This window comes from Ursus arctos, unplaced genomic scaffold (genome assembly GCF_023065955.2).
Source record: "Ursus arctos isolate Adak ecotype North America unplaced genomic scaffold, UrsArc2.0 scaffold_25, whole genome shotgun sequence".
In the NCBI taxonomy this organism is placed as follows: domain Eukaryota; kingdom Metazoa; phylum Chordata; class Mammalia; order Carnivora; family Ursidae; genus Ursus; species Ursus arctos.
This window is the reverse complement of record NW_026622930.1, coordinates 33,862,776-34,424,880: the sequence shown is the minus strand read 5'-3', so window position 1 is coordinate 34,424,880 and position 562,105 is coordinate 33,862,776. Positions and strand designations below refer to the sequence as shown.

The window sequence follows — 562,105 nt, the reverse complement described above, 5'->3', positions numbered from 1 at the left end:
CCCCTGATCTAGACTAAATCCCATCCGTATTCATTCAGCATTCTTCCACATCTTTCATGGCTGAGATGCTTTCCATGTAATACTAGTCTCAGATGACAAATGTGCTTGGTAAAGTTTATACCAAATATTCCAGCCACCCACATGCACCGTTCAGGGCATTCACTGCCTTTGAACAGGAAGGAGAACTGTATGATTTAAGACGTGGTTACAACTTGCTTAGAGCAAAGAGGAAATGTGTCGACTCACAAACTGAGATGTCCAGGAATTAGCTTGGCTGTATGGCTTTGATAGGTTTTTCCCCCTTTCTCATCTTTCTGTATCAGCTCCAACCTCAGGCTCTCTCCATGTGAGCTCCAGACCTTACATCCTCTCGGGGTGAAGTTCAGCAGACGAGCAGCTGGCACTGTCCCAGTCTTCCTTCCTGGCAAGTGTCACTGCGTTTCATTGGCTTTGATCAAGCCAAGTACCTTTCCGAGAAGCAGTCCAGTGGCCAGCTTAGAGCACACGGATTGACCTAAGTCTTGATCACATGCTTCTCCCATGAGTGGGAAATGGGGTTCCGTCAGAAACACATCGTCTTTGGGGAATGGGGAAGGAATGAAGCTGCAAATGTGGATTAGGGTTGTAGCCAAAGGGAGGACATGGATGTTAGTGAGACAAATCACCGTTGCTCTCTGCAACAGTGGATTATCACTGGGATGGAAACCTGTGGCAGACATCGTTGGCATCCGTTCCTCCCCTCCCCAACTGTGGCGGCCAATAGGGTGGATTTGATCCCCTTCCTACCTCCAGGTCCAGGCCCTGACTGGCCTAAGCCAATCATTTTGATCTGTCCCTCTTTGCTTCAGTAATTTGTTCAGGTTTGGCAATAACCCAGGCCGAAGTCAGTCAAATGGCTTGTCCTAGCCTCACAGATATGGGGCCAAGCATGTGGCCTGAAAGAGACCAAAGAGAGAGAAGCCCTCGACATTACATGATGGAGGAAAAGCACCTCTCTCCTGTAAGGGATGGTGGAATGTGTGGCCTGGGACTCAACAACCATTTTCCTACCTAGAAGGAAGCCAGTCTTAGAAGCCAGTACACACAGGCTCCCTGACTTACTGAGAAACATGGCCAGAACCCTGATCACACCGCTCCTGCAGCTTGCCTTGTCTCTGGATTGTTCAGCTACGTGAGCCAACCTGAGTTGGATTTACTATTACTTGCAACCGAAAGCATCCTAAAACATACAGAACTCTATCCCATTTTAGCCCCTGGGCCATCAAAGTCCTTACTCGCTGCCTGAAGGACACTGCCCACCCTTGCCACATCTACCCGAAGAATAACCCCTAAGAGAGTTCCTCCTGACCTACTGCTTTGTCTCATTTGATCCTTGGTTCAGCCTCATCAGGTGGGTTAGGCAGGTGTATTATCTGCACTTCACAACTGTAGAAACAGGGCAGAGAGCTTCAGTGAATCACCCATGTTTCCTAGCTACTGAGTAGTGGAGTCTGAACCTGACCCCACATCTGCTGCTTCCAAGCCCTTGTGTTTCCGTCCCCCCAGGAGTCTAAAGGAAGGTGAAATGGGTGGTCTCAGGAATGGGGCAGGAGCTAAACATGCATGGGTTACCTCCAGGGCTGGACGACTGAGACCGCAAATGCCTGTCCCCATCTTTTACCAGGACGAGGATGGTGACAGCCAACAGCAGGCTCAGGCTCACCTCACCCTTCTAAGCCATCTCCCTCTCTGCCAAGTCCTCAGTGTACAGCGACGCTCCCCGCACCAAGTGGGTGCCACCCCCAGTGCAGAGTGTGACACCGCGTGACTCCCAAGCAAGGTCGTGGTGAGTCAGTCTTTCTGGGAGCTGATCACAGCCCTGAAGACAGCCCGCCCTCTGCAGCCTGGCCCGGCCTGCCTAACTGGTTCCTGGACATCCTCTTTCACTTCCCGGCAATGACCTCGCCTCTGCTTTCCACCAGCTGCTGCAGGAGGTTCAGAGAATGACGCCAGGTGGCTGGTGTTCCCCTCCCACTTCTTGGGTACATCCAAGAACAACCAGGCAGGCGGGGCCGGAGTGCTCATCGCCAGCCCAGCTTAATGGAAAACTTTCCCTGCCCTCTGCCTCTCCTGCATAAACACGACTCCTGCAAAATAACAACAAGAACACATTTAAAAAAAGAATCTTTTTATTTTAGGATAGTTTTAGATTGACCAAAAAATTGCAAGCATAGTGGACAGAGTCCCATAGACCCCTACGCCAGTTTCCCGCCCGTTAGTATCTTACAGCAGTATGGGTCACTGGTCACAACAAGGGAGCCGAGAGCAACACATTACTACCAACCGAGGCCCACAGTTCAGTTATATAACGTAGTTTTTACCTAATGCCCCTTTTCCGTCCCCGGATCCCATCCGGGGTACCTCATGACATCTAGTCATCAAGTCTCCCCTTCGGCTGCTCTTGGCTGTGACAGTTTCTCGACTTTCCTTGTTTCGAGTGACCTTGACAGGCACTGGTCAGAGAGCTTGTAGAGTGTCCCTCGGTCGGGACTTGTGTGAAAACCGTTAGACTGGGGCTGTGGGTTTTAGAAGGAAGGCCCCAGAGGCCCTCTCTTCACATCCTCTTGGGGGGCATGTGTGCCCCCACGGCTTATCCCTGCGACTCTGAGCCTTGGTCAGCTGGCTGACGGAGGTGTGTCCAGTTACCCGCTGTGAGACTCCTCTTTCTTCCCCTTTCCGGACCGTCCCCTTTAGTAGGAAGTCCACACCGCAGGAAAGGAGTTCTGCCCCACATCCTTGAAGGTGGAGTGTCTACATAAATTACTTGGAATTTTTCGGGAGGGTTGGCTTTTCCTCATTTACTAATTCAACCACGGGTCTCCATGGGTCCGGACTCATGAGCACTGATTTTATGCCTTGGCTTACGCTCCATTCTGTGTTGTTTATTTTACTGCTCAGATCGTTCCGGCTTTGGCCATTGACCCTTTCAGTTTGTTCCTGTGTCCCTTTGACCTCTCCATGCTTCCTTACTTAGAAAATAATAAAAAATAATAATGCATTTTGTTATCCTTTTCTTTCAAGAAGCCTGGCATGCTGATACTCATTGACACTGGATAACGGGTACATTAGGGTTCAGAAATAAAAAGTACTGTATACCGGTGATCTTGGATGTGAGACTTCACGTTGTCATCTGCTGTACTCGTGATGGCCCGGGCTGATGGGACAAAGGTGGTGACAGGAGCTGAGGATGTCAGCTCCCAAGGCAGAGTAGGCTAAAAGTCACAGCCTTGTCGAGGGCAGGGCCAGGGGACCCTGGGGCTGCAGGGGGGCTCTGTCCCCCAGGCAGGCTGACCAGTGCCTGGCAGGATAGTGGCGAGGGTCCGGCAAGGGGCAGCTCTGGAGGGCGATGACAATGGTGATGATGGAATGAGTACCCAGGAGGGCTATGTCACACTCCCAGGAAGGCTGATGCTTTGCTAGGCTCCACCATCGAGTCTCTCTCCTGTCTCTTGGGAACAGTGGCTGCCATGGCCTGGATACCAAGGCAGCCAGTGACTGTGGTGCAACGGGCAGGGTGATCCTGTCCGTGCGGAGCGGAGGCTCTGGCCCACCTTCCCTTCATCCAAAGCCTCCACTGGGCGCTTGTCGGGAGGAAGGAAGGCAAGCACACCAGAGCCTGGGAAGCGACGGCCTGGCCCGCTCTTTGCCCCTCCGCATGCCACGTGTCTCTCGTGGAGGGCCCGGCTTCAGAACTCCTTTGGCATCTGGAGTGCAGACGTGCACCTCTGTGCCACGTGCTCGAGTCTGGTCTCTACCTCCTCTGAGCTTCTTGAAGGCAGGGCCCGTGCTTCATCAACTGCCGTAGTGCTGGGCTCAACAGACACACTGCTCACACACCCGGGGCTGAACTCCCCTAGATGCAACCCCACAACTGGCCGATGAGTGCACAGAAACCCACCCTGGAGGCTGGACTCCCTTGGCATGCGCACCTCTGTGCATTCGGGGGGTACCCCGAGGTAGGCCAGGCACGGCGATAGGGAGGAAGCAACAAGCATTGAGACCAGGCCCTGGCCTCGGGGGAGCTTCCAGCTGGAAACGCCTGCCGCAGCGTTCCTAGCAGCTCCGCGCAGAGTGGCCACTCCTGGACTCACTGCCTGGGTGGGAAACCTAGTCGAGTTGTTTGAACCAGAGTTCCTCTACCTGAAGTCTCCCACTGGCCTTGTGGTAGGTATTTGCTGTGGACGTGACATTCCTTCTCTCGGCTGGCTGGCCTTGCTGTGGCCTTTGGCCCAAAGCCATCGGCCACTGTCCTTTAGCCCCAGACCTGCCCCTGCCACCTGTGAGTTGTTGATGGCACCGGGAGATAGGAGACAATGAAGCTCTCAGGCATGTGCGTGGGAGCCGCACTGCCAGCTGGCCTCCTCCGGCTGGGGATGAGGGAGGGTGTGGGCGGCAGCTCTGCACGCCCATTCGGTTACTTCTTGACCCAGACTCTTTATGGCTCATTGGGCTGGCAGCAGCCAGCTTATGGAGTACGTACCTTTCTCTCCTGCCCTGCTATGGTAGCTGTCAGGTTTCTGTTTCTCTTGGCAGGACGCTCAAACTCTCATCTCGTTCAGCACTGGAGTGGAAGGTTCTGGCACAGATTTCTTAACATTGGATCCTTGATTTTTCTTCCCTGCCCTCCCCTCTCTGGCCTTTAATTTACTGGGAAAAATTAATAGAGACTGTGCTGGACAGTTTTGCCTGGAGAAGGCTATCGGTATATAAGGGCCCCACTTCTGCCATGGACATCAGAGGAAAACAATCCTAAATGGGGCCTGGCAGTCGGACAGGCCTGCTGGTGCAGCTGGCATCCAGCACAGGGCACAGGAGGGAGCCTGCCCAGCTGGTTGTGAACTGTCCAGGGCCACCTGTTGGGCTCTCTTCTAGACACGCCCATCCCGCTGGGTGTGTGTGCAGCACAAGGTACACACGCGTCAGCCGGCGTGAGCTAGAGCGTGTGGGCCCTGGGGTCTAGTCATCAGACCACATGGAGACAACAGGCTGGTCTGTCCTCACCTCACCTCTCCAGGCAGCCTAGCTCAAGGGGCCCCCGTGAGGGAAGGCTGAACAACAGGGGCTCAACCACTATCGGAAACAGGCCCGGGAAGGAACGAGCCGGCAGTCACAAGATGGGCTTGCAGGATCTCTGGGCATGGCCCAGTGCAGGCCAGCAGGCGACACAGAAACCCAGAGTAAAACCAGAATAGAGAACAGGGCAAAGGAACCAGTATGGTCATGGTTCCTGGTTCTGATCCAGCCAGCAAGGGTGTATTTCATTTCCTACGTCCAGAGTTTTTCAAAAGGTAGTAAGATTTGTGGTCTTGCTCGAGTTCCATCAGAAATCAAGTGAAGCCTATTCGTTACCACCCTTTGGTATTCAACATGCATTTACTTCCTTTCTTTTAACGACTAAAATGAAATGCACTGAAGGATGGATTTTATTCACTCCGTGTTTCAACAAAACTCAAACAGAAACGGTTGCATCGTCCAGCACCTATGATGGCAGACAGACCGAGGAACTGCTAGCATTTGAGTACTTACCAAGTGCCAGGCACAGTGAAGGACTTTCACACTCATGCCCTCATGCCTCACAAAGGCACTTTGTGCTATCGCTGTCCTCATGTTCTGCCTCGGGAAACCAGGGCAGTGTCACCCAAGGCCAACCCAGGAGGCACGCTCAGAGCCGGAGGCCGATCAGGCACCAGCGCTGAAGCGGCCAGGGCTCCTGGCCCCCCCCGGACCCCGATGCCGCGATGACGACACTCACCTGCTGGTGAGGGCGGTTTGCCGGGAGAGCCTCCAGAACTCAAGTGGGGGCCTGCCTGATGCCGTCACTCCAGTCCTGCACACACTTCAGCTGCCGATCCAAACTTGTCCAGGAATGGGGTATTTGGCCAGTTCGAGTTCGCCCTCAGGAATTAAGTAGAAAATAGTTTTTGTTTACCCCCGTCCCCAGGAGAGCCTGGCGCCGTATTAACTTCGCCCATGCCTTAGTAGCCCTCCACGTTGGAGGACACGCTGTCTTTGCCCATTCGTGACCCAGCAGTGCTTCCAAAGGGCCCTAGAGCTCACCGTGGTTTTTCCATCGCACGGCCAACGCAGAGGCCGGCAGACTCCTTCTCCCTACCTGGGTTTCCTCCTCAGGCGAGAGAAACCGTCTGGAACAAAGAAAGGCTCTAGTTTCACGTTCCCGGAGGCTGTCCAGAGCGGAGCCTGGCCACCGGGCCTGAGACACCGCTTTGCCGTGTCCGGCTGGCCTAGAGACCTGCCTGCCAGCCGGAGGACGGCCGTGGCGGTATAAAACTGGGTGTGGCCCCACGCCGTCACCCTGGCTCGGGGCTTCAAAAGCCGGCGGCTGGCAGCCCTCGGGAGTGTCAGAGCCCCACCGGGAGAAGGGCGACACCATCCAGGCAGTGCCAGCAAGTGGACGGCTTACCAAGCCCCTCTCCCTTCCCCCACCCTTCTCTCAAGTGCAGCCTTAAGGGCCTGACCTCACACCCACTTTGCTAATTCAGCTCAGCTGTGCCTCACCCTTCCTCCAACAGCTTTTTTTTGTTCTCTGGATTATTTTACTTTCGGGGGTCAAACCTGAGTGCAAGAGAATCATGTGGGAGAGCCTGTTGAACAGAACGACTCTGGCTGTTGGGCACAGTATGCTTTAGGTCAGAGAAGCAGGACTCCACAAACCCTTTTAACAAACACCCCTGGGCGTGACTCAAGGACCCTACTCGAGTAACAACACCGTGGAAAGAACAGCAAGTGTTCAAAGTTCAGACATGCCAATGAACAGCAGGAGGAGGGAATGGCAGAGCCCCGCTTGGGCTGGCAGCAGATCTAAGGAACCCACAGGTGCCTCTTTGGTTTTAAAGTGTCAGTTCAGTCCTGGGGTCCCCTTGCTGTCTCTTTATTCAGCTTGTAAAGATAGGGCACATCGTAGGGGTGGGAAGCGTTTGTGGGACACTGAGGTGTCTGCCCTCACATACTCCAGGGAAGACTGGTTGCAGGAGCTGGATTTTTCCATCTTCTAGTCAGCCCTGGTCACGTGCTTTGTATAGATGACAGCCGGCACCTGGGTGCTCACTAGGGCCTGAGGTCAAGCACATTTTAGCATTATCTCATTTAACCCTCCCAGCCGCCTTACGAGGCTAGTACTATTATTACCCTCGTTTTATGGATGAGGACACTGAGGCTGGGAGAGGTGGCTCCCCCAAGATGAGCAGCCACTGACAGAGCCAGGATTTTGAACTCAGGCGGTCTGACTTCAGAACCCAAGTGTAAAACACTCTATTATTAGAAACAGAATTCTGCTTTCTTCAGTCCTAGGTCGGGGCTCCATCTCATCTCCTCAGTCTTGTTTTTCAAACTTTTCGCAGCTAAGACGATAGCTCTGCGAGCTGAGGTAATTCTTTGCTGAACTTGTAGCTCCTCGACCTATGGGACCCACCTATCAGGAATTATAAAAACCAGGCCATTTAAAATACCCTTGGACTTGGGGCAGTCGTAAAGGTAGGAAAATATCAAGCTTACCATTGCAAAAGAGAAAGAGGTGGCTTTCTACAGGACGCTCGGTGAGGCCACCTGTTGCTGTGACCCGGCACATCACCAGGTTTCACGGCTTTGTGCCACCTGCCACAGTGCAGCGACTTGCTGTGAAAGCCACCAGGGTGGTCAGACTTCGGTGTCCCGGGGGATGCATACCTTGGCTTCCTAGACAGACCAGAAGGAACTCAGCCTTGACTTTCATCTGTCCCCTTCAGCGAGCACAACCTCCAGCTTGGGTCTCCTACCCTGTTTTCCGTCCCAGGCAGCTTCTCCCCATGCCAACTGCTTTCTTCACCACAGCATGTAGTCAGGTGGTTCAGATCTTCCCAGGAACCAGTAGCCTCCTACCGGGGCCCTTTTCTTCCTGGTTTATTCAAATTTTGAGAACCCTGAAACTCAAGGCCTTGTCCAGCCAATATCTTGGAGCCGGGGCTGGCTCTCGAGGACATTCCCTATCCTTGTGCCGGCTCGACTGCCCTTCTCCCCATTCCCTGCCTCCCGCGCGCCCAGCTGCACACTCCTTCCACCTCAAAAACACGGCTTCGCCTGCAGCTTGCTCCTGAGGCCCACCCCTTCCGAGCCAACGGTGTAGATTTATAATTAAGGCCAGACATACAAAGAGATATAGTAAAAGGGCAACAAAAAAGAGGAAAGCATGTGAACTTGAGGGCTTATTAAATCGCCTGATTTCTTTCCCATTTTCTTATTCTTGTCTCTTTCCTGTCTTGGAAAGAGTGCCTTTAATAAATGGGATGCTGTTCTCCCAGCATCCTTGTTTTCCTAATTGCAGTCATGGTTTTGGGGGTTTGGTTTGATCGTGTTCCAAACTGTTGTAGAAACACGGCATACCTATCAACTCCCATTAACCAAAAACAGATCCTCTGAACTTGACATCTAGTTGACAGGTGCCCAAGCACTACCACTCTAGAGGGAGGGACAAATCAAGGGGCGGATTTAACTTCACTCCCTCCCTTGGTCTAGGAATAGCAATGTTTCCTGTCAGCCAGACAGGAAAACCAAAGCTGAGCTGTGCTGTGGCCATAAATTCTCTTCCTTTCAAGGTGAAACAAGTTCAGTGTTGGTCCCTAGGCCGAGTGGAGCTAATGTGATGCTGTTGAACGAGCCTCCTTTACCTCCAGCCCCTGGCAGCTCTGCTGTCTCCTCTTACTGTGGTGGAACTCTGCAGAAACTCAAGGACCTAGAGACCACCAGTCACCTCTGAATTGGGCATTCATTACCAGGAGAAACCCAAACCCAGCTCTGGGCTACCAATTCTCCCAGGGTCACTTATTTAGCAGGAACTGTCTCTAGAAATGTTGCCCTGGATAACCCCTTCCCTGTTGGAACTTTAAAAGCTACTATCCAATGAACAAAGTCACCACCACTGGCTTACCCACCCCTGGCCTGCTCAGCTGAGCTGAGCCCTTACAACGAGAAGGGCGTTGCTGTGACTTTCAGGAGCGCCAGATTCTGCAAGCCCACGTAAGTTATGTCTGCCCTTCTTTCTGCTTTCCCCATGGGCCCATGGCCTCCACAGGGCTCTTTCCTTAACCATTCTGGCCTCTGCAAGGGCAAGAAGACACCACCACCAAGAAGGATAAAATAAGTTTTTATTTATAGTCTTATAGTAAAGGGGAAAGCCTTAACTTGCAAGACAATTCTTGGGCAGTATGTACAACATACTTTTTATTTCCATGGAATGGAATCAAACACAGACTGGGACTACAGAGTACACGCTAGAAATCAGCAAATGCCAGGAACAGAGTAGGAAAAAGACAAAGAAATGAGGCCTAAACACACAAAACCCTTCACTGGGATCTGCTGACCGCAGCCAGGACCAGGGCTGGATCACACGACGGGAACGGGTTCCAGAACAGGTAGAATGGGAGTAGTGGGGTGAGGGTGGGGAAGGGTCCGCACTGGGGGGCGGGTTTAGTACCAGGTAAATTGCTCTTGGTATTTACATACAAAATCAGTTGGCTCTATTTCTTAGAAATACACACGGAAAGAAAGGAAGATTTGATCATTACTTTATGAATCTGTCGCTTTGCAATACCGACATCATCAGAAATAGGGACAATTCACTCAGATTCAAATTTCAGTAGCAGGAAATAAATATCAAAACATCATCACTGGCCCTCAATACAAAACCTTTCCCCGACCCGATCCTCCCTCCTTGTCCCACCCCCTACCACCCCTCGGCGGCTACCACTTCACTGCTGCCCGCTGTCCCCCACACATACCACACGAGCGTCACGCGGCCCTCCCTAAGGCTGGCTGAGAGAAGCAGGAGTGAAACAGGCCAAAGACTGTGCTGCAACTCTGTCCCCAATTGTTTTTATACCACAGACTTCTTCAAGGATCTGGTCTTTTAATAGGAGCGATAAATAGCTTTTTAGATAAAAAAAAAAATCCTTAAAAAGAAGGGGGATTAATTCTGATTACTCCAAACCGGTCATCTTCTTAAAGTAGAGCAGTCCACAGATTCACAAAGTCTATCAAACAGAGGTGAGGGTGGCCTGGGAGGAAAGGCCTGGGAGGGGCAGGAGTCCTCCGGGCAAGTGCCCGGCAGGGCTGGAGGAGCTGGTGGCTGGTCAGGACACCATGTGCTCAGAGGTCCGGCCGGCCGTCTGTCCTCCACAGAAAAAGCTGCCAAGTTGGGGTGTTTTGGTTTAAAAATTCCTGGTGGGGACAGGGAACCCCTGAAGGGAAACGTTAAAAAACAAAAACTGTGGAAATGGGGAAGGAGACGAGAGCTGTTGTCCAAGAGCTTCTATGTAAAAATAAAATTAAAAAAAAAAAAAAAAAAAGGATAGAGAGAAAGAGGAAAAAAAAAAGTCTCTTAAATGGTTGTGAGGGTTCTAGGGCTGAACTGAAAGGAGGATGGGACGATGGAGGAGACAGACAGTTTGTATTGCTGGCCTGCCCCGTGGAGCTTAGCTGGCCTCCATCCGGAGCTTCTTCCTGCTTTGGGGCTCTTCGGGCTCCGACTCCGAGCTGGAGTCCGAGCCTCCATCGAAGGCAGAGATGGTGCTGCCCTTGGCGTTGGTGTAGAGGCTGTTGTCTGAGGAGGGGTAGTTGGTCTGCAGTTGGGCACTCGACCTCGCCTTCTCCAGTGCACGGACTGAAAGGCAACCAAGCAAGCGGGTTACAGCCTTCTGGAGACTGGGGGAGTAACCAAGTCTCAGCTCAGGGTCCAGCCTGTTCTTCCGAAGGGCTTGCTGGCCCCTGAGGCTCAGGGTGGCTCGGAAGTAACACCCTTCTGATGGCTGTTCCACCCACACGCTTCATTTCCCTCCTCCCTTCCCAGCCAGACCCGGGGGCCCAGTGGACATGGCCAGCCACTCTGCAATGCCACCTAACCCTAAAGAGAAGGCTTGTGATGTCACCGTCCTGCCATGGAAGCTGAGTGTAGAGACAGGAGCACAAGCTCCCTGTGGGACCCAGCAGTGCAATGACAGAGGAGAAGCTGGCCTGGTCATGCCAGGCTCCACAAGGGTGTGAAGGCCACACAACAGCAGGGAAGGATGACATCGGATGTGTCAGCCAAAGAAAAGTTTTGGCTTAGCTCTCTTGTACAAGATCCACTTGGAAAGACAAGCTGGACACTTGGAAGCAAGTCACCAATACACACAGAATACCTGGGCCTTTCGATACATAGCCCCTACATGCAGGCTGCTCGGCCCAGTAACCAACCCGCTGCCGCCTCCCGCTGCCCGTCCCTTGGGGTTCAGCTCATCTTGAGCCTGGAAGGTCAACCCGTTTATCTTATCTTATTTTATCTTATTTTATTTTATTTGAGGTGTTCTAACCCAGGTGGTTACTTGCATTTCCTTTTACTTGCATCTTCCATGAGGGAGGAAGAGAAGTGAATTCCCCAGGAACAAAGAACTTGATCAGCTCTCGCTTTCCCCTGTGGTTGTAGGAAAAGGCGGGTGTGAGCACTGGAGAACAGCATGGGCCTGGCCCATAGGCTGCCCTGATTGGACTACCATTGACAATGGGGAGAGCTCACTGTCCCTGAACGCCTGGAGTTTCTGGTACTTACACAGCACACTCCAATCCAAGGACCTCAAAGCTCTTTTGAGACACCTGATGCCAGGTGTGACCCCTACTGCAGGCAGAGCACCTGAGCCCCAAGAAGGGGAGAGATCAGGTCAGAAAAAAGTCTCCAAATGTCCAACCCCTAGACTCTACTGTTCCCTCACTGGCGGCTCAGGTCCTTCCTCAGGATGGTTCTAACACTCAACTATTCAGGCCCAAGAAGCAGGGCCGCAGCTGCTTATGAGCACACGCTCCGTAACTGGTTCTGACTCTGCAGGCCCAGGTGCGAAGCGCTGACCTGGCCAGAGCACAGCAGGGCCAGCGGCCCCACCAGCTCAGGGGCTCACCTTGCTGCTCCAGAAGAGCATTCTGCCGCTTGAGGTCATCAATATCTTGCTGGTGTGTGTGGTTTTTCCTTCGCATATACTGGATATACTCTGTGGCTTTGTCTAGGATTTGGGCCCGGGATGCCTGTTGCAATAGGAGAAAAAGCAAAGGGAACAAAATAAAGACCTAGTCCAAGCAGTGGGGAAACCAGGCCCTTCTGCAAGAGCAGCCTGGGGGAATGGAAGCAGGAGGGTGAGGCGGGGCAGGGCTGGCTGCGGAAACGGAGTGACTGCTGCCGAGAGCCTTCTTTGTGCCGGTCAAGGTGTCCAAGCTTCACACGGCTTACCCCACAGCGGCACGCTCTGAGAGGCAGCTCCGCCACGAACCCGAGGCTCAGAGAACTTTACTGGTTTGTTCAGTCACCAGCTAGCTAGTGGCAGAGCCTGGATTCAAACTTGGAGCCATCTGACTCCTGAACTTGTACTCCTCCCACCCCCTTTGGTTCTTTAGGTTGCTTTCAAGTCTTCAGCCTGGCTACGTTTGAAAACATTAAAGCAGTACTTAACTGAGAGCTTACGCTACCCACCCTCTGCTAGGGAGAGACACAGGCAGCTGGGCCAGAGAGACAAGAGCAAGATCTCAGGGGGAGCCAGCTCAGAAATGGAGTAGGTGTAAAGCTTTTTATCCAGGTCCCTAGATTTCAGACAAACCCTGACTGCATTAACTATTTCCAACTGAGCCATGCTGCTGTGTCATTATTTCAGCCTTCCTGGCTGAAGAGACTTTAGTGAAAGCTGTCCGAGCTTGATGTCAACACAGGAAGGGCAGGAGATTGGGCCATTTCAGGAAGCAACCACACCTTTACCATGGCCATGGGCAGCCTAGGCACTGCCCTGTGAGAGGAACAAGTTGATAAGCCATTAAAATGGATGTCAGGTTACTCTGCCCCTGGAGGTCCCATATGCCTGAAAGAGTCCCTCCAGGTTGCAAACGTGGCCAGAGTTACTCACAGCCAGGCAGCTAACCAGCCAAACTGGCAGAATGGTACAAAGCCCAGAGGACCGACACCCAGGGCAGGGTAGTCTAGAAGCTGAGTGTGGCGTTCACGCCACTGAGGCTTCTAAGCAGTAGTAGCAAAGCTTCCCACTAACGGTGGGGCAGTACTGGACAGTTCTGTGTTACAATCCTAGCGGGTCCTAACCAACCAGAACACAACAGGGGAAAATGGCAAAGAAAACATCTACACTCAGGATAGCAAAACTAAGTCCACTTGTATTAAATCCTGACAATCTCAACTTACATACCTCAGGCTGGGCTGTATATCAGAGAAGTTTGCAAGGCCTGGATTTATTCACCAGTCCTCACAAGGACTAGAACTTCCAGGCTTTCCTCTTATAGCATGCTTAAGGCAATTTCCTCAAAAGGAAACTGTTCATATTTAACCATTTTTATCTGCTGCAAATGATGTGCAAGGTACTGAGCAGACACTGTGGGGAAACAAAATGTATTAGTCATGGCTTCTTTGGCCCAGAAGCTTACTTACTATCTAGCTGAGGAGATAAATATATCTATACACAGACAAATCACAGGGCAGCACCAACAAGTGTAACTCGAGTAGTACAGATTAGAAAGGCCACGGGAAAGACGGTTTCTGGCTGGGGTGATTACCTACTGTGTGCCGGGCACTGGCCTTGGCTCTGTGTGTGTGCGCGTGCATGCACGGACACACACGTTAGGCTGAGGTGACATCTGTGGGAAAGGGTCACTCCGGGCAGGGAGAGTAGCACAGCAGGGGTACGAGGGTGGAGACTGAGCCAGGTATGTTTCTGGAGTCGGTCAGCTGCCGTAGGAAGAATGAGAGTACCTAGCAATGAGGGCTGGCAACCCTAGCTGCAAGGCTTCTTCAGATGCTGTTTCCCATTTCTGCTGAAGGGAACTTGCTAGGATATAATTATTAGGGGATAAAATGAAAAAAAGGGGCACATAATTAGAAAGGACTAATTGAAATACTCTGCTTCTCTGGAAACTAGCCATGGAATTTAAAAGTACTGCAGGATCGGTGGCAGAGTGTTGAGGAAGAGTTTAGGCGCCCAGGAGACAAGTGCATTCTGGGCTCTGCGACCGCAGACCTAATTTTTCTCTCCATGGCTATTTCTTTTCTGACTAGAAATTCTCTCAGACGCCACCTAGCCCTCCAAATTCTATGCACCCCATCAATGATCTAGCTGCTATGCATATTTTCACCCCAGTCTCTCTTTAAGTTTGCCTATTTTTTTCAACTAACAGTTCCGAGAAAGCAACACTAGCTCTTACTTAACGACTCACTTGCAGCTGGGACAAGGGAAAAACAGTAAGACTGCATATGTTCAGTGATGACTCTTCTTAACGAACGACCACACTGAGGAGCAGCCCATGTGCTCCAGTTTCTTCTTCACATAGTTATACAGGAAACCATGAAATGAAAGTGAGCAGTGAGCATAGCACAACAAACCAAAGAGGTAAAATGATCCTGCAACTGATGGAAGTTTCCATTTCAGGGCAGTTTTCAGATGAAGATACAATTCACAGATGCTCAGAACAGAGGTCCCCAAACAAGGCTGGATTGGTATAAACCCAGCACAAGGCTTCCAGAAGGCTAAGCACAGCCCTTCCTCCGTCCCCTGCTGAGAGCACAAGTATCCCAGGCCACCCCTTAGCAAGTCCAAAAGAATGGTTCAAAATTAACTTTATTTTGCCCTACTTTGAGTACTCACCAAGTAAAATCCAAGAAAAAAATTAGAGCACAAACTACAGAATTCCCCCAAATTTACATGTGTGTCTAGTCCAGAGGTTGGGGGGTAGGGGTGAAAGCAAACTGTTGAAACTAGAAAATGCTAGACATCTAAAATCCCCTCTTCCTGGCTTTCCAAACCATATGAGATCATGTGCCCAGCCACAGGATTAAGGTGTGGGCAGGCCTTTCCGTGCCTTTAGGAGTCTCTGCTATGTGAACAGTAAACAAGAAACAGACAAGAACTTCGGGCTTTATGGCTCGGACTGTGGAGTGGCCCCAGGCTTTATGGCATGGACTATGGAATGACCCTGGGCTTTCGGTTTCTGTCTTCTGAAATGCACTGTTGGCTGAATCAGCTCTGTGTGTGTGTGTGTGTGTGTGTGTGTGTATGTGACTGAGCAGATAGAACTTGGTAAGTCAGTGTGTCCACAGATGGACTGTTGCCTTTGGATACCTAGTAAGGACCTGGATAATTTTTTTCCTGTTAGTTTTTACAATCAAGATTTTAATTCTGATTCTGCCTTTCTGAGAAGAAACCAACAGGGCCTTGAGACAGCACACACTGTGGCTAAGGGGACCAAAGAGGTACTGGGCCTCTTACATAGCGGTGTGAGTTAATGAGAAGGGACTCTTCAGGCTCCTCCTCCACCTCTGGCAGTGATGCAGAAGTTCCCTGGACAGCCTTGCCCAGGTCCTGTTCAAAGGCACGGCCGCATTATGGCAATACGGATGATGATGAGGGTAGTGATGGCAGCAGCTAACACTTACTGGGTACTTATTAAATGCCAGATATCTTCATACAACCTTCTGATGTATTACTGCCCCTATTTTATAAATGAGGAAACTGCACAGAGCTCTAACTTGCTTACTAGTAGGTAGTAAAGTCAGGATTTGAACCCAAGCCTCCAGGACACCTCTACTTTGGGGGCACAGAGGAAGCTGTGGAAAAGATGAACAGAAGCGCACTGACAGCGCCGTCACCGAGAGGAGAGTCTGAGCAGCAGGGAAGGACAATGAAAGAATCACGGGACTTGTCTACAAGATGTCGGTAAAGAGCCAGGTAAGGACTGTTTCCTTGGAGTAGTCAGAGATTCGGTAAATCATCCTTGCACAGGTAATGACCGTAGGGATGAGCTGAAGCTGAAGACTAGTTTTTTAGATTTAGGTTGAAAAAGTGAGAAATGAGAAAAAAGTAGCTTGTAATAACAGCAGCCACTGAAGGAAGATTGTTTTTCTTTTCCTTTTAAAGACAGGTAAAAACCAAACAGGCTTCTAGCAGAGAAACAGCAAACAGAAAAAGCATAGTTTGGGAGAATGGACTGACTCCGGCCCCAGGGGAGGGCAGATGCGGGCTCCCAACAGTGCTGGTGGCTTCATTACCCAACAAGGGCACAACCAAAATGGACACAGGAGAAGACCCGGGGTGGTGCGGCTGAGGTGCCCAGCAGGTTCCTGTCCCGTCTCGGGCTCGTGCCACTGCTGCTTGCATGGTGGCACTCCTGCCCACAGCAACAAGGAGACAGAGGCAAGGGCCAACCCAGCCCCCAGAGGCACCCACGTGAACGGAGCTGTACTCGGGAACGCAGGGCACCCACCCCATGCGCTGTAGCAAGAAACAGACGACATAGGTCACAAAAGGACCCAAGCCCAAGACTTTGATTCTAATTAGAACCTTCTTAAGGCCCCAAATGAACCTTGAAGTAGTTAACGCTAATGTTAGGATAAAATTCAAGGTTACTAAATCCCACTTAAGGTAGTAGCTCTCAAAATTTTTTACATAAGGCAAGAGTTCCACATGTTTCTGGAGATGTAAATCTTATTACAGTAATCTGGATTTGTTTTAGAAAGCAGGTGGACAGAGGTGAGGAAGAGAACGATAGCGCTAGAATGTTCACGGTAGGAACGCCACTGCTGTTCCCTAGGGTCCTAACCCTGACTCGAGAAGTAATCATCTAGGCCATATGTCACTCTTTCTCCTCGACTGTCAAAACCAGATCCTACCAAGCTGATGTTACCACTGCCTCGTTCCCCCAAGAACCAAAACGCCATATTCTGGGGAATGAAAATAGAACCGCTGCCTGCCTCACGAAGGGACATCTGTTTTGCACTACATATTTTAAGGAAACATAAAGCCATTATTTTCTGAAACCTGCACAAGCTTTTATACATATTAAGGTAAAGAGAAAGCTGGGGCAAAGCCGACATAGTTCCATTTAAATAAGCCAGCTTCTGAGAATAAAAATTAAAGAATCTGCACAATAAATCTTGGTCTACATTAAAATAGTTCATTCCAAAATGGAACCCCCATCAACACCAATAAGGGAGGCTGGAAGGCTGGGGGGTCAGAGCCAGCACAGCCACATGGCCCCTCAAAGCTTCCTGCTGGCAGGCCCTCCCCAGCCTGAAGGGCCATTTTATTGATTACTACAAGAAGGTAGTAATCATGCCCTTTAAGGGGCTTAAAGCCAGGAGTCAGACATTTGTTTAAGGGTCAACACAAATCATGTTTCGAACCTTGTATTCTTTTTCTGTGTGCCCTAGGTAGTTTGAAATGAAGGTGTGATATTTACTCAGGAAGGAGAGAGGCACACAGTTCCCCAAAGAGGACATACACCTAGTAAATAAACATGTGGAAAAGGATTTAATCTCACAATAAACAAAATACAAAATCAATTACTACCTTTTGCCTACTAAGTTAGTTCCCCCTCTCCAAAAAACTTCCAATAATGGTAAAATTGGAACTCTTAAAACACACTGTCAAGACTAGTCTTTACCAATATTGCATGATTTCACTCATATGTAGAAATTCAAGAAACAAAACAGAGGATCATAGAGGAAGGGAGGGAAAAATAAAATAAGACAAAATCAGAGAGACAAACCATAAGAGACTCATAACTACAGAAAACAAACTGAGAGTTGCTGGAGGGGAGTAGATGGGGGGACGGGTAACTGGGTGATGGGTATTAAGGAGGACACTTGATATAATGAGCACTGGGTGTTATTTGCAACCGATGAATCACTGAACTATATCTCTGAAACTAATAATACACTATATGTTAATTAATTGATTAAAAAAAAGACTAGTCTTTAGCATTTACTTTAAAAAATAAGAAATGAAAGAATGAAGACATGAAAACAATCATCTTGGAAAGCATATTGGCAACACACAGCAAAATCCAGATGTTCTTACTGCTAGACCCATCAATCCAACTTATAGGAATCTGTTCTATGGAAACTGTCACCTATACCAAGATGGTCATCACTACATTTCTTATATAATTAAAAACTGGGAACAACGTAACTGGCCAACAGAAACATGCCTAATGACTGAATATGAACACTCTATCAGTTGGGCAAAAAGCATCTTCTGTGATAACAACACATTTCACCCACGTAAAGCATGTATACAAAGAAATCAGAAGGGAATATACAGACTGACAATAGCATCATTTCCTTGGTTCTTAGATTCCATCCATTATTCCATGAATTTAGCAACAGCAGCTTTTTGGGGGAGGAAAAAAAAAAGGAGGCAAGTTTCTTTTGATACTCACTGTAAGACAGCACCCAATTTTAGCCATATTAACATGGGGTGTGGAGTGGGGAGATACGTCTGAATTGCACCGTTGTCTAAATGGCTTATTAATAAGCACTTGAAATGTGACTAGACTGAGTTAAGCTGTGCTATTAAGTATAAAATACATGGGATTTCGTTGAAGTCATACTTATTTTTGCATATTAAGTTAAATAAAACATATTATTAGAACTGACCTCATCTGTTATTTTACTTTTTTACTATGTCAACTGGAAAATTTAAAATGCATTTGTGGCTCACATTAAACATGTACAGGGCAACACTTGTCTCAGAATCTTAAGAATAAAGGAAAAGTTATAGCTGTGTTAGAGAAAGAGGGTACTATTTTCTTCTTCCCATTTTCCTAAAATTTTTGCAATTTTGCTACAGGGAAAAAAGAAAAAGAAATACTGAAGGGAAGGCCTAGGAAACAATCCGGTATCCTTCCAAATCTCAATATGGAAAAGCATTAGAACAGCCTCCTGGCTCTCAAGTCCTCTCCACAGGAGTGAGCCCTCCCCTGCTCTGTACTGCAGAGAGTTCCAGAAAAATGGACAAGGCTTTTGCCCTCAAGGAGTGCACCCCTCAGAGGATAAGACTGTCACAGAGGGAAGGGACACACAGGAGAGGCTCCATGAAGGCCATGCCTGCTGGGACTGATGGGAGAGCAATATTGCGGGGTTCTCTGGGCGGTGAACTGCTTGATATGAGTTTGAAGGCAGGCAAGGAGAGAGACAGACTGCCAGGGGAGGCTCAGGCAGGGAGAAACATGGCGGCACTCCGGCAGGAAAGAGTGCACGGGTTGGGGGGGCCCTTGTGCGTGGGTCTTTTCACTGTGAAACCCTGATGTCCTCTGGGTGGTTAAGGCTGAAGTTGGACCTTGAGAAGAGGAAAGAACTCTGATAAATGACATTCTTCGGGAAACAGAGGAGGGTGTACACCTGTCCACAATAAGGGAAGGAGGAGAAAACAGCAGGAAGGCAAGGTGGGTACCTTATTTAGAGCACAGAATGCCAATCTTTACCTTGATGGGCGCTGAAAAGCCTTGGGAAGGTTTTCAGTAGTACATAAATACAGTTTACAAAGAATTCAATAAATCAATACATTTACAGTTGCTAAACCCAGGGCTCAATGGAGACTTGCGCAACTATGGACAACTTAAATTTTTGAAAAAATTATTTTTTCAAAAGATTTATTTATTTATTTTCAGACAGAGAGAGAGCGAGCACGCACGCGTGCATGCATGAGTGGGAGGGGCAGAGATGGAGAGGGAATTTCAAGCAAACTCCGCAGTGAGCATGGAGCCAGACACCGGGCTTGATCCCACAACCCTGAGATCATGATCTGGGCCAAAACCAAGAGTTGAACATTTAACTGGCTGCGCCGCCCAGGTGCCCTGTTGAAAAAATTAATTTTGAAGAAAATAACTGCCTAGGTTGGAGTCTGGCCAGGAAATAACCTTAATAAGTAATGAGGTGAAATGGTTAGGGCTGTGGCTTACTTTTTATTTAAAAGACAATCCCTTCAGCAGCCCCTACATGACACAGAACAGTGCTGCTGAGTGAACGGCATGCCTTAAAAGGTGCCCGCTGGGATAAGCATCTCCCAGTACAACCGGCCAGGTGGATGGGGGCTTCCAGCCTTTGGTTAATAAATACTCACGACACCCTGCTGTGTGCCAGGCACTGAGGGAAGAAATAGGACCGAAAGATGTTTTCCCTACCGTCATGGTACTTCTTATGGTGCAGCATGGCAGATGGGCACACAGTCACCGAGTATCCACACAAATACATGTACAATTACAAATGGGATAAGTGCCCCAGTCACAGCGCTGAGCGAGTTTAACAGGAGACTGACCTTCAGCTGTAAGAATTGTCAGGTTCCCTGGTATAAGGGAGCTACTTGCTATCAACACCTTAACATGTTAAGAAAAGCAGGCTTTAAAATGGAAATGAAGCAGATTAGCTCAGTATTTTAACCTCTTATTTAATGCTCAGCATGTTATCTTATTATTGCTAAGTGGTAGGTATAAATCCTCTCTCCCAACAAGAGAACAAGACCCTCAAGAGGAGACACTGTCTAAGATACCTTTTGAACCCCTACAGTACTCACATGGGTCTTGGGTCTTAATTAAACAGGTGCACACAACCACATTGGCTATTGCTGTTTTGCTCAAGGACTGAGTAAGCCCGCGGTTTCCTCTGGTGCCCTCACTCCATAGCTGTGTACTGGGAACTACCACGTGCCAGAGTCTTTAGTAGGAGCTGACTGGGGCAATGCCCTCATGTTCTCACCCAAAAGGAAGGAATTCTGAACTTAACGCTCAGTAGAAGAAACCCTAGTTTTATTTTCATCTTAGGTTATATTATCTCTTTTTATTATTTAAAAAAATATTTTTAAACGTTTTATTTATTTATTTGACAGAGCATGAGCACATGCATGCGTGTGCGCAAGCACAAGCAGGGGGAACAGCAGGCAGAGGGAGAGTGAGAGGCAGGCTCCCTGCCAAGCAGGGAGCCCGATGTGGGGCTCGATCCCAGGACGCTGGCATCATGACTTAACCACTTAACCGACCGAGCCACCCAGGCACCTCTATATTATCTCTTTTTAACACAGCTCTATCCAGAAAGGAGAAGTCCATAGCACAACTGCCTGAGACAGCAATTAACTATTAAGATAAACAGGCATTTAGGAAGAGACTTAAAAGATGAGAAATTTCTCTACACCACTGGACAGCTACAAATGGCAATGCTGTCACATTCATCACTAGAGTCAATCATGCGAAGGAGACAGTGAGATTGGACGCTATCGGGCTAACTTATGGAGCAGCGGGCAGAATGACCCCCCGTGTGAAGGCGAGCTGATGGGCTGGTCACCAGGTCTTGATCCCGAATAAACAGGATGAGCTCAGTGCCAGCAAGACACTGCGCAACACTCCCTAGGACCCAAACTAGCACCCTTAAAACAAATAATAATTCTGCTAAAAAAAAAAAAAAAAAAAAAAAAGTAATGTCTTCCTGCAGAACAGTTGTTCTTTTTTTTTTTTCTTAAAGATGTTATTTATTTGAGAGAGAGAATGAGCAGGGGGAGCGGCAGAGGGAGAGCGAGAAGCAGGCTCCCCGCTGAGCAGGGAACCTGACGTGGGGCTCAATCCCAGGACCCCGGGATCATGACCTAAGCTGAAGGCAGATGCTTAACTGACGGAGCCACCCAAGCACCCTTAGAAAAGTTGTTCTTGCCCTTACTCCCTTTCTCTGGTTGACCGGCTGATGGTTCTATTTCCATCCCATCTTTCCCCATGGGATGTCCAGTGGAAGAACCACAGCGGAAGTAAGAGACTCAAACAAGAGTTCAAGAGTCTACTTGCTAACATTGGGACCTATGGCGAAACCCAAATGGACCACCAACCAAAATGGTCTATTTCTCAGAGAAGCTACGTGGGCTCAGAAAAATTTACAGACTTTAAATGATCCTCAACTGTCTGAACTTTAGTGTCACCTATGTATGCCACTTCAGGAGAGTATTCTAGTAACAATAGCCCTGGTATGACATATTGCCAAGATTACTGGTTCTACCTAGGGGAAGCTCCCAATGTAAAGATATAAGTATTTAAGCAAGATGTCTTCAAATATCCTCAAGTTGTTTACCCCTCAGCGATCGGCAGGCCTGCATTCTCGTCCCTGTCCAGCTACAGATGGGGATCACGATCTCAAGCTTGCTTCCTCATCTCTGATACAGTGATGACAGCAGGAACAGCAGTCATAGCAAATGTCCAATTCTATTAGTATAAAACCTCACAGAATCGTTGTGCTTACTTTTACGTTGCAACAGAGATGTCGGTTATTACGGATTTTTTTTTTTTTTTACACTATGCAAAAGGTGACCACTTTTTATAATATTTATGTTACAATAAAAATAAAGAAAACAGAGGACAGAGTCCGGGTCTCACATTTAAAACTATTTTTTTTAAAAATACAAGTATCCCTCACTCTTGCTTAGGATCCAATTCACCCAGTATTGGTTCTGCTTTAAAAATCAAAAAGCTTAGAATATGTGTGATAGGTAATTCAAATATTACGTGAGAAGTCAGCTGGAACTTAAAGATGCTCAAAGCAAAAGAGACTGGAGGCCTGCCCGGCAAGAACTGGATCTGAGCTCCTCCAAACTCACAATTATTTACATAATGTTGCAACCTTAATTACTGCAATACAAATCAAGAATTAGCCAATTTCCTTTGGTTCAAATACCATATTTTTAAAAATTGCAACATTTAGTGAGCACTGGTTAGACTGAGAGGCAAAGTATTCTTTCTGTTAGACTCCCTCCAGCATCTGTGAAACAATGCTGGCAGACAAGAAAAATCATACAGATGGTGGAATTCAGGTGGGAAGGGGCTCAGCGTGACTTTATTCATGCTTAGTGTGAAATATCTGGATTATAACACAGAACAGGATTCTGAGATGAGAAAGGCACCTGGTCAATTCCCACACTAGGGTTTTTTTAATGGGCTCCAGATAACCTGGCCCCTCGACCACGCCTCTCCCCTAGTCTTGCTACTTCTGTGACCTCATTTTCTGCCCCAGTCCCTTCACTCATTCCACCCCAGCCACTCTGGCCTCTGTTCTTGACAGCCCAATGATGCTCCCAGACAGATGCCTGGTTCTTCCTTTCACTTCCTTCAAACCTTTGTTCAAATGTTGCCTTGCCAGTGAGTTTTCTTCTCTGCCCTACTGAAAACTGCAACCCTTCCTTCCCTGTTTAATTTTCTCCATAGCACTTATCTGACATGCTATATATACATAATGTTATTAGTTCACTTTCTCTCTTTCCTCACCAGAATAAGAGCCTCTGCTTGTGTGGTTTGTTCCCTGCTGTTTCCCTAGTATCTAGAATAGCTCCCGGCATGCAGCAGACCCTCAATAAAAATTTGATGAATGGAGTGACTGAATAAATGAATGGGCCACAACAAATGACAAACTATTCAGTTTGTAAGGCTACCAAATGTAAACTGTTAACTTCCTTGAAGAAACAGGACAACAGGATTTAGGATACTGTGATTTTAAGGACTTAAAGAAGAACGTTATGGCAATGCAAAATATGGTGGATAAGGAAAAAGGTATAGTTGAGCTCCTATGACGAGCTTCTCCCAAAGTGTTCTCCAACTTAAGAATGCCTAAGAATCACCTGACTGCTTGTTATAAATATACCCCCCCCCCCCCCGCCTGCCTCCAGAATGGCAGTCAGTAGTGAATCCAAAGGGAGTGAGCCACAGGCCACCTCTTAGGAAACACTGCCTTGGTGCCACTCCTGGTCAGATTTGAGACTTAAGGGAGCTCTGTCCTTTTAGTTCACCGAAGCTGTTTTAACTGATACCACGGCATATGAATAAGCACTGTCAACAGCTCAGACAAGCACAAGAGATAATTCTCTGCATGTGGGTACTCTAAAAGGATGAGTCTGTCTCTCCATCATAAAGATTTCAAGAGTGTTGTGCCCAGGAATGTTGTTATTCTAAGTAAGCACCTTAGTTCAAGGCCACTAAACCAAGTTCACACTAAGAAGGCCTAACCCATGGCAAATTCTGGTTTTGCAATACTAGGTATTCACATGGCCTGTTTTGTTTTTTTCATGAAGGTCAGACCTACTCCGTGCTTCAGCCACACCTTAGATAAGGTATGAAGCACATGATCTACCAGACCGGCAGTATAAACAAAGTGAAACTACAATGGTTCTAAATTTGATTCTGGATAACCAAACTCAGGACCCCCATCCACAGAGCTAAATCAGGAGAGTCATTCAAAGCGTACCTCAGAGCAACGGTTTTTCTCAAAAATAGGTGGCTTTAAACACTGGACCACTGAATAAAAAAAACACAGGTCCTCTTTCCAGTCTGCCATTCATACCTCTGGATTGCTGTGGAGAGCAGCTGGCTACATTCTACGTGAAGGATATAACTAACTGTACAAACAGATGTTTTCTCCGAAGTCCAAGAAGTGACCCTAACCCATAGGCTTTTTACTCAAAGCTTCCAACTTTGTTTTTCAAATGTAGAAACAGCTGGTGCCTACCTCTCCAGGGAAAACATTAGTTTCTGGAAAGCCATCAGTGGGGCGGAGGGAAGCAAAGACCAGTTATTTTTTTCTTTCTATTTCATATGGACATCTATCCTTCCTTAAGTCTTTTGTCCCACAGCTTAAAATGCTCTTTATATGCCTTGAAATAACAGCTGCTGGAACTGGAAGATCATCGGTGTCCAGGCTGGTTCACATACACTCCCTGAGAGGTCTCATTTAAAATAAGTACTAACTTCGAACCATACGAAAGAAATTCTCATGGAGGTCTAGGGAATCATTGACTTCAAAAATCCTTCATGTTATCCCAAACTTCTATGGACTGTTCTCTGTACTGTGTAGTTCTAACCATTTCTTGAATGAGTAATTTATTATAAATAATTCTCATTTTAAAGGATAACTCCTACTAATGTCTTAAAAGCAGCTCCATCACATCTGTCATTATTTGTTAAGAACAAAGTAGGTGTGTAATGATACCCCAAAGAATCAAAAATGAAGGAACTCACATAACTGGAATATCTCTGATTCCATTTCTTTCCAGACAGGTGAGTGCCCTGGTAAGCCCCTCAGCAAGTTTCAAATTAGTGGTGGCCATCAGCTTTCTCAATAAACTCACCTTCTCTCCTTGGAGTGATGGGACCGAGTCCCGCAAACTGTGAAAGCTGTCTTTGATGTGGTCCCTACGTTTTCGTTCCAGTGCATTATGATGAGCCCGTTTGTCAGCCTAGAAGAGTGGGAGAAAGAGCACATTAGCAATGTCACTCCTTTTGCTTGGTATAGGTGGGTGGGGGAATAGCCTGGAGGTATATGCTGTCAGCGCTGTCCCTGGCGATTGGGCTGGGAAGGATTTGTCGAGGTGGGCAGTTAGGAGTCTCCAGAATTAGGATCTGCTAAAGGGGGAGAAAGGGGTGAGCAAGGCTTGCGACAGGAACATCCAAAGTAGCTCGATGCATCCAGCTCATGCATAAGTAAAATAAAAGTTATTCACGGGGACAAAGTGTAATTCTGCAACATCAGTCTTCCCCCACAACTTACTTATGTGACAGAACAGCCGCCAGTCCATGGTTGGGAAGTGACCAGGGAAAAGCTCTAGGGGGCCCCTTTATAAAATGTGATCACCCCCACTGTAAAAGATTTCCCATGGTGGGTGCCCAGGAAAGGAGTAAGGTTACTGGTGCAGTGTTTCTTTCCATGTGAATCCCATCACCATGAGTCTGCTCTGGTCTCCACCTTGCTAAAAGTGACTAATTTACGACCTGCTCACCAAATTCCACAATAGAAACTAAAACCTCTAGAAAACCCAGATGCCATGAATCTGAGATTACGACAGAGCTGATAAAGACACCAACCACATTCTGAGCTCCTGCTTTTTTAAAGTGGATCCACGGTGCTATCCTGCCAAGGGCTTCCCCTCACACACACTGTGCCAGAAAGGTTGTTCTTAGATAGCAAATCATCTGACACCCACATGCTCTGAATAAATTTCCTCAGGCACCTGTGGCAGGTCAAGTTTATCTGGCAGTATCTAAATACCCACGGACCAAAGTCTTTATCCTGTCCTACTTAGCATCACAAAGAACTATCAGCTGGAGAAGGGCGAAGACTGGCGACAAATCAGCAGCGGCAAAATACTCTGGCTTCAGGCAAAAGAGAATGCTGGAGAGCACTGCAAGAGAGCTTCAGCAGATCCCTAAAAAAAAGGGCATTTCCCTCCAAATGGAACACAGATGCTTAACTTAGTCTAAAGCAAGAACTTTTATCACATCCACACTTTGGGAATTATGGAAAATAATATACTTTGAGAATTTACCCTGAATATACAAGGTCGCACTGAGCTAACCTAGAGAGCAAGTCTGTATATGAAGTTTGAGTAGCTTTAACCTACCCAGAGAACCAGGAATTTTACATATGAAGCAACAAGAGTAAATAACTTCGCTTAGCACAAGAATGCCTCAAATGAATCCTTGTACTAGACAAGATGTACAGACAAAAATCCATAAAGACAAGAGTTGTGGGAATAAAAGGACTTGAAATTCTCTTATCTAATCCTAAGTCTGAGACTATAGAGAGGAAGAGGCGGCTGGGAGCAGCTGTGGCAATTGAAGTCACTTCCTGGTCTCTCAAGCACAACACCTCACCTACAGCTCTACTGAACTGGACACCTGGTTCCCATCAAAGCCATGGCTCTACATAGCATAGCAACTCATTTTGAGGGCAGATGCCCGGGCACTTCTAAAACCCTTCTAATCTTGTTAAGTCTGAATTCCTGGTAAAGTGTTTGCTGAACTCAGTGACACATGGAATGTATAGGGAAACTGAGGGAACGATCAAGTTTGGACACCAGATAACTTGAGGCTAGAGGGATATGCACTGTATCACACAGCATTAGAACAAGAATGTCAATGCCTTCTAACAGCAGTATGAAATAACTAGAAGGAATTGAGGATATTTAAGTACCTAGTCCTTTCCTAACTTACTGGCCCCTCTAGTGAACTCCACGGGTAAGGTGGGCTGAGCTCTAACCTGGACACACCTAGAGCACTGAGAAGGTGGAGATGGCATTTGGCATCTACCTTCCTCTCCATTGTTTGCTACGTACTCCCAGGACGGTTTATTTACATGCAAATTAATTGCCCAGCTTTGGTCTCCAGCAACAGCTCAAGATACTCCTGTCTACTAAATCACCCTGATTCCTGGCCCTCCTCCCGGCTTAAGAGCTGTGCACAGAAGCAGTGACAGGAGAGTTACCCACAATTCCTCTTGTTGATACAAATAAAATCCTAATTGTCTGTTTTCCTTCTGGGAGAGTCCTGCAAATCTCAAAAAGTTAGAATCAAGTTGGAGTTGGTTTCACTCAGGCCTGCACTAGAGGGTGGAGCTAGGTATAACCTAACACCAAAATCATCCCCGCAATGCACTACCCCCTTCCCATTCACTGAGCCCTGAAAGGACGCAAACGGACAAGTCTTTTGGTTAGAGGATTGTTAAGTGAACTTGGCTGTGGACCATCAGTAGAAATCTTGGCTTCTCATCTGGGGAGCCAGCCAAGTTTGAGAAGTTGGCTCAACAAGGAAAGGCAGCAGTCCACTGCCTGGTAGAAAGCCTGGGCTGGGGACTGTTGTTCTCGAAGTAGTGGATGGAATTTCTGTGGTGCTTCCAGGCCCAATTTAACTAGCAGAAGAGTAGAATCTTAGACCAATCCCTGCTGCCATGTCCATCCCCAAGCTGCTACTCTTAACCAGAGTCAATTTCAAAGCTCTCAGAGACAATGGCAATGATGTATTTTCTCCTCCCTAGGCCTCATTTGAAAGAGCAAGTTAAAAATATGCAGAACTAACATGCCGAACTCCAGGCAACTCTATACTAAATGATACCTCTAGTGGCTTGAAAGAGCAGATGAAAAACCTTTACACAAAGCTGAGAATTCTGTTCGGGAAACATTTCCAAACCACAGAGATCCATCCAGCCCGATAATAATGCTCTCCTGTCCCCCACTTCAAATCATCTAAATGGAGGGCCAGTTGCCAGGCTTATCACTGCTTTGTTAACGGTCTTCACTTGCTGGCAACCCTTTTTGAAAGGGCCAAGATTTCAGAGTTGAGAATGAAAAACAGGGTAAAGACGTGCAGTGCAAAGCATCTGAGATCCTCCCACAAACTCAAAACTAGTTAAAAAGTGGGGGGGGGGGGCCATGGGGGAAGGGCTAAAGAACTGTGTGTCTTAAACAAATAAAGCTCAACTCAGAAATTAGCCAGCTTTCTGTCGCCTGTACTGAGAAAGATGTTAGATAATGAAAACAAGTGGTACCAAACAAATTCTAGGAGACAGCAGAGGTATTTCTGGGCTGCACAGCAGGCCCCAAATACCTCCCTCTTTACATCCTATAGGAGCAGTGGCTGGATGCTGCCACTCTTCAACTTCACTCAATTTGGAGTTTCTGCCAAAAAGCCCTTCCTTCAGGCATCCCAGGCTAACAGAAATCCTGAAGGGCTGTGTGATACTGAAGAGTGGCCCACAGATGCTCATCAGGAACTCCAGTACCAAACCGCTTCCAGCTCTGACGTCTCTGCCAAGGTTTGTACTCAGCCTCTCGGTTTTATTTCCACCAAACTTTCCACACTGGCAGCCAGAGCACAAATCTTCACCTACAATTTGTCCACCTCTGACACTAACAAGCACGTGTATCTTAAGTGTTGTTAGATGCTGAAAGCAAACATTATTTTATTAGCCAAGACATTGCTAAACCGGCAGGAGGCTATTCAAGCTAAGGAGGTCTGTTCAAAATTGAGGGGAATCTCTTTAAATTATTTCCTTCCAACTTATTGCATAGAGAATGCATCTTCATTCAAGGCATTACATCAGTTAGCAGCCTTGTTTCCTGCAAGTTCTAGGTAGGAAAATAGCATGGGGAAATAAATGCTCCATTATTCAAGGACGCACAAGGTTCTTTCTCCAGAAAAATGATATTTCTTTCAGGCTACTTGACATCTAATGCCATCTATAAGGAGAATCTTAATTCCCACATTAAAAATGCTCAGCCTATACCACTAAACATCTACTGCCTTTAAGGATTTCAAAGGTTGAATTTTAGAGAGGAGTGCTGCTTATTATTAATAAGCTATTCTTATTAAACACAAACACGGAAAAATACACAAGTTCAAAATTCTCATCAGAAAAGATCTATTCACTACTTCTGATGGCAAGCAGATAGGACAAATAAAGCTGAATTTCTAAGCAACTTTATTCATTTTAATCAACATGAAAATTGCAACATGAAATAACAGGCAGCTAGGATGAGAAACTCAAGAAGGTCCTTAATAAAAGATATAAATTTCAACTTTCCAACACCTGTCCTGCTGGAAGCAGACCGCCTGCTATGTATTTCTAACATCTACTAAATACATGTTTTTGAGGCTTTTCTTTTTTTTAGTATCATTTGGTGCCTGAAAGAACCTGGGAATGCTATGATCCAAATATGCTGTCAAACCATAGCCATTTAAGAGAGCAAAAATGCCTTGATCATGTAATTTTAATTGAAAACCAAGCTGGATTCCATGATCAACTAATTCCCCATTACGGGCATCTTGATAAAGAACTTTAAAACATAAGATCGCCCTTTCCTCTAACAAACAGGCGTATTTAGGAAGCAACCCTGGCATCTCTGCATCACTGTTGACATTCTGAAGTACACACAAAGTACATGCAGCGTACAGCACTTCTGAGACGCAACCAGTTCCAGGTAAAACAGACAGTCGTTTCCTGAGGAAATTCCAATCTCAGAGGCGACCAAGCTCATTCCCTTCTACCTAGATTACAATTCCTAAAGAAGCAAAGAGCTCTGAGAAGTTAAAAATATTTCCTATGAGGAACGTCCCCAAGTGAAACTGCACCAATCTGTTTTCACACCCCCAACATACACTGTAACTGCAACATATTCAGCTGATATGGAGGATAAGCTGCTGAAAAAGGCTTTGGGTTTCCCTCCTAACACACCAACCCTACATTTCTCGTATACTTTCATTTTTCCCAAAAGGAATTTCCCAAACACAAATAAAACAAAAGGATCACTCTGTATGAAACATACCTGTCCCAGAAAATTATCTTTAAAATGTAACCTCCTCCCTCCAAAAAATAGTAACATAGCATCGGTGGGATTGTGAGGCGTATAAAATTCAGTAATAAAAATACTGTTTGGGATTATTTCCTTCAATAAAGCTTATTGGTCACTGGAGAAACTGTTTTCCGTTTGCAATGAGGCAACAGAAAAAAATATTCGTCAAATCAGTTTCACTTTCTGTTATAGTTAGCCTCACTTCCTAACTGTCCTTGCTGAGAATCTTACGTTTCTCACACAGCAAGTCTGTACCTACTGTAGTAACATTATAAAACACAAATGAGGGCCTCTTTTTCCATTAGGCCCACAGAACCTTTTCCAAGTAACTTTTTAAAAGGTCTTCTATAGTCCTAAATACTTGTTCAGTCCATATCCTTTTCTGAATTAATACCAGCTTAAGAACAGTCTCCCCCAAATTTTAAAAAATATTTTATTATCTATACTAAATGGCAGGAAATAAACTGATGTATTCAGAGGAAAAGAAAAACCCCAAATCCTTTTTACCCTACTTTTCACAGTAATTGTTTGATGTACTATAAAATTTATCTATTGCTGCTTCTCTCTGTGCCACTGTGATTATTTTGTGCCAGGTAATATTTAAAACTCTCAGCAAGTAGACGTGTCAAATTAAAAACAGAGGGTCAAGTCCACTCCCACTGCCCACCTCCCCAAATCAAAGAGAAAAATCCTAGGCACCTTAACACCAAACTAAAAATATCTAGAAAAAAACAATGACATTAGCATTCTAGGAGAGTGGAAACATTTTAATAATTTAATAAAGCAATTTACATCAATACCCATGTGGATGGATATTTTGAAAAGCAGAAAGCTTTCAAGAACTGTAAGCCAAACTTTCACAAAGAAAACTTTCTCTCACTGGAAAGCCAATGTAATTCCAAGTCAAATAATGATTCTGCAAAGAAGGCCTAACCAATCCCTATCCTCCAATCCTGATCAAGCCCTGAGGCACATTTTATAACTGGAGACTTGTGGGGGCAAAAAAAAAAGTGTTTTAAATAGACTGGATCCCAAACATGAAACTCCACATTCACATTATTAAGGATCAGAGTGACCAGAAAAAAGAACTGGATTTCCAAATACATGCATAAAGGTAAGTGTCTGACAATATTTCAAGGAAAAATAAAACAAAACAAGCTCTTTTTAGTGATTATTACCCAGGGATAATTTTAAAAACCCTCTGGAACAACTGCATACTCCAGATTTTACAGAAAATATCAGCTGTCAATAAACAACATTTTTTCTTAATGCCTATCTGCTTGGACAACCTGCAGAAACTCTGCTTGCTCTAATGAAGAGCAGGAACAAGAAGGAGGACTTGCTTTTATCCTGGGATATCAGAGGTATCAAAGTGGCATCCTGCATATTCTAACAAGTTCCCAAACAACTTGGTTGTCCCACACGTCATTTCAAAAATCAGAAAAATAACATAAAAATCTGGATTTCTAAACTTTCTTTAAAAATAGGAAGATCTGGCAACAGTGAGCCCTTACTCCCACATAACAACAACCCACTGGAGTTTAGTGCTGCCTTTTCAGAAGAGACATGTGCAATCCAGAACCCCGTCCTCACCTCTGCTCTTTATTCCTGACGATCTTACTGCCTGGGCCCCCCAGAGGCATCTGAATTTTTGACCTCCATTCTATAAACTTCGTACCGTTCCCATCTGTCAAGTGTTAGAAACTCTGATGTACTTCTCTTCCTCTCTCTGACTCTGATTTATTTTGTGTCTATTCTTTTTTTCTTTCTCTTATCTATTCATGGAACACCCACAGTACTGTCCGACTGGAAAGGCATGAGACTAGCGTCAACCTAAATCCACAGAACCATCTACTGAGAACATTAATATCAAAACCCTGAGAAATCACTGATAACATTGTATGGTCTCAACCACCACCTTATAAGCAAATCTCTGCGATGCCACTTCTCCTCAACAATTTTTCTATTTTTTTAATACCTCTCCTTCAACTCAAATAGTCAGACCAGAATAAGCTGTTTGTGACACTTTCATATTCAACCTTTGGTTCCTCTACATTTCTGATTTTTGTATCAGAATAATACCAGGTTGTGCTAGATTCTATAGGTCTACAGCAGTCACATGACCACAGGACTTTTGGTTAAAGATGAATTTTTGCATGTGGCTTCAGCTTCACACAACTATGCATATATGGTTTAGAGCCTGCTTGTTCCAAAGTAAATCCGACTACTTTGCCCCGAAATAATAGTTTACTTCAGAATGACATTTCTCATTCTACACTTACATAGTGACAGCTAGATCCCCCACCTGGAAACTACAGAACGATTCATTTCTTTGCAAACAGCTCCTTTCACTCACCTACAGCACTGAAACTTATCACCTGAGAGTCTAGAATGAGGAGATTTGCAAACCCGCCACCCCCCACCTAGAACCCCAGAACAAGGCCCCGCCTCACCTTAGCGGTTAACAGGAGAGTTTACTACAGTATTAAGAATAATAGAACAATCTCTTTTTCTCTCTGACCCCAAAAAGGACTAGAACTGAACGGAAATGAAAATGAAATGGAGAGTAGGAGACGTACCGCAGATTGAAACCTCGGTTGCTCTTCCTGGAATAAGAGAGAAAAAAAAATAGAAAATATAGAAGTTATTTTTACACTTCACATTCAATAATAAGAAAGAAAATGCCGGCGGCGGAGGAAGCGGCGGGTGGGGAGTCAGCCCGACCCCCCTCTCTCCCTCCCCACCCCACGCCCCCTTCCCCCCAGCGGGATCCGGTAGCTGGGCAGGGGGGTCCCGAGCGCCGCCCCTCCTTCCGGGATCCGACTCTGGCCGGAGGGGGTTCAGAGCACTGTCTCCTCCCCTCGCACCCAGCTCGGGGCATCTGGGCACTCCCACTCCCTCTCCGCCCTCCCTCAACCCCCCAGTATCCGCGGGTCACGGGATGAGGGTGATTGCAGACCGAGGGGGCAGGTCCTGAGCGTCGTCCCCTTCCCCGGGATCCGGACAATGGGAACCCGGGCGCACCCCGTCCCAGTCCCCCGGATCCTGAGTGGGATAGGGTGGGAGCCGGAGGCCGCAGCAACGTCCTCCACCGGGGGAGGTGGGGGTCCCAAAGGCCGCGTGTCTCCACCCCACCTCCAGTCCCAGAAGGCCGCTCAGACTAGGAGCCCGGAGGGGAGCGAGCCGGGAGCGCGACGGAGGCGGTCCCAGCCGAGGGGGGGAAGGGGAAGGAGGAGGCAGCTGCTCGGCCCCCTGCCGCCGTCGCCCCGCTGAGAGCCCCGGCCGCTGTCCCCGCCTGACAACCCGCACGGGAAGGAAGAAGCCCCGGGACTCACGTCGCTCTCCACCTCGATGTCATCGTTATCGCTCATTTCCTACGGCCCAGGGAGCGGCCACTGCAGCGGCGGCGGGGAAGGGGGGAGGGGTGGAGGGGAGGGGGAAGTCACCGACAACAACAAGCCGAGTCCCCCCCCACACACACACACTCACTCACTCACTCACTCACTCGCTCTCTCACTCACACACACACACAACACGGGCGAGAACCACCTCCTCACTGCAGCACCGGATCAACGGCGGCACGCACGCCCGGTCGGCCCCCTGCCACGTGACCGGGCCCGTCACGCTGGGGCCGCCGAGACTTGTAGTTGTCGTCCCTTTGACTGACGGCCCAGATGGCTCCAGAAAAACTACGAATCCCATAAGGAACTGCATACGGTCGTCGCCAGGCCGGGCTGTTGACGGAGCCCAGAGCGCCTGCGTGTCCTGTGGAGGGGGCGGGGAGCGAAGCGGCGCTGTGCCTTCTGGGAGTCGTAGTCCGCAGACCGCGAGTTGTCAGGAGGTTTTCTTCCCGAGGCAGCAGAGGAGGCTGCTGGGAAGACAGGACACGTGGAGGGAGCTGGGGCTCCTGGAGCCCGGCACGGTCTGAGCTCCGGGCGCCGGGCCCAGGAGACAGGGTGGAGGCTCTGGGGGAGCAGCCGGCTGCCTAAATAACTCTGCCTCTCCTTGGTGTGACTGGTTTTACTTTGTTTTCTTGATGCCTGAGTCGCTCTGCCTTACGCCCTGGGGCGTAACCTGCTTGGGGCGGGGCATCCTGCTGCGGCGGACTAGGGGGCGCGGCTCGGAATGCCCACGCGAACCTTTGGGATCTGGCAGTGGGGAGGTGTCAATAGCAGGTGTTAAGTGGTGTTACAGGACTGGCGGGATGACCGGCCTCACTGACGGACCGCTCCCAGCCATGAGAATCTTATATTCATTCATCGGGGGTGACCATCCTTGCTACTCTCCGTGAGGCTCGTACATTCACGGACTCCCGATCCCCAACAACCATTTACGTGGAAGCAAAAGCCCTTCTGAGTTCGTTGTAGCCCAGGTAGATCAGGGAGTGCCCAGTTCAGAGTGCTGTAATTAAGAATTGCCAAAAACGGGAAACTTGTGCAGCTCCCTATCCAGTTTATACATATTTATTCCATCAGTATTTATTGAACACCTATCATGTGCCAGCACGGGGATACCATTATGTATGAGATTAGACTGGTCCCTGACTTCATGCAGCTCACAGCTGTGGAAACAAAAATGATACTGCACGGCCGTATTTCTAAGAGTGTACCTCAAGTCCCACAGGAATTAAAAACAAAATACGACGCGTCCAACCCGAGAAAAAGTAACTGACCTACTCTTTTACATCTGGTGTCTAAAGCGAATGAAATTTCGGACTTTCCCCATAAGTTACTGATTCCCTAATGAGAACCATTTTATCACTAACTTTTGAATACAGAAATCTGGGGATATGTGACATATCTTCCCATGTGAGCATATCATCAGTTCTTAAGACACAAATGTAAACCATGGTCATCTTCCCTTTATATTTTTTCCTTTAAATATTTGTTGTAATTTTTACTCAGTGATCCCATCCTAGTGAAGTCTGCACATCTTTGCAAGTCTAAACTTCCCTTTTCTAAATACTTTTGTCTCCTAGTCTTCCTTTCACATCCAGTGGGGGATACAAACATACGCAGATCACTATAAGAGCTAAGGCACTGTAAGGGAGACAGGGAAGTAGTTCTGAGTGAGTTAATTAGCTGGATATTAGAAACTAGGGCTAACTCATATTAGAAACTAGGACAAACAATTATTTGGTGCCAGTTACGTGCAAATCATTATAGGGCGACACTGGCTACAAGTTAAAATCACTCAGGGGCTTTTAAAAATTCTGATGTCCAGGCTGCACCCCAAACCAATTAAGTCAGAACCACTGGGGGCAAGAAGCAGGTAGCAGTATTTTTTTTTTTTAAAGCTCTCCGGGTGATTCCAATGTGCAGCCAAAGTGGAGAACCACTGCTACAGAGGATGCCAAGTTAAATAAGATAATCTTCCACTAAATTATGCATTTTACAAGAGTGAATATTTCAGCAGAGCAGTTACATAAAAAATAGGATAATCTTTGCCCACCTGGAATCTAAAAGTTGATAGGGGAACAAATTATGAAGACAAATAATTGCAATGAAAACAGACTATGTACATGTTAAGTTAGTTGCACAGGCAGCGAATGCCTTAAGAGCTCAGAGGAGGGAGAAATATTTCCAGATCTGAGGGGGGTGGGGAGATGCTGGTGATCAGGTAAATCTTAGGCTGTCAGCTCCATCAGGCCAGAAATTGGGTCTGCAGAGACCACATCAGATTTTGGTCACCATGACTCCCCAGTTGTTGGGTGGAGGCCTGGGCACATAGGAGAGGTGGGGAGGAAAGGCTTTCCAGTCAGATTCTAGCACATTTCTTTTTAGTAATTGATAGACTATGAAGACCCATCAATCCAGTTAATAAATTCTTTCTTTTGAGAGAGAATGCATGCGCACATGCATAGCGGGAGGGGCAGAGGGAGAGAATCTTAAGCAGGCTCCAAGCCCAGCATGAAGCCCAACTCGGGGTGCGATCTCACGACCCTGAGATCATGAGCTGAGCCAAAATCAAGAGTTGGACGCTTAACTGACTGAGCCACCCAGGCGTCCCTCAGTTATTAAATTTGACCTAAGAGACAAAAACCACTGCACCCAACAATAGCAGAATGTTATTTTCAAGCACTCATGGAACATTTACAAAAATTGAGCATGTTCTCAGACATAAAACAAATAACAACAATTTTCAGAGGACTGTGATCTCAGAGTGTGTTCTTGAACCTAATGCAATTAAAGTAGAAATAGTAACTAAAAGACGACTAAAAATCCTTATAAGTTCAGAACTCAAGAAACACTTTTAAGTGACCCAAGCGGAGGGACTTCCACGAGCAAGGTACATACGTAGGAAAGGACTACACATACAAGTACAAAAATTTCCTCTAGTTTTCCTTTTTAGTACTTTTCTGATGTGAATAATAATCTCGGACCCTAAGAATTCGTTTTCATCTCTGCATGCTTAAGTGTCTTTGGTAAAGCCCTGTGTGAATGTATCAAGACTGGGCACTGACACTGGGCAACCTAATCTAGCCCCTTGCTACTTCAAGTTTGGTCCAGTGGTAACCACATTACCTTGGTGCTTGTTCAAAATACAGGCCCCACCCCAGACCCATGGAATCAGATCTGCAATATAACAATATGCCCAGGCGATTCATCCACACGGCAGAGTTGGAGAAGCTCTGACGAGGGATGAGGGGCCGGCAAGTGGGGAGGGCAAGCAGACTAGCTCCATTTTCTCCTTAGCTCTTCCACAATGTGGCTTCCGCTCCACTACTTGGCTAAAATCACTCTTATCCAGGCCACCAGCTACCCTGTATTGCTAAATCCAAAGCCCTTATCTTATTTGACCCGGCGGTGGCCTTCTTCACTGTTGACCACTCCTCTTTCTCGAAGGCCAAGAACTCTTCGGCTCCTCCTACCTCCTTATCTGCTTCCTCTGGTTTCTCTCGCCTGTCGGTGTTGAGTTCCAGAGGCTCTGTGCTCGCCCTAGCCTCTTCCCCCTCCTACCCTCTACCTCGTGGGATCCTCTGCCTCCCCAGGCTTTCGTGGCTGTCTCTCTGATGGTGACCCCAGGACTGAGTCTCTTAAACTCTAGATTGTTATATTCAATTTCTTTCTGGACGCCTCTACTTGGATTCTTCCACAGGCAGCTCAAAACTTGAGGCTCATGGATGAATGAGAAAAAGTAGGTTTGACACAGCATTTGGAGTATGAGTCACTCAAAATTGAACATATCTGTACGAGTATATATGTGTAGAGAAATGTGTAGAAGGATAGCCGGCAAACATTTAATAGCATTTGTTTCTGGGAGGTGGGACTTCCAAGGCAGTAATATGGCCGAGCGGTCTGAGGTGGGACTTCAGTGATTTTTCTCTTCTTTTTAAGGGAGCAACATCATTCTCGAGCAAAAAGTAGGGCTATTAAAAGACAACCACTATCTCAGTAAGTCTGTTATCTTTCCTAAACAGCAAACTTCTCAGGCCATAATCCTTAGGAAGACGGCCCCATCCCTTTCCCGTGTCACTTATGCTTGCTTTCTCCTTATTTAGGGAGCGGGGGTGTAACCATGAGGGGCTCGAAAGGAACCAGTTGGCACACTCAAATTAGGATCATTCCTGGAGTTTTTAATAACGGGGTTGTTTACAAATATGTGGGCTGGGTGTAAAGAAACTACAAGGAATTACACAGAACCCCTGGGACTCTGTGTCCACCCAGGCCTGCAGGGGAGAGAGAACGAGTGCTTAACAGAGCAGGGATAGAGGCTGTAGGAAGAGGGCCCTCTGAACGGAGCTCAGACCCGGGGCCCAGGACAATTGGATCTGGAAGGCCAAGACAAAGGTTCCTGGCACTGCAAAGGACCTTGTTTCCTCTTCTCACAATTTCAGAGGTGGGAACTTCCAATCCTCCACCTGGCAGCCAGATGGATTTATCAGGAATGAAGTATCTTCACTCTTTCGATTAACTAACCTCCCTATCCCATCTCAGTGCCCTCAGGATAAAACCTAGACTCCATAGTTTGGCAAGTAAGGCCCTTCATGATCTCGTTCCTTTGCCAGACTCATCTTTTAGCTCCCGTTCTCTCACCCTCTACAAATCCAGCCATAACAGAACTTCTTGCCGTTCTCCCAAAGGACCATGTTTCCTTCTGTGTCCAGGGATCTCCAAATGCTGTTCCTTCTGCCCTGAGTGTTACTTCCCCCAAATACTCCCACTCACCCCTCCCCCCTTTCTTCTCAACCTCTGGGGCTTAGCCATCACCTCCATCAGCCCCCCTGGATTCCCCAAAGCTGGATTAAGGAAACGGGGCTGAACCATAGGGAGCCAGTTTCTCCTCTCAATCTGCAAGCGCATGAGTCACTCCTCTTCCCCGGGGGAATAAAGGAGGAAGTAGGACTGCTGGAGTATCCCTCCCCTAGTTTTCCTTCCTTGCAAAGTGCACTGTTCAGTCCGTTGAAGCTTCAGCCTCCAGAACTTGGAACAATAAGTTTCTGTTGCAATAAACCATCCAGTCTGCAGTATTCTGTGACAACAAGAATGAACTAAGACAATGATTTGGTGTTTGTTGACTTATTTATGAACCATCACCACCCCCCAGACCATAAGCTGTATGAGGTCAGGGACCATGCCCATTTTGCTCCTACTCATATCCATGGCACCCAGCACCTTAGCTGGCATGTGGGGGTGTGTGCGTGTACAATAAATAGTGTGGGACTGCAATTATTTATTTCAACCCCATCATACTTTATAGGTGGCATGGATAAACATTAAAACACTCTTAGAAGTATCTGGGGGGAAAAATCATGAAGATTGCTTCATCTTTGCCCTGGGGGCTGAGTAGAGCTTCCCTCCCTGACCTAAACGTCCCTGGGTGGATGGAAAACGAAGAGATCGTTTGTTTGGGTCCTGCTGTGCACACTGTGCTTGGCGGGGCGGTCCCGGCTAATAATGCCTGGCTCAGAATTCTTCTCAAAATGGTTTCAACAATTCTGAGGACTTAAGGGGTCAGGATGGAGAGGAGGAGATTATGTTAAGGGCCAATCTGTGTTTAGCCTATACTTTCCTTGTAGTCCTTGAACTAATTTGATTCCTTTGTCAGGAAACCAAAGGCATTGGTTCATAGCTTGTGTAAGGAAGAGCGGGGGAGGGGGTGGGGGGTTGTTCGTTCGCGCTAGGGTTAGCTTCCTTGTAGATGTGGGAAGTTTGTTGATGGAATTTGTTCCATTGATCACTTTGGCTACTGTCAATGATATACAAGAGTTTATATTCTGTAGGAGAAATTTTAACATAATGGAACAATTTTGCATATATTATTTGTTCCATCATAGAACCAAAGCCTCAGTTACAGAGAGCAAACAAACAAAAATCACAGATCTTTAGTGGAGATGTGTGAGGTTGAATGGGACGATAGCTTTTATTTTATTTTATTTTATTTTATTTATTTATTTTTTTAAGATTTTATTTATTTATTCGACAGAGATAGAGACAGCCAGCGAGAGAGGGAACACAAGCAGGGGAAGTGGGAGAGGAAGAAGCAGGCTCATGACAGAGGAGCCTGATGTGGGGCTCGATCCCATAACACCGGAATCACGCCCTGAGCCGAAGGCAGACGCTTAACTGCTGTGCCACCCAGGCGCCCCTGATAGCTTTTATTTTAAATAATAATTTAATCAGTCTCCACTGTGACGCTCTCCAAATGGCAAAAATGTATTCCAAGAGGCAGTGTGGAAGTCGGCGCTTAGTGTGACAGCTTCCGCAGCTCTCATCCAGCTTCCTGCTTTCCGAAGCAAATTGCCTCCAAATATTACATTAGAGGAACATGGATGCCCCAGGACATGTCGTTCCTCCGAAGCGTGTCCTTTGTCTCCTCCCCATGACAAAATTAGAGACCTTGGAAGGAGAATGTTTCTCTGAAGCTTTGTGGAATTCAGTTACCCGTTGCCAAACTTTTAACAAATTTATTGGTCAATTAATGGTGTTATTTAAGCAGATGACTTAAAACATTAGACATTCATAGGAAAGGGAAGAGAGAAGTGGCTGCAGGGGCTCCATCACTGAAGTGTCTGAGCAAGTCGGAGTGGAAGTAGCTCCAAGCAGGGGCCCCAGGGGTACTGGTTCCGCTGGACTTCCCCTTCCCTCTCTACAAGTCTCATCTTCCCAGAGCAAAAATGAGAGAACTTGCACTAGGTGATGAGGATGTGGGAATAAAATGAGATTTTGTGTACACCAATATTTTTCTTTTGGTTTTCTTTTAACTGAGGTGTAATTTACATAAAGTAAAATTTACCCTTTTTAGTGTATTTTTTTTTAAGATTTTATTTATTTATTTTGGGGGGGAGGGGCAGAGGGAGAGGAACAAGCAGACTGCTCTGGGCGTGAAGCCTGACGTGGGGCTCGATCCCACGTCCCCGAAATCACCACCCCAGCCAAAACCTAGAGTCGGCTGCCTAACTGACTAAACCACCCAGGGGCCTTGTTTTAGTGTATATTTCTTTCAGTTTTGACAAATGCGTATAGTCATGCAACCCAGCACCACAATCAATATATAGAATAGTTCCCTCACCCCCTACAATTCTCCTGTGCCCCTTTCTAGTCCCCTCCTCCTGCCATCCCCAGCCCTTGAAAACCATCACTGACCTATTTCCTGTATCTATAATTTTGCCTGTTCTCAAATGGCACAGAAGTGGCATCATACAGTATGTAGCCTGCTGGGTCTAGCTTCTTTTGCTTTGCATTTGGGACTCATTCACGCGTCACTGGTCCGTTCTTTTGATTGCTAGGTAGTATTCCGTCGATGCATGTACTAGTTTATTTATCGATTTACCAGTGGAAGGACATTTGGGTTGTTTCCTGTTTCGACCAGTTTCGATTATGAATAGAGCGGCTATAAGCATTTGCAGACAGGTGTTTGTGTGAACATAAGTTTTCATTTCTCTTAGATACGTGCCTACAAGTGGGATGGCTGAGTCTTACGCTAAGTGTACGTTTAACTTTATTAAAAACTGTCAAACTGGTTTCCAAAGTGGCTGCACTCTTTGCATCCTCAACAGCAATGCATGAGTGTTGTGACAATATTTTGAAAAATAAAAATTTCTACACATCACTTATAAAAGCAGGTAGAAAGCAATTTTCCCAGGATTGAGAGGGGCAACTTGGAGACAACTCTGAATTGTTTGTCAAACTAGCCAGCGGAACGCACGGAAAACAGCTGAGAATGTTAACTGAGTCTTTGAAGCAACGCTGCAAAGAATATTGTTTATTTAGGACCACAGTTAATACTAGCAGACATTTATCGAGCACTCACCATGCCCTGGGCCTTGGGTTTCATGCTGTACACGGATCTTCACAATGTCCTTATTATCAGCCCCCCTTACAGGTGAGGACACGAGACCCGGAAAGTGTAAACAACATACCAAACAAAGGCAACCCAGCCTATAAGAGAACTAACAGGTAATAAAATCCAGATGTGTTGGATTCCATACACTGTACCCTTAAAACTGCTCCCCTATGCTGGTCTTTTAGCTCCTTATAATTACTTGTTATTAGCATTCATCGGATCCTACCTTCTGCTTTTCCTTGCACACAAAAACCGGGGGCAGGAACATGGGGGCAGAACTCGAGCTTTGTGCCCAGCCGTTCTGGGCCTTTCTGTTGCTGTTCTTCCCATCCAAACTGCGCGCAGTCCCCCGCTCTCAGCCGTCCCAGCTTCCTCCGAATCGTGCTGTAAGTCACACGTCATTGCTTTGGAGAATATTCTGGGAAGAAAGCCTCTTGCCATTGAATGTAGGAAAGTCCAGTGGAATGACCTTTCCCTCCCAGTTTGAGAAGGTCGGGCTGAGAGTCTGCTGCCAAGAACTGGAGCCGGTTCTTCCTCTCCAGCTCTGGCTTGGATGTCGGTCCATTCCTGTCACCACACAGAAGCCCAAGGAGGAAGAGTTTTAGGGGGATCATCTTGCATTCCAAATGTCCGTTGCCTCCAAGTGCCTTGGAATCTTCAGATCCAGATAACTGTGATTTAGAGCTGACAGGGACTCTGAAGTTCACGTATTCTGACCCTTTGTACCCACAGAATTAACTTACTGTGGAATTCTGATTCTATCACTTACTGGCTGTGTGACCTTTGACAAGGTGGCTAACCTCTCTGTGCCTAAGTTTCTCTGCCCATAAAATGGGGAAGTGATGCACAAAGGGTGTTTTAAGGACTGAATAAACAATGATTCGAGCCCAGTGCCAGGCAAATTATAAGTGCTTAATAAATGATAGCTTACTATTGATACAACACAGAGACTGTAAGTGACCGAACATCAACATTTCTCAGAGCAGAGTTCGACTTAGGCCATGTGATGCCTCAAACGGGTTGCTTGGCTGGGACATGGGAGAAATTTGAGGCTAAGAATGGATTGTCAAATTAGTTTTGTGATCTTGAGCAGTCCCTGAACTTCCCCTCACTTATCTTCAGTGATCACCTCTGAGAACTGCTCCTTTTGGCCATCGTTCAGATCTCTTAAAGTAAAAAAAAATAAAAAGAACTGTCTTACCGGTCCTTTCCTTCAGATGATCACATCCTCCTTTATTCTACTCAGCAATAGTTTTAGAAGAAAGGATCCTTGGAGCTAGAAAAATTCTCTGTGTGTATTCCCAGAAAGAGAAAGCTCTTCACATGTAATAGAAATAATGATAGCATGGTGCTGGGGGTATTTTCGCTGTGCAGGTGCGGTGCCAAGCCCTGCATCGCGTCATAGAAACCTCCCAGAAGCTGGCGTGGAGCCAGGTCAAGTAACTTGCCCCACGTCATGCTGGAATGTGTGCTCTTCACCACAGCACCACTGCCTTGGTTGGGAACATAAGGGAGAGATCTAGAATGGAAAGGAAGCTTGGAAGTGACCTAGTCAGAGGACCCCAAACCCCTCCTTTTGATCAACAATAGCATAATTGCCGTTATATCTCTATTAAGTTGCTCCCTGCCCACTCCATTGGGTAGAATAAGGTGTTGGAGAAGCCCGGCTTGCGAATTCCTTGTGTGACTTGAGACCCCTGCGTGGTCAGCATAGTCTGAAGTTGTCATGCACTTGACCTAGGAGGGCGTTCAAGGGGTGTCAGGGTAGTGAAAGGCAGCAGTCAGAGACGCTGGTTCCCTGAGGCTACGAAGTAGACCTTGAGGTGTCTAAAGCATTCAGAGGCTCTTTCCAAGGGTGAGTGGGGAAAACGCTGTGGAAGCTGTCATACATTTTCCAAAATCCAACAGTCCCTTCCAACTGCCAGTGCTGAACCCTGCGCTCCTGGCATTCTGCTCTGGGCTTGGTGGGGACGGCAGCTCGGGGCACAGCCCGCCTGCTGGCTGAAGACAGCACAGCCAGCTCACGCTCTTCCTTCTCGCCACTGCCAGGACCTGTGTGACCTTGAATGAGTCTCTCGAGGATCAGTTGAACGGTTCAAGTTGTAAGCATATTGATTAAAATAAACAGATAAATAGGTATGATAATGTGTGAACAATTGTTCTGTATTTATAGAAAGATATTCTTCTAGGCCACACTTCCCCCACCTCTGTAGTGTGATTACAGGCCAAATGCTGTGGCAATTCAAGGAGAATGAGAGGAAATTTGCTTTGAAATAGGAGGAGAAACTGACCTGGCTGGTTTGGTAACAAGTCCAAAGAACACAGTGTCCTCTGGATGCTGACAGCGGCTGGAATACATCTGTTCTTCTTGACGGTCAGGCCGACCCTCTTTGGCCAGTTGACTCCTGGCAAGCGGAGAAGGTCAACAACATTTATGAAAAGCCCACTCCATCCTTGACAGTGAGATGTGCCGAGGTAGGAGAGGATAGAAATTTTTATGTATTGATAAACAACAGGAAGGTGCTCCCGGTGGAGGGCGACACCCGTGAAGCCGTTTACAAAACAACACGTAACATGATATCACACTTAGGTATTTTTACAAACAAACAAGTATGGGTAAATTATCTGAAAGAATATATACAAGTGGGGTTTGCAGAAGGCAGAGAGGGGATTTTCACTTTTGACTAAGTATACTTTGGTCATTATTTGAATTTTTCTTAAAAAGAATTCATTGCTTCTCCTCCCCCCCCCGCCCCGGTATTCTTTGGTAATCATTACAGTATCATTTTTTAAAAGTCAGGTTTACTGAAGTCAAATTATATCTATATAAGAAAAAACACTCTTTTAAAAGGCTATGGTTAGGGAGACAAACCGTAAGAGACTCTTCATCTCAGGAAACAAACTGAGGGTTGCTCAAGTGGAGGGGGGTGGGAGGGATGGGGGTGGATGATGGACATTGGGGAGGGTGTGTGTTGTGGTGAGCGCTGTGTGTTGTGTAAGACTGATGAATCACAGGGGCGCCTGGGTGGCACAGCGGTTAAGCGCCTGCCTTCGGCTCAGGGCGTGATCCCGGCGTTCTGGGATCGAGCCCCACATCAGGCTCCTCCACTATGAGCCTGCTTCTTCCTCTCCCACTCCCCCTGCTTGTGTTCCCTCTCTTGCTGGCTATCTCTGTTAAATAAATAAATAAAATCTTAAAAAAAAAAAAAAGAATTCCCTACTAATTAAAAAAAAAAAAAAGACTGATGAATCACAGACCTGTACCTCTGAAACAACAAACATACATTATATGTTAATAATAATAAAAAACTGTATGCTTAGATGAATTTTGATACAGTCACATAACCACCACCACTACCAAGATATAGAACATTTCCATTACCCCTGGAAAGTTCTCTTCTGCTTCTTTGCAGTCAATCTCCTGCCCTTACTCCCAGCCCCAAGTGACCCTTGATCTTACTTTTAAAAAATGTCAGTGAATGGAATCTTACGGTATGTAGATAACATTTTATTCTGGCTTCTTTCGGTAGCACAATGTTTTTGAGATTCGACCATGTTGTCGTAGTTTGTAGGAGCTTGTTGTAGTTTGTTCCTTTTCATTGGTGACTACTATTCCACTGTACTGTAGTTTATCCATTCACCAATGTGGCTCGTTTTCTATTGTTGGCAATTATGCGTAAAGCTGCTATAAACATTTTCATACAAGTCATTGTGTAGATATAAGTTTTCTTTTGGGCAAACACCTAGGAATGAGATTGTTGGGTCATACATTAAGTGTGTGATTACTTTTATAAGAACCTGACAAACTATTTTTCAAAGTGGCTGCACCATTTTGCATTCCCACCATGCATATCCCAGTCACTCTGCATCTTCACCAGCTTCCTGTGCTCACAGTTGTTCGGATTTGAGTCATTCTAGCAGGTATGTAGTATTATCTCATTATGGTTTTAATTTGCATTTTCCTAATGATAGTGAACATTTTTCATGTGCTTGTTGGCCATGTGTATATTATTTTCAGTGAAGTGTCTTCAAATCGTTTGTTTTTTTAAAAAATTGGGTTATCTTTCTAATGTTGAACTGTAAGTGTTCTTAATATATTCTGGATGTAAGTTCTTTATTAGAGAGTTGTTTTGGAAAATATTTTCTCCCAGTCTGTGACTTGTTTTGCCATTTTTCTGAATGGTCTCTTTTGAAGAGCAAAAGTTTTGCATTTTGATGAAATGTAATTTATTCTTTTTTTTTCCTACGTAGTTTTTTCTTCTTGTGTCCTATTTAAGAATTATATGCCTAGGGGCACCTGGGTGGCACAGCGGTTAAGCGTCTGCCTTCGGCTCAGGGCGTGATCCCGGTGTTATGGGATCGAGCCCCACGTCAGGCTCCTCCACTATGAGCCTGCTTCTTCCTCTCCCACTCCCCCTGCTTGTGTTCCCTCTCTCGCTGTCTGTCTCTATCTCTGTCAAATAAATAAATAAAATCTTAAAAAAAAAAAAAGAATTATATGCCTAACCCAATGTGACAAAGACTTTCTCTCTCTATTTTCTCTTAGAACACTATAGTTCTTCCTTTTACATTTAAGTCTATGATTCATTTTGAGTTAATTTTTAACAGCTTTTTAAACAGGTATAATTCACATACCGCACATTTAGTCCATTCAAAGTGTAAAATTCAATGGTTTTTTAGCTTATTTAGAGTTGCAATCATCACTAATCTGATTTTAAACATTGTCATCAAACCAAAAGGGAACCTCATTTCCAATTAGTACTGATTCCATGTTTCTCTTCCCACCCCCTCAGGTCTCAGCAACTACTCACTGATCTACTTTCTGCCTCTATAGATTTACCTACGGAGTGAATTTTTATATATGGTAAAGGTAATGGTCAAAGATCATTTTTGTACATGCCTGTCCAATTGTTACTGCATCACCATTTGTTGAAAAGATTATCTTTTCTCTAGTGAACTACTCTGTCATCACTGTCCATAATCAACTGACTTATATGTGTGAGTCACGTTGAACTCTCTATTCTGTTTCATTGATCGCATATCTATCCATATGCCAAAACCACACTGTCTTGATTAATATAGCCTCATAAGAGATTTAAAATGTGATAATGTGAGTCCTCCAACTTTGTTCTTCTTTTCCAGAATAGTTTTGACTACATTCTTTGCATTTCCATATATATCTTAGAATCAGTTTGTTAATTTCTAAAAAAAAAACAAGCCAGCTAGGATTTTAGTTGGGGTCGCTTTGAATCTGTAGGTTAATTTAGGAAGAATTGACATTTTAATGATACTGAGTCTTCTTTATTCATGAACATAGTATACCTCTCCTTTCTTTTTTAGGTCTTCTTTAATTGTTCTCAGCAGTATTTTATATTTTTCAGCATTAGATATTGTATTTTTTGTTAGACTTATTCCTAAGAATTTCATGGTTTTTTGATGCTAATGTAAATGTTATTTTTAAAATTTCAATTTCCAATTGTTTACTTTTAGTATCTTGAAATATGATTTTTGTAGACTGACCCTGTATTCTGACTTTACTAAATTCACTTATTCTGTTCACTGTTTTGTAGATTCTTTAGGATTTTCTTCCTTTTTTTTTTTTTAGGTCTTTTTTTTAGAAGGGGGAGGGGCAAAGGAAGAGGAAGGGAGAGAATCTTAAGTAGGGTCCACGCCCAACATGGAGCTTGATGTGAGGCTTGATCTCAAAACCCTGAGATCATGACATGAGTCAAATCAAGAGTCAGACACTTAACTGACTGAACCACCCAGGCACCCCAGTTCTTTGGGATTTTCTATGTGAATGATAATATTTTTATTTTTTTCTAGAGTGTACGTCTTTTATTTCTTTGTTTTGCCTATTGCACTGTCAAAGAGCACTGATTAAGTGAGAACAGACATCTCGTTGTTCTCCCAATTTCAGAGGAAAAATATTCAGTTTTTCACCATCAAGTATGATGCCCTCTATCAGTTTGAGAAAGCTTCTGTTCCTAGTTACCTGAGTGTTTTTATTATGAAAAGATGTTCGATTTTGGCCAATCCTTTTTAAAAAAAAATCTATTGAGATAATTATATGGTTTTTCTTTTTCAGTTTGCTGGTATGGTGAATTATACTGTTGATTTCTTTGAATGTTGAACCAAGTTTGCATTCCAGTGATATATAATTATATATATTGTATTTCAAAATATTAATATATATTTGATATATATAAATATTTGACATATATTTCTGGATTTGATATGCTAATATTTTGTTAAGAATTGTCATGTTTAGATTCATAAGGATGTTGGCTCCAGTTTTCTTCTAATGTCTTTTTCTGATTTTGGTATCAGGGTAATGAAGGGAGAAGTATTCTCTCTTCTGTTTCCTGAGAGAGTTTGTGTAAACTTGGTACTATTTTCTTCCTTATTTTCTTCCTCAGTTTTTAGTTTGACTATTTCTACATTATTTGCATTTTTTCCTAAGGAGAATGCAATGCTTAAAAATTTTTTCTATTTTGAAGTAATTTATACTTACAGGAAATTTGCAAAAACAGAACTGAGAGTTTCTATATACCTTTCACGCAGATTTCCCTAATGTTCACATTTTACATAATCATAGTATAATTATCAAAACCAGGAAATTAACATTGATATATTATTATTAACTAATTTATTTATCTTATTCAAATGTTGCCACTTTCCCAATAATGGTCTTATTCTTTTTTTTTTTTTTAAAGATTTTATTTATTTATTCGACAGAGATAGAGACAGCCAGCGAGAGAGGGAACACAAGCAGGGGGAGTGGGAGAGGAAGAAGCAGGCTCATAGCGGAGGAGCCTGATGTGGGGCTCGATCCCATAACGCCAGGATCACGCCCTGAGCCAAAGGCAGACGCTTAACCGCTGTGCCACCCAGGCGCCCCTAATGGTCTTATTCTTATCCAGGATTCCACAGTGCATTTTGTTGCCATGTTTCCTTAGTATCCTTTATTTTAAAAAAAATATCCTCGGTCTTTCTTTATTTTTAATGATATTTGTATTAATTTTTAAATTAAAAAATAATCAGGGAAACTTTTGTCCACTCTCTCTCCTTTCAGTACTTCTGAATAATTTAGTGTAAAGCCATTAGCTTGTGCCAAACAAAGAATGCATCAGTGGGGAGTGGGAGTTTTAGTGACCTGTTACAGATACAGGAGCCCAAGTGGGGTGAGGCAGCATCAGTGAACTGGGGTGGTGATGGCCCAACAGGATTGTCAGGGTCTGAGTTGAGAGAGGAGGGCCTCTGTGCCACTGAAGGGGGTGAGGGTGGGCCCAGAGTAGGTGAGGCGATGAGGCATCTGTGCAGGGGTGAGATGGTAGCAACAGAAGATTGGTTACATATGGGGCCTTGATAAAATAAAGAAACATATTGAGAATAATGAAAGACAGGTGCCTCCTGATCAGAGAAAGAAGTTATGATATGGAGAGGAAGGTAACTAGAATGAATGAATCTTGTGGTGTTAGAATAGAATGGAAGGTAAGTGTGTAAACTTTGAGTTTTCACATATTTCAATAGATATAGAAATATAGATCTCTTTAGCTTCTATCCTCTGAGAGGTTCTGGGAGGAGTAACAACCCAATAGCAATGAGCACACCTAGCACCCAGATCTTGTTTCCTAAATAACATTCTCCACTAAAGGAAACCTAGGCTCCTCAGAGAAATGACTGATTTAAGGGCCAGGGCAGGGAAAGTACAAGATGAGTCTGGAATACATTTTTGTGTCAGAAACTAAGGAGTGCTAGAAGAATAATGAAGTCCTGTCAAAAGAACATAGAAGCCAATTTAATGGGGCTCTTACTTGCCAAATCTGGGATAATTTGAGCATCATGATAAGTAATAATAATTACAGACCATAACCCATTTAATAAAATGAGAATTGATGAGTCAGTCTATGCTGAGATAAATAAATGAATAATAAATGGGCAGAGGAGGAAACTCTCCTTTACCACAGAATGTCAACTAACGAATGTAAAATAATGATGGAATTAGAAAATCACTTTGGCAACCAAAATAATAAAAATAATTCAGTCAAGAACCATCAAGAGATGGTGAAAGGGTGAAAGTTGAATGAGGAATGGAAATTGACATCACTTCAAAATACCTCCCAACAAATACTTGATGATCAGGAAGGAAAACAGGGTAACTTTGTCTGGCACACACCACGTAATCAGGTGATCAAGATTAACATCACAAGTAATGGGACAAATGGGCATTAAGCACCTCTGGATAGAATGCAATCAAGAGCACACAGCATCTCTTCTGTGATACCCTTGACGAAAATGCATAATCTAAACCTAATCATGAGGACACATCAGGCACACCCAAAATAAGTAGCTTTCTAGAAAACAACTAGCCTCTAATCTTTAAAAGTCCCCAGTCTGTGAAAAACCAGGAACACTGGGGAACAATTTCAGCTTGAAGCAAGTTGAAGACACACAGTAACTAAATGCTAGGCATGATCCTGGATTGAGTCCTTCTGCTATAAAAGATGATATTGGGACAGTTAGTGAAGTATGAGAATTAGATCATGGTAATGTATTGATGTTGGTTTCTGATTTTAATGGTTATATTATTATAAAGAGAAAATAATCAGTGAAAAGAAGCAACTTATCTATCCACATCTGCTACTTCTCTGGTATTCTCTACCTTAATGGTCATTACCACCATCTATCCAGAATCTTAAGCTTGAAACAAGGGAGTCATCCTTGTCAGCTTTCTTACAACCTAAAAGTCCATTTGGAGCAATTGAAATATCTATTGATAGACCAATAATATTATGAAACATCTGTGCCTTGGAATATTATATGGCTATTCTGAAGATTGAAATAGGTCTGTGTAGCAGCATAACAATAAAAGAAGAAAGTCATAAAATAGAATATGAAGCAAGACCCCTTTTCTGTCAATTTTTGTGCATGCAAAGGCCAAGGGGATGTATTCTGAAATGTTAAAGGTTAGTATCTCTTTGGGATGGAATTATGAATTTTCTTCTTTTCTGTACTGTTTGGATTTTTCTTAGGGTGACGCATTTTTAAAAAGCACAATAAGATATTTCACTTTTGAAGAACTTTTTAACATAAATGACGTGGCAGAGACTTACAAAGGAGAGAGAAGCTATTCCCCTTCAAAGAACTTCAAATCTAATAGGACAGTTTAAAAATTATTTATGTGGCACAGAATACTTATAAAAACAACATAGAGAAAACACAGATTTAGAGGCAAACTGCAGCTTTAAAAAATGTTTGAGGATGTAAGAAGGAAGAAAGATGTATGGGGCACCTGGCTCAGTCAGTTAAGTGTTTGTTCTGCTTAAGTCGTGATTTTGCAGCTGTGGGATCAAGCCCCGTGTCGGGCTCTGCACTCAGCATGGAGTCTGCTTCAGATTCTCTCTCCTTCCCCCTCCCAGTCACTCTCTCTCTCTCAAATAAATAAATAATAATAATAAATATTTAAAAAAAGGAAAAAAGATGTATGGGAGGACTGAGAGAGACTGAACACATGGGGGCACGACTGGAAAGGTCTTGGTTATGAGATGGATTTTTGAATAGGAAAGGGTCACAGGAGGCAGAGATAAGGCTGTTTTCTGAGAGTTGGAAGAGTAGGTCCCTGGTTCAGAGATTTGAACCAGGTGGGTGGCTAGAGGGAGATGCTTAGGTGACATGATAAGCAGATTCCTTCCTGAGTTTCTTTCCTTTAACTTCTCTCATTTTTTTATTCCTCCTTCCCCACTGTTCAGGGCTCTAGGGATAAAACACAGTCCTATTCACTCCAAGGAAGGCATGGACAAAAACTCCTTTAATAGAGCTGAAAGAGTTAACATGAAAGAAAATTTTTATAAAAAAACCAAGGGAATATATAAAGAAAATAATGTCATAATATAACACAAAAACAAGCCACCCATATCTGGTTTCTTATTCTAAAAAAATTCTGTGAAAATATCTAAGATCTGTGCATAGCCCTAAATTTCCCTGCTCTTGAAATAATTTCATGCTAACTCTTAAAGGCTCCGGCATCAGTTTGCAGGCATCTGGTCTGGCTTCCTAACCCCCCAGTCCCTCTGCCTGCACTTAGCCATGTGATCTTTGGGTGCCATCCTGTTTCCTAGTCCAGGGAAGCTGGTCCAACAAATACATCTGGTTCCATGTAAGGACAAACTCCAGCTCCATTAAAACTCAACCTTCTGCAACCTCTAGAAACTTCTCATTGTCTTCTAACACAAGTTGGTGCAAGGGCACACCTAGTTCACAGCTGAGCTGTCAGGCAATACTCATGGGCATCTTTAAGCCCATCCTACTTAGGTCTGTGGCTCCACTCTAGAAACATTTTCTGATGATTCATTCACATGAGTCCTGATACACAAGGAAGGGTCTTGTAAAAATCTGCCTATTATAGTTTCACAACATAGTAATAACCATATAGTAAACATACAATTCATAGAGTATGTATTAGTATATTTATAGTATGAGGACAGTCATTCTCATTTACCTAGTGAGGTGGTGAAATCTTGCCTGGAGGGCTCACGTTGGGTAGGCTGGGAGTAGCTTTGCAAGTAAGTGAAAGCTTGAGATACTCTTTCCAGCAATTTTCTCAACTAGGTGGTTTAAAGATTAAATAACAGTTGTGTGAATTTCACCTCAATAAATTATTAAACAAAACAGTTGTGTCCATGTCCAAATCAAGATAGGGATATCTGTGAAACCCACCTCTAAGTATGAGTAATTTAAATTCCTTCTGTTAAATTAATTACTGTTTATAGTAGTTTTAGGGAGTAATTCAATTTTAACTGGGCTTATTTGAGGGTAATTTTTATGTCGCTTTTTCTAAGATGAGGGTCTACATCGGGTGTCGTTTCAGCTCTGTGACTTTGTTCAGCTCTGTGATGCTGGTATTATAAGCCTTTGAGCTTCTTTTGTGGGAGACCTTTAGGAAATCCTCTGTGGGGCCTGAGACCTCTTAACACTACCAAGAAATGGTTTTAATCTTCCTGTGGGAGGCGTAGAAGATGAATAGACTTGTAATTATATATTAATTTTACAAACCTTTTATAGTACTAACTATATGCTTGGTACCGTACGAATGGGAGCTCACGCAAGCCTCCAACAGCCCTCTGAGGCAAGACTGTCATTAGCTCCACAGAGCTGAGGCACAGGGAGGTTGTGAGGTACCTACAATATCACAGCCTGTAAATGGCTTCGCCGGAATCTGAATCCAGTCTGTCCAGTGCGGCTTCAGAGTGTGTTGTTATGGCGCCTGTCTGTTGTAATTGAGCACGGAGCTCCGAGAGCTCCACGCCCGTCCCGGAAGATAGGCTGATGGTTGCAATAAAAAAGAGAGCAAACAACATCTCACAAATTTCCTGTTAAGGTGGTAGTTCTTTGTTCAGAAATCATCCATGCTTTATATTTAGTATCTTCTCAGGTCCCAGTGTGGTATGAGAGTGGTGACAGATGTCACTGTGGGAGGACAAGTTCTGTGCTGGGGAAAGTAACAAGTGGAGGCAGACCATCTCCCCTCATTACAGGTATGGGCTGCCCCTTCTGTCCTCAATCCCAGGAAGCTGCCTAGTTTAGGGGCCAGGGACCATGCAGATAATGGAAGAATCCCACCCTCGGGCAGGGAACGGTGTGGATGTTGCATCTAATACATGTTGGTCAGTCTTTGTCTCAAGGCTCTATAATGCCTACCTTGTTGCTATAAATGGAAATGGAAGTGCCATCTAGACCAGAGTGGGGAGTGCCTCTAATTTTGCCAGTCCTTAGAAAAGCCATGCTGAACAAATCCGCTGCACATATTTTGAAATAAATTCTTAGAAAAATATTAGGTGGTGGCGTACTCATGTTGCAGGGTCTGTTTGGAATATACGGAAGATACTATATTGAACATACAGAGTCATAGGTTTTGCCCTCACATTCTGTTCTTGCTATGGAAATGACATGCATGTATTAAATACGATTATTGATAATGCCGCTGTTATAAAGGTTTTTCCGTGGCTACACAATTATCTTCACCTATTCTCTTTACCACTATTTGGAAGAGAATTTTTATTTTTATAAGATTTTCTCTCTGTATTCGAGAGAGAGACCGAGAGTGCGTGTGCACGGCCCACGCGAGGGCATGAGGGGGGACTGGGAAGGGGGCAGAGGGAGAAGCAGACTCCCCGCTGAGCAGGATGCAGGGTTCCATCCCAGGACCCTGGGATCATGATCTGAGCCGAAGGCAGATGCTTAAGTGACTAAGCCACCCAGTGTCCCCTGGAAGAGAGTTTTTAGAGCAGGTCAGCTGGGTTTTATTTGAGAGGTCAAAGTAGTATTTTAAATGGCGTTTGGTGAAGATGAAAGTAGAAGAAAAGAATGAGCTCTGAAAAGTCTGACTACCACACAAAAAAAGGGAAGGTGCAGGTGAGGGCTATCTTGTTAATTTTATTTTTGCTATGCTGTCAACCACACAAATTGTCCCATAAGCAACAGAAGTCCCATGTTCTCCTGACGCAGGCGCTCCTAGGTGCTTGTGACCCACACCCAGAGTTTCCTGGGAAGGAATATGCTCTCAAGTGGCTTCTTTCTAGGAGCAGAGAGGGATGCTGGTGCCTTTTGAGGACGACCAGAACAAAGGAAAGATTTTCTCAGTAAAGATGGCTGAGAAGGTGGCGATGGCGGTGAAACTCTCCACATTGTAGAATGACACTTGGCGTCCTCTGTAGTCCGAAGACTCTCGAGTCTTACCGGGTCTGTCTTCTGGGAAGACGTCAGCGCGGAGGTCTGTGAGGGCCAGGTAATGACTCTCTGGAGCCCTATAGCTCAGGCTTCTCCAGGTTTTAGTTGAAACCACTCTTTCTTACCCACGGAGTCTCTGACCATGCCAAGCCCCCACCTGCGCATCCCTGCAGCGTCTGTCTGCGGAGACCCCACAGTGCCCAGCACGCACAAGTCAGAGCAGCGCTTGGCTTGGAAGGGACAGACAGTCCGCCTCGCCTCTGTGTTTACGCTGCTCGGGTTACCTACTACTGGAGGTACGTGCTGGCAGTTTCTGGGGCCAGGAGCACATCGCAGTGGTGGGTGGGGGGCAGAGAGAAGACCAGTGGGAGTGCTGAGCAGGCAGCTGAGGGCAGGGAAGAGGTCGGTTTGAGAAAGCAGGCTTGAGTCCGCAGAAGGCTGTGGCTGGATGCGTGCACCTCCCAACCTGTCCCAGGGAAAGGGAGCCAGGCCTGCTCCAGGCTTGGAGAGCCACTGGCTGTCAGAGGACCGCTTCTCTGAGACAGGCTTTCCTTTTCCCTCGCAGGACAGGGCACACCTGGGAAACCCAGGAGTGTGTAGTCAGCACAGGGTCCCAGAAACACCTGCTGGGTGCGGCAAGGGCGGCAAACAGGGTGCCTAGGGCATGGAGTATAAGGAGGTGCTCACTGTCACAGTCGGACAAGGGCCCCATTCCCTGGGTTCTGGCAACTCTCCCAGTGCTGGGCTGAAGTATGGGGAGACAGCCTGTGTTAGGCTTGATCTTTACTGCCATCCTGAGGCCACTGGCCAAGCTCGGCCTGACAGGCCTGACAGCTGGGCTCACACCCACGGCTCACTGCTCTTTCCTCCTGAGCCTGATTCCCTTCTGTCATCCCTCTGCACCATGAATGTCAATAACCTTACCTAGGTGCTCTTCCGAAGTGTTTTGAGACACTGTAGGACTATGAGAAGTGCGCGCAGGCGGCCCGCCTGGTGCGCTCTCGGCATACTCAGGCAGCCGCAGATTGCCCTCAAGCCTGTCTTAATCTCCAGGGTGTGCCAGCCATTTATCCCCCCTCCCTTCCATCAGTAGCACAGGCTAGTGCCCATTTCGATAGCCCCACCGGGCTTGTTATTCTGAGCAATTTACCTCCCATTTCCTCCAGGGCTGGTTCTCTAGGGACAGAAAAAGGGAAATGCTTTGAGATCCCAGCCAACAGGTGCCTTCCACATGTATCTTCCTTTAAAGTTAAAAAAAAAAAAAAAAAAAAAAAAGAAGAAGCCAGGGCTGCTTCCCAGCTGCAGGGAGAAGTCTGGCCTCCCGTCTCTGCTTTTAGACCCGTAGTGGCCACCCCAAGAGCAAGCAGGAACTTTTATTACTTTTGAACTCGTGCAGGACACGACTGAGTTGTTTCCTCCTCTTGAAGAAAGTGTTGGTCCTCCCGCCCGGTTCAGTTAACTTGAGGACTGATGGTTTCGCTTAAATATTTTCACCCTGGGAATACATTTTACCAATCAAGGATGAGCTGATTTACTTCCTAGATGTAAGAGGGAGAAGGGCAAACAGAACAGTGCTCCCCAGAAATGGCATGTGGAAGAGAGGGGTGCAGTGGAGGAACAAGCCCCATCCTCACATTTGCAGGGTCTGGAGCAAGAGAAGAACCGAAGGCCCACAGAGCATGTGTCCAGAAGAACACACAGAGCATGTGTCCACCCCTTTAAATTTATCCATCAAGTCAGGGAACTGCTTCATAAAATAATATGTATACATGACATATGTAGTTTTATAACAACCTAGAAGGTCAGGTTCGAATTGAAAATTCTCGGACTTCTCAGGATTCTGCACAGGGGCACGGCGGCCCAGGGAGTACCTGCCCAGGCCCTACACTCCCCAGCCCCTTCTCTTCCCACCCTGGCTGTGCTCTGCACTGTGAGGCTCCTGTGTGCCTCTGTGCAGACACCCCCGCTCCTTGGCCACCCCATAGGTTTGGGGAGTATTTGCTTGTGTGCAGATGTGTCCTAAGAAGAGCAGACCCAGAGAAGGGGCTAATGCAGGTCCTGGAAATAGGCGCAGGGCTGTTTGGGCAGGAAATTCTGAGTGTGTTGTCTAGAGGAGGGGGCTGGAGCTTGGGTGTATGGGAGAGCATATCTCTTTGACTCTGAGGGAGGGCAGCTCCCCATGGAGGGCCGGAGGGGGTACTTCTAATGCCTGGGGTCTAGGATGGGGGTGCTTCTTGCCCAGGCATATTCCTTGCCAGGAATAAAGAGCTCCCCTTCCAGAATCTTCCTCTTCTATGGAGACACTGTCTTCTCCATATTCTTGCCCTCACATATGCTCTGGACCACCAGGGAAGAAGCCAGTAGGGCGGCACTGGGCCAGGGTTCAATGCCACATGGACACCAGCTAAAAGGTATTCAGTGAACCACCTTCTTATCAGCTCCAGGTCTCCAGCAAATGCTAATGACCAATGCACTGGATTGGAGCCGCTACTACAAGAGAAAAATGGCCATTCCCAGGTTCTGTGGAATCCAGTCAAATGCCTTGAATGGAAAGGAGACAAGGAGGATGCAGTTGATCATGTCGGAGCCTGCCGGGCTAGCTGTTCATTTTCAGACTGCTTCACTCTGTTGATAGGGAAGCAAAAGCCATCATGGCGACATCTCAATGACACCGTAGTCGGTCCCCCTTGCCCCTCCCCCCAAACCAGTTTAAGATGCTCTCGCTCTTCTGTAAAATGAACTGATGGCAACCAGAGGGGAGGGGTTGGGGGACGGGGGAAATAGGTGGTGGGGATTAAGGAGCGCACTTGTCATGATGAGCACTGGGTGATGCATGGAAGTGCTGCGTCACTATAAGGTACACCTGAGACTAATGCATCACTGTATATTAACTACCTGGACTTAAAATAAAAAGTTAAAAAACAAATAATTAAAACTAAATAACGAAAACATAGAGGGCTCAGGTACCTTCCACATGCCAACCCCAGTCTTGTCCTGCGTGAGACTTCCTGATTTTGCTGGATAATCCGTAGTCTCCTTAACAAAGTGAACCAGCATTCATTCTATGCCTTTGTTTTATAGGTTCTTTTGTGACTGGAAATAACCTGCTCATTGTCAATCTCTCTTGTGGGATTTACAGAGGTGTTGTCTGTTCTGTTTTCCTGCTCTTTCACACATTTATTTAACTTCACTCGTTACTTGGCAAGAACATTTTGTATTCTAAGTCTTAATTACGTAAGAAAGGAATATCGTCCAACAGACATGGTTCTTACTGTATTGATTAAGGTTTTCTTAATTTAAAAGGTGGGGTTTGTCTCTCCTTGGTAGTTCCTCAGCTTTTTCAATAAGTTTTCTCAATGAAGCCCTAGGAATGGCTCTTAAGTGTGGTGTGTTTGAACCTGTGGGCTTCCAAAGGTGCAAAATGCTTTCTTCAAGGAATAAACTCAAGTTTATTATTGCTCCAGAGTTTTACAAACGATCTTCTTTGCACGGAACAGACAAGAGTGCATTCTAGTTTTTGCTTTTCTCAATTGCTAACTCAAGCTCGGTTCCTGACTTCCATATTTGTCCTTGACCCCAGGTTGTTGAGAAGCACTTTCAACCTCTCTCCTGGCATTTTTTTGTGTATGTGTGTGCAAAATATATGTGATATGTAATTTACCACTTTCAGCATTTTAAAATAACAATTCAGTAGTCTTAAGCAGGTTCCCAATGTTGTATAACCATCACCACTATTTCCAGAACTCTTTCATCACCCCAAACAAAAAACTCTGTACCCACTAAACAATAACTTCCCAACCCTGGCATTGTGGTCCCTGGCTTGTGAATGCACTTTAGAACCAGGGAACCCGAGCTGGAATATTGGTTCTGCCCCTTACCAGCCCTGGCACGTTGGATAATTTGCCTGATCTCTTCAAGTGTTGGTTTACTCATCTGCAAAATGGAGCTGGTAAGAATCGTGCAATGGCCCTCAAAGAGTTGTTCTGTGCACAGAACACCACCCTCAAAGGAACATCAACAACTCTTGGTAAGCACATTGTCCCCTCCTTGTTGTCAGTGTCTCACTGCACCCAATGAAAGTTTTTGGCTTGTATCTCCCAAATTCCCAGATTCTCATTGCCACCTGGGCTAGACCTGGCTCCCTCTTCACCCTTTGAGGTAGGGCTAGGAGGGGATTGGGTTCTTTCTTTTCTTTCTTTCTTTCTTTCTTTCTTTCTTTCTTTCTTTCTTTCTTGAGAGACTGTATGCATGAGTGGGGTGGCAGGGGGTAGGGGCAGAGGGAGGGGGAGAGAGAGAATCTTAAGCAGGCTCCACACCCAGCGCAGAGCCAGATGTGGGGCTCCATCTCACGACCCTAAGACATGACCTGAACCAAAATCAAGAGTTGGGCACTTAACCGACTGAGCCACCCAGGTGCCCTAATTTCTTAACCTTCACAATAATAACTAACATTTATCAAATGCTTACAGAAGAGGAAACCAAACCCAGACACGGCTGCTAAATAGTATGAAGAAGGCTCCCCAGCTTGTAGGTGAAAGACAGGATCTGGAAACAGTCTGGCTACAGGGCCCATGTTCTCAACCACTGAGCTACAAGGTCTTGATGTGCTAATAAGTATCTTGGAGAGGAGAATTCAAGCTTAGCCAACAAGTCAGCGGCACAGCTGAGATGACAGTCTACGTCTTCTGACTCACCACCCAATGCCCCCAGCCACTCACCACAGCAATGGCTGTGCTGAGGTGTAATTATTCTAAGAGCGTTATGTCCAAAGTGACCAAAGAGTCAGGTGTTCAACTTCCCCTTCCTTAGAGTGAGGCCTGAGATCTTCGGGGAGCTTTAAACATGGGCAATACCAATGGCTTCTCTCCTGGAATATTGCTTTGATGGCTGTCCTCATCTATCTTTCCACAGCTCAAACTCCATGCTTGGCGTTGCCTCAAGATAGCAAGTGTCACCAGCCAGATGCCCACCTGCTGCCATCACCCTGATTCTCAGTCCTCCAATGCACCCTCCCTTAACACGTTATTGACTGAGGTTGGGCCATTAAGGAGACACCTCTCAATTGAGTCTTTGTTCACATTTTCATGTTGGAGTCTTAAAACGTCTTTATGAATGCTTCTCAGGACAGAAGATTTGTTCTGTGTCCTCCAGGAACTGATGGAGTTTCTCAAACTCGCAAGTGACTTTCTGTCATTCAATTCGTTTGTTTCTAAAATAGGTAGAGATAAGATGCCATACGAACACTAAAGCAGTCATATGCATCTTTCCTTTTCATCCTGCCCAAAGATGCTGCCCTGTAATTTCCTCTTTGTTTGATTCTATTCCCATCACATACCCACTGTAAGGAAATTTTAATGAGAGAGACAAAACATAAATGTACTTAAGAACTTTAAAGTGTATGTCATGCAATGTGATTTTGAATTGAGTTTTTGCAACTCCAAGGCTATCTCCAGCTATCTTAGGGGATAATCTTAATTATGAACTTCTCAGGAAATTAATTTTAATTCATTTTGGTTTAAAAAATAGATGTGCCCATGTATTACTAAGAGGAGAACGGAATGTGTTATGAAGTCAAGAACACGTGTCTGTGGGTGTAATTATGAAAAGACTGGAAATGAGTGAGTTCTCTGCAAAGCATGTGGCTGTCTGCCTTGTGGTTTGTGGTTGGCCCTGGTGTTGGGCTCTAGGGGAGTTATCTATCTTCAGACGAGCAAATGGGGAGAGATCAAGGAACACGGCTAGTTCTGCTACATCCAAACTCTATCCTGACAAGTAACAGCGACTCCAGGATGGAGAATGAAGAGGAAATATGAAAGGCAGAGGCATATTCTCCACAGGGCTCTCCTGCTCAGACCAGAGGGTGCGTGCTGAGTGACGGCAGCAGACGTGAGATAATTAAAGATTAATCACTAGGAGCTGAAGTACTAGGAGCTGAAGCCAACTGAACCAGAAATGGTAATGATGCTTAAAAAAAAATAAATAACCCACGTGTAAAATGACTAACTAGGAAAAATTCAGAACCAGTAACAGTTAAGGTAGAGAAACCATATCCAACTTGTGTTTCCAAGTAACTTTTTTTCTTGGTCTTCTTCTAAGTTGGGGATTGGCAAACTACTGCTTGTCAGCCAAGAACCACCCACTGCCTGTTTTTGTTTGGCCCTTAAGCTAAGAATGGTTTTTACATTTTTAAAGGGTTGAAACAAAATCAAAAGAAGAATATTTTGTAACATGTGAATATAATAGAAAATTCAAATTCCAGTGTCCATAAATAAAGTTTTATTGGAACACAGCCATGCTCATTCATTTATGAGTCGTCTGTGGTCGCTTTTGAGCTACAAGAGTACAGGTAAGCAGTTGCAGAGACTGTATGGCCCTAAAAGCCTAAAATATTTACTAGCGGCCCTTTTCAGAAAAAGTTCGCCTGCTCTATGGCAATGCTTGTGAAGTGGGGAGCTAGTAGCTGTTCCCTGGAAAAAAGGGCTCCGTTGACACATAAGTTGGGAAATACTATTTTAAATTAAAAAGAAAAACTGTTTCTTTAATAAGCTAATGAGACTTGGAAATCTACAAAAAAGTGTCAGGGAGGAGGAAAGCAGAGTATTTGGTGTCTCCCAAACTTGTTGGCTATGGAATCTCTTTCTTTTTCTCTCTTTCTTTCACTTTATTTTAGTGGGCTTTTTTTGTGGGACTAATGCTTCAGGAAACATAACTTATTGGTAAATACTGCTGAAAAGTATTAGTGATTTATATCTAGACAACGGAGAAAAATCCTGCTACTTAAAAAACCTGTAGATGTCACCTTATACCTGTCAGAATGACTACGACGAGAATGATAAGGAATGATAAGGACGAGAAATAACAAGTGTTGGTGAGGATGTGGGGAAAAGGAACACTTGTGCACTGTTGGTGGGAATGCAAACTGGTGCAGCCACTGTGGAAAACAGCATGGAGGTTCTTCAGAAAATTAAATATAGAATTATCATATGTTTCAGCAATTCCACTACTGGGTATTTACCTAAAGGAAATGAAAACATTTGAAAAGATATGCACCCCTATGTTTATTGCAGCATTATATTTAGTAGCCAAGATAAAAAAGGAACCCAAGTGTCCATCAATAGATGAATGGATAAAGAACAGGTATATACATATATATGTGATAGAATTTTCTATCCCAAAAAAGAATGCATGATTGCTTAAAAAAAAATAAATAACCCACGTGTAAAATGACTAACTAGGAAAATTCAGAACCAGTAACAGTTAAGGTAGAGAAACCAAACCCAATGATTGGGTTTCCAATCATTCCCAAAAAAGAATGAGATCTTGCCATTTGCAACAATGTAGAGGGTATAATGCTGAGTGAAATAAATCAGAGAAAGACAAATACCATGTGATTTCACTCATAAGTGGAATTTAAGAAACAAAACAAACAAATAAACACAGAAAAAAAGAGACAAACAAACAAACAAAAAAAACACAGAGTCTTAAATACAGAGAACAAACTGATGATTCCTAGAGAGGAGGTGGGCTGGGGGATGGCTGAAATAGGCGAAGGGGATTAAAAGTATACTTACCATGATGAACACTGAGAAATGTATAAAATGTATACAATGTTGAATATTGTACGCCTGAAAATCACTATAACACTGTATGTTAATGATACTTAAATTTAAAAAAAAAACAACTCATAGTAGAATTTCTCTCAGAGGGAAACCTGTATTTTTTTTTTCACAAAGCACTTTAGCAGGTCATTTGGTCATGAAAAGTTAAGTTCCAGGAACTGATCTGGAAGATGGAAGATGGAAGCAAAGAGAGCATTAAGCAATTCTGCATAGTGCTGTGAGGGTGATCTGGAGTTTGGGGCTAGCCTAGGAAGAGGGATTGAGATGTGAACAGGAGAGAAAAAGACAGAGATGAGAGGGGTCTGTGGGACTTTGAGAAGAATCAGAGAAACGTGGTGGGGAAGGTTGGCCGGTGAGAAACTCCCTGCTGTAGAGAGGGCTACAGAACGTCAGAACAGTGATGGCCAGGACCGGCTAGATAATTTGTGGAGCCCATTGCAAAATGACAATGTTCAAAATGCAGCAAAGGGGGCTGTTAGAGCTACTAACTTACAAAGCTTTTCCTTTCAACTGCGATCTCTTTGTGCATTTGTCATGCTGTTTTTACTTTGCTATTTAACATCGAGCTGGGCATCAGGAATCCACGAGTGCAGGTGCTTGTAGGAATCCCGGGGTCCGGCTCTGTGACTTTGGTGCATATGTGGGCGGCCCACTGGCTGAAGGCTCTCCCTCAAGCCAGCCTTGGGGCCCAGGTGCCAGGCCCAAGCTAGGAGTGGGAAGTCGGACCTTTCCCGAGGCCCCAGCTCCTGGTGGACTGGTGAGAGGGGGGAGGTGGAGGACAGGTCAGTGGGCGCAGGTGCGGAGAAGGCCTGGGACGCCAGGCAGAGGTGAAAGATAGTTGGGGGTCAGCCGAGAACCTGGCCTCAGAAGGCAGGGAGCTGGTGGGAGGCAGGACTGAGCATGAGTCCCTGGCACACGCTCCACTGACCTATCGGAGTTCACTTACAAACACAAAGTCAAAGATAAGATTATTAAGACTTTAAGACAGTGGCCACACAGCTTGAAGCCCCAACCACAGCACCCCCTGAACAGAGGGCCCCGTGAGGGCCTCGCTAGTTGCACACCCATGAACCCAGCTCTCATGATGTCTAATCACTTTTACTTTTTTCTACTGAAAAGAGATCATCTCCACACCTTTGTTTCCATACCGTTGCTAAAAAGCCGCTGCATGAACAGCCTGGTGTTGGGCCCACCGGCAAATTAAAAGGCGAAGGCGACTGATTTCCTTGTTTGGGTTTATGCCAGCTGAGGAAACAAAACAGTAGTAAGGAGGCAAAGCTAGAAGGAGACTCAGATTTCGGAGTAAACAATATATTGGATGAAAGGTGGCCGAGAGAACACAGTCCCACTGGGAGCATGCGGACATTTTGGGTTTCCAATCATGCAAGTGACCAGAGCCAGCTGGAGGACGTGGAGACAGCCAGATGGCCAGCACTTGGGTTTTCCATAGCATGACTTATGCTTTATGGGGAACATGTTGAAAATATGTAAAAAATCATCTGAGGATATTTAATAGTCAGTTTTTACTGTGTGCCTTTCTCTGTGCCGTAAGTAAATCGAACTATGGTCCTATGTTCCCTTAATTTGTCACTCTTCATCACTGGTGACAGGAATCAGCAGAAAAGGGTGGTGAGTTCTGGTTCCCAATTCACGTCTCAGCAGTGACTTGGGGGAGGGGCTGGTCATATGCCAGGAAGCACTCTCACCAAATAAAGAATGTATAATGCATCATCTACAGGAAAAAATCCAAGACAAAGGGGAACAGAATTTCTTCTGCCCAACCAACGTGGCTTTGATTAGACCAAGTGATGGAGAACATGGGGAAAAAGAGGCAGTAACTATGTTTAGCTCACCTGTCCAGGCTGAAGCCATTGAATGAATAAGGAATTGATGATTGATATAAACCACTGTTTATTGAATGTGTTCCCAGTGTCAGGCATTCTCAGTCATTCTCATGTGTTATCTCACGTAATTGCCTCATCGAGCCTAGGAGGCGGATTATTTCCTATTTTACCCATGGGAAAGCTGAGGCTTAGACAGGTTGCATTTATACATACAGCCAGTGAATGCCAGAGCCCCGATTTAAACCGTGTCTATCTGCTTGCACAGTCCAACCTCTTCAGTCATGTCCTTTGCTAAGAGATGAAACTCTTCTTTACTTTAAGTGTCGGTATCCAGAAGGTCCTGGAGCTGCTTTGAAATTTTGTTAATAGCAACCAAAGATAAATCACTTTTCCAAACACCAGACATAAAATAGAGTCAATGGAAGGGACTTGACGGCATTAGTATCCAAACATTATTCTTTTGATTTGAAGCATTTTACACCAAAGATGGAGGGCTGAGATCGTGCCTCCCATGCCTCAGTTTATCTTCAATGTATTACACAGAGCAGTCCCTCAGACGCTAAGGTACCTAATGCTTAGAGAAGAACCTCGAGATTGGTGATTATCTTCTTGAAGCTTTTGGTAGCTAACATGATGAAGAGCTGCTTGAGGACAGATAATAAGAGGAAAATTTTGGCTATCATGTGTTATCAAGAGTTAATCTGTCATTTAAAATAAAATGTGTTTTAAATAAAAGTGATTTGAAATGAAATAGTAAACATTAAAAAAGAAGTTATCCAGATCACCTTCTTTGTATAGCAAGGTAACTGCTCTGCAGGGGACAAACGGCCAGTCTTCTCCTACCCAAGTCTCAGCACTGACTCCCCTCCTTCACTGAGGATATAGAAGTCATTCAGGCTCAGCTGAGAAACTTGCGATTGGTCCTCTCCTTCAAGCCTCGTATGTATCTATCTCTAGGTTCTAGTGTCAAAGTATCTCTTGAACCTGTCCCTTTCTTCCCTTTCTCATTGATTCTGCCTGTTTTCACATAGTCCCCGTGTCGTGTTCGTCCCCATCCTCCAACGCACTCTGCACACTTGGGAGTGATAGTTCTAAAATGAAAAGGTGGCAGCTGATACAGAGAAGCAACCGGATCGAGGCACCGAAGGGGTTTTGAGGCAATGCCAGGTGAGCACGTGGTGAGGTGCGAGACCACAGAGAAGTGAGGACTTGTTTGTTTTACGTTGGAACATCTCTCGCGCTGTGCTCCACTTCTGTTTGTAGTGTACAGTGCGTGGGTCTGGGGGCTGGGATTCAAGTCTGGCTCCTTCACTTCAGGGCTGAGTGAAATGGGTGGGTCTCCGTTTCCTCAGATGCCAAGCGGAAATACTGACGACTGTTTCCGGGGTTAAATGAATTCATCCGCTTGGAGAGATCAGCACTCCTCGCAGGCTGGGGGCTCAGGGCCACATCCATATAGAGGACTCGCTCCGCCCCAGGCACCGCTGGGCTTGGAATTAACATACCACACTAACATACCTAATTCTCACACAACCACTCAGAACCGGGTACTGTTCCCCTCCGTCTACGGGATAAGAAACTGAGGTACAGACAGGTTAAGATCCGAAGGAGCATGAAAATTCACCGAGTGTATACATGATCCTAGCTCTATATTGTAAATTATATGAGAAACGGAAGACAAACACTGTTCAAACTACTCCTGTAAATTCTTTACAGAAAAATAGAACATGTTAACTCTCAATGTTCCTACTGTTTAAAATAACAGATGTGCTGTGTAAATACTAGAGTTACTATTTTAAAAAATGTCCTCTATTTTTAAAAACAAAGTAAGAGAGTTTTTAGTGTTTTGACAAAAAAAATTAAAGGTCGAAGAGCAGCTGTAATTTTTCCCATTGATGACTGAGGTGCCTTTGAATGGTTTTGGCTTGCTGGTCACCTGTGGTCTGGCAGTGCAGGACTTCTGTTGTTGGTGTTCCTGTTGTCTTAAATTGTGCTAAAATATACATGATATAACATTTACCATTTTAGTCATTTAAAGCGTACAATTTAATGACATTACATACATTTACAATGTTGTGCAAACATCACCACTCTCCATCTCCGAACTTTTACATCATACCAAACCAAAACTCTGTACCTGAAAAACAATAGCTCCTCCTTCCCCTCTCCCCCCAGCCCCTGGTGAACACCCTTCTACTCTCTCTCTCTATGGATTTGCCTATTCTGGGTGCCTTATATAAAGTGGAGTCATACAAAATTTTCCTTTTGTGTCGGGCTCATTTCACTTAGCATGATGTCCTCAGGGTTCATCCATGTTGTAGCCTGTGTCAGCTTTTCATTCCTTTTTGTGGCCAAATAATATTCTATTGTATGTATATGCCATGTTTTGTTTCCACTCATCTGTTGATGAACACTAGCCTTGCCTCCGCCTTTCTGGTGATTGTGAATAATGCTGCTATGAACATGGGTGTCCTTTAAGAAACTTAAAAATAATTATCCCTGGAAAGTGAGACCAGGGCTCAGAGAGTACTGTTACTCTTCACCTTAGACCCTCCTGTACTTTTTGAATTTTTTAAGACTATGAGTACATGATTTTTAAAAGTAATTACATCAATTATATATAATATTGGGGAATTTAAAAAACCCTACTATAGGATTGGATTAAATGTGTATGAAGATACCAAGCTCGAAGCTGGCAGATGGAAGGTATATGATACCTGCTACTTACCCTGGAGTCAGAATCCCCTCTGGGCAAAGGGCATGGGAGTGCTGTAGACTGGCAGGTGGGTAGTGTTCAAAGGCTGAAATTATGGGGCTGCACTAGAATTTGCTGTGGTGACCCATTTGGAGGCTGCTATCTCCATTTTGGTACTTTCCCAAGAAACCCAAGGAATGGGGCTGCTCCAAGACCATCCCAGCTTCCCATCTGCACCCCCATCTGGGCTTGTCTTCCTCAACTGCCAACACCAGGCAGCATGCCACTCTCAAGCCCTCTCATCAGAAAGTCCCTGTCCTGATCCTATGCCCTTAGGGCCCTGCCGATATGGTTGTTAGTCATAACAGGTTACTGTATGTTCTCTCTTGGCCATATAGTTGAAACTATAAATGTCAAAAAAAATTTTGAAGGATGACAATTCTGTAGCAAAATCGCTGGCACTTCTTTTCCAGTGCCCATGGTAGACTCTGCTAGCTGATCGCAAACACCCTACTGCTAAGCCCAGAAAAGGCCTCAGAACCTTTCTAAAAAATTCTACTCTCCATAATTTGGAGTTGGCACTTACCATGAAACCCATTTGCCATCGCTGTGACCCAAAGAGTGACTTTCTGGGTCTGAGTTTAAGGTGTTGGCACAAGAGTGTGGAAAGGAGATTTGGGGGGCAGGTCTTGCAGCATCTCTGAACTCAGGCCGCAGAACTTGGGGTTCCTGATGCATCACAACTGTATAGCCAAGAACCTGCAGTCCTCTCCTGATGGAAAGATAGTGAAGGTCACCTTGTGAACACTGGCGGGCGGCGGGGGGGGGGGGGGGGGGCTCAAGCTGCCAGGGCTGGGCCCATCTCCTGACATCACAGTTCAGCCCTGAGATGTGAAATGTGTTGTGGTGTCTTCACCCCTTCCGTGCATATTCTGGGGAGGAGCAGAGATGTATAGCCATGAGTGTGTCTGGGGAACTGGGCCCTGTTCTGTCAACACTTTCCCCCTTCCTGTGAATCAGTAAGATTCCTTGTCCTTGCAGATCTCATCTGGGAGGGAAGCAGAGAAAATTTACCATAAGGAAAAAAGAAGAAGAAGAAGAAGAAACAAGAAATAAGGAAATCAAACTGCCTGCTTTTGTCACCATGGAGAATGTTTGCGGCGGGTCTGACTATCCACTTCCTAGGTCAAGCCGTGTCCACTGCACACTGTTGATGGAACCATTAACACTCCACCATTAGCAGCTGGTAAATTTGGTCTTCTGGATCTTGTTGTTTTAGGCTGGACGTGCATCTTCCATAAAGGCTAGCCATGGGAAATGAAGCTCTGTTATGCAGATGCTTATCCACCACTAATGATAACAGCAATAAATTAAGAGTAGCAATCACCGAGAGTTTACTCTGTGGCAGGCACTGTGCTAAGGGCTTCCTAAACGTTTCCTCACTTAATCCTTACAACAACCCTAAGAGTTAGGAACTGCTGTCATTGCCTTAGAGATGAGGAAATGGAGGTTTGTAGAAGTTAAGACCTTTATCCAAGGTGACTCTTAGGGGAAGATACAGAGTACGGATTTGAATCTATGTTTGATAGACTCCAGATCCCGTTCCCACTAGGCCACCTGGAATGTGACTTTCCTGTAAAGCTTTTAATGATAACTCTGTGAACATGACGGGCAGCTGTCTGGTGGCTGATGCTGGGGAATATTCCACTCCACTAAAGCCAGGCATTGCCTATGAGATCCCCTTCCCTTCCCCCTCTGTCCTTCTTCCGCCTTTCCTCCCTTCCCTTCCCTATCTCTGCCTGTCTTCAGCTTAGACCCCCTTGTCCATCCTTTTCCCCAAAACCTGTGCTGGCCCATGTGAATGGGAATCCTCACTCTGCTCAGCTGCCCGGGTAAACCTCACAGAATGTGGGCCTTCTAGTCCTCACCAACAGCCTTATGTCCTCCAAGTGCTCCTGGTGGACCTTGACGAGCAAGGATCCTGCTTCCTCCTGCTCCAGCAGCAGCCTGGCAACGTCCACCATGTTTCCCAGGGGCCTGTGGGGCTTGAAGCTTTCCCCCTGGGGGCTGTGGTGGCTCCAGGGACAAGGGGGCAGGAGGGGTGGCTGAGGTCCCCTCCCAGCGACGGGTGAGCAGGCCGGGCAGGTGTTGTGGTCACACTCTGTGATTCCTGGGTCTAGGAAGTGCTTGTGCCAGATGCAGCTGGTGACTACGTCCTTGGGGTGGTCAGTGGATGAGCGGCAGCCGCAGCCTGGGAGGCCAGAGGAACTCGCGGGTTCGGTTTCACTTTCCTTGTCTCCATGCGTCTCCCACGTCTTTGAGCTCAAAGCGTTGGCTGTGGCTTCCCAGACCAGCCCCTACAAGTCACCTGAGCTTTTGGGCTTTTGGTGCCTTTCCCTTTCCCAGTCAGAAGCTGCTTCCCTCTGTCTGCAGCTTTCCCATTCTGCAGGCCTGCGGGGCCTTCTGCGGCCTGGGCAGGAGGCTGCCGCAGGAGGGGAAACGAGCAGAGGTTTTTACTATTCCACGGGCCCAAAGGGCTCCTCAGTTGTCTGATCAGGACCTTTGAAAGTTGCTTTGTCATAACTGTGGTGCTGACCCCGGAATGAGGGACGTGATGGCTGCTTCCCACAATGATCCTACTGACCCCACAGAGCTCGGCTGCTCCCAGGGCTGGGGGAGGGGCCGGAAGTCTGGTTTCCTGAGGGAAGGACTCTAAGAAGTTGGCAGGGTGACATTGTCTGAGTCACATCTCAAGAGAATTTGGGAGGAGAAGTGCTTTCTTAAACTTTTCTTTATGGAAAATGAGACTTTGCATTCAATAGGGAGCAGGGGACAGGAAATGGTGGGGAGGGTATACTTGTCCAGGGGTAGCCTCACTGATGGGTGACATCTGAGCCTTACAAAGAAGAGCACTGGAGATAGGGGATGAGCTGGACGTCCTGGCTTCTGGTGGTGACAGATGAAAAACACAACTAAATTATCCTGATGGTCTCCAGGCTTAGATGTCCTTCTGCCTCTACATTGACTTCTGTCCCTGGAAGCGAGAGGCTGTGTGCATGGTTGTGGTGGGGAGCTGGAGGGGTCTTGTTCCATTCCCTAAACTACTGCAAAGCAGTCTTTTACAAATGTCCTCTGGACACATAGCCCCTGCTTCAAGTTCCAGGTAGAGGCACTTTTTTTTTTTTTTAAGATTTTTATTTATTTATTGGTCAGAGAAAGAGAGAGCACAAGCAGGAGTGGGAAAGGGAGAAGGAGACTCCTTGCTGAGCATGGCTCAATCCCAGGACCCTGGGATCATGACCTGAGATGAGGGCAGACGCTTAACCGACTGAGTCACCCAGGTGTCCCCAGGTAGAGGGACTTGCCTGAGGCCAAAGTTCGTGGGAAGTGGTGGAGGGGGGATTCAAGCTGAGGTCAGCCTTGGTCCAAGGCCCATGCGTTTACTGTGAACACTAGTGACCTTCCACACACATGAGGGACTCGGAAAGAATATGACTGGACTTGTTCTCTGGCCAAACACTCTCTCAGGAGACAGGAGTTACGGAGACCTTCATCTTGCAGTAGCAAGAGGACCAATGGAGTGGGTGTCCTTTGCTCCTGGCACTTCTGTGCGTCTGGAGAGTAGCGGTGGTGAGAAGCTGCTGCGCTTGCTGTGGGCATTTAAGGGGCGCGTGCTTGCCCTGGTTTTCACCGCTCTCTAGCCTGCAACAGCTGGAGTGGGAATGTTTAGCCACAAGCTCGTCCAGTACATACAGCCCTCAAAAGTGACTTTTGGGACTTGGCTTGGGACACATTCCCCTAACATGCACCTGAAGTCCCGTGAGCATCTCCCCCCCCCCCCCCCGAGGGTTCGGAGACCCGAGTTACTCCCTACTCCCAGTTGTACTGGAACATTGGAGAAGTCAAGCGAGGTGGACTCAGGCAGGAGGGGCCAGCTGCTATCATTACAGATGAGAGGAGACCCAGACAGTTTCTGACAGGCAAGAAACACCTGTTTTAGGGCAGAAGCAAGAGCTAATCTTGGTAATGCTGATGGAAAGATGACATTTGTCAGATAACGAGAGAACCCAGTGGAGCAAATTTGCATTCGTGCTCTACAAGGGGTCCTCTGGCGGTTCATGGGCCAGTCACTGAAAAATGTGTGAGGTTTTCAAAAGTATTTTCTACAGCAAGTTCAGTTCCACATTGAAAAGGGCCTGCATATGAGCATTTTTTCCAAAGATTTTATTTATTTATTTGGGAGAGAGAGAGAGAAAGAGAGAGAGAGAGAGAAAGAAAGCGAGAGCACGAATGGGGAGGAGGGGCAGAGGGAGAGAGAGAAGCAGACTCCCTGCTGAGCAGAGAGCCCCATGAGGGGCTGGATCCCAGGGCCCTAAGATCATGACTTAAGCCGAAGGCAGACGCTTAAGTGACTGAGCCACCCCGGTGCCCCTGTGAGTAGGAGCATTCTAACACCATGGCTGCAGCAGTATGTGCCTTACTCAGCAAAAACTTCCCTCTTTTACTTTTTAAAAATTTATTTTGTGAGCAAGGATAGGCAGACAAGTGATCCATAAGGGCATATGACCTTTCCAAAATGGTTTGCAGAGCACAAAGTTTGAAGGTCTCTATCAGGGAGAATAGGTTCCATGTCTAAGGTCTCCTTCCTTGGGGACCCAGCAGGCCCCTCAGCCTTGTGTCTAGTGAGAGACGAAGTCCGCCCTCTTCCTGGCAGCAAGGATGGAGGGGAACGCTGGAGCGGGTCTGCGGGCTGGTGAAGGGGGGAGCGCACCGCCCTTGGGTCCTAAGTATCCTCATTCTCGCTTTTAACAAAGGCATAGCTTTAAACAGTTGGGAAAAAAGACCCGGGGAAAATACCAAGTGTGCATAGTAGCTAACTCCGAGTGATTCTTATTTATTTTTTATTCAAATGTATTCTTCAAAATGTCCACAAAGAATTCACGTTCCTTTTGTCAGGAGAAAAAACACATTGTAAATACCTCTCTCAGGCAGAAAAATAACCTTTTATGCAACATTCTGATTTATAAAGTCTTTTTCACACACATTCCAATTTCATTCTCTCAATAGCACTGATGACAATTTCTATTTAGGCTTCAGAACACAACCCTCTGGAGGTTGAGAAACTTTCTCAAGGACGTACGACTCCAGGCGGCTGAGCCAGAGTGGGAGCCCGTCTTCTCCCTTCGGCTGCATTGTGTGGTAGGTAGGATGCAGTTCTGGGGATGAGGGGCTGAGGCTGCAGGAGGAAACGAGGGCAGTTTGAGGGAGAAAGCAAGGGAACAGCTAATCTCATGGGAGGTGGAGTTTTGGGGGCTACTGCTTAGAGAGCTGGGGTCATGAGACTGCAGGGTGTATTTAGTGGACTCGGGTGATTTCTGGGCTGAGTAAAAGCGTGCTCTCGGGAGGCTGGTCCTCTGGGGCTCCTGACAGCTGGGGTTTCGCCTGGCTCACCTCTCCAGCTGGAGACAATTGAAAGTTGCTCCCCCAGGCTGTGCGTGATCCCACACATTCCTCCTCCTTTCCCGGGCCCAAGGCAGGCCCTCTTCCTTGGGTTTTAAATAAAGTGAGTGGCTTGTGGTCCGGGGTAGGCCAGCCTCCTCACACCAGAAGATCCGGGGCTCCTCCAGGAGCCGGGAGGTGCCCTCTGCTGGGGTGAGAGCTCTGTGCTGAGGTGGGCCTGTGAACCCAGTCTATGGGGAGCGCATTTGGAGGCGAGGACAGGAAGGTGAAGTCAGAAGGACATTCTCTTTCAGGGCTGCTCATGACATTCAGGACAGTCCCTCCCTCTTCGCTTGGTTAGAACTGAAAAAGACGAGTGAGACGGAGGGATGGAATGGAAGACGTGGACCCCTGGTTAGCGCCACCCGTGAATGCTGAGGGGACTTGAGCCAGCACCCCCCGTTCTCTGTTCAGGGTCGGCCTTGCTGAGGCGAGGCTGACCTGTGTCTGCTCATTGCTGTGCACCAGCTGGAAGGATTCTGGAGTCTAGTTGATTGGGAAGGAAGATGAGAGGGTGTATTTTTTCTAGAGATAAAAACAGTGGTGTGTCGGAGCCAGCTCCTACCAGCTTGTGAGAGACCAGTTGTTAAATTTTCAAGAATCTCCTGAATCATCATGTTGGTGGCTTGAAACTGGTCAAAGTGGGAGTATTTACACCATGGAAATTGGCAAACACTACACACCAGGGCTTCCCTGTGCCAGAGAGCTGGTTGTTAGACCTTAACATGCATACCCCTGAGCGGGTGTACCATTCCCCTCATGGCCCGGGGCTTCCTGTGCTCTTCTGAGGGAGAGGATGATGACAACGTCTGGCTTTGGTCTCCTGTCTGTGATGTCATGATGGGAAGCGGGGTCACCCTCGCCTGTGGCTTTCTCTGCTTTCCTTTTCCTATATCTAAGTCACAGAGGGCAGGCTTGGCTGGAAAGGGACCTCCCATGTCCTCCATTCCTACACTCTAGACCATGTGACAGCTAGTACAATGTCCAGGACAAAGTAAGATGCTCCAGAAATAGTTGTTCAAGGGGGTCGAGGGGGGGTCAATGTCACCTGCTATCAGAATTGCGTCATTTCATGATTCTTATCAGCAGGGGGCGCTGTAGGACTAATGATGTGTCTTGAGTCGTGCTTTCCTCGGACACTCTCTCTTTAAAAGAAAAAAACCCCATTCATTTGAATGAATTAAAAAGGGGCTAACTGAATCCGTGATTTTTAGATAAAGCATCAATTTTGGGGGAAAAAACGTAGTGCTCAAGTGATCATAGTGAACACTATACCACTTTACAACGTACAAAAAGCGCTTGGCCTGCGTCACCTTGTGTGACTCTGAAGAGGACCCTGCCAGGCTGGTGGGCGCGGCCGTGAAGTAAATACACGTGTGCGCTCTGGAGTCCGAGCGTCTGGGCTGCAAATCCCGGCTCCTTACATTACCGACTCTCTGACTTTGCGCAGGTCACAAAACCTTCCTATGCTGTGGGGGAAACACCAGGACTTGACCTCCGGGCTTGTGTGAAATGAGAGGGTGCCCACCACGCGCTTAACAGGCTGCTTTGCAGGTAAGAAGCGCTCTGCGATGTTCGCTCTTGTTATCCTTGCCACAACACCGGGCACCGGAGCTGAGCACGAACGAAACACTCACGGTCACATCATGAGTCAGGGCAAAGCCACCTCTTTCAGCCCAGGGTCTCTGCCTCTGGCCAGGACCCGTCCCCTGCGGTCACTGCTGACACATCTCCCAGCTGGTCTGATAATGCTCTTCATTCCTGTTGGAGTGCTTCAAAGCTACTTTTTAAAAAGATTCCACCTTGAAATCCTACTTATGCTGTGAATTGGCTTAGGAGCTCACTTTTCTTAAAGAGCTCACAGCTCACTTCGGCCCATGCTCCCCAGCCCTCATGACTTGAATCTGGGTGTTCAAAATCAGGTAGGTTGACTGCCCTGGGAAGTGTAGGCCCGGCTTGATGAGCTCAAGCGACTTCAGGTGTAAGAAGATAGGAGCGGTGGGGAGGCTGGTCCTCTTTGAAGCCGGAAGTAGGCACACAGGCCAAGTATGATTAGATTTGCTGATTTTTCCAGAAAAGCCAGGCACCCAGATTTTTATGTAAAATATCCCAATTGATAAATCTTGTCCACTCATTTGAAGTTTTTAAAAAAAACAATAGCAAACATGTTTCTAGGCTGCACCCACTCCGTGGCTACCAGGTAGCACCACTGCCTACAATTTATGAGAAGCACTTGGCCTACATCATCCTGGGGGTGGGGTGAGGTCGTCGTTGCACGTGGTCAGTATTCCCAGGGGCAACAAGAGGACTCCCACTTCAGTTTGGAGATCCTTGTCTAAAGCCAGTGTGTTTTGCTCAATTGATCATTTTCTCCCTTCGGTTGAGTTAAGTAGCAGTCTTTGCTCTTTCTGTAAAGAATCAATTCCTTGTCTAAGTAGCATTGGATGCTTCCAGACCGAGAATTGGAATGCCTGGAATCTATCTGCAGCCCTGTGGTGTGACTCTAGACAAGTGTCAGACCCTTCCCACACACTTGTAAGATTAGCAAGGGCTGTTCTGCCCTCTCTTCAGAACCTTGCTTGGATAAGGAGACTCCACTTTCTAAGGGCCAGGCTGGGAGCCTCCTCATTGGTCTACATTAGATCCTCCCCACTCCCAAATTTTGAGTTGGTATTTTCGTTGCTCATTTGTTCTTAAACACGTAGGAATCCCTGGAGCCATACATCCCTGTGGCGTAGTCTATGCAGGGAGTCAAAGCAGGTCTCAACGAGTGTGTCATTTCAGGTCCTTTGAGAAACAGATGTCAAGATGGAGTTAGGTATGCAAAACATGTCCTGGGGAGAACACCTGTGAAGGAGGAAGAGTGAGGGAGCCCTGGTAGGTGAAGAGAACCTTCCAGCAGTGATGCAGGCCTGTTGCTTGCCAAAAGCAAGAGGACAGGAAAGAGGCTTGGGTGGGAAACACTGCAGAGTAGACCTCAGCTCCAAGAAAGTTATGGCCAGGCTGCAGGGAAGCCCGAGCGGAGGAGTCGCCAGCACAGCAGGGGGACAGCAAGGTCTCCCTGGGAACACCGCGGGGATCCCAAAGGCACCATGGCTGGAGGCTGTCAGCTCGCCACACCCTCGCTGCAAGAAGGGGGGGGGTGTTCAGAGTTAGTCCTAAGTTTGTGGCTCCGTCACTGTGCTGGCTTTGACTTTAGGGCAAGGACCTAAACCTCTTTATCTGTTCACTGAAAATAGTGAAAGGATCTCTCCCACAGAGTTACTGTGAGAATTAGGATAGAATTCAGGGAAAGTGCTCAACACAGTGCCAAGTACCAGCGAGTGCTGGGTGAGTATTTTTTCTTTGGAATGTACTTGGGGATGAAATACAGACTAGCTACACAACAACCTCTGCTTTACTTTGATTTTTAGTAATCTTATCTTCTAAAAAGACATTGTTAGGGTGAGTCTGGTCATAGGGTCAAGTGAGCATGCATGTACGGACAATGGCCACTAGTGGCAGTCTGCCACCACCCTCTGCGGTAGGGTCTGTTGTTATGCCTATCATACAGATGAGCCAACTGAGGCCCAGAAAGGTCTCGGAGATTTGGCGGAGCAGGTGACTCAGGTATGATGATCAGAGCATTGCATTGCCTCCCCGTGGTTCAAGGATGGGCAGGGGAGCCAATCAGAACCAAGATGTAATGAGACTGACCCTGGTAGCTGCAAAGATGCTGGGCTCTTTCACTAATGGGCTGGGAGGGTGCAAGGCTGGTGTCACTGAAGCTGTCTCAGTCTCCATGAAGGTCATCTGCGCTCGGCCTGAGAATGAGGCCGACGTAGGAATGGTTGGCTGGCTAGTCCAACACCCATTCAAATCCTTTCTATCATACCTGTTCTGGGGGAGGTTGGTAACTGTCCTGCAATACTCCTCCCTTTCTTCCTGTTAGTAACAGAACCCCCCCCCCCCCCCGTTTTCGCTGGGCACATGACTATGAGGATGGTACATTTCCCAAGTTTCCTGGCAGCTAGTTGTGACCGTGTGACTAGATTCTGGCCAGTGGAATATGAGCAGAAGAGAAGCCGGGAGCACAACTCCTGTATCATGGCCTTAGAAGGAAGCTCCTTGCACTTGCCTTCTAGTTTCTCCCCGCCTAGCTAGGGAAGGACAGCCCAGGGTGACAAAGCAGATCCCACGATGAAGAGGCAGACCGATCTCACAATCCTGGCAATGGCTTCTCTCTGACATACAAACAAAAAACTGCCTCTACCATAGGGGCCAGAACAAACAAAAAATACACTTTGCTAGCCTCTGAGTGGCCGTGTGTCCTGTGACAATGATGTGTCAAATTGGTGGGAAGCAGAGATCAGCTGGGGGCACCGTGGGATGACTTGCTTTTCTAGTTCAAAGACTCAGATACAGCCACTTCTGCTTCCTGCCTGGAATCCTGCAGCTGGAGCAGTTCTCCTGTGGCCCTAAAGACCAGGGGAACTGCAATGAAGAAAGAGGTTGGGTTCTTGATAACGATAATAACTGCTGCATAGTCCTGTCATTGGTGCCTATTCTGGGCGACTTGTTATGTGAGGAAAAAGAAAAAAACAACCTATCTCTGGACTTCTTCTGTGAGAAAAATAAACCACCCTTCGTTGAATCCTCCATTAGCTGAATTTTATGTTATTATAGCCCAAATGCCAAGACATCAGTAGAACTTGGTGTGACAAAGAGCCCAGATGTTGATGATGTCATCTGGCCCCATGAATAGCTGTGCCTGAGACTAGCCCTTGGACTTTTCAGTTATGAGAGAAAGTGAGTTCTTTTTTGTGTTTTAACATTTAGGTTGGGTTTTCTGCTGCTCCGAATGGGAAGACTCCTTATATCCCTATTCACAAAAAACCAAGTGGACTGATTGACTTTTCACCTCCTCTGAGTCCCTCCACCAAATTTTATGGTGAAAAAATGAGAAAAATTAAAAGAAGGAAGGAAAGCAGGAAGGAAGGAAGAAAAGGAAAGAATAACAAACGGCAGTGAGATGTGAGCTAGATTAACAGAAGGTTAGGATGCTTTGTTCCGAATCCTTATTCAGAAATCCGGTCCTAGTTTCCCTCACTCTGGGTCTTGTTTCTGGTGCGTGGGACCTGCCCCTGACACCTGTGAGCCACCTGACTGCAGGGAGTAGTGTGACTCAGTTTCCCATTCCAAGCAACCCAGCACCGTATTTCTGGAGCTTTTCATTCTCCTTTACTTTTCCTGAGGTGTGGCATGGCCCGCATTAATTAATCCATGTCCTCAACCCAGCTCGTTGTTCTCCCAGGTCACCCTTAAATCCACGGGCCATAACCCTCTTGTACTTACTGATCTCCGGGGTTTTCATCACTTCTGAGAATGGACCGTTTAGTCCAGTCTTGGTGCAGACCAGCATTAATAGGCAATTGCCACCGGGAGACAATACAGGAAGAAAAATGGCTAAAAATATACAGTGAATCACAGAAAATTACATCTCTTAAAACCTACAGTGTATTCCTATTGCCATAGCAACCCCCTGGCTAGTGAAGACAGAGCTGATTTATCGCAGGCTTTCCCCAGCACTCAATTCTGCCGGAAGCGCCTCCAGCCTGTGGTGCGAGTCCCAGAGAGGAGAGGGAGGCGGACATCACAAGCCCAGTGTTTTCTCTCCTGTCTTTCCATCCCTTCCAGGGCTGTGGCTGTAGCAAGGAGACCTGAGTTCCTTCAACACAGCCTCATTGTCTCCTAGTCCCTTTTCTGAGATGAAGGTGACAAAGTGTCCTGCATTCTGGCCACACTAAGCCTGTGATGGCAGAGGGCTGGAGTCCTGGAGGGGTCAGTGCGCATGGGGGCCCTGAGGAAGCTGCAGGTGCCCGGCCGCCCTGGAGGAGGACGAGAGGAGAGGAGTTTCTCTTGCCTTCTTTCTTTTCCTTTCCCGTTCCTCTCCACCTCCCTCTCTCCTCTCCTCGTCTCCCTGACTGTTCTGTCTGTCCTAACTCCTCAGTGGGTTTACTGTGAAGCGGACTGACCTCACATCGAGACCAGGACATGGGAGAAGGAGTCAAGCCTTGACTTACAAAATGAGTCTGGTATATAGAAATGAATGTTCATCAACCTTTCGTTACTGCATTGGAACTCTAAATTTCACTGGCATATAATGTGTGTTTTTATTGTGATATTAAAAATGACATTCCTGTATGCGACTTTCAACTTCCAACATTTGGAGAAATATTCTGGACCAGAGTTCTGGCTCGTCCTCCCTCAAAAATAGCCCTGCCTGGACATGTCAAGAGGACAGACAGCTGGAAGGAGCTCCCACTGGCCAAATCTGGGACAAGCTGAATTTTAGGGGGAAAAAAGCACAACAGTGGTTTAAAATCTATTGAATAAAATAAGAAATATAAATCCATACTGATAGAAACAAATAAATAAATGGAGGAAATGAAAAAGCCCTGTCATACAGTAAAATTTGAACTACTATATATAGAAGAAACAATGGTATTAGAAAATCAACACTTGGCAACCTTCAGAGCAATAATTGATTCAGGCAAGAACTAGCAGTAGATGTGTGGTGGGAAAAAGTCTGACGAGAAACAGTGTATTTATACAATCTCAAAGTATCTCCTCATCAAATACTTACTGATTTCAAAGAGAAAAATAGTAGCGTGAGAGTGGAGAGGCTTGGCAGACCCCACCTGAACCAGGTGATCAAAGTTAACGTCACAAGGGACAAATCGGACAGATCAATAACCTGGATCTCGTGACGCGATGTGCTAGGAAGGACATAATATCACCTCCGTGGTCTCCTGCCAAAAACGTACAGCCTGAATCTCTCTGTGAGGAAACATAAGGCGGTCCCCAAATGAGGGACAGTCTATTCCATAAATGGCTTATTTTCTTCAAAATGTCGATGTCAAGAATGTCAAAGACTGAGGAACTATCCCAACTGGACAAACCTAAAGAGACATGGTAATGTGTAATCTGGGATTGGATTCCGGATCAGAAGCATTTCCCCCTTTTGCTATAAAGAACATTGTTAGGAAAACTAATGAAATTTGAAAAAGACGTGTAGTTTCAATAACAGTATTTCATCAGTATTATTTTTCTGATTTCGATAATGTATTGGGGTTATGAAAGGGAATGTCCTCCTTTTGTATGTGTGGGTTTAGAGAAAAAGGGGCATCATATCTGCAACTTCTCTGCAACTAGTTCAGAAAAAATATGTAGATATAGAGAGAAAGTGATAAGCAAATCAGATGAAGAGTGTACAGGAATTCTTTGTCCTTTTTGTATTTTTCTGTAAAAAGTACTTTGTGCTTTTCTGTAGCCTGAGATGAATTCAAAATAAGGTTTAAAAACCAGCCCCATCTGCAGACTCAAAGTTCTTTTGAGGGCATTTTCTTCCCACTCCTTTCTTTCCTGCGCTCTGATGCCACAGCTTAGTCTGTAGGTCCTCACAGCTCCCGGCATAAAGCGGAAGAATCCTACTTTAAGGCGGGAGTGTGAGGGGTGTGTGTGTGTGTGTGTGTGTGTGTGTGTGTGTGTGTGTGTGTGAAAGAGGCAGCTACTCCCTCAGGGTGTCACAAAAGGCCAAACATAAAGCCGGGATCAAGTATTTGTTACAATGCCCAAATCAGACCAGTGAAAGAAGTCAAAGTTCCCTTTCGGGTTTCCGAGGGAAGGGAGGGCGTGTTCTCAGCAGGATGTAGTGACCCAGCTCATGAGAGCCCAGAGCCAACATGTGAGAAAGCCCAGGGCTGAGTTCACGTCCTCTTTCTCAACTCCTCCATCCCTCCTTCCTCCCTCCTCTTCTCTCTGTCTCTCTCTCTCACACACCCACACCTTTCTTCTTTTTTCCTAGAATTTTCCCAGACACTCTGGCCCCAGGTGAAGGGACCCTTTCTATCAGCGACGGAACACTTCTGCCCAGGAGGGGGCGCTTTCTTCCTCTGGAGCCACAGAATGCAGCCCAGTCTTTGCAAACCTGCTAACTCGGGGCTCAGAAGGGGGTGAGGTGGGGTGAGGTGGGGTGGGGGAGGGGCGGGAGGCCCGGTGCCCCATCCTCCTCCGTTTGGTCTGACCTGCCCAGAGCCTTGTACCCTTGGGATACAAGTCCCAAAGTGCGCACCCCGTTGCCTACACCATGGTCGTGACAGAAGTATGCCAAAGGAAGGTCTGCCATATGCTACGTTAAAATTCAATCCCCTACTTTCTCTAATAGCCTCACTCATCTCAATATCAGGAACTGCAGTGAAGCAGAAAGTGGTTCTGCTATTTATAAATGATTCTGATCGAATAAAGTAATGTCTTGATTTCTTCCCAACGGTCTAGGAACGATAACGAGTGAAGCCTAAGGGATGGTGGGGGGGGGGCAGAATTCTCCTCTCCCATGAAGGCAGGCATCTGTCCCATCCCCAGCTTTTCGAACACGGCCTTATGGCTGGAGGGAGGCATTGGAAAAAAATGGAGTCATTTTCAGTTCTGAAAAGACGGTATTCGTTTCAATTCGCCAGCATCAGCCAGCTATGTGTTGTACCAATCAAATAGGCACAAGGCTTCAGGCTGGCCTGTGAAAAAGAAACTTTAAATATTAAAGAGCTGGTCAGCACTTATCTGATCAGTTTAGAGTGAAAACAGACACGAAGTCTAAGCCCTTTTTAAAGAGGCCACCGCGTACATTTCTGCGCAGAAGATAGATCTCCATGGCTGGGTCCAAAGTTGTGTCCAAATTACAACAGAGGATCCAAACCCCCGCCCATCATGTGGCCCATTTGCCTACATACTACCCCGCAAATGTCTTTATTTCGAAGATAGTACATCCCAAGTAGCAGCATCTTTTTTATCCATCCAGTGGGAGTCAGGCAATGAATGACTTGATATTAAACTTAGGCCAGCCTGGCACTTGGACAAGCCTGTAAGAAACTACAGAACTCACTCTCAGACGGGGGTGGGTGTGACCAAGAAACTCCCTGTGCCGTCACGGTAATTGTGAGGGGGATAGTCAGGGTCTTTCCCTGAGCGAGTGGTGGATTCACGCTGACCTCTAGAGCTCAGTGGCATGGGAGGGATTTTAGTTTTCTCAAGGCCCCCATATGAAAAGAAATGATTAACTCTTACATGGGAAATTCGCTATTTTCATGAGGCAACCGATACCTTCTTTTCTATTGCCTGTCTGAGGAAGCATAGCAAGCCTTTCAGAGCCAGTGTTTGTAATTTCTGCACAAAGGTTCCCGCGAAGACCTCAAAACTCATATAATACAGGCTTGGGAAAGAATGTGTTTAGGGAGCGAGGAATCTGCAAAAGGAGAAGCAGGTGTCTTGGGGGAGCCCAGGGCTGGATGGGCTCCCCCACAGCAGAGGGAGGAGCTGGGCCGAAGTGCCCTCTGTTGGCACCATGGGTGGGGGCCGTGGGGCAGGGTCAGAGTCACTATTGTCTCCTGGTATGAGTCCTGCCAAAGATTCCACTTCCCACATGCAACCCTGCTAATGGTATCTTTTGGTTTATTGCTCAGAACTGGAGGAAACTGTTCCAGCTGGATGAGTCCACCCTTGGGTCTTAGTGATTTGCAACCCCATAGTGTTCTGCTTCTTAATTATGCAAGACCCTTGTAACCCTTTTGTCTTCCTCAGATTTATTGTAATGGGTTAAGATGGATGCAAATTCTTTGCCTCTCCGCCATCAAGAGGCAGACTCTATTTCCTTTTTCTTTGAATCTAGACGGACCCCGAGACTGGCTTTGACATATAGAATGCCTGGAAGTAACACTGTATGTCTTCTAAGGCTGGGCCTTAAAGATTTCAGTACCTTTCAATTTTGTCCGACTTAGAAACAGTTGCCATGTAAGAGGTCTAGCTACCCTGAGACTTCCATGCTGTGAGGAAGCCCAAGCTAACCATGTGGAGAGAGAGGCCATGCAGAGAAGTGCTGAGGTGTCAGACATATGTATGTTCTTCTTAGACCTACTGCCCAGACGTCATGTAAAGGAAGCCAAGTGCATGACCCCAGCAAACGGCATATAGAACAGAATAACCACCCAATATGGCCCTGTGTGCTGACCCACTGAATCATAAGCAAATGTGATGGTTAATTTAAGCCAGTAAGTTGTGGGGTGATTTATCATCTAGTTATTTAACTGAAACATATATAATCGAAGCTAATGGAATTAGTGACCCATCCACCATCACCACACAGAAACAATAGGACCCATATGGAGAAAGCTTCTTTATGTCATTTAATTAGCAAAAACTCCACTGAGCTGGGAGAAGAGCCCAGAAAAACTTCAGGATTCCAACTGTGGTCTACATGATGTCAGACAGAAGTAATATTTTTCTGAGAGCAGTTTTTTTCTCTCATAGTTCTTTTTCCGTACTCTGCCCATATTTCCTACCCTAACATTCTGGCCATTGTACGAGCCTACTGTAATCCGATTATCCAGTGGTATGTTCATTTTACCTTTAAATGACTCCAGAGAACACCATAATAGGAACACTTGCAAACAATCCAGCTGTCCAGCAATAGGGGACTGGGTAAATATAATTTATGGTACAGCCATATAACTTTCAAAAACTGAATTTATTAATACCGTTGATGTAGGTGTACAGATATGCTGCAGACGCTGCAGAAGTGTATCATAGGCGTAGAGAGGTATTTTCGATACATGTTATAAGACAGGATAATCTCACTTAAAAATCTTACATGTGGTATCCATCCATAGATGCCTAGAAAAGGGTATGAGGATTTGCAGTAAGGTTGAGTAGGATATGGGGACTCTTATCCTTTTGAGTTTCCCGAAATAAGTATGCATATACCTTTTATATGTAACAAAAACGGTACGAGAAGTGTTATTTAGGAGGTAGAAGTTGTGATGGAATGGCAGGAAGCCGGCCAGGCCCCCAAGGGAAGTAGAATGGGGCTAAAATGTTGTTGTGACTTAGATTGAAATACCTGTGGTTCCTTGGGTCCCCCATTTGGTATGTGCCCTCCTGTGCGCGGAACCTGCTCCAGCCTCCCCAGCTGCCATCAACAGGACCTCTGGTAATAGCAGCTGAGACCTGGGCTCATGCAGATTCTTAAGTGGAGCAGTCAGAATCCCGGGTTATTGAATGGCCTTGTCAGAACTTTATCAGCAAATGTATTTATTAAGCACTTTCTTGCTTTAATGAGTCAGGAAAGAGTGTTCCTTTTTTTTTTTTTTAAGATTTTATTTATTTATTTGAGAGAGAGAGAGCCAGCGAGAGAGGGAACACAAGCAGGGGGAGTGGGAGAGGAAGAAGCAGGCTCCCAGCGGAGGAGCCTGATGTGGGGCTTGATCCCATAACGCCGGGATCACGCCCTTAGCCGAAGGCAGACGCTTAACCGCTGTGCCACCCAGGCGCCCCTGGAAAGAGAGTTCTTTCCCTTTATCACTCACAGTGGTGTTTCTCAGCAAGAGTAGTTCTCTCTTCCAAAAATGAACCGGGACCTTCATTTCCCTGAAGCCATGTTACTGGGCAGAGTTCTCCAGGGAAGGGAAGTGCCGATTCAACCACAGAGCACCATGCAAATGTGTGGTTGCTCTCTGGGACTTTTTGTCTGGCTCTTACTTCTCTTTCCTACGTCCTGCCAGAAAATACAGTAGCAAAATCTGTGTGCCGTGGACATCTGTCCGGTATCTCCTTCTCTCTCTTCTATCGGAAACCCCAGCCTGCCTTTTTTCTAGGGAACTGCCTCCTCTCATTCTGTGTATGTGGCTGGGGGTTGGGGTGGAGCGACCAAATCTACTGGCTCCAGGTGGGGTGGGGGGCACATGACTCAGGCTTGGCCAATTGGCACGTTCCATTGTCCTGGCCATAGGTAAAAGGGCCACGAACAGGCACATGACCCAGGTCAGGCCACTGAGACTCAATTCTGACACTTGCTGAAATTATGGAGAAAGGGCTGGACTGTTTCTCTTTGGCTTGCCAAGCTGACAGGTTGCAAGCCTAGAGCTGCTTGTGGCCTTCTCATTGGTTGAGTCCACCTGGGAGTAAAAGCAACACAAAGGAAAATGGGACTGAGAAGAGAGAATCAGATTTTTAATGTCATCTTTTGGAAACCTGGATCCAGCTATTCCAGAATTTACGCCTTAATTTTTTAGTTGCAAGAGCTAAGGAAATCCTTTTTGTTGTTGTTCTCCTTCCCCGAAGACAGTTTGGATTGGATTTCTCTCGTAGAAAAGGTGGGACAAGGCAGGGCTCCGTGAAACCTGTGAGATTAGTAAAATACTAACCTATTTTGCACACTACCTCACAGCTTTCGTGGCACACTCACACATAATCACAGTTGAAGCTCGCTGTGCCCTTATGAAGGAGGCAGAGGCTTTCTTATTATTTCCACTTTACAGAAGAGGAAACTGAGGCTCAGAGAAGTTAGCTGCCCTAAGTGGAGGCTGGGCCGAGGAGCTGCTGAGCCACGGAGCACAGCCAGGCTCTCTCCTCAACGTGGGAAAGCTCTTGAAGAGAAATCAGATTTGGTGGGCAGACCGGAGGCAGGGTGGGAGTTTGGAGAACATATTCCTCAGGGACAGTGACTGTTTCTGCTCCTTTTTCTTCTTTCACAAAGGCTTAATACAGCCCTAAATACATAATAACAATAAAACTAATATTTTCTGTCTGCCACGTGCCGGGCATTGGCTAAGTAAGCACTTTCCTTGGATTAGTCGACTCCTTTCCTGACTTGTATATGAGGAAGGTATTACCATCACCACTGTTTAACTAAGATGAAGTGACTAAAACTCAGAAAAGGCAGAGGGGGGGCTGGAATCCAGATGTGACTGCAGAGAACTCTTGGCCTCCCTCTCAATCACCAGGCTGAACGAGTCCTTAGTAAGAAAAATGCGGATGCTGTCACCACCTCCTGGCTGGCCTTCGGGCCTTTCAGTTGGAGCTGGGAGGATGTGGTTCTAGATTTTTCCTTTCATTCAGACTTTTCCCCTCCTGCCTCTGGGGCTGTGTTCTGTACAACTCTGCAAGGACACAGTCCCCGCAGGGACTCCACCTTCTCAAGCTGGCTGTGCCCGGCTGGCCTGGGCAGCAACAAAGCCCGTGAAACTTCCTAGCTTCCAGTTTCCGGCTCCAGCTGGTGCTCAGAAGCCCAGTGTGGCACTGTTGGAGGAACAGGGGAAGGAGCAGCCAGCAGGAGTGAGGCCCTGCCCCCTGCAAATCCTCAGAAGGCTCCTCTCCGTGTCTCTTCCCACCCCACCCCCGCTGGCCCCATCTCCATCCTGCAGGGACAGGAATACAGCTCATTATCTATTGATTTTATAAAAGCGCTGCCCTTGGTGTTCAAATCATCTCAGAGCCCAGAGCACACAATTTTAAAACAATTAAAAGATACAAAACAGAAGATTGGCAATGACCGGCACCTTTTAAAAATCAGCAATAAAATGCCAGTGTGAGGAGCCCTGGCTCACCCTGGGCTCTGGGGGTGACTTGCTGGGGCTCTGGCAGTGGCACCTCCGTCTGAGCTGTGTGCTCACAAAGCCGGGACGCTCCAATCACCTTCCTTCAGACTCTCCTGTCTGAGGCTTTATGACTCAGCTCAGGCCAGCATCGACTCGCTTGTTTCCTTCCTGTGCGTGCTGTGTGTGGAAGCTTGCAAGAGGCCTGCGCTGTCTGACGAGGAGCACAGGGGCAGGCCTGCTCTACATTCCCCGGGGTGGGGGCCACCTTGGCCGTTAGTGAGTCACTGTCTGGGCCTAGCCAATAGCTGGTGACCAAATAATAATATTTATATTTTTTAACGATTTTATTTATTTATTTGCCAGAGAGAGAGAGAGAGAGCACAGGCAGGGGGAGTGGCAGGCAGAGGCAGAAGGAGAAGCAGGGTCCCTGCTGAGCAAGGAGCCTGACGGGGGGGGGGGGGGGGGGGGGGGGAGGGGGGGGGGGGGACACTTGATCCCAGGACCCCGGGGTCATGACCTGAGCTGAAGGCAGACGCTTAACTGACTGAGCCACCCAGGTGTCCCCCATATAATAATATTGATAATAACAATATTAATGACGAGAGCTGAGCTGGACTGAGTCTTCTGCTCTGTGAAGAGAGTTATGTTGGTTTCCTCACTAAAGTTTCTCCAGCTTTGAAAAACGTGTTTAGAACCTGAGGAGAGAAAACAAGCCCAGAGCAACCATGTTACCCAGGTTGCAAGAGAACCTGGGAAAAAGAAAACCCCACCTGGAGGCCATCTGAGCTGGAATGGGGGTTGAGGTGCAGCTGGGGCCCCGGCCATGAGAGACACCTGCTACTCATTGTAGACTCATTGACACCTGCTACTCATTGTAGAGCCAAGACCTGGGGGATCCGAACCACACTCCCAGCTGCTTCCTACCGGCATGGCCTTGGGCAAGTCGCTTTACTTCTTGGGACTTGGGTTTCCACACAGTAAAGCAAAGGGACAGGCCTAGATAATCCCCTGATAACGCTACATTATAGGTTTCTGATGCTTGAGATGCAACCAATCATTGGCAAATATTTATTGACCGTTTCCTATCTGCCAGGTAGCCGTAGGCACCTCTCAGGACAAGAAACATTTTCCTGTGTTTCGGTATCCCGCAGGTTTCTCTTCTGGTGGCCACAGGCCAGGTGTCTCTCCCAGGTCAGGGGCTGGGTGGGGGGAGGCAGGTGGTGGTGGGGTGGGCTGGAGAGGAGCATCTTTTGACTCAATTACTCCTTTACTGATCACCTACCCTTCCCTGCCCTCTGAGTGGGTGGCTGCCCCCAGGAGCTTTTCCATTTGATCTCCATGCAACCACATTTTGTGGGATTCCCTGAGCACTACCCCTCCTAAAAAGCAGCCCTGGCCTCTCTCTGCAGTAATGAGGTTCCCTTTCGAGTCTCACGCTGACCTACTACTATCTTTCATCCGACTGAGCGTCCCCCTGGCTGCATTCATTTCTCTGTCCACCCGGGCTTATTCAGCTGTGTTCTCCTCTGCTCTGCAGGCTGTCACAGGAGGCTGTCACGGCCCCATTGGAATTCACTTTATCTTTCCCTCTGCCCTATTCGCTGAGCAAACGTGCATTCGGCATTTCAGCCCTGGAAATTCTCTGGCCCGCTTTGCTCTGGCCTAAAATGGAAACCTCAGTGGCTTTGCAGAAAAATGCCACATTCTCCTGCAACCTAGCTCAACAGCTCTTCGCTGAATGCTTATGATACGCCTCGTTGTTGTGCCCTCAAGAGGCTTATGATGTTGTTGGTGAAATGAAACAGACACAAATGGGAAACAATCTGGAAACAGCAAAGCACAGTCATGTTGTCAGTGTTATCATGTGGGGCCTAAACGTGCGGTAGCAGAATACCATCTCTAATGCTAGCAGGGGACGCCGCCGCGCGCCGAGGGCCAGTGCACGTCTCCCCATGCCTCCTAACAAACCTACGAGTTGGGTATTTTGTCGGCATTTTACACAGCGGCAAACTGAGTCACAGAGAATTGTATTAGCTTACAGTCTCATGGATGATAAGACGACCCAGCTCTTTTCAACTCCAAAGTACATGCATTTACAACCTTCCCTCCACGCTGAGCCGCGGCTCTGTGAGCACCGAGAAGGTGGGGTCTGGGTTCATGACTGTTATCCAGAGCCATTCTCCTAGTGCTCACCGTAGTAAACACTCAATAAAAAAATGACGTGTATAATATATATGGCATGCTGCACCCTGCAGTTTTTCCTGACGGAAAGACCTGTAGGAAAAGCTAGGCAAAGTGGTCTGTTTTCTAGAGTCAGGGTGGCAGGATGTTGAGGGGTTTGGAGGTTTACCAAGCTCAAGCTTGGCCACCCCAGTACGCTGGGGATGGGCTTGATGAGAAAGCAGTGGGGGGATAGAAAAGGAGGGAAAGTAAAACAAAAACAGAAACAAAACCCCACAACAACAGCAACACATGCAAGCAACAGTGCTACTCCTCTTTTCGAGACCTGCCATCCAGCTCTCGTCCTACCCTGCTCTTGCGTGTGCACAGGGCCCCTCTTGGTGGCGGCGGCCCGCCTGCTTTTGTGCCTCAGGGGGGCGGGCTCTGGCTTTACCCTACTTTGGATCCCCCGCAGGGGTTGGTCCCTCAGAGCAAATGTTTGTTGAAATGAATTGAAATTAGGAAATGTACCATGCCGCTCAGCCTTCTTTTTTCCCGTTTCTTATGTGATGGTTTTTGGGAAGTAGCAATGATGTAGGAAGAAAGAACAGTAGAGAAACCCCTTGGTAGTTATAAGGAGAAAGGATTGTGGTGCCATTTTTTTAAAGCCCTGGGTCTGATCTGTCCCAGATTGGATTCTCACTCTTAGAAAAAGGAAAAAAAAAAAAATGAAAGAAATGCAGCTGCATCTCCCCATCGAGACAGCCTGGAGGGTCTGCCTCAAAGAGGATTGAGGGGGAAATGTTCAATTTCATTGGTTTATTCTGCTGGGTCCTTCTCTCCAGGACACAGTTTAGTGCACCGAGTGAAGTGGAAAATGAAGAACAGGTGAGCAATCAGCTGTGAAAAGCTTTAATGGACCCAGCACCCCTTGGGGAATGAGGCAAGGCTCTTGCTGGCGCTCAGGACCAACGCTATTCCAGTTCAATGGGTTTTGTTTTTGTAATGGGAATTTAACTCCCTCAGGTGGCCCGGGATGGAGGACAATTACTGCCTCGGCAGCAGTGGGACAGAGGCATCTTTAAAGAGAACCGAGGCCACTGTCCCAGAAGGAACCCCCGGGCTCATTAAGGGCCTTTGGAAATCTTGAACTTCCGGGTGGTCAGGACAGCGGGTCACGTGACCCTGAGAACAGAGGGATGCTGGGATCACCCGGGGCTTCCGAGTAATGGAGCTGGGACCATCGCGGCGTGGAGGCTACTGTGGGGCTATGGGTCCACACCCAGGAGGCTTGGCACCACCGCGGCCTCCCAGCGGGAGCACCTGGGTGGGCAGCCCTCTTTTAAGGTCTCTGGAGTGTTCTATAGCGAATGAGGTCTCGGATTTGGGCTGGCAGGCTGGGCAAGGACGTCTCTCTCATAATAATGAGGAGAAGCAGAGCTCTGTGTTTACAACGCTGCAGACCCTGAACTATGTACCTTCTTCGTTAACATGTGAGAGCAATGCCTTCACTCCCTAACACTAGCAAAAACCGGGTCTTTGCCCATTAACTTCTTCTCTCTCCTGCCCTCTCAGGTTTTCCTGGCTACTGAACTTCTGAAGGTGTAAAAACGGGGGAATGGAATAGCGGGGGGACCAGGGAGGCAGGGGGAGAGGGAAGGGTTCTTTTTGCTGGGCCCCCTCCAAAGTTCTCCTTCGTTGTGGAGGATGCTGGTACCGGGCAGAGCACAGATGAAAATCTAAAACTGAAGTGGGAGAAACTTACTTACTGAGTTCAGTCAACCTATGTAGCAAATATGGGATGGGGAGGAAGGAAGAACAGAAAAATAGTCTGAGTTGGGTGTAAGGTAGGGTTGCCAGATAAAATACAGGACACCAGTTTCATTTAAATTTCAGATGAACCAGTAATTTTTTAGTATAATGTATGTGTTTTTTAGTATAAATATGTCCCAAAGATTGCATGGGAAATATTAATACTACAAAAAAGATTTCTTATGTATCTGAAAATCAAATTAAACTGGGCATCCTTTTCTGTTGTTTGCTTTGTTTCGTTTTGCTAAATCTGGTGAGTCTAGTGTTGTTGGGAGAGTTTTGTGAGATTTCTAGTGGAGGGGGGGAATTGGCAGAAGAGAAAAGATTTTATGAAAGCTTGCTGTGGGCTATAGACTGGACCCTCTCCTATGATCTTTGAGCAATGCTAGTGTGATTAGAAAGCAGTATGGATTACATTTGCTTGTAAGACTGTCTTCTTCAAATGTCACTCCATGCAGACTGGATGACAGGAGACCCGGGTTTATGTCTGGGGTACACACATATTATTTCATCCTTACCTTTATATAAGGTAGGCAGCATTGTTCTTGTTTTACAGATGAGGGAAATAATGCTCAGAGAGGTTAAATAACTTGCCCAGAGTCATACTGTGAGTGGAGCTGGGTTCCAAGCCTAAGTTCATGTGACCTCCTGTGCTCTAAACCCAAAGCCTAAAGAGCCCACGTCCAACTGAATTTCTACTTCCCAGCTAAACGCCACTAGGATAGACGTGTGTTTTAAAATACTTGAATATAAATGATAAATGCATGCGGAATGGACTTGTGGATTTGTAGTATTCCTTTTTCAGTTGAAGAAACAGATATCGGGAGGAGATAAAAGTCACACGGGTGGTTAGTAGCAGAGCCAAGACCAGAAGCTGGACCCATAGCGGGGACACAGGGAATGAGAGCTCAGGGGACAGCTGCAGAAAAGTGAAGCAGGTCAAGCCGACTGGCCCTTTATTGTCAACCTCCTCCTGCCTCATCACCCCAACTCTCCCCCACCTACATCCCACCCTCTCCAGGCATTGAGCCTTGTCCCATTTCCACGTGTTCCTGCTCTGAGCCAGCTGTCGTAATCCCTGCAAGGTGTTAGCTGATAACAGCCTGCGGGAGGATCATGAACTGTGGGCCCAGCGGAGGATATGAGAGGCTATGGAAGTCTGCAAGAAGTGTGTGCTGGGACAGATACCGCAAGAGATGCCCGAGGGCCCGGCCGCCAGGTGGCCTGGCAAGGCGGCCTTAACCTTGGGGCCTTCACTGTGGTCCAGTGCCTCTTCACAGCCTTGCTCTTCCAGACGCTCCCTTTTCCCCTGCCCTCAGTTTGACGGGATGAGTGATGGTCACTCAGAGGAACAGAGCTCAGAGAGGAAGACAGACAAGCCAGGTTATTAAGGTACGGTAAGACAGAAAGCTGCTGCCGTGACTTTAGCCCGATCAGTGCCTTCTCTCTCACAGGATGAGGAGCTATGTGGAGAGTCAGGGTGTCCACGGGCTGTTCAGGGTTCCTGAGATCAGTGCAGGGGGAATTAGGCAGAGAAGACCAGAGTTTAATGGCTGTGAGAGCTAAGGTCTGGGGCCATCAATTTTACCAGAAAGAAATGCCTGCTGGAATGGTTGAACATGTGCCCTCATCAGACTAGGCGTACTCTCTTCTGGGCAGTGCTAGAATACGGCAGGTATCAGGCCAGGAGATAAACAGCATACTTGAAAGGGTGTAGTGATTGCAGAGAGCTTGATGAAGGGATTCTTTCCAAATGTGTTTCAAAGCCAACCAGAGAGGACGAAGCACCCCTAATCTAGCCCCAGTCTAGCAACCCTGGGAGTCATACCAGCTCCAGGGCAAAAGGAGGAAGTAGCTACCAGAAGCCGGAGAAGGCTGCAGTTGTAGCTCTGAGGGAGAGTGTTTCCACAGGATCCATGGCCTCTGGTTGGGGGAGAAATACAGCCATCACCAAAGCTGTCTGGCGGGGAGGGGACCTGGGAAGAAACACTCGGGCTTCTCTCTCCTCCTGTCCTCTGGTCCTGCTCGGGCCTCCCATTGTCTGAACACAACTGGAAGCCAGAGGGCTTGATTCCATTGGTTGAGGCAGCCTCTGGGATCACAGAGCAACATGGAGAAGGTAGAGAAGAGCTCCAGATGGGCAAACAGAGATCCCCAGTACATGGGCCCACAAGCATTGTGCCTTCTCTTTCCCCCACTTCCTTCCAGGCCGTGCTGCTTCTGCTTGAGACCATCCAGAATAATCCCCTTAATCTGGTGACTCAGGGAGGGGTCTTCCTGCTGTGAGAGCCATTTTCTCTCTTTCAGATGACTCTGGGTGTCCCAGTTCTGGTCAGGTAAGTGATGAATTCATTCATGCAATCTTATAATCCTATTTTCCTTGTTTTCTCATGGCTTTAGGGCTGGGGTGGGGGCACCTCAGAGGGGCCTCCACAGACCAATAGAATTCAGCCCCATTGGATGGAAGAGTTAAGGGCAGAAAGAATTTAAGAGCTGGCCAGGGCTCTCTCAGATACTCTTAGTATCACGTTTACCAGGAGTGTTTGCATTTTAAAAGGGACTCTTTAACATACAACAATTAAGACCATTCTTAAGAAAGAATGTTTTTCAAAAGGCAAAATTTCAGCTCAGTAGTAGGGGAAGAGTGTGGGCTAAATAACAGCCCCCCACCCCCCAAGGATGTGTATGTCGCAATCCCCAGAACCTGTGAATATGTTGCCTTGTATGGAAAAAGGGATTTTGCAGGTGTGATTAAAGTAAGGATTGTGAGATGTGGGGATTATCCTAGATTATCCAGGGAGAGCCTATAACCACAAGGGTCATTGTAAGGGAGACAGGAGGGTCAGAAGCTGAGAGAGGAAACGTGACAACAGAAGCAGAGGTTGGATTGATGTACTTTGAAGATAGCAGAGAAGGCTCCATGAGCCAAGAAATTTGGGAAGCCTCTGGAAGCTAGAAAAGGTGAGGATTCTTGCCTACAGCCCCCAGAAGGAACATGGCGTTTGATTTTAGCCCCATAAAACCCATTTTGGACTTCCGACCTCCAGAATTGTAAGAGAAATAAGTTTGTGTAGTTTTAAGCCCCTAAATTTGTGGTAATTTGTAAAAGCAACCATAGAAAACCAACACAAAGGGTATCTTTAGGGTGGAGGCTCCTTTCCAACATCCTTTAATCACAGGCTATCCTAAGATCTGCTTAGGATAGCTTTTTTTCCTTTTCTTTCTTTTTTTTTTTTAAGATTTATTTATTTGAGAGAGAGAGAAGATGCTCGAGTAGGGGAAGGGGCTGAGGGAGAGAATCTTCCAGCATACTCTCTGCTCAGCGTGTAGGCCAGTGAGGGGCTTGATCCCACAACCCATGAGATCATGACCTGAGCTGAAACCAAGAGTTAGGCATTTAACCAACTGAGCCACCCAGGCACCGCTAGGATAGTTTCTTTGCCAACCAATCTTGGGTTTCTGTACAGACACCAGTGGGCTGGAATCCTGAACATAAACACTACCCTGGTTAACTGCCCCTGACATGCACAACTGATGCTAACCTGGCTTCTGCCCTTATAAGCATTTTCGCAGACCCGTCCTTCACTGCTCACCAGCCCAAGGTTGCTTGGGCCCCTGCGTCTCCCAGAACTTTGAGTCCAGAGCTCTGCGTTCCCAGGATGTGAGAAAGGCAGGCAGAGGTTGTGAAGAGGCCTCTCCAGGCGGGGATGGTTGGCCAAAAAAATTAAGGAGTGACACAAAGGACATCTTTCCTCTTGTTACTGTGCTACAAAAATAGCCCGAGGAAATGGTTTTGAATCTGCTTTGAGCTAAAATGCTTGTGGGGGAAAAAAATCCATGGCGTGAACTTGAAGTCATTTAGCAGATTTCCTTAATTTTATTCTTCACCCCTGCGGTGACCCCAACAGGCTCTCGGAAGAGGTCCTTCTCTGTAAAGCTGTTTTCTTTCTTCTTCAATTAAGTCTCACGCACCAAATGGAAATGAAGAGGACATCACTTAAAATGTGCCTTTAGGATGAAATGGAATATGAAAAGGCTCAAATCCATTTTAGAGACAGCCTCTTCTGTCAGAAATCAATACAGCCCATGCATCCTACAATGTGCCCGTTCATAAAGTAAAAATGGCTCGAACTCTCAATTTAACATTTTCAAAGCTGATATTAAATTCCAAGATTTTATATCTGCCGTTGCCCATTTAGGACCAGGTTATAAATCTGAAGTCTCTCCCCAGCTTACAAGTCTGACAGTACTCGATAAAAACTTTTATAATCAAGTTCGATAAAGAATCACAAATCTCCATCTTGTGATTTTTAGCTTACAACAATCTGAGTAAATAACATCTTCCTGCCTTGATGCTTGTCAATATTTGTCATTTTAAAAAAGGGATAAAATAGAAATACTATGTAAACTCTTACCTCTTGGATGAAGATTATGGTTAGTAAAGGATTCAATGAATAAGACGTCTTCATAGTGGCATTTATATAGAATGACTATGAAAAGCCAGAAGATGGAAACTTTAGTGACAACCATGGTTGGGCACCTACAGCATTCACAGTGAAACAGGAGACAGGCCATTATCTGGAAGTCAAAAAAAAAAAAAAAAAAAGACTTTCTTTGCTCATTAGCATTTATTTCAGTCCTGAAATGGCCCGTCATGCACCCATCCTTCTAAACTATCCTTGGGCTAGAAATAAAGAGGCCAGTTTCACCTCCAAGTCTCTCTTGGGTGAGCTTCTATCTTTAGAATCAGAAACTTAAAAAATAATAATGAAAAAGATATTTTATTCAAGCAAGTTGGACTCTGAGCTTTCTTTGTGTTTTCCTATCTGTAAAAAAGAGACTGGAAACAATACATATACACATATACGTATGTATACACACACATATACACAAACACGTGCATACATACATATGTACTAAAATTATGAAGGTAAGCACGGGAATGGTAAACACCAGATTCAGGACAGTGGTCATCTCTGGGGGGGATGTGATGAGGCAGATATACAGAAAGCTTCAGGCGGATCTGTAATGTTTTACTTTTTATTATTATTTTTTAAAGAGTTATGTATTTATTTTAGAGAGAAAGAGAGAGAGAAAGAGCGCATATAGGGAGGGACAGAGGCAGAGGGAGAGAAATTTTAGCAGACTCCACACTGAGCGCAGAGCCCCATGCAGGGCCCAGTCTCACGACCCCAAGATCATGACCTGAGCCGAAATGAAGAGTTACACGCTTCACCTTCACTGACCGCGCCACCCAGGGACCTCATAATGTTTTTCTTTTTAAACTGGGTAGTTCAAAAGTTCTCATTGTATTATTGTCTTGGCCTTGGTTAATTGCGTATCTGCCAGATTTTATAATTGAAACACATTTTAAAGAAAGGTTTAGGTTTGTGTGATGGTTAATTTTATGTGTCAATTTGAGGGCTGGTAAAACATTATTTCGAGGTGTCTGTGAGGGTGTTTCTGGGAGGGATTAGCATTTGAATCGGAGGATTGAGTGAAGAGATCAGCCCTCACCAGTGTGGGAAGGCATAATCCAATCCAATGGGTGCCTGAATGAAAGAAAGGTGAAGGAAGGAGGAATTCGCTCTTCTAGCGTTGGGACGTTACTTTTCTGCCCTGAGAAGTCAGAGATTCTGGTTCTCAGGCCTTCGGACTCCGACTGAATTACCCCACTGGCTTTCCTTGTTCTCTAGCTTGCAGACAACTGTCTGTGGGACTCTGTCTCCATAATCACGTGAGCCAATTCCTAGAATAAATCTCTTCTATTTCTACCTCTATCTGTCTCCCTCCCTACCTACCTACCCATCTCATCTCCTATTGATTCTGTTTCTCTGGAGAACCCTGACTAAATCACGTCATCAAAGAAATGCGGAAATGAAGAAACAGTTCAAATGTCATTCAAATTCAACATGACTTTTTGTTCTGCCCAAGGTTGCTCTGCTAGTTCTGTGTTGGGGAGGGGACCCACACATGTCAGGGACAGGGGAGGGTGAAAGTCCTAATGGTGTGCTGGCTTATGAAAGCTGGTCGATTTTTGGGAATTTTTCATTCATCCGTTAAATACCCATTATTAAAAATTAAACTATATAAGCTTGGAATTAAATAAATTATATTGAAAGCAAAATAAAATAATTATTTAAAATATCACATCTTGGGGCACCTGGGTGGCTCAGCTGTTAAGCATCTGCCTTTGTTTTTTTTTTTTTTTATTTATTTTATTTTTATTTTTTATTTTTTTTTAAGATTTTATTTATTTATTTGACAGAGATAGAGACAGCCAGCGAGAGAGGGAACACAAGCAGGGGGAGTGGGAGAGGAAGAAGCAGGCTCATAGCGGAGGAGCCTGATGTGGGGCTCGATCCCATAACGCCGGGATCACGCCCTGAGCCGAAGGCAGAGGCTTAACCTCTGTGCCACCCAGGCGCCCCAAGCATCTGCCTTTGGCTCAGGTCATGATCCCAGGGTCCTGGGATCGAGCCCCGCATCAGGCTCCCTGCTTGGTGGGAAGCCTGCTTCTTCCTCTCACACTCCCCTTGCTTGTGTTCCCTCTCTTGCTGTCTCTGTCAAATAAATAAATAAAGTCTTTAAAAAAAATTAAAGTAAAACATCACATCTTAATTACTTTGCGACTTTATACTATTCTCTATGCTCTTGAAGTTATTTCTATCTATTGTATCTGTATGGTAGAAGTACCCTATAATTTACGTCTCTACAACTCTGTGTTCAGTGACATCATGTCAATGGCTTGAAGTTCGTTGTGGTGGGAGTATTTACACAATGGAAACTGGGAGATGCTACTAATTGACGCTCCCCCCGCCCCCCCCCCCCCCCCCACTGCCGAGAGCCGTCATTAGCATTTACCAGCACACCACTGTGTGGAACCCAACTTCTTCAGTAGCTTCTTGCCTCTAACTTCATTCCGAACATTCTGAATTCTCAATCACCAAGGAAAACTCGCCCCCTGCTAGGTTGGGATGACTCCTGCAAAACCAACCAGGCAGCTTCTTGAGGTATTAGGCTGGGGAAAATTTTCAGGAGAGAGATGGTCTGTTTCTTTCTGTACACCTTCAGACCCCAAAGTATCAACTGTCAATGTCTCTCATACTCCCCTGTCAAGGGTGTATGTGTCTCTTGGGATAATTCCAATCCTGGATGTCCCGTTGTCAGGCCAGAAGCCTCTGTTTGTCTATCCCTGTTCTAATTCTCTTTTCTTTTTCAGTCCTGACTTATTTTCAGCTGGGGACTCCCTGGAGGCCCGAGACCTTGATTTATAGAATACAAGGAACTGGCAAAGGGGTGGGGACACTGGACTGCAGAAACTCTGGGGTATGTAGCTTGCATATGTGGCCTGATGGCCAAATTATGTGCTGGACTGAAGGTGTACCCTTTGGACTGTGTCCCTGCTGCTGGCAGCTCTGGGGGCATCCAGAGCTTAGCAAGGAGCAAGCAGGGGCTGGCTGAAGAATTATTGCCCTGTGCCCCCTTCCCGAACCACCAGCAAAGCCTGGGCCTAGGGCTTCAGCCCCTGGAACACCCGCTAGAGTCAAAGAACAGCACTGGTTCTAAAGGGAGTAGAAGGAACTTGGTTACCGTTCAGGGAGGTCAGAGAGGTGCTGCTAAGAACAGTCGAAAGGAGAGATTATCTTTTGAAGTGGATCTTGAGTTTTTTCCCTGTTCCTAGTTCTTCTCTAAACCATTTCAAAAATAAAATGCATAAACTATGAAAAACAGTCTAAATATCCATTAACAGGGACAGATTAAGTATGCATATTCCATCTTAGGCTTCAGTGAAAAATTACCTTTCCTTTTGAATATTGTATCATGTCCATGTAAAACTTGTTAGAAATGTAACATTTAAAGGAAACAAACTAGGGGCACCTGGCTGGCTCAGTCTGTAGAGTATGCAACTCTTGATCTCCAGGTTGTGAGTTCGAACCGCATGTTGGGGGTAGAGATTACTTAAAAATGAAATCTGAAAAAAATTTTAAAAATGAAGGAAATGAACTAAATGGTTATGTTGTAGAGATCACACGGTACATGAAAAATCTACTTCTACTATTTAATTCTGCCTAAAACTGAACTGTTTAAGGCAGAACTAACTGTTCACTTGTGGTTTAGGATAAAATTTCCAGTGATAGCAAATGGATGTGAGAAGTGCTGAAACACAAACTTTAGATGAAAGAGAAATGCTAGAAAACTGAGAGATGACTCAAAAAGTGGCTCTGGGGAGAAAAGACACTAACGTGAAAGAGATATGGGAAGAATTTGAATAAATTATGTCATGCAAGGTGAGAGTGGGAAAAAAGTCATATTTCTCCCTGAGAATGTTATTTTATACAGTATATGATTTTAAAGATGTACATGCAACAGAACCAATAGGTCGTTGTAAGTTAAAAAATCATGTTTTAGAAGACCAATGACACAAGGAAAAGGTCATGGCAGAGAAAAATCAGTATCAGAATTCTTGGTACATAAAACTACCTAACTGTAAATACAAATACATATGAAAAAATAAATGTATATCCATCTGGAAGGAAAGGCACCAAAAAGAATCCGTGGTTGTACTGTCGTACTTGTATGTAAGATTACAGGTGACCTTTATTTTCTTCTTTATGTATTTTTATAGGTTCCAAACGTTATACAATGAATAGCTGTTTCTTTTATAATAAAAAAGAACCTTATTTTATTATCTTTTAAATTTTTAAAAAAAACGTTTATCTATTTGAGAGAGCACGAGTGGGGGGGCAGAGAGAGAGAGAATCTCAAGCAGACTCCCTGCTGAGCACAGAACTCGAGGTGGGGCTCCATCCCACAACCTTGAGATCATGACCTGAGCTGAAATCAAGAGTTGGACACTAACCCAAATGAGCCACCCAGGCACCCCCAAAAGAGCCTTATTTTAAAAACAATATGATAAGACCCCTGCCTGTAGCCCCTGCCTCCAGCTGTGCACTGGGGGTTCCTCCTGTCTATTAGTGTGGACTGAGTATTAGACTTAAAATCTAAGCAGCCCCACAGGGTCCCACCCTCAGGAGGGACCCATGCTTGGGTTAATGTTGTGTTGTCACCATCTTGAAATTCTTCATAATTTTTAAAAATTTATTTTTTTATTTTATTAAGATTTTATTTATTTGACAGCATAAGCATGGGGAGTGGCAGGCAGAGGGAGAGGGAGAAGTAGACTCCCCACTGAGCAGGGAGCCCGATGCCAGACACAATCCTAGGACCCTGAGCTCATGACCTGAGCCGAAGGCAGATGCTTAACCAAGTAAGCTACCCAGGCGTCCACATAATTTTTTTTTTTTAAACAAGGGACCTCACATTCTTCTTTTGCATGGAGACCTGCAAATTGTGTAGCCAGGCCTGTGTGTAGGGCATCAGAGGGAGAAACTCTACCTGAGATCATTGGGCCAAAGGGTCAGGTGGGAAGGGAGAGGGACCCCCAAGCTGCAGGCCCTGCGACAGCAAGCAGGGAGGAGCGTGTGCACCCGAAACACAATGCCAGCTTCTCCACCAACCCCTTTTCTAAGGAAGCTCTGGAGGCGAACCCCAGCTGTGGGCCAGGGGGCCGGGCGTGGCAGGTGCAGCTCCAGGGTCTGCCTGTGCAGCTCTACTTCGTTTTCTCTTTCGCTTTGTCCTTGCGTCTCTTTTCAGTCCCAGCCTGGACCTGCACCTAGGATTCGCTGTTAGAATTTTCATACCTAACAATTCTACGAGTTCTTTATAGTTTCCGTCTCACACTGCTTCTATTTTTTCTCTCTAATTCTACTTCCTGCTTGTTTTAGCTTCTCGGTCTCTTTGTTCTTATTCTAATCCTTCTATTTCAAATGACACGGGTGGCTTGTGTGGTCTGCTGTGTTTCTTCTGAAAGTGTGCCGGTGGCCCAGTTAGGGAGTGCGCAGTCCCCAGAAGACTGGCGGGGCTGCTCTGTGTTGTGTCCAGGAAAGTGCCCCGAGGCCAGGCCCTTGTCCCAGCCACCTCCCCAGGGGCTTCTCAAGCCTTGTTGCTATTGTTAGCTTCCTCCTTGTTGGTTCCTGGAAGCCCGATTTCCCTCTGTAGTTTTTCCAGCATGCATTTGGGACAGGGAGCCAGTGGCCCTGCGGGCCCGCCAACTTGGCACGTACTGGAAGTCTCTTTCTGGCTCACCTGTGTTTCTTGTGTAATCTAGCCATGCTGTATTCTCCCTCCCTTGTAGATGGGTGAAGCCTATTTTATTGTAAGTTGCTAGGTATGAGTATTTCTCCATTTCAGTCGGCCCACCTCAATTCATTTACAAAGGGCCAGTCGCTTGCTCCTGTCATTTAAACAAGATCCTGATAGTGAAGGCTTGTAAACAAGGTATGTGTGAGGAGAACGCTATCATTTCTGAATTCTGATTGGTGGAATTTTCTTGTGGTATCATCGGCCGCATGTCAGGCGATTATGCAGGAAAATGTTCTCATTTTTTGGAGAGGGTGTTTAGGGGTGAAATTTCATGATGTCTATAATTTATTTTAAAATATTTCAACATTTAAAAAAAGGAGTTTAAAAATAAGAATTATTAGTCCCTAAGATTACATTCCTAAGACCAAAGGTTTCAGGGATCATTCTTGGGGGGAAGTAATATTTCTATTTTATACTGCATTTACTCTGCCTTACTTTCTGTATAATCATGTTATTTGTTCTATGTAATTGCTATGGTTTGAACATTTGTGACCCCTGCCCCCCCCCATGCATATGTTGAACTCCTACTGGCCAGTGTGATGATATTAGGAGGTGGGGCTGCTAGGAGGTACTTGGGTCAGGAGAATGGAGCCTTCATGGGTGGGATTTGTGCCCTTATAAGAGAGGCTCCAGAGAGATCCCTGGCCCCTTCTACCGGTGAGGATGCTGCAAAAAAGCACTGACTATGAGCCAGGAAGCAGTCCCCTGCTGGAATGTCACCGTGTGGGCACCCTGATCTTGGACTTCCAGCCTCCAGAACTGTGAGACATACGTTTTTGCTGTTCATAAGCCACCCAGTTTGTGGCGTTTTCCTACAGCAGCCTGAATCAACTAAGATAGTAACTCTTTGGCAATATCCAATTTCATGAATTCTGCAAAAGTAATGCCCATTTGACAGATGAGAAAACTGAGGCCTATTGAGCTTGTGACTTGCCTGGGCCACATGTAAAACTAAGATAGAAGGGGTGCCTGGGTGGCCCAGTTGGTTAAGCGATGGATTCGTGATTTCTGCTCAGGTTGTGATCTCAGGGTGGTGGGATTGAGCCCAGCATCAGGCTCTGCACTCAGCACGGAGACTGCTTGAGATTCTCTCTCTCCTTTTGCTGTGCCCCCCCCACTCTCTCTCTCCAATATATAAATACATCTTTAAAAAAGCAAATTGAGAAGATAAGATCTTAATTTTCTTGGGCCCAGATCTGGCGCTCCTTCCACCCCATCCCATGCCACTCCATCAGGCATCAAGGAGTCCCTGTTGACTTGCCCATTCAGCCATTCGCCTTCAGAGTGGCAGTGCCTCCTTTTGGAGACTCATGCCCAGTGTCGTTAGTAGACTACATTGCAAAGGCTGACACAAATGTTTCAAGTCAATGTCTCACAAGTGGTTGTCATTGAGGGGGTGTCCATAACCCAGGACAGTGGTTGCCCCTTTGTTTATTCTTTCTAATCTATGTGCTTGTTGAGATATGCAGGTAATATAGGTTTATTGAAGAAAAATTTGAAAATACAGGTAAGACAAAAAATAAAAAATGAAAGTCACCTATAATCTCACTGTGATGAAGATTTGGGGGATACATTAGTTTTGTACTGCTACATAATAGATTACTCCAAAACTTGTGGCCTAAAAAAAGACATTTATTATCTTGCAGTCTCTATGGGTCAGGAACTCAGGAGCAGCTCAGTTGGTGGGGTTTCTGGCTTAGGGTCTGTCACAAGGCTGGAGTCATCTGAATGAGGTTTGGGTGGGGCTGGAAAATCGGATTGTTAAGGTGGCTTACTCACGAGGCTGCTGACATAGACTCTCTCCAGGACTGCTTGAGAATGTCCACAACATGGCGGCTGGCTTCTCCCAGAGCAAGTGATCTGGGAGAAAACAGGGAGGAAGTTGCAATGCCTTTTATGATCTAGCCTTGGAAGTCATACGCTGTCTCTTCGGCCATACTCTTACTCATTAGAAGAAAGATACTAAGTCAAGTCCGCACTTAAGGGGAGAGGACTTAACTTCTAACTCTTGAAAGGGTGGGAATCAAAGAACTTGTGGGCATATATTAAAGCCACCACAGGGATCTCCAGTCAATTGTTTTTAAATCTAGAATGGGATCATATCGTATGGATGGCTTCGTGTCCTACCTTTTTGTGTTGGATTCAAATCCTGCTCCACTACTTAGTAACTATACAATCTTGGGCAAGTTACTTAAGCTCTCTACCTCAGTTTCTGTATCTATAAAATGAGAGTAAAATTAAAGCATAGCTGATAGGTATTGGTGATAAGCACATGAGTTAATACATTTAAACAACTTAAAATCATGACTGTCACAGGACAGGCAGTATGTTTTGGCTCTTATCATGTCAGCAAGGATATTTAAAAAATATCTTAATAGCTGCACAATGCATTATTATAGGGTCCTATTGCACCGTCATTCCATTATTAGATCATTTCTAATTTTTTTATTACTGTGACATGATAAAAATGTATTGGTTTCTGCCTCCAGTTCTAGACACACAACTCCTAAATCTCTTGAAATTTCCTGATGGGAGTGTCTTTTGTTCTAATGAGGCCATCTTGCCTGGGCTCCTGCATAGCTTCACGAGGGGAACTGGTCACCGAAAGGCCGAGCCATGATTATAAGCTGGGAACGATCAGCTCTGCCTCTCATCCTCCAGGGAATGGAGGGGCTGGAGACTTACTTCATACTCATTAATGATTATGCCTACATGATGAAGCCTCAATCCCTAAACTACAGGGTTCAGAAGCTTCTGGATTGGTGAGCACATCCACATGCGGAGAGGCTGATACACCCAACGGCAGAGGATAGAAGCTTCTGTGCCTGGCACCCTTCTGGACCTCACCCTACGTACCTCTTCACCTGGCTGTTGATTTGTATCCTTTATAATATATGTATGATAAACTGAAAAAGGTAAGTAGATGTTTCTTTGAGTTTTGTGAGCCATAAAGGCTCATGATAAAAACGAATGATCAAGCCTGAAGAGGGGGCTGTGGGAACCCACATTTATAGCCAGTTAGTCAGAAATATATGTGAGAACCTGGGACTTGCAGTTGGGGTCTGAAGTAGGGGCAATCTTGTGCGTCTGAGCCCTTAACTCGTGTGATCTGCAGCAACTCTCTTAGTGTCAGAATTGAATGAAATCGCAGGACACTCGGTGGGCGCATGGAGAGCTGGAGAACTGGTTGATGTGACAATCCCTCCCTTCACATTTGGCATCAGAAGTACGGTGAGTAGAGAAATTATTTTTTCTTTTAATTACTAATATTAGTGATACTGTGATGAGCATTCCTGTGGCTAAATCTGTGAGCTGGGGACAGAGCTCTTTGGAATGTGTACACAATTTTGCATATAGAAAAGGCTGTTCGTGGAGAAAGGGTTTGTAGCCTTCATCAAATTCTCAGAGATTCCTAATTCAAAAGATGTTAAGAACTGCTTGTCTAAGATACAGTCCTTGGCCACCCAGGCTGAGTCCTGGAGGAAGGGATTGGAGACACGGTCACCAAGGTCAGGAGCTCGCGCTCACACCAGCCAGGCTCCCAGGAACGTTCTGCTGGTACCTTCATCACATCAGCAGTACATTCGTATGTTGTAGTTCACAGGAGCTCATTTCTAGGATGATTTCTGTAAGTGACTAATCTGACCACCTCACTATTCTTGTTATGAGATCAAATAACTCTGTGGTCTCAAAATGTGTGGTTCTTCAGCCCATCGTGTCCAGGCTCAGTCCATTTGTGGGGTGAAGTACGTTGACTCCAGTGTGTATGTGCTGTGTAGCAAGCATTCTATAGTCTTTGTTGAATAAATGAATGAATAAATGGAAGTGTTGTCAGAAGTGGAAATACATACATGGAAATGCAAAGAGGAAGTGGCTGGGTTTGTCAGGCCTTAGAATGATTGAGCTTTTGTGATGGCCAGAGACCCTGGAAAGGAAGAGGGGGCCCCGCGTCCTGGTGGAGAAAGGAGACGGCAGCAGATGCTGCAGGGAGATGTCCTGAAGCTTGGGTTCTCAAAGAGCCGAGCTGAGTGTGAGGATAAGGCACTGACGTCTCAGACCAGGCAGCGGGGTGCAGGGAACAGGAAGCACCTGGCCTCATGTGTGGGGCCAGCTCCTGTAGCGATCGCACTCAGCCCCACGCGGCTGACCGCCACGGTTCTCGTGCTCCCGGCAGCTGAGAGCTCAGTGCCCCACCCTGGGCGGCAGGCCTGCGGTGCTTCGGAGGCCCACCTCCCACGCGTGGAGGCCTTTCTCTGAGCCTCCACCGCAGCCACTGCTCAGAAACCGCCCATCTTCCAGGCCAGCGGTCCTTCAAGTTTGGTGTGCGTCTGAATCGTGTGGGCGGCTCATCCACGGTATGGACCGCTAGGCCCCTCCTCTGAGAGTTTGACTTAGCACGTCTAGATGCGAGGGCCCAGGATTCTGCATTTCCAGTGCTGGCGACTCACAGACCACCTGTGTTCCCTCAGGTCCACCGGGAAGCAGGCGCCAAGATGGGATTGGCCATATAAGATTTACTGGGGAAATGCCTAGGTAGGGTCAAAGGGTGGGAGCCCAGGAAGGGGGTGAGCTCGAACCCCAGTGCAGCTCCGGTCCCTGCGAAGGGGAGAAATGGACAGTGAGAAGAATTAGGGCAACTACAAAGTTTAGAGGGAACTGTTGCCTAAGACCACCCTGACTTTAGACACCAACTACAAGTTCAGAGGCTCCAAGACCACTCTTGTTGTTCGACGAAATTGAAAGCTGATCTACTCATTTATTTTAGGGAAAGGATGCAGACTGAAATCAGCCGAGGGAGGAAGCCCGTAGGATGGAGCCCAGGGAAGTGTCAGTCCCAGTGCCTTTCTTGTCCTCTCTCCTTGGAGTCAGGACGGGTTACTTTCCACGCGTCCACGTGAGACAATATGCATGGGGTATTCCAGACCAGGGAAGTTCACTTGAGCCCTGCTCTTCAGAGCTTTGACAGGGCCCCGTCATGTAGGCGTGATGGACTGACTGCCCATAGAGGGACCTCTGTTTCTAGGTTGACTGAACTGGGTGACCCAAAGTTGCACCCTAAACCATATTGCTCTTCCTTGAATGACCAGCCCCTACCCTAGTCACGCTGTTACTAGCTGGCCAGCCCAATGCACCCAGGCAAACAGAGATTATCTCCCAGGAGTTGAGGGTAAAGGCCATATTTCTTTCTGGGCAAGGTTCAATTTTTTACTACATAGGTGGGCAAAGTCTTAGTAGCACAGCTCAGAGAAAGGTTCCTGCAGATTCATGGGGAGTTCCAGAGCGAAAACTGCTTTGGAGGAGTCCTGGGTCTCTCAGGAATGGCCTGCATGAATCCATCCCCCATTCCTCAGTGCTCAGCACAGGCTGAACATAGGCCTAGGGAGTGTGGCTTCAGTGTGAATGTGGGGGTGGATCCCCAGGGCCCTCACCTGCGGCCTCCCACCAAGCCTGCTCTCCACAGCAGGAAAGCTGAGTGACCTCTTTATGGCGGTCACCTTCATGCCACCAGAACTGGTAAGGGGCAGTGCAGGCAGCAGCTGGGTGAAGCTGGCCCCTGGCCTTCCCGCTGTGATGCTCACTATGAGGCTTCTGGGCCTGACACGTCTGTGTCTCCCCTCCGACCTCCACCCCAGCCTCCTGGCTCCTGTGCAGAGGAAAGGGGCCCGGGCAGGGCTGCCCACATAGCAGCCGCAGTGTGGTCCAGGCCCAACCGCGTGCTCGCCTCCTGCTGCGGCTGTGTGCTGGCCCCAGGGCGCAGGACGCAGGGTGCGAAGAAAGCCAGAGAAACGTGCTTGGGGTGTGGATGGCAGCTTGGCTTCAGGGAGGGCTCACTCCTCCGGCTTCTGCTCCAGCTCCTGTTCTCCTGGCTCCTGGCTGTGTGGCCCCTGGTCACACAGGGGAGCCGCAGGGGCTGTGGCTCAGAGTCTGCTGCTCAGGGATGGGGCAGGTGCCCAGAGGCAGCTGTGGGGGAGAGGGGCTCAGGGGGCAGCTGGGGAGGAGCCCCCCGAGTGTCTACAGCCAGACCTCCTCTCACAGTCCCTTCCAGTCTTGTACTGATTTCTCCTTCTTAAACTTCACAAGCCGCCACAAGTTTGGGCAAGAAAGCAGGTGGGGAAACCGAGATTGTAGAGAAAGTGTGGCGTGTACCTCAGCCGTGTGGAACCAGGAAGGGGATGACTCAGAACGGAACGCCAGGGCCGCGGGTGTGTTTTCTGCTGGGCACAGCTGGGCCTGCCCTTCGTTTCACAGCCTCGTTCCTCCTTCCACCTTCGCTCTCACATTGTCTCAGAGCTTTCCCTTCTGGCCGTCAGATCCCAGCCCCTGGGCATGGTGCACTGTGCTTCTAACTGAAGAATGAGGAAGAGTCTTTGCACACTTAAAAAAACCCTGGGCCTGGGCCAACCCCCACCAACTCTGAGCCTCAGGGTAGGGATGGGCGGCCTTGGTGGCCACGCGTGTGACAGAACCCACTCCTGGAAATACTGCGATCTTAGGGACACGACATTGGACATGGAGGCTGGCTGAGTCCTTTAACTGACTATACTGTTGATAATTATGATTGAATTTCTCAGATGCTAAGAGGCCATCGATTGTAAGCTGCAACATCAATTTAACACCTGCTTTTGGGGAGAGAAAAAGAAACACGGCCACTTCAAATGTACACAACTCAAACACCTGTTCTGATTTCAGGACTAATAATGGGAAAAATACAGTGCATTAAAAAAAATTTTTTTTTTTAAGCAGAATTTATAACAAACTAAACAAGAGGAGACTTTTTCTAATTCTGGAGTTGAGATGCAAAAACCAATACCCACATTTTGGAATAATAGTTTTAATAGGCTTTTTACCAAGTGCCATTGCTATCTTTTTGAGAGGAAGACATGAGTTGGCCTGATAGACATTCAATCAAAAGGATGGCATGTTAGTGATATTTATAGTCAGCGAGCAGTGCAGGGTTTAAATTGGTTACGAGATATTTGCATCTTTTAACTACACAGCTAAAATAAGAGAACTGTAGGACATTTCAGTTTTAGAACAATAATGTTTGTGGAGCCCTTTTTAGGTGCAGGTACTTCATGTTTACTGAGTCGTAGAAACCCACCAAAATCTTATGAGAAGGTGCTAAGACCACCTCGACCTTAAAGATGAGAACATGAGGCACCAAGATTAAGCAGTGGTTCCGGGTCCCACAGGTAGGATGTGGACTTGAACCCAGAGGGTGTGGCTCTTCACTGCACTAGACAATCTCTCTTAAAGCATAAGGCAGGAAAATAAAGCAAATAAAACAGAAAATCTCTAGTCACTGTGGGCAGAAGGACATGTTGGGTCAGGCCAAGAGCAGTGTTACGCCAGTAAAACCCCTTCAAGGTGCCCATGTTTAGAACACTTACCAATGTTTTGGGTGTAAATACTTCCGCCTCGGCTGATTTCAAGATACAACTCACTGGTGAAATTCCTGAGTGTTTAACAGTTGCCTCTCAGGAGTTGGCATGAACTGGCTCCAACATACCCCTGGTTGAAAGTAATTGTTCATGCCAATATGGGGCAATTTGGCCAAGAATGTGATTTGCATGACATTCTTTCTGTTAAGCCAACCGCAGTGGGACTCGGCGCCTGTGTTCAGGGTTGACATGGTGTCTCCCCTCCTGCTGACCAGGGGAGCTAGCCCTTCACTGGACTCTGGGAGGATAAGTGTGTGCTCGACACTCCTCCCTGGCCTCCTGCGTGTCACAGATGAAGCTGGAGACCAGAATTCCCATCCAAAGGGAGGCAGTTGCTGGGTCATGCTCAAGAAGGAACACTCAGCAGTTGCCTCCTGAAGCAGAGTGGCAGTGGTGAAAAGAGGTGTAAGAGAAGAAAAACACCAGGTTGGAGACGAGGGAAAGGGGTGTCCGAAGTGGCAGAGTTGAGGCGCTAGGAGGAGCCTGGTGAGCTGTCGTCAGTGAGGGCGGAGCAGAGAGCGAAACCTGTAAAGCTAAATGACGGGAGAGCATTCACGTTCCTATCAGGACAGCTCTAGAAACAGTCACAAAGTCAGGTGCCTACAGGGACCAGGCAGATAACAGAAGTGGGCAAAGTAGTCAAGATCTAAAAAACAGGAGTGGCGGGGCCTGTGGTCAGCAGGAGGCATGCACCCCACCAGAACCCATCGACGAGTCATGGGTTTTTTGGTTTGTTTTTTAACATTATCGGTCAAACAAAATAGGTCCCTGACCTGGATGCAGGCCTCCACTTTGTGAGGCCTGTCACCAACACTTCCTTGCAAGGTTTAGAAGGCCAGACTCAGAGGTTAGCTCACCAGGGGCTGCAATTTCCCCCGCTCCTTGCATGAGCAGTGGGACACTGGGGTGTGTGGGCAGTGGGAGCCTCCGCCCCAGGTGCAGGCGATCGGGGGTGCATTGCCTAGCACATTTTATTTTATTTTATTTTTTTATTTTTTATTTTTTTTTAAAGATTTTATTTATTCGACAGAGATAGAGACAGCCAGTGAGAGAGGGAACACAAGCAGGGGGAGTGGGAGAGGAAGAAGCAGGCTCATAGCGGAGGAGCCTGATGTGGGGCTCGATCCCATAACGCCGGGATCACGCCCTGAGCCGAAGGCAGACGCTTAACCGCTGTGCCACCCAGGCGCCCCATGCCTAGCACATTTTAAAACAACAATAAAACACACTAAAATTCAGTCTGTTTTTTATCGTCAACATGTGCTGGCAAATCTGAACAATGTCAGTGATAAAAATACCCTCTTTGAAAAAAATCTTTTGTTGGTCTGAGTTCTAAATAATCATTGTGGTTGCTGTTGAGTTTCACTAATACCTATGTAAGCTTCAATTAACACATTTAAATCACTTATCTATTAACAAGCATTGCATTCTATGGGGAAGTTAATTTGAGAATTAACCCCTGACTCCAGTGGATTTGCCCACAAGTGTATGTTTTCAGAATAAGTCCCTAACGATTTGGAACCCTTTAGTTCCAAACCCTGTGGAATCACATATTCCTATGTTTCAACAGTAAATTCAAAATAAACAACGGTAGCGGCTGATTGTAAACGTGAAGAAACAGACGAAGAGTTAGTGGGATTTTGTCATTCCACGTACCCATGCCAGAGCATCTCCAAAGCGCAATGTTGAAATGCCTTGTTTTCAAAGGCATTTAAAGAGCTGGATGCTTATTCTAAAGTGACATATCAGATCACGCCGGTATTCATGGCTACTCGACCATGTTCCCTGATTTTTACTGAGGAAGAACTTCAGAAGTTCACCAGCTGTAATAGAAATGTATGGTGAGTTTTCCGGTGAGGATATTTTAGCAGAAATCTTTTTGACTGTGCAGATGTTCGAACGTGTCTAAAAGTGATTCCAAAGAAACAAACACATGGACTGCATTGCAACTTCTGAAGTTCGCTGTGACATGGGATTTTTAGGAATTTTGACAAGCCTTTCATTGTGTTTAAGACTTCCTATTTGTAGATCTGTTGATTCATGTAAAAGAAGTTTTCCTAAATGAAAATTGATTAACTATGAGTGACGATAGGTCAACAAACTGTCCGTTGAGCACGTTTTGACAAAGTCGTTGGCAAATTTGTAGAGGTGAAGCCTGGAAAAGGAAACTAATATTATTCATGACTACGACAGTGTGTACGTATGTTTGTCCCCGTTTTTTAAAGTATTGATGTAATTAGGACATACCAATCCATTACCTTTTCTCTTTCATGTTTTTATATTTTAATATTTATATATTTTTACTGGCATGATTATGCATATGGAAGAGGGTTTCACCCCAACCCCAGTTAATTTTATTTAAAACTTTTTCTATCGTAGGGAGGGTCTTGAGAACCTGATCCTGATCAGTTAATGGCCCAATTGGAGAGTCCATCATGGTAGCACAGAATGACGTTTGGAACAACCATGCAAATTCTGGAATTTGCAAGTTTGATCTCATGGCGAGGGAGTGGTGGGTCTTGTTCCCACCTGAGAATGAAAATATTGTGAGGGCCTTTCTAGCACCATTCTAGATAGGCGACATGGGGGCTTTCACAGGCACAATACTCTGACACTGGGCAGGGAGATGGAGGTCACTTTCCTCTCCTGCTGGCTCCTGGCCCCTAGCCAGACCATTTCACTGTGGGCTCATCGCTGTTGTCTTTGCAGAATGTGGAAGTGGAGAGGCCAGTCTGATGAAGGAGCAGATTTAAGACTGTGAGGATCACCCTTAAACCAGCCCTGTTGTGGCCATCCCTAGAAGGGCAGAGATGGTGGCTTTCTCTGAGGAATAATTGAGAGGTCATTGGTCCCAGGTAGAGCTCTCTTCTCCCCCATGAGGCCTAAAATTCTCACCATTGAGGTATTGCTCCTTCTCCTATTGTTACTACCACCATTTTTACTCTGCTTCCTAGATATTGCTGTGAATGCACAAAAGTGCCACCTGGAAGGACTTCCATGTTCACTCTCAAAATGACAAGGAAGACCAGCTCCTGAGTAGCCAGCCCAGTCGCTCAGGGTCCTGGAGGCCAGAGATGCAGAGCAGGGATGGGTTTACGAGGCGTCTTAGATGCAGAGAGGTCTGGGAGAGGAGAGAAAGAGCAAGAGAAGGAGGGGAAGGTCTGGACGGCCAGGGCTGGAGGAGCACCCAGTGCCCAGGGATGCGACAGGCCATGGGACCAGTCCTCACCACTTTGCCCGGTTCAGTTCAGGGGTCTAAAATTGTTGTGTGTCAGGGAGAGCAGGTGGTGGCCCGGAGACATTCCAAAGGCAACAGATTTCTTCTTGGAAGCTGTTAAGGTTATTGATTTAAGTCACGACAGGCTCAAGGGCACTAAGAGATTCTTTCAAAAGGAAATAAAACGGCTTCTCTAGGTGAGTATTGCTTTTTATTTAGGCAGGGGTCTAAATCTATTGAGGTGAAAGCAACTGGGTCTCGCCCCTGGAGCAATCTGGGGAGACCTATAAAGTTTATTGATTGAACTTACTTAACTTACACTGGCTAATAAAAAAACTAGACCCATCCATCAGTCCCCAGGCCCCCCAAGAGAATGACTACAGGATGGATTGATTCCTCCTCAGAGATGGCAGTTTATGGGGAAAACACAGAGGGGGTGGGGACAATTGATGCCGCACAATGACATTCTAGGGCGGCACAGCGGGGAGGCCACTTCTTGGCTAGGTGAGCGTCCTGGCTGAGGGCCAAGAGTTCTCTGGGAAGAGGCTGCAGTGACCTCTCTGGACAGCAAAGAGTTAGCCTCATCAGGAAGGTGGTGGGAAGCTGCCAGATTTATGTTTGCCATGTAAGAAAGGGCAAGAAAGTGAGGATATTGACACAGGGCAAGGAGGGAAGGGGGGAGGGGGAGGGGCTGAGAGCCAAGATAACTGAGAGGCCAGCAGCCCAACCTTGAAGTCTGGAGCAGGGCCCTCTCAAGGGCATGCTGCCGGCCTGCCTTTGAGCCAACAGGAAGGACCTGGAAGAGGAGTTACTCAATCTTCTTCATTGAGTATTTCTCTGGCCTTGAAAAGTAAGACATGTCCTTACCTGGGGTTACTTGCATTCTTGTTGGAGAGACAAAATGTTCCCACTTAAATGAGATAATGACCTGAGACCTTGGATGATAAAATGCCAAGTGAGTGCCACACATTCCACTTCTTACCGGAATTCAGGAAAAGGGGCGCTCTCTGAAGGCTGGATGGGTTGAGGAGGATCTCGGAGGGAGTGTGAGACTTGAACTAGGCTTCCCTCATTCAAGAAGAGCAGAGGGCCATTGGATAAGTAAATCCATCTTGTACAAATGTAGCATCGCGGCTCCTTGGGCGGAGAAATACTTAAGGACTGTGGGATAATATACAGTGGTTAAATGTGAGAGCTCTGGGGTCAATGTTTGGGTTCCATCCTGGGCTCCACCAATTATTATCCACATGGGCAAATAACGTTTATGTCTTAGTCTCCTCACCTATAAAATGCGGATAATAATAGTATTTATATGGTAAAGCAGTTGTGAAGATTAAATGAGGCTAATGTTTGTAAAGCATTTAACACAGGGTCTGGAGATCAGAGAACATTCAGTCAATGATAGTCATGGCCATTCTTATTCTTTGTCAGTATTGAGACTACCAGCGCGTTCTGGAACTCCCCAGTCCTGGGTGGTATTTCTGCAAGCCAGCCTTAGCCTCTTCGAATTGTATGCATGGTCCTTACCTAGAACTTGGGAGTGAAGGCCCAGGAGCCCACCGAGGAGGTGAGCGATGCCGTACCACAGCCACCAGCCAGCTAGTTTAGCACCTGGGGGGCAGAGATAACCAACCCCTGACTTTTACCCCCCCCCCCCCCCCCCCCCCCCCCGCCAAAGCACCATTGGATTGCTGGCAGGGATGTAATGAGGAGAGAATGCAGCCAGCAGTTTTGAATCTGAGTGGCCTAGAGAATAAATAGGTTGAAAAAACTCTGAGAGAAGACAATCCTTTGGGGATCCAACGGAGATGTGTCTAGAGCTGTGCTCCCCACAGCAACAATTACATAAAGGGGCTCCTAACACTGTGAAATGAAAAAGAAACCAGTCTCCAGGGCAATCACCCAGACTGCCCTGGGTGATGTTTACAAACACCTCCAGATCGGGGAAAGGAGCACAGGTTCCTCGCTTACCTTCTAGCCAGTTCTCTCTTGCTTTTCCCTGTGCAGCCAGAAGTTGTAGGACTACTAAGCCCTCAGAATGGGGGGTGAGGAGGGATAGTTGACTTAGTTCACTTCCATAAACAGTACTTTCAACAAGTTGGTAGGTATTAGCTAGGATCTCTCAGAAATCAGAAATACACGGGCTACTTTCATTTTTTAAAGCTCCTGGTATATCAAAAAAAAAAAAAAAAAAGAAATGTCAAAACAGAATCACAAAAATCGTGATTTTTTTTGAAACTTTGCATTTAATAAATTGGTGTAATTTAACACCAAAGGCACTGAGTTATTCATAAGATAATTACAGGAGTTTGAAAAATATTAATTCATAATGTACTGCAGGCAGTCTGATCTGAGAGTGGGGACACCTGTTTTAGCTGTATGAAGAACATCGTCTTCTTTCAATGCTGTTGTCAGTATGGCTCTTAGACTGTATGTATAACCTCATTTGGAGATGAGCCAAAATATTAATTTCGAGACCTTTGGTTGGCCTGGGATGAATGGAATAAATGGTTTTCCCAACATAACACACAGCCCCCCACAATGGTAGCCCTGGGTGTAGCAAAAGTAAATGGTTTATGTAAGTGTAGCATTTTATGAAGATCCAGAAGCTTAGATAGTATTTAATAAAGATTCCTTTGTTGAGTTAGAGAAACACTAAAGGGATTATTATGGCTTCTGGGACAGCATTTTGGGGGAGATTTTGCCTTTAGGACCCAAATTTCATGAAAGCATTGCCAATGAGATTCAGTTACATACATGCGTCTCCACAAAAAACCTAAAAAGACTGAGTCAAAATGCTGAAGGAAGGGAAATGGTCCTTTGTTACCGATGTAGGTGTGTGAGATACCTCTTATGAATCACTTCTGAGGTTTAGGTCTCCCCTGTCCCTCATTCTGGCTGGAACCAGTTCCGTGGGCTGCCAGCCAGTTCACACAGGGGCAGTTGACCATGACCCACCTCAGATGCACTTTCTGTACCCCTTACTTTCCACCTTTGGGCCTCTGAGTGATGTTGTGGGTGGAGCCACCATGGAAACGTACTTGTCATTCACTCATGGGTAATGTAGGCCATGGCAACCATGCAAGGAACTTTTGCCCAGTGGTCTGGGGGGCTACGGAGAGCTGCTGTCCCCTTTCTTCCCCCCTTGGTTGGTGCTGAGACACCCTTCAGACAGCAATGCCATGGTCTCCTGGGATTGTACAAACAGTAGCCCGTAGACATGGCCAACTCCATTACATAGTTCTGCGGTTCATAGTTCATAGTTTTCTTCCTTCTTCACTACCACCCCCCCACCCCCCACCCCACCTCCTCTCCTCTGCTCCTTTGATAACATTCCTGGGAAAGAGTTTGCACTTAGGCTTCTGTCTTAGGCTCTGCTCTGTGCAATCCTAAAACCCTTTTCCTAAGAACTGGTGGTATACCTGACCTTCCTCTTACTGTTTCTTGCAATTGATTTTTTGAACCTAAACGCAAGATTTGACATGGAGATTTGTTACATGCCATCTATTGAAATGTTTTTTAATTCTGATTTTGTCCTTTAACAACGTTAGCTGTCCTTCCTAGCCTTGAGGTGTCTATAAATTTGTTCATAAAATTTATTGGCTGTTAAAAAAAGCCATCAATGACCAACTCTGTAACCTCATCTCATACTTCACTCTTCTTGATAACTACCCTCCTGCAGCCTCACCTCCACGGGTACAAATGGGCCAAGCTCTTCCTCCTCAGGGCCTTGTACTGGCTGTTCTTTCTGCTTAGACTCCTCTTCCCCCGGGCTCTTGACGTGGACCTCTGTCATACTTCAGGACTCAGCTTAAATGTCCCTTCTCAAAGAGAGTTTCTCTGACCACTGTCCTTCAGTCATAGCATTTATCCCAACCCATGGGTACCATGGGCCCATCGCTTCTTTATTGTTCATTGCCCTAATTAGAAAGGCAAGGATGTTGCCTGTTTTCTTCACTGCTATGTCCCCAGCGCCCAACCAGGTTCTGACACCTGGCAGGGGCTCAGTAGATACCTGATTCATTCTCCACTTGAGAACTAGATTCCATCGCTTCTCAACTCCTCAAGGGCAATACACCAATTCTCCCTCTCCCCTCCTGTGTCATTATCCCCCTCTACCGAATCATTCCCATCAGCAGGCAAACATGCTATAATTTCGCCTGTCGGAAAAAGCAAAACAAAACAAATAAACAGCAACCAAAAAAACCACTCTTGGCTTGCATCCCCTACATACTTTATGTATTGTCTGTCTTCTCCACTAAATGAGAAGCTGTCTGAATTTTTGTTTGTTTTGTTTACTGTGATATCCCTTGGGCTTCAAAAGTGCCCGGCACATAGTAGGCATTTAATAAAAAATTGTTGGATGAATGAATAATTTTACAGGTTGAATGAATAAAACAATAAACCTTTTTTTAATTAGCAGGGAAAAAATCCATCTGTATCCTGAGTCATGTCTAAGTAAGTTAAAAGATCAACATTCAGCTAAGAAAGCAAATATACATCAGACAGCTCTGTGGAGATAGATGGTAGCTATCTAATTGTGTAAGTGATGCGGGGAAGGATCCTCTTCCTTTCTCTGGTGCTGCCTTCTAAAAGCTCAATAGGACAGTTTAATGGAGACAGGAAAATCAGCGGTAGACTCCGCTGCATTTAGACAGTGGCCTTGCCTTAGAGCTAGAAAAATTGAGGTCCAGAGGTAGTAACTTCTCCCAGACTCTGAGTTCTTTCCTCTAATGGTATAGAGCATAATCCTTCACCGGACACATCCAGGTAACTAACTCACAATAAGAGAGAAGTTCTTGTGCTTGCTTAGAGACTGGGCACCAGGAACTGCTTTTTGGAAAAATTGGCATGCAATACTAGCACCAGCCAGGAGATGGCGATGTGCCTGTCTTTCCCGGAGGGCTCCACTCTGGGCGGCCACTGGAGGACAGAGAGCAACTGGGACGTGGCCAGGTCAGCCGGCTGGTCAGCCAGGGGCCTCTTGAGAGGAGAGACCCCAAAAGAGCGCTCTGCCTCAGAAGGCCTCATTCTTGTTGGCTGGGGCCCCGTGAGTAAAATAGTTGTTGCTGAAAAAGAGACATTTTTAAGACTTCAGATGCCAAAGGAACTAGGAATCCAGGACGGTTGGCAGGTCCACAGTCAGGATATTTATCTCAAATTCAGGGAGTTTGAAAATCTAGGACAGCTCCTTGGCAACCCCATACTGACAGTCCTTTTGTTCGACTTTTCTTAGGCTTAGACGAGAGCCAACTAGATTTTCTCCAAGATGGAGTCCCACCCTGGCCAGCATAATGCCACAGGAATTATTCATCTGGGCTTTGGGGTCCACCAATCCCTGTAACTGGGTGTAAAACTGCATTCCAGGGTTGAAGGTGGGGGATGTACTGATAGATATTGACAGTTTCTGGAGAGAAAGCCCATTGTTTTCATCCGTCTCTCAGAGAGCTCCACGATTCAAAAAACGTTAAAAGACTACTCTCAAAATCTTCCCAGGTTTCCCTCCTAGAAGCCTCCTGATTCTTTACCCCCAGTGGGTCCTCTGAGGTACTCCAATTCTCGATTTTTCACTGAGAGGCGTACCAGTCAGAGACTGGCCAGGAGAGGGAAACATCATCAGTTACTTGGACAGAGAAGGTAGTATAACAATTGTGAATTGAGAACCAAGTTGTTCACTAGGCAACTGAAAAGGCAAACCCAGGACACGAGGGTGGAGGGTGTCACAGAGGTAGCAACTGCAGGAAGCAGCCACTCCCCGTGGGGCTGGGGCTGGGGACAGGCGGGGAGTATGTAAAACTTAGAAACCTGAAACTTACACTTGGAGGAGGAGGCACCGCTCGGCTGGGCTGGTGTCTCTGAGCTGGAGAGGGGCCCATGGGGACCCGGTGTCTCTTGGGAGAGGGGACCGTGATGAGGCTCGTGGTAAATGTTGGGAAAACTGTGGACTGTGTGCACGTGCCACTATGAGAGGGAACTGCCACTGCCCGGGTGGAGAGGTGACACTAGAGTGACATCGAAGGGACAGGGACCCCATGGGAAGCAGATAGGAAGGAACATGTTCTTTCTCCTCCAGCTCGGCTCCCTCCTTCTAATGCTTCCCATGGAAGAGCTAACATGGAGCCTGGAGGTGAAGCCAAAATGTGGTTTGCAGAATTTGGGCATCACAAGGCTGAGCCCAGAAGGGCAGGCTTGCATCTGAGAGACAGTATATTCCAAAGGTCTCCTGCGACATTTTGTTTACTGTAATATTCACGGCCGTTATCCAATCTGTTCATCCCGAGGGTTTCCAGCTCTTAATAGATTCATCCTCGGGCAGTATCTGGGGGCACAGACAGTGGATTTATAGACCAAGTTTGGGATTCCAGGAAGTAGCAGCCATCAGCTTCCATGGTCTCGCAGCGACGGGAGCAGTGGTGGCTCTCACCATTTGTAATCTCTGGTCAGAATGGGTTTCTCAATTGGGTGGGGAACAATGGATCATAGAGATCATAGCCTCATGGTGGCTGCGGGCGCTGGTCTATTTATATAGTTGGTACCACTTCTCCAGTGATGTTTTCTGGGGTTCTGAACCAGAGTCCAACTCATAAACAACAACCCACTCTTTCCTTGGGCACTAGGAAATCTCCCAATATTGAAAACGTGATTCATGGAATGTAATCAAAGCAAATTTGTTTTGGTCTCCCACTGTCCTTTCTCATCCATTCAGGGGAATGAGCTCTTCCTCTGCCCCAGACAAAATTCAGGGCAAGCCCCACGATTTTCTAGTCACACTTAGTAATACCAACAATTGTCTGGTCACTTGGAAACATAAAGTATGAATTTAGTATTTGAAATATTCTTGCTTTAAAATTGAAACTTCCTGCCCTGACCCACATCAGGATTATTGAAACGGGGCTAAGCAAACAGGTATATGGTCAGCTGCTAACGCTTTTCCTCCACCTTCCCCAGCTTACTAACCATGAATTCTGGAATTGAGAAGAGGTGAGGGGAGCAGGGAAGTTCTTACTTGACTGGTCTTGGCATGGGTTTATCATCTGCTCTCTTTGGACTTGGCAGGTGTTTGAAGGCTGACTCTCAGGGGCCCTTTTGTATGATCTTCACTCCCAATTACTGAGGATCTCTTTCCTAAAGCTTGCTTCATAGGACAAACATTCTCTGTTCTAGCCACTCCCTTACTCCTTCCTCAACCTCTGCGAATGTGGTGATACCTCAGGCTTCTCTCTGAGGTCTGTTTGTCCTTCCCGGCAGCCCTCTTGGGCAGATCTAAGCTTTCACTCTGCAGGTGGGAGGGGGGTTACTTTTCCTCTACCCTCTTATATTTAGTGACTGGAGCCTGTAAATTAAAATGACCAAAGATAGATTAACAGGAGAGAAGGTCTATGTTTTTCTTATGGACAGGGGGGCCTCACACAAAAAGGAGTGAATATCCCCCAACGCAGTTAAGACTGGGAGCTTACATACCATTCACAGAGTAATAAATTGTGAAGTGACAAGTTTAAAAAGGGGGCTGGGCTTCTAGGGGTGCTGTATTATGGAAAGTAAATATACAGGGGAAACAAATGGAAGATAAGAGTTATTTTTGTAAGGCTTCTTATGCAGAGTCAAGTCAGCGCTCCTAGCAGTGATGAAAGAGAGGGGAGGGGGCACAGCGTGAAGGGAAATGTATGCCTTGCTTTGACAAAGAGAGGGCAGAGAGTTCCTCTTGTGTGCTCTGTTTCTTAATTGCCTTCAGCTCAAAATAATCCATATGGCAAAGTGGCATATTTTATGGTGGCTTATTCTGATCCCCTTTGCTGCCAGCCCTAATTTGGGTGAGGCTGATATCCGGCCACATATTCACTCACTGTTGTGACAAATCGGAGAGCACAAGCTGTCGTTGGCCTTCCCTTTACTCCACAGTCAAAGCTGTAGTCAGCCTATCATTTGTCCCTCAGACTTTCCAGGTGGGAATTGGACACCTGTGCACTGTGTCTCCTAGATCTCTCAGTGGACACGTTGGATCCCTTTCCCCTAAGCTTGCAACAAGGGTCCTGTACTCCCTTCTCTCTCTCTCGTGGGTGAGAGTGGGACTCACAGTACATCAAAAACGTTCAAAAATCCTCTTTTCTCACCTGCAAACTCTTAGCCATGTTATCATCATGAATGAGGGGTGCAGCAGTCAAGAACTGGTTTTCTTTGCCTGCCTTCCAGAGCCTGCATGGAGGTCTGGCACCTCATTTTGGAAAGTGATCTCTGTCGTCTTCAGGCCTTGGTGGACATTTCTATTTTAACAACTCGTTACACGTGCACATTGAGAAAAATGAACAAAGTGGCTGAGTTGTTTTATTACTCTAAAAGCATCAGCATTCTTAAAGTTTCCGAACCTGAGTAAAATGGGTGAAATAGGTCTTTTTTGGTCTGTTTGTTCAGATAGTGCAGAGATGCTGCAAAACTTCCCTCAGGTCTTCGGAATCATCTCTCCACAGGAATCACTAAACTGTTTCTAATCCCTTGCAAAAAGGATCGAAAACTCCGGGACTGCTTTGGCGGACTTTCCTCCACTTCACTGGCTTACCATGAGGATTAAATGAAATCATATATGCAAACGTATTTTTTAATTTTGTAAACGAGTAGGCACAGTGCACAGACATTCAGGGGACTGTCGTGATTATGGATACTTTAAGGGGGCTTTGAGTTTCTAGAATTTCTCAGGACAGTCCTGAGCAGGCACTTAGGGTTCAAAGAGGAAATTTTGCTCATTAAACATAGATCCAGAGCAAACAATGGGGCTATTTGGCAAGTGTTTCTGAGGAAAAAAAAATACACCTAGAGTATACATTAGCAACTTTGGGAGATTACTGTGTAGCCGGCGGCCAAGCCCCACCTACGTGCCCTTGGCTTTCCCCAGGGTCACCTGCAACCTGTTCCCCAGCGCCCCAGTAGCTTCCTGTTCCTCGCTGCCTGCAGGTGTGCTCTGGCCCCTGCAGCTTGCTTGCCCCTGAGGTTAGCAGGGATGAATGCTCCAGGAGCAAGCCTTAGCCCATGGGGGATGGGGGTGAGGGTCCCCAGGGACCATTCTGAGAAGTGTTCTGATATCTCAGACGGTCCCAGTGGGATCCAGCCCCCCTCTTGCCGGGGGTAGCCTGCTCACTAACAGCCTTGCCTCCCTTCTCTGCCTCACTTTCCCCTTTCTCTCACAGAGCTTTCTGGGATCACCACGTCAACTCCTTGCAACCCGAATCTTTGCCCCGGAGTCTGCTTTCAGGGAGAGTGACTTGAGCTAAGGCAGAAAAGCCCTGAGGGCTTATCTTTGGCAGGAAAATGTAAATTTTACTAACTGAAATAGTAGCTTCTGTGTAAACCTAGCTGTCGGGTAGAAATTGTTAAGCGACCATAATAACTTGCCGTTGTGGATAGCTTCCTTCACGATCCTAAGTGCTTTTCGCACGCCTCATTCCCAGCCATTGTGGAAGTGGCTGCTGTTATTCTGTCTTATTTTATAGATGAGGAAACAGACCCAGTGAGCTGTGCAAGGCCACAGAACGTGTACGTGACAGAACTGGGATTCTGACGGTGGCGGTTTGGTTCTAGAACCCACACTCGTATCTACTCACTGTGCTTTTCAAACTGCCGAACACTGAGTAAGCCAAGAGCCAGGTTGCCTGGCACCGTTGCTCCCCTGCGGGAGAGGGAGGCCTAACTCCAGCGTTGCTGAGAGACAGAGGGTATAGTAAGATGAAAGTAGGTTGGAGAATTGGAAGCCTGAATCCAAAACCGCAATCCCACTCTACTGACCAGCTGAGTGACCTTGAACTAATCACTTCTCTGACCCCCAGTTTAAATCTTATATGTAATGAGAGTGGTGGGGGTTGGTGAAAAATTATGTCTGACTCATGGGTTTGTGGTGAGGTTCGAAAGAGAGGGTGCTTATGCAGCCCTGGGCAAACCCTGAGCCTGATGGGCGATTTTGGAGGCTGTGACATTGGCCACAGGCTCCGAATTCTATCCTCCACAGATCACCACCCCCTTTACCCCAAGTCCCGGGACCCGGGACTCCTAACTGCTGCTGGCCTGAAGGAGTTGGTGTGATGGAGGTGACAAAGGACTGGCCTTTGGAATCGGACACGGATTTGAATCTCAAAATCCTTGCTGTTTCTACTCTTTTACTTTTTTGAAATAACTGTGGGAAAGTTATTTAATCTCTCCAGGCCTCTGTTTTGTCACCTGTAAAGTGGGGATAATAAAATAAGACTACGGGGGCGCCTGGGTGGCGCTGTCGTTAAGCGTCTGCCTTCGGCTCAGGGCGTGATCCCGGTGTTCTGGGATGGAGCCCCGCGTCAGGCTCCTCCGCTGAGAGCCTGCTTCTTCCTCTCCCACTCCCCCTGCTTGTGTTCCCTCTCTCCTTGGCCGTCTCTCTGTCAATTAAATAAATAAAATATTTAAAAAAAAATAAATTAATTAATTAAAAAAATGAAACAAGACTACGGAACAAGTTAACCAGGCAATGCCCATGAAGAGCTTAGCACAACCAGCACAGGCCAGGGCTCTTAACATGGCAGCTACTGTTACTACGCTCGGCTTTATGAGAGGAAAACATGAGCCCAATCCAAAGAGAAGAAGAAAAAAGGGTGATTTGACATGATATATAAGAAGAGAATTATTAGCTGTTGCCATCTACTTAAGAAAAAGTGAGAAAGCCTCAATCTGTCATTGCATTCATGTTTACTTTCAAATTCTATACATCTTGCTGGAGAGAACCGTAAAGAAGGTTTGAAGAGGAATCAATTTTGGAAACCATTATTAAAAGCAACAATGATGTAACACAAAAGTATAATCTATAGCAGCAAACCCACATGGATTCCTTAAACACAAACCAAGCTTTTATTTCTGAATCTTACTCCCTCCTCACGAACAAACAAGCATGGTGTCTGGGGGAGGGGAGCGGGGAATGCAATGTGCTGAATCCAGAGATAGACAGCAGGGCTGGAATGATGCCCTGGGCCTCCCCAGTGTGGACTTTGGAAGGAGCAGAGCAGGGGCAGAAGTGTGGGGAGAGAGGGTGACAAGATTGAAGACACAGGCGGGACATGGCAAAGAAGAAAGCTGGCACTTGCCTCCTACCTGAACGCAGGGGCCTCCTCATCCACCCCAGGGGCTCAGGGAGAGGCCCCTCCAGGCTTCGCCAGGCTTAAGTGCCTGTGGAGATTCTGCACCTGTTGATTTATCAGGTTTAAAAGAACGGAGAGAGCCCTGGCGTTTTCCCACCCCCTGGAAGTGAAAGAAGAAAGAGTTCTTTACTTTTAGGGCCATATCCTGAATGACAGAGGTCAGTGTTGGCAACTGATCCGTGTGGGCGAGGGCTTCTAATTATTTCCTGGATAACCTGTTATCTATTAGCCATCAGGTTGCTTGCCAGAAAATGCATGTCTCCAGGGTTCCTGGTCTGGATTCTGAGGATCGGATTTTTTTGTGTTGTGTTTTGTTTTGTTTGGTTTCGTTTTGCTTTGTGGGGAAGTAGGCGTTGGAGGCAGGCAGCTGTGAGTCGCATTGGCAGAAGGGTTGTCCTGTCCCCCTGCCCGTAGCCTATGCTGGAAGAGAGAATGGGGAGGAACCCAGGCACAACCCTTCTGATGCCCCTGTGGAACCCGGCAGTGTCTCCTGTTTCTCCTGGCTCCTTGACTCACACTACTTTGGGAGACTTGGCTTTATTGTAACCTTCTGGAAAACTTCTGAGAGAAATGTTTTCCTGGGCTGATATCATTTGCTTAGAGAACAAGGAAAGTCTTCAAACAATCTTCTGTTAGGGGAAAGGAGGGAAGGGAGTGTGTCAGAATTCAATAGGCCTGTTCTGTTGAGGAGGGCGGAACTTGGCCCTCACCGGCGTGAGCTCAGTACCCTCAGCCATCAGTTACACCTGCGGCCTCTGTACTGCGGCACCATGAAGTGTCATCAAATAACAGGGACACGCAAATATAGGGCGTCATTCCTTTTCTTGTTATCAAGGTAGCACATGTTCATTACTTAAGCGTTTAGAAACTCTGGAAAAGCGCTAAGCAAAAACCACTCAAAATTTCATTCCTCTGAGATGATCACTCAGGGTTGAGAGAATAAAAGGAAGTAGTTTGAATTTTAAAACTTAGAAGCTCAGAAGGGACCCGTGGCGTGGAGACTCAGCCCTCCTCTGAGGAAAAGGTGCTACCTGAGGGCTGGTTTCTGTGGTTGGGGCGGAAGGGGCCCTGAGCGTTGGAAACCAGAGCTGGGAGAGGGGGTGCGCGCCGGGTACAGCTGCTGTTTCTGAAGTGTTGTAATGAGACTGTTGGAAAAACTATCACCCTGTAAGCTGCATTTCGCTGCTGCTAAGAGAAGGACCTGCAGCTTCCAGGGAGGCGGGCTGATGGAGTGAGACGACCAGGGAGGGAATCGCGGCCCTGACGCAAAATGGGAAGGAAGGAGCCCTCTCTTCCTCCTCCAGCCCTGCAGCCCCGGCTCTGGCTGGTGACCGGTGACCCCCACCCAGAGGCAGCAGGCAAAGCAGACGTGGGGTTTGCAGAGCCTTGGCTCCAGCCTCACAGGGCAGAGTATAATTGGGGGGGGGGGGGTTGGAGAGGTAGGGTGGGAGCTGAGAGATAGTAACAGGTGTGTTTGGTGTTGGGTTTTATTTGCTCTTGTTTGTGTTCCTTCTTCCTGTCCTTTATTTAATTCATTTTTAAAAATATGTAGAACATTCATATACTTCCCAAGAATTAAAACCGTACACAAAGATATACCCAGGGAAGCATCCATACGCCCCTCTTCCTTTGCCCCAGACCCCCACCCCCCTGTAAGTATTCCACTTCGGTGTTTTCTGATTGATCCTTAATGTGTGTGTGTGGTTTTTTGTATTTTGCTTTTCAAAATTTAGCAGATACTTATGTTTTCTTATTTTCTTTTATCTTTTATACTTAAGTATATTATTTATAATTCTTTGCACTGGGGCGCCTGGGTGGCTCAGTCGATGAAGCCTCTGCCTTTGGCTCTGGTCATGATCCAGGGTCCTGGGATCGAGCCCCATGTCAGGCTCCCTGCTCTGCTCAGTGGGGAGTTGGCTTCTCTCTCTCCATCTCCCTCTGTTCTCCCCCACCAACTCCCTTGCTCTCTCTAATAAATAAATAAATACATAAAATCCTTTATTAAAAAAGTATAATTATTTTCATTTTTCATTTACTATATTCTGGAAATCAGTTCATAGAGATTTTCCAGAGAGGTTTTTTTTTCCCCCAATAGTGTTTCAACCAAATGTCATCATTTATTTAACCCATCTTCCATGTTTGGGTATTTAAGGTATTAACATATTTTTGAGAATGACAAATAACGTTGCATGAACAACCTAGTACATGCATATTTTTAAATTGTTGGATGTTTACCTTCAGGATAAATTCCTAGAAGTGGGATGACTGTGTCAAAGGATGACTGGTTCCAGGTTTGTTAGGTATTTGCCAAATTCCTCTCCATTTTTCATTCCCACCATCAGTAGAGGCGTGCCGGTTTCTCCAGTCTCACCAGCAGAATATATTGTCAAGAGTTTGAATTTTTGCACATCTGATGAGTGGGAAATGCTATCTTGGTATGGTTTTCATTTGCATTTCTCTTACTATGTGTGAGGTCGGACATCCATTCCTGTTTCAGGTTACGTTTTACATTTTTGTATTGGCGTCATTAATTTTCTGCTCATGTTTTTTGCCCATTCTTCTGGAGGATTTTGATCCTTTAACCTCAATTGAAAAAATTATTTATAGATTAAAGATTTGGGTCCTTAATCTGCGGTATTTTATGGTAAATCAGTTTTCGAAATCTGTCCTTTGATTTTCGATCTTGTTAATGGAGCTTTTGTGCCATGAAACCTTACATTTTTTAAAGTAATTAAATGTTTCAATCTTTTATTGCATCTGCATTTTGAGACGTAGAGAGATTTTCCCCATACACGGGTTGTAGAAGGATTTACCCATATGTTCTTCTAGTAACTTGTTTGTTTCAAGTTTTGCATTTAGATCTGTGACCCATGTGGAGTCTATGGTATCTCCCCCCAATGGCTGTTTTGGTGATCTATCCATGTACAACAGACCACCCCCAAACTCAGTGGCTCACCGTAAGATTTGTTGTATTAGCTTCCATAGCTCTTATGTAGATTTGGCTCAGTGGGGCAGTTCTGCTAATCTTGCTCGGATTCTCCTGCATGAATATAGTGCTGGGTGGCTGGGGCTGGAGCGGCTTCAAGGCTTGATTTGGATGCTGGGAAGGCAGGGGCTCTCTCCTTTTGCATGTATTTCCAGGGCCTCTTATCTCCATGTGGCCTCCCCGTTTGGTCTTTCCAGCAGGGTAGCTAGATTTCTTCTTCTTTTTTTTTTTCCTTCCTTTTTCTTCTTCTTCTCTCTCTCTTTTAAAGTAACCTCTCCCCCCAACGTGAGGCTCAAACTCAAGACCCCGAGATCAAGGGTGGCATGCTTTACTGACTGACCCAGTCAGATGCCCCTCTTCTCTATTTTCAAGTTTTATTGTGATAGATTTTATACACCATAAAATTCACCTCTTTAAAGTTCATACAGCTCAGTGGTTTTCAGTACAATGACAGAGTTGTACAAGCATCACCACAATCGAATTTTAGAGTATTTTTAACAACCCAGAAAGAAACCCTATACTCCTTAGCAGTCATTCCTCATCCCCGAGGCAGCCCTCATCCGTGTTCTGGCCTCAGACAACCACCGACCTCCTTTCTGTCTGTATGAATTTGTCTATTCTGGATATTTCATACAAATGGAATCATACAATATGTGGTCTTTTGTGACTGGCTTCTTTCACTTAGCATAATGTTTTCCAGGTTCATCCATGTTGTAGCATGAATCAGAGCTTCATTCCTTTTTAGATACAAATAACGATCTACTGTACGGGGATCTCACAATGTTTATCCAGGCATCTGTTGGCGGACATTTAGATTGTTTCCACCTTCGGGCTAATGTGAATAACACTTCTGTGGACACCTTTGTACAAGTGCTTGTGTGGACAGATGTTTTGATTTCTCGAACCTATACTGAGAATGGAGTTCCTGGATCATACGTTTAGCCTTCTGAGGAATGGCCACACTGTCTTCCAAGGTGGTTGAGCCATTTTTTGAATTTCGCCAAAAACTTTATTATCATTTAGGGTGAAATCACATGTTTTTTTCTCTTAGACTCATTGAAATGGTGACTTATATTAATGGATTATTTAATAGTGAATTATCCTTGCATTCCTAGCATAATGCCAAGTAAGGTATTTTTTGATGCCATCTCCGAGTTTCAGTTTTGCTATCTGTAAATTGTAGGTAATACCAGTATTTACTTCCATAAGGTTGTGGAGATTTAATGAGATAATGAATGTGAAGTGCCTTTCACAGTGCTCAGCATAGAATAAATGCTCAATAAATGTTAGCTATGTATTACTATCTATAAGGAGCTTCCCTCAAAACCCAGGACATTTCCAAGACACAAAGTCCGAGCCAACTAAGTTTCTGTGCAGAGAGATTTTCTGTGGGGAGCAGTGCACTTAGTAGTTAAGGGCTGTGATAATGTAAGATTGAAAGAGGACTTGAACTGCCTCCATTTGACCGCAGTCTGTACTTTCTAATTGACCAAGTTCTTCTTCCAGGCTTATCTCTTAACTCAGGCAAAAGACCCTGCAGACAAAGCATCCCTTGTTGGAACCTAAACTACCCCTCAAACAGTAAGGACTGCACTGAACCAGCAAGACAGTGCTGACTGACCCCGAGACAATGACCGACCTGATCTTCACTGCCCACCTGCATGTACCCAGTGACCTTTGTCCCACATTTTCCTCACATAAACCTGGAAGTATTTGCAGCACTTTAGAGACAGTCTTTGAGACTCCAGGCAGCTGTCTTCCCAGCGTTGGCCTCACTGAAGTAAATTCCTTTCTAGTTTCACCACCACTTGTCTCTCTGACTTTGGATTTTGTCAGCAGAAAAATGGCTGAACCTGGTCTGTTTGGGGTCCCCTGGAACCAGGTGCTCTTGTACCCCTGTGCCCCGGCTACAATAGAACAAGAAATATATATTTGGTCTTGGTCCCCAGTTGCTGGGACACGGTTCCTAAAATGCTTTGTTAATTCCCTAAGGGATAGGAGTGACAGGGGAGTCTTTTGTCATTTATAATAAGCCCCATCCAGCCACAACTGAGTGATGTAATGTGGTGACTCCTGGAGGGTGGAGACTGCTTACCTGAGAAGCTGACCCTGGGATCAGAGGGTCTAAATTTTCAGCCCCACCTGTGACCTCTAGTAGCAGAGGGGCTGGAAATAGAGTTTCCACCAAAGGTCAATGATGCAATCAAGCTTGCCTATTTAAGGAACCACAAAAACTCTAAATGTAGGGGTTCAGAGAGATTCCAGGTTGGTGAGTATATGCAGATGGCAGGAGGGTGTCACACTCAGGGTGGATCTGGACCTCACTCTACATACCTCTTATCTGGTTATTCATTTGTATCCTTCATAATAAATCATGAATAGTCCTTAAAATGTTTCCCTGAGTTGTGTGAGCTGTTACAGCAAATTATTGAAATCAAGGAGAGGGTTGTGGGAACCTCTGATTTGTTGCCAAGTTAGAAGCGTGGTCACGTAGGGTCCCATTATTTGTGATTGGCATCTGAAGTGTGGGTATGTCTTATGGGACCGAGTCCTTAGCTGGGTTAGTGTCAGAATTGAATTGAATTATGACACCCAGTTGGTGTCCCCAGAGAACTGGAGAATTGCTTGCTGTGGGGAACCCATACATTTGGTGTCGGAAGTGTGGTGAAGGACTCAGGCACTGGAATTCAGCAGGCATGAGTTGGAATCCTGGGTTTACCACTTACTAGCTCTGTGTCCTCGGGTATGCTTTGCTTAACCTCTCCGAGCTTCACTTTTGTCATCTGGAAAATAGAGGTATTAATGTCTACTTCGTTTGACTGGTGTGTGAATTAACCAAGATCATTTGTGCAAAGCACTTAACCCATAGTAATACCATACAATGAGATGGACCTTGAGGTGGGGGGAATAGTTAGTCAGACAGAAGAAGAATGTCATGAGGTGGCAATATCCTGACTCAGAAGGAACCAACCTGACCAGGGTAAACCATCTCTTTTCCACTCTTCTCTCCCAAGTGGAGCTGATGTTTCCTAACGACATTAGGCAGGGTGCTATGAGGGACGGAGCATGGGCCAGGTGCGCTTGATTCCAGTTTTGATTCTCCCAGGAATGGCAGCCTAACCTTGGGTGAATCACTCTCCAGCTACATCAGTGGCTTTCAAAGTTTTGGTCACATCTCAAAACAAAACGTATTTTACACCATGGTCTAAGACGTATCTATGTATACAACAGGAAAAAAAGTCAATAACACTCATCTTTACTATTAAAGTATTATATTAGTTCTCTATTGTGTGTTACAAATTACCACAAACTTAGTGGTCTGAACAACATGTTATTTATTATCTCTGTTTTCACGGGTCGGAGGGCAGGCACAGTGTAGCTGGGTGCTCTGCTCAAGGTCTCACAAGGCCGCAGTCAAGCTGCTGGCTGGTACTACCATCCATATGAAGCTCAGGTTCTCTTCCAAGCTCCCGTGGTTGCTGGCAGAAGTCATTTCCTTGCAGCGGTAGAATTCATGGCAGCTTGCTTCTTCTGCAAATCCCACAGGAGGACCTCTCTTTGAAGGGTTAACCTGATTAGGTCAGGCCTATCTAGGATAATCTCTTTTGATGATCTCAAAGCCAGCTGATTATGGGCCCTAATTACTTCTGCGAAACCCCTTCCTTTGCTGTATAACTATCATAATCTTGGGAGTGACAGCCCATCACATTCACAGGTCTTGTCCACATTCGAGGTGATTACATGAGGTCACTTGGGGGGGGCGGGTCCTCTGAGATTCTGCCTACTGCAAATATGGTATATACCCTGATATGTCTACTCTTTTCTTTCCTTTAAAAAATTAGATTTTGGGGCGCCTGGGTGGCACAGCGGTTAAGTGTCTGCCTTCGGCTCAGGGCGTGATCCCGGCGTTATGGGATCGAGCCCCACATCAGGCTCCTCCACCATAAGCCTGCTTCTTCCTTTCCCACTCCCTCTGCTTGTGTTCCCTCTCTCGCTGGCTATCTCTCTGTCAAATAAATAAATAAAATCTTAAAAAAAAAATTACCCACCAATTAATGGTTTGGGACCACTAGCTTGAAAACCCTGCTCTGGTTGATTTTTAAGGGCCAAAAGTCCATGCTCTCAAGCAGACCAGATCCTTGGGCATTCCAGGGCTCTGGCAATGGGGGCAGGAGGAAATTGTAGTAATACCTTAGTTTGGCGGTATCAGTGCTAACCTGACTGAGTTCTTTTGGCTCTGGTCTGCACAGAGAACTCCTGTCCTTCTAAGTTGGGAGGTGAGCCTCTCAGCATGCTGGGAAGTTTATCTGGACAACTCCCAAGGGAAGAGAACAATCAGGCCAAGCCCAGATGCAGCAAGCTGTCATGGATTCTGCCTGGCCCATCAGCTCAGAGGATGTCTAAGGACCCTTATAATTCAGAACCTTTGTGACTCTGCAAGGAAGCAGAATTGTCCCTTCTGTTGGAGGCTGGGGCAGGAAGGTGGCTTCATGCTGCTGGACAGTGACCAGGTGTGCTCCAGTAAAGTTTAGCTGTGAGAAGCCAGAATGTGAACTCCCTCGGAGCGGGGCCTCTCTACCTTTGGGTTTCTGCCCAGGCATAGAGCTTGCCACCTAAATCTTTGTTTAGCTGAACAAAGGGACTCTGGAATGAGGTATTTTTGGGGTGGGGAGGGTTGTTTTGTTTTGTTTTAGCTCTGGCCTCCCAGATCCCACTGTGAGAAGCACCCACTTGGCTCATGGAAAGGACTGATTGCGAGTGCTTCAGCCAGTGTGACTGTGAACTCTACCTTGTTGAGGACTGTAAAAAAATGTAGAATTCTTTTGGGGCATCTGGATGGCTCAGTCGGTTGAGCCTCTGCCTTCGGCTCGGGTCATGATCCCAGGGTCCTGGGATCTAATGCCTCATAGGGCTCCCTGCTCGGCAGGGAGCCTGCTTCTCCCTCTCCCTCTGCCTGCCGCTCCCCCTGCTTGTGCTCTCTCTCTCTCTCTCTCAAAAAAAAGAATGCAAACTTAAAAGAAAAAAAAAAAAGAATGTAGAATTCTTTCTATTCAGAGGGAGTTGGGACCATGGAATGGTGTCAAAGCCAGGTGACAAGAGACAAGAGTGCTGGTTTCTTGGGTCTGAGGCCTGGGGCATCTGTGGGGCATTATAGCACCTCATCTCCTATTAGAACCACCCCCATCTCCTGTCTGGGTGGGGAGGTGAGAGAGGAATCAGAAGGGGAGGGAGAGGACTTATGGGCTGAACTGGCAAATGGGGGAAAAAGAGGTAGGGATGTGAGGAGGGAAAGGAGGGATTGAGAGAAGGGGGTGGGGGGACCAAAGCAAAGGAAAAAGATTGTTTGTAGCAATAGATTTTTTTCTCCTGGGAATTTTCAAAGGCAAAAAAACCCCCTAAAACAAAACCCCACAAAACCCAAATATCCATCCCCCCCCTTCTAACAAGAGCTGGTGAGTTAGTGCAGAGGGCACTGAACAGGGCACCCAACAGTCCATTTTGGGATCAATAAGAAGCTTAAGAGACTAACCATCCATGTAGAGGACCCCTCTGGGCTTCAGAATTAGGCAGTGCTATTAAAAAAAAAAAAAAGAAAGAAAAGAAAAGAGAAGAGAAGAGAAAAGAAAAGAAAAAAGAAAAAAAAAAAAAAGAAAAGGCAGCCCTAAGACAAACACATTCATCAGTATCAGCACTTAGCAGACTAAATGTGTCCTCCGTTGGTTATTTCCTGTGTAACCCATGAGTCCTCAGCTGGCAGAGGACTTGGGAGGAAAGAGGGCTATTACCTACAGGCCCCATCAAATGCCCCACCTGATAGAAAATGGTGCCTGCCTCTCTGGGCTGCCAGGAGGGAGTGGCTTCCCCAATGAGCCCTCATGTCACACAGAAGAAAGACAGTTTAGGGTGGCTGCAGCATAAGTGAGTTAGTGTGTCCCCTTTCTCTCTAAGGATGCCCTGCCCCTTCCAGAGGAGACCATTGTGAGGTGGGTGGAGGGCATGTGTCCTGGCCTCTGTGGGAGCTGCTGAGTCAGCCATGAGGCCAGGCAGATTGGACTTGGAGGAAGACAGCCCCAGTGACTCATCAAGGGGCTGTTCCACTGCCTCAAGGCCAGGCCAGGAGAAGCACATGCACATAGGGGCTCAGAACTGAGCTCAGGTAGCCCCCAGCCTTGCAGGCTCAGAGCATGGGCCACAGAAGACTGATGTGAGGGTTGTATTCCGGTCTCTCCGTGAAGAGGGCTCAGTGATTGTGTTGGGGAAGGGTCCTGATGACTCTTGGGACCCCGTGTTTATTGTCCTCTCTGGGGTTACCCAGGGGAACTTTACTTTTCAGTCTTTTTCTAGGTCTTTTGCCTTTGCCACCTGTGTATGTGTTTCGATAAGCTCGTTACTTTTAATATTCGCATAAGGAAAGCTAGTTAGAATGGTGAATCTACTGCAGAATAAATGCTGTGATGCATTTACAAAGGAATGAATTATCTATTGTTCGGAATTGTTCTGCCTGCTTTCCTTCCATTAGCAAAGCTTATGGTGAGCCAAGTGTGAACTAAATTTTTTGTTCCATAATGGAATAGTATGTGCGGTAAGGGCCAGAGGAGTGCAATAGACAATAGGCGCAAATAAAGTTCACGAAGGAAGAGATCATTTTAGGCAGGTGTGTCCAGAAAAGGTTTCAGAGTTGAGAATTGAACTAGGCTTTGAGCCTGGGGTGATATTCTCTGACAAACTTTGTCAGGGCTCCTATCATTTCATTGTGTAATTTTCCCATAATTTATTCAATCAATTCCCTATTGTTGAACATTTAAGTTAGTTCCAATTTTTGGTAAATAACACTATAATGAACATCCTTATACACACATTTTTACGAATTTAATTTTTTTAAAGGATGTTTTTCTTGAAAGGGAGCTGATGAGTCAAGGGTATGCACAATTTTTTTAAATCATCCTTTCCTTTTCTGACTACCAAACTAATAGACACTCACTATAAAACATTCAAACACAACAAAAGGGTATAGTTTGAAAAAGCAAGTCTCCTGTAATCCCGTGTCCTGGAGGTATTTTCTGATAAGAGTTGGTATATATTTTTCTAACTTTCTTCAGTGAAACACCAACATGTTTTAATAGACACATCGCCAAAGACTGACTTTCCATCACACTTACCATGGACTCCAGAGACCCTGCTGTGACCGGGCCCCGGGTAGACTCTGTGGCCGCATGTCCCACCACTCTCCTCCCCTTACTTTGTCCCAGCAGCACAGGTCTCCTTGCTGCCTCTAAAGCCAGAGAAATTTGCTACTATGACAGGCCTTGTGATGGCTGATCCTTCTGATTGAAATATCCTTTCCCCAAATAGTCATAAGATTCCCATCCTCACTTTGATCAGGTTTCTGCTCAACTGTCACTATTTCAGAAGGGCCTTCCCTGACCCCCTACCTAAAACAGCACATCTCATAATGCTATTTCTTCCTTTCCTTCCCTTCCCTTTCCTTTCCTTTCCTTTCTTTTCTTTTCTTTTCTTTTCTTTTCTTTTCTTTTCTTTTCTTTTCTTTTCTTTCCTTTTCTTTCAGGTTTCAGGTTCTATGTCCAATGTGGTGCTTGAACTCACGATCCAGTGATTAATAGTCACATGCTCTACTGACTGAGCCAGCCAGGTGCCCCAGTGCTATTTCTTCATAGCACTTATCATTACTTGACATTTCACATATATATAATTGGCTTATTGTCTGTGAAAACAAGGACATTGTCTTGTTCTCTGCACATTCCCAGCACCTGGAATAGAAACTGGCACGTAGTAGATGCTCAATATATGCATGTTGAATAATTGAATAAGATGAAACTAAACTATATTTATCATTCTGAAACCTGCTTTTTTACTTAACAGCATATCAAGGACATCTTTTCATGTCAGTATATAAATCTTTTTGGTCTTTCTAAGGCTCTACAGTAGTATTGGAATTTATTTACCCAATTCTCTTTCGACGGGCATTTCGATGGTTTACAATTTTTCAATAATATAGACAGTGCTGCATTACACATCCTTGAATACATATCCTTACATGCTTTTAATGTTTTATATCCTTTATTTGAGATGATGAAAAAACCTACAGACATGAATGTGTAGCATAATGTTGGAAATGCAGACTTGGTGCTCAGAGATATCCAGGCTGTGGGTAGATTGGAGACTTCTTCACACAGACCTGATCATTGAAGCCACAGGGATCAATGATAAAGAAGGAAATTGAGCAAAGCTCAGAGACATGAATCTTAAACAATATCTGTATTTAGAAAGCAGAAGAAGGGCAATAAATTATTCATTCATTTGACAAATATGTATTGATTGGCACTTTCTTTTTTTTTTTTTTTAAGATTTTATTTATTTATTTGACAGAGAGAGACAGCCAGCGAGAGAGGGAATGCAAGCAGGGGGAGTGGGAGAGGAAGAAGCAGACTCCTAGCAGAGGAGCCTGATGTGGGGCTCGATCCCAGAATGCTGGGATCACGCCCTGAGCCAAAGGCAGACGCTTAATGACTGAGCCACCCAGGCGCCCCAACTGCGCCACCCAGGCGCCCCTGATTGGCACTTTCTAAAAGTTTGGAATACAACAACACAACATGAATGATATAGACCTTGTCGTTGCCTTCCTTTTGCTTAAAGTCTAATGAGGGGAAAGGCACAGAGAATAACAAAAGAAATCAGAAAATCATACCAGGGTGGATAGGACAGGATGTCACTGACATACAGACTAGAGATTTTAAGAAAAGTATTCTAGAAGTAATGTTTAACCTGAGACTGGCATAGATAGCAGTTAGCTAGGTGAAAGGGTAAGCTCAGGAGTGGGGAAGTATTTCAGGCTAGGGGAAGAGCACTGCTGAAGGCGTGGAGCTATGAGGGAGCATGGCATGCATACTCAGGCACTGGGAGAGAAAGTCTGTGTGGCAGGAGGGTTGACATTGGAGAGGATAGTGGGGAGAGAGAGGATGAAAAGGTAGGCAGGAGCTCTCTGGACCATGTTAAAGGGGTTGGCTTTTATTTTAAAGGCAACAAGGAATTTTAAGCAGGGAGGTCTTGTGATCAGAGTTATCTTAGAAAATGACTGTGACCACAGTGTAGACAATGGATTGAAGATGGGGTGGGGTGAGGAAGTGATCAAGACTGGAGGGACGTGTTGGGAATCAAGGGGGTGGGGATGTTGGCCTAAACTAGAACAAGTATGGGCATGAAGTATTGGGCATGAAGAACAGTGGATGGATTCCAGAGGCACCTCAGAGGATCAAGAAGGTAGAATGGACAGGGCTTGGTTACAGATTAGATTAGGAGGAGAAGGAAAGTGAAGAATCAAAGATGATGAACACTTTGTGGCTTGTGTAACTGAGATAGGAAGAGGAGAGCTGGTCTGGAGGTGGGCTGAGGATGGAAATTTTAGTTCTGGAAATACTGAGTGTGAGGTATATGTGGAACAGCGAAGCAGACCAAGTAGACAGAAGAGAGAGAGATCTGGGCTGGAGGCCAATTTATGTGTCATCAGGGTCCAGATGGAATTGACACCATTGGCAACTGTCAAGTCCATGAGAGCAGGCACTTGTTATATCTTCAGGGCTTAGATCAGTGCCGGACTTACAGTGGGTGCTCAATAAATACTTGTGGAGTGAAAGAGTAGGTGAGATCACTCAGGGAAAGTGAGAAAAGAAGGAAGCTCGGGACAGAATCCAAAGGAGAGGCTTGTCCATGTTGCAGGGAGGAAGCAGTCATGGGGAGGGGAGGCAGGAAGAGGAGGAAGTCATGAACAATGTCAGTGCTATCAGGAGTAAGTGAAGGGGCCACAAAGGTCCAAGGGATTTTGGCAACAAGGAGGTCATTGGTAACCTTGGTGAGGTTTTTTACTGACATATTGGAAACAAAGGGCACATTTCAGAGGACCGAGCAGTGACTAGAAAGGTTGTAAGGGAAGACAGTGGGTACACACAACTCTTTTAGAAAGTTTTGCTGTGTACTAGGTGTAAAAGGAAGTGAAAATAAGGCTGTTTTTGAAAAAAAGAAATGGAGACAATGTTTTCATGATGTTGAGAAAGAAGAGCAGAGAAGAAGAGGTTTAAGACTCAAGAACATGCAAAGCTAATTGTTAGAGAGTGGTCCCTGAGAAGGTGGGAAAAGATGGGATTTCTTTCAAGTTGGTGGAACTGCTTCAGGTCAAGGAAGAGACAAATGTTCCATTTTGACCAGAAAAATGATGATGATTCAGATTTGCAGGTAGGAAGTTGGGAATATTTGATGGCTTCTAGTCTCTCTTGAGGCCACCAAACAATGGCAGGAATGGCTATAAAGGAGGGAAAAAGAATCTCAGGAGAAGAGAGGTCCACCAAGCAGACAGAGAAAGTCACCTTTCTGAGCACAGCACCAGAGAGAGGACAATCTCAGGACACATGAGACACTGGGTCTGGTGAATTGAAGTTTATTCATAACTGAGAAGTTCTGGAAACTGATAGAAGGTGGACCCTCTACTACAAGAATTACAGAAATGAGCAGAGGTGTGAGAAGGGAAGGCAGCAGTTATATGTGACTGGAGAGAATCCTGGAAGGGGAAGGCAGGGGTGGAGTGGGTGCTAAAGGTCATTCAAATTTAATTCAAGAGGAAAAGAGGAGCCAGATTGAGGGGAAGTCAAAAGTTTGGCAGAGGAGTTAACCTTCAAAATGTGGAGGGATCCTTTTCTTTTGTGACAAGAAAGAAGCTAGAGAGGATTGGTACACCAGCAGAGAAACATATTGAAGTGGAAGCATGTTGTTGCAATTTATAATAAGAAATATATATTTGGAGTTCATCCTGGTTCCTGGCATGGAACTTCTAAAACCCTTGTAATTCCTAAGTGATAAGAAAACTAGGAGCATCGTCTGTTCTGATGAGGCAACTCTGGGTGGTCTCCTGGATGGAGCTCATCACCAGAAAGATCAAGCCATGATTAGAAGCTTAAATTTTCAGCCCTATACCTCGTCGTCCAGAGAGGGGAGGGGCTAGAAATGGAGTTAATGATGAAGCCTCCATAAAATCCCAATAGTATGGAGTTTAGAGAGCTTCCAGGCTGACCAACACACCCACACCAGGAGGGTGACACACCCCAACTCCACAGAGGCAGAAACTTCTGCACTCAGGATCCTCTCAGACTTCGCATTAAGTATCTCTTTTCATCTGGCTATCCGTCTCCTTCATCATAACCTTTAATAAACTGGTAAACGTAAGTAAGTGTTTCCCCGAGTTCTATGAGCTGCTCTAGCAAATTAATCAAACCTGAGGAAGGGGTCTTTGGAAGCTCCCAATTCATAGTGGTCACTAAGAAGCACAGGTTTTAACTAGAATCTGAAGGGAGCTGGGATAGTCTTGTGGGCCTGAGCCCTTACCTGGTGCTATCTCCAGGTAGGTAGTATCAGAATTGAGTTAAATTGTAGGATACTCAGCTGGTGTCCAAGACCTGTTTGTTGTTGTGGGGGAGAAAACTCTTACACATTTGGTGAAAAGAAGTGTCAGAAGTGAAGTGTTCTGTCTAAAGTAGACTCACAGGAAAGAAAGACATAATAGGTAAGAATTGGGTTTTTCCTTACATAGGAAGGAAACTAGGTTTTTTTCTTTTATACCTATCTAGCTCAGTGAAATCCCAAAGTCCTAGTAGGTGTGTGTGTGTGTGTGTGTGTGTGTGTGTGTGTAAATCGGTTCTAAAATGTATGAGAAAGCAAAGCATCTAGAATAACTGAAACAACATTGAAAAAGAAGAACAAAATGGGGGAACTCAAACTATCTGAGTTCAAAACTTACTCTAAAGCTAGAGTAATTAAGACTAGGGTATTGGGGTAAGGATAGTTAAAGAAATCAAAACTGAAAAAAAGTCCAGAAAAAGACCTACATTTATATGGCTAAGTAATGTTTGACAGCATGGCCAACTCACTTCTACGGGATGTGTTGCTTTTCAACAAGTGGTGCTGTAATAACTGGATTTCCATATTAAAAACATGAACTTTGACCCACACTTCACACCATACACAGACACTAATTTGAGAGAGATCATAGATCTAAATGTAAAAGATAAACAATAGAGCTTCTAGAAGGATAAATAGGAGAATATTTTCACAACCTGGTAGTCAAAGGTTTTTTTGGACAACAATAACTATGAAAGAAAAATATCAATCTATTAGATGACATGAAATTAAAAATTTCTGCACCCTTGAGAAAAATGAATAGGCAAACCACAGACAGGAGGAAAGTATTTGAAAAATGAAGAATGGTTATCAATAAAATATAAAGCATTTCTATAACTTTATAAGAAAAAAGATAAGCCGGTTTAAAGAGAATACGCAGATACTTCATAAAAGAAGATATACAAATGGCTGGTAAGCACATCGAAGAGGGCTCAACATCACTAGCCATCAGGGAAATGCAAATTGAAAGAAATATACACCCACTAGAATAGCTAGAAATGAAAGACTGACAACACTAAATGTTGGTGATGATGTGGAGCAACTGGAACACTCATACATTATTTTGGAAAATAGTTTGCCAGTTTCTCATAGCTAGAGAAGCTCATGCACATACTCTGAACCAGCAATTCAATTTCTAGGCATTTACCCATAAAAACATATGTCCACAAAAAGACTTGCATAAGAATGTTCGTGGCTGGGATGCCTGGGTGACTGAGTTAAGTGTCTGCCTTCAGCTCAGGTCATGATCCCAAGGTCCTGAGACCGAGCCCCACATTGGGCTCCTGGCTCAGTGGGGATCCTGCTTCTCCTTTTCCCTCTGCCAGTCTCTCTCTCACTCTCTCAAATAAGTAAATAAAATTAAAAAAAGAATGTTCCTGGCTTTGCTGCTTAACTAGCTGAGTGACCTTAAGCATGCTGCTTTGCCACTCCATATCTCTTCCCTCTAATGTAAAATGGAGTTAATATCAATGTGCTGAATAATCTAATGGGGAAATCATGATGCCATATTCACAACCTTCCTCTGAGAAAAGTAGCACAACTAGTCTTTTCCCAGTGTGGCTGCCGTGGCTTGTGCAGCATACTTTGCTGGTGTCCCAGCTTGACTCCCCTGGGCACAGAAGACAGGATGAGGTCTGGGGCACAAGCTGGAAGCAACAATACAATGGAGGTCTTGGCTGGGCCAATCCAAGCTAAAGCTGGATTTGTCTGACAAAAGGAGTTCCTCTAAGGAGTTGTTCCTCTAAGGAGCTGTTTCTGCCAAAGAATCCCCTGGTAAAGAAAGCTGGAGCAGAATTCACATTCGAGATTCAGAATTAGATAAGTAAATCTGAGAGCCTTCCACTCTCTAGGAGATGCCAGGGCCCCTGAGAAAGCATTTAATGTAAAAGAAGAAGAACGGGAACCCAACCACGGGGAGGGGAGGTCTGTGTGACCTTATAGTGAGCAAGCCTGTATTTGAGAGATGGAAAGTGTCAGTATTCTTTGTGATGAACTCTTCAGCTTCCCTTCCAGCCAGCCACAGCAACCCCATTTCCCTTGCCAGAGACTGGTTTAAGAACAGGTGTGTACCTAATTCTGGCCAATGAGACATGAATGGAATTCTACAGGGTACTTTTGGAGAGTTTCTGTGCTTCTAAGAAGCCGATATAGGAAGAGTGTCCTTTTCTTCCTCTAGATGTTATTGTGTCTGGTGAAAACATCTTATTACTACAAGGGGAACCAGCTGGAGGACAAAACCAACACCTTGAGGGCAGAAAAGCAGAGAGATGAGGACAACCTATGTCCTCAGTACCTCAAGCTGCCATGGTACTACACCTAGAGCCCACAACTTCTGGAATTCCCATTAGTGGTATGATAGACTTCCTTATATGATTGAATCTGGGTTTTCTATTACTTGTGGATAAAGCATCCTAACCAACTGAGCACTGGATTGGAATTCTTGCATTAGCTGAGGAGAGCTTAGCGCTAATAAGATTTGGGTATTAAGGAGATGTAACTGGTATTGTCACAGGCTGGTGGTGCCAGGACAATGGGGTCATTCATGCTTCTATACATGTCAGGTGTGACTCTTACTTTACAAACCAGCTGAGCTAGGAATATTGTATTCCTCTGCTTTTCCCTTTTAATCAAAGTAAATATGACTCTGAGCCCGCAATCCTGTTCAGTGGGCAGATACTTAATCTAACATTCTGGGAGCTCAACCACCTGAAAAATTGTGCCCCATTGGGCAAAAGTGTAGAGGCATCCCACCCACTCATCAGCCGGTAGTCCACACTGAATTTTCCTTTTGCCTCAGGTCTCATCCAGTTTGGTGATTTTAATGTTTCTGAGTCCAGCTTTGGGGTCCAGGGATCTTTGTTGAGGCTGGAAAGCCAATGCCTAAGGCTTCATGTCCTCTGAGATCTGACCCTTACCCAAGACTCTGATGGGTTTTGTTCTCACAATCAGAGTTTTTTCTAACTTTCTGGTCTCTGGGCATACTCCTTTCTCTTTCCTTGTCCTTCAACGTCCTCCCTCCTCCATCCCCCTTCTCCCTCAGGGTGTCTGCCTCATCTCCTCAATGAGCCAGGGCTTTTACCAAGACAGGAAGACCTATTAGCTTCAAGCAGCTTCTGCTTTCAGTCCTGTAAGAATTCCCAAGGCAAGAAAAAACAAAAATCCTGACTAGCAGTGCCTGCTTGGAAAGAGAAGGCAATGGAAAAATACAGCAAATGTATTAATATGGCAATTATCTTGTCACAGATACCTCAGAGGTGACGGGAGAACTCAGCCCAATAGAGGGCTGGCTCCGTGCTGAGTGGCAGCAAGCCAACCAATGAGAGTGGGACAAAGAGAAAGAAGGTAGATCCTGAGTGCCATGGGGGAAACTTTCCTGGTAGCTTGCAAAACCTGCCTCACAGTCTGGAATTGAAAGCCTGGCGATCAGGTGCCTCTTCCCACCTGCCTCTTTCCTACCTCGTTCCAGAGTGTTCTTGAAAATACATTCTCATTCCCATAGCATTCTCTCTGTCTCTGCCATGTGGTCACACATGGGGCTACGATAAATGCTAACCTATGAGGGAGCGGGAAGGATCAAACAAGATAATGTGCATGAAAAGTCTCTGACTTGTTCAACATGTAGGGAGGTGCTGGCATCTCACCAGGGCTGGAGCCACTCGTCTTCCCCAGCCTCCTTGGTGAAGGTCACCTTTCTTATAGCCCTGGTGGTCCGGGTCAGCTGGCATCTGCTACCACCCTCCAGGTGGCCGTGGGACTCTGGGTTTCTGGACTTGCCCCCAGGTAAACAAGGGCAGCAGAAGTACTAGCTGGATTTAGATAGTATCTTCCCACGGATAGCTGAAAGGACCTTTGAGACCATTAAAACCAGCTCCCTAATTTAACAGATAAGAGCCCTGGGGTTAGAAGGCCAGAGGCCTTGGCTAAGGTCTTGCAAAGATATAATGTGACAGCACCCAGGGGCAGGCTCTTTGTTCCCACCCCTCCCTTATCATCCTAATCTCCCAGTCCTGCTTCTGCCGCTTGATCCTGATTGTCCCCTCTGGTGGTTTTGAGTGATTGACCTGCACTGTCTTGTTGCTGCCTTGCCTCCTGCAGAAGGCTCTCTCCAGGCTTGGGGGCTGCTAGATGATTAACCCAAGGACAAGAAAGGTGTGTGGAGCCCACTGAACCCAGATCTTGGGCTGGGCCCTTACTCGTTCTCACTGTCATCCTCAGAGCATTTCTGAAAGGAAATGAGACTGTGGGTTACTCAGAAGACAGCCCTGGGCATTTCCCAGTTTATAGGTATCTTCTGGGCATGCTCATTTGTGACTTTCTGACCAGAAGCATTTCAGTCCGAAGATGACCTTCAATCAAACCATGGAGCAAACAGGTCTGGGGTTTTTTTGACTCCTATTGTCTTGATTGGTCTACCAAACACCTCAGGGCATTCTGAGGCCGGTAACCTATAAAGCACACTATAAGAAACATTGGTGTATGGGTTGGTGAATTTGGGCAAACTCCTTACCCACCATAAAATGGGGTTAAGAATATCTACTTCCTAGTGGCTGTGAGGGTTATATAAGATGGTGGAATGTGAAGTGTTCAGCACAATACCGTGCACACGGGAAGCATTCAACACACACTCACTGTTACTGCTATTATGATTATTTTAACTGGGCCACTGTTCAGCTAGGCTCCCTGCTTACGCAGCCTGCTTCAAACCTCTGCCTGGTGCGAGAGATCGTCTGTTCTTCATCCGTCTACTTCCCAGTCCCATCATCTAGATCTCTGAGTACTCACTCCCCAGCATAGACTAAAATGCCAGGACTGTCTCCGCTGCCCCCAACCCCTCAGCACCCCCACCCACACACAAACACACAACCTGTGCTTTAGCTCTGCACATTGCCTCCTGCAAAATCTGGTTGTCAAGGTGTTGAGGGTGTTAATAGAAGTTGTCTTTGGGTGGGCGAGATTGTAGGTGGGTTTTTTTTATTTCCTTTCTTTGCTTGTCTGTATTTTCTGATTTGTTTGTCATGGGTATGTTTTGCATTTGTACCAAGAAAATATGATTTTTAATTTTTATAAAATCTCTCACTATCTCTAGGAAACTCTCCCTGAAGGGTTCCACTGCATTCTGAGCACTCCTTTGAACGTCCTGTCCCCTCAGTACTTCTCTGTGCTATATTTGTGTTCTCTTGTGAGTTGGTCTGTAGATGTTCTTGAAGGGGTTTTGCACCTGTGAGCAGGCAGTAGGCACCTTGCGGGTAGAGGCTGGATCATATTTTCTGTTTGACTTTTTCTTTTTTTTGACAAAAGTTTTGAAACAGCTTGTCTGTTTCTTTTTTCTTTCTTCTTCTTCTCCTTCTTCTCCTTCTTTTTTTTTTTTTTTTTTTTTTTTTTTGGTAAGTAGGCTCCATACCCAGAGCAGAGCCCAACCTGGGGCTTGAACTCAAGACCCGGAGATCAAGACCTGAGCTGAGATCAAGATTCAGACGCTTAACCGACTGAGCCACGCAGGTGCCCCTCAGCTTGTATTTTGTAGCTGACTTCAGCCCCCTACCCTTCTTTCTGCAATATTGAGCCCACGACTGGAAGAAGTCAAGGGTGCTTGGTTAGAGCTGGGCTTGATCTAGCCGGCTGAACTTCCCATTGTTCCCATTTTACAGTCCCTGACACTAGAGCTAGCAGTAGAATGCAGTTTCTGGGGAACCCTGATGCATAGATGGCAGCTTTCAGCAGAGATTGGCTCTATCATGGGGCTTGGGGCACGTCTCAGCTTGGGCATGAATTTAGCCGAGGTCTTGCAAAATCTCCACACAGCTACTTGTGTGACACAGACAGAGTCTAAGGTAACAGTCACAGGCGGGAGAGAGTGAAGGGCGCACAGTATATGGAAGTGCTGGGAGCGTCATACTAAGGGGAACAGTCTGGGAAGTCTTGGATAGACCTGAGGGATAGGTGAAGACATGGAGGGGTGGGGTGGGAAGAAAGGCAGGAGTAGGGCACAGTACTGAGGAGGGAAGACATATGGGCTGGAGGAAAAGAGCCGGTTGATGAATTAAGTGGTTAAGAGGTCAAGCTGTGGAGTCAAAAGACCTGGATTTGAGTCATTAACAAACTATGTGATCTTGGGAAAGTTTCGTGCCTACAACAAGTCTGGATTTTCTTATCTGTGTAATACAGCTAAAGGCGGTTCCTTCCTATTAGAATTTTTATGAGGAATTAACGAAATAATGCTTATAAAATGCATTTTAAACACACAATAAATGCTAGCTAAGGTTACTGCTATTATTTATTATAATTATTATAAATGCATACTTGACATTTGTTTTCCAGAAGAATCTCATTGCACATCCATTCAGGCCCTTCTTTCCCATCCATTTGTTCAACTGCATTCATTCATTTAGTGCATATATTATTATATGTAATAATTATATATATAAGTACATTTATTATATGTAGTAATAATAATATAATAACTCACATTTAAATAGCATATTCTATGTGCCAAATATTGTTCTAAGTACTTTATATATATGAAACTCATTTGATCTTCCCAATAAGGCTTTTTTTTTTTTTAAAGATTTTATTTATTTGTCAGAGAGAGAGAGGGAGCACACAAGCAGAGGGGGAGGCAGGTGGAGGGAGATATTGGCTCCCCCCTGTGCAAGTAACCTGAGCAGAAGGCAGACGTTTAACTGATTGAACCACCCAGTCATCCCCCCAATAATGCTTTGAAGTAGGTACTATTCTCATCTATATTTTATCTAGGATGAAATCGAAATACAGAGAAGTTAAGCAGTTTGCCCAAAGTCACACAATTAGTAAGTAACAAAACTAGAATTTTAGTTCCATTAGAATCCAGGCTCTCAACTCCTTAACCTGTGCTATTTTCAAAGACTCTGGGAAGAACTGAAGGACAAAAGTCTGAATTAAACACTAATTTGCAGGGAGACAGTAACCAGGAGGAATAGCAAGATGCTTATGATAAGATTGTACCCACCCAAGGGTGACCATGGTTGCCTGGAAGTCTAGGCAGAATCCACGCAGGCCTCTGGACATGCCTGGATGGTCAGCTGTGACCAGCTTGTGTATCAGATGACGTCCCTGTTGTAGGTTCTCCAAGACTTCGTTAAATTAGTGCATTGCTGATACCTCTTGGCCACAGTTGGTGCCACTTGTCCCATGAACGGCTGGGTGACATAATGTGGGTGGATGAATATAAACCCACCCCACTACTGGTTGAAAAAATAACTCAAAGTACAAAGCCTACTGTGTGTGAGTTGGGTCATTGCCCCATTGGGTCATTGCATCATTCACTGGCTGGCCATCTATCTTTTACTTCTGTGCTCTGTGCTGGATATTACACCGAAAACATGTTTTTCTGCCCCGTCTTGAGCACACTTCCAGAATCCCTAGGATTATCCCACTTAGCCTTCCCAGCTTCTAACGGCTTATGCTTTAGTATAAAGATTTAGAATGTTGGTGCTAAAAAGATCCTAGATAGTAGTATCCTGGAGCTGGCTCCTCCTAACTCATAAGAACTGATTGTTAACTTTTCCAGAATTTTGTAAGCCAGTTGCTAACATAGCCGTGATCAAATATTGCATCATATAAACTTACAATGAAATAAATTATATTAAAAGCAAAGGTAATAAATACTCAAAACTCATTGCTTCGTAATTACTTTAGCATATGGTATGCTACTGCATGCCCGACTCTGCAGTGATGTGGCATTGGTGACTTGAGTGTAGCCATGCTGGTAGTATTTACACCGCAGAAATCAGTAAACACTACAATCAGTAGCCCCTACTCCCCAGGCTATTGTTAGACATTTCCCTGCACACTGGCCCTAGAGATGATCGCATCTGGTGATTTTCACCCTGTTTCAGCCAAGGAGATCCCCTGAGAGTCCTCGGTTGCTGCCTGAAGGAGGAAGTGGAGGAGGTGTTGGGCAAAGTGAGAGCAGGTGGGGCTTTCCCTGTAGCCCCAACCCAGAACGAGGCCAGCGACATGTTTTTTTGTTTGTTGTTGATATAAACTTATATACAAGATTTTGTCCAAGTAGTTCTTTCTGCACTTAAAAATAATAGAAAGTGACCAATCTCATCTAATCTTATTTTACAGTTCGGGGAAACAGAAATATTTACAGTTTAGATCCAGAGGAGGGAAGTGACTTTACTCTGGGTCTTGCAGAGCCCAGTCCATGGAGTTATGGGAGGAAGCCAACAGCATGGCTCCTCATAGCTGGAGACAGGCTCCCGCAGACACTCCTGGGAGCTGCCCTCGCGGCTCCTCCCAGATGGGCGGTCCTCCCAGAGCCATGTCTGCTGTGCCCCCTCGGACCCAAGAGATGGAGTGGACTCCATCCAAGCCTTGTGGGTGGTTTTCCCTCATAACAGAAACCCTTCCTGATACCTCTGCAGAACTGGCTGCTTTTCATCTTCTCTGATTTGAGGCCACGTTGAAAATCTTACCCTCCCAACAGGTTTTTTAATTTGCCTGACTTTCAATTGGGGAAATCTGCTTAAAGTTTTAACAAACAAAACAAACAGCCATTTTATTTTATATTAAGCAAAGGCAGAAATGGATGTCAGAAAGCCTGCCGGAGAGCCTTAGTGTCACGGCAGTAGGGGTGTGGTTGATAGCCAAGAGTGGAAGACAGGCAGAGTGGGGAGAGAAGATAAAAAGAAACCTTGAAAAGAATGATTTTTTAGAGGTAAGAAAATTTAGCTACAGGTGTCAAGGAGTGTCCGGTTTCCCGAGACTTCTAAGTCTTGCCAATTGCTTCCTTCTAGCATAAGCTGGTCGTTTGTGTTATCTGTCAGTTGTGCTTTCTTATGCAACCCCCATTACACAGTACCCGGGGAGTCCAGAGATGTGTTGCACAAACACAGCTTTGTGGTAACACCACAATGAAGAATTCTGCCATAAATGTTGTATGAGTTTGCTAGGTCTACCGTAATGAAATAACGAAAGACAAGGTGGCTTAAACAACAGAAATTTACATTGTCATGTTTCTGAAGGGTGAAAGTCCAAGATCAAGATGCAGACAGGCTTGGTTTTTCCTGAGGTCTCTCTCCTTATCTTGCAGATGGGCACCTTCTTGCTGTGTCCTCACATGGTCTTCCTCTGTGAATGTACATGTCTGATGTCTCTGTGTGTCCAAATTTCCTCTTCTGAAGATAACATATTAGATTGGAACTCATCCTAATGTCCTCATTTTACCTTAATCACCTCTTTAAAAAAATATCTCCAAATATTGTTACTTTCTGAGGTAGTTTAGATGTCTGAGGTAATTCATACATTGAGGTTAGGACTTCGACTTATGAGTTTGGGGGATATAATTCAGCACATAACAAGTACTTGGGAACCATTTATCCTATACTACATGAAAAGGACCCCAGTCACATACTTGGATATCCATGGTGCCCCCTCATTGACATGGAGAGGCCTTATCATGTACACAAATTCACGGCCATGCTTCGGACTGAGCTCATCAGGTGAAGTGCTTTAGAAAAAAAAATCTCATGTTGGCTTAAAGAATTAAAGAGTTCTCTCTCCTCCAAATTGCCTTTTTGTTTGTTATCACAGGAGTTTATTCTCATAGGTGGGAAGTCCTTAGGGGATTTTCAATACTAGCAAAAGCTACCGATGACATGGAAACAGGTGCAATGTCTGAACCTGGCTGAAAGTAGTAAGGAGAGGTCACTGGTGAAGGTGAACAGGGCAGGGGAAGGTCACACTGTCCCATGTAAGACGTACTGAGTACACTTCCTCTTGTGCTGTGTCACCCATTCCTTCATTCTTTTTTCAATCTGTTAGTCCTTGCCAGACATCTAGAATGGGCTGGGAACTGCAGATACACAGGGCAGTGATGTTATTAGTCCCAGCTATGTGAACTATTAAAAACATGATTCAAAGAAACACAGTCCTTGCCTTACAGAGACGATCTGACAGGGATTAGGAAACCATCTCCAGGGCCAGACTGTGCCTGCTAGATCTGCCTAGGCAAGCGTGGGTGCCCACTTCCTGCTTCTCTGCACCCAGGAAGCTGGTGGTGAGGCACTGGTCCAGTGCCTCTGACCATGTTTGCCAGGTAACAGCAGGCAAAGCAGACCACAGTCTCCTCTCACATCTCAAGACAGTGCTTCTGGTGAGCGTTCTTCTACATGGGAGGAGCTCTGTTGGTGCAACACTCTCGCCCTCCCTCCATCCCTTCACATACTCCTTCCCAGGGCAGGTGGAATGACAGAATTGATCGGCAGGTTTGGAAGGGGAAACTTCATGCACATGGACCAGGCCCCACCTCTGCGCTTTCTTTTGGGAGTAAGTTGCTGCCCCCCCCCCCCCAATGTGTTCTCTGCTGTGCATTTCCAGGGACAAAGTTTCCCCTCCTGGGGAGGAATGTGGTTTCCCAGAGCTGCCTCTGACTGGCTGGGTACGTTGGTCTGATGTTGGAGTTCAGTGGTAGGGAGCTTACCTGCCTATGGTTACACTTGCTAATACAGATTTATTAGAAATAAGGGTAATGGCTTGAACTTGAAATGCCAACTTTTTCTGTTCTTTTTCTTGTTTCTCTGTTGATTCAAGAATCTGGTAAGGAAACTAGGGCTGGTGACATGGACCAAATTCTCCTTGTGCTTCTGTCTGTCACAATGCCAGCTGTCGGTATGACTATCGGTTGCTCTTGAAGCATTTCATACCTATTTCCCATGTGATCCTCACAGAAACCTCTTGACAAAGACAGGACTGGATTTATTAGCTGCGGAGCTGAGGCTGCAAATGTTGGTGCTTCCAACCTACTCCATATGGTGACACACACAGGAAACTGAAAAAAAAGTATACATCTACAAATGTATAAATCTATTTCTGTGTCCGTACCCGTATCTGTACCTCACCCTGGAAAATGGATGAGGCTGTTGGCACCAGAGGTGATAAGCTCAGAGATTCTGGCTGCCCTAGGCCTTGCCTGCCTCTTCTGAGCATTGAGAAGAACGATCTCTCAGCACCTGTGAACCCATTCCTTGCCCAGCAGTTGGGAAGTTTTAGCTTAGAGAAGTATGCTAACTAGTTTAAGGCCACAAAATTAATATACAGAAATTTGAACCCAGATTCTCTGAGTCCATATCTAAAGAGCCTCAAACATAGTCTGAAATGGGGGAGGCATTTGTTTCCATCATTCGTACTCATCTGGCACAGAGAAGTTTCAAAGGGATGGCCTCTCATTTCGGTCTGTGCCCACTGGACTTTCAATCCCTGCCCAGGGATGCAGACTGCCTCCTATCAGGTGTCCTCCTTTCTGAACCAGAGCAGATTTTTCTAGCTACCTCCTATAGAAGGGAATTCAGGGGAGTCTGCAGTAAGATCTGATGTGGTCTAGCGCTCCCCCACAGGGAGGCAGTACCTATGGGATAGCCAGGGTGCTCCCCTGCTTCTAGTTACAGGCAAAGTCCTGGTCTCTAATGTGATCAAAACGGTAGATGGTCCATTAATTTAGAATATTATTTTAAAGGGTAACCATGAGAAACATACCTTAGACTTCTTATTATAACTTAAAGCATATACAGGTATGTTCAGGCACCATTTTTTTAAAGTTGGATCAAGGCATTTTCTTGGTGCAGGCTTCTATTAGTTGGAGTTTTGTTTTCTCTTTCTTGTAATAGCTATACTCATAATCCATTTATCCTGTGTATCCTTATTGTGTTCCTTCCATGCGCCCGGCATATTCTAGGTGCTGGGGATACAACACAAAGTCTCCACGCTTGGGAGTTTATATTCTGTTGGAATCTTCTGTAAGTTCCAGTTCAGGTTTCTCTGAAGTAGAGGGAGAATTTAAAGACACAAGGCAATCCGAGTGCAGAATCATGTTAGGATGTGCATGATTTTAACCCCCGGTCTTTCCCAAGTGTCTTTCCCATGCCACTTCAATAGGATTTTTTGTCATTAGAACAAAAGGACAAGTCATAAGGACAAGTCATTATCAAGCCTTTCCAAAACAGAAAAGGTCAGTTTACACAGGAGCAAGAACTCTTTCTTTGTACTCACATCTCATTGGTTTTCACAACAATTACATTACATAATCAGAACGGCAAGGACAACAGGCAGAAATGTGTTTGGGAACAAATGGCACTGACTCCTTGTGCGCACTCAGCTCAGCTCGCGGGAACAGAAGCACCCGAGAGCAGCGAGAGCACCTGGGAGCACGTCGGCTAGTTGAGCATCTGGCATGCCTCGGGCACAGTGCGTTTTATGGAGGGAACAGAGAGCATCCGTTAACCTGGTGACGTGGTCAGGAGGAGGTCAGTTTTAAGAGCTTCTGCCATATGGATGCACCTGTCCTCTCCAGACCAAAAACATACTGCACTTGGAGAGTGGCTTATACCACTCTTATTAAAGGGCTCAAATACTTATTCCAAAGCTTGACAAAAGGTGGGGGAAACTAGGAGTTGTACCCGTGTTGGGTGAGATTTTATAAAACTATATATTTCTCTTATTGCAATGGCTTGGCCCCTATTTTCCTGGCCTAGAGTTCATGTCAAAGAGCCCTCCTATTTATTAGCCAAAAATGCCCCTTCCAGAACCATTCACGACAAATGGTACAGTGTTCAAATAGCCTATCTCTGATGTCCAAGTTTCTCCCTGATAGTAGAGGTGAAGTATTCAGTTCATCCTTTATAAGAAAATACCTGCCCTACGGGAGAGCCAGTTGCCCTCTCATCTGTGAAAGGGTAAGAAGAGGACATGTGCCTGTATGTGTGGACAGCAGCACAGCAGAGAGAGCGAGCCACAAAGAAACAAAGAGGCAATAATAATGATAAGAAGTCAATGGTAAAGATTGTCCGGTGTCCCATAGTGCTCCTGAAATGACAGTGACATGATAGAGATTATTTAATCCGACCTGCTTCATGTTAGAAATACAGAAACGGAGGCACTTGAGGAAAATGACTTGCAGAAGACAGAGCCAGCCCAAGGCAAGGCTGGAGTAGGAGGTCTCTGACATTCAGTCATTTGTTCCATCTCCTACACCTGCTCTTGTCAAAGTCGGGTCCACAGGCTCCTGAGGACCCCTGGAACACTTATGAGGGGTTCACGAAGTTATGAAGGTCTGCGTTGGATGGTGTTTGCCCTTGACACCATGTTGACATTTGACTGAAGCTACAAAAGCAACGGTGAGTAGAACTCCTAGTTTCTGAGCGTGAACTGGGCAGGTGCCAAGGCATACTAGACATCACTGCCACACACCTGCAGTGAAAAACAAATGCCCGCTTCATTTAAGAATGTCCTTGATGAAGCAGTAAAAATGATTAGTCTTATTAAATACTGACACTTTTCAAAATATTCTGTGCAACAAGATGTCGAGTGTGCATAAATGCCTTCTCTGCATTCCAGGGTACGATGGTTATCCCCAGGAAATGTGCTGAGGTGATAAACCTGTGAGCTGAACTAGCCATTTTTTTCATGAAACGTCTTTCTTCTCCCCTTTTCCTTTTTTTCTTTCTTTCTTTCTTTCTTTCTTTCTTTCTTTCTTTCTTTCTTTCTTTCTTTCTCTCGCTTGAAAGACTAAATGACAAAGAATGCTTTTTCTGACTGGGTATTTAGCAGACATTGTCTCTAAATGAACAAAGGGAGTCTGTCACTTCGAGGAAAACAACTGATAGTATTTGCTGCCAATGATAAAAGTTGAACTTGCAAAGGGAAAATGAGAATTTTGGAAAACTTGTATCTACTACTGTGGAGCTTGACAGCTTCCTAATATTTAAGGACTTTTCTAATGAGATGGATGGTGATATTAATGAATGTGGTTTTTAAAAAATATTGTATAATGAAATGTGTGAACATTTGGAATATCTGCATAACTCAATAAACCAACATTTTCCAATGACCAGTGCATGGTATTACACATTCATACATGGGTAAGAGATCCAATCAAAGTACATAATAAACCAATGGATTTTAATGTAACAGAATACAAAAAGTTCATTGAGATGTTTTCAGGTTTCACTTTGCAACTAACCTTTAAGAAACTTCCTACATTTTGGTGCAGTATCAAAAAGAATATTCACAATTATACAAAAAGACTATTAAATACTCTATTTTTCCAGCTACATGTCTGTATAAAGCCAGATTTTCTTCACATACTTCAACCAAAACAACATATTGCAAGCCATTCACTGCAAAAACAGTTACCTTTTATTAAGCCAGACATTTAAAAAATTTGCAAAAATATCAAACAATATTACTCTTCCCACTAATTTTTTTTTATTTTGGAAGGTTTTTTAAAAGAAAATATTTATGTTATTTATACTATGTTAAAATATGTTATTTATGTTAACATGCCATGGATTTATTTTTGTTATTTTTAATTAATTAATGAAACATTTTAATAAATATTTTCCACTGATAGACATAACCTACATAAATTTTAAGAGTGTAAAATGGTCCTGAGAAGAAAAAGTTTGCGGACTGCCTGCTTTCCAGTAAGTGTATTGGAGGAGGTCCTTCTTTCCCCTATGCCCAAATAAGCCAGTGCTTGTTACTGTTTTATTTTTAAATCCAACCAGCCCTCTTTCTCGAAAACTGTTAAATAAAGAAAACTGCAAAACAACTACAGAATCCTGAAATCAAAGGACCAAAAACTAAGAAAGAAGGCAAAAGAAGCAAGTAAAAGACTTCCTCCAGAGCTGTGCAGGGCTGACCGAGACTCCCCCCCAAGCGGCCTGGTGGGAGCTGCCTGTTTCTTTTTGCATCATTGGCCTGACCTCATGCCTGTCCACCCACTCCCACTCCCTAGGTCTCAGCCCTGTCCGGGAATGCTATTCTCTGGGGCCTCCAAGCAGAAATTAATGTATTAAAGCCTTGGGCTGATCCCCAGCCCGCCTCGCTCCCTGTGCCCATCTGGGATGACAGTGCAGGGAAGGGTACTATCAGACTGTGCCTCCACCAGCCACCCCCCCTTCTCAGGTTTAGGCCCAAGATGAAAAGGGAAGGGCCCCAGTTTCTGAACTGAAAAGGAAATGTAAATCTCTCACAAGCCACGTGCCAGAAGCTGCCAGGAGACCATTTCCCTGTTAGTAAACAGGGCCTCCTGGGCCATCTTTCTCTTCTTTAATAACCTGTGGGGCACCTATTGATTATACAGGCTGGTCCCTCATAAATTATAACAGGGACGCCTCCTGGTCGCCCTGGAGCTGCGTGGATGGGAAAATTGGCTCACTAATACCTCACGCTCATGGAGCACAGTGTTATCGCGCCACATAAACGTGAAGAATATGTATCGTCAGGTGCAGAGAACGCACAGGAAACAAGTCGGGCAGCCGCGGAGGCTTCTGGGCATGCGGCAGACTTTAATTAGCCATTTTCTTCCACTTGCACTGGAGAGCGGCAGAAATGCTGAGTACACGCCTCCTCCTGCAGAACGCTCTGCTTTCAGTGGGGGGGGGGGAGGCTCAAGCTCTGGTGGGTGGGAGATGGGGCTGCTCCCGTCTCTACCCCCTCACCAGGACGGGAGCTGGCCAATAGGAGGGAATGTTTATGCCTTGTGCTATGGTGAAAAGAGTACCTAGTTAGGAACCAAGACACAGTCTACACTCCGGGCCACCTACGGCTGTATGATCTTGGGTAAAACCTTTAATCTCTCTGAATCTGCATCTCATCTGGGAAGTGGAGAAAGTAATATCCCCAGTTGGTTGTGAGGTTTGAGGAAAATAAGGCTGACCTGGTGCCCTGCATGCTCTCAGTAAATACTTGCCGGAACTGAATTTGAATCAGTTAAAGGACATGATGGCAGGTACAGGTCTGAAAAGATTTCTTCCTCCCACCTCCAAAATCTGGCATCCACCAGTCCCCCTAGCCAACGCCTTGCTCTTCAAGGAAGAAGTGAGGCCATGGAACTCACAGCTTGATTGGGAATGAATCTCTCATCCCTTCTGTCTTCCTGTGCCCCTCCTGACTTGGCTTCTGAATTTAAAATTCATTTCACAGGGAACCTTTCTAAAGTGGAGAGTAAACAGAAAAACACGCCAGCATAGCTTCCCATTCTACTCAAAAAGCTTGGCATCCATATGCCCACACTTGGCAGAACCTGGTAGGAAACATCAGGGTACTCTGACTTGAAGCAGGCCCTGGGCAATTAGGTCCACCGACGCTTTCCCCAAGTGAGTAACGTTGTCCCCACAGTTCCCCCACGGTCCCGTTCGCCATTGCGTGAAAATGGACTATAAGGACAGTGTACATATGCCCATGTTTTCCTGCCCCTTCCCCTGGTCCTACGAATGATATCTGCTGCTCTGGGATGAGGTGTGTAGGGGTTGAATGGTGGCCCCCAGAAGATACATCCACATCCCAGAACTTGTACATGTGACCTTGCTTGGAAAAAGGGTTTGTACAGATGTAATTAAATAAAGGATCTTGAGATGAGATCATCCTGGATTACCCCGGGGGGCCCTAACCCAAAGCACAGTGTCCCTGTATGAGACCGCAGGAGAGAACACGGACACAGAGGGGAAGCCCTGTGGAGGTGCAGGCAGAGAGACACAGCCACAAGCCAGGGAATTCCTGGGCCTCCAGAAGCTGAGAGACGCGAAGCGCCATTATTCTCTAGAGCTTCTTGACAGAGTGTGGCCTGGCCAATACTTCGATTTCAGACTTTTGGCCTCCAAAACTGTGAGAGAATACATTTGTCTTGTTTTAAGCCACTTAGCTTGTGGCCATTTGTTCCAGCAGCTCTAGGAAACGACTCCAAATGTGCTCCCAAGGACGGACGCCCAGCTCGGAGACTTCTTCCCCAGGAGATGCTTTCTCCCTCTCTCGGAGAATTTGCACGAGCAGCAGGCTCCATGGCTGGGTCAGCAACCAGCTCTTGGGAATGCAAACACCCTGATGGGGCTATGGCTGAAGATTCACGCTGGAGAAAGCATCTGGGGGTGCTTTCGGCATCTCTTGGTGGACAGCCTTGGAGAAATGGCCTAATTTTGGAACTAGACAGACCTTGGTTTAAACCTCAACTCCACTATGGGCTTTGTGACTCCAGACAAACTACTTGCCCTCTCTGTGCTTCAACTTCCTCTTCTATAAAACGAGAATAAGAACTCCTACCTTCTAGGTGGGAGCAGATCCAGGATCTGAGACTCGCATATTTTTAGAGACCCTTTTAAAGAAGAGTACAAACCTTCAAACCCAAAATTAGGAGTGGGGCCTTGAAAGGGCCTTGTGCCAGTGAGGGGCCCTGAGCTTACATTAAGCCCGCCTCTGCTTCCAGGGTGTCCTGAGGGTTAGAGATAAAAGCATGAAGCTCTAGACAGCATGGGCTCCTACTGTGTGCTTTGCAAGAGGTAAAGCTGTCTGGATGAGGACTCCAACACTTAAGTGCACTCCAACACCGAAAGGCACACAGGTATTTTTGCAACCCACAGAAAAATGTATGGTAGCATACACTCCATGGCAGGCTGCTAGCTGCTGCCTTTTGCAGAGAGCTGTGGCCGTGAGACTAAGTTCCAGCCAAAGAAGTATAAGCAAGTAGAGGTTAGAGACTTCCATAACATCTTATGGGAGTGTATTAGGAATTGAATTGTGCCTCCCCCAACCCCCATTCATATGTTGAAGTCCTAATCCTTAGTATCTAAGAATATGACCTTATTTGGAAATAGGGTCCTTGCAGATGTAATTCGTTAAGATAAGGTCATTAGGGTGGGCCATAATACAATATTAATGGTGTCCTTAAAAAGGGAAAATTTGTTTTGTTTTACTTTTTGAAGATTTTATTTATTTATTTGGTAGAGCACAAGCAGCAGGTAGAGGGAGAAGCAGGCTCCCCACTGAGCAGAAGGCCTGACTTGGGGCTCGATCCCAGAGCCCTGGGATCATGACCCTAGCTAAAGGCAGATGCTTGACCAACTGAGCCACCCAGGCACCCCTAAAAGGGGAAAATTTGAACACAGACACACCAGGCAGAGAATGTGATGCTTTTATGAACTAAGGAACATCAAAGATTGCCAGCAAATTACCGGTAGAAAGGAGAGACGCATGGAATAGATTTTCCTTATAGTCCTCAGAAAGAACCAACCCTGCTGACAACTTAATTTCAGACTTTTGGCTTACAGAACTATGAGACAATAAATAAATTTGTGTTGTATAAGCCTCTCAGTTTGTGGCAATTTGTTACAGCAGCCCTAGCAAACTCATACAGAGAGATATGCCCTTCTTCACCAAGTTTCCGTCCTCTGCCTGGAAGGCAGAGAAGAGGGCTGGTCCTCCATTAGCCATCTTGGTCCATGAGGATGAGGTAGAGCAAAGAGCTAAATGGAGCCTGAGACCCTAAAACTTCACAGAAGTGCCAGATTAGCCCTGGACTGCCTACCTTTGGGCTTGTTATCCTGGAAAATAAGTATACTTTAATATCTTGTTTTTATTGTTTTGTTTGTTTTCTGAAACATAATGTTCATCTGACACATGGTTTTGATAAATTAGTTATTCTTTGGGGAAGAATGAGGATTGGAGAATCTGGTAAAGGAATTTTAGCTTTATCTGTAATGTTTCAATTTTGATAGCACAATGTATTCGTGTGTTCTTTCATAATTAAAAATTTTTATTTTATAATAAATTACAAAGAAAAAAAAGAGGGATGACAATTTACAGATTAAGAGAGACCTAAGAAATATATCAACCAATTGCAATGTGTGAACCTGATTTGGATCTTGATTTAAACAAAAAATGTTTAAAAAATTATGAGATAACTGAGGAAATTTTAATATTAATTGGATAGTTAATATTATGGAATTATTCATTTTTATGCATGCTAATAATATTATAGTTATATATTTAAAGTGCTCTTACCATTTAGGCTCCAAAACATTGTTTTTCACCCTTAGCACTATTGTTATTTGGGGCCAAATAATTTTTTTTGGGGGGAATAGCTGACATACAATGTGACATTAGTTTCAGGTGTACAACAGGAATTGGCAAGTTTATACATTATGCCGTGCTCACCACAGGTATAGGTACCATCTGTCACCATACAATGCTATGACAGTATCATTATCTTTTATCCCAGTGACTCACTCATCCCATGGCTGGAAGCCTGTACCTCCCACTCCTCTTCACCCGTTTTGCCCATCCCCCACCCCCTTCCCCTCTTGGCCACCATCACTTTGTTTTGGGCATTTATAGGTCTGATTCTGCTTTTTTTTATTCATGCTGTTGTCCTTATTTAGATTCCACTTATCAGAGAAATTATATGGTGTTTGTCTTTCTCAGTCTGACTTCTTTCACTTAGCATAATACTCACTAGGTTGTTGTCTCAAATAATCCTTCGCTGTGGGAAGCTCTCCCTTGCGTTGTACGGTGTTCAGCCACCTCCCTGGATTGTACTCGCTACAGCCGATAGTACACCCCTCCTCCAAGTTATGACAGTCAGTAGGGTCTCCAGACATAGCCAAATGTCTCCTGGAGGCAAAATTGGTCTGGGTTCAGAACTACCGCTCTAAAATTTAGAGAAATTTTAGAGAAATTTACTGAAATATTTATGGATGAAATGATTTGATGTTTGGGTTTTGCTTCAAAATAATCCATGTAATGGGAGTGGGTAAAATGTTCCATAATGAAAAGTTTAAAACACATTTTAAAAAATTCAAAAGAGTCTATTCGTAGTCTCTTTTTGTCAATATAGTGGACTCATTGTGAAATTTCTTCTTACTACAAAATCTGAATATTCTGGATAAGAAAAGTAAATATTAACCTTGCTTGGTCCAAGATCTTGTCTCAAGTCTCCTACGTTACTCTTAACACCCAAGGCTCTGGGCCTTTCCGACTGTGGGCAGGGCAGGCCCTCTGTCCACATCACTCCCTCAGCTCCGCCCTGCGCATTTCCTAGTCAGAGGCTCGGAGGGGGCCTGAGTAGCCTGGTAACCTGACTCCTGAGGCTGTCTCCCACCATTTCTCTATGGGCGTCCTTCCCCAGTCCCCAACCCCAAGCCCCAGTCGGGAGGGGGCGTGTTTAGAACCAGATTCATCAGGGCCTTGCCTTGCCCATCCCTCAGGGTCCAGCCCCTTGCTTTCTTCGGGCTGTTTGCAGAAACCTTACGCCCTCGGGGCACCAGGCCAGCCTGCTCCGTTTAAACACGCACCACACCCACACCGTACTCATCTCCTCCACCAGGTGCTTCACTTGACCACCTGCTGCCTCACTCGGCCACCTGCTCAGAATACTCCAGGCCCCCTGGGCCGCAGGCTTTCCTGGGTGTCTCCGCTGAGACTGACTTTCAGGCCCCCCTGATCCCAAGGCCCCGTGGGTCAGGCCTCCCTCGTGACTGGGCTATGTTACCCCCCACGTCCGCCAGGGGCCAGTCGGAGTGTAGGTCAGAGGAGGGGCCTCCGAGCTGCAGGCAACCGCGGTCGGAAGTTCGGGGCTGCACGTGGGCTCCCGAGCACGCGAGCCGAGAGGCTGCCCGCGGGGCTCACCACGCGCGTCCTCACGGAGCCCAGGGCGGCGGGGGGAGGCGGCCAGGCCCAGGGAGCCCGGCGTGCAGCTCGGGAGAAGGCCGGCTGCTTTCACACAGACGCCGTTGGACCGCGGAGGGCCGCTTCCCGAGGTGGGCGGTAGCTAGCTGCTAGAAGGCGCTTCCAGGTGAGAGGGCGGCGGGAGGCCTGAGCCACCACCACTTCCTCTACTTTTCTGAGTGTGCCTCCTCGACCTCCTGTCCTGGGTCTCCTCCATTTCCTGCCCCTTGAAGGAGGAGGAGAGGGGGAGTCTGGCCACCTACTTACCTGGGGGGCAGGCAAGGCCCCTGGTGCGTGTCCAGGGCCCTGAGAGTTGTGGAAGGACTTACCCGCGGAGCCCTTGCCCTGCCCTTCCTAGAAGCGGAAGGACGTGTGAGTTCACAACAGCACCCAGGAGTCGGAGGGCACTGGTTCGAATCCCGCGTCCTCCACTTAACTAGCTGTGGCAAGCAGCAGGCGAGGTGGTCAACATCTTTGTACTTCACCTTTCCCCCGTGAGACGTGAATGTGCGAAATGAGAATAATCCTGCCTACTTGGTGAAGTTACTGTGCGAGCACTAAATGAGATTATATATAGATTTATAAATACGGCACATATTATGTACCCGTATAATGCAGAAGCAGGACAGGAATGAGTCATATGACCGCTCTCGATTGTTTTCAATTGTTTTCCTGTTATTAATGACCTTCCTTTTATGTCGGTGAAGTGGGGGATTGTCCTCAGTCCACAGGAATGGCTCTTCCTTTCCTGCCGGCATCTCAGGGGATACCTACCTATGCTATTTCAGAGGTCAATGGTCCTGCCTGTGTCTGAGACTCTAGCTGTCTATAGCAATAGCTTCAGTTTACCGAAAGCTCGCTCGTGGAGACAAGGACCTTTTTCACCCTCAGGCCCTGTGGTCAAGCAGGTGAAGTACCCCTAGAGAAGGAGGAGAGCAGGCTGGCAAGGAGGGGCAGTGGGGAGCTATTTAAGATGATAGAGCAAGAGCATCATTGAAATAATCAAATGTCAGCACAACAGGATTAAAATTTTTTGAGGGTGGAGATGTATTGGCTACGTATCCTTGACGTATTGGGGTCAAGGATACAAACATGGTGCTCTTAGGCTTTGGTTGTGGGACCATGTTGTTTTCACTGACCCACCGTCCCTCCCCCACCCTCAGCACCAAATGGTTTTTGGGAACCACGCACCATTTACTGTCCTTCCATGTCATCCAGGTGAAAATGACCTCACATGTCCCCACCTCCAGGTCCAGGGCGGGTACGTGACCCAGGCTTGGCCAACCAGTCATAGTGATTGGTTGGGAGGTAAGGTCTTTGTCCAGGGAGGGTCAGTGAGAGTCAGCACTGGGACTTTTGCTTAAAGAGATACTCTTTCTTCAGTGGAATTGCGAACCTGAGAAGGTGTAAGCTGACTGCAGTGGTGGCCATCTTTGTCACTGCCTGGGCCGAGTCTGTGTGCCTGAGAACAAAGCCAACAGAGAGAAGTAGCAGATCCGAGAGGTGGGAAGACACCTAGATTTCTTATTGCCCGTGCTGAGCACGAGGAACTAGCCATTCCTGAAGATGTAGAGCTTCACAATGGGAGCCAACATTACCTTTTTAAAGGCAGCTTGGATTGAGTTTCTGTTAATGGCAGCCAAAAGGGTTCTGACTAATTCATCTTTCTATTTATTTTTTATTTTGATGAAAAATTTGCAATTTTTACATTGTGGCATAAAAACAGAACTCTGACATGTTTGACAACATATTTTTGACAGTTCTGTCTATTTCTGACAAAGGCGTGCCGGGAAGTTGTGGGAACACATCCCCTGTGTCTGTCCCCCTCCTTTGATTCAGAGCTACATAAATGTATGCTAATGATCTTCTGATGATGGCAATCAGGACTGTGCTCCAAGGAGATTTTAGCAGTCAGGAGTCGGATCAGAGTAGGGAGAGACAAGAGGTAGAAAAGACTTCTCAGGAGGCCGATTTCATGATTCAAATGAGAAGTAATGAGGATTTTCACGAGGTGGCAGCCACAGAAATAGGAAGGGAAGACCCCGCAGAGGCTGGATTTTCATGGTGTGGCCAAAGATTAGAGAGTAAAGGAGTAAAAAATAAAGTGTTTTCATCTACAAGGCGCTGCAGGAACTGACCCCCACTTCCTGCATTGTTCCTGGTCTCTCTCTTACTACTCTTTCTCTTGCCAGTCTGTCCAGTGACTCTGGCTTCTGAATTCACTGTGGCCTCCGCTTGACACACTCTTACTCCAGGTAGTCCATGGTTCATTCTTCACTTCCTTCAAGGCTCCACTCAGATGAGATTGCATCAGAAAGATTTCCCTGGGGGGCTCAGTCGGGTAAGCGGTTAAGCGTCTGCTCTGGGTGTGGCTCAGGTCATGATCTCATGGGTCCTGAGATGGAGCAGACCCCCTCCCATCTGGTTCCACACTCGGGCGGGGGGGTCTGCTTGAGCTGCTGAGGATTCTCTCCCTCTGCCCCTCCACCCCCCCCCCCAATATGTAGGAGCGCATGCTCTCTCTTGCTCATGTAAATATATAAATCTTTTATAAAAAAATAAGAGAGAAAGGCTTCCCGGAAGTCCCTCCGAACTGGTCTGTAATTGTGGCTCCCGTCCTCAGCATGCCTTACACCTGCTAATCTTTCTCCACGGTACATAGTCCCCCATTGACGAGATATCTATTTCCTTTCTGTCTCCCTTGACCGGGACGCCGCTCCATGAAGGCAGTGACTTTTGTTCACTGCTGAGTCCCCAGAACCTAGGACAGAATCTGGCACAAAATAGGTACTCAGTGAATGTAAATCAATACATCTTGAACCACAGGGACAAGGATGTGGTGTTGACAAGAACAGGAACAGTGAGAGATGAGTGTGGCCAGGGTGGGTGGAGTGGAGGAGTGAGGTAGTGAGTCAGTTCAGACCCCGTGGAACTTAAAGTTCGACGTGCAAACAGCAATGTCAGAGTGGTGGTTGAAGTGCTGGTCTGGAGCTCAGGAGAAGCCAGAGGTGGGAATGTAGGGAGGAATTTTGCTTCAAAGGCTGGCGGCTACCGTGGAGTCAGGGAAATCTCTGAAGAAGCCATGAAGAGAGGGATGAGACCTGGGGACAGAGCCCTAGAGAGGACGGAAGGGACCAAGTAGTCTTGGTTTGCCCAGGAGTTCCCTAATTTAACAACTAAAAGTCTAGGTGTGCCTGGATGGCTCAGTCAGTTAAGGTCTGCCTTTGGCTCAGGTCATGATTCCAGGGTCCTGGGATCGAGTCCTGCATCGGGCTTCCTGCTCAGTGGGGAGCCTGCTTCTCCCTCTCCTTCTGCTGCTCCCCCTGCGTGTGCTCTCACTGTGTGTCTCTCTCTCTGTTGAATAAATAAATAAAATCTTAAAAAAACAAACAAAGAAACAAAAACCTAAAAGTTTAGCTTGAGGACCCCCTCAGTCTCAGGCAAACTGCAATAGTTGGTCACCCTAAGAAGGCCCTTCCCTTAAGGTAGAAGGAGGGGAAGGACAGGTTGGAAAAGATAGAGGAAAAGCAGCCTGGAACTTCCTTGTAGAACTCAAGGAGGGGTGGGGTCTGGTAAGGACAAGTCTCCCTTCTCCCCTTCCTCCTCCTCCAGTTTGGTTTTGCCCTTCTGAGCCCAGGAAGGCTGCATTACCTCTGGGCTTCCCCCCACCCCACCTCTCAGCAGAATTTGATGGCTTCCTGGTAAGGTGGGGAATTTGGTTTGGTTCCAGGGCTGGGGCCCCAGCTCCAACCAACTGGAGTAAGTATGGACCCTTAAATTCTGGTGTCTGGGGGCTTAAGTGGTGCCCTGGGTAAGTAGTTCTAAGTCAGTGATCATCTTCTGCTGTGCCTGGAGGGAGTTAAGAGGGTAAACAGCTCTGCATTTGCCTAGCCACTGTGGCTAAGGAAACAGGAAGCTGCCTCTCGTCTTGTAAACAACACCGGCCAAGATTAGTAGCACTTGTAAGGTGCCCCTCTTAGCAGTGGGCACTGAATTGTGCCCAGAATTAACTTGCAAGTGAGAAAAATGGTTGCTGGGTACACAGAAACACAAAAGAACCCTAAGGGGCATTTTCAAACCTCTCTCTGAATTTGGTAGTAGAGTGATTCCTGAACCAGGTGTTTGGAGCCCTGGTTATTCACAATAACCAAGAGCAAATGAGACAATAAATCAGAAAGTACCTTAAGCTATGTAATTTAATTAAACAATTAAAATTGTGTAATTATTTTAAATAATTACACAAGTACAAGGTCTTATCACTGGGCCTGGCTCGAAATAAAGGAACTGTCTAGAGAAAACATGGTCCCTGTCTTTAGAGAACTTTATGGTTTACCTGTAGAGGAAGGGTATATACCAAACGTATGATAAGAACTTAACTATATTTACAAAGCAGTATATGAGGAAGTGGAAATAAATGTTGTGTCAACTCCCTGACTCCCTCACCCCCTCCTAGCTCTCTAACCTACAACACACATATCTACCTTCCTAAAGAGCATGGAGAAAAGTGCCCTAATCCATCCAGGCCAGACAGAGAACAGTAGTGTTTCCAGCCACCTTTCTTTAGCCACAGACCCGCTCTGGGAAGAAAGGGTCATGAATGTGCCAAGACTGAGTTTAAACACATTGCCTAGAAAGTTAATTAGTAACTATGTATAGGTCAGCTATTGGAGGCTAATGCTGCAGGAGGTTTTGTGGAGGTCTAAAAGAAGGTCCCTCCCCCTTCACTGGAGTGAGAAAACTAAGGTCCCCCAAACAAGCTCCCATGTTACTAGGTGTTAATGTTAGTTATAAGTGCAATAAAATTCTAAAAAAGGGAAACATTAGTATTTTAAGCAGACTGTGTGTTTCATGGAGGGTGGGCCATGAACTGGACAGACTGTCAAGACAGAAGGAAACTTGGTGAGTCGGTATAAAAGAATGAATGAGAGTGGCATTTGGAAAAACGGGCAAGACCTCCTGCCGAGATCCAGCTTCTGAAGGAACGGAAAGTGTTTTTATTGTTCCTTCAAAATATGGATTGCTTTTGGGAGTAATAAAAAACAATACAAAACCATGGTTCTTAAGAAATTAAAGGACTTAGAGAACCTGGCACTTAGGCATTGAAAACCCCAAGTCCTTCTGGGATAGGAAGGTCCGCTGTGCTAGGAAGAAGGTAGCACTGGCTCCTGCTTAAAGCCAATGATGTCAACACCGAGCTCACAGCACGGAGACCACCACTGCTGCCACTCCCTGAAGCTTTAGGTGTTCGCCAAAGGCACCACTGTGGCCCGTTGATGTTGTCTTGTGCTTCGGTGCTAGGCCACCTCATGGGGCTATTGCTTCCTAGGATGGGAATCCACCGGCCGCAGTTGTGTCTATGACCCTGTCCCCTTGGCTCTGCAAATGGAGGAGTATTTCATACCTTCTTCCGGTTCTCCCCAAAGTGCTGTTTGTGTACCCCCAATTTCTTAAGGAAATTTTATGTGACTTGCCTACTTCAGCTCTTTGCCACTCCAGCCCTCTCTCCTTAGGACTTCGTCGTACCCACGGGATGCCGGATGGGAACAATCTGGGAGACGTACCCCAGCTGTTACTCAAAACCACTCCTTTCCCCAGAAGTCAAGGGCATTATCATCAGGGGCAGCTTGTGTTTGCCAGTGTCTCCCTTAGAAAGAGACCTTCCTCACTGGCCCCTTGTCCCTCATATGCACAGATTCCTGGTAGGCCTCCCCACTGGTTCTCAGAGAAGCCTGGACATGGCAGGGCCCCAGCGTGGAGGAAAAATGGACACTAAAAATCAGAAGCATCACTTTCTTGGGACCTTCAGAACTGAGCAACAGAAAATTAGTGCTGCCATGTCAATAGAAGAACCTCTTGGATGAAGAGAAAAAAAAAAAATTGGGGGGTGGGGACACTGACTGAGAAGATTGTTTAAATGCAGAGGTAGAAAGCCCTAGCCCTTGAGAACAGATGGGCGAAACTGCACCAAAACCAGTAACAAAGGACTTATCCGCAGAGCTGGCCTCTGTGACCAGTGACTGCTGAGCCTCTGAGGGCCTGGAGGAGGCCCCCTCGGGGGCTGTTTGATAAAGCAAGAGCAGTCTGCTAGGAACTTCTCAGGACACTATCTCTAATCTTCAAACAACCTTGTGTTACTGGAAAAAAACACCTGCCCACACCCACTCCCTCCCCTACTCGGGCACACAGGGCCTGGGAGGCAAAGAGCCTGGTCTCAGAGCGAATGTTATCCGGGGCCACTTCTGTAGTTCGGATGGCGCTTTTGCACATGTTAAGGGAGAGTGGCTCTTGCAAGGAGGGACTGGAGAGAGGTGGATTGGGTGCGTAAGATGACAGGAAGAATCTATGTCTCCTCTTAAGGATGGGAGCAGAGAAGAAAGAGGGCAGAAGAGAAAGAAGAGGAGGTCTGTGAACATGGTAGGCGACCGAAGCCCAAAGCGTGGAAGAAGCCTGGGGACCAAGAGACTCAGAGAAATGATATTCATTTTTGAGTACCCTTGACTGGCTGTAAATCCCTCCATGCTCTGTTCAAAGGCTTTGGGTGTGTGAATTTTTCTCGAAACTAAGGAAAGGGTTGAGCTTCACGACTAGATCCACAGGGCACAGGTCTGAAGCAGCGTATGCAGCACATTTGTAAACATTTTCGATGTCATTAGAGTCACTTCAGAAGCAACCTTTTAAAATTTATGCACAATATAGCTGTTCCTTAATTTTCTTAACTCTATAAAATTGAGCATTATGGGTGTTTCCAGCCTTGTTTTGCTTGTTCATACATTTTTTTTTTTTTCCACTCAGCAGCAGTGTAACCATCCCCAAATAGTATCAGGTAATCCAGACTAAGAAGGATTCTCAAATTCTTGAAAGACTGACTGTGCAAATGAACAAGGGCCAGACTGTATGTCAAACCTGAACTCTGACCCCCAACCCTCTATAGCAACCAGCCCAGGAAGCTAAAACACAGCCTCTGTAGCAATCCACCCATCATCACCCACTTACCTAAATGTTGCCTAAGCTTCCAACTCAGGACCAACCCGAGGAAGCCAAATGTACTCTCTGAATCAGTCACACAATGTGCCTTCCTTCTAGAAGGTTAGCCCGCCTCCAGCTCCCCTACGCCAACAACCTCCAGCCAGCGCACACCTGAAGCCCTCTCTATTTTTCATTATGTGGCTTTCCTACTCCCCTACTTGTCTTTGAGCCTCTGCCAAAAACAAGTGTCGGTGGCTGAGCTCATTGCCACAGCCGGCTCTACATAAACAGCCTCTGCTTGTCCCATCCAGGGGGGCCTTTGTGCCCACACTCCTCTCAAGGCTTGTGTCAGGCTAACCTGGCAGACACTGGACCCAGAGGAACGTCACAGACAAAAACGTTCCAGCAGAGCTTTTTCCACCCTGAGCCACTGGAAAATACCTGACTATTTCGAGAAGGATATCTAAGAGGAAAACCCTGCCTCCACACCCCACACATACCGATCAGACAGAAGGCCCCGGAGCCCAGGGTCTTCCTTGACTATGAGTGCCTGTGAGGACCCAGCAGCCGCAGCAGCAGCAAGAAGCCATAGAAAAGAAATCAGCTGCTGAGTTCAAATCGCTCCAGTCTGTTACACCTGCCACGTCGCCGGGCCATGGTGCCGTGCCAATGACCACAGCAAGCACTGAAGTCACTTTTCAAAACACGGTCAAACAAACTCCATCAGGGCCAGCCAGGTGTTAAAACACTCAGACGAAATTGTCAAAGCAAAGAATTATGTGCCAGTAAACAGAAGTCTGGGCTCCCGTTAAGCAATCGCCTGGGTGGCAGCCTGCAGATGAACCCTTTGTGGGTAGACGGGCCCGCCGCCGCGTCCGTGCAACAGGGCTAAAGAGAGGGCAAGATGGCACGGGGTGGGAGCGCCCGGGCATGGGATTCAGTCAGACCGAAACTGGGTGGTTTTCTGTACTGCCACTCCCGGGCCACCACAACTTTGGGGGCTGTGGGCGATGCTGTCAACTCAGATTATGTGGAAGGCAGCTGGAGGTGTTTCACATTCGTTCTCGAGCCCTTGGCCAGCATTCACACCGTCCCCCCGAACCACTGGGAAACTGACAGAGGTTTCCTGACACCACTGCAGACGCTTCCATTCTGGGCTCCCAGGGAAACTTCTGAAAAGCTCCTTTTCAGCCCAGCATTCTGAGAAACGATGAGGCTAAAATTGGAATAGGCTTGTAAAGTCTATTAAGCACCATTTATAAAACCCACATGGTTTGATCTCGGCAAACCTTCCAAAATGGTATTATCATTATCATGATCCCTTTTCCGAGGCTCAGAGAGTTTAACGGAGTCGTCCAAGATCACACAGCTAGGAAGGTAGCCAGCCAGAGCTCCTCTGACTCCAAGCGCCAAGAGGAGTACCTTGGCAGTGGGAGGCGGTGGGATGTCCAGCTCTCACTAGAGCCCGAGGTGTTTGCCCTAAGCTTCCTGATACTGTGGAGGGTGGTGAGTTTGAGGCAGCTGTGGGGTGGGGTTTGCAAAGCTCACAGGGAAGCTGGGGCTGGAAATAGCCTCTGGGTTCTCTTCAAGCCCCAGATGGGGAGGGCCTAAGTGAAAGCACTGTTCTGGTATTTTAATGGAACAAAAAGCAGGAAATACAAGGAGTTAGCTAGTTGCTGGAATGGCCCCTAACATACACTTTAACTATAAGGAACTAGTCATTTCCTGGACATAAAAGAAGGTTTAAGAAAAAAGTGACTGCGAAGGCTCCGCTCCCAGCCACCGGCCCAGCCAGCTGCAAAGGAAGCAAATGAGTTTCTATAGATGGAATCCTTTGTTTCAGTAGGGTTAATTGTGGCTACTCTGTAACCTGGGGGTGGGAGGGGGCAGCTAACACCTTGATGCTTCCCTCAGGGCAGTACCTCTGGAGGAAAGACAGGCTGTGGGGACTCTGGAGGAACTCACTTAGAAGAAAGGTCATAGATAGAGGATGCCAAATGTTAACTAACTGGAGAAATTGGGGGATCAAGTCAGATGTTGTGAAGGGTAAGGAGCCTGTGAATCTGGGAAAGAAAGGACATTTTCCTGCAAAGAGTTTCCCCTCCTTATTCTGTTTTCATGCCACACTGAGGTCATAAGACCAAGTGATAATAAATTCCACCCCCAGCTGAAGTAGGAATGCCCAGGGTAGCAACGAGCCTGTGCAGTCTGTCCTGGCTGAGTGCAGAGGTGCCTAGGGAGGGGCAGGCGTGGTTCCCTGCGCCTCCTGAGGCCAGAACCACTGTCCACCACTGTGGGGAGTGAGAGCCTCCAGGGGGCTGAGAAGGTGGAGATCCTACCTAGTTGCTCCCTTGCAGTCTCTGCACAATCGTCTCCCACCAGGTACTCACACCGAGGGCAGCCTGTCCCTCAAAGAGGTGCCAGCAGGGACAGCACACGCATTTGGATTGATTCTGTACGTGCTTTCCTTCTAAGTCCCCCAGAACACGCTCCCTCAGGGCGCTAGTTTCCCCGCTTGCCTGGGAATAAGAGAGAACAAGGAGCTGGGAGTGGAGGAAGCCATCCTTCTGCCTTTCTCATTCTCCAGTCCTCTGCTCTTCTAGTAGACTGTGCCCTATGAGTGGCACCTTCCTGCTGATCAGTGACCTTTTGTGTGACACCAGCATCAGGGCGCTGGGCAGTGTGGGGGTGATGGCCACCAGAGGCCCAGGTCGGGCAAGGAGATCTCTCTGTGCCGTCCTCGCAGGACTAAACCATGCGCTTCACGGACTGCTTGGGATGCTTGGGCTGGGACTGAGTTTTGACCTGAAAACTTTTGAAATGTTTGTGAAGAGAATAGAAGACACATGGCAAATCACAGCAAACCCGGATTTTAGAGAGTCCATGCCCGAACCTGGGGTTTAGCAAGAGGCAAGACTTGGATAACAGCTTTAGGGCAGATAGTTACTTAGTTCTGGGAAAACCAATGAAATGGTCCATTTAATTATGCAAATGTGGAGATACAGTGGTAAGGGAGAAGTGCTCTGGGTGGTAAAGTGAATGAGGGTTTTATGCTGGAGTCTGATAGAGGTCTCTGTTATGCTTCTTTAGGAAAAACTGGATTTGTTGAGAAAAGACTCCTTGCTCATCCAGGCTGATGCCCCAGTGAAGCTTGCCTAGTTTTTGTACAGCTCATCGTAGATGAAGGACCTGCTCTTGCCAGGGCTTTGTGAGTACCATGGGGACAAGCAACACGGAATCAGGGAGAGTCTATGTGGGGCTTAGTGCCTCAGTCTGCTCCGGTGTCTCCAAGGAGAGACCCTGTTGGTCAGGACCCTGGCATTCTCATGATGGGCACCACAAGCAACGAGGCCCTGTGGAGGGCGTTCTCTAGAACCAAACATTTACTAGGCGGGACATAGGAGTTTTTATCCTAACTCTATGGCCCCCTCAGAGGTCGTGAATAGAATTCAGAGACTTTATTTTATGTTTTTGAATGAAAAAAAAAACGTTATTTTTTTACTACTTTTTTATTAACTTCTTATTTTTTTATTTTTACTAACTTCTAAATGAGTTTAACATTTTCTTCACTAACGATGTAGGCCATCAACTGCGGTAATACTTGCGGAACTTGTGTCTGTCACCAATAGAAATCATAGATATTTCTTATCACTTTACTGTTGCTCTTACCTTGAAATATTTTTTCTGCTCATCGCAGCTTCCAAATTAGTAATTATTAGACTTGCCATTAGAACTTGGCAGGATTAAACTACCTTCTAGTTGGGATTAGGTAATCGATCATTTGTAGGTGGCTTAAACTAGAGCAGACTGAATCTCGGCTTGGAACTTCCCAAAGGGCGTGAGGTACTGAGCTGTTTGGGCAAAGGTGCAAGTGCTGACCCAGTATTTCCAGCCAGTGCACCCACCCTGAACACAACTCATTCTGCCAGTGAAAACTAGTATCAGACATTTCATATGCAAATCAACAAGCCCTCTGCTAATGTAGATAAGGATAGTTGAAATTGTTGTGCGACCCTTCTCTTGTTAGAGTCTTCTTTGCTTAGAGTTCTGTTTAGAGTCTTTCACAGGTATTCATCTCCGAAGAGTGACTCTCCTTTAGAGGATGCCAAATGTTAATTAACTGTTCCTACGGTGTAGATGACACATATATCATATTAACTATGCTGAGGTCTTAAAGTAAGTGACAGCAGTATGACACAAATCAAGGCTGACCCAGAAGTTTGGTAGAAATTGTAGGTTATCTGGCACCCAGTGAATGTTCGTGTTTCTCTTGGATAGCTAAACATCAAACTTTCCCATGAATTTACAGTTGAAACCATGTGGGGGACAGCACTAGGTATATGGGCTCCCATACTTACCTACTGAACCCCCGGGTCCTAGGTGGATTGTCTCCAGGTCAAGCTTAGCAAACTATAATGCCAGGTCATTAGAAACGAGTTTCCTGGGGCATCTGGGTGGCTCAGTCAGTTAAGCATCTGCCTTCGGCTCAGGTCATGATCCTGGGATCCTGGGAATGAGTCCTGTATCCAGCTCCTTGCTTAGCAGGGAGCCTGCTTCTCCCTCTGCCTGCCTTTCCCCCTGCTTGTGCTCATTCTCTCTCTCTCTCTCTCTGACAAACAAGTAAATAAAATCTTAAAAAAAAAAAAGTTTCCTTAAAGTAGAAGATCATTGCTGCATCCATTTGTCCTTTCTTTGGAAAGAAGCAGCCTGTTTCACAGAAAGTCAGCAGATAAATGCAGAATGGTTGCCTCACCCTGCTCTCAGCTCTGTATGGCAAGTGTCCCATTCCCAAAGGTGCTAGGTCTGGCCAAACGCAAACACAAGCACCACTGGACTGGGGTTGGAGCCGAGGCGCTGAATCCAGGAGCAGGGCGTGCTAGCCTTCATCACCCTCGGCATCATTTTCAAATGCGAAGAGGCTCAGTGCCTTTTAGCAAACAGGGCTACAGGATTCAGTTTTCTCCCTTTTAAAATGGAACTACTCTTTGGCCAGAAAGAAAAAGTTATTTAAAACCTTAGCGTTATTAATGCAGGAAAGGACTGCAAAGAGCATTTGGTCCAAGTTCCCCATTTAACAGATGAGGAAACAAAAGCCAAGAGAGACACCTTAATAGCTACATAGCTGGCGTGCTGACCAGTCTGAGACGCAAAGGTCTAGTCCCTATTGAGATGAGGCAGTGGGAGATGAAGAAATGCAATCTTCAGAGTAAGCACGCAGGCTCTGTACTGGCAATAACAACTCAGAGAACGCACCGGGGAAGATAGCTCACTTGTCATAGCCGCAAAAAATGATAACATTCTCTAGGTAGATGTCTTCTTCACATCATCCACAAAAATAAATTCTGGTTGGATTAAGGATCTAGACATAAAGAAACAAACAAAACCAACAGTAAGAACAACAAAACCCCCAAAAAACAATAAAAGTTCCAGAAGAAAAGAAAGGAGACTATTTTCATCATCTTCGGTTGGAATGAATAGCTTCCTAAGCAAGACAAGGAACCCTAAATCATAAACGGAAAGATCGACAGATATGACTGAATAAAATTAAAGGCCACTGTAAACACTTGGTCAGATCCCGAGGTCTGCAGTTGGGCCCCATCAGATGCCTCTAGCCTGAGGCCCGCCTGGGGCTTCCCCACGCCTGGGGACTACCTGCCACACCACGGGACTGGGACAAGGTGCATGGAATCGAGTATCAGCGAAACAACATCAAACGCAAACGCAAACATCACTGGACTGGGGTTGGAGCACGCATTCCGGCGTCCGGGGAGCACACGTTCCAGAGTCCCGGGAGCACACGTTCCGGAGTCCTAGGAGCACCCATTCCGGAGTCCCGCGAGCACGCATTCCGGAGTCCAGTCATCGTTCACCGCACGCACCAAGGCCGTCAGTCACTGAGCCATAGAGGAGCGCGACGCTGTCAGTGGGACCCCTATTAAAGCGTTTCTCTTTCCTGGGACCTCTCCTGCTGCTGTTTTTGTGGGGAGCAGGGACAACTCAGACATGAGTGCTCCTCAAATTGCGGGGTTGGCCCAGGGGGAGAAGTCTGGGGCTGGACTGACAGTGGAAGTAAGAAGTCAGACCTTGCGTAGTCCTTTTCTATGACTTTGAATTAGGAAGAATTTCGAACATCTGGCAGCGGTCCAAGGACCAGTACAATGCACCCTGTGTACCCAGTAAACATCCCTGACCACCAAGTACCCACAACCCACCTGCCCCCCCTCCTGTGTTTGTTTTTCGTTTTGAAGCAAATCTCAGAAGTTGAATTATTTCCTCTGTATTTCAGAATGCATCTCTCCAAGAAAAGGGCTCTTTAAAACATAATCAGAAAACTTTTCACACCTAAAAAAATGGTTAACAATTCCTTAATACCATTGTCTAATAAGTATTAAAATAAAAAAAAAAACCCTATAAACAAAGGCAAATGGAAAGCAGCAGATTAAGAGAAAATGTTCATAGCATACACATAACAAGCAAAGGGTTGGTATCCACAATATATAAAAAATTTCAACAAATCAATATACAAAAGTACAAATAAGTCAACAGAACAGCAGACAAAAGATGGGAGCCGAACTGGTCTATCTCATAAGGAACACAAAACATCACTGAGCATATGAACAGATACTTTTAGGGAAACAGATTTTAATTGTGGTTTTCAGACCACACTCAGTTTCAGAACCATTCAGACAAGAGTATTAAATCATAGGCAAGGGATGGTCTTCAAAGAAATGGGCTTTCTAGAAAACTGAAAAGGTGTAGGCAGAGCTCTTGTTCAGATAGACCTAGCCTTGCTAAGTTTATTTCAAAAACCAAGAAAGCCCACGATTGATACACCTTCCTTTAGACAGAAATAGGGCTTGTGTGTACAAAGGTCACAAGAACCCTGACTATAGTAAGGTTAAGGCATAATAAGACTGGAATGTTTCCACATCTGACTCGACTGTCTTTGTAGACATACTGTACCCACTTCGAGGCCTGGGGGCCAGTGAAAGCTGTGCTGAGACGTCCACCTTTGCTCAGGGCAGCCACACCACCACTGCTAATATTTTGCATCATTGGCTAATGAAATCCAGGCCTTAATTTATCCTGCATTAAGTGTGTGTGTTTTTTCCCAACCCCTAATAACCACCTGAAATGCTGCCACATGTATCTTAAATAATCTAAGAAACACAAATTAAAAGATGATACATCTATTTTTGTCTAATCAGAAAAAAAATACTTCTTTTTTTTTTTTTTTTAAAGATTTTATTTATTTATTCGACAGAGATAGAGACAGCCAGCGAGAGAGGGAACACAAGCAGGGGGAGTGGGAGAGGAAGAAGCAGGCTCATAGCAGAGGAGCCTGATGTGGGGCTCGATCCCAGTTCGCCAGGATCACGCCCTGAGCCGAAGGCAGACGCTTAACCGCTGTGCCACCCAGGCGCCCCAGAAAAAAAATACTTCTTATACCTAGTTTGGCAAGAAGTGGGGTAAAGTGTATGCCGACAAACAGCTGGTGAGGATATTATTAATAAAGCCATTTTGGGGGCCAGTTTAGCATTATCTCTTAAATACCGAATGCGTGGGTCCCTTTAACCTAGCAGCGCACACGGTTAATCCACATGGATCAATATGCTATTGCAGTTATTTTTATTGAAAATCAGGGGCGCCTGGGTGGCTCAGTCATTGGGTGTCTGCTTTCGGCTCAGGGCGTGATCCCAGAGTCCTGGGATGGAGCCCCACATCCGGCTCCTCCGCTGGGAGCCTGCTTCTTCTTCTCCCACTCTCCCTACTGTGTTCCCTCTCTCACTGGCTGTCTCTCTCTCTCTGTCAAATAAATAAATAAAATCTTTAAAAAAAAAAAAAGAAGAAGAAAATCAGAAACAACTTAAGTGGTCATTAATAAGAAAATGATTACATAAACTAGAGCCTATTCATGCTATCTTTATGTTTTTTTGGGAGCAGATCTTGTGACTAGGATTTGGGCACAAGATGTTTGGGAAGCATAAGTAGAGGAATGGGGAAGACATCAGGGAAGCGCAGAGAGCCAATAAAGGCTTTGTTGTGAAGCCTGCAATCCTGGGAGCAGCTAGAGTTTAACCTTTCAGGGAAATTGAATAAACAGTGCAAAGCACACACCTCGGAAATATCCGAGCCAAGGGGCCAAGGAACTGGGGTATTTATACTCCTACAACTTTTAGGTGTTGTTAAAGCCTGTTTCCCACAGGGACGTTAATTCCCAAGTACTTGCCACCAACTGTCCGAGGGAGAGTTGGTTTTTGTGGCTGGAGGGAGCTCTCCAAGAAAGATGAGGCACTGGCCATTGGAAGCCAGGCTGTTCTGTGTGGAAGTGATAAGGGTTTCTGGGCGGATATGAGCAAAACATTGACAGTGTCTGTGACATATGCTGACAAATACAAAGAGGCCATTAAAAAGAATAAGACAAACCGAGGAGCAAATAAATATATATTGTACGTTCCCGCTTTTGAAATAAAAATACATATCACATTGTCCACAGTGGTTACCTCTAAGGACAGCAGAGTAGAGGATGGATTTTAATTTTTTATTTTATATGTGTTGTCAGTTTTACAACAAGCCCGTAGAGTACTTTTAAAATTAAAGGAAACAAAGAGGAAAACAAAATCGGGAAATTCATTCATGAGGAAACAAGAATAAAGCTGAAGAAACTGAAAAAGAGTATATAGATAGGACCAAACAATACATTTTAATTCAGTCCCTCAACAAATTTTTATCAAATGCGTTCTGTGTGGCAGGCTCCATATTAGATACTGGCTAAAGTAGCCAACAAATACTTTGCCAACTGATGTGCTAAACTCACTGATCTGAGTATCTACCTGTCACAAATTCTTGACACTGGAGGAAAATTAGTTCCTTTTTTCTTAAAACATCCATGCCATTTCCAAAGGTTCTGAAGCTAAATATTTATGCTTTTCAGGGGTTTCTGGAGGTGGTTCATTTAAAAAGGAGGAAAACACAGAGCTTCAGAACACATGTGGATATGCTTTACAAAGTTAAAAGCACGAATACATAGTAAACTGTTATTTTTTTCATATGCATCCTGAACAGAAGGGAAGTGTTTGTTGACAAACACACAGGGTAGTGGCTCCTTCACTCACCTGAGAATTTGAACTGTATTTCCCAGGTACATGCCTCTTATACTAGATTGTGATGCTATTGGAGTCAGAAAACACTTTTCTGCAAAAAAGACTATATCTCCTTTCCCCAAATCCTGAGACACCAACTCTATGGAAAAGGGGAATATACTAGAGAGCCAGGCGATGCCTCCCACCCTCAGCAGCAACGCGGGCCCGGGTACCTCTTTCCTCACAGTGACCCCCTTCATCTCATCCCCCAAGTGAGGTACTGTCATCTCGCTTGCGGGTGACCAGAAAGGCCCTCTGTGGTCAACACATGTGACCGGGTAAGAGAAGAAACAAACCTTTTCTCACGCGATTTTCAGCCTCGTTTTGGAACCAACAAGATCAGAAAACTCTCCAGTGTTTTGAGAACCACGAATCAAAGCCTTTGTTTGACATTTTCTCCAGCTCATCCTCCAATTATTTCAAAGTGTTTATTCACACCTGGCAGCCGGGTAGGAGGGGGAGCATGAAAGCCATATGCAGAGATTTGCAGCCTTCACTTTCATGACAAAGCTCCCCCCCCCCCCCCCCCCCCCCCCGTGAAGAGGTGATGAATTCAGCTATTTCAGGAGCAAGGACATGGATGGTACCCTGGCTCAGCTCTGAGGCCCTGTCTAGAGTTCCCAACAATATCGAGAAGAAAGGAAACTAGAAGTTGAGAAGCAAATCCCTCAATAGAGTTCATGAACTTGCCAATGCTTGATTAGCTCCTTTATAGATCTACCGTCCACTTGGGGTAGGACAGCCAGGGTACGGGGTTTGAAAGGACAGAGGATTTGGTTCTGGTCACAGCTCGGCCACATATTAGCTGAGTGACCTTGGGCAAGCCATTAATTCAGCAAGCATTTATTGAGGGCTTTATCTTTGGAAATTACGAAGATGAAAGACACGGTTTCTGCCTTCAGGGAGCACACAGAACACTGAGTAGAAAATGATATATAAGCAAATAACTGTATCAGAGTCTGATAAATGCCAAGATGGAGGTCCCGTGAGGAGAGCCTGACGGGGTGTTCTCCCAACTTCTCTAGGTTTCTGTCGTCCTGCTAGGAAATAGGGAGGTTTTATGTATTTGGGAGGGGAGCTATTATATCGGAGGCGCCCTGCGTTCCAAGTGAAACCCCTTTAGTGACCTGCACCCATCTCTCGATGTTCAGGACCCTTGAGAGAAAAGCTCTTGCCTCTCCCTGCTTCTGCCTCAGTTTCCCATGCACACTACATCCTTTCTTGGCGATTCATGTGATCCAGATGTGACTGTCTGCAAATGTGCTAAACAGAGGGGGCTGAGGTGTACTGGATTGCCGGAAGCTACAGCCGCTGAAGGAGAAGAGGGCAAACTCAGCTGGGGCAGGACAGAGGACAAGGAGAGGAGAGATCAGAAGGGAGGGAACCAGAAAAGCTGGAGGCAAACTAAACCAGTTTTCACAAGAATCCCAGGAGTCTGACCTGTGCCCAGACAAGAACAAAAGAAATGCCTTGATGGTTCTAGGTGTTCAGGACTGCTTGACTTGTCAGGAGGATGAAGAAAACCCACCAGAACTGTCTCCTTTTAGCAGCCAGATTTATTTACCAAGAGTTCTATCTTCTAAGAGGGTAAAATCAAGTTGATATTAGGACTTGAACACAGACTTCTTGTATAATTAGGGAAATTATACCAGTGCTTTCAAAGGCATATATGCTTTCCTTCAAAGACCAATCTAAAACTCTGCATTTCCCATTCATTAATGTCCCCATCACTCATTCACCAGAGCTGGGCACTGAGGGGAATTCAGAATTGCAGAAGACTCAGCTCCTGCCTTCAGTTTTCTTCTAGAAAATGTTTGTTGAGCATCCACTATATGTCAGGACGGAATCCATAGTAGAATTCAAAACTAGAGCACAATTTCTTACCTCAAGGAGCTTCTGGTCTAGTTAATTTGGTAATAAAGTGTCTTCCCATATTCTAAACATTGACTGGAACAGATATTATATATTTTTCTTTCCTGTGATTTTTTAAAAAGATTTTATTTCATTATGTATTTGAGATAGCAAGAGTGAGAGCAAGAGAGAGCGTGTGCACGAGTGGGGGGGAGGGGCAGAGGCAAGGAGCCCACCTCTGAGCTCCATCCCAGAGTCCTGGGATCATGACCTGAGCGGAAGGCAGATGCTTAACCGACTGAGCCACCCAGGTGCCCTCTTTCCTGTAATTCTGTCAGTTTTCTGGCCCTTCTTGGGAGAATAAATCCTCTGAATTTATTCTAGAAGCTTGCCAGTTCAGCTCTGAGCTCAGTGTTTATGACTGAGAGAGGAAAAAAATGGTCTGTTTCCGTATCTCTCTCCTACAGGTTTAACAATGCACCTGGCTGGATCAGAACATCCACTTTGTTCTCCAAATGAAGTGTTACACACACTGAGTCATTTTTCTGGCTTTTTAAAAAGCTCAATTCAACCTTCCAATTTCCCACCTTTCTCTTCCACCTGCTTTGTTTAATAATTAGGCTATTTAATAAATGCTTTTCATGAGAAGGAGGGGGAGGAAGATAGCGATTGTTAGGGTTTACAAGTCCCTGGGGGAATACAGCCGCTGCCTCTGCCAGAGTCATCACATTCTGGGTTGTTCCCTGGACATCTTGCTGAGTGAAAGGGCCAGAGGCCTTTCCTGCTTCAGGGCCCAGGCCTGACTGACCTGGGGTCATTCTGTCTCCAGCGGCCCTGCCAAGGAACCCGGTGCGGCTCCTGTCTCTCAGCCTCCTTGTTGCTCCTGCCCCCAGTTTACCTTTCATCTTACTCGGAGCTTCTACTAACAGCACATAAGCACTGCTTTTCAAGTGCATCCTGGGTTCGGAAAATCGAGATCAGATTAGACTGGGAGTAGGCAAAGAAACAACTCCAGGCCCGCCTGTGACGATCCAGATGACTCAGGAGGCCCCACTGGAAAAAGCACAGCTCAGTAGGAGGGCACCCCCGGCAGAGAGGTGGGGAGGGCCTACCCGTAGACAAGAGGGAGATGGAGACAGAGAGATAGGGACAGAGCCAGAGACAGGGAAAGACAATGGGGGGAGGGGTGGGTGTTTAAGTGCTTCAGGCTACACAACCTGGGGACAAGAGCACTGGTTTTGGAATCATAGACATGTGGGTTCAGGTTCCCACTAGCTATATGACCTTAGGCAAGGGACTTACCTTCTCTAGCTTCCATTTCCCCATCTATAAAATGGAGCTAATAATACCTATCTTGCACAGTCATTGAGAAAACTAGTAATAAAATGTCAAGTTACGTGCATGCAACAGGCACACAGTAAGTGGTAGCTGTAGTTATTTATTGAGTACCTTATTTTTTTTTAAAGAGAGAGAGAGCATATGCAGGTGAGGGAGGGATGAGGGAAGGGACAGAGGGAGAGGGAGAGAGAGAATCTTAAGCAGGCTCCACACTCAGCTTGGAGCCCACCTCGGGGCTTGATCTCATGACCCTGACATCATGACGTGAGCAGAAATCAATGCTTAACCACCTAAGCGCCCTATTGTGTACTTTTTATGTATTAGATACTTAGCTAGGTTTGGGGGCTGTGGGTAGGAAGTATGCTGTTGACAAGTAGGATTGATGAGTGAATGGCCCTAGGGGCTTTCTCTGGGGTGGCCTGGCAATGGGCTAGCTCCCTCTTCTCCAACAGGAGGGGCTGGCTGTACCCAACCTCAATTTCCCATGGGACTAGGAGTCCTCAAGGCCTCTAGCTGGACATTTCAAGCAGTTCCTTAAGCAGTGGGCCCCTAAACTCATACTGCTTAGTATCTGAACCCCAAAATACTCCTCCCTTTGCCCCCTACCCAGAAAAGCTCCTCTCAAGCTGACCTATGAAAAGGAAGACCAACAAGGGATTTCTCCTCAGGAGCACTGCCCTCTGGTATGTCCAGCTGCATCCCAACCTGACCCTGCCTCTCTGGCAGAACCAGGGAGAACGGAGACCTGCATACCTGCCCCTTTCTTGAGTTTCACCTGTACCAGTGATGCTACTAGTACTGAGTCCTTTGCCAGAGCAGAAAGGTAGCCTCTTTCTAGAAAACAAAAACTCTCATGCTATGTGATGAGTACTATGATAGACTTATTTCACATGGTCTGATTGGGGTGCAGAGGAGAGGCATCTAATTGCCTTTTGGAGAAGGTGTTCCTTGAGCTAACTGTGAAGGCATAGTTGGCTTGCCAGATGTTGGGTGTTCATGGGGAGGGACATTCGGTTTAAAGAAAATAGGATATACAAAGCATGGAGGCAAGAGAGAAACTCTAAGTTCTGTTTGCTCAGAGTTGCATGAGAAGTGATGTGATCAGAGACGATGCTGGGAAGGTAGACAAGGCTTTGAGGGTTGTGCTGAGAATTTGGAATTTATTTTGGAGGTGATGGAGAGCCACCAAAGTACTTGAGGCAGATGTGCATTTTGGAAGGACCATTTTGCAAGGCTACGTGTGGCATGGTTTCGGAGGAGCAAGGCTAGAGGCAGCTGCCATGACCCAGGGAAGAGGTGTTGGTTGCTCCAATGCAGGTGGAGCAAGGGGAATACAGGAGGGACCACGTGAGAAAGAGGATTCTAGACATAGCATGTCAAAACGATAACAGAATTTAGTAATCTTTAATTCTTTCTTTTATAGCTGAGGAAATTGAGGACCAAAGAGACTACACACGTCTGCAAATTGAATCTCCTTGCACCCAAACCTTCTTTTTTCTAAGGAATCTCCCAGATGGTTAGGAAGACTGTCTTGTTTTTCAGGGTCCACTTCTCTAGGTACGTTATTCTTGGTCTTTGGAAGTATATGGGTGGGGGAGGGGCAGGGGACTTCTAGTGAAAATTACATTAGAAAAGAAAGGGAGCCATTTGGGGGAGTCTTTTTCCTTCGTCTAGTGGTCTCTCAAAGCATCCTTCTTTTTAGAGTGATGTGGGGTTTATTTGCAGAACCTCAACCTCTAGTGTGTTCATTTGTTTGTAGGAGAATTGACAAACACACCCAATTTATTCATACTTGCAGATGCCACAGGAGTGACCCTACAATGTACACAAAGAGACAGAAATTCAATCTGGTGCAGTGACCGTGGGATACCGACAAAATCTGATTGGTCACCCGGTGTGCTTCTGAGCTGTGACAAGCAGCGATTCATCATTTCTATAGAGCAAAGCTTGAGGTATGTCCATGAAATACCCCTCCGATATAGCTATTATTACTCGCATTGAACAGAGAGGGAAACCGAAGCCCAGAGAGCTTACGATTGTGCCTTTGGACACATGTAAGTAAGCAGCAGTGCTGCTGTCCAAATGCAAAAGGGCCAGACTCGAATGCCCTATTCTTCCTGCTAGCATTACCTCCCTGGGAAGGGCACAGGACTTGCCATCATTTTCTGTGTCTGCTCTAACATGTGCAAGCCTGGGGCTGTCTGCTAAGCTGGCCCGAGAAAACGTGTGTAAAGCTTGATGCTTTTGACCCTCTGACTCGGACATGACCCGACCGCCTTTGGATGAGTCTGAGCTGTTGTCAGGGACAGAAGATAACCTTCTCGGACAGCACAGCTCTCATGCCAGCCCTGGGCAAGCATTGGGTTTGTATAAGGCCAGGGGGACAAAACTACTGGAGTGGGGTCCTCGCCTTCCTGTCAGAGTCCTTCTCTCTTCTAAGGCCTGTCTTCCAAATGCAGCACACCCTAGACCTTTAAACATGATGACCACCTTTCTTCCCTTGAGTGAGGGTGAGAAAAAGAAATGTTCACACTAATTTGCTATCCTCTTTCTTTTTTCACCCCAGATTATCTATTATTCTATTGACCTACCTACCTATTATTGAGGTATAATTGATATATAACATTATATTAGTTTCAGGTATATAACGTAATGATTTGATATTGGAGTACGTTGTGGAGTGAGCACCACAAAAAGCTTTTTTCTTAAATGTTCCTTATTATAATGTTTAATTATAAAATATTATGTAATATGAGTGTTATAAATATGTAACAAATAACATAAAAATAATGCTCCACAAAAAATATTTGTGTATGTGAGTATAGGTACACAAATAAAGCTATCTCTATACATATATAGCCATACCCATATTTTTTTTGCATAAATGGGTTCACACTGTACAAACTATCTTGTAATTTTTTTCAGTTGTCAAATAAACTGATATTCTTCATAAGATAATACTGCAGGGTTTCCTTGACTGCACGTTCTGGAGAACTTCGGTACATCCACTGTTTCCTGATAGGCTCATGATAGTCACTCACCCTGATGAGGTTTGTGTACAACAGGGTCAAATAAAGTCATGTGTCCAAGGGTGTTTTACAAACTGTAGGGTGCTGTACTAACGATAATGATGTCAAAATATCATATGTGGTGTGAGGACTACGTTTATGCAGAAGTAGATCGGATGCTTCTCATAATGTTCTTGCGTCATGGCTGAGGAGACGTGTCTGCACTTTGGATGGGGGAAGGGCAGACGCTGCGGTTGACAACATGGTTGGTCCTGCCTGCTGTCAAGACCCCACCAAGGAAGGAGCCTGTAAAGCCTCTGGCTGCCTCTATCTGTTGCTGTCCCTCAAACCACCCAGGTGATTAATCTGAGGAGATTTTCTAAACATATCTGTTAAACCACAAGCCCATAGTCACAATGGGAGCAGGGAATCCTCCCAATTTCCCCTGGGAGCCCAGAATCTGAGGGCAGCCTTCACTGCCACACAAGGAGAGTTGACTTGGTGGAAAACATGGGAGCCAATGCAGCATCTTCTTAACTTCTTAAAACATCACTTGAAAAACTCCAAATCTCCTTTAGGTTCAATCAAACACTTTTCTTCTCTCGGCCTCCAGCTGACAGCTTGAACAAAACCAAATTGGTGGTTGGCTGGTTGGGTTTTTTTTTTTTTTTTTTCACCTAATGACAAGCCTGTCTTAGAACTAGTCGGTCATTCTTCAGCTCCCAATACTGTGTGTCTATAGATAAACAGGCATATATATTATCTACTTTTGTTTACTTCTCCCCAAATGGAAGTCCATTAATTTCCCAATATAGTTTATAGAATGACTTGCCTGTTGCCAATGCTGAGAGGATATATTAATCCTTAGTCCTGAAATGTTTAAGTTAGAAAATAATGGGAAACAGAAGAAATAGAAGGACCAAGATGACTCATTTATCTCAGATGTTCACCCTAAACTACTTCAGAAATACCAGCAATGAATTAAAACCAGAATTCCAGAGGAATGACCTAAATCACACTTCACCAGAGAGTCTTTAGTTCCTCAGCAGAAATAGCACTTTATGTCTAGGATGGAGGAGCTTGATGATGTCTTGAGTCAAGTAGCATGAACTTAGCTCCAACTGGTCTGGGATTAAAGAATCTATATTGTCTCTCTCTGGGCAGAAACCTCTTTAGTAGTTGACAAAAGGAAGCCACAGTCAAGTCTAAGATACTGACACCCTGTGATATGTTAGTGTGGAGGAGAGCAGGCTTGAAAAAGTGAACAACATCTTTTCTTTTCTTTTTTTTAAGTGGACTCTACACCCTATGTGGGGCTTGAACTCAAGAGTTGCATGCTTTACCGATGGAGCCAGCCAGGTGCTCCCAGATCTTTTCTTGCTCACGTAATCATAAACTAAATCTGCTCCTCTGCTTCTTCTGTGGTCTCTTCCTGCTTTAATTTTCCCCAGGCACAAATGAAGTGGCCCTACATGGAGCAATCAACTCCCTTTTCTATAAGGTCACCTGAAGGCCGGGGATCCCAGTGTGCGAAAGTCTAGGGTGGTGCTTCAGGCAAAAATGAGGGAAAAAATAAGACTCAGGTCAAGGAATAGAAAACATGTTTGTTGAAAGTTAATAAAACTTCATATGTAATAGTTACTGCAGGGAAGCAACTAATCTTATAGTAGATGTTATTGATAATGTTAATTATCTCCTTAGATTCCATCAAGAAGCGACTTTCAACTTTACACATTTCTTGTCCAAGTTGTAAATTTGGTCTCGGAATAAACAGGCAGGTGATAAAAAACCTGAGAAGCTGAAGGAAGTTATTTATTTTGCGTATAAGTGAAGAGAAGGATTTGAATGAATAAAAGATTATGAGGTGAGAGGGAAACTAGGCCTAACTTTGAGCTGGTTCCTCAGGAGGGCCCTCCGTGGGCAGCATCATGGTGGGGAAAGTGGTCTTGGAGACAGCATTGGTCTTCAGCCTTGCGCATACAGGACCGCCATTTTATCCATCCCCCCAACATGAGGCTGACTCTAGTAGAGTCGACAGAAAAAATACAGGGCACCCAGTTACATTTAAATTTTAGATAAAACATGAATAAGTTTTTTAGTTTAAGTATGTCCCGTACAACGCTTATATTTTTATTTGCTAAATCTGGCAACCCTATCCAGGACACGTCCAGTAACCATCTTTCCAGAGACCTGTTTATACATCAGAACACCAACGTGTGTTGAGGCAGGCCACATCTCTCCATGTGTCAGAGCCCTGTGCCTTCTCTCTGTGCCACTCTCTTCTGGTGTTTGGAAGACCACGTTTGTCATTGTTTGGTGAATACAAACGGTAGCAAAGTAAGTTGAGGATGCTCTTGGGCTCCACATCCAGACCGCCGTAGAAGGAAGCCGGGTGTTTGACTGCGGGACACTGCCCGGAGCCTGGAGTAGCAGCCCAGTCAGTGTCTCGGTGATGCTGGGCTTCAACTCTCCTCTTTCAAAGTTTAGTTTTCACAACTTTTTTAAAGTTACCAAATACTTATTCTTTATCGTTGACATGCTGCCATTTCCAAGACAGCTGCTGATTAAGTCCATTTTGGATGGACGGTTGTGCTACTTTTTAGGGAGTCATAGTAGATGTCTTCCTGAGTTTCAGGAAACTGGATAGTCTTAATTAGTGTGTATTGATTTTATGAGATAGTTTCAGGTGTGTATCTTGGATTTTCTAAAAGAGAACATAATTTTTATCTCACACTCCCATTCTATTTGATGCGGAAAAATCGATCTGTTAACTACAGAGGAGAAGAATTCACACTCAAACTTCTCTTGCTCTCCTTCAGATGGAATCCCAGTGGTAGGGGATTGAGGAAGGGGGAACCATATAACATCATATGCTCTGAGTTGGTAGCTTCCAAGATGAATAACTGCCCCATCTTTGATCATGGGATCTCTCCCGACTGGCCTCCAGAGTTCTCCTCAAAGATGGCTGTGTGCCCATCTCGTTTGCTCAGCTTATCCATGGTGATTCCTCCACGGCCGGACTCCTTTGGTCTACTGGCTGTACTCTCAGCTAACTAACTTCTGAGCCCTTTCCAGGTTTCGAGGAGGGTCCGGTAATTCTCCCACACCTCTTCAGGGCCACCGAAAACAAGGCTTTCATTTGTTCATTTCTCCCTTCACCCATACAACCATCTCTTCTCTGTCGACTCCATCTCACTGTGGCATAAGCACAGCTGTGGGGTTAGCTACCCTCCCGAGATGGGAAGTACACATGAATCTCTGCCTCTTTCAGTTTCCTCAAAGCTTATCTGGTGTTCTACCCCCAACCACAGTCCTCTCACTTCTGAGGGGACCACCCCCCCGGGAAGATGATGGGGCTAGGGCCTTTCTGGGAAACCACATATCCCTACAGTCCAGGTAACACCACTATAGTGCCTGAGGGATGGTTACCTTGGCATGGAGAAGGGGAAGGGAGTTCTTTTGGACCAATCTTCGGGCCAAACACTTGCTAGATGCTCAGAAATACTTTTCTCCCAAGTCTAGGTCTTGTGTTTGGTGATCTCATTTGAATCTCAAAATCTAAGCAACTGCCTTTATTTTGTTTGGCATTCCTGTTGTATCCACCCCACTTTTCCCTGGGGCAGGGCATGTCTTGGACTGCAGGGTGGGAGAGGACAGTGAAGTGTGTGATGTTGATGGTAGCAGGGAAGACCCAGTTGAAGGCTCAATGTGTTCTTCAGCTCTACTGGCAATGGGCCAATCACTGCGCTACGTGCATTTTAGACCCATGTCATCCTCAGAACGATCCCCCCAAACTACTGCCATTCCCATTTCCAGGTGAAGAAATGGAAGCTCGGAGAGAGGATAGGTAACTTGCTCAAAGATCCCAGTTATAAGTGGTGGAGAAAGAATGACATCCAGGAGAATCGAATTCCAAAGCCTTCGTTTTACATCCCAACAGTGGTCTCATTACCTTGGTGAACAACCGATTCTCCAGGGAATTTGTTAAAAATAATTTTGATAAAGACCTACCTCAAGGGATCCTGATCCAACCGGTCTGTGACAGGGCCAGGTCATCTGTATTTTGAATAGTCTCTGTGATGTGGTTTTGGAATATAGGTGAGGTTCAGTGGGGTGGAGTCCGGAGCCGACGACCAAGAAAGGATTCTTGAGGGTCTTTGGTGCAAAATGGTGGTTTATTAAAGCTGAGGGATGGACCTGTGGGCAGAAAGCGCTGCTACCCCAGGTTGTGAAGGGTGACTGATTATATACTATAGGGTTGGGGAAGGTAAGGAAAAAAGGAGGTTGAGAAAGTACTTTCATATGTTAAAGAAGACTCACAGGATACCCAAGGCCTTGCCATTGTCAAGTTAAGGTTGCTTTTCCCTCTAGCAAAGCATGAGCATTAAGATGGTTGGGGGCTTCCTGGAAGAATGTCACAGATGTCCCACCCAAGAGTGGGGGGTGGGGGGAGGTTGCGGGGTGTCAGCTTATGCTTTGTCTTCAGCCAGCCTTCTGCTCCCTCACCATCTGGAGGTAATTCAGATGGCCCCCAAAGTTTGAGAGTCAGCCCTGCCACTTGTTAACTGCGTGATCTGGAACAGATGACGGCCCCTTCCAGTGCCCTGGTTCCTCATTTATTAAATGGGGGATGACGACAGTCATTGAGTTATTGTGGGAATTAAGTGGGTTTAAAACGAAAGCACTAGGAAGAGTACATGGCACATAATAAGTGCTCGATAAGCATTAAAGATGATTACTTTCGCTGCCTCTTAGCAGCAACTTACTTACGAAACATTTTTTAGGAGTGCTATTTCCTGGACAGATTACATAAAAGGGTAATTGCCTGAATTTACATAAATTTTTGATAGTCTGTGTCTCAGAGAGCTATATTTTTTTAGCCCATTCCCCCCAATCTAGGTTTAAGCTTAATTTGGATCCTGTGGTCTCTTGTGGTCCTAACCACCCTGAGGCCACGTTATGAAGGTAAATTGAAATGAAGCTGGGGCTACAATCCTAATGGCAGGCAAGAGAGAAGATCAATGCTTCTCAACCTTGATTGTGCCTTAGAAATATCTAGAGAGCTTTAAACAGTGCCCAAGTCACACCGGTACCGTTGATATCAGAATCTTAGGAGATGCGGCCCAGCTAGCAGTATATTTTAATTGCCAGGTGATTCCAACGTGTGGCCATTAGACCCCTCCCAGGTCTACTGAGTAGAAACTCCGTTGGTGGGTCCCAGGAATCTGGGTCCTAATGATGAGGGAACGGAAGGCAAGCTGAAGACAAAGCAGAAGCTGACACCCTGCAACCCCCCCCCCCCATGGGATGTATGTGACATTCCTCAGGCACTCCTGGCTGCCCTAAAGGACAAAGAAACAGTCCCTACTACCTACAGCCCATTGACAAGTCCTTGAAACAGGCACGGTGACATTCCTGTAGGAACTCAGCTGCCTCGATGTTAATACTTTGCTAAGGGCAAAAGGCAGTCCTAGCCTGACCCCCTTCCCTCCACCAAGATCCTGTAAGTCTACTTTAACGTATAAAAATTGCTTTGGAAACTTCCTTTATCTCTAGCCCCCCAAGATACGTGTTGGCAATCATCCCCCAAGCATATGGCCCACCGATATACATCTGAAGGGTCTCATGACTAAGGTTTTATGAGACGGTAATAAATGGCCCTTTCCCAACAACAGCTAGCCCCCTCAAGGTCCTGGAGACCTTGCTTCCAAAATTCCTTAGAGACTTACGCTATCCCTAGCCCCCTCCCCACTTGAGGGTATAAAATAGGCCATTCCTCACAACCCTGGGGCAGCAGCTCTTTCTGCCCATGGGTCCTGTCCCGTGCTTCAGTAAACCACCATTTTGCACCAAAGATGCCTCAAGAATTCTTTCTTGGTCGTCAGCTCTGAACTCCACCCCACTGAACCTCACCTGTACCTCATCACTAACATGGTGCTTTCTACAAACTTCAGGACCTTTGGTGTGAACCATGCTGTATCTCACCGCCCCCCCCCCGCCCCACCCATGTCCAGGCCTCTGTTTCTGCTTCTCTACTCAGTGGGGTGTGATGTGAAGGCATGAGAGATGTGTTACCTTGGTTCCCTTAAGAAGGTGCAAGTAGATCCGTAGTTAAATCGGATTGGTATCTATTCCAGCCAGACCCGCGCTAGACTGGGGGAGTGAGGATCTGCCAGCCTCGGTGCCTGGTTCTCCTGGGGGGGGGGGGTGGGCAGATGAGCCAAGTAAGAGAGGCCCCACTCTCAGAATGGACACCTGTCAATATTTGCCTAAAATACCCCTTCTCTCTGGTCCTAACTCTGCCCTGGAAGCCTCTCGAGGCCAGTCAAACGTAAACAAGTTCCAAACCAACCCATCTGCTTTTCATTTCCTGCAGGATGCTAAATCGAGTCTTCTAAGGTTGCTTAAAATATGTCCTTCTCCTCCTGCCCCGCCCTGTGGGGCATTTGCTCTTCGTCCTCAGACCACCTTACCTCCTGCCTCCTCCTCCACCTGGGGCCCTTCTGCGCAGACTTGGCTTCAAACAATGCTCACAGTTATTCCTGGCATTTGCTTTTTTGGCTTAGCGCACATCCAATGATATCTTTTTCTTCTTCTCTTTAAAGCACTGTCTTCTGTCTCCTCATTTGTCCCTTTCTCCTCTGGCAAATGTAATGCTACCGACATTTGAAAGTGGTCTGGTTCCCTTGAGTCTGGTAATTGGCCTTTGCTGCTAGAATTAGCGTGAGAGCGCTGTGAGCAGAAGTGAGAGCATGGGCTAACAGGACCTCCTCCGCCGGGGCTCAGACGCCCCTCTTGGGACCTCCACAGTGTATTTGGGAGGCTGGAGTGCACTGCAGCTGGGGGGCAGGACCTGGAGTAAGTCTGAGTTTCCTTCCTAAATTTGAGCAGCGACTCTGGGTGACCTTACACCACTCTTGGTTTTGCTCTGCTTCTGTTTAGCATCTGCTAAGTAGAGACCTTTGCCACCAATTAACAAGCGAGAGGCCCTATTCCATTGCAAAGTACTTTGAGATTGTAAACAAACTTGGAGAGACCAGTTCAGGGGGAAATCGTGGGGGGTAGGAAATGCGCCCTTGTATTCTTCTTTCAGTATCAGAGAGATGCTGTCCCCCTCTTCCTCAAGGAATTAGTTTGGACCTCTTCTAGGGCAGAAGCCCAAGCTCCACACCCCGGCCTGAATGTGCTGTCCTGTCCCATATTTCATCTTTTCAGAGTCTTGCCAAGCACAGGGTAGGGAAAATGATAACAACTGTTATTGCCCTAATGTGTTTTCCCTCTAAATCTGTCAACAATGTAAACTTCTGAGCTCCCTCTTTATGTCAGGAATTGTGCTGTAAAGACTCAGCTCTGAGCCTTAAGAAGCTTATGTTCCTGTTGAAGAGACAGGACGTGTGCACACACGAAGGTGATGGCCTGAGACCAGGCGAAATGCAGCAGACAGATACCAGAGGCTAAAGGAGTGTGTGCGGCTAGTTCGGTACATGAAACTCGAGCACCTGTTACATGCTGTGTTTTGTTGTAAGCACGGGGGCTAGACCGGTGAACAAGACAGATAAAACCCTTGGCTTCATGGATCTTAGGTTCTAATGAGACAAGACAGGGCGTAAATGAGTAAACATATAAGTCATCAACCTGTGACAAGTGCTTTGAAGGAAAATGAAGCAGAGTGAGGTTATTTTTTTATAGATAGGAGGTCAGGGAAAACCTCTCTGAGAAAGTAGCATTTGAGTCCAAATCTGTACAAAAAGAAAGAGCAGGTCATCAGACTATCTGGGGGAATTTCCCAAGCAAGCCGAATAGCTAGTGCAAAGGCCACGTGTGCTTGGTGTGTTCTGAGAAGGACAGGTGGGCCAGGGTGCCTGGAAGGCAGAGAGCAAGAGGGCGTGGATCAGCTACAAGGTTACAGAAGCAGTGGGTACATCGGTGTCCTGCAGGCCGTGATGAGAACTTTGGATTTTATTCTGAAGCCCTTGCAGGGTACTGAGCAGAGTAGTAACATGATCCGACTTGCATATTGGAAGGTGTCTTTGTGTGAGGACAGACTCTAGGGGTGCATGAAGAGAAGCTTGGGGCCAGCGAGCAGGCAATAATCCAGGGGCAAAATGGTGGTGGCTTGACCCGGGTAATAGGACCGGGAGTGGCGAGATAAGGTTGGATTCTGAATGTGTTTTGTAGACAAGAGAGCTAATGTATGGGGTTATGAATGAAGAGAGAAATTAGGAAAGACTCCACAAAGTTTTTGGCCTGAACCCAAGGTTTTACATTCATAGGAGGGAGTGCCTACTTCTGTTTAAGATAATCAGAGGATTAATGACAGACCCGAGATTTGAGCTGTACTTTGAAAACCTAGTAGGGTTTTGTGGCTTGTAAACTCTCAGTGGTTTATTCTGAGACCATTTTGTCTTTCCGGACCCCATCCCCCACCCGATCCCACTCCTTTGTTGTCTTAGCAGCCTCTCCCCAGGGGACCAGGAACCCATGAAGTAGCCCAAGGGAAGCTCATCTTGATTCTTTAGGCCCATCGTGGACATTCCTACCTCTTGCCAGTAATTGGTTGAGAAGTGGGCTGGATTAGAAGTAAGCAGCGTGTACTGCAATTCTGGACAATGAAACATAAAAGGGAACTCTGCAGAAGAGACTTGTGGGAAATTCTGTAAGTCTGAGATGCTCTGGAATTGAGATGTTGTACAAGGACATAGTGCTTGAGCTGCGGTCGCCATCTTGCAAACTTAAAGGGAGAAGCTTAGGTCAATAGCTGGCGCAGTAAGAGTAGCAGACGGGAAGGGTTGGAGAGAGCATGGTTCCTTGAGGACAGCATTAAACCACTGAATTAGGCAACTCTGGAATGCATGGAACCACTTCTGGACTTATTATGTGTGATTAAAAGAACAAAAAACCCCAAAAAACCTCCTAATCATCAAATGCTTTTGAGTTGTGTGGTTTATATTTGAAATGGAAAGTATGTCATTTTAGATAATTAGAATAAAATTTGTAGATGGGAAGACACAGCAAAAGGAAAGACACTTTGAGGCAAGACTTTCTTTGAGACAAGAAAACTCAAAGCATGTCTGGAGAAGAGTAGGTGGAATAAGTTGTCATTCATTCGTAGACCCATCAACAAATGTTCACGGAGCCCCCGCCGGGCACCAGGCACTGTTCTGAGGTCTGGGATGCTGTGGTGAACAAGGTAGACAGGGTCCTTCTCATAAAGCTTATTATCTTATGGAGGAAAGATGAGTGGTAATGAAGGAAACACAGCAAGAATCATTTCAGGAAGTTATGAATGTGATGAAGGAACTAGAATACACTGATATGAGAGCAAGTGACCAGAGAAGCCACTTCAGGTCAGGAAATGGTATGTTTTGGAGGCTTAGAGAGAGAAAGAAGCTGGCCAGGCTGAGAAAGTGAAATGAGGCTCGTGTGGCTGGAATCTAGGGAGAGAGGAGAAAGAAGAGGACAGGTAGAGAAGCCAGGTCAGGTCTTGTGGGCTCTGTGGCCAAGGCAGGCAGAAAGAAAGAATCTTTGGAGCATGTTAAGTAGGAATATGTTATAGCCTGTTCACATTTGTAGATCTGTGTGGTGGCATCATGGATGGACCCAAGTCGAAGACCCAGTCCTTATAGAGGACTGTAGGTCTAGGAAAGACTGACACTGACAGGTAACTTCCTTTCATTTCAGCAACCCATCACACGCTGTGGCTCATTTGAGAATTTTAGGCATGGGAATAAGGTCGTTAGGGCAATAATATTGGCAGAGGCCCTTCCTCTGCTGAGCCATCCACTTAGCCTTCCCTGTTCCTTCTTTTAGAAAAAAGCCAGCCTTGCTACAACACTAGATAGAAGGAATAGTGTCAGTTAGAAATAAGGTGATTCCCCAGGATGCTGGTCACATTAGGTTAGGGCAATTCTAGGACAGAGCTGTCCAAAATAAATAGAATGTGAGCCCCATAGGCAGTTTAAAATTTTCTAATGGCCACATTAAAAAAGTAAACGAAAGTAAAAAGATCAAATTAAGTTTAATAACATATTTCATTTGAACCAATGTATTCAAAATATTATCAATTCAATATGTAATCAATATAAAAATTATTAATGATCTATTTTTTCTTTTCTTCCCCCTAAGTCTTTGAAATCTTTATATATATATTTTTAAAAATATATGGAGCCCAACACAGGGCTTAAACTCACGACCCTGAGATCATGACTCTGCCAGAAACCAAGAGTCAGACGCTTAACTGACTGAGCCACCCAGGCGTCCCTGAACTAGGAAACTTTCAAGCGCTCAGTAGCCACGTGCTTAGTGATTACTTAGTGACTACTATATTGGACAGCACAAGTACAGAAATATGTCTGGGAAGGGAGGCCACATCAGGATGGAATGCTGGATTTTGCCAATGGCTTGGTGCTTCTGCTGCTGTGCTATAGACACGTTCTCTAAAAGAGATATATTGGGGTACCTGGCTCAGGTAGTAGAGATGGCTCGGTTGGTAGAGCATGTGACTCTTGAACTTGGGGTTGTGAGTTCTAGCCCCACATTGGGCATAGAGCCTATAAATAAATAAATAAATAAATAAATAAATAATAAACAAACAAACAAATAAATAAGAGAGATACATTGGTCACAGGGCATACACATTTTGGGAACTCTTAATTATTTTCCTAATCTATTACATCAATTTATAATACTAACCACCATGAATACAGGTGCCAATATCGCCAGTTCCAGATTTGGGAATTTGCATCTTAATTTTCGGAGGGTTAATTAAGTAAGAGTTAATTTACTAATGTTAATTCAGTTAACTTAGTGAAAGAAATACCATACTTCTTTTAATCTGCTTCTCTTTGATAACTAGTAACATTGAACATGTTTCCACATGTTTACAAATGTTTGTTTTTTGATTATTATGTTATTACAAATCTTTGCTCTGATATTAGCTGAAGTCTTAATAAGATTCCTATCAACTTGGGAGCCTGGGTTGCTCAGTCAGTTAAGTGTCTGCCTTCGGCTCAGGTCATGATCCCGGGGTCCTGGGATCGAGTCTGGCATGGGGCTCCCTGCTCAGTGGGGAGTCTGCTTCTTCCTCTGCCCCCCACTCCCACCACTCGTTCTTGCTTTCTCTCTCAAAAATAAATAAAATCTTTAATACAGACGTAGTGAAGAGAAGGGCCATATGCACCCCAATGTTCATAGCAGCATTGTCCACAATAGCTAAATAGTGGAAGGAGCCGAGATGCCCTTCAACAGATGACTGGATTAAGAAGTTGTGGTCCATATATACAATGGAATATTACTCAGCTATCAGAAAGAACGAATTCTCAGCATTTGCTGCAACATGGACGGCACTGGAGGAGATAATGCTAAGTGAAATAAGTCAAGCAGAGAAAGACAACTATCATATGATTTCTCTCATCTATGGAACATAAGAACTAGGATGATCAGTAGGGGAAGAAAGGGACAAAGAAGGGGGGGTAATCAGAAGGGGGAATGAAACATGAGAGACTATGGACTATGAGAAACAAACTGAGGGCTTCAGAGGGGAGGGGAATGGGGGAATGGGGTAGACCGGTGATGGGTAGTAAGGAGGGCACGTATTGTATGGTGCACTGGGTGTTATACGCAACTAATGAATCACCGAACTTTATATCGGAAACCGGGGATGTACTGTATGGTGACTAACATAATATAATAAAAAAATAATAATAAATAAATAAATAAATAAATAAATAAAATCTTTAAAAAAAAGATTCTTATCAGCTTGTGTAAATTCTTGAGATAACAATGGTATTAATCCTTTTTGGTCATATTTTTTGTAAATATATCTGCTAGTATGTTATTTGTCCTTTATTTTAGTGATTTTTTTTTAACATGCAAAATTTCTTTTCTGAAATCTTCATGTTGTCAAGTACTTCCGTCCTTGCTTTATAGTAATCCTGTACTCGTGAAGTTCATCATCGTGTGGAAGAAAGTTAGGTGGCAATGAAGGAAACATAACACAAATAATTCCAGGAAGTTGTAAGTGTGATAAAGAAAATAAAATACATTAATGTGAAAGAAAGTCACCAGAAGGGCCTTCCCACTAGCACTGTGTTAAATATTTAATCCTTTTTTCTTCTGGACTTTATAGTTTTAAGCACACTTAAGTCTTTAAATAAAGTGGAATTCACGGCCCAATCAGTGTAGCAGGCGACTCTTGATCTCCAGGTTGTAAGTTCAAGCCCCATGTTGGGTGTGGAGATTATTTAATAAATAAATAAAATGGAATTCACTTTGATGTACCGTGTCAAAGGTCGATCTAAATTCTTCCCTTCCTGCCAAATTGCTCATCAGTTTCCCTCCACCATTTATAGAAAAAAAAAATTAACCTCATTGTATTGTGACATCTTCTTATATACTAAAATTTCTATGAAAATTAAGATGCATCGCTGACTTCTCTATGATATTCCAGGAATTTGTCTCTTCTTACAATCAGACTTCACTATCTTACTTTTGTTGTTTTATAGGTTTTACTTTTGATATCAATTCCTCTTTCACTCCCCTCCCCCAACACATTTTCTTTCTTGCCTGTTTAGAATTTTCCTTTCTTTCTTTTTGTCATATGTTTAAAAACATCCTTCTAGTTTTTTTTAAAAAACAAGATTCTGCTAGATCTATAACTGAAGTTGTAGGAAACAGGTATTTATGTAATATTTTGGCTTCCTCTCCAGGAACATCTATTTTTCCATTCATTTACATCTTTTCAGACAACGCAGAAGGTTTCGTAGCTTCCTTTGTGAAGAAATGTGTGTATATATGTATGCATGTTTGCACACATATATAGTATCTTAGATTGGGTTTCGTAGAAACAGACTCTGAGATGGAGAATTGTCTCGGAAGGTTTTCACAGAAGGCACTGCAGCAAACCAGCCTGCAGTGCAGCCGCCATTGGTACCTTAGCTGGTTGTGGGGCTGGGAAGGGAGGGGACAGGGGGCCTGACAGAGATACTCTGGAACTGGAATGGGACACTGAGGTTTAGCAATTTACAAATAAAATACAATCTCTGACTGGATCAGGGTGCTCAAGTCAGCCCGACCACCACATGGTCTCTCCTTGGATTGGCCTCAGGGGTGGCCAGACTGTCAGGCGAGGGTCGAGGGTGGGTGTTACCTAACTGCCTTCCGTAGATGTATACATGCATAATCCCCTCATAACAAATGGTGTGCTCCTTTCCCCCCTTGGCAATATCAGATATTATCAAGCTTTGGGATCTTTGTCAATATGGAGATGAAAAATGGCATCTCATTTTAGTTTTGTAGTGCATTTCTCTTTAAGAATGAGGTTGAGTTTTCCAGATGTTTAATAGTCCCTTGTATCTCATTTTCAAGCTGAAGCCTGTGGTACAGTATGACCTGGACTTTGTATCCAATGTTGCCTTGCAGAACCCAGAACATGCCTTTTCTATCTACACAGTTTTTGTATCCCTTTAGGTTTTGACTACCGGTAACATAAACCCCTGACTCAACTGACTTTAGCAATGAGGAAAATCTTTTATCTGATATGACATCATGTCTTAGGATAGAGTAGTTCTAGAGTTGGCTAATTCAGCTACTCTCCAAGGCCATCAAGTCCCTGGTCTTTCTGTCTTTTTGATTGCCATCCTCTGACTAGATTATCTCCTGCTCACAAGATGGCTGCCAGGCATCACAGCGAGGCAATGCAAGACCCAGTAGAAGAGCCGCTGTTTCTTACCATGAGCCTCTTTTTAAGAACATGGAAACTTGTCTTGAAGTCCCCACTAGAAGATATGCCCTTGAATCTCCATTAGTCAGATTTGGTTTTATGCCTGTTCCTAAGTTAATAACTGGCAAGGAGCCTGGGACCATCATATGTGGCTCATGTTAATCAGGATTTTCCCTTGAATGATAATGAGTAGGAGTGGACACTCCCTTGCCCCACCCCCACTTCCCAAAAATTAGGGCACTGCTGACAGGAAACGTGGATTCGTGGATTCATTGTAGGGGGACAATAACTGTGATTGTCACAACTTTCCATATGATATTCTCTTTGCCTGATATAGCTCTCTTCTACTTATCCTCCCATCTAACCACCATTCTTCTTTCCAGTATAGGCTGGCGAGGCTTGGAGGAAACGTGTTTTGTCTCCTCTAGGGTCTCTAGGGTGGGTAGGGAGCTCCCTCCACTCCCATGGCAGCTCGTTCCACCCTCATCACACTTCACAGAAGTTCTGGCTTCACTTCTCAATCTCCTGCCACAACCCAGCTCCTCGAGGGCAGGGACTGGGTCTGATTTGTTTCTGCCTCTTGAGCCCCTAGGACAGTGCACAGTACAGAACACTTAACTCATGCTCGTTGAATGACATCCATTTGCTAGTATTTTCGTTTAGAGTTTCAAGTCTGGATTCACAACAGAGACCAATTTATAGTTTTGTGTTTGGGAATGATTTGTCCCTTGAGATTTGGAATCAGGATTATCTTTTTCACATGAAGCCAACTGAAGAGTTTCCAGAACAAATTATTGAATTCGTGGATTATTGAGTCCTTAGAAGTCCAGAGTTCAACAAGTATTTCCTGAACACATATCAGGTGTTGGGCACCATCCCGCTTGGCTGTTTATACAAGAGTGGTAGGAGAGCTTGTCTCTGTGAAGTTTATGCTTTAAGGCAGCATTTTTCAAACTACAGGTCAAGATCTGTCATGGGTAGCGAAATCAATCTTGTGAGTCAAAAACCATCATTAAAAGGGGAAAAAGAGGGGAGGCCTGGGTGGCTCAGTCTGTTGGGCATCTGCCTTGGGCTCAGGTTATGGTCCCAAAGTCCTGGGATCAAGCCCCACATCTGGCTCCTTGCTTGGCTTCTCCCTCTGCCTGCTGTTCCCCCTGCTTGTGCTCTCTCTCTGGCACATAAATGAGTACAATCTTAAAAAAAAAAAAAACAAGAAAGAAAGAAAAGGGAAAAAATACAATACGGTAGAATAAAATGTATCAGAGTGAATCGCTCTTGGTAAAACTTTATATATACATGTATATATATAATTTGTTTATATGAGGTCCTGGGTCAAGATATAAAATGTGTTCTTTACTATGGGTGACAGTCAAAGCAGTTTAAAGCCAGTGCCCCAAGGGCTGGTATGTTTTCTTTCCTATTTCTCTTTGCAGTCTGTGTTTTTCTATTCCTCCTGCCTGGGCTCCCTGACAAGAGGGAAAGACAAGGCTGAGAGGTCCTGCTTCCCAGGGTGTCTTCCCACCGCAAGCCAGCCCCGCAGCCTTAGATTTGGTTAGCCTGGCGCAGACAGTAGAGCCAGGGGCAGAAGTTCAATCTGAGGCTCCAGGACTCATTATCGGAGCGGCCTTGGGCAAGTCACTGCATCTTCTGGAATGGACATCTGTTTCTCTTTGTGAGGGGAAGATAACAACAGCCCTTGCTCCACAGGCAGTTAAGAGGATCGAGTGAAATATGTATACCAGTGTGTTGGTTAGTAAACCCCCTCCAGTTCCTCAGAGGAGAAAAGCAGACTTAGCCCATGGGTTAAAAACATTCTGTCTGGAATAGCCCCACAGAAGAAGTCAAGAGGGACTCCCAACACCCAGGGGCTGCAGATATTTGAATCAAAAAAGGGGGGAAATCAATGGGAAAAGATCAAGCTCTCTCCCACTTCTCTAATGAGCAGTAATTTTTTTAAAGATTTATTCATTTATTTGAGAGAGAGAGAGAGAGAGAGAGACAGCATGAGGAGGAGGGATAGAGAGGGAGAGAGAGAATCCCAAGCAGACTCTGTGCTGAGCACTGAGCACAGAACACGACACAGGGCTTGATCCCAGGACCCTGAGATCTTGACCTGAACAGAAACCAAGTCAGTCGCTCAACTGACTGTACCACCCAGGCACTCTGAGCAGTAATTTTTTTATTTCTTCATGGAGCACACTGTCGGGGTGTCTGGAGGGGCTGAGACTGTGCTGCTATGTTCCCTTTTCATAAACATCAGAGAAAGGGCGGTGGACTCTGTCCTCCCTTCACTTCTTGCAGGAAGTGTGCTGGGGGCCACCCAGCCTGACGATCGCTCAGGTTGGGAGTTGTGGTTGGGGGCTGAGGTCGGATGGAGTGGGATGGGGTAAGGATAGGGTGAGGAAGGGGCTCAAAGGACAGGAAGCCAATCGGAGTGTTTGTTGTATCTTCAGGGTCGTTTCTCTCACATCTGAAATTCTCTCTTCTGTGACTGTCTTTGAGCAAGTGTCACAGTGGACAAGTTGGGCACAGGCTGTCCTTCCTGCTCATTTTCTTCAGCTGTGAGCAATCCACCTCCCTGGAAAACTCTCTGCAGGCTTCACAGCCCGGTTCTTCTGCTGTCAGCTGTATGAACAGGAAGCCATAGATGTGCTTCTTTAAATATAAAGTTATTTTTACTTGTTTGTTGTTACTCCTGAATTGTCGAGACTTGGGAGAAAGATTCTATAGGGGATCGTGCTCCCCCACAGCCCCACATACACACACATAAACACACACATACCCTTGAGAGAAGATCAGCAAGATGGGAAGTTGGTTTGCCTTGGCTGGCTGCGGGGGAAGTGGAGGCTGATACCCTGGCTGGGGTTTGTCTTTAACTCTCCCAGGACGATGCAGAGCTAGACGAAATGGAATTGCAAGAGTTTTAGGTGAAGAGGGGGAATCCTTAAGAATCCAGTGGTTCTTTGCTTGTTTGTTTGGTTGTTTTTTTCCAGTGACTCCATCCTTATGGAGTCCCATCCAGGATTGGGGCACATCATTCCTTGTTCTCTGACACATTTCAAACCAGCCTTGGCCCTGAGGATGCCTGGGTTCACCAGCATGCCCAGTGGAGGGAGGTGAGGAAGAAGGGGCAGTCATACCCGCTGCCAATACCGGGGAAGGAGGAAGACCTCAGCATCTGTGAAGAGCTATAGCTCGCTCCATCTCCCCAGCATCTGGGGGTGTCCATTTGTCCACATTTGTCACTACTTGTACTTTCCTGAAGGTCACCCATGACCTTGAAGTCACCAAGTTCAGCGGCTTTTTCTTGGCCTCATCTTCCACCGGACAGCCCTTCTTTCTTAAATGCTCACCCTAGTGAGCTAGTTCTCCTCCTACTTCCTTGATGATTCTGTTTCTTTTTCTTTTTTTTTCTGCATTGCAAATTTATGACTCCCCCAAACCTGTCTTTAGCCCTTTTCTTTCTTTACTCTCCCTCTCTCTGGGCAAACTTTCATTTCTTTTGCAACGGACCAACTAATGTTTTGCTGAGACATGCTTTCTCTCAAGTGCAGTAACCAGCTTAGGCAAAGGGAAAGTTTGCATGATAAAGTGTCTACAAAGCCAAGTGCAGACGTGAGTTCTGTCGGGGCTGAACCCAGGACCTAGCAGGTTCCGAGGAAGACAGGCAGAGCTGGCTGAGGCCCTGGTCTCTGCCTCTGTCCTGTCCGCTCACGTTCAGCCTCCTGGATATCTCTTATCTCTCCCCTCCTCTCCTTTCTTGGGCTATCATCTTACCTGAGGCCTTCATGACCTCTTTAGTGATTTCCTTGCTGCTGGTTATATCCTCCATCCGAACTATTTTATTTCAACTGTATCTCCTCTGCCTTGGGTCCCATGCTTTAGCCCCCCCCCCCCCAAGCCCACTTTAGCTGTACTTCTCCATGGGGTAAGGGATCCACAGGCCTGTGAGATGTCCCCACCCAAAAGTCCCCATTCCCTTCTAGAGCCTATTTGCTGGGCCTGGGCCGGCCTTTCCTCCAGGTACATTGTTCTGAGGACAGACCACACCACGAATGTACTTACTTCTAGGCCTGAAAGGTACCCAAGGGGTAGTTGTTTACTGGGGAGGATAGGGTGAGGTGGGAGTGGGAATGTAGATGGGGCTTGGACATGGCTATTGAATGTGCTCAAGGCCCCTTGCCATGTGGGACAGAGCTTGAACTGAGAATGCGCCAGGTCCCAGCGACCAGCCTTCCCCCATTCTACCCAACGTGGAACTCGGAGAAATTCAGTAATTCTATGTTTGAACTTGGCCTTTCACACTGTAAGGTTTATTTTTAAGTATAGGGGGAGGGAATGTATTTTATTTAATAGTTTGTTCGTTTGATTTATAACTTTTTGACATGTGGCATGTGGGCCTCCATTTGCACTCATGCCCTGGGCCCCACAGATGCTAGGGGCAAGGCTGAATTTCATTATGGCCTGTTAAAAAAAAAAAAATCCCTAAACAAAGCTCTGATTAAATCATCACCTGCCTCAAAACTTTTGATACTGACTATTACTGCTTACTGGGGAGTAAGTGGCTGCGGTCGTTCATTATTTTGGGTCAGACGAAGCTGACAGGTAGGACCCGCCTTTCACCAGAAGAGCGCTCAGGCCAGGCTTGAGTTGGCAAGGGAGCAGCTTGCTGCTCTGAGCTCGCTGGGACGGCTTCGAGGACGGAAGCCAGGGCAGCCTGACAACTAGCGTTTGGAGCCTCAAGCAGAGAGGGTGTAAGTCCGAGCAGATAAGGTTTGGAAAATCACAGGCAATTCTAAGGTAAGCTGTTAAGAAGTGGCCAGTGTGAAGTTGTTGAGGAGAGCAGGGAACACACACAGATAAAGGGGATTTGATTCCCAAGGTCACCTTTGGCCTCTGTTCCGGATTTTTCTATCGTTCCCATGTACTGGAACTTGTCCTAGTCTAATCCGTGTAAGATGTTTCTAGGAGGTGGGCATGGACAATAGGAACAAAGCTTGGTATTTCACAGTACTCTGCAATAGCTTCTTCTTCTTCTTTTTTTTTTCCCCTTAATCTTTATTTTTTAAGTCCCAGCATGGGGCTTGAACTCACTACCCTGAGATCAAGAGTCACATGCTCTACCGATGAGCCAGCCAGGCACCCTTTGGCAAGAGCTTCTAATAAGGAACTCAGAACAATAACGAGCACACTACGTTTATAATCAATCTCCTATTGAATATCTTTAAAGTGATTGAATTTGGGAGACAGTCCATTTAGACTGGGAGAGGGTAAGTGGGTGGGACTGGAGTCCGGGGAGGCAGACTAGGATGATGTCCTATAACCTTTTCCGCCTTTCTGAGGCTGAGTCAGGTGCTTGTGCTGGGAAAGAAGAGACGGGACTGAATCCAGGCTAAGGCTTCTGTTGGGCACAGGACCATCTGCCAAAGCAGAGCCACTTGAGGTATTCTCATTCCAGATGTACAAGGATCAAGAGCTTCACAGAGGAGCTGCTGCTGAGCGTGGGAGAAGATAGGTAATTTTAAAAATAGGGAATATGGAGGAATGTATATTTTAGAAAAAGCCTCGAGTTTAAGACTAAAAAAAAAAAAAATGTATGCACAGCTTTCCTGGACTCCAAAAACAGGCATTAAGGATAGATTCTCCAAAATCCATAGACCAGGCTGTACGTTCACATAAAATCGTTTTATCTCAAACTCATTGATATGGGTCCTAATGGAGGGACACCCTCGCCCTTCAGAAGGGCTGCTGCTGTCCGAAGCAGGCTGCTTGTGAGGGGCTTGAAGGGCCTCCTTACCCAGTGCTCCTTAAACCAGCATGCCTCAGAACCACGTGGCAGGTCTTGTTCAAAACGCACAGTTTATAAGATTCTTTTCCTATTAACCCCAAATTATCTTTTGAAAGCAACAGTAGTAAGGATCTTCCTTTTCCCAACCAACCACAAATTATTTTCTATGTTTTAAAATTCAAATAAGCTACTTTAGCTTTACTAAGGGAAAATTTTACCAAGGGAAAATAAAATCCCACTTGCGGAAGCTTAGGTAAGGGCAAAATTAAGTTAAAATTTTCTCCATATTAATTTAGAAATAGCAATAAAAGCAAAATGTTCTAAAGCTTACCTCAATCAGGGTCCTGGCAACAGAGAGCCTTGCAGTGAGTCATTTGAGAAAAGCGTGATAAGGGCACTACTTGCTAACCAAAAGCTGGGCTTAGACAGAGAAAAGGGGATGGTGCCCTACTCTTGGTTTGGTGAGTGCGGGAACCCTTAGCACCACAAGGTCTGAAAGGGCAAGGGGGGCAGAACCAGGTAAGGGAGCCCAGAAAGAAAGCTGATGGGGAGGGCAGGCTCCTGGGAAGGAACCAGAGAAATAAATATGCCAATCTCATCAGCCTGTCCTCCCGGAGGCTGGAGGGCAAAAGGAGCCCATCAACGCAAGTCCCTGTGGCTCAGCCTCTTGGGGCAAAGAGCAGGTGGAAGAGGGTGAAGAGTGGATCTCGAGGGGCACATGAAGACCATCCAGCATGCATGAGAGACGGCTAAGGAGCTGGGGCGGCCCTTGTGTATTTTCACCAGCACCGGAGAAAACAGTAAGGTGATCTGCTTTCCTACCGTCTTGTTTATATTTCCCTGTCATACGTTTATAAGAAACATATTGTCATTAAATGTTACGGTCTTGTATCCGGGGTGGGGAACAGGATCCTTTGTCCCACGCCCAGGCCTACAGAATCAAGTCTCACACCGAAAGGGCCCCAGAAATGTGAACTTTAAGCAAACATCCCACAGGACGCACACCCAGCTTTCAGGAGCACCGAGCTACAGAATGAAGGGCGGTGGTAGCCGTTATCTAATAAGGAAAGTGGAAGGCTTATCTGTGCGAGGAAACAGTGCTACATCAAGGGCGGACGCGTGTAGACAAGGAAAGGGCAGGGGAACAGACAAGTGAGAACAATTGGTTGGTGGCGTGTTCTGAGTTTTAAAACTCTTTTTTTTTTTTTTTTGCTATGAAAATGTTCACATCGGGGCTTATTAAATTAAAAACACTTCTAAGAGAGTTCAGAGCAGGTAAAACATTAGGTCAACACAGAGTCCGACCCCAGTCCCGAGGAGTCCGTGGAACTTAACCACGGGATCTAAGTTCTCTTGGTCCCGGTCCGGGCTGCTCAGAATCCCAGAGTCTCCCAAGCCAACGGAGCCCTCAACAGACATCCAGAGGGAACATCTGTGGCCTGAAAGGTCAGACCCTGACCTGGCTTCACAGGACCCCACACAAAGTACAAATGGGCAGGCAGCCACCATTGACGAGGCTTCTCCTTCTCCCTCTCCTGGGCTGAGTGGCTGAACCTTTAGGACTTGGGCTGAGAAGGCCCCTTCTATTGGTTTCCTTGTCTGCAGTTCCCAGACAGTGATAGTTACCTGCCCAAGGTAACCTTATGCTGCAACAGAAATAACCCTTGGGGCTAGACGCAGCAATGTTGTCCTGGAAGTTTCCAAGGCAGCACAGTTCTTATCTCTATGGAGGCCTGGGTCTGGGCCCTCTGCCTCTCTTTGAAGTCTTCTTTCTTTGATTGGTCTTCCAGTGACCTGTAAAGCTCAGGACAGGGTTGGGAGGGGGGGTGCAGGGTTAGCCCGGCTTCCCCACTGAGGCCAGTGAGTTGCCTGCTACAAGGAAGTTCAGTGTGCAGGCCTTAGGATAAGGGGAGAGGCCCTCTCTCACTCCAGAAGTCAGGAAATTCTCATTATATTCTATGTGAAGAGACCCCCAGTGTTTTCTGGGCTGACACAGAGAAGGACTATTTATTTCTCAGTGATGCTTGTCTGAATTGGCAAGCTTGGGCTGGAGCAGGGAAAGCAGATCCAAGACAATCATGTGATGGAATTATACCTGCTGAGAGAAAGAACAGTGCGGCTCCCCAAGCAAACATTCTTGCAGACTCTGCATTGCAAACTCTGGCTCGGGAGGCACTGGGCTAATTTGTCTTTTGCCAACTAACGGCAAACGGAGGAGGGCAGAGCCTGGCAGCTTCTCCAGATGCCTGATGAATTGAGGATCACTCAAACCACCCCCTCCTCCCCACTGCTGCCCTCCCACTGCTGCCTAAACAACAGGTATGAATTTGCTCCACTTCATCAAGGAGCAAATTTTTATTCTTCCACATCAACTGGAATCAAGCTCTGAGCCCCACCTTGGCCTGGCTGGTGGGATCCTCGATATTAATTATTATCGAAATTCCTGCTTCCTCTCCCCTGGGCAGTACTAAAATCTAGAGGCTTACTTGGTAGCAGAAGAGTGCAACAGGGGTCTGAGATAGTCAATAAAATAGCCACCATTATTAATACTTCTTCTTTCGTTACAAGATGCAACTATTGGACTAAAAGCTTTCCAATATTAGTGTCTACTTTGCCTGCACACTCTGCCAGAGGCCCTTGCCCGTGTTTTCAAGGTCGTATAATTAAAGACTGTCCCTGAGGCATTAGTTATGGGCCAAGCCTGGGATGGAGGGAGGGTGGAAGGAGCTTTGAGGACACTTTAGACCTTCCCCCAAATAATCCGGGTCAGTGTCTTCCATTCTTCACTATAGATAATTAATTTTTGCTCCTTCCCATGTATAGAGCCACATAAACAGAACAGCCTCCTCCTCTCCCCAGATTGCCACCACTAAGACCCTCCTGCAGAGACATTTTGGAGGCCTGCCTGCCAGGCGCCAACTGCCGCCCCAGAGCCCTAAAGCCTCCAGAGCACTGAGCAAAGGCACGGATGTCCAGCACTTGAGGACACCTCCCTTTAAGTGTCCTTCCAAGCTTGCAGAAGTCAACTCTGTCCCTTATCCAGGAAGCCCCAGCTTCTCTCCACTGGTCCCCACCCCATCCTCTCCAGCACCTCCAGCTTAATTCCTTTTTGGGCTTGACCCTTGAATTGGAGAAAAGCTATTCGCTAACTGTGGCCACCAGCGAAGACAGAACCAGGGGCCGAGATCACTGAACACAAAGCCTTGGCTGATTTGTCAGGCTAGTTGGCAGTGAACAGGAACAGAAATTGTGTGGGGTTTTTTTTCTTTTTAAATCTTTTTTCCAATGGCAGAAAGGAAACTAAGCCTCATTTGATTGTCGTGCGTGAAATTGTGCCACCAAAGAGTTACTCCTTTGGGAGCGATATTGTTGTCTGCACGGGATCCTAAGATGTGTCCTCTGGAGATGAAAAAAGCATGGCTGGTAGCTTACGTGTGGAGGGAGTTCATTTGACACTGTGGGACAGTGGCAGGTGGGAGAATATAGGAGGTGGGGCCAGAGGAGGGACAGGCCTGGCTCTGTCCCACTTTGCAGTTGGGTCCAGCGGCTGGCTTTGTGGTTGGTTAGATCAGGTGACGCTGACCAGAAAGCCTTCTCTTCTTTCTGTTGAAGATAAGCTTGCAGGTTTCCTGTGGTTTGTTAGGGGCAGGGCCACCACATCCGAGGCAGGTAGCAAGGTGGGGTGATCAGCTCAGATACCAAACCACGTAAGAGTTACTGCTGTTTTGTAAGAAACCAAGACCTTCAAGGCCAAGTTCAGAACGAGTGGAGAATCAGAACACAGGTTCACATAACTGGCAGAGGCCTCAACTCCCATGGTCAGGGGCAAACACTGAGACAAAATCTCTCCGGGACTGCCGAGTACCACTAGGCGACTCTTGGGTCCCATCAGGATTAACAGAAGCTATGAGCAGACTCTGGCTGGAATCAGGTTCCTTCACTTCTGGTCTGTGTGACCTTGGGCACTTATGTTCTGTGCCTCAGTTTCTTATCCCCTAAAATGGGGATAATAGCACACCTACTGCACAGGGGTGTGGGCATTTGTTAGTATATTTAGGCACTTAGGAGAGTGCCTGGCACGTAGCAAGTGTTGGATAAATTTTAACTGTTGTAGTTACTGTCGTTGTTTAAGGCCAGGTGGGTCTCAGAGCCAAGAACTTGAGGCGAGCCTCTGCAGCTGCAGCTAGAGATAATTAATTCTACTTGCTCCCTGTTTGCCTGAGACTACAGGTGAGATAACAGCTGTAAAACACCCAGAATTTCCCTGAGTAGGGGTGGGGCGGCAGGGGGGTGCAAAATACCCAGATTCATCACTAGTATCCCGGTACAGAGGCTTTTACCTGGGGACATTGCAGCCCAAGTAGACCTGACGCCTACATGGTTAAGTACACCCTCGGGGCGCCCCTCGGGCTCAGTCACTCTTGATCTCGGGGTTGTGAATTGGGCCTAGAGCTTACTTGAAAAAAAAAAAAAGAAATATACCCTTAATGGCCATAGCTTGACGGGCTTTGCCAGGCTTTCTGGTCCAGACACATCTCCGTCATGGGCTTGCCTTAAAGCCTAAAATTGTCTCCAGTTCTTGCAGGAGTTCTCAGGTGGTTATCCTGTCTGCAGCCAGACTGTTTGCAGAGACTGTTTGCAGATCCTGACTGTGCTCACGAGCTGAGAGTCTTGGAGAAGCTACATAATCTGGGCCCCTCATCTTGCTCATCTGTAGAAGTGAGACTATGAAAGTACCCTCCTGATAGAGTGTTTGAGAATTGCACGAAATAATGTGTAAAAGGTTAGCAAAGTGCCAGGTACGCCCTGAACACTCAGTAACCGGCAATGATGGTGGGTTTGACGAGAGAAGGTATCCATTAGTGATTTCGTCTTTATTAATGCAGGAACACTCAATTTTTACACATTTTACAGTAAATATTATTAAGTATACAAAACTGTTGAAAAAGTAGTATAGTGAGCACCTTTATACACATCATTTAGATTCAGTAATTGGTTTATTCATGATTGCCATTTTTGCTGTTATTTGTGGGTTTTGTACAGTTACTTTGCTGTTGTGTGCACAGTCATTTGAAAACTGCCAACGTCGTGCCCCTTCACTCCTCCATACTTCAGCATGTAGGTCCTCCGAATGAAGAGACTCTCCGACACAACCCCGATACCGTTACTACATCTAGAATAAATGACAATCATCTTTAAATATTACCTAATGCTAAGTCAATAGTCACACCTTTTCTGTTGTTCCCCAAATGTCTTTTAGAGTTTTTTTTTTTTTCTTTTCTAACCAGGAACCCATCATAGCTCATGCATGCATTGTGTTTCGTTATGTCTCTTTCGATCTAGAATAACCTCCCCTTCATTCCTTTTTTAGGGACACCGACTTTTCAAGAGGCCAGCCTGTCTTATATAACGTCCCACATTCTGGATTTGTCTTATTGTTTGCTTGTAGTGCTATGTTCAGCGGACATTTTGAAAAGGGAGGAAAAAAACCTGGAACTTGAACTGGAGTCCCCAGGCTGTCCCAAGGACATATAGCCCTGTTGCCCATAGGAAATAAGGGAGGAAACAAAATAAAAAGGCACACTCATTTTTTTTTTGAAACTTGACACCTGTTAAACACTAACTCCGCATTCACCACTTTTCAGTCCCTAGAGACCAGCATTCTACTTTCTGTCTGCATGAATTTCACTAAGTAAGAACCTCATCTAAGAGGAATCGTGTAATATTTGTCCTTTCGTGACTGGCTTATTTCACTTAGCATAAATGTCTTCGTTATGGAAATAATGACATGCTGTAACGTGTCAAAATTCCCTTCCTCTTCCCAGCTACAGATCATCCCATTGTACGTACGAATACAGCACACTTCGCTTATCCATTCTTCTGTTGATGGACACTCAGGTTGCTTCCGTCTTTTGGCTATTGAGTAATGCTGCTACGAGCATGGGCGTTCACATACCTGTTCACACCCCTGCAAAGCACACTCATTCCTACCTTGTCTTGGGGCGAGCCCTCATGTGGCTTCTAGTAACTGGTAACTTTAGAAATCATGTTTTGAATCCAGTTTTCCTTTCTATTGTTCTCTCCCTGTACTAGAGTCTAACGTAAAACGACTTTTGCACTTTTGTCATTGTCTGGGGCTTATAACCACCTACACCAATAGGAGAAATCTGGACACCACTCAGCAAATATTTCTGTACTGCTCACTGTGGCAAGTATGTTGATTCTAATATCAAGGCGTGGAAGCCGGAAGGTCCGAGCTTTTAAAGCCACTAAATGTAAAAGGCCAGAGGTGCCCTTTTAAATCACTGTAATGACTTTTTAATCTGTTAGACTCCCCTACTTCCCTTTTTAAGGGTACTTATTCCAAGTCTCCAAATGAACATGGGTGATTTATATCTAGCGACCCATAAACTATGAGAGGAAGCAAGGCAGAGTGGAACGAATGCTCTGAACTGGATGATCGGAGATGGGACCCAGTGTCTGAGCCCTATTGATACCCACGCAACCCGGCACGGAGCCTCAATCATACTTTCAATGCCTCAGTTTTCTCATCCGCCAAATGGGAGGTTGGCTTACAGCCCTCACCTGCTATGGTTGCCCGAGCTACATTTTATTTACTTGCAGAAATGAGTAAGAGGGAGCCGGGCGCAGGGAAGGGAGATCTCTGAAGTTGAGTCCTAGCTTCTCCACAACTGAGTTGGGGGATCTTCTGTAGATCCCTTCATTTTATGAGCCTCAACTTTCTCACTCGCAAAACAGGGATGATGACTATTGCAGAGCAGGGGTGAAGATTACAACTAGCGAAGGAGAGTGACAGGGCTTTGTATTTTTAAGGTACTGTCGGGTCACGTAGGCAAGGCTGTATGGAGGATTTTAAGCCATAAGAATGCTGCAAATGCGAGGGATTACTAGAGTAAAGGACGCTGTTCTCAGCGACTCGCTTCTACTGCTACAAGCTCATGGTATGTTACACTAAAATACAGATTATGATTCCTGCCGCCCCCCTGTGCCCGGGAATCCATTCTCCGTCGGCCCTGGGTATTTCCTTCAACCGCCCTGGATGCTGTGGCAGAGCCTCTCCCGTACTTACTTTATAAGCTCCCAACAGCTGTTTGAAAATGCTTTCTTTGTTTTGCTCTGGAACTTGTTGCAACGTATCTTGTTTCCACAGTCCCCAGCCTGCCCATGGAGCTTTGGTTCTGCCAGTTGCAATGACTCCGAAGCTCTTTGTCAATTCTTTTTAGTCCCAGAGCATTCGATCGGCTAGTTGGGTTGCATGTCTCTTTAACCACTGAAGAGCAGGTTCCCAGGCTTTGCTGTGTTTTACGGTCTGCACTTTAATTATGATTGTTTCAACAAGCGTTCCTCACCAGAGCTTCAAATAGGCCTTATCAACGTTCGTTCGTGCTTCACTTTACAACCACCCGATCCTCTCTTCTAAGGAACTCCTTGTGTTTCCAGTTCAAAGGGAGACTATTTGAGAAAAAGAATACAGGAATAGATGGGCTCAGAATTGAGCGAATGGCTCAATGGATTGCACACTGATTTAGAGTTAAGGATGGTAGGCCGGGCTAAATAATTAGTAGGCATAAGAATCGCCTGGAATTCATAAGAAAAATGCAGATTTCTGGACTCTGACCCCAGAGGTCCTCTGATTAAGGATTTCTGGGGTGGGTCATTTTAAAGGTGCTCCCTGGTGATTCTGATGCAGGGCTTCCACATTTTAGAAACCTGGTGGAGAGAGAGCACCTTTCCCCTGCTATTTTAAGCAAGTTGACTCTAGATAAGCCTCAAAGTTGCCAAGCTCTGTCTCCCTGCTCATAAATGGCCCTGAAAACAGTAACTGCCCTCCCAGCCCCACAGGTTTGAAATGGGTGTAAAATAAGATACTGGACCCAAACCATTTTGAGGATAAAGAGCTCACACCTGTGCAAGGCAGTCTCCTCCCTCTCAGCATTCTCTTGCCCCAACAGAGCAGACTCCAGCTGGCAGGATCCTGCCTCCACACCATTAGGCCCTTGCACGGATGCACTCAAAGGGAGGGAAGTCCCCGACCTGCCTTTGTCTACTCGGTTCAGACTGGCTCAGCTAGGTTTATGCCCTTCCTAACAGAGTGCTGTAAGGCCCCCAGACATTTCTGTCTGAAATCTGGCCAAAAAGGCATCCGGGATGACCCTCCTATAGGCCCAAGTCCTCCTTGAAATGTAGGTACATCTGTATCACTAATGACCCCATTGCCCTATTTTCTACCATATCACATCAGTCCTGGGCCACACGGGTCTTCTCCCCACCAAGGCCTGCCCCTGACGGTCCACACCCACCCCTTGTGTTTTGGCCGTGTTCCCAGGTACAGTATGTACCTTTTGAAGTTTAGAGTGATCGACTTCACATTAATCTTTTCTTCTTCCCTCTCTTCTAATCCTTTTGGCAAGTACCTTTCCAGGGTATTCTACCCTTTTCGGCCATACTCAGCTTGGAATAAAGTAATGGAGTATCATTTCCAGTTAAAGCACTCCACCTTGCTCTTTCTGATAGATGGGGCAGGGCAGCGTACCTACGAGGCCCTCAGCCACTGTGGTTTTGTTAAATATCCAGCACGTTCGGAGCATTTGCAGGTACCCTGGCTGCCTGCAGAGCCAAGAGGGGCATGACTCCTGAAGCCAAATTCTTCCCCCTTGCTCGCTCTCTCTCATTACCTCACTCGTCCATTCAAGAGATGGTCATTGAGCACCTAGTATGTGCCACGCATCGGAGAGACAGCGTAAGATAGACAATATTCCTGCTCTTCGGGAGTTTATGTTCTAATGGACTTTATGTTCTAACATTCTTGGAGTAAATATGAGTAAGAACATTGAAGGGAGTGGTAAACATGATGACAGCGCCCCACTGTAGTGTTTGCAGGGCAGTTGGGGCTGGAGAATTGCTACTAGTGACAAGGTAGTCAGGAAGGGCATCTCTGAGGAAGAGATATTTGGAGAGAGACTTGAACGAACCGGCCTTAGAAAGAGTTGTCCCCCAGATGGTTTTCTGTGATATTTTGCAGAGAAAAGAAATGCTTAGCAAGTCTTTTACTTATGGTGACATTATAAAGATGACTGCTGGTATACACTGAGCCAGAGTGAGAATTCAGGATATGACCTGCCACAACTGTGTGCCCCTTTGCAAAGGAGCACCCTGTCAGTGGTGGCAGCCAAGCTGAGGGAGCCCTCCGAGTGGACTCCTGAAAAGGCCTGCTTCATCCAGTAAAATTAGGCAGTTTAGTAAAGTATTAAGCTTTTAGAGCCCTGAGAGAGGCTCCTACCCTTCAAAATACTTTGGACTTTCCAAATACATCCTGGACACTGGAAGTCTTTCTAACCAGTTGTTCATTCTAGAGCCAGTGAAAAGGCCTCCCTGCAGTGCCCTCTGGAGAAGGAGCAGACTGGCCCTGCCTACACACTAGGGTTCGAAAGAGGATACAGCCGCTTTCTGTAGGGGGAGAGGGAGAGGAAGAAGCAAGTGCTGGAGAGAGCTAGAAAAGAAAAGTTGGGGGAAAGGGGAGAGCTGAAGGAAGGGGAAATCGAAGGGAGGAAGGTGTCCTTGAGCAATTTATTGGAAGAACTGCCACTTGTCTAGACTTCTCCAGAGCTTGAGGAATTCGGACACACTTGGAGTTGGTCAGAGGGGTTGGCTATGGCTGCTGTCTGTTCCTTCTTCTGCCCCTGTCCTGAGGACTTGTTCCTACATTTCAGAAGGTGGATTTCCCCATGGGAGGAAGCCGTGTGTGTCCGAGACCATTTGCCTCAGAGGAAGTGTAAAGGGAAGGTCTGAATAATTAATGGATTAGGATGGTAGGAAAGTGACATCTCATTAAGCAAATGATTTTTTCACCTTTAAGAACAAGCCTAGTGGGTAAGAAATCCTTAATGGGATGAGACTTCCATTAGAATGTGACCACCGGCACCTGTCAATCCCGTAGGATGGCTGTGTGAGGTCTAACAAAACAAGAGATGGGGTCAGGTAGGGTAGGGGTGGGAATGTGGGTGGGTCCTTCCAGCACTGAGCGAGCTACCCTCATATTACCCCAGGCCCCAGTTGGTAGGGTGGAAAGAATGGGGAAAAGGGATGGAAAAAAAAGGCCTAAAGAGTTTTGTGGACTAATTCAATGAATATCTAGAATAATAAAGTAACCCGAATAAATCCTGAGGTCCTCAGGAGGCCCAGTTTCCCAGAATCAAAATTAGAGAAGGTAATCCCAGAGCCAAGAAGAAATGAAACCTGCGTTCTAATCTTTAGAGCTGCAAATCTCTCAAAGAACGCTAAAGGGAATCTGATTTATAACCCAAAGGACACTTCTTAAATTCCCTTTTCTCTCTTCCTCAATTTGCATGTGACAGAGACTTTTACCACCAAATCCCCCAAATTGTCCTCAATGCCCAGGCCATGTGTTTATGTCCCGTCTTCATTCACCTCTTCTCTTTCCTCCCACCTCTCCAACCCCATTTCTCTTCATCTCCCAGCTCTGCACAACAAAAGCGTACAAATTGATTTGGAAAAGACAGGATTGCTCCTTAGAGCAGTGCCGTGCACTGGAAATACAACGTGAGCCACATACATAACTGAAAAATTTCTAGTAGCCACATTTACAAAGGTAAAAAGAAACAAGAGAAATTAATTTTAATAGTATGTTTAACTCAGTATGCCCCAAATACTATTATTTCAACATGTAAACAATATACAAATTATTGGGGGAGATTTTTGACATTTTTTCATACCATGTTTTTGAAATCCTGTGTGTATTTTATACTTATGTTTACACTTCATTTAAAAACTATATCAAGTACTTAATAGCCACATGTGGCTAATGGCCATATAGGACAGTACAGCCTTATATGTGAATGGGCAGGGGAAGGGGAGAGACTGGGCTTCACATACAGGGACATGGTCTGGTTCATGAAGACATTTTCCCAAGTTGGTACAATAGCAAAATAACAAGAATAAGAGCAGTGTGCCAAGTTTTACTTAGCGGCAAATGTATTTGCTTTTTAAGTTTTGAGATTGTGTCCCTGCCAAAGCGAGTGAGTTGCTCCTCATAGAAATATCATTGATGAAATGATAGGAGTAATGGATGGTAGTCTTATTCTTCTTCATGCCATTCTGTGGCTAAATAAAAAGGTGGTGACTACAGTGCCTCCGCGCCCCCAATTCAAGACAGGTTTTACTGGACCACAAAACCCAGATGTCAGGAAACCACCGTTCTGTAACACACATTGTCTTTTATATACACGAGCCCGTTTAATTATCCCGACAACTGCATGATGTATTTATTTTTTGGTTTTGAAATAATCACACATTTTCAGAAAAGTTGCAAGGACGGTGTATAGAACGTTTTCCCCTGGAACCATTGACAGTGAATTGTTGATTTGATCCTCTGTCATCCTCCAGACTTTATTGTGTATTTCCTACAAACATGGACGTAACCTAAAAATCCACAACACAGTCACAAACATCAAGAGTTATGTTACTGTTACCCGATACTTAGATCGCATTCAAGTTTGAACAATTGTCTCGATCATGCTTTCAGTCTCCTTCAGTCTAGAGGAGGTCCTCAGTCTGATGTACGCCATCTTGGCACATTGGAAATAACAGGACACTTATTTCATAATTAATAAGTAGCTAGCGGGGAGTTAATTAAAAACTCTGCAAATATCCCTTTCCTCATCAAACTTTTAATTTATTCATTGTGTATTTTGATGCTGAAATTGTCCCCAGTTTAGGCAGTGGGAGTCCCTTCAAGTTGCCTTCTGTGTCCTTTTGACACATGCCCATCATTCTTGAAAGCACTTTCTTGCTTTCCAGCACAACGTATTGTCCAGGTTCATCTTGTACTTTTCCTGCCTTGTGCTGGGGTATCCCCCCTTGGATACTGTCCTCATCCAACATCCATGCCAGGACTCCGTTATTTATCTTCCAACCCTTACAGTAAATTTTGAATTTCAAAAATCGTATTTTCAATAACCAAGTGTTCTCTCATTTTCTGAACTTTCTTTCTTCTTCACTTCCTTCTTTTCTTCTTTCCTTTTTTAATAGAATGCTGTTCCTGTTTTGTGGAAGCGAGTTTTCTCTTATCTTCCAGATGACATTCATTCTCCTTCATTTAGTTCTCTCCTTTGCCTTCCCTTTTTCTGTTTCTTTCAGGTGTCCTTGTTGGTTTTGACCTCTCTGTCTTTCCTGCTGGGGGCCTTTCTCACACATCTGATGGTCCTGAGGCTCTGTTCTTGTGGAAGAATGAGGCACCAAGAAGCCAACTGGAATTTGGGGTTGGGGACATAATGCCAGGTAAAATACAGGATGCCCAGTTCAGTTTGGATTTTGGATCCAAAATAAATAACTTTTTAATATAAGCATGCCCCAAATATTGTATGGGACATATTTATATGAAGGAATTATCTGTTGTTTATCTACAATTCAAATGTACTTGCACATCCTGCATTTTTATTTGCTAAATCTGGTCACCCTAGTTAGGATCTGAGTCAACTAATAGGACCTCAGTTTTTCTTGGGCTTGTCCATTTTCTCAGAGAAAAATCCTTCAGTTTGCCCTTGCGGTTATGAGCCCACTGCTGACGTGCTATAAGCCAGGTGTGGGAAGCAGGAAGGTGTGCAGACTATCTTCAGGGCCACCGTCCTGCCTTCTTCAAAGCGTCTGCTGTCCCTTTCCTGAACAGAATCCTGGAGGAGTGGGGGAGGGGGAGGGGAACTAGAAGTGGTCTGAATGGGTTTTATTTCAACGTTCAACCAATCCCTCTGTTTTCAGGCCTGCCCAGAACTCTGACCCGTGGAGGTATCCATTGCCCCCAGCGTCTGAGTCTTTGGGATTCTGTGACTCTAACTGATTTGTTTCTCCAGGTTGTTTAGGTTTCAACTTCCTCTGAATATCATTTCTTTCTTTCATTTGCTGTGTGTTTGTCTAGTGCTCTTTTAGTCTTTGTGGGTTTATGTCATTAAAAAAAATTTTTTTTTTTTTGCTGAATTTGTTTTGTAAGAATAGAGATAAATGTGAGTGTTCAATCTGCCCTGTGTAACTTGGCAACAGTGATTTTTCCATTTATTTTATTGGTCACTATACCTGGAGGAGAAATTGGTTGTAATGTGTTGCATACTCATACGTCCTGGGAAAAAGGGTATTTGGATAAACCCAGAATTTTTTCTTCTCCCTTTGCTCTCCTGCCCCCAGTGAAAGACCAAAGGTGACCCTTATGTAGGTTATTTGGCCTTCCAGACTTCGTACTTTGGCATTGTTGGCTCCCCAAGGAGAGCTGGACTGGAGTGTCTATAAATCTTCAATCTTAACCAACTGTGAGTTTTAAACCTAACTGTTCCCTGCAGGTCTGTGGCTTAGAGCAATGAATTTAGATAAGGGCAAGGTTTATTGTTGTTTATTGCTTTACAATAAGTGCTGTTTGCTCATGGTAATTGGTTTACAAAAGCTCTTCAGTCACTAATAAATAAACATCCAGGGTCATTTGTTAAGTTGGAAGGTGAGAGGTCCCAAGGCTCAAGGAGAACTGAGAACTCTGGTCTTTGCCTGTTTTCTTGGAAACAACCTCTGAAACGAGCCCAGGGAATTTCAAAAGTAGTCCAATTACTTCCAAAAATGATTTTCTATCAACTCTTGTCATAATTAAACTAGTTGCTACCTGTGGTAAATATTATAGGCAGTAAAATTCGGGCTGCTGATCGCCAAGGACTGGCAGTGAATAGCAAGAATGAGGCAGGAGTGCCAACAGCTCTCACTAGACTTGGCCCCATTTTACAGATGATGAAATAGGCTCAGGGAGCCTTGTGGCAAGTGAGTGGTGCCAGTGAATTTAAATTCATGTTTGTCAGACGCTGACTTGTAGAGAAGGATTTCGGCCCTCTTTGATTTTAAGAATCTGAAAGGGCCCGAGTTCGTTCTGGGAAAGCAAAGGGTAAAACCAAAGAACTCTCAGCAAACAGAAATTTCCCATTCTATTTGCCAAACATGGTTTTACACAATGAATCATTTTTCTAGCAGATATTACAGGGCAGTGGAATTGGGAGGGTGGTTGTCAGGAAGGCTTCTGTTTTGGTTGTGATATCGGCCAAACCAAATCAGAAAAAATATATGGTGGCAAGAGGCAAGAATGGGAAATCCGTCTTGGTTCAGTCCACAGTTAAAGAGCACGCATTTTCTTTTATAGCAGACAAGCTCTTCTTCAGGAAAACAAAGAGACCTCTTCCCCCTGACAAAAATAAAAAAGCAACTCCCAAGCTTGATGGGACTCGGATCTGGGCCCATCTGTCACCTCTAGGTAGGGAGGTATTAGAGAGAAACATGAGTTCCTGTGAAGAGTTTCATGGGGTGGGGGTGGGGGGAATATGAATATGTCAGTTACTCTCCAGTAGTCCAGAAGAATCTGACAATGTTGGATTTTTATGTTCATTTTAATTGTTTTGATGTCTTAGCCTAGTAATAAATTGTTAATCACTTTTATGCAATAATAAAAGATGCATAAAATGGTTAGTGCTACTTCCTGCTTGGGGCCCCCTCCCCAGCATGGAGTGTTATTGAGATACATTCTATTCAGGTAAATTGGCGATTTTATCAGAGCATAGAGGGCACTGACAATTACCCCTCGCTCTGCAGCAGATCATTTAAAAAGCCTTTGAGTCCTAATTCAGTTTGGCCACAAGAACGTATCTTACAGAGGGAGCAGCTTTGGTGGCCCTGGAGAGTTTGGTCACCAGGTTACATTATTTTGATTGTAAAGACGACCCATATTCCTGCTTCAGAACTTAGAACCTGGGGGTCAGGATGTAGGGAGATAAGTGATTAATAAATGGGTTAAAATGGGTATAAATAAATGTGGGTATAATAGGTATAATAAAATGTGTTAAATGTGTTATTAAATAATAATAATGAAATGTGTTAAAATTGGGTATTCTGTGTGAAATCTAAGCTGCATGAGTTTTTAGATCAAGTTCATATAAGAACATTCTTGAATTCTGACTGGTCATTGACTTCCAATTACCAACGAGCTCAGAGTGTCCGAGGAAAGCTACCAGGCACAGACACTGGAAAAACAGCCATTCCCAATTTCTGCCACATGACCCCATAGTACCCTGCTGATGTGTTTGAGTTTTAGTCCCTTGGTTTAAGTGGAGAGGAGAACCCTCTTTCCAAGGTTACCATGTAGAGGAGTCATTGCCAACCTTGATTTTGCGGAAAGCAAGCGCATTTCTGAAGTTGTTGCAGAGTCTCGGGGTATTTCAATTCATCCTGGCATGCCCTTCCCACCCAGTGCATACCGTCAGGAGAAGCAGTTGTGAAATTAAACGATGGTGGGTGATGTAACTCCAAAAAGGTTGGAAATTCTTGATATAATAATGTCGTAAAGCTAAGAGTAAAGGAAGAAGTGACTTGACTGTATGATGGACTAATGTGACCATCTCAGCACATCATTTGGTTGCTGTTGCCAGAGGAGGAGGGAGGAGGAGGAAAAGCCAGGGAGATGAGGGGTGGAGGGGAAGCTGCCTCAGTTGTGACAGTTCGACTAGACCATAAATTAAGCTAATTATTAGTATCAGTTGTTACTTAATTCAGTAGCGCCACTCTGTAATTCTACAACTCGTAAGTCGGCCCAGCATTTTGTAATGGAGCTGTGTGAAAGGTCCTATATAAGATTAAGTTTACTATTCTTGTTATTATAGTCTAGGCGTCACCTCACCCAGCTGGCGTGGTCACGAGTTAGGAAGATGAACTGCTAAGGAAGAGGCTGCGAGGAAGCCGATGTTTGGACAAAGGTTAAGGAGGCTGAAATCTGCAATAAAGCCAAAGGCGTGGGTTCTATTTCTGACTTTGTCATCATTTTGACCTTTTAGAATGGAGACGAAATGAAAATGTTTGTCTTGTATCTACCCGCCCAAGATGTAATGGAGAACTCTGGGAGACTCTAGGAGAGAAATGGAGACTCCGCTCAAGAAATGCATTAAGTAAATGTCAGGTGCTACAACCCTGGACGGTCTTCCAGCTACAACACTTTGAAAAGCTATTTATTTAGGAGACAGAGGACAGAAAACCCTGGAGTTTCAGATTAATATTTCTGCAGCGCACCTCTGTTAGAACACTTCCAGGGCTATAGGTAAAAGATGTCCATGGGAGAGTTAGGCAGATGTCTTTGCGTCTACATAGTGCCTCATCCTTACAGCGTCAACGTCTTTCTTAGACTATTCCACGGAAGGAATAATGGAAAAGTAGAGTAGTACCTTTAAAAACACTTTACAAGGAAGTATATGTAGAAACACAAGAAAGCAGGATCATATGCACAAAATGCAAACATTGAATAAATATCTAGTGAGTGCCAACTGCCTTACGTGCCAGGCACTGTGCTTAGATCTAAGATCGCATGGTGAGTGATGTAAACTGGGATCCAGTTTCCGCAGAACTTAAAAGCTTCATACTTTCTGGATTTAAGAGAGGGAGGCCTGATCATGTAAAACTTGCTTTTTGTAAGTAGGCTAGACATAAGTAATAAATTAGAAACAATTTATAGTGGTTCGGTATTCAAGCTGTGGAGAGCCAAGTAGGGGTGCTACCTTGAGTTCATCCCAGCCCTCTTCAACCTTATCTCCACCTCTATTCCCACTGGAGTTTTGGCAGCTGAAGGATCATCCCTCTGGGGTTCCCCAAGGCTCATTCAAGCAGGTTGGTCAATTTTCCTGCCTTTCTTTGCAGTTATGCACATTCCCCAACTCGGTTCACTGGGGTGTCAAGGAAGGAAACCCTCGGCAGCTACTTCTAAATTTACTGATCCCAATTTTGGAAAGTGTTTCTGAGAGAAAAGGACCCCCAACATCATGAGTTTCCTATCTCTATCTGCATCTGGAAAATTGGAAGCCATTTAGCTTACTGGCCTGCTTGCCGGTACCATACGGCATGGATAATAATGCGGGGCGGGGGCTGCCTGGTGATGTGGATGACTCAATCTTTCATTGATATCCCCTGAGCTCACACAGTTGTCCAGGCGTCACAGAAAGAGGTGGCACAGTCCTGATAGATTTGTAATCTAACGTTAACATTTTTACATTTCAAAGGAGAACTTAAAAATATGCAGGTTAATTCCACTTACTAAATATTTATTAATTGCCATTAGCTTGGGCCATTAAACACTATCTTTTTAAAGCCCCATCTTTCTTTGCCCTTGCTAATGGAGCGTTCTCAATAATAGGCTTTTTCTCTTCCTTTAAAATGTTCTTCTACGGCTCTTCTCCTTAAACTAAACTAAGGAAATATTATCATAGCTGAAATCTTTCCCTATTCAGCTAGAAATGAGCATTTAACTTAAAACAGATTGCAGGTTAAGCTTTAAAGGGCCATTAATTAGTAATGGTACCACAGGAGCAAGGTGACTGGTTGGCTGAAATCGGGCAGAACAGGCCTAATTTTTGCTTCTTGTCCCATGTGACATTTGTCCTTCGGTAGTACATTAAATTACTGGATGAGGTAACTTGGTAGAATTTCAGCCTGGTGCCGGGCACATGGAAAGTTCTCAGTAACTGTTCTCTGGCTTTTCCCTCTCCTATCTACCTCCTTTGTTCTCACTAGTCACCCCTGCTGTCCACTGCATTATGAAAACAATGCCGCAAACTCCCTCAACCTTTCTCAACTTAGAGCTTATCTCTTTGATATCCCTTGCTCGGGGGGACTCTTCTGATAACCTCCCACCACCCCCAGGTTCCCCTGCGGCCCTGTTCTTCCAGTCCACCCACCCTCCACTGTGTATCTTCACCTCTTCCTCTCTGATGTTTCCTGACCTTAGTCAGCTGAAGTGCCCTACCATAAAGTTCCACAAAACTTCTCTCAAACCATTTGTTCCTAAGTTACTGGCTCTTTTCTCCTATCTACTGGACCAAGCTTCTTGAAAGAGTGGTCTATGCTCCCTCTGGTTCCTCATCTAAACTCTCTGCTCTGCTTCTTGCAATCTGGCTGCTGCAGTTACTAAAACTGCTTTCCCAGGGATCAGTAAGAACCTATTTACCAGATGTAGCGACCTCTTCTCATTCCTCTTCCACCTGTCGGTGGCATGTGATGTGTTTATCCACTCTCCTGATGAAAATTTTTCTTGCTGTTTTTGTCTCTATCTGCCACTCTTTATCATCTCCCGGGTCAGCATCTGTTCTTAGCTGCTTCTGTTTTGCTCTTGATTTGGGGGCACTAAGAATTAGCGAGGGGGCTGTCTAAAAATCCAAACCCAGATGAAATCTCCTGAAATATACACCAAGTAAGTCTGATTTCTGATTCCACCCAGAAATCAGACTTAATTGATCTGGGGGTTGGACCCTGACATTTACTCCTCAGCTGATTCTCAAGGACCACTAGGACTAAGAACTCTGTAATATCTGCTTTTATCTCTAGTTCTTACGTTATTCCTGTTACACAGACCCAATTTTTTAACTCGTTGCTGAGCTTCTCAGCCTTAATGGTCCATGGAACTTCAATTTTTAGGTGGTCCAGATGAAACTCATGTTCCCAAGCCTGAGAACCTCTTCCTCTATGTTTATAGGGCTACCGTTCTCCCAAGCTGGAGACCTAGAAGTCACCCTTAAAAATTCCCTTGGATCCCCCCTCAATTCACTTATTTGCCACGCGCTATAGATTGTATTGCTGACCACTTTTAAATCTATTCTCACTGCCTTCATCCAGGCCCCATTTTAGGACCTTATTGCAGTAACTCCTTACCTGGCTTCCCAGCCTTCAGTCTTGTTCCTCTGCATTCCCTCCTCCACCTACTAGTAGATCTGATTGTATCCACTCAGTAACTACTACTGGAGTTCTCTTACCCACGAGTAAAGTCCAAATTCCTTACCGAGGCCCTCGCAATCTAGCCCCAGTTCTCTAAAACTCCTCTCCTCTACCCTAGATTCCCACTCCATGATGTTCCCCATAATGCAGTCATGGTTCCTCAATCATGACACGGCTTCCTCCTTGCCTTTGCTTATATTACTCTCTCTAAGACTGGATTCAACTTGGATTGTCCAAATGAAGAGACTATTTAAGAGACACAATCAAGGTAAAGGGAAGCCACAAGAGTGTTTAAGACATCCAGACGCTAGCAGAGTGGAAAGTTCTTACCTTCTATAGGCCTGAAGGGCCAAGGGGATGAAATACTGTCACCACAGCCTGGGGAGAGCTGGGGCCATAGGAATGGGGGCCATGAGTAGAAGCTGGAGGACTGGGAAGGTTGCAGCCATTGCCAAACCACAGTGCTGAACCGGAGAGAGGAGAGTGAATAAATACCCCAGCCTCTCTCTCTTCCTGCCCTCCAATCTCTGGCAAGTGTCTTTGATTGGCCAAACTCAACTAAAAGCCAGCCAACCACTAAGGATGGTTAGATGGTATGGTCTCTAGATTATAAAGTAGGGCAGAGAGAGGCAGAGAAATGAATGGTGGTATGTGGGAGGGGGATATTAAATGGAGAAATTAATGAAATGGAAATAAATGGAATTAAATGGGAGATTAAATTAACTACAGAATTTCCCTTTATATATAGTAAAATCCCTTGTATCTTACAGGACATGGTTCGAAAGTTGCCTTTTTTGTCATCTTCCCTCATTTTCCAGCCCCAAGATCCAGTTATTATTTCACTCCTCTATGCTCCCTTAGCTGTTGTTATGTCTATGTTACTGCAGCTATCAGTCTGACTTATGGTACAATTATTTATGTATCTGCATCCATCTCTTGCATCATATTTCGTGCAGCTGGAGGAAGGGGATAGTACTTCATTTGGCGCAGTGTCTTGCAGGTAACAGGCACTCAATAACTGTTGGTTGGATTTAATTGCATTTTCATGTTATCGCCTTCTCCGCCTCTGTCAGGGAGATTCATACATACTTGTAAACCGTAGTCCTCACATTTTTTACATTTCCACTCTTCGTAAGAGTTCCTTTTGGTCTTCTTCAGCTTCTTGCTTAATTTGCTCCTTCTTCTTACTACATTTCTTACGTTAGATACTTCAAGCCTCAGCTCACCCTCAAATTGGGAATACTGCTGTCACTGACTCTGGCAAGGGTCTCTAGTTTTATTCCCTGTCTTAAGTGGCTCATATAAAAGGTTTTTTCTTTAATTTATGCATGCACCAAGCTTAAAAATGAAGTTGCAGAACCCAATTTTTTATTCTTCATTGGACTTTAAACTCTTCTGAATAGAAGTTATGCTTGGCTTAACATGTTTTGCATACAGAAAAGGCTGTGTGCGTCTGTTCTTTACAAATACCAGTAGCAAGTGCAGCTAACATATTTTTACTATGCAAACACTATTCTGCGTTGATAGTTTTGATGCACAACGGTATGTGGGTTTGAGATTTCTATATGAAAAGGAGTATTTTTAGACCCAATGAAAATGTTATTTTACATTTGTGACATTACTAATGATAGAAATAATGGCAAAAATTATAACTGTCATAGAAGTTCTGAGTTTTCATCTCAAATATTGTATTTTTCACAGTAAGTTCAACTTTGCTCTTTTTAAAAAAAAAAGTTTCTTTTTCTTTCCTTAATATGCTCACTCTTTCTACTCTCTTGAACATATGGAACATAGTTATTACAGCTGTTTTAATGTCTTTGTCTACAATTTTATCACCTGTGTCATATCCTTTTTTTAGGGAGACAATTCTGTTTATTGTCAAGCAAGAAACAAAGTGTGGAGGTACTCTATACCAGTGGTGATAAGATACAAAAGAGGGGTGAGGTAGAGAGAAGACCCAATAATACACAGCATTATTTTGAGCGAGCTCCAGCTCTTAATTCTAACAGTTGAACCAAGGACAGCCATCCTTTTTTACTGAGGCTGCAGAAGAATGGAAACCGGACTCAGTTTATCAGCTCCTACAGGGCCGGCAGAGCAAGAGGCTATTTTAAGCGAATAGAAGAGGCCACGAGTAGTCTGTTGGGAGCCCCCATACCAAGCACAGAATGGATGCTGAAGGTGGTCCAGAGCTGCCAATGGGTGCCAGTCGTAGCTCCCCAGGTCCAAGGCTTCTCTTGATTCTCAATGATAAGCTTGTCAATCAAATACAGTTGGCCGATGTGGACCTGTCGATGATTTATTTCAAGGTCTCTTTGACTTTTTTCATTAGGGTTTGAATTTCTATAGGACCCCTTACATTCTTATTATTCTCCTGACATCTTAAGTTCTTTAATTGTAGGTCCTGAAATGCTTGCTCTCTCTCAGCATCGCCTGTTACAGATCTAACATTTGTGCACTGCTGGAGGTTGCCATTTTGGAAATAAATAAATAAATAAATGGGTCCTCTTCGAGGAGGTCCCAAGTTTAACCTAACCCACAAAACTTCAGTCTATGTAAAATCACAAACAAAAGAAAATAAAATGCCGTGGGGCTCTGTCTTGCTAGAGGGCTGGGCCTGGATCTCCGGGAGCCCATCTCTGTCAGATCTGTTTCTATTGATTGATTGATTGGTTTTCCTCAGTATGGGTTGCATTTTCCTGCTTCAGTTTGCATGCTTGGTGAAAAAAAAGGTATCAATAAAAATATTGGATTCCAGGCATTATGAATTTCACAATATTGGCTGCTTGATTCTTTCTCTCTTTCTTTCTGTATTCCTTTAAATATTTTTGAGTTATGTTCTGGGACACAGTTAAGTTACTAGGAAAGAGTTTGATCCTTTTGAAGCTTGCCTTTAAATGCTGATAGGAGCAGACCAGCCTTTAGAACGAAGGGTTCATTTGGCCTACTAAAGAGGCAATACCTTTCTGATACTCAAGCCAATGCTCAATGTGTTAGAAAGTTTTTCCATTTAGGCTGTTGGGGATGTGAAGTATTTCCAGCCCTGGGTGGATGCCAGTAATTGCTCCTTTCAGGTATTTTTTTTTTCTTGGCCTCATAGTTTCCATACACATGTATGTTACTTTAAGACTCAAGGGGGATCCCCTGCAGATCTCCAGTACTTTCTCTGTGTGCAGCTTTCTCCCCTCTGGTCATCTACCCTACAAATTCTAGCTGCTTTAGCCAATCTGAATTCTCACTTCTGTCTCTTTGACTCAGGAAAATTGCCAGGCTTTGTTGGGGTTCCCTTGCCTGTGCTGTAGCCTGGACTCTCTGTAGGCAGTAAGCTGGGGTAATAATAGTTTCGCTTCATTTGTTTCTCTTCTTTCTAAGATCACTGTCCTCTGCTGCATGTTGTCCAATATTTGAAAATTATTGTTAATAGTTAACTCAATTGTTAACTCAAACCATCAAAATGGTTTCCATTTGTTTATGGTAAAAGGTAAATCAGGTCCCTGTTATTCTATCATGGCCACAAGTGAAAGTCAGATTGACTTTTAAATGGGGGATGGGGAGGTATACTGAACCAATTTTGTATCAGAAAAATAAGCTAGAGTATGACCACGGCTCAGTGATTTAACCTCTTCTTAGCTTTACTTGCCTCATCTGTAAAGTGAAGAGATCGGTCTGTAGGATCATTAGGTCCTTCCCCGGTTCTTAAATTCTGTAATTATATCATTAAGCATAGGTTTACCTTTGCAGAGAAAACTGATATATAGTCTTCAAGTGATAGTTTAAAGTTCTGGATCTATGAAACTTTTACTTTGCCATGGTGAGGTAAATTTAGAAGAGAAGATTTGTTTTTAATGGATGAAGAAGGGATCTTAAGTTACAGACTTGGGAGGGTCAATACAAATCCCATAGCACACACCTGTGAAATGACCAAACAATTTGAAGAGGGCGAAATGTATAGAAATAGTCTTAGTTTCATTATTGTTTACAGGGCCTAGGTATCATGTATTGGACATAGTGAGTGGTCAATCAGTATCTGTTGAATATCTTATTTGATACTTGAAGCCATTTTTCTAAGAAGGAAAAATAACTGAAAGAGCAATAGATAGCTTTTTCAATATATAGCAAAGGTTGGAAACAAACAAAAAACCCATCAACATTGGGATTGGTTAGTGGTACATCGATATAATGGATTATTATACAACAATAACAATACTGAAGCAGAGTGGCATGTATTAATATGGACTGCTTTTGAAAATATGTTGTTAAGCTGAGGGTTGCTGGAGGAGATGGGGGTGGAGGAATGGGGTAAGTGCCTGGTGGACATTGGGGAGGGTATACGCTATAATGAGCACTGGGTATTATATAAGACTGATGAATCACAGACATGTACCCCTGAAACCAATAATACATTATCTGTTAATCAATTAAACTTATATAAAAATTTTTAAAAAATGATGTTGTTAAATACAAATATGAGACCACTATCTAAATTTTTTACCCTTAGCTTACCTATATATTTCCCAATAAAAATATTTAAAAAGGAGTTGAAAAAGCAATGTGTATAATAGTCTATTATTTTATATAATATATATTATATATAAGTAAAATCTGTTTAAGGGCTATATAATTATACACATCAGAGAATACATCTAGAAAGATATAGAAATTGGTGTCACTTATGCTTCAGGGAAGGAGGACTAGGGGACGGAGTGGAGGAGAGACTCATTTTTCTCTTTATGCCCTTTCATATACCCTTTGCATTTTTTATCATGTGCATATGTTATCTCATTTTAAAAACTGCTGCTACTTGATATATACATACATACATACATATATATATTTTTTCTTTTTCTTTTTCAGCAAAGTAACCAAAGTTCTCTAAAAGGGTTAGATTTCCATAAAGCAGTCTGGGAAATGTCCCCCATCTCTGGATCACTTGCTTACAGAAGCCAGACCATACCCACTCTTTCTACTATGACTCCAGGGCACCTCCATGGCTGTAATTAATTTCTTGTTCCTTGCGAAAGAATCATCATCACGGTAGACACCTAAGCGACTAGCATCTGGACCATTGCACTTGTTTGAATACGGGAGAGAAAGAACAAGGCCATTTGTTTCCATGATTCTATATAGTATTTACGGTATTTAGTTAACTTTAATCTCTAACCCACCCTTCTTTCTGGCTTCCAGAGGTGCTACCAAAAAAGCGCAGGATGTAGGAGCTGAACAGTGAGGCTGTGTGTTTCACAAGATGTTAACTTGTGGCCAGGTTGCTCCTTTCCAGCACTGCAGGTAGCGTGTAAGTACGTTCGTACAAGTGAAATGACACCCACAAAGTGGGGCTGCTACTTAGAATGTTTTAGGAAGAGAGTGACACCTTTGGAAAGCTATCTTAAGAGAATGACTTTTAGCCATAACCTGCGGGTTCCTACGAGTGTCTGACGCACCTCACGTAAATCCCACCCAAGTATTTCCTGGAAGACATTGGAAGATATTTGGAAACATATGTGCAAGTCCCAAAGTAAAAATCCAAGGCTGATGCAAGTCAGAAAAAGCGCTAGGGCTTTGCTATTATACATGCCTAAGGCATTTTCTTCTGACTGTTATCTGCTTTAAAATCTCTGGCGCTGTTGCTAGTTTTGAATTCTTGAAATGCCAATGTAGCAAGTAGATAGTTAATGCCAGAAAGCTGCCTCCAAGATCTAACTAGCCAATGAAAGAATATGAAGAATAAGATTCCTGACTTCAAGAGGCTTATTTTTGTCATACGGGAGATATTGTTGTGTAGAAATCATTATATCACATGGATAATAGGAAGGAAAACACTGCTGTTGAAGGGGGAATGCTATTTTGATACAAGGATACTATATAATACTATATATACATGCCATACATATAAATATATACGTATATGGCTGTGTTTTTGGTGGATTATACATTGGCAGGGAGAGTCCTGCTTTCCTCCTCAATATGAGCCAAAGATCAAGAATTTAACAAAAGGGAGGACACTACTATGGAGCCAGATCTAGCAAATAAAAATGCAGGATGCTCCCTTAAATTCGAGTTTCAGATAAACAACAAGTCATTTCTTAGCATAAATATGTCTTATGCAATACTTGGGCCATACTTATACTAAAAAATGATTTGTTGTTTATCTGAAAGTCACATTTAGTTGGATATTCTATATTTTATCTGCCAATCCTAGCTGCTCATAGAGTAGGAGTAGATGCATTTTATGTTGTTTTTCCCTTACCTCTTGGTTCCCTCATGCTAAGATGAGTTGCAATTGACACCTTCCACACAAGTAGGGACTTCTACACAAGTAAGATGAGTTGCTATTGACACCTTCCAACAAGGGGTGAGAATACAGCTGAATTCTAGCTATGCTGCAGAGCCAGAATGGGGGAACAGGCTATAGATTGACTTGCCTCAAGAACAACTGTGAGACAGACCTCCTTCTCCCCCACAAATAAACCAGATGGAGGTGAATTTATCATACATAGGATGGAAGTTGAGCTTTTAGATTTGGATATTAAAGGAAAAGGTGTCTCCTGAAGGCTGGAGGACTTGAAGAAATTCCACACTATAGAAATTCGTGGAGGGAGTGAAGGTGGAGGTTTTGTAAGCTGGGTATGAGCTGGGGCGCGCCTGCTATGTGGAGTCAAGATGAGGGAGCTCCTGGTTCCATGTCACACTAGCTTCCAGAGATGGAGAACACAGGAGTGAGAAGACAAAGGTAGTGATTGGGATGCATAGGTGGGTTTGCTCAATGAATTGCGGAGGGTCTGGAGACCATGTTAAAGATTTTGGGCTTAATCCACAAAGCAATGGGGTTCCTCTGGGGGTTTCTGAGCAGGGAATGTCATGATCAGGGTTATGCCTTAGGAATATTGGTCTGGCAGGTCTTTATAGAGGGATTGTGAAGGGGAGAAAGAGTGCAGACTGGGTGATCAATTGAGAGGGGATGCAGTCACGGCTATTGATAGTCCGTATGGCATCTACATGAGAATTACAAAAGGTACAACTCCCCTGAGGGCATGCGGACCAGGGCACTCATTTTGGTGAAGGTCTGCCAAGCTACATGGTTTGGTACTAAACCAGGGCTTAGATTTCAGCCCCCATTATCCTCTTAGTCACTATCATAGTTGGTTAATTAACACTAGTGGCTTAATGCCATAAACATTTATTCCTTGCTCATGTCACAGTCCGCTGCTTGTAGGGTGGCTCTTCTCCTAGTGGACACTCAGGGATCCTGGCAACCTACCTATTTTATAGTGAGATCATCTGAAATATCTAGCCTCCAAGATCACCAAGGCAGGGGAAGAAAAAGCTGGAGGTTCTTACAGGGGCACTTATAACCAGAGTAGGAATTAACTTAATATCATTTCTGTCTGCAGCCCATTGGCTAGAACATGGTTCCAACTTGAGTAACAAGGAGGCTGGGAAATACGAAGGATAAGAGTAAATTGTGCTGCTGAGTCTAGAAAACATTGGAAGATGATTCTAGCAGTTGAAGATGATTGTAAGGATATTAGGGGAAATCCGATGCACTTTATTCAACTTTCATTTCAACTATAATTAAAAAAAAGTAATATCCTTTTTCTTGTACAAGCAATTTAATGAGCATCTCTATCTAGCAGTTTGGTTTTTCTAGAAATGTATATGTTTCTAGAACTGAAATTATGAGTCATTAATACAGGGGTACCTCCAGATGTTATATGGTTCACGCTACTCTGTCAGAGTATGACTGACTTAAACCTAAAACCATTAAATATATATATACACACACATATATATATACACACACATATACACACACACACACACACACACACACACACATACACACATCCAAGTTAGTTTGTGTCTGTAAAAATTTGTCTTACTTCATCTACATGTAATACTGGAGTCTAGATTTGTTTTAATGAGTGTAAAATTTATCCCACATTCTTTGATGAACAAAGTGGTAAGTGGTAATTGGGAGACAATGACGAAAGGATTAAAAACTCTCCTACCACAGAATCAAAATGATCTGAGTGCAATCTTGTTTACCAGAGCTTCAATTAGCCTCCCTGTTACAAATTAAAGCTCACAGAAGACAAAGGTACTCTTCGAATATTCAAAATACTATTGCATGGTCTCAGACAATCAAAATAGACCTCTGACCGATCAAAATGTTGCCCTATTGGTGAATAGCAGCCCTGATATACGAACAAGGACACTTGAAGTAGAAGGTCATGAGGAATCATGCAGAGTTCAAATAAATATTTCAGATTCATCCCTGTGGTGTCCATGTGTCTTAGACTTTCAGGAAAATTCGGATTTTAAGTACTAGATTTAGTTGTTAGACTTAGTTTCACTCCATTTGGTGAGTAAAATGTGATCACCACAGCCATATCTATCTGGGAGGAGTCGGTAAATACATTCATTGTAAGTTGGAGGGTGGAACTAATCAAGCACATTTTGTCTTAGAGGCACACAGAATATTAAAAGTAAAAGGGCTGCATAGATTCTTTTATTAGGCCCTTATTCTAGAAATGAAAAATACTCCTATAAAAGGAAAGACAAAGTTAATTGGATTTCTTCTATTGTTTAGGAATGTGGACATAAGTATGTGGAAGGTTTCTTAGGATACTTTAAAAATAGCTATTAAAAGGGATTACAACTGCCTTGGAAACCATTTGCAGGATCTAACAACATGTAAAGACATTTTTTTTTTTTTTAGTCAAATCCTTTACGTTGACATAAAGTCACTTTCTTCATTCATTCATTCACTCATCCATTCATTTAATGTTCACTGAGCATTTCCCATAGACCAAGCACTATTCTAGACACTGGGGACACCATCTGACTCAATGATCCTTTGTTAGGATTTTGCATTTTTGTAAATGAAGTATTGAGCCTGACAGAATATTGGGTTGGGATCAGAAGACTGAATTCTAAATGTGATTATATTGAACTATGACTTATATTAATGGTATCAAATAAGTTGTCATCCAAGCCCCAAATTTCATTCATCATTAGTCACTTTTTCACCTAATCTGTTATCACATCTTTCACGATTTCTAGAATTCACCTCCTGCTGTCCATTTCATCTTCAGGTTGTGTCATGTTTAAATTACTTTATCCAGGGGCGCCTGGGTGGCTCAGTTGTTAAGTGTCTGCTTTCGGCTCAGGTCATGATCCCAGTGTCCTGGGATCGAGCCCCTCATCAGGCTCCCTGCTCAGCGGGAAGCCTGCTTCTCCCTTTCCCACTCCCCCTGCTTGTGTTCCCTCTCCCGCCGTCTCTCTCTCTGTCAAATAAATAAAATCTTTAAAAAAAACCAAATTACTTAATCCAGAGCTGGGCCACGTGTGGCTGTGTTGGTCATCTACTGCACGTGGCAGAAATATCAGTGCCCAGCAAACATCCGTGTACCTCTTTGTATTTCCCAGTCCCCCTTGTTAATTCAGAGCTAGAGGACTTCTTTTTCTTTTCTTAAAAAGATTTATTTATTTATTTTTAAAGGAGGTGGGAGGGGCAGAGGGAGAGACTCTCAAGCAGACTCCCTACTGAGTGCGGTGCCTGAGCTGGGGCTGGATCTCACCAACCGTGAGATCGTGACCTGAGCTGAAACCAAGAGTTGGACGCTTAACCGACTGAGCCACCCTAGAGCTATATGCTATCTATAAGAGCTATATGCTACCTATATAGTATATATTCATAAACTCTTTGCTTCAACACCAGATAGAATTAGCTTTTAATAAAACTCGCCTGTCAATTAGCTTTTAAAATGTCTATCTTTCCTATGTGAAGACAGTTTTGTTCCATTATCATAGGGCTTTCACCTTTTCGCTGATTTTAAAAGGAGCCATGAGTGTTGCCTTTACATAACTCGTGATTTCTTCTGAGCTCATTTTGTGACAGCGTAAGGGGGGGCTGAGTCATTTTGTTGGTGAGACGCTAGATTGTGTGCATTGAGATAAACTCCCACAGAGTCCACCTGACTTCATCAACAGAGCATTTACTGGAAACAATGCATCAGGGAATTTGGAAAGACTGATATGAAGGCTGAGCTTGAGTTGGATTGCTAAGTACCGGGGACAGAAGGACAGAGTGGTAAGATCTATATGTGAATATTAGAGAGATGAAGACAGTTGTTGAAAGCCAAGGGGGAAAGTGAGGGAAAGGACTACAGCAGGGTGTCAGGAATGTCAATCCCTGTGTGTAACCACCCCCTACTTCTACTAAAGGGTCTGCCGTGCCCAGGCCCATAGACTCTGCTGAAGCGGCAGCCACCGCCATCTTGACATAGTAGTTTGGACCAGAATGATACCTGCCTGAAGGCCAGAAGACCCATGACGTGACTTAGTAGAGAAAGACATGAAGACCCGACAAGATTTCCCTCTCTGGAGAATGTGAATCAAGAAACCGAGAAAGTTAAGATTATGTCTTATACTACGAAAAAGATGAAATTATAAGGGAACAAAAATCACGAGCCCCAGAAACCAAAAGGTAGGATAAAAACTGGAAGTCAGTCGGTACTGAGAGAAGAGCAGAAGAGCAGAGAATGAGGCAGGGAACCTGAGAGGGATGGAGATGTGGATCCGACCTCTGGTTGCCTTGGTATCTGATGGTGCTTCAGCCACAGGGTCAATTTCAGTTCATGTATTTTGAACTGAAAACTGTTCAAATCCCCTTTTCCTTGGAGTCATCCGAGTTATTTGGTTCCTTGCACCTTAAAGAGCTCAGGTAAGTTGGATGGACTTCTCAGCCGTTTGACAGAAGTGCCCAGAAGACAGGAAGTGTATTTTAAACTAAATGATCAGCCTTGAAAGAAATAGAAGTTAGCTCCCCTTGACCCAATCTATGTGGGTTTACAAGTCTTGTAAACTGAGACAGCACAATTTATAGGGGGTTGTTTTTAGAACCTTTACTCTTTGTTTTAAATACCAACACTTGTATTGTAGCATGTACTGCAGAACTAAAGCGACACTCAACCTTCGGTTCAGGAAACCTTGCCAATCACCTACTTCTTTTTCTTCCCGAGATTCTGTTTTCATGTGATCTTGACTTTGGATGTAGATCAGATAATAATAATAGTGTCCACAAACGCTTGCTTTAGCTTAGGGTTTTTGTAGAGCTATAAACATTTGTTGTGTGCTAACTGCGCCAGGTGCTGTTCTTAAGAGCCTTACATGTAATAACTCATTTTATAGCCAGGACAACCCGGTGAGGTAGATAATATTATCACTCCCATTTTACATGAATGAAAAAAACGACACATAGTTTTAAAAAGTTTCCCAAGGTCTCACCACTATTAAGTGGCGGTGCTTGGATTCGAATATAGTTAGAATCTACTTTCTGAACCGTGACTCTACACTGCCTCGTTCCCATGGAAACTGTAGAAGATCCTGAGTAACCAGAGGTTATGCGTTTCTTGATCCCCCTGGCAGTTACATTGCAATGAAAATTAATTAACTCATTCAGCAAATATGGTACTAGTTGTGACCAAGACAGAGAGGCAGGGGCTCTGCCCTCAAGGGACGCTCTGGTCTTTCAGACTTTTGTCAGTTTGGTTAGAGTTAGTTTTTCTCCTCAGAATCTAATTTTCCCTCCGGTGAACTCTTAAGATAGAGTTTTGTCCCTGCAAAACAGAACCTTGGAACTTTGGTGACTGTGGCAAGACCCATTCTTACTCGAGCAAATATTTATAACATAGTGATACTGGTAATTTTTCGTCTTTTTTGCCTGGAATTTTTCTCTCTGAATTTTTAATTTTTCTCTTGCACCTATCCCATCCTTCCTGTCTGTATCTTTATTTTTGGTTTAAAAATTTTCAATATAGTAGTATGTACTTGTCTTTGTTATATTTCTTTCAAATATTTTTGGATCTATTTCTGTTTTTATGGAGCATTAAGGATCCAGCTTAACGTAATTTATCAAACTACTGTGGCACTGTATCAGGATTAGGTTCAGCGGCATGTAACAGAAAAACCTAGAAAATGGTGGCTTAAATAAGAGAGAAGCTTGCTCATTCATTCATTCATTCATTCATTCATTCACATGAAAGAATTTCGGAGGTAGCATCCCACGACTGGCATGGAGGTGCCACAAAGTTGTCAGGGAGCCAGCTCCTTCCTCACTATTACACTAACCCCAGGGTTTGGCTCTCTTCCTCATGGTCCAAAATGGCTGAAAGGGCTCCAGTCATCACATTATGGCCCAGGTAATAGGATGCAGAGAACAGATAAGAGGGTATATTCCCTTTCTTTTTATGACTTTTTTTTTTTAATAGATGTCCCATACAACATTTCTACTTAGATTTCAACAGCCAGAATTTAGTCATGTGGCCATACCTATGCAATAATGGAGACTGGAAAATATTAGGTTTTAGCTGAGTGGCAAAATGACCATTTAAAAATTGGGGGTTGGTTGTTATGGAAGAGTGAAAGAACAGATATAGGGAGGTAATTTGAAGTCTCTGCTTACAGGTACTTTACATACAGTTGATAAAGATTTATTGATTCATTTTTATAAATTTGATCATATTCTTAGAAGTATCACTCAGGTTGTTAATAAAGATAATTTAAGGATTTTTCTTCTTCTTATTTTTTGACTTTATGACAATATAACATACCATTGCATTAATCACAGCTAAAATAAACCCACCTGAAATTAGCTTATGCAAAATAGGGAAATATAAGAAGAATATTGGGTGGAAACCTTGGTAGAGGCCACCCAAAGCAGAAGGAAAGGCAGAGATTTTGTCAATAGTCAAGAAAACCTGGAACTGAGATCTCCAGTATAACAAAGACACTTTCTTCATCCTCTTTTTCTCCCTTTGTCCATTGACTTTATTCTCTAAATGCAGAATGTGTTTCTCTACTTGGCAAAAACAAAACAAAACAAAAACATGTCCAACGACATTTTTCAGATGATATATCTAGCTGAGACTTGAGATTACTTCCCTTCCAAAGTCTAAAAATCTTGGAGGAATGGCTTCATTGGCCCATTTGGGTCAGGTGTCCACCTCTTGACCAATTAGCTGTGGCCAATGGCCAATCAGTCATAACAGGGCTTTTCTTGCTGCCATAATACGACAGATGTGTGGAAACAGCAGGGGCAGTTCCAATAAGAAAGGCAGTCCGGGCTAGGCAATTGTATAGGCTACACTATAATTATACATGATGGAAAAACACAGGTCAGCGGTCTGAATTAAATGAAAGGAAAGATAAAGGAGAGCGGATCTAGCCTAATGCAAAAAAAAAAAATTGATTTAGCTATGAATAAACCCCATTTGATAGGTCTGCAATACATAGGACGTTTATTATGTGTCAGGCATTGTGCTGAGTGCATTTTACATGTTGAGCCATTTATTCCTCAACCCTATGTGCTAGAGATTATTGTTCTCTTTTACAGATGGAAACCAGAGCTCAGGGAGGTTAAGTAACTTGTCGAAGAACATATAGCTAGTAAGTAAGCTACATTTGTCTTAACTTCAAAGTTTTTAACTACCATGGTAATATACTGTCTCATTGCTTCTCTATTTTCAGTTGGAAATTATGGTCATTTTTGATGAAGCAATTATTAGGTCCCCCCCCCCCTTAGTTCTGCCATAACAAAGCTAGGTGAACTTGATAAATCTTGAAATGTATCTGGGTCTTAATCTCTTTATCTGTAAAAAGATTGGGTTGTATTAAATTACTTTTTCCCCCTTGCTAATTCAGGTAATATTTTGTTTCTAAAGGCAAGAACACGAGCTATTATATTTAAAAGAAATTTTAATTCATCCAATATTTTTGAGTGCTTCTAGATCTATATCTGTGTTAGGAACTGTGAGGAAATTAAAGATATACAAGATGTAATTTCTGCTTATGGTGTTATGGAGAAAAAACCAGAATTACTATTTTGCACTATTACAAGTCCAGAAAGAGTAGCCTTCAGGAGTGATATAACCACCAGCTCAAACATTTCTTCAAGGATTTTTCTCTTTGTTTGCCATCTGTAGTGTGTTGACTTCATTTTAAGGTTAATTCTTCTTGTGGTTGTTAGATTGCTGGCAATGGTAATCTCTGTTATGGGCTGACTCACTCGTATCTGGTAGGAAAGAGAGAATCCTCTCCCCTAAGCATGCACTAAAAATCCTTCCCTTCAGTCTGATTGGGCCAGTATACCCCAAGACTATAATGGTTTTCAGGTATATTAGAATATACCTAAATTAGAATTAGAATAGTCTAAGACCTAGCATAACCTAGATTCCAAGTAGTACTACAGTAGAAGACAACCCCAAATCTCAGTGGCTTAAACAATAAAGGTGTGTTTTTTATTCATTTATCTATCTTGGCCTGATGAGGATGGGAGGTGGGGTATTCCACATTTTCCTCTTTTAGGGACTTAGGCTAACAAAGGCTCTATCATCTTCAATAATACTGGTTTTGAGACTGGGGAAGGGTAAACACTGTGAAAATTTATACTTGCAATTGAATTTTATACCTGGAAGTGACACATATTACTTCTACCCACAACCCACTATAGACTAGTGGCTATAATTAGTCACGTGGTGCAGCTTAACTGCAAGTGTAAGGTTGAGTGGCAGGGATGTATGTATAAAAATATAATATCTTTATATGCAAGGAAAGAGAGGGTAAGCAAGTCTCTACCATACTAAGGAATTAATTAATTGATTAATAAATTAATCAATTTATTAATTGATTGAAGTAGGCTAATTCAATTGCCCTTCTATAGCTGGAGGTTGGATGGTTACCTAAAAAACAAACAGAGAGAGAGAGAGAGAGAATGGGAACTCTATTAATGAGGAAGGAATAGAAGTGGATGTGAACAGTGTGAACTATATGATGCTTTATCCCAATGAAGAAGACAGAAATTTCAGCCATGGAGGCAAGTCATAGAAAGGGATAGTTTGGCTAGTTTCATAAGTCTCTAAATCAATCACTTCATTTACTCTTCTGATTGGAAAGATTGCTCTGTTCTTTAATAAGCGGGTGTAGACTGAATTTCTATTTAAGGAGTTGGCTCAAAAGTGACTTAAAAACATTTACTGGATTTCAAAGTATTGACTGTTTTTCCATATTTCATTGTTGTGGTTGCTGGCAATGGTGTGTCAAGCTGGCTAGATTTGTAGTTCTAGAACTGGCAAACAACTAAAATTTCTCTAGACCATCCCCTTTATTTTACAGATCAGAAAACTAAGGGCCAGATGGGTAAAATGATTATCTCAAGGTCACATCTTTTTGCATGTAATAGTAACAGTGCTGTCTTTTGAATGATTTCCTGCAAGATGGAATCCTCTAAGTAAATGTACCTAGAACAATATTTAGAAAATAAGGGCAATTAAAAATTATTAAGAATGTTTCCAGGACTGACATTCAGTTGGTCCACACTGGTAGAAATGGAAACATTTCTAAACTATGTGGTAAGCAGCTGCTGCTGAGAGCCTCTTTAGCTCCTCTCTGTGACCTCTTAGAGCCAACTATTATAATAACAGGATCCACCTCAAAGGGTTGCTTTGAGAATTAAATGATGGAGGTAAGAGTTTATCATGGCGCCTGGCACTCAGCAATATTACACCTGGGCTATTATTTTTATTATAGTCATTAATAAAATGGTAGTAGTAAACTTCAAACTAGTTCCTGCATGAATGTTCACAACTTTGGAAATGTGATAATATTCAAGTTCATTAACTTTGATCTAGCTAATCTCTCAATAAAATGGCTACCAGTGTATTCACTTTAACTTTCATTTTCATCTTTTCCATTGTCTAATGGTTGACTCCTCCTTGCCCCACCCACAAGACCCCACAGCTCTGGTTGATGACTAAGAATCTGACACAGGCTGTGTAAAAGAATACAATGTGCTGACAAGGTTCTATTCGTTCTTGGTATAATATAACAAAACAATGTTCGGTACCATCTCTTGCTGAGCAGAACTTATCTGTAAGTTTTCAGATAAGCAAAGATGGGTCTAAAACCTAGTTGGTGAGGGAAGGGTGGAGGAAGTGGTAGAGCACTTCTACTTGCTTAAGCAAATATCAGAAACTAGGAGTGATGAGAGACAGAGGCAGGCAGCTGGGGTGAGAAGAGAGAGTGAGAGGGCCCCGGGAACAGCAGTGTGTCGGTGGTGGTGGGGAAGCTAGAGCTTGTGGAGAAAACATCTTTTGACAGAGATGTCTTCTGTTGACTAATAATGTTTAGAACCTTTTGGAGATATTTTCCTTCTCAGAAACTTAACCTAGCAAGAGAAAGGCAGAGTTTTAGTAATATTCCTCTCTGGGGAGAGTAAAAGAAAAGTGTTTTAAAAGCTGGAACTGCTGTGAATTTTTTGGAAATTCATTATGGATCTGGAACTCAGTGTGTAAAGATTTGTTCCCAAAGTCAGTTGTATAATAGATACTTCCAGTTCTGTGGTGGCAGCCAAATCCTGGGCATGTGCTGGAAAGGGTCTTGATAACTGTGTCCTGTCACAGGCGAGAAGCACATTGACTCAACAGAGCACTATCAGAGTCACTAGAGAACTAGTTTCTGAGTGTATTCTAGAGAAACCCAAGTTATTTGGCATTTTAATATGTAACATACTATCCTATCAAAATGCACTAAATCTTGGGCAAATATTCCTAGGACAGATTTTTTTTTTTTAAAAGCAGAAGAAAGTAGAGAAGATGTATTCTATTTAATTTTTTTAAAAGATTTTAAGTAATCCTTGCACCCAACTAGGGGCTCAAACTCACAACCCTGAGATCAAGAATCACATACTCTGAGCCAGCCAGGCACCCCTGAGAAGATATGTATTTTAATTCCAACATTTTCAGAAAGGAAATATGAAGGCCGGATGGAAAATCAGATGTTTTGAGGCAAATGTAAAGTAAAGCTTTGAACTTGGAGATCTTAAAGTATTATATAAGGTAAGCTATAAAGTTAAACATGTTTGCTAAAATTTTGTTTTTAAATGTGCCATGCTCTCTAATTTTATTCAAAATCTTATTCAGCTAATAACTAAACTTGAGATTCACAGCCATGTTCTGGAGAACAGAAACTCAATGACAGTTATATACACAGATCCAACAAGTTGAAGTCTAGAATTTATACAAAATTGGTAAAATATATTGCATAAAGCAAAACGATTTCAAGGAGAGTATTTATCTATCCTATATCCCTCTGATTAATCAATGTAAAAGCTTCAGTGAACAAATTCAGAAGTCTGTCTTTTTTTTTCCCCAAAAAGAAGACACCTAGACAATCTGTCCTTAAATCAAGGTCTAAGTTCACTGAAATGTTGCTAAAATATTTTTAAAAATGCTGTTTAAACTAAAAAGTAAATATCCAGCTCACCTCTGACTTCTAAAAATGATCTAGAGTATGAATAAGATGTTAGCCTTTATCTCACGATGGCATAAACCCAAAATTTCTGTTCATTTCCAGCAACCAAAGCTTGTGGCCCTTATAGAATTCTGTTGTTCGTAAGCTTTGTACAGGAACCTCTTTAGTGGAGAATGGCAACCAGGCATTCAATAAATCATTGTTGAATGATGATATACAAGCTCTCTGAGCTAGAACATAATTCTGTCTCTGCCAGTATCTTTTTTGTGTAACTTTAGACAGGTCACTCTACTTTTCCCTCAATTTTCTCTTCTTACAGGGAGGTAACAGTCATAAAAATGACTGGAAACTACTTTGCTGAGAGCTTTTTAAAGGACTGACAATAAATATGACTCACAAGGTCCAGCAAACCTAAGAGGGAGCTGGGCTTCTTGAGGACAGGGACCTTTCTTTCTTCTTTGAATCAGCAGTTATCTTATTTTTCTGTAATACAGTTCCTGGCCTATAAAAAGGTCTCAATAAATGCTGCAAATTTATGAATGTTATTAGGCAGATTGCAGTCTTGGCAGGCCAGTGCCTTGTAAATCTCTTTTCTGTGATCCTTTTCATACTCAGCATCTAAAACGCCGCCGCTATTTGCTCTAAGTACCCAAGGCATTTACTTAAAAATATCCAAGTCTAGAGAAACAATTTTTCTGTCCTTGGGGCACCATCTCTCTTTCCAAGGCACTTCGCTCCAGGCTTGGGATCTGGGTCCCGAGGCTACAGGGAAGAGTTGGGTACGGGAAGCTCATCCTCCGGCCGTCTGATTGGTCGGCTCGCACTCCACTCACAGGGCTCGAGTCTCTGATTGGACACCGTGGCACCCCCTCCCTCGGCCCGCGACTACTTTGTGTGCCGGGGCGGCGCGCCTAGGTCCTCCGGCTCAGCCCGCGGTCTGGGCCCGTCTGAGCTAGCTCTTCGGCCCACTGCTCTGCATCGCGGGCGCCAGGAATTTCCCGAGTGCGAGCGGGTAGGAAGCATCCTAGGGAACCCCTTTCCCGCACTCCCAAAGTTCTCTTTCCCGTACTGAATAAACTTCCGCCTCAAAGGGGCTGTCGCAGCCGCGGGTCGGGGGAGAGGCTAGACATCAAACTCAGGCCCTTGTGGGAGGTCTTTCTGACGGGGCAAATGCGGAAACAGCTCTCACAAGATAAAACAGGGCTTCGCTAGTTGCATGTGGGTGCGATGCCATTCTATGGTCACGCCGCAAGCTGCAGCAGAACGGCCAGATCTGGCTGCAGGGGCTGAGCAGCAGCGATCCCCTCTAAAAAGTAGCAAGGAGCCTGCTTCAATCTCCAGTACCAGTGTTCCTTAAGGCCGCGGAATGAACTGGCTCGGGCCAGTCCGTTCCCCGGCTGTCGAGAATACGACATTCCCTGGAGATGGCGCTCCCGGGAGTGGGGAGTTCGGCTTGAGTCGCGCCGCCGTCAGCCTCCGGCCTGCAGGCGGTAGAGGGCGGCCTACGCTCGTGTAGGAAGCAGGAACCCAGGAGCAGCTGGTGCCCTGCTGGAAGTCTCCCGGTCCCTCTGTGGCCCGCGGCTCTGCCTGGCAGCGGATGCTGCAGCTACGCTATCCACCGGCGCAGCAAGAAGGGGGCGGGAAGAAGCCGTGGCACATGCCAGGGTCGCCGTAGGTGGCAGCGGCCGGCGCATGCGCGCCCTCTCCCAGAAGTCTGTAACGCTGAGGGGCGCGCGCCCCCACCCGCGCGCGCACGCTTGCGCTAGCCAAGGCTTCCCCGCCTGCGCTCGTTGTCAGAGCCGCTGCGGCGCGTGCGCGCGTTATCTCCGACCGACCCGAGTAACCGGGTTCCCTCAGCTCCAGGCCCCCGCCCCACACCGCCCCCTCCCAGCCCCAGCCAACCGGTCCCCTTCCTCTCCTCGCGGAATGGGGCCGGTGCTGCTCGGGGTCGCGCGCCCGGGACCCGGCTCGCGCTCGGTCTCGCGCTGTCAGCGACTGCCCCGCTCGCGCCGCCTCGCGCTCTCGCTCAGTCAGTGGCGCCGAAGGCTCCGTTAAGCGGCGGCGGCGGCGGTTCCTGTTTCCGTTTCTTCCTCTCCCTTCAGTCGGGAGTAGCATCCTCCACCCAGCCACCCCTCCCACTCCCCAACGGGGCAGCTGCAGCTGAGGGCTGTGCGGCGGTGGTGGCGGCGGCAACTGGGGACGGCGGAGACCGCCTCTACTCCCGCCTCGGGTAAGGGGGCGTTTGGGAGCCGGGCCCCGCGCGCCGCGGGGTCTGGGGTATGGGCTAGTGCGGGATTCGAGGAGGCGCCGGGGATGTGATTGGGGGCTGTCGCCGCTTTTACCCCCAGGCGTTCCCCGGGCCTGTTGCTGCAACTGCTGCTGCTTACCCACGGGCTCCGGGAAAAGTGGGGAGGAAGCCCCCGGGACGCTCTGGCGCGGCCCGGGGGCGCGGGCTGGGGGTGAGGGGCGCCTGCAGCCGCGGCTGTCCTCGGCGTCGCGCATCCTTGCTTCGGGCAGGGGCCGAAGCCAAGGAGAGGAGAAGGGATGGGGGCGGGGGTGGGAGGTGTCCCTCTTTCCTCCTCTCCACCTACCTGCCCTTTCGCCAGCAACTCGGTCCCTGTAGTCACGGACTGTGGGGAGGAGGATGCTTGTACGTTACGGGCTTTTGTGAGGGGTTCTCGGGCCAGAAATCGGGAGGTGGACCCGTACAAAGATCTGCTCCCGGCGAGGGGCCAATGCCTGGGCAGTTAAAGGCGTGAGTGCCGCTGCACCCCCCACCCCCAGTTGATTTGGAAATGATGAGCTGGCGGCTTTTGAGTATCTAAACTTATTTGGAAAGGTTAAACGAGTCCTTATTTATTAGTTAAAGGAGATTTGTCCTGCAAGAGTGAGTGGGTTGTCGGGTGCAGCACCTGTTCTCTTACTGTGGGGATTGCAATCTTCAGCGACACAGAACGTCAGAGACGCAGTGTGTATCTTAAGTTAAATGCCAGTGTCTTGGTTAGGGTTTATCCCTGGTGAGCTGTTAGCGTTTTGCCGTATATTATTAGCCTTTTGATTGAGGCCTTGGAGAAAGGCAGAGAGAGGTGTTGTTTCTTCTTTCCATGTTTGAATTAATTTAGAGTGGACTTAAGTCAGCTCTGGAAGGTGAACCTAGGAAAGACAGAATCTCCAGTAGATAACCCCAAACTTTAAGGTAACGCAGAACAGATTTCAACAAAAGTTTTCTGTCAGTTTAAAATTAAGCTCATCACGGGTAACTGACTGAACTTTGACTTGGCTCTCTTTAGAAACTGTAGGTAAGGGTTCATTATAGTTTTTTTCCTTCTTGTTACTCCTGGGAGTAAGTGTATATTTATTTACTTTATTAAATTTTAATTTCATGTTTTTATAGACAGTTCTTTTAAAGCGTGCATTATATATATGAAAACATTTTAGGAGAGAAATTAAGCATAGCAGCACTATACTGAAATAATGGAGCAAGTTGTGTTTTCCTTTCTTTAAAATAACCTAAAATCCTATGCCAAATGATAAGATCTTGTACATTGCCAGCTTTGTGAAATATACCATAAAATGTATATAGAAAGTGGCAATTTCTTGATTTATAAGTACTAAGTAGTAAGGATAAGGTGGGCATTCAAACATTTGTATTTGTGAATTTACAGTTTAGTATATTGAAATGTAGGGGGTTAGAAATGAATAGGCTATAAGGAACATTCAAGGGTGATTTGGGGCATGGATTTTCCTTTTGCTGCTTTTTTAAATTGAGAATTGTACTTGAAGAGCTGAACACCTGGAATGAAACTTGTATAGATTGCAGAAACATGCAAAAGTGTATCTTTTTGATCAAGTAGTGATTAACATGAGGAGTATACAGTGGTTTATTAGGATAGTGATTCAAAATCATTTCCATAAAATATAGCACTGTATAGATCTTTTAGGATGTTCTTAAAGAGTTACTTGACGTTGTTTTCCTACACGTCATCCTATTTGAGATGTATGGAATTGAAAAAACAGTAATTCTGATTACATTATGCAGTGTTTGGCTTCAATTTTAATTAGTTATTTTAAAGTACTAGAATGTCCTTAATAGTGGTGAATTTTGAAATTTGCTAGTGGCTTGGAAAAACTTGTTTTGTTGTTTATTTTTTTAAGTGCAGTTATATTAGTAGGTTGGTCTGGAGGGGGAGCTAGTGCCAAAGCAAAGCATAGCTTAATATGTGTTTGAACTTTTAAAACACCCAAACCCAGATTTTTATAACCAGAAAGAACATAAATTTTTAATTAAAAGAGTAAGGGAATGATATGGGCATATATCTGTACATAGTTATTTGTGAAATATATATGTATATATATATGTTGTGTATTACAAATTACTTAAAAAATCTTTTCATGATCTGAAATAATGGAAAGTATATGCTTAAGGCTTATTGAATTTCTCATTTACAATCTCAGAAAAATATGCCCCAAAATGTAGAGTGTGTGATAGTAGTTTCTTAACTTTCTTGTGCATCGCATCACAAGAGAAGTAGTCTTAATCCTTTGTGCATGTTGTATGTTCTTAAATTTTTTCTTTATAACATCTACAGTCCTAAAATTTCAGAAATCAAGTAGAGTCTTATATGGGCAAAGATACTGACTGGGTAGTAAGCTAAGTATTTATCAAAAATTGAGATCCTTTCATTAAGAATTGGACCCTTCAGACATCTGGAATGAAGGATTCCAAGGTCACTTCTTACCCTCTGTCTCCTGTGATATAATGCAGTGAGTCTAGCCTGTTTACTAAATTGAACTTGGGCCTTTGAATATAAAGCAATTATTTTTTGGTTTATGGCACTTTAGTTAGATTTCTCAACTGTAATCAGTTAGGAGGTAAGTGAATTTATTTCTCACAGTTCACATATTCTTCAAATTCAAGGCTAGAAATTGATAATGTATATATTAAAATTATTAGAATATTTTGTTTTCTGAAGATAGTGGTTGGGCTGTTTGTTCTCTTTTGCTGTCCATTATGTCCATTATGTAAACAGAATCTCAGTGCTGATAAAATAAAAAATAGATTCTTTGAAAAGAATGGTAATACCTGTGAGATAAAGAGTAGTGAGGTGTTTACCATTTTTAAGAGGTTTATCCTATAAATTAAACAACGTTTTATAAGACATGCCAGAATATTTTTATGTATTTTTCAATTTCTTAAATGGTTATTTTTAATTTACTATAAACTGCATTACTAAATCTCTTGTTTTAATTAAATGGTAAATACACCCACTTTATATTATAGAACATTTATAAAAGAGTTTCCATTTTATAATCATAACAGTAAATATTTAAAAAATGTAATTTTTTTTTAACTAAAAAATAAAATGCAACTGGGGCACCTGGCTGGCTCAGTTGGTATAGCATGTGACTCTTGATCTCAAGGTTGTGAGTTCAAGCCCCATGTTGGGCATGGAGCCTACTTAAAAAATAAAACAAAACACAGCTAAGATTCCGAACAATGCTGAAACTAGAAGTATTATTATTATAGTACTTTTATACTCTGCATCAATACTAGTCCTGTTGGTACTCCCAGGCTTCTATAGTCAGCAGTAGTATAGTAGGTGTAGCATTTAGAGGACCTGTTCAAGATTTTCGTTGGTTTCCTTCTTAATGAGTCTGTGGCTTATATTTCTGTGTTATTTAGTAAACGGTTTCTTTTTGGTGGTTGGAATTGTTATGAAATTGTAGTTTGCTATAATGAGACAAATGTTTAAAAGTAAAAGATATTTACAATCAATTTTTTAAAAAACATTTTAAAATTCTATTATATAGAGATGTATATGCATTTAAGATATATTTTTTTTAAATTTTTTTTTATTAATAATGATTTTTTATTATATTATGTTAGTCACCATACAGTACATCCCCGGTTTTCGATGTAAGGCTTGATGATTCATTAGTTGTGTATAACACCCAGTGCACCATGCAATATGTGCCCTCCTTACTACCCATCACCGGTCTATCCCATTCCCCCACCTCCCTCCCCTCTGTAGCCCTCAGTTTGTTTCTCATAGTCCATAGTCTCTCATGTTTCATTCCCCCTTCTGATTACCCCCCCTTTCTTTATCCCTTTCTTCCCCTACTGATCATTCTAGTTCTTATGTTCCATAGATGAGAGAAATCATATGATAGTTGTCTTTCTCTGCTTGACTTATTTCACTAAGCATTATCTCCTCCAGTGCCGTCCATGTTGTAGCAAATGTTGAGAACTCATTCTTTCTGATTGCTGAGTAATATTCCATTGTATATATGGACCACAACTTCTTAATCCAGTCATTAAGATATATTTTTTAAGAGCTTAGTCTCATGTCTGAACCTTCTTTTCTCTCCAAGTTCTGCTCTCCAGCCTACATCTCTTCTTCAACCTCACTCCATATCCCACAATTTTCTCTTGGAATAATTAGGGATCAAACCAATAAAATGAATGCTTTCACTCACCTGGCATAGGTTTTTCTTCCTTGATTAAATAAATAACCTTTTTATCAGTCTCCACAATATTCTAAACATATAACCCATATAAACTTTATATGATACTGTACATTTTACTTTTAATGGAAGAAGAACATATAGGGCCTATGGGATTATGCTGTGTGTTTCAATATTAGTTACTCATATTTGTCACAGAAAGCAGAGCTATATGGTTAATTTCATTTAAGTTTTCTTTCTTTTCTTCTTCTTTTTTTTTTTTTTTTAAAGATTTTATTTATCTATTTGACAGAGAGAGAGAGCACAAGTTGGCAGAGTGGTAGGCAGAGGGAGAAGGAGAAGCAGCCTCCCCGCTGAGCAGGGAGCCCAACACAGGGCTCGACACAGGGCTCGACACAGGGCTCGACACAGGGCTCGACACAGGGCTTGATCCCAGAACCCTGGGACCTGAGCTGAAGGCAGACACTTAACTGACTGAGCTACCCAGGTGCCCCTGAGTTTTCTTTTAAAAAGACTTTATTTACCAAAACCTAATAGCTCACTCACCTATTAGTTTTTAAAAATATCTTTTTGTGATAATTTTGTTTTGTTTTTTTGGTCATCAGAAAATGACATGTGAAGAGGAAATATGTTTCAAGTTTTTAAAAAAATTGACAACTTTTACCAATATAAAAGTCTAGTCTAGTACTGATGTGGTTCAAACTTGATTTTGGTATTACTCTCTTTTGTCTTGGTTCTATAGTATAACCTCTTCATTTAAAGCACTGGAATATACTTTTAGAGATCACTCTTGAAATGCTCCCTATTTTTGTTGTATCTTAAAACTTGGGTTTTTTACGTTTATTTTAACAATGGGGTAAGCTGAAAAAATATGACAGCATACTCATGTTTCGATTGGATTTAACAGTTCTACTTGTCACAGTTTTGATGACTGGTTAATGTAAATAAAGTTCACATTATAAAGTATGTAATAAAATATTGGTATTAATCATAGATGTGAATGAGAAATTAATGTATTTTAGAACCTGAGTTATGAGAAATATTACATAATATGAACTTTAAATGCTATAACTTTCTGATTTTAAGTGAACAAAAGTAACATAAAAATAGGAGATTCTTCTGTTTGATTTAGTGCAAACTAAATCTATAACTAAAATGAAAATGAACCCGTTTTGTGTTTATGTACATCTTTTTATTCAATTGACTGTTAATGAACCGTGAATGAGTTTCAGATTTTTAATAATTTTGTGGCTGGATTATATCCCTTAAATGAGATATGAAATTCCATTAATACCTAGAGCCAGAACAAACTTGCATGTGGTAAAAACAATATTTATAAACCATCAAACTATAAAAGCATAGCAATATTATTCAATGACTGAAGTCATCATTCCATAAGCTAGTTTTAAAAATCATTTTTATAATTTTTAAAATACAATTGATTATATCATCTTGATTGGTGGTAAAGGTGGGAAAAATATAATTTGTAGCTTCTGTATTATTCCCATTGTTTCAGACTTCAGCTGTGTTTGGGGCATTCAGTGAAGGGAAGGAGAGAGGCAGAGGGTCTTACTGGTTGATGAGCCTGCTTTGTTTGGAGGCGAGGGAGCGTACTTCTTTAGTTTTTCTTTGTCCCTCCTTCCTTCCCTGTTTGTTATCCTTACTCTCCCAATTGTGGTAGGAAATGTGGGAGTTGACATCATCCTTATAGGATTTTTTTCTTAGAGTTCATAGAACATTTCCTGGTAAAACATTAGCTTTTATGTTACAATAGGTTTATTATAATGATTTCATTTCCTCTGAGGCAGTAGGCAAGAGACTAGAAGAACTTCAGTTGGGGTAGAGTTTATTATTATTTATTAAAAAATGAGTTTGTAACTCCATGTAAAAAGGGATATGGGGTAGTTGGTTCAGTCATTGTCAAGGGTGCTGTATCAGTCACATTATTGTCTGCTTAATATTTAATATATCATAATCCCCTCTTCCAATTTCCTGGAATGCATTCTTATGTCTCCTTTGTTATTTCTGTCTTCATCTTTGGAGTTTCTGTCTGTAAGGAATTGGTTTTTAGAACATTACTTCACCTTCTTTGTGTGCCTCATTGCAGTAAGAAAAATGTAGACCCCCCCCCCCAAACCATACCGTGTCCCTTGAAGAGAACTAACAAACTAAATTGAGCAGCAGTGTTCTCCATTCATGGGAATACTGTTAGCAAGTTTAAGCCAGTTATTGTGAAAAAGTCACAAGGAAAAAGTGTATGTTTGATAATTAGGACCCTAATCATTTGGGATCTGACTGATTCAGTTTCTCTAACACAGAGAATTGTACCTGAAAGAGGGAGGTATTCAGCTGAGATTGTATTCTATTTTTCATGTCTTGAATTCTTTGAATAACTACTTAATTCATTCAGTTACCAAATGTCAAAAGATTGTAATTTTGAGAAACCTACTCTTTAAAATTAGAGCTTAAGCTAGGGTAAACATTTCGCTTTCTTTTTATAAGTTTCAGATTTTTCTTTCTCTTTTAGGAAGTTTGGTGAAACTCTAGGGCTTTAGGAAGGTGATAATTGAAATTCTTGAGGCCAAAAGGTCTTTCGTTAGCCTTGGTAAACTGAGCCTCAGCAGCCTGGGAACTGTAGGTTTACTAAGTAATCCTGACTGCTTCCTCTGACATAATTACAGATATCTAGGCCTCCATTAATTAAAACTTTATTTTTAAGGTTCAAACAGTGGTGTTTCTCATAGATGTAAAGCATTAACTGTTATGAGAGATATATAACTTATTTTTTTTTAAAGATTTTATTTATTTATTTGACAGAGATACAGACAGCCAGCAAGAGAGGGAACACAAGCAGGGGGAGTGGGAGAGGAAGAAGCAGGCTCATAGTGGATGAGCCTGATGTGGGGCTCGATCCTGGAACGCCGGGATCATGCCCTGAGCCGAAGGCAGACGCTTAACCGCTGTGCCACCCAGGTGCCCCTATATAACTTATTTTTAATTTGTAAGTAAACAAAGAATAGGCTGTCAATGCTGAGTAAGCTGAAGAGATGTATACCTAATAAGGATGCACAAATAATAAACTTAAGAAACTTGCTAATATGCAATTAAGAATGGTTCTTCTCCATAAAAATACTATTAGTGTTTAAATTATAATGGCACAAAGATGTCATGAAAATGAAATCACTAAAGAATTCTGTTTTGGAACAATTTGTCAGACCAGATAACAGATAAAGGAGCACATCCTCTATTTTTTTTTTTTTTTTTTAAGATTTTTAAAATATTTTTATCGGTCAGAGAGAGAGGACACAAGCAGGGGGAGCTGCAGGCAGAGGGAGAAGCAGGCCCCTCACTGAGCAAGGAGCCCAATGTGGGACTTGATCCCAGAACCCTGGGATCATGACCTGAGCCAAAGGCAGATGCTTAACTGTCTGAGCCACCCAGGTGTCCACACATCCTCTATTCTAAACCGTCTGCAGAGGCTTACTTAGAGCAGTGCAGATCCTATCTAAAAGGAAATAATGATCAATAACTGAAGTGTTTTCAGAGGAATTATGCACATTTCCTATGTGTATATTTGTGCACTTCCTGTTACTTTTTGTATCCATGGAAAAGGTAAGGTTAGAAAATAAGGTACCCAACTTTTGGAAATGCTGAAGGGAAAAGGATCTGAAGTTTGGGAAAAAAGCTGTTTTTTTGGTGTGTTTTAGTGATATATATATATATATTTTTTTTTTTTTTTTAAGATTTTTAAAAATTTATTTATTTGAGAGAGGGGGTTTGGGGGGCTGCAGAGGGAGAGGGAGAAGCAGACTCCCTGCTCAGCACGGAGACCCATGCAGGCTTTGATCCTAGGACCCTGAGTTCATGACCTGAGCTGAAGGCAGACACTTAACTGACTGAGCCCCCCAGGCGCCCTTAGTGATACTTTTGACATAAAATTTCCTAAGAGCTCCATGGACTTAAAGCCAAAATCTGAATTCCTTCTTAGTCATTTTTTGAATAGCTTTATTGAAGTATAAATTATATCTCATAAAGTGCACACGCGGTGGGGAGGGGCAGTGTCAAGGGAAAGTGTGCCTTAAGCAGACTCCCTGTGGAGCACAACATGGGGCTCAATCTCATGACCCTGAGTTCAAGACCTGAGCCAAAACCGAGAGTCAGACTCAACCTACTGGACCACTCAGGTGCCCCCACAGCTTAAGTTTTAATAAATTTATATATTGTTGTGCAACCATTATCACAATTTAATTTTAGAATACTTCATTCTCCAAAAAGTTCTGTCTTGCCTACCTTCCCAGTCCCTGCTCCTACTCCCAGCCCCAGGCAACCAGTGGTCTGCTTTTTGTTTCTGTAGTTTTGCTGTTTCTAGAAATTTGACATTAATAGAATCATATAATATGTATTCTTTTGTGTCTGGCTCCTTTCATTTAGTATAATCCCGTTTAGCCATTTGGATGAATGGTTAAAGTAGAAGAGCTTTAAACCTGGAATCAGGAGATTGGATAATAGTGTTAGTTTTGCTACCAAATGTATAAACTTGGGTAAGCCACTTGCTCCCCCTGGGTCTTTGCTTTTTTTCCATAAAATGAATTATTTTGATTTTCTTCTATTCAGTTTTTACAGCTTGGGTAGACATTCACTGACCTTTTCCTAGAACGTATCTTAATTCTTCCCCTTAAATATAGTTACTTTATTATTATTTTTTTAATCAAAAATGAGGCTTCTGGTCTGATATATGTATATTTTTTAAGACTTATTTATTTGAGAAAGGGAGGGAGCGTGTGGGAGCTTGTGGCAGGGAGGGGCAGAGGAAGAGGGAGAGAGAGTCTAAAGCAGACTTGATGCCTGACTTGGGGTTTGATCTCATGACCCTGAGATCACTACCTGAGCTGAAACCAAGAGTCAGGTGCTTAACCAACTGCGCCACCCAGGTGCCCAAAAACAAGGCTTATTGTCTAATACATGAGTCAGCCGTGGACAAATTTGGGACTGTCTTGAAGAAACAAGATGGCTGATTAAACTTTTTCTTGAACATTTCTTAGTTCATGTGTGTAACTTTCAGAATAGGGACAATCATAAAAGCTGAGTTAATGATTTTTGAAGAGAATAAAGGCAAAGTTGAATAATTCTCAGAGGTAGAGCTTTAAAAGTGATTGAAGCTTCTTATAAGAAAAAGACTATGCTTTTTAGTTATTTTTTTTTATTTTGGGGGTAGACTATGGCATGGAGAGATTTCAGTTAAGTTTAAACCAAGTTGGGCTTAAGGCAGCCAGGTGAGATTAGACTGTTTTTCAGAGAAGAACCAAAGAAAATGTATAGCTACCATTGGGAACACTGTCCTAGGGCTCATGTAGAGGCAGAGCTGATAGGTAACATTCAGGTGATAAACTAAGGAAAAAATACACATATAAGGAGTTAAAAAAATAGTGCTATACATATGTAAATGTATGTGTTTGTAACAGGAGTAGACAACTGTCTGCGTAGGCTGGCATCAGATATGCCAAAGGGTTAATGTACATTTTTAGTATAGTATAAAAAAAGGTAGGGCATTGAATAACAGCCAGCTACATTTAAAAATGAGAGTGCTGTAACTACTTTCAAATATTCAATAATTTGACTCTTAGAAACCATCAGAGCTTCTTATATTACCTATAATAGTAGGAAGTATGGCTATAAAATGATTGAATTTTTATTTTTACCCAACATACTGGAATGTATGATTGGTAACCCACAGATCAGACACTGTGGAGGAGGGGAATATAGTCATAAATATATGTTAATGATGGAGTCATTATAGCAACATAAAAAAATTTGTTTCATGCTTTATTGTCATATTTTTTGTTCAGAAGTGATATTTCTAATTTAGGTAAACCACCTTATGATAACCAGAAATTTCCCCAAATGTGAAACCTATATTTAATCAATGAAGATTTGTCACTTTGACAATAATATAATGATTATGTTAAGGCTTTAAACGAGTTCTAAAGTTGAATCTCATAGCTTTTTGTGCAATGGCAGCACTCTAGGAATAAGTCTGAGAACTTTCTAAGGTGACTGTTTTATGGCAGCCATATTCTTTTAAATATATGCCATGCCATATTTATTTTTAAATGTCTCACAGAATTTTTAATACATATAAAGTATCTAAATATGAATTATGTAATTGGAAAAATTTCAGTGTAAAGGAGAAGAGATACTTCTTCCTATAACTTTTGAAACTTTGAAATATTAAAGATCATATTTTCCCAGGGAATTTTTATTTTTAAACATAATAATGTGAGCAGCTGTCAAAAGATGTAGCCATTTTGTTTAAAAGATTTTGTTTATTTAGTTGATAGAGAGAGCAAGCAAGCACAAGTGGGGTAGAGGCAGAGGGAGAGGGTGAAGCAGACTCCACACTGAGCAGGGAACCCCACGTGGAGCTCTATTCCAGGGCTCCAATATCATGACCTGAACCGAAGGCGGATGCTTAACTGACTGAGCCACTCAGGCACCCCTCAAAAGGTATAGCCATTTTTAAATTTAGAATCCCTATTCTCTATATAGTTCTCTCACATACTTGACTTTAAGAAAATAGACATTAAGGATTTCTTGAATAATCAAACACTACTTGGATATTTAAGGAAAGCATCAGAGCAAGACACATTAAAGCAGTAAAAATGATTAATTTAAAAGTTTTATAACCTAGCAAAGAAAAAATTCAGTAATATACAATGGAAAAGAAGACTTACAGAAGGAACATAATTATCTCAAATCAGATATAGAAGGCTGTTGTTACGAAACAATAACAGTCAAATCAAATAGGCTAAAGAATTTGTGCTCTTCTACTAGATAAGTGAAAATGAGATGAATAATTAATTATAAAGTGTGCTCCAAAATACTCACTTACATTGGTTGACAATTCTTTTGTAGTTGATTTCCTGCGGCTATTTCTGACCTTTTCTACCCCCTAGCCCCTGATTCCTGTGTACTGTTCCCAGACTTCGTAGGTTGTCGTCAATTACTTTTTTTTTTTAAGTATAAGAAGATTAAGGCCATCAAACAGAAATGTCTTCAAGCTTTGCTTTTCTTTATCTCTAAATTGTTTAATTTCCCTTCCTCTCTACCATTTGGTAGAGATGTGTCCTTTTAGGCTTACATGACTGACTATTTCATGGCTACTACTTTTATCCCTTCTGTTAGAATATATGGGTTTGTTTGTTAACTCTTATTATTTTTATTTGAATCTTCCCTAACATCTTCAATGGCCTAAAAAAGAAATCCACCCCAAAAACACCTTGTCTTATTCTTTTTTTCTTCTTTCCCCCCCTTTTTTTTTCATATTATCCAATAGCCCAAAGGAAAAAGCAACATGTATATTGTTTAAATTTTGCTACCTTCTTTTTCACTAAAGCTATTCTCTCTGTTGTTACCAGTGACCTGAATTGCCAAATAGACTTTTTTCAGTTTTAATTCTTGCTTTTGAATTCTCCAGATTCGACACTGTGAACCCCTTTTCCTCCTCCCTTCTTATAAGGAGCTTATAAGCTCTCCTGTATATTCTAGGCACTCTTCTTTTCATTGACAAGGTCAACTTGTTTCTTAAGTATTTGCCTTATACATTTTTCTTAATCTAGCTGCTTTTTCTTGGAATGTTACCTGGTCCTTTGGCTTCAGTGAGTACTTCTTTCAGATGACTCCTATACCGTAAGTGCCCAAACTTCAGTTTTTAGCTGGAGAGCTCCAGCTGTTTGTCATGCTGTTAAGCTCAACATGCTCAAATTTGAATTTTCTTTAATTTTCTTTCTCCTAAAATGTATTCTTCTTTCTAACTTTCCTTTCTCTATTATTGGCTTATTCCTCCCATTACCTAGACTTGAACTCTGAGTCATCTTTGAATTCCCGATCACATCTATTCAGTTGTTAAACTGGAAAATCTGTTACTGGAGCGTTTCTCTATTTCATTAGCTCTTTCCTGTTTCATTTTTTTTTTTTTAAGATTTTTATTTATTTATTTGACAGAGAGAGAGAGAGAGAGAGCACAAGCAGGGGGGAGCAGCAGAGGGAGAAGGAGAAGCAGGCTCTCTGCTGAGCAGGGAGCCCAGTGTGGGCCACTATCTCAGGACCTCGGGGTCATGACCTGAGCTGAAGGCAGACGCTTAACCGACTGAGCCACCCAGGTGTCCCTTTGGTTTCATTTTTTACTACAGAAATTTTTACTACAGAAGGTTCTCATTACCACTAACGTATAAATAGTTGTAATTTGGTAACTGCTATGGTAGAGAGGAGGCAGAGGCAGCAGTTCTATTAGGGTGTGATAAGTGGAGAAGGCTGTATCGAAAGGAGCTAATGTTTAAGCTTAGCATCAAAGAATAAGTAGGGACATTCCAGGCAGACAAGCTGAAGAAGGACTTATGGGAAGTTTATTATATGTTGTTAATTCATACGACTTTTGCTTTAATCCTTATTGCAAAGGTGTGTTTTTTTATGTTGGCATATGCAATTGCCTTTCTTCAGATATTGATGAAGATGAGTGAAAGAACAAGGTAAAGTCAGAGTGACACAAAGTAGTAACATATCTTTATTACCTAGCTAGGTATGAATGAGTAGAATGGTAAAATGTCAAGTGGTGAAAAGTGATCATTACCTGCGCTGAAGATTTAAAATCTTAAAATTTATGTTAAAAGCTGTCTTTAAGGTTCCTGGCACTTGGAATGTAAATCTAGTGGACAGCTGTTTTCAGTCTACTTATATATGGCTTTATCTTTTATTTCTATCTCTTTATACATGTACGTTTGCCCTACAGCAGGGCTAGGTAATATCTATATATTAATAGCCACTAATATTGGGAATAAGTTAACTGAAGGCCACAGCAAGTGAAGAGATAATTTACTGTTTTTGCTCCCTTAGAGAAACAAAATGTTTTGTGCTTTTAAAATGGGAATCATTAAAACCAGCAGTTCTAAATTGGCTGAAAAAGATGACATTGTTTTTGTAAATGGGAAGAGCAGAGGTAGAGCAGTCCAGGAACAAATAGATCCAGGAATTTAAATGTTATCTTCAGGATACTCTCTATTTCCTGACTGTACTTCTTTCTGTATGTTAGTCTAATTGTCTGCTTATGTTAGAAGTCTTCCATGACAGAGATGCACAGCCTCAGATTGCTGAGAGCTTACAGCCCATCCTTGGGCTAATCACTGTGGGGAATTGTCATTGAATTGTCATCAAACCACATAAAATGGGGGAAGGTCAGTTCCCCAAAGGATGGGAATACTATTAACCAGAGAAATGGGGGAAAGAGTGTGAAGTAGGCAAAAGCAATCCATAGTCATTGCAGAGGAGGAGGAAAATAAAAATTGTAGCCACAGGAAAGAGAAATGTGTACGTAGGTGAGAGAAGTGAGTAAAGGGAAGGGAACTAATGTCAGTTGAGAATGTGGTAAGCCTTGTCTTAAATATTAAAATTTTATCTCTATGGCTTACTAGAGGCAGCTATATTATCTCCAGAGGATAGCCATTTCTAGAACTAGTAATTTTTAAAAACCTTTTCTTATTCTTTCATTCTTTTTTTTATTTGACATATTTCCTTTATTTTTTTATGAATTAAATTTTCTTTTAATTTTAAAATTTACATGCACTAAAATACGTACTTTGTGATATACTATTCTATGTGTTTTGACAAATGTATAGACTGTGTATACACCACCGTTAATTATTAAGACATAGAGCTCTGTTGCCTCTTTGTAATTAGTGTCTCCCCCTCGTCTCCAGCCCCATGACCTGTTCTCCATGGCTATTGTTTTGCTTTTACCAGGATGTCATGTAAATGGAATCATAGTTGTGTAGATTTTTGGGTCAGCCTCTTTCACTTAGAAAATGCCTTTGAGATTCATTCATATTGTTGCATGTATTAATAGTTTATTCCTTTTCATTGCTAAGTAGTAATCCGTAGAACAGATGGACCAGTTTGTTTATTCATTCATCTGTTGAGAGATGTTTGGGTTATTTCTAGTTTTTGACAACTATGAATAAAACTGCTATAAACATTTGAGAATACTTTATTTTATGAATGTAAATTTTCATTTCACTTGGGTAAATACCTAGCAATCATATGGTATGTGTATGTTTGGTTTTTTAGGTAACTGCAAAACTTTTCCAAAGTGGGTATACCATTTTGCATTCCCACCAACAATATATGAGAATTCCAGTTGCTCTTCATCCTTGTTAGCACTTGGTATTGTCAGGTTTTTGTTTTTTGGTTTTTTTTTGTTTTGTTTTCTGTTTTGATTTTAGCTCTTTTAGTAGGTGTATATCACTGTGGTTTTAAATTATACTTTCCTGATGGCTAATGATGCTGGGTATATTTTCATGTGCTTTAATATACCTTTCTTTAACATTCTGAGTATACTTTTCTGCTTTTTAAAAATGATTGCAGGGGCGCCCGGTTGGCTCAGTCAGTTAAGTGTCTGCCTCCTGCTCTGGTCATGATCCCAGGGCCCTGGGATCAAGTCCTGCATTAGGCTTCTTGCTCAGCGGGGAGCCTGCTTCTCCCTCTGCCTGCCACTCCCCCTGCTTGTGCGAACTCTCTTTCTCTCTCTCTCTCTGACAAATAAATAGAATCTTAAAAAAATGATTGCAGTTTTTTTTTTTTTTTTTAAACAGAACACTAAATGGCCTTGACAAGGGTTTTGATAAGCATTTGGTTATAGCTGGTGCATTGCACAATCCAGAGGACACCATTCACGTTAAAAAAAAAAAGGATCTCTGGAGTTGTGCCGTGCAGCAGTGTTGGCTGTATATTTACAGCCATTATCTAGAATTATCGGTGATTAAGTTCCATGGAAAATTTGAGTACTATCAAATGATGCATTTAAAAATCATTTTTCAGTGTTTCTCTGAAATGAAATTTTGTTTAGGAGCAAGTTCTAAAGAAATGCCCTACAGGCAGTATGTCTAATGGATCAGTCTTGGGAGATAGAAAGGCCTATTTCAGATACTCCACCATTTACTGCATGAGTGACCTTGGGCATCTTATCTAGCTTTTTTGAGCGTTTCTTTATCAGCAAAACAGGATTGATAGTATCTCCCTTTTGTGGATGTGGTAAGAATTATCAATAATGTATGTAAAATACCTGACACAGTGGACCTCTTCAAGTTGCAACTGCTTTTACTTCTATTTCTTACTACTACTTAGTGCTGATTACCCAAAGCCATATCCAACAAAGGCTTTAGGGTACCAGCAAAGCAGAGGAGAAAGAATTTGAAAAAAGATTGAAAGCACTTAATATTTAAAAAATTTTTTGAAGTAATCTGGAAAGAAATAATTCTTTTGTATTAACTTAATCTTAGTTGTGTAGCATTTAATAAGGTGGAGTAGAGGATTATACTATATTTTCTGTACTTGGGGCTTCTAAAGGTCTTAATTTGGTCCTACCACCATCACCCACCACAGCTAACTCTGTATCATGCCTGTGGTAAAGAAAGACTCTGAAATATATCATGTTTACAGTCTTAGAAATGCAATTTCATTGTTTGAGACAAGATAGTATGAATGAATACTAGTTAAGACATCATTAGTTCTGTCCAGTAAAGTGAGAATATTTGAGGTTCCAGGGAATTATTTTATAAGATTTTCTTAAACTTTATAATTTCTTCATGATTAGTCTTTTAAAAAAGTTTATTTAAATTCCAGTTAATTTAATGTAATACGAGTTTCAGGTGTACAATTTAGTGATTCGATACTTACATATAACACCCAGTGCTTATCACAAGTGCCTTCCTTAACCCCCATCACCCATTTAACCAATCCCCTCACCCACCTCTCCTCAACATGATTATTCTTGTGATTCCAGGTGATTATGGTGAAATCCTTAAAATAGCAAGGAAGGAGAACCAAGGAAGATAAGATATGCCTTATGAATGCAAGGAAGAGGTTTACCAAGTAATGGAGTGGGGATGGAGAGGAGGAATTTAGGCTGAGTTTCTGGACCTGGAAGTAACTCAACTCTTGACTGAAGAGGAGTGATAGTTGATTTTGTTTCTTTGTTTAGTATGATTTTGTTTCTTTGATTGGTTTTAAACTATCTCTCTATACCTTGGTGTTTTCTGCTTGCTAGACACATTGGTTTTATACTATTGTGTAGTGAAACGGTTTTGCAGCTTTGAGCCAAATTAGTTTGATTCACACTTTTATTTCTCAAATGGTATTTTTCTTAAGGTAATCATATGGAGCCGAGTAAGAAATATTCTAAGAAGTAGAATTAAAGGTCCTTCTCTTTTTCTTTTTTTTTTTTAAAGTTTTTATTTTAATTCCAGTTAGTTATCATAGTGTTAATATTAGTTGCAGGTGTAAAATTTAGTGATTCAACACTTCCATACAACACCCAGTGCTCATCACCACAAGTGTACTCCTTAGTCCCCATCACCCATTTCACTCTTTCCTCCATCCTCCTCCCCTCTTGGTAATCATCAGTTCTCTATAGTTAAGAGTCTCAAGGTCCTTCTCTTTTTTCATTTCTTCTCTTTCCAGTAAGTGATAATATCAAAAACATTTCATTTTTGCCATTCTGTAGCTTGAGATTAGAGAAAGGAAAGTTCACATTCACATCTCCTATCTTCATCTAACTTTGTTGCCTTTGACCTACTATGGCATGTTCTCTGTTTTCCTCAAATTAACAAAACATATTTTACAAATTACAAATTTACAAATTACAAATTAATTACAAAACAAATTAACAAAAAATATTTAGTGGGCACTATCTGTACTTGCTGAAAGACTAAATTTCCGAGGTTCTCTTGCAGTTAGGTATAACTTTGTGAAGAAGTTCTGGTCAATGATTTGTAAGTGGAAGTGGGTGATACTTCCAAAATTCTATTTAAAGGGAGAGTTGTATCCTTTTAATCTTTTTCTCTAGCTGCCAAGTTAGACCATGAGGATAGGGGCTATACTCCGAAGATAGTGGATTGGAGAGTGGAAGGATACTGTATGTTGATGACATGGCAGAACAGTCAACTGCTTGTTTTCAGATTATTTTATGTCAGAGAAAAGTAAACATCTATTTTGTTTAAGCCAGAGTTAATTTGGGTTTTTCTCTTATGTACAGTTGAATCCACTTACACCCCCCCCCCCCATACACACATTCTAAGGCAGCTTCCCTTCTCTTGCTCTGTGGTTGAACTCTTGGTACCATTCAATTTTCTACTTCTTTTATTTTTTATTCATTTTTTTAAGCTTTTTTTTTTTTTTAAGATTTTATTTTTTTAAGTAATCCCTACATGCAATGTGGGGCTCGAACTCATGACCCTGAGATCAAGAGTTGCATGTTGCACTGACTGAGCCAGCCAGGTGCCCCCACTTTTCCACTTCTAAATACCTGAAATCTCTGCTCTCAGTATTTTCTACAATATTTGTTCACAGGCACAACATTGTAATTAGAAGCTGCTGTAAGTGCTAGTTACATAGTTTCTGTAATTTTAATAACTTTGAAGAAACTTTTTAGGCAAGAATATAAAAGAATGTGTAAGTGCAGTTACAGATACTTTATTTCCTAATTAAAAAAGATATAATTTCTTTTTAAAAAAGATTTTATTTATTTGAGAGAGAGTGGGTGCACATGGGAGCCAGAGGAGGGGCAGAGAGACAAGTAGACTTCCCACTGAGCAGAGAGCCAGACTGTGGCTCCATCCCAGGACCCTGGGATCATGACCTGAGCCAAAGTCAGAAGCTTAACCGACTGAGCCACCCAGGAGCCCTGAAAAAGATACAATTTCTAAAAAATAATGTATATTTTTTTGTATGTATAGTATCTATACAATCTATAATTGTATCTGTAATGTATAGTTATTAAGTTACCCCCCAGCCCAACCACCCCCACTGGTGCTAGACATAGATTGGTTTGGTTAATTGGCTACCAGCAACTCCTCCAGTGATTTGTCTAGATAACTATTAATCCTCTTGTTACCTGCCTCTTTTGGAGCACTGCTACTACCCCTACTCTCATCTCAGGGAAATATAATAATATGGGGAAGCTTCCACATCACAGTTATTGGTGCAAGATTGGTTATGTGAGATGAACAAATACTAGCTGTGTTCTGGGTTTTTTGGAACTGTACCTAGCAGGGAAAGAGATCATCCTCTCTAGTCTTGAGACTGTAAAGATGTGGAAAAACTGGGTTTAGGAGAATCCTGCTGATACCCAGAGAGAATCAGAAATAGAGATGGAAGGATACAATCCAGTCATTTCTTTGAAAAATGGACATTGTACCTCATCCAGGCTAATTTAGAATCTTTTTACTAACTTTTGATAATTTGCGATTGAGATATAACTTAAGTCAGACTGGGTTGGGCACTTGAATTGGAGGATCAAATGAAGGGACAGAAGTTTCTTTAAAGCCATACTCCTAAACATAAATAAATATAAATATGAGATATAATTAAGAAATTTAAAGGGTGATAGAAATTATATTCTTTGCTACTTTGAAGGAAGTTCAGTATTAGTTTAACAAATATACCATACTAATGTAAGATGTTAATAATAGGGGAAACTGACTGGAAGGGTAGTATATGGAAACCATGTACTATCTTCTGAATTTTCCTTAAATGTAAAACTTTTAAAAGAGAAAGCCTATTTTAAGAAAAAGTTAATTTTTAAAAATTATGAATAATGTAAATTGCTTGAGGACAGGGTCTTTTGACTTGTTAGTATTTGCATACTTAAGGTCTAGCATAGTGCGTAGCACAAAATAAGCAATAAATGTTGAGGAACACTGTTACACTTAGGTTATTTTATAGGAGTTTCTGGAAAGATAAAGTTGGAAAAGAAGCTATTAAATTTTCTCAATTTTTATTAAAAAGCTACAAAAATTGAATTTAATACAAGTTGAATTTATTTGACTACATTTCCTACTCAGTTGATTGCATAAACTTTCTGTTATTGCTTGTGAGGCCAATTTTAAATCCTCAGTGTTGTAAATGATTTTGAAAAGACATCAGGCTTAGTTTAGTTGATAAAACTATTTCATTTCATTAACAGGCTGAGTGCTGAAATATTAAACAGTCCTTTAATATAGTAGAATTAAATGTAATATTTAAAAAACCCTGAGTATATCAATGTCATTATCATTAGGGAAATGTAGATTAAAACCACAGAGAGATACCACTACATACCTATTAGAATAGCAAAACAGAACCAAACAAAAATATTCTGACAATACCAAGCTGGCAAGGATGTGGAGCAACTGGAACTCTTACACATTGCTGATAGCAATGCATAATTGTCCAGCCACTTTAGGTAAGTTTGTCAGTTTCTTATTTTATTTTATTTTTTAAAGATTTTATTTATTTGAGAGGGAGAGAAAATGAGAGAGAGAGAGAGAGAGAGAGCATGAGAGGGGATAGGTTCAAAGGGAGAAGCAGACTCCCTGCAGGGAGTCCGATGCTGGACTCAGTCCTGGGACTCCAGGATCATGTCCTGAGTCAGAGGCAGTCACTTAACCAACTGAGCCACCCAGGCACCCTGTCAGTCTTTTATAGAGTTAAACATACACTTAGCGCATGACCCAGAAATCCTATCCCTAGGTATTTTCCCAAGAGAAATGAAACTCTGTTCTCTTAAAGACTGGTATATGAGTGTTTATAGCAGCTCTATTCATAATTGTCAGAAACTGGAAATGACCCAGATGTCAATGTGTGAATAGATACACCATACAATGGAACACCACTCAGTAATAAAAGGAACCAACTTGGGTGAATCTTAAAGGCATTAATTACACTTAGTGAAAGCAATTTATCTGATGATTCCATTTATATGACATTGTTAAAAATACAAAACTATAGTGATGGGAAATAGCACTGGTTATCGGGTTATGTTACTTATGACTACATATAATTTAAGAGTATAGAGAAAGAGTATGAAGTTTTTTGGTGTAATTGAACTGTTATGTATCTGAGTATGGTGGTGGTTTATATGTGTTAACATTCATAGAACTGTATTCCCCTGAAAAAGTCAATTTTACTTTATGTTAAATAGTAAAACAGTAGACATACAAACCGAATATATGTCTGCTTTATAAAGCTTTTGCAAATAAGCTTAAATAAATAAGCCTATGTAATTACTATTTGATGTTTTCTCTATTAGATTTTTTTTAACTTTAAAGAATTCGTGTAAGGTAACTGATATCAGAAAATCTTTTATGTTAAAAGAATTAGTACTATAATCATTCTGTACAAAGAATTTGGGGGGGGTCACATTTTTGAATAGGCAGTAACTCGTCTATTGAAATAATACTGGTTAGTTGTGACTTTGCTAAACATTTAAACTATGTTTTGCTCATAATCATGGCTAAATATTACTTTCCTATTTTACACATGAGGAAACTGAAGTATAGGGGTATTAGATGATTTGCCCAAGATCACACAATAAGAATGTGATAAAACTGGAATTTCAGCTGTTACTGTTGTTATTGGGTTTATGTATTTTCAACTAATTAATTATATTTTACTTAATATCAAGGTAAAACCAACTACAAGGCATATATATACTAATTGGTGGGTCAAAGCAGCCCAACAACAGTCTGGGTAACAAAAATTAACTAACTTGGCAGTATAGATTTCCTTTTGCAAATGAATGTAGAGATAATAGTTGCATGTATGAATAATTTAAATCATAATGTTTGCCAAATTGGTGATTAAGCATTGTATTTATAGTTTGCATCTCAAGTAGAAATAGACAAAAAGGAAAATAAAAATGTGTTTGCTACAGTACACCAAATTAACTTGTAATATAGTTTGTCCTTGACTTATGAATACTTTAAGTGCTCTATAGAACAGAAATTGTCTGGGAAGTGACTGATCTCTATATAGAGGAATGCTGTCTCTTAGATGATTGTTCAGATTTTTCTCTTTAACTTTGATTCTGTTGGTGAATCCCTGCCTCTCTGCAAAGCTGCCATGCTGTCATGGGTGTCATGGACATCTCTGGTCTCACTGACAAACAGGGAGGCACTTGAATTCCTGAGATCACAATTTAGAGCTCAGAATATTAATACATCCACCCTCCTCCCCACATACACCTAGACACATGCATGTGTATTTTCCTGTACTTATAAATGGTAGCTACATATTGTTGTTAAGTTACTATTTAAATATTGGCTGGCCTGGGAACAGAATGACCGTTTTTGTTTTATTTTATTTTATTTTATTTTATTTTATTTTAATTTATTTTTTAAAGATTTATTTATTAGAGAGAGAGAGAGAGCAAGCATGAGCTGGGGGAGGGTCAGAGGAAGAGGGAGAAGCAGACTCCCTGCTAAGCGGGGAGCCTGATGCAGGGCTCTATCCCAGGACCCTGAGATCATTACCTGAGCGTAAGGCAGATGCTTAACCAACTGAGCCATCTAGGTGCCCCTATTTTATTTTATTTTTTAAAGATTTTATTTATTTATTTTAGAGACAGAGAGCGAGAGCAGGGGGTGGGTAGAGTGAGAGACAATCTGAAGCAGACTCCATGCTGAGTGGGGAGCCCCATTCAGGGCTCAATCTCACGACTGCAAGATCATGACCTGAGCTGAAACCACGAGTCAGACACTTAACTGACTGAATCACCCAGGTGCCCTAGAATGAACATTTTTAGCATTGTTTTCATATACAAGGAAAGTGCATTTTAAGTTCTGAATAGGTTTTGGAATAGCATGTTCATTCATGGCAGCCTGCCTGTTTTTAATACAGGAGGATATCGTTGCTTGTCAGGTGCCAAGCATGAAATATTTGCTACATTTACTAGCTTGTATTCATCAAGGATTGTACATCTAAGTTTGGGATTAAACAGTGTACAGCAGATAATTTACATTGTTGTATAATTGAGACTGATAGTACTACTGATATTTTGTTAATGAATGAGAGAATACTATAAATTTTAATCTGTGTAACTTGGTGGAGTGGAAGAAGCTATGGTTTTGGAGTCAGATCTGAGTTCAAATTCTAACCCTACCATTTACTAACTGAATTTGTTTTTTCACCTGTAAAATGGAGATGGTAATTGCAGGGTGGTTGTGAGATTTTTAAATGATTTAGCAGTAGGTACTATGTAAAGTGCTAATTTAGTCAAGGCACTTGGTACACATTATACACTAAATAGCATACCATTAGATCTTTAATTCCTTGAAGTTATTTCTTTAGTAACTTGACACGCATTAAAGTGAGCATTTCACTGAGCTACGGCATAGAATTATGTTTTAAAAGGTGTAATGGTAAGTAGGTGTGATAATATATGTAGATATCTCTTTGGCTATGTTAAATATAAGATGGCTTATTTTAATTCTCACATTTTAGTAATGCTCATAAAAAGCACTTATTAAGTACTTGTCTATCAATGAAAGCTCAAGTAGCAAGTAAAAATGAATAAAATAATGTGCCGTTTATTTTTCAAATTATTATTTAGTATAGTAATATTTGCTTTAGCGGGAAGTCTTATTTTATGGAGATATTGGCTCAATTTTTATTTCCCGTTATGAAATAGTAAACTTTTGAAATGCATATGTACTTCTGAAATTCAGAGTAGGTTATCAGTGGCCAATACTGACCTTTAAAGCTATTTCAATGAAAGTGAAGTAGAAACCTTAGAATGTAAATGAATTTGGTAGTTGTTCTTCTGTGAACCTCTGATGGTAGAAGTATGGAAGTTGAACTAGTATAGTATGTTTGTAGTCCAGTTTCAGGTTAATAAGCTATTAAGCACAATTAAGCAAAAATAATGTTCCTGGCCTTAAACACTGAAAATAATTTGTGAGAAAGTTCCGCTTAACAAATGCTTCATTTAAGCAATGATGTTTGGCTAGGCCATGGTAAATATCAGATGCCTAGAGAAAATTTATTGATGATTATCATATACTTAAAATGTCTGGCCACCTTTGTGGAAGGTATAGTTAGGAAGTTATTTACTCTTCCTTGGCTTTTCCTCTCCCTTTATTTCCCTTCTTCTCACCCCTTTCTCCTTACTTCTTCTCCTCAGGCCATCTGTTTCTCCCGACTTTTCTTTCCCTTCCTTCCTTTTCCTCCCGTTCCTTTTCCCATTTCCTATAGTCCAATAGTCTCTACTGAGATTTTTTTAAGACTAAGAAACATTTCACATATTAAAAATACAGTAAATCATATAGCAGACATTATCTACCACTGAAATCAAGCTGATGTCAACTTTTTTGCAGTCTTTAGTTCAACTCTTATTTTTTTAAAAGGACAGGCAGAAGAGTAGGATTCTTGACTCTTGTTTTTTGCAGTACTTCAGCACTTTGAATAATGCCCGAGTGTTAGTAGATGTCCAACAAATACTTGTTAAAAAGACCAGCAAATATATATTCAGAAAAGAACAACAAAAAATCAAGCATCAATGCAGGAGTGTTTGAAAGAGAGTCATCCACAGTGTCAGAGACAATGAGAGAGTTTCAGTAAAAATTAAAAGCAGTCCATTATCATTGATAACCTGGGTAGTCACTGAAAGCATTGGTTTTCACCTTAGCGCTTATCACAAGAGAGACAATATGATATAGTAGTCATTTAAGGTCCAGGTTTTGGAGACAGAATGCCTGGATTCAAATCCCATTTTTCCACTTAGCTTTCTGTGTCACTGGGCAAGTCGTGTTTCAGTTTCTTCTATAAAGTAGAGATGAACTTAGAGGGTTTTGAAAAGCAAATGAATTAACTCATGTAAGAAAAATGTACTTAGAACGATGGCTGGTACATAGTAAATACTAAAAAAAATAAAAATAAAAAAATTGTGGCCTTTCAATAATTACTGCCAAATAACCTAAATGCTGTATATGGCTCCTCAGATCTTCTGTAGACTCTGTCTCAATTTGGCAAAAACAAAGTCCCTTCTTCTGCACATCTGCAGTATCTGCTGGTATGAAATCTCTTCCAATCTCTGTAACTAAGGAGGTAAAGAATCTCATTATTTGTCTTTTTTATCTCAGTTCAGTTAGTATGTTAAATTTTCTCTTGGTATTTTACTGATAGGCAGTAATTACAATATCAGTGAAAATTAAGTAGTGTGCATTTTTTTAAGACCAAAATGTATTTTTGATGGTATTTTATTTACATAGCTTCTTCTTATCCTGAAAATATGATAAACTTTGTTAGCTCATCATAGCTTTATGAACTTTGTTCACTCGTCATAGCTTTATGAGGATCTTAAAAGGTGATTTTAACAGCTGCGAAGTAAATGGTTTTGAATTTTAGAATTATTTCTATTCTCAGCAGTACTAACTAGTAGTACTGTATGCATTGAATATCAGTATAAGTAGGGAGAGCTGACAATTTTATTTTCTTCTTTGAGGTTTTAAAAGTATTCCATTCCATCCAAAATCATTGAGTGTTTTTCAACATTAATGATACATTGGGAATAGAGAAATTCATGATGAGAAAATAAGTTCTAAAATTTCCTTCTGTTATTTGAAAAAAGTAAGTTTGGTTATTTACTGAGGGAAAATAATATTTTAAGATAAATAGAGGTGTTTAGTTAGTTGTATTTTAAAAACATTTGTTTTACCTGTACTGAATTGAATGGAGCTATGCTGTAATAATGACAGTCAATTTTTTCTTCTTTCTTATTTTGTAGCAGTTAGAGGAAGTTTTCTAACAAATCAGTCAGTTCTGTAGTAGTGCTTCTCAAACTTTTGTTCTTAAGTTCCAGTTTACATTCTTAAAATTTATTGAGGGGGACTGTGAGAAACTTGATTTTTTAGATTATATTGATATTTACCACATTAGAAGTTAAAACCAAAAAATTTAACACAATTCATTTAAAATAGCAATAATAAACCCATTATATTTATGTAAATAGCATTTTTTAATAAATAATTTCCCAAACAAAAAAGTTAATGAGAAGAGTGGCATTGTTTTACATTTTTGTAAAATTTTTTTAATGTCTGGCTTAGCAGAAGATGTCTGGAGTTTTACTTCTGTTTTTGCATTCCGTGTATTGTGATATATTGTTCTGGTTGAAGTATATGAAGAAAATATGGCCTCACATACATATATATTTGGAAGAGAGGTAATTGTAGCTTTTTAGATGATTGTGGATATCCTATTTGATACTACGTCAAGACCTGACAAATGGTAGTTTTCTAAATTGTGAAATCTGAAACTATATCAGTTAAACCTTTTTACTTTATTACATTAAAATCCGTGGCTATGTTGTGTACATTGATTGGATATTTAATCCAGGCATGATTTTGTAACATTAAGCTTGGGTCATTTGGAAAATATTGCTTCACTGAGTTATGCGGATCTTCCAAATGTTGACATGACACATTTCATTATACAGTATAAAAAAATCACTTGTTATTAGCACCACGAATCTCATTAGAAAGGTAAAATGTTAAGCTCATGATGATGAATACATATTTTCTCAAATTGAAAGTTGGAATTTTATCATTGGAAACTGTCACTTTAAAAGATAGGCTTACCAGGGGCGCCTGGGTGGCACAGCGGTTAAGTGTCTGCCTTTGGCTCAGGGCGTGATCCTGGCGTTATGGGATCGAGCCCCACATCAGGCTCCTCCGCTATGAGCCTGCTTCTTCCTCTCCCACTCCCCCTGCTTGTGTTCCCTCTCTCGATGGCTGTCTCTATCTCTGTCGAATAAATAAATAAAATCTTAAAAAAAAAAAAAGATAGGCTTACTGGATACTGCAGGAGGACAGGGCACTGGGTCGACTGTGACGGTATGCACTGCCTCGCCTCCATCACTTGTGCTCCATATTAGCCAGTGGTGGCCAGAACACTGATTCTTGAGGTTGCCCCAGAGCTCAGTGAGGGGGACAGGTCACATAGCAGGCCAGTGGCTAACTGTGAGCCTCCACTTGACACTGCGACCCTCAGGAGCAATGGCCACCATGGGCCGCCTGCTTGGAGCACATGCCCCGCTATGTGCAGGAAGGCCAAGTGACTGCTACACTCAGAAACCAGGTGGAGTCTAGGTGTCTTGGTCTTAGGCTGCCCCAACACAATGTCGCAGCCTGCTCTGGCAGCACATTTAATGGGGGCTGCCCCCTGCACGTTGCCACTTGTGCTCGTCCTCCTGGCAGGCTGACAGCAACAGAGCCTTGCTCACACGTGTGTACCAACAAGCCTATGCACACCTCTACCAGGTGTTCCTGGTCAAGCAGGACAGCTCCACCATCCACATTCCCTGTTCCGAGCCACGACGAGTGCTTGAGATGGCCAGTGGACCCAGATGCCCTGATCCCAGAGGAGAGGTAGGCCTGGTTCCGAAATGTGAGGCCCAGCGCAGAGAGAATAAGGAGGAACCAGAGCTCTGTGACAGCTTTGAGGTGGAGCAGTACAAGGGGCTTTGGATTAAAAAGTGACCCTGCCAGGAAGCTACCCTGGCAGGGAACGCTGCAGGTGGGGAGCGTATGTTTTTAAATGGTATGTTCACATACATACACACAAAAAGATAGACTTTGTTCATTTTTAAGAAAATGTCTGCCGAATACCCAGGTCTGGAGAACCAGAGTTCTTTCAAGTAAAAACAGTATCCCACGGAATGTGGCTCTTTCAGCTTGTAGCTCAACCAATCCTATAAGTGGTTTTCCTCAAGATAATTATTGTTTTTTGGTACACACAGAAATGCTTTATGCATAGTTCCATTTCAGTACACAGACTATTAAGAAGATGCATTCTCAAAGCATGAGAATTTTAAAAATAAAAAATTTTAAGTTAAACTAGCTCCCCTTTACTGCTCCCCCCGCCCCCCCCCCCCCAACCATTGAAGCACATAATGACTAGTAATAGAGTTTGGTGCCAGTTGCCTTGATTCATTCTAAGGCACAAGCAATTTTATCTACCTTTGCATACACTGTGCATGCAAATGTTAACTGTGAAAAGGCAAATATCATCTCAGTGTTATTATGAAGATAGTTTTGGCCTTGTGGATCCCTGAAGGGATTTTGGGTACCCCAGTGGACTTGTACATCATACTTTATATGCAGTAGACCAGTTGGTGGATATATCTTTTAGTTATTGGGGAGGATTAGTTTTTACTGATAATTTTTTTAAATCTGGATTTTCCTGTTCAACTTTTTTGTTTTGAGATAAATTTCATAGCTTTAAGCTATTGTGTGTTTTAATGGAATTCAGGTAGTTGAAGGTTCTTGAGAAGAACCGGTTTTGGGTATTGATTATTTAACAGGTCCTAAAGCTTAGAACAGTGAAAAGAAAATAATTTTGCCTTGGAGTTGAGTGATTCTTTGGATCAAGGTTTAGAAAAAGCAAGGAAAAGTTTGTATCAGTGGAGGCTAGTATTAGAGCTTCAAAATAAGACTATCTTTAAATTAACTTCTCAGAAAAGAAATTACCTTCTCAGAGCTCTTGAATCTTAAAAAATTGGTGTTGGATTCTTGATGCCGGGTGAAGAAAAGTTGAGGGGTTCCAAATCTTCCTCAGATCCACATTAAAACTGGAGTGACTTCACTTTGTTTTCCTGCACTAAGGTTCCATTTAAGATTTTAGTAGAGAAAAAGATTCTGTTGCTAAAATATGTGTAGAAACTTAATTTTTATCTTTAGGACTTATTTCTAAATAGCTTGGTTCATTTTCTCATGCAGATTATCATTGTTCGTTGTTATTTATATGTGGGTTCATCCACTTAACACATGTTTATTGAGTATGCCTGGTGTGGGAGGCACTGGCTGGAGCTGGGATTGAGTAAGACCCAAGGCAGACGTAGACAGACATGTTTCCAGTCCCTACCCTGCTATGCTATACAATTTTGGACCTTAGAGTGTGGCAAAGTCTTTTCCACCCTCTAGCTGGTCCTGGGTCAGTTCCTTGGAATCTTTTTTCCAATCTCAAAATCATTACCCTAGTGACCTTTGAAGTTTTTTAAGTTTTTATTTTTAAGATAATTTCAGACTTGCAAAAATGAATGGTATAAGAATAATATAAAGTATTCTTCTCTTTCATTGTGTTCCCCAAATGTTAATATTTTACAAATTTTTTAATAATTTTCTTTTTATTATATACATATTTTTTTCTGAAGTGTTTGAAAGTTGCAGACATGATCCTCTGAAAACTCAATGTGTATTATTTATGAAATTTCAGAGCAGTTTCCAGAAGTAATTAAGGACATTCTCTATAAACCTTATTCATTTACTTTATCTATATTTATTAAATATTCAGTATATGAATGTAAGTTTCACTAATTGACCAAATAATATAGCAAAAGAAAAAACATTTCCTCCAGTCCAGGATCAAATTCCAAAGATTTATTTATTTATTTATTTATTTGAGAGAGCGAGAGTGCACAGAGAGTGGGTGAGGGGCCAAGGGAGAAGCAGGCTCCCCGTTGAGCAGGGAGCCCCATGTGGGGCTTGATCTGGGGACTCCAGGATCATGACCTGAGCTAAAGGCAGACGCTTAACCAACTGAACCACCCAGGCACCCCTCTGTCTTTCTTTAGGAACAATGACTTTTTTGAGGAGTGTAGCCCAGTTATTTTGTAGAATGTCCCTTGGTTTGTTTAATATTTCATCTTCATAGAATCAAGTTATGCATTTTTTGCAGGGCTACCCAGTAGTGATGTTGTGTCCTTCTCAGGGTGTTCTATTGGAGACACACAATGTTGATTTGTCCCATTACTAGTGACGTTAACTTGGGTCACTTGCCAGTTTTCTTCACTGTTAACAGTTCACTATTTTTTTTTCCTTTGCAATTAGTAAGTATATTGTGAGGAAATACTTGAGACTATGTAAATATTTTGTTTCTCATCAGACTTTCCTTAACTACTTTGGCATTCCTTTGAGGGGTTTTGATTGAATCAGTATTATTAATATGGTGGTTGCCAAATGGTGGTTTCTCCTTTAATTAGTTGACATTCTAACATGTACATACACATAGGTTCTTATTTTTACTTAGTGCTCTCAAATTACTATCATTTATTTTGATTCTCAGATTGTCGTAGATCTGGTCCCTTCAGGCCAACTCCTGTGTTCTTACGACATATTTCCATGATTCTTGGAGCATTTCCTTAGTTTCTGGCACAAGATATTCTGGGTCTGTCTTGTACTATTCTCCCAGCCGCTGAGGTGAAATCAGCAGTTTTTCCAAGAAGTTTCAATCCTCTTAGTGGAGAAGAGTATTTAGATAAAAGGTCTGGGTGCTGGTTGTTGTGCTCATTGTTAGGAAAATATACAGGCTGACACATTCATATCCATTTATATTTCTATGTATGTATATCTGTAACTGAGCTCAAGTTGATAGCTCCTTTTTCAATCCAGTACCCCAGGATTCATTCCAAACTTAACTTTTCAAGTATTCCTAATTCCTTTTGCTGACAGTGAGACACCTGGCTCTGATTATTTACAATACATTTGCTTATTCAATGAATCTTAGAGTGCATAAAAGATAACCTCAAAACTGATAACCCATTCCAGTGGTAAAAATACACTAATGTTAGTTTTTTTTTTTTTTTTTTTTCAGCTCGAGAGTATAGACAAAATAGTGTGCCTGAAAGTTACTTCAGGGGAAGCTTGGGTGGCTCAGTTTGTTAAGTATCTGCCTTCGGCTCAGGTCATGCTCAGGGTCCTGGGATTGAGTCCCGCATCTGGCTTCTTACTCAGCAGGGAGACTGCTTCTTCTTCTGCCTGCTGCTGCTCCCCCTGCTTGTGTTCTCTCTCTCTCTCTGACAAATAAATAAATAAAATCTTTAAAAAAAAAGTCATTTCAGTTAGTTCTCCCCCTTTTCTTTCAGTGGTGATATGTTAATTATGTGAAATACTTTTAGGTCTGGTTCCTTCTGTATACATACTATTATAAGAGCTAGCCCTCTTCCATACTTGTTGATTTCAGTGTATTTTTTTTGGTATGTGAAACACTCATATGATTGAGAACTACAGGAGTTCATTAACAGGAGTCAGAACTATATAAAAAGGTATTCTCAAATGTCATTCCCCCATCTCTTCCACTCCATTTTCATATACCCTCTGGAAAATGACCTCCTAAAAGACATGCATGAGACATGCAGATACTATCTCTGGAACCTGTGAATGTTATCTTATATGAAAACGGGGTCTTTGTAGATGTGATTAAATTAAGTTAAGGCTTTTGAGATGGAGACATTACCCTGGGTAGGTCCTACATACAGTCACATATATTCTTGTAAGAGGGAGAGACTTGCAGAGAGAGAGACTTGACATAGAAGAGGAGAAAGCAGTATGATCATAGAGGCAGAGATTGTAGTGATGCAGCTACAAGCCAAGGAATGTTGGCAGCCACCAAAGGCTGGAAGAGACAAGGAACAGATTCCTTCTTAGAGACTCCTAAGGGAGTGAGACCCTATTGACACCTTAATTTCGGCTCAGTGAAACTGATTTTGGATTTCTGGCCTTCAGAACTGTTAAGAGTAAATTTGTTTTAAGCTACCAGTTTTGTGGTAATTTGTTACAGCAGCCACAAATACTGATACACATTCCTTGCTGGTAACCAATCTTTTAATTTTCTTGTTTAAATCTTTTTTTAAATTTTATTCTGATCCATGGATATTTTCTTAATTACCCTTTATACTCGAAAGTTTACATACAATAAATATTCTTTGCCCTTTACTGTTTTCTCTTAATATATCCTGGAAGTCACTGATCTTCCTCATCTTTCTATAGTTGCATAGTACTTGATTGTGTGGATGTAGTAGTCCATTCAGCCATGCTCCAATTTAGGACTTTTTGCATTTAAGGTTTTTCCATTAATTTGCAATTAAAAGCAATGCTGCAATGAATAACTTTGTGCATATATGTTTATATACTTTGGGGTTTTTTTTTTAGGGTAAATTTCTAGAAGTGAAATTGCTAAGTCAGGAGGTAATAACCTATAAGTTTTATTAGATATTGTTAAATTTTTTTCCATTAGCATTGCATCAGTTTACCTTATCACCAGCAATTTATGAGAGTACCTGTTTTCCTGTAGTTTTGGCAGCAGAATATTATATTTAAAACTTGGAGGGTAGGTAAAAAGTGGTATGTCAACGTAATGAGTGAGGTTGAACATTTTTGTATGTTTAAGGGCAGTTTTAATATATTTTATTATTTGTGAATTATCTATTGCCAATTTCCCTATCAGGTTTTGGGTTTCATTTTCTCTCAGCTTTTAAGAATTCTTTCTATACTAGGGATGTTAGATTTTTATCTGTAATGTATGTTGTATATATTTTCTGTCAGTTTTTCATCTGTCTTTTAATTTTGCTTATAGCATCTTTTTAACAAATATTTAATTTTTTAGAGAACTTTTAAGTTTACAGAAAAATTTGTCAGAAAATACAGAGTTCTCATATTACACCCACCGCTCCCTAGTTCCCTCCATGTTATTTACATCTTATATTAGAGTGACATATTTGTTATAATTGATGAACCAATATTAATGCATTATTACTAACTAAAGTCCATCGTTTACATTAGAGCTCATTCTTTGTGTTGTATATTTTATGCAATATGACAAATATATGGTATCATTTGTCTACTATTATTGTGTCATACAAAATAGCTTTTATATATTAAGCATCTTCTCTGACCACAATGGTATGAAACTAGAAATCTGTTACAAAAAGAAAACTGGAAAATTCAGGTATGTGGAGGTGAAATAACATACTACTGAACAACCAGTCAAATAAAAAATTACCTTGAAACAAATGCAAATAGAAATATAACGTACCAAAACCTAAGAGATACAGTAAAAATAGTTCTAAGAGGAAAGTTCATAGCAAGAGACACCCTCATTAAGAAAAAAGAGCTCAAATAAATGACCTAACTTTATACCTCAAGGAACTAGAAAAAAGAAGAACAAACTAAACCCAAAGTTAGTAGGGAAAAGGAAATTCTAAAGATCAGCGTGGAAATAAATGATATAGAGACTAAAAAGACAATAGAAAAGATCAGTAAAACTAAGAACTGTTTTTTTTTTTTAACGATAAAATAGATATACCCTTAGCTAGACTCACCAAGAAAAAAAGAGAGGATTCAAAATCAGAAATGAGAGAGATGTTATAACTGATACCATGGAAGTGCAAAGGATTATAAGACTGTTATGAACAATTATATGCCAACGAATTGGACAACTTAAAGAATGGATAAATTCTCAGAAACATACAACTTACCAAGACTGAACCATGAAAATAAAAAATCTGAACAAACCAATTACTAGTAAGGAGATTTAATCAGTAATGAAAAACCATTCAACAAATAAAACTCTAGGCCCAGATGGCTTTTCTAGTGAATTCTACCAGACGTTTAAAGGAGAGTTAATATCAATCTTTTTCAAACTCTTAGAGGAGGAAATACTCCTAAACACATATTTCAAGGCCAGCATTACCTTGATACCAAAGCCAGTCAGGGACACTACAAAGTAAAGAAAATTATACCAGTATTCCTGATGAACATAGATGTAAACATCTTTAACAAAATATTACCAAACAAATTCAGCAGTGTGTTAAAAGGATCATAAACCATGGTCAAGTGGGATTTATCCCTGGGATGCAAAGATGATTCAACATACACAAATCAATAAATGTGACACACAAAGTTAATGAAATGAAAGATAAAGATCATATCATCCTATTAGATGCATTAAAAGTATTTGACAAAGCACAACACCCTTTTCATGTTAAAAACTGTCAACAAATTGAGTGTAGAAGAAGGAACTTACCTCAACCATGGAATGGGAGAAAATATTTCCAAGTCATATATTTGATAAGGGTTTAATATCCAAAATATATGAAGAACTTAAACTACTTAATAGCAAAAAATTTTTAATCCAGTTATAAAATAGGCAAAGGAACTTAATAGATGTTTTTCCATAGAAGACATACAAATGGCCTACTTACATGAAAAGATGCTTGACATTACTAATCACTAGGGAAATATAAATCAAAACCACAATGAGATATAACTTCCACCTATTAGAATGGCTGTTACCAAAAAGACAAGAGCTAACAAGTGTTGGCAAGGCTGTGGAGAAAAGGGAACCATTGTGAACTGTTGGTGGGAATGTAAATTAGTACACCCATCATGGAAAACAGTACAGAAGTTCCTCAAAAAGTTAAAAATAGGCTACTGTATGATCCAGCAATCCTACTTCTGGGTATATATCCAAGGAAGTGAAAACTGGATCTTTTTTTTTTTTTTTTTAAGATTTTATTTATTTATTTGACAGAGAGAGAGGCAGTGAGAGAGGGAACACAAGCAGGGGGGAGTGCAGGCTTCCTGCTGAGCAGGGAGCCCGATGCGGGGCTCGATCCCAGAAGGCTGGGATCATGACTTGAGCCGAAGGCAGAGGCTTAACGACTGAGCCATCCAGGCGCCCCTGAAAACTGGATTTTGAAGAGATACTTGCACTCCCATGTTCTTTGCAGTAGTATTCACAATAACCAAGATAACTGTTAGTGGATGAATGGATAAAGGGGAGTGTTACATAATATACATACAATGGAATGTTCAGCTATGAAAAAGAAGGAAATCCTATCATTTGTGACCGCATGGATGGACATTGAGGGCGTTATACGCTAAGTGAAATAAGTCAGAGAAAGACAAATAACTGTATATCATACAGTATAGGTACTTAAATTGCATATGTGGAATCTGAAAAAGCTGAACTAGAAAGAGTAGAATGGTGGTTACCAGGGGTTGGGGGATGGCAGAAATAAGATGTTGGTCAAGGGGTACACACTTGCAGTTATGAGTAAGTTCTGGGAAAGTTAAGTTTTTATCGATCTAACCTTAGGTTCACTGACTCTTTCCTATGTCATTTCCAGTATGTTTTTCTTATTGTAGATACTCTTACCCTTCTAGAATTTCTATTTGGTTGTTTTTCTGTGGTTTCTATTTCTTTATGAGCATATTTTCCTTTATCATTGAGCATAATTATAATAGCTCTTTTAAAATCCTTGTTTATTGATACTAACATCTGATTCTATAAGGTTGGTATTTTCATAGTTTTTTGTTTGTTGTTTGGTCTTATTTTCTTGACCTTTGTGTGTCAAATAAATTTGGATTATAGTCTTTGTTATGAACGTTATGGAATTCCACTACATTCCTCTATAAAAGGGCTGATGCCTTTGTGTTAGCAGGCAATTAATTTGGTTATACTCATACTACAAACTCTGTATCTTAGGAAGCAGTTGAGTTGTCAGTTGGGTTTTTTTGTTTTGTTTTGTTTTGTTTTATTTTCCCCCCCCAATCATTAGCTGTTTTCTGTCCTGCATATATGCAGTTCATTGGTCAGTCAGTTGGTCTGCCAAAGATTTGGGCAGAGTTATAAGTAGGATGTATGACTTACCTATCTGACTCTCTTCTTTCTGGATTTCCCCCCTCACTTTCCAGTGTTGGTAGTTGCTTTGAAAGCTTCCTCTGGTATTCTGGAAGAGATAAAAACTGTAATTAAGAATTGTGGGTATTTTTAAGAATTGTGGGAATTTTGTTTTCTTTGTGTGACCACTGATTATGGCCTGTCCTCAGGCTGTGGACAATTTATTTGGACACTTACTGCTGCCATTTTTTTTGTTCCAAGAATATACTGCCCTCCAGAATCTGCCTGCTTCTGTTCATGTTCCTGTGCCTTCAGATAGTTATTGTTTGTACTTTTTCAAGTTTTATAATTGTTAACCTGCAGGAGGATTGGTCTGGACAAATGTATTCTATTATATAAGACATGGAACTTCCCCCCCCCTTCCATGTGTTTTTAATCACTGGTCTCATTGATTTTTATGTATTTACAGGTATTTATGGAGTTTGATTTGATGTTCAAATTTGGCCAGTGGGAGTCCATTCAAGCTTACTTGTGTGTCTCTGTGTGGGTGTGTTCTGTGTGTCTTTTTCTTGGGCCTTAATTGGGCCTTGAACTCTTTATGTCAGGCATAAAATGATGTCCTGGCTCACTTTATATATTCCCTGCTTTGGATATGAGAGCAAGATTTAGATACCATGGTCCGGGTGCTAGGTTCATTTTTCAGGGGCATCAATGCTTCTAAGATTTCTTATTGGACAAAACTAAGAAATATATAGTTCTTAAAAAAATAAGTTCATATATCAATTCAAATTTAACATTAGAGAGTCTATTTTGTCTTAATTTTTGCATTTTATATTTTGTTTTCCCCACCATACTAAATACCTTAGTTCCTAATAACACATTTATCTATTTGATTTATTCTACACCATGCATAAAAAATTGTTCACAAATAACACCAGAATTACTATTATCAAAAATCATAAAGCTGAATTTCAAGATTTCTTTAGTAGTTCTTTTTCTGTTTAGAATATATTCTACTAAGGTATCCTACTACCAGAGTGTTGTCTTTCAGAGTCATTTTAAATCTTTTTTGTGTGTAGTTATTTTACCAACACAGTATAAGGTTAAAATGATTTGTTTTGGGGCTTTTGTTTTTCCTTTTGATTTAATTTTATTCTTGAATATGTGGAACATTCATTTAGTGCAAAAATCAAAACTATTTAATTATATGTCCTTAGATAAGTCTTGTTTTTACCTGTATCCCCTCCCTCCTAGCCCCTTTCCCTTCCTTCCCTTTTACAATTAACTATTTTTATTAATTCTGGTATTTCCACTATTTTGTTTTTTAAAAAATAAGACTATATCTACTTTTTTTCCTTAAAAGCTGGTGTACCTCGCATTTGTTCTGTACCTTGCTTTTATTTACACGACAGTATATACTGGAGAGCAATATATACATAGAGATCCTCTTCATACCTTTTTATAGCTGTACAATAGCTACTGTGTTAATGTATTATAATTTATTCATTCAGACCCTGTTGGGATATTTCTAATCTTTTCCATTACAAATGATGTCTCATCGGGATAACCTCCATATGTTATATTGTATTTGTGAAAGTGTATCTTTAAAATGGCTACAGAGTTGGGGGATTGTTGGATCAGAATATAAATTAGTGCTATCTCATAGAAAGGTAAATGTGAGCTACATGTGGCTACGAGAAACTTAAATTGCACATTAAAAAATTAAAAATATAGTTTTATTTAATTATGATTAATTAACCTAATTATATATTCAAAAATGAGTATTATCATTGGCATGCATTCAGTATAAAAATTATTAATGAGTTATTTTGCTTTCTTCTTTGTACCAAGTCTTCAAAATCTTGGGTGTATTTCATACTTACAGCACCTCTGAGTTTGGACTGGCCACAATTCAAGTACGCAGTAGTGGTTAGTAGCCACGTATTTTCTCACAGTTTGTTTTCTGCCATTATAGTTTTGTGGGGGTTTTGGCCATGCATACTTTAAAAAATAGTTTTTGTTGAATATGTCAGTTAAAAAAATTATATCTTTTGCTTTTGAATTTTGAATCAATGCTGGACTGACTTTTCTTATTCCCAGGTTATACTTGAAATCACTTATGTTTTCTTATAGGATTTTCATGGTTTTAATTTTTATATTTTGATCTCTAACCCATTTGGAATTTATCTTTTTTTGTATAGTATACAATTTTGTTTTTTTCCATTTCATTCAAAAGTTGTTTAAGATAACATTTTTTTAACCTGCAGGAGTAAGGGCTTTTTGTTATTTTTCATATGTAGTTTTATTGCACTGTGATCAGAAAACATAATTTGTGATATTTTTACTGTTGTGAACTTACTGAGATTTTGTATATGACCTTATATATGATCAGTTTTTGTGAATAGTCCATATCCACATGAAAAGAGAGTGTTTTCTCTATCAAAATACAAAATTCAAAATAGTAAGTTTAATATGTTACAATAATTTACCTTACTGATTACATTGCTTTGGTTTTCTATAGCTTCACCTACTATTACTCTGTTTCTGTTAATTTTTTCATACAGCTACTGTAGATTTTTGTCTTATAAACTTGTGGCAGGCTATTTGGTGCAAAAGTATTCATAAGTGATTTATCTTCCTCATTGTTAATTTGTCCCTTAGCATAGAAAAAAGCCCTACTTTGTCTTGCTAGGTGTTTTTCTGGCCTGAATTCTACCTTGTCAGTTATTATTTTTTTTAAAGATTTTATTTATTCATTTGTCAGAGAGAGAGACAGCTAGTGAGAGAGGGAACACAGCAGGGGGAGTGGGAGAGAAAGAAGCAGGCTCCCAGCAGAAGAGCCCAATGTGGGCTTGATCCCAGAACTCCAGGATCACGCCCTGAGCCAAAGGCAGACGCTCAATGACTGAGCCACCCAGGCGCCCCTACCTTATCAGTTATTAAGATCATAACCTCTGTTTTCTTTTTGATTGTATTTGCCGATTATACCTTTGCTCATATCTTTCTCTTTTTAATGTTTCTTAATGACTTTGTTTTTAGATGTTCCTTGTTTTAATATACGATTGGGTTTTATTTCATGAGCCAATCTAAAAATTTTCTTTCTTTTAGTAGAGGAGTTAAGCTCTTTGCATTTATTATGCTAGGTTTTTAGCTCTGACATTTATTATGTTTACGGTGTGTATTCTGTTTACTGTGTGGCTTTCATTATGTCGCATTGTGTTTTCATTGTTCTTTTTAAGAGTTTGCTTTGAAATTTTTTTTTGATATTTAGCATATTTATCTGAATAAAGTATGGAGTTTCATTAGTAATAATATATTAACTTTTTTTTCATTAATTGTGACAAATGTTCCATAGTAATGCAAAATGTTAACAATAGGGGACCCTGGGTCTGCCACGTTTGGAAAGTCTTTTTATGTTGCAGCTTGACTGTGATATAAAACTATTCTACAATTAAAAAAATTTTTTTGGGGGCACCTGGCTGGCACAGCGGTTAAGCGTCTGCCTTCGGCTCAGGGCGTGATCCCGGCGTTATGGGATCGAGCCCCACATCAGGCTCTCCCACCATGAGCCTGCTTCTTCCTCTCCCACTCCCCCTGCTTGTGTTCCCTCTCTCGCTGGCTGTCCCTATATCTGTTGAATAAATAAATAAAATCTTAAAAAAAAATTTTTTTTTTTAATGTAGTAGGACTGAAGGTGTCTAGGACTGGTTTTGGAAAGTAAATTTTACATGAGTTTACTGCTGAACTTGGTGAATATAAGCTGTATTTTTCAGTTTCCAGTAAATTAGGAAGTTATAATCACTGTGTATTTGATGGTGAAGAGTTAGAGGAAAACATCTCTGTTTTGTAATAATGAAGCAAAAATCAGTTTTTGGACTGGAAAGAAATTTTTTAAGCTAAAGATTAAAGAAAACAATTGCTTCTAGAACTGATTACTTAAATCATATCTTGTCAAGGTTATTTAGAATGTTGATGGGGACGAGAGCATTTTTAGTAGTAAGGCATAAAGGTGAATTGGTATATAAGCTGAAGAATTTTAATGGCTCCTAGAAGGTATAGTTTAGGCTTTTACTCCCAGAATTTTAGAGCTGCAAGGGACTATTACAATTTTTTTTCCATTTTTTTCATTTGTGGAAGAATAACTGGAAGTCTAGGCAAGTGATACGTTACTTCCAAAATCATGTAGTAAATTGATATTCAGAGCTGGGAGTAGATTCAAAGACTCTTCTTCATTTCTATTTTAGGATTCTTTCCTCAATGCCAGAATGTGTTCTTGAAAGTCACGATAATCTTGAAAATCATGACATCCTCAGCTCCTCATCCTACTTAACGTGCAGCTAAGGCAATGTTACATATTTATACTGGGATTTAAAAAAAAGGCTCAAGTGATTTTTTTATTCAACTTTACAGAGATAATGTTAGGTCATAAGCCTCTTGCCTTGTTGATTTTTTTCTCTGTATCTTATCCAGTGAGGGAAGGGCCTGGTAGACGATTGTAGCAAAAACGCCAATCATCATGAACTGTAGACTGGGAGCTAGATCTGAAGCTGGTGCTGGAAACCATAAAAATGCCAGATGATGTGGGGGCTGGGATGCTGTTGGGATGATGACTCCTACCATGACCAAGTGGACTCTAGAACCTATAGAAAAGGGGATAGAGTAAAAGAGGCTGTGGAGCCACCATCAAACTCATGCTGATCATGAAGGCCAGTTCTATTTTCACTCCATGGAGCATTCTACTACTTGCCACCTAAGATTTGGGATAACCATAGATAATGAAATAAAATTCATCTGATATCTGCAAAACATTTTTATTTTGCAAAGTACTGTCACAAATATTACTCTGATCATTGCAATATCCTTGTGAGATGGGTAGAAGGGATATTGGTGAGCAGAAAATGTTAAATACCAATGGGTGTCAAGATGGCAGTGTGTTAGAAACCACTAAAGAATGTATAAAAATGAATACACATAGTCTTGGCTCTCATGGTGTACACAATCTTGTGGAGATGGGGTGAGGAAAACAGCCAAAGGTAGTGTAAGGCAAGTTAAAAAAGATTTAGAAATTCAAACTACCATGGGAATTTAAAAGGAATGATGGTATTATAACTGATGGAAATTTTAGTATTTTGCCTTCTAATTTCAGACTAGTTGAAAAAATAATAACTATAAAAGGATTTCTTTACATTTTTTATTATATGTTAATGTGCTATTAAATAAGGCATAACATTTCATAAAGCTATTTTGGAAGTATAGTCAATGACCACACAATAGTGGTCCAACTCTCTCAATAACAATACTAGACAAACTGGACACCCTCTCACATGTGGACAAATCTGCATGGAAAAGTACTCAAGTTTTAGGTGTGGACTTGTGTACTTTATTTTCCCTTTCTGGTGTATTAAGAAATGACAATGCACTTTAACTTGCCAAAAGCAATGCTTGCATTCTAGTGGCAACATACTACATCTGTTACATAGTAAAGTGAATACCAGAACTACAAAGGCAGTAGGTATAATTAAATTTTTATTAGGAAGGGAAGTTGTCAACTTAAATAGCAGCAAATGAAGAGTGAATAAGGAAACTTCTGTTGTCATAGACATACAAGACCTCCTTCATATACAGGATACAGGAGGCATTTCAGTTTGTGATACGCAGCCCAGAAATGTCAAATGCTTTTCCATTGAATCTCATACTTCTGGATTCCTACCAAAAAGGAATACATTAAGAGCATGGAAAAGTTGCTTACTGAAAGGAAACCCTTGAAAAAAGAGAGGGAAAATAGAAATTAAATTATGTAGAATACTCTTTAAAGGATAATTACTCTTCACAGTAATACAAAACCCAATTACTTGCAGAACTGGTTCAGATTACTTAAATACCAGAGACGTTTTTAGTCCTCTACAGAAGTGTTTAGAATTTACTTATGTTTATATGAAATGAAGCTATTAATACTTTCCTGCAGCAGTAACTGCACACCAGGAAGGCCAAGGCAAACACAAATCAAGGAATGGAGTTTTCCCAAAGCTGTGGTGTGAAAAAACTATAAACATTTGATTCCATACACATGAATGGGTTTCTTTGCTATAGGAAATTCAAATGGAATAAGAAATGGAGATGTGTAAAAAGGTTTCTTGGCGGGGGAGAAGGATGACACCCTGCGTGCACTTAGTTTTCTGCCCCTTCTGTAGCATCACATTCTTCTGCACTGTCTGATGTCCATAATGTTAGGTTGTCTCTAAGTAATGCATGATGAAGGTGCTGTCTTTGGATGACGCTTCATTGACTACATCAGGTTCTGAAGTGGCCTCATCAAAAGCCATTTTAGCTAGTGTATAGGCAAGCTTGGATTACTAAAGATCTTACAGTGAAACAATGAAAAAAGTTAAGAGCCAGCCTCAGGCAGATTGGGTGTGTGGGTTGCATCCCTTTCTTGCTTATTACCAAATCCTCTTGGTAAGCAACTTGGGAATTACCTATCATTTGTTTTTGATCTTCACCACTTGCAACTTCAGCAAGGTCCCCATTTTTAGGTAGAAGACCTTACTCTTCAGATTAATTGCATTGGCTATTGAAAACGCATCCAACAAATAGCTTTTTACTATTTTTGATTACTGGGTCCTGTTTATTCTTTTCGCTCAGCTAGTATTTGCCTATTTCACTTTCATGGTTACTGTTCTTTTCTACCACGTATTATGCATTTATTATATGCTTTAGGATAACTTATTAATATATGAGTGGTGTTAATTGAATACATCTAATTTTTGGAAAATTTCAGCATTCAGTGCTGTCACAAAATTAATCTAGCTCATAGCTCCCCTTCAAAATAATTAAAATAGTGCTTCCTGCCAAGATGGATCAACAGGGATTAGTATTCTTCCACCCTAAAAAAACTAACTGGATAAAAGATATGAAACAACAGTTTCTAAGACTTTTGCCATCAGGCAGCAAAAGGCTTTGATCCCTGAGCGACAGGAAATAAATTAAGCGAGACTTAAGAATGCTCTAGCCTGGAGATAGTTTCTAGGCAAGGAGCAGGTCAGTAGAAACCGGGAGGAACCAAGAGATCTTCCTGAGTTGAAGAGAAGGAGCTGGGAGACTGTAGGGAGCCAAGGGAGCTAGAGTTCACAGGGCAGAATATCAGAGCAGAGAGAGCTGCAAGAGAATTTTCAAGAATTCAGTTGAGTACTAATCGGTGAGGTTCCTTTCAAGAATTCAATTGCGTACTAATCAGTGCATGCCTGTGAGGGAACTACTTGAGGCTAGGAAGAACCACTCAAAAGGAATTGAAGGAACAATACAGTACTCACAGCTCACATACAATACCAGGAATAGAGCGCTGAATCCATCAGAGTAGAAAATCTTATTCACTGAGTGTCAGGTAGAACATCTCCAACATTCTAGTTGTCATTGTTAGATATTCGGCTTGGATTTTTTTTTCTGTCTTTACTGAAAATGTAGTTAATCTTTTTTCTAGCTTCTAGAACATATGGGATTTATAACAACTTTTAATGTCCTAGTTTCCTAATCCTATCAACTATGTCATATCTAGGCTGGTTTTGATTGATATTTTTACTCATTATGACTGTTTTCTTTTTCTTACACTTTTTTTTTTTTTTTTTTTAAACCTGCTTGGAAATAAGTTGATGCTTGTCAGGCATGTAAAAGAAGACATTGTAAATTTTACCTCGTTGGGTACGGATATTTTTGTATTCCTATAAATATTCTTGAAACTTTTTCTGGAATGTATTGAAGTTACTTGGAAAGTGTTTGATCCTTTAAGGTATTGCTTTTAATCTTTGTTAAGTGGGACCATTTAATCTAATTGCCCCACTACTGAGGCAGAACCTTTCTGAGTCCTTTACCCGATGCCCTGTGAATAATGAGGTTTTCCATTTGGCTAATCATCTGGTTACAGATGTTAAATTGAGGATCTGGTTGTTCCTTCAAGGTTGGTTTTTTTTTTTTTTTTTTAAGATTTTATTTATTTATGTGACAGAGAGACAGCCAGCGAGAGAGGGAACACAGCAGGGGGAGTGGGAGAGGAAGAAACAGGCTCATAGTGGAGGAGCCTGATTGTGGGACTTGATCCTGGTACGCCGGGATCACGCCCTGAGCCGAAGGCAGACGCTTTAACGACTGCGCTACCCAGGCGCCCCTCAAGGTTGGTTTTTAAGTTCTTTTGGGATCATTAGAGAGTAGTCTTTATTCTAGGACTGATTTTTAGCCGTGCTGAGGTCTCTACTTACTATCCAGAGTATACAAAGTCTTTCTCTGCTCTGGTTGGTTGGAACCTCCAATGTCTCCAGCTCTGTTTGAACCTTGCATTGTTCCCTTTCCTTTCCTTTCCTTTCCTTTCCTTTCCTTTCCTTTCCTTTCCTTTCCTTTCCTTTCCTTTCCTCTTTTCTTTTCTTTTCTTTTTTCTTTTTTCTTTTTTCTTTTTTCTTTTCTTCTCCTCAGCAGTTGTTTTTTGCCTGGCCTCGTGGAATTTCACTCTAAGTATATGTAGATTAGTATTAAGTCAGACTCAAGTGGACCCCTACCTAGATGTCTAGAGCTTTTTTCTGAATAACCCCTCCTCTCTGGTACATTATTCCGGTAATTCCTGTCACCTGTCCCTTACTGAACTTATATCTTTGTCTTTTCAAGTTAAGTTGATTGCTGTGCTATGCTTTGAGTCTCCCCGCCTGCAGTGGTGTCTAGAACATGTCTCTTGGCAGAAAGTCAAGATGTTTGTAGGGCTTATCTAGCTTGTTTCCTTCTCTCAGGGAATGCAGATCTACACTAATTATTGTCCAATGTCCATAAACTGTTATGTCATATGTTTTGTCTAGTTTTGTAGTTGTTTACTGTCTGAGGGTAAATCTGGTACCAGTTACTCCATAATAGCTAGAAGCATAAATCCTTAACTACTGGATTATTGTGGGAAGTTGGTAAAGACTTTAGGGTGAAGTTGCAGGAAGGAATGACAATGAGCCTTGGCCGATTTTTATAGTTCATGGACATTTTGGAATTGTTTATGGACCCTTAGAGTAGTTGACTTAGCAGTGGTTTGTCTTTTTCAACCAGATCTAGCAGATGAGATCATGTAAATAGTAAAGCACTATACAAATGTGCTTATTATTTTTAGCTTAGAGTAATTTATTGAATGTCCTTATTAATAAGCTGTTCTGCCCCAGAATAGATTTTTTTTGGGGAATTTAAAGTGAAAATAGTTGGATTAGCTTTATGCTGGGAGCTGGAGCTGGTGATGATGCCTTCAGTATTATTTCTAATTACCAAAAATTGGTTTCAGTAGGCTTTGATGTCATTGGATAAAGACTGCTTCTCAAAATTAGTAATAATGTCAATCCAAAATCTCACGTTGTAACAACAGTAAAGTAGTCGGCCGAAAGACATATTTCTGAAGATTGTATTGTATCGCTATATTATTCTTGGGTTTTTTGTACTTAGGGACTTTCACATACATATTCAGTGAACATTTGATGTGTGAATCTTTATTAAGACCATTCACTTGTCAATCACATGATTAACTTTTCTATATGCCAAACATGGTAGTAGATATTAGGGAGAAAAAGAAATAAGAGATAGGGCCCTTATTAGGAGATCACATGAGATGGCACATGTCATAAGGCAATAACATATTGTAGCAAAGATTAATGGAGTACAGAGTAATTATGTCAGCTCTCAGGGAGAAATGGAGGGGTTGGATTTTGAGAAAATTGATGGATATGCATTGATTCACCAAGAGGATAAGGGAGAAAAAGTCCCTGTTCTAAAAAGAAGGAATGGTGTGTTGCAGGGTAACAGCTGAGAATGACAAAATTGTTCTGTGAAAAACAAGGAAATTAAATTGGTTTGAATGGAATTCTCTGTAGGAGATAGTCAGAAATTAGGTTGTAGAGCTGATTGTGGTGTGAGGGATGTAGAAGATTTTGAGCATTAGTCTGAAAAGAGAGATAATTCTGATTGCTCCATATGTTAAAAAGTAGAAAAATTGAAGATTTTTGCATTCACAAAGTAATATTGTAGGTGCTGACTTACTTCAAGCTAAACTATGAAGCAAATTAAGACACTGAGCGTTACTGTGTTTGATTACAATAAAGTAAAAACCTATTCTTTATTGGGATTTGAAAGATACTGCTTACAGAAGTGAATATATAAAAGTTTTACATGGGGGTGCCTGGGTGGCTCAGTTGGTTAAGTGTCTGCCTTCGGCTCAGGTCATGATCCCTGGGTCCTGGGAAGGAGCCCTGCCTTGGGCTCCCTGCTCAGGGGGGAGCCTGCTTCTCCCTCTGCTCCTCCGCCTGCTCGCTCTCTCGCTCTCTCTCTCTCTCAAATAAATAAATAAATTAAAACTTTTAAAAAGTGAAAGTTTTACATGTTATGACATATTATAAGGGGAAAAAAGGAATTTTTTTTTTTAAAGATTTTATTTATTTATTCAACAGAGATAGAGACAGCCAGCAAGAGAGGGAACACAAGCAGGGGGAGTGGGAGAGGAAGAAGCAGGCTCATAGCGGAAGAGCCTGATGTGGGGCTCGATCCCATAACGCCGGGATCACGCCCTGAGCCGAAGGCAGATGCTTAACCGCTGTGCCACCCAGGCGCCCCGGAAAAAAGGAATTTTTAAAATGGTATAATACTGAAGGTTTTCTAACTGAACTTTGAGTAGGGCTGAATTTCACTTGTTTGTTTGTTTGTTGTTCCAGGTTGCTGCTTTTGCTAAGAGAGCACTCATGACCCAGGTGGTATTTTCATTCAAGATAAAGTGTTGTTTGCCTTTATTGATTGATTAATGAACAAATTCAGGTTAGTATATTTTGTGGACAGCATTTCCCTGTTCTAATTATAAGTTAATATGTTGAGAAATGGATAATTTTGTGTTTAAAGCTATGTATGTACATGGCAGTGAATTAGACCAAGTCAGTCTAAACCCTACTGAATTACGTATTAGTTAACATTTTTGCATTATCTACAATGTATAATCTGCAGTGCATAAAATTAAAAAAAATGTTTAACTCTGTGTTTAATAGTTTTGTACTTTAAGAGGCTGGGTAAAAACAAGTTTGTGGCTAAATATGGTATATTGTACTTTCGGCATTGTTGTGTGACATATTTGGTGCTGAAAATAAACAGCTCATCTTAGCATTTTTGGACATTTTTGTAGCTGACTTTTAAAGGATTGATTGTTGTCCAGATTTTAGTCATACATTAAAATTATTTGTTTTTAGTGTTTATGAGTTTTGATAAATATATATTCATCCTCATAATCATCTAAATTCATTCATGTTCTCTTTGTAGTCAACCTCTCCCTCATCTCAACTCTTAGCAACTACTGATGTTTTTTGTCCCTATAGTCTACCTTTTCTGCTTTGTCATTTAAATAGAATCATTTAGTATGTAGCTTTTAAAATTTAGCTTCTTTCACTTAGCGTAATGCATTTGGATTCTTTCATGTTGTATGTACTAGTAATTTGTTCTTTTTTTTTTAATTGCTGAGCTGTGTTCTACCATATGGCGATATACCGTAGTTGGTTTATCTATTCACCACTTTATGGACATTTGAGGAGTTTCCAGTTTTTGGTGATTATTTTAGTCATACTTTTTTTCTTTTTTTCGTGATTAAATACTTATATATAACATAGTATTTATAACAACAAAATACATAACAAAATTTACCATTTTAGCCATTTTTTTAAAATGATATTATTTATAGGAGAGAGAGAGTGAGAGCGAGAAAGCACTGGGGAGGGGAGGGTCAGAGGGAGAAGCACACTCCCTGCCGAGCAGGGAACCCCATTCGGGACTCGATCCTGGGACTCCAGGATCAGGATCATGACCTGAGCTGAAGACAGACGTTTAACTTACTGAGCCACCCAGGTTCCCCCCATCTTAGCCATTGAATCTGTTGATTTCTTTGAGTAGTATGACATTTTAACAATATTAAGTCTTCCAGTGTTACTAACATGGTATGTGTTTCCATTTATTTATGTCTTAATTTCTTTCATCAGTGTTTTGTAGTTTTCATTGTACAAGTCTTTTGCCTCCTTGTTTAAGTTAATTCGTAAGTATTTTATTCTTTTTGATGCTGTTAGTAGAATTCTTTTTGTAATTGTCTTTTCAGATTGTTCATTGTGTGTAGAAATGTGGTTTGTTTTTGTATGTTGATTTTGTATCCAGCTAATTTATTTATTAGTTTTAAGAGCTTTTTTGTGGAGTCTTTAGGGTTTGTTTGTTTGTTTGTTTGTTTACATATAAGATCATATTATCTGCAAATAAATAATTTTATTTGTCCTTTTCAATTTGAATGCCTTGAAATTTTTTTTTTTCCTCCAAATTGCTCTGGCTAGAGCCACCAGTACTGTGTTGAATAGAAGTGGGGAAAGTGAGCTTCCTTTTCCTTGTTCCTGATCTTAGAGGAATAGCTTTCAGTCTTTCAACATTGAGTATGATGATTGCTGTGTTTTTTTCATATATGGCTTATGTTATGTTGAGGTAGTTTCTTTTCTGTTCCTATTTTGTTGAGTATTTTCAGGATGAGAGGGTATTGAATTTTATCAAATGCTTTTTTATTTCTTAGATCAATTGAGATGATCATGTGGGTTTTTCTTTCATTTCGTTGATGTAACATATTACATTGATCAATTTTCATATCCTTGTACTCCAGGAATAAATCCCACTTGGTGATGGTGTGTAATCCTTTTAATATGCAGTTATACATTTTAAAAATAAAAATGTCATTGTATTAATAAAATGTTTATTAGAATTATTAATAGAATGTTTTATTAACAGAATTTATTCATAGAATGTTACTTGTTTTGTTAAAGAAACCATGATAATTTTACTATTGCTTTTTAGGGCTGGGGTTGCATTTCTTTTAAAAAGCTTTTAAAACATAACCAAAGAATTTTTTTTTAAACAGATCTTGTGTGTAGAGGAAGAGACCTGCAATTTATGATTACTTTAAGTATATAAAGAGAGGTGATACAAAATTGTTAGAAATGAGGTATATTGGATCTTGTGGTGTTTCCTGACTATTGAAAAATCATATTGCTTTCTTGAGTATAGTGTTAGATCAGAAATGTACAGATAGGCTTGTATAGTTAGCCCTCATATAGGTAGCTCCAAAACTTACCTGTTTAGAAAAGTCAAGTGAATTATAAGAATTCTCATATTAAAAATCGTACTTGCTCTTAAAGATGGCGAATGTTGGGCATGAAAAGTCAGTTTAAACTTTCTTGAATGAATATTTGGGTTGAAAGTGATGGAAGCTGTCCTTCTACCTTGGGGAAATTAGTAATATAAAAAACTAGCTATGTAGTGATCTCAAAAAGCCTATTTATTATTTATAAGGATTATCTGGTTCATTATGTGCTACAGAAATGAAAAGATCTTGAGCAAAATATTATGCTGTGACTCAGAGAATGTTGCTTTAGATTCCAGCTCCTCAGCCTGGAGATTAAGAGTCACTGCAACTTTGAACTGTTCTGTTGTTTCTGAATATTTTAGATAAATTATATGACTTGTGTAGTATCTCTGTAGATAAAATAGTATGCTATATTGTGTTCTCAGGGAACAGTTCCAAAATAGGTAAAACATTTTAGGCAGAGTCAGAGCATTTTAGAGATGTTTGCGGAAGAGCAATTATTTGGTCGTTGGGTAAATGCAATACAGAGTCAAAGGCGATGCTCAGAAGTCGTGATTTCTTCAGATTTGAGCTATTCTTTTTGTGTCATGTTAATTATATAAGTTATCTGGCATAACTTTTTAATATAGCATCAAAGACATCATAACTGAAAGCCAAATATTAGGAAAGGGATGGACAGCTAGCATGTAGGAACACAGATTCCATTTGCCAAAGAGCATAGTAAAAAACATTTTTTTAAGTTTTCTCTCTTTTTCTTTTCTTTTTGGAGAGAGAGTGCTCGCGAGAAGGAGGGGAGGGACAGAAGGAGAGGTAGAGGGAGAATCTTAAGCAGGCTTCATGCTCAGTATGGAGCCTGACACAGGGCTTGATCTCATAACCCTGAGATCATGGCCTGAGCCAAAATCAAAATTTGGACACTTAACTGACTGAGCCACCCAGGCACCCTGAGCATAGTATAAGTTTTTAAGGCAAATACCATATATTTCCCAAAATTTATTAGGATTTTGGGTACATACATATTTTTGAGCTCTCAAATAGATGACTGAACTTCTCTTTTAAAAATGTTTTTTAATTTTTTATTTAAGTGTAGTTGACATTATATTAATTTTAGGTGTACAACATAGTGATTCAACAATTATATATGTTATGAAGTGCTCACCACGGTAAGTATGGTTATTCTCTTTCACCATACAAGTGTATCATAATAGTATTGACTGTATTCCCCACCCTTTGACTTATTTATTTTATAACTGGAAGTTTATACCTCTTAATCCCCTTCATCTATTTTGTATATACCCCCACCTCTCTGGCAACTACCAGTTTGTTCTCTGTATTTATGAGTCTTTCTTTTGTTCGTTTTGTTTTTTAGATTCTATATATAAGTGAAATCATACGGTATTTGTCTTTTTCCATCTGAATTATTTCACTTAGCATAGTACCTTCCACCCATGTTTCATGAATGACAAGATTTCATTATTTTTTATGGCTGAGTAATATTCATTGTATGTATATATCCCATCTTTATCCATTCATCTGTCAGTGGACACTTATGTTGCTTCCATATCTTGGCTATTGTAAATAATGCTGCAGTAAACATATGGGTACATGTATCTTTTTTGAACTGGAGTGTTTGTTTTCTGTAGATAAGTACTCAGAAGTGGAATTGCTGTGTTATATGATATTTCTATTTTTAATTTTTTGAGAAACCTCTATATTGTTTCCCACAGTAGCTGCACCAGTTTATAATCCCACCAACAGTGTACAGGTTCCCTTTTCTCCAAATTTTCATCAATCCTGTTATTTCTTGGTTTTTTGATACTAGCCATTCTGACTGGTATAAGGTGATATCTCACTGTGGTTTTGATTTGCATTTCTCTCATGACTAGTGATATTCATGTTTCTGTTGATTGTGTGTATATCTTCTTTCAGGTCCTCTGCCCGTTTTTAATTGGATTGTTTGTTTTTTTGGTATTGAGTTGTATGAGGTCTTCATACATTTTGGATATTAGTCCCTTATTAGATTTATCATTTGCAAGTATCTTCTCCCATTCTGGCTTTTCATTTTGTTGATAGTTTTTGTTTTTGTTTTGCTGTGCAAAAGCTTTTTGATTCGATGTAGTCCCAATTGTTTATTTTTGTTTTTGTTTTCCTTGCCTAGGGAGACCTTATCCATAAAAATATTGCTAAGGCCAATGTCCAAGAGATCATTGTCTGGTTTTTTTTTCCTTAAGTTTTATGGTTTCAGGTAGTACATTGAGATCTTTAGTCCATTTGAGTTTATTTTTGTGTATGGTGTAAGAAAATGATGCAGTTTCATTTTTTTTGCATGCAGCTGTCTAGTTTTCTCAACATCATTTATTGAAGAGATTGTCTTTTCCCCATTGTGTATTCTTGCCTCCTTTGTCATACATTAGTTGAACATTTAAGTGTGTGTTTATTTCTGGGCTCTCCATGCTGTTCCCATTGATTGATGTGTCTCTTTTTGGGCCAGTATCATACTGTTTTGATTATACTTTGTAGTATAGTTTGAAATCTGGGATTGTGATACCTCCAGCTCCTTACTTACCTTTTTTTTTTTTTTTGTAAGATTTTTTTATTTTTAAGTAATCTCTATACCCAACATGAAGCTCAAATTTACAACCCCCAGATCAAGAGTCACATGCTCCACCGACTGAGCCAGCCAGGCACCCCTCCTCTAGCTTTGTTTTCTCAAAATCGTTTGGGTTAAATGATTGAGCTTCTTGTCAGCAATGATTGTTTTAGATTTTGGTGTTTTCTGAAGGCAGTATTCCTATAGCAAGTATTGCTGAATGAATTAGTCGCACCCATCCATGGGCTACTTGGAGTTCATTAGAGTACCTTGCATCTGTGGTGGATTCTCCAAGATTGGTAGGGCAAGAAGTAGGAAGTGAGTTTTCTGAAAGCATGAGAAAATGGAACCCAACAGAATGGTAAAAACTGGTACTTCTCATAGAATTTTTACACAAAATGGACCTGGAGGAACATTTAGTCCAATGCCTATAGTTTTTTTGTAAATGAGAAAATGGAGACCCAGAGAGATGGGGCGATATGCTTTTAGCGACATAGCTAGCTAGAGACAAGTACTGTAGTGGCTCATTTTACTCATTACCCTGCCTTTCTTAATCCTGGGATTGTTACTTGACCTAAGGGATAAAGTTAAATTGTTCAATTTAAAATTGTTTACAAAATTCAGTTTTAATTTCTTTTTCAGTTGACTTTAAGTTAGAACAGGCCACTATTGAAATGGTATGAGATACAATCTTAATTTTCAATAAGATGCAAAAAAACATGCTGATATTCAGATATATCTAGAAAAATTTAAAAATTATTTTTTAACTACCTCAAAACATTTTTATGTAGATTAATTTAAAAGTATAAAATTTAAATGAGACCTCTTTTTTCACAAATACTTTAGATAAATATGGACCTTAGATTTTATTTGGTTTTAGCTCTAAGCACCCTAAAATAATGGGTTATATTCTGCTCTGGAGGATTTCACTAATAAACATGTTTACAGGTATAATTAGCAAAGTTCAGAACTACCAGTTTCCTTTTTCTCATGAGCACTGCCACGCCTAGAAAATTAACAAACAAACAAATAAAAAAACAACTTGTTCAAGATTCTCTTTTAGAAATGGAACATTTTAAAATAAAATAAAATTTAAGTATTTACTTTTAGGTATTTGATGTATAGGCATATTAAGAGATTGTGACTCAGTTGAAGTGGTTTTAGTTAAGTACAGTACTCTGCTCTAATTTTTTTCTCCTGTAACATCTTCTATTCATTATATAATACTAGTTTCATTCTGATTTCCTAAGAATTTCTAGCCCTTTAGAACAAAGGAGACACCTATTTGGAGACAATTCTGCATGAGTCTTTTGTGTTTCTGCCCATATTATGAGCAGAAACATTGACAGCTTTTGTTGGAGGTGGTCTTTTCAAGGAAATTTGTATAGCAAAAATCCTAGAAAGATAGAAATGTTTTCCCGTAAGGACAGGTTAGTGATTTCTTTGCTGTCCAGGATAATCAAGATAATCCTTTTGGGGAAAAGATAGGGCATATTTGCTTGTAAACCCCTTGAAAGACTGGGGTTTCATAAGCTCATCTTTCTTTTCCTGTAATGCAACCTACTGTGTGTGCAGGCATCACTAGCTCACTTTGTGTTGCCTTTTAAGAATTAGGGCTTGGGGACCCAGTGCAAATGATGATACTCTGGCTACTGCTGTTGTTTTGAGTAGTAAGCTGTTCTTTGTTTCTCATCCAGGAGTGTCCTATCTTCTGCCAGGATTATCTGATGCTGAGTTGCCAAATATCACTAACACAACCTATTGATAAAATAAAGCTGAGTTTATTGCTTATTGCTGTGAAGGAGAATACCACCTTCAGAGAGCTTTGGTGATATCTAAGAGGGTCAAAGCCAAGGTCAAAATGTGAGGATTTGAAGTTCAGTTTGAGTCTTAAGTGGTGGTGGTGGGGCTTGATTAAGATTGAATATCATAATAGTTTAGAATTGGTAGAAACAGCAAGGCAAGGATTTGAAAATTGTTGATGGCTTCGTATTGAAGAGATGATGGGTCTTTCCTGAAGCTTCTGTAATGAACAATCAAGTTATACTCATGCAAGAGTCTCTTGGAATAGTAGAGTTACGCTAATGAGGACACTGGACTAATAAAGTCTCATTAATATATATACCAGAAGATGAGCATGTGGGTATATTAGCTTCTTAGGGCTGCAATAGTAAATTACCACACACTTATGGCTTAAAATAATAGGCTCTAAGGAAGAATTCTTTCTTTTCTCTTCTAACTTTTGGTGTTTATAAACAATCCTTGGTGTTTTTTGGTTTCTGGCGGCATAACTCTAATCTCTACCTCCATCTTCGCATGGTGGTCTTCGCTCTGTATCCCAAATTTCCCTCTTCTTATAAGGACTCGAGTCACTGGATTAGGGCCCACCTTAATCCATTATAACCTCATGTTACCTTGATTATATCTGCAAAGAACCTATTTCCAAATAAGGTCACATTGACAATGAATAAATTTTGGGGGGACGCTATTCAACCCAGTACAAGGATACAAGGGAGTATGTGGTTTCAGTCCTCAGTATCTAGTGTGGGTAGATGATTTTGCTTCTCAGTATCCATGACACTGTGGCAGGCTGATTGCTTAGCTTGCATGTAGGATAAAATCTCAGACTCTTCAGAGTTCTTGACAACAGATGATGTAGTGGAAAGAACATCAGTATGGAAATAAAGTTGCCTTGGTTCTAGTTTGTACCCTCTTAACTAGCTTGAGAAAGTTACCATCTTCTCCAGCTATTCGTTTCTCAATGGGAGAAATGGGGAGGTCTGGAAGAAAAGAGGAATGGCCCGAATGATATGTATGGGCCTTTGTAGGTCTCAGATTCTGAAGTTTGGTAATTGTTGAGTGTCTGCTATATACAATATTGATAGTATTTAGCTTGGCAAAATTAAAAAAAGGAAATAGAGAATGATTTAAGTGCTGGTATGATAGGTTCTGACTTGTGAATGTGGCCTTATTTATGTTTTGTTTACTTGGGTGAAGATCATTGATGAAGACATTAGGTAAACATGGGGTTAGTCCTGATCTCTCTGACTTAACCATATTTTGTTTTTCAATTTAAATAGTATATTTCTAATGGAGACATTCTTGAGGTCAGTTAATTCACTTGAAGTTAGAAAAACGTATTGTTGCTGCAATCTGTCAGCTGAGTTCAGAAAATGAAATCACCTTTTCTGAAGTGAGCATGAGAATGTAGATCTTCCTTTATTGCCCGTATTGCCCTGTCATAATATTCCTGCAGTCAAGGGATCTGAGAAACATTCTTACTAGAGAATGATAATAGTCTAGTGAGGTGGAGCCTGGTGCTGGAGTTCTAGGTGTAAGTGGTTCTTCTTCCATTGGATTTTTCTTACGTTTTGAATAGCTCACTGCAGTATTATTTGAATTCTTATTTGAATAATGTTGAAAATAGATAATAATTATTTCATAGACATATTGCGAATACTTAAGAGGAAATTTTTTGATAATACTAAAACCACCTGTGGTTGTGTCTGTGTTTGTTCTTTTCAAGGTACAAATTAATAATGTCTGTGTATTGGTGGTAAGTATAAATACAGGTTGAACCAACATCTTTGGATTTGCATTAAAAGTGACTGAAGTGAAAGAAAATGGATTTTTGATTCATCCCATGCAGTAGAATTTCAAACCCATCTTCCAGGAAACCCTGGAAATCTCTCAACACTTGAACTTAAGGATCTTCCAGCATATAGCTCTTTAATTACAGACGAATTTTCCCAGGACCCTGTGTGTGGTATTTGGGTGATTCAGAGATGATCACCAGAGACTGCAACAATGGTGATTTCTTTCTTTCTTTTTTTTTTTTTAATTTTAGAAGACACATTAGAATATAAAATTTGCAATAACACTGTAGCAATACTTGAAATAAAATACGTTAAAAAAGGGGTGCCTCAGTGACTCAGTTGGTTAAGCATCTGATTCTTGATTTCGGCTCAGGTCATGATCTCAGGGTTTTGAAATTGAGGCGGCCACCCCGCCTACTGTCGGGCTCCATGCTCAGTGAGGAGTCTGCTTGAGATTCTTTCTCCCTCTCCCTCTGCCCCTCTCTCCTGCTTGCATACTCTCTCCGTCTCAAATAATCTTTAAAATATATGTTAAAATGATCATATAATGTAAAAACTAATATAAACAGATGCTATAATTACGGTAATAAAGATACATACCTTCTGTTTCATATTTTCTGTTCACATTTCCATCCTTCAATGAAGACAGTAGGAGAATGTTGCTACTGTATGTTTTTTAATGTGCTGTCCACATCAGTGAAAATAACTTGACCTTTAAGAAGCCAAGATTTTTTTTGATTTGTGGGCTATTCTAATGAATCCTGGAAGGATTTTTTTTTGGGGGGAGGGTGTGGGGTGGATATGGTGGCTGATGATTCAGGTTTGTATTAAACTCTGTTTGATTGCAATTTTTCCTCCTCATTTTAGACCTTGAAGTTGGTCTACTAATATTTAACAAGATGAAGTTTCTTCTACTTGTAAGATATATTTTCGAGTTTCAGATAATTTTTTGAATTGGCAAATATTAAAAAGTAGAGTATGAATATGTTTGATTTATTTTATGGTTTGGAATCTTCACTTTTTATGTAGTGTTCATTTTTGTTGGATTCACATATGCTTGAGAAATTAGAGGAATCTCCTTCCCCCATCCCCCAGCCAGCTACTTCTGCAGCCTCATAGGAAGAAAAAAAAAAAAAAAAAAGGAAAGGAAGAAGGAAAATCATGTTCATGTTAAACACATTTTTTTTCCCTCTCTTTGAACACCTATTCTGAATTAATGGATTACTGTGCTGGTTGTTTGGTTGATGGTTTTTTGATTGATTGATTGATTTGTTAGAGAGAGAACACAAGTAGGGGGAGTGCAGGCAGAGGGAGAAGCAGGCTCCCCACCGAGCAAGGAGCCTGATGGGGGACTTGATTCCAGGACCCCGGGATCATGACCAGAGCTAAAGGCAGATACTTAACCAACTGAGCCACCCGGGCATCCTCTTTTTTTTTTTTTTTTTTCTTAATAGATTTTATTTTTTAGAGTACTTTTACCTTTAGAGAAAAATATAACAGAAAGTACAGAGTTCCCTTATATCCTGCAGTCTTGCTATAACTGCTTATTACTACCAGGGTTTTTTTCCCCTTTATAATTGTTTGGGATTTTTTATGTAGATTATATCATCTGTGAACAAAGACAGTTGTGTTTTTTTCCTTCCTACTTTGTACATCATTTATATCCTTTTCTTGTCTTACTGCTTTAGCTAGGATGTCCAGTATGATATGATGGGAATGGTGAGAGGGAAAATCTTAGAGGGAAAGTTTCTTATTATTAAGAATGATATTTGCTGTGGGTTTTTTGTAGATTTTCTTTATCAGCTTGAGGGAGTTCCCTTATACTCCTATTTTGCTGAGTTTTATCATAAATGGGTATTGGATTTTATCAGATTCTTTTCTGCATGTATCACTATCACATGATTTTTCTTGTATAGCATGTTGATATTTAATGGATTACGTTAAAAATTGATTTTCAGACATTGAACTTGATTTATATAATTGAATAAATCCTATTTGTGGTGTATAATTTGACTTGCTGATATTTTTGGGGGAATTTTTGCATCTGTGTCCATGAGAGATATTTGTTTGTAATTTTCCTTTCTTGTAATGTTGTCTGGGTTTAGTATTAGGGTAATGCTGGACTCCTAGAACGAATTAGTAAGTGCTCCCTCTTGTTTCTGGAACTGACTGCAGAGAATTTGTATTTCTTGTTTCTTAAATGTTTGGTAGAATTCACCCGAGAAACTATCTGGGTATGGAGCTTTCTGCTTTGGAAGATTACTAATTATTTATTCAATTTCTTTGATCAGTATAGGCTTATCTGGGTGATCTGTTTCTTCCTTGTGTGAGCTTTGGTAGATTGTCTTTCGAAGAATTATTCCGTTTCCTCTAAGTTATCAAATGTATGGGCCTAGAATTATTTATAATATTCCTTTATTATCTCTTTAATGTCCATAGGATCACTAGTGATGGGCCCTCTTTCACTTCTGATATTACTAATTTGTTTCTTTTCTCCTTTTTCCCTGATTAGGGGTTTATCCATTTTATTGATCTTTTCAAAAAAACCCGCTTTTGCTTTTGTTGCCTTTTCTCTTTTGTTTACATATTTTCAATTTCATTGATTTCTGCTCTGATTTTTATTATTTCTTTTCTTGTGCTTATTTTGGATTTTATTTGGATTTTATTTAATCTTTCTTTATATATATATCTTTATATATATAGGTATCTATATCTTTATATATATAGATATATCTTTATATATACATATCTTTATATATATCTTTATATAGATATATATATCTTTATATAGATATATATATCTTTATACAGATATATATATCTTTATATAGATATATATTTATATAGATATGTTTATATATATAAATATATCTATATAAATATATATCTAAAATATATATTTATATATATATAAAGATATATATATTTTATATATCTAATTTATATATAAAGATATATATATAAAATATATATATCTTTATATATAAATAAATCTCACTTTCCTATGGCAGAAGCTTGGGTGGTTGATTTTAGCTCCTTTTATTTTAATATATGACTCCAACGCTATAACATTTTTCTTGAAAAGTGAAAATGCGGTAGTGCGCTTACTGCATTCTGCAATTCTAATGTTTTATTTTCATTTTTACTTAAAGTATTAATTTCTTGAGACTTTTTCTTTGATTCATATGCTATTGTGTGTTGTTAATTTCCAAATATTTGGGTAATTTCTAACTACCTTTTTTAATCAATTTTCAGTTTAATTCCATTGTAATCTGAAAGCATATTTTGTATGATTAAGGTGTGTTTTCTGGCCCAGAATGTAGTCTATCTTGATAAATGTTCTCTTTGAGCTTGAGGAGAGTGTGTATATTGCTGTTGTTGGATAAAATAGTCTATAGATGTCAATTAGATCCGGTTGATTGATGGTGCTATTCAGTTTTACCATATTCTTACTGATTTTCTGTGTACTTGTTCTGTCAATTACTGATTAGAGGGGCGTTGAAGTCTCCAAATACAACAGTGAATTCATGTGTTTCTCTTTGCAGTTCTACTAATTTTTACGTCATATGTTTTGATGCACAGTTGTTAGATGCATACATATAAAGGAAGTTACATATTCTTGGAGAATTGACCCACTGTCATTGTGTAACACCCACCACCCCGTATCACTGGCTGACAGTCTTTGTCTTTTAGTTGATGTATTTACACCATTGATGTTTAAAGTAATTATTTATATACTTGGATTAATATATGCCATATTGTTTAACTGCTTCCAATTCCTGGCACCTGCTGTTTCTATCTTTTTTTGTCTTCTACTGATTTTCTGTATCTGCCTGTGTCTCTAGTTTTCAGGGTAGCAGGTTGCCTTCTGGGTTCAATTCCTTGATGGAGCTAAGAAGAGTTGTTGATTTTTTTTTTTTTCCGCCCCGCCTATTGGTCTGTCTTGTCGTCTGTCTTTCTCTCTCTCTTTCTTTCTTTCTTTCTTTCTTTCTTTCTTTCTTTCTTTCTTTCTTTCTTTCTTTCTTTCTTTCACTAGTGAGAACAGCAGTGATGAATTACAAGCTCTTTACATGTTGGACCTGATTAAAGATTATTTTTGACTCTTTTTGGCAATTTTGTAATGGTAAAACTTGGTATGATATCCTCTGTCTGATTTGACAGTATTTTGGAATTTGATTTCCTTCTGGCATTAGGTTTGTGCAGTTGAGGTAATGTATTCTAATTTGCAAGAATGAGTATAGAACTTTTTCAGAGGGAAATTGATCTTAGGACTGATTCTTGTTATTGGTGAAATGGTTACTATTCTTCTATTCTTCTATTTGCAAGTGTAGTTTTGGGACAATGGCAACCTTTCCTATGTTTCCTGTGTTAATAGCCAGAGTTTCATTTTTATACTCTTGAACTACACAAAAAATATTTTATTTTTACAGCCTTTTTGGGTGTAGGGTCAAGTTTCACCAATTTGCACTTATGGTAACTAGTGATGATTCTGGGAATGGTTATTAAAACCTTGTGCTGGGATGCTTGGGTGGCTCAGTCTGTTAAGCATCTACCTTCAGCTCTGGTCATGATCCCAGGGTCCTGGGATTGAGTCCTGCATTGGGCTCCCTGCTCAATGGGGAGCTTGCTTCTTCCTCTCCCTCTGCTGCTCCCCCTGCTTGTGCTTTCTCTTGTTCTCTCTCCTGCTTTCTGTCACGTAAATAAATAAAATCTTAAAAAAAATTTATAAAAACAAAACAAAAACCAAAAAACCTTGTACTGATGCTTTGGATAGATGGAATTAATTGGATGGCTCATTCAGACTGCATGTCTTAATTATTACATTGTTCACTAATTATTTTTATGTGCAGAGAATAGAGTGATAATGTTAATCCTTACATTTTCTGTGATACGGTTAAAAAAACCAAAAAACCCTTAATGTACATCATGAATTTAGTGCTTAGATATCTTGAATTTACTGCTTCAGTATCTTGGTGGAAGTATGAAAAGAGAAATTGGTGTATATTATATGTAAAATGTAGCTTATTTTCTTTTGAAAAAAAGTTGCATTAAAAAAATCACTATTTACAGGTAATCCAGGCAACTGTTTTATTAAAATAAGAGAATCATCCTTTATCCCATAGTTTAACATGACAATAGCTACCATGTGTGAGTATATGGGTCTTTTAGTTCTTTTTCATATATAGATTTTTTTTTACATAGTTGTGATCATAATTTCTTCTTAAATTTGTGCTTTTTTGTAGTTAGTAGTGTGTTTACTCATTCTGTATCATTGTGTTTTTAATAGTAATGTGTTTTCATTGAGTGAGGTACTGTAGGTTGGTAAGACCGTTTATTCTGTTATCACTGTGATGAACTGTGTATACATTTAGCTTTTCCATTTCTTTCGATTTAGCTTTTTTTAATTTTTAAAATTCTATTATTATTTTTTTAAATTAAGTAGGCTCTGTGCCCAATGTGGGGCTTGAACTCATGCTGAGATCAAGAGTTGCATGCTGTACTGACTGAGTCAGCCAGGTGTCCCCTGATTTAGCTTTTTTTTCATGTTTGTGCTGTTTCCTTGTCTGGATTTTCACAAGTTTCAGTCTCTCTCTTTCTTTTAAGAAATGTTTTTTGTTTTTTTCCCCCAGGGCTAATTAATTTTTATTGGATCTTGAAAATATATATTTTTTCTTACATGATTAGAAAACAGTACTTTAGGACTTATATTGTCACAGTGATTCATATTGTTCTCTTTTAAAAATTTAAATTTGTAACTAGGTGATAAAAATGACCTCCTAGACGTGTCAAACTTGGTATTCTAGACTCTCTATACTTAGGTTATAAATTATCTATAGTCAAATAATTTAATATTTTATGTTGTACTTACAAATTGCATTTTTCCTTACTGACTTTATATTTGGGGTTTAATTTGATGTCTTTGTCAGGAGTCCTTATTCGATTTCTCTGCATTCTTCTGACTTTTCCTCTACCCTATTACTTGTGTTTACCTGAATTGGGTCTAGCCTTTTGAGTGTAAAGTCAGTAGTGATAGAAACTTCTAGAAACATTTAGTGAGTCTGATGATTCTGAACCCACTTCCTCACCCATAAAAGCTATCAAAGGATTGTTTAGGACCTTCTTTACTGCATATTCTCTTCTGGCTTTCTAAGTTGACATTTTATAAAGTATTTAGCTGTTTTTTATTCTTGTCATCTTCAAGATATTTTACCATGATTAAAAAAAAAATCATGTTTCTCCTGAGACATAGGTGAACCCAAGGGAAGGAAAACATCATGCAGAATTGAGTTCATTTCATTTAAAAGCAGTAAAATTCCATAATTGGAATTTATTCTTATTTTTTGCTATTTTTTCAGAGAAGATAGGATTTAAAAATACATATATCACTTAGGAATATCTGTATTGGTGTGGTATTTAAAGTGATGTATACAAGGATTTCTTTCTATCCTTACTTTCTATCTTTACTCCTTTCTTTTTCCTGGTCTTGCTTTCTTGCCCTTTCTCCAACAAATTTAATGAACAACTACTATGATTTTGGACACAAAATGATTAAGACCCTGCCTTTAGAAAGTTGATAATTTAGTAGGTGAGCTGGAAATGTAAGTCAATAGTTGCAGTGTAGGAAGTCCCCCAATTTCCTACATAATAATATGTTCCCCAAAATGTGTTTGAAAATAAATATTCACATGGTAGGAGGTGTTTGGGTATTTCTATGGGGAGTTATTCCACGAAGCCAAAATGTATCATTATAAAACATCTAATTCTTTGTGCACCTGGGTGGCTCAGTTGGTTAAGTGTCCAACTCTTGATCTCAGAGTCTTGAATTTAAGCCCAGTGTGGAGCCTACATAAAACAAAAACAAAAACATCTAATTCTAGTTCCTGGGCATGTCGTCTCCCTGGGGACCAGGAATCCTGCTTTTGCACAACATCAAACCTGTCTGAGTGGAATTGCTAGCTATGTTTGGGCTGAGCAAATGGATCTTGGGCCCAACCTCCTTCTAGAGGGGGGTGCAGCCTCTGGGATTTGAGTTCTGTTACTAAGATGGTAGGTATATGAAGCTGAGGGGAAAAGGATCCTTCTCACCCTGCTGTGACAGTATGAGCTGGGGTACTTAAAGTCTCCCACTTATATATTTGATTACCTGGGATATTTTTGCAACCTAGCAATACCTATAGCTCTGTACTGTCCCGAGGGAGAAATCAAGGACTGTTGGAGATAGGCCTGGGGAGGGGTTAGGCCGGACAAGAGGACGCCTATCCTGCAGGATTTTAGAATGACAGCTTCAGTTACCCCTTCATCCTTACCCATCCCAACTTTTGTGTATATGTGGCCAAGCCTTTGTCTGTAGAAGGACTGGGAAATGAGGTAGGAAGAGTTAACTTTTTTTTCCATCATAGACCAGGATAATAACACATGTTTATCTCAACTTCAGGGAGGCCTGGCTTCAAGCTTCTTCCACTCCTTAGCATTGTGAGTTACCAGAGCTTCATGCAGTAACTCACAGTCATTGATAAGATGATGTCTAAATGACTGAATTTGGTGTCCTAAAGGTTGTTTAAGGGTATCAGTCTGTAATGTGTGAAATGTGTTGAGTTGTGTGAAATTTAGTCCTGGTCTGCTTAGTGTGGTAAGTATAATCGGCGTATCTGTAAAACTCAGTTGTAGTATACAGGGAGGAACAATAAATTGTGCCTAGAAGGTAATGAAAGGGTTTACAGAGGAGGGAATACTCAAACTCTTTAGTAAATGAGTGGCTTAAAAAGTAGATCTAATAGTGGAACTTTCTGCCTGATAATACTGATATCTTAAAACCTTACTCAAATCAAATAGGGCTATGGTGCAGAATACATTATTTGGGACTGAGCTCAAATTTCAGTAACTTCTAAGCTGCCTTTAGTAAATTTTCATTGCAAATTATACATTAGATGATTTTTTTTTTTTAAAGATTTTATTTATTTATTCGACAGAGATAGAGACAGCCAGTGAGAGAGGGAACACAAGCAGGGGGAGTGGGAGAGGAAGAAGCAGGCTCACAGCGGAAGAGCCTGATGTGGGGCTCGGTCCCACAACGCCGGGATCACGCCCTGAGCCGAAGGCAGAGGCTTAACCGCTGTGCCACCCAGGCGCCCCTATACATTACATGATTAACAATTTTTTTAAGTAGAACAGTTGTTCTAGTAATTGAACTTTTATTGTGATTCAGGTACTATGTTGAATGCCTGAGACACCCACAACATACGACATGAATTAAGTCTTAAGAGGCAAAAGTCCAGAGGAAAGACAGAAATCGCTAAAATTGTGACACATAGGGAATTGTGCTCTTACAAAACATGCTTTGCAAGAATAGGGAGGGAGTGATGATATCCACAGAGTGGAGAGTTAGAGAGTTTGAGAATGGTGCTTGATGGAGATGACAATTGAATTGATAGCAGAGATATTTTTAAAGCTAAACTTCCAGTACATAGTCTCTCAGTTTTCTTTAACTCTAGACTTAATTGGTTAAGTTACAGTCTCCCATAACATTTAGTTATATATGTGTACAAAGAGAATTACTACTTTTAATAAGGACGCTCAGATTTTGCGTGGTTCAGGATCAATAAAGCAAAATTATATTTCCTTTGCATATTATAGTTACTAGTAATATTACTATTAAATACTACTATACTACCACTGCTGCTCCTGTAATTACTTCTATCACTACTATTATTACTGTTATTAGTACAATGTTCTAATGCTATTACCCCTTCTCCTCCTCCTTCCACTTGTACTACTACACTACTACTTCTAGGTAATACTTGTTTTTACTAGGAACCATTTTTAAGTTCTTTTTTTAAAAATTATTTTATTTTAAGTAATCTCTACGTCTGACATGGGGCTTGAACTCACAACCCTGAGATTAAGAGTAGCACGCTCTACCGACTGAACCAGCCAGGCGCACCTACTTTAACTTCTTTATAGTTTTTTTTTTTAAGTTCTTTACAGTTTTAAGATGGGAGATTATATTAATTTTTAGAAGAGTTTTCAAGCGTATTGATTAAAAAAAGTGACTATTTCACAGAAACTTAATAAAATTATCCTCATTTTCAAAAAAGTATTCTGATAATTCAAGTTCTAGTTATAAGGGGTTATCATATGTTTTTCTTTATGTTTCTTTTAAGTATTATCATATGTATGGTAATATGATTGAATTTTTATGATTAGATTTATTCCAAATAAAAATCAATCCTAAATATAAAGCTTTTTTCTACTTAGGTATGCTTTTCTTGTTACTCTTGATATTTTTTCTGGACATTCAGGTCAATCAGGGTGTTTGTTTTAGAATTTCTCTAGAGAGCATAAGCTATGGAGTAAGGCGGATGTGGTATGATTCTTAATGTGGATACTAGCTGTGCTTGGGTAGTTAATTTAGATACTAAATTTCTACATCTGTAAAATGTAGATAAATAATAAATGTGAAGTCTTAAGCACAGTGCCTGGCATGAAGTAATGACTCAATAAATGTTAACTATTACTGTTAACTGAGTTAGGAGTTATGTTTCTGGCCTTAAATATGGACCTTGGAGACTAGGAATACCTTGGGCCACCTCAAGCCCCTATATGAAGAAGACTGCCTATAAGATGACCTATTCTGGGTATGCCTTTCTGACCTGAAACTAATCAAATGGCTATGGGCTTTGCTGAAAAATTTTTAAAGAACTCGTGTATTGCAAAAACAGTATATAGAAGAAACTTTTAGTATACCTCTAAATTTTGGCATAGGATGAGGCCTTAGGTTGGCTAGGTTTCACTATGATGTAAGCATAATCATAGAGCAAGAGTTGATGAGAGAACCTTTTTCACAGCCTCTGGTCTGGGTAAGTTTGGCTTACTTGGGATAAGGTAGAGGAATCTGAACTATAGAGCCAGTAGTGCCAAACAGTAGGGAGAGGTGTCCTTTTTTTTTTTTTTTTTTAAAGAAGTTCTAGATTAAAAAAAATCTTGTTTTAGATGTTATCAGGCATCAGAGGTAACTGATGAAGGCAGCAGAAAAGTCAGAGACAAATGTAGCTAAATCTAGGTTGTATCTCCTATAATCTTTTTAGTTAGAGGACCAGGTCTATAAAATGTTGAGAACCCTCTAAGGGGATTCCATGATGGCAAATGCTTGAGAGCTCTGGTATTTCCTTGTCTTTCTTTTTGAACAGTGGAGGTTAGAAGTGCATTCCCAGTCACAGAAACCTGTGTATATATGGTTACTATTCTGAAAAGAGACATTCTGTCTTCCATTTCAGATAGTTATCTTAGATACTCATATTTTTAGAACAATAATGTCACTGTGGTTTAGGTTCTGAGTTAGTGGCTTGAGGAAATTTGATCAGGCCATTGCAGAATAGAAGATAAATCTCATTTTAAAAATATTACTTACCGTGCCACCAGTTAGTAGTGACTTGTAACATGAAACATTCTTAAAAATCCTAGGAGAGTTGTACTTTCATGATAGTTTAATTAATTATGTGCACTTTGCATTTTGGGAGTATTAAAAAAGTGCTACATGGGGAGGGGGATGGCTTTAAAACAAATTGGATTCTTTTATACACCAATAAGTTGACAGTTTGTCTAATTATAAATGAAAGCGGAATTATTACTATTTATTTATTTTTTTAAATTAAGTAGGCTTCACACCCAATGTGGAACTTGAACTCCACTACCTGGAGATCAAGAGTCACATGCTCTACCTACTGAGCCAGCTATATGCCCCAAAAGTAGAATTTTTAATTGATTTAATTCTAGATTCTAGAAGATGGTTTACAAAACACCTAGTCTGTCAATCAATAGGTTGGTACTTTTCATACATATTGTTAACTTAAAAACTGGAATTTGTAGAGTGATAGTATTATACATGACACTTTATCAAAGAGATTAGTTGACAGCCTCATATAACCTCTTCCTGATCACTCAGTCTAAAATAAATATCTATTTTTATCATATCATCTTATATATGCCACTGTTTTGTGTGTGTGTACATGCATGTGTTTGTATTTGTTTATTGACTATTTTCTTACCAGAATGAAATTCCATGAGTTCTTTTTCATCAAAACATTTATTAAATGCTTAACCGAACGTGGCCTGAGCTGTGCCTAGGCTTTGTTAAAGACTTGAGTGCCTGTAATGAATCATCGAGCCTTACATCGAAAACCGGGGATGTACTGTATGGTGACTAACATAATATAATAAAAAATTATTATAAAAAAAAAAAAAAAGACTTGAGTGCCTGGCTAAAACCAGGGAAACTGCTGCCTCCTTTTCATGTTCTGAGAGCAGCTACTTCTCATAGTTGGGGCCAGTCCTGTGGCCTGCAAAAGAGGGGATACATATACCAGAGCAGGATTCTGCTAACTGGAATGGAGCCAGGGGTAAGAACACTAAGCCAACACTTCCAGCCAACTCTTCAGGAGATATCCTGAGCACCTAAAATAGCACATGACACATAGTAGGTGGTCAACAAATATTTGATGAATGGAGGACTTTCTCTTTTTCTTTCTTTCTTTTTTCTTTCTTTCTGAGGGGAAGAGTGTCAAGGTTCAGACTTGAATGACATGTAAGTAACTTTAAGTTATTCATTTTCATAAAGATGATGCTGGAAAAGTATGTTTGCATAATAAAGGGATACATTTCAACATTTTAAAAATGAAGAATTGAGAACTCATTAGTTTTAAGGCTGGCTAGTGTTCATCATTGTAATCTGTTAAAGGAAAATATAAATTGTGATAATTAAATTGAAAATACAAGAGAAATTTTGATTGTAAAGTGATAATGTTTGTAATAAAAATTATAAATATAATTAAAATTTTAGAAAAGCTTGAATACCATGAAATCTCTGAAAGTTAAAAAGTCAAAGTAGAGTGGTGCAGTGCCTGGCAGAAGTCCCTCCAGCTGTGGTATTGTGCTGTGGGAAATTGTAAATTCCACAGTGCGGTTCTGCCTACCCGAAGCCACTACCGTGCAGAGACGCTGGGTGAAGCCACCTTCATCATGTCTGACCAGGAGGCAAAACCGTCAACTGAGGACTTGGGGGTAAGAGGGAAAGAGAATACATTAAACTCAAAGTCATCGGACAGGATAGCATTGAGATTTTCTTCGAAGTGAAGATGACAACACATCTCAAGAAACTCAGACTTGTGCTGTCAAAGACAGGGAGTTCCAATGAATTCAATCAGGTTTCTTTTTGAAGGTCAGAGAATTGCTGATAATCACACTGCAAAAGAACTGGGAATGGAAGAAGAAGATGTGATCGAAGTTTATCAGGAACAAACGGGATCATTCAACAATTTAGATAATTCTTTCTATTGTTTTCTTTACTCACAATCCTTTTTTATTTTTAAAAGTAGTTCTTCTGTAATGTGGTGTTCAAAATGGAATTGAAAACCTGCACTCCCATCTCTTTAAAACATCTGGTAATTTGAATTCTGGTGCCTCTTATTCATTATCACTTGTTTTCATTGTGCTGAGTTTTAGTGATCAAACTTCAGCCCCCTTCATATTGCCCTCTCCTTTTAAAACATTACACATGTGCACAGAGAGGCCACCTTTTCCAGCATTGCATTCACAGGCAATGTGAGTATTCATAATGACTTTCTAGTTGGCCTTGAAGTTCTAGCACGTGATTGCTTTATTCCTGGATTATGACTTTCAGTGGGAAATGGAAGTTTTTCAGAGAGCTGAACTGTGGAAAATGACCTTTCCTTAACCTGAAACTACTTTTAAAATTTGCGGGTCTGGACTGAAAGAAGAGAAGTATCAGGCCGGAGTTGAGATGACAGAGATGGTGAGAGTAATGACTAACTCCAAAAATGGCTTCACTGAGGAGAAAACATTTTAAGATAAAAGAAGTCTTGTCAGGGCCCCTGGGTGGCTCAGTCGTTAAGCGTCTGCCTTTGGCTCAGGGCGTGATCCCAGCGTTCTGGGATCGAGCGCCGCATCAGGCTCCTCCGCTGGGAGCCTGCTTCTTCCTCTCCCACTCTCCCTGCTTGTGTTCCCTCTCTTGCTGGCTGTCTCTCTCTCTGTCAAATAAATAAAATCTTTAAAAAAAAAAAAAAAAAAGAAGAAGTCTTGTCAGAAGATCCAGAAAAGTTCTAATTTTCATTAGCGGTTAATAAAGTTATTCATGCAGAAGTATATATAACAATACTGCTCTTTTAAATTTTATTTGTACTTTTTGGCCTGTGATATGGGTTTTAAATGGACATTGTCTGTACCAGCTTCATTAAAATAAACAAAGTGTTTGTAAAAAACCTTTAAAAAAAAGTCAAAGCAGAATCTCTGAAGTAGATGTTTATTCTAGAATCTGAAAGAGGAAAGGAATAAAATTAGGTTATGAGTAGGCTAGGTATTGACAAAGCACACCAATCTGAAGCTAAATGTTGTCAGCCAAGAACAGATGTTAGATGGAGGAACCCAGAAGTACTGCCTTCAACCTACTGTTGAATTAGACTATATTGGACCTATCATAGACTCCTCTTAAGAACAGTGACTAAGTTCGCGTTCAGCGCTATCCCCAGTGCTCAGTGTAGTTCCTGGCAATTAGTATTCTCTGCACAAATTTTTTTCTTGAAAAAAGTGAATTAATCTATAGGTAGTAAATTCTGGAGAGCTGATTTCAGACATTTTTAGGGGTGTTGTTGCCATGGGTTTTCAGCCATAGCTTCTCCTGTATCATTTTTCTTTGAGTTTCTCTTAACCTTTTGGGGTGAAGTATCAGAAGTTGTGCCTTTGGCCCTTGTTACTAATATGTTGTGAATTATTTTCTGTATTACTCTTATCTATAGCGGGACCCTTTTTTTCATAAAAGACAGAGAACAAGCTTCTCTAGTTTTTTAAGTTCTGGTAACCAAAATTTGAATCTATGACCAGTGTACTAATAGATAGAATGTCTTGTATTTTTTTTTCTTAGTGAAGGTACCTTAAATAAAATTCCAAAGCGTTTAATTGTCCTGCTAAATAAATCTGTATTACTTAGTTATGTGAAGTTGTAATGATTAACTTAAGGGAATGAGTCATCAGTGCTTTTCTCTTGCAGTTAGTGATTTCAAACCTTTTTTTGTGTCGGTAGCAATGAAAAATTACTTAGTCCTTGCTGGACATGAAGAAATTCAGAGTTGCCTTTGCTTGTATCTTCATGGAATGAAAGAGGTGGATTAAATTGCCCTTTTACTAATGTAAATATGAAAATAACTTAGTCTAGATTGTCTTCTAGGCTTTTATTTCACTTACACTTTTTCCCCCCAAAGATACACTCCTCTTATTTTAATACATGTTAAAATTGGATGAGTAAGCTTCAATATGTTAGTGTGCCTTCCCTTCAGTCTCACTAGCCATATTTTAAGTGCTCTGTAGCCACACACAGCTAGTGGTTATTATATTGGACAGTGTAGGTATAGAACATTTCCTTCTTGCAGATATACCTGATATAGACATTTTCTCTTATAGATTTTAATGATCCAGGTAATTATAATCTTTAAGGTAAGATTCTCAGTATTTTTGGTAAGACATTTGTATTATGAAATTTATTTTGATTATTCTGTTATATCATGGATACTCAACTAATTTTTATTCTGTTTAAAATGTCATTTTTATCTAATTTTGAGACTAGCTTCCATTTTGTAATATAATTTAATGGGACATTTTGATGTAGTAACTAGAAATTGCCCTTACAGGTAACACAGAACATTAATCTTGTTAAGTGAGGTAATGAATATAACTGTGTGAAAATTCCTTTTAAGGCTTTTACTATCAGTATTTTAGGAATGTGGAGCTTTCAAAACAGGCCTTCAGGTCCTAATGTGTTTTGGTTAAACATGATAATGATTTTGTCAGTATAGTGCTGGGCTTAGAGAAGTTGCTGATTAGATGTTTGTTCTTTTATTACATAGATTTCATTTTCTAGAGCATGGTTCCCTAAACCAGGTGATCATAAGAATTTCCTGAGGAGGGGCTCCTGGGTGGCTCACTCGGTTAGCTTTTGCCTTGGGCTCAGGTCATGATCCCAGGGTCCTGGGGTTGAGCCCCATGTCCAGCTTCCTGCTCAGTGGGAAGTCTGCTTCTCCCTCTGCCTCTGCCTGCTCCCCCTGCTTGTGCTTTCTCTCTCTCTGTCAAATAAATAAATAAAATCTTAAAAAAAAAAAAAAAAAGAATTCACTGAGGAGCTTTTTTAAAAATATAAGTATCCAAGGCATATATATTATATAGCATATGTATTAATAAAATCCTTTGCGTGCATTTCTTAGTATTAAGTCCTTGAGATAGAATTGTTGGCTCAAAAGATTGAATTATTTTTTAGATTTTTGATTCACAGAAACAAATTTCCTTCAGAAAGTTTGTACCAATTTATAAACTTTTCCTCACATTTTCTCCATACTGGGTATTATTGAGCTTTTACTATTTCTCAGTTGATTAAAAAGATCTCTTATTTTAGTTTTTATTTCTTTGATTAAGATGAGAGTCAGCATTTTTCAAAATTTTTTGATATGCATTTTTTTCTTCCCTTTCCCTTCCTCCCTCTTTCCTTCCCTCTCTCCCTTCCTTCCTCTTTTTTTCTTCTTTTCTTTTCCTTTTTCTTTCGGATTACCTGTTTTCGATATCTGTTCTTTTACATACCTAAGTTTCTTCATTTTGGTCAACAATACGTTGAATGATAGGGCTAGAAGGCAATGACTGAAAACAAGAATTGGTGTTCAGAAGGTCGGGGTGATTTTGGTTATTGAGCCTGGTACAGATATGGGCAAAATGTTAACTCTGTCACAGATCTGCAAGATTCTTTGTACATATTTCCATCTATTCTCTTGTAAATGGTATCTTAGGAATGGTCCTTTTCAGTTTGACACTGGAGGAATTGGACTTAAAATTTTCTTGTGAAGAAAGGAAGTATTTTGCTACTATCATTTGGAAACCGATTGTTATATTTGGTTTTGGTTGTTATTGGAATCAGTTTGAAATAATGCCATTTAGTAATGCCATCTAACACAACTATTTATTTTGATTTCTTGCCTATGTATAAATATGATAGAACAGAAATCCCTTAATTATGGGGACCTTTTATCTTTGTGTTGCTAGTGCCTCCTTGTATCTGGCCCTCTAAAGGAAAACTCATTTCCTGTACTCACAGCACTTCTGACACCAGATGTGTGGGTTTTCCACACCAAGCAATTCTTTAATTCTTGGAGGATACCAACCGAGTAGTTAGCGTAGACCCCAGAGGTTAAGGGTCCAGTCCCACAAGACTACCCTTCACTTCAGATGTCAGTTGGAGGTAATGGGTGCCCAGGTAACCCACACGTCTGTCTGACTTGGCTACAGATTGGGGGGATCCCATGACTTCCTCCTCAGGTTTGATAATTGGCTGTTATGTCTCACAGAAACTCAGAAACACGTATGTTTATCGTCTTATTACAAAGGTATAATTAAAGATAATGATGAACAGCAAGGTGAAGAGGTACATAGGATGAGGTCCAGAAGGTTCCTGAGCACACAGAGTGAAGTGTGCCACTTTCCTTGCACATGGATGTGTTTACCAACTTGGATGGTCTCTAGGCCCCGTAGTTTAGGGATTTTTAATGGAGGCTTTATCACATAGGCACTATTGGTTATTAAATCAATGTCCAGCCCCTCTTGTCCCTGGAGGATAGGGCATGGGGCTGAAAGTTCCAAGCTTATAATCTGGGTTTGGTCTTTCTGGTGGCCAGCCCCTATGTTGAAGCTATCCAGGAACCCAGCAAGAGTAGCCTCATTAGAATGAAAGATGCTCCTATCAAGAAATTCCAAGGGATTTAGGAACTCTGTGTAAGGGGTGTGTGTTCATCAGGGCCAAGACAACTGTGTTCAGTCTGCATGGGGGCTCACAGAGGGGGAGTAAAGGTGCTGGCACTGGCAGGAGTCTTTCAGAGTACCCAGGGGCTCTGGTTTCCATGTGCAGAGGGATGTTGACAGTTTATTATCAGGCGGAGGCTTCAGAGTCGCAGGAGGATTGTTTTCTAGGTGACTGGGACAGCACTCCACTAGAAGTCCTCACCCACATGTCCAACGCTACTTCCCACCAAGTCCCTACTGTAAACTGGTGTGGAGCCTCTTTTTACTTCAGTGTCCCTTGAGTGCCCTCTACTGAAAAAGCTTAGCATAGTGCTCATGTTAAAGGAATAGTTAAAGGAATTTTGTTGTTTATCACAAAACATATATTGAACGATTCCTTCATATGCAGAGTCCCCAGCATATGTGTCCATAAATGACACATATGGATAATACCTAAGTTTGTTTACCCAGTTACCTGTTGATGAGCATAGTGCTCATGTTAAAGGAATAGTTAAAGGAATTTTGTTGTTTATCACAAAACATATATTGAACGATTCCTTCATATGCAGAGTCCCCAGCATATGTGTCCATAAGTGACACATATGGATAATACCTAAGTTTGTTTACCCAGTTACCTGTTGATGGACAGTTTTGGTTCTTTCTAGTTTTTGGTTCGTACAAGTAAAGCTGCCATGAACATTAATATACAAGTTTTTGTATGGATGTATATTTTCATTTCTCTTAGGTAAATGCCTAAATGTGGAAAGACTGGATCGTACAGTAGGTGTGTGTGTAAATTTTTAGGAAATTGCCAGATAGTTTTCCAAAGTGGCTTATGATTTTTTGTTCTTGATGGCAGTTCCTCTATATCTTATCAATATTTGGTATGGGTTATTCGTTTTAATCTTAGCTATTCTAATAGGTGTATACTATTATCTCCTTGTATTTTAATTTCCATTTCTCTAATGACTAAGAAACTCATTTCTTGTGTTTATTTACCATTTGTATATTTTCTTTGGTAAAATGTCTGCTCAAATCTTTTACTTTTTTTTTTAATTGGGTTTTCTCATTATTGAGTTTTGGATTTTTTTTTTTTTTTACGTTTTGAATGCTGTTTCTATATTTTTGATTCCATACTTTGCAGAGGTTTTTTTCCTGGATTGTGGCTTGTCTTTTTATCCTTTTTTTTTTTTTTAAAGATTTTATTTATTTATTTGACAGAGATAGAGACAGCCAGCGAGAGAGGGAACACAAGCAGGGGGAGTGGGAGAGGAAGAAGCAGGCTCCTAGCAGAGGAGCCTGACGTGGGGCTCGATCCCACAACACCGGGATCATGCCCTGAGCCGAAGGCAGACGCTTAACCGCTGTGCCACCCAGGCGCCCCTACTTGTCTTTTTATTCTTTTAACAGTATCTTTTGAGGAATAATAATTTTTAATTTTGATGAAAGTTCAGGCTATCAATTTATTCTTATATTGATCATGTTTTTGTAGCTAAGATATTTTTGCCTAATGCAAGTTTACAAAGGTGTTCCCCTAGGATAGCTTCTGGAAGTTTTATGGTTTTAGGGGTTTTTTTGTTGTTGTTTTGGAAAGTTTTTTTTTTTTAAGATTTATTTATTTTAGGGAGAGAGCACAAGCAGGGGGAGGGGCAGAGGGAAACAAGCAGACTCCCTCCTGAGCAGGGAGCCTGACAAGGGGCTCAATCCCCTGGACCCTGAGATCATGACCTGAGCCAAAATCAAGAGTTGGACACTCAACCCACTGAGCCACCTGGGTGCCCCATGGTTTTAGGTTTTATGAATAGTACTATGATGTATTAGAGTTAATGTTTTTTATGTGAAGTGAAAATTGGATAAGGGTTTATTTTTTTTGCATAATGATTTGTTGTCTTTACGCTTTTTGTCAAAACTCAGTTGATCATATATGTGTGGGTTATTTCTGATTCCCTAGTTTGTTCCCCTCTATGAATGGATTTCTGGCAAGTTGCGCAAGGCAGATTTCCAGCAAGTCCTACTGACATGACACCAGAACAATTAGCTGTCATTCAGTGAGATAGGACTGTGCCCTCTTCAACAAGGTCTCATCTCAGCCCTGGAACGTCTAGGGAGTTGGGAGAGGCTCTTGCTTAGGCACTCCTGTCTCAGCCCTAGGAAGTATTAGCTGCTCTTGTATTCTTTAGTATTCTCTTTGCTTCTCAGTAGTTAATTGTTGTCATACCAATCCCTGTTATAGTTAATGATTCTTTATACTTTCCTTTTTCAATTTCTGTGTGTCTTCTCTCATCTGATTGGATCTAGAATGATGCAACTGTTCTAGGTTTTTTACATTTCTATGTGAGTTTTAGAAGCAGATGTCTAAAAAGAGCCTACTGGGATTTTCACCGAATTTATACATAAATCTGGGGGAATTGGCATTTATCAATAGATTAATTTGGGGAGAATTGACCTCTTAACAATATTGAGTCTTTTGATTCGTGAATAAATTATCACCTTTTATTTAGATTTTCAGTGTATTTTTTTTTTAAGATTTTATTTGTTTATTTGAGAGAGAGTGCTTGCATGTGTGGGGGGATGGGCAGAGGAGGTGTGAGAGGGAAAGAATCTTTTTTTTTCTTAAAGATTTTATTTATTTGTCAGAGAGAGCGAGCACACAAGCACAGGGAGAGGCAGGCATAGGGAGAAGCAGGCTCCCCGCAGGGCATGGAGCCCAATAGCGGACTCTATCCCAGGACCCTGGGATGGTGAGCGGAAGGCAGATGCTTAAATGACTGAGCCACCCGTCTGGAGGGAAAGAATCTTAGGCAGACTCCATGCTGAGCTTGGAACCTGTTGTGGGCTTGATATCATGACCCTGAAATCATGACCTGAGCTGAAAGCAAGAAATTGAACATTAAACCAACTGAGCTACCCAGTTACCGCTAGAATTTCAGTCTCTTCTAGCAGTGTTTTATGGTTTTTTTTATATAGATCTTTCCCAGATTTTGCCACATTTATCCCTAAGTGTGTTATATTTTTTATGTTCTTATAAATAGCATAATTTAAAAAAAATTCCACTTTCCAGTTGTTCATTGCTAATATATAAAAATGCAGTTGATTTTTACAGTATCCTGTAACCTTGCTAAATTCACTTTTTAGTTCTATTAGTTTTTTTTGTTTTTTGGGGTTTTTTTGGTTTTGGGGTTTTTTTTTTTTTTGGTAGATTCCACTGGATTTTCTACACAGTAATGTCTTCTGTGAATGAAGAGAGTTTTAACTCCTTTCATTCCAATTTGTGTTCCTTTTATTTCTTTTCCTTATCTGAATTCATTGGTTAGACCCTCTAGTATAATGTTGAACAGAAATGGTGAGAAAGGACATTCTAGTCTTGCTTCTAATCCTAGTGGGAAATCATCTATTCTTTCATAATTAAGTATGATGTTAATTGTAGATTTTTCATAGATACCCTTTATTAGATTGATTAAATTCATCTATTCCTAGTTTGCAGAGACTTTGCAAATCAGGAATGGATATTGGATTTTGTCATATGTGTGTGTGTGTGTGTGTGTGTGTCTGTTGAGATGAGAGTTACTATTTTATTATGTTTTAGCTCTAGGTAATGCAAAAGTCTGTTGTTATGTACAATTTTATTGGCATTTTTTCCCGCCAAAATGACCTCCTCCCCTAAAGAAAGTTAATTAATCTACGTGTATAATACCTGGGTTTTAAAAATATTTTATGTGCAATATCATCTCTAATTGGTTAAAATATATAAATTACAATAATGCTAATGGAGTCTAATTATTGAGCTGTGATGTGAAAAAATAGAGAAAAATCTGAGAAGTATCCATAAAATACAGACCCACTAAAGAAATTTTGATTGAGTACAATTGTTTTAACTCTAAATTTATATTTAACATTACTGAAGGGAGACAGCTGTAAGACACAGATACTTAAGGGTCTTTGGTAAGTGTTTAGGAAGAAGTGAAAACAATAGAAGAATTACATGAAGAAAAATTTAAAGCATAGAGGCTTTCTTAAAGATTGAAAAAGCAAGTAAGTAGACCTAACAGAACACAGGGAGCTCAAAAAGATTGCCGTTCTTTCTTATAGACAATAATTGGAGTTAAGGCAATGTAGCTGGTGGCTTTGTGAAGTGGAAAGAATTGCCCTGGGATATTTGGGTTTAAATCCTGTGTTTGCCACTTAGTTTCTTAAACTAAGTTTCTGATTTCTCATCTGTAGAATGAACATAAGAATATTTATTCCAAGGGTTGTAATGAAGATTTAATAGAATCAGTTACATAAAAGTGCATAGCAGTATAGTTAGGTGCTTAATAAATGTTTGTCTTTGTCTTTATTATTTTTTTAAATGACCAGTAGAAGCATTGCTTTTCTGTTGCCGATTTCCCTGGTGATTATATATAGGAGATATATATATAGTAGTGCCCACAGTTACTTGAAACCCATCAAGAAAATAAAAACTGAAGCCAGTTCCTGCTATGTTGACCTCCTAGAACTTCTCATAGTTTGAAAGAAAATTAACCAGAGCACTGTGAGCATGAGGTTGTATTAGAAAATGTTCTGAAGGAGAGTTCTAACTCGAGGAAGGATGGCAGAATTTATAGGGCATTAGCAGAAGGTGTTAGGCATAGTTCAACTAGTTTGGGGACTAGTTGGTCAAGGATGGCTCTCAGAAAATTGATCTTGTAGCTAAGTAGCCATTGGACAGATTTTTTCAAGAAGTTTGAGGAGAAGCAGCTGTGGGGGTCAGTCAAGGACATGAGAGGACCAATGCAAAATTCTCAGGTGTTTACTGTCTACACAGTAGATTTCTCTATCATTGGCTCTTCCAGTCTTCTCCTCCTGCACCCCCGCCACTACTATAAGGGCCCTTTATCCGGGTCATGATTTTAGACCCTTTTAGCTCTTGATCTCAGAGGTAATATCTTTATGAAACTATTAAGAACAAGGAATTAAGTATTTTGTAGATTCAGAAGGTTCTCTTAGTCTTTGCTTCCTGCCTTCTTCGTATTGTGTTTTGGATTCTATTATGTAGGTGCTCTGCAGTAGAGGAAATTGTAGTGTATGATAACGAAAAGCTTCAAAGTAGACATATGGCTGGAAGGGAGATTCAAATAGAGTTTTGTAGCAGGTATTTTAGATAATGACACATCTTCAACTTAAATTGCAATTGATTTTTTTTTATTTTGCCCTGTCTTTCTGTGATGATTCTAGTAGAAGTCAAATGAAATTATTTTTGATAGCTGGTTTGTGAACATTGGTATTTGCGGCTAACCTTCCAAAGCCTACCTGTGCTTTCAGGGAGCTCAGCCTGTGACGAAATGGATCATCTCTTCTCTTGTATCTATTTAATGCATTACTGGTTTCTAGCAGCCGGTACTTTAACATTGTTATTCTTGAGTTTGGTGCTTCAAGTGATTTCTTTGCCTTTATGAGGTACTTTCTGACTATAGGTGAATCCATTCTCCTGTAAATATAATCTGTGCTTTGAAATTACATTATCCTTGTCCTCTTTGAATGCATAAATCCTTTTATTATCTGATAGTTTGCCTCTTGCTTTGTGGCTTCCTGTGTTCCTTTTGTAATGCTTACTTAGCTTTTAATTTAAATACAAGGGTGCCTTAGTTAGCATCCAAAGAAGACTTTGGCCTATCCAGACATTGAGAAAGTATGAATATTTGGCCACCATATTTAGGATTATTGGGACATTTCATTCTAATTTTTCAGAATATAGAAGGAAAGGCAAATTTCTCATTTTTTCCTAATCAAGCTCACCATAGACCTTGTACTTTTCAAAACAGCTTGAGTTGGAAAAAAAAAATATATGAAGAATGGCATATCTGCTATTTCTACATGGATGTACTTACCATAACTGTGAAAAATATATTTGATTTACTGTGAAGCTGTGAGGGTAAATGGGTCAGATATAATCAATATTTTACTATTGTCATGCATAGTTAAGCACTTTCCCATAAGTTATGAGAAAGCTATGTATTTTTTTTTGTTTGCAGAATATCACGAATATTTCCATAATGTGGCTTTCTTTTTTTGATATTCAGAGGAAGTTAGAGATAAGATTTATCTACAACTAAATAGTAAGGCACTGGTGAGAATCTTTTCTACCTCATATATTACTATGCTGCTTAAATCTCAATCTCCTCCATTTGTAACATTTGGTGATATGATACAAGTATCACTACCATAGCTTGCTTTATTTTCTGGGAAGTATCTTTTATAGCCTTCATATCTTTCAATTATCTTCATTTGCTTTTTTTTTAAAAAAAGATTTTATTTATTTATAAATAGAGAGAGAGAGAACACAAGCAGGAGGGGCAGAGGGAGAAGCAGACTCTGCGTACCCTGAGATCATGATCTGAGCCAAAGGCAGACACTTAACCAACTGAGCCATCAAGGTGCCTCTTTTCATTTATTCTTGATGTTTTTATAGAGATTCCTGCTACCCATGGAGAGAAATAAAAACATGCAATGCAAAATCTCATTTAGGACATTTTAAAAATTAACAAATCAGTTATTTAAAAAGTTCCATGGATTTGTGATTTTTTTAGTTTTTTTTTCAGCTTTATTGAGGTATAATTGACAAATATTATAAAATATTTAAAGTATACATCATGACTTCATATGTTCTTTCTTAGTAATTATATAGTGCAGTGTTATCAACTATAGTAACCATGCTTTACATTATTAGATTCTCAGACTTTGTACATCTGATAACTAAAAGTCTATACTCCTTTACCAACCTCTTCCTATTTCCCACACCACCCAGTCCCTGACAGCCACTCTTCTACCTTCTGTATGTATGAGTTTGATTTTTTTTGGGGGGGCGGGGGGTAGATTCCATGTATAAGTGATACCATGCAGTATTTTCTCTGTCTGGCTTATTTCACTTAGTATAATGCTCTTAAGATTTATTCAAATTGTTGGAAATGGCAGATTTCTTTTTTTCTCATGGCTGAATAATATTGCATATATACACATATATGTATATGCATATATATATATATACCCCACATCTTTATCCATTCATCTGTGAATGGATACTTAGGTTGTTTCCGTATCTCAGCTACTGTGAATAATAGTGCAGTGAACATGGGAGTGCACTGATCCTGTTTCCATTTCCTTAGGGTGTATACTGAGAAGAGAGATGTCTAGATCATTTGGGTAATTCTATTTTTGATTTTTTGAGGAAACCTCCATACGTTCTCCATGGTATGCTGCATCAGTTTACATTGCCACCAGCAGTGAACACGGGTTCCCTTTTGTCCATATCCTCATCAACACTTGTTAAATAACGTTTCTTTTTTTTGTGATAGCCATTTTAACAGGTGTGAGGTGGTATCTCATTATAGTTTTGATTTGCAATTGGTGATGACTAGTGATGCTGACCTGCCTTTTCACATCCCTGATAGCCATTTGTGGTCTTCTATGGAAAAATGTCAGTTTTTAAATCAGATGTATTTAATTATCTATCTATTTATTTATTTATTGCTATTCAGTAGTATGGGTTCTTTGTGTATTTTGGATATTAACCCTTATCAAGTATATGGTTAGAAAATATTTTTTCTCGTTCTGTAGGCTTTCTCTTCATTTTGTTGATGATTTCCCTTGCTGTGCAGAAGTTTTAGTTTTTTGTTTTTTTGTTTTTTTGTTTTTTTTTTCCCCAAAATGGTAGTTTTATTGAAGCACAGGGACAGGCTCATGGGCAGGAAGAGCTGCTGCTGCTCCCTGCTGCCCAGAAGCTTTTTTTAGTTTGGTATTGTCCCATTTGTTTATTGTGTTTTTGTCACCTTTACTTTTTGTGTTTTGAAATTGAAAAAATCATTCTCAAGACTGATGTCAAGAAGCTTACCCCCTATATTATCTTCTAAAAGTTTTACAGTTTCAGGTCATTTTGAGTTGATTTTTGTCTGTGTTGTAAGATAGGGGCCCAATTTCATTCTTTGGCTCTTGCTGTCCAGTTTTCCCAGCACCATTTCTTGAAGAGACAGTCCTTTTCCCATTGTATATTCTTGGCTTGTCAAATATTAATTGACCATATATGCAAGAGTTGATTAACTGTATGTGCATGAGTTTATTTCTGAGCTCTCTCTTTTGTTTCATTGATTTGTATATCTGTTTTAATTCCAGCATTGTACTGTTTTGATTACTGTAGCTTTGTAGTATAATTTAAGTTAGGAAGTGTGAGGCCTCTAGCTTTGTTCTTTCTCAGGATTGCTATGGCTATTTGGGGTCTTTTGTGGTTCAGTACAGATTTTAGGATTATTGGTTCTAGTTCTCAGAAAAATGCCGTTGGAATTTTGATAGGGATTGCACTGAATTTGTAGATTGCTTTAGGGTATTTGGACATTATAACAATATTCTTCTAATCTGTGAGCACAGATTTATTTGTGATTTCCATTTATTTGTGTCTTCAGTTTCTTTCATCAGCCTTATAGTTTTCATGTACATATCTTTTACCTCCTTTGCTAAATTTATTCCTAAGTATTTTTTTGATGCAGTTGTGAATGGGATTTTCTTATTTATTCTTTCTACTAGTTTGTTGTTAGTGTATATAAACACAACTGATATTTGTGTATTGATTTTGTATCCTGCATCTTTACTGAATTTGTTGATTGATTCTAACAGTTTTTTGGTGGAGTCTTAGTATTTTCTATATATAACATGTCATCTGCAGATAGTGAGTTTACTAACTCCTTTCCAATTTGAATGTCTTATTTCTTTTTACTGGCTCTGGCTAGGATTGCCAGTACTGTGTTGAATGAAAGTGGTGAGAGTGAGCATTCTTGTCTTGTTCCTGATCTTAGAAGAATAACTTTCAGCTTTTCACTGTTGAGTATGATGTTAGCTATGGATTTGTTATATGTGGCCTTTATTATGTTGAGGTATGTTCCCACTACATTCACTTCGTTGAGAGTTTTTAATCATGAAAGAATGTTGAATTTTGTTAAATGTTTTCTTCATCTGTTGAGATGATATGATTTGGGGGGGGTAGGTGGGGAAGGGCAGAGGGAGAGAGAGAATCTTAAGCAGGCTCTATGCCTAGTGTTAGAGCTTGATGTGGGCTTGATCTCACAACCCTGACATCATGACCTGAGCCAAAATCAAGAGTTGGGTCCTCAACTAAGCACCCAGGTCCCCCATATGATTTTTACCCTTCATTTTGTGTGTGGTATTACATTTACTGATTTGCCTGTATCGAACCGTCCTTGCATCCCAAGGATAAAACTCACTTGATCATGGTGTATGATTCTTTTAATGTGTTGTTGAATTCTGTTTCTAATATTTTGTTGAGGATTTTTGCATTCATATTCATCAGGGATATTGTCCTGTAGGTTTCCTTTTTGTAGTGTCTTTGCTTGGTTTTGTTTACAAGGATAATGCTGGCTTCATAAAATGAATTTGAAAATATTCCCTTCAAATTTTTGGAAGAGTTTGAAAAGATTGATAATAATTCTTCTTTAAATGTTTGATAGAATTTACCAGTGAAGCCATCTGGTCCTGACTTTTTTTGTAGGAAGGTTTTTGATTACTGATTAAATCTTCTTACTAGTAATTGGCCTGTTCAGATTTTCTATTACTTCATGATTCAGTCTTGATAGGTTGGTGTATTTCTAAGAATTTGTCCCTTTCTTAGGCTGTCCAATTTGTTGTATGTAATTGTTTGTAGTAGTCTCTTATGATCCTTTATATATGTGTGATACCATTTGTAGTGTTTCCTTATTCATTTATAATTTTATTTGAGTTCTTTCACACTTTTCTTGGTTAGTCTAGCCAAATGTCTATTTTGTTTATCTCCTCAAAAAACCAGTTCTTAGTTTCATTATTTTTTCTATTGTCTTTATAGTTTCAGTTTCATTTATTTCTGCTCTGATCTGTGTTCTTTTTTTCTTTCTTTCTTTCTTTTTTAAGATTTAATTTATTTATTTGACAGAGAGAGAGAGACAGCCAGCGAGAGAGGGAACACAAGCAGGGGGAGTGGGAGAGGAAGAAACAGGCTCCCAGCGGAGGAGCCTGATGTGGGGCTCGATCCCAGAATGCCAGGATCATGCCCTGAGCCGGAGGCAGACGCTTAACGACTGCGCCACCCAGGCGCCCCAGCCTGGCCCAGCTCTTGGTTGTCTCTCACAGCTTTGTAATTGTCCAAGCTGCCATCTTCATGGCTCCCAGCAGCTGAGAGTATGCAAAAATCTTTCTGTCCCCAAGTGGAGGATCAGTCATCCACCTGTATGCAGGCTAAATGAAAGCTGGACCCTCAGGTAGCAGCTTTCAAAGTATGCAAGTAGATGTGTTCTAGGGAAACTGGGATCTGGGTGTTTCTGTCTCCTCTGTCTGTTCTGAGCCCTGGGGGTTAGCCAGTTAAGAACTGTTTCTTTGTTTACTACTGTCTTGTGGGACCTGTGAGTGCAATCCCTGCAGGCTGCCAGAACCAAGCAATCAAGGAGTGCATTCCCTGGATGGCAGCCATAGTACTCATAGTGCCAGATGTGTGTACAGTCTTCTTCCAGGAAGCTATGTGTGATTTGTTGTGATCTCCTGGGAGAAAGCAGAGATGGTGTCTGCTGGTTTCCCAGTTTTCATGGAGGATCGACATCTCTCTATACATGTGTGCTAAATTAGAAGTCTCATCCTCTGGCAGCAGCTTTTTAAGTATGTAAATAGGTCTCTTTCTGGGAATGACTGGGAGATGGGTGTTTATGTCTGTTCCCTGTGCATTGAGCCCTGGGGAGATAGCCACCTAAGAACTATTTATTTGTTTGCTACAATCCTGTTGAGTCTGCTAATGCAGGCCTGGCTGGCCATCAGAGTTAGACTATCAAGGGGTGTGTCCTTTGGGCAGCAGCTGCAAAAGCCAGCACTGGATGTGTACATAAATTCCTTTCAGGAAGATACCAGTGAGTGGGAGCTGGGCAGAGAGAGAATGCAAAGATGGTGCCCACTGGCCTTCCTGGTTTCAGGAGAGGATTACAATCTGTCCCTAGATGTGTGTTAAATGAGAAACTTGGCCATCAGGCTGCACCTTTTAAGATATGCAAATAGGCCTATTTCAGAAAAGAATGGTAGGTGGGCACTTTTGTCTGTTGTCTCTGTGCTGAGCCTTGGGGGCATAGCCATGAGTCTGTGGAGCCCACCAAGAACTATTTCTTTGTTTGCTATAGTTTTTGGGTCTTGTGGACACAAGCCCCATTGGCTTTCAGAGCTAGATGTTTTGGGGGCCCATCTGAGTTGGAAGTCTTAAAAGTGGCACTAGATATTGGGTTGAAACCCTTTAGTCTTTTTTTTTTTTTTTTTTAAGATTTTATTTATTTATTTGAGAGAGAGCATACACAAGTGGGCACACCAGCAGGGGAAGGACAGAAGGGGAGGGAGAGGAAGAGGGAAAGAATCTCAGCACTGGAGTCCCATGTGGGGCTCAGTCTCATGACCCTGAGATCATGACCTGAGCCAAAACCAAGAGCTGGATGCTTAACCAACTGAGCCACCCAGGCACCCCAGAAAATCTTTACTCTTCAGGGAGAAGTTGGTAGTTGTGAATTCTCTCCCAGTTGTATGTTGCTGTGCCGGGAGTGGGGTTTATGGAAAGTGTTTCTCAGCCTTTCCTACCCATTCAGTGTTATGTTTTTTATTTGTCCTATGTGTAGTAGTTACTCAGCTAGTTTCTAGATTTCTTTCAGAGGGACTTGTTTCATGTTTAGATGTACATTTATGCCTCTAGGAAGAGGTGAGTTCAGGATCTTGTCACCATCTTCAACTGGAATCAGAGTTGTGATTTTCAAATGTTATCTTTTTGAATGAATAGTTATTCCAGGGAATTAACAGAGATGCCAGTCATATCTAAAATATAACACAAAGTGAGTCTTAAAAGGTATATAACTTCATTTGTGTTGCTGCATGATTTAACTCTTTTCAGTAAGTATACCATTAGAGAATACAGTAGTTCCCCTTACCCATAGTTTTCCTTTTCACAGTTTCAGTTACCCACAGTCAACCATAGTCTAGAAGCAGATGATACTCCTTCTGATGTTAGAAGGTCAGTAAGTAGCCTAACGCTATGTCACAATGCCTGTGTCATTCACTTCACTTTATCTCATCATGTAGGCATTGTATCATCTCACATCATTACAAGAAGAGGGGTGATAAGATATTTTTAGAAAGAGAAAGCACATTCATGGTATTTTTATTATAGCATATTATAATTACTCTATTTTGTTTTTAGTTATTGTTGCTAATTTCTTACTGTGTCTAATTTATAAATTAAACTTTATCATAGGTATACATGTATAGGAACAAACATAGTATATATATAGGGTTTGGTGCAATTTGTGATTTCAGTCCACTGGGGGCCTTGAAATGTATACCCTGTGGAAAAGTAGGGGGAACTACAGTATGTTTAGAATGATAGCAAAAGGCTTGTGCTGTTTATTAATATCATACCTATGTGTAGTTGGTGTCATTGGTCTCATAGTTGCATAAAATAGATGGCATAGGGAAGGAGAAGAAACATAAAATGAGAGTTTCTGCAAATTTACCAGAAGAAAGAAGTGCAGTGTACTTTCTAATGTGCTTTTTAATGTTAAAAAATTAAAAATTCCAAAACCCAAGGAAACTGAGAAAGCTTCTTGGACTTATATAACAATTTTTATGTATTAGTTGCGGAGCAAAAACAATAGGAAATTAATTTTATATAAAAAATAGCTTTTAACTGTGAAGTCCTTCTATCATTCTTCAGTTCGTTAAGCCTACTTTTGGTTGTTATTATTTTAAAAAAAATGTAATTAGGCAGTTCTAAGAAAGCTTCAGAACAGCTGTAATTACAGCTGCAGATTTAGTCAAAATAGGGGTTTTTAAAGGCTCCACTCCCCTTTCGCATCTCTTTCCCTCACCCCAAGTAACCCAAATTTAGTTGTAAAAGTTTTGGTGAGCTCAGGATTCCCGAAACTGGAGTGCCATATGTTTAACTGCATGCAGATGTGATGATTGTATGTGACTCTTCGTTAAGTTTTTCGGAACCTTTTTAGTTTTTCTACTCTATACACAGTTAAATGATTTTTATCAGCTTGTTTCTATATTTAATTTTACAGATATACGTGTATTCCAAACATAGTTTATTGATTTTTATCAAGGCTCAGGCATCTGCTAAAACTACTTAGGGGGATAATAGTTTTTAAATTTAAATTTGAGCTAATGCTGCTATTATTACAAGTTGACTGGAAATCTGTAAAATCTTACATCTATGTTTTTCTTCAAATTTTACTTCAAATTGTTTTCAAAAATATTTCTTTAAATTTTACTCTAATAGGAAATTGACTTTAACCCTGTCTAAAAACAAATTTGGTAAATCTCTTAATTATTGGAGAAAGTTCTATTATGATAAATCAGAAGTTAAAGATACATTCTTGTTAGTGCTCCCCTCATGTTTCCTTTCTGTAGCTTTATGATCTAGGGATGTGGATGTCATTTTGAGGTCTGGTTTTCAGTTAGTCAGTCAGGGATTGGCTATAAAGGTTATGAAAAACAATGGCTATGAGCAAGGTTTGGGGCCAAACTCCCTTTCTCAATTAATTGCCATCTCCTCTGCAGATGTTAGTTATGCTGAATATCAGTCTTGGGCTACAATAACCTAACTTGGATTCTAATCATAATTTTGCAGTGTTATTTTCTCAGAATTTGTTTTAAAATTGTAGTTATTTGTGGTTGAATCACAGGTAAGGAAATTCAGAAAGTCTTCTGCCAAAGTTAACAATTTAACAATTTCAGGCAGAAGAGCAAATGAAACATATCTATAGGTATATACCACCATGTTCAAAGGGATAAGGTTACAAAAATATATGGTTCTTACCTTCAAGTACAGTGGGTAGAAAAGATACAAATATGTACATTAGTTTAAGAAATCAACTTTTAGGAGTGTCTGGCTGGCTCAGTCAGTCAAGCTTCTGCCTTTGGCTCAGGTCATGATCCCGTGGTCCTGGAATGGAGCCGCATGTCGGGTTCCCTTCTCAGCAGTGAGTCTGTTTCTCTCTTTCCCGCTGCCCCTCTGCCTGCTTGTGCCCTCTCTCTCTTTTCTCTTGCTCTCTCTCACAAATAAATAAAATCTTAAAAAAAAAAACACAAAAGAAATCAACTTTTAGAAGATAAATAAACTTGGTTTTATATCTCCAGACTCCGGAACTCTTCAGATCTTAAAGAAATTCCAAAGCCCTAGACCAGTTTTCTTATACATGAGGAAACAGACTCAAAGAAATTGAGTGAATTACATTAAGTCATTGATTAAATAGATTTATAGGACATTCTAAAAATGAACTCAGGAGTACAAAGGTAGCAAGTTAACTTTGCTCTTAGAATGTTGGATGTCAGCTAATGTTGATTTGATTGCTCATTGTAGGTACTTCTAGAGAGAAACTGCTGGTTCTTTCCTCACATGAGTCTAAGTGGGAGTATCAGCAGAATGTGGACTTATATAGTAGGTTATTTTTAGAGAGATAAAAATTGAACAAAAGCCATTTCAGAGAATACTGCTGAATTCAAATGAATAGTTAAATACACTCATTAAGACAGAATAAAGAACCGTATTTACAAAATTACATAACTTTTAAAACATAGATTGGCTTATTTGAGATTGAGTATAATTTTGATGAGGAACATACAATTAATTATGTGAAAATAAAGGAAGAAACTTAACAGAAAGAAACTATTTGGAAGGAAAATAAAACTGAGACTTTAAAAAAATAGGAAAAATGAAATGTGAAAAGCAATTTAATTTTATTTAGTTACCCAAACTTGATGTTGTCACTGTCTCTTCTTTTGTCTTCCTCCTTCCTCTACTGGTTCTCTCTGAAAAAGGCTCTAGTGTGGTGTGGTGTGATACAGTTCAGTGCAGTTCTGGGTTTGTCACCAATGACCAGTATAGTCTTGGACTTAAAGTTTGCATATTTAAAACATACAAAAGTGAATAATTTTGAATTACTTTGACTTCTGAGCTTAAGTTAAGGTACTTCATGAAAAATGAGATTGGGTCTTGGATGTGACTATAAGATTGTTGGGACAATCACCTGAAATCACATGAAAATGTTTTAAAAACTGAAGACTTCACAAAGGTAAATAATATATTTTTTATAACTATAGATTCAATCCAGCTTGACAAATACTTGAGTATCCAATATGTCAGAACCAGGGTTGTAGACTTTTGAATTCAGGAAGATAGAGTCCTTGCCTTTAGGATACTTTCTGTGTAATTGGGGAAGAAACAAAATATATAATGCAAATGTCTATAGTGTATGACAGAATATGAAAAAGGTAATGAGAGGTTCAGCTGACCCAGATTGTGGTTTAAGTAAAAGAGCTTCCCCCCTGAATCTGCTTGAAGTCCATGAGACTTGGTATGCCCCGAGTGACAAAGTGAGTATTTTGACTTTTTCTTGTATATCTTCTGCTTTTTGAGCCTTGAGGTAAGAGTGGACAGATTTTTTACTTGCATTACAATGTGATGAAAGACTAAACTTGGGCTCTCTAATAGTTGCAGATGGGAGCTTATTGATTTTTTAGGTGTACAGACATGAATCAGTAGCTGAGTCAAAGTGCCACAAAGAATGTATAATTTTAGATTTGCTGAGTACTGTCAATGGGATAGGTTCTAGATTTTAACATCTGGGTTGGATCCCTTGACAGGAACATAGATGATTAAAGGGAAGCTTGAGGAACATCTGTCCAGTCCCTTGAAGAGAACTTTTACAGGGTCCCAGAATTAGCTTGGCTGTTTCTGTTTCTCATAGTGAGAAATCTTTCTGTTATGTGATGAAGTACACTTTCTTATGGGCTGTTGTGTTTGGAATTCTTTGTTTTTGTCAGACCAAATGCCTTCTGCTCCATCTGCTGTTCTGTATTTTTTACATTTTATTAGATATGCTACAGGCTTGAATAAGGAGAGAACCTGTCGATAGGGCAGCCAGAAATAGAAGAGAAGAATGATAGGTTCAGGAAGCAAGTCAGAAAAGAAAATAATAATGATAATAGCTAATACTTATTAATATTGAAGTTCCAGGTCCTGTTCTAAATGCTTTTCTTTTATTACCTTACAACAGCATATGGTATTGATATTTTAATAGTAACTATTAGTTAAATGAAATATTAACTTAATGTTAAGTGGTAATAATATTTATCCTTGTTACAGACAAGGGAGATGAGCTATAATGCTTTGCATGAGAGGCAGGGTTCATGCTAGGGGTATTCGATTCTATATACCAAACTCTAACACTACCACATACTGCTTGTTAGAGATAATCTGGACACCCTTTTAGGAAAAATTCTCAGCCTCCTCTTCTCTATGTACAGTACTCATTAGAGATAAAAGATGAATATTTTAAGGCCAGTAACTTGGTTGGCAGAGGTAGGGTAGAGGAGGTGAAATATTATAAAATTTATTCAACATTTTAAGACTGAATGGAGGTATCAGAAAGGAAGGAACCTGAATATGAATATAATCTACTTTGCAAATCAGGGAGAAAGGGAATTTTGGTTAGGCTATTGTAATGACTAGATTTTATGATGCTACATAGTCATGAAAGGTTGACATAGAAATAGTTTCATAAGAGCTTATGACTGATCACTAGTTTATAGACCAGCACCGTCCAATAGAAATATAATGTGAACCATGCATGTATTTAAAATTATCTGGTAGGCACATTGAATAAGGTTAAAAGAAACAGGTGAAAGTAGTTTTAATAATATATCTTATTTAACCTAATATATTAAAATTTTTATCTCAATACCAATTAATATAAAAATATCAATGAAATATTTTACATTCTTCCTACAAAGTATGAAATCAGTGTGTATTTTATACTTACAGAGTTTCTCAATTCAAATTAGCCATATTTCACATGCTGAATGGCCACATCTGGCTACTGACTACCTTACTTGACAGTGCATTTTTGTACCATTAAAAGATAAAAGATTGATTTTTCTTGTTATGTTCATAAACATTTCTGATTGAATTATAGATAGATGGTTTATTCTCCCTCTGTATATAGCACACAAAGAGTGGAGGTTGACCTGGGGCCAAAAAGGCATCACTCACTATTCAGTTGTGTCTAGAGAATCTGCTCAGGAGGGGAATATATTTTTAATATTTAGTAAGAAGGGTTGGGGAAAGATTTACCAAATGTTTAGGCTTCCTGCTGTTTGAGGTTTTGTAGGTGCTATATAGAGGGACTTCCAGGGGACTCCAGAGAACTTCTGGAGCTCTGGTTTTATATAAAGACTGCAGTGCTTTTTCTGTAGACAGAGCTGTGGAGGAGAAGTACACAGTTCTTACTCTTAAAATATGGTGTTTGTTAGTTAGGGCTTTGTGCCTCTGCCTGGAACCCTTTACAACCTCATTAATTTGCTTTTTGTGGAATTTAATGTTTAAGGTATATTCCTCAGGCAGGAATTTCTAAATCTGTCTTTTCCTCAAAAAAAAAAAAAAAAAAAAAAAGAAGGATATACCTTATTAAACTTACCACTTAAAAATGACAATAAATCTTTCATAATTGGGGAGCCTGGGTGGCTCAGTCTGTTAAGTGTCTACCTTCTGCTCGGGTCATGATCCCAGAGTTCTGGAATCGAGCCCCACATTATAGGGGCTCGCTTCTCCCTCTCCTCCCCGCTTGTGCTCTCTTTCACTATCTGTGCTCTCTCTCAAATAAATACATAAAATCTTTAAAAAAAATAAATCTTTCATAATTGTAAAAGTGTAATATGCATTCTTTGTAAAAATTTAGATAGTAGAGATACCTATTTTTATGTGTGTTAATCAGCAGATCTCCAGGAGTTCCTGCGTTATCACTTTGGCTTCTTCCTGTAGTACTGGGGTTCCTTGAGATCTGTAGCATTCCAGTGAATCAGAACCTTTTTGGTTTGTATGGGAGAGGTATTATCTCCTTAAAGGAGAGGGTGAGCAAATGGGAGATATGTGTTCTCCCTGGCTGAGTTATTTTTTTATATTGTACTGTATTATGTATCATATTTTATATTTAGCTAAGAGCTTAATTTTAATGCATTTAATTAAAAATCTTTCTAGAGAGTTATCTACAAATTGTAAGGTTTATAAAACTAAATAAAAGCCATAAGATTTATACTAACTTGTTGAGAGTTATCAGTTAAAATATAAGTTCTGCTCTGTGCAATTTAAACAGAATAGAATGTGCTTTTATCATTAGTAATTTCTTTTTTATAATTTGTAGTTTTGGTGGCATGCGGATGTTATCAGTGTATACATATCTTTTTGCATGACTAATTGTGTTTTATTGGTTATGAATGTAGTTTAAGTGGGGGAGGTTTGTGGAAATAAGTGCTTACCGTTTTAGAGGTAGTTGTTTGGAACAGGCAAGCTAGAAATGGGAGAAAGAAAATGATGGCCATTTGGGAGGCACTGAGAGGAGTGGAAAACAGATGCTTTGAGAAGAGGTCCAGAATGTTTTAAAAAATAAATGATTCATACAAAAAACTTAATCATTAGGAACATAAGCAGATTTTACAAAGTTTGAGTAGAAAGCATCATGAAGGAGAACTTTGAATTGCATATTTATTATGTTCATGTTTTGTGTGGATGAGATATAGAAGTCTCCTGGTTGCTTTGAATTCATCACCTTGTAGCTTCTTATACTCTTAACTAAGGATTACAACCCTTCGTTGTGGGAAGTCATGAGACGGTTTGTAATCTTTTTGAGTTAAACAGCTTAATGACTTAGACTGGATTTCATTTACCTGTCTATTCATATTGTCTGCTGGAATGTTAGCAGTCATACCCTCATCGTGGAGTTACTGCTAATTTGTAAAGTGCTGTGAAAACATTAAATACTCTTTAAATATCAAGTATTAAATTTATCAGAACATTCCTTAATATAAAGTAGTTCACTCATTAATCCATACTTAATTTTGGTTATCATAATGAATAAAGCTGCTGTAAACATCCATATGCAGAGTTTTGTGTGAATATTAGTTTCAGCTAGCAGCTAGTTTAATGAGCATTTATTTATCTTAGCCAGAAACTGTTAGTAGACTACATGCAATATATCATTTAATTCTTGTATCTGTAATATTATATAAAGTTCATGCCATAATAATATATGTCCAACAACTGGTTGCTATTATTTTTTTCTCTGTGTTAGTTCCAAGGATGTAGTTTAATCAGAAGTCAAAGCTCTTAAGATGAGGGATAGGAGTGGGTAGTCTGATCAGACCTAAAGGACTTGTAGGGAAGTTGAGAGTGGTTTGAAGGTGAAGCGTAATTCAAGGATAATCTGCATCATAATTACTTAGGAAGCTTGTTAAAATGTATAGTTTTGGGTTCATCTTAGAAAGTCAGACTTTATGATTCAGAATCTCTGGTCATGGGCCCACCCTACAATTTTATGGGCTTAATATGTAATACTAATTCACAATGAAGTTGAGAATCATCTTTTTAAGTTTATTCTTCCTGATGAAAAAATGATTCAAATGATTTTTAAATAGTTATTTTTCTTTGATACAATAAGTTTTCTTTTTTATTGGTGATGGAGGTAGTAATTTTTTTTTCATTTAAATTTTACTCATGATGTATAATAAATATGATTTTTCTGTGTTATGAGGGTAGGAGTAGTGATTAGTCATTCGACTCATATTTAGTAAATATAACTTATTTGAGGTATATTTTACTTTGTTGTAAATAGATCATATTTTACTTTATTATTCAAATAATGTAGTCTTTTGGAATAGGGTAGCAAAGGAAGGTAGACTGAGAACACATGCTATTATGAAGATAGGTGGACCTATGAAGAGAGTGATTTTCTGGTTTTAACTAGAAGGAAAAAATAACTACAAATAATTTACATAAGTAATATGGATTATTAAAGCCTGATGGAAATTTTCAAGGAGTTTTGGTATGGGTAATTTTGTTAGTCATATTAGTTAATGAAAAGAGTCATATCAGGAATACTCCGCTTCTGTGTTTTTTGACAGTTGCTTTGCCTCTTAAAAACATGCTTCTTTTGGGTTTTGTCAGCGTTGGCTTCCTGAGACTCTGACTCCATTCTTTGGGAAATCAGGTTGCATCCCTACTGTGGACATGGACATTAGCTTTCTTTTTTTCTTTCTTTCTTTCTTTTTTTTTTTTCCTTGAGAGAAAGAGAGAGGGGAAGGGAGGGGAGGGTGGTGAGGGAGAGGGAGAGAATCTTAAGCAGACTCCATGCATCGAGTACAGTATTCTATCTCATGACTCCAAGATCATGACATGAGCTGAAATCAAGAGTTGGACCCTTAATTGACTGAGCCGCCAGGCTCCCTGGACCTCAGTTTTCTTAGATTCTTCAGGTAAAACCTCACCCAAAGGAACCAATGACTTGCTTCAAGTCATAGTTTTATACTTAGGTGTTTAGAGGAGTGTATTTCAGTGAGTCTTTGCTTTGGTATTTTTAGTCTTCAAATCTTTCTGGTTCTAGCATCCACTTTAATAGCTCTTATGGGTTAAGCAACTCTATTTTTAATATCTATAGTTTTGTTCATTCTCAGCAACTGGGTCACCAGAGCTTTGTCATTGTTAATGAAAAAGGTACTGCATACTTTTTTATTTTTTTAGGACTGAATGAAGTTGCTTGGTCTGAATGAATTTAAGTCATCTTAGAAATTGTTGCTTTGCTTTAAATACTCATAGGATATAATTTTACATATTTTAAATTCAATCCATTTGCTGGTAAATTACATTATTTACCTTTGAGAACTTTGGCTATTCTATCATGCTATTTAGAATTCTCATGAATTATTACAACTTACTAGTAGACCTTAAACTAATAGCCTCTGACTTCTTTAAAAGTTGTCTTCAGTATTTTCAAAAGTAACATTTGGGTCTTACTGGGACTGAAATTTTTACTTCTGTTATGACAGAAGCAGAGAGTGGACCTTTTGAGAAGTTAGGAGCAGTGTAGTACAGAAGAGAAAAATCAGTGAATTTATGTCATATCTGTTTCATTGTGAAAAATAATCATAGCCTTTCATAATTTACTTTTCTGAGGGTGGTGGTAATAGTGGTGGTAGGAGCAGTTATAGGGGTGAATTAAGGAGGCACTGAGGAGAATATATCTCCTAATATGGGCTTTCAGTTGTTTCCCAAATGTAGATAGCAAAGTGATTATTACCAAAATTTTTTCCATGGGATAGTCTCACATGCAATATTTTATCCTAAAATATTGACGGTGTTGGCATTATAAGCAACCTCCTGAGTTATTGTCCTCTCTGTCATGTTCCTCTCTGTTTTAAGTGCAGGCCACAGACTCATAACAGTGTTGATGTAACTATAGCACTATTATAACTCTGTTGATCCTTTTTTTTTTTAAACCAGAGAAAAGCACACTGATTTTTTTCCTTTACTCTTATAGTGTTATTACCTATAATTATACTTTTCTCCTGAATGTTTCGGGATGGTATTGGTAAATAATAAGTATTATTTTATGGTTAAGTTTAAGCTAAGGCTATCTGAGTTCAATTCTCAGCTTTGCCACTTACTAATTGTATGACCTGAGGCGAGCTATTTATTTTATATAACTTTGCCTGAGTTTTCTTATCTGTAAAACAGGGATTGTAAAATTATCTACTTTATAGCCATATGTTGAGGATTAAATCATTTTGTAAAGAACAATGCCTACAAATTGTATAGGCTGAATAAATATTAGTTATTATTAAATATTATTAAAAGTTATTCACTTACTAAAATTGTATTCTTAGTAAACTCTAGTAGACTTTAAAAGTAAAAACATTTAGGGGTGCCTGACTGGCTAAGTTGGGGGAGCATGCGTGAGTTCAAGCCCCAGGTTTGGTGTAGAGGTTACTTAAAAAAAAAAAAAGTAAAACTGTTTAAAACTTAAAAAAAATTCAACTTAGTTATTTTTAGGTTGGAGTTTGGACATACAAACTCTCAAACCCTTTTCATACTGTTACAGAATGATGTTTTTTTTCAAACTTTAATGTGCATACAGATTATTCAGGGATCTTGTTAGATCTTAGTAAGACAGGAGAAGCTCCCTGTTTAATAAGCTCCACTGGTAATCTGGATGTAGCTAAGTCCTTGACCGTACCTTGAGTATTAAAGTTATGGAATGTTCCAATAAGCGGTTCTCAGTCCCTCTGTGAGTACTTTATAAACACTTGAGTGTTTGTTTTTTTTTAAGATTTTATTTTTAAGTTATCTCTATACCCAATGAAGGATTCAACTCACAACTGCGAGAGCAAGAGTCACACACTCTACTGACTGAGCCAGCCAGGTGCCCCTGGTTTTTTTTTTGTTTCGTTTTGTTTTTGTTTTTAATATGCCTAGGCTCCATCTCAGACCAGTTAAATCAGATCTCTGGCATTGTGTTCTGAGCATCGTCATCATTACTACTATTTTATTATTTTTGTAAAAAATGTTACAATTCATTCTCATGTGTAAACAGCATTAAGAGCTACTATATTAGTGATTCAAAGGAGAGTCAGTAAGCTAAGAAGCTCCATTTCATGTCTTCCTTTATCTCCTATCATTTGAAGCATCTGTAGGGAGGATGAAGCACAGCTGGTTAGAGCTCTTTAACTGGAAGGCAGCTAACATCCTGAAGTTTTCTTTTACTGGCCTGGACTAAGAAGTGTGACTCCTTGAATGTCTCCTCATGCATCCTATTGCTTGTTGCTTTCATCATTTTTTTGGTAATTTCTTTGACCTCTCCCTAATTTGTCAATGGCCTCCTGAAAGTATGATAAGTCAAACTCAGTATAAAACTACTTTAATAAAACAACAATGCCAGAGGCAAAAGAATGAATTCCTTCCACTTCTTAAATTTTGTGATTTTTATTATGGAAAGTGGAAAACTATATTTGTTTTAGACTTTTTATTGGCCTTTTCTTTATATTTCTGGGGACTAAAATGTGTTTTCTTTCTGTCGATATTTTTTCAATATATTACTTTCTTTTTTTTTAAAAGATTTTATTTATTTATTTGACACAGAGAGAGAGTGTGTGTGCACACACAAGGGGCGGGGAGGTGCCAGGCAGAGGGAGAGGGAGAAGCAGGCTCCTGGCTGAGCAGGGAGCCCGATGCGGGGCTTGGTCCCAGGAGGATGGGATCATGACCTGAGCTGAAGGCAGACATGTAACCAACTGAACCGCCCAGGCGCCCCCAGTATATTACTTTCTTAAGTTGTGTTTCCTCATCTTTTTCAACCATGCTTCTTGCATCCATTTCCCATCTTGCACCAATTTTGGGGGTGAGGCAGTAAATATTAGACTATCACGTTTTCAGAAAATAGTTTTCCAAAGTCATTGTGATCATGCTGGATTTTATTCTATGTAGCCATGATGTAACAGTTAAAATCTGGACAGGGAAACAATGTACACTAGATCTTTCTGCCAAGAAAATTTAATATAGTGAATGGATTGTACAGGTGTGGGAGGGTTAAAAAAGCAAAAGGGGAACACTGGAGTAATACAGAGACAATAATTGCAGAAAGCCACAACCATCAATACTAGGAGAACAAAAAAGGGCTTAGGAGTAGAGTTGGGGCTCAAAACCTCTGGAGGGAGTACTGCCTGGCTGCTGCTGCTGCTATTTCTGAGAGCGCTGGAAAAATTGGTGGCTGTCACCAACTGCTCCTGCTGGAGTAGAGGGCCTATCCTGGGGCAGTGCTGACTGGAAAAAGCAAGTTTCTCCTTCTAGTGCCCTTTTGGCAGTGTGAGGAAGCTGGCTGGCAAAAGAGAAAAGTAGTTTCCAGAGTTCTATTTTCAGCATCACTATGCTGAGTATTAAAGGGTGGATTTGGAGCTAAAAGACAATAGCTGAATAATGAGCACATGCAGCTTTCTTCCCTTCTGGTTACATGACGGCATGGGCTTTTGGTCTCTTGGTCTCTTTCATAGCTACTGGGACTCCTGCATGCTCTTAGAGTCTAGGATTTAGAATGAAAGTTGTTATTAAATTAACTTGTCTAGTTAATGTGATTCAGGGGCATGAGATGGGACCACCTGCTCTAAGATAACTCTGTCACAGCCTTTCTTGGGCTCTGAGATTTAATTATTAGATAGTAATTCCTTTGGCTCTTAAGAGGTTTCTGTTTTTCAAGATCCCTTATTTAAAATACAAAACTTGGAAAGTCTTGTGGCTCAGTAGGTTAAGCATCTGACTTTAAAAAGTAAAAATATTTAGGGGTGCCTGACTGGCTCAGTTGGGATCAAGCCCTGTGTTAGGCTCCCTGCTCAACGGGGAGTCTGTTTGTCTCTCTGCCCCTTCTCCTGTTCATACTCTCTCTCTCTCAAATAAATAAATAAAATATTAAATAAAATACAAAGATTTGGGAGGAATAATGATGCTTTAAACCAGAGGTTAAAAATTGATTGCTTATTGGCCAAACAATGGCCTGCAGTAAGAACCAGTCTTTGAACAGATTATACCTTCTTTCTCATTCTAATATTCTTCTTCCTGCAGAGATTCTCAAATATTAATATGTATGTGCATTATTTGGGGATTGTTCAAATGCAGATTCTGATTCAGTCTGTCCCTGGATAGGGCCTGAGTTTCCGCATTTCTAACAAGCTCCAGTGGGAGGCTAAAGCTACTGGTCCCTACCTTAGACTTTTCTTCTCCCTTTGCTGCTTTGAAAACCACTGGTCTGGCTTGTATCTGCTGTTGGACCTGGGTTTGAGTGGTTGATTGGTGAGTGATCACAAAGGAAAAGTTTCTTGCAAGCTTAACTTTGTAGAAATATTTTAAGCAATCTTAATAGATTTATAGCTGTTTCTTTCCAGGTAGAACCAGAAGGGCGTATGCCTCTGAATAGGTTGAATTTTTGTCCATAATTTTGTTTGACTGCATTGTCTGCTCTGGATGCAGAGGCATGTCTATCACTTGTAGTTTTCCTGGGTTCTTTGCATAATTGCATACATGTTTAAGAGGAACTGACTAATGGGAGATAGGAAGGAGGACAATTAATAAATTCATGCATGAGATATCGTGCCTTCATTAGAGCCATTATTCTTGATTAAATAGAGCTATCTATGGATTTCAAAAATTGAATTTGGTTTGAATTTCATACTAATTGCATTTCCCCACTTTTGACACTTGCATATACTTAAACTTGTCATCAAAGTGTAGGGTCTTGCCTTGAGCCAAGTAAATGATATCCTTTATTTTTATTTTTTTGAAGATTTTATTTATTTATTTGAGAGAGAGTGCAGAGGGGCAGGGCAGAGGGAGAGGAGGGAGAAGCTCAAGCAGACTCCGTGTTAAGTGTGGAGCCAGATCCCACACACCTGAGATTAGGACCTGAGCTGAAATCAAGAGTCAGACACTCAGCAGACAGTGCCACCCAGGTGCCCCAAATAAATGGTAGTTTATCTTAATGGACCTTTGAAGCCAGCCCAAATTTATGAAGTTGTTAATTGTTCTTTACATTTGGATTTTACTTTACCAAGCCATACCTAGTTACATGTGTAAAACATTAATCTTTTATTCAGTTGCCATTCTTCAAGATTCTTTCTCTGCAGGCTCCTCATCCCCATTCCTGGATCTTTCCTTTTTTTCTTTACAGACTTAGATTTTCAAAGATACTATGTACTTTGTTTTTGTCTGATATGAATATTATCCTTAAATTTTTAATTCAGGCTATGGATGATAATTCAGACTATGAATAGAGAAATAATTGGCCCCTTTATCAGCTGAGGTGAAAAGAGTTAAAATGAAAGTTAAGGATTTAGGGGATTCCTACAAAAAAGAAGGGTGAAAAAGCTCAGTTTTAGGATCCTAAACAAAGCATTTTGATTGGCATATAGAGACCCTTGCATGTACATAAACGCCCATATTTGAATATTTATAGAAGATAATCTGTCAAAATTACTGTTATTTTAATTTGCCAAGCTTGGCTGATTGCTGCAGTTGGATGTTAGTTGAATTCTAGATGAGGAACTGTAAATATGATCTAGCGTGAAACATGTTTTTTGTCCTTGAAGCTGTTTGAATATCCCCCCTCCCCTGTTTTTGTGGGTTTTTTGTTGTTGTTGTTTTTTAGTGAGCCTTTTTGTATAGTTGAACTTCCATGTTCTTTGTTAGGGGAAAAAAAATTAAAGTAGTGTGAGAACAGTAAATATTTAAAAAAAAATTTTAGTTGGAAAAAAATTTATTCACATTTAGTGATCAGGAATGTTTAAATATTTTTAACTGTTTGTTCAGTCTTCAAAGGAGCTGTCTGTAGAGATTTCAAACTTAGGGACGTGTATCTCATCTGAATGGCCTGTGAGGTTTTATGTGAGATATGTTTCATGTTAACAACAAAGAAAATGTATAATTGTAGATAATTAATGTTACCCCCTTCTTTTCTCATTTTGAACAGTGATAATTTTAGTGACCGAGATTCAAGCAATAATATCTTCCTTTGGAAATACCATGTGGTTTTGTCAGCTTATGTTCTAGTGGAAGGAAGGTAAGCCATTTTTCACAGTTAATATTAAAATAACTTTATTAATAAATCAAATTTTTCTCTTTAAAAGTTAGGAAATCCTTTTCTCTTTAGGTAGGTAGTGTTCCTTCACCCAGAAAACACTATATTATTTATTGATGCTCTATCACTTTTCCTCAAAAGATTCTACTAATACTACATTATTTCAGCTCTGGAGATAATCAGTGATTTTCTAAAAATCACGTGACTTTTTTTGGAGCAGGAGTACCATGTGTGCTGTATCTGCTAGGCTATCTTGTCTCTTAGCCATTTTTACCTGGATAGTTTATTTTTACAAATATGTAACCACTTGACATGGTGAGAGAGTCATAATTTTTGTTTTTGTTTTTTTGCTTTTGATGTTTTCATTTATACCTTGTGAACTGACATAATTGGCTCCATTTTTATTGGTTATTACTTTAGCTAGAAACAATGCCAATTACTGAGTCTTAGTTGTAGTTAATACTGACTTTGTTTTGGGATTGCAAGAATGTGAGGTCTCAAGAATATATTTTATGTTTAGCAAATTAAGAATGGAACTTTTAGAACATTCTTTTCTATCTTTCACAAGCATCCATCTTCATTCTCATTTGACAACCTCTTTTTGGGTCGATTAATCTTTTTTCTAGGAGCTTTAATATATGTGTGTGTGTGTGTGTGTATGTGTATACTTTTTTTTTAAGCTTGTTACTGTAGTCACTTTTCCCAATACTTTTTGTGACCATCCCCAAATCATTTCCTATGTATTTCACCCTAATTCCTCATTATCCTTGTAGGAAAGTATTTGTCCAGCTTTTTAGCTCTCCTCTGGCTGAAGTGCAACATTATTAATAATTCTTTAAGATGTTACCCTTGTTCCTAATTTTATAATGGTTCACCATCTGTTCAATATATTAAGGGTTCAGAAATGTCTGTTGTACCTAATACATTACAGATGTGGAAATAATAATAATAAAATACAGTTACATTTATGTGAAGTGAAGATACTGCTAGTATGTTCCCTTGGGTTTGGTTATTCTGACATTTTTGCAATGTTTGGGGACTTATTTGCAACATGCTTTCAAATTTCTTAAGGTGAATTAGATATTTTCATCTTATTTAACCAGCATGCCTTTGATTAAGTATGTTAAAACAAAGTTGAATAAAATTTAAGTAAATAATGTAAAGAGTAATGAGCTTTTTTACAGTGTAATTTGGAAAAAAATTTAGCTGTATTTCTTGTTATAAGAACAGCAGACAGCACTATACAGTGGACTCCAATTTTCTAAGTAAATTAATTTTGATAAAGGTTAATTCCACAGCAGTAGCAAATGTTGGGATTGGCATCCAAATGTCAAATTCACATACAAATTCCAGGTTTTTACTGATTTTTTTTTTCCTCCAGAGGAAGAATATGAAAACTTAAGTTTGTTTAGAAGGTATTCTAATTCTATTTTAAGAATTAAGAAATAGGCTTTATTTTTCTGCAAACTGAGCAGCAAAGATACCAGTGAATTGCAGTTTTTACTGATAGATTTTTTTTTTTTAAAGCCCCTGTGGATATCTAATATTTAGGTCTTTATTTAGGAACTATTTTAGTTTGTAATAATAATGCAGGATCTAAATGATCCCTATAATTTTTGATTATATATGTGTTTTCATTGCCTCAGAAAGAAAGGGTAGAGTGTATTGTTTAATAATTTGCATTTTGGTATTACTTATAGGGTGAACTCTGATCAGTCATATTTTAGGTAATTTATATGCCGTTGAGACAAATTCAGATCTGTAGTTTTCCTCTCTCCTTAGTAGCATAAGTGTGTTATATGTCACTTTATCAATTAGTAAAATGTGAAGGTAAAAATTGAAAATGGAGATTTTTCAGAGGTTTTTGGTTTGGCATGTAAGTTACCACTCTATCCTAACAGTAAGTAAGAAACTGAACAATCTGAAAAATCTTTCAACTTTTCTTAGATTTTTCATAGAGGTGAGGTCACAGGGAAAGCAGGTATCCCCAGATTGGACAGACAGGCAAATACAGAGAATGACAACTTATTCTAACAGAGCATAGGAGCAGAGACCTTTTAAGGGAACCAGTATTGGGTAGGAAAAAAACCTAAAATGTAATTAACGAATTGCTAGAGGCTCAGTGTGGACAAGTCTGAGGTAGAAACTCCAGGGGGGCCCAAGTATAGGAATCCCACACTTTCATGGATTTACCTCTAGCTCTACCATGTCTTCACAGTGAGCATTAGAAAAAAATGCCCTGATACTTCCTACAGGGGAGGGGGAAAGCAATCATTTTGAAATGCGCCAAGGCATTCTGTTTTTCTCAACAATATTTGCCCCAAAGAAAACTTATTTCATCAGTATCTAACCTTTTAAGGTATTATCAGAGCCTAACTGACCTGGAGGAAGGGGAATACCCAACTCTAGCCTGTTTTAGCCTTCCGTGTAGGGGAAGAGAAATGTCCAATTCCAGCCATTCTGTTCCTCCTCTAGCCATCCTCTTTGACCTAAGGGGTGTGTGTGTGTGTGTGTGTGTGTGTGTGTGTGACTGGGTTGGGGGCGGGAAGAGGTGCAGGAGGACTGAGAAGAACTTGCGAAGATCATAACTTGGGAGTGCAGACTCACTAAAAGACAGAGACCTAATCATGGGACTATATAGAACACTTCTCCTACCCCACATTACTAAATGCCTGTTTGCCACAGTTCCTTTTATCCAGTGCATCATGTCTGGCTTCCAACAAAAAAAATTATAAGGCATGATAAAAGCAGAAAGCATAGTTCACAGAGATAGAGCAAGCATCAGAATCAGACTTAAACATAGCAGGGATATTGGAATGATTAGACCAGGAATTTAAAACAATAATGACTAATATGCCAAGGGCTCTAATGAAGAAAATAGACAACGTGCAAGAACAGATGGATAATGTAAGTAGAAAGATGAAATTCTAAGAAAGAAAAAGAAATGCTAGAAATAAAAAAATATTGTAACAGAAATGAAGAATGCCTTTGATGGGCTTATTAGGAGACCGAACATGGCTGAGGAAAGAATCTCTCTGAGCTTGAGGATATGTCAGTAGGAACTTATAAAATTAAAAAGCAAAGAGGGGCACTTGGGTGGCATAGTTGGTTGAGTATCCAACTCTTGGTTTCTGCTCAGGTCGTGATCTTGGAGTCATGGGATCAGGCCCTTTGTCGGGCTCTGTGCTCAGAGTGGAGTCTGCTTGAGGCTCTCCACTGCCCCTCCTCATCATGCTCTCTAAAATATATAGATAAATCTTAAAAAAGAAAAAAAAATGATTAAAAAAGCTAAGAGAAAAGAGCTTGAAAAAAAAGTTAAAAAATAACCAAGGACTGTGGGGCAATTTCAAAAGGTATAATATATGCATAACGGGAATACCAGAAGGAGAGGAAGGAGAAAAAGGAACAGAGAAAATATTTGAAGCAATAATGATGGAGTATTTCACCAAATTAATGTTAGGGTCCAAACCACAGATCCAGGAAGTTTGGAGAACACCAGGCAGGGTAAGTGTCCCCAAAACCTCACCTGGGCATATCATATTCAAGCTGCAAAAAATCAAACAGGAAGTAATCTTGAAAGAAGCCAGAGGGGAAGAAACACCTCATCTATAGAGAAGCAAAGGTAAGAATTACATCGGACTTCTCTTCAGAAATCATGCAAGCAAGAAGAGAGTAGAGTGGAATATTTGAAGTGTTGGGAGAAAAATCCAACAATCTAGAATTCTGTATCCTACTAAATTATCCTTAAAAGAGAAGGAGACTGAAGACTTTCTCAGATAACAAAAATGTAGAAAATTTGTTGCTAGTGTGCTCGCCTTTTAAGACACATTAAAAGAAGTTCTTCAGAGAAGGAAAATTGTGTAGGCCAGAAACTTGGATCTACATTAAAAAAGGGAAGAACATTAGAGAAAGATTAGGTGAAGGGAAATAACTTTTGAATAACTTGAAAATGATTTTTATTTTTCTTATTCTTAACTGATCTAACAGATAACATAATTTGTTTAAAATAATAATATCAACAATGTATTCAATGAGTGTAGCTTAAAAATAAGTGAAATGAATGACAGCAATGATACAAGGGGCGGGAAGGAGGAATTAAGAATATTCTATTATAAGGTACTTGTACTTCACTACTCATGAAGTAGACTTGGATTAGTTGTACATGTATAATATGAACTCCAGGGCAACAGTTAAAGAAAGTGAAAAAAGAAGTATAATTGACATGCTAAGAAGGGAGAGAAAATGGAATCTCATAAAATCCTCAATTAAAACCATAAAAGAAAAAGAGTGGAAGATATAAACAGGAACAAAGAACAAAGGCATTGAAAAGAAAACAGAAACAATACGGTGGATATCAATCCAGGTGTATCAGTAATTAGTTTCAATCCAGGTGTATCAGTAATTAGTTTACATGCTAGTGGTCTATATATACTCAGTTAAAAGAGACCATCAGAGTGGATCAAAAGACAAGACTCAACTATATGGTGTTGACAGAAATCCACTTTAAATGTGGAGACACATACAGAATAAAAATAAAAAGATGGGGAAGGATATACCATATGAACACTAATCAAAGGATATACCATATGAACACTAATCAAAAGAAAGCTGGAGTAGCTATGTTAACTTCAGACAGAGAGCAGACTTCAGAGCAAGGAAGATCTTCAAGTATAAACAGGAGCATTATATAATGACAACTGGGTTAATTCTTTAGGAAGACATAATCCTTAATGTGTATGCATCAAAATATGTGAGGCAAAAACTGAGAGAATTGCAAAAAGAAATAGATGAATCCACTACTATAGTTGGGTATCTCAACACTCTTGTCTTAAAAATGGACAGATCTAGCAGGCAGAAAATCAGTGAGGACATATTTGAACTCAACGGCACCATCAATCAAGCAGATATGCTTGAGATTTGTAGATTACTTCATCCAGCAACAGCAGAATACACATTCCTCTCAAGAATGAAAATGGTGGGGGTGCTTGGGTGATTAAGTCGGTTAAGTGTCCTCTTGGTTTTGGCACAGGTCATGATCTCAGAGTTGTGAGATCAAGTCCCACCTTGGGCTCTGCTCAGTGGGGAGTTTGCTTGAGATTCTTTCGCTCTCCTTCCCCTAGTGCTCCCTCCCCCTGTGCTTCTCCCCCTGTTCATGCACACACTCTCTTTCAAATAAATAAACAAAATCTTAAAAAAGAAAAGGAATGAAAATGGTATTATTCAGAAACTTCAGAGTTCATTTCAGACTTTAATTTGTTTCCTGTAGGATTTGCATCATAAGCGAGATCAGAGAAAAGAAAGATGAGGACTCATTTTAAAAAATACAACAAATTATCACCTGCCTCCCCTCTACCTCTTACATATTCTAGGGTAAGAATTTTAGAACTTTGATTTTATTGTGATACTTACACATTTTTCTGGCCTCAAGTTTGGTATAATGAATGAGTGTATGTGAATTTCATGCTTTTAGAAATGAAACCTACCTGGCACTCTCTCATTCATTAGCTACCAGGAATATTTCATACTACTGTTTGGTTCCATGTAGCAAAATTTGGAAATTACTCTGAAATATGAATCCTTCATGCCTTGGCCAGTATTTGATAATTATTGACCTTTGATACTGAATAATAGAGCTCTAGATGTCTGACTGCCTTACTATTTTTTTTAGTAGATTTTGAGTAAGAACTGAAGCAGATGAGAAAGGACAGGTGAGAATTTATAAAGGAAGAGAATATTCCAGCTGAATTTTAGAAGGTTTTATAGGCTAGTAGAAGACAGATACTTTGAGTGATACATTGCCAAACTTCCTCGAGGAGAGATGAAAATGACTTAGGTTTGATTTTGTATTTGAAATGATGGTGTTTCTTTCCCATTCTGAGACCGGCTTTTTCTCCCTGCTCTTGCTGTCCTGTAGAGCCATGCTAGTGGGGAACAGGATCATAGGTTTAAATTAATGGAATGTAGGAGCATTGGGTAGAATGGGGAGTAGTATTTCACCTTCTTCCGTTAAAATTTAATACTCATTCTTTGTTGCTCAAAGTAGTGTTTCAAGAATTGGCACCTGGTTCAAGAGGGTCTGATTTTTAGGAAAGCTATTCTAATGACAAAAGGCGTTCAGTGTTTTCCTGTTGGATTATTGGATTAATATTGGGTTGACATCTATTTGCATGCTAAATGCTGTGTCATTGTTACCTTTTGTCTACCTGGTAGATTCATGATAGTGACCTTACAGGGATTACCAGCAGAGGTATCATTCTCTAAAGGAATTAGAATTCTTATTAAAATGGATTTGGTAAAATTCTTCCCTTTTCTATAGAAGAACAAATAAAACTGAAAACAGGGGCACCTGAGTGGCTCAGTCAGTTAAGCATCCAACTCTTGATTTTGGTTCAGGTCATGATCTCAGGGTTGTGAGATTGGTCCCCATGCTGGGGCCTGTGCTGGGCATGGAGCCTGCTTGAGATTCTCTCCCTCTGCCCTTCCCCCGCCATCCCCTGCTCACATATTCGCTCTCTTAAAAAAAAAAGAAAAAGAAAAAAAAGAAAACTCTGAAAACAAAAATAAAATCTGTCAAATGAACTTCCCCTCCTTGGATCACAATCATGGCTTGAGGACAAAATCCATCAATGTATAATTCCAGGGTTTCTGTCCTGTCTTAGCTGCCTATTTTCTGTACAAACCTTGATCAAGTCAAATCACTTCTTACCTCAGTTTCTTCATCTTCAAAATGGAGATTGTGCCTACCTTACAAAGCAGTGATAAGAATTAAGTGACAAAATGTGTGCCAAGTGCCTGGGTCATGTCTGACACAGAACAAGTGTTACTTCTCTTCCTCCTTCTTTTTGGCATCAGTAATATCTGGATTCCACCTCTTGAATTCACTAATCACTGATTGTGAGATCAAATTATTTTGTTTTTCTGAGCCTCATTTTCCTTTAACATGAGATCATTAATACCATTTTATAAAGTTGTGGTTAAAATTCAGTTCCTAGTGTAGTCTAAGAAATTTTTGTTGAATCTGAATGTGAATGTTAAACTGCTAAAAACTTATATAAATATGTGAGTTTTGCTGGATGGATCTTTTGGATACAAGATCCACAATATATTTTTAGGAATATATACTAAGAAGTACATAATAAGGAAAAATACATCTCTAGTTTTTGTTGTTGTTGTTTGATGGAAGGACTCTACAATAGTTTACTTAATTTTTGCTTAATGTAATTCATTGGGAATGTAGGGAAATTCTGGATCAAAGGATTTGGTGTCACTTGAAATAGCTACCTCTAGAAGGAATATGTGTAGGGTACTAAGGAAGTCGAACGCTTGATTTTGAATATACCTCTTTCTTTGCTTTTATTCTTTTTATCTTAGGTAACTTCATTTTTTTGTGAGACTTCAGTATACAATAATAGTTTTGTGGGCAGGTCTTGGAAAATAATCAGTACTGAAAACTTCTTAGTTTGGTAATTACCAGAGAAATAATTAATTAACCAATATTAAAGTTTAGTTGGTAAATTAAGGTCGAGTCTCATAAATGAATCATGTTAAAAGAGTTATGAATTAAATCAGTATTGTTGAAATTTATGTGTTAATCAGTATAATTTCTTTGACATCATAGAATAAAAATTGATGTATGTGTGGTATATTATATTGAACTAGGGAGTTTGTATTTTTAAGCATGTTATATAGTTCCCATGAATTTCAGTTAGATTTGTTTGAATGTGAGTCGTTTTTATAATTGGCAGGAAAAATATCATTGCCTTTGTGTCTTGTAGCAGTAGTGTTAGCTTTTGTGTATGTTTAGATGAATGTAAATTTTAACTTATTTTCTTACACATTTCCCAAAGGTTAGGAAATAATTTAGCATACAGAATGTTAATCACTTTTAAGAAATCCCAGTTTATCATTTTATTTGACATGCTGTATTTTTTTTTTTTTAAGATTTTTATTTATTTATTTGACAGAGATAGAGACAGCCAGCGAGAGAGGGAACACAAGCAGGGGGAGTGGGAGAGGAAGAAGCAGGCTCATAGCGGAGGAGCCTGATGTGGGGCTCGATCCCATAACGCCGGGATCACACCCTGAGCCGAAGGCAGAGGCTTAACTGCTGTGCCACCCAGGCGCCCCAAGACATGCTGTATTTCTTATTAGATTGTTTGTTAACTGCCTTGAAAATGTTGCAGAAAGTAGGGAGTAGTCTTTGCATGCGTAGTTTTTACCTGCAAGGAAAAAGACATAAGAAAATAGAATCAAAACTGAATCGCAAAAAAACATTTAAGTGCAGACAAGCTTCTGCTGAGAAAGTGGAGATGAATTTAGGTGTGAATATTAAAACATATGGATATGTTGATTATCCCTACGTTTAACTATTTTTGTCATAAGACAAAAGGTTTGCAAAGTTAGAATAAATGCATGCACTATTGGTATTGCTGAAATCAAAATAACTTCGGGGTTTTTTTGCTGTTTTGTTTCTGTTTTTGGTACTTGTTTTTTTAAAGAAACCAGATATGGAGAAAGGGGATCCCTCCTACATTGTTGGTGGGAATGCAAGTTGGTACAGCCACTCTGGAAAACAGTGTGGAGGTCCCTTAAAAAGTTAAAAATTGCACTACCCTGTGACCCAGCCATTGCACTACTGGGTATTTACCCCAAAGATACAGACGTAGTGAAGAGAAGGGCCATACGCACCCCAATGTTCATAGCAGCATTGTCCACAATAGCCAAATCGTGGAAAGAACCGAGGTGCCCTTCAACAGATGACTGGATTAAGAAGTTGTGGTCCATATATACAATGAAATATTACTCAGCTATCAGAAAGAACGATTTCTCAACATTTGCTGCAACATGGACGGCACTGGAGGAGATAATGCTAAGTGAAATAAGTCCAGCAGAGAAAGACAATTATCATATGATTTCTCTCATCTATGGAACATAAGAACTAGGAAGGTCGGTAGGGGAAGAAAGGGATAAAAAAAGGGGGGGTAATCAGAAGAGGGAATGAAGCATGAGAGACTATGGACTCTGAGAAACAAACTGAGGGCTTCAGAGGGGAGGGAGGTGGGGGAATGGGATGGACTGGTGATGGGTAGTGAGGAGGGCACATGTTGCATGGTGCACTGGGTGTTATACACAACTAATGAATCATCGAACTTTACATCGGAAACCAGGGATGTACTGTATGGTGACTAACATAATATAATAAAAAAACATTAAAAAAAAAAGAAACCAGATACGTGTAGAACGTATAGAAAAATAAACATTTTTAACTCCTTTTTTCTTGATATTTTAATATTAAGAGCTATTAGAATTCTGTGATTGTACATTTATAAAGTATTATTTGGGCAAGTCATTCATAAAGTAATATATTTTTGTCCTTTTTTATTGTGGTAAAATACATATAATATGAAATTTACCATTTAGCCATTTTAAGTATGTGATTAGGTATGTGTACTTAACTTACACTGTAATTCAGCGTAAGTACATTTAATATTATTGTGCAGCCATCACCACTATCTCCAGAACTTTTTCAGCATCCCAAACTACTGCACTCAAGAAACATTAAGTCTGGATTCCTTCTTACTTCCAGCCCCTAACATACCATAATCAACTTGGATGTTCCATTCAAGCATATGTATTTAACATATGCATTTAACATTCAAGCATAGATTCTAGAGAGATCATACTAAAATGGAAGTTGGATCATGACATTCTTCTAAACAGTATTCTCTAATGAAAACATTCTTAGAGTGATTTAACATTGCTTTTCCCAGACTCATACCTTAACTCTTATCACATCTCCTATCTCCATCCCCACTGTGAGCTGTGTAATTCTTTGTTGTGGATACATTTCTTATGTATGTAAACTGGCTTAAGTGTACATGAGTAAAAGGCAGAAGGTTGAACTCGATATGTCTCAAGGTTCTTCCCAGGTTTGTGATTTTAATTTAATCTCTATAGTACCTGGATTTTCCAAATGAGAGAAAACAGACTAGGCATGTATAACCTCGAAATAAAGTTCTCAACAGATCTGTGGTAATTTTAAAAGCTAAAATTTGATCAGACTATAAACATTTTGTTATGTTTTGGTATTTCAGTGGTCTTTTTCTCTCTCTCAAAATATTTTTCCTGGAAAAGCAATATAAATCTTTTATGAATTCAGTCATAATTTTGCAGTTTAATTGGATTTTTAAGGTTTCTCTGTGTGTGCCAGCTGGACCTTTTGGAGAATGTTACTACTCTTTTTCCACTGAAATGTTAGACCAAAGGAAAACATGCAGCTAGCTGTTAAATTCACATTTCCTATGGATGATGTTTTGAAGCTCAAAAGGAACTTTGAACATTTTAAGCACAGCTGAGCAGAGGTTCCAAAAGGTAATGCTGTAGTACTGTTTTTTTTCCTCCATATTCATTTACTTGACTCTCAGTAGTGAGCCTGAATTGTGAGTGATAAAGACATTTACAGGCTCATTACTGTGCAGAATGAAAAAAAAGAGAAAAGAAAACTGAACTAATTTCAAAGTCAACACTTAAAAAAGTGAAGTGGTGAATGAACAAGCATAATCATCCATTCATTCAGCACATATATGATAGTCTACTATATACCAGACAATCCACTAAACACAGGAAATATAATGAAGTCCTGTATGGTGACTAGCATAATAAAAAAATGCATGTATCATAAAAAAACACAGGAAATAAAGCAGTGACTAAAATAGAATTAGTCCCTACACTGTTGGAACTTAGATTGCCTAGAACAGTGAGTGGAACATAATAGGCACTTAAAAATATTTGAATAAATGAGTTCTGTGTTGTGGAAAAGGTTTTGGAGTAATGGGCATTGGAGTGAAGAAGTGTGGAGTGTCCTGATCATTGCATTATAGATAGTTCATTTTAAAAAAAATGAAAAAATGGAAACAAACCAAATATTTATTAATAGGGAAAATGTTAAGTAAGTTATGGTAGTACATAGAATGTAATATACACTAGGGCCTTTAAAAATAATGGCATGCAAAGATATTTACTGGCTGACATGAAAGGTGTTCTTTCCCAACATTTTGATTACTTGGTTATACTCTTATTCATCCTGTTTACACACCAACTTTTTTCAGGTTCATTTTCACTCTTACCCCTGCACCTGTTTTCACCTCCTTTATCTTTGTTCTTGGTCATGACAATACCTCATGGCATTTCAGTCTCCTTTTCTGTGGTGGTGGTGGCAGCTGTTCTTCCAGATTGCACATGGGATAACCTAGCATTTTATGCGAAGTGGCACTCTACAGGTGCGGGAGTTTTGAGACTGAGCTTTTCTGAGCCAGACTCAGTGGCAGCAAATTTATTTCCTTCCCTCTTCCCTTTCCATGTGTGTTAATGTGTTTAAGGTTTTCTAGGGCAGGTCTAGAGGTCACCTTTACTCTTGTACTCTCTTAGCCTCATTACTAAGGTGGACCTCTCTTTGGGACTTTACTGAATGTCCCAAGGATTAAGTGAGGACTCTGTATCATGTTTGTAAGAAGTTGAATGATTCCTGGCCCTCTGTGAGCTCTAGTATCATCAAATAATTTTACTCAGCTTTAGCTACCTGGTAATTTTTCTTTCGCAGAACTTATTTTTGCTTAACGTTATGTATTTTCACCCTATGCATATGTAGATTGTTATTCAGTTAATTTAAGGGTATCTCTCTCTCTCTCTTTTTTAAAATTTAAAAAATAGGTCTTTGCATAGCTCTCTCACTTCAGGGATGTTTTCCCCCCCAAATAATTGTTTTGTTTTGTTTTTGTGTTCTGACCTCTGCCTTTTCAACTTAGCAATGCACTAGATTTTATTTGGGTTTCCCCTTCAAGAATACTGTAATCTCAAAAGTGCTTTCAGAAAGAATCCCAGGTAATTATAGGTCTTCCCTGTTCCTTTTCTCCTCCTCCTCCTCCTCCTCCTCCTCCTCCTCCTCCTCCTCCTCCTCCTCCTTCTTCCTTCTTTTTTCTTCCTTCTTCCTTCTTCTTTCTCCTCTTCCTCCTCCTCCTTTTTTTTTTTTTTTAAGGAATCAGTTTTGTGTTGCCTATTGTCCAAAGTCAAATATATAGTTTATTCAGTTTTCTAGTTGTTTACATTTGGAAGTTAATTCTGGATCCTATTTACTCCCTTGTGGTAAAAGTAGAGAACTCAACACTTTTAAAATGAGGAATGATACTCTTAGCAAGTAGTATGTCCTGCCCATTTCAAATTGTGTTCAAATACCATTATGTGTAAAAATTCACTTTTAAATGTTGCTTAAATTAAATTGATCTTAGTAACAACATTTCTGTTATTATTCCACACATAACTATAAATAAAAGCTGCTTTGGCTGCTTTTCATCTAATATTAGTTCCCAGTCAACTGATGCATTAAATTAAAGTTGGTATAATGCTAATGATTTGTAATACCTGATTCTTTTGGGTACTTTTATGCCTCACTGAGGATCACTGGCTGTTTTATTCTTTCATTTCTTGTCTTGTCTTTTTTTATTTAAACAGGAATCAGTATAACTAAGAAACAAAAACCTTAACATAATTCTTAGTATAGTAACTTTTTTTAAAAAAAAGATTTTATTTATTTATGAGAGAGAGAGAGAGAAAACACACAAGTGGGAGGGAGGGGGATAGGGAGAGGGAGAAGCAGACTCCCTGCAGAGCAGGGAGCCTGATGTGGGAGTCAATCCCAGGACCACGAGATAATGACCTGAACCGAAGGCAGATGCTTAACCAACTGAGCCACCCAGGCACCCTGGTATAGTAACTTTTTACTAATAAAAATATGTTTTATGTTTCATCCATTGAAAATCCAGTAGTATAGAGCATAAGTTTAGTACTGCTCAATTCTTTAAAATTCCTCCAGTTAGTTTAAAAGCATTGGTCATTGAGTAGAGTATAAGCATGAACTGGTCTGAACTTAACTGAGACTATCTCATTAAGTCTGGAATTAGGAAAAAAGATGTGTTTGATAAAGAACGATATACTGAGCCTAATTTTTTTTTTTTTTTATAGGATATGAGGTGTTCATGAAAGAGTGAATGACTGTCATGGTTGATTCGATTGGTGACTTGAGCTTCATTCATCATTAATGCTTACAGTGTTTCAGCTACTGTACCAGGTGCAAGATACTCCTCCTAATAGTCATTATGTGTCTGTGCTGTTCTTGGAAGAGAGACCTGAAATTCTTAGGGGAGTTTGAAAATGAACCAGTGGTAGCATTGTGATTTGTATGTTGTGTGCTAAGGCTTAGCATAGGCTTATTTATTTATTTATTTGTGTGGGAGAAGGGGGATTTTCATTTTATTTATTTATTTTATAGAGAGGGAGAACACAGGCATTTTTGACTCTGGCATTAGAATTGTACATTGTTAATCTTAGGAAAAAATACTAAAGAAATTTACAGGCATAATTTACATATCTGTCAAAGGATGAGAGTCAGGGTTGTAATTATGGGTAAAAGAACTATAAATTTATTAGTTCTGACAGATGGCAACAAAATGTCCGATTCTGTTACTTTTTATTATTTCTTAAAATATTTTTCCCGATGTCTTTAAAAATTGCTGCGTCTAGATATATCCATTGAGTGTGGTGTAGCAAAAAACTGTTTACTCTTTAATTTTTTGACAGCAGATATAAAATGCAGACATCTATTCAAGAACTTTTAGATACTAATGATTATTCAAACTAGATACATTTGCCAAAGCTGCTTTGGGTTTATCTGTTACTAAAAGTGGTGGCTCTACCTGTACTGCTGCCTAGGCAGCATGGATGCACTGCATTTCATCCTCCTCAATTGCTTATCATTGAAATTTATGGATTATGTTTCTTATTTTGATAGAGTTTTTCTCTTGTAACTCTGCCCCTGAATAGTAATAATCCCTCGGTCAGTCAAACCATATTGCTTTGATTCATTTGAAGTCAAGACGATAGATCTAGCTGTGAATCTTGGCTCCTGGTCTTGTGACCTTAGGTGAGTTACTTAACCTCTGCTGGTTTTTTTTATTATTGTAGTATAGTAGTTAATTGAGTAGACTCTGGAGTGTTTGTGAGGATTTGCATCCTGGCTCTGCTACTATTTTTTTTTTTAAGAGAGAGCGCAAGCGTGTACGCTCATGTGTGCACATGTGTAGGGGGGGCAGAGGGAGAGAATCCCAAGCAGACTCCACGCTGGGGGCGGGGGTGGTGGGAAAAGGGCTGATCTCAGGACCCTGGGATCATAGTCTCAGCTGAAATCAAGAGTTGGATGCTTAACTGAGCCACCCACGTGCCCCATGGCTCTGCTATAGCTATGTGACTTTGGGCAAATTACTAACTTTTCTGCCTTCTCATCTGTAAATTAGGGATAATAATAGTGCTTATCTATAAAATACTTTGAGTAAGCCTGGCACGTACTAAGCACTCAATAAATGTTTGCTATTATTATTTTCTATAAAAGGACAAAAATAACATAATAGGGTTATTATAAGGCCTGAATGAATAAATATATCACTTTGCACAGGGACCTTCTACATGTTCAGTAAATGAGGCACTATAATGGGATTGATGATAATTGTGATCATGCAGCAGATGTGTCTATGGAATAAGATCCAAGATTTGTAACAAAAGAGACCACACTGGAGCTCCATTGATTTGCTAATTGGTCAAGACACACAGAGTGAGTTGCAGCATTCTATTAGGTCACTTGTACAAAACAAATCAACTTTTCTATCCCAGCTGGTGCACAAGATGTGATAGATGAAAAATCCTATCCAATAAGACTTTAGAATTGTAATCTTATTATACCTGTTGTAGTATCAGTACAGGTTAGGATTGGCCACACTCCCCAGATAGCCAAGGAAGTAAAAGTATTTATTGGGGAAAGCTTTTACATTAGCTGTATTGATTAAAGATGTGATATAAAATTTCTCCCAGCATCAAAGGTTACTCAGAAGCTATGAAAAATGGATAGGAACTTATGATGCAGGCTGCTAGTATTCTACCTAACTTTAAATCTGTTTTTCTCTTCTACAGTAATAGAACCCTCATTTTTATTCTATTTTTTTAATTTAGGTAGGTACATTGACACCTTGAAGAAAATACTGTATTTTGTAGATAAGTAACTAAGTTCTGGCAATAAAGATAAAAGCAGAAATATTATATGTATGTGTGTGCTTGTAAAGGTCAGTGACTCTGCTGGAAGAGATCCCATTTTGCCGTTCAGTTTCTCCTCTTTGACCTTTATTGAAGACATGGTAACTAGAGCTTTGGCAAACATTTTGGACTGTGAGGTGATCTTGATGATGGAAGCCAGGCATGGAGAATGGTGGAAGAGAAAGTTAGAAACTTGGGTCCATGAAGGTCCCTGAGGATACTGTGAAACCACCATCCCTACATGGCCTTTCTCTAGATGACTTTTACAAAAGAAAAAATAAACCTCAATCTTGTTTAAGCCAAGCTGCTCTTGTGTTGGGGTATTCTATAATGTGCAGAACCGTATCCTTATACCGAGGGGAAGCAGTATAAATAACAAAGCCCCAATGAGATTTAATGGTTTGTGTGGGAGAAGTGAAGATGTAAGGAGAATTGGAGGCTAATACTAAATGACTAAGTGATTGTGGGTCTACTTTGATCATACTGGTGAAATTTTATTAGATTAATAGGAAATAGACTTATGGGAAAATATTTAATATTTCAGTGACATTGATAGTTATCTAATCACATTTTGTTGGATATTGTGGGTGGTAAGAAGAACTGGTGAAATTGATGGGTGGACCATAAGTCATTCTTGTCTTTATGAATAGTTTTTTTATAGGTTATTGTTGTTAGCTTGTCATACCATTGTTAAATGACATATATCTAACTTTGTAGTTTTTTTATGGTAAATTCCTTTTTTTAATGACGCTTCAAGTGTCTTTTCTCAAAAATTTGGATTGACAAATACGAGAAAAATGGTAGAAAACATTGGATTAGCCATTTTCTGTGGAAGAAGTTGAAAAAAGGTTATTTTGGAGCCTATGCAGTAAATGGTTGATATTCTTTCACTCCTTTACCTAAACATGATTCTAAACAATTATTTATGTACTGATACTTAGGCTCTCACTTTTTAATGGTTTCTATGACACCAGACAAAATTGACAGTGCTTTAACTACATTAACTAAGAACAAAGAGATTCAAAAACCAAAATGAGAAATGGAAGAGAAAACAATACAACAGATAACCACAGAAACACATAGTGTGATAACAGATTACTATAAACAGTAATATACTAACATCAGATAACTTAGGGGAAAAAAATAATTTCTAAAAATGCAAAAGGATATGAATCAAAAATCTCCCAGCACATGGTTTCATTGGTGAATTCTACCAAACACTTAAAAATATAATGACAATCTTTATCAAAATCTTAAAATAATGGAATATAGGGAACACATTCAGAATCATTCTATGAGGCCAGTACTACCGTGATACCAAAGCAGAATAAAAATAATACAGGAAAAAAAAGTCTAGTTTGATCTAAGTATTGCTACACCAACTTTCTTTTGACGTCCATTTGTGTGATAAATGTTTCTCCACCCTCTCACTTTCAATCTGCAAGTGTCTTAAGGTCTAAAATGAGTCTCTTGTAGGTGGCATATTGATGGGTCTTGTTTTTTTTTTATCCATTCTGACACTCTGTGTCTTTTGATTGGAGCATTTAGTCCATTTATATTCGAAGTAATTATTATTATTTTTTAAGATATTCAGAGAGTGCGAGCGGGGGGGAGGGGAGGGGGAGAAGAGAGAGAATCTCAAGTAGACTGTGCTCCCCATGGAGCCCAGCATGGGGCTCGATCTCATGACCTTGAAATCATGACCTGAGCTAAAATCAGGAGTTGGACCCTTAACTGACTGAGCCATCCAGGCGCCCCCACCAAGTAATTACTCATAGATATGTATTTATTGTCATTTTGTTGTTTATTTTGTTGTTTTTGGAGATTTTCTCTGATCCTTTCTTTGACACTTTTGGTCACTAAAAGAGTCCCCTTTAATATTTCTTGCAGGGCTAGTTTAGTGGTCATGAACTCCTTTAGTTATTGTTTGTGTGGGAAACTCTTTATCCTCTCCTATTCTGAATGATAACCTTGCTGGATAGAGTATTCTTGGCTGTAGATTTTTCCCATTCAGCACTTTGAATATATATCATGCCACTCCCTTCTGGCTTGTTAGGTTTCTGTTGAGAAATCTCCAGCTAGCCTTGTGGGTTTTCCCTTCTATGTTATGGACTTCTGTCTTGCTGCTTTTAAGATTTTTTCTTTATCACTATATTTTGCAAGTTTAATTATAATATGTCTTGGTGTTGGCCTGCTTTTGTTGATTTTGATGAGAGTTCTCTGTGCCTCCTGGATCTGTTTGTTTCCTTCCCCAGATTAGGGAAGTTTTCTGCTATTATTTCTTGAAATAAGTTTTCGGCCCCCTTCTCTGTTTCTTCTTCTGGGACTCCTATAATACAAATATTATTGCGTTTAATGTAGTCACTGAGTTCTCTAAGTTTATTTTTGTGTTTCATAATTTCTCTTGTTCAGCTTCATTATTTTCCATTATTTTGTCTTCTGGACTCTGCCCCTTATCATGGTTGGCTTGAGTGCAAGTCTTTGGTTTGAAATTATTTTTGGATAGATTTCTTTCTGAACATCTAGTTTTGACGTTTCCTGTATATAAAAGTAAATGAATAAACATATGAAAATGACTTTGAATCTTAGTTTTAATTCTTCTAGGGCTTGATTTGAATTTTATTTTGCCTAGGATTTTAATTATAGCTATTAAATATATGCATACTTGGGTAATATTCATGCATTCAGTTTTTTCATTCAATAAATACAAATAAAGGGCTTGCTCTGTTTTAGGTACTGTGTTCTAAGTCTTTGTTCTACTACTACATACCTTTAGGTATTGGATATAAATAAGCCAGTAAGTGTTGTGCTAAAGAATAATAGAGGATGGTGAATGCTTTTTAAAAAAGATAAGGTGTTGTAGCATTCTTGTAAGGTAGCTATTCTTCTTTCTTGCTTTTAGGGTCCCAGTTTTGTTCTGGAACCTACCCTTAGGGATAAATCCTGATTAGTCTAAGCCATAGTGGTAATCCCAACCCACTTGTCAGTGATTGATTTTGTGAGGCACAGGTGAGTCAGTCTTTGGTAATAAGATGTGCAGATCTTCTGGGGGAGACTTCTGTCAGTAGTTTTCTCTTCCTTAAAATGAGACAGACTAAAGGGGATTACCGGTTGTTCTTTGTTAATATATGTACCGTAATTACATGTGGCTGGGATTGAGGCAGCCAACTTGTTCATGAAGAATGTTAGCCTTAGGACAGAGGCTGACATGCCAAGGGAGTAGAATAGAAAGATGAAAATAGATTTTTGGAGTGATTAAATAAACTTTTTGTCTACTGAGAAATTAAAATTTCCTTATTTTTAAAGCTATTTTGAGTTAGATTTTCTCTAGCTTATATCCTAACATGTCATAATCAATATAGTTTATCAGGGACTATCTCTGAAAAGAGGTGGCATTTATTTAAGTAGAGATATGAATTATAAGAATGAGCCAAAGGAATTACAGTTCAGGTAGAAGGAACAGAAGAATGAAGGTGCCATGATAGGTAAGAACTTGGCAGGAGGCTAGTATACCTACTTTCTAATGACCAAGGGAAAAATAGTAGTAACTAATATTTATAAATTGCATTACAGTTTATAAATCACCATTACATATATTATTTCATGTAATCTTTACAATTATATGAGGATATACTGTTATTCCCATTTTATATTTGGGTAAACTGACCATATAGTTATAGCCACCTATTAATTTGGAATGGTTGCTGTTTCTACTCTATCATGCTGCCAGTCAAGTATATATTATGTAATACTGGATAATCAGATGAAATGGTAAGTGAATACATTTTATTTGAATTTTTTAGTATTACTACTTTTCAGCAGTTTTAATCTGTTCAGGCCAAAGGTACAGATAAGGCCAGATTTCTGGACCCATTTGAATAGTACAAATTAATTGCATCAGTAAGCACAGCCTGGTGTGTTATCTTGAATTAAAGTGAGTAAGATACTTCTGATAGAAACCTCATAAATGTGATTATTTATTTGCACTTCATAATGAGGAAGATTAATTTCTAAGGTATTGGCTGGTTCCAGTGAATTTAAATAGAGTATTTTGTGCTTATATATTCAGGATGTCTAGCATTTAAAATTCATATGTGCGTATACTGTGACCTTACTGATAAGCAGTATGAAAGTATGATAGATGACTGTGTAAGTAATGAATGAAAATTGAATTTTATAGTCTTGGTAGGGGTTATATGAAAATTTCCTTTTCTGTCCTCTCCTATCCTTCCCTTTCCCCTTCCCTGCGTTCTTCCCTCCCCTTCTGCTTTCTTCCTCCGCTTTATTCTACGTTTCAGTTTAGTTGGTTACACCAGTGCTTTTACATAAATAAAAGTTGATTTCAACTAGCATTAAAGGGCCATTTTAATTTATGATACTCTTTTTACTTGCTTTTTTCTACTTTCTTAAATTAATAAACACATAATTTTATAAACTTCCCTTTTTCCATATGGAGGCTGGACAGTAAGTAGTAGTTTAAATAAGTTATATGGAACAGTACTTAATTTAAAAATGAATTTAGATCAAATGGGAAGATATTTAAAGTCTTGGGTATATGTTAATCTAGAATTGTGGATTTTGTATATACAGGGCTTTTAAAATATTTGTACTTTTTTTTCTTTTTTTTTCCCCAAGATTTTATTTATTTATTTGTGTGAGAGAGAGAGTACACAACAGAGTGAGAGAGAACATGAGTGAGGTGGACGGGGTAGTAGAGGCAGAGGGAGAAGGAGAAGCAGAAACCCGCCAAGCAGGGAGCCTGACTCAGGGCTCAGTCCCAGGACCCTGGGATTATGACCTAAACTGAGGGCGGACACTTAACCAAATGAGGCACTCAGGTACCCCCCCCCCCCAATATTTGTACATTATAATTGATAACTAACTTTCCTCTAAAAGCTTTATTTATGTTTCCCTTTTATCAACCTGATACCTTTAAAATGTCATAGTTACACTTAACTTCTGCTACATTATAATAGTCATTGATTAAATTTGTTGAATAAATGATTTTCTGTTGAATTTTTCATTTCATTTCAGTACAGTGAATTACTTCAAGAAGTAGTCTATAATAATGATTTGATTTTTACTCTTTCCAGGTAAGAAAGTAAATTCTTCGAAAGAGAACTCTCTGAACTATGATTTTATGATAATAACTAGTATATATTTATTATAATTTAGAAAATCATTATTTGAATATTTGTGATTATTTCTTTTGTTCTGAGAGAAGGTTAGGCTACTAAGAAGATTGGACACAGTTTATGGTTTGTTAATTATTTTACTAGTTATTTGAGTTGATTCTTACTGTTTTTGAAATGTAGGCAAAATGCAATTTTCACATTAACATTTGGATTGAAGTTGATTATATCTATAGAATAATTACCTTTGGAATTTTTTCATTAAAAGAAAGAATGTACAGTGATTTTGCTGAAAAAATTTACATTGAAACCTCAAGATGCAAGCACATAATTGAGCCATTTAATGAATTAGCAGCCTTTAATTATTGACATTCTCAATTACATTCACAAAATGGATATAGTTTAAACTTTCTCTTAAAATGTTTTTCAACTGTATTGAAGCATAATTTACATCAATAAAATGTACCCATATTAAGTATACAGTTAGATGATTTTTCTCAAATATATACCTTCATGTAGCTGTCATTCCCCTTTTTAGTCATCACCTGCTTTCTTCCTGGCCCTTTGTATTACTTTCTTTGTTCTAGAATTTCATATCAATGTGTATTTTTTTTTTATCCCTGGTATCTTTAGCCAGGCTTGTTATTGATATACATCCATGTTGTGTATATTAATAGTTTGTTTTTTACTGTTGAATATCCTATTATATCAATATGTCACAATTTCTTTATCCATTCATGTGTTAGTAGATACTTGGGTTTTTTCAAAATTTTGGCTCTTATAAGTAAAGTGGCTGTGAACATTCTTGTACAAGTCTTTGTAGGAACATACATTTTCATTTCCCTTGTAAATACTTAGAGTGGAATTATTGCGTTATATGGCAAATATGTATTTAGCTTTTATGAGACTGTCAAACTTTTTTTTTCCTTTTTTCTTTTCTAGAAAAATTTATGTAAAATTGCTGTTACATCTTCTATAAATATGTTTGGTAGAATTCACACATAAAGCCTTATGGGCCTAGGGTTTTCTTTTTGGGAAGATTTATAAGTACGGATTCAACATCTTTAATGGTTATGATCCTCTACAGTTATTCAGATTGTCTATTTCTTCTTGATTGAGCTTTGGTTATTTCTTTTAAGAAATTTGCCAGTTTCAGGTCTGGCTTCGTATTTGTTGACACAAAGTTGTTTACAATATTCCCTTATTATCTTTTTGTAGCATCTGTAGTGATGCTCCCTCTTTCATTCCTAATATTGGCAATTTTTGTCTTATTTCTCCCCCTTGATTAGTTCAGCTGTAATATTATCAATTTTATAGGTCTATTCAAGGGACTTGGTTTTGATTTCATTGTGTTTTTTTTCCATTGCTTAACTGTTTTATATTTCATTGATAGAGTTTACATTTTGAATCTTTTACCTATTTCACCAAACTTTCAAATACTGTCATACTTCTTGAAGGATAATGTAGGAACTTTAAAGTAATATCTTTCCTTTTTATGCCTGTCATCATTTATTATTGTCATTTACTTTATGACATTGTTACATATCCCATAATACTTTGTCATTACTTTAGCTTTAAAGATTCAAATTTATTTTAGGAGAAATTAAAATGAGGTTTCATTTATACTTACCATACATTTAATATATCTGTTTAAATTCATTGTTTATATTCACATTTCCATCTACAATCAGCCTAATAAGCAACCTTTTATATGTATCTTGTAGTGGTATGTGCTGCCAACAAGTTCTTTCAGCTTTTGTTTTCTTAAAAATGTACTTGTTTTGCCTTTATCTTAAAAAAACAAAACAAAAAACCCCCCCAAAAACCAACTTTTTATTTTGGAGTAATTTTAGAATTACAGAAAATTTGCAAAGAAAGTACAGAGACTTTCCATATACTCTTTGCCAGGTTTCCCATCTTACACAGCCATGGTAATTTGTCAAAACTAATAAATTAACAGTGGTACAATATTATTAACTAAACTACAGATCATATTGGATTTCACCAGTTTTTCCACAGTGTCCCTTTCTCTTCTAAGATCCAATCCAGGAGACCATGTTGCATATAGTCATTATGTCTCATTGTTTTTTATGATAGTTTTGAAGCATACATTCAGGTCAGTTTGGTTTTGTCTAGTATCTTTCCCATTATTAAAATGGAATTATGCGTTTGCAGATGAATACCATAAAGATGATGTGTCGTTCTTCAGTACCATTTAGAATTGTTCCATCACCGTAAAAATTTCCCCTGTGGCCCCTTAGTAATCCACCTCTTCTTGCATCTTCCTTGGCTGTCACTGATCCATTTTTCTTCCTAGTTTTCTATCTTTTCATAATGTTAAATAAATGAATCATACAATGTGCAGCTTTTGATTCTGGCATCCTTCACTTAGTAAAATATATTAAAGATTAATCCATTTTGTTGAGTGGGTCAGTAGCTCGTTCCTTTTTAGTGCTAAGTAGTACTCCATTGTTTTTGACATATTAGAGTTAAATTCATTTACCTGTTAAAGGCCATCTCAACTTTTTTCCAGTTTTTGCCCATTTTATGAAAAGCTGCTATAAATATTTAAGCATCAGTTTTTGTGAGAACATAAGGTTTCATTTCTCTTGGGTTGATACCTGGGAGTGGCAGTCTTAGGTAAGTGTAGTTTTAACTTTGAATCCTAAAACTAAAACTTCTTTAAGAAAACATAGGAGGGGGCGCCTGGGTGGCACAGTCGTTAAGCGTCTGCCTTCGGGTTAGGGCGTGATCCCGACGTTCGGGCATTGAGCCCCACATCAGACTTCTGCGCTAGGAGCCTGCTTCTTCCTCTCCCACTCCCTCTGCTTGTGTTCCCTCTCTCGCTGGCTGTCTCTCTCTGTCAAATAAATAAATAAAATCTTAAAAAAAAAAAAAAAGACAGAAAAGAAAAAGAAAACATAGGAGAAAATATATGTGACCTTGGATTTGGGATTGAATTTTTAGATGTAATACCAAAACCACAATTATGAAAAAAAAAGAATAAATCATATTTCATCAGAAATTTTTAAATGTTCCTGTGTGCAAGACACTGTTAAGAGAATGAAAAGTAAGTCACAGACTGGGAGAAAATACTTGAAAAATCACTTATCTGATAAAAGATTTGTATCCAGGATATGTAAAGAACTCTTAAATCTCAACAATAAACAAATAATCTAATATAAAAATGGCAAAAGATTACAGTAGACACTTCACCAGAGAAGATATATGGATGGCGGATAAGCACAAGAAAAGATAATCACTTGCTTAATGTCATTTGTTTTTAGGGAAACTGAAGGCAAATTGAAACTACATTGAGATACCACTCTACAACTATTTTAATTGCTTTAAAATATTAACTATCAAATGCTGGAGAGATTGTGGAATAACAGGAATTCTCATTCATTGCTGGTGCTAACTCAGAATGAGAAGCCACTTTGGAGTACAGTGTGGCCTTTTCTTTAATAAACATACATTTTCCTTATGACACAACAGTCCCACTTCTAGGTATTTACCCAGATTAAGTGAGAACTTAAGTTCACAGAAAAACTGCTTTTATTTTTGAAAATATTTTCACTGGATAGCAAAGTGTAGTTTCGCCATTTTTTTTTTTTTAATTTCAGCAGCTTTAAAAGATGTTGTTCCATTGTCCACTAGCTTGTACTTTTTTCTAAGAGGCCCCCTGAAATTATTTTTACCATGTATGTATTTTTTCCATGACTCTTTTTCCCCTCAAAAATGTGGTTTTATTTGTATTTTAAAATACGTTGGAAATTCTGCATATACCTAAGACTAAGCTTATTTTTGGTATATATTACTTTAAGTTTGATGACAGGTTTTGTTCTGAGAAGTCCTTTTTCAAGCTGAATGTCAAAATGGGGAAATGCCTATAGATTCTAACTGGCCCTGAAGCTAATGATGTAAATTGCTTTCTTGTTAATGATGATGGATGACTTTTATTTGAGTTTTATCACCTCAACAAATTTTCAGTTCATGATGACGGTTACTATATGGTGATACAGCTACGGGGAAAGCTATATATAGTTACAAATTTTCTTCTTGTGATGAGGGTTTTTTTTTATTCTTTTTTCAAGTCCATTGAACTTTTCCTCTATAGTATCTAATCTGCTCTTTAATCTTTTCCAGAGAATTTTAAAAACATTCAGATTTTTCTTACTTATGGAAGTTGCATTATTGTTGTAGTTTTTATCTCTTTTCTCGGTATATTGGTTTTTTAATTTAAATCTTAATATATATTTTTAGTAATTGTTTTAGTTTCCTTGTCTGCCCTTCATCATCGCTATCTTAGGGGTTTGTTTTAAATTGACTGATTTTCTTCTTGGTTCTGAGTCACATTTTCCTCCTTTTTGACATCATGGTAAAAACAGTTTTGGGGGGGTTAAAGTAACTCATAATTTATTAAACCGTATTTCTGTTGATGGGCAATTATGGTTTTTTCCAGTTTAGAGCTATTGCAAAAAATGTTGTAATGAGTAGCCTTATAAAATTCATTTTGTTCATATGTTAAAACACATCTTAGCATAAATTCCTGCTAATGTAATTTCTCATCAAAGGGCGTGTTTTTACAGAAATACTTGATGTATGATGCCATATTTCCCTTTGCATAGTATATAAGTGTATACATACTTGTATTAGTTAAATAAGTGCTGAATTATTTTTGAGTTTAGAAGACTACCCTCTTATGAACATGGTTCATAGCAGATCAAGTCTTTGTTCTCTTAGTTAGTTCTATAGAATATTGATATATACTCATCTTTTGCCCTTAGCATTAAAATGAAGCCACTTGAATGTGATTCTTGGAAACATCATTTGCACACAGATGCTAAAGGAAGTCACTGTTGGTCATTTTCTTATTGTTAGATATAAGAACAGTCAATCTGACTGTTATAAATGGTACTGCATTTGTTGTTTTTCACAGAATGATTAAACTAGTTCTGTTTTTAAGAAATTAATTAGTTGATATAGTTTATATTCAGTTTCTCACTGTATCACTCAGTATGTTAGTAGCTGCAAGAAGATGCTTTTTTGAGGTTGTTTCTGTGAAATTACTTTCCTTTGCAATTAGAATCCTCTAGCATATTACCTCTTGAGGGCAGAGTTTCTCATTTGTCTCATTCACTGCTACAACTCCAGTGCCAGGACAGTGTCTTTTATATGATAGGGACTTATTAAGTATTTTTTGAATGAATGAATGATTGAATCATGATGCTTTATAGAATTAAGTAAAGTACATGATAAATTTGTTCCACATGTTCTCCATTACAAATGATTAGATTGCTGTATATTTTAAAATAAATAGAGCATTATGTATGAATGGCTACACTGAGTGAAGTAACTTATTTAGAAGGTTAACTGCTTATTGGTGGCACAGGGGGGTATGTGTCAAAATGACCATTGTAATGGACAAAGACCTTTACTCATGCCATCTCCCTTCTCTATTGTAGCTGTAAAACTTCTCTATTGTAGCTGTAAAACTTTCCCCTATCTTCTCAAGATACTAAATTCGATCAGAAATCCCAGAGCATTCATCTGTATCAGGTATCTTATGTTCATCCTTTCTGTTTTGTATTTTGAATCACGATTTCATTTTTGTCCTATTTTATCTCCACTATTGGATTTTTATACTTATTTCTAAATTATTTGTTGCTCGGGGGAAATGTTGACTGATACTTAATGAGATGATGGAAATGTCCTGTATCTGCACCATTCATAGGCACAAGTGGCTGTTGAACATTTGAAATGTGGCTGCTGTGACAGGATAAATTTTTAATGTTAATTCCAGTTTAAGTAGTTGGATGTGGCTAGTGACTATTGAAGAAGACAGTGCAGCTCTAGGGCTTACAGTATACATTTTAAAGTTATCAGTCTAATGTGCAGTGAGAACTTTACTACAGTGTACTTCCATTTCCTCCCTCTTCCCCTTCTGTGTTTTGTCATCATATATTCTACAGATTTATAAACCTAGTGATACATTATTGCTGTTTTTGAGTTAGACATTATTAAGTTAAGGGAAAATATGTCTTTATTTTCTTTATATTTTACCATTTCTGGTGCTGTTTATTTCTTTGTGTAGATCCAAATTTCTGTGTGGTATCATATTTCTGCTTGAAGGACTTCATTTAACTTTTTTTTTGTAGTGCAGTTTTGCCAGCACAGAGTATTTTTCAGCCTTTTTCTTCCCCCTGGAAACAACTATTTTTGAAAGATATTTTCACTGGTTATAAGTTGACACTCTCCCCACTCCCATTCCCTGCACACACACCCCCCCCCCCTAGTATTTTAAAGTTGTTGCTCCATTGTCTTCTGGCTAACATGGTTTCTGATAAGAAATGTGTTCTTACTCTTGTTTATCTCTATGTGATTTTCCCCCCCAGCTACCTGTAAGATTTTCTGTCTTTGTTTTCAGCAGCTTTGCCTACATTTTAAATGTATCCTTCTAGAAGTTCTCTGCAGTTCTTGGATTTGTGGTTTATCATTCATTGATTTTAGAAAATATATTTTCTGCCTCATTTTCTCTTCTCTCTTTCTGTGACTCCAGTGTTAGATCATTTGATAATCAATGCTCCCACAGATTTTGATTTCCTTCTTTTTCTTTCCATTCTTTTTTCCTCTTTGAATTTTATTTTGGATAATATCTAACAACCTCTTGTCCTGTTTGCTGATTAATCTTAACTTTTATCCAGTTTTCTGATAAGCCTGTTGACGGTCCTCTGATATTTTTGTTAATTTGGTATTTGATCTGCTAAGTCCTCCTCTGTTCATGTATGTTGTCCATACTTATCTTAGATTTTTTAATATACTATAATTATTCTGAATTTTCTGTCTGATAGTTCTAACATCTGGTTCATTTATGGGTCTGGTTCTGGTGTTTGCTTTAACTCTTGAAATGGTTTGTTATATCTTGCTTTTTTTATGTGTCTCTAGATTTTTTGTTACATGCCAGACATTAGAAGTACAGAGCTGTAAAGACTGAGGTCAACAGTATTTATGCCCAGAAATGGGTATTTTTCTTTTTGAGTCTGTTTATGTATGGATGGGGATTGAGTCATTCCAGTCAGTGATTGAGTTGGTTTTGTTTTGTTGTTGTTGTTGTTTTTGCAGTTGTTACCTTCACTGAGTCAGAGACTTAAAATTCTTGAAGTAGTGGAATGCTGTTACCTCATTCTTAGTGTGGGGCCTGGAGTGCTAAGATTGCTCAGTATTCTAGTCCATCCTTAGCCTTTACCATGTCTTTGGATGGCTGCATCACAAGATAATCTCTCTTAGTGTTCTTTGTAATTTTTGATTAGTTGCTGGAGAGTGTGAAGTTTATTTTGTTGTCTTTCTTGAAAGGATGTTGAGTTTTGTTTTGATAGGCATTTAATTTACTTTTAGATCACCTTGATCCTTTTGTAGCTTGTTTTTAAGTTTTGTTATAGCTTTTGTTAGCCTCTTTTAATTCTATGGCTAGAGTCATTAAACTCTGGCTCACTGAGGTAAATATGGTCTATAGCCTGTTTTTGTATAGCTTTTGAGCTTAGAATGGATTTTACATTCTTAAGGGGCTGTAAAGAAACATAAAAACAAAAAATATGTGATTGAGACTGTATGTGTCTCGTATAGCTTATGATGTTTATTATCCTGCTCCTTAGAGAAGATTTTCTGATCCCTGCTCTAGGGCTTACTTAACTGTAACTTCTTTTTTTTTTTTAATTTATTTATTTTTTATTTTTTAAATTATTAACATATAATGTATTATTTGTTTCAGGGGTACAGGTCTGTGATCCATCAGTCTTACGCAACACACAGCACTCATGACAACACATATCTTCCCCAGTGTCCATCACCCAGCCACCCAATCCCCCATCCCCCTCCCCTCCAGCAGCCCTCAGTTTGTTTCCTAAGATTAAGAGTCTCTTATGGTTTGTCTCCCTCTCTGGTTTCTTCTTGTTTCATTTTTTCCTCTCTTCCCCTATGATCCTCTGCCTTGTTTCTTAAATTCCACATATCGGTGAGAATATATGATTATTGTCTTTCTCTGATTGACTTATTTCTCTTAGCATAATACCTTCTAGTTCCATCCATGTCATTGCAAACGGCAAGATTTCAAATTTTGATGGCCGCGTAATATTCCATTGTGCATATTTATATATATATATGCCTGCGTGTGTGTATATATATATGCACACACACACACATACACACACACACCAACCTAACTTCTGAGATGTTTTATTTTTGGCTTTCTACTGAATGCACCAGGTTTTCTCTGTGGCATTTTCATAGTTTTTGGTTGGAACTCTCAGGTTTTCCCCTTTATACAGTCTCTGAGAGATACTCATTTTTCAGTTACCTAGTATTTAAATTTTCTTTCTTGATAATTGTTCTTTGCCGGACTCATGAAGTCTTATGCATGCAGAACTCAGTATCCTATATACATTTTTGGATCCTTTTCTCTGGGCAGCTCCCTCCTCTTCAGTATACTGACCTGTATTTTTTCTCCCCCTTAAACTTCTTAAACTTTAAGTCTCTAACTTATCACTTCAAAGATAGCTGTTCTTTGCCTGAGTTCTCCACCTTTGTGTGGGTGTTTTGTAAATTTTAGCCAGAAAGCTGGAGTGATTATAGGACTTACCTTTGATTGTTAACCTTATCTCAGGCATCACAACCTTGTGTGGCTATTGCCCAATCTCTGAAAACAGGTTTCTAAATATTTAAGTTTTCTGGTTGTTTATGTGTAAGGGCAGGTCTAGTACCAGTTATTTTCTCATGGTTAAAAGTAGAACTCTGGTTAGCAAACATTAATAAAAATGCCTTTAGACTTCCAATATAGCATTAAACTAATAATTACAATTTTATTTATTGAATTGCTTATTTGCTCTAAATTGAGTTTAGTTTTTATAGAATTTATAAGATGTGTTAGCAGGATGTATAGGAAAATGTGATTAAGATTAAATTCTGTCTGGCATCTTGAATGCCTGCTCTGTGCCTTAGACTTTGTACAACTTGGTGGGGACAGAAAGAATAACACATGAATTGAAGACCAGACACTCAGCCCCGGTAGGAAGTAGGCATGTATACTAATTCTCTATTGTTATGTAACAGATCACCCTAAGACTAAGTGATTTAAAACAATTATTATCTGTTGGTTCAGAATCTGGGCATGGCTTAGCTAGGTCTTCTGGCTCTGGTCTTTCAAAAGCCTGAAATCAAAATGTGGACCAAGTTTCAGTCACATCGAGGCTTGACTGGTGCAGAATCCATTTCCAAGCTTACTCACATGGTTGTTGGCAGATTCGGTTCCATTCCACATGGGCCTTTTCATATGGCAGCATCAGGGTAACAAGAAGAGAGAATGTGAGTGAGGTAAAAGTATCAGTCTTTTGTAACCTTATCTCAGAAGTGAAATCATACCACTTTTGCTGTATTCTATTTAAGAAGCAAGTCACTAGGTCCAGCACACACTCAGGAGGAGGAGATTACACAGGGCATGAGTCCAGGACACAGGGATCATTGGCAGCCATTTTAGAAACTGCCTATAATAATATATGTTATATAAATTATACAAAATATTATAAATGGGTCTGTAAAATAACATAACAGCATTAATATATGTACCATAATAACAATTTGCTAGTGATATGTTAACTGCTTCCCATAGACTATTTTATCTAAGCTTCTTCTAGTATTCCGTGGGAGAGGAATAAAAATATCCATTTTACAGATAAAGAAATTGAACTTCAGTAAGGTTACCTTGCTATGATGTAACAGAATGAAGATTCTGGTCCAGGCTTTGCCTATTCTACTACCCATATTTTTAATCTCCATATCTTATCAGCATTAAAATACTATTACCTTTTATTGAGCCCCTTTTATGTGCCAAGCGTTATAGTAAGTACATTATATATTAACATCATTTAAGCTTCACAGTAACTTTATTAAAGCTCTCAGTTTTACTGATTATATACTTTAGCTTTCAGATTCAAGACATTACTTTGAAAAATTACATTTTTTTCTTGTTTCAGAGACATTAAGCAATATAACCCAAAGAATCTCTGTAAATACCAAAAAAAGAAAAGTGATTTAAATACCTACTACCTTAAAAAAAAAAGTGGTATCACTAGTTAAATAAATTTGTGTAAGGAAGCCTGACATATTTCAATCCATTTAATATTCCACAAAAAATATCTCTCTCTCTCTCTCTATATATACATATATAGAGTTATATAGATACAGATATACATGTACATATATATATAGATATATTTTGCAGATGAAAGGTGGTATGTGAATCTCAAACAGGAATGAATTTATGAATACTTAAAAAGAAAATGACCCACTCGTAGAAGAAATCTCAACAAATATTACTATATAAATTTAGTTAGAAATTAATTCATGTAGTTAATGTTGAAATATTTTTACTAATAAATTTGAAATATTTTCACTAATAAATTCTTTCGCAAATAAATTGAGTGGCTTTCATATCAAGATCTGTACATACTTTCTTCAGTCATCCCATTGTCTTTACATAATAAATCTTTTAGATGAGGAAAATAAGACGAAGTAAAGAGAAATTATTTTCTCATGTTGGAAAGGTACCATAGTTGATGTTATGGTCTTTTAGACCAGTTTATTTTGATTTATTTAATTTAGACCAGTTATTTAATTATTGAGGGTGCCTTGTAAGGTATATGTTGACAATGGTAAATCCTAAAGCTTATGGATGACTTTGTTTTTGAACCATTTTCCTTATAATAATAGTACTGTGTTACTTTCTACATTCAGATTTGCTTTCTTAAGTGGGGCATAAAATGCAGTTGAAGCTGATGTGCATGAATTATGTCATATGTCACACTAGCATATGTCATGTATGACACCTTCATTTATTCATTCACTTATTTATTTATTCAAAAATGTTATTAGTACCTACTAAGTGCCAAGCACTGCTCTAAGTACTTGGGATACATCAGTGAACAAAATGGATAAAAATCAAGGAGTTTACGTTTTGACAGACATGGTTCAAACAATAGGCTGATGCTATTAATTAAGAAAATGACCATGTTTTGCTCCTACAATAATTTTTAATGTATTTTACAACTCATGTAATATGTAGTAACTTAATATTTTGGCATTTAGTATTTAATTTTTTATGGTAGTTTATAAGAATTTAGGGTATTTTGTATAACAAAATTTATGTTTCTGTAGACTTCTGTTTCTATTTGAGTTATATTATACTTCTGCTGACTTTGAGTATTATAATTTTTGTTGTAATGAAATGCTACAGCACATCTTTTTATTATTTAAATGATTCTTGTTTAGAAAGCTATCTTTTCTTTTGTTTATCAGAGTTATCTAAGTTAACTTTTGCTACAAAGGGAAAGATTAAAAAATTTAAAAACTTCGGGCACCTGGGTGGCTTAATCAGTTGAGCATCTGGCTCTTGGTTTCGGCTTAGGTCATGATCTCAGGGTCCTGAGATCAAGCCTTGCATGGGTCTGTGCTCAGCATGGAGTCTGCTTGGGATTCTTTCCCTCTCCCTCCTCCTCCCACCGTGTGTGTGCACGTGCGCGTGCGCGTTCTCTCTCAAATTAAATAAATAAATAAAATCTTTTTAAAATTTAATATCTTATTGGTATAGCTTGGAATTAGCTAGAGTATATTATAGATTAGCATATAACAATAATTTACAGTGTTGCATATGTTGTTACAAGCAGTATTATTAACTCAAATGTTGATAGTTAAGCTTCTTTTGTTGACTTACTGAATTAAATCCATCCCTTTGACCATCAGGGTGGATTCATTTTTTTTAATTTGCTTTTTAACCAGGAAGCCCTGAATATCTGCATTTTTTTCCACATATGAAGAGTAGACATTATATGACTAATCTTTGACCTGAAAGGTTGAATAGTCCTTAATTATTCTTATGTTTTGGTGGATAGATGAGGGTACCTGAGATTCGAGGAACAGGGTTCTGGGAAAGGATTTTGAGAGAGACAAGAATGAACAGTGGCATTAGTGTTAGTGACAAGAATGTTCTCAGTGGGCTTAAGCATAGTTACTAAAACACCAGACAAAATGCCACGTTTTCTTTTTGGATTATTGCTTTTTTAGTTGGTTTTCAAACAGTTCTCAGTGAGTACAATTCTTTTCATTGTGTGTTTTAACAGTAACAATGAAGAAAATAGTGTAGGAATAGGAAGGAAGTAGAACACTTGTTTGAAGAGATTTGCTTTACATTGAATACTTGGCCACTTAAAAACAGCTGAGATTTAAGGTTCAAAAGTAGGAAAATAGCTGCTCTGCGCTAATTTTTGAGGCCTTTTCTCCAACTTTTTTGTCCAGTCTTTAATAACTGCTTAATTAATGCTTAAGTGCCCATCACATTCAGTCTTCAATATAGAAACTATTTCTTGTCTTTTCTTTTTTTAAAAAAAGGAACTCTGTGCCTAGAGATACGACTTCTCTTATATAGCTCTGGAATTATCAAATGGTGTTTAAGTTATATCTTTGCCTACAATTTTTTTCTTTGGAGAAAAAACTTTTATTTCTAAAGGAAATCTAAGCCTGATGAAGTAACAAATGAAACCCACAGTGAAGCCTGAGAAAGCATGTGCATGTGTAACTTAAGATGCACAGTGACTAAGATATAACTGGTTTAGACTTATGTTGCAGTTACTGGTCTTTTTTAATAAACTCAAGGAAAGGATAATCTAACCTAATCTATATGATAACCTTTACTTGTGATATTTGGAGTGGTTACCGCTGCTTAATGGCTGCGATAACCTTTGCTTAGCTAATATGCATGTCACTTTTAGAATTTATCAGTGACAATTTGCCTGTCACCTACAGAGTTAAGTAGTGTAATGGCAGTCGAGCAGTGAGATGGAGGAAGATGGAGTCGAGATCTTATACGAATGAGAACACGTTTCTGCTTGAGATAATGGAAACACTGGGCCAAAATATGTAGTTGAATATATTTTGTTTGGTTTTGATTGCTTATTCAAAGGTCTTTGATCCCATGTATTATCTATTGCACAATGATGTAAGAAGGAGAAGTGATGATGGCCCTTAGAGGGGTTTCAAGCTTAGAGCTAATTAATTTATCTGGTAGGGCCCTGGTATACATGGGTGATTTAATATGCAGATGTAAAAGCTTTTGCTTTTTATGTATTATTAGGCTGTTAGATTATTTGCCAGCCCTTTTCCAGTCAACACCAATGTGTTTCCTTTAACTCCATGAACCTCAGCATATGCTATTTTGCATATCCTAAATAATTTAAATACATTTCTTACTCTTTCCACAGCATGTAGAGTCCATGAAGTACAGGACAATAAATCTTCCTACTCATACCACCAAGAGGATCTCTTTGAAAGATTCACTACAGGACTACCAGAGACACCAATTTGTCTGAGGCATCATGTGTTGAAACAACAGAAGGCAACTACTTTTGCACTAGCTAGAAACAGAGTTACGATGTTTTCGATTCTTTGAGCTCCAGGAAGCCAGGGGAGTGAGTTGAAAATCTGAAAATGCGGCCATGGACTGGTTCCTGGCGTTGGATTATGCTCATTCTTTTTGCCTGGGGGACCTTGCTATTTTATATAGGTGGTCACTTGGTACGAGATAATGACCACCCTGATCACTCTAGCCGAGAACTGTCCAAGATTCTGGCAAAGCTTGAACGCTTAAAACAGCAAAATGAAGACTTGAGGCGAATGGCTGAATCTCTCCGGTAGGTTCTAAAAAATTGAAGGAAGAATGATGAAGTATTGTACTTTGTTTTTAGTTGCAGGTCTTCATTCATCTATTGAAAAATACTTAATGATTTATTTAAGCTGCTATTTTTGCAAAAATTTAAATATTTTAGTAAGATACTTCTTATACCAATGATACCTCTATATATTTAAAATAGAGAATTTTTTCAGAGTGTCAAATCTTATTTTGCATATGAATTTTAATATAGAAAAACCATGTCATTTAATTTGTTTTTATATTTCATTTATAGTTATCTTCAACATTTTGATAATTTTGATACATCAAGTACAAACTTTGTATGATTTAAATTAGTGCATATTAAAATTTTTATTGTATGGACAATAACAAAGTCATAATAATTGAGAGGCTGAGTTAGTCTATAACTAAAAATGAAGAAATGAAAATTCATTGCTAAATAAAACAACTGGATCTGGAATCTAGGGAATTGTTACTGTTGCTACTTCTAGTCTATTAAAAAATGTGACATATATGTTAGAAGGCATCAGCTGTTTGGAAAAATAAAATCTCGTATTTTCAGGGAACAAATAATTGTTAAATTCTAATTCCTCTGCTTCATATATGAAGGTGATTATCTATTTAGTGATTGCTGTTTCTCAAGCTAGAATTTGAAGATTTGAGATAAAGAGTTGTCATTACTCTAGAAGGTGGTAATTGACCCTAAGGGAAGTAGTATAGAGAAAAGGAGCACAGAGTTCATTTCTTTTTGAGAAACAAATAAATTGAGGAGTGTGACATGCAAACGTCCTGTTGTGCTTTGAGCCTTCAGAGTAGATGGGGAAGGAGAGAGGGAGAGTGCTAGATTGTGGAAGCTGAGGAGCATTCTGTGAAGGAAGAAAACAGTTGGCAGCGTCACATGCTCTCGAGGCTTGAGAGAAGACTTCTCTGGTTCTTCCATTCCCTCACCTCCCTGCCACTGCTGCCCTTGTGCTCTTTCTTGAGAACTTAACTTCTTTCTCTCAACTTTTTTCTTCACCATAATATTATTTTTGGCCCTTTTAGGTTCTGTGGAAGACAACCCTGGGTTTTAAGAATTTTAGACAATGAATGAAAAATTATCCATGTCATTTGTAGTAATACCATGCGGTAAAACAAAGTAACCAGGGATTAGGAAATGGACAGATAACTCCTTGAATTTATATATCATTTTATTTCCTTTTGGGTGGGAGCCTGGGAGTATCATGGAGAAAGTGATCTTTCAGTAGAGTCTCAGTCAATGATTTATTACAAGATTCAAAGATTGGTAATTTAGAGGTTAATAATAATAGCTATCATTGATGGAGAGTTTATCATGTGCAAGGTACTGTGCCGCGGGCTTTGTGTGGATTATCTCCTTGAACTTCGTAAGTTTCCTTTATGCGATGCTGGTATTGTTTCCATAATCATTTTATAGATGAGGAATCAAAGGAATATTAAGGAATTTAATTTTTCCTGAGGTTATATTTTCACAAGTGGTAGAGCTCACTTTGCATCCTGGCAGTATGATTCAAAAGCCCGGACTCTGATGAGGTGTATTGCCTCTGTGAAGAGGAGAAACCAGAGAGAAGTCAATGCTTCAGAAATCTCAACTAAAAGTGTCATGTAGGAGATCACCAAGAGTAGCTGCTGCGCTGGTTGATTTTGGAGTATGCTTTGATTATAGTAAAATCTTGTTCTACATCCTGGGATTATTGCTCCTTGGAAAAGATTTTGCTTCTTAACAATTTAGGCTCATAAATAACTGATTATTTTTCTCCTCATTCCAGCTTCAATACTGATACTTCATTTGGCTTATTTCTGACTGCCAAGTGTCTTGTTTTTATTGTATGAAAGCAAGCTTGCCTCTAATAATAGTTGTTTTCCTCTGCAGCATAATCTTTGTGTCTCTTAAGTCACTTTGTGTTCTTTTGTATTGAAATTAAATTCTCAACTACTACATTCAAATGTAGAGACAGCTTGTAAGAGCTGAGACAGTTTGTCATGCTGTAATACTGTAAATACAATCTGAAAACAGACTGAGTCCATTTTTATATATAGATAGATAATTTTAGGAAAATAAATAAGTAATTCTTTTCCCTCATTAGGGCAGAAAACCTCCTCAGGCCCTTTCATCAACTTTACGGGTAGGGCCATTTGTGTTTCAGCCAGAGGGATTGCATTTTAGAGCTCCTGGCATAAAAGGAAGAATAGCAGAGGTGCTACTGGTATTTGTGATTTTTCCCTCTCATTGTAACATTTTGTACCCAATTTGCTATGTCTTTTTCTCAAAAGAAAATGTGTTCGTAAGCCAGACTAAAAAGGAGTAATTCATATGTCTGTAAAACTAGGTCATTTCTTTGGGATGAGGCATATGGATTGGATTTGGAAAGAAGCTTGAAATTACAGTATTTAAGAGGACAATAGTTTTAAAAACAGTTAACCAATCCTCCAGCTAGAATATGCTCATTTTGTTGATTGTACTACACATTCAGAAAAATAATCATTATTCTGAGGGATGCAAATGTTTAAGTACAATGTTTGGGAGGTTGTTCTGTGTATGTGTGTCTGTGTCAGTCTGTGTCTGTTTAATTCTGACTTATTGATGAATAATTTCTATACAGTAAAATTCACTTTTTTCCGCATATAGGTCTACGAATTTTGGCAAATGCTTACAGTCATGTAACTACCACCACAGTCAAATTATAGAAGAATTCTACCTCCCACCAGAATTCTATTGTGCTCTTTTGTAGTCAGATTCTAACCTTATCTTCTGTCCCTGGCACTGATCTGTTTTCTGTCCTGTATTTTATTCTGTTCTAAAATGTCATATAAATAGAATAATGTGGTATATAACCTTTTGAGTCTGGCTTTTTTCATTTATAATGTACTTGAGATTTATTAATGCTATTGTGTGGATTGGTAGGTTTTTTTCTTTTTCCTATTATTTTAATTCCTTTTTAATACTGAGTAGTATTCCATAGTATGGACATATCACAGTGTTGTCTTTTTTTTTTTTTTTTTTTAAACGCATTGACCAATTAAAGGATGTTAGGGTTGTTTCTGTTTTTGGCAATTATGAGCAAAGCTGTTACAGCATTTGCTCTGTAGGTATTTGTGTGAACATAAGTATTTATTTCTCTTATGTAAATATCTAAGAGTGGGATTGCTGGGTCATTTTAGTGTATGTTTAATTTTTTAAGAAGTTGCCCAAATGTTTTCCAGTGTTCTTATATCATTTTGTATTCCCACCAGCAAAACTTGAGAGTTCCAGTTGCTCTCATTCTTGCTAGTATTTGCTACTGTAAGTTATTTTTATTTTAGCTGTTTTAACAGATAATGTAGTATTATCTAACTGTAGTTTCAATTTGCATTTCCATAATGATTAATGATGGACATTTTTTTTTTCATGTGCTTATTTGCCATTCTTTAGTGAGGCATCTGTTCATATTTGCTATTTATTTTATTTTATTTTATTATTTTTTATTTATTTGAGAGAGAGTGAGAGAGAGAGAGCATGAGCATGAATGGGGGGGGCAGAGGGAGAAGGAGAAACCAACTCCCTGTGGAGCAGGGAGCCCAATTTGGGGCTCGATTCCAGGACCCCAGGATCACAACCTGAGCTGAAGGCAGACGCTTAACCAACTGAGCCACCCAGGTGCCCCTGTTACCTATTTTAAAAAATTGAGTTTTCTTATTAAAATTTGTTTTCTTGTTATTGCATTCTTTTTAAAAATTGGGTTTAGATATAAAATTTTAAATATATATGCATGTATGATAAAGTAAAAACTGTGGCTTAAAACAAAATTTTATTTTTTCTTGATTATTTAATTTGCATTGTCCTCAACTGGGTTGTTTTTCTAGTTTGGGGTCACTCCTGTAGCTGCTGCATTGTGGTAAGGCAGTCCAGATAACCTCACTCACATGTTTGATGGTTAGCTGGGACCATCATTTGGTTCCCTTCCATGTGGCTTCTCCCTCAAGATAGCCCAGGTTTCTTATGTGTAGTAGTGTTCCAAGAGGGCAAGAGCAGAAACTGCAAGTCCTTTTGAAGCCAAGTATCAAAAGTCATACAGTGCCATTTCTGCCACATTCTCTTAGTGTTTGCAAGTGAAAGGGGCACTTCATATTCAGGGAATAGAGGGAGGAACTGCATAGAATTTGTAACCATATTTAACCGTCATTCTCATCTCCAAAAGTAATCGATTAGGTCAAATCATTGTGGTCCTGACAGCTGAAGTTTAGTTTAGACTTTGTAATAGGGGGCTCACTCGTTGGGTTTATAGTAGAGGAATGACACACTGAAAGTGGTTGAGTAAGATTTAGATTTTTCAGATGGATTTGGGGCATGCGCCTCACTGGAATGAAATTAACTAGGAAACAGTATTAATCTAGACATGAGGTGATGCTGACCGAGATTAATTAATGGTTTAATTTGTTGTCTTGGGAGCTAAGGAACATCTGCTTATTTTCCCATGTTTTCTGTATGTTCTTATTTGGTGTTTCCCAGAGATCTCTTTCTTACTTGCTAATTGCCAGTATATTAGGTAAACATGTGGTAAGCTTTCTTTTAAAAACTTAGAGATAATCACTTTCTCAGCCTGCCACCCTACAGGAATGCCTTTCCATGCCTCATGTTTGTTTTATCTCAACCTTTAATAATGTGAAGTTACTGTCAGTTCACAGAATCTTTGCTTCTTGGAATTTGAATCTGCCACTTTGCCTCTCAGTCAGGGCTGACATTTAGCAGAAAATACCTAGAAAATTATTGAAACTTGTTCAGAAATCCCTTGAGCAGTGAACCTTAAGTGGGACAGATGTCAGAACTGGATAAAACTTGTAAAATCTAAAGAGTACTTAATTGTCAGTGTTCCTTTTAACTTAAATACTTTTTGTTCTAGGTCCATTTATTTTTGAGAGTACAACTTAAAAAAATTCAAGTGTGACGTTGTGACTAATTAATAAGGTTGTTTGGTCCAGGAAAACCAAAGAAATTTCTTCTGGAATTTAGATGCTTGCTGTAAACTGTAAATTTACAAACCACAAAGAATGTATAATTAATTTATGGATTATCTGTTTTTCTGAGCTATGTAGTAATTTTCCCAGATGGATTAGAGCCAAAGCATGACTCTTCTGGTGGAAAAATTTGACTGAGGCAACAGAAGCATGGAACACTGGCATGGGTAGAAAGGAAACTTATGTAATGTTTCACAGGTCATATTTTACTACTTCTGTTTGAGAAGCTGGTATTAGAAAGCAGGGGATGCCTTTCTTCCTATTGGTTGATTGGAAAATTAGCTCTAGGCTCTCTTCTCTGTAACTGCTCGTCTCTCATGTAAAGAGTGTACTTATATTCCTAGAGCAAGTGAATGGATTGGAATGTATAGAGTACCTGCCATCTACCTATAACCTTCCCTTATATATGTGGCTTTTATTTTTGCAACCCTGCATCCGTTTTTCCTTATGCTATTAAGAATATCTAATTTTTCCTTAGGGACAATACTGCTTCCCTATGTGAGAATATCTTAGATTTGTAGTCAAGATTCTTAGACTTCCCAGTCTGATAAACAGATGCTATCTCCCTGAAATTTTTACTAACTTTTTTATATGTTGCTAGATTAAGTTTGTCAGTGTTTTATTTTGGGATTTTTTTTTTATGTTAACAAGACACGTTTACCTGTAATTTTTCCTTCTTATGATGTCTTTTGTGTTTTGGAGCAAGGTTATACAGGCCAATTCTATTCTCTAGAAGGGTTTGTATAAAATTGGTACTCATTCTATCTTAAATCTTTGTTAGAATTCTACCAGTGAAGCCATTTGGGTCTAGAGTCTTTTGGGGAGGGTGCAGGGTTTGAGTTGGGGAGTGAGAGGAGACATGTGGGAAGGTTTTAAATTCTGGATTTGATCTTTTTAATAGAAATCGGCCCATTCTCACGTGCTGTGATAAGCACTGGGTGTTATATGTAACTAACGAATCATTGAACACTGCATCAAAAACTAATGATGTACTATACAGTGGCTAGCTGAACATACACACACACAAAAAAAGAAATTGGCCCATTCAGATTTTCTTTTTTTTCTTATATCAGTTTTGGTGAGATGTGTTTTTCAAGGAATATGTCCATTGTATCAACATTGTCAACTGTATAAGCATAAAGTTGTTCATAATGCCTTTCTAATTTTCTTCTCCATACCTGTAGTACCTGTAGTAATGTCCCCTTTTTCATTAATGATACTGATTATTTGTGTTTTCTCCTTTTATGTTGCTGAGAGTTTATCAAGTTCATTTACCTTCTCAAAGAACTAGTCTGGTTGTTTTTTTGTTTTGTTTTTCTCTAGTCATAGTCTGTTTCTATTTTATTGATTTCTATTCTTAGTAAGATAATTTCTTGTAGTCTCTGTTTTGTGTGTGTGTGTGCGCGCACATGAGTGTGTGTGTGTTTGCTGTGATTTTTAAAGCTTTTTCAGAAAGAATTTTATATCATTGATTTTAAACCTTGCCTCTTTTCTAATATATGCCTCGTGAACTTTAAATTTCTCTCTAAGCAGAGTTTTAAGTTGCATCCCGCAAGTTCTGACAATGTCCTATTTTAATTGTAATTAAAATAATTAAAAATTTTAAAATATTTTCAAATTTCTATTGTTATTTTTTTCTTTGACCCACAGGTTATTTAGGAGTGTGTTGCTTAATTTCTAAGTGGGACACTTTCTTCCTTCTATCCAACTGGGAGTGAGTGAATATGGCAAGAGTAAGGTGATAAAACTTAGTCTACATTACTGTACTCAGGGATTTTCTGAACTTGCCTTTGTTTTATATAGTGTTGTGTTTTTCCTGTAATTATATGTACACATATGTAATCTTTCAAACATGGACATTGGCTTTATAGGTGTAAATGTAGAAAGTTCCCTGTGGATGGTTTATACTTTTGTTCATGTAATGACAAGTTATCACTGTTCATTTAGAATCAGGTATTTTTGATGAATGCTTTTTAATTGAATTTTCAAAATATAGATAAAACTATAATCAGAATTAGTCAACAGTTGAACACAAACAAGTATAGCTTTCCTATGAATAATCAAAGATTATTCAAGTGTGAATTAAATTTGGTTACCTTTTTACCAGGGATCCTTATAATAATAGCTCACTTGCTGAAGATGGTTGGATCTCGGGGGGGTTTTGTGTGTGCTTGGATTTAATGTGTGCTTGGCTTTAAATGGCAAACTATGGGTGATGGGACAGATCCAGCCCTCCCTTGTTTCTTTGTTTTTTGGTTCTTGGGGTTTTTTTTTTTTTTTTTTTTTTTTTTTAATGGCTCCCAAACAAAGAATGGTTTTACATTTTTAAATGGTTGGAGAATAAATAAATTCCAAGGAGAACATGCAACAGCAGCTATATGGAGCCACAAAGCCTGAATAATTTCCTCTCTCGCCCTTTATACAAAGTTTGCTGACCAAAAGTTTGTAGGAATCAGGATGTACTCATTTTTAGCTCTTGTTTCTCTTAATCTCTAAATTGTTATGCATATTGCATATGAGTGTTGACATGCTCTGAAAGTAAGTCAAAGTCCAATTATTGATATTATTCTTATGTTTGTGCTTACTTTACTATAAATCTTTATATACTTTTGATTTCTTCTTGCTTTATGCTTTTACTCTTATGTTCAGCTATTCCATGTTTTCATTGGTCTGCCTCCTTGAAGCAGCTTATATTTAGAGCTGAAATGGGACTTATGGATAAGAGATCTGGTATGTTTAGAAAGGAACAGTCTGGTGAGATGAAAAGAGTGTGAGTTTCTCAGATTTGAATTTGGATCTCAAGTATACTACTTACTAAATGATCTTAAAAACGATTTACAAGCTTTCTGATCGCTAGGTTTTTCACTTATAAAATGGCAATAATTATCTCTATTTTGCAATATTGTTAAGTTTTAACAAAAGATTTAAAAGCTTATTGAGAAGACATCCTTTGTATTAGTAGTTCATCAATAAATAGTAATTTTAGCTAATGGTAGTTGATAATCTAGTTTTAGCTAATGGTAGGTAGTTAGTAATCTAAAAAAGAACATGGCCTTATATACTTTTCATAGAATTCAGAATACTTGCTTTCTTTGTTTCTAATAGAAAGAATTCTTTTATGTCAGATGTTTAAGCACAGTGGATTAGAATTGAAAAGCCCATGTATTCTTTAGAGTAACTCTTTACCTTAAGAAAACTACTTAAGCTCTGTGGGCCTAGAATCAAAACTATAAAGAAAGTCAATTGGGATAGGTGATCTCATTTGATAGATCTGTACGTTTTTGCAGACAAAATAGTTAAATAATATACTGGGTTGAACTGGAGCATAAAGTTGGCTTTATTCCTTATAATTTGGTTCTCATGACTAAATTATATATTTTTTTAGCTGGTTGATGCTTTTATGTATAGGAATTATAATTCCCCATCCAGAACTTTATTTAAAATATAGGAATTTTAATAATTATCACTACCCAGAAAGTCTCTAGGGAAAAATAGATCATTCTTTGAGAAAGGTGTCACACAATAAAAATACTAGAATCTTAAATAACTCATTTGAAAAAGTTTAAACTTTGTGTTTTAATTATTTTCCATAAATAAATGCCATTGAGACAAAGTGAATTTGCATTAAGTATTTTAAAATGTATGAATATTTGAGTTTAGGAGCTGGATTAAACATTTTTTGTGTAATATCCTTTATTCTTTTATCCTGGTGTTATGGAGCTGATAATAGCTCTAAGCACTTCTTTTTTTTTTTTTTTTTTTTAAGATTTTATTTATTCATTCGACAGAGAGAGAGACAGCCAGCGAGAGAGGGAACACAAGCAGGGGGAGTGGGAGAGGAAGAAGCAGGCTCATAGCGGAGGAGCCTGATGTGGGGCTCGATCCCACAATGCCGGGATCATGCCCTGAGCTGAAGGCAGACGCTTAACTGCTGTGCCACCCAGGCGCCCCAGGTCTAAGCACTTCTTGATAATTGAAGATGATAATAACAAGAAATATGGCTATAGTCATCAATTTCAGTGTTACCTGATTTATAGATGATACATAATCTAGTAGTTGTTTAGAAAACAACTTTTTGACTATTTCTTGTATTTCTTTTAGGCAGACTTTTATTTCACTATGAAGATGTTTGTTTTTGCAGTTGTCACATTGACTGTTTATAATTCATTCAGTAAAAATGATGAAAGAAAATGTTTATTTAGTTTCAGAGATCAGTGTTCTAGACAAAGCTGTCTGAAGGAGAATAAATATAAAAAGATTTCAAAATATTATAGTTAGACTGTGAATTACAGTGGCTAGAAGGAAGTATAGTATAAAATAGCACACTGTGCTTTTCTTGTTGTTGCTGGTTTGAATAAAATAAGTTTGATTTTAATCCAGTCCTTTTGTTCTTTTAAACTGTATGCAAAAGGTGTTGGTTGACAGAGATGTTTCACATCAGAAATGTGTAAGAGATTCTAGTAAGGTTTGGAGAGAAACTGAGGTTCCCCTAATAAATGCAGAATGCTAAATAAAGACAAAAGGGACATTCAGAAGTGTAGTTTAATATTAATTCTCATTTGTATTCAGTAGCACTTCAAAAATATTCTCTTATCACATGATATGTACAGAAGCTAAGTGATTTAGTCATTTTTCTGCAAGTCAGTAGCAGAAACAGAAATAGAACCTTCCAAGGAATTATAAAGTTGTATCTGATTTTCAGTATACTGCCAACACTGTCATTTTAATACCTGTTCAAGTTCCTCTTCCTTTAAGTATTTACTCAGGACAATATATTTTACTAGCCTACCAATGATGACCAAAAAATCCTATAATTACTTCTGTAATTGTTACATGTGATCAGAGGTTCCCATATACCAATATTAGAAATGGCCATTTGAATCATTACATCTTTAAATTATATAGATACACCTGTATAAGCATATAGGGGCTATGTTTAATATTTGTTGAATTTAACTATTATAATAGCTTATAATCTGTATAAATAAATACAAATGGCACATTTGACACGTAAGTTTGCTCTGACCAGTACTTGTAGCGTTTCATGTGGTCGTGGATCTATAGTAAGAAACCATATGCTATAAGATTAGATTAAGTTATTTGGTCAATCATACATAAGCTTAGTAGAAATGGTGTGGTCATGTAGAGTAGGAATCTATGCGATATGTCCAAATGTAGCTTCCACTGGCCCTTTAGAGTCCCAGAAACTGCCTGTGCAATTGTCTACACAAGGTATTGCCAGCTGTAAGGTCATTTGTGGTTATACTGTAATCTTTTTATACCTGGAACTAATGTCACCTTTTTCGAAGAGTGTATGCAAACAGTCTATGCATTTCCATTTAAGGGAATGAGCCAGACCCAACAACAATAAAGCCCTATTCTGATCCTTAAGAAGAAAGCAAAATTCATTTCAAGATATCTCAATGATAAATATGCCTGTGGCTTCCCAGCATTTTGGAGAGTGTATCTCTCCACAATACTATTAGTGTTATATATTCTACACACACACACACCCACACACACACACAGAAGATTGGTTGCAAAGTGACCTACGCCAGTTGATCATTTTTTAAAAATTTTTTTAAAGGATTTTATTTAATTTTTTGACAGAGAGACAGCCAGCGAGAAAGGGAACACAAGCAGGGGGAGTGGGAGAGGAAGAAGCAGGCTCCCAGCAGAGGAGCCTGATGCGTGGCTCGATCCCATAACACGGGGATCATGCCCTGAGCCAAAGGCAGACGCTCAACGACTGAGCCACCCAGGCACCCCCCAGTTGATCATTATTATTTGATTACTTTTGATAGCTATTGGTAGCTTCCCCAAACTAGAGGTCAGTGAGGAAGACAGACCTTCTCCCTCATAATTTTGCCAACATTTAATATGTTACAGTGAAGGCAAGGCTCGGATTGAATTCTGCCACATATAGAAACATAATAAGCAGGTGCAAAAACAGTCACACAATCTACTCTGTAACGCTGAAGTCCACACTCTCTATTATTTTAGGTGTTCTTGCAGTACCTTCTATAAAAAGTTCTCTTAAGGCAGTTGTGGCATTAGTCTGACTACTGGATTTGGTCAGTCTTTTGTTCAGGTACCCGAGAATATTTGAATCAGTTCCTGGACACTGTGATTTTGGGAACCTAAGCCTAATGCACCACCTCAAAGATTATAGACTATTGGGTTTATTAGATTCTTATAGTTGTTCATAAAGTGCTTCTGTAACATTTCTAGGTATTTCACATTTTCATGTATATTGAATTAATTATAACAATGAAATAATATTTCTAGAGTCTTCTTAGCTAATAAACTGCCTTTTATTAGAAATAAATCTGGCTGAAGAGCTTAATATTACTATTTCCTTTGGGATATTGTCTTTTTCCCCTAGATTTATTGAGATATAATTGACACATAACATTATGTAAGTTTTAAGTTGTGAAGTGTGATGATTTGGTATATATATATATTATGAAATGTTTACCATAGTAAGGGTAGTTACTTAATTATGTGTGTGTGTGTGTGTGTGTGTGTGTGTATTGAGAACTTTTAAGGTCTACTGTGTTAGCAACTTCCAAGTACATGATACAATAGTATTAACCATAGTCACCATGCTGTACATTAGATCCCCACAACTTACCTTATAACTAGAAGTTTGTGTCCTTTGATCACTTTCACCCATTTCCCCCATCCCTCCATTCCTCCACCCCCTGGCTACAGCCAATCTACTCTTTGTTAGTAGGAGTTTGACTTTGTTAGATTCTAAGTATAAGTGAGATTATACAGTATTTGTCATACTCTAATTTATTTTGCTTAGCATAATGTTCTCAGGGTTCATCCATGTTGTTGCAAATGTCAGGATTTTCATCTTTCTCATGGCTGAATAATATTCAATTGTATATGTATACACCACATATTCTTTATCCATTCATCCGACAGACACTTAAGTTGTTTCCATAAAAGTCATATCTGACTTTTATGACTAATGCTGCAATGAACATGGGGGTGCAGATACCTCTTTGAAATACTGATTTTATTTCCTTTGGATATATATACAAAAGTGAGATTGCTGAATCATGTGATAGTTCTATTTTTAATTTTTTTTTTGGCAACCTCCATACTGTTTTCTGTAGTGGCTGTACTAATTCACATTCCCTCCAACAATGCACAAGTGTTCCGTATTCTCCACAACCTTGCCAACACTTTTATCTTGTCTTTCTGGTAATAGCCATTGTAACATATGCGAGGTGATATTTTATTGTGATTTTGATATGCATTTCCATGATAGAGATGTCAGGCACCTTTCATATGCCTGTTGGCAATTTGCATGTATTCTTTCAAAAAATGTCTTTTAATTCTTCTTGTGCAGAGCTTTTTTTATTATTATTATTACTTTTTTATTTTTTAGTTTGATATAGTCCCACTTACTAATTTTTCTTTTGTTGCTTGTGCTTTTGGTATTATATCCAAAAATCATTGCTAAGACTGACATAAATGATCTTTTCCCCTGTATTTTCTCCCAGGAGTTTTGTGGTTTCAGTTCTTAAGTCCTTAGTCCATTTTGAGTTAATTTTGTTAGTCGTATAAGATAAGTCACCAATTTCATTCTTCTGCATGTGATTATCCAGTTTTCCCAGCACCGTTTATTGAAGAGATTATCCTTTCCCCTTTTTGAGTATTCTTGGCTCCCTTATCAAATATCAGTTGATTAAATATGAGAGGGTTTATTTCTGGGCTCTTGGTTCTTTTCCATTGGTCTACGTGTCTTTTATGCAAGTACCATACTGTTTTGATTACTATAGTTTTGCAGTATAGTTTGAAATCAGGAAGTGTGATGCCTCCAGTTTTGTTCTTCCTTCTTGAGATAGTTTTGGCTGTTCAGCATCTTTTGTGGTTCCATACTAATTTTAGGGCAGTTTTTTCTATTTCTGTGAAAAATGCCTTTGGAATTTGGTGGGGATTGCATTGAAACTATAGATGGCTTTGGGGAATATGGACATTTTAGTAATATTAATTCTCCTCATCTGTGAACATAGGATATCTTTCCATTTGTGTCTTCTTTGGTGTACAAATCTTTCACCTCCTTGGTTAAATTTATTCCTAAGTATTTTATTGTTCTGATGCTATTGTGAATGGAATTTTTAAAAAATTTCTTTTTCAGGTGATTTGTTATTAGTGTATAAAAACAACTGGTTATTGCATGTTAATTTTGTATCCTGTTACTTTACTGAATTTGTTGATGAGTTTTAACAGGTTTTTTTGGTGGAGGCTAGGAATTTCTATATGAAAGATCATATCTCCAACAAAAACAAGCTTACTTCTTCCTTTCTGATTTGTATGCCTTTATTTATTTTTCTTACCTAATTGCTCTGGCTAAGAGACCTCCCCTACTATGTGGAACAGGAGTGGTGAGAGTGGGCATCCCTTTCTTCTTCCAGATCTTAGAGGAAAAGCTTCAACCTTTCACCATTGAGTGTGATACTTGCTGTGAGTTTTCATATGTAGCTTTTAATATATTGAGATATGTTTCTTATGCACCCAATTTGTTGAGGTTTTTTTATATGAAAGGATGTTACATTTTGTCAAATGCTTTTCTGAATTTATTGAGATAATCATATGGTTTTTATCTTCTGTTAATGTGGTATATCACAATGATTTGCATATGTTGAAGTATCTTTGCATCGCAGGATATCCTACTTGATCATGGTTGTGATCCTTTTAATGTACTCTTGGACTAGATTTGCTCATATTTTGCTGATAAATTTTTCATCCATATTCATTGGAGATATGGGTCTGTAGTTTTCCTCTTGTATAGAGTCCTTTTCTGGCTTTGGTCTCAGGGCATTGCAGGCCTCATAAAATGAGTTTGGGAATATTCTCTCCTCTATTTTTTGAAAAAGTTTAAGAAGGATTCTTCTTTTAATGTTTGGTTGAATTCATCAGTGAAACAATGGTCCTGGGCTTTTTTTCGTTGTGAGGTTTTTGCTTACTGATCCAGTCTCCTGACTTCTTACTGGTCTGTTCAGATTTTCTGTTTCTTCATTATTAAGTCTTGGTAGGTTGTATATTTGTAGGAATTTATCTATTCTAGGTTATTCCGTTTGTTGGCATGTTATTGTTAATAGTAGTCTTAAGCTCCTTTGCCTTTCTGTAGTACCAGCTGTAATTTCTTTTCTTTCGTTTATAATTTTATTTGATCCTCTCTTTATCTTAGTCTAGCTAAAGATTTGCTAACTTTATCTTAAAATACCAGCTTTCATTAATATTTTCTGTAGTTTTTCTGATCTCTATTACATTGATTTCTGCTCTGTTATTTCCTTTCTTCTGCTAACTTTGGTCTTAGTTTGTTCTTTTTCTATTTCCTTGAGGTGTGAAGTTAGGTTGTTTATATGAGATGTTTTTTTTTTCTTAATGTAGGTGTATATTGCTATAATGTTCCCTCTTAGAATTGGTGTTGCAGCGTCCTATAGGTTTTGATAAGTTATGTTTCCATTTTCATTTGTTTTCAAAATATTTTTAAATTTCCCTTTTGATATCTTCTTTGACTCATTGTTTGGGAGTTTCTACTTATTTGTTATTTTCCTAGCTTTTCTCCTGTTAGTGATTTCTGGTTTCATATCATTGTGGTCAGAAAAGACACTTATTGTGATTTCAGTGTTTTTGTGACCTATCATGATGATCTACTCTGGAGAATGTTTCATGTGCATTTGAAAAAAATGTGTATTCTGCTGTTGGATGTAATATTCTGTATATGTCTGTTTGGTCCTTTTTGTGTAAAACGTGGTTCAAATCTAGTGCTTTTTCCTTATTGATTTTCTGAAGGAATGCTTTGCTCATTGTTCAAATTAAGTTATTAAAGTATTCTACTGTCATTGTGTTGTTTTCTGTTTGTTCTTCATATCTGTTAGTATTTGCTTAATGTATTTTGGTGCTCTGATGTTGGGTGCCTGTATAGTTACAGTTATTATATTTTGTTAATGGATTGATCCCTTCATCATTTGTAATTACCTCCTTTGTCTCTTTTTAAAGTCTTTGGATTATAATCTATATTGTCTGATATAAATATAGCAATCCTTGCTCTCTTTTGGTTTCCATTTGTATGGAATTTCTTTTTCTATCCCTTCATTTTGGGCCTCTTTGTGTCCTCTAAGCTGAAATGAGTCTCTTGCAGGCTGGGTATATAGCTGGTTTTTGGTTTTTTATCCATCTGGTCACTCTGTGTATTTTGATTGGAGAACTTAGTACATTTCCACTTAGAGTAATTATTGGTATTTGGAGAGTTACTGATGCCATCTTATTAATTGTATGGACCGAAACATTAAAGAGGAGGGAACACTCTCAAACTTAATTTATGAGGCCGGCATTACCCTGATACCAAAAACAGGGAGGGACTCTACAAAAAATAAAGTTAGACAATATCCCTGATGAATATGCAAAAATTCTCAACAACAAAATAAAGGCAAATCTTAAAGGGCTTATTCCCTAATAAAATATTTTATTACTCCTTGAGTGTAGATTTAGAACACACATATACCAATACACACAAATGCATTCACCACATACACCATATGCTAGGTATTTTAAAGTTAACTACTGACATTGTAGTATAGGTATATAGAGATTGACTAATCTATTTTTTATCATCCTTTAAGGGAAGTAACATTTGGTTTTCATCTTATTTTTGTTTCTGTTATATTTCCAATAACATTTGTGTACAGAGAACCACTGCTTCAGAGCAGATATCATGCCTGGTCTGCTTCATTTAAAGGAAATCAGGTTTTGTAGAAATCATAAATTATGTAAATGGTTCTTTTAATGACCACTTGTCTTAATTGGTATACAATAGTGTATCAGAACAATCATCTTTAAAGTGATAATTTGTAGTCAGGTAAGAAATCTTAAGTTAGATGAGCAATTATACTAGTCTAATAAGTGAAAATAAGCATGCATATGCTATCTAAATTGTATTAATCTTTAAAGATATAACAGTCTTAATTTAAATATTTGAAACTTCTGTGTTCAGAGAACCAAGCAAATAAAAAATTGCATCATGGTTTCAAAGCTTAAACCCTGAGAGAATGCTGTTTCTGGTATATGGCTCATGCATGTATAAATGTGTGTATATTCATACTCTCCTCCCTTCCCCTGAGTTTTCTCTGTCCATTGAGGTTCTTTCCATTTTTCAGGGCCTTTGTCCAGTAAGCTTCTTCATAAAGACTTTCTTCAGTTTCCTTCTTGCATAAAATTATCTCTTGTAATACTTGTTTTTACCAGACATTGTATTAAAAACATTTATGGACTTGGATGCCTGGGTGGCTCAGTCTGTTGGGCATCTGACTGCTGATTTCAGCTCAGGTCATGATCTCAGGGTCCTGGCCTTGAGCCCTGTGTCTTGATTTCCACTCAACTGGGAGTCTGCTTGTTCCTCTGCTGCCCTCCCCCCCAGCTTGTGTGCTTTCTCTCTCTCTCTCAAATAAATGTTAAAAAAAATAATAACTCATGGACTTGTTTTATCTTAGCCTCTTTAGTGCTAACTACCTTGAAAGTAGGGGCTATTTCATTCATCTTTGTATCCTCCACAGTATTAAACATAGTACCTTCTACAGAGTAAGTTTTGAGTATGTTTTTAGGAATGCATTTACTTAGAGTTTTAATACCAAAATATTCCAGAGAAATTAATTGTAAGGATATTTCTTTTTGCATCCTAACTGATCAGTCTGACTGGTTTTTATTTACTTGTTTTTTTGGTGTTGAATCCAACTGCTTCAAGGAAAGGTTCTTGGAATTAATTTGGGAAGCACCCTGACGTATCTGGACTTTAAGGAAAGAAAATTATATCCATATCTTTACATCAAAGTGTAAAAATTGGCAGGAACCAGTGGTTATTATAGGAGGATAGATGTTTAAAGGGCATGCCATGTAGGTTGCTATTGTGCCTCTCTTCTCTTCACTGAATTCCATTTCCCCCTCCCCAACTATCCAATCACTGGGAAACAAGCAGGCCAGGAGACATTTCTTTGACTTAAACTGCTAAGGTTATTAATGATGTTTAAAAACTTTACTCTTGTAGTTGAGTGTTTTTTTGCAACTTTATAAATGAGAAACAGGATATTTTATATGTGATGTTTAGTGTAAAGGAAAACTTGACAAGAATTTTATACTCTTCTTTATTTGTATTCTTTATCTGAGCAAATTTTTTTTCTTTTTGGTATAAAAAAATTGGAAGAATGATGCTCTAATGGTTTATAACTAGACTTCTGTTTTCATGGAACCACCCCAAAGCAGTGATTTTCAAAGTGTGGTTGTCTTTTTTGTTTGTTTGTTTGTTTATTTATTTATTTCAAGCATAATTAAAATGCGGTGTTATATTATTTTAAAGTATATAATATAGTTACTCAGCAATTCTATATATTACTCAGTGCTCATCAGGATAAGTGCATTGTTAATCCCCTTCACCTATTTCACTCATTCCCCACCCCCCTCAACCTCTATCTGGCAAAGTATGGTCATTTGACAATTGCATAAACATTACTTGGAAATTTCTTACAAATCCAGATGCTCAGGCCCCACTCCCAGACCTGTTGAATCATAAACTCTGGTGATGTGGCTCAGTAATTTATTGTAGCAAGCTGTCTAGATGAATCTGATATGTACTTTTAATACGTACAGTTAATAAGATGGCATTAGTAAGTCCTTACTTACTTACTCTCAGTGTCAATGTATTGAATTCTCCAATCAAAAGAATGAGTGACTAGATGGATAAAAAAACAAAATCCAAAGATACAGACGTAGTGAAGAGAAGGGCCATACGCACCCCAATGTTCATAGCAGCATTGTCCACAATAGCTAAATCGTGGAAGGAGCCGAGATGCCCTTCAACAGATGACTGGATTAAGAAGATGTGGTCCATATATACAATGAAATATTACTCAGCTATCAAAAAGAACGATTTCTCAACATTTGCTGCAACATGGACGGCACTGGAGGAGATAATGCTAAGTGAAATAAGTCAAGCAGAGAAAGACAATTATATGGTTTCTCTCATCTATGGAACATAAGAACTAAGAAGATCGGTAGGAGAAGAAAGGGATAAAGGCAGGGGGGGTAATCAGAAGGGGGAATGAAGCATGAGAGACTATGGACTCTGAGAAACAAACTGAGGGCTTCGGGGGGGGGTGGGGTAATGGGATAGGCTGGTGATGGGTAGTAAGGAGGGCACGTATTGCATGGTGCACTGGGTGTTATACACAACTAATGAATCATCGAACCTTACATCAAAAACCAGGGATGTACTGTGTGGTGACTAACATAATAAAAAAAATATTATAATAAAACAAAACAAAACAAAAGAAAAAAAAACCAAAAACAAAACCCAACTATATACAAGAAACCACTTAGCTTTAAGGATGCTTGTAAGCTCAAAGTAGAGGGATGGAAAAAGATTTAGAACCACTGCCCTAATAGGTATAAAAATTTGATATTTAAAGTCCTGACAGAGAAAATTCCTAAAAGAAAAAGAAATAGTTAACTACCAGTAAATCATCTTTAGGAGTTTATCATGACCAGTTAGTCTCAGACACCTGGCAGTGTTTACTAATGAAATAAATATTCACGTCTTGTTTCCTGTTAAGTGTAGAACTTCATGCAATATGATGGAAGTGAAGTTTATATTAGTTCAAAAGCACTTATTGGGAACCTTCTATTTATTCATTTTAGAAAGATTGCTGCTTTTGCAAGATTGATATTGACTCATTTATGCAGCCAAAGCTTTTATTAAACAGCAAAAGCCTTGGAAGGAGAATGTGAATAAAATATTGCCATACTTGTTTGTGTCAAAGAATATAAACCAACATGTGTAAATTTCAGTTTATTCGGCCTTGTTTTCCAGTTAAAACCTACAGGGATTGTTTTTCATAGTCATCTATGTGTGATATGTGAGTTGGTATGTTTTATTATTAATAGATGTCAATCATTGTTATCTTTTTTGTTCTACCCATTTTTCCTTCCTTGAATGATGCCATTATTGCCAAATCAACAAGGAGATATTTATTTATGAGTTCTTTGTTTTCTAACAGGACTTTTACATATTTACAGAAAAATTTGGTTACAGAAAGGAAGGTATTTGGACAGATTTTTATTTTCTCAATCTTGGGAGGAAACAGTTTATTTTGTCCATTACAACGAGATTCTAATGGCTGAGACCATTAGAATCTTGTTGTGATAACTTAAAAGTCAGGGTATTGAATTTGCCTTTGAGGTATAGGAAATAGAATGATGTACTTGAGTTCACTTTGCTCCACAGAGGCATAGCTTGAAAGGAGCATAATAGAATGGTCAGTTTAACCAGATTTTTTTTCTTCCATCCAGTTAGAGTAATATTTAAAGTCATGAATACCCATTTTGGTTGTATATCCATATTTTATTCATGATGAACTCATAGGATTTCTTTCATTTTAAATTTATGTGTTTTTCCCCTGAAAATTTTATGCTATTCTGAAATATTTTGATATAAAGTGTACTTCATTATTTTTAGATAGATTTATAGTGATATTGGCATTTCGTGATCTCTGCTTTACTTCACTAACCTTTATTCTCAGTATTCCTAATTTGCATTCTAAACTTCTGCTTTATTGAGCAATTTATAGTTCTTCAAAAGCACTGTGCTTCCTGCCTCTGTTTCCTTTGCACATTTTACTATTTTGCTGATTCAGCCCCCATGCCAGTCTTTCCTAAGCATTTTTAGTGGGTCCGACTGGTGCTTTAGGACTCAACCCAAACATACCCTCTCAGAATCATTTCCTGATCCCACTCGTCCGGATTCAGTGCCCTTTCTATGTTTCAGTTTGTTCTCCTAGGACCTGTGGCTAACACCAGTCATTTTACTTACCACAGTGTAATAGCTTTTTATACAGTTGTCTCTTTGACTGAATCTTAAGTATCTTGAGGGAGTGGACCATATCTTGTTCATCTTTATATTATAGTGCCTTGCTCAGAGGCTGGTATCTTTAATAAAATGTCCAACAAATGAATAAATGAATGAACAAATGAATGAACCTGATTGATTTGGGGAGCATTTGTGTCCAACTGAAAATCATTCCTATTTTCTCAGCTGATAATTGTCATCTTAGACATGCTGATGCATGCCTATTATATCTTTGATTCCCTATATTACTTAGGATGATATTTTCTATAAATCATTCAATAGGCATATTTATTTGCAGATTTAGTAATTTTATGATTGAAGGTTAGATGCCATCTTTTTTTTCTTTTTTAAAGCATTTTTTTGATCTGCCTTTTACCCCATTGGTCTTATTCCTTTTGCATATTTGGACCCCATTTTGGGTTGTGGGTTCCATGGTATTGTGGATTTTTTTTTGTTTGATCTAGATATAGAATTCTTGTCAGCAATTATATAGTCATCATTCTGAAATTTAGTATTCTCATGCCATTGTGGAAGATATTAGCCACAATATTTTTTGTAGGTCAGGTAACTATGATAGTCATCACTGATAAAATATAAAAACATACACTCCTCTTCGTAACCAACAGGAGGACCTAATAAAGCTCTGATAAATGACTTGTAGACTATAGACAACATAAGCAATATTGAATTTATTTGGATTGCTGAACATCATAAGCATTAAAAGAGAAAGGCGAACTCTGAGTCAAATGTAATACATTCAGCATCTACAATAACTTGGTTTTTAATGATTAATCAGCATATAGAGATCATTGGTGTTTTCCAACCCCTTGTTTAATACTGAGGATCTCATCTTTGTTGTATAGAGTAGGCAGATATTTAAGAAAACAGTGTTTCACATTTATTTTCTTTAAACTTTTTGAATTAGATCTGAATTAGGCAGCTAAGAATCTTTATTTCTTAATATCAAACCTTAAAACTCCTTGTTCAAAAGATTAAAAAAAGTAAATTGCTATCTATCATGGTTGCTATATGCTTATTAGGAACATTAAAAAATGGAACAAAGATGGAAAGATGATAGGTTGAGGTGGTAACAATTAAAGAAGTAGAGAAAGTAAGTCAAGAGATTGAAGACCTGTAAATTTGGGCCCAAGTTCTAATATTTTGATGGATCCTGTGCCCAGGATCTAGGTTCTTTCACATATATTACCTTTAATTTCAGGTGAAAATTATAGTTTATTTTGCTTTAGGATCTTCTTTTACATCTTCTCAACACTTAACTCTTTAGTTTGTATATGTTTGCATGGGCATACTGGTTTGTCAAACATCATTCAGTGATTCATTCATGTATTCAGTCAGGCTTTGTAGTCTGAGAAATCCGAAATTATGTTCCATCTCTGTTACTTAATTATTAGCTACGTGAGTTAGTTATCCTTTCTGACCCTTAGTTTCTTCATTTATAAACCAAGAAGCTAAACTTCTTGGTCAGAGTTTGTTTTTTGTTTAATTTCACTTCATAGAAATAAACTTAACCATAAGACGGAATTATTTGTAAGAGTGCATGGATATCCTTTGGAATCCAAGGGCAGGATGCAAATTAAGACCTTATAAGAGTCTAGAAACAGAATTAGAAAGCTGATAGAAACCTAGACCTTTAATCTCTGTTTCTCTCTTGCTCTTAGCTTTTGTGTCTCTCTCTCATCTGTCTGTGTCATCTGTCTCCTTATTTATTCTTTCTTTCTTTCTCTCTCATCTCATTTCTGATTCTCTTTGTATATCTACCTCATTCTTCTCTCTCCCTCTTTCTGCAGATCACTTTTCATTGCTTTAGTGTGCCCAGGCCAAACACGGGAGTCCCACAACTCCTCGATTTACGTTACTTCAGTTTGAGTGACCAGCTGAGACTACGTAGTTGCTCTCAGTTTATATTCTAAATTTCCAGGAGAAAGAAACCAATTGGCTCAGCTTGTCTCAGTTGTGTGCATCCTGCCCAGTCAACCATGGGGGGAGGAGGGAGGGTTACATAATACAAGCATGGCTACTCTTTAGGTAGGGGCAGGGGTTAGTGTTAAAAGAAGGTCGCTAGTGGCTGTCCACTTAATGCCTTTCTCAGGGCTGCTGTGATCATTATATTAAATAACATGTGAATATTTGTGACTTCCTAGTAAGCAGTGGAGCTGAATTAGAGAATACTCTGTATCACCATAAAATGGATGCCTGTCAGATATTAATTGCTTGATTTAATCTTCCTGGGCAAAAGGAGCAGTTATCACTCACACTTTATAGGTGGTCACAGAAATGTTTAGCAACCTGCTTACTATCACAGAGCGAAGTAGTTTTAGACTTAGAATCTAGGCATGTAAGTTATCTCTTACAAAATGCACTTATTAAATTCCTAATAGCATATGAGGCTATGCCAAGAAAATTACTTTGGCCTTCCCCCGATCGTGAGAAGCATACAATTAAGACATGCATTAGACTTTGCCGATAGCCAATAAGAGATATTAGTTATGAAAGGGCTAGTGATGCATTTAATGCAATTTTAGGGTGCATATACATATGGGTTAGTATATAGTAGTCACATTATGGACAATATTGGGATAGATATTGATTTGAAGTATGGCCATGGGAATTACACATCTCACCTGAGTACTGTAAGGAGTGTCATTGATACAGTATACCGTGGATTGTAGCGTGAAACCTTCTTTAATATTATTATTAAATATATATGCATACATGTGTGTAAATATGTATCGGATTCAAAACTTGAATGATTGTTTAAAATTGTAAAAACCTATGTTAGTTAATAATTAAGGACTGTAGGATTTCTGAAATATCTCATTCCCAGGCAGTCTTTGAAAGGAAGGAAAGATCAAGAGATGGGCCTGCGGGGTATTAATTGCATTGGCACATGCTGTCCTTATCTGCTGTATCTATTTGAAAGTGGAATAGTAAACTCATTGAGTTAATTATAGGTCACATGTAGGCACTGTCATTGATCCTTATTGGTCATTAAGGCAGTTGTTGGTACATATTCATTGAATAAGTTAATGCATAAACTCGTAGAGGCCTAACTTTGAAGGTCTTTTCTCTTGGCATTTACGATCATAGAGAATAAATTATCAGTTATACTCAAACATGCATGCAGCACTGGAATAAAATTCCTTTAAGGACTTTTCTAGCACACTAAAAAAAGATTGATTAGAGACTATTTTTAAGATGTAAAAGGGAGTATTGTCCTTTGTTCACAAATATTAAGAAAATAAGAGCAAATGGTGATTTCTTTAATAAGATGGTGAGTTGAAAAGAGACCTTTATGACTGAATTCATTAAAATGGTGTGCTATGGTTAAGTATTATGAAATGGTTTTCAGATTTTGCTATAGCGGGTCTGAAAGCGACAAAGTTACAGAACAAGGAGGAAATTATTTCATTAGCTTATATGTTGCTATTGATTCTATGTGCAATGACTCTAAGGAAAATTTGGAGAAAGATATGTGGCTCCCATTCCTGGAAGGAGAGTAAGTAAAGTTTTCTATTGAAGATTGATCATTTTATACAAGACTTTAAAAGAGAGCCTGTAGGTTGGAATAAAGTTAAGCAATGTCTAAAGTTTCAGGTGTGATTAAAATAGAAGATAAGTAGCATGTTAAGGCAATGGGAAAAGAGATAATGGTTCATTATCCAAAGTTTACATTTAAGTTTTAGAAAATTTTTTCTTACGTTTTTAAATAGATTATCAATCACAGATAGATATAGATATAGATATAGATGTATATTTAGTTAGATGGTATTTTGGGACCCTTGAGATATTACATACCTTTAAAATATTAGTAGCGTAATACATACATATGTGTATGTCACCATACTCAAGTTTATTGAGGAAAGAATATCAAAATTGCTGTCAAATAAAAGATTTGTTAATTAGAAATTCATATAAAGGAAATTAGAATATGTAAAGAAAATGGGAATATGGAGTCTGAATAAAAATGCTATTATAGCACTTTTTCTTCCCTATTGAAGCTCAAAAATTTAGTTGGTTTGTGAATAACGTGACATTCATCTTCTGGATGAAGAGCCAGTGCAATTCCACCAAGTTTATGACATAGGCAGCCCTGCCTAAAGTTAAAGGCAGAGTTGTGGTTTTAGGGATCATACAGTTAACTACAAATCAATCAACTGCAATAGTATGAGCAAAGTGACTATGTGACTATTTCTCAGGCTGGTAAAGACATTAGTGTTTACAGAATACAGCAGCAACATCAATTATGTTGAAGGTTATGGCTCAAGTGCAATGTATCACTTTATGGGGAATATCTTTTTAAACCTTTTATTTTTTAAATTCTTTTAAAAGATTGTATTTATTTGGCAGAGAGAGAGAGAGAAAGAACAAGCAGGGAGCACGGCAGAGGGAGAGGGAGAAACAGGCTCCCCACTGAGCAAGGAGCCCTATGCAGGACTTGATCCCAGGACTGTGGGATCATGACCTGAGCCTAAGGCAGAGGCTTAACTGACTGAGCCAGCCAGCACCCACCCCTCCCCCCCCCCGCCCCTAAACCTTTATTAGCAAATCTTCTTAGCTTTGAAATGAGAAGAGGCTTTAAGGCACTCTTTTTTTTTTTTCCCCATCAGAGAAGACAAATGAAAAATACCTTGCCAAGTGATCTTTAGCATTTGTTAAATCACAGATCTCTGCCCCAAATGATTTCCATCATTTGAGGTGCTAAGTGTCTTTCTTGACAGATTTTTTTTTTTAGGTAGTTTCCACGCCCAGTGTGGAGCCCAGGGCAGGGCTTGAACTCACAACCCTGAGATCAAGACCTGAGCTGAGATCAAGAGCTGGACACTTAACCAGCTGAGCCACCCAGGCTCCCCTTTCTTGACAGATTCTGTAAACTACATTCAGGTATTTAGTTCAGTCTTATATAAATACATTGTAACTTTCAGAATAAGAAACAACCTAATACCATTACCTACATAAATTACTACTAAAGTTTACTTCTTAAGCATCTGTTAGAATGACACATTAAACTTTTAATTCGATCTGTTTATAATAGTAGAGTTTGAGTCAATTGGCGTAGATAATGTCAGAGGGCATGATGTTAAGGGAAAGGTCATGAATTGGCCCACACCTCAAATTGTTATATTTGTATGGAGAAAAATTCTATTTTGTAGTTAGAGATAGGCATTCTTTATCATATATACATATAAGTTTATGTCTTACTGATTCCTTACTCCCTCTTTGAACGGTGCACATTTGAGAAGTGGGCTAAATTTTGTAGGAAATAAAAGAAGTTACTCAAAACATTGTTCTGTTGTCTTAGTTTATTAGTTATCTGTTTCTTTGTAGCAGATTATTGCCTTAGAATTATTTTTGGGTGTTCAATGACATGACATCTGGCTGCTGCCAGAGCAAGTGATTCAACAAAGTCGGAAGCTGCAACGTCTTAAACGACCTAGCATCCAAAGTCATACTTCATCATTGGCAACATTACTATTAGTTACTACATAGGTCATCTCTAATCACTGTGGGAGATGACTACACAAGAGAATGCATACCAGGGGGTGAGAATCTTTCTGGGCCATTTTGTAGGCTTGCTGCTTATACTTAGTATAATAAATTACTTACATGTTCATAGATTTTGATAACTATAAAGGATTTTAAGGGTTATCTCTATTAACTCTCTCATTTTTACAGCTGAAGGAATGGAATATTAGATGGCTTATTGAGTATTTCCCCCCCAAGGTGATATGGCTAGCTTACAGTGAAGCCCAAGCTAGAACCTTAGCCTCTGAACTTCAGGACAACTTTGTTATTTTAGACCTTATAATCTCACCATTGCCTCTACTAGCATATTACAATTTGGGAATATATGTAAAATAAATATTTAATTGTTCTAATAGGTAGTCTTAATTGTTTATACATTTCTTGGTTAATTCGTTTATAAATACTTCTATTTTATTTTCTTCCCAACTCATCTCTTAGGATGTTCTCTCTCTCACTCTCTTCCCAACTCCCTCCCTCTCCTGTCTCTCTTAATTTTATGGTTCTCTTCCCTCAATAATGTTTGAGTTGAAATGGTAGCCAGGGTAAAGTTCTGGCCATATGTAATATAAAGTAATAGGAAATAACATTAACATATCCTTGTAAAAATATGGATATTTTTAAGCTGCTCCTCTTTTGACACATGTATAGAATACATGTATTTTTTATTATAATTTTAGACAAGGAGGGAAAAAAGTATAATTAAAGTGATTTTTCTTACATTGTTACACAATAGTGAAGATTAAGGAGTGGCATGTCTAGTTACTATAGTTTCCTTCAGAGAATGGCTTTAGACTTCCTTGAAGCTGGAAGAACTCAGCATATGGAAGTCAGTTTGCCTTGCCTTAGGAAGATACTTGCTATGTAGTACCTGGAAGCATGATTACTGGAACAACAAAGTAGAAATAGCAAGGGATAAAAACAATGTAGATAAAAATTAAATTACTAACATTGAAGAAAGGTGTGACATAATTACAGAGAATGCAGGTGGAAAAGTGGGACATAAAAGCACAGAGACTATATTAGATACGGAGAACCAGGATACAGCATTAAGATAATTGCATGATGTAGAGAGTGGAAAATGTGGAAGAGAAAAAATATTCAAAGATATAATGAAGAAATTTTCTCTGAAAAGAAACAATCATCAAGTCAAAATAATATTTTGGGCCCTAGGGATTTTGATTGCTTGACATATCTAGGTTAAATGATAGAATTGGAATTTTGCTTTTTCTCCAGATATCCAGAAAGAAGGGTGTATGATTTCAAAGGGAGGAAAATCAAGCTCTTAGTAAATGTCTTCCCAGGAGCAGTCAATGCTGAAGACCATTTTAAAAGCAATCTCTGTAGACTTCTGAAATAAAGAAAATGTCCTTCAGGAATGTTATTCCTAGCTAAGATACCACTCAAGTGTAAATTCAGTAGTCAGATATTTCCAGATACCCAGGGGTACTCTTTTTTTTTTTTTTTTAAGATTGTATTTATTTATTTGAGAGACAGCCAGCGAGAGAGGGAACACAAGCAGGGGGAGTGGGAGAGGAAGAAGCAAGCTCCCAGCAGAGGAGCCTGATGCGGGGCTCCATCCCAGAACGCCGGGATCACACTCCGAGCTGAAGGCAGATGCTTAACAACTGAGCCACCCAGGCACCCCTACCCATGGGTACTCTTGAGAAAATATCACTTACTTATGAAATCCAGCCAATTAAAAGATAAAACAAATTGATAGCAAAATTGGCAATGTCTCCATTTAAAATGCAATACTAGACATTTATGCAATTGATGATTATGGAATTTAATATATTTGTTATAAAGTTGGACAGTGTGAATAATAGAATGCCCACAAGATGAGTAGTCTTATGTTTCTGTTAATATTTTTTCACAATTTTTTAACCTTAATCTTTTAGAAAATATCAATTTGAAATTGAGAAGTTCATATATTTTGAGGTTGTGCTTCCATTAAATTAAAATTAAGTATATTATATTTAAAATCACAAACAATATCAACTGGATGCAATTTATAGAAAAACTTTATTTCTGCATATGCACTAAAGTGGCTAGAATTATGTTCTAGCCACTTTGATATTTGAGGGGTGATATTTGAGGGGTTTTATTCTACATTTAAAAATCCCTTTAATCCTTTCAAATAATAAGTCCTAACTTATACAAAAATTAGTAAAATATACATTTTGGGACAAGTTATTTACTATAAAATAAAATTTTTGTATATTTAGGGAAAAGTTATGACTTACACGTTAAAAAAAAGTGAGTCCCAGAAATGACATGTTTAATTCTTTGTCTACTGCTCTTTTTACTCTCTTACATGAGTAATAACACATGAAATTGAGTTGTTTCCAGGGTGGTAGTGATAGAACCACAGTACGTTACAAAGAAAACAAGTAATAGGCTCCGTGTATGTATGTATGCACATATAAAATAGGCTGAAAAATTTTAGTAAAGCAAACTTACCTACTTAGGACATATACTATTAATATTTTGTGAATGAAATTATACTGTTTAGGTAACATTTAGAAAACTTTACAAAGTAGGCTTAAAAGATGTCAGCATAGTCTTAACCCCGAGCCTCATGGATTCTTGGACTTCAAATACTGCTAAATATGAATATTACTGGGGCTTGGATTTGCACAACTAATTTGTATGCATGCATGGCTGATTTTATAAAAGCAGTTGTGCCCATGTGTTAGTTGTGTAGTTATACATTACAAATTTGCTTGTTGAGGGGAAAATAATCAACCTGAATTAATGACAGCTGTGAATCATGTAGCATTTGATGATAAATACAGCCATACTGCTTTCAAGTTCACGTAAACCAAAATAAGTGCAACAAACTGTCTGCAAGGAGAGAGTCCACCGGCCCTGATATAACCAATAGGTGATGGTAATTGGTTAATAGTACTATCTATACACCGTAACTAGTATATTTGTGTTCTGAAAAAATTTTTTCTGTAAGTGAAAATACTGCTACCAAACGTCACCCCAGTGAGTATTTACACAATTTATTTTTAAAACAAATATTCTTATACAGTTTAAGAAACTGACCATTTCTACTGTTTTAGCTTATTCTCCTCTTACTCCTCCCCTCACCTTAACCTCCCTTTTTACTTTTACTTCCTAGTTTCCTATGTACCGTATGCTCCAGCCATATAAAATTATACTCTGTTCCCTGAATGCAGTGTGCTCTTTTGTACTGCTATTCCTTTGCTCATGCTCTTCCTTCTTGAAATGTTCTTCCCTTCCTCCATCACCCAACAAATTCTTCCTTAATTTTTAGGATAGCTTAGATATTACTGCCTTTTTATAGCTCCTTAGCTACACCTGACATTATTTGTCTCTTCTTGGTCTGGTCCATACCCTCCTACCAAATCATGACTGTCAGTGTAATTCATAATTCATAATTTCTGTCTGACTTTCCACCAGGTTGTGAATTTCTTGGGATAGGAACTGTTTCTGATTCATGTTTGTGTCCTTAAGTACCTGGTGTGTAACAGGCACTTGGCAAATAGCTTTTTTGTTTGTTTGTTTGTTTGTTTGTTTTGAGTGAATTGTGATTTTTAGTCCTGCAGAGATCTTTTTATCAATTTTTTTCTTTCTCCTTCCTTTTCCCCTCATTCTTCTTGTATGTCTCCATCTCTTTTTTCACTCCCTGTTTTCTTCCCCTCCCTCCTTCTCAGTTTTGTTCTTTTCTTCAGATTTCTTCTTAAATACCAAAGTCTGTTAGTAGCTTTATCTAACTGTATGCACATAATAAAAAAGGAATAATGGGCCTATGCAAACTTAAAGGTAAGAATTTGGCAGAGACTTATAATTCTACAGAGAACACCATGGTACCTCCCAGATATTTGCTTTGACATTCACCCTTTGCTTGTCAAGGGCCTTGCCTTCAAGGTGTTGACTCAAAGTTGTTCACCTTCACTTTGGCACCTGGGTGACTCAGTCGGTTAGGCATCTCAGTTTGGCTCAGGTCATGATCCCAGGCTTCCTGCTTAGTGGGGAGTCTGCTTTCTCTGCCTTTCCCTTGGCTCATGCTCTCTCTCTCTCTCTCTTTCTCTCAAATAAATAAATATTTTTTAAAAAAATTTGTTCACCTTCACTCATTCAGTATGAAGACCTCTTTTCTCATTTTCTTTCCCTTGCTCTCACAGTAATAAAGGTCTATGTAATTTACTTTAATAATTTTTGACACAACAGGGAATTCCAGTTTTTTAAAAGGTGATCCATGGACGTGGGAAAACATTCAAATGGTATAAAAGCATTTATAGTGACAAATAATTTCCCCCACTAACCCGTTCATCAACCCTTTATTTCTTCTTCCCATAAGCAGTTGCCTCTATCACAATCTTGTGCATCCTTTCAAAGATATCCTCCCTATCTGTGAGGGAAAGAGACAGATACATGGCATACCAATGGATCACCTCACCTCTTGGAGTAGTCTCCTAGCTATGTGTTCAGAGCTCTGCCTACTTGATTTTGTTCTTATAAATTCATTTTTTTGTCTTTATAACTGTACAAAAATAAGAATCACTTATTGATCATGAGTTTATGGGCAGAAAATTTAATATTTTAATAGCCACTTAAAAAGAAAACACTGGGCGGCTGGGTGGCTCACTTGGTTAAGTGTCTGACTTTGCTCAGGTCATGCTCTTAGGGTCTTGGGATCGAGCCCTGCATGAGACTCCACACTTAGTGGGGAGTCTGCTTCTCTCTCTCCCTCTGCCCCTCCCCCTGCTCATGCTCTTTCTCTCTCTCTCTCCCTCCCACCCTTTCCCTCTCTCTCTGTTTCTCTGTCTCTCTCAAAACCTTTCTAAAAACACATGAAAAACATTAATTCTAAGTCTTCGTCATTGAAAATGAGTTTGCAGTGACTTTGTTTTCAAACCAGCATAACCAGTTCATTTGTCATGTGGGATAAAAAAAAAAAAAAGACAGGAAAAGAGTAGAGATTATGCTTTTGCTGAAAGCTGAACATCTCCACTTAACTTGCAGAATTGTTTTTGTATCTTTGCCTCATGCGGCCAAAGAATATAGATATTAGGGGAAGATCCTTTGAGAGGTCTCTTTCTCTTTCTTCCTTCTTTAGCAAATAGTGGGGAATAATAATAATGGGAAAGGTTTTATTGCCTAGGTGGCAGCATGACGGAACCTAATGTGTCATTCATTCATTTCCTGTAAGTGGATTAGTGTCTAAACTCTATATAAGTATGTGGAAGAACTGCAGTTCTTTTGTGAAGTAGGAACATGGTAAAAACCTGTGATTCTTAGCCCCAAACCAAAGGTTTCCAGACACTACCAGGGTTCAGTACCTCAGTAAAATCCTACTTAAAACAATGTTTTAACAGTCTCCTGGTATTTGTTAGAAATAGCTTTCATACTTCAGGCTGGAATTATATGCCCGAGGGCAAATGATAGTAATGATCTTTCACCTCCTTCTGCCACGCCATCTGTCTCGATTAAAATCTCCGTGGGGAGAAGAAGTGGTATTAGTGCTATATTTTGGGGGAATTTTACATATTTGTCATTTCATTGTAGGGGAAAAACAGAAGCATTTCAGTATTTACTTGGGAAAATGTTATATCCTAAAGTTTGGGTTTTTTATCTATATTTTGTTAACACACACACACACACAACAGAGTGCTGTGCAATAATGAAAGAAAATAGAAAGCACTTTGTTGATACTTTGGAAACAAAGCCCAGTCTTTCGGGGGAAATGTTTCCTCATAAGAACAGTTATGTGAATACATTTGTTACTTATATAAATCTGGAGTTAGTGGTTTCAAAGTTTCCCATTTCAATATAAAGAAACTCAAATTTACCTTTGAACTTGCTATTAATAGTCTATGTGGCTTTCTCTTGGCCCATTGTTACTGTTTTCAGTGAAAAGCAAAAAAAAAAAAGTGGTATTTAGTTCAGGTTTAGATTTGAAGTATTTAAGAACATGAAAAGGGCATAAAATTCTACTTCTGAGAGCTTATAATACGTTCTGTCTTTGAACTTGAACTTCCTTGTTCTGACAACTGTGTTATACCTCAGCCAGTCAGGAAGATGATATACAAGTAAAATCCAAGTTCTTTCTTGGAAAGAATTAACCCTCAATTGTTGATAATACTTATACCTCACTGGGGTTTTGTATAGCTTAGTTAGCACTGGCAAAGCAGCTTGATACCATTGGATTAAATGAAGTTAAGTTATTAAAGGTTACGTAGTGCTATTATGATTGTGATTTTGCAAACCAATGATCATTTTTTAGTTTGTGACTTGAGGGGAGGCTGAGGAGAATCTTTAGGACAGTGTAGTTTGAGGCTAGAGGGCTTTATGAAGTGGGTCCTCTCTTTAATATCTTAGCTGAAAATTAGTTGTTGTCTTTCCCTTAAACAATTCTGGTACATTAGCCGAGGGAAATGTGCACGGTTAAAGTAGGCTTTTGTGGTGTGTGTGTGTGTGCGTGTGTGTGTGTGAAAGAAAGATGTATAATCTAGTAGCAGCTTATTTTACTGATATGGTTAACACTACAGGCAAGTCACAGATTGATTATAACAATTCTTAGCATGACTTGGTTGTGACTCAAAGGGTGTAAAATTTATTACAAGATAATAAAAAAATTTTTTGACTGGAAATAAACAAAAGGTCGTTGCTTCTCACCTCCTAGTTCTTCAGGAAGTTTCTAGTTGCTTGTTAACGCCGGGATTAATTATGAAGGCTTTTCTGCATCCTTGTGCATTTGCAGCCGTATGTGCAGTTGGTTTTTTGCCGGCTCCATTTTTAAAACAGGCACTGAGTGCCTATGGATATATATGAGGATTTTTTTACTTTGGTTTTGTATCATAATTGTTTATTTGCTAGAAAGTAGTTCACAAAAAATGATTGTGAGTGTGACTTGAAATACAAGTATATATTTGTAATTCATGGAGAAAAGCATGAGCATGTTTGGTGGGGGGAGAGGGAGTGACCTATGACCTATTTTTTTTTCCTTTATTCAAGCATTGGCTTTTTATAGGGGATGTAATTCTGTCCTCTTAGAGAATGAAAATTCATTAGTGGTGAGGTTTCCCTTAATTATAAAAGATATAAAAGAATGTTTAAACCTCAACCTTTGGTGGAAAGCAAAAGAGGACTTTATCAGAAGATGGGCTTCTGTTTAAGGAATGTCATTCTTTCCTGCAAATAGCCTGGTTCTATCTAATAATGATACTAATGGACATTTCAGTTTGTCATAGGACAGTTTATCCTCCAGGATATAACCTGAAAAGTTTTCAGGCTTACTCAATCACCTTTTCCCCTAAAATAATCCTTACAGATCAGCTATCAGTTGGTTTATTGCAACTTTGTTTGAAACTGAGTGGGTTGTCAACATTGGGAACAATGCATTTCATGTATTTCTATCTTTCATGGAAAATATTACTCTCTTTTACTTGTTGGGAAACTATCTCTAGTCATTCTTTAATGCATCAATCATTCGATAGCTATTTCCTGAGCACTTACTATTTGCCAGCACTTGGACTAGGACATGCCATGTTCATAGAATTGAGTAAGACAGGGTAGCTGCTCTCCAAGTCGAGAATTACTATTTGTGGATCTATTGGGTGTTTTGCCCTCCCTCCCTCCCTTCTTTTTTCTCCCTTCTTCCCTCCCTCCCTTCCTTCCCTTATTTTCAAGTAACAAATAAAATTTACAGGTATATTACCTTTCATATGATGCTGTGGCTGTCTTCCTTGAGTCTTCCAGAAATTCCTTAGCAATGATAAGATGGTTATTGTTTATAAAGTGCTTATTGTTTTTCAAATGCAAATCAGTCATGTTCCACAAATTCTTTTTTAACTGAATAGGAATAATGAGAAATCAAAAAACATAAAATGTCCATTGAGTAGTTTTAGGATACCTTTTTTTGCTCTTTAAAGTAAATATTCACTGTTACACCTAGTGATTGGCTCCATTCTACCAACACATTTTTCTCCCTTTTAGTGAGTGGGTTGCCATTTTGTCCATTTTCCCTGTTTTATTGGTAGTTACCAAATAGGTTCCAGTGCTGAGATTTGATATCCACCTTACTACTCAGGAGATTGTTTGGCTCACTTCGTTGCACTCAGCTGAGTTCCAAATAGGTCGAGCATTATGAACTACCAGTATATGGTTTAATTCATTTAGAAGTATGATATTAACCTATACCTTTTTGGGGGGGGGCATTCTTTCATGTTAGATTCAGAATGGATTTAAAATATGGCTGATCATCAGAATTACCAGAGGTGATATTATTATTATTATTATATTTCTGTATCATTTTAAAGGATTAATATTTGTGAAGAGAAAAAAACTGATTGCCCTCTTCTTTCCTATTCATTGTTTTTTTTAATAAGATTCCATCAACTGTTACTTAAAGGCAGTATCTTTGATTCACTTTAGAATCCAAATCTCTAAATTGATCAGAGAGGGAATCTCCTGAAATCTCAGCTCTTTCCTTTTATTTCTTGAACATTGTTTCTCTTCACTTCTATTATTTTTGATAATTTTACTCTGGATTTGTTATGGAAGTGGAGGAGCAGAAAGAGACTGTTCCCAGATTCTTCCTATCTAGTAGTACACCACCAATCTTACACCACCAATCCTTTGCACATGTTGTTCTTTCTGCCTATAGAATGCTTTCCATTCCCTTTGGCCTAGTTCTAGTTTATCCTTTAATATACAGCTCATGCATTATCCTTTTGGTATAGCACCTTTGCCTGTCCTCAGTCTGTCTAGTTACTTCATAGTCTTAATCACTTTCTCCTCTCTGCTACCTAGACACAGATTTACTATTGTACTTTTCACCCTGGCCCTTCCCTGCTAAACTGTGAGCTTTTTAAAGATAGGATGAGGGTTGGATACATGTTTTACCTATTGTGTATCCCCCAGTAGTTGTCCTGGTGTCAGGTACAATTAAAGGCCATGGTAAATATTTATTCAGTAAAATTGAATTGGTTTGAAGACCAAATACATGAAGCGATTAAAGTTCTCTGAAGCATTCTGAGGCCATATTAAGGCTATTAGTCAATGAAGACGACCTGTATGTCATAAAGCAGAGCTATTGGCTTAAACAAATGGGGTGTTCAGTCTGGGATTCCAGAATCTTGACAATCCCAAATATAATATAAATGACCCCCCATTTAGAAAAGGGTACATTCCTGTAAATGCCAGCATTGATTAAATCAGTACTGCAAAGGGCTGTGAGACTATAGTCTCCAAAGAGTAAGTTCTGTGCATGGTGTTTTGGTAGTTTCTTAACCATTTTATTCACATATGATGGATCCAGCATAGTTTCCTGCAACTAGGTCAGGCAATTGAACAGTCCTTCCAGGATTCAGTAATGTTTATAATCCCCACCATAATTCCATAGGATTTCCAACCTAATCCTATATTGCTTATTGATCTTTACCATGTATTTTTCTTGAATCATTTACGTGAATCACTGTACAACAGTCACCTGTACTCCACTCCTTTTGTGAGTATGTGCCAATGCTATAGACCTTATATTTACCTTTTTGAAATGAAAAAGTAGAGTAAGGAAAATATCCACTATTTTAGATAAAGAATATAACTTAACTAAAATGAATCTTGAGGTTAAGTGGGGAATCTACTACTACCTTTATTTTGAGAGAGGGATAATTGTTCCTTTAGCAAACAAACCAGTTTTTTTTTGAAATGTTCAAATTTTTATCATGAGCACTGTAGATTCAGTATTTCACAGAGTAAAGATGCAGACTAAACTTGGCTGCCTAATATCTATGTAAAGGAATATTATGTTAAAACAAATTAAAATAGTTGTGAGATGATGTGCTTTTCTAAAATGCACTTTTGTAATGAATTTCACAGATTTCTAAGAAATCTCTATTAAAAGTAATTAGAGGGGCACCTGGGTGGTTCAGTTGGTTGAGTGTCTGACTTTGGTTCAGGTCATGATCTCAGTGTCCTGAGATTCACCTGCATTGCCCCCCACCCCAGTTAGGCTCCACATTCAATGGGGAGTCTGCTTCTCCCCCATCCCACCCCCTGTTCGTGTTCTCTCTCTCACTCTCTCTCTCAAATAAATGAATAAGGTCTTTTTTAAAAAAGTAATTAGAAAATAAAATGAAAAATTGCTTTTAAATATGAATTCTTAACATATAAATTAGACTATTTAATCATCATTAATGACATCTAGCATGTTGTATTTACTATGTTTATAAATTAATAATCCTTAAATCTCTCATTAAGTGTCAAGAGTATCATTAACATGAATGTATTTAATAAACTACAATTTCATTAGCCACATTTCAAAAGTATTTAGATAGGGATTTACCTTGAACTCTCATGTCTATTTGACTATTATAAAATGAACTGAAAATATTAGGATTTGTTTTTTGAGGTAGAATGATAAAGGAAATTTGTTTCCAGGGCTCGCTTCTTCCTGAAAATAAAGTATCATTTTTTTCTCATTTCCATGATATTCTTCAGTCTGGTTTGAAACTTGCAGTTCAAAACCAGTTACCTGATTGTGAGAAGAGAGGTTACTTTGAATTAAGTAGAATTTGACATACATTCTTTATCAAAGAACTTGGTGAGAGTCCTCTGTTTATCTTCCACAGCATTTTCCTCTATCATTTCTACTCTAAAACATTACTGCTGGGGGTGATAATTATTCTTAAAGTATGAGCATAAATCATATTATCTGGGCTAGAAAATAGAAACTTATAATAAGGGAAATGAAACTTATAAATGACCTGACAAACTGGTGATCTGGAATCTAAAACCTTTTCAGTTTAGATTCAGTTTCACCTTTAGATTCTGTTAATTTTTTTATTTTTTTAATCTTAGGAATGATTATTCTTCTTAACCAGGTTAAATAAATGTACACAGAGATGATCACATGCGCTTATATATGCAAAATGGAAAGTTATAGTTTTGATGTGTTATGATTTTAACTGTAGATCTACTATAATAAAAACCACATTTTTTACTTGGATGTGAGTATGCGTAGTTTGAAGATTAAATGTACTTATTAATCATTGCTTTGACAGCAGCAGTGTTCAGTTAAAATTCTTGATATTGTCATATAATTTATATAGTATTCTTTCCAAAGCTGTTAATTCACTTTTAACAGTTATCATGACTATTGTTCTGGAGAAGGGTTATCTTTCTTTCTTATATGATAAGCTTTTTTAATGTTACTGAAATTTTTGAAAGCCGGCCTTCTTTCATGTTCCTCCAGATTTTCCCAGCAGACTGTGGTGTAGGTGTACAGAATAAGGAAGGTTACTAAATTATTTGTTCTTTTGATAGTTTTCAGCTAACATCTCCAAAATGTCATAATAAGAAATCAGATAAGAAACTATATATTCTTTGATGACCCAAGACATTCTTTTGCTTAAAAAAAAGAAAAAAAATTGTAGGTCACCTGGGTGGCTCAGTCAGTCAGTTAAGTGTCTGCCTTCGGCTCAGGTCATGATTTAGGGGTCCTGGGATTGAGCCCTGCATTGGGCTCCGTACTTGGTGGGGAGCCTGCTTCTCCCTCTCTCTCAAATAAAGAAATAAAATATTTTTAAAATAAATAAATAAATAAATGTAGCTTAATATTTGTGATTATTTTCTCTCTTAGGACTTACTATATTCTAGTATATTGAGTTTTCCAAGCATGGTCCTGTGTAAACATTTAACGTCATTATGTAGAATTTTATTAAATTTTTTGTAGACCAGTCATCCTAGTAAGCTCAGCAGCATAATTCATGAAAAGAAGGTGTAATCATATTCTTTATAATCTTTATAAAATTTTAGGGATGTACCATAAAGATATTCCACAGTGTTCTGTGCTATTGTACAATACAACACAGTACAAGTGTTAATAGGTAACATTTATTGAGCCCCTACTATTTTGGAGCATTTAGTCTTCAAAATGAATCTTTGTGGTACTATTGTTTTTGTATGTTTGTTTTTTCTCTTTCTTGGAGATATGATGGAAAAATCTTACAGGTACACATGGAAAAGTAAGACATGATCACAGTTTGTGGTACTGTTGTTATTTTCATGGTACAGGTAAGGAAACAGGGGCTTAGGTTAAATAACTTCAGAGTCACACAGCTAGTAGGACCCTGATCAAGGTCTGTCTTACTCTAAAACCACTGTAGTGTACCTAACCATATGTGGAACATAAGAAACAGGCAGAGGACGTTAGAGGAAGGGAGGGAAAACAGAACGCGAAGTCATCAGAGAGGGAGAAAAGCCTGGAGAGACTCTTAACTCTAGGAAACAAACTGAGGGTTGTTGGAAGGGATGGGGGTGGGGAGATGGGGTAATTGGGTGATGGCCATTAAGGAGGGCACGTGATGTGATGAGCACTGGGTGTCATACGAAGATGATCAATAAAAAAAATAAAGATCACCGTGATAAAAAAATAAAATAAAACCACTGTAGTGCACCTAACCAGCAGTTGAAAGGGCACTGATTTAAATGATCTTTACAGCGATGGTAATGATTAATTCATCTAATTTATCCATCCTTCCTGGAACGATGTATATACCAGAGTAGTTTGGCTTGGGACAAAGGGCATGATAATGTAACAAGCTTTCTTCGAAGGCCTAGGAACTCTTTATACTTATCTTAAAACAGCTGAGGATATTTGGCTCTAGATTACTGACCAATATGGATGACTAAATCAGGGTAACATTGATCAGAGATTTACAACCCATGCCACCTCACAGTAAATTTATTCTTAATAGGTTTTATTTTATTCTGGTAACTAACAGAAAGGAAGAATAATCAACACATGGACTCCCAATTCCAGCTGCACTGCTTATTAGCTTTGTAACTTTGAACAGTGCTTAACCTCTCTGAACTTCCATTTCCTTGTCTATAGGAATACCTCCTTTTTCATGATTATTGTGAGTTGTGAATGAAATAATTCTGTTAAATGGTAAACACAGTGCCTTGAAGATAATGGGAGTAACATATGATAATAGCTGTTATAACTGTATTTTCATTTTCATTATTCATGTTAGAACAAACAAGAACAGGGAATAAATTTTTTTAAAAACTTGTTTTGCAAACTTGAGTCCTTTGGAAATAAGCAGCTTAGTGATAAGCATTCAGACAGACTAATATGCCCTATCCTTACATGAGAAACATTATAGTCATAGCAATTTGCCAGTTTGTTTAATTTCAAAGAGTTCTATTATGAATATAAGTGTATGTTTCTACTTTTAGATATGTCTGCATACACACACAAGCACACACACACACTTTTTGGGGAGAAGAGACTATATGTATGCATCTATTAAATCTAGATTAATTTAGCTTTTAGTGTTTTTGTTTGGTAGAAGTCTTATCCTCATTTCTTAGTTTATCGTCATCATTGAATTGTCATAGAAAATAATGTTGTGTTTCCGTAGTAGTACACTTATTTATTTCAAAGACTAAACTATTGTTTGCAATTTTTTTACAAGCCTCTGAACATAAAACTTAATATTTGCTTGAGCTCTTTTTCACCTTATAAATGAGAAATAAGCAAAAACACAGTCATCACCACTAGTAAACAGAAAATATGATTTTCAGAATATGCTGCCCACTCTAGTATCAGGCATATAAATAAGATAATCATTTTTATAAAAAGAAATTGGAGGAAGAGGGGAAAAAAGATATCCTAAACTTATTGAGAAAACTTGCAGTTTCCTCCTTTCCATGCATGCTTTTAACAGCATTTCTTTTAAGCATTTTTTTAAAAATTGAAAGTGTGCCTGAAAGGAGACAAAAAATTACCCTTTTAGATTTTATTTTCCAAAGCATAATTTTATTTACTTTTTAAATTTTTTATTTTTATTTTAAGATTTTATTTATTTATTTGACAGGGAGCACAAGCAGGGGGAGTGGCAGGCAGAGGGAGAGAGGGCAGTAGGTTCCCCATGGAGCAGAGAGCCGGAAGAAATGGGGCTCCATCCCAGGACTCTGGGATCATGACCTGAGTCAAGGCAGATGCTTAACTGATTGAGCCACCAAGGCGCCCCTAATTTTATTTACTTTAATATATTCTAGTTTGATATGAGTATTTTCTGAAATGTTCTAAATTCTTACTCATGCTAGGGAATGGCTGGTACAGGGTTGTAATTAAGCTACTCAAGTTTGGGCCTGTGTCATATAAAGGCCTGACCCACTACCTTGTAGGAAGTCTGTGTTTAGAAGAATTTGAGGATACACTTCTGGGCCAGACATCCAGAGATACTCTGTGGTTTGCAAGGTTGCCAGGTCTCTTTTTTCAACATTTTGTCCTAGGGGTTCTGCTTTACTTAGTAATCTGGTAATTGTTATAGTGTTACCATTTTACTCTACCTTCAAACCTTGCATCTAAAAGATCCATAGTAGCATGATTTGGCAGGCAACCAAGGTCTTTCCATTTCTTAATAAAACCATTCACTACTTTCCTAATTTGTAAGAAGAGACTTCCAATAATAGTTTATCAGGTCTACTTAGTTTATAAGCTTTGACAAAAATTCAGTAGTCTGTAAATCCTCTGCCCGGAAGATATTCTCACCAAAGATTCTTGCCCTTTGAGGACATGAAGAAAATTAGCTTTGAGGACGTGAAGAAAATTGAGAATGTTGGAATGTCCAAATTTTTTACAACAACCTGTATTTTGAGCATTTTCTTACATTAAAAGTGTTCATTCTTAATGAAAAGCATGAATTTGGAAAAACAACAACAACAAAAAAAACAAAAACAAGTGCGGCAACTGGATTTTTGATAAAGTAATTGGATTTTCCATTTACTCATATTTCAATTTCACAAGTGCTTTACTTTTACTTCTCACTGATTTTTCGTTTCTCACTGTAGCTGGCTACAAACAGAGCTTTATTGTTTTCCCTTCCTTTACCACCATCTTCTTTTTCCCCTTGGCTCTGATAAATAGTGATTGTTTGTTTGCCAGTTCATTTATTCAAAAAATATTTATGAAGCATTTAAGGTGTGTTAGAGAATGTGTCAGATGCTAGATATAAAATAGTGCCCTCACAGATTTGAATGTAGCAGAGAGGAGAAACAAGCTTTTACTTTAAATATGTGGTTATAGAAACAACAAAAATCACCATCAGTAGGGGATGGGTTAAATAGATTATGATGTTTCTATAAAATGAATGTTCTGTAGCTGTGTGTGTGTGTGTGTGTGTGTGTGTAAACATTTTTAGAAAAATGCCTAAGACATTGCCAACAGTGATTGCCTCTACTGAGGGTCCATGGGGACTGGACTTGTTATTCATTATATATAATCTTGTACCTTAAAAAAGAAATAAACCTCTATTCATGTACTATATTTTCAAAGAAACTTTAAGATTTAAGAAAAATTCACAGTACAATGAATAAGCAAATAAGCAATTACACTTTTCTAAAAAAAAAAAAAATCTGGAGGTAAAACCTTCAATTTTTAAAACAATCACTCATTACCTTAATTTGTATATTTTGTCCAAAATGCCTTCTTTTAACAGGGGTGCTGTTGTCACTTTGAAGTGAGCAGGGACAACTCTCAGTCTGAATTGTTGTGTTTTAGGCTGTTGGATGATGAAAGAATTGTCTAATTTACACTTTCTATTTCACTTGTCAAAATAAACTTGGTCACAGATTTCCTTGGGGAATTGAGCCTGAGACCTCTATTTAATGTTGATATTATAGTATCACAGAGCTGAATTTGGATACAGATTATCCCATGTGATTATTCTGTTAAAACTGATGTGGTTGTTTGACCCTTCTACTTCTTCTTGGGTTCCATTTCTAATTTTTGCACATTAGGTAAAATGGATAGGAAAGCAGTTCATTTCAATAAAATGGTATTTTCTCTCAATAGAGAGAGGGCCTGGCTCTTCCATCTAATTTGACAGACCCTTGGCAAAGCTTGACATTTGAATAAATGTAATTATTTTTTTGTGCTTTTGCTGGGAATATTTTAGTCCCATGAAATTCTAACTGAAAAAATATTGAGCATCTGTGAGTTATTGAGTGTAATACCAGTTTTCAGCCAATTTATTTCATATTTATAAATGGTCCAAATTTATGTTAGTCTTAGTGGTTTATTGATAGGGTGCCACTATTTTAGATTCTCTTTATAGACTGTGTTCTTTCTTTTTTTGTTTTTAATTCTTTTTATTTTAGGAGCTCTCATATAGGAATGATGAAAGTTTAGGTAGATAATGAATAACTATGTTGGTTAATCTCCAACTATGTTGGTTAATCTCCTTTAAATAAAGGACATTCCACTTGATATTTTTATAGCAGTATTCTAATATGCAGTATTGCATGATGCTGGAAGTTGAGAGTTAAATAGCAGTAATGATGAACATCTTACCAATGTTTATCTAGTTTTTTCATTAAGGGATGTCTCTGCAATTAATTAAAGAGTATTTTTAATACATACATATAGCTCAGAAAATAATGTAATTCCTTGTCTCTGTCACTCCTATTGAATAAATGTCGACATTTCACTTCAGATTGTTAGAAAAAGTACAGATAATACTCCCTTCCTCAATCCCATTTTCATTCCTCCCTTCCCAGAGGTAATCACTATTCTGAGTGTCATATATACCTTCTGTCCATACTTTTATTCTTTTATTATTTATCTGTATGAAAGCATGTTGTATGTGTTTTAAAGATTTATATGAATGTTTCATACTACATATATATGTATTCTGTGGCTTCTTTCATTCAACATTGTGATACTTGTGCAGGATTTTGCATAGGTCATTCTTGGAGATATACCCATTACTCTGTTGATGAATAGAAAGTACCTTCTTTTGTTCATATGCTAAAGTCTCTCTAGGGTGATTGCCTGGAAGGACATATCCTGAGTCTTAATATTTGGGCATCCTTGACTTTGAAGTAACTTCATGGTTATTTTATAAATGGATTGTTCTACTTATACCACTCTACATTTATTATATGTTACAGGCTGGGCTGTGTCACCCCTGCCCCTCAGATTTGTATGTTGAAGCCATATCCCCCAATAGTTCAGAATGTGATTGTATTTGGAGTAGGGCTTTTAAAGAGGTTATTAGTTAAAATGAAGCCATTAGGAGTGTCCTTAAAACAATCTAACTAGTGTGCTTGTAAGAAGAGGATACTTGGATACACAAAAAGACATCAGGGAGTCACTCACACTGAAGAAAGACCATGTGAACACACATGAGAAGGTGGCTCTCTACAAGCCAAAGAAAAAGGCCTCAGAAGAAACCAAACCCTGATTTTGGACTTTTAACCTTCATAACTGTGGGAAAATAAGTTTCTTTTGTTTAAGCCACCGGTTCATTGTATTTTGTTATGACAGCCCTAGCAAACTAATACAGTAGTTCCAAATACTGCCCGATGTCCTCACCAGTGTTCAGTATCACACTTTTTAATTGTTCTCAGTTGAATAGGTGAGAAATGGTATCTCTGTTTTAATTTGAATATCCTAATTAGTAAAATTTTAGAGTTGATCACTTCTCAGGAGTATTAATCAGTAATGTCCTTTTCTATGCACATTTCTTTGCACATTTTTCTATTAGATTTTTTCTTTATATAACCTAGATAATAGGTATTTTCCATTCTCTTCTGTACATCTATAACTTGCATATAAACTATTCAGAGCAGTCAGATTTATCAATGTTTTTATGGTTTGGACTTTTAAAATCTTTTTTCTTTTTTTTAATTTTATTTATTAGAGAGAGACAGTGAGCTCGTGTATGTGCATGAGTGGGGGCGGGAGAGGCAGAGGGAGAAGCTAACTCCCCGATGAGCAGGGATTTTTTTTTTCCCTCCAGGTGGGGCTTATCCCAGGACTCTGGGATCATGACCTGAACCTGAACCTAAGGCAGACGCTCAACCGACTGAGCCACCCAGGTGCCCCCGGACTTTTAAAATCGTATTTTTAAAATTCTTCTCTTTCCCAAGATCTTGAAGAATGTAAAATTTCTTCTAAAAATTTAAAGTTTTAATTGTTGGATTATTTTTCACATTTTCCAGGTAGGAAGCCAGATATTTCAGTCATCATTTATTGAGTAATTTATCTTTTCCCTAGTAATTTAGAATGATCCCTCTGTCATACATGCTGGGATCTATTTCTAGGTACTTTATTCTGTTCCATTAGTCTGTTTATCTGACCTTATGCCAATACCACACTGTTTTAATGTTTTAATTATTATTTTGCAAAATTACCTAGTCTATTTGAGACATTTGGTTTTTCATATGAATTTTAGGATCACCTTGTCAAATTCAATTAAATTTTTTTGGTAGTTTTTTATGAGAATTGCATCTAATACATAAATCAATTTGGGGAACAATTACTTCCTCAGAAAATGCGTGGGGTTTTTTTCCCCATACAAATCATGTCGCTCTTTTGTTAGATTTATTCCTTAGTACTTGATTGTTTTTTAGTTACTATTTTAAATGTGGTATTTTTTAAAGATACATTTTGTAATTTGTGCTTATTGTTGTTTAGGAACATTAAACTATTTTTTATACCTTCATATTGTATCTAGCAAATCCTCTGAACTCTTCTGGTATAATTAATTTGTAGATTATTTTGGATTTTCTACATTAGAGATCATATCATCTGTGAATGCTTCTTTTCTCTACTTGTCTTACTTCCTTCTTACTACCTTGGCTAAGACTTCCAGCACAGTGGTGCATAGAAGCAGTGAAGGGCAGACATTCCTTCTTTTGTTCTTAACATTAAAAGGAATACTTTGATTATTTGATCCATGGAATGTGATATTTACTATGAATTTATGATAGAGGACACCTTATCAAGTTAAGGAATTTACCTACCATTTCTTGTTCAGAATTTTATAATGAGTAAATTTTAGAATTTGTTGAACAGGTTTTTTTTTTTTTCCTGGTTCTTTTGAGCTCGTAATTTTATTTGCTTTAATTGTTAATGCAATGAATTTACATGAATAGCTTTTCTAATCATTAATCTGTTATTCTTGGATGAAGTATGTATAGTCATGATGTGATGTTAAATACATTGCTGTATTTGTTAATATATCATTTCAGATTTTGAAAATAAGTTTTAAATTGAGTTGGCTTTATTTTCCTTTTCTTGATCTTTATACTCCTTTTATATCAACCTTATACTAATCTCAGGAATGGAATTTTAGAGAATCCTCTCTTAATATAATCCATAGAAAACTTCAATTCAGTTAACTGTTTTATGAAGATTTTTATAACTCATATAAAAATGTGTAGGGGCACCTGGGTGGCTCTGTAGGTTAAGGGTCTGCCTTCAGCTCCTGTTGTGATCCCAGCATCCCGGGATCAAGTCCTTCACCAGGCTCCCTGCTCTGCGGGGAACCTTCTTCTCCCTCTGCCTCTCTTTCTGTCTCTCATAAATGAATAAATAAAATCTTTTTAAAGAAATAAATAAATAAAAATGCCTGGACCTAGAGTTTTTTTTTTTTTAATTCGGTAGGTTTTTGGATAGTGATTCAATATCTGTTTCTTTTTTAATCTATTTGGTAATTTAATTTCTTCTAGAAATTATTTACTTTTTCCATGTTTTTAAGTTAAGTGCCTGAAAATGTTTATAGTATTTTGTGATGAATTTTAACATTCCTGATCTGTGTTTATCATTCTCTTTTCATTCCTAATATTGTTTATTTGTACTTAGGTCCTGGTTCACTGCTTACTAGAATACATTTGTGTTTTTCGAAATATTTTTTTTTTTTTAAAGATTTTATTTATTTATTTGACAGAGATAGAGACAGCCAGCGAGAGAGGGAACACAAGCAGGGGGAGTGGGAGAGGAAGAAGCAGGCTCATAGCAGAAGAGCCCGATGTGGGGCTCGATCCCACAACGCCCTGAGCCGAAGGCAGACGCTTAACCGCTGTGCCACCCAGGCGCCCCGTGTTTTTCGAAATATTCTTAAGCTTTGTTCTGGGGTGCAATTGAGTTACTTGATAGTAGTTTGATCCTTTGGGGTCTTCCCTTTAAGAAATGTTAGGCAGGACCCAAGTAATGTTTAGTCTGTGGCTAATTCCCCCACTAACTGATACCAAATCCTCTGAACAATATCCCCAGTGCCCCATGAATTACGAGGTTTTTCAGTTTAGCTGATAAGATCAGGAACTGTTCCCAACCCTGTATGAATGCCAGGCACTGATTTCATTAATTCTTTTAGGGAATTATTTTCTCAGCCTTCAGCAGTTTCTTTACATACTGTGCTGATTGTCAAGTAGTACCTATGCATATCTCTGGAGTTTTCTCCCAGTTCACCTCTCTCTTCTATGGTATTTTGGTCATCCAAACTCTAGCTGTCTTAGTTTTTTTAGACACAGCTTCATCACTTCAGAAAATTTACCAGGCTCCACCTGAATTCTCCTTTTCTGTAGTCAGGAATCTCTCTCAAGGCAGTAAACTGGGGCAGTAGAAGGGCTGTCATCATTTGTATTCCTTCTCTGGGAGTCACTGCCCTTTAATTGTCTGATTCCAGTGTTTTTTCAACTTTATTGGGATATAACTGTGTAAGGTTAGGGTGTACAACATGGTTTGATACATATCTATATTATGAAATGATTACCACTAAAAGATTAGTTAACACAACCATCTCAACACATAATTACCATTTTTTTTTTGTAGTGAGAACATTGACGGTCTATTCTCTTTGAAATTTTCAAGTATACAATACAGTATTGTTAACTGTAGTCACTATGCTGTACATTAAATTCCCCAGAATTTATTCATCTTAGAATCATAAGTTTATACCCTTTGACCAACATCTCCCCATTTTCTCCACCCCTCAGCCCTTGGCAACTACCAGTCTACTCTCCATTTCTCTGAGTTTGTAATTTTTATATTTCACATAAAAGTGTGGTTGTACAGCATCTGTCTTTTTCTGTCTTAGTTCATTTTGCATAATGCCCTCAAGGTTCATGTGTGTTGTTGCAAGTGGCAGGATTTCCACCTTTGTTAGGGCTGAATAATATACCTCTGTGTGTGTGTGTGTGTGTGTGTGTGTGTGTGTGTACACCCAATGCCAACACACACACACCCCGTATATACCATATATTCTTTATCTAGTCATCCATCAATAGACACTTAGGTTTTTCTCATGCTTTGGGTATTGTGAATAATGATGCGTTTAACATGGAAATGCAGATAGTTCTTTGAGATACTGATTTTATTTCCTTTGGATATATACCCAGTAGGATTACTGGATCATATGGTAGTCCTGTTTTTAAATTTGTAAGGAATGTCCATACTGTTCTCCATAGAGACTGAATCAATTTACATTCCTACCAGTAGTGTAAACGTTTCCCTTTTCTCCACATCCTTACTAGCTCTTGTTATTTCTTTTCTATTTGATGACAACCATTCTTACAGGTGTGAGGTAGTATCTCATTGTGGTTTTCATTTGCATTTTCCTGATGATTAGTGATGTTGATCATCTTGCATGTACCTTTGCAAATGTTAGCCATTTATATGTTGACTTTAGAAAAATGTGTATTTGGGTCCTTTACTAATTTTTTAATTAGATGATATTTTTTTCAGTTTTTGCTACTGAGTTGCATTTTATAGATATTTGATATTAGCCCCTTATCGGATATATGGTTTGCAAATATTTTCTCCCATTCAATAGATTGCCTTTTCATTCTGTTGATCATTTTGTTTGCTGTGCAAATGCTTCTTAATTTGATGTAGTCCCAGTTGTTGGTTTTTGCTTTTGTTGCTTATGCTTTTGCTGTCATGTCCAAAAAATCATTGCTAAGACCAGTGTCAGGTTTTTCTTTATGTTTCCTTCTAGAGTTTTATGGTTTTGGTCTTTCACTTAAGTTTTTAATCCATTTTGAGTTAAATTTTATGAGTGGTGGTAAGATGAGGTTGAATTTCATTCTTTTGCATATGATTATCCAGTTTTCCCAGCATCATTTCTTGAAGAGAACTATCCTTTCCACATTAAGTATTCCTGGCTCCCTTGTTAAATATTAGTTCACTCTATGTGCAAGGCTTTATTTCTGAGCTCTTGATTCTGTTCCATTGGTCTGTATCTGGTTTTTTATGCCATGCCATACTGCTTTATATTCTACAGCTTTGCAATAGAGTTTGAAATGAGGAAGTGTGATGCCTCCAACTTTGTTATTTCTTAGTATTGCTTTGTCTATTCAGTGTCTTTTGTGTTTCCATATAGATTTTAGGATTTTTTTTATTTCTGTGAAAAATGTCATTGGAATTATGGCAGGAATTGTGTTGAATCTATAGATAGCTTGGGTAGTATGGATATTTTACAATGTTAATTTTTCTGATTTAAGAACATGAGTATTTTTCTTTTTTAATATTTTTTTAAAGATTTTTATTTATTTATTTGACAGAGAGAGAGACAGCCAGCGAGAGAGGGAACACAGCAGGGGGAGTGGGAGAGTAAGAAGCAGGCTCTCAGCAGAGGAGCCTGATGCGGGGTTCGATCCCAGAATGCTGGCATCACACCCTGAGCTGAAGGCAGATGTTTAACGACTGAGCCACCCAGGCGCCCCTATTTCTATCTTTTTTCATCAAAGTCTTATAGTTTTCAGTGTACAAATCTTTTACCCCTCCTTTTATTCCTAAGTATTTTTTTTTTTTGGTGCTATTATGAGTGGATTTTTAAAAATTTCTTTTTCAGGTGTTTCATTATTAGTGTATAGAAATGTAATTGATTTTTGTATGTTTCTTTTGTATCCTGCTACTTTACTGAATTTATTGATTTGTTCTAACAATTTTTTTTGTGGAGTCCTTAGGATTTTTTATATACAAGGTTATATCATCTGCAAACAAAGACAGTTTTACTCTTTCCTTTCTGAATTGGGTGCTTTTTATTTCTTTTTCTTGCCTGATTATTCTGGCTATGAGTTCCAGTACTGTGTTTAATAGGAGTAGTTAGAGTGGGCTCCTTTGTGTTGTTCCTGATTTTAAAAGGAAAAGCTTTCAACCTTTTACAATTGAGTCTGTTAGCTGTAGGCTTATGATATATGGCCTCTTATGTAGAGGTACATTCCTTCTATACCCACTTTGTTGAGACATTTTATCATGAAAGAATGTTGAATTTTATCAAATGCTTTTTCAGAATCTATTGAGATAATCATATGATTATTATAGTTTGTTCTATAATGTGATATATCAGACTTAATAACATATATTGAACCATCCTTGCATCCTAGGAATGAATCCCACTTGTCATGGTATACATTATCCTTTTAATGTGCTGCTTAATTTGGTTTGCTAGTATTTTGTTGAGAATTTTTTTATCTATATATATATCAAGGATATTAGCTTGTAATTTTCTTTCCTTGTAGTGTCCTTATGTGGCTCTGGTAGCAGGGTAATGCTGGCCTTGCAAAATGAATTTGGAAGTCTTCCCTTTCTTCAGTTTTCTGGAACAGTTTGAAAAGGATTGGCATTAATTTTTTTTTTTTTAATGTTTTGTAGAATTTGCCTTTGAAGCTGTCTGGTACTGAACTTTTCTTTGTTGGGAGATTTTTGGTTACTTGCTCAATATTCTTATTCATTATTAGTGTATTCAGATTTTTTAATTTCTTGCTAGATTGTATGTTTTTAGGAATTTACTCATTTCTCCTAGGTGGTCCAATTTGTTGGCATATAATTATTCATAATCTCTTACAATTCTTTGAATTTCTGTGGTATCAATTATAATGTCTTCTCTTTCATCTCTAATTGTTTTTAAGGTTTCAAATGTATTTTATTTCTTCAATCATGCCGTATTTTAATGGGTCCACAGTACTTTTACTTGGCATCAGTTATGAGTTGGTTTTGAAGTAATTCAGTAATACACCAGCTGGGATGATTATTGATCTCTCCATTCCTTTGGGTTGACTCTGCCAACAGGAGACAGGTTCCATTCTATTCCAGTTTGTGTTGCTGTATATGTCCATACAGCAACACAGAAAGTGGCTCTACTAGCTAATACAGCATTGCCATATTTGTCGTGGAAATCAGGTGTCCCTTTCGGGTGGCTCTATCTTGCCATTGTTTGCTGAGTGCTTTGAACTTGGAGACAACTTAGAGCATTTTTGGCCATGGGAAACATCATGAAGCTGAAGACAAAACGGTGGCAACTGCAGCTATTGGTTTGCTACAACTTCGTGCCAAGTCTCCTTGCAAAGAGCCCTAAAAAACCTCTAATTTTTTTTTTGTCTTTTTTTTTTCTTGGTAAATCTAGCTAAAGGTTCATTGGTTTTGCTTATCTTTCAAAAAAACCGACTTAGTTTCATTAAGCTGTCTTATTTTCCTCTTCTTCATTTTATTTTCTTTCTGCTCATATTTTTGTTATTTCCTTCCTTCTGCTTATTTGGATTTAGTTTGTTCTTTTTCCATTTCCTTAAAATATAAATTTAGATTGTTTATTTGAATGTCTAATTTCCTAATGTAAGTATTTATCACTATCAACTTCAGTCTTAAATCTGCTTTTCTGTATCCCCTATGTATGTTGGTTTTCCATTTTCATTTGTTTCAAGATTTTATTTCCTTTTTGTTTTTTTCTTGGCCCATTCTTTGCTCAAGAGTCTGGTTTTTTATTTCTATATATTTGTGGATTTTGCTTTTTTTCTCTTGTTAACTAGTTCTTGTTTCATACCATTTGGTCAGGAAAGAAGATACTTGGTATGATTTCAATCTTCTAAATTTGCTAAGAGATTTCTTGTGACCTAAAATATGATCTGTCCTGGAGACTGTTCCATATGTGCTTGAATGTGTATTCTGCTGCTGTTGGTTGGAATGTTCTGTATGTGTCTATGAGGTCCATTTTGTATAAAGTATAGTTTGAATCCAGTATTCCCGTATTAATTTTGTTTGGATGATCAGTCCATTGTTGGAGGTTGGGTCCCCACAATAGTAGTAGAACCTGCTGTTATTATTGTCTGTTTCTTCCTTCAGATCTGATAATAGTTGCTTAGTATATTTAGGTGCTCTAATGTTAGGTACGTATATGTTTATAATTGATATGTACTCTTGGGGGACTGACATCTTTATCATTCTATAATGAACTTCTTTGTCTTTTTTTACAGTTTTTGGCTTAAAGTCTATTTTGTCTGGTATAAGTATAGTTACCCCAGCTCTCTTTTGTTACCATTTTCATGGAATATCATTTTTCATCCTTTCACTGGAAGTCTGTATCTGTCCTTAAAGCTGATGTAAATATCATAAGCAGCATATACTTAGATCTTGTTTTTTTTAGCCATTCAGTCACTCTATTCCTTTCGATTGGAGATTTTAATCCATTTACATTTAAAGTACTTACCGATAGGTAAACAATAATGCCATCATACTAATTATTTTCTGGATGTTTTGTAGCTTTTCCCTTCTTTCTTCCTTTCTTGCTATCTTCCTTTGTGATTGATGATTTTACTTGGTAGTATTCTTTGATTCTGTTCTCTTTATCTTTTGTGCATCTACTGTTGGTTTTGTTTTGTGGTTACCATGAGAGTTACATGAAACATCTTATAGATATAACAGTCTATTTTAAGCTGATTACAATCTAACTTTGATCATAGACAAAAACCTCTACCCTTTTACTCTCTCCCCACATTTTATGCTTTGATGTCACAGTTATATCTTTTTATATGGCATAGGGGTTAACAAATAATTGTAGTTATAGTCAGTCTTTTAACTTTTATACCAGAATGAAATGATTAAAACACTACCATATTACAGTACGGTGGTGTTCTGAATTTGGTTATATACTTTCCTTTACTACTGTGTTTTATATTTTTATATGTTTTCATGTTACTAATCAGCATCATTTCATTTCAGCTTAAAGAACTTTTAGCATTTCTTATAAGGCTGATCTGGTGGTGATGACCTCCCTCAACTTTTGTTGTTGTTGGAAATTCTTTATCTCTACTTTGTTTTTGAAGGAGAGCATGTCAGATACAGTGTTCTTGATTGGTAGTATTTTTCTTACAGCACTTTGAATATATTATCCCACTCCCTCCTGACCTGCAAGGTTTCTGCTGAGAAAGCCACTAATAGCCTCATGGAGGCTCCCTTGTATGTGAGGATTTTTTTTTTCTCTTGCTGCTTTTAAATTTTTCTGTCTTTGATTTTAGATAGTTTTATTATAATGTGCCTTAGAGAAGATTTTTTGGGGTTGAAACTTTTCAGGGACGTTCAGACTGCATGAAATGATGTCCAAATCTCTCAGTAGATTTGGGAAGTTGTATCTTTAAATAAGCTTTCTTCCCCTTTCTCTTTTTCTTTTCCTTCTGGGACTCCAATAACTATAGATTGTTTCTCTTATGGAATCCCATAATTCATATAGTCTTTTTCACTTTCTAAAATTCTTTCTTCTTGCTCTTTTGACTGGATAATTTCAAATGATCTGCTTTAAATTCACTAATTTTTTCTGCTGCTTGGTCAGATCTATTTTTGAAGCTCTCTATTGAATTCTTCAGTTCAGTTATTGTATTTTCCAGCTCTAGAATTGTTTTATTTTATTTTTTTTTACAGTTTCTGTTTCTTTGTTGAGCCTCCCATTTTGTTCATGTATTGTTTTTCTAATTTTGTTTAGCTGCTTATCTGTATTTTGTAGTTACCAAATTCCTTTAAAAGGATTGTTCTGAATTCTTTTTTAGATATTTAATAGATCCTTTTTTTAATTTTTAATTTTTTATTTGTTTTTTATCTTTATTTCTTTAAGGTTCGTTATTAAAGCTTTTTTAGTTTCTTTTGGTGGGGTCATGCTTACTTGATTCTTCCTGAGCCTCATATTCTTATGTTGGTATTTGCTCATTTGAGGAAGCAGTTTCTTTTCCAGCCTTTTTAGGTTTGCTTTGGCAGGGAAAGACATTCACCATTCAGCTCAGCTGAGGCTTCTGCAAGCAGCTGCTAGGAGCTTCTGGCAAGCAGTGCTTGCTCTCAGGGTCTCTAGTTGGGTGGGGCCGATGTCTGTGTTCTAAGGTTGTTTGGGGATACTGCCAGTGTTCTGTAGTCTGTTGGGTCTGATGGCTGGGCTCTGCATTCAAGCATAAACGCTGGCTTGTATCTGTGTTCAGGTAGAGCTACTTGCTGGGCTTTGCAGTCACATAAGGTTGCACAGGTTGCAGGTTATGTTTCCTGGCAGGGTGGTATTTCTGGTTGCACTCTGAGACTGGGCAAGCCCACATGCTGAACTCCGAAATTTGCTTCTAGTCAGTTGGAGTCCCCAAGTCGTGCCCCCTTGCTTGATGGTGCCATTGGTTGGACTCTACATTCAATTAAGGCTATACACAGGGCTTTGCAATCAGATGGGAATTCAAGCTGTGTTCCTTGATCTGATGGGGCTGTAGGCTGTACCCCAAGTTGGATGGAGCTGCAGGCTAGGCTCTACAATTGAGCAGGCTACTGGCTGTGCTCTGCTGTTTGACAGTGTCTCTTGCTGGGCTTCCTATTTGGGAAGGACTACCAGCTGTACCCCACAGTTGGATGGGACTGGGTGCTCCATGGTCAGGCAGGGTTACCTTATGGGCTCGCTGGTCAGGTGGAGCCACAGGCTATGCTTTGTGATTAGGTGGGGTGACTGGCTGTGCATTCTGTCTGGGTGAGTCTGCAAGCTATGCCCAGCAATTGGATGGAGCTGTAGGGTGTCTGTGCGGCTGGATGGAGCTGTCAGGTTGAGCTCCAGAGCTGACCAGGGTCTCTGGCTGGGAATCTTGTGAGGCAGGGCTGGAAGCTATGCTCAACAGTAGGGTGGTGCTGCTGGGGTTAGCTCCCTACCTGAATGGAGCTGTAGAATGGGCTCTGTGGCTGCCTGGGATCCATGGCCACGATTCCCTGTCAGGAGCTGCTGGAGGCTATGGAGGCTATACTTAGCAGTTTAATGGGGCTTCTGACTTGCTTCACTGCCTAGGTAGGCCACAGGATGTATTGTATGCTGCCCATGGCTGCCTGGCATCTTTGGTCAGGCTTCCTTGTTGGGTGGGGCTGGAGACTATGCTCAGCAGTTAGGTGTGGCCATTGACTGCTTTAGTGGGCCATGGGATGTGCTGCATAGGCCCAGCAGCTTAGGGCAGGCTTCCTGCTTAAGTGGAATGGAGGCTATGCTCAGCATTTATCAGGGCTGCTGACTTGCTTCTTGTGTAGGTGGGGCTCCTCACCAAGGTATCCCTTTGGCTGGGGACCCAAACCAAGCAGAACTGCCATTTAAGCTCCCTAGCCAGTGGGAGGCACTGGCTCAGCTCTGCAAATGATCAGAGCCAGGATCTGGGATCTCTGCTCAGGCCCCACAACTAACAGGAATGCAGTTGGCCAAGATCTGCACACTTGTTGCTATGAGTCCGTTTCCCCCTTCTCTATCTGTAGCTGATTCTCCCAGTATTCTCTGTGAGGCATTTCTTAAGTGGAGCTCCCAGGAGGCATCAGGTATGCTAGGGAAGCTTGATGTCCACCTTGCACTCTTCCTTTTCTCACTGGAGAAACTGTAGGACCAGGGGGACCCCCTTGTGTAGCACTGCACTGACCTGGGGAAGGAACAATGCAGTCAAAGTGAAACTGTTCCTCTTAACCTTATTCTAATGAGGTTTTTCTTGGTTTTTGTGGCTCAAGTGGATGCTTCAGCCTCACCACCATGTTCTTGGATCCTCACAAGTATCTTGTCTATAGATAGTTACTAGTTGCCCTTTCCCTGAAGGGGACAGAAGTTGGGAACCACCTATTTTGCCATCTTTCTAGTGGGTATCTCCTGATTCCAGTTTTATTAAATCATTGTTTCATACATTTTGTCTGGGTTTTCAGTTGTTTCAGGCATTTTGGTAAATCTAATCTCTGTTGCTTCATCTTGGCCAGAAGATGTCCTATATATCTTTTGCATAGTGAGTATGATTAAAAAAAAAAAAAAAAAACACCTCAAACCCCAAATATTCAGATAATGTCCTTGCAGATTGACTCTTCTGGATGGGTTTTGGAAAGAATAGTCCTTATTGTGTACTTTTTTTACATTGGCTCCTCCATTACTTTTATCTACAGTTTATCCAAGTTGGGTTTGATTATTATATATTATAGTGTAATATAAATTACTAATTCATGTATGTTTTATTAAAATTAGATTGGATTTAGTACTTAACTGAAATCTGAAATGATTTTATGCTGTTTTTTTCTTGCCTATTTTACACTAATGTTTTTCCATCAATATATGCAGAAATGAGATAAAAAGCAGAACCTAGACATATCTTTGTATTGTCTGAAATGTTATGTCATTAAGGTATGTTCTGGAAAAGGACATTCTTGTCCTATGGCATAGTGCTGTCAAAATTAATTCCAAGAGGTAGTAGTTTTATTCTGTTTTCAAATTATTTCCTAGAAATCAGCCATCTAATTCGGAAAGAGATTAAGAGGCAAATTTTAAAAACTATATACCAGGAAATGCCTCATTTATGAATGTATGCACATTTGAGCTTATAAATTGGGTAATTGTGCACCTAATAACTCTATTTATTTTATCATTATTCACTTTGTAGGTATACGAATGAAGGCTTTGTAATTCAAATTTTGTAGCCTGGGATACTCATGATTAGAGAATGGTTATTTTTCATGCTGCTGTTCAGTGTTAATGCATACAATTACGGAATACCTCATTTACTCTGGTAGGGCTATACCAAGAGCTTCTTTACTAAACATGTATTCTGAAGTGGTATAGGTAACTAATAGTTAATTTGGCTTCCTCTGCTATATAAAAAAGTGTTTGAAAAGGTACAAAAGATCTGTATTGGAGTCTTTGCATCAAAGGACTGAGTTGACATCTGAATTTAAGTTCTGCCAAGTGTATTTTAAAAATTATTTCCTTAAAATGATTGTGATGAGAATAGATACCCAGATATTTTGAGATTATAACTCATCTCTAAAATGACTGAGCCTGGATACAATAGTCCTGATAGTTTATTGCCAAATACTGTGCTAAGTACTTTTATAGATTTTGGAAGAAAAATCAGCCATTTATTTAATCTTCACAATAATTATGCAAATACATATATACAGATGGATGTATGGATTTATATGTGTATGTGTGTTAGTTTTCTGTTGCTGCTGTAACAGATACCACAAACTTTGTGGCTCAAAACAATGGAAATTTATTCTCTTACAGTTTGGGAGCCAGAAGTCTGAAGTGAGTTTTACTGGGCCAAAACCAGTGTCAGCAGGGCCATATTTCCACTGAGAAGCTCTAGGGGAGAATCTGTTTCCTTGCTTTTCCCAGCTTCTAAAGTTGCATTCCTCATATTTGTTGCTCATGACCCCATCCCCCATCTTTAAAGCTAATAGCAACACCATCATCTCCTCTTTTGCAGTAAAATCTCCCTCTGCCTCCCTCTTTTAAGAACCTTTGTGATTACAGTTAGGGCCCACCTGGATAATCCAAGACCATCTCCCCCATCTCAAGATCCTTAACTTAATTATTCACATATTTAAAGTTTCTTTTGCCGTCTAAGGTAGCATTTATAGGTTCCAGGATTGGGATGTAGATGTCTTTTTTGGCCAAAATAGAGTACAGAATATTGCCAAAGTCCTATAAAAACAAAACAGTCCTGTTTGGAAGTTGTACAGATAGGTTGATAATATAAGCAAGAGATCCTCCGCCATGTTCCAACATTTTATATTGTTGACTGATATTTTGCATTTCTGATAGAAACAAACAGGACATTAATCTTCAATTTTTTTTCCAATATACTCCATCTCCTAGTCTTGTCTTACCCTTCTATAAAACCAATACTTAATAACCTAAGGTCATGAGTTCATGAATTGGAGCACAGATTTAGATAGCCTGATATTGTGATTAATTCAGAAATAATTTGTATTTGTTATTTGAACACAGGCACATGTTCAGATAAATGCTTTATTTCCCCTAAGCCTTTTTGTCACCCTCTCCTTTACCTTTGTTGCTCTTGACACTAATGAAGAATTGACCACTTTGCTACTGATGGTGTTTTTCTAAGTAATATGATGAGAGTTTTTAGGACACAGTCCTAAAGGTTCCTTTATTCCTAGAAGATCATAGATCTCTGAGCTAGATTATTTTTTTCTGTTTTTGTTCAGTATCATTCCATTGTTTATCCTTTATCCTACACCTTTGAAGAGAAAATTTTATTTTGTACTTCTAATATATGGTTTATGACTTCTAGAGTTACCAAGAAATATGTTGTAGCAAAGTAAGCATTAATTTTGTTGCATAATTTATAAGCTAAATGTTTACTTTTTTTTTTAACTACAGAATACCAGAAGGTCCCATTGATCAGGGGCCAGCTTCAGGAAGGGTTCGTGCTTTAGAAGAACAACTTTTGAAGGCCAAAGAACAGATTGAAAATTATAAGAAACAAACTAGAAATGGTAGGTGATTATACAGTGTTTTTCCTATTTAATATGTTGATATTACCACAAGTAATTAAAAATTTTCTTTTATCAAAATGTTGGGAATATTGATACTATTTATTCTTTGACTGCAGGTCTGGGGAAGGATCATGAAATCCTAAGGAGGAGGATTGAAAATGGAGCTAAAGAGCTCTGGTTTTTTCTACAAAGTGAATTGAAGAAATTAAAGAATTTAGAAGGAAATGTACTCCAAAGACATGCAGATGAATTTCTGTCAGATTTGGGACATCATGAAAGGTGCTATTCTTTTTTTACATTTCATTTGGGCTTTGGTAAAGATTATAATCTAAGAATATAAACTGGAACTTTTGTTAATTTCCCTGCTGAATGGTAAGTGATACCTACCATATTTAAGAGAAGGGTACCTGAGGTTTCAAGGACAATAATTCCCAAATGTAGTTCATCAGCTAAAACATACCACTGGAAAATATTATTTAAAATGTATTTCTAGAAATCTTTATATAAACCCTAAGTAAACTCTGAAGGTAGTGGTGTCAGCCAGTAATACATTAAAATATCTTCCTGTAAATTTCCTTCATATACAATCAATAATTGGAGTATGCATTTTTACATTACTGTACATTGGAACTCATACTGAGGCTGGCAGTTATGTTTCTAATGCAAACATTAAGAATTTTAAAATAGCACCTTTTTAGGGTTTCTGAATAAAGGTTAACAGGTTTTTTATAAAAGTGTGCATTCTTTTAATTATTTTTCTACTTAGTTGGTAGAAAGAAGAATCTGAAATCTGTTAAATTTATTTCTCCTGTTTGCACATTCCTGAAAATATGCAGTTTATCTTCCATAGAAAAGAAAACATTTTGGTACTGGTGTATTCATGCAGAACACAGTGTATCTGAGAATCATTATAAATAAAATGAAACCTGTCCTTAGGTCTGTTATATATACAAGTCTATATTCCCAGTAGGATTCTGATGGCAATTACTGTCTCATTAGTGAACAGTAAAAGAAAAATTGTTGTATTAACACAGCCTACCACTGTGAAGAAGAAAAGAATTCCTCCACAACCAAGGGATTCATATATATTAACATCATTAGCAATTGTACGGATTTTGAAATATTGTTCTATTTTAAGTGAAATTACAAATAAAATCCATCAGTTTAGTGGAATCATTTTAGCATTAATCTACAGAAGTAAGCATAAATTTCAAGAGGCATTCAGTAGTCCCTTTGAAAGTTTTCTCCATACTTAGACCATTAGACCAAATGCTGACTAATTCCATTCTTATTGCTTCTCTACCCTAAAGCTGATTCTGGGCATCATGATTCTGCTAATTGGAGCTGTGTGCTTGTGTGCTTTGCTTATCACCGTTTTACAGGAAAATGTAGATCTGAAAAGGATTTGAGTTGGGTAGACTATGTGGTATTTAAAGGCGAATTGGGGCTATTGAATTCTTAGTGTTTAATTTTAAAGTTTGATTTAATTAAAGTACTTGAGAATTTAATCTTCAGGTCTTTTCTAAATTAAAATTATTATTTAAAGAATTATTTTGTGCATGTATTTTGTGACTGTGTGTATAAATGGAAAAATTTGTACAAATGTACAAATGTAAAAAGTATTGGGCCCTAAAGTTGATGTAAATCAATGTTAAATTTTTTGTAAGTTGAATTTTGTTTTAAATATATTATGATTCCTGACACTACCTTTTAGTATATGTTAAATAATAATATTTAACTGAAGACAAAAATGGAAAGGTACCCAGGGTACCCCAGTCAATTTCTTTTGCTATCTTAAGCAGAAATTCTAAGGAACTTGGGATGCAACTTCACAGGGTAGTAATTTAACTTCAGGCAGCTGTATTAGAATGCAGTGATACAATAATGAGCAAAGCATAGCCAGACACTGGAGAAATAACCCTAAAGTTATGAATGTACAAGTAGGGAGGATTTGTATGTATGCAAAATAGGCCATCTTACTAATAATTTTCAAGATTTTTAAGTGTAAGAATTAAAATTAAAACAGACTTTTGTGTTTGCCTCTGGTGATTTTTACACTACACAAAAATCCTCATTTCATTTTTACAGTTGCCCAAATATAGTGTATAGGTTGTCTCTGGACTAAAAGTCTATGTTCTCTGAGAAATCAGTTAGAGGTTAAGCCTATCAGTGTTTTTGTTCAGCTTTCTCTATGAATCACTCTTGTCATTTTTTGGTTCAGAAAGACATCAATTACAGGTAACAAATTAATGGGCTTTTGTTTTTTCAAAAGGGTTTTTTTTCTTTCTTAAAACTTGGTTCTGATAGAAACACTGATCCTCCCTTTCTAAATGAGTTTTATTGTGACATAATTTATATACAATAAAATGTACGTATTTTAGTCTGCAGTTCTGTGAGTTTTGACAAATGCTTGTAGTTTTGTTACCCCCACCACCACCACAATCAAGATACAGAACACTGCTACTACCCTGAGAAATTTGCTCATGCTCCTTTGTAGTCAGCACCTCCTCAAGCCCAGTCCCTGGCAGTCGTTAGGTCTGTTTCCCGTACCTATAATTTTGCCTCTTCCAGAATTTTGTGTAAATGCAATCATTATATTATGTAGCTTTTTGAGTGTGGTTTCTTTCACTTGGCATAATGCATCTGCGATTCACCCATGTTGTTTTGTGCATTGGTAGTTCATTCTTTTTATTGCTAAGTAATATCCCACTGTATGGATATACCACCAATAGTTTATCCATTCACCAGTTGAAGGACAGTTGGGTTGTTTACATGTTTTGGTGATTGTGCATAAAGCCACTACAAACATTAACATGCATGTTTCTGCAGAAACATGTTTTCATTGCTTTTGGATTAAATATCTAGAGCCGGATTTGTGGGACATGTTGAGAGTCTCTTTAATTTATAAGACATTGCCAAACTAGATTTTCAAGTGATGATTTCATTCTAGCAATTGCATATTACCATACTTTGTAGTAATACAGTCAAATTTACCTGCTGCTTTTGACATCATCAATCATGAATTGACTGTGGCCTCTTTGAAATAGTGAGAGGGAGATTAACTTTAGAGTGATTATTTTTGTCATTGTGATGTTATTATTTGTGTAGTAGTATAGGCTCAGGGCTTGGAAATATAACTATATATGTCTGTCCCTCTGGAGATATCATGGAAAATTCTGCCTTATCACTGTCTTAGGTTGCCCAGAGACATGTTTAACTTAATCACTGTTGCTTTGGTTCTTTTTGCATTCCTTATATTGCCAGACACCAATGTTAATGAAATAGTTCCTGGAGCTACTTCTTTCTGATTTTAGATTATAGCAATTATTAAACTTCAGACTGAAGGACAGGAGGGTTTATAGGGTTGGCTGAAATTACTGAGAAATAATCTGGTGAAGCAGCAATCTCATTGCTCTGGCCTGGTCTGCATCATCTCATTATCAATAATATATAAAACAGCTTTGGTAAGATGTTTCCCAAATGATAAATGGTACTTATGGCTAATTATGCTGATTGACTGTTTGATACGGTGTATAGGGGATTATGACTCAGATAAGGGGTGCAATATCTGCTTATAGGGAAAATTAGTAGGTTAATAGCTTATAGATTTATTTGTTCAGAATTCCTGATCATAGCTATTATAGCTCTCTCATAAGGTAGATGCTACTAGACTGTCTTTGAAAGGTCAAAGAATTGATATTTCCACTCTTGAAAAGTTAAGTTTTGTGAACCTTCAAAGCTGTTCTTTGTTTTTTATTTCATACACACACACAGAGGAAGGAATGAAGGAAGACCTTAAGTTCTTTGAGATGTGACCTGACTGAGACTTAAATTAAACTGGAATGTAGATACTCTTTCTTCAGTTGTTAATTCCTTTGGACAAAATGTTTGTATATGATTGTCTTTCTTGTAAGGAATCCAGGCTTATTTTTAGGTGGTGCTAGAACATCCATCCTAATATCCATGGACAAAGGGAACATTGTCATATGAAGCTTATTCTTCTCATCACTTAGTCTCTATCAGCCAGACCATGATTCTCCATCTTCTGTAAGGAAACATCCTCCTCTAAGATAAAGTTTGCACTGGAAGGAGAATCTGAGGGAGAAAAGGTGTCTCTTCTAATTGCTCTGATTCTGCTTTGCCTGCCCCCAACCGTACATCTCCTTGGGTGTAGTTTCCAAACTCAAGAATGATTTGACATTAAAAATAGTTACTTACTAAGGACTTCCTACATGGCAGTTACTATGATAAAGGCTTTCCATTGTCTTATTTTATCAGCACAGTAAGACTTTGAGGCAAGCATTATTATTCCCCATTTTATAAATAAAGTTATACTCAGGCCTAGAGAGATTAGGTAGTTTACACAAGTTAAGTGGCTGAGCTATTTTACTCCAAAATACTTTTCCTTAATTGTTAAATACTTAGCTTCTCTAAGCTTTATTTTTCTCTTCTACACATGAGGATATAATTCTCATCTCATAGCATTGTGTTGATGGAATGTGGGAAAAATATATAAAAGCACTTTCCACAGTGACTGTAGATCCTGGTAGGCTCTAGTGAGTCCTGCATAAGAGAAGCCCCAGAAGAGGATATAAATCGAAAACTCAGCTGCTGCAGGGCAAGCACCGATAAGGGGAAATTGTCACAGTGTTCAGTAGGAAGAATTTCAAGGTTTGGAACCTAAACATAAGCCTAGTGGACATCACTCACCAAGTAGCATAGTTATGAGCTTATATGATCCTATAAACTGTTTTTGTTGTTGCTCTTCTGGACTCCTCCCCACTCATGTGGGCTGTCAAAAAAGAGGTGGTCTTAAAATTCCTCCTGGAGACAAGGAATGCAAAAGGGCATTGTCTCCCTGTTTGTCTCCTGGCACTGCTCATGTCTGCCCCAGGAGCAAACCCAGATAAAAGCAGCCTTGGACAGCGCCCGAGGAAGTTTCCTTGCCTTTGATCCAGATTTGCCTATGGTTAGATTCTGTGGTACAGCCTCCCTTAATCACATTTACTTTAATAAATGTAGCTCCTTCACCTTGGTATTTTCTTGAATTATGTCTGCTCTTTGCTGACCCTCAGGGGGATTTTCTGTCTTTAACATCTTGAATCAGGTATAAAGAAAATACTCTACTTGTGGTTCTTCATTGGCATAATTGAGACAGACTCAAAGATTTCAAAATAGTTTTGTGGATATTAAAGTATAGAAATAGGAAAATTAACTGAAAATACAAAGAACATAAATGTAGCCCCGCTTTTGAAATAGAGGTTTTGAACCTGTCATAGCTGGCTTGCTCTCAGAGTCACAGATTCTGTTCTAGTTTACTGGTTATCTTCAGGCATCTATACTTTACCCTCAAGTGACTAGCGCTGTTCTGCTGATATTTTGCCTGGGTTTGTATTTCCCAGGGTTTGACCTGGCCTCAGACCAGGCCTTAAGATTTACCATATACCTCCCAGATTTCTTGATATCTATTCATAGTCAAAACCAAGATAGCCAGATTCTCAGCTTTTGGGACACTTTTAGGAGATTTGACTTGAGTAGAGTCACTGAAAACCCATCATTTCTGTAGAATGGATTTAGTCACCTTGTTTCCCAGTAATGATCCATAACTTTCTCTTTGATTATTCTCATGTCTTTGGCTAAAAGATGATAAATTTTACAGAATGGTAACTTCTAAACATTGTTGTATCAGCAAAGAACTGATTTAAATTTAAGATTATTTCCCGGGCTTGTCTCCAATAAGAAGGCCAAGAAAAAAAGATTTTTAAAAACAAGCTTAATTTTAGTTGACTCTTGGAGTAACTTATGTTGAGACTCTGTGTTATCATAAAAAATTAGTGTTTTTTTTTTTTTTTTGTATTTGATCCTCTAATTATAAGCTTGGTTATCCCACTGTACTACATCTCCAGAAGGAGTACTGCTATTTAAAGTTGAGGCTTACTTACAGGTTTTGTGATCACTCATATTTGATAGGTAGGAAAAAGCAAATGACCACATTTGGATATGATAAAACCTGTGAAGTATAAAAAATAATGAACATGATGAGAGTGATGGGGAAGAGGCTTATAAAACTGAGAAAGAGGGTGGCCCAGTCCATTAAGTGTCCAACTCTTGGTTTCGGCTTAGGTCATGATCTCCTGGGTCATGAGATCAAGCCCCGTGTTGTGGCAGGCTCCTCACTCAGCAGGGAGTCTGCTTGAAGAGTGGCTCCTTCTGCCCCCCACCACCGCTCGCACACCTGCATGCACTCCCTCTCAAATAAATAAATAAACCTTAAAAAAAAACCAACCTGAGAAAATAAACTTCCAGCTGAGCCCTGTAACACCATTATAGTCTAAGATTTCTCATGTGTTTCCATGATCAACTCACACAATTTCATATGGGTGGTGACATTTCCCCTAGGAAAAGTAAAACTATTAAAAAAAAAAAAATACTGTAGGCTACATAAGAATCCATAGGGACCTCGGTTTTTTAATCTGAAAAAACTTAAAAGTTGAATCTCTCTCCGTTGCACAAGACTGTTTTAAGTTTAATTTCTCAAGGAGGCAGTAAGCTGTAGGTTTGCTTTTTCCAACTACAATTACTCTTTTTCATAAAATTTTTTGAAAATGTTTTGAATCTTAAGTGAGAATAATATAAAAATAAAACATCACATAATCAGTTGTTACCCTTTTTAGAAAAGGATGAACATGGAAATAGGGTGCAAAGTGTCCTGTGCATCACTAATGTTGACACATTGAGCTAATGCCTAAAATGCTTCACAGATGACTCTTCTGTTCCAAAGCATTGTGTAAAGCTCTTCCACTGTTAGTTGGATGAATATTTTAAATTATGGCTATGATTTTTAACTTTTATTTGTATATTATTAACAGTTTTGCTTTATTCAAAGATGCTATCTATTATCAGATGTTCTCTGTTAATTGTGTGTAGTTTTAATGGTTTTCTATGATAGTAAATAAGACTTTAGTTTTTCCTGTGGGGTGCCATTGGTTTGTTACTAAATGGTTTAGCAACTAGTAACAGAGAATTGAGACTATGCCATGTACTCCTAGGTAAATCACAATTGTTAAAGGCTGGTTTCATTATCTCTTAAATGAGTTCTCACTCATCAGTCCCCTTCTTCAGAGTGCTATAAGGCACTGGATATTGGATCATTTTTCTGACCAGCCTTCAGTGTCATGTATTACTTTAACTCACACCCAATGGATATTTTCTTTTAGTTGTAGAATTATTAGTAGGTACTCTTCATTCACAAGGTAAAAGCTCTGAAACAACTCTGAGGCATTGTAATATAAAGAGTAATGTCTAGTCTGTTCAGGCTGCTATAACAAAAATACCAAAGACAGTGTAGCTTATAAACAACAGAAACTTATTTCTCACAGTTCTGGAGCCAGGGAAGTCCAAAATCAAGTCCAGATTTGGTATCTGGTGAGGACCTGCTTTCTTGTCCATGAACAGCACCTTCTCACTGTGTCCTCATATGGTGGAAGGGGCTAGGGAGTTCTGTGGGGTCTTTTAAAAGAGCACTAATCCCATTTGTAAGGGTTCTACCCTCATGACCTAAGCACCTCCCAAAGATCCAACTTTGGGCCATAGCCCATTTCTGTGAATAAAGTTTTATTGAGAAATAGGCACATGCATTCATTTACTTATTGTCTATGGCAGCTTTCCTGCTACAAAAGCAAAAGAGGCCCACAAAGCCTGAAATATTTACTATCTGGCCCTTTATAGAAAAATGTTTGCTGAACCTTGGTTTGGACCACTGTTTATGAGTTATGTCAGAATTTTCCTCTCATCTTTTATTCCAACCACTCAGAGGGTTTATGTATGAAGAGATCATTTAAGAGGGGGAAAGAAATGACAGAACAAAAATGTAGTATTCAGGTACTGGCACCAACTTATTTCTCTCCCTTATGTTAATTTACCTATTTCTTTGCTATGGGTTTTCACTTCCCCTGATGTCTGTAGTGCTCTGTGTTGGGAAATAAGTGCAGCTGACTGGCCTAGGGGAAAACAGTATGTTTTTCTCAGTGGTGGAAATTTACTGTAGGAACGAATCTTGGATGTTAGGGACTAATTTTTGAATTTCATGGTCTTAATGGAAAATAAAGGATGAGAACCAGCATCAGTGTGAGTATCAATCTTTATGAAGAATTTGATTCTCTTCTTATGATTTTGTGTCATCCTGTGATGAAGTACAAATAAGTCAGACTTCCAAATGTTGTTTGTTTTATAGGTCTATAATGACAGATCTATACTACCTCAGTCAAACAGATGGAGCGGGTGATTGGCGGGAAAAAGAGGCCAAAGATCTGACAGAGCTGGTCCAGCGGAGAATAACATACCTTCAGGTAAGAAAGGTAAAGAAATAAATATAAGTGAAAAAAGAAGGAAAATCATAATAAGGCTAAGAGTTGCTGTTGGTTTCGTCTTCCTAGCCCTTTTTTTTTTTTTAAAGTATTTACTCATTTTACATATTTATTCAGAAAGATGGTATGTTATGTCTTCAGTGCAATACAAAGATGGCTAAAACAAAGCCCCTGCCTCAGAGGAGCTACTTCTTAGACACACACACACACAACCACACACACTACAATGAAAAGGAGGAAGTGATACATTTTATGTGAAACATATAAATGAAATGCTCATTGGAGAAAGATGTCAGGGAACCTTTGTGGAAAAGATTTTTGAATTGAGCCGAAAAGGACAATTAGGTAGGATTTAGACACATAGAAAGGGAAAAGAGTGTACTAGCTGGAGCATGTGATATGAATAATGGTCGATAGCTGGAAGGAGCAGGACAGGAACCCATTGAGTCATGGGATATTTTAATTTGTCTGTAGTTTTGGGTTGGATAAACAAGTGGGGTGTAAAATAAGCTGGAAAACGTAGGTTTCGGAGCCAGATTGCAGAGGTCCGTGGGTGCAGGTTAAGCTTTATAGTGCATAAGCAGCAAGTGGTTGCTGAAAGATTTTGTTTCATAAACATCATTATAACAACAAACAGCCACAAGTCCCAGGCCCTTTTAAATTTATTCTTGTCATTTTTTGTGTGTTTTCTTCTAGCTCTTATTAATATGCATACCCAGTCTTACATATTTGTAAGAACAGAATTGATTTACCTTTTAAATTTTGTTTTTTTCCTTAATATGCCATAAGCTTTTTTCTATTTTGGAGTCACAACCCACTTTTGAAAGATTTTTACACCTAAGAGCAGTATGATGAGGGTGGTGCTACTGATCTGTATTATTTTGGGTGAACTGGATTAGTTTTGGAAGAGACTAGAAGCAAGGAGACCATTTAGGAGGTGAGGACCACCCTGCAGGTAATGGAGGTATGTGGCAGTTTGCATTGGAAGTGAAGAGACAAAGTTGAGAGAGACTGGGAAGGTTGAACTGATAGCCCCTTCCAAGTGGGTGAAGGACTGTGCATTGTTATCTGACAGGGAACTTAAAGAAAAAATAGTCTTGGGGTAAACAGTGAATTAGTAAGTAACTTCAAAATGCTGGAAGTTGAAAACTGCGCCCATCTTTTCTAATACTATTAATGGTGTACTTTCTGTGTCCAATCACTCTGCTTTCCTTCTAAGATTAAAGTGTCTTGTAAAAGCAAAATAATAGCCAGTGACCTAATTCTCCAAGGTGCACATTTTCCTACACTTAAGTAGGAAAAAATAGAAAATCAAGTGTTTAAAGAGATCATTAAAAACCAAACTGATTTTGGCATGCTATCTTGGTCTCATACTCCCATGACCATTCATCAGAGGTGTCTGCAGAATGAGAAACACTTGCCTCCTGTAGGGAAGAGGTAATTATCTCCTATCAACTAGAACCTGATTCAATGAACTATAAACAGCTGGTGGTGCAGAACTCTCATCCTCATTTAAAATGGAAATAACTATGGTTTCTCAGTTTCTTCCATTTCCACATATTCATTAGATTTTTATTCAACAAAAGTTATATTTAAACTATGATTTGGTCATAGTTCAGCTACACATACTGTAGCAAGTACCTGCCACCTGCTTTATTTTTTCTTCTTGGCCAAGTGCTTTTACTTATAGTGCAAATTTGATCCTCTATGTGCTGATTTCTGTGGTTCTTTGTTAGAGAATTTCACTTGTAAATCATGCTAATGATTTAAAACCATGTTGGCTTTTTTAATATTTTAGACTATAGCAAAACAGCATTTCAGTTGGACCTTTCAGTTTCAAATATTGCTATTTAACAGATGCTTACTTTCATGCTTTTTTTTCCCACTGAGAAAGAAAAAAGTGGTTTTTAATATTCAAGGAGATGAGGAAAATCTCAGTAGGAAAAAACATTTTTCTGAAGAAAAATATTTTTCTTTAATTATTTAATTATTTAATGTCATTTTTGCCATCTAGTCCAAAAGTTCTTTGAAGTCAGGAACTATATATATTTTTTTAAAGATTTTATTTATTTGACAAAGAGACAGCCACCGAGAGAGGGAACACAAGCAGGGGGAGTGGGAGAGGAAGAAGCAGGCTCCCAGCAGAGGAGCCTGATGTGGGGCTCGATCCGATAACGCCAGGATCACGCCCTGAGCCAAAGGCAGACGCCCAACAACTGAGCCACCCAGGTGCCCCAGGAACTATATTTTTAACATAGTATTGTTAGAGATTAACAATGCCAGTCACTCACTCTTTACCTTCTTTGGATAGAGGTGAATAAGAATCCTTTCTCCCATTCCAACAAAATTAAACACATAATTTGTAAGGAATGCTTTCTCTGACTGTAACTTTTATTCCCACCTTAGAAAAGCACAACAGCTACTTTAAAAAGAATGATTTGTTACTGGTTTAACTAAATGGATTAGAGAGTTTAATGAGATGAGGTGAGCTATTTATACACATTTTTAAAAGTGATTATATTTTTTCCTGTTATAACTTTTCTTGGTATTCAAATGTATTGGTGTTCCTAAACCATTACTTTAAGTGAAATATTGTAAAGGGCCATTTAAGTAACTTAAATTCTAAAAGACTTCAACAGGCTTAGAAACTGAGTAGTATACTCGAAAATAAATCTGTAAAGGGAGATAAAGAAAAAAATCTTTGACCTTTGATACTTGTATTCTACATTAAAATAATATGTACAACTTAATTGAGATTTTTAGAAGGCTCTCTTTATTTGGCCTATCAGAGCAGTTATATAAAGAATGATAACAATTTATAGCTAACTAGGAAATACTAGGGAAAAGATACAATAAAAGAAAGTGTTTTTAAAAGTTTAAGTCTGTTCTGGAGATTTTAGTCATTTAAACACCTTATTGTATTCCCAATAAATAATTCAGATGATTTTATAATTTACTTCAGTGATTGGTTTGGACATTTGAAAACAGTTTCAGTTTTACTAGATTTTTATTCATTCTGATGAAATTTATTATCAGTTCTCATTATCACCAACAAGCAGTTTTCTAAACTCTAATTTATTTAAGGTATAATGCAAGACCTGGTCAAAGAAAACAACCTAGATTAAACCCTTGTTTTAATCCGTAATAGGTTTCATTTTAGATCTAAGCCTTTTTGCAACTCTCCAGTCCTTTGAGCAAATATCATTATGTCTCATGAAAATCCTGCTTGACTTAGTCATGTAGTTCAGTCAAGTTTAGTCTCAATTTAGATTTTCATTCATTTATTCTATACCTTGGTTTTACTTGGGAGAAGCAATTTCACGAAAGCTAGAAAGTAAAAAAAATACATATGGTAACTAGACTTCAGTGGGACAAAGTTCCATGGTTGTCTTAGTTAAAATTATTTTCTCTTTAGAGTTGAAGGGCTTATGGCGTGGTATAAAAAGGCTAAACTGACTAAAAGATTATAATAATCTTATTGAGGACAACCTTGGGTATGTTGCTAGGCTCAAGTAGAATGGAGCAAGTAATTCTCATAAGAACTTAGTCTTCTATATGTTTACCTGAAAAGTTCTTTATCCATAAAGTGAACATGTAATATTGGGTTGTTTTAAATACTATTTTGTGCTGGTCTTTACTAGTGTGCTGTATAAATCATAATAAGTTGAGAAAGTGCTGTTTTTTATATTTTGAAACCTAATTTCTGATATCAACTCCAGACTCATTTTAAAAACTACACATTGCTGATATTTTCATCACGAGTCCTTTGCCATAATATAAGTCATTTTTCTAGACTTTTGAATGACATGGAAGAGATTCTGTTTTCATACTGTTATTAGAATTTACTTTGTGGCTTCTAATCAGCTCATATTAAATTCTAATCAGCTCATATTAAACAAACACAATGAAAAAGACCACAAACAGTTTGAAATTGGCAACCACAATGGTGAGAGCTGCTAGTTAGGGCGTATAGCTTATGGCAAAAGGCATTTCCCAGTTTAATTCGAAATTATCTGTCTTCTGGTTCAGGATGATTTTTTTTCCACTTAGACCCAAAGTTGACTATTTAAGCAATATTGAGCCCATTTTCATTGGAATCTAAGTAAAGCATATAAAAAATAACTATAGTAAAAGATGTTTTTTGGGGGACATTGCTTGTTTATGTTGTGAATAGGACTTTACTAACCTACCAATTTCCAGTAAATTTTCCTTGTTTTCATAGAAAAGTAAAAGATGTACAAATGGAGAACAAGTATTTCACATTTTAAAGGAAGATAGAGAGTTGTTTTTTCCATTCAAAAACAACAGACTAGCTAGAGAAATAGCAATTTCTCTTTTCCTATGTGGATTCCAACAACTGTAGATGTTCTATAAAATGGAAAGTGGCCAGGTCATGCTAGGAATGCATTGTTGAGGCTATTAAACATGTATTTCAGATTGTGAAGAGTACCTAACTCCAACACAGGATGTAGACACATTTGTCTTTGACAGGACAGATTCTTTAAAATAGATTTAAGGCTAGTATATAACTATAAACTTCATTTGTCTGCTGGTGTACTGATCATGAGATCAAACCCATCATCAGGTGTCCTCAGAGTTGTGAAGTGTGTTCTAATGAGTGATTCAGACGATAGTTATATTTCTGCCCAACAAGGATGAAAACCAAACATAAAGTCAGAGGTAGTAATACTTGTAACTCATAAGGCAAAGTCATTAGTTTAGCTGTATTAAGATGTTAATTAAATATATAGAACAACTGGAGTAGGGAGAAATTTTTAGGACATTTTTGTGTTTGAAAGAAATTATTAGTTTGAGAAGAGATCAAATAAAGAAAATTAGACAGTTCCTTAGAACTAAGACATATCTTTGGGAGAATATCTTTCCCAAGAGCAAAAATATAAACAGGTTTGAGGAGGAAAGAACTAGACGTGGTAAGTAGATACAGTGTCAGGGGCAGCTTTCATAAAATGAAAGAAGGGATTGTTATACTAGAAGTTGAAAAAGGACAAAGGTGGTGATAAAAAAAAGAAAATGTCTTAAAGGTAGTTTTCTAAGTATTATTAAAAACCACATTATCTTGAATTCTTACAGATTTCACAGAGCCCTTGCATGTGGGAGCATAGGTCTGATTGAATTGTTTGTTTGTTTATTCAGCAAGTATTTGGATGTACTGGACATTAGGTATGTTGCTTAGGATTTAGTTTTGAACAAACAAATATGGTATGTTGTCTGCCCTCAGAAAGCTTAAAGTTTAGTAACATTCCCAGAGTATCTCTGAATTAATTATCCTCAAATACAAACAACTGCACACACACACACATAATTTTTTTTAATTCCTGTATTTTTTTTGTTTTGATGCTTATGTTTTTGTCTCATTATTCATATCTTTTTACTAATTCCCCTATCTCTATTACACTAATTTTTGCTACAGGCTTTTTTTTTAAGATTTTTTTTTATTTGTCAGAGAGAGAGAAAGAGAGTACAAGCAGGGGGAGCAGCAGGCAGAGGGAGAAGCAGGCTCCCCGCTGAGCAAGGAGCCCAGTGTGGAACTCGATCCCAGGACCCTGGCATCATGATCTGAGCCGAAGGCAGACCCCTAACTGACTGAGACACCCAGGCCTCCCACTACAGGCTTTTTTATTATTCTTTTTACAGAAGTTTTTATTATGGAAACCTTAAGCATATATAAAAATGAGAGACTAGTGAATCCCTATGCTTCCATTTTCCAGCTCTAATAATCATCAATTCATGATCAGTGTTGTTTCATCTGTACTGCCACCACTTCTTACCATCTCCAGGATCATTTTGAAACAAATCCTAAACATTTTATCATTTTATTTATAAATATTCAAAATAAATTTCTAAACGTTAAAGATACTTTTTCGAAACATAACCACATAGTATTATCACACCTAAGCATGGCATAGTAAGAATAGTTCTCTAATATCAAATAACCAGTCATCAATCAAATTTCTCTGATTGCCCATCACATTTTTAATGTGCTATTTAAAAACTGCTTATCTGCGGAGGAATTCCAAAAAATGGCAGAGTAGGGAGCACCAAGAATCTGTCTTCCCACCTAGACATCAGTTGCACTGGCAGAAACGAATATAACCAGTTTGGAAGTCTAGAGTCAGTTGAAGGCTTACAACTTCCAGGGGAAAGCTTCAACTGTACATTGCATTAAGTTTGGTCAATTTCAGCTCTTAAGCTCCACAGCAGCTGCCTATCCCTCACCTCCAGCCTCATGGCAGCAGCTGTGTCCGTGTTCCTAAAATACAAGGATGGTTCAGCATATGAAAATTAATCACATTTGCATCAACAAAATAAAGGGAAAAAAAACCATCTGATCAACTTGGTTGATGCAGAAAAAAACATTCAACAAAATTCAATACCTTTTCATGGTAAAAACACTGAACAAAATAGGAACAGAAGGAAACTACCTCAACATATAAAAAAGCTTGATTTTTGTGTATTGATCTTGTATCCTGCAACTTTGTTAAACTCATATGTTAGTTCCAGTAGCTTTCTTGTAGATTCCGTCAGGTTTTCCACATAGATTATCATGTCATACCTAAATAAACACATTTACTTAGTCATTTTCAATTTGGATGTCATTTTTGCAGTACTCTCTTAAAATTCATTCACCTTAATTAAATAGTATAATTTAGTATTAGCATAATGTACAGTAAATCACAAATTCAGTTCCTTCTTTTAAAATCCTTGCCAAAGTCTGATTTGGGATTTTAGATTTTCTTAGCAAGAGTTTAAAAACATTTTGAGATGCCTAATGGTTATGGAGGCACTTTTTAAATTCCTAGGAGTGCAGTCAGCCAACTCTGCTAGCATTTTGTTGTTGTTTAAGTACTTATTTGAGAGAGAGAGAGGGAGAACATGAGCAGGGAGGGCAGAGGGAAAGGGAGAGAGAATCTGAAGTGGACTGTGCGTTGAGCCTGACGCAGGGCTCGGTCTCATGACCTGGAGATCATGCCTGAACTGAAACCAACAGTCGGATGCTTAACTGACTGTGCCACCCAGGTGCCCCAGCATCTTGCTGTTTTTAAGTTTTTATACTTCTTATATACTTGTATCTTCTTAATTATCAATAAGAAGTCTTTTTAAAAAAATTTTTTTTGTTTAATGTATGTTTATTTTTTTTCTTCCAAGTTTTTACTTAAATTCCAGTCAGTTAACATAAGTGTATTATTAGTTTGAGAAAGACTTTTAAAACATCATTTCTTAGTTGAGGTATATAACAGAATGCATTTGAGGTTCTTAACATCTGTTACCTACAAAAAAATAAGCAACTGATGACATTCTAGATGCTACTCCCCTAAACCATTTTATCTTTGGGGATAGAAACAATAAAGATTTTATCCTCCTTACTTTTTTGCATAGAAGTTGAACTTAAATTGGATTTTGTCTAATTTAGGTATATCACCCTAGCATCTACTTGTTTTGAACATTATTCCATTTCCTCAGTGGTTTTCTTTTTCTGGAAATAAGCCTCTTTTTTTTCCCTAAGAAATGGCAAATTTCACTATACTTCGACTCTGCCCTACATTATAATGTACACAGTATTGTTATAGAAACAATTTTCCAAATCTTAAAGCCAGTCTGGTTTCCACATAGAAATAATGTTACAACTGGGGATTTTGACCCCAACTACCAAGTCCCAGGCCAGAGGTTCATCTTCCAGAATCCCTGTCTCAATTCCAGCAAGGAAAGAACTGGGGAGTAGCAAAGTTCCCAGGAAAGGAAGAGGGAGGCTACTGACCAGAGGTGGATTCAGATTTAGGGGCTGGACCTGAAACCTCTACAGTCTTTGACACTCTCTTTTATAAAAAGGAATACAAATACAGAATTAAATGTTAAAGTAAATAGTTACAGTCGATTCTCATTGTTTGCATAAATTATGTTCTGTAAAGTCACCAAAAACACTGGATTAGTGAACCACTGCTCCTGGGTTCCTGTGAATCTTTGGTCACAAATTTTTGTCAACCAATTAATATATGATCTGTGTTATATATGTTTCTGTTTAAAAACATTTTGTATAATATATATTGTTGATCCACTAACATTTAACTCATAGCTTCTAGCACTGCAAGTCATACTTGAATGAAGCTTATGTAACACACATGTTTTTTCAGTAAAGCACATCACAGTTTTCCTGTGCTTAGGAATGCTAGACAGCACTTCACTATGCTTAGGCGTGATTTTAAACAGTGAAGTAGTCAACAAATGCACAAAAATGCAAAAAACGTGGCATTGTATAGACTGCAAAAAGGATGCTTGTTCATAGTGTGACAGCTAAAACAAGAAGGCAAAATGCTATCTTGTTTGACCTCAGCTGAGAACTGTGTGCTTCAGGCAGCCCACATTTTCACTGTATTGGCTTGTGTCCGCAAGTGACCCTGAGAGCACCTCAAGTATTGATTTTGAGATTGCAAGTAAATTTTAGCTAGTAGGCAAATTTGCAAATATGGAACTTATGACTAGTGAGGATCAGTTGTTTAAAATGAAAAAAAGAAATACCAACAAATTAAAAATTTTACAAAGTTGACATATGCCATAACACAATACTCCAGAAAAATTGAAAGTCTTATTAATTGCCTGATACTCTTTATAATACTGTTTTCCCCATATTTCTTAGCTTCATACTCTTTATGATTTATAGGATTTTCTATAAAGTGAATTTACAGTGATTTTGTAATATTTCTTATAAAGAGAATGGAAAGATCGAATCAGATCTTTTTATAATTTCTTTCAATACTTTATTTATTTGAGAGAGAGAGACAGAGATGGCGGGAGAGAACACAAATGGGGAGGAGAGGGAGAAGCAGGCTCCCCACTGAGCAGGACACCTGATGGCAGGGCTCGATCCCAGGACCCCAGGATCATGACCTGAGCCGAAGATGCTTAACCGACTAAGTCACCCAGGCACCCGAAAAAAGTTGTTTTTTAATTATTGGTACTTGTGATACATAAAATTTACAACTTTACATATCTCATGTTTATAGTACTGCTGTAAGCTTGTTCTATACAAAGTAATTCATATAAATTCTATATCATGTGATCCTTATCATAAAAGGAAAAAAGAATAATACATATAATTGTTTAGCTACATTTTGAATTGCATACACTACATTTTTGAGGATATTAATGACAGAAAACTTCTGTGTTGACTAGGCATTATTGGGAACTGACTCCCAATTCTCTGATTACCTGACACTTCCCATGCTGGGTGCAGTGGGACCCATTGACATTGTAGTATGTCCCCTTGCCCTGTATCTATGTCACAAAAATAACTGCACAAAAGTAATCCTGAACCACATAAATATATCCCTGTAGATCTAAACTAAATGAATCCCCAGCTTAATTTTCCTATAACAGGATCCCAGAAATGCTGAAGGCCACTTCACTGCCACCCAGTACTGACTCCGACACCAGGAAAGTGAGATGGGAGGGAATTCCAAGTGGGACAAGGCAGCCATCTTAACTCATTGTGGTCAAAGTTTACAATTTTTGCAAAAACATATGACCAGATGAACACATTACATAAACACTTCTCCTCCCAGGGCCTTTGAAGGGACCTGTTCAAATGAGGGTCCCTGCAGCTTACATTTCAGTAAACCCACTCTGCTCCTAAGGAAGCCCTTCTCACGGAACTAGGAGGGAATCTTATCGCCCTTAGACATAAGATTACCTAAGAACCACTGTAATTAAGAAGCCTGAAATAAAGACATACGGGAAAATTAGATGAAAAGTAATAGATGCTGACTATTTAAGATTGAGTGAGTTCTGTCTATCTCAAAGACATAGATAACAAAGAAAAACTAGCTTGCCTCCAGTTAAAATTTCACCTTATTTATAAAGTAGCTTTCTTTTTTTTTTTTTTTTAAAGATTTTATTTATTTATTTGACAGATAGAGACAGCCAGTGAGAGAGGGAACACAGGCAGGGGGAGTGGAGAGGAAGAAGCAGGCTCCCAGCAGAGGAGCCCGATGTGGGGCTCGATCCCAGGACTCCGGGATCACGCCCTGAGCTGAAGGCAGACGCTTAACGACTGCGCCACCCAGGCGCCCCTATAAAGTAGCTTTCTGACTAGGACTTTCAGTCATTCAATCCCTAGAGTATGCAGCACTTTCTCAAATTGACCAGCCTACGATTGATTATCAGCTGCTCTTCACTGACCACCCACAACCTTTGTGTCAGACTGCCATGCTTTAGGTGTAAGTCCTGGTTACTGTAGACAATAACCATGTCTGTTCAGTAAGTCTTAGATGTGAGTCAGTGATAAATCATAAAAGCATACAACTACATGTCTATGCGATCAATTAAAATATATACATGTGCTCTGACACTAGAAAATGGTGTGATGGTTCTCCTATTGCTTATAGTACTGTAGTAGCTATTCTAAAAAGTGTTTGGATGTTCTGTATGGGATGCCATCATATGTTTGACCTACCTAAGCCAAAAATGCCAGTTGTGATAAATATTTATCAGGGGGTGGTGTGTGTGATTTATACAGCTCGTATCACTTCAAAAACCCATCTGAGAAAGGTTAGTACTGATTCTGTTTTTTCTATAGAAAATTGAGACACTCAAGTCATTACATTGGTGTTATACTGGGTTCAAGGTTTGGATCAATCATTTTGAAAATAGATGACAAAACATCCAAATATTTCAAGGTCTCATTAAAGTCCTTTAATTGGAAGGTAAAAGGGAAGAAATATTTCTTCTTAATCTTCTGCTACATTAAAGGAAGTTGTGAGGATGAATAATGCCTGTAAGCTGCCCCTTCTATACACTTTCTGTATTGCTAGGTAGTAAGCATAACTCTTACGAGGCAGGTGTTGTTATATTCAATATGTAGGAGAATAAATTGAGGCTTAGAGAAGTTTGCGTAACTTGCCTAGTAAGTGGCAGAGGGGAGAGGCAGAGTCTTAACGTCATTATATTCACCATTAGCAAGTGCTTTGAGGAGCCAGTATTTTGTTTGTTTTTGTTTTGTTTCATTTTCCTGGTGCTTTGTTGAAGGTGATGAACTGAATATAAGCTTTAGGGGCTGCTTTTAATATTGGCTGGTGAAGCCACATCCTTTTTTGCATCTGCCCATCATTAGCAACATAAAACCTTGCCACAGAAACCTTAAACAATTAGATTTCTCATGTACCTAGTTAATAGAGGAAATTAAAGTATAACTTTTAAATAACTAAATGAATAGAACCATAAAATACGAAGTTTCTAGAAGTGTCTTTTGCCTATATATATTGTTTCTACCTCTTAAGAAGATTTCTTTGTCATTATAAGAGATTTTTAATTTGCAAAAGTCAGAGAATATAGACTTTTTTTCAGTAGTGGACAAGTCTGAAGAAAAAAGAGATACATAATATTATAATATGGAGATTCTATGAGAAGTACGTTCAAAAAGTCATTATTTTTGTCTTTAATCGTAACAGTAGTCATGAGAAGTGATTCTCTTTCTTTGGATTATAAAAAGTTTAACTTAATGGTGGTAGAATGTAGAATGATGTGCTAAGTAGATTAAAATTCAGATAGAGGTGTGAGTAGAAAGCCTGATTTTTCACAGAAGAAATGTTAAACATGTCCTGACTTCCCCATTATATCTAGCAAACATCTTTCTTTCCAGGTGGTAAGAAACAAATATTACTTGATTCTATCCAGTTTTCAGTGTTGTTCCATACACAGTAGTGGTATCCTTCAAGTATATATATGGATGAGGTAAATGTCCTCTTCAAGATTTTAGCAGCTGAAACATTAAGGAAATACTACTAGCAGTATAAGTAGAAAGTAATGCGGGCATTGGATCCTAGGTTTATTGAAGAACTAAATCTGTGTATCTCACTAATGGTAAAAGATCTCAGAACTTGTATCAAATCAGAATACAAAACAGAATAAGACATAGGTTCCAATATTCTTAAGAAACATGTATTCCTACCCATCTTGTCTAATGTTGTCTTTCCTTTTGCCAACCTGTTTTTACAGATTTTATTGGCCTAGACCAGAAGTCAACAAACTACTACCCTCAGGCCAAATCTAGCTCAGCTATTTTTGTAAAGTTTTATTGGAACAAAGTCATGCATATTTCTTTAAATATTGTCTATGATTATTTTCAGGCTACAGTGACAAAGTTAAATAATTATGACAGAATATCTGACCTGCAAAGCCAGAGATACTTACTGTATGGTCCTTTACAGGAAAAGTTTGTTAATTGTGGCCTAGACAGTAGTAGAAATAATTCTTAAATATTTTTGCCTTCTGTTTTCCTTTGCTTCCTCCTCCTGTTCCTTCAGCTACGTATGAGCTCTTGTCTGTATTTGAGATATCAGCTTTCTGGGCATATGCGTTTGTCTTCCCCATACTGAAGTTCCTTCCCCAATTGGTTATTTTTTTCCATTTATGAATGAGTTGAAGAGTTTTTACTGGTTAGATCATGGAACTAGATATGAAGTGTATGTAGATTCTCAAGAATATGCTCTGTTACCGACTTTGGCCATATTCACTTTAGATTGTTATTAGCCCAAAGGCCGAGAAGCAGTCACTTTAGATCATTATTAAGAGCACAGTGATCTCCTTAAGATACAGTAAGGAACACTTAATGATTGTGAAGCTTTCAAATGCAAAATGTTATCTGTTTAAATATTGGGGCCACGTCTTGATTTACTCTAAATAATATCAGATTCTACTAGAGGGGCTTTGAAGCATCTAAGCTAATGAAATCAGTTTTTTATTTTACTTTATCTTTGATTTCTTACATGTTGGAGGTAGGGAGGGAATGAGAGTTAGTAGCTTTTTTTTTAGTTCATAATTTTCTTTTGTTTTACTGAATAGCAAAGTTCTTCTGGTATATTTGGGCTTTTGTTGTCATGCTATTACAAGAGGCTCTAATAGCCAGAAAGATTAAGATGCAGATAGGGGTGCCTCAGTGGATTAAGCCTCTGACTCTTGATTTTAGTTTAGGTCATGATCTCAGGGTCATGAGATCGAGCCCTGCATAGAAGCCCACAGAGCTCCACAACGGGAATGGAGCCCACTTGAGATTTTCTCCCTCTACCCCTCCCCCCTTTCCCCTGTTCACATGCTCACGCGCACTCTCCCTCTTAAAAAGAAGATGCAGATAGAAAAAGAAGCAGATAGAGATTTCAATATGGAAAAGTAGGGAGTCACTGACTATATCTGAATGGCTAAAGACAGGTCATTATTTTTACCATTGCTTGTTACTGTTTTCTCTCAACTATTTCATATCTTTCCCAGAGCTATGGCACCTTTTTCTTGTTCCTCTCTCTTCTCATTGGCATAACCATTGTTTATTATTAGACCAAAATGTATCATCTATAAAAAACCAACACTTTTATACACACACACCCCATCATTTCTTTTATCAAATTGAAGCATAGCAGGGACTATCTGGGGTTGTTGGAAGAATTCTAGTTACTATTCTGCCAGTAAAATAGCCTCGTAGCTTTGGACATTTCTCTTGCTTAGAGGTTGTTGTTTTTTGTTTATTTGCTTGTGTGGAAGGTTTTTTCATTTATTTGTTTTACTTTGAATTTTGGTATAAATCCTCTTCCCCTGGAGTGATTTAAGTGGCTGTACTTGCTGGGTTTGGAAGTGTCAGGGCTAGTGGAGGAGACCATACCTTGAAGCTGCAGGCATTGTCAGAAATCAAGAGAGGTGGTTATAGGACGCCCTGTGAGAGGGCTGCTTATGATTAAAGAGTTAGGGGCAGAATAGATACTATGTTTGACTTGCAACCAAAAGACCTAGTGCCCTGCCCTTTGTACATATATAATGGAGGAAAAAGGAAATAAAGCTGTACCCTAAGAAAAAGCTTTTAAATATAAGGAATTTTGCCTGTGTTCAAAGCCTACATCCCATAGAGGCTTTGAATAATCTTTTAAATATTCACTACTAGAGTTCTTTTCTTCAAACAGATGTTATATTTTCCTTTTACATAAGAAGATACAGTACCATAGTGTTCTCAAGATTCAAATTATTGAAAAAAGGTTGGTTTATAATTTTTAAAAGAAACTTATATGAGCAAATGCCTCTGGAAACACAAAGTCATTAGTTTTCCAATAAATAAGTAGCATTATAGATGTGAGTTAAATGTGCATTAAATGAGATTATGTTGGGCTAAAACATAGGCTTCTGTTTCTAGATAAGATGTAGTAAACACATTATACCCTATTCTTCCTGCTAAGTGCCCCCCCCCCAAAAAAAATCCTGTACAACGTGAATCTTCTATATTTGTTTATTTCCTTGTTTTATTCCTGTATATCCCAGTTGGAGGTGCTAGAGAATCCTCCAACCTAAAAGTACTAATGGGTGGAGCCAAAAAAAGGCCTCATTTTGATTACATCTATCCTGTTCCAGGTAAACGTCATGAAAAACGTTGCCCCATGCCCTTCCCGGTACCATCACTGTGGACCTGAAAAACGTTGCCCCATGCCCTTCCCGGTACCATCACTGTGGACCTTGAGCACATAGCCCTGTCCACCATACCTGCCCTGCAGTAGTGAGGGCACCCCCACTTCTCCCAGCTGGTGTTACAACCTCAGAGGCTTTGGACAAAACCTGTCCACCATCCCCACACTGCAGTAATAAGGCAGTTCCCATTCTCACCACCACTAGAGTGGAGGGAGGGTTATAGGGAAAAGAGAGTTAGAGAACAGAATTTTTCAAATCTATGTTTGAATACCTGGACAGACCTCTGAATATCACATGCATGTAATTAATGAGAATTGATGCAGAAAAAAGGTTGAGAACTGAACTCTGGTATGATAGACCACTTAGGCTTCACACTGGTTCTTGGTTAGCCCACAAGTGGGGCAGAACAAAATAACACTGAAAAAGTTTTAATAATTAAGTTGACATTTGAGCCACAACCAATAAAAGTGAGCCAGGAGTCTGTGTAGTTTGCTTCCTACCAAAATGGATCATTTAATAGAAAGCAGAGTCTCATAACATAATATTCACCATATACCAAGAACCAGGAAAATCTTAATTCAAATGACAAAAGATAATCAGCAGCAGATAGTACACTGAGATGACACAGATGTTGGAATTACCTGATAAGGATTTTTAAAAAGATATAATACTAAAAATGCTCCAGTAAGCAATTATAGACTTGAAACAAATGAAAAAATAGAAAGCCTGGGCAAAGAAATAGATGATATAAGGAAAAAACAAATGAAAATTTTAAAACTGAAAAATACAATAATCTAAGTAAAAAAAACTGGCTCATGGTAGGATAGCTGTAACAGAGGAAAGAATCAGTGCACTTGAAGTTAGATCAGTGGAAATTATCCAGTCTGACAACGATTGAAAAAAAAGTAAACAGAGCCTCAGGGACCTCTTAGACAATAACAACAGCAACAAAAATTTATGTTTCTTATCTTTGGAGTCCAAGAAGGAGTGAAGCGTGAGAGTAAGGGATGAAGAAATGACTGAAAACTTCCTAAATTTGGCAAGCCAACAAGTTCAAGAAGTTGAGCAAATTCCCAACAGGACAAACCTAAAGCAATCCATTTCCAGACACTTTTTAAGTAATTTGCTGAAAACTAAAGACAAAAAATTCTTTAAAGCAGCAAAAGAGAAGCACATGCATTACCTATAGAGGAACGATTTGAGTGACAGCAAATATCTCATTGGAAAACATGGAGGCCCGAAAGGGGTAGTAAGATTTTTTTTTAAGTGCCAAAAGAAAAAAACTGGCAACCTAAAATTCTTCATCCAGTGAAAATATAATGAGGTGAAATAAAAACATTTTCAGATGAAGGAAAACTGGAAGGATTCATTGCCAGCAGACTTGGTCTAAAAAAGAAATTCTTCAGATGGGAAGAAAATGATGACAGAAGGAAACTTGGAACGTCAGGAATAAAGAAAATGCAAAAGACAGTAGATATAGGGTAATTGATTAGTCTTCTCCACTTAAATTTTTTAAAATGTTTGGTGGTGGAAAACAAAATTTATAACATAATCTGATGCAGTTTTCAATGTATATAAAGGTAATCTTTAAGACAACTATATCATAAAGGGGGAGAGAGTAAAGGTAGTGAGGTTTCTACGTCCCACTTGAAATAATAAAGTGTTGATATGAGTAGACTAATAAATTATGTGTGTGTGTGTGTGTATATATATAGATGAATCAGAATTGAATACTGAAAGTTCAAATTATGCCCAGGAAAGCAGGAATGGGTGTTGGATTTGTCAATACTTTTGCTTTGTGAATTGGTATATAATCATGTGGATTTTCTTCTTTAAACTGTTAAGTGATAGATTACATTGAATGAATTTTGAATACTTAACCAACTTTGCATTCCTTGAATAAACCCCACTTGGTCATGATATATACATATATCTATATATTTATATATAGATATAGTATATATTCACATATATGTATATATCATAAAATAGGTTGAAAATGATAAAATATGTTGATAAGATGATAAAAAATGTCAACATGATAAAAAAATGTTGACAAAATCCAACACCCATTCATGATAAACACTCAGCAGACTAGGAAAAAATGAGACATTCTTCAATCTGATTTTTATTTTTTTTTATTTTTTTAGATTTTATTTATTTATTCGACAGAGATAGAGACAGCCAGCGAGAGAGGGAACACAAGCAGGGGGAGTGGGAGAGGAAGAAGCAGGCTCATAGAGGAGGAGCCTGATGTGGGGCTCGATCCCATAACGCCGGGATCACGCCCTGAGCCGAAGGCAGACGCTTAACCGCTGTGCCACCCAGGCGCCCCATCAATCTGATTTTTAAAAAAAGAATTTATAAACAACCTACAGGTATCATCACATTTAAGACTAAATGAAATACTTTTCTCCTAAAATTGGGAATGAAGCAATGATACCTTCTCTCACCTATTCTCTCACTCCTACTCATAGAAATGGAAGTTCTTTGCAGTCCAGTAAGGCAAGACAAAGAAATAAATGACATATATACTAGAAAGAAAGAAGACTATCCCTATTTGCAGGTGACATGATTGTCTCCATAGTGAAATTGCAAGTAATCTACCAAACAATAACAATAACCACACAGCTATAAAACTCCTAGAATAAGTGAATTTAGCAAAGTTGTGAGATATGTGATCATCACACAAAAACTCATCATATTTCTATATCCCAGCAAAGAAAAGTTGAAAACCAGAATTTTAAGACATACTACCATTTACAGTGCTCCAGGAATTGAAAATTAAATACTTAGGTAAAAATACTGATGATAAAATAAAATGCTGATGAAAGAAATTAAAAATCTAATGAGTAAATTAATATATTATGTTGGAAGATTCAACATAGAAAAGATGTCAGTTTTTCCCAGACTGATCCATAAGCTTAGCATAATTCCTATTAAAATCCCAGCAAGTCCTTTTTTCTTTTTGTATATATAGACAAGTTGATTCCAAAATTTATATAAAAAGGCAAGGAACTAAAATAGCTAAAGCAACATCGAAAAAGAAGAATTAAGTTTGAGTAATCATACTTTATAGTTTTAAGACTTGACAACTATTGCAACGGTAATCAAGATAATGTTTGGTATTGGAGGAGGGGTAGACCTATATAAATCAATGAAACAGAATAGAATCCCAAATAAACCCATATGGGTATGCTAACTTTTTTTCATTGAGGTGAAATTTATAAAACCATCTAAAATGAACAGTTCAGTGCTATTTAGTGCATTCACAAGGTCGTGCAAACAGTACCTTTATCTAGTTGCACGGATTTCATCAGCTTAAGAGAAGACCTCATACCCATTAAGCAGTTGCTCTCATTCCCCGATTCCCTCTTCCCATAGCCCTTGGAAACCACCAACCTGCATTCTCTATGGAATTACCTATTCTGAATGTTTCGCATAAATGGAATCATACTATATGTAATCTTTTCTCTCTGGCTTCTTTGACTTAGAATAATGTTTTCAAGTTTCATCCATGTCGTAGCATATATGAGCACTCCATTCCTGTTTATGACTGAGTAATATTCCATTGTGTTGAGTATACCAAAACGTGCTCATCCATTCATTTGTGGATGGACATTTGGATTGTTTACACCTTTTGCTATTTCAAAATAACATTGCTGTTAACATGTCTCTACATGTATTTGAATAAGTTTTCTGTTCTTTTGAATATATACCTATGAGTGGGCAATTGATTTTTGACAAAGGTGCAAAAGTTCAGTGAAGGGTCATCTCATAGGGGAAAAAATGGACCTTGACCTAAACCTCACATTTTACATAAACTAAGTCAAAATGGATAGTGAATCTAACAGATAAATGTAACATGTAGAACTATAAAACTTTTAGAGGAAAATGTTGGAATAAATCTTGTGACCTAGGCTAAAAGTTCTTAAACGTGACACCAAAAGAACGGCTTATAAAAGGAAAAAAAAATCAATAAATTGAACTTTATCAAATTAAGAGCTTTTGTCCTGTGAATGACCCTGTTAAAAAGGATGTAAAGACAAGCCATAGACTGAGAGAAAATCTTTGCAAATCACATATCCAACAAAGGTCTTGTATAACTCTTTAATGTCAACAGTGAGAAACAATCCAATTGGAAAATGGGCAAAAGTTTTGAGCAGACAACTTTACCAAGGAGGATATATGGATGGCAAATATGTACATGAGAAGATGTACAAAATCATTAACTATTAGGGAAATGTAACCTAAAAACATGATGAGATCCCACTACATACCCATCAGAATGGCTAACATAAAAAAATACCCAGAATTTGGAGCCACCAGCTCTCTCGTATATTCCTTATGGAAATGTAAAATGGGATGGTCATTCTGGAAAACATTTTGGCACTTTGACTCAGCAATTATGCTCTTGTATATTTATCCTAGAAAATAAAAATTCATGTGCACACAAAAATCTGTACATTTGCATGCATAGCAATTTAATTGGTAACACCTTAAACCTGAAAACAGCCCAAATGCCCTTCAGCAGGTGAATAGGCTGTGGCACAATCCACATAACAGACTAGAAGTCGGTAATAAAAAAGAATGAACTATTGATACGCACAATAACGTGGATGGATCTCAAGAGCATTATGCTAAGTGATTTTTTTAAAAAGCCAATTTCAAAAGGCTACATACTGTCTGATTTCATTTATAACACTCAGAGTTACTAAATTATTGTCATGGAGAACAGATCAGTAGTTGCTAGAGATTAACATTTGGGGAAGGGTGTGACTCTTAAAGGGAGTATTGTAAGAGAATTTCTTTGTTTTAATGTAACAGTTTATATCCTGATTGTAGTACTAATGACATGAATCTATACATGTTATAAAATTGGATATACCATACCCCCCACACACACAAAAAAAAGAGTGCATGTAAAACCTGGTGAAATCCAAAGAAGGTCTGTATATTAGTTAATTATGTTATGTAAGGTCAATTTCCTGATAATGATAATGAACTGTGGTTAAGTAAGATGTTCTTATTGGGGAAAGCTCTGTGGAAGATATACATGGTAACTCTCTACTGGTTTTGTAATTTATTGTGGGCCTTAAATTATTTAAAATAAACAGCAAAAAATACAGTGTTAAAGATTTCAAAAAGTGAATAACCTGATTCAGTTTGATGACTGTTAAATTGAGGCAGTGAGAAAAATCGTCTTAAGAATGTTTTATTTTTAATTAAACGTAATAATAATAACTGGGGATTTTAAAGAAATTAAGCTCAGCTAAGGTTGGATTCTGAGTGCATGGATAGCTGCATGGAGAAATGGAACAATGCCTCTGTCCGGAGAAGAGGCAGCAGGATTTGACATCTGGTCTAGTTATTGTTGATGGTTTGATTGAAAAACCAGTGAGTAGACAGACAAGTGCTGTAAGTACCAATGCTGCCCGGACGAAGGGCACTTCACAGAATGGAAAGCTGGCAAACAGTGTAAGTTAGTCTTTTCTTTACAATAAAACTAAACATTTGCAGCAGCCTTTGCAGAAGAACAGAGTTTCAACTAGTGTTTCTTTTTTGTATCTGCTATCTACTTTATCTTTTTTTTTTTTTTTTTGTCTCATCTTTTGATCTGGGCTAACTATTCCCAGACTTCCTTTTACTTTTCTCCCTCTTCTCCCGCCTCTTCCTCTTTCCCTGTTCCCCTCTCTCTCCAACATTTCTTTCCTTTTCCCCCTTTCCTCCCTCCTTCTCCTCTCTTCCCCCTTTCTTCCCTTCCCTCTGTCCTTTTCACATTCTTTTCCCTCCTTCCTCTTTTTTTTTTTTTTTTCTTTTTTAAAGAGTACCTGCCATGTCCTCTCTGAATTTCAGTTTTGAGGAAAGAGAGCCTAATGAGTTCTGTGAAGTAAAATAGTGGAGGACATTACTGAAATTCAACCTTAATTTTGAAACTATGTTATTTTTAAACTGAGCAGTTAGCTGATTCTGACACCAAGAGATCAGACCCTAAACCTCTGGAGAAAAATTGAAGGTGCTTGAGGTTATACATCTTCTGTACAATTGTGTAGCAGTAGCAGAATCTGGCTTCTCAGGTAATTTCACTTTTCTTCTCTAGCCTTATTTAAGTTAGATTCTTGGATGAGAAAAGTTAGACGTGGATGCATCTCATTCTTTCTCTGCCTTTCCTTTGTGACTTTAAAGTAGCAGAAAATATTACCAAGGTTGCTTTAGTGTACTCATCTCATGAACCTGAAGTAGAGACTTTGTAGAGACCACTTGGAATATCCAGAGATGACACACTACTGTCTCAAAGACCCTCGGTAGAAGAAATGCCCCATAATGTTTGTTGCTTTCCACTGGACTTGTAGAATTTCCATCTTTTTAAAAAATGGCTTTAGAACATTCAATAGAGACTTATAGGCAAAAAGCAAAAATTTTAAAAATACATTTAAATTAAGTCAATTTTTGCTTTATTTACCAAGATCTTCCTCTTCTATAACTGTATAGTGACCATTTGCCTTTGCTTCAGTGTGTATGTATCTTGATATCTTTTCTCCATTAAGTTTCCACACTTAAAATTTTATCAAATACCTAAAGGGAAATTGATTTCCTGCAGCATTTGGTAGCCTTCTTGTGCCTCACCTATTGTGTTGTTCTTACTACTTGCAACAAATTGTTTTTTGCTGGAGGGGTAGAAAGGATACCTTGATACTATCTTAACTTTGCTATGAAAATATTCTTGTTTAATGCATTAAAAGACAATAATTTCCAGTCCTGGCTTTTAAAAATGAGAATGCTTTTAAACTTTCTCTTTCATGGTTATTAACTATGCCCAGACTTTTCATTTTAATTACCACAATGCGGTACTCCAGTTCTCTTATTTGCTTCATTACCTTCTCTGCTTTGGTTCTGAAAATAATTTTAAAGAAATAAAATCAGACTGTTTCCAATACAATGAAATGCTTTTACCACACTATTAATGAATCTTTTCTTCATTACCAACACAAAGCTGGATGTTGCAGATCTTTTTAAACAAACAAATTAAAAACCATTTAGTCTTGTGATTAGAGCAGACAAAGAGTACAATAAAATTTAACTTACCTGGCTCATTCCTTTGGTTTTTCTGACCTCTCTTCATTGGAAATATAAGCTGTCTATGGCTTAACTCCTCCCTAGAAAAGAAATGCTGTTAGAGAGTTCAGGGTTCTGGGTTTTTTCCTTAAATGTAAGACCTGAAACCGTAAACATACTAGAACAAAACTTAGAGGAAAAGCTCCTTGGACATTGTTCTTGACAGTGAGTTTTTGGATATGACACCAAAAGCACAGTAATAACCAGGAGGAAGGAGATGGGGGAAATGGGGAGATGTTAATCAAAGGTACAAAGGTTCACTTATGTGGGATGAGTAAGTTCTAGAGATCTAATGTACAGCATGGTGACTATAATTAATAATACTGGCATTATATACTTGAAATATGCTAAGAGAGTTGATCTCAGGTATTCTTGACACCAAAAAGTAAATTGTAATGATATGAAGCGATGGATATGTTAATTAGCTTGATTGTGGTAATCGTTATACAGTGTGTGTGTGTGTGTGTATGTATATATATATATATATATATTATATATACTTTTTAAATATATAAAATTTTTTATTGTCAACTATGCGTATGTCTATAAAGCTGAGAGAGTGACCAGATGAGTGCTCTGAGCTTGTACTTCTTGTTGAATCTTGGATTAAAGACATCATGGAAGCATTGAACAATAGATTGAGAGAGCTAAATTTGAAATTCTGGCTTGTCACCAATTAATTTATTTTTGTCACTGTCAGCTTGACATCACCTTTGTCCCCCTACATGCAAATCAATTGAACTAATGGTCTTTGAGCATTTACTCTTTACAAGAGTTGCCTGGAGATATTATGTCCAGTATATATTGACTAAGTTTTTTTGTTTGTTGTTAATTTAGCCTTTGAATGCAGTGTTTTTGCTCTGTAGTAAATCTAGGCAGATAAGTGAGGAAAATTACATAGTGCCTCTAAAATTTTCCTCTGAAGAGGCTTTTACTTTTGTATATTGGAAATCTAAATAGTTGTGGCAAAAGACTTTATCTTTGATTTAATTTTAAAGCCATGAAATCAGTACTATTTTATAATGTTACATCATTAATTCACAATTACTACTAATTTACTAAATGAAGGCAGTGGAAACTTCTAAATCTTAGCAGTGCCTGCATAATATAAGAATAGTTCTGGTTTACTAGTTGATTCAAAATTATTCTTTTTTAGCAAAGTAGAAATTAAGCTGGCTTCCTAATTTGAAATATGTTCAGTAGTAAATATTTTTGTATTTTAACCAAAGCAAAAAGGACTAAAATATTTCAGCATTATGATGGTGCCTTTACTGAATTAGTAATCATTTAGGTTTAAGAAATGCTGCTTCTCTTAATGTACCATCTTAGAGGCATATTGATTTTAATACACTTCTTAATTTTTATTTATATGATAATGAGAACAAATACAGCTTTTGGTTCTATTGATTTAGGGTCATTCTTGGAAACTAGCAATGTCAGAATAAATGCCTCAGCGTTTTAAGGAAAAATGGAAGGGCATCTGGGTGGCTCAGTTGGGTAAGCGTCTGCCTTCGGCTCAGGTCGTGATCCCAGAGTCCTGGGATCAAGCCCTACATTGGGCTCCTTGCTCAGTAAGAAGACTGCTTCTCCCTCTCCCTCTGCCTGCTGCCCCCACTGCTTGTGCTGTCTCTCTCTCCGTCGAATAAATAAATAAAACCTTTTTAAAAAATTAAATTTAAAAATGGAAGAAAAGGAAACCGAATACAGAAGAACCCTGTCTTAAGTCCTTATTTCTTGATTTATATGTACTATAGTGATAGCTTTGCTGCAGAATTATAACTGTAAAAATGTTACATAACACTGTTAGTAAAGGTCCATAATTGGGCTACCTTGCATCACCAAATCCAAAAAAATATTGCATTTATCCAGTGTGAAATGATGTCTCTTGAGATGATGAGGATAAATGAGATAGTATGTTTGAATTAGCTTTGAGCATCTCCCATGTCATTTAGCTTCATAGTATCTCTGAGAAGGAAGGATGGGTAAGCAGAGAGAGTGGAGGGAGGTAATTTTTGTCACAATTTTTAATGAAGAAAATGAAGCAAAATCACACAATTTAATTCATAACAGGGCCTGAATTAGAACAAAATCCTATCTTAAGCCTCTCGAGGCAGCGTTCTTTAACTAGAATGTTGTCTCAAGTAATTTTGACAAAATTACCTCCTGTTTCTAAAACTTGAATAATCATCATCATTTCAAGGAAGAAGAATGTATGTGCCTATTAATGCCTTTGACTTCAAGAAGACCATATATATAAAAATCCCACATTGTAAGTATAATTTAGAGAGTTTATAATTTTACTTTGCTCTTAACTATTGTTCTTTACAATATAGACTCCTATTTACTAATGAAAAAAGTACTTTTACTTAGCATCTCGTAAACACAATAAATTTTAGTTGTTAAGGTTTAGCTTAAATACAATTTTATTTATAACCCTTTCCAGTCCAGCTGAAAGTGATTTTTCCCTTTTCTATTCCTTAATTTCTTGTTTACTACAGTCTTATTATATTTAAGTTGTCTGTTATTATTACTTATATATAATTATTCTGTTGGATTGTCATCTCCTGAGTTTTGTTGTATATATTAAGTGCTTAATAAATACTTATTTAATGAACAAAAATTCACCTATACTTGGTCAGTGAGTGATACTCAAGGCAGAAGGAGGTGAGACCCTCTCCCAGGGGACTTAAGGGGTATATTCTCAATCTGTATTTCCCCATCTTCCACTCTCAGATGAGAAGTACTTCCTAGTAGGATTTCTGCTGGGAGTGTATCATATTCCACACACACACATGTGGGGGTGGGGGGGGTGTTGTGTATGTGTGATGAGTGGAGAATGTCGTAAAAGGGAGAAAGGAGAAAAATCGAAAGAATCACAATATAGAACAAAGCAATATGCCTGCATTCTTGCATAAATGATAGAGAAATATAGAAGAAAATGCATTAGGCACACTATAGAAGCTATTGAAAAACAGATTTTATCATCAGAAATAGTTAGCCTGTTAAAGTGTTAGCATAATTAAAGCTTCTTTTAGTAATGAGGCCCTTCCGTATATGCTTGCTTATCGATGAGGCATACCAGCAAGCCTTTTGCAGACAGAAAGTGTAAAACCAGGATCAGTGGCAATTGACAAAGGTTATTTGGTAAGAAATTTGAAGATTACGCATACGTATATATGCACACGCACGTGTGTGTGTGTGTAGAACAAAGGCTCTGTTTCCCCTTTATAGATTCCTATAAATCTCTTGTTTGTTGCTACTCTGTAAGTGGTGGATAACAAAAACTTAGGTCATGTAATGGGTTTCCCATAAGGTTCCTTTCCACCTGAATAAATCCCTGCCCATCTCAGAATTGTTGTTTTGTTTAACTTATAAATACCCACTTGTTTTTTTTTTTCTAGTTATTTTGGTGAGCCTAATCTTGTGTCAGAAACACACATTTTTTTCTATTTCTCACTGTCTCTCTGCCTTTTTATGAACAAGATGTTGCGTATTTTTCAGACTTTTACATATTTTTGTGAAAAAATTGGACTGTGACTCTGAGCTTCTTCAGTACTTTATTTATTGTTCTCATTCTAGTTATTCATTTTCTCTTCTCTTACGGCCAGCCTCTGCCTTGGAATCTTCCATTGGTTACCCTGTATATATGTAGACCTTTTTCATTCTGGAACTAAACATAATGGATTTTATTTCCTTTCTCCATATTACCTATGACATAACAGAAAGATTTAATATATTCTCAATTTAGCTTGGTTTGAGGAGCACTAAAATTCTTGAATTAAGCTTCGTTTCGTAAACTGTCCATTTCTTTCTCTTAGGACTCAGTCCTTGTGCTCAAAGCATTGCATTCTAATTAAACGCAGGAAACACAATAGATGTGCCGGTCTTAAAAGCAAATGTGTCTTCTTTTTATTTAAAAAAAAAAAAAAAGCCTGTGGTTTCAAATGTTTAATTATTATGTTCCCTCACTCTTTTTTCCCTTAAAAAAGATGAAGATTAATGTAAGACATGATAGGGGAACTGGATGTGAGGTATATGGGATCTCTGTATTATCTTTGCAATAATTCTGTATATCTAAAAACTGTTCTAAAAGAAAAAGTCCATTGAAAAATATATAAAGGACATTTTCTTTTTCATTCATATGAATTTTAGAGATATTCAAGTGCTATATTTCTTACAAATCATGAAAAATCTGACAAATGTCAGTGTTCTTTGTTTGCCCTTTTGATAAACTATTGAGTTAATAATAAAACTTTGAATCAGTTTGAGAATGTTACTTATTCCCAGGATTCTTATATTATATCGGATAGAAAATAAATGATATTGGTCTTCCAATAACACATCACATATCCTCTGTTCCTCTCAAATCTTTTGCAGCTAAACCAACTAGAGTTCAAAGTCTCAAAATGAAAAGAATCAGCAACTCTAGTACTTGATTGGGGAAACAGTATTGACCAAATCTTGCTGAATTTAACCTGGATTCTCTCAGATTCATAAGGACTGTTAACTTTTCAGAAGGCTTCTGAGCACCTGAGTGGCTTAGTCGATTAAGCATCTGTCTTTGGCTCAGGTCACGATCCCAGGGTCCTGGGATCGGATTGATTCCCAGATCAAGCCCCACATGGGGCTCCATGCTCAGTGGGAAGCACTCTGCTTCTCCTTCCCCCTGCTCTTGTGCTCATGTTTCCTCTTTCTCCTTCTCAAATAAATACTTTTTTTTTTTTTTTTAAGAAGGCTCTTGAGGGTATTAGGTTCAGCTTTGATAGAAAAAGACCAGCCCGCTGTGGCACATTTGAATGTAAAAGATACCTCTTCTGAAAGTAACTGTATTGCATTTTCCCTTCTCAGTTTCTCCTTCAGAATCATTTTATACCTTCACCTTCCTACTTCTGTTTCTAGGGCTCTGCTTGACCAAAGAAATGATATCCCTGGAAAATATTGTAGATTTGTGGTTTGGCAACTGCTTTTTTTCAAGGCTCATATAAATTGAGAACTGGTTACTTTGCTTCTCACTTTGTGGGAGAAAAGATTCTGTTCCTGACGATACCCATCCTTTCTTTTAACCTTGCAGACAAAACAGCTTAAAACTTCCTAGGCTAAGGAGTCCCTGTCAAAACAAATTTTTATTTGAAGAGCTAAGATGCCTAGGGATATTTAGCAATAGCCCATACGAATTATGGTGGAGTCGAAGCTTTAGAATAAAAAAGACATCTCTCATTAACTGACCCTGTTGCACCCACTGTTAGATAATATTGTTTTAACCACTTGCTATTCATCTTATAGCAGGGTATACAAATAGAAAAATGGACCTCCTGATTAAAAATTGGCATAACAGTGGGTAGGCAGATGGGTGAAATAGATGAAGGGGATTAAGAGGTACAAACTTCCAGTTATAAAATAGTCATGGAGATGAAAAATACAGCATAGAGAATATAGTCAGTAATATTGTAATAATGTTTGGTGGCAGATGGTGACTGCTCTTAACATGATGAGCACTGAGTAATGTATAGAATTGTTGAATCATTATGTTGTACACCTAAAACTAACATAACACTGTGTGTTAATTATACTTCAATGACTAAAATATTGGCACAATATAGAACATATTACATATTTTATTGTGAAAATTACTAGTAGCTATCATCAAGGTTAGTTGTTTTTTTTTTAAGTCCTGAACTCATATTTTTTTTAATTTAATGGTTTCACTTCCATAATGAAAAAGTACATTTTGTTTGTGACATCTAGAACTCTGGAGATAGATGGAATTAATAGGTAAACTATAGTTTTTCATTTAAGATGATTTGAGCTTCAGCTGGAAAGGTAAGCGCAGCATGCTGAGTACAGCTGGAATAAATAAACTATTTTACTTCTTTCAAAAGATCTCAGTGTATGCAACTTTGAGTTCAGAGATGATCATACTTGCATGTTCTGAGTGATAGAGAAGTGAAGGAGTTTTTTTTTCAATGTAATGCTTCATTTCATATTTGTTTAGTGATGTTTCCAAATCAACTGTCCTTTTCACTGCCATCTCTCTAAAATAAACTTTCAGTGGATTCTTTGAAATTCAATCCTAAAGCTGGATTCTTGGCTTAGTAAGATACACTGGATCAGTCCTGACTAATTATATGATTTTTGACACTTGTCATTTATAAAGAGAAGATGACCTCTCTTCACCTTTGTTTGTCTTTCTTCCTGACAGAATCCCAAGGACTGCAGCAAAGCCAAGAAGCTGGTATGTAATATCAACAAAGGCTGTGGCTATGGCTGTCAACTCCATCACGTGGTCTACTGCTTCATGATTGCATATGGTACTCAGCGAACACTCATCTTGGAATCTCAGAATTGGCGCTATGCTACTGGTGGATGGGAAACTGTGTTTAGACCTGTAAGTGAGACATGTACAGACAGATCTGGCACCTCCACTGGACACTGGTCAGGTAAGAAGCCTGTACAGTATTTCACATCTCTGGGTTGAACTGCCACATTCCAAATTATCAGATTTCCAGGCACAGCTTTATGGCTCATGGTCATCTTTTTCTCTGGATCCACGACTGTTCTACATTACCAGGGTAAAATCTAGAGTGATATTTTATTTTAAAAGTGTTTTATGACCTGTTTTATTTCTTTTTTTTTTAAAAGATTTTATTTCTTTATTTGACAGAGAGAGACAGCCAGTGAGAGAGGGAACACAAGCAGGGGGAGTGGAAGGACCTGTTTCATTTCTAATGTTCATTTTTATCTGGATTTAGCAAAACCACTAAGTTTTTTTAAGGAATGTAATTTACTCTTTTAATGATAATACATGATTCACTTTTTAGGGTACTTTCACATTATTGAACTCCTTGGATACTCATAATGATCTAATAAAGTAGACCGATACATGAGAATCTTCACCATGTGTGAGAATCAGCTGGGAGGCTTGTTAAAACACTGGCTTCTGATTCAGTAGGTTTGGGGTAAGGGGTGCTGAGAATTTGCATTTCTAACAAATTTTCCAGATCGGGGATGACACTTTACCTCCAGGTCCCTTTACCTCCGTTTTACAGTTAAGGACAATGAAACTTAATTTGCTTGTGCAATTTTAATTTCATTCAGGAAACATTTGATGAGGAAAAATATGAGTAAGGTACTATGCTAGACATTATCTCCAAGAATTTAGTGATAAAGGAAATACAATATAGAGTTTCTTACTGCTAATCTATTGTTGTTTCTGCAATGATGATCTTTAAACAAGGTCTAAAGTCGGGCTACCTCTGTGAAAATCCTGGCTTTATCAATTTGTAATCTTGGGCAAGTTACTTAACCTAGGCCTTAGTTCTCTCATCAGTAAAATGAAGAGTAATGTTTACTTACCTCTGAATTGTTGGTAGGATTAAGTGAAATAAGATATGTAATGCACTTAGCACAGTACTTGATATATGAACTCTAGTAATTATTAGCTGTCGTCGATAGCTTTATTCACTGGGTAGATATACAGTGAATACCTACAGTGTGTCAGATACTGAACTAAGTGATTAGGTGAAATGCTAAGTAAAACAATACACCATCTCTGCACTTACATCTTGTGGGAAGTCAAAAATTTTTCAAAAGGCTGAGGCATTTCTGTTAATATAATTTCTCATGGAGTGGAGCATCTTTTTTCACAAGTTTGAAACACTAATATGGGGGCACCTGGGTGGCTCAGTCGTTAAGCGTCTGCCTTCGGCTCAGGGCGTGATCCCGGGGTCCTGGAATCAAGCCCCACATCAGGCTCCTCTGCTGAGAGCCTGCTTCTTCCTCTCCCACTCCCCCTGCCTGCGTTCCCTCTCTTGCTGGCTGTCTCTCTCTGTGTCAAATAAATAAAAAAAATCTTAAAAAAAAAAAAAAACACTAATATGGAATTAAAAAGCTCTGTCATTGGCAAAGTGAGTAACTTTAGTTCCCTTGTTTCTTTTTACCTCCTTTGGAAAATATCAGATAGTACCTGACTCTTTATAGAAGTGACAGAAAAGTTAATTGGGTAATTTTTATAAAATGCTCCAAGTTGTTCTATAAAAGGTTCTATATGGATTTATTTTTTATTTTTTTAAAGATTTTATTTATTTACTTGAGAGAGAGTATAAGCTGGGGGAGGGGCAGAGGGAGAGGGAGAAGCAGTCTTCCCGCTGAGCAGGGAGCCTGACGTGCGGCGCTCCATCCCAGGACCTTGGGATCATGACCTGAGCCGACACTAAGCTGACTGAGCCACCCAGGCGTCCCAGTTCTATATGGATTTAAAGTATTATTTTGTGATGTGAATTTTGTCTTCTTTAGGATGATTTAGGAGCCTTATTGTATATATCAATATATTTTTTCTTTGTAACTCCAAGTTTTAGAGGAACCTCTTATTAATCTAGAACCTTAGCTGAGCTTTAATTTTGAGGTTACATCTCCCATTGATCTGGTCTGTGGTTTGCAGCTGGGACAAACAGATTAGGTGTCAAGGTTAGGAAGATACAGGAAAAGCAGTTCTGTCAGACTCATTGTGGCTAACTTTTTCATTTTGTGGACTTTGTTTCAAGCCTCTTTGCTTGTGAAGTAGTAGCCAGAGTAGGATAAGGTTCTTGTGTTAATAGAAAAGTAAAAAGTTGGCCCTACTAGACTTATCAAATCTAGTATATAGTTTGGCCTTGCCTAAAAGCTACAACTGGTTATTTGGTTTGATTTTTAGTCCTTGCTCATACATTTTGTAGTCTGTAGTGGCAACTACAGGATATGAAGTCTAAACAGCCTTGAATTTGAAACATGCAGAAGTTCAGAATTTCTTAATGTTATAGTTTTAAACAGGTTCCAGAAATCATCCTCCTTTTATGTAGATTCTAAGGCCTAGTAGATACCAGGTGATTTATCCAGGATTATGCATTTATAAATGACAGAACTGTGGCTGACACATTGACTTCCACCTACCTTCAGTCTATATCCTTCCCAGTCAACTCATGTCAAACACCGTACCCATTAGAACAATGAAAGACATAGACACTGTCCTGAATGTCTAGGAACTAAATAAAATTACTAATTTATTTCCTCCCCCTGCCCTGTAACTTTTTCCAAACCTTCCATATAATTTCCACTGAAGAGTTATCAGTGGTGTTTTCTTCTCAGTCATTTGCAGTCCCTGATTAAAGAATTCATTTTATCGTGGTGGCTCATAATTATGATTTTAATTTATAGGTCTTTCCTTTGTTACTACAGGTATTGTATAAAATCATATATTTTTCTTTGTGTTATTGAATTAAACTGTGCCTGTTGGACACCTTTAATTAATTAAACTAGTGATTATTTTCAGTATGCGTGCAGAACTCGTAACTAATTTAGATGCTAATCATTTATCTAAAAGAAGGAAGAGATTTATATTCTGAGCTTAGAATATTTTATTTTTATGAAAGCTGTGGTAGCCATCCACTTCTGTTTCTGTTTATATACATTATCTGTATATGTACATTTTGGAGAAACTAACCTATTTCTAGAATTAGAGGAAACAGAATGAATTTTAATAAGCTCTTTAACATTAATTCTTTAGTTAGCCATAAATCAACTACTACATCTGTTATTGTACTGACTTGTATAAAGCATCTTGGGATATTTCCCCTGGCACCATTGCCATGAAATTATTATTGTTTATACACACTTGACATGATATGCCTGCAGGTGGAATTTAGTGATTTCTGTTGAAATCTGTCACCAGTACAGGAATTAGTATGCACATCTGATCATTTCAAGAGCTAAATCATACCTTATTGTGGGTTGAGTTCTGTTTTTCTCCTTCATTACTTATGAAACCATATCCTTTGTAGTAAATAATTTCATTAAGTGAAGGAAAATATTCAAATGCTTCCAGTTAAAATAATAACAACAACAATAATAATAATACTTTCCCATCACCTATAGATGTCATGTCTATTCTAAAGTTGCTGATAAAATTATCAATTTATTTTTCTATAGATACAGTTTGTTTTTCTATATATACAAGCTATTTCCTAAAGCTGAACTAACTACATGTAATAAGACTCATTCTTCCAAATATATTCCTTATGATAATTCAGAATGGAATCTTGGTGTTTAATGGTTTGAAGTATCTTTCAACAATTATTGGTTTGATTTTTAATATATATTAACTGTTTTGGGCCATTATGATGACCAGCTTCCAAAATTCTTATCTAGTTCTTTATTCTTATAAATAGTCTTGAATAGATGATTTAGCGACAAAGAACCTCAACCATTTAAACTCAATTCTCCACTCTTTTTTCCATTCTAAAAACTGAACATTTATTCAGATTAGCAGTTAAACCACTTTGACTGTTTAGTATTTCCTTCTCCTGTCTTTTACCGCTGTCTTAATAAATACGTAATAAATCGAACTGACTTAATTTGATAGGTCTAATGGGAACACTTTCTTTTAAATGAAGAGAATGACTAGTAACGAAAAGTGTTTCTAAATACGATAAAATTTAATGCCCTAGAGGTGCCTGATTTAAATACATCTTTAGGTAGATTGCCATTTGCTATATTTAGTTATCTAAACTGGATGGTTACCTTCTCTCCATACCTCATTTCAAAAAGGTTTTGGTCAGAGTTTTATTTGTCATCCTTATATGGAGGCAATCTTAAAATACAAGTAATTTAATAAAAGCACCCTCTCTGTGCCAGGCACCATGCTGGACTACACGAAGAAGACAGACATAGTCCCTGACCTGTCAGGGCCAGCCTAGGGGGAAAGGCAGACAACTGAATGGATATTAAAATATATTGTAATATGAGTAAGTTGATAGGACTCTGAAGCACATATCTAACACATATTTGGGACTCTTCTGGAAGAAGTGACTTTTAAGCCGAGGCCCAAAGAATGAGTAGGAGTTAGCCAGGTAGAGTTGTAGTAGAAGAATTTTCTGTCATTGGGCATAGCATGTGAAAAGAGAGGCAAGAGAGTATGGAGTCACTGGGGAAACGAGAAGTAGTTCCTTGTAGAGTTTGATTATTGAGAGACTTAAGTTTTGTTCTGGAAACTTGTATCATTTATCAGGTTTCTGTTTGGATGGTTGTATGATTTTGTTCCTCCCTAAAACCAACAGGTTTTAGTTCAAGATTCAAAGCCCTTTGTTTTGTTTTTGCTTCAGAGAGGGGCAAAGTTAGAAATTAATTGGCTTTCAGCTGGCTCTTGGTGTCATCCAGGAACCACTAAACTTTTTTTTTTTATTAAAAATTTTTTGTTTCATTTTTAATGTCTTTTAGAGTTTACTCTTGGTAATTTTTTAAAAGCTGACAAATACCACAAACTAAAATTCAGGAAAAAATAACGTATTTTTGTTCATTGTCTAAAGCAATTCTATAATGCTATTTTCTCTGCATTTTAAAATTGGATAATTTCTGTATGACAACAATTTGCATTATCATTTTGTATAGAAAGAATAGAAAGGTAATTCAGTCTTCTAGCTTAGTTGATCAAATTATTTTTCCAGTTTTATTGAGATATAATTATCATATAACATTGTATTAAAGTGTACAATGTAATGATTTGATATAGGTATATTGTGACAAGATTACTGCAATAAATTTAGTTAACATCCATCACATTCATATACTTATAAATTTTTTTCTTATGATAAGGACTTTTAAGACTTACTCTTTTAGCAACTCTCAAATATACAGTATAGCATTAACTATAGTTATTATGGTTCATTATATCCCCAGAACTAATTTATCTCTTAACTGGAAGTTGGTACCATTTGACTACCTTCACCCTTTTCTTCTACCCCCACCCTTCCCTAGCCAATCTGTTCTCTGTTTCTATGAGTTCAGGTGTTTTTAGATTCCACATACGAATGAGATCATACAGTATTTGTCTTTCTCTGACTTATTTCACTTAGCATAATGTCCACAGGGTCCACTGATGTTGGCAAAATGCTAGGATTTCCTTCCTTCTCATGGCTGAATAATACTCTATGTGTGTGTTTTCTTTATCCATTCATCTATTGGTGGACATGTAAGTTGTTTCTGTGTCTTGGCTGTTGTGAATAATGCTGCAGTGAAAATGAGGGTACAGATACCTCTCTGAGGCATTGATTTCTTTTCCTTTGGATATATACCCAGAAGTGGGATTGCTGGATCACATGGTAGTTCTACCACTAAACTCCTTAAGTTTGACTTAGGTCAAAAGGAAAATCTCTGCCTCAGGCACAAATTAAATTAAAACTTCAAGTTTTCCTGTGAAACTAGTATTTTTAACATTTACAGAACTACTAAGATGTCTGTTAGAATCATCTAAATGGTCCAGCCAGCTTGTATCCTTAATAATGGCTAAACTCACATAGACTGATTGATAACTAATGAAGTGATTAAGAATCTATAGGCATAATATACCAGTTAGGGTAGGCTATGGATATTGTTGTCAGCCTTTGGTGATTAATAGAAACTTGAAATAAATGCATATCATATTTTAGATCCCTCATGCTGCAAAAACATCTTGATTTCTCTGTTTTGGTAATGTGAGGAAGAGGAAAAAAATACGGGCTCTGGGTTTGACCATATCTAATCTAACTTCTGTTGTTTTTATCTTTCTGGATTTAGGCAATTAATTATAGCTTCTGAACCTCAGTTTAGCTGTACAAAAAGTTCCTGATACTCAATACCTACCTCGCTATCCACTTTTATAGGGCTGTAATCACAAGAAAAAATGACTAAGAACTATAACAGGTATTAAGACTTTATTTTCATCATGTGTGTTTGGTCCCCATATTTGAAAATACAAACATGATAATGGAATATATTATTAGATTATAACCTACAACAGAAACAGGTTACAACCTAACCAACAACAGAAAAGTTATCTTTTTACTCTTAGGTGAACATTGAGCTTTTCTAAGAGTGCCATATAGTTTTTCCTTTTTAAAATTGTAGAGTTAAATGAAAAAATTGAAAGAGATCCAGAGAGGAAAAATAACTTCTGAGAATACCTTCTAGACATTAAAATATCCACCTTTTAATCATAATAAAATTCTGAACCTAAGAGTCTCCCTGCAGCTACCTTAAGCCTCCATCTCAATATTTTTTCTATACCAACACATCTGAGATAGAAGATTTACTCCCACGCATAACAGTGGAGCATAGTGGTTTTTGGACTGGCTGAGTCTGGGGGCGAGAGGTGCTGGTACAGGGCTTGAAGAGTGAGTTGGTGCCATACGTAGTTGAAAAGCGAGCTGTCCGTGCTTCAAGATTCCAGTGGGTCTCTCTGCCCTATACCCCACTTCTCTAAGAATTACTGACCTAGGCAAGTATCATTGCTGGTACATAAGAACTTTTGTTTCAACCTATATGACTTTTGTCTTGCAATTCATGGTTTATAAAAGAAAGAAAGATATTTGAGGAATGTAAAATACCAGATTATTATAAGTGTCTCAGAAGAACTCAAACTACTTCTCGCTATGACATTTCCTTTATCTTCAGCTTCCCACTTAGGGACATAAAAAGAAGCCTTTGATATCTCATTTATAGTTATGAAATACAGGATTAGGGAGCTGAAGCTTTGTCCATACAACAGCCTTGCCCAGAGTGAGCCCACATAGATGCTTATTTCCAAATTTATTCCTACAAGTGCTTCTCAAATTGAATTACAAGTAAACGGGCAGGTGAGTCAGAGGCTTACAAACTGCCAGGATAAACATGGTACATTTTCCTGGACTACTAATTTTATTTGCTGGTACATAAGTTAAATCATTTTCAAGTAATAAAACAAATAGGATATTATAATGGTGTAAAATAAAAAATTTGATGAAACATCAAACTTCAGCCCATTGGTTTAGACCAAACTTCGTAAGTAGTATAAGTTTACCCTCCTCTGCCATTGGGAGCATTTTGGTCAAGGAAAACTTAAAGAAGCACCATTCTATATTTGAATTTTTAGTTTATTTTATCTTCAAGGGGGAAACTCCGGAGGGCAATAGGGCCTAGGTCTTCTAGGCATTTACACAATGCCAAACACTAGATCAGAACACAATAAATGGAACAAAAGAAACAAATCAAACCTACCTTTCCTGCATCCTGGTTCAAATCTCAAACTGTTATCCTGCAAATCTGTATCCTGCAAATTGTAGATTTTGTTTTTTAAAAAAATAGTTTATCACTAAGAATGAATCTTTTTAGCAATATATTCTGGCCTTTTTCAAGGTTCTGGCAGAATGAGTTCAGAGATAAAAAGAAGTATGATTTAGAAAGTAGCAATACATAATAAGCATTAAAGTCATTGTGGAGTAGAAACAATTTCATTGAAAACGTTTTTGAAAAAGTCCTCTTACGTCTAGTTAGAACCTATCCAAGGTTGCTGGAGCTAGAAATAGAATCCAGGTGTTCTTATTCCCTGTGCAATGTCTGGGCCACATAGCCATGATACTGGTCTCAGAAATTATCAGTGGTTTTGTAAATACAGATACCTTTTTATGTTACAAGTGTGTTTCTTTAAGATTTGCTATAAATTGAATTATTATAAATGACCGTCTTGCTTTAAACATTTTAGTGGAGCTATGTAAAGGATTCCCAAAGGAAATCCTTTCCTAAACTAAAGAATCTTTCTTCTAATATGATCTGGTAGTCCCTGGATTCATCAATTGTTTTTCCTTCGTCCCTCCCTTCCTTCCTTCCTTTTTCAAATGTTTGGATTTTTCTATTTTCCTGAGGCACATCTATGTAAGTCTTTGAGGCTCAGTCACATTTGGCTTTTGATTCAAACATCAAAGTATATAAAAGGAAGAATGCAGTCTTTCAGTAGCATTTTGACAAAAGTTCTATTTAAAACATGTAGATCACATTCAGGTTTAGAAATTATTCTACAAATAAATGATAAAGTTAAGAATGCCTCCTAGCTCTTTTGGTTGGTTTTATATGCAAGAGTTCTGGGTATGATATAAATCTAGAATTTCCTTATCTTTCTTCCTCAAGTTTATATAAATTATAGGCTAATTCCATGGAATAGGAAAAGATAATAGTCCATGATCTTTAGTGTAATTATACATATCCTTTTTTTCCTCCCAAAAGGATGTTGCTAAATAAGAAGGCTCAGTAGAGATTTATACATTAGGTAACAGTATAAAATATATTTTATATATGTGTAATTTAGAAAATAGACTTTCCGGGGCGCCTGGGTGGCACAGCGGTTAAGCATCTGCCTTCGGCTCAGGGCGTGATCCCGGCGTTATGGGATCGGGCCCCACATCAGGCTCCTCTGCTATGAGCCTGCTTCTTCCTCTCCCGCTCCCCCTGCTTGTGTTCCCTCTCTCGCTGGCTGTCTCTATCTCTGTCGAATAAATAAATAAAATCTTTAAAAAAAAAAAAAGAAAATAGACTTTCCTTCTCACACGTTTTCCTTGCCTTTAGCAGAAGGTCAAAAGCAGATTACAGAATTATAAACATCCCTAATTTATACTTTAGGGTTCAGTATTCTTTCTCCTGTTTTGTTTCCCAGAAAGCTAGGAATAAAAATATTCCTGACAGTATTGAAAAGGATTAGACCTGAGTTCCCTACCTTTTCAAAAAGAGGTACTCCTTTTCATTCAATTAAAGTTTAATCTACTAATATAAGTAGCCTTTAAACAATGCAGGTTGTATTCCCTAGAAGCAAGAAATTGCAAATAGTAACGCTATAAGTCAAATGGATTTTGCCGAAAGATAGAATATTATAATTAGAGTTATTATAATTCTTGTTCAGAAATCGTACATCTGGGTCACCTGTCTGGCTCAGTCGGTAGAGCTTGTGATTCTTGATCTTGGGGTTATAAGTTCAGGCCCTACATTGGCTGTAGAAAGTACTTAAAAAAAAAAAAACAACAACTAAAGGGGTGCCTGGGTTGAGTGTCTGACTCTTGATTTCGACTCAGGTCATGATTTCAGGGTCGAGAAATTGAACCCAGTGTAGGGCTCTGCGCTGGGCATGGAGACTGCTTGAGATTCTCTCTCTCCATCTTAAGTTTTTTCAAGGTACAACTGCCACACAAATACTGTATATTTATTTAGGTGTAAATGTAAATGGGCACACTTATATTTATAATATTTTTTATAATGAAGTTTCTAAGAATGTGGATCACCCACATAAACGGGGTTGTACGCTAGACATCCAGTAAAACTTTGAGTGTTTCTAGATGCTGTAGGGGATGTAAAGATAAATAAGACCCAGTCCCTGCCCTTCAGGAATTTACATTGAGTATGATAAGATCCATAAATCTGTAAATGTAACAAAGATGGGATATGATAAGTGTCATAAGAGGTATAAAGTTCTGTGGGCCATCAGAGAATAGAGAAATTTTTTCTGGCTGAAGGAATTAAAGACATCAGTGGGAGCACAAGCTAGGCCTCTACAGAATGAGGAAAGGCATAGCCTATAAGGACAAGTCAGTGTCATTGATTTGGAATCAGGAGTTATTAGCTGTGTGACTTTAGTGTCCCACAACCTTTCTTAATACCTGTTCTATGTACCTTACAGAGTTATGAGGATTCAAAGTGATAATGTATTTGACAATGCTTTATATATTTTAAACCACCCTGTATGTTTTTATTAGCACTTTAGCTTTATGGGAACAAAGCAAAATAATAAATAACATAATTAGGTCATGGGATTTCAGCAAAGGCTTCTTTAGGGAAACTTTAACAACCAACATTAATGAAACTTAGAAGTACTCAATGGCTTTTTGTGAAACTCATTCAGAAATGTAAATGAAAACAGAATAGGTAAATAATGCTAGCGAGACAAAGACAACCGTCCCCTTTGCTCATTGTCCCGTGGAAAGCCAGATTTAGTTCCCTAGCCCACAGGAGGATCACTGTCTCCTTCTCCTGGGTTTTACTTGGAATGCCCAGGAAAATCCCCATGTCTAGACTGACTAGGCACCAGCAGTATCCTGTCAAGGAAACCTGACTGATTCCCCCTAGTTTGGGGGACTAAGTTGCCTTTTTAGCTAGAGCACTGACCCCAGTTATAGTCTTTAATTAGTTCTTTAGCTGTCTATGCTGATAGGATGATGATTCTGAGAGGTAAGAGGGGGACTTGGAATAAAACATACTGTCTTGGAGCTTATATATATATATATATATATATATATATATATATATATATATATATAATACTAAGAGAAACAAGATTTCTGTGAAGGTTCTGCTCTCTGGGAGCTGTGTCAAAATTAATGCTTAGGAAACGGAACATATTTAAGGTGTTAATTTTCAAGTAACTTGGCTAAAAGTGGAGATACACTTTGGCAAAGAAGTTTTTCCAAAACACTAGCAATGGAATTGAGCAAATCATAAGGATCTGAATATTGGAAATACATAGAAGTCAGGGTCTTGGACTGACTATCCATCTGTTACCGGTCTGTTGACTAGATGGAACTAGATGTGCCAGACCAGCAGAGATTAGGTTTGGGTAAACAACCCAAAATATAGTATTGAAGCATGGTAGCATGCTCCTGTCCTCTTTAGTTTGGGGATATTAAATACTATATTTGAAGTTATTTTTATTCTGGGAAGGTAAAGTGGACTACCCTAAAACACTCCATTGGGATTTTAAGGCATGATGAAAAAAGCAGTCGATAAATGGGTTAATTACCAGTATTTTCCTTTTTCTGTTGCCACTGCCCACCTGGCTGTGTCCACTGAAATTGGACAGTGGGACAAATGGAATTGGAGAGTAGGCTGGTTTAATAGCTCCTTCTGCTGCTACCTCTGGCCAGTCTTGATCCATGCAGTCCAAAATATCCAATAATATGATTGACAAAAGTCAACATTGCATTCTTTGTCCCCCTTTTTTTTTTTTAGGATTATGTCCAATACCAACCATGGGTCCGCCCAGATTGAGATTTTAAAATCTATAGAGCAATCCATGTGTATCTTTTGGAAACATCTAGCAATTAGTACGTGGATTGAGTTCAGAGAATATGATAGCCTTTGAAGAATATGGTATCTACATTTTAAAACTAATGTGGTATTTCTGTTTCGGAGGAAAGATTATCTGTCTTATGTTAGAAACAAGTGTTAGTGAGGATGCGGAGAAAAAGGAATCCTCTTGCACTGTTGCGGGAATGCAAACTGGTGCAGCCACTGTGGAAATCAGTATTGGGGTTCCTCAAAAAGTTAAAAATAGAACTACCCTACAATCCAGTAATCACACTATTGGGAATTTATCCAAAAGATACAAAAACACTAATTTATAGGGATACATACACCGTGTGTTTATTGTAGCATTGTTTACACTAGCCAAATTATGGAAGCAGCCCAAGGTTCCATTGATAGATGAATGGATAAAGAGATGTAGTGTGTGTATAATGAAATATTATTCAGCCATAAAAAGAATGAAATTCTGCCATTTGCAACAACATGGATAGAGCTAGAGAGTATAATGCTAAGCCAAATAAATCAAAGACAAATACCATATGATTTCACTCGTATGTGAAATTTAAGAAACAAATGAGCAAAGGGAAAAAGAGAGAGAGAAACCAAGAAACAGACTCTTAATATAGAGAACAAACTGTTGGTTACCAGAGGGGAGGTGAAGGGGGTGGGTTAAATAGGTGATGGGGATTAAGGAGGGCACTTATCATGAGCACTGGGTGATGTACGAAATTGTTGAATCACTATATTATACACCTGAAACATATATAACACTATGTTAACTCTACTGGAATTTCTTTAAAAGATTACCTTGTGGCTTGCCATGAGTGACCATCTTAGAGGCACCCATTTGTATTATACACATGTTAATAGGTGAACATTTAGTTCATTCACCTGTTGTATTTTATTGTATATATGTGTCATAATTTGTGTATTCCCTCATTGATGGACGTTTAAATTATTTCAAGTTTTTGGCATTATAAATAATGGTTAGTGAATACCTTTGTGCATGTCTCCTTGTGCATATTTGTTAGTTTCTCTAGGGCAGTGCTTATCAAAGTTTTTCACATCTTACCATATGTTGAAATAGGTCTTTACTGCCCATATTATCACCTGGGGGTGGTGGTATATGGTAAAGCTACAGAGACCTCTATGGCAATATGTTATAAATAAAATTTTATACTTTAATAGAGGGGTAGGCAAACTGTAGTCCTCAGGCAAACTCAACTCCCCACTGTTTTGGAAGTTTTACTAGAACACACCCATGCCCATTTGTTAACGTAGTGTCTATGGCTGCTTTCATACTATGGTGGCAGAGTCGAATGGTTGCAACAGAGACCATATGGCCTGCAAAGCTAAAATATTTACCATCTGGCTTTTTACAAAGAAAAGTTTGCTGTCTCCTACTCTAAAATAATAATTACCAAATATGGTTTCAACCATTGTAAATTTGTGAATTTTTTTTTTAAATTTGACCTTTTTCATGTACTTATAATGTGAGGTAAAATTAATTTCTGGTGAAGTAAACATCTTAGTTGTATAATTCAATGAGTTTTGATAATGTAACTAACACCCTTACCCAAGTCTTAAATTAGTTTTTAAAATTGGGCTGTTTATCTTTTTATTTTTAATTTATAGGAGAAATATGTATGTGTGTGTGTGTTTCTGAGATACAAGTTTTATCATAAACATGACTTGTAAGTATTTTCACTCTGTGACTTGTCTTTTCATTTTCTTAACAGTGTGTTTTGAAGATTAAAAATTTTTAATTTTGTTGAAGTCCAGTTTATCAGTTTTTGTTCTAGTACTATAAAAGTTAGTGCTTTTTGTGTCCTAAGAAATCTTTGCCTATCCTAAGGTCATAAAGATATTATTTTATGTTTTCTTCTGAAAGCCTTATTGGTTTGGCTTTTAGATTTATGTCTATGATTCCACTGATATTATTTTTTGTGTACAGTATGAGGTAAACCTGGGTTGAAGTTCATTGTTTTCCATATGTTTATCCAGTTGGTCCAGCTTTATCTGCTGAAAAATTTGTCTTTCCCTGTTGGATTGCCTTGGTGCTTTTGTCAACAATCAGTTGACAACATATGGGTGTATTTCTGGTCTCCATTCTGTTCAACTGCTTCATTTATGTCTGTCCTTACACCTTAAATTTTTACCTGCCATCAAATATTTTGCAGCATGTTGAATGGAAAGCTGTACATATGCCTAGAAGTACTATAAATTGCTAGGTCATAGTAGTGTCATAGACATAGTAAAGTGTACATATCTTTATCTTGTCTACATATGCCTAATCTCTCTGTGGCGCAACTATGTCAGTAGTCTCCTAACCGTCCCTCTTCCTTTCAGGGTCTAGAGAGGTATGTATATAAACACCTTACTTAGTATATAGGAAAGAAGCCACTTCTCAAAATGCCCTGATCTCACCAGTCCAGCTACTGAGTTATTTCTTGAAAGTTATGTACACTTTTATTTCTATGCTGGGAACATGTTATTTCTTTCTAAAATGTCTTTTCCTCCATTTCATCACATGAAATCCTGTTTATCTTTTAGTATCATTTCTTTGTGATATTTCTCTCCAATTGACCCCATGTCCTCACTTATAAATATACTATATTTAAATAGTTTGTTTTCTTTGAGAAGCTTGTCTGATTTATTTTTGTCTCTTTTTTGCCTAATAGTACCGGCCAATACTTGTTACTCTGTTGTTAGTTGTTTTTTGTTTGTTTGTTTTTTAATTAAATTGCCTCTAAGCAAAATGATCCCTAAAAATTTTAGGCTTCTTCTCCAAATCTACCAAATAAAGGAAATGTAGCCTAATCTATGTGATTCATAGGTTTCTGATGAGGAGTAAATGAGGCAAAAGGTGTGCAAAAAGGTTGGTTAGTTTTTTTAAAGAACATAATTTTTATTTTATTTTACTAAGGCATGGAAATATTTGAAAAATGTTTTAAAAATATGATGGCCTTATCGATGCTTATAACAAAATTCCAATAGAATTTAACCCTGTTGGTGTCTTATAAATTTTATTGTGATAGAATTTCACCTTCACGTATTTGTATTAGGGCTAAAATAATCCTAATATTAAAAGACTGCTTTAAAATTTTTATTCCTAATATTTTTAGTAAAACATAAAGAATATGTTCAATAAAACAGTAAAACTGAAAATAACTAAGAAAATACTTAACACTGAAAAATACTAAGTTAAAAAATAGCTAAATTTAAGTGTACTTTATGGACTAAAGATGACATTTTCCTGTACAAAGTCTCAGCTATGTATGTATGTGTGTCTGTCTCTTTGGATATCTTTGGCTCAGTAAACATTTATTGAATACTTTTCAGTTTAGGCACTATGAAAGTAATGCTATATATAGAAATAGCTTAAGATTTAGTGAATCTTACTAAGTAACAGTTCTTAAAACTTTTGAACATGTTATTTCATTTAATATTCACAATTAACCTATATGGTAGGTACTATCATTACTGTATTTTATGTAGTTGAGTAATTTGCTAGAAGTAATAAGAAATGCTCAGTTTGCCAATCACACTATAGATGATTAAGACAGAGTCCCTGTTCTCAAGAAGCTCCCAATCTAAATAGTAGATTAACACAAACATTTAAAAAATGGATCTCATGAGACAAAATATAGTTAATGATGTTATAAAGATATAAACAAGGCCCTAAGGGATTGGGAACTATTGTCATTCTACCCAGAAAAATGAGGAGGAAATGACTTTTGAACGGGTCTTTAAAAAGTTGTTAAAATGACCAGAAATCTTAGATACAGAATTCTGCAGACTGGATTGCTTTTCAGATGATGATAAAAATGCTTATGTGCCTGTCATATCTTACTTAGAATAATGCCAAAGTATCAGAACTCCTGGGCATTATTTTTCCTTCTGCCTCTCCTTTGCTGAATTATGTGGAAGAGAGCATTAAACCATCTGCTTCTCACTTTATCCTTTAGTAGAATGTGACTAAAAAATCAACCCGATAGCACTTACATTGCATTTCTCAAGGGATGCCAAAACAAATCTGATAGAGGGTACTTAGGTACAAGTATTTTCTCAGCTGTAAAAGTATGAAAATGATAGTGCTTTAGTTAAATAAACCTTGCATTTTGTATTCATTCTTAACAGTCATTGAATAGGTGAAACTGAAAAGCAGTGTTTACATTCACAGTAATAGCTTTGTGGATAGGTTTCTTACCTATAGGAATTCAACATGTAATTTTATAACATTAACAAACATTTTTGAAAAACTATAAATTAATGTAGCTGTGCTTTTGAAGAATATCAGCAAAAGCAGTCAAGTTAATACAGAATTGCTTAAGAAATGTTTTAATTAAATTGAGGAAATGACAGGATTGGCATTATTTTTGTTACTCAAACCTTTGTTGTAAACCATGGCAAGGTTATAAACAATGAATGTCATTCTGAAAGATTTGAGTGCTTTCTAAATTAGGCACACAAGAAAGTATTAAACTATAATAGGAGATACATTATCTGCTAACATAATTTATAATACGACAGTTAAGTAATTAATCAAATGGTTGGATATGGCGGGATTTTTCTCCAAAAGAAAGAAAAGGCTAAATTACTCCATGCCAATTGAACAATATTCCAAACACAAAAATAAAGTCAGGGGGAGGCATAAAGATTCTTTGATTTTGTAGTTTGTGTAGACTGCCATCCCTTGTATGAGTAATAGATGTTATGTCCATATTCATGACATTTTAAAAAAATCTGACACTAGCTTCAAGCTAATTTTTTTGAATAGCATTAATATTAATATGTAATTATTGAACTAATTAATGTATATATGGACAAGTTACTGTTCCCTAGTCTGTTGTGGATGTTATAATTTAAATGTTTCTCATTTGATTGAATGAAATCTCTTTTTTAAACATTTTTCTTAGCCTGAAAAGAAATATGCATTAGTGAAAAGTACCAATTTTGGTTTCTGTGTTCTATTGTTGGTGCAGGTATTTTGTTTGACATTAATTTTATATAAAAATGTATATTTGATGGCATTTTTAGTGGTTTAACAAAAGACTGATACATGTTTTACTATAACAACCGTTAGCATGCCCTTAACTACTTATTTATACGTATTCCTCTCTATTCTAGTAGTGGAATTACCTATGTAATTGAGTAAAAACAGGAGTGGCCACAGATGCATAAGAAAACACTTCTGCAAATTATTGCATTTGCCATACCACTTCTTAAAGACCATTTTGCCGTTCTGTCCCATTGAAATGAATTGCCTGGGTCTTTAGAGTATGCTGAGAAGATTAAAGTAAAAGAGAGGAAAAAGAATCACTTGGAGAAGGTTTGAATAAACTCTTTGCATTCTGGCTAAAAATTGTCCGAATTCTCTATCTAGCCATGTCATTATTTAAAAAGAGCAGGGAAAGAAATGGTTCATGGCTGTATGTTGATGGAATGAATTGTTTGTTGTCAAGGGCAAACTAGCATTTTAAAGCTATTGCTTTTTTAGTAAACATAATATGTTGTTATCCAGTTTTATGTTTAATTGGTTTAATTTAATCAAATGCTATTTTGTATCAGGGACCACAGATAAGAAATCTTACAGGAAAAGACTGTTTGATTTGTGGATTTTTAAAAAGGCCATTGTTCTTTCTCCTGTCCTTCCTCTTTATGTTTAGGTTAGTGACTACCAGAAATAAAAAGTAAAAGCTCTGCCTTTTTTTTGTCCCTTGCTTGACATTTTACAGTCTCTTTTGTCATTGGAATGTGAGACAACACTTTTTTGCAATCTGCCACTCAGTTTCCCAATTCAAAAAAAAAGATTTGGACACATTTTTCCCTAGCAGCACTCCATGGAAGAAATTCACTTTCTCTCAGTGGCCATTACATAAAACAGTAAGAATGATGCAGTCAGCTCTCTCCTAAATTAACTAAACGAGATGTAATTGTAGATCATTTAAAACAGAATAGTCAGAAAGTCATTTTTCCTTCATTTTGAATAGCTTTATGCCATTCTGGGGGAACTTAACACCAGGGTACAGAAATGATATGTAGAGGCCATAGTCTACCATGTGGATAAGACATACCTCAAGAAATAGAAAGCCTTTGTTTTTGTTGCACGATGGTGAACAGCTGTAACCATCAGCTTGCTTGCCCTTTTTGGCAGCTGGCTGTTTTTAGCATTTAAAAAAATTGCATGCTATTTGCCTCTGGTGACTGGCATTCTTCAATTAAAATTTTAAATGTATTCTTATCATTCCCTAACACAAAGCTCACTTATGCAGTCCCAAATCTTGCCTGAGACACCTGTTCTTGAATCCTTTTTTTTTTTTTTTTAATTCAGAAAAGTTCACTGTGAAATAAATCTCTGTGCGGTGTCATGCTAGAATAAAGAAAGCATAAATTATTGTAATGGAACCAGGTCAAGCTACTTAGATGAGCTTAAGTGAATGGTTGAGGCCTGTTAATGGATATGAGATATTATTACACCAAAGCCATTTCAATAAAGGATTAATGTTGTTAATTTTAAGAGTTGTTTTGTTTTTGTTTTGTTAACAACAGTCTGGAGACAATAAATAGGGAAAGGGGCTTGATTATATATCGCTTTGATTTCTTGTAAGCCTTAAAATTCCATCAATTAGGAAAGAGTAAGAAACTGTTATATGTATGGACAAACTTTATGTAGCTGTTTGCCATAAAAGAAAGAGGACATTGGAAGCACTGTATTTCCATTTATCTCAAATTATAGCCTTCGGATCTATATTGACCAGAAAATTCCTACACTTGTGAACTTGAAAACATCTACACTGAAGTAGAAATTAAATACATTCAGATAGAACAAGTTTCTTCCCATGGTGGAGGTTTCAGTTAAACAATGACTCCTACTTTATTGAATTTAAGCTGTTCCTCCATATAGCCTTACAGTTGGACTGAGAAAGCCTTTGATTTAATAGAATGCTCTCTTTGTATTTCTAATTTGTGATAAATTTAGCCTTTGTTGTTTGGTTAGAGGTTTCATTGAAATCTTTCCAGGCCTACCTCCCTCTTCAATCAAAGGAAACACCTTATCTTTTCCTATAATTAATCATTTTTAGCACTTTCTTTGATATCCTTTTTTATTATTATTTTTAAAGAGCTTTCCTCATTTTGTCTCCCCAGAAAACAACTCTAAGGGGAGGTAGCATGATTTTTAATTAATATATGAAAAGAAAAAGAAGGATTAGAGATTATGTTAACTGGACAACAGTATCTGAGATTAGAATTTTCTGGATTTAATTTCATCTGGATCAGATTGTTGTTCTGTTTTAATGGCAAGTTTATGTATTCCATTTGGCATATTTTAAAATAAATTTTTAAAATATAAAGCAATGAACACCCATTGTTGAAAAACCCAGAAAGTATAGAAAATGTAACAAAGAAAATAAAAATACATAAATATATGTGTGTATGTATATTCTTTTAGTCTTTTAGGATGCATTTTTTTAAATTAATAGACTTTGTTTCTTAGAGCAATTATATGTTTAAAAGAAAAATTTGTTAGGAAGTGCAAAGTTCCCATATATTCCCTCCTTTTTTTTTTTCTTATTCCTTCTGTCTCCCTCCATGGCCTTGTTTCTCTGTTAACATTTACCTTGGTGTGGTCCACTTGTTACAGTCAATGAACCAGCATTGATACATTATTTTTCAAGTCCATAGTTTACTTTAGGGTTCGTGTTGCATAGTTCTATGGGTTTTGCCAAATGCATAAAGTTATGTATCCACCATTATATAATCATACACAATACTTTCACTGGCCTAAACTCCTGTGCTCCACCCATTCACCCCCACTCTCTTCCTCCAACCTCTGGCAAGCATTGATTTTTTTGTCTCTGTAATTTCGCCTTTTCTAGAAAATCATATAGTTGGAATCATACATTAGGAAGTCTTTTCTGACTGACTGCTTTTTTAAAATTTCCTCTGTGTCTTTCTGTAGCTTGACAGTATTGCGGAAATAATCAGACCTGTGAGAAACCAAGCGACACTCAGAGAAGTAGGAGAACTCGGGTTTATTTTACGCCAGTGGACCCAGAAGAGCTTGCACTCAAAATTCTGGGCCCCCGGTAGTGGGGTTACAGAGCTTTTATAGGGCACTGCAGGGGATCAGGTTCCAAGGGCTGTGCTGACTGCTGGTAGGTGGGTTTAAATTGGGAGGGGAGGTTGCTTTAAGAGGGAACTGTGGTTAGGGCAGGGCAGGAAGCTCTGGGGGGTGGGGGATGGGGAAGGGGAAGCCTGTCTACCCGAAGAAACAGCTGGTTATCTCTTGCTCAAGCAGGGCTTCTGGTTATCTGGTTATCTTTCAGCATCGCTAGTAACTTTCCATCTTCTGGGGCCTGCTGGCCTGGGCCCGCTCTGGGTAATTTTCCTTTTCATTAGCTCATTACTTTTTTTGCTGAATAATACTGATTTGAATGGATGCACTATAGTTTGTGTATTCACCTATTGAGGGACATCTTGACTGCTTCCAATTTGGGGCAATTAATGAATAACGATGGTATAAACATTCATGTGTACGTTTTTGTGTGGGCATAAATTTTCAATTTTGGGGGGTAAATACTTAAGAGAGTGCTTGCTTGGTTGTATTAAGACTGATGGGGTTTTGGAATATAGGTGAGGTTCAGTGGAGTGAGGTCTGGAGCCAACAACCAAGAATTCTTGAGACATCTTTGGTGCAAAATGGTGGTTTTATTAAAGAACGGGGACAGGGTGCATGGGCAGAAAGAGCTGCTGCACTGGGGTTGTGAGGGGTGGCTGATTATATACTATGGGGTTGGGGGAGGTAAGGAAAAGGGAGGCTTCTAAAGGATTTTCATATGTTAAAAAAGACTCGCGGGATACCGGGATACCAGAGGCCTTGGCATTGTCAAGTTAAGATTGTTTTTCCCTCTAGCAAGGCATTAACATGAAGATAGTTACATTCTGCGGGCTTCAAGCATCTGTCAATGGGCTGCAGCTTATAAGGACATTTAATTGTTCTGCATTCCCTTCTGGAGGGTAGACCATTGATAGAAATGCTTGGTTCTTGTAAATTGCTAAGGGTTTGTAAACTGAGGGAGACTCATGTCTTGTAGGATTGTGCTCTCTATAAGTTAACTATTTGTTTTTCCTTTAGGGCAACCAGGAGTGCCTGAGGAATGTCACGTACATCCTGTGGTGGCGGTGGGGTTGTGGGGTGTCAGCTTCTGCTTTGTCTTCAGCTTGCCTTCTGTTCCGTCATCAAGGCTATGTTTAGCTTTGTAAGAAACTGCAAAAACTAGATTCCAAAATGGCTGTCTTAGTCTGCTCGAGCTGCTGTAACAAAATACCATAGACCGGGTGGCTTAAACAACAGACATTATTTTTCATAGTTTGAAGGCTGGGAAATCCAAAATCAGAGTGCCAGCAAATTGGTTCTTGGTGAGAGCCCTCTTCCTGGCTTGCAGGGAGCTACCCTGTTGCTGTATTCTTACGTGATAAGAGTGAAGAAACTCTAATGACTCCTCCTCTTTTTATAAGGGCATTAATCCCATCCTGGGAACCCCATCCTCATGGCCTCATCTAAGCCTAATTACCTCCCAAAGGCCCCCACTCTTAATACCATCACATTGACGGTTAAGACTTCAACACTTGAATTTGGGGAGGACCCAAACATCTGGTCTTTAACAGAAGCTATAGCATTTTGCATTCTCGCCAGCAGTGAATGAAAAGTTTGTGTTGTTCCACATCCTCTCCTCCTCCTCAACAGTTGTCACTGTTAGATTTTAGCCATTCTAATAGGCATGTAGTAGTATCCTGTTTTAATTTACAGTGCGCTAATGATCTGTAATGTTGCGCATCATTTCATGTGCTTTTTCTCCATCTGTATGTCTTTTTTGGTAAGGTGTCTGTTCATATCTTCTGCCCATTGTTGAGTTTTAGGAGCTCTTTTTATATTTTGGATGTAAGTCTATTCACAGATATTTTCTCCCTTCTGTGGCTTTTCATTTAATTCTTTTAACAGTGTCTTCCACAGAGCAGAATTTTTCGATTTTAATGAAGTACAACTTTTCAATTTTTCTTTTATCGATTGTGCTTTTGGTGCTGTATGCAAAAACTCAGTGCCAACCCAAGGCCACTTATATTTTCTCCTGTATTTATTTTCTAAAATTGTTACAATTTAGAGTTTTACGTTTAGGTCTATGATCCATGTTGAGTTAATTTTTGTGAAAGATATGAGGTCGGTGTCTAGATTCTTATTTTATTTTTTCTCTTTATTTCTCTCCTCTCTCTTTTGCATGTGGACATGCAGTTGTTTTCGCACTATTTGTTAAAAGACTCTTTTCTCTATTGGATTGACTTTGCTTCTTTGTCAAAGATCAGTCAACGATATTTGTGTGTGTTTATTTCTGGGCTCTCTGTCTTGTTCCATTGATCTGTTTTTCTGTTCTTTCACCAATAGCACGGTCTTGGTTACTGTTGCTTTTCAGTAAGTCTAGAAGTCAGGTAGTGTCAGTCCTCTGAATGTGTCCTTTTTCTTCATAATGGTAATGGCTATTCGTAGTCTTTTACCTCTCCGTATAAGCTTTAGAATCATTTTGTTGATACTCATGAAGTTATTTGCTGGGATTTTCATTGAGATTGTATTGAATCTATAGATCAAGTTGTGAAATACTGACATCTTAACAATGTTGGGCCTTTCTGTCTATGAATTTGGACTGTCTTCCTATCTATGAATTTGAACTCTTTCTCCATTTATTTACATCTCTTTGATTTAGTCAGAGTTTTACAGTTTTTCTCTTGTAGATATTATCTTATAGATATCTCATACATATTTTGACTTAAATATCTTTCTCACTCTTTCTTTTTTGTTTCTAATGTAAATGGTTGTGTGTTTTTAATTTTAAATTCCAATTGCTCGTTGGTGGTATATAGAAAAGTCATTGACTTTTATGTATTAGCCTTGTTTCCTACAACTTCGGTATAATTGTTCACTAGTTCCAGCAGTTCTTATGTCAGTTTCATGGGATTTTCTTTCTTTTTTTTTTTAAAGATTTTATTTTTTATTTATTTATTCGACAGAGATAGAGACAGCCAGCGAGAGAGGGAACACAAGCAGGGGGAGTGGGAGAGGAAGAAGCAGCTCATAGCGGAAGAGCCTGATGTGGGGCTCGATCCCATAACGCTGGGATCACGCCCTGAGCCGAAGGCAGACACTTAACCGCTGTGCCACCCAGGCGCCCCTCCATGGGATTTTCTATACAGATGATCGTCTTATCTGGGAACAAAGATAACGATAGTTTTATGTCTTTTTTTCCAATCTGTGTACCTTTTATTTCCTTTTCTTGTCTTAATGAATTAGCCAGGACTTCAAGTACAACGTTGCATAGAAGTGGTGAGAGGGGACATCCTTGCCTTGTTCCTAATCTTAGGGAAAAGACATCAAGTTTCTTATAATTATATATACCATTAGCTATAGGGTTTTTTTCAGATGATCTTTATTAAATTGAGGAAATTCCCTTTGCTGAGAGTTTCTATCATGAATGGATTTTGGTTTTGGATGTAAATTTTTCTGTATCTATTGATATTATCATAGGATTTTTCTTCTTTAGCCTGTTGATGTGAGGGATTACATTAATTGATTTTCAAATGTTGAACCAGCCTTGAATAACCTGGAATAGATCCCACCTGGTCATGGTGTATAATTCTTTTTATACAATGTTAGTTTTGATTTGCTAATGTTTTCTTGAGGATTTTGCATTTCTATAATGAAAAATGTTAGTCTGTTTCCTTTCTTGTAATGTTTTTGTATAGTTTTGGAATTAGTGTAATGGCCTCATAGAATAAGTTAGGAAGTGCTCCCTCTCCTCTGTTTTCTGGAACAGATCATAGAGAATTGGTGTCATTTTTCCCTTAAGTATTTGGTAGAATTCACCAGTGAAACTATTTGGATGTGGTGCTTTTTGTTTAGAAAATTATTAATTATTTATTCTGTGTCTTTGATTGATATAAACATAACCAAATGATCTATTTCTCCTTGTGTGGGTTTTGGTAGATTGTGTTTCGAGGACTTGGTCCATTTCATCTAAGTTATCAAATTTGTGGGCATAGACTTGTCCGTAATGTTTATTTATCCTTTCAATATCCACGGCATCAGCTGTGATGGTGCCTCTCTCATTTCTGATATTAGTAATTTGTGTCATCTCCTCTTTTTTTGGTTAGCCTGACTGGGGGCTTATTTGTTTTATTAATCTTTTCAAAGAGCCAACTTATGGTTTTGTTGATTTTTCTCTATTTTTTCCTGCTTTTAATTTTTTAGACCTTTTTCTGCTTATTTTGGATTTAATTTGCTCTTTTTTCCCCCTATTTTTCCAAGTTGGAATATTGGTGTTAGCTTTTTTTTTTTTAATATGTGTAAATAGTTCTATACTGTTCCAACTACTACTCTAACTGTATGCCACAAATTTTAATTTTTTTTTCATTTTCATTTACTTCAAAAGTTTTTAATTTCTCAAGACTTCTTTAATTCTTGTGTTATTTGTAAGTGTCTTGTTTAATCTCCAAATATTTTGGGATTTTCTAGCTATTTTGTGTTAGTAGTTTTCATTTAATTCCATTGTGGTCGAAGAGCATACTTCGTATGATGTCTGTTCTTTTAAATTTGTTAATATATGTTTTATAGCCCAGAATATGGCCTATTTTGGTGAATATTCTCTGTGAGCTTGAGAGTATGCATTCTACTGTTGTTGGAGGAAGTATTCCGTTGTCGCTTAGATACAGATGATTGATGATACTGCCCTGTTCAACTCTGTCTTTGCTGATTTTCTGACTGCTGGTTCTGTCACTCTGATAGAGTAGTATTGAAGTCTCCAGCTACAATCTCTGTACTTATCCTTGCAATTCGAGCAGTTTTTACCTCATGTATTTTTATGTTCTGTTGTTATTTCATGCATATTAAGGATAGTTATGGCTTCTTGATGAATTGACCTTCTATTGTAATATAATGCCTCTCTTTATTGCTAATAATTTTCCTTGCTATGAAATCTGCTTTGTCTGAAATTCATAGAGCTACTCCAACTCTCTTTTGATTAGTGTTAGCGAGATGTGTTTTTCTCATCCCTTTACTTCTAATCTATCCGTGTTTTCATATTTAAAGTGGGTTTCTTGTAAATACCATGCAGTTGTCTTGCTTTTTTTATCCACTCTAACAGTCCTTGTCTTCTAATTAGTATATTTTAGACCACTTACATGTAAAGTTGGTATCGATATAGTTGGATTAATGTAAACCATATTTGTGACTGTTTTCTGTTCATTGGCCTTGTTCTTTCTTTATCCTTCTCTATTCTTTCGCCTTCTCTCATTTTAATTATCATTATATATCCCATTTTCTCTTCTGTCTTAGCATAGAAATTACAACTTTTTTTTTAGTGGTTGCTTGAGAGTTTGTAAAACACATTTACAAATAACGCAAGTCTACTCTCAAGGAACACTATATCACTTCAAGGGAACTGCAAGCACCTTATAAAAGAGTAATCCCAGGTCCTCGCCGCCATCCCTTATAGCACTGTTGTCATTTATTTCACTTATCCATAAGCTATGATCACCAAACATGTTGTTGCTATTATTACTTTGAACAAACTGTTACCTGTTAGATTAATTAAGAAAAAGACAAGATTTTATTTTTCTTTTATTTATTCCTTTTCTAACACTCATATGTAGTGTTTCTGACCTATATCATTTTCATTCTCTCTGAAGCTGGCAACACATTCCCGCAATTTTTGTTTGTCTGAGAAAGTTTTTATCTCTTCTTCACTTTCGAAGGATTATTTCACTGAATACAGAATTCTAAGTAGATGGTTGTATTTTTTCAAAACTTTTGAAGTATTTCACTCTACCTTCTGTAAAGTATTTATCCTGCTTGGTGCTGTCTGAACTTCATATATCTGCAGTTTGGTGCCCGTCATTAATTTTGGAAAATTCTCAGGCATTATTACTTCAAATATTTCTTCTCTTCCTCTCTTTTTCCTCTGGTATTCCCATTACATGTATTCACCTTTTGTAATTGTCTTGCAGTTTTTGGATATTCTGTTTCATCCTTTTCATTCTTTTTTCTCTTTCCAGTCAGTTTTGTAAGTTTATATAGCCATATCTTCACAGTCACTGATTCTTTCCTTCATCATGTCCAGTCTACTGATGAGCCCATCAAAGGCATTCTTCATTTCTGTAACGTCTTTGATTTCTAACATTTCCTTTTGATTCTTTCTTAGAGTTTCCATCTCTTTGCTTACATTACTTGTCTTGCATATTGTCCACTTTTATCATTAGAGTCCTTAGCATATTAATCATAGTCATTTTAAATTCCTGGTCTGATAATTTCAATATCTCTGCCATGTATGAGTCTGGAGCTGATGGTTGTTTTGTCCCTTCAGTCTGTACTTTTTGCCTTTTAGCATGTCTTGTAATTTCTTGTTGAAAGCTGGACATGATACATCAGGTAAAAAGGAACTGAAGTAAATAGGCCTATAGTGTGAGGTTTTGTGTTTATCTGACTAGGGGTTAGGATATTTTTACTCTTAGCTGTAGCTCTGTATCAGATACTGAATTTTCCTCTAGTATTCTTGTTTTTGTCTTCCCTGTTGTTTTTAGATGTTCTTAGAGATTCCCTAAATAGGCAGTTCTTTTAGCTATACTCCTTTGTTATTACTCAGTAGCCCTATTGATGTGGTAGTGGTATGAGGAAGTGACATTCTGTAGTCTTATGGTTAGATCTATTTTTTATTGAACGTGAGATGGCTATTTCCTGTGTCCAGGTTGGTTAGTCTTTGGTAAAACCTCAGTAGGTTAAGTTCTGGTAAAATAGTTTCCCTTGAAGGCAGGCCTCAGGGAGAACAGAAAGCTTGCTACAAATAAACTGAGCTCATAGGTGAGAATTCTCTGAAAGTGAAAATAAGCGCAATATGTCTTATTAGAATGATAGTAATGATCACAAATAGCATTAACAAGAGATATGACAATGTTAGTTTTAAATGTAATATTTAATTCATTTGTATATTTTCTGCTATGATATATAAAAAATATTCTGAGAATCTTATAAATTAATTTCATTATCTAAAACCCACACAGTTCTGAATGAAGGAACAAACTGTTGTAACAATAAAACATGCTAAGCATAATTTCCAGTTCCATCAGGCTCTTTTCATCATGTAAAAATTAACTATAAATGCTAATATTATTTAATAACTAAATAACTAATAACTATAGTGTATGTCACTCTCAAAAATAATCCTTTAGGTCCAAGACATCAGATTCAGCTCCCTGGAAAAGTATACCTGTGATCATAACAAAAGCAAGAATATTATCTTCTTTCCTGCCATGTCCTTTTTCAGCAGTATATACTTAAAAAATGGACAATGGATCCACAGCAGAATGCCTATATATTTCTCAAGTACTTTACAAGCGACAAGAACAGAGGTGTTATATAAATATAGTTTAGCAAATATTTATATACCATTTGCCACCTATTTGTTATTTAAGAGACTGATAAAGTTCATAAATAAAGGCAGTACCCGTGTAATATTGACTATTTTGCATTGTAAAGCAGTAAAACTGGTGATATTCTCAAATCTCAAAAATTACCCATAACATTGAGATTATGATGCTGAATGGTGGGTTGATCTATTAACTAGCTAAGTAATTATTTCCTACAGCAGACTGTGGGATCTATATTAATTACAGTACTTTATATATTAAATTCAATTCAGTTCAACTAAGCACTTATTTTATGTTTTGTATGTATCTGGGATAGTGGTACTTGCTGAAATGACAGTACAAAAAGGTTAAGGTTTATGTCCTTACTCTAGATTTGTGGGGGAGATGAATACACATAAAAACAATCATAAACAGCTTGGTAAATGCAGTGACAGAGATACATAAATGGATGGTTCTTAAAATTACCATGTGTTCTAAGAGTTAAATTTCTAAAATTTTAAATTCCTGAAAGCTAAAGTTTACTATATACCACTTATTAACTCCTCATGTCCTATCTAACATCACCTATGTAGGGAATATAGCCTTTGCTGTCTTGTATATATCATGTAACCACTCCTCCTCTCCTGTACATGTGCGTGCACACACGCATACTCAAACTCACAGCTGTACAGGCCAACGTGATTACCTGACCCTGGGAAACTAATCCTTTAGGCTGGGATGTGCAGATAAGATTCCCTGTAGAGAGATGATCTAATCTTGTAGCTGAACACTCTAACTCTGGAGTCCGATGAATCTGGATTCTCATTCCTTCACTGGTCATCTATAAGTGTACTTGGCCTGTAGGGTCATTTTGGTAATTAAAAGAATTAATGTTTATAAGCATTATGTACAGTACCCAACACATGGTCTCAGTAAATGTTAGTATTATTACAAGACAGGGACTCTAGCTTATCTGAGTATGTGACTAAGTTGTTAAATTCTGTGGACTGAAGCTGATGTCTACAAGATGGGCCCTGAGCAAGAGTGGAATCAGGTAGCAGAAAGGAGGGTGTTGCTGACCCACGCAGACCACCATGTGGCCACAAAGACATGGTATGAACTGCAAATTTCCCATCTCCTGAGGTACAGTTGTACTTCCTGCTTTTTTTCCTTGGCAAATTCCCTTGTATTCTTTCAGTAATTTCCGTTTCACTTGGTCTAATTTGACTAGGTTTCTAGTCTTTGCATCCAGTGATCCTTGGTTAGTAAGACAGTTCTCGATAAGCATTTTTTGGTTGTTTGATATTGGTGAGAGGAAATAGTCGTGTACAAGATTTGTTCTAACAAAACAACTATGTAGTACTAGCTTCAGAGCTCCAATATCCTTTATATTATGAATTTCATATTCTACTCTAACCAAGCAAGCAGTATCAGCAGGCATAAGTAATATTCTATTCTTCTTATATCCTTTTCTGTTTCTATGGTATATCTACCTCTTATCTCCATATTGCAAGGAAAAGAAATAATGGTTTGTTGGTATACAAAGAAAAAGCATCTCTTAGGGCCAAAATGTAACAGTTTTATTATCTGATATATGTAATTTCCTGTGCAGTGAAGCCTATGAAGGGCATTTGGGGTCATAGCACTGATTAATCCAGTTAAGTACTCTGATTTAACAGTAGTTCTCAATGACATTTTATAGGAAATATAGTTGTCATCAATAGTGTCATGGTATGAACATTCATATTTTACCTCAAACATCATTTCTGGCTTAAGTTGTCTTCTCTTGGGATAGTGAGTTCTCTAAGAATTCTACCTATTGTGTAAAATTAGGCTTTATTTTATTTATTCTTAAACTACTTCTTTCAAACACCAATGAAAGATCCCTAATTCTAAGATTTGGTGAACACATTCTCGAATACCTTGTTTAAATCTTCCATGATTTTATATGCTTTGAACATATAACTCTCTGTCCTCCTCTTTTCAGATGGGCAAGAATCATCCTGTTGTCATTTGGAAGATCTCCATCCCTCTAAATATTATTTCTTTCTAAATATTATTTGTTCTTGAGAAGTAGTAGTTTAACTGCATGAATTTATTATTAGTATATAAACACAGTTGTGATTGTCCCTGTTCATTTATGTTCAATTAAATAATATATTGAATTGACTTAAAAATTACTTTGTATCACCTCTAAAAGTCCTTTCTCTGACCTTTTTTAATCTTTTAGAAATTCCACTGACATGAATAAAGTTAATTATAATAATCAAGGCTGAAATTTGTTGCTGAAAATATAAAAATATTTGTATTTATTTTGTGATTCATTTTGGATAGCATCCATTATTATATCCTGAATTTTGGATAATATCAGAAGTAGAAACTTCAATTTATAAGGTCTTCGGGAGCAAATTGAAATTTGTTCATTTTTATTTATCAATATACCATTTAAGAAATTAAAGGAGGAAATATTTTTTAATACAGACATATTTTAGGCTGCAAAATATTTTTGCTTTAATGTTTAACAGTGGAAAATAAGTATGTAAATAGATAATGAGAGTGGTTTACATGTTTAATAAATCTCTTTATGATAACTGCTTTTTAGATTCTTTGTTCTTAAGTAGGCTATTTCTCTTTCGTGGAAGGGCTATTCTATAATTATTAGGAAATAAGACTGTCATAGGTTGGCTAATTCATATTCTCTTTACAATCAAATTGTGAAGGTATTATTAACTCTTAACCATGAGCTTAAAGTTGACTCAGAAACACCCTAATTGTTTCATACAATTTAAATTTGAGATTATCTGTCTTTAGCTATTATTTTTGTTTCTTCAGGGATCTCAATATGACCCAGAATGACAGTGAATTAAGTTGTTTTGTTTAGCCATGATCTAACTGCTTTATATGTGCACATGTGATCCGTGTTTGAAGTTTATGTCCTTTACTTAATATTAAGTTCCTTGATCTAGTGCCTGCTGTAGAGAGCGATCTGGACCTTACCAGTTGGTGTTACCTTACTCATACCTGGAGCCCCACCCATCCCTCCTTTATAAAAAAATTCCACATAGAGTCACTTTTGCTTTCTGTGAAACTTTAAGGTAATGGCGTAAGGTGGTGTAAAACTTCAGATTCTGAAATCAGAATGTCTGGGTTCAACTACTGTTTCTGACTGCTAGCTGGGTGACCTTGAATAAGTTACTTACATTCATTGTAAAATAGGGATAAGAGAGTACTCCCCTCATAAAGACTTTGTGGATTAATTGGGATAATGGATGGAAAAGATTTAGTGTATTACCTGGCGTGTAGTTGGTGCTCAATAAATATTAGCCTTTAATTAAAGTTGCTGACAGGGAGCTGAGGCAGGGAGGTGATGGATGCAGGGGCTATTTTAGAAATGGCTCATAGCATGCATGGGTCATTGAAGAGGAGCAAAGTGTATGAAAAGAACAGACTCTGGGGGCAAAAATCCTGGCTGGCTCAGTCAGCAGAGCATGCAACTCTTGATCGCGGGGTTGTGAGTTCAAGCCCCATGATGGGTATAGAGAGTACTAAAAAAAAAAAAAAAAAGAACCGACTCTGGACCCTCATCCCTGCCAGAATCTTTATGATTTGGGATGAAGATATGATTATGGTAAAATTGTAGCTTCTGATTTGGAGACTTAACAGGTAAGACTTTGGGGCCTATTGATAGATAACTCTCTACAGGTTGAAAAATATGTTTCAGATGATGAGAAACCATAACCTTGGCAGGGGAGTGACAGGATCTAGTCCAGGTTCTAAAGAGGGTTGTGGTGTGCTGTCCATGATTTAAGTATAATTGAAAAATGTTACAGGAACCGTAGTGTGAAGTATCAAATCTGTACAAAGTATTATCTTTTGTAAGCAGTAACAAACAAAAGATTGCTTCTCGCCATCTCAGACATCTCCTTGCCCTATTTGCTACATTTGTCTTCCTCCTTCCTCCCCTTTCCATGCTCTGTTAGTTAAGGTTTCATGCCTTTTGTCTCAGAGTTCTTTCTCTTCATATATCCCCCAGTTAAACCAAAAACAGTAAAATATAGCTGCTCTTTGAGTAATGTCATTACAATATTTATCTCAGCTATGCCACCAGAGGCTACAGATTGTAAAGTATTAGCTCTCTTCTCTCTAGAGACTAACACAGCCCAGAAAAGGAGAGAAGGGGAAGGTCAGCTGACTTATACCAGATCGATGGCTGCATTGACAGCAGGATCTATGGCTTGGCACGTGACGCTATACCTCAACCCCCATCTCTTCTTCCACAATGGAAGCCAAGGCAGCTGGGAGAGAAGACAGATTCTGTAGTCTGAGATGGCGAGCAAGCTAAAGGTGGAAATGGTGGCAGGGCGACTTTTGGAGCTGCTGGTACTTTATGGATTGGGTTGGCATACGGAACGAGGGAGATTTGCTACCCCAATCCCTGGTTTAGTAGGCAAGACGTTTGTCTGTTTGATCAGCAATTTGTAGAGTGCTTTAGCGTGGTGATACTACACTCGATTTGGTTGTCTTCTCTCCTAATATCTCACAAAAGTCTTAACTGTTTTGTTAGGATTTTCTTCTTCCAACATGACTATGTTTTCATTTTCTTCTCTCATGGGGTAGCCAGAATTTCTAGATATAATTCTTATGTTTTTGGGTATTGGGATTGACCTATATGCTATTAACAGGAAACTCAAATTAGTCCTTCCTGATTTAACAGTTGAATGATAATTTAGCAGAAAAATCACAAGGAACTGTAAGTCCAACATGAAACTTTGCATTCTTAACTCCAACGAAGTGCTAATCACAAAGGCTTCTATAAAATTCCTCCAAAGCAAAAGGGAACACAGCATGCCAACTGACAGCTCTATCCTGTGAGATCCTGGTGACCCCCCAGTAGATGCAGTCATCTCTTTCAGGAATCCTCAAGGGGTAAAAGACTATTACCTGGAGGTCCTTCCTCCTGCCTGTTTCTTTCAAGGAGAGTGACTTGTGGTGAAAGAGTAAGAGGAATATGAAAATGAAATTGTGATTTTTTTTTTTTTATGAGAATGGGGAAAAGAGAGTTTGGAGTTTGGCTCTTTAATAATTTGATGAAATTAAGCCTTATCTTTCTGCTGCTTTCCATTCCTCTATGTTCTTGTTTTTTCCCCTTGAGAAAAGCTGTTCTAAAATTCTTTGGGATCCCTTGGATTAGAAGGAGTTTCTAAGTTAGGAAAAAAGTACTAAATTATTTTTTAAAAGCAAGAAAAAGAAAAAAAACCAGAACACTCTTCCAAATCTCTACATGGAGTTATAGGGCCTATGCAATGTGAATCATCAGAGAAACTGTTGGCACTGTCCCATTTATGAGCAAGCTGTCTGTGGACTGTCTGGAATCTTGGCAAAGTAACATATATGTATATAAAAGTTAAATGACTAAATTTGTTTCAGAAACATGCAGAATGACTGTACGGAGCCTTCTGTTCGATGGCATGAAGCAAAAAATCTCTTTGGTCTTTTTTCTTTTGATACTGTCCTGTCTGCCTCATCCTGAACTGCCTAACTCACTAAGATATTACATATTTTCCATTAGCCGTTCTTTAGTCCCGTATCCAGTCTGTCAGAATAACATTGAGGTTGGTGAACCATGAGTCTGGTTGCCTTTGCAAGGCATTTCTGTACTAGTAAAAGCAGGAAACACCTCATAAGAATGCTGCACAATCATTCCCATAGTGTGATATGCTAATTCTTAAGAATGTTGCTAACACTGCACTTTGTTTCATATGATTGAATTTAGAACTTTTACTCAATTGGTTGAAGGCTTCAAACTGGCAGTAATAACAGTCTTTTGAGTTGTTGCTTAAGTAGAGCGGTGATGGAATTCATATGGCAGGCGACAGTTGCTCATTCAAGTTCAAGAAGAAATCTCTATCAGCCGCAGTGGTTGAAAAACAAAAGGAAAGTAGCCCAGCTGTTCACTTTCCTCCGTATTTTAAGTGAGAGCAGAGCTCAGTCATTAAATGAAGATATAAATATTAATGTCATCATTGTTAAAAATCCTGAAGAGTAGACCTCACACATTTACGTAATTGTGTGTGTGTGTGTGCGCGCGCACGCGCGCGTGTGTCCATCTTACTGTGTCTCAAGTAAAATCAAGAAAAATCCCCACTGCCTCTAGAGGTCTCACCACAGGTAGTTAGCTTTCAGTCTTGATCTCCTTTTACTCGTACCTCCCCTAACAAGTCTCAGGGACTTTAGTAAGAATTTAAGCAGTCATATTTGGTCACACAGTGTTAAAGAAAGTAAATCCCAGAAGTCCAGAATATCTTTGTAGATATAATTTAAGCATACAGATTCTTTGCTGTAATATGTATTACTAGTTTAGACAGCTTACTGTCTTTCTGTGCTTTCATTGTGGAACAGAATTTTGGTCAAGCCAATTTAGTGATGATAGGAGGTTAGAGCTTTCAGATAGCCAGTCACTATCTTTCAGTTTGAACATTTGTTGAATATTTTGAAAAGATAAAAGCTGCTTATTGTTCTATTGCCTGTGATAAACAGTATGAATAAGATTCACTTTGAGTGTGTATCTTATATCTCCTTATATCTAATATATTTGGGAGTATATCCTTGGCTCACTGAATTTGGGAACTTTGATTAATTTTTAAAGAATATAATATTTTGGCACATAATCTCTTCCTTGACCAAACTCTAGCTAGCTTCTTGAGAGTTGTTCAACAGAATTGATCCCAGGGTAAAGAACTAACATTTTTTGAGAATTACTATGTGTCAGGCATTGTGCTCAGCTTTCTCCATGTAATATCTCATCCTTAAAATAACTCGATGAATAAGATACTATAATTAATCCCATTTTACAGATGAATAAGGTGCTGTAATCAATGCCATTTTCCAGATGAAGAAGCTGAGGTGAAGTTAAATATAACTTATCCAAAGTCACACAACTGTTAAGTAGATAGAGCATTTGAACACAAGTTTTTGTCATTCCAAAGACCATACTCGTAATCTCTACGCACTATAATCAAGGTACTGTGTGAATAGGCATTTGCTTTACCATATTTGTTTGATGTCTCTCCCTTGGTCCAGCCTCAGGTAGGTCCATGAATCTCAGCAGTGGGCACAGTCTTTGGAAAGGCTCTTGGGTATGATGGCATTTACCAGCTGTAGCCATTCAAGAAAGGGAATTAAAACCTCATTCTATCCATCTGTAGCTATTTGAGGGAAGTGTGGACCTATGTGGATATTGAAGGAAGTCTTCTTAGGAGTCTTGAGACCAGAAAGCAGATAGCTTTTTTGGTTCAGAATTGCCAACGTGTTATTTATAATCCCCTCCTCCTCCCAAATGAAATTTAAGTTACAGGTAGCGATGTCTTATTGGAGATTTTTCCCAACTGGCAACCCTGTTCTAAACTTCTTTATTTTGACCATTCTGGCTGTATGAATTCTGTCTTCAGGAGATTTTCTCCTCTTAAGTTCTGTTTCTCTCACAAGTCAGAGTGATAACAGTCACTGAGTAGCAAATGAAGAAAGAAGATAGTAAATGCAGAAGATATCTCATGAACTAAGACCCCAAATCTTTTCCACCCTTGGAACATTTTTCCTTATAGCAGAACCTATTCATTCATGGTAGATGTTAAGACCTTTCTATTGAATCTATAATGATTAATAATTCAAATTGACTAATTCCAGGGCTAGTGTCTCTGTCTTATGGCATGTGGAATGATAACAGAATAATGCTTTTAAATGGGGTTGCAATGAATTGAGCAGCAGGGAAGAGGGCTTCTCTAGCGATAACAGCAGCTGTGGAGATCCTCCCTGTCAAAGAGCTATCTATGCTACTGGCAGAGAGCTGTAAGTGTACTAACAAGTCTGTTGAGTCTTCCCTGCCTTTGGCAAAGAGAATGACCTTATGAAACAGAGTTAGCAACAAGAAGAGGTAGCCTTGAAAATGAGTCTCTGAAATAATTAATAATGACTGTATCAGTTCAAGTTGAACGAGGCAGTCAATTGTGTAATACCTAGGTTAGTTTGCTCTGATTCTTTCCAAATGCATAGTGCTGACTTTTGTATGACTTACACATATAAAACATTCTCTTGCTGAAAGGTTGATGCGTGCTGCTTTTTTCTTTTTTTCAACACTAAAGTCTTAATAGAATGGCAGGGCACTCTTGATTGATCAAAAGGGGACATACTGAAATGCTTTGAAATATATATATATAGGTTCCAGAAAGCAGAATGTAATATAAATAATGCAGTAAACACTAATCTTGGCCCTTTTATTAGCTTTATTACCTTTGAGAAATTCACTTAACCTCTCTAGTTTATTTCCTCTGTAAAATGAGGGAGTTTAAGTAAGTCTGTGTTCCCCAAACTCAGATTACTAGAGATTAGTTTAAGTGGCATATGAGATAATTTCAGACAATTTCCTGATAAAAGATTAAAATAAACATTGTATCTCATAATTGAGAAAGTTACTTCTTTTTCAGTCTTTCTAATTATGTCAGGCAAATTCTCAACTTGGTATCAAGATATCTTTAATAGTTCTTTAATACTGGATAATTGTTTGGGTATGGAGATGGGTAGGAACAGGTACTAGGAGTCCTCTATTCCTCAAGAGTTTCTATAGAAGAGAAATGAATTCATTTCTTCAAGGGAAAGGTACTGAAGTGCTTTTTTGCTTCTTTCTGTCTACCTCATTTCCCTACCACTTGGAAAGAAAGTAGTGTACAACTGGTGAGTTTAGGAGAAGGAACTGAATGTGTGAGGCACAGCCCTTTCTGGCTTCTTTCATGGTACAGGCTACTCTCAGAAGGCATGCTCCTCCCCCTCCCCTGTGTGGTAGGCCATGGTTGACAAACTCTGCATAGGGCTGGATGGGAACTATTAGGAAACCCATACAGCCAAAAATCCAAAACAAAGAACCACGTTCTGTAGTTTATCCTTATTGGTAATCAAGCTGATATTTTGATTGCCATTTTATTCTTCTCTGTCTCTCATTTGGTTTCAAACTCATAGGAGATGTAAGCGAAAAAGCAATTATACCCCTTTTTTTCGCTGATAATCTCCTCTTTAAATAGAAATCTGGCTTGGGCTCAGAGCCCTTCACAGGGAATAGTATCTATATAGAATTTAATAATATGGTTTTGTTTTCAGCGAAGTTATTTACTGAACAAAATTATCTCTAGAATCTGTTCCAGATTTAAATTCTTTTGAATATGTATACCAGTAGAATAAAAAATGTTAGGTGGTAAACCAAGTTAAAAAAGGAACCTTCTAACATAGCATGTACTATGTTATCTTCATTTATTTTGAAATATATCATTATTGAGGAAGCTAAACTTTTATTTTTTATATAATGAAAATGATATTGATATGAAAATGATAAATTCATAATATTTTACTAGGTAGTTGAGTATTGATATCTTTTTTATAGCATGTTTTTTGGTGATGGTATTTTATTTTTTTATTTTTCTTTCACTGAAAGCAGTCAGTTCTGAGAGAGGTTTTTGAACTAGAAATCTTGGAGGGCAAGAACCATGTTATCATTGTATACTCTGCCTCGTACGGTGTTTGGAATATAGCAGTGTTGAACTGCTGAATGAATGAACTGAATGAATGAATGAATGAAGAATCAACAAAAATAAGCTGAATTCTCTGTCTTGGAGATAGAGGAAGTTTTCATTTATATCTGAAAGCTGTCAATAGGGCTAGCTGTAAGAAAGCTGAGGCCTTGGGGCAATCGAAAGGGTAATACTTCTGTGTAAGTGAAAGATGGAGCTAGTAACACAGAGCATTTAGAATGACCTTGTTGGGAAGAAATCACAAAAGGAAGGTAGCTCTGTTAATTTTGCTTTTGTTTATGGTCATATAGGAGAGGCTAGATTTTTCCTTTCTTTCTCTTTTTTATAAAAAAACTGCTTTCGCTTCCTTTTTTTCTCTCTCATTTATGTATTACACCCCTTATGTCCATATCAGAGAAAGCACCCCAATTTCCCTTGCCTTAGGGAGATTATTAGAGCCTAATTTAATATGTAGCTCACTTTTTCCCCGTACACTCTTAATTACAGTTTCTTGTCTGATAGAGGTGCCCACCTCTTTCTTAATTGGCGCTCTAGGTGAACTGCAATACTGGTGGTAAATTTTTTTATTGCCACTTATTCATGCAACAAATGTTATCTTTCAGGGACTTTATTCTAAGAATCCTGAAATGAGTCTTACATATCAGAGAAAGAGAATATTAACCAAACATTTTTAATTTTTAGTTAGGCCAACTGACTTTCTAATAATCGTGCAGTTGGTTTGAGTGATTACTTTCCCAGGTCATGTAATTTATCTTAAAACATTTTGCATATATGCAAAAAAAAACCAAACAAACAGAATTTGAGGACTGTGTTCCATTCTGGTGAATACATTTTAAATGTTTTCTAGGTTTATTCTCCACAAATGCATTCTTTCTTTAATGGTCCAAGGATTAACTGTGATTCTCATTCATTATGCACAATGACAACATCTGAAGTGGAGTTATTTTATATGTTCAGGTTAATATTTTCTGTTACTGAAATTTTAAGTACATTTTGTATTTGTGAAATTTCTCTGCCTGATGTCTTTGTGTCTTCTAGTTATTACTATGTGGCCTTCAATATGTAAAGTAAACTCTGAAGTCACTGGCTTATCCAATTTGGGGAGGTTCATCTCATTGTATTATAAAATTGATAGAACAGGGGCACCTGGGTGGCTCAGTTGGTTAAGTGACTGCCTTTGGCTCAGGTCATGGTCGCAGGATCCTGCTCAGAGGGGAGCCTGCTTCTCCCTCTGCCTCTGCCTGCTTGTGCTCTCTCTCTCTCTGTCAAATAAATAAATAAAATCTTTAAAAAATAAATAATAAAATTGATAGAACAGCAATGACATTAATGATATATAGAAGTTGGATTCTGAAACTAATCATCATCTACAAAAATTAGCATCTAATCTCTGTTCCAACTTTAAATTAATATCCAGATGAACAATCAAGATAGATTATATTGTTATCATAATTGAAAATAGAATAGACAATTTGGCCAAGAAAAAAGAAGACTTTAGAATTATCTAGGTTTTTTTTTTTTCTTTAAAAGATGTAACTGCTTAGGTTATAATTATAATCTTTAGGTATCTCTAGTATCATTGTGCTCTGTCATTAAAGTAATACAAGAGCCATTTGCTGTAATGGCAATCTGGAAGTTTTGAGAACACTTTATTGTCTAGTTCAAAAACTTAAAAAAAAAAAACAGAACTTTGCCTCATTGTCTGTGTTCACTAGCAATATGGTTATTCTCTGATTAGATACTTTGAGTACTGGATACATCCTTATGTGGGATATGAGGTTTTGATATGGCAGCATGTTAGAACAGGTAAAAACGAAAAAACGCCATGGATTTGAGAGGTAGACCAACCTAACCGTGAAATTTAGCTCTATCACTTCTGTGCCAGTACCTTGGGCAACCGACTTAACTGCCTCTGTAAAGTGAGAATTGTAATACTGCTTTAGAGTTGCTATGAGGATGAAAGCATCCAGAGTGAATTCTTCTTAAACGGTAATTGTATGAGGAATGCAGTATGGTGATGATACGTTTTGATATTCTCGCAGGTGAAGTAAAGGACAAAAATGTTCAGGTGGTTGAGCTCCCCATTGTAGACAGTCTTCATCCTCGTCCACCGTATTTACCCCTGGCTATTCCAGAAGACCTTGCAGATCGGCTTGTACGAGTCCATGGTGATCCTGCAGTGTGGTGGGTGTCCCAGTTTGTCAAATACTTGATCCGCCCACAACCTTGGTTGGAAAAGGAAATAGAAGAGGCTACCAGGAAGCTTGGCTTCAAACATCCAGTTATTGGGTAAGAATCTGATTTATTCAGATAGTAGCAGAGATATGTATACTTTATAATATATTATAAACTGTATGATATATACTTTAATTTTCAGAGCCCCACCCAAAAACGGATGTTCCAGGGTTTACCTTAGGTCACAGGGAGATCATTCTTCCTTTGTTCACTTAGAACAGCTGAGTCATCATTCTTTGTTACCCTCATTTACTTATTTATTTATTCATTCAACAAATATATTAAACCCGTATTTCTGAAATTAGCTGTCTCTTCTGGGGAAGCTAACAAAACTTCATTTTATTGAGAGTATTTTGGATGTTATACATGACTCCTCTCTTATCCTAACAAGGCCATGAGATGAAGCTGTCACATTTATAGCTTTTCTGTTGCATTTTTTGTTAGCCTTCATTAATTACCACTGGTGATTATTCTGCATTTTTTGATGCTCTGTTTTCTTTTCTGTCATAGAGGCTATTTTTGAGAATAAAAGGACTATTTATAATGTAAGATAATGTTAAAGTTATTATTTAAAATTATCTCTTGGCCCACTTGGGAATTATCGTGTACATATGCAATCAGTCTCATGCTTATGTTCAGGGAGTTATATCAGGAGATCCTAGAACAGTGAAGAATCCGAAGGAGCATCTTTGCTCATAAGTATGTGCTTCTTGCACATACATAAACAGTTATGGAAAGAGGAATTTCCTGAGTTCTGGTGCCAAATTTCATACCTTAGGAAAATTTTCTTTGCCTAATGGAAAGAATACTGAGCTAGAGAAAAGAAAGTGTTATTAGAAAATCATAAGGAAGAGAAAATACATTTACAGTACTGTACGATAAAAAGTCTGTGTGTAAGTAGACCCACACAGTTCACACCCATGTTGTTGAAGGGGCAATTATAGTGAAAAGCAAGTACACAAAGAACTTTTACTTTTGTGATGACTAGATTGAAATGTATGTGAGAGAAACCAGCTTCCCTTTGGTTTATGTTGTCTTTTTGTTCATTGATAATGTCTTCAGAAGCATCCGTTTCCTTAACTGTCTGATGAAACACTTACATTAAATTAAAATGACTTCTAATATCTTTCACAGGCCTAACATTTTGGTTCTTCCATAAAGACCATAATGCTCCTCTCTCGAATTCTTGATTCAGGCCTAATTTCAAGAGTACTCGGAGAGTTGAGAAAATTGATTAGTGGTACTCTGCCACTACCTCAAATGCCCCTCTTCCTTTGATTCTTCCTCTGTTATTACAGCTCTTCTTTGTTTTTATTTTTATTTTCATATCTCCCACCCCACATCTTCCCTTGTGTCTTAGTCTTCATATGCATAGAAGTTACTGATCCCCCTTTTATTTTTAAAAATTTTATTTTTTTATTTGAGAGAGCAGGCGCAGGAAGGGGGAGGGCAGGGCAGAGGGAGAGGGAGAAGCAGACTCCCCGCTGAGCAAGGATTGGGGCTCCATCTCAGGACCCTGGAATCATGCCTGAGCCACCCAGGCACCCCCATCCCTATTTTAAATGTTAGAGCTAAAGAAAGTACATGGTGAAATCAGAGTGACAAATAGTGCTGCTTCTCATGAAGCTTTTCATTGAAATTCAGTGGAATTGTTCTTTTTGTCCCACTTCATCTCTATGGAGCACAGTGAACAATTCCAATTTCATGAGAGAAGCAGTGATTAAGAAGGATGTGGGAAGAAAAAGATGATAGAATAGGTATTCATATGATGGTATTCACATTTGAACTGTAGTCTGGAATGCAAAGGAAAGAATACCTGCAGAGATGTCAGATTAACTACAGTGAAAATATACCCTCCCTCCAGATTCAGAATTAGAAGCTGGCCTTCGGCTTGACCTAAGGCCTGCCCATATGCTATGACCTAAGGGGAAACAAATCTACCTTTTTCTTTTTCCCACATATGAATAGTGGTTTAGTAATTTGGTGGAGGTGAGGATACAGGAAGGACAAGTTTAAGGAGAGTTTTAATATATGAAAATAAACTCTGTCCATTATTTTCATTACAATTACTTTGAAAGCACTAAGATGGGAGGAGAGTACTGTGGACGTCAGCACATATTCAGTGCAGGGCGATGCAAATCTTTGTCCCCAATTTTATAGTTTTAGAGCTTTTTAAAAATAGGACAAATGAGATCAATATCTGCTTGTGTTTGATAGAATGAAAAACAGCAAAAGGAAATTCATTATGCATACAACAAAAGGGCTAGAACGTCTCCATGAACTTAAAATAGTTAAGAATTCTTAAAAGGTTTGCCTGCCTTGATTGCGCTATAGGAAGAATCCATGCAGGTCTGTGTTTTCCTCAGACAACTTTCAATTCTACAAGCTGGCAGTTACAGTAACTATACAGAGTATCATGAAGAAAAAGAAAAGTTGGCATCAAAATGTTGCAAAAATTATATTTAATATTCTGTAATAACAACTGTGACTCTTGGTATCATTTGTTGTCAGAAATCTTAAAAAGTTATACCCAGTTTTTTCTGGAAGGCTGGTTGGTATTTTGTTCCCTATATGGAGTATAACTCTGAAATCAACCATTTATTTTACCATTATTCTTGGATATGCCAATTACCTTACAAGAAAGCATTCTTCAAAAGCTTATTTTCTAGTTCTCCTTGTATTGTCTTAATATGCAAATAGTATTTAGAATATATTTGTTTGAATTTTTTTAATACTTTATTTTTTCTAATGGCAAAATGAAAGAAAAATTGGTTTAAAATGTCTCTGATGCCACCATAAATAAGGGTATAAAGTTGAACACCCTAAAAGCACGCAGTGGTCTAGAACATTGTCAGCAGAATCTGACTTTCTCCTTCTGCCCCTCAGAGTCCATGTCAGACGCACAGACAAGGTGGGAACAGAAGCAGCCTTCCATCCCATTGAGGAATACATGGTGCATGTTGAAGAACATTTTCAGCTACTTGCTCGAAGAATGCAAGTGGATAAAAGAAGAGTATATTTGGCCACGGACGACCCTTCTTTATTAAAAGAGGCGAAAACAAAGTGAGTTAGATGAACTAGTGATTCTAGACTGGGATCCTTTTCAGTTAAAAGGAATCCTTAATTCCTATGACTTGTGATTCTTGTTATACTACTACTACTGATTATTGGCAGTTTTTTTAATTCAAATAACTGTGTACTTATGTGACTGTTAATATAATCAAAGCATATTTGAGGTGCCAGCAAGGTGTATACTTCATCCTGAAGTCTCTTCTCTGGGTGTGCAGGCAGCTGCCATCTTGCTGTGTACTCACATGACCTCTTTGTGTGTTTAGAAGAGAGAGAGCAAGCTTTCTGGTGTCTCTTCCTGTAAGGGCGTTAATTCCATCATGAGGACCCCATTCTCATATGCTTATTTAAACCTAATCATCTCCCAAAGGCCCCATCTCCAAATACTATCACTTTGGGAGTTACAGCTCAAACATAGGAATTCTAGGGGGACACAAACATTCAGTTCATAATGCGAACCAGCTAGCTAAGACTTCTAGCAATAAAACACACCAGGTGCTTATCTTTGTGCTCTCACTATCTTCACCAGCAATTATGGGCAACTGAAACATATATAAAATATAAGTTTTCATCTCATAAAAAATTTCTGGAACTTGGAAATTATATTGAAGAAAAGTAAAGAATCAGAAGATAAGTTTTATAAGTGGAGGGATAAGAACTGCTAGTATGTATTGAACAGTAACCATCATTTATGGAACATGCCTATATTTCAGGCACTGTGTTAGGTACTGGGGATTCCATGATACGCAAGATACTCTGCTCTCATGGAATTCCTACTCCAGTGGGAGAACAGTTACTCTACAGTATGAGTAGTGCTACTGTAGATTTAATATAGGGTGTTCGGAAAATACAAGAAGCACACTGATCCTAATTGGGAATTTATCACAGGATCTGGGTGAACCCAGAATTGTCCTTTATTTACTATTAATAAATAAAGGATGTATTAAATGTGGGAAAATAGGGAATGAACGAGAAGAATATGTAGTCTTAGTTCTGCTCAGACACCATTTACTCCAGAAATCGTCCCTGAATCCCTAAGTGTCCCTCCTCTGTGCATTCCCCTGACTTAGTGTTTGGTACTTGCTTACCTCTGCCTCCCTCACTGGATTATAAGCACTTTAGACACAGTTTCTAGCTCTTGTAAGTGCCCAGTAATTATTGAATAATGTTTATCTCAATCCCATCAGTTTGAAAACATTTTATTAACTGTTAATCATTTAAGCTATATGATTATTTAATTAATTTATTTCTTGGTCCATTTCTTTTTTTTTTTTTTTAAGATTTTATTTATTTATTTGACAGAGAGAGACAGCCAGCGAGAGAGGGACCACAAGCAGGGGGAGTGGGAGAGGAAGAAGCAGGCTCCCAGCAGAGGAGCCCAATGTGAGGCTCGATCCCAGAATGCTGGGATCACGCCCTGAGCCAAAGGCAGACGCTTAACGACTGAGCCACCCAGGCGCCCCCAGCATGATATTTTTACAGCAAGCAACCTTATAGTACAGTTGGCAGCAGGAAATAGTACAATTTGAATTTCCTTTTTGCAGTCAGCAGCTAGTAACCCCTCTCCCCATGGCAGTCCAGGAGGCAGTTTTTTTCATATTCTGTTAATAAACATAGCAGCAGCATTTTATGCACTTCCCCCCCCCCTTTGGAAGTCCTTTAGTTTTAATTTTCTGAACCATTTTTGTAAAGATTTATTTATTAATTTGAGAGAGAGAGAGCATGAGCAGGAGGGGCACAGGGAGAGACAAGGAGAATTTTTTTTTTTTTTAAGATTTTTATTTATTTATTTGTCAGAGAGAGAGAGCGCACAAGCAGGGGGAGTGGTAGGCAGAGGGAGAAACAGGCTCCCCACTGAGCAGGGAGCCCGATGCAGGGCTCAATCCCAGGACCCCCGGGGTCATGACCTGAGCTGAAGGCAGCGGCTTAACCAATTGAGCCACCCAGGTATCCCAAGAGAGAGTCTCAAGCAGGCTCTGCACTCAAAACACTGAGATCATGACCTGTACCAAAATCAAGAGTCAGATGCTTAACGGACTGCACCATCCAGGTGCCCCAATTTTTTAATTAATTTATTTATTGTTTATTTATTTATTTATTTGACAGAGAGAGAACAACAGGGGGAGCAGCAGAGGGAGAGGGAGAAGCAGGCTCTCTGCTGAGCAGGGAGCCCGATGTGGGGCTCAATCCCAGGACCCTGGGATCATGACCCAAGCCAAAGGCAGACGCTTAACCAACTGAGCCAACCAGGCTCCCCCAGGCACCTCAATTTTATGAGTCATTTTGAAAATATTCTCAGGAACTTAAATGCTGTTTCTCTATTATTTTACTTATGTTTTTCTACTCGAATCAACTCTGCTTTTGACCTGTCAGGATTAGTTTTGATACCTAAGCAAACCATAAAACCTCTTCTATTGTTTTAGGAGACCAAAAACATGAATTAATCTCTCACCAAGATATATAGTGTCCAGGGTGATTATGAGACTTTCGTGCTTCAAGAGGGTGAAGAGCTGAAGAATTAAATGATGCATGGGATTCACACAGGGGAGAATCCATTTTCTGGGTAGCTTATCTTCTGTAAAAGCAGTCAAGACTAGCTTTATATATGTGGCTTCTGTGTGAAAATGAGCAGTTAATGCTTTGCTGCTTGGTATTACACCTCAAGTTTCTCTAGGTTAAGACAGAGTTCATCCATGAGATTTTGGCACCTGTATCCCACTGACTATGGCAGCCATTGCTAATGTAGAGATATCTCTCTAGGTAATCCACTGTTATTGTGTTTAAATCACAGACTCATTGGCAAAGAAAGAAGAACGGTTGAAGTTGACAATCCAATATGGTAGTCTAAGACGTGGAGATTGGAGATTGGCAACAGGAATGAAACAAGTCTTTACAAATCTCGCAGAATAAATATTTACATATTTAGTGTGCTCTTTATCAAAAATGCTGGATGAGCCCTCCTCAAATTAGTTTCATTTAAATGAATAAAAGCAAGAAAAATGTGCTTAAAAGTTTTTGTAAAGTGTTTGGTTGCCCTGTGAAATGAAGACTCAGCAATAAAGTGTGGTGAATTTTTTCACTATTTTATTGAACTATAATATGCTCGACACAGTTACAGGACACTAGAAATACAAAGAGAAATAAAATATAATATGTGGCTCCTTATTTCAAGGACTATCCACCTGGTATGCGTATACATGTAACAAGCTATTGCAGTATAGTTAGATGAATGTCCTGTAGGAGTTGTATACCAGGTACAGTGAAATCATGAAGAGGAGTTATCTCCCTTAGTCTGGAGAAAGATTTCAGAAAAGAAGATGTGTTCTTAGTTTATAACTTTAAGTTAGTCCTTTGTGAGCGATGTAAAAATAAATTTTTATAAGGTAGAAGAAGAAAAAAATATTTTTTTTATCATGGCTAATCTCTACAACTTCACAGTAAAAGAATTCCTCTGCTGACATAACTGTGGGCAAAAGACAAGAAAGAAGCACGTTTGTGTAGAAACACATGCTTATTATTGGAGATGCAAAATCTCTCTTTTCCATTATTTACTCTTTGTTTTTTTTCCAAATTCAGTATCCTTCATCAAGTAGTCTCAGAAAAGGCCTGAGGAACTTAGGTGTTCTTTTGGTTTGATTCCAGGGAGGGGTCTTTAAGTTAGGAAAGGCATTAATGTTAGTGTCACTTCTCAGTAAAAGGATCACTCTTTTCTTTTCACTGGGCACCCAAACCATGCTGACAGAGTTAGTCTTTATTGAAGGATAAAACCTGTACTGGTGTGTTTTAATGATTCCCTCTGTCCTCTGTCCTCCAGCCTTTTCGTATTTAGTTGTTACTTTTGCTGCCCTATGCCTGGGTATGCAGCTTCATAAGAATCACATTAAAAGTCTTTTTGGTTGTTTTCTTTTTAGAACAAATGTGACATTTCCTTTGTCTCCCTGATTTGGGGCTGAGGAGGGCAAAATGTCAAAAATAATGAGGCCAAATGGATCTGAACACTGAATACCAGTCTGAAACAGTGCTCAGAGACTTTGCTGTCACAGTCATTATTAGAGGCAACGAGAAGAAGCTCCTTGGTGGCTGTGAAATGAAGAGAATCTGAAGCAGCTGTTTGGGGATTAGGAAGAAGTCCGAGACATAGCACTCACTTACTCATGTATTTACTCTCACAGCATTGTGTGGGGAACTAGGTGCTGCGAAGGCAAAGAAAAATAAAGTCTAGTCCCAACTTTTGGGGAATTCTGTGTGGGAGACAGACATGGAAATGGACTCCTGATGGTTCAGGGTTTACAAATAGGAACTATTGCCCTCTCAACAAATATCTGTTGATCCTCTATTATATTCCAGATTCTCTTCCAAGTACTGAGAATAATGCAGTGAACAAAGCAGACGAAATGCCTCTTTGTAGAGCTTACATGCTGGTTAGGGACGATGGAGGTGGGGAATGGATACAGGCAGTGAATAACAGTCAATATATATTATGTCCAATGATAATAAAAGTCATGAAGTTAAGCAGGTAAAAAAGATAGAAATTGCTGAAGTTCTCATTAATTAGGCTGTACTTTTGCAGAGATCTAAAGGAAATAAGAAATAAAACCAAGTGGATATCAACAGAAGAATGTAACAGTCACAGCTAATATTTATTGAGTGTTTACTACATGTCAGATGCTCTTCTAAGCACTTTATATTGCTTCTTTATTATAATTATATAAAGCAGGTACAATTATTATCCCATTTTCATGTAACTCCTTAAGTTTGCAACTTAACTCTGAAGATGTACCTCATGCACTGAGAAAATTTATTCACTCCGTACTAGAATATAATTAAACCTCTTAATTCACAGTAGAATCATTTGAACATATGGTAGACTTCTTAAAGATATCCTCTTTTAATATGTTTAAACACATATCCTATCTCAAGACTATCAAAGTGTTACTTGGTGAACATCTATAAGGAATTTGCTCTTATAAATTTATTAGATTGATTTTTCATTACTGTTGTTGGTTAAGACGGTGCTTCGAGGATTGGGGTTAGGGGAGACAGGTCTGAATTATCACAAATTCTAAGTTAAAAATTTAAATGAAATTTAACCACAATATTTATATTCTAAAGGAGAAGTTCAGTGACCAAATGGGAAAGCAGCTTGAGAAACCTCTTAGAGGTCACGCATTACAAAGAAAATAAGGAGCCTTCAACACTTATGAATTGAGAAGGGACATTTTGATGCATGTATGTGTATATTATGTGACATGCCAATAACATGTAACATACAGGGCATTACAGAATGTTTTCTACTCCATGATGGATTCAAAGATGCTTCATCAACTATTACATGCCATAAAGCTCCCCTTAGTGTTAGAAAGAGGAACTTTGGGCGTCTGGGTGGCTCAGTTGGTTAAGTGTCTGCCTTTGGCTCAAGTCATGATCCCAGAGTCCTGGGATTGAGTCCCACGTTGGGCTCCCTGCTCAGCCAGGAGTCTCCTTCTCCCTCTGCCTGCCACTTCCCCTGCTCATGCTCTCTCTCTCTCTTACAAATAAATAAATAAAATCTTTAAAAAAAAAAAAAAGGAAGAAAGAAAGAGGAACTTTGGTCAAAGGAACAGGTCTGCCTCCTGCTGATAAGATACTGCCTCCCTATAGAACACTGTGATTTCAGTGACTATGTACAAATTTATTTCTTTTTTACAGGTACCCCACTTATGAATTTATTAGTGATAACTCTATCTCTTGGTCAGCTGGGCTACACAATCGATACACAGAAAATTCACTTCGGGGTGTGATCCTGGATATACACTTTCTCTCCCAGGCAGACTTCCTAGTGTGTACTTTTTCATCCCAGGTAAGTGATAGTAGGGCATGTTTAAGTGACCAATATTTTTTTAGTCATATTGAGTTCAGGAAGTTCTTGGAGTTTGGTTTTTTTTTTTTTTTTTTTGGTGTGTGTGTTTAATGTTATTATGACTCACGTGCAAATTTCCTAATATTTGGGAATGATCTCTTTTGTGAAAGAATGGGAAGATTCCATATCCCCCCCAAAAAAATATAGGTATTCAGGTATTTAGTTGCTTACAAGCAATTGTTGAATACATCTCCACTGAAGCCAGCTATCAGAGTTGTTTAAAGTACATGGCATGTTCACAGCATTTAACCAAAATAGCAAGTAAGTAAGCTTACTTAATACTTTCTGATTTTGCAGGGGCGCCTGGGTGGCTCAGTCAGTTAAGCTTCGACTCTTGGTTTCAACTCAGGTCATGATCTCAGGGTCATGAGATCAAGCCCTAAGTAGGGTTCCCTGCTCAGTGTAGGATCTACTCAGGATTCTCTCTCCTTCCCCCTGCTGGCGCATGTGCTCTCTCTCTCTCTCAAATAAATAAATAAAATCTTTTTTTTTTAAATACTTTCTGATTTTGCATAGTCAGTATGCAACCAGCATCCATCCACTTCTACACATTGATGCACTGATACTGAGAGGCTTAAATGCCAAGCACTGTGTCTCATTCAATTGCTTTATAGAAAATAAAGTGTAAATGTAATTCTTTTTCAAGTCCTATTACATTTCTACCAAGCAAGAAACTGTACATTAAATTTAAGCAATACCATATTACAATCATTCTTTGAGTTTAATTGTTGCAGATAATTATATGTTATGGGCTTGGTGTATTTGTTTTTTTGAGTGGTCCAATCAGCCTTGTATACACAGTGGAATACCAGCATAGAAATATTTATTGTTGGTTTTATCCGGCTGTCATTTATGTGCATATTATTGGTTAGTTCATTCAACAAGCTGTTAAATGACTATTTGTGCTCAGAATTATATTAGGTGTGGAGAGGATTTCCAGGGAGATTGAAGATACAGATCTTACCCTGGTCCAGAATCTAGTGAGTAAAATACTCACATGAAATAACTGGAGAGTAATTACCAAGAAATACAGATCATGTAAGATAAATCTTTGCCTAAAAGCTTAGAAGAAGCAGAGAAAAGAAAATGTGAAAAGGAAGACTGCACCACTTTCATGGGAATATACTTCACAGAGTATAAAGAAATGGACAGTTTTTTATTTTGTGACAATGCACATTGTCACAATGGGAGGGTGTTATGATTATTGGAAAGATCCTACCCCAGCAAAGGCTATGAGTTTCTTCAATATGAAATAAGAATACAACTTTCTACCCAGAACAGAAGTCACATAGCAGCAGTCTTAGAACAGAAAACTTTCTTGGCCTTCCAGTTCCCATGAAGCCATCCACCACTGACGTTTTTTTTCCTAATGGGGATAAGGATCCTCTCATTGAGAAGCCCCTTTTTCTATTCTCATGGTGGGTAGACAGGAGGAGTTATAACTACTTGGTCTCTCTCAACTGTTATTGATAACCTGGCTATATGCCCACCTGATCAACAGGTGCAAATGACTATTAACAACCTCTACACATTTTTGAATGCTTATTGTTTGAATGAATGAATCAAGAGTCGTTTTCCCAGATATACCACCTCCTCTGTAGGCCTAGATTTTAGGCCTGTCTATAAAGTCTATTCCTGGAGTCCAGGGTTTCTCAGCCTCGGCACTTTTAGCACTATAGGCAGGTACTTTGTCCTGTGCATTGTAAGATACTCAGCAGCATCCCTGGCCAGTAGCACCCCACCTCAAGTCGTGACAACTGAAAATGTCTTCAGATATTGCCAAATACCCCACAACAGTGGGGAGAACAAAATCACCTTTGTTGAGAATCACTGCTGTAGTCATAAAGCTTGAACATTAAATAAATATATACATGTCTGAACACTTAGCAGCCTTACATGTGGGCAGGCACTGAGGTTTACAGGGATGTACTCTATTTTGCTTTCCTTCTTGAGCCCTTCTTAATAATACCATTAGGCTCATTCTAGAAAGAAAATCCTTTTATTTTTTTTTTCTTTTCAAGGATGTGCTGTAGAATTTTTTATTCTTATAACCTCATGACTCTAATTTTGAGCCAGAAATCAGGACCTCTGTTATTTTATGATAGTAGAAATCTGTCCAAGCTTGTTCATACTACTTTGTTCTATTTTGTGCATAATATCAATCTCAGTGTGTTCTCCAGACCTCAGGTTCAGAGAAGACATTCATATGAAGAAGGAGTGGTGCTGAGAAGACTTTTTGTCTCCAAAGGAATGAGATTTGTGCTTATATATTATATTGTTCCTAAAAACTCCTGATAAGTCAGACAAAGTTCATCTAAAATAACTTTTGTTCATTTGAACCAAAGCAAAACTCACACTAATATCTTGTATCCCAAAATAGACTTGAATACCTCAAAAAATTCTATGTAAGGGTTCAGAATAAAAGTTTAACAGTAAAAATACCTTACATTTATTATTGAGTAGCAGTTTGCTAAATGTGATCACTGCCATTATCACATATCTTTCTTGATGACTATCAGCTATAGCACTTGAAATTGTGGAGTAATTCCACGTTCACTAATAAATCTTGGAGCTTGCTTGTATTCCAGCATTTTTTGCAAATATTTTTAGGAAAAAAATGGGTTTAGTACAGTTCAATATTTTTGCACTGTGAATGAAATTGGTTGCTTGATTGTAGAGATTCTCTTGCCATAAACCAAAATTGTAATTGTTTGCCCCAGAAATGTCTCATCATCATCATCACCAGTGGAGTGTGAGAAAAAGTCACTGATAGCATCAAAACGCCAAGCCATTGACTACTAGGCAGAGAACAAGAATGAGGCAACATGGACTCTGGCGTCAGACTGGGTTTAAATCTAACTTTGACCAGTTAGTATCTGGGTGGCATTTGAACAAATTACTTAGCCTATCACTGACCTTTTTCCCCCACCTATAAAACAGTAGTAGCACCTACTGCGTGGAGTTTTTGTGATGATTAAAAGTTATATGTAAAGCACTGAGAATAATACTTAGCAATATATTAAATACAATGTTAGCTGCTATTGTTATTTATATAGGGAAAAGTATAGGAATACCTTTGTGTGTTAGAGAGACTCTATGGTATTTATTTGAGCAACCTTTTTTCACCTGGCCCCATTTCAGACCACACACTCTCATGTTTTAGGAGCATGAAACATACTGTTCAAGTACTCTATTACTCTTGCTTGTGGTCATGAATCATGCTTAGGTTCCACTGAATAATCATGTACATTGTACAAGTATAACAATTCTTTGTTAAGAAGAGTAGCCAGAGGGCTCCTGGATGGCTCAGTCAGTTAGGCATCTGACTCTTGATTTCCACTCAGGTCGTGATCTTATTAGGATCCTGAGATCAAGCCCTATGTTGAGCTTGGAGCACAGCAGGAAGTCTGCTTGAGATTCTTTCTCTCTCCCTCTCCCCTTTCCACGCCTCACGCTCTCTTGCGCGCTCTCTCCCTTACTCTACAATAAATAAATAAATCCTAAAAAAAAAAAAATAAATTAAAAGAAGAAGAGTAGCCAGTAACATTCAGCATTTTAATTTCTCTGTGCCAACATACCTCAACTCTTTTATTTAGCTTATTGAAAGAGATCACCAAATAATATGAATTTTCAGAAATAGAAGCTCTCCGTTCTCAAAGAGTGAATGATAAATAATAGTATTTGCTTTAACAAATGCAAGTAAAATTGTGTATGTGTAGACTTTAGGGAAATTAATCTGCAGACATTCTAGTGTATGCCATAAGAATGTTGGGAAATGGGAGAGGACTAACTGTTACATCCAGAAAGATAACAAAAGAATAAAACATTGAGAACCAAATTTCAGGCCAGAATAAAACGTGGACAACCAACTCTCAAAGTTTCCTTAATGATATCATATTCCAAGGGATTATTAGAAAGTGACAAAGAGTTTAAAATCTTCCACATAATGGTTTGACAACCCTGCAGTTTTGTCTCCTGAGTCCAATCGTTTGAGGACTATTACACTATATGACAATAGTGAGAAAGAGTTTATCTGTTGACCATGAGCTGTTGTAGGCAATACTTGAAGAATGAAATGCCACGCCAGAAGAAAGAATGCAAGACTTGATTGATGTTTGAGAAACTGCAGGCACAAATATCATGGCACCTTAATCAGAATTCCTCATCACGTTTTGGACCCATCCCCCTCAGTCTCAGGGCTTCTAATCTTTCTTGGTTTTATATCCATAAGTGAGATCTGGGAATTCTCTCTCCTTAAATGAAAAGTTTTTTTAAGCCAATAATATGACTTTACTCTCTAATTTTGATACTATTGTTGCTGTTAGTTTTCTGAATCCCTTCATCAGAGCTGTTTCTCAAAGCCAAGTTTGTCCTAGAAGCCTCATAAATTGAAGAGACCAATCCTCAGGATTTAATCTGAAAATTAGAGGCAATATTAACATTTTCCAAGAACATCATGTATGTTTTGAAAGCTCTGCAATCACATTCCAAACTATTCTACCAAGTACTCTAATCTTGTTCTCTGTTACTGGAAGTTGCCTATACCCAAAGCATCTACTTTGTCACTTATTTTCCTATTTAACAAAACCATCTTAAATATGAAACACAGAAATTATAGTTGGTGAAATAGCAGTGGTTATTCAGTTGTACTCAGTTGTAGATGGGCAAAATATCAGAAAGTTTTTTGTTTTTGTTTTGTTTTGTTTTGTTTTTAAGGGGCACCTGGGTGGCACAGCGGTTAAGCGTCTGCCTTCGGCTCAGGGCGTGATCCCGGCGTTATGGGATCGAGCCTCACATCAGGCTCTTCCACTATGAGCCTGCTTCTTCCTCTCCCACTCCCCCTGCTTGTGTTCCCTCTCTTGCTGGCTGTCTCTATCTCTGTCGAATAAATAAATCTTTAAAAAAAAAAATTTTTTTTAAAGAAAGTTTTTTTTTTTAATACTATTTATCAGGCTCTGTAATCAGTTTTTATTACTCTGGAATCTGATTTACAGAAATTGTTGTACATGCTTACTTTAAAGGCTTTGGGTAATCAGCATTTTTTAAGGAGCGATTAACATTGTTCAGTAGTTTTAACCATTAAATCACAATAGGACAAAATTACTTTTTTTTCCCTTGTGACAATTTCCTTTTTCATACTTAATAGAACATTCTCAAGCCACTCTCTGTTGTCCAGTTCCAAATCCACACACAGCATACCTGGCCTCCTTAGCCTTTGAATAAGACTTTGGAAAGCCCAAAGGGAAAAATCGTATACTACATTCATTTTATTCTAAGCAGAAGACTCTGGATAGGAATTTCCATTGAGGGAAGGCCCATGAAACAACAGTGGATATACTGTTCTCTTGCTGAATAGCAGAACAAAGTAGTTTACAGGAAAAGTGCATACATCTCTCAGCATCACCCAGGGAGACAAGAACCTACTTCCAACTTCTCACACTAGGAGATCCTCCTGGCCCCATCTATTTTCACAGAAAAACAAGATTCCATCTGCTCTGAGAAGGCTTTGGAGGCTCATATAAACTGAGGTGGTTGCTTCTCAGGGATAAAATTCAAGTTAATGGACCTTCCTCTCCTTTTTAATTTTTTTTATACAGTTGCATCTGTGTCTTATCCTTTGACAGCATTTTTGCTCTTACCCATTACTGTGTGCTTAGTGGTGTTCTAAATGATATACTGACATGAAATAAATGAAATAAAACTTACTGCATATAGCCAGCCACTGCTTTCAAACCAAAGGGTTTGCCTCTCTCAGTCCTGCTACCTGTCCAGTATCAAACTGAGTATTGATAGCAGCTGAAAGCCTTCATTTACCTGCCACACAATTTGGATTAATAAAGCCCAAGGTAATTAAATACAAACATTAACACTATAGTCATCTTTCTAGCCTTTTGCAGTAAATTACCCCATGGCACATACAGAGAAATCTTTTAACTACTAAGAATGTTATATGTGGATCTTAGGGATTAAATATCACTCATGGACCTGCATTTCCACTTCTAGGCTAGTATCATGCATGAAGCAGTATTCATTCAACAGGTACTTTCTGAACACCTACTATGTGACAGGCACAGTACTAGGTACTTATCCTAAGACAGTTTAGTGTATGGTGGAGAGCCAGAAAGAAGTCTAATTGTAGCTCTACCATTTACTAGCTCCTTCCCCTACCCCCACTTTTTTTTTTTTTAATTTACTTAATCTTTCTGGGGCTTGTTTCTTCAGCTGTAAAATATGGATAAAAACAGCAACCACCTCATAGGGTTACCATTATTACCAGAAGGATAAAGGCCTTGTATCAGCCCACCTCAGTGTCTGAAATGTCTACCATTCATTTTTCTTTGGCTTAAGAAAACACATATCCACAGACTAATACTTTATGGATACCAAAATATAAATTGATTATTAGGATTATCCTCCAAAAGAAAGGAAGTCCCTAAGGATGTGGAACTGAAGGCAATGTCTTTATGAGGGTGAGACATTAATAGTGGAGAGGAGGAAATAGATCAGGGCTCATTGCCACAATGTGGTCATCCCACGGGCAATGCAAGTTCCTGCATTCCTGGCTAGAGATAACTGAAGAGTGGGTGACAGGGCCCTGAAAAAAAAAAACCTGCCAAGTTTGCTCAACGCTTGCCTTGGCCTTAAGTTTTATCTTTCTGATGTTACAATCCAAATATGGAGACCAGGATCTACAAGAGAAAATATGCTTAGGAGTTAACGAGCATACACAAACTGCCTAGATTCAAAACCAGAATCTACCACCTAATAATAGTGTAACCTTGGGCAAATTCCTTAACTGACCTTCGGCATCTGTAAAATGAGCATCACAGAATTTTATGGGGCTACTTAGAGGATTAAATTCAATAATACCTAAAGACAATGTCTGACAGCAAAAACTCCCAGGAAGCTAGCCTCTATCATTGTCACTATACTTTGCTATTATTGGAACTGCTTTGTTTTAATTATTTAGTTTCTTCCTTTCCAGAGTCTCCACTTGATTTTGCTTGTCCCCTATGAGCCTTCGGCTGACTTTGGAGTTCCCATTCCAAAACTTTTGACCCTCATTTTGTGACAGTCTCAGTATTCTACCAGTGATCTCAGTTATACCATAACATCCCCACATCCCCAATGTAAAATTAGTTTGTTGATGGAGAAGCAGATTTGCAAAGGAAGTGGTTATCTTGGTTCTGTGACTAATTGAAATTCTAGCACCAGAATTTGGGCCAATCACTTGCTCTCATATTTTAGTCCATATTTGCAAAATTTAAAATATTTTCTAAACTTAGTTTCATAGCATTTGCATTCCTACAGTTCCTGAAATTCAGATTCTTTAAGAAGTTAAGGTGATGCTTAACCTAGTCAGATTTCCTTTGCTCATAATAGTTAAGGATGAGTGTCTCCGTTTAGTTTTTGATCTCATAAATACCAGAAGTTTAGAGGACTGCTGGATAATCCTGATTTTGCTCCACTGAGCAGGTTAAAAATTACTGTTAGTAGGAACATTTTAAATAAATGCAAAAGTACTGACATAGTGACAATAAAACTTCATTAATTGAGACAACCACAACAGGAGATTTGGGAAAATTTGACTTGAGTTCTCTGTTCGCAATGATTTATAATGGAAGAATTTTCTAAGCAAAATGATAGTATTCTCTCTTCTATCTTCATCTATTCTTAGAAAAGTTCCTGAAACCCATTTACTCTATAAAGAGTGTATTTATTAATTGCTTAAAATGTTATGCCCCCATGAAAGTAGTTATAGTTTAACTTTATCACCAAGCAGCAGGCTCAATGTACAAAGTGCATATTGTGGAATTTCAGCAGCCATCCAGTGGGCGTAGTAGGTATTCTTTGGACAGAGGAATCTTTTAAGTAGCCTTAAATGCATTAGATAGATGGATCTTCACCAAAGGCTAGTCCATCTTATTTTAGTTCTAGAATGCTAATATCTACTCAGGGCTCTTAGAACTCTTTAGAACAGAAATGACATGTTTTAGCTCACTTGCCAATGCTAGTTGATTGTCAATAATTACATGAATTTCTGTTGAGAAGAGTTCTGAGATCAAGCCCAACCTGGCAGAAAAGAGTATGTGATTGACTGAGACTGAAGGAGGGGAAGGGAGTAGCAGCATTTGTGTAAAGTATTTATAATCCTAATGCTCAGCCTTAAATTCTTCAAGGGCACAAACGATGTCTTACTCGTTTTTCTATCACCAGTACTGAACATGAGGTATACTATGTGACTATCAATAAATGTTCGTTAAAGCTAACTGATTCATATTCTTAAAGTACTTTGCATTATGTATATTTTTTTCTCCCAGAGATTTTAGCTGTAGTAATCTTTTAGGTTTAAAAAAAAAATACAATTATGCACAAAGATGAAGAATGACCATATCTGAGAGCAACTGGACTAAAAACCTGTGACTAGAATCTACTACTTCTCATCTTCTCATCCTGGTCCTGGTCTAGTCCTAGTCTGTTTGGGCAAGGGCCTTCAGATTGCTATCAAGGAGATTTTATGTATACTTTTTTTTTTTTTCATTCTTTCCCAAGGTCTGTCGAGTTGCTTACGAAATCATGCAAACACTTCATCCTGATGCTTCTGCAAACTTCCATTCTTTGGATGACATCTACTATTTTGGGGGCCAAAATGCCCACAACCAGATTGCCATTTACCCTCACCAACCTCGAACTGCAGATGAAATCCCCATGGAACCTGGAGATATCATTGGTGTGGCTGGAAATCATTGGGATGGCTATTCTAAAGGTGTCAACAGGAAACTGGGAAGGACGGGCCTATATCCCTCCTACAAAGTCCGAGAGAAGATAGAAACGGTCAAGTACCCCACATATCCTGAAGCTGAGAAATAAAGCTTCGATGGAAGAGAAGGACAACTAAACTCAGTTGAAATCGTTTGAGCCAAACAGTAGATGAAGAAGGCCCTGACCTTACAACACATGGTGAAATGAGTAGACAACTTCAAGCACCAGGAGCAACTGGAAATGACAGATGCTTCACTGGTGGAATTACTCTTTAATGAGGGCTACAACGCCCTTAAACTCATGCACAGTCCAATAATGTACTCACATATAACATACAAACAGGTTGTTTTCTACTGTTGCCCCTTCTTTCAAGATTATGTCCCCATGAAACAAACACTGCCACATTGTGTAATTTAAGTGACACAGACATTTTGTGTGAGACTTCAAACATGGTGCCTATATCTGAGAGACCTACGTGACCTAATGAGAAGACCCGAATAGCTCCCTACTGTGGGGAGGTTGATTCTTAGCCAGTGGTGCTATTGTAACCACTGAATTCACTCCAATCAGCAGATTCAGAATGAGAATGGATGTTTTTGTCTGGAATTTTTTTTTTTTAAGTAATTGCATCAGTTCATCCACTTCATCATTAATAAGTGAAGGATACATCAGAAAATAAAATATTCACACTCCATTAGGAACTTTTGTAAAACAATGCCATGAACGGATCTTTAGTACTCAATGTTTCTGGACATTCTCTTTGATAACAAAAAATAAATTTTAAAAAGAGGAATTTTGTAAAGTTTCTAGAATTTTCTATCATTGGATGATGTGGTGGTCAGCTTTATAGTAGAAAATGATAAAAGGAGTTTTCTAGTTTTTCTGCTTAATTTTTTTTCTGTTTCTGATTGAGTGACTACTCAGTTCTTAGGTCAAAGAGTCATATGCCTATTTTAACATTGAAAACTGAATTTAGTTGATACACATTACAGAGTGTGAAGAATACTCTCCGAGCGCTTTTATTTCCTTATTTGGGGCAATTAATTTTTTACTTGAATTAAATAATCACACTTCTTTTCCCAGAGAAACTGTCACCTCCATTTCCAAAATGAACAATTTCAGGCTTGTTGGTAACCTTTCTTGTTGTGGCTATTGTCACTTTTTGTGAGTTGAGTCCTGTTTTTTTATCCAGGAACCAACATGTGCCCTTATCATGTCTTGCTTTTGAGAGCACCAGGAACTTTTGGGGTTGAGAAACTGGCTCTGTTTCTCAAGTACATATCTCACAGTATGTAGTATTTGCTGGATAAAGGAGAGTGGAATCAGTGTGAGACCCAAGATGGACTTGGGATTATCTCTCCAAATACTTCTTTTAGTAATTCCATGAGAAAATCACTTCAGAAGGTAAGACTTAGATGCCTTCTGTGCTTTCTCTCTGAACATCGCTTTTCTCCTTGTAGAAACATTTCCTATTTTCAGTAGCCTGCCTCCTTTAGATGCATGGAAGAATATTTCATAGCATGTGTTCTACCTTCTGAAAGAAGAATTTGATCCATTAAAAACCAGTAGCAGGCCTGGTGTTGAATACCAAGAATGCCAAACAGAAAAGCTGTCTTTCACATCCTCACTAAATGAAAATACCTATATGTAAAATCTCCCCACCAAACTTCCCTAAATTCTTTCTACCTCTCTGGTCAAGTCTCCCGAAGAGCAAAAACTAATTACCTATAGTGTCAGCAAACAACTTTCAATTTAGTTTTAGTACAAATAAAAATCTCCCACTGAGCAGAGGGACTTTTGAATATGAGTTTTTTTTCTTTTTTTCCATTTTTCTTTTTTTTTTTAAAGTGGGCTCCACGCCCAATGTGGAACTTAAACTCACGACCCTGAGATTAAGGGTCACAGTCTCTACTGACTGAGCCAGCCAGGTGCCCCTGAATATGAGTTATTTCCTAATTCCCATCTCACTTGTCATCAGGACATCAGTAACCATGGGTTACTAATGATACTATATATTCCTCTGCTTGTAATTTCTCTGCTGAGATTTCCTGTTTTTATTCATTACAAGCATTTTACTTTATAGAACATAGCTATAACTACTTTAAAATTCTTTTCTGCTAAATCCAACATCTGAATCATCTCAGAGTTGGTCTCCATCGTTTATCTTTTCTCTAGAGAAAGAGTTGTATTTTTCAGGTTCTTCAAATACTGAGTAATTTTAGATTGTTTACAACTCAGTGTTGTAAAGGTTTGTGTTGTGGATTCTGTTATATTCCTCTGAACAGAGTGCTGATTTTTTTGTTTGTGTTAGCAGGCATTTTAGCTTCATTGGACTCAAACTGTCAATTTTGGGCAGCAGCTCAAATCTCAATTCAGTTCTTCTATCTTTAGCTGGAGTCTGCAGTGCACATGTGTGTTCAGGGGCCCGCCAGAGATTTGCATAGAGTTCATACATAGAATTTGAGTTTCTCTTTTCTTTGGTTCTTTTCTTCTGAGATTTCCCCCCTCACTTTCTAGCAGCTGTAGTTGCTCTGATTCTATGGTTTCCTCTGATTCTTCCAACTGCAGTTTTCAGTCAGCCTAGAAGCCATAAAAATAGGAACTCACCTTGTGCCATTTCCTTCTTTTAAGTTTCGACCTGTCTCCAGAGTTTGCCTGCTTTTTTGTTCATTCTCCAATGCCTTGGGGTCGTTTTTTTGTATTTTGTCAAGTTTATAGTTGTTCTCCTTTGGAAGATCTGTTCAGTAGGTGCTTAAACCCCACCATACCAGAAGTGAAACTCTGAGGCAGAGGCGTAAGATGAAAAAGCAAGGTGTGGGAGGAAGGAACATAGTCCTATGACAATCTGTTTGGACTCTAGCCTTAATAGCTAAGCAGCCAATAGCTTCAGGCAGGAGGGAAGATGAAGAACTAACCAAATTGTTAAACCTGCAGGTGTGAAGGGCTAATGAAAACTGCTTGCCACATCTTCCTGAAAAGCTTTTCTGAGCTACTTTTTTGCAAATCATGTACACAATGTTGATTCCTCTTTTACACACTGCCTTGTGGGGAGGGCTGACATTTCCTCACCACTGGTGTACTTTCTCCATAAGGACATGGTACTTAAAAGCTGCATGATTTTGAATTGAGTGACAGTGCTAGATTAGGAAGGTTTGGGTCTTTTCCTTGTTATAAGAAGACCCATTTCTGAAGGAACCTTACCTAGAACCAAATTATTAGCCTGGGCTAATTGAATATAGGCCCCAAAATCCTGCATATGAATGACTAAGGGGTTATAAAAGGTCTTACCAAGGCTCTCCTGGTCCTACTACTGAGGTCTGAGTTGGTACTGAGCTGGCACTTTATGCCTGCTGTGAAAGGGCTTCCAGCCCTAATCCAGGGTTTCTTGGTGTCCCAAGGGAGGGAGAGACTAGATGCTTCCCTCTCTTGAGCTTTAGTTTTTCCTATTGTATAGAGCCTAGCCTGTCTCCCGGGTTTCCTCTTAAATCAAGAACACGAACTGAGCTTCTGAGAGGGTTGAGTGTTAAAAGAGAAAAAGCACATTTAAAAACAATCTTGTGAAATATTGTTATATTTAGTTCTGAGAGATTATAATTACTGAATATTCAATAAGCAGGAAAAGTATTAGTCTAAATGGTGCACTAGAAAAATCTCTGCCTCAATAAGAAAGCTCTCTTAGTTGAGGGACAACAGGCAAGTCCTCTTTGACCATAGCCAACTGCCTGATACTTCATTTGTGCTCCCAGGAAGGCTGTGCAATAGCCAGGATCGATAGACCTGTATAGAACAGGTGTGTGGCTTGGGAACTAATGAATTTGGGGTCTTTGTTATGACACCCAAATATATGCCAGATACAGACTCCAGGGAATTTTTAAATGCGGTGTCCACAGGGAAGAATAAAGGAGAGTTTGCCTCTGTTCTTATTGGTTCCTGGCAGCATTCTCCCTCATGGAAACATGGAGGAACTAGTCCAGGATCCTTGGTAGGGCAGAGGGAAGCCTTGGTAAGTTCTTGGCCTTGGCTGTCTTTGACATTATGCGTGTTTGATCCTTGCCCTTTGACAGTGGATTCATTTTTGGTTCTTTACGCAAGTCAGAATTTCTGACTCTGGGTACCTACTCAGGTTTCAGCCTTGCCATCTCCAGTCCAGTTTGATTTCCACCTGCTTTCTCCTTGTCCTTAAATTAGACGGTCTTGATTTTTGCTTCCTACTACCTTTGCAGAGAATGATCTCATGTGTTTCTCTTGTTGCTGTGCCATTCCTTATGTAGTTCCTATCCTAATTACTTACACTATAGTTTTGTCATTGCCATCGCCAAGATGGAACCAAATATTCCCCTGGACAGTTTTAGGTAAGATATTCCTGGACCTGAGGTATAATGAAGCTATGATACTGTGTATTTGTGTCTATTTAAGCTAAAGATTTCAAATATTTTCATAAATCAATGTTACTACACTGCAGTGGAGCATGGCCAGGACATCCTTTGTGTAACACCGTCCATCTGGACAGAGCCTGCACTTTTTTAAAAGCAGTGTATCAAAGGCCATGGCCATAATCATTTGGCATTTGGGAAGAGAGCCAGGAAGAGAGTTCCGAGCTTCTGCTGACCTGTCATCTGTAAGTGTTCTCTACGACCTCTCCTCCAGCATCAGTGTCCCACAGAGGCTCTTGTTCCCTAACTGCCTGTGTGGGTAGAGAAAAGGCCATTAACAAAGGAAAAAGCAGTATGTTTGTTCATAACCCAGCTGCATATGTGAGCATCTGTGGAGGCTGGGAATGTGCAGTGCTTTGTACAGAAAGCACAAATAGTTTAGACCGTGGGTGTGGTCAGCAGTCTGAGGAATGCTGGGACTTTGAGTTTCGGGCTGGTCTTCACTTCCCTTCTGGATTGCAGCCCCTAAGAATTTCTGGCCCAACAAAACAAGTGGAGCAAAGGCAAAAGTTCTCAGTTTTATTTCTTTGTCATAGTGCCTGCAAGCAGGTGGTGTACGTGTATCTCAGGTCCTCTAGGGGAAAGAGCAACGGTACTGTTGACCCTTGAACTGCGTAGGTTCACTTACATGTGGGGAATTTTGGTAAATACAGTACAATATTATAAATGTATTTTCTCTTCATTATGATTTTCTTAATATCATCTTTTATTCAGCTTACTGTAAGAATACAGTATATAATACATACAACATACAAAATATATGTTAATTGTTTATGTTATTGGTAAGGCCCCTGGTCAAGTAGGCTATTAGTAGTTAGGTTTGGGAGGAGTCAAAATTATACATGGATTTTCAACTGCATGGGGGGGTCAGTGCCCCAGCACCCACATTGTTCAAGGGTCACCTGTACTCACTGAAGATCACTGAACTGGAATTCAGAACACCTAGCCTTGTGATTTTGACTCTGCTATTCAATGTGAACAGGTCAAATAGTTTTTCAGTGCTCCATTTTCTTCATCTTTGGAATGAATTGCTTGGTTTTAATCTGGTCCTAAAAGTGTTTATTGTCTGGTTGGGTTCCACATGTCTCAAGAAGGTAGCTACTGCTCAGCCTCAGCTGATCATTGTCCCAAGGACAGAATAAGGCCAGATCTTTGTTTTTCAAGACCAGCAAAATCTATTTGTTATGCACTATCTTCAAATTTTTTAAATCTAACGGCTAATTCAAAAAATACATAAAGCACTAAGGGGAGCAAATAAGACTTCTGTAGCTACTTTTGGCCCATGGCCCCTTAGTTTACAATCTCTAGATCTAGAAGGTTCTTTCCTTACTTCAAGATTCTATCTCTGGAAAGGATTGGTAATATGGGTAACAACTGTATAATGCTTTCAGGTTCAGTTGCCACACATGTCCCAATTCTTTGGAAATGTCTGCGTGGTTGGCTGTTATCCTGGGCTCAGAAGTAACTTAGTATGTTGAAGGACAGCTGTGCTGTGATAGCTCATACCCTGGGCCCCTCTCAGACTTGAACTTAAGGATCGAAAGTGGCTCTATTTCAACTGCCTTGACCACCAATCTTGATTTCCTACACTAAGGCTTACAGACGGCCTATGACTCATGAGGCCACAAACTGAGGTGCCACCTTAGGGAGTTCCTGTTATTTTTCTCCATTATACCCAAATACTAAGGTACCAGAGTACACTTCAAGTCTCTGGTCCTCAGTGTAGAGAGAGATACTAGGGCACTTGGTAGGCTTTAAGGAGACATGGTCAACTAGGAGATACCGAATGGTTGAAGATGAGCTGTTATTTCTGTTTCTAAAAACGAGAAGACAGATTACCAACATAGATGGATACATTTAACAAGTCATGAATGAGGTTTCAGACCAGATTCTTAAAAAGTTAACAGTGGTGGGGCGCCTGGGTGGCAAAGCGGTTAAGCGTCTGCCTTCGGCTCAGGGCGTGATCCCGGCGTTATAGGATCGAGCCCCACGTCAGGCTCCTCCGCTATGAGCCTGCTTCTTCCTCTCCCACTCCCCCTGCTTGTGTTCCCTCTTTCGCTGGCTGTCTCTATCTCTGTCAAATAAATAAAATCTTTAAAAAAAAAAAAAAGTTAACAGTGGTAACTACAGAAGAACCAGACATACCAGACCAATCTTATTTCTTGTTTTCATACAGCTTTACAGTAATAAGAGTGGCAATGACAGCACTTATCGAGCACTTTCTATGTATGTGGGGTTTTTCTAAGTACTTTACTGGGTTAGCATAATCACCATCATCATAAGGTAGGTACTATCATTACCTTTTCTTTATTGACTAGAAAACTGAAGCACAGAAGTCTTAAGTAATTTGTCCACGATGATAAAGTTAGAGGGCAGTACAGCCAAGATTCAAATGTAGACTGTCTGGCTTTTACCCACGGCAAGGAATACTGTGTGCCATCCTAAGATTTCAGCACGGCGTCAGTCGTTTTACTGTAGGCAAGATAGAACAGCCGAGGCTGCATGAGCGTAAGCGGTTGTACTAAGAATTAGCTGTACTTATTCGGAAGGTTTGGTTAATTCACGTCTCTGCTGGTTTGCCATAGAGCTCTATCCTGACTTGTTCACACAGTTTATTAATGCTTTGAAAAAGGATGGGAACAATACAAAGTAGTAGTTAGAAATCTGAGTTCTCTTGTCAATCTGCTGGGTTCAAATCTTGGGTCTTCTGCCTATTGGCCCAGTGATCCCCTTAACCTTTCTGTGCCTTCATTTACCCATCAACCAAACGAAAATAATCAGAGTAACTACTTCCTAAGGTTTCTGTGAGGATTAGATAAGTTAACATGAAAATCTCTTAGCCCAGTGCCTGGTACAAAGTTCAACAAATTGAGCTATCATCACTAGTCTCAGCTCCTCGTCGTCAAGTTTTTTAGCGACTAAAAGCTGAGATAATCAAATTACACTGTTCGAGAGAATCAGGATCCCTAAACGTTGCGTAAAAATTGAAATGGGGGCGCCTGGGTGGCTCAGTCATTAAGCGTCTGCCTTTGGCTCAGGTCATGGTCCCAGGGTCCTGGGATCAAGTCCCGCAATCTGGCTCCCTGCTCAGTGGGGAGTCTGCTTCTCCCTCTGCCTGCTGCTCCCCCCACTTGTGCTCTCTCTCTCTCTCCCTCACTGTCAACTAAATAAATGAAATCTTTAAAAAAAATTTTTTTTAATTGAAAGGGTAAATCTAGCATATTGCCAAGCCTAAGAATCACTGCGTTAGATAATAGATTCTAGAGATTTTAACATCTGCACAGTTTACAAGTGTAGTTTATTCTTCGATCCAAAGGCCGATTGTGCCTCAGTTCAGGCCATGGGAGCTGTAACTAAAGACCTAGAGAATTTAGTTGCCTGTAAACTCAGTATTGCCATTAGTGTGCTGTGACTTCCCCTCCTACCCTACCCAACCCTCCCAAACAGAAGTCTCCTGACAGAGGAGGTACTGAACTCTCGAGTCTCACCTTGAATCCTGTGCTTGGTTCCTGATAGCCTGTTCAGGTATCGGTGCGGCTGCTGTGCGAAGAAGTAAATAGGGTTGTTTTATGTGCCTGCAGCGTGCAGAAGCAGCAGACATGAGAGTAAGTTTAACCCAACACATGAAAAAACTTCCTAATAAATTAGGTTGTTGAGAATGACACAAGCTAATGTCCGTGGCAGCTTCCTGTTCTTGCAGGAATGTCTAAGGGAACCTCAGGCATCAAACTGCTGTTAGATAACCTCCAAGTTCCATTCCAGCCCTAAATTTCTAAAAAGGTCATGGATTTGTGGTCATGTTATAGAGACTGAAATTCCAATGAGGGCATACGTGGTGCCCACCTGAAGCTGCCTGAACTAGAAGCCTGGACAGCCTGATCTGGTAGCAACAGAAGCAAAGGCCTGTTTGCTAGACTAGGTGACTAGGTCTTTTTGGAGACATCACTTATAACTGAGTAACTTAATTTCTTACTTAATGTAACAGGATTTGTGAACCCGTTTAAATTTGGAAACTCCTCTTTTGTTTTCTTTCCCACCTTTGTTCCTGGCAAAGCTTCTTTTATGGAATCACAGCTTTTTCCCTACCTAAACTAAGGGAAGAGACAAAGGCCGAGAGAACTGAGGAGTCAGGGTCTCCTTGGAGGGCAAGGGTTAGGATGACATCCCCCTCTGGAGGAGATCTGACTTTTCTTTCCCACTCAAGAAATCGAAACAAGTGTGAGTCCCTTCTGATCTATTCCATTATTTTTTAAGTAATATCTGTAAACACTGGAAATTGTCAGCAGACGTACCTCACAAGAGGTTCTCCTTGCCAAGAACGAGAACATCTGATGTGTGTTAAGGCTATAAAGCACAAGAGGTTTGAAATCAGTTGGGTCTAGTTTCTAGTTTTGGGGTCTTACCTGTTCATAGTCTAATTGAGGTAATGCTCTTTCAAGAAATTCTTATTGATAATTCAGACAGCCAGAATTCTGTAAGTCAGTGATTGGCAAGCTATAGCCCACTGCCTTTTTTTGTAAGTAGAGTTTTATTGGAACACAGGCACACCCATTTCATTTACATACTGTCTGGGGCTGCCTTCAGGCTACAACAGCAAAGTGGAGTAGTTGTAAAAAAGATGGACTGTTACAGCCCAAAAGGCCTAAAGTATTTTACTGTCTGGCCTTTTACAGAAAATGTACTGACCCCTGCTACAAGTAATCCTACCTTCTAGATTCCAACTGATAACCCCAAGGGGCTCAACATCCCAAAATACTGTTTGGACTGTCAAAGAAAACTTTAGTTGTAATAATAGTGTAGTAGGGCCTCCCCTAACCTATGTGGTGGCTTTGTGCAAATTGGATAAAGGTGCTTCTGTAGACAATTATTGTGATATACTTATTTTTATAAGAAAACTCTTACTGCCGTCTGTCAGAAGATTACTTCCTGTATATAGTAATGTACAGTGTCTACAATATGATTACGCTCCCCTGTAAAACTGCGCGCAGCAGCCTCAGTATAGTCATGTGATCTGGTAAAAAGAACACTCTACTTAGAGTACGAGAAGTAGATTCTACTTCCAGCTCTGAAACTAAGCTGCTCGAATCTTAGGCAAGCCATGTAATCCGTCTAGGCCTCAGTTTTCTTACCACTGGCGTGGAGGGAGCCTATAGTTGTTGTAAGAAATTAAATAAGATGCTAGACCTAAGATTGCTTTGTAAAGGCTTACAGCTCTCTAAAATCCATCTCCACTCATGTTTTGGGCAGCTTCTATATTTAGTTCGTTTACAGTTTAACTGGAAAGTTGTGCACATATGAACTGCACTGGAAAGTTACAATCTAACATTAAAAAGTCACGTAGAGGGGCGCCTGGGTGGCTCAGTCGGTTAAGCATCTGCCTTAGGCTCAGGTCATGATCCCAGGGTCCTGGGATCAAGTCCTGCATCGGGCTCCTTGCTCAGCAGGAAGCCTGCTTCTCCCTCTGCCTGCCACTCCCCCTGCTTATGCTTGCTTTTTCTCTGTCAAATAAATAAAATATTTTTTTAAGTTATGTATATTTAAACTAATTATCCTTTAGCTAAGGGACTTCCTCCACTTTCAGCTTTCCCCACCCTGAAGATGGGGTATGAAATACTGGTTCACATTTACTGACCTCCTACTATATGCCAGACGTTGTAGTAAGCTCTTAATATGCTTTATCTCACGTGTGTAACCCACATCAGCCATGTGAGGTAGGCATTATTATCCCCGTCTTTACAGATAGGGAAAAATAATAACTGGCCTCTATTTATTTATTTACTATGTCCCAGACACTCTAATGAGTGCTTTACATATTTTAACTCATTTCACCCTCACAATACCCTTTGAGATATGTACTGTTATTATTTCTACTTTTCGCACGAGGAAATTTATTCAGAGATTAAATCAGTGCTTTACAAACTTTTCCACATCATGGCACGCAGAAAATTCTAATTGTTTGGCATTCTGGGATAAATTTACGGGTTTTGGAGCAACTCTATGGGGCTAGGTAAAAAGATTCGGTACATCTGTATTAATAATTTGACTAGCTGAGAGGACTCAGTGTAGGATCAGAAAAGGTACGTGTGATGTAGTCCACTCGGACTGCTCTCTGACAATGGGCACTAGCTGTAAAGTATGCAATAAAATAACAATTACAATGGTCAAGAAATCTCACGAAGTGCTATACAAGTAGTGTTCAAATGTAACTTCTGTTATAAAATGTTGAATAGTTACAAAGATTGCTTTAAATACATTATCATAAAAAGAAGTTTACAAGCAGCAGTATTCTGTGGCGCACCTGTAAACCATCTATGCTTGGCAAGTTCCGAGATAAAGTACTTGCAAGGCGAATAGCTAATAGGAGGTTGAGTAGGACCAAGACTTGAATCCAGGGTGCCTGACTGGCAAGTCTGTTCTTTAAGCCTCTGTACAATCTTGCCCCTCTGCAGTGAAAAGCCAGACGGTGTGAGCCAGGCTCCATTTATCCTTAGAGTATTTGATTACTTGAGGGTTTGATCATCCAGACTCACTATAAGGTAAATTTGTGATCAACCATGGTATTCAATTAACCTTCGTCCCCTCCTCCATTCTCCCAATAATTTTAGAACTGGTATACCATACTTCTTTCTCTTCACTCTCTACCCATATCCATAACAGGAAATAGAAAAGCCAGTGAGACAAGTGAAGATCCTGTGAGTTGACAGGCAGTAGACTTCCCCTGTGCTCTGGAGATACCGGCTTGGGCTCACTCTCCTCCCTTTGGGCCTCTGCTTGCCTGCATCCACTGAGAGGTGAGTCCTAGCGGAGTGTCCCTTCCCAGCTCAGCCTGCTGTGCTCACACAGAGATGCGGGGGTGTAATAAGTGGCTACTTAAGCTATCAGTTACCCAACCCCTACATGCAGGAGTTAACTCTAGGTTTGATTCTGTTTGTCTTCTGTGCTTCACAAGATATACATCTGAGCGGAAACAATTCCCTGGGTGTGCTTCAGTCCGAGACTACATTTGATGTTGGAGCTCTTTATCTATTATTTTTATTTATTTATTTATTTATTTATTTATTTATTTATTTAAATAATGTGTGTGTGTGTATAAAATATATGAATGAAGGCACGTTATTTTAATATGAAGCTTGATATTGCATGTGCGTTTTACTTGATGATGGTTTGTCTAAGTCCCAAGCCTATTTGCATTTGAATTTCATATTCCATCTTCAGGGTGGGGAGAGCTGAAGATGGAAGACACAGAGAGTATTTTATTCCTGGCTTTGGCTGGCATGCCAAATGACTGGTGTGTAGACTGTGATAAGTGGCAGGACATCTGGGGCAAGGTTAGTGACCCATTAAGGTGTCCTGAGCTCTGATTAGACAAAAGTTGGAGCCAGCAGAGCTGTCAACACTCAGTTTCTTTTTGATTAAGATTCTGCCTCTTAACCCCTGGAGGCCACTTATCCTTCCCACCTCTAAAAAAAAGACAGAGCTAAAACCTGAGGTCATTGCTTGGTAGAAGCCCCGAGCTGATTGGGCTGGAAAGGGCCTCTCAGCCTCTCTCAGCAGTCGTTCCATTATCAGACTCCTCTATGGACAGGTGAGCTCATGCCCTGTGATACATGGACCTCCTAAGCCAAAATGGCTCTCAGAGGAGCAGCTTCTCAAGGAAGTGAGAATGTTTATAGAAACCCACTGGTGAGGTAGGGAGGTCAGGGGAAAATAAGGTTATTTATTATCGAGGATTTTGTTTTTGTTTTAGTCCATGTTGGAGGGCAGATCATGATCTGTTGGGTCCTGAGATCGGCTCAGGTCATGATCTCAGCGTCCTGGGATGGAGCCCCACATAAGGCTCCCTGCTCAGTGGGGAGCCTGCTTTTCCCTCTCCCTCTGCTCCCCCTGCTTGTGCTCTCCCTCTCTCTCTTTCTCTCTCAAATACAGAAAAAAAAAAAAAAAAGAACTCCAAACTTCTGGGCAATGATGAGGTGAGTAAGCCTAGACCTCTGAATTACTTCAGGGAGCAGAACCACCTCCCACACTCTGCTGATAAACCTATACTAGACTGTGGTGTGACTAAGAGATAAGTCTTTGTTGTGTAAAAAAACAAAACAAAACAATACAATATTGGCCATAATCTGGCAAATGAGGTTTTGAGCCTAGCTGTTTTAGATATGGGAGGAGGCTTAGTAGCTATTTGACCTTTAGGACATCCAGAGCTATAATTAAGTACCTCTGAAGATGATGATTAAACAACAACAACAACCGTCATTTATTAAATAATCACTATATACCAGGTACTGTTTTACGTGCTTCATATGTACGAACTCATTTATTCCTTATAAGAATCCTATGAGGGAGAAGCTAGGGTTGTTCCCATTTTGTGAAGGAGGGAACCGAAAGAATAATTTCTGAAGTCAAACAAATTCCAAATGCCAGAGCCAAGACTAAAATTCAGGTCTGACTCCCAAGCTCTGTCTCTTCACTAGTTTGTAATATTGCCTCAATATTTTGTACGTTGCCATGGGGAATGGCATGAAATAATATCTGGGCAGCATGAGGTATCACCTATAAAGTAGGACTGGACCCCCATTCTGGGGAGGAGTACACAGAACTGGAAAAGGTCCAAAGTCTGCCCTAGTGAGCAGAATTTAATGGTGGCATCCTTAATCATCTGGGATAAAACCAAGGGTGAGATCTTCATTTACTCTGAATTTCTCTGATTTAATTCTATCTCCAGTCAACCTTGGCATATCTTGTAATTACCCCAAGGAGCAAATGTCTGTCATCTGCTCCGCTTACATCTCCCATGCCCCCACACCCCACACTTGGCCCACCCTTTGTGACCCCCCCTTCATCCCACCCCAGAACCTATGTCTCTCCTCTCTCCTGGGCAATGCAGAGCACATATTAAGGCAGAGAGTCATGTCATTGCCCATTAAACCTCCAATGATAGCAGTCATTGGGAACTCCCTTGCTTCCTGGCCTCGCTTGACTGCTACAGATACCACCAGTCCTCGACTCTGCTGGCTGTTGAGGTGCTATCAAGCTTTTTAACAGTTTCTACCTGGGACGGGAGTTTCAAACCACATCCCGTGGAGAGGCTTTGAGGGGCCACCTGAGAAGATGCGAGAGGATATAGACGGTGTTGAATGAGTGAGGCTATAAGTCCCCACCCCACAGCAATTCCACTTGATCTGTTCCATGTAAGATTGCATTTGGAGAATTGTTCCGCTCTTGAAATAGAGAAGAAAAAAAGCCCTTGCTCTGGAAAACCCAAACCTTTGAGCCCTTCTTTCTATCTCAAGCTTCTCAGGTTCCACCATTCCTGCCCACCAGGAACAGAGGTGGGAAAAGCCAGCTTACTGTCCCAACTCCTAATATCCCACTCCCTAGGCTCCGGAGCCAAGGAGGATTACAGCAAAACAGGGCTTGTGCATAGAGAAAGGACTGCGGGTTGCTGTTCCCCCGACAGTTCCCGCAGTTCTGAGTCTTCACGTGGCCTGACGTGGAACAGGCACTAAATGAACATGGCATGAATAAATGAATGATTCCATCTCTGCTAGTCTGGGTGTAGATCCAGTGGAGGAAAACCTAGCCTTGATCTCAGAATGGCCACAATATTTATTATTTAAGATTCACAGAGGCAATTTGGCATAGACATTAAGGATGTGGAACCTAGAATAAGAACCTCAGGCTTCAAATCCTGACTCTGCCACTATCAAACTGTGACCTTACCCTTGCAAACTATGAAAAATATTTCCCTCATAAAGCTGTTGCGAGGATTGAGTGAGTTAATATGCGTAAAGCACTGGTGCTTGACATGTTAGTGCTCAGTAAACACTAATAAACATTAGCTCTCACCATTGTTGTTCAAATGCTCCCTTCTGACTCTCCGAAACAGAACTCATTGTTCTCTGCACTTTCAAAGCACTTTGTTCAGACCTCTGAGGAAATTGCGAGGACTTTTTTTCATTCCAAATCAAATTAGATGATGGGGACAATAAAGCAGATTCTTTGAAATCAAGATACATAGATATCATAACTAAAGCCCTGCTCCTTCCATAGCCGTTAGGGTTATGTGCCTGTCTCTCCCTCTCAAACTCTGGCTCCTTTAGGGCAGATTCCACTTTTATTCATCTTTGTATCCCAAGGGCATGGTGTGCTGTAAGTGCTCACTGCAGTTGCATGAGTGAGCAGCATTGACTCGGTCTGGAGTCAGAAATAACCCCGACCATTGTCTCCTGGTCTTCCTATCTGCCTGTCGAGATGCTAGTTTCTTTCTTTGCCCCAAGATGAGGGTGATGTTAAGAGTCTGGGCTGGGGCCAGGGTACCTGCTCAAGGCTTGGCTGTGTGGCTGTGGGGGTTCAGAGCATACAGAGGAGAAGAACATTTGCTGATTAGCTACCATGTTCCTGAACTATTCTGGGCTCTTTACAACACGTAATTCTTACGGCAACTTAGTGGAGATACATTCCCGTTGGTCCCATTTTTCTAGATGAGGAAACTTGAGTTTAAGCAGTCTTTTTAAGGTCCCATAGCTGATATGTCTGTGGCAGAATTCAAACCCGGGTCTGACGGCAAAGCCCATGCTCTTTCCACTGTCCTTGCAGGCTCCCACTGAAGCACCTGTCCCACCTCCATATTCCATTCTTCCTCTCCTCTCTATCTCAGTCTTTTCTTCATTTTCCCCTGTTATCCTCCCTGAATTATTTTTCTTCTTGAGTTGCCTTATTTATCACTTGGCCATGTCTCCTTATTAATATAACCAGAACTTAAACAATGTGCATCCCCACTGCCTCATTTTCCAGCATGGTGCTGAGTGCTTATGAGCCTGGCAATTAGATTGAGCTCAAAGGGGCCATAACATCTGCATCTTCAGCTGCTTTCATAGGGAAATGGGGTGGAGAGGAAAGAATGTGAGATGGGTCAGTGCAAGGCGGTGCACAGTGTACACGTATAGAGGAGGGACCAAGGAGGGGGAATTGGATGATGACACCACCAAGCATTTCTCCTGTAGTGTACTTGGCCTTAACTCAGAGTGACCTGCTTGTGGCCTAGGGCTGTCAGCCTCCAGGAAGACCCTAAGGTCATTTCTCCCAAACAGCCTTCTTCTATCTTATTCCTATGCCTGGTATCAACAGCAACAGCAGCAGCCACCACTCACCTATTGAGTACCTACTGTATGCTTTACACACATCCCATTTCATCCATACAACAATTCATGAGCTAGGTATTATTTCTGTTTCATTATTTAGATGAGGAAGCTGGAGTTTGGACAATGTAAGCAATTTTTCAAACTCATATACCTAGCAAGTGACAGAACAAGGAAAGGGGTGAAAGGACCTGAAAAGTAAGGAATAGAGAGTGAGTGCAATTGGCCATCAGAGTAGGCCTTTCAAAGCTTCCCCTATTCGGGCATCTGCCCAGGTGAGCTGACAGAGTATAGAAGCAGCTGAATGCCCCTATCAGCTCACCTCATGGCCTTCCTGGGGAAGAAGGATCTCTGAGCCCCAGTTGTTGATGCTCTGATTTTTTCCCTGACTTTCCAAGAAGACTGCAAAACTGGCAGAGGTTGTCCAGGAACCAGGAGGACTTTATCCTCCAAAGCCCATCATGCTTCATGCTTCTTGGACCAAGAAACTTTATATTTCCAGTGGATACCTCAAGAGCCCCCCTAAAAAAGATGTCTGCCCAGCTGATTGTTCTGCCCCAAGACTGTTCTTTTCAGGTGGCTCTTCCCCAACCCTTTTAGTTCTTTAGTCCCTTACCCCAACCTTATGGTTTCCTGGGCCCAAGACTTCCAAGCCCATTTGGAGCCCTTCCAACAGGTATCCTAAGACAGTTCCCTCTGAGTCATAACACAAAACCAATTCTTAAGAAAACCAGGATGAGATTTTATGAGTTACCCTGGAGTTGGCCCTACCCTCCAGAAGTCTCTTAGAACCCAGCACTGGTCCAATTCACAGATTTAGGCTATGCTACGTAGCCCAGGAAAATTAGCCCCAAGCATCTTGTGGAAACAGCTACCAACAGAAAGTAATAAGCTTTAATGGAACATTGGCTTTTTTTTTCATCTTAAAATATATTTTTAATAGACAGGTATAATAGACAAGTATTAATAATGCAGGACCAAGTATTAATAAGGCAGATCTTAGTAGTTCTAGTTGAAGCTGTCTGTGTTTCATGCCTCCTCACACCTCATTCCACCTTCCCTATCCTCCCCTATCCTCATCCCCTTTCTTCCCATGCAAATGTTATAATTGGCAATTCCCACTGCCAGCGTGTATGCCCAGTGGGCAGTGAAGTCATGCTCACTGGTTTATTTAAATGTGATATTACCAGGGGCATGGGAGTAGTTGGAAGGACCTTGGAAACTATGCACTGAACAAATGTTTATTGAGTACATGCTATGTGCCAGACATTATACTAAGCCTTAGACATAGAGCAGAAGACGGAAAAAGATTTCCACCCTCCTGGAGCTTACTAGTAAGGAGGGAGACAGATAATAAATAAGCACATGAAACTTACAGTATGTTAAATGTTAAGAATTATGACAAAGACAAAGCAGAGAAAGGGTGTGAAGATTGCTATGGTGGGAGGTAGAAGGTTATCATTTTAATAGGAGTGGGTTAGAGGCGGCCTCATTTGAGCAAAGGGCTGAAGGAGATATGAGAGTGAAAAGTGCAGCTGACTAGGAGAAGCATTCCCTGCAGAAGGAACAGCAAATGCAAAACCTCTGAGGCAGGAGCATGCCAGGCCTGTTCAAAGAATAGCAGGTCAGGGAGACTGGAAAGGAGAACGGCAGAGAAAGAGGTAAAAGAGGTCATGGGAGACTGGATAGTGTGGGACCTTGCAGACCAGCATAAGGGCTTTGGCTAAATGAAATGGAAAATTTTTGAAGGGTTTTGAGCAGTGGAATGACATGGTCTGATTTATGTAATAAAAGCAATTACTCAGGTAGCTGCCTTGAGAATAGGCTATTGGTATTGATAGAGATAGAAGCAAGGAGACCGTTTAGAACATAGGGCAATCTTCTAGAAGGGAGATAGAGCTTAGGTCGTAAGAGCAGAGTCTCTGGAGCTAGACTGCCTGAGTTCAGGTCCCAGCTATGCCACCTACAAGCTGCATGACCTTGAGCAGACTGTGTAATCTCTCTGTGTCTCAATTTCCTCATCTATAGAATGCGGATAATAATTGTACCTACCTCTTAGGGATTTTGTAAGGATTAAATGAGTTATTAAATGTGAAACACAACATAGGGTTGTATGAGGATTAAGTGAGTTAAAATAGCTGTAACAGCTCATAGCAAATGCTGCTTCTGTGTTTGAGTTACTGTTATCATTACCAATATCTTCTGAGTGAGAGATGATCACGGCTCAAGCCAAAGTGGTTGTAGTGAAAGAAAAATGGTCATTTGGAGGAAGTGTTTTCAAGGTAGAGCCAACAGGATTTGGTGACATACTGGATGTGTGGAATGAGAAGAGAGAGGAGACTCCTCTCTCCTTTTTAGGAGGATGAGACTCCACCATAACCCTCCTATTACAGATGAAGAAACTGAGCACAGCTGAGGCCACCATTGTTAATACCATTTTTTTTTTTTTGTAATTAAATAGGCTCCACATCTCAGGCTTGAACTTACGACCCTGAGACCAGGAGTCCCATGCCCTTAAAGAGCTTGTTGCTAAATAGTTTAACATTAACAGAAATCAAAATTAAAGAACAAGTTCACTCTAACATAAAAATCCCTATGTAATAAGCTATTTTAATTTTTATCTATTCCCTTTAATTCTTCACTTTATGCATGCATGATTCTCAAATAATTATGATAATTTCATTAACATAATTTTATATTCAAAAAAGAGAGGTAGGAGGCATTTCATGATTCTAGCAAGGGTTCATTGGTCAAACATTAAGGAAATAAATGTGCTCAATGCCATTTTTACTTCAGGATCTATACAGGGCACAGCATTCCCATTTTAAGATGAACCAACATACAGTCCCGAATTAGCTGCTGAAAGAGAGCTGTGGGAGGCAGAGAGTCATGCATTCACTTATTCACTCAGCAAACTTTCATTAAGTGAGTCTATATACAGCTACTAGATAAGTCGATTGATAAGTAGATCACACTTTTTTATTTCAAGGAGATAAGTCTGGTGGGGACAAGAGCACCTCGCTATAATTGGTTTTTACATCTAAGAACTATACTAGAGGTATGCGTGGGCAAGTTACCTTGAATGCACTATGGAAAATACACTTAATTCTGCTTCTAAAGGTAGGGAGTCTTCCAAAGAGAGATGACATCTGGATACTATATTCTTTGAATAGGGCACAGAAGAGACTTCGTTCAGGGACTTGCGTTGTGGACTTCCTGACCACCTTTCCCTCTAGGCTATGTGTGTATCTCCGATCCCTGGCACTCTCCAGATGCCTGACACATGGTCACTGCTCTCTTAATGTCTCTTGAAAAACACACAGCATATCTTTAAAAAGTTACCAAAACAGTGGCAAATGAAGAAATCACACAAGTACAATAGCTTTATAAGTCTTTGGCAGGGGGTTGGGGGAAGGAGGGTGGTCCAAAAAAAATTCTTCCTGACTTCCAGAAGGACCTCATCTTTCATCCGAAGTCTTGCTTAATGGGTGGTCAGGAGACAGAAGCTACTCTTGGCATTCCAAGCAGGAAGGGTTTAATACAGGGCATTAGAGCCTTGCACAAACGTTAGAGAAGCTGGAGGAGTGAAGGCTCAGGGAAGACACTGTGAGAGGCTGTAAAACCAAAATATGCTGGGATCGCAAAGAAGCCACTGCACTCATAACTGCTTGTACTACCAAAGCAGGTGACTTGCAGAAGCTTGCCCAGAAATCACTGCAAACCTTGGTTCTGCCATCTGCTTATATATTTGCCCTCAGTTGCCGCCAGAGAAAAATTCCTTCTCTCCTGCCTTAAATCTTTCACAAGTGCTTCTCATTAGCAGAATATAATCCAGAGCCATCTAGGAAGAAAGATCCTCAGAAATGTAGTTCCAGACTTCTCTCCTGCAATGCAGAGAATTTAGGATAGGCAGTGCTTATGCTGAATTGACAACAGACAGCTCAGCACAAATGGCTTCCCCAAAATGAAGATGATTTCTTCATCTCTGAGGAGGGAGGTGAGCACAGCTCTGGCAACGTCTCTTTCTACTTCCCCTACCCCTAGGAAGCTGTCGTGTTCAGTCCAAACATCTTCCTGATGGAGCAGCATGGTACCTATAACATCTCCATACAACCAGACCACGAAAACCTGCTCTTTAGTAAGCAGATCCAGGCAGTGTCGAATGGCAGAAAGAACTCCAATTTTGGAGGCAGACGCACTCTTGAGCTCCGATCTCAGCTGTGCTGTTGGTGAGCTGTGTCAGACTAAGCCGTTGAACTCTTCTAAGAAAGGTGGAGAGTATAACATAATCAGAGCTCTATAAAAAATACATATATAAGAATGTTTATAACAGCATTCTTAAATAGACAATTTATTACATAAATTATGATACCTCCCTATAAAATAACCTCAAGCATCCCCTTAAAATTATCTTATAGAAGAATAAGGTTGACATGAGAAAATGTTCATAATACGGTGAGAAAAGCAAGTTACAAAAAAAAGTATGAGCACTGTGATTCCATTTTTATAAAAACAACTATATAACTGAAAACTTATTTACACCAAAATTTTAACAGCAATTACCCTCCAAGGGTACTTAGGATTCCAGCTGGGGTTTTCTCCCCATAGGTGTGTAAGTTTCTCAGATCTTCAACATTGAGTGTATATTACTTTTTTAAGTTTTAAAAAAATTACATGAAAATAAAAAATAGGACTCAATAAAATTGAGAGAAGTAGATCAGATAATATATGCAAAGTTCCTGATGCATTTTCAATAAATGATAGTTCCCTATTCATTTAGAAATGATTTTACTTTATTTTATATTCTAAATAAATACTAGTCACATTCAAACATAAAGATAAGGAAATGAGAATTATCACTCCGACCTGAGACCTCCAGACACTCCCTTCTTTTCCCTACAGTTCATCAGTGTTATTGGTTTCTTACATACCCTTTAGGGAAAATATGCACGTTTAAGCAAATATGTAAAGTTATGTGTTATTTTCACTCATTTTTTACACAAATGGTAGCATATTCTACTTTTATGCCCCTTTACACTCTTATCTTTATGCTCCTCCTATTGGTAATCTTACCATATCAGTATAGACAGATATTAACCATAATTTGTAGCATTTATTTAACCAGTCCTCTATTGGTGGACATTCAACCCAGTGATAGCTTCTGAAGGAGGCCCCAGATACAAGGGATACAAGGGTGGCCTTTACGAATGACCTCCCCATCCTGGTTTCTTCTGGGCTTGCAAGCATCGCCCTCTCCATGGGCTGCAGTCATATCTTTGCCTCTGCTTCTGAGACTGAGGGGCTTCAAGAGACTTTGTACTGGTTTCAGCTCAAACCCATACTGGTTACAGTCTTTTTACCTATTGCTTTGCTTTGCTTCCTTTTTTTTTTTTTTTTTTGGCAGTGACCCAGGTCTGGCATGGTTCTGAAGACATTCTAGTCTAGGATGTAAGAGCTGATAAGCCATGTGCCATGTGTTTAGTAATCTGTCCCCTCCATGGGGCTCTCCTTCTGTGTCACTGTTTACTTCTGCACAGTCTTCCAACCTCAGTGTTTTCTCAGGAGAGGTCAGTGGCCCATGAATCTCAGAGCTCCCTCTCACACTGCCCTCATCCTCTTTACCATCTCGGAGGATCTGGAAATTGGACTGGGGTGTTGTCACCTAACACCTTGGGTGACAAGGGCAGTGATAATGAGGAGCCAGGCCAGGGGTGCAGTGGTGACACAAGGGGGTGGCAGCCGGATCTGCTGGCCCCTGCCAGATGATCGGGAATGTGGACATGCAGAGTTAAGTGAGGTGTGCTTGGCCGATGGTAAATCTTCTGGATGAGAATCCCTGGTGGTAGTTTGGGGAAGGTGGTTAGGGCCTAAGCCAATAAGACTGGCCTAATCCTTATCCTTATATAAAGCCTATAAAGAGAACCCTTTGGGTCATTTATTAATTTCATGATTGAACTGATGTCGATTCAATACGTATTACACACAAAGCACTCTATTAGGTGGTTCTGCAGTCTCCATGTTACCATTTTCCTCATTGTGGTTTGCCTTTCTTGTGGGGTCACTGAGTCAGGCAGTCTCTTTCATTGCTTTTGCTTCAAACTTTTGTGGTCTTTCAAGGCCTGCAAGTTCTTTTCCTGGGGCTCAGCCTATAAACCAGAGTCCAAGTCCTTGAAAGACACAGTTTAAATCAGGGCAGTCACAGACATAGACATCTCATCAGGATGGCACACAGACAAGCTGAATCAATGTTGTCTCAACTGAACTGATCAGGGTCAATGAAAGCCCTTCTGTAGAACCGCACGGGGTACCACGTGCCCTCACTCACGTGAGATAATGGCCTTAGGAACAATTATCAGCCTAATTTCTTTTTACATCAATGTAGATTTGATGTCCAGTAATATATGTGTTGTACCTTTAATGGCCTTTTAATGATGAAGAGTATCAAAGGCATTTTAGATGTGACCCTGCACCATTAGTTTCCATTCCAGATATCCATCGTAATTACCGCAGCTGTTTCTCCAAGCCAGACAAGAGCACCGAGTGGCTGTGCCGTTGCTGCGCTGTTCGTCACCATCAGCACGGAGCCAGGTCTGACGCAGGTCCGGGTGCGAGGGGGGGGCGGTTACTGAAGGTGGAGGACAGGGTACAGTCTGGGAGGGAGTGAAGGGCTGAGTCATTCAGGGCCTGGAGCGTCAAGATCTCTCAGCACAGGGGTTCTCTCAGCCCTGGTCCTCTTCTCTCCTCATGTCACATTGAAAAAAACTACGGGTTCTTGGTAATTCTAAGTTCTCCCCCACCCCATTTAGGAAGATTCGGCAGGGGCCGGGGAGGGTGTGGGGCATGGGATGCAGGGTGCCCCGCTGAGTAAGTGAATCTGAAGAGGCAGAATTTGGGGACCAGAGCACAGAGGGAAGGATCTAAGGGGAGTGATTCTTAAGGTGTTCAGATGGAATTTAAAGTGAGTGACCCCTATCCTCAAGGTCCATTGTCTGCTGTTCCCTGTGCCCCGGAGGCTGACCACTGTGGGGGAGGCTGACCACTGCGGACCTCATCACCAGGCTCTTTTGCCCCCTGGCTTCCAATGGGCTTTGGCCATAGGGGGCCACCGGCAGGAGACATGAGGGTCTGAGGAGTCAGGGGACAGGGTATTCCCTCCTCCACACCATTCCTGCGTAGGCCTTGCAGGTCTGGCCATGGCTGCATCCCTCCACAGATATGGCTTCTGTCCGGAAGCCCTTCTTCCACGGCTCCAGCTCTTACTGGGCTCTAATCACAAGTTTTCTCTCCTTGCCCTTGGACTAAGGGTGGTATAAATTTCCTGTTTTTACTAGGGAGTGGATACTTCAAAATCCCATATAGATTCCCTTAACCCCATTCACACCTCTGTAAATAGTACCTTCATTAAACTCAAAATCCTAGCTGAGCGTGCCATCCGTTTCCTACAAGAACCCTGATTGACACAATGGGTGTGTCAGAACACAGCTCATGTTTACCAATCCTGTTTCCTTTTCCTGGACACACAGGAGACTACATTTTCCATTCTCCCTTGCATTTAGGTTGAGGCTATGCCACTGTGTTCTGGCCAATGGGATGATGTATGACTTCCAAGCCTGGCCATAAAACGCCTCTTGCAATTGTCCCCACACTCTTCTTTTTCCAAGGTAACATTGGAAGCTATATATTTAAGGTTATGGTATCTCAAGCTGGAAGGAGTTTGGATCCCCAAGTAACTGCTTGGAGAAGAATTGCCCAACTGTATTCAGCTATGATATGAGTGAGAAATAGCCTTGATTGCGTTGTGCCACTGCCATCTTGAGAGTGGCTTGTTACCACAATGAGGGTTAATTGCTTTGCCGACTTCGGTGGAAGTGTTAAATGAAGAGGCCACCTAGAGCAAAGGAGTATTCAAGGTATAAAGATAACTTGAGTGACACTGCACTGAGAGTTAACATGTTGAGTTAACATTATTGCTTTATGAAAAGAACAGGGATTCGGACATCAGAATTGAGTTTATTTTTTTTTTTAATTTTTTTTATTTTTTTAAAGATTTTATTTATTTATTTGACAGAGAGAGACAGCCAGCGAGAGAGGGAACACAAGCAGGGGGAGTGGGAGAGGAAGAAGCAGGCTCCCAGGAGAGGAGCCTGACGTGGGGCTCGATCCCGGGATTCCGGGATCATGCCCTGAGCCGAAGGCAGACGCTTAAAGACTGCGCCACCCAGGCGCCCCAGAATTGAGTTTAAATCTAGGCTTCACCACTTCTAGCAATGTGATCTCGGTCTAGTTATTTCACCTTTTTAAGTTTTCCTATATCTAGTTTCAGGATTTCCTTTGCCTTTTTAAGTTTTCTTATCTGTAGATTATCTATCTCATAAGGCTCTTTTGTGGATAGATGACTTTTGTCTATAATAGTTGGTACTCAGTAAAAGTTCCCTCTTTTTCCTCTTTCGGCTGTGGCTGAAGCTCAGTGCCGCTAGTAGCTGGTAAATAATTTCAGCTTGTGAGGCATCTGTTTCCTAATCTCTGACGGTAGAGAACAATTCACACTATCCTGAGCATCCTGGTATGTAAGTGGTTTGAATATTGACCAGGAAAAAAGGACTTCCTTTAGGTCTTGGATTTAGGCATTAACTCTTTCACTTCTCTGCCCTCCAGGCCCCATCTTGAAATTTGCAGGCCACGTAACGCACGTGTCAAGTCAAGCAAAACCGAGTCCCAATACCATTTCTTACTTCACGAATGACTTTAGATCCTGAGACTGAAGTGTCTTTTGGAAAAGTAAAGAGAAAGGACTCTCCCTGGAAACTTTTTCATCATCAAGAGGGCTTATTTGTCCATTTATCCATCCATCTATCCATCCATAAATCCAGAAAATAATCATTTAGTGCCTAGCATATGTGAAAACACTTCTAGGCCCTATAGTAGATGCAGAGATGAATTAGACACATCTGCCCTGAACAGCGTATGCTCTTGCTAAAGAGCAGATAATTTAACTTCACAAATATCTGCAAGACAGACCAGGTTGTGGTAAGCATGGAAGACCATATACAAAGTGCTATGGAATTCAGAGGAGGGGAAACCCCTTCTGGCTGAAGATACCAGGGAGCATTCGATACATCATAAAGGTAGGGCAGGATTTGAACATAGGGAGATGAGGGAAGAGACCCATGGGGAAACAGGGGCCAAAAGCTTGGCTAGAACACAGCTGCCAAGAGGGAGGTTGAGGGAAACACTTTTAGAAGTGTCACCTAAGAACAGCTTGTTCAGAGCCTGAGTTCTAGGCCAAAATGCTTTTGAGGAGGGCAGAGACAGGTCATCAAATGTTTCTGAGCATTGGTTTGGCATGTGCCTTGGGAAGGGTAGCTGGGAAGCTGTGTTTGGCAAATTTGGAGGCAGCAGGAGGTGGGGATAAGGAGCCCAGCTAGAAGACTTGCAGCCATCTAGGTAAACCTTAATGTGGGGCTAAACTAGGAGGGAATGCATGGAATGTAAAGAATGTGGGGAAGAATCATTCAACATGTATTTATTATGTATCTGTTCTTCTGTTGGTCACTATAGGGGATGAAAACTAAGCAACACAACTCTTGTCTCCTTGATACTTAGCATATGACTCCAGGGATGAATCAGTCAAGGGAAGTTTGTCCCTTCTAAACTCTTTCCCTTTATGGCCGCGCAGCATAAGCTGGTTTACTGTCCCTACCCCCTGGGCACCCTGTCAACAGCATCCTGTCTCCACCCCAACAATATCAAAGAGAAGATAGGGAATTAAGTTTTAAGTTAAGATATTATGGTCTGCTGTCTGCTTATTTAACATTCTACAACACTTATTATATGCTCTATGTATCTTACTATATGCTCTGTTTTAAGAGCTTTATAATATAAATACTACATTATTTATTTTCATAATAATCCTATGAGGTAGGCACTATTATCATTCCCATTTCATAATTGAGGACACTGAGGCACAGAGAGATCAAATAATTTCCCCAAGGTCATACAGCTAGTAAGTTGCAGATCTAGAGTTTAGAACCCAAGGAATCTGGCTCCAGAAACTTACACTTACATTACATGTACTGCCTCCCTGCAGCACTGCTTGCCCTCGGCCCACCTGCAATGAATCACAGCCAAAAAGGAATTACTCTTGGACTTTACTTATCCCCACTGAATCAGTTCGCTCTTCTTGGCTTGTGATGCTGCCCAAGGTCACAGTGAGCTAGAATCAGTGATCTCTGGTACAGTCATAGTTACAGTCAGTGCTGAATTTGACTGCCTGCCCTGGTGGGTAGTCAGCCAAGAAGGCGTGTGGGGCAAATGAATGAACCAGTGAGGGGCAGCCAGCTTATGAAAGGTGGTTCTGTGCCTGCAGGGTCTTCAACCCTCTGTTCAGAGCCATCAAGTTAATGCTGCCGCTCACAAACCACTCTGGAAGAGGCAGATACAATGGCAGCGCCCACAGCATGGCTCTGACGTTTGCTACCCATGCACCCATGGACTAAGCATCAGTTTCCCAATCCACAAAATGGGGGTATTACATAGGAGTTTCCTCATAAAATTGTGGTAAAAAGTAAATGGGACACTTTCTGTAAAATGCTAAGTTTAGTGCCCAGCATGCAGCTACTACTCAGAAAGTGTTAGCTGTTGTCATTGCGCTCAGTTAAGAACACACTCTTCGCCTGATCCATGACACCAGCATCAGAAGTACTCAGAAGCCCCAGGCTGGCTCTTCAGACCCTCATTCAAGAAAAGAATTAAAATATCCCATAGCCTTTTGGGGAGGAGGAACCAGCGATTTTGGGCATTGCCATACAGAGCTGTATATTATTATTATTATCGCGTTGCATCGTGCATTGTGTTCAAGGCTGTACTGAACCATAGTGAAACCACAAGCCTGGATTTAAATCTCAGCTCTGCCATTTACCAGCTGGGTGACCGTGGGCAAATTCACATCTTTGAGCCTCCGTTTCATTGTCTGCAAAATGAGGTGATGATGATATCCTCCTCATAGGGTTGTTGGAGGATAAAGTAAGTTAATTATGTAAAGTCTTTCCAGCAGTACTCAGAACACTATAGACATGTAAAGAGGATTAGCTATTATTTTGGCGTTCCTTTGTATTAAACTAGTAAATTCCTTTTCTTCTAAAAAAGGAGACTGGGGCAGACTTTTCTACTTTAGTGGGGAGAGATAACCCACAAAATCCAGAAAAGGAGATAAGCCAGACCTTGATGGTAGGAGTTATCCCCTCTCCTACAACTTGGAGATGGAGGAGGACCCCGTGACTTCCAAGACTGTGGGGGTTAAACATAAACCAGCCACAACGACCAGGGTTGACTCCAGGCAGCAACAGTGAGATGGGAGCTCCCTACAAAGAAGAGGTGAATCAGGGTGAAAAGGAAAGTAACCCTTTTATCTGAGGCTTTTCAGGGCATCAGTGAATAAGGCTGCCATACCTTGGCCTTCTTTGGAGACCACACAGAGGCGCTAAGCTTCTGGCGTTCCCTTCACCTCCACACTGAGAAGGGAGGAGCTCATCACAGAAGCCTTTCAGCTTAGGCAAATAGGGGCTTCTTTTGCCCCCTCAAAGACCCCCAAAGAAGGCAAAGCAGGAGATGAGGCATTCATGAGAAGGCACTGGTAATCCATGGCAGTAAATGCTACACGACGAAGAGGGACTGCAGGACCAGGTTCCCGGGGTTCTAGTTCCATCTCTGCCAGTAACTAGCTGCTCAGCCTTAGGCGAGCCACTTCACCATGCCGAGCATCTGTTTCGGCGTCTGGGAAACCCTCTCATCCCCACCCTCTATGTGCTGGGTGATCTCTAAGTAACAGCCTCCCAGCTCTCTGATCCCATAAGTGTTGGGACAGTCATTCCATTAGGAGTTCAAAGGAGGGACAGATCAATGGGGAATGGAGTGGTCAGAGAGGGTTTTGTGGAATTGATGAACCCGGGAGGGTCTGTGTAGGCGGAAGGGAGGAAGTTCTATTCTTGTTCCCTTGGTCTTTAAACCTCACCCTGACAGCTGGCAACGTTTCTGGACCCATTCACCAGGCCGGAAAAATTTCTCTTCTAGGAGTTCCTGCTCACCTTCTCACTCCAGGATGTTGTCCAACCTCACCAAGAGAACCAGCAAAACCTCAAACCAAGGTATAAGCTGACTAAAATGTCACCTGCCTGGAGGCCACCTGGAACAGTCTCCTTTCTAGTCAGAGGGATTGCATTCCATCTGTTTCTCATCAGCTAAGCACTGCCCAGGTCAACGGGAACAAATGTCCCCTAGGCTGGGGAGATTGCCTTGAAACAAGACTGAGGTTCCTGACGAGGGCTGAATCCCACTGTTCTCTCTAAAAGAGACGGATGATGTTTGTTCATGAGTAGGGCTGTGGGTGGACTGTGTTCACTGGACTTGGCATCCCCCCTTCCTATCATTATCTCCAGGAGGGCCCACCAAGGAGGCTTTCCCGGGCACCTGCTTAGAAAGAAACCTATACCTTTACATCCCACCCCCTTAAATGGCTCAAACTGGCAAGTACTGCTGGCCTCCCTGCCAAATCAAATTCAGTGACACAAAAGATTGTAGCTGTCCTTCCAAGCTAATTAGAGGCCCAAGAAAGGATGCAAGGAAGGGAGAGATCAGCCGCTGAGAAAATGGTACTTGTGAGAGCATCGTGGAAAGCCAATGGGGATTAAACCGTGCTGTGTGCCTTTGCTCTGACCTCAATTTTTTATTCTCAGCTCTCTTTGGGGGCCCTTGTCTACCTCCTTGAAAAGCTGTACAGTGAGGTCAATCTTTATAGCAGAGGCCATCTGCCTATTGCCTGTGTTAGAAAGGTGACGTATTTTCCTTTTCTCCTAAAGGTCAAGCTAATTTACTGCCATGTGAGAGAGTCCAGTGTGCTTGTCATGAGTGACAGCAGGGCTGTGATGGATGTCAAGTGGTCACAGTAGCTCCAAGTCAGGAACCTGCCTCTTCTAGGGAAGCAGCCAGGGGGGTTTGGCTGCTTCTGGCTGAGAGATGAGTCCGTGTGAAAGTTCAGAGGCCCCTGGTAACAACTGCCCCTCCAGAAGCCCTCCTGGTTATCAGTTTTCTGCAATTCCATCCTTCTGGTCCTCAGTTCTGTCATTGACCTCTAGTCATGGGAGTAACCCAGCGTCATTAACTACAGTCCTCTCAGGTTCCAGACCCTGCAACTGCCTTCAGCTTTTTCTGGCTAGTGACATGGAGGGTTACCATTTCAGATGTGACATCCAGAGGATTTTTCAGCATCTTTTCTTCCACTGCCATGAGAATAGACTGCAGAGGTCTCTGTCTGGGTTTTTTTTTTTTTTTTTTAAATTACGCTTCAGAGTTAGGATCTCATATTATTTTCTAAAAATGAGAGGTGATTAATGCTGACAAAACATTGTACTTCAGCAAATGAGTAATGATGCCTTCTTTCTACAATGAGGAGACTTGCTCCTCACAAAAAAAAGCCCACAGTCACAGAATGACACAGCTGGGAGGAAGCTTAGAAATCATTCATTGCAGCCCCTCATTTTCTAGATGAGGGAATGAGATTTGGAGGAGTGAAATGACTTGGATGCTCAGAAAATATGGCCTTAGAAATATGGTTTCCAGTGACCTTGCTTCTCCCCTTCAGGGCCCTGGGATGTTAGACGTTCTTCATGTTCCTACTTTCGGGGTCTGACTCTCATCTTGGAAAAACATATAAAAAACAGAAATGATGTGAAAAAGAGAGTAATGTTTCCACTTCAGATGAGAAAAATCTATCCCCTCACCAGCTCCACGAACTCCCTGCCCCTAGATCCTTTGTCCTTTTAGGTATCTATTTCCACTGGATCCTGGCTGGCTATACTGGGCATGCTTCTCCACCCTGATTGTCATGAGTGATTGAGACCCCAGACGACTGGAGTAGAGAGAGAGACACCTGAACTGAGGAGCCTCATTCAGAGACTGAGTATCTGCCAATGACATGGCCTGGTTCCCAATATTGAAACTGTAGTTAGGTGCCATAAGGCCATGGACCTGGAAGGCCACGTAGATCCTGGTACTAGCATGACCATGTTGGACTTTGTGCAGAGACAGTAAGCAGAAAGGGCTGTTTTTATAAAAGAAGCAAGAGGATAGAAACACATGGGCATAAGTGACCATGTTGCCCCAAAAGAGGGAAGTAGGACTGTGGCTCTGGTAATTTTTAGTGTCATGAGGTTCTGCTTTACTTCAGTTCCCACCCTTGACTGGCATGGATTTTCACAATTTCCTGCCTTCTGTCCTTTATTTGTATTGGCCTTGGTCCCTTACAGCTATAACATCTCTCATCAGAACATTATCTTGTACTGTCCACATCTGTAAGTCTTGTTCCTCAAACCAGGAACAAGCTCTCAAAGGCCAGAGGTTTATGTCTCAGCCTTTTGAAAAATCTTTCCAAGTAACTTGTACATATGACAGCTGTTGAAAGGTTGGGCTGAAAATGCTTTCTGGAAATTCAGTTTTATAAGCCCTTTTAAACATTTACATCAGTTGGCCCCGAGGAAGCCTTGTTGAGCTTTCCAACATAAAGCTGCTCAGTATTAACTGTCACTAGACAGTTGACTTTGAACAATGAGAGGGTTAGGGATGCAATTGAAAATTCGAGTATAACTTTTGACTCCCCCCCCCGAAACTTAACTAATAGTCTATGTTGACTGGATAAGCAGTCAATTAACACATATTTTTTAATGTTGTATGTATTATATACTCTATTCTTTTTTTTTTAAGATGGAGAAAAAGGGGGAGGGGCAGAGGGAGAGGGAGAATCTCAAGGAGATTCCATGCTTGCATGGAGCCCAACTCAGGGCTCCACCTCACAACCTGAGATCATGACTCGAGCCGAAATCAAGAGTTGGACACTCAACCAACTGAGCCACCCAAGCTCCCCTATATACTGTATTATTAAGAAAATCATAAGGAATAGAAAATATATTTACATTGTGTACTATATTTTAAAAAATCTGCATATAAGTGGACCTGTGCAGTTCCAACCTGTATTGCTCAAGAGTCAACTGTAATTTTAGGGCAACAAATCAATTCCAGTGTGTCTTGTGTTGTCCCAATTTCCCCAAGCCTCTTCAACTAGCAGGTCGAAATGGGATTACAGGGATTTTAATAACACAGAAATCACTGGCTCGTGCAGCACTTCAACCCCTGAAAATGCCCCTCTACTACTTTTGTGGGTTCCAGTAGGATGTCTCACTTGGGGCACAGAGAGATTTGCTCCTCCAGGGACCGCTAATGGTCCACTATCTCCCATGGATCTTTGCCTTCTTACCTCCCCACCCAGCTCTTTTTCCAAGCTGCGAACAGAGCTGTCTTCCCGATGTAAATCATATCACATGATTCCCCTGCTTAACACACATCTGTGGCCAGTTCTATTAGTTGCTGTTCCTCAGTCATTCCCAATACTGTTCTTCCTCATTGGGAGCACTGGTTTCCTATGGGAGATGCCCAAAATCCCAAATATCCACCTTCCTGCAGTCCCTTGCAGCTATGGCCTAGGAATATGCCCTGGATGCCCGGACTTGAAGGGAAGACTTCTGAGGATTTCTGGGAAATAATTTCCTCCTTAATATAAAAGACACAAGTGAGAGGAATTCCCTCTTTCTTGCTTTGGGATTTTGTGTGTTGAAGCTGTGATGCTTGATCTGGACTCCCATATTGTGATGGTGGAAGAAAGCTGACCCAGAGCCCTACACTGATGAGCTCCTGCAGCTTTCTACTGCTGGACTTTTTATTATATGAGAAAATTAAATGTCCTTACAATTAAAGCCACTTTTAGATCGGTCTTCTTTTGTTACTTATAGGCAAAAGCAACCAAGGACATTGTCCACAGATCCCTCAGGAGAAAACCCAAATTCCTTAGCATGGGTACATCAGGCCTTCCCAAGTTTGCTCTGTATCCCGCTCCAGCATCATTTTTTGCTAAACCCACCTTGTGTTCCCATTCCGTAGCCACACCAAGCTATTTGCCAAATGGGCCAAGCTTTTAGAAACCTCAGCCTGGAATGTCCTTCCCTGCCCTGGTTACACTCATATACAAGACTCAACTCAAGCTTTTCTTGACCCTTCACACCTTTTGTGTGGAATGTTCCCTTCTTTATGCCTCTCTGTACCTGTAAATACTTCTGTAGTAGCACCGTAACTGCTCTTCTTCCTTGGCTATTTCCATATCTGACTCTCCTTTCAGCTCTAAGTTCTTTTGGGGCAAGGCCGTATTTTTTATTTTTTTTCAGATTTATATGTCCAGCGCAGATGGTCAATAAATGGGTTTTTGAAATTAATAGATAAATAATTGGATGAGTGATTAAATTCATTGGTTGATCCCAATTCTCAACTTCCCTTATTAACGCAATCATTTAAGGATTTTGTTTTTGTTTCTTTTTAAGTGTGTGAGTTTCTCAGCCTGTTTTAGACCAGTACATACCACTCACCTGGGCTGCTTGTTAGCATGCCAGTTATGACACAATAGGTTTGAACGGAGCCCTGGAGACTCTGCATTTCCAACAAGCTCCCAGGTGGTGTCAGTGATGCTGGTCCAAGGAGCATAGGAGAGTCATCAGGACAGCAGGGTCATGGGGGGCAGGGATTGCACCTGTCTGTGAGTGGATGAAGTTCTAAAAACAAGTGGAGACTTATTGACAATGACATTCAGATGACAAGGAGCGCACTTTGTATCCATCATTTCCATCCGGGGGCTTTCATCTCCTCTGGAATTCATCTTCTTCAGTGATGAGCTTTTCTGGGGCTCTTATTTCTCATTTTCTCCAGCTAGAGTCCAGCCTAGGCCACAAACATTACTCTCTCTATACCTTTGAGATTATTGTCAGGGGCTCAGCTGAGCTGGGAGAGAGAGCACTGAGCTAGCTACCAGGTGTCAGAGTAGCTGCTTAAAGCAACAAGGCAAAAATGAAAGATTTAAACCATAAATCACTGACTAATGATATAAGCAAGAGTCTAAAACTGGTAAAGATAATGACTGGCCCTGTTCCGTTTCCCCTTGGGGAAAGGCATACCAGTCAGGGTCCAATGAGTCAGTTGTAGATGTGAGGGTTGTCTTGCTCTTGAGGAAGCCCCTGAAGAAAAGACAGTTTTAGGGCCCCTCAGGTTGGAAGAAAGGGATGGGGAAGGGCTCTGAGTGGAAAAATCCTGGGTACTGAGGCAGTGGGGAGAGTGTCTTCATGGTTTCCTCCCCTACTCGCACTCCCCCTCGAAGGAGGCCTCAGCAGAGATGGGCACTTGAAGAGGACCACTGCCCGAGCCTCAGAGAGAGGAATGCAGGTGCCTCCCAGTGAGGAATGCACACATGCAAAGCGATGACCAGCGAAGGGGCGCAAGATGACCAGCGAAGGGGTGTTACTGCACCTCCCTCCACAGCCATACATGGGCCATGCACCAAGGCTGCTGTGCAGACGGCAGCCTTCCCCAGACCTGCCAGGCAAAGCCTCTGTAATTGCCTATGGTCAGACCTTAAAAATCACACATAGGTTTTTAAACAGGAGCTAGTCTCCTCATTAGTTTTTCTCACCAAAGTGTCCACTTGAAATTCATTCATATCCATTCCCCTTCTCTTTGTCCCTTTCCCTCTTCACCTCCTTCCCCCTCACACCTTCCACCCCCTGCAATCCCACTCATCCTTCTCAGCTGTATTAATTATTTATTATTGCATCACAAATTACCCCAAGACTTAGTGGCTACAAACAACAAATATTTATTATCCCACAGTTTCTAGGAGTCACAAATCAAGGTGTGGCTTAGGTAGGTGCCTCTGGTTCAAGTTCTCTCACAAGGGTGAAAACCGTCAGCCGGGGCTGCAGTCTCATTGGACTAAGGGAACCACTTCCAAGCGCACTCTCTTGGTCATTGGCAGTGTTCAGTTGCTTGCTGGCTACTGGCAGGAGGACCACCTCAGTTTCTTGCCATGGGAGCCTCTCCTTAGGGCATCTTACAACATGGCAACTAGTTTCCTCAGGGCCAGCAAGCAAGTGAGAAAGCATGTGAGAGTGAATATCCAAGATGGAAGGAACAGTCCTTTTATAACTTAATGTCACAAGTGGCATCCCATTACTTCTGCTGTACCCTGTTTGTTAGAACCAAGTCATTATGTCCAGCCCACATGCGGGGGTATAATCAAGGGCTTGATTACTGGAGGTGGGGATGTTGGGGTCCTTCTTAAGGGCTGCCTATCACAAAATTCCAGATAACATTTTCCCTGTCTCCTAACTGTTCATTTAGCACACTATACAGTCTGTTCTCCCTATAACCAAGCTTTTGATTTCATTCTGTTTTGGATGGTTGTTTTATCACCCCAAGTGTCTGAAGCTCCTCTTCTTAATGGAATCCCAGCTCCCTTAGAAGCAAAGACTGCTAGGTCTCGTGCCTCACTTCTCGCCCTCACGGTGCCACCCCAGGAAGACAGCTACGATAAATATTTGTTGATTAGGATCAGCTCTCAACTTAAACTTGTTTAAACTTTTTCTCTTCTAGTCTAGCTTTCTGGGGCTCAGAGATTTCTGTGAGAGCCTTTATATTCAGAGCCTTTTCCTGCTGAGCAAACAGACCTCCTCCAGGTCCATAATCCTTGCTGGGAGGGTGAGGCAACGTTATTGTTTACACTACAGTGCTGTCTTCTAATGCCTTTAACATTGGAATTTCGCTATTGAAAGAAGCAGGAATGATTTGGAGCCTTTTAGAACAGAGAAAAGATGAAAGGCAAGAGAACTGGCACATGGTGTTGAGTTTCTATTTAATCCTCCCAACAACATGAGGTGGAGTTTATCACCCTCACTTTGCACATACAGAGTTGAGGACCCCACAGTTAGCAAGGAGCAGAGCCAGAACCTGAACCCAGACGCCAGAGTCTTTCCTTCACCTTTGCCTTATGCTTCTAGGTGTGATTTCCAGAGTGGTTTACCCTCACATCAGGCTCCTTCTTGCTGGGGCTATTTGCAGTATCACTGTCTGTGATTCCTGTGGTCCATTCTGTGTCCTGAGATGCCCAGTGAACACCTGAAGTATGAACTCTTTCTCCTCTGGAATAGGGGGTGGCCAGGGGGCTTCCATGCTCACTCCCAAAGGCCAAGCAAAACATAGACGCCCCTCGCCAGTGAACCTGATTCCAGGAGTGGAGAGGTGGAGTGAGGCAGGGAGAAGCTGGGTTGGGTGAAGTGTGGCAAAGAGATGCTGTCGGAAGCTCTGACACCACAGGAAGAAAAGGTCACTTGAAATGTAAGCGTATGTAAATGGATGGCTTTGCCAAGCCAACTTGTCTGCCCTTTTCAGAGGGGCCTCAGCAGTGGCCTCAATCCCCTGAGAGAGACACTTGGTGGAGGTTAGTGTTGCAGGGGACATTGAGTAGACCCAGAAATGTACGCGGAAAGAATTACCATAGCAGACCTGACATGGCTTGCAAGGTTGGCCTCTGGGAACTTGCCATTCAGGAGGGTTCCCATCACCCCAAGTGACAAGTTGCCCACGATTCCTGTACTGCTTGTACAGACAGTGTGGTTTATGCTCAACAACCACTCCTTCTGGGAGTCCAGACTTTGGGGCATGCGAGGCAGACAGTACCGAGCTGACTAGCCCCCAGTAAAAAGCCTGGGCACCGAGTCGCTATTGAGCTTCCCCGGTAGCATCCCGTAGTTAGGATTTGTTGCCGGGGGGAAGTAAGTGTGTCCTGTATAACTGCACAGAGACAGGACCCTTGAAAGCTCATGCCTGGTTTCCCTTGGCTGATTTTGCTTTGTATCCTTTCACTGTAATAAATTTTAGCCTTGAGTATGACTAAATACTGAATCATGTGAGTCCTTCTGTCAAAACACTGGCCCTGATGTGGTCTTGGAGACCCCCGACATACGTGGGAAGGAGGAGTGGAAGGTAGGTGTGGGGGCAAGAGCTTTCCCTAGCTAGATGTCTGTGAATCCTCTTAACTCCACAACTGTCCAAACTTCTCCCTCCTGATCTTCCTCTTTCCCTCTCAGGGTCTCTAATTTTCTTCTTTCCCTCATTGAAAATTATCTCATTATTCAAAATAAATGCTTTAGGTTGTCCTCCTGTGATTCAACCTCATCTGAGCTCTGATATGGGAGAATGAGACCAGGGCTTAGTGATATGAAAAAACTCTTGAATCCTTTAGTTAATAAGTATGATGTATTTTTTGAATATAGGTGAGGTTTGGTGGTGTGAGTGATGAGGGAACAGAAGGCAAGCTGAGGACAAAGCAGAAACTGACACCCTGCAACCGCCCCCCCCCCCCCAATGGATTTACGTGCCGTTCCTCAGACACTCCTGGCTGCCCTAAAGGAAAAAGAAATAGTTAACCTATAGAGACCACAATCCTACAAGACTTGAGTCTCCCTCGGTTTACAAATGTCTTAGCAATCTACAAGACCGAAGCATTTCTATCAATAACCTAGCTTCCGGAAGGGAATGTAGATACAATTAAATGTCCTTATAATCTGCAGCCTCCAGGAAGTTCCCAACCATCTTAATGTTAATGCCTTACTAGAGGGAAAAACAACCTTAACTTGACAATGGCAAGGCCTCCAGGATCCTGTGAGTCTTTAACATATGAAAGTATTTTCTCAACCTCCCTTTCCCTTACCTCCCCAACCCCATAGTCTATAATCAGCCACCCCTCACAACCCGGGGCAGCAGCTCTTTCTGCCCACGGGTCCTGTCCCTGTGCTTTAATAAACCACCAATTTTGCACCAAAGACGTCTCAAGAATTCTTTCTTGGTCGTCGGCTCCGGACTCCACCCCACCGAACCTCACCTATATTCCACAACCTCATCATGAGGTCTGGATGGGTTGTGGGGTGTCAGCTGATGCTTAGTCCTCAGTTTGCCTCCTGCTCCCCCATCAAGAACACTGATAATAAAATACCTATAGGTTCTCCACTTAAAATTCTTCTCTCTGTTGAAAGGTCTGAAACGGTGTTCTTCTCTGAAAATGTAGATGGGTGTCGCCTGGAGAGCTGTCATGGAGCAGAAAGAGTATCATTTGGCACGGACACAGGAGTCAGAGCGCCAGCAACCCCTTAAGGAGGTTGAGCCTGTGAGAGCTGTGAAGTGAGGACACAGAGGTGGAGCAGGGCCAGATCCAGTGGGTAGCAGAAGCCTTTTTTACAATTTTGAATTTCAAGTCAGGTGCAGGGGGATGGGTAGCACTGGACAGCTTTTAACAGAGGACTGAGATCTTGAATATCTTTTCTAGTTCAAAGACTTTATATATGAATACCTGAATGTCTCAGACCATTTCTGAAGAAGTACAGGACCATTTTGGAGAAATTGGTGCTGTAATTTTATGCCCTTTTGTTGTAATTTCTGGGAGCCATTGAGCCATCATCAGGGATCCTGCTTGGTTTGACACTCTTATTTCCTCCCCTTCCTCCTTGCTTTTTCTAAAGAAATAGAGGCCTAGTCTGTGGTGAAAAACCAGAGTCCTCATTTTCTTCTGTACATCATTGTCATTCAGATTATTTAATTTATTGAATGGGCCTATTATTTGCATTTAGAAGAAAATTGCCATTTACATTTTTAACCCAAACAGCAGGGTGATAAATCAACAGGAGCTCATTATGCCCATTTCCCTGTGGGGTAGGACCTCTGACCCAGCCACACAGCTGGGGAGCAACCCACTGACTACTGGTGCCTTTCCTGCTCAGACATGGACCTCCTCCTGTGATTAGGCCACCTTGGCCCTCTGAGCTGAGGTCTAGAATTCGTTGATTAACCATGCTATTGTGACATAGTAATACCATGAAGGCAATTTGAAAATGGTGTAATAAAAATCTTTCAAGAGTTGAAAGCTAAACTCAACATTTGTAATAGAATCTTCCTCTTCTGATATGAAAGGATAAATCTCACTTCCTAAATATTTTATTGTGTGCCCACTATGTGCCAGGCAGCATTCTAAGCACTTAACCTTTGTCGTTTAATTCCCACAACAACCCTTTCTTTAGCAGGGACAATTATTACTCCCATGTGATAGTTAATTTTCTGTGTCAATTTGATTGCCCAGCTATTTGGTTAAACAGTATTTCCGGTATTTCTGTAAGAGAGTTTCTGGATGATATTAACGTTTGAATTGGTAGACTGAGTAAAGTAAATTGCCCTCCCCAGCATGGGTGGGTTTCATCCAATCCGTGGAAGGCCTGAATAGAATAAAGGTTGAGTAAGGAAGAATTCTCTTTATCTGCCTATCTCTGAGCTGGGACATCAGTCTCCTCCTGCCTTGGACTCAGACTAGAACTTACTAACCCACTGGCTCTCCTGAGTCTTCACTTCACTGACTCCAGATCTAGGGACTTTTCAATCTCTGTAATCATGTGAGCCAATTTGTTACAGTATATCCATCAACCAGTCTCTCTTTTTCTCTCTTCCTCTCTCTCTTTCTCTCCTTGAATAATATCTCTCTCTCTCTGAAAAAAAAAAATGTCTTATTGGTTCTATTTCTCTGGACAACTCAGACTAGCACACCCCATTTCACAGCAGTAGAATCTAAAGCAGAGCCAAGATTAGCATGGCTATGGTAGGAGGAGCCAAACTGTCCGATTTCAGAGTTCACAGTAGATGGTCCAGCTCACCAAATAGTAGAGAAATACAAATAACAACAAAGATTTGATTCTTTTGCCTCTCAAATTAGCAAATATGAAAGACAGTGAAAAAAAAAAAAGCTATACTGATAAGAGATGGGAAAATGGGTACACCTATGCAGGGTTGGTGGCACTACCAACTAGTACAATCTTCCCAAAAGGCAGCTTGAGGATATCACGAGGCAAAATGTATAGACTCCGTCACTAGCTGGCTCCTCAAATATCTGTTGCTAAGACAAAACTGAGCTTATTGCTTTCTGCCATGAAGGAGACCACTGATGTGGTTTTGGAATATAGGTGAGGTTCAGCGGGGTGGGGTCCAGAGCCGACGACCAAGAAAGAGATCTTGAGAGGTTTTTGGTGCAAAATAGTGGTTTATTAAACCCCAGGGACAGGACCCATGGGCAGAAAGAGCTGAAGCCCCGGGTTGTGAGGGGTGGCTGATTATATACTATGGGGTTGGGGGAGGTGAGGGAAAAGGGAGATTTCAAAAGAACTTTCATATGCTAAAGAGGACCTACAAGATACTGGAGGCCTTGCCATTGTCAAGGTAAGATTGTTTTCCCCTCTAGCAAGGTATTAACATGAAGACAACATGAAGTTGGGAGATTCCTGGAAGAATGTCACACATGTCCCACTCAGCAGTAGGGGACAGGCCGTTGCTGGGTGTCAGCTTATGCTTTGTCTTCAGCTTGCCTTCTGTCACCTCATCAACCACCACCTTGAAAATACTTGGCAATGTCTCAGAAAGGGAAAAGAAAAGTCAGAACTTACTGAGAATGGAAGTTCGGTTTAAGGCCAGTCTTTCTGTGGAGGTTAGGAGGAGGATGACATTTGTTTAGGATTGGGTAAGAATAATCCATGGTAGAAACAGCAAGGGAAGGATTTTGAGGGGAGGGATTCAAAGAACCTTATGACACCCTCTGTCTATTGAGATATTTTTTTAAAGAGCTGATGGGTCTTTGGGAAATTCCTGTAATGAGCAATCAAACCGTTTGCTTGTGCAGGACAGTGAAAGTCAGTTCTGATCAACAGGGTAGAGGTGGCGTGCGTTGTTCATTTTGGTAAAAATTATAACGAAGTTAAGTAGATTTTTAAAGGTTGATGAAAAATAAAGATGTTTCAGGGGGTTAATCTGAATATATCACATAAACTACTGCTTCAAACTTCTTTAAAGGATCACCACAGCACCATTAATAATAAACAACCCAAATGTCCAACAACGGGGACAGGCTCAATAATGTATGGCCATCAACAATGGAGTTTGGCCATTCGGCCACTAAGGAAATGATTGTAGAGAAACATACAACCTCTAGTAGTATGAACCACCTCCCAGCCTACGTGTCTTTTTTTTTTTTTTTTTAATCTTGTCATTTTCCAGGCTGGCACTGCAGGGAAGAGACCTCCAGGATAGCTAGAAAGGGGCAGACTTGGTGTGGATGGGCTTTGTTCCTATAGACAGCTCTGTTTAAATGAAGAGAAATTCTAATTTTCTGGAGGTGTGGGTGATATAAGCCCTAGTGTTGGCAGGCATGGACTCCGACCCCATGCAGCTCCTGGGCAGTGAAAGAGTGCTCCCAGCCCCTCACCCAACACCCTCTGAGCAGCCTTCCCCACTCCAGGACCACTGTCTTAGCTCAGTGCCCCCTGTGTCAGGACTGTGTTCCTCTCTCCTCTCTCCTCTGGAGTTCCTCTTTGGCCAGTTAACTTCTACTCAGCATTCTTGAAGCTTACGTGCACTCCCCAACTACCTGTCTCTGTCCTAGTACTTCTCATGCCACATATGATGTCTCAGCTCCATCATCTCCCATCACTTTGTGAGCGACTCGAAAACAGGCTCCGTGCTTTGTTCTGCATGTCTAGTCCCTGGCACGTGGCAATCATTCAGTGTATTTTGTTAAATAAAGGGATAGATAAAGATCTCTCATTAAATCATTTGAAGAGTTATCTTTTCCTTTTACGAGTAGGTCAAAAGACTATTTCTCAAGTGCATTTTGTGTCAGATTTTTCCTTCACCTAGAGGTTATATCAAAGGGAAATCCTTCTGATAGCACCTTCCCAGCTGATCCCCTATAAAAAATCATCCAAATGGCCCAGCCTTCAGGCTTTCCACTCTTAGGTCCCAAGGTAGCAGGGCTTCTTTTTCTAAAGCACAAGGATGGTGTTGGATATAATGTATGAAGAGATTTTCCCTTGGGTCTGAGATGGGCACAGAGAAGTAGACGTGGGCAGGTGCTCTGGGTCTTCCCTGGTTTCTCTCAGAACCTGGGGTCAGATAGGAGGCAACGAATCTGGGGGGAAGAAAAGTTTCCTGAAGAATCTACACATCTTTAGAGAGAAAAAAAAAGCCCTTAAAGAAAGTTGAAGAAGAACTTTGGAAAAACCAGAAAGTGATGAGAAATCTGGGGAATGGGAGTCTGATTCCCCTTATTCTTATTTGGTCTGGGGTTGTGGTATAGGAGTGATGTCAGGGAGGAAGTAGGTGCTTGGCTCCCTTGTTTTCCCTGCCCTTGGAGGCTTTGAATGAACTAGGGGTCCAGGGTCTCAGAGGTGGAACAGAGAGAAAGGAACAAGTCGCAACAATGCTGGGGAACACAATGCCGCAAGAGTGGTCTGGAAAAATCAGTCTTGTAATCTTCCACTGTTGTGTCTGGGGGTTGGACATACTCTTGTTCCCTTTTCAGTTTCTTTCTTTGTGGAAAGGTCTCAAAGGAACAGCAGATTGAGGTGGGACTGAGGCTTATCACATAAAGAAGGAAAAGGGAATTAGGGTCCGGTTTCTGTCTTCATGATCGTGCCAGTTAGGAATTGTGCTTACCGAAGAGGACTTTCTTCTACGCCTGCAGAAAACTATAGGGCTGAGGTACTTTATCATACTACTGGGCCAGGTTTCCCACCTCCCCTCCTCTCCTCCCTTTCACAATGGCTTGGGCAGAAGACCCTGAGATACTGCTGTCTTTTTCATCACACACAGCAGAATTTCTGAAGCTCTAAGAAAATCCTAACCTAGCCAGGTTTTGGCAACAGCAGAAAAGATTCATGGAACGTCACTGGGCACAGCCACATGATTTAAATTAGATAACTCTGAGTTTCAAATTTTCAAGAAGTAGGCTTTCATTGGCTTTGGCGTCTGCTTCTCCCTGTACATTTGCATTTTGGGAAAAAGTCAGGATATGGAAATGAAAGGGTCTATTTCAATGAGGAAAGCATCCAATTATCAGTAAAAGAAAAATCTGACTACAATGGTTTAAATAAATAGGGATGTTTTTCTCTCAAAAAGGAAGTCTGGAGATAGGTCCCTGCTGGTGTTGAGTCAGACATTTGATGATACCAGGGCTGTGGCCCCGGGATCCTCTCGGCAAGTCCCTCATGGTTGTCACAAGGCTGTTCAGGCCATCTTGTCTTCATTCAAGAAAAGAAGAAGGCGGAAGGAACAAAAAAGTCGTACAAGAGATCCCCCACCCCCCACCCCTTACCTGCTGTTTTGCTTTCTGCATTTTGGTTACCCGTGGTCAACCGCAGCCTGGAAGCAGATGTTTCTCCTTCTGATGGATTCTATCATCTCTCATCAATATAAGACGCAGCAGAAGGGTGAGTACAGCGTAATAAGATATTTTGAGAAAGAAAGAGGCCACATTCACATAACTTTTATTCCAGTATAGTGTTATAATTGTTCTATTTTAATATTAGTTATTGTTGTTAATCTCTTATTTTGCCTAATTTATAAGGTAAACTTTGTGATAGTTATGTAGGTATGGGGAAAAAACACAGTCCATGTAAGTTTCGGTATTATTCACAGTTTCAGGAACCCACTGGAGGTCTTGGAACGTATCCCCTGTGGGTAAGGGGCGGGGGACTCCTGTACTTTTTTACTGGGAAAAACAATAACCTTCCAGAAGGCCCTAGCAGACATTGTTGCCTGGAATGATGCCACAGGGTCATTCCTACGTTCAAGGAAGGCTGGGAAAAAGAGAGTTTTCCCTTCCCAACTTTGTAGGAGAGCCAGTCAGGAGACTAGGGGTGGGACGTGCGTTGGCTCCACCCACCTGCAGTTTTCTGTGGCCGCGCGTGGCCCCGGGATTGAGACACTCTCTGTGTACCTTCTGTGTTCATTGTTCTCCTTGCCAGTTCATGTTAGTCAGCGCCAACTAGTTGGCTCAGTGTTTAGACCCCGTAAATACTACCTAATGGATGTAACGAGCCTTTGTCAAAATGAGAAAAGCACACAGTTTTAGGGGACAGGGGTGGGCGAAGCAGGCTGGGCAAGTACAAGAAGAAAAAACTTTGGAGGAGAACGTCCTCAGAGTGCAGTCAGACTTTGAACCCTGTCTGTCTGAAATACCCTATTTTCACTTCCCAAACGGGGAAGCCAGTCCCACAGTGGGAACCAGGCTCAGAAGCTTATAGCTTTGGGGCACATTAGGAAAGGCAGTCCCCTGGGGATCCATCAGAGGAGAAATTTGTCTTCTCTTCAAATCAGCTGAACTCAAAACCCTCAGAGGCAAATCATTCACTCTTTTAGCATATCATTGTAGGGCCCCTTAAAGCATAACGACAGAAGGACTCCGCCAGAGCCCCAGAGCAGCTGGAGGTTGTGAGAAGGGCCAGGTAATGTTTAAAGTGAGTGTGGGGAGGCTGACTTCCCATCCGAAAGGCTTTGCAGGAGTGCGGAGAGTGGGCTGAGCAAGCCAGGCATTTTCTCAGATGGGGAGGCACTCTCAGAACCCATCCATCCACAACTCTATAACTCATCGCTTTCCCCAGCACCATGGCTCCTGCAACCCCCAGGATCAGAATTGCTCATCGCCATAGCAACCTGGAGAATGGCTTCAAATGAGGTCTCTTAGATCCTGGAGGATGCAGGTGCGCTCTTCTTTTTCCTTTCTCTCTCTCTCTCTCTCTCTCTGTCCCCGTCCTTTCCTACCCTCCCCCTCTCTCTCTCTTTCCCTCTCTTGTTCTTTCTTCCTTCTCCAGGAGGCAGGGCAGGGCAGTGGTGGCAGGGTGATAAAAGATAGGGCTGAAGTTAGCTGTGAAGTTGCCACTCCAACAAGAAATGGCGCAGGCCTCAAGGCAGAGGATGAACACGCGGTGTGTAACTGTGCTCTCAGCCTCTTGAAGCATCTGCCCTCACACAGGTTCTCAGCTCCTCTCACAAGGAAGAGGGGATTTGCATATGGCTACAGGAAATGAGAGAAATGGGATTGCTCTCCTAGGTAGAATTTTGATACATAAACAAGAAAATAAGAAGAACGTTTTTCTCTTATTGCTTTCCCTTGTGTTTACTCATTTTTCAGAAGCAGTCTGGTTTATGTGGAAGGATTCGACAATTCAATAAATTCCGCAAACTTTTATGGAGTGTCTTCTCTTTATTTTTTTTTATCATTTATATCTCACCTCTTCCAACAGGAATTCCAGGCAGCTTACACTAAAGGACATAAAAGACAAGACTAATAAAATAGAAATCAGGACCAAAAAAAAAAAAAAGAAAAAAACAAATACTTTAACCGCTAGGGTTAACACAGTGGTAACTGAGGATTAAAATTTAATTTGAGAATCCTAAACACAGAGACAAAAAAAATTCATATTCTCTCTGGTTTCTCTTAGAGAAAACAATTTTTCCCCTACTAAATACCGAAAGACAATTCTCTCGGGGAATTTGAATTTAGTTAACGTTTTGTAACATACCCTTCTTCCTCCTTTCATCATAATTATTAATGACATTTATTGAGAGTTATTTATTAAGTGACATTTATTTGTTGACGCTTATTGAATATGTTAGCTACTGTTCCAAGCACTTAATTTTTTTTGAAGATTTTATATATTTATTTGAGAGAGAGAGCATGAGAGAGAGCATGAGTGGGGGAAGAAGCAGAAGATGAAGGAGAGGGAGAAGCAGACTCCCCTCTGAGCAGGGAAACTTACACAGACAGAGCTGGATCCCAGGACCCTAGATCATGACCTGAGCTGAAGGCAGACGCTTAAGTGACTGAGCCACCCAGGCACCCCCCCAAGCACTTTCGGTGTACTACAATCTTGTCCTTGAAATAATCCTAGGAGGTGGGTGCTATTATACCCTCGTCGTCTAGAAGGGAAAACTGACACATAGGTGAAGCCTTCCACATAACAGACTTGGTTCCTGGGCTGTTGCCAAGGACACCCATTCATCCGCTGAGCCTAACACTAACGGTGTCCTTAAGGACCAGGACTAGCTCGCGCCAGGGATCCCTCAGCCCATTCATACGCCCCAGGAGAGCCACGTGCTTTCTTATGCGGAAGAACAGGGAGCTCCGCCTCAGTCAAGACGCCCTTGACCTCAGCTGATGAAGCTAATAGTCTGGTTCCACCGCCGAAGTTGCTCTCATTGTGGCAGGCGATGCAGAAGGATGATTCTGGCCAAGGTCTATTACATCCTTTTTGAAGTAAGAACTGAGAAATCAAGGCGCTTTTGAGACGTATGGTCCCACTTCATGGAAACTTCTCGTCCCATGATCTGCTCAAAGCAGTGACGTCTGAACCTTCTTCAAGCACTTTCAGTCTCTCTCTAGTGCATCGCCCGCCTTGCTTATAGACTAGGGCCAATAGATGCTTTCCATTCCAGAAAATCCTCCGACATGAGGACTTGCAGACATCCAACTCCAGCGTACAAAGCAGCACGAGCTGGTGCCGAGAGCAGGCTCACGGGACGAGCTCCAGAGAGCAGAGGGGCCAGTAGCCCTAAGTGGCGAAATCTGCCCCAAATATTTTTGGTTTAGTCAAGATGCCACGCAGATACTGTGGTGCCACGGAGGGGCTGGAGTGTTCTGAGCAACTACTCACGTGTTCTTTCTCTCTCTCGCTTTTACACAGTTATAGTTGTCTCCATGGGTCTTACGGTTATGTCCTTCAGAGAACTCTGCTCCTGTCTCTCTAACTCGACTGAAATGGTACTTTCGTCTAAGTCAGTACCCATCTTTCTTTTGCATTGTCCACAGTCTGTGGACTGCCCACTGCTGGAGTCCAGCACAACTAGTGATGCTTTGCTTTCCCTCTAGAGTCTCCCTCCCCGCCCTCCACCCACCACTTGCACGGACATAT

General features: G+C 40.2%; 2 protein-coding genes, 2 long non-coding RNA genes and 2 pseudogenes across 35 annotated transcripts; 3 read left to right on the top strand and 3 right to left on the bottom strand.

Moving 5' to 3' along the window:
* Positions 1–9,159: 9,159 nt before the first annotated feature.
* MAX (MYC associated factor X) lies at positions 9,160–33,577 on the bottom strand. 9 transcript variants are annotated; one of them, XR_008961370.1, is made up of 6 exons: positions 33,299–33,548; positions 32,543–32,569; positions 24,969–25,076; positions 11,958–12,081; positions 11,395–11,479; positions 10,583–10,690 (listed from the first exon to the last, which is right to left on the bottom strand). XR_008961370.1 is itself a non-coding variant. In XM_026486872.4 (5 exons), the coding sequence occupies exons 1-5, from the start codon at positions 33,332–33,334 to the stop codon at positions 10,503–10,505; spliced, it is 483 nt and encodes a 160-aa protein (XP_026342657.1). In that variant the 5' UTR covers positions 33,335–33,577; the 3' UTR covers positions 9,160–10,502. The 9 variants fall into 9 exon arrangements, 6 of the variants coding, with proteins under 6 accessions (XP_026342657.1, XP_057174436.1, XP_057174437.1 ...); XR_007190250.2 differs by having other exon boundaries at positions 10,603–10,690; positions 11,379–11,479; XR_008961371.1 differs by having other exon boundaries at positions 10,628–10,690; positions 11,391–11,479.
* A 122,089-nt stretch (positions 33,578–155,666) lies between these two features.
* LOC123000379 (uncharacterized) lies at positions 155,667–177,832 on the top strand. Its single transcript, XR_006408340.2, has 4 exons — positions 155,667–156,079; positions 166,009–166,126; positions 176,674–176,807; positions 177,049–177,832. It is a non-coding gene; the product is annotated as an uncharacterized LOC123000379 (long non-coding RNA).
* A 24,812-nt stretch (positions 177,833–202,644) lies between these two features.
* On the bottom strand, positions 202,645–216,580 carry LOC130544834 (uncharacterized). Its single transcript, XR_008961487.1, has 3 exons — positions 216,508–216,580; positions 204,857–205,239; positions 202,645–202,939 (listed from the first exon to the last, which is right to left on the bottom strand). It is a non-coding gene; the product is annotated as an uncharacterized LOC130544834 (long non-coding RNA).
* Positions 216,581–234,776: 18,196 nt separating this feature from the next.
* Positions 234,777–517,628, top strand: FUT8 (fucosyltransferase 8). Of its 24 annotated transcripts, XM_057318416.1 has the most exons (15): positions 235,680–236,110; positions 333,139–333,228; positions 338,513–338,616; positions 346,264–346,369; positions 347,090–347,221; positions 347,750–347,905; positions 366,818–367,246; positions 423,910–424,025; positions 424,142–424,304; positions 432,259–432,382; positions 460,161–460,398; positions 498,912–499,158; positions 501,991–502,167; positions 507,862–508,012; positions 516,626–517,628. In XM_057318416.1, exons 7-15 carry the CDS (start codon positions 367,044–367,046, stop codon positions 516,941–516,943), a joined length of 1,737 nt encoding a protein of 578 aa, XP_057174399.1. In that variant the 5' UTR covers positions 235,680–236,110; positions 333,139–333,228; positions 338,513–338,616; positions 346,264–346,369; positions 347,090–347,221; positions 347,750–347,905; positions 366,818–367,043; the 3' UTR covers positions 516,944–517,628. The 24 variants fall into 24 exon arrangements, with proteins under 24 accessions (XP_057174407.1, XP_057174410.1, XP_057174403.1 ...); XM_057318413.1 differs by lacking the exon at positions 347,750–347,905 and having other exon boundaries at positions 347,122–347,221; XM_057318412.1 differs by lacking the exon at positions 347,750–347,905.
* On the top strand, positions 293,160–305,141 carry LOC113246343 (small ubiquitin-related modifier 1-like; annotated as a pseudogene).
* On the bottom strand, positions 416,521–416,772 carry LOC113246345 (cytochrome c oxidase subunit 7B, mitochondrial-like; annotated as a pseudogene).
* Positions 517,629–562,105: the final 44,477 nt, after the last annotated feature.

What these genes read in the sequence shown, in the direction of transcription:
- MAX (XM_026486872.4), bottom strand. Translation starts at nt 33,334, where the DNA reads ATGAGCGATAACGATGACATCGAGGTGGAGAGCGAC. An exon ending in AACCGAGGTTTCAATCTGCG is followed by an intron (nt 25,077 to 32,542) that starts GTACGTCTCCTA and finishes CCACTCTTCTAG; the next exon opens with GCTGACAAACGGGCTCATCA. An exon ending in TGCTCTTCTGGAGCAGCAAG is followed by an intron (nt 10,691 to 11,957) that starts GTGAGCCCCTGA and finishes GTTGCCTTTCAG; the next exon opens with TCCGTGCACTGGAGAAGGCG.
- FUT8 (XM_057318420.1), top strand. Translation starts at nt 367,044, where the DNA reads ATGCGGCCATGGACTGGTTCCTGGCGTTGGATTATGCTCATTCTTTTT. An exon ending in TAAGAAACAAACTAGAAATG is followed by an intron (nt 424,026 to 424,141) that starts GTAGGTGATTAT and finishes CTTTGACTGCAG; the next exon opens with GTCTGGGGAAGGATCATGAA. An exon ending in CATACCTTCAGGTAAGAAAG is followed by an intron (nt 432,383 to 460,160) that starts GTAAAGAAATAA and finishes TCTTCCTGACAG; the next exon opens with AATCCCAAGGACTGCAGCAA.